This window comes from Dendrobates tinctorius, unplaced genomic scaffold (genome assembly GCF_039654945.1).
Source record: "Dendrobates tinctorius isolate UK_male_01 unplaced genomic scaffold, ASM3965494v1 ptg000069l, whole genome shotgun sequence".
NCBI classification, from domain to species: Eukaryota; Metazoa; Chordata; class Amphibia; order Anura; family Dendrobatidae; genus Dendrobates; species Dendrobates tinctorius.
In genome coordinates this window covers 11,239,391-11,816,106 of record NW_027361737.1, presented here as the reverse complement: position 1 = coordinate 11,816,106, position 576,716 = coordinate 11,239,391, and the positions used below count along the sequence as shown (strand labels likewise).

Sequence of the window (576,716 nt, the reverse complement as noted above, 5' to 3'; positions counted from 1 at the left end):
TCTTGCTCCCCTCTCAAATATCATTTGTTTTTTCTATGAATATCACCCAAGCTGGATATCTGCTTTACCTTCATACTACTTAGAGCACTGCATGATCCGGGCGGTGGGACTGGAGAGGAGGTGAGCTTATCTTTGTTGCTTCTTTTTTGATATTTAGTGCGATCTTCCTCCCCTCTCAAATATCATTTCTTTTTCTTATGAATATCACCCTTGCTGGACTTCTGCTGCACCTTCATACTAATTGCAGCAGTGCATGATCCGTGCGGTGGGACTGGATAGGAGGTGAGCTAATCTTTGTTGCTTCTTTTTTGATATTTAGTGCGATCTTGCTCCCCTCTCAAATATGATTTTTTTTTATGGATATCACCTTTGCTGGACTTCTGCTTCACCGTCATACTACTTGCAGCATTGCATGATCCACGCGGTGGGACTGGAGAGGAGGTGAGCTGATATTTGTTGCTTTTTTTTAATATTTATTGCGATCTTGCTCCCCTTTGAAATATCATTTGATTTTTTTATGGATATCACCCTCGCTGGAATTCTGCTTCACCTTCATACTACTTGCCAGCGCTACATTATCCATGCGATGGGACTGGAGAGGTGAGATGATCTTTGTTGCTTCTTTTTTATATTTAGTGCGATCTTGCTCCCCTCTCATATATTATTTGTTTTTTATGGATATCACCCTGTCTGAACTTCTGATTCACCTTCATACTACTTGCAGCACTGCATGATCCGCTTGGTGAGACAGGAGAGGAGGTGAGCTGATCTTTGTTGCTTTTTTTTTATATTTAGTGCGATCTTCCTCCCCTCTCAAATATCATTTGTTTTTTATGGATATCACCCTCGCTGGACTTCTGATTCACCTTCATACTACTTGCAGCACTGAATGATCCGCGCGGTCGGACTGAAGAGGATGTGAGCTGATCTTTGTTGCTTCTTTTTTGATATTTAATGCAATCTTGCTCCCCTCTCAAATATCATTTGTTATTTTATGGATATCACCCTCGCTGGACTTAAACTTCACCTTCATACTACTTGCAGCACTGCATGATCCGCGCTGTGGGACTGGAGAGGAGGTGAGCTGATCTTTGTTGCTTCTTTTTTGATGTTTAGTGCGATCTTTCTCCCGTCTCAAATATCATTCGTTTTTTTATGGATATCACCCTGTTTGGACTTCTGCTTCACCTTCATACTACTTGCAGCACTGCATGATTCGCACGGAGGGACTGGAGAGGAGGTGAGCTGGTCTTTGTTGCTTATTTTTTGATATTTAGTGCGATCTTTCTCCCCTCTCAAATATCATTTGTTATTTTATGGATATCACCCTCGCTGGACTTAAACTTCACCTTCATGCTTCTTGCAGCACTGCATGATCCGTGCTGTGGGACTGGAGAGGAGGTGAGCTGATCTTAGTTGCTTCTTTTTGATATTTAGTGTGATCTTGCTCCCCTCTCAAATATGATTTGTTTTTTTATGGATATCACCCTCGCTGGACTTCTGCTTTACCTTCATACTACTTGCAGCACTGCATCATCCGTGCGGTGGGACTGGAGAGGTGAGCTGATCTTTGTTGCCATCTATCATTTGTTTTTTCTATGAATATCACCAAAGCTGGACTTTGGCTTTACCTTCATACGACTTAAAGCACTGCATGATCGACGCTTTGGGACTGGAGAGGAGGTGAGCTGATCTTTGTTGCTTCTTTTTCGATATTTAGTGTAATCTTCCTCCCCTCTCAAATATCATTTCTTTTTTTATGGATATCACCCTCGCTGGACTTCTGCTTCACGTTCATACTAATTGCAGCACTGCATGATCCATGTGGTGTGACTGGAGAGGAGTTGAGCTGATCTTTGTTGCTTCTTTTTTAATATTTAGTGCGATCTTGCTCCCCTCTCAAATATTTTTTTTATGGATATCACCCTTGCTGGACTTCTGCTTCACCATCATACTACTTGCATCACTGCATGATCCACGCGGTGGGACTGGGGAGGAGGTGAGCTGATCTTTGATGCTTCTTTTTTGATATTTAGTGCAATCTTGCTTCCCTCTCAAATATGATTTGTTCTTTTTATGGATCTCACCCTTGCTGGACTTCTGCTTCACCTTCATACTACTTGCAGCACTGCATGATCCGCACTGTGGGACTGGAGAGGAGGTGAGCTGATCTTTGTTGCTTCTTTTTTGATATTTAGTGCGATCTTGGTCCCCTCTCAAATATCTTTAGTTTTTTTATGGATATCACCCTCGCTGGACTTCTGCTTCACCTTCATACTACTTGCAGCACTGCATGATCCGCGCATGGGGACTGGAGAGGAGGTGAGCTGATCTTTGTTGCTTCTTTTTTGATATTTAGTGCGATCTTGCTCCCCTCTGAAATATCATTTGATTTTTTTATGGATATCACCCTCGCTGGAATTCTGCTTCACCTTCATACTACTTGCCAGCGCTACATTATCCATGCGATGGGACTGGAGAGGAGGTGAGCTGATCTTTGTTACTTCTTTTTTTATATTTAGTGCGATCTTGCTCCCCTCTCAAATACGATTTCTTTTTTAATGGATATCACCCTTGCTGGACTTCTGCTTCACCATCATACTACTTGCATCACTGCATGATCCGCGCGGTGGGACTGGAGAGGAGGTAAGCTGATCTTTGTTGCTTTTTTTATATTTAGTGCGATCTTGCTTCCCTCTCAAATATGATTTTTTGTTATGGATATCACCTTTGCTGGACTTCTGCTTCACCGTCATACTACTTGCAGCATTGCATGATCCACGCGGTGGGACTGGAGAGGAGGTGAGCTGATATTTGTTGCTTATTTTTTTATATTTAGTGCGATCTTGCTCCCCTCTCAAATATCATTTGTTTTTTCTATGAATATCACCCAAGCTGGACTTCTGCTTCACCTTCATACTACTTGCAGCACTGCATGATCCACGCGGTGGGACTGAAGAGGAGGTGAGCTGATCTTTGTTGCTTCTTTTTTGATATCTAGTGAGATTTTGCTCCCCTCTCAAATATCATTTGTTTTTTTATGGATATGACCCTCGCTGGAATTCTGCTTCACCTTCATACTACTTGCAGCACTGCATTATCCATGCGATGGGACTGGAGAGAAGGTGAGCTGATCTTTGTTGCTTCTTTTTTGATATTTAGTGCGATCTTGCTCCCCTCTCAAATATGAATTGTTTTTAATGGATATCACCCTCGCTGGACTTCTGCTTCACCTTCATTCTACTTGAAGCACTGTATGATCCACACATTGGGACTGGAGAGGAGGTGAGGTGATCTTTCTTGCTTCTTTTTGATATTTAGTACGATCTTGCTCCCCTCTCAAATATCATTTGTTTTTTCTATGAATATCACCCTCTCTGGACTTCTGCTTTTACCTTCATACTACTTACAGCACAGCATGATCCACGAGGTGGGACTGAAGAGGAGGTGAGCTGAACTTTGTGACTTCTTTTTTGATATTTAGTGCGATCTTGTTCCCCTCTCAAATACCATTTGCTTTTTTTATGGTTATCACCCTCGCTGGACTTTTGCTTCATCTTCATACTTCTTGCAGCACTGCATGATCCGCGAGGTGGGACTGGAGAGGAGGTGAGCTGATCTTTGTTGCTTCTTTTTTGATATTTAGTGCGATCTTCCTCCCCTCTCAAATATCATTTCTTTTTCTTTTTGATATCACCCTCGCTGGACTTCTGCTTCACCTTCATGATAATTGCAGCAGTGCATCATCCGTGCGGTGGGACTGGAGAGGAGGTGAAATGATCTTTGTTGCTTCTTGTTTGATATTTAGTGTGATCTTGCTTCCCTCTCAAATATGGTTTGTTTTTTAATGGATATCACCCTCGCTGGACTTCGGCTTCACCTTCATGCTACTTGCAGCAGTACATGATCCACACGAAGGGACTGGAGAGGAAGTGATCATCTGATCTTTGTTGCTTCTTTTTTGATATTTTGTGCGATCTTTGTCCCCTATCAAATATCATTTGTTTGTTTTATGGATATCACCCTCGCTGGACTTCTGCTTCATCTTCATACTACTTCCAGCACTGCATGATCCGCGCGTTGGGACTGGAGAGGAGGTGAGCTGAGCTTTGTTGCTTCTTTTTTGATATTTAGTGCGATCTTGCTCCCCTCTCAAATATCTTTTGTTTTTTATGGATATCACCCTCTCTACACTTCTGCTTCATCTTCATACTACTTGCAGCGCTGCATGATCCATACGGTGGGACTGGAGAGGTATGCTGTTCTTTGTTGTTTCTTTTTGATATTTATTGCGATCTTGCTCCCCTCTCAAATATCATTTGTTTTTTCTATGAATATCACTCAAGCTGGACTTCTGCTTTACCTTCATACTAAGAGCACTGCATGATCCGGGCGATGGGACTGGAGAGGAGGTGAACTGATCTTTGTTGCTTCTTTTTTTATATTTAGTGCGATCTTGCTCCCCTCTGAAATATTTGTTTTTTATGGATATCACCCTCGCTGGACTTCTGCTTCACCTTCATACTACTTACAGCACTGCATGGTCCACGCGGTGGGACTGGAGAGGAGGTGAGCTTATCGTTGTGGCTTCTTTTTTGATATTTAGTGCGATCTTGCTCCCCTCTCAAATATTTGTTTTTTATGGATATCACCCTGTCTGGACTTCAGATTCACCATCATACTACTTGCAGCACTGCATTATCCGCTTGGTGAAACTGGAGAGGAGGTGAGCTGTTCTTTGTTGCTTCTTTTCTGATATTTAGTGTGATATTCCTCCCTTCTCAAATATCATTTGTTTTTTTATGGATATCACCCTCTCTGGACTTCTGATTCACCTTCATACTACTTGCAGCACTTCATTATCCGCTTGGTGAGACTGGAGAGGAGGTGAGCTGATCTTAGTTGCTTCTCTTTTGATATTTAGTGCAATCTTGCTCCCCTCTCAAATATCATTTGTTATTTTATGGATATCACCCTCGCTGGACTTAAACTTCACCTTCATACTCCTTTCAGCACTGCATGATCTGCGCTGTGGGACTGGAGAGGAGGTGAGCTTATCTTTGTTGCTTCTTTTTTGATATTTAGTGCGATCTTTCTCCCGTCTCAAATATCATTTGTTTTTTTGTGGATATCACCCTCGCTGGACTTCTGCTTCACCTTCATACTTCTTGCAGCACTGCATGATTCGCACGGAGGGACTGGAGAGGAGGTGAGCTGATCTTTGTTGCTTATTTTTTGATAGTTAGTGCGATCTTTCTCCCCTACCAAATATCATTTGTTTTTTTATGGATATCACCCTCGCTGGACTTAAACTTCACCTTCATACTACTTGCAGCACTGCATGATCTGCGCTGTGGGACTGGAGAGGAGGTGAGCTTATCTTTGTTGCTTCTTTTTTGATATTTAGTGTGATCTTGCTCCCCTCTCAAATATCATTTGTTTTTTTATGGATATCACCCTTGCTGGAATTCTGCTTCACCTTCATACTACTTGCAGCACTGCATTATCCATGCGATGGGACTGGAGAGGAGGTGAGCTGATCTTTGTTGCTTGTTGTTTGATATTTAGTGCGATCTTTCTCCCCTACCAAATATCATTTGTTTTTTTATGGATATCACCCTCCCTGGACTTCTGCTTCATCTTCATACTAATTGCAATACTGCATGATCCACGTGGTGGGACTGGAGAGGAGGTGAGCTGATCTTTGTTGCTTCTTTTTTTATATTTAGTGCGATCTTTCTCCTGTCTCAAGTATCAGTTGTTTTTTTATGGATATCACCCTCGCTGGACTTCTGCTTCACGTTCATAGTACTTGCAGCACTGCATGATTCACACGGAGGGACTGGAGAGGAGGTGAGCTGATCTTTGTTGCTTATTTTTTGATATTTAGTGCGATTTTTCTCCCCTACCAAATATCATTTGTTTTTTTATGGATATCACCCTCGCTGGACTTCTGCTTCACCTTCATACTACTTGCAGCACTGCATGATCCACGCGTTGGGACTGGAGAGGAGGTGAGCTGATCTTTGTTGCTTCTTTTTTGATATTTCGTGCGATCTTGCTCCCCTTTCAAATATCATTTGTTTTTTATGGATATCACCCTCTCTGCACTTCTGCTTCATCTTCATACTACTTGCAGCGCTGCATGATCCGCACAGTGGGACTGGAGAGGTGAGCTGATCTTTGTTGCTTCTTTTTGATATTTAGTGTGATCTTGCTCCCCTCTCAAATATCATTTGTTTTTTCTATGAATATCACCCAAGCTGGATATCTGCTTTACCTTCATACTACTTAGAGCACTGCATGATCCGGGCGGTGGGACTGGAGAGGAGGTGAGCTTATCTTTGTTGCTTCTTTTTTGATATTTAGTGCGATCTTCCTCCTTTCTCAAATATCATTTCTTTTTCTTATGAATATCACCCTTGCTGGACTTCTGCTACACCTTCATACTAATTGCAGCAGTGCATGATCCGTGCGGTGGGACTGGATAGGAGGTGAGCTAATCTTTGTTGCTTCTTTTTTGATATTTAGTGCGATCTTGCTCCCCTCTCAAATATGATTTCTTTTTTTATGGATATCACCCTCGCTGGACTTCTGCTTCACCATCATACTACTTGCATTACTGCATGATCCGCGCGGTGTGACTGGAGAGGAGGTAAGCTGATCTTTGTTGCTTTTTTTATATTTAGTGCGATCTTGCTTCCCTCTCAAATATGATTTTTTTTTATGGATATCACCTTTGCTGGACTTCTGCTTCACCGTCATACTACTTGCAGCATTGCATGATCCACGCGGTGGTACTGGAGAGGAGGTGAGCTGATATTTGTTGCTTATTTTTTTATATTTAGTGAGATCTTGCTCCCCTTTGAAATATCATTTGATTTTTTTATGGATATCACCCTCGCTGGAATTCTGCTTCACCTTCATACTACTTGCCAGCGCTACATTATCCATGCGATGGGACTGGAGAGGTGAGATGATCTTTGTTGCTTCTTTTTTTATATTTAGTGCGATCTTGCTCCCCTCTCATATATTATTTGTTTTTTATGGATATCACCCTGTCTGAACTTCTGATTCACCTTCATACTACTTGCAGCACTGCATGATCCGCTTGGTGAGACAGGAGAGGAGGTGAGCTGATCTTTGTTGCTTCTTTTTTGATATTTAGTGCGATCTTTCTCCCGTCTCAAATATCATTTGTTTTTTTATGGATATCACCCTCGCTGGACTTCTGCTTCACCTTCATACTACTTGCAGCACTGCATGATTCGCATGGAGGGACTGGAGAGGAGGTGAGCTGAACTTTGTTGCTTCTTTTTTGATTTTTAGTGCGATCTTTCTCCCCTACCAAATATCATTTGTTTTTTTATGGATATTACCCTCGCTGGACTTAAACTTCACCTTCATACTACTTGCAGCACTGCATGATCTGTGCTGTGGGACTGGAGAGGAGGTGAGCTGATCTTTGTTGCTTCTTTTTTGATATTTAGTGTGATCTTGCTCTCCTCTCAAATATCATTTGTTTTTTTATGGATATCACCCTTGCTGGAATTCTGCTTCACCTTCATACTACTTGCAGCACTGCATGATCCGCTTGGTGAGGCTGGAGAGGAGGTGAGCTGATCTTTGTTGCTTCTTTTTGGATATTTAGTGCGATCTATCTCTCCTCTCAAATATCATTTGTTTTTTCTATGAATATCACCCAAGCTGGACTTCTGCTTCACCTTCATACTACTTGCAGCACTGCATGATCCACGCGGTGGGACTGAAGAGGAGGTGAGCTGATCTTTGTTGCTTCTTTTTTGATATTTAATGAGATTTTGCTCCCCTCTCAAATATCATTTCTTTTTTTATGGATATGACCCTCGCTGGAATTCTGCTTCACCTTCATACTACTTGCAGCACTGCATTATCCATGCGATGGGACTGGAGAGAAGGTGAGCTGATCTTTGTTGCTTCTTTTTTGATATTTAGTGCGATCTTGCTCCCCTCTCAAATATGAATTGTTTTTTATGGATATCATCCTCGCTGGACTTCTGCTTCACCTTCATTCTACTTGCAGCACTGCATGATCCACACATTGGGACTGGAGAGGAGGTGAGGTGATCTTTCTTGCTTCTTTTTGATATTTAGTATGATCTTGCTCCCCTCTCAAATATCATTTGTTTTTTCTATGAATATCACCCTCTCTGGACTTCTGCTTTTACCTTCATACTACTTACAGCACAGCATGATCCACGAGGTGGGACTGAAGAGGAGGTGAGCTGAACTTTGTGACTTCTTTTTTGATATTTAGTGCGATCTTGTTCCCCTCTCAAATACCATTTGCTTTTTTTATGGTTATCACCCTCGCTGGACTTCTGCTTCATCTTCATACTTCTTGCAGCACTGCATGATCCGCGTGGTGGGACTGGAGAGGAGGTGAGCTGATCTTTGTTGCTTCTTTTTTGATATTTAGTGCGATCTTCCTCCCCTCTCAAATATCATTTCTTTTTCTTTTTGATATCACCCTCGCTGGACTTCTGCTTCACCTTCATGATAATTGCAGCAGTGCATCATCCGTGCGGTGGGACTGGAGAGGAGGTGAAATGATCTTTGTTGCTTCTTGTTTGATATTTAGTGTGATCTTGCTTCCCTCTCAAATATGATTTGTTTTTTAATGGATATCACCCTCGCTGGACTTCGGCTTCACCTTCATGCTACTTGCAGCAGTACATGATCCACACGAAGGGACTGGAGAGGAAGTGATCATCTGATCTTTGTTGCTTCTGTTTTGATATTTTGTGCGATCTTTGTCCCCTTATCAAATATCATTTGTTTGTTTTATGGATATCACCCTCGCTGGACTTCTGCTTCATCTTCATACTACTTGCAGCACTGCATGATCCGCGCGGTGGGACTGGAGAAGAGGTGAGCTGATCTTTGTTGCTTCTTTTTTGATACTTAGTGCAATCTTGCTCCACTCCCAAATATCATTTGTTATTTTATAGATATCACCCTCACTGGACTTAAACTTCACCTTTATGCTACTTGCAGCACTGCATGATCCGTGGTGTGGGACTGGATAGGAGGTGAGCTGATCTTTGTTGCTTCTTTTTTGATATTTAGTGTGATCTTGCTCCCCTCTCAAATATCATTTGTTTTTTCATGGATATCACCCTCGCTGGAATTCTGCTTCACCTTCATACTACTTGCAGCAATGCATTATCTTTGCGATGGGACTGGAGAGGTGAGGTGATCTTTCTTGCTTCTTTTTGATGTTTAGTGCGATCTTGCTCCCCTCTCAAATATCATTTGTTTTTTCTATGAATATCACCCTCGCTGGACTTCTGCTTTTAACTTCATACTACTTACAGCACAGCATGATCCACGCGGTGGGACTGGAGAGGAGGTGAGCTGAACTTTGTGACTTCTTTTTTGATATTTAGTGCGATCTTGTTCCCCTCTCAAATACCATTTTTTTTTATGGATATCACCCTGTCTGGACTTCTGCTTCACCTTCATACTACTTGCAGTACTGCATGATTCGCACGGAGGGACTGGAGAGGAGGTGAGCTAATCTTTGTTGCTTCTGTTTTGATATTTAGTGCGATCTTTCTCCCCTCTCAAATATCATTTGTTATTTTATGGATATCACCCTCGCTGGACTTAAACTTCACCTTCATGCTACTTGCAGCACTGCATGATCCGTGCTGTGGGACTGGAGAGGAGGTGAGCTGATCTTAGTTGTTTATTTTTGATATTTAGTGTGATCTTGCTCTCCTCTCAAATATCATTTGTTTTTTTATGGATATCACCCTCGCTGGAATTCTGCTTCACCTTCATACTACTTGCAGCACTGCATGATCCACGTGGTGGGACTGGAGAGGTGAGCTGATCTTTGTTGCCATTTATCATTTGTTTTTTCTATGAATATCACCCAAGCTGGACTTCTGTATTACCTTCATACTACTAAAAGCACTGCATGATCCACGCTTTGGGACTGGAGAGGAGGTGAGCTGATCTTTGTTGCTTCTTTTTCGATATTTAGTGTAATCTTCCTCCCCTCTCAAATATCATTTCTTTTTTTATGGATATCACCCTCGCTGGACTTCTGCTTCACCTTCATACTAATTGCAGCACTGCATGATCCATTCGGTGGGACTGGAGAGGAGGTGAGCTGATCTTTGTTGCTTCTTTTTTAATATTTAGTGCGATCTTGCTCCCCTCTCAAATATTTTTTTTATGGATATCACCCTTGCTGGACTTCTGCTTCACCATCATACTACTTGCATCACTGCATGATCCACGCGGTGGGACTGGGGAGGAGGTGAGCTGATCTTTGTTGCTTCTTTTTTGATATTTAGTGCAATCTTACTTCCCTCTCAAATATGATTTGTTTTTTTTATGGATCTCACCCTCGCTGGACTTCTGCTTCACCTTCATACTATTTGCAGCACTGCTTGATCCGCACTGTGGGACTGGAGAGGAGGTGTGCTGATCTGTGTTGCTTCTTTTTTTTATATTTTGTGCGATCTTTCTCCCCTCTCAAATGTGACTTGTTTTTTTATGAATATCACCCTCGCTGGACTTCTGCTTCATCTTCATTCTAATTGTAGCACTGCATGAACCGTGTGGTGGGACTGGAGAGGAGGTGAGCTGATCTTTGCAGCTTCTTTTTTTATATTTAGTGCGATCTTTCTCCCCTACCAAATGTCATTTGTTTTTTTGTGGATATCACCCTCGCTGGACTTAAACTTCACCTTCATACAACTTGCAGCACTGCATGATCCGCGCTGTGGGACTGGAGAGGAGGTGAGCTGATCTTTGTTGCTTTTTTTTTGACATTTAGTGTGATCTTGGTCCCCTCTCAAATATTTTTAGGTTTTTTTATGGATATCACCCTCGCTGGACTTCTGCTTCACCTTCAAACTACTTGCAGCACTGCATGATCCGCGCGTTGGGACTGGAGAGGAGGTGAGCTGATCTTTGTTGCTTCTTTTTGATATTTAGTGCGATCTTGCTCCCCTCTCAAATATCTTTTGTTTTTTATGGATATCACTCTCTCTGCACTTCTGCTTCATCTTCATACTACTTGCAGCGCTGCATGATCCATACGGTGGGACTGGATAGGTGAGCTGATCTTTGTTGCTTCTTTTTGATATTTATTGTGATCTTGCTCCCCTCCCAAATATCATTTGTTTTTTCTATGAATATCACCCAAGCTGGACTTCTGCTTTACCTTCATACTAAGAGCACTGCATGATCCGGGCGATGGGACTGGAGAGGAGGTGAGCTTATCTTTGTTGCTTCTTTTTTGATATTTAGTGCGATCATCCTCCCCTCTCAAATATCATTTCTTTTTCTTATGGATATCACCCTCGCTGGACTTCTGCTACACCTTCATACTAATTGCAGCAGTGCATGATCCGTGTGGTGGGACTGGAGAGGAGGTGAGCTGATCTTTGTTGCTTCTTTTTTGATATTTAGTGCGATCTTTCTCCCGTCTCAAATATCATTTGTTTTTTTATGGATATCACCCTCACTGGACTTCTGCTTCACCTTCATACTACTTGCAGCACTGCATGATTCGCATGGAGGGACTGGAGAGGAGGTGAGCTGATCTTTGTTGCTTCTTTTTTGATATTTAGTGCGATCTTTCTCCCCTACCAAATATCATTTGTTTTTTTATGGATATTACCCTCGCTGGACTTAAACTTCACCTTCATACTACTTGCAGCACTGCATGATCTGTGCTGTGGGACTGGAGAGGAGGTGAGCTGATCTTTGTTGCTTCTTTTTTGATATTTAGTGTGATCTTGCTCTCCTCTCAAATATCATTTGTATTTTTATGGATATCACCCTTGCTGGAATTCTGCTTCACCTTCATACTACTTGCAGCACTGCATGATCCGCTTGGTGAGGCTGGAGAGGAGGTGAGCTGATCTTTGTTGCTTCTTTTTGGATATTTAGTGCGATCTATCTCTCCTCTCAAATATCATATGTTTTTTCTATGAATATCACCTAAGCTGGACTTCTGCTTCACCTTCATACTACTTGCAGCACTGCATGATCCACGCGGTGGGACTGAAGAGAAGGTGAGCTGATCTTTGTTGCTTCTTTTTGGATATTTAGTGCGATCTATCTCTCCTCTCAAATATCATTTGTTTTTTTATGGATATGACCCTCGCTGGAATTCTGCTTCACCTTCATACTACTTGCAGCACTGCATTATCCATGCGATGGGACTGGAGAGAAGGTGAGCTGATCTTTGTTGCTTCTTTTTTGATATTTAGTGCGATCTTGCTCCCCTCTCAAATATGAATTGTTTTTTATGGATATCACCCTCGCTGGACTTCTGCTTCACCTTCATTCTACTTGCAGCACTGCTTGATCCACACATTGGGACTGGAGAGGAGGTGAGGTGATCTTTCTTGCTTCTTTTTGATATTTAGTACGATCTTGCTCCCCTCTCAAATATCATTTGTTTTTTCTATGAATATCACCCTCTCTGGACTTCTGCTTTTACCTTCATACTACTTACAGCACAGCATGATCCACGAGGTGGGACTGAAGAGAAGGTGAGCTGAACTTTGTGACTTCTTTTTTGATATTTAGTGCGATCTTGTTCCCCTCTCAAATACCATTTGCTTTTTTTATGGTTATCACCCTCGCTGGACTTCTGCTTCATCTTCATAATTCTTGCAGCACTGCATGATCTGCGTGGTGGGACTGGAGAGGAGGTGAGCTGATCTTTGTTGCTTCTTTTTTGATATTTAGTGCGATCTTCCTCCCCTCTCAAATATCATTTCTTTTTCTTTTTGATATCACCCTCGCTGGACTTCTGCTTCACCTTCATGATAATTGCAGCAGTGCATCATCCGTGCGGTGGGACTGGAGAGGAGGTGAAATGATCTTTGTTGCTTCTTGTTTGATATTTAGTGTGATCTTGCTTCCCTCTCAAATATGATTTGTTTTTTAATGGATATCACCCTCGCTGGACTTCGGCTTCACCTTCATGCTACTTGCAGCAGTACATGATCCACACGAAGGGACTGGAGAGGAAGTGATCATCTGATCTTTGTTGCTTCTTTTTTGATATTTTGTGCGATATTTGTCCCCTATCAAATATCATTTGTTTGTTTTATGGATATCACCCTCGCTGGACTTCTGCTTCATCTTCATACTACTTGCAGCACTGCATGATCCGCGCGGTGGGACTGGAGAAGAGGTGAGCTGATCTTTGTTGCTTCTTTTTTGATACTTAGTGCAATCTTGCTCCACTCCCAAATATCATTTGTTATTTTATAGATATCACCCTCACTGGACTTAAACTTCACCTTCATGCTACTTGCAGCACTGCATGATCCGTGGTGTGGGACTGGATAGGAGGTGAGCTGATCTTTGTTGCTTCTTTTTTGATATTTAGTGTGATCTTGCTCCCCTCTCAAATATCATTTGTTTTTTCATGGATATCACCCTCGCTGGAATTCTGCTTCACCTTCATACTACTTGCAGCAAAGCATTATCCATGCGATGGGACTGGAGAGGAGGTGAGCTGATCTTTGTTGCTTCTTTTTTGATATTTAGTGTGATCATGCTCCCCTCTCAAATATGATTTGTTTTTTTATGGATATCACCCTCGCTGGACTTCTGCTTTTCCTTCATACTACTTGCAGCACTGCATGATCTGTGCAGTGGGACTGGAGAGGTGAGCTGATCTTTGTTGCCATCTATCATTTGTTTTTTCCATGAATATCACCCAATCTGGACTTCTGCTTTACCTTCATACTACTTACAGCACTGCATGATCCGCGCTTTGGGACTGGAGAGGAGGTGAGCTGATCTTTGTTGCTTCTTTTTTGATATTTAGTGTAATCTTCCTCCCCTCTCAAATATCATTTGTTTTTTTATGGATATCACCCTCGCTGGACTTCTGCTTCACCTTCATACTAATTGCAGCACTGCATGATCCGTGCGGTGGGACTGGAGAGGAGGTGAGCTGATCTTTGTTACTTCTTTTTTGATATTTAGTGCGATCTTTCTCCCCTACCAAATATCATTTGTTTTTTTATGGATATCACCCTCGCTGGACTTAAACTTCACCTTCATACTACTTGCCGCGCTGCATGATCCGTACGGTGGGACTGGAGAGGTGAGCTGATCTTTGTTGCTTCTTTTTGATGTTTAGTGCGATCTTGCTCCCCTCTCAAATATCATTTGTTTTTTCATGGATATCACCGTCGCTGGAATTCTGCTTCACCTTCATACTACTTGCAGCAATGCATTATCTTTGCGATGGGACTGGAGAGGTGAGGTGATCTTTCTTGCTTCTTTTTGATGTTTAGTGCGATCTTGCTCCCCTCTCAAATATCATTTGTTTTTTCTATGAATATCACCCAAGCTGGACTTCTGCTTTACCTTCATACTAAGAGCACTGCATTATCCGTACGGTGGGACTGGAGAGGTGAGCTTATCTTTGTTGCTTCTTTTTTGATATTTAGTGCGATCTTCCTCCCCTCTCAAATATCATTTCTTTTTTTTATGGATATCACCCTCGCTGGACTTCTGCTACACCTTCATACTAATTGCAGCAGTGCATGATCCGTGTGGTGGGACTGGAGAGGAGGTGAGCTGATCTTTGTTGCTTGTTTTTTGATATTTAGTGCGATCTTGCTCCCCTCTCAAATATGATTTGTATTTTATGGATATCACCCTCGCTGGACTTCTGCTTCACCTTCATTCTACTTGCAGCACTGCATGATCAACGCATTGGGACTGGAGAGGAGGTGAGCTGATCTTTGTTGCTTCTTTTTTGATATTTAGTGTAATCTTGCTCTCCTCTCAAATATCATTTGTTTTTTATGGATATCACCCTCGCTGCACTTCTGCTTCATCTTCATACTACTTGCAGCGCTGCATGATCTGTGTGGTGGGACTGGAGAGGTGAGGTGATCTTTCTTGCTTCTTTTTGATATTTAGTGCGATCTTGCTCCCCTCTCAAATATCATTTGTTTTTTCTATGAATATCACCCTCGCTGGACTTCTGCTTTTAACTTCATACTACTTACAGCACAGCATGATCCACGCGGTGGGACTGGAGAGGAGATGAGCTGAACGTTGTGACTTCTTTTTTTGATGTTTAGTGTGATCTTGTTCCCCTCTCAAATACCATTTGCTTTTTTTATGGATATCACCCTAGCTGGACTTATGCTTCACCTTCATACTACTTGCAGCACTGCATGATCCGCGCGGTTGGACTGGAGAGTAGGTGAGCTGATCTTTGTTGCTTCTTTTTTGATATTTACTGCGATCTTCCTCCCCTCTCAAATATCTTTTCTTTTTCTTCTTGATATCACCCTCGCTGGACTTCTGCTTCATCTTCATACTACTTGCAGCACTGCATGATGCGCGGTGGGACTGGAGAAGAGGTGAGCTGTTCTTTGTTGCTTCTTTTTTGATATTTAGTGCAATCTTGCTCCCCTCTCAAATATCATTTGTTATTTTATAGATATCATCCTCACTGGACTTAAACTTCACCTTCATGCTACTTGCAGCACTGCATGATCCGTGCTGTGGGACTGGAGTGGAGGTGAGCTGATTTTTGTTGCTTCTTTTTTGATGTTTAGTGTGATCTTGCTCCCCTCTCAAATATCATTTGTTTTTTTATGGATATCACCCTCGCTGGAATTCTGCTTCACCTTCATACTAATTGCAGCAGTGCATGATCCGTGCGGTGGGACTGGAGAGAAGGTGAGCTGTTCTTTGTTGCTTCCTTTTTGATATTTAGTGCGATCTTGCTCCCCTCTCAAATATGATTTATTTTTTTATGGATATCACCCTTGCTGGCCTTCTGCTTCACCATCATACTACTTGCATCACTGCATGATCCGCGCGGTGGGACTGGAGAGGAGGTAAGCTGATCTTTGTTGCTTTTTTTTTTTTACATTTAGTGCGATCTTGCTTCCTTCTCAAATATGATTTTTTTTTTATGGATATCACCTTTGCTGGACTTCTGCTTCACCGTCATACTACTTGCAGCACTGCATGATCTGCGCGGTGGGACTGGAGAGGAGGTGAGCTGATATTTGTTGCTTCTTTTTTTATATTTAGTGCGATCTTGCTCCCCTCTGAAATATCATTTGTTTTTTTATGGATATCACCCTCGCTGGAATTCTGCTTCACCTTCATACTACTTGCGGCACTACACTATCCATGCGATGGGACTGGAGAGGAGGTGAGCTGATCTTTGTTGCTTCTTTTTTTATATTTAGTGTGATCTTGCTCCCCTGTCATGTATGATTTGTTTTTTATGTATATCACCCTCGCTGGACTTCTGCTTCACCTTCATACTACTTACAGCACTGCATGATCCACACGGTGGGACTGGAGAGGAGGTGAGCTTATCTTTGTGGCTTCTTTTTTGATATTTAGTGCGATCTTGCTCGCCTCTCAAATATTTGTTTTTTATGGATATCTCCCTCGCTGGACTTCTGATTCACCTTCATACTACTTGCTGCACTGCATGATCCGCTTGGTGAGACTGGAGAGGAGGTGAGCTGATCTTTGTTGCTTCTTTTTTGATATTTAGTGCGATCTTTCTCCCCTACCAAATATCATTTATTTTTTTATAGATATCACCCTCGCTGGAATTCTGCTTCACCTTCATACTAATTGCAGCAGTGCATGATCCGTGCGGTGGGACTGGAGAAGAGGTGACCAGTTCTTTGTTGCTTCTTTTTTTATATTTAGTGCGATCTTGCTCCCCTCTGAAATATCATTTGTTTTTTATGGATATCACCCTCGCTGGAATTCTGCTTCACCTTCATACTACCTGCAGCACTACATTATCCATGCGATGGGACTGGAGAGGAGGTGAGCTGATCTTTGTTGCTTCTTTTTTTATATTTAGTGTGATCTTGCTCCCCTGTCATATATGATTTGTTTTTTATGGATATCACCCTCGCTGGACCTCTGCTTCACCTTCATACTACTTACAGCACTGCATGATCCACACGGTGGGACTGAAGAGGAGGTGACCTTATCTTTGTGGCTTCTTTTTGATATTTAGTGCGATCTTGCTCGCCTCTCAAATATTTGTTTTTTATGGATATCTCCCTCGCTGGACTTCTGATTCACCTTCATACTACTTGCTGCACTGCATGATCTGCTTGGTGAGACTGGAGAGGAGGTGATCTGATCTTTGTTGCTTCTTTTTTGATATTTAGTGCGATCTTCCTCCCCTTTCAAATATCATTTGTTTTTTTTATGGATATCACCCTCGCTGGACTTCTGATTCATCTTCATACTACTTGCAGCACTGAATGATCCGCGCGGTGGGACTGAAGAGAATGTGAGCTGAGCTTTGTTGCTTCTTTTTTGATATTTAGTGCAATCTTGCTCCCCTCTCAAATATCATTTGTTTTTTTATGGATATCACCCTCGCTGGACTTAAACTTCACCTTCATACTACTTGCAGCACTGCATGATTCGCATGGAGGGACTGGAGAGGAGGTGAACTGATCTTTGTTGCTTCTTTTTTGATATTTAGTGCGATCTTTCTCCCCTACCAAATATCATTTATTTTTTTATGGATATCACCCTCGCTGGACTTAAACTTCACATTCATACTACTTGCAGCACTGCATGATCTGCGCTGTGGGACTGGAGAGGAGATGAGCTGATCTTTGTTGCTTCTTTTTTGATATTTAGTGTGATCTTGCTCCCTTCTCAAATATCATTTCTTTTTCTTATTGATATCACCCTCGCTGTACTTCTGCTTCACCTTCATGATAATTGCAGCAGTGCATGATCCGTGCGGTGGGACTGGAGAGGAGGTGAAATGGTCTTTGTTGCTTCTTGTTTGATATTTAGTGTGATCTTGCTTCCCTCTCAAATATGATTTGTTTTTTATGGATATCACCCTCGCTGGACTACGGCTTCACCTTCATACTACTTGCAGCAGTGCATGATCCGCACGAAGGGACTGGAGAGGAAGTGAGCATCTGATCTTTGTTGCTTCTTTTTTGATATTTTGTGCGATCTTTGTCCCCTATCAAATATCATTTGTTTGTTTTATGGATATCACCCTCGCTGGACTTCTGCTTCATCTTCATACTACTTGCAGCACTGCATGATCCGCGCGGTGTGACTGGAGAAGAGGAGAGCTTATCTTTGTTGCTTCTTTTTTGATACTTAGTGCAATCTTGCTCCCCTCTCAAATATCATTTGTTATTTTATAGATATCACCCTCACTGGACTTAAACTTCACCTTCATGCTACTTGCAGCACTGCATGATCCGTGCTGTGGGACTGGAAAGGAGGTGAGCTGATCTTTGTTGCTTCTTTTTTGATATTTAGTGTGATCTTGCTCCCCTCTCAAATATGATTTGTTTTTTTATGGATATCACCCTCGCTGGACTTCTGCTTTACCTTCATACTTTCAGCACTGCATGATCCATACAGTGGGACTGGAGAGGTGAGCTGATCTTTGTTGCCATCTATCATTTGTTTTTTCTATGAATATCACCCAAACTGGACTTCTGCTTTACCTCCATACTACTTAAAGCACTGCATGATCCACGCTTTGGGACTAGAGAGGAGGTCAGCTGATCTTTGTTGCTTCTTTTTTGATATTTAGTGTAATCTTCCTCCCCTCTCAAATATCATTTCTTTTTTTATGGATATCACCCTCGCTGGACTTCTGCTTCACCTTCATACTACTAGCAGTACTGCATGATTCGCACGGAGGGACTGTAGAGGAGGTGAGCTAATCTTTGTTGCTTCTGTTTTGATATTTAGTGCGATCTTTCTCCCCTCTCAAATATCATTTGTTATTTTATGGATATCACCCTCGCTGGACTTAAACTTCACCTTCATGCTACTTGCAGCACTGCATGATCCGTGCTGTGGGACTGGAGAGGAGGTGAGCTGATCTTAGTTGTTTATTTTTGATATTTAGTGTGATCTTGCTCTCCTCTCAAATATCATTTGTTTTTTTATGGATATCACCCTCGCTGGAATTCTGCTTCACCTTCATACTACTTGCAGCACTGCATGATCCACGTGGTGGGACTGGAGAGGTGAGCTGATCTTTGTTGCCATTTATCATTTGTTTTTTCTATGAATATCACCCAAGCTGGACTTCTGTATTACCTTCATACTACTTAAAGCACTGCATGATCCACGCTTTGGGACTGGAGAGAAGGTGAGCTGATCTTTGTTGCTTCTTTTTCGATATTTAGTGTAATCTTCCTCCCCTCTCAAATATCATTTGTTTTTTTATGGATAGCACCCTCGCTGGACTTCTGCTTCACCTTCATACTAATTGCAGCACTGCATGATCCATTCGGTGGGACTGGAGAGGAGGTGAGCTGATCTTTGTTGCTTCTTTTTTAATATTTAGTGCGATCTTGCTCCCCTCTCAAATATCTTTTTTATGGATATCACCCTTGCTGGACTTCTGCTTCACCATCATACTACTTGCATCACTGAATGATCCACGCGGTGGGACTGGGGAGGAGGTGAGCTGATCTTTGTTGCTTCTTTTTTGATATTTAGTGCAATCTTACTTCCCTCTCAAATATGATTTGTTTTTTTATGGATCTCACCCTCGCTGGACTTCTGCTTCACCTTCATACTATTTGCAGCACTGCATGATCCGCACTGTGGGACTGGAGAGGAGGTGTGCTGATCTGTGTTGCTTCTTTTTTTTATATTTTGTGCGATCTTTCTCCCCTCTCAAATGTGACTTGTTTTTTTATGAATATCACCCTCGCTGGACTTCTGCTTCATCTTCATTCTAATTGTAGCACTGCATGAACCGTGTGGTGGGACTGGAGAGGAGGTGAGCTGATCTTTGCTGCTTCTTTTTTGATATTTAGTGCGATCTTTCTCCCCTACCAAATGTCATTTGTTTTTTTATGGATATCACCCTCGCTGGACTTAAACTTCACCTTCATACAACTTGCAGCACTGCATGATCCGCGCTGTGGGACTGGAGAGGAGGTGAGCTGATCTTTGTTGCTTTTTTTTTGACATTTAGTGTGATCTTGGTCCCCTCTCAAATATTTTTAGGTTTTTTTATGGATATCACCCTCGCTGGACTTCTGCTTCACCTTCAAACTACTTGCAGCACTGCATGATCCGCGCGTTGGGACTGGAGAGGAGGTGAGCTGATCTTTGTTGCTTCTTTTTGATATTTAGTGCGATCTTGCTCCCCTCTCAAATATCTTTTGTTTTTTATGGATATCACTCTCTCTGCACTTCTGCTTCATCTTCATACTACTTGCAGCGCTGCATGAGTCATACGGTGGGACTGGAGAGGTGAGCTGATCTTTGTTGCTTCTTTTTGATATTTATTGCGATCTTGCTCCCCTCCCAAATATCATTTGTTTTTTCTATGAATATCACCCAAGCTGGACTTCTGCTTTACCTTCATACTAAGAGCACTGCATGATCCGGGCGATGGGACTGGAGAGGAGGTGAGCTTATCTTTGTTGCTTCTTTTTTGATATTTAGTGCGATCATCCTCCCCTCTCAAATATCATTTCTTTTTCTTATGGATATCACCCTCGCTGGACTTCTGCTACACCTTCATACTAATTGCAGCAGTGCATGATCCGTGTGGTGGGACTGGAGAGGAGGTGAGCTGATCTTTGTTGCTTCTTTTTTGATATTTAGTGCGATCTTTCTCCCGTCTCAAATATCATTTGTTTTTTTTATGGATATCACCCTCGCTGGACTTCTGCTTCACCTTCATACTACTTGCAGCACTGCATGATTCGCAAGGAGGGACTGGAGAGGAGGTGAGCTGATCTTTGTTGCTTCTTTTTTGATATTTAGTGCGATCTTTCTCCCCTACCAAATATCATTTGTTTTTTTATGGATATTACCCTCGCTGGACTTAAACTTCACCTTCATACTACTTGCAGCACTGCATGATCTGTGCTGTGGGACTGGAGAGGAGGTGAGCTGATCTTTGTTGCTTCTTTTTTGATATTTAGTGTGATCTTGCTCTCCTCTCAAATATCATTTGTTTTTTTATGGATATCACCCTTGCTTGAATTCTGCTTCACCTTCATACTACTTGCAGCACTGCATGATCCGCTTGGTGAGGCTGGAGAGGAGGTGAGCTGATCTTTGTTGCTTCTTTTTGGATATTTAGTGCGATCTATCTCTCCTCTCAAATATCATTTGTTTTTTCTATGAATATCACCCAAGCTGGACTTCTGCTTCACCTTCATACTACTTGCAGCACTGCATGATCCACGCGGTGGGACTGAAGAGAAGGTGAGCTGATCTTTGTTGCTTCTTTTTGGATATTTAGTGCGATCTATCTCTCCTCTCAAATATCATTTGTTTTTTTATGGATATGACCCTCGCTGGAATTCTGCTTCACCTTCATACTACTTACAGCACAGCATGATCCACGAGGTGGGACTGAAGAGGAGGTGAGCTGATCTTTGTTGCTTCTTTTTTGATATTTAGTGCGATCTTGTTCCCCTCTCAAATACCATTTGCTTTTTTTATGGTTATCACCCTCGCTGGACTTCTGCTTCATCTTCATAATTCTTGCAGCACTGCATGATCTGCGTGGTGGGACTGGAGAGGAGGTGAGCTGATCTTTGTTGCTTCTTTTTTGATATTTAGTGCGATCTTCCTCCCCTCTCAAATATCATTTCTTTTTCTTTTTGATATCACCCTCGCTGGACTTCTGCTTCACCTTCATGATAATTGCAGCAGTGCATCATCCGTGCGGTGGGACTGGAGAGGAGGTGAAATGATCTTTGTTGCTTCTTGTTTGATATTTAGTGTGATCTTGCTTCCCTCTCAAATATGATTTGTTTTTTAATGGATATCACCCTCGCTGGACTTCGGCTTCACCTTCATGCTACTTGCAGCAGTACATGATCCACACGAAGGGACTGGAGAGGAAGTGATCATCTGATCTTTGTTGCTTCTTTTTTGATATTTTGTGCGATCTTTGTCCCCTATCAAATATCATTTGTTTGTTTTATGGATATCACCCTCGCTGGACTTCTGCTTCATCTTCATACTACTTGCAGCACTGCATGATCCACGCGGTGGGACTGGAGAAGAGGTGAGCTGATCTTTGTTGCTTCTTTTTTGATACTTAGTGCAATCTTGCTCCACTCCCAAATATCATTTGTTATTTTATAGATATCACCCTCACTGGACTTAAACTTCACCTTCATGCTACTTGCAGCACTGCATGATCCGTGGTGTGGGACTGGATAGGAGGTGAGCTGATCTTTGTTGCTTCTTTTTTGATATTTAGTGTGATCTTGCTCCCCTCTCAAATATCATTTGTTTTTTCATGGATATCACCCTCGCTGGAATTCTGCTTCACCTTCATACTACTTGCAGCAAAGCATTATCCATGCGATGGGACTGGAGAGGAGGTGAGCTGATCTTTGTTGCTTCTGTTTTGATATTTAGTGTGATCATGCTCCCCTCTCAAATATGATTTTTTTTTATGGATATCACCCTCGCTGGACTTCTGCTTTTCCTTCATACTACTTGCAGCACTGCATGATCTGTGCAGTGGGACTGGAGAGGTGAGCTGATCTTTGTTGCTATCTATCATTTGTTTTTTCCATGAATATCACCCAATCTGGACTTCTGCTTTACCTTCATACTACTTACAGCACTGCATGATCCGCGCTTTGGGACTGGAGAGGAGGTGAGCTGATCTTTGTTGCTTCTTTTTTGATATTTAGTGTAATCTTCCTCACCTCTCAAATATCATTTGTTTTTTTATGGATATCACCCTCGCTGGACTTCTGCTTCACCTTCATACTAATTGCAGCACTGCATGATCCGTGCGGTGGGACTGGAGAGGAGGTGAGCTGATCTTTGTTACTTCTTTTTTGATATTTAGTGCGATCTTTCTCCCCTACCAAATATCATTTGTTTTTTTATGGATATCACCCTCGCTGGACTTAAACTTCACCTTCATACTACTTGCAGCGCTGCATGATCCGTACGGTGGGACTGGAGAGGTGAGCTGATCTTTGTTGCTTCTTTTTGATATTTATTGCGATCTTGCTCCCCTCTCAAATATCATTTGTTTTTTCTATGAATATCACCCAAGCTGGACTTCTGCTTTACCTTCATACTAAGAGCACTGCATTATCCGTACGGTGGGACTGGAGAGGTGAGCTTATCTTTGTTGCTTCTTTTTTGATATTTAGTGCGATCTTCCTCCCCTCTCAAATATCATTTCTTTTTTTTATGGATATCACCCTCGCTGGACTTCTGCTACACCTTCATACTAATTGCAGCAGTGCATGATCCGTGTGGTGGGACTGGAGAGGAGGTGAGCTGATCTTTGTTGCTTGTTTTTTGATATTTAGTGCGATCTTGCTCCCCTCTCAAATATGATTTGTATTTTATGGATATCACCCTCGCTGGACTTCTGCTTCACCTTCATTCTACTTGCAGCACTGCATGATCAACGCATTGGGACTGGAGAGGAGGTGAGCTGATCTTTGTTGCTTCTTTTTTGATATTTAGTGTAATCTTGCTCTCCTCTCAAATATCATTTGTTTTTTATGGATATCACCCTCGCTGCACTTCTGCTTCATCTTCATACTACTTGCAGCGCTGCATGATCTGTGTGGTGGGACTGGAGAGGTGAGGTGATCTTTCTTGCTTCTTTTTGATATTTAGTGCGATCTTGCTCCCCTCTCAAATATCATTTGTTTTTTCTATGAATATCACCCTCGCTGGACTTCTGCTTTTAACTTCATACTACTTACAGCACAGCATGATCCACGCGGTGGGACTGGAGAGGAGATGAGCTGAACGTTGTGACTTCTTTTTTTGATGTTTAGTGTGATCTTGTTCCCCTCTCAAATACCATTTGCTTTTTTTATGGATATCACCCTAGCTGGACTTATGCTTCACCTTCATACTACTTGGAGCACTGCATGATCCGCGCGGTTGGACTGGAGAGTAGGTGAGCTGATCTTTGTTGCTTCTTTTTTGATATTTAGTGCGATCTTCCTCCCCTCTCAAATATCTTTTCTTTTTCTTCTTGATATCACCCTCGCTGGACTTCTGCTTCAGCTTCATACTAATTGCAGTAGTGCATGATCCATGCGGTGGGATTGGAGAGGAGGTGAAATGATCTTTGTTGCTTCTTGTTTGATATTTAGTGTGATCTTGCTTCCCTCTCAAATATTATTTGTTTTTTTATGGATATCACCCTCACTGGACTTCGGCTTCACCTTAATACTACTTGCAGCAGTGCATTATCCGCGCTGTGGGACTGAACAGGAGGTGAGCTGATCTTTGTTGCTTCTTTTTTGATATTTAGTGTGATCTTTCTCTCCTCTCAAATATCATTTGTTTTTTATGGATATCACCCTCGCTGGATTTCTGCTTCACCTTCATACTACTTGCAGCACTGCATGATCCACACGGAGGGACTGGAGAGGAAGTGAGCATCTGATATTTGTTGCTTCTTTTTTGATATTTTGTGTGATCTTTCTCTCCTCTCAAATATCATTTGTTTGTTTTATGGATATCACCCTCGCTGGACTTCTGCTTCATCTTCATACTACTTGCAGCACTGCATGATGCGCGGTGGGACTGGAGAAGAGGTGAGCTGTTCTTTGTTGCTTCTTTTTTGATATTTAGTGCAATCTTGCTCCCCTCTCAAATATCATTTGTTATTTTATAGATATCACCCTCACTGGACTTAAACTTCACCTTCATGCTACTTGCAGCACTGCATGATCCGTGCTGTGGGACTGGAGTGGAGGTGAGCTGATTTTTGTTGCTTCTTTTTTGATATTTAGTGTGATCTTGCTCCCCTCTCAAATATCATTTGTTTTTTTATGGATATCACCCTCGCTGGAATTCTGCTTCACCTTCATTCTAATTGCAGCAGTGCATGATCCGTGCGGTGGGACTGGAGAGGAGGTGAGCTGTTCTTTGTTGCTTCCTTTTTGATATTTAGTGCGATCTTGCTCCCCTCTCAAATATGATTTATTTTTTTATGGATATCACCCTTGCTGGCCTTCTGCTTCACCATCATACTACTTGCATCACTGCATGATCCGCGCGGTGGGACTGGAGAGGAGGTAAGCTGATCTTTGTTGCTTTTTTTTACATTTAGTGCGATCTTGCTTCCTTCTCAAATATGATTTTTTTTTTATGGATATCACCTTTGCTGGACTTCTGCTTCACCGTCATACTACTTGCAGCACTGCATGATCCGCTCGGTGGGACTGGAGAGGAGGTGAGCTGATATTTGTTGCTTCTTTTTTTATATTTAGTGCGATCTTGCTCCCCTCTGTAATATCATTTGTTTTTTTATGGATATCACCCTCGCTGGAATTCTGCTTCACCTTCATACTACTTGCGGCACTACACTATCCATGCGATGGGACTGGAGAGGAGGTGAGCTGATCTTTGTTGCTTCTTTTTTTATATTTAGTGTGATCTTGCTCCCCTGTCATGTATGATTTGTTTTTTATGGATATCACCCTCGCTGGACTTCTGCTTCACCTTCATACTACTTACAGCACTGCATGATCCACACGGTGGGACTGGAGAGGAGGTGAGCTTATCTTTGTGGCTTCTTTTTTGATATTTAGTGCGATCTTCCTCGCCTCTCAAATATTTGTTTTTTATGGATATCTCCCTCGCTGGACTTCTGACTCACCTTCATACTACTTGCTGCACTGCATGATCCGCTTGGTGAGACTGGAGAGGAGGTGAGCTGATCTTTGTTGCTTCTTTTTTGATATTTAGTGCGATCTTTCTCCCCTACCAAATATCATTTATTTTTTTATGGATATCACCCTTGCTGGAATTCTGCTTCACCTTCATACTAATTGCAGCAGTGCATAATCCGTGCGGTGGGACTGGAGAAGAGGTGACCAGTTCTTTGTTGCTTCTTTTTTGATATTTAGTGCGATCTTTCTCCCCTACCAAATATCATTTATTTTTTTATGGATATCACCCTTGCTGGAATTCTGCTTCACCTTCATACTAATTGCAGCAGTGCATAATCCGTGCGGTGGGACTGGAGAAGAGGTGACCAGTTCTTTGTTGCTTCTTTTTTTATATTTAGTGCGATCTTGCTCCCCTCTGAAATATCATTTCTTTTTTTATGGATATCACCCTCGCTGGAATTCTGCTTCACCTTCATACTAATTGCAGCAGTGCATGATCCGTGCGGTGGGACTGGAGAAGAGGTGACCAGTTCTTTGTTGCTTCTTTTTTTATATTTAGTGCGATCTTCCTCCTTTTTCAAATATCATTTGTTTTTTTATGGATATCACCCTCGCTGGACTTCTGATTCACCTTCATACTACTTGCAGCACTGAATGATCCGCGCGGTGGGACTGAAGAGGATGTGAGCTGAGCTTTGTTGCTTCTTTTTTGATATTTAGTGCAATCTTGCTCCCCTCTCAAATATCATTTGTTTTTTTATGGATATCACCCTCGCTGGACTTAAACTTCACCTTCATACTACTTGCAGCACTGCATGATTCGCATGGAGGGACTGGAGAGGAGGTGAACTGATCTTTGTTGCTTCTTTTTTGATATTTAGTGCGATCTTTCTCCCCTACCAAATATCATTTATTTTTTTATGGATATCACCCTCGCTGGACTTAAACTTCACATTCATACTACTTGCAGCACTGCATGATCTGCGTGGTGGGACTGGAGAGGAGATGAGCTGATCTTTGTTGCTTCTTTTTTGATATTTAGTGTGATCTTGCTCCCTTCTCAAATATCATTTCTTTTTCTTATTGATATCACCCTCGCTGGACTTCTGCTTCACCTTCATGATAATTGCAGCAGTGCATGATCCGTGCGGTGGGACTGGAGAGGAGGTGAAATGGTCTTTGTTGCTTCTTGTTTGATATTTAGTGTGATCTTGCTTCCCTCTCAAATATGATTTGTTTTTTTATGGATATCACCCTCGCTGGACTACGGTTTCACCTTCATACTACTTGCAGCAGTGCATGATCCGCACGAAGGGACTGGAGAGGAAGTGAGCATCTGATCTTTGTTGCTTCTTTTTTGATATTTTGTGCGATCTTTGTCCCCTATCAAATATCATTTGTTTGTTTTATGGATATCACCCTCGCTCGACTTCTGCTTCATCTTCATACTACTTGCAGCACTGCATGATCCGCGCGGTGTGACTGGAGAAGAGGAGAGCTTATCTTTGTTGCTTCTTTTTTGATACTTAGTGCAATCTTGCTCCCCTCTCAAATATCATTTGTTATTTTATAGATATCACCCTCACTGGACTTAAACTTCACCTTCATGCTACTTGCAGCACTGCATGATCCGTGCTGTGGGACTGGAGAGGAGGTGAGCTGATCTTTGTTGCTTCTTTTTTGACATTTAGTGCGATCTTTCTCCCCTACCAAATATCTTTTTTTTTTATGGATATCACCCTCGCTGGACTTAAACTTCACCTTCACACTACTTGCAGCACTGCATGATCCACGCTTTGGGACTGGAGAGGAGGTGAGCTGATCTTTGTTGCTTCTTTTTTGATATTTAGTGTAATCTTCCTCCCCTCTCAAATATCATTTCTTTTTTTTATGGATATTACCCTCGCTGGACTTCTGCTTCACCTTCATACTAATTGCAGCACTGCATGATCCGTGCGGTGGGACTGGAGAGGAGGTGAGCTGATCTTTGTTGCTTCTTTTTTGATATTTAGTGCGATCTTTCTCCCCTACCAAATATCATTTTTTTTTTATGGATATCACCCTCGCTGGACTTAAACTTCACCTTCATACTACTTGCAGCACTGCATGATCCGCGCTGTGGGACTGGAGAGGAGGTGAGCTGATCTTTGTTGCTTCTTTTTTGATATTTAGTGTGATCTTGGTCCCCTCTCAAATATCATTATTTTTTTTTATGGATATCACCCTCGCTGGACTTCTGCTTCACCTTCATACTACTTGCAGCACTGCATGATCAACGTGTTGGGACTGGAGAGGAGGTGAGCTGATCTTTGTTGCTTCTTTTTTTATATTTAGTGCGATCTTGCTCCCCTCTCAAATATCATTTGTTTTTTATGGATATGACCCTCTCTGCACTTCTGCTTCACCTTCATACTACTTGCAGCGCTGCATGATCCGTACGGTGGGACTGGAGAGGTGAGCTGATCTTTGTTGCTTCTTTTTGATATTTTTTGCGATCTTGCTCCCCTCTCAAATATCATTTGTTTTTTCTATGAATATCACCCAAGCTGGACTTCTGCTTTACCTTCATACTAACAGCACTGCATGATCCGGGCAATGGGACTGGAGAGGAGGTGGGCTTATATTTGTTGCTTCTTTTTTGATATTTAGTGCGATCTTCCTCCCGTCTCAAATATCATTTCTTTTTCTTATGGATATCACCCTCGCTGGACTTCTGCTACACCTTCATACTAATTGCAGCAGTGCATGATCCGTGTGGTGGGACTGGAGAGGAGGTGAGCTGATATTTGTTGCTTCTTTTTTGATATTTACTGCGATCTTGCTCCCCTCTCAAATACGATTTCTTTTTTATGGATATCACCCTTGCTGGACTTCTGCTTCACCATCATACTACTTGCATCACTGCATGATCCGCGCGGTGGGACTGGAGAGGAGGTAAGCTGATCTTTGTTGCTTTTTTTATATTTAGTGAGATCTTGCTTCCCTCTCTATTATGATTTTTTTTTATGGATATCACCTTTGCTGGACTTCTGCTTCACCGTCATACTACTTGCAGCACTGCATGATCCGCGCGGTGGGACTGGAGAGGAGGTGAGCTGATATCTGTTGCTTCTTTTTTTATATTTAGTGTGATCTTGCTCCCCTCTGAAATATCATTTGTTTTTTATGGATATCACCCTCGCTGGAATTCTGCTTCACCTTCATACTACTTGCAGCGCTACATTATCCATGCGATGGGATTGGAGAGGAGGTGAGCTGATCTTTGTTGCTTCTTTTTTTATATTTAGTGTGATCTTGCTCCCCTCTGAAATATTTGTTTTTTACTCTTCGCCACGACAGCACCCGCTGGATGTATCGGATCCGCCCATTTGGAACAGGAAACCCTGCAGTAAAGATAAAAGGGGCGGTCCGCCTTTCCTCCTCAGTTTTGGTTTCCTGTTCCAAATGGAGCAGGATACTGCAGGATCTTACCTGGGCCATGCATCCGCCTGTGCGGTCTCCTCGGGAACGGCAGGGGCTGCGGTCCAGAAGCAGCGTCGGGGGAGACTCCGTTTGACGGTTCCCCCCTCGTCTGACGGCATAATGGTGATGACCGGGTCCGGGTATGGCCGCCCGGTCTTACCAGGGAACGGACCGGTCTGGCATCCGAAGGCACAGCCCTCCCCCCCCCTTTTTTTTCGGTGGTGACACAGGGTGGGAGGTGAGGCCATGAGTGCGCGAACCGTGTGAGTAGCGGTGGCGCAGGAGCCGGCCGGCGCCTGACGCTCCTATACCCCGGAAGTAATGGTTGAACTTCCGGGGTAGGATGGCGATGACGCGGCGCATGCGCCCTGACAGGGCGACTTCCGGGGGCACGACAGGAGAAGATAAAACAGCGCTGCAACGAGGGAACCATGTCGTCCCCCACGGAGTCGCAGGCCCCAGCAGGGGACTCAGCTGGGGGCAATTCCTCCAGGGACCGCAGCGCCAGGACAGAGACTGCCCACAGGAGCGAGGCAGCAGAAGCCCGATCCAGACCGTCTCAGCCATCCGACCCGGTATTAAGCTTCACTGGGTGAGTGTGCAAAGTATAAACTCTACCTATTAAGCTAAAAACTCTCCCCCTCCCCCCCCCCTCTCTCCTTTCCTTTGACCTTCCACTTCAGTCAAAGAGAAAAGTAAAAACTAAACATAAAGAATGCGCATTATGTTCAGAGCCTCTCCCTGACTCCTACCCCAAAAAACTCTGCAAACAATGCATGAAAGAGACCAGGCAGGGGTCGACGATATCTTCTAAAGATATCCGAGCCATAATTAGGGAGGAGATACAAGCCATCAACCGCGCCAGCACTCCCTCAGAGTCCAGTCATAAGAGACAGGCCGTTGTTAGTTCAGAGTCAGAGGAGGAACAGGAGTTAAACTCAGGCTCTGCATCCACATCCTCATCGTCATCCTCGGAGATGGAAGGACGTGCATGTTTTCCACTGGACAGCGTGGATAATCTAGTAAAAGCGGTTAGAAATACCATGGGGTGTGAAGAGGAAAGGGGCGCCCAAACCACGCAGGACATTATGTTTGCGGGATTGGCAGAAAAAAAGAGGAGATCATTTCCGGTGATACCGGCAATTAAGGACCTCATCAAAAGAGAGTGGGAAAAGCACGACCAGAGAGGTTTTCTCCCATCAGCCTCAAAACGGAAGTATCTGTTCACTGATGAGGACCTATTGAAATGGACTAAAATACCAAAGGTGGATGCCGTCATAGCCTCCACTTCCAAACAGACCTCGATTCCGGTCGAGGACGCAGGATTGTTAGCAGACCCATTAGACCGAAAAGCAGAATCTTCACTCAAAAGGTCCTGGGAGTCCACCACCGGGGTATTTAAACCCGCAATAGCCAGCACATGTACGGCTAGATCAATGCTGGTATGGCTAGATCAGTTAGATCAGCAGATCGAACAAAGAATATCAAGGGAGAAACTGCGTGCAGCCATCCCGTTGATAAGAGGTGCAGCTGCCTTTATGGCAGATGCTTCAGCGGACACCCTAAGACTGGCAGCAAGGTCGGCAGCCCTGGTGAATAACGCCAGACGCGCGCTGTGGATAAAAAGCTGGAAAGGGGATGCACAATCAAAATCCAAAATTAGTGCAACCCCATGCGAGGGTGAGTTCCTCTTTGGAAAAGCCTTAGACGAAATTCTCGCCAAGGCAAAAGAGAGGAAAAAGGCCTTCAGTGATTCTCCCATTCCGTTTTATAGGAAAACCTTTAAGAGACGGCCATTCGGGAGAAGAAGACAGTCGGACAGAACGAATAGATGGGCCACGAAAGATGAAAAGCAGAAGGGTACCATCTTCAGAGGGCCAACATATAGGAGAGATAAAAATTAAAAGTTTAGACCCACCAGTTGGGGGTAGATTAAAATTTTTTGTTACCAAATGGGAACAAATTACGTTAAGCCCATGGATTTTGAACATAATCAGGGAAGGAATAAAGATTGAATTCCTTCAGATCCCTCATGAATTCTTTGTTATAACTCGCCTTAATTCCTCAGTTCAGCAAAAGGCTCTCGAAGACGAGATTCGAGTGCTACTAGCTAAAAAAGTTTTAGTTGACGTCCCTGAAGGACAAGAGGGTAGAGGCTTTTATTCTCCCCTGTTTTTGGTTTCTAAACCAGACGGTACATTTAGAACCATTATTAATTTAAAGAAGCTTAATTCGTTTATAAAAAATTTGTAACTTCAAAATGGAATCAATTAGATCCACTATAAGGCTTCTGTTCCCAAATTGCGTAATGGCAGGGATTGATTTAAAAGATGCTTATTATCATCTCCCTATTCACAATAGATTCCAGAAATACCTAAGAGTCGCAGTGGAAGTCGAAGGCAGGATTCGTCATTTCCAATACGCGGCCATGCCCTTCGGGCTTTCCACGGCACCAAGAATATTTACCAAGGTGATGGCAGAAGTGATGGCCTACCTTCGCCAAAAGAATACACTGATTGTGCCATATTTAGACAACTTCCTAATAATTGGGAATTCAGTCAAACAATGTACCAAACGCGTGACTGACGCAATCTCGTCTTTTCATAGCCTTGGCTGGATCATCAATATCCAAAAGTCCAGACTCGATCCACAATCTCTCCAGACATTTCTAGGATTTCAACTAGATTCCTTGACCCAGAGATGCCTACTACCTCAGGTAAAAATCACCCTCACGAAACCAAAAATACGAGCAGCTATAGATAGACCACGGGTATCCTTGAGAGGAGCAATGTCACTATTAGGATCACTAAATTCTTGCACCCCGGCAGTCCGGTGGGCCCAGTACCATGTCCGTACATTACAACACCAGATCCTCCAGGAGGATAAGCGACATAGTGGGCATTTACAGAGCAAAATAACCCTGTCACAAGAAGTCTTGACTTCTCTAGAGTGGTGGTTAGATGATGACCATTTATGTTCAGGAGTTCCGTGGGTTATAGTCCCATCTTGTATCGTAAACACCGATGCCAGTCCCCAGGGCTGGGGAGCCCACATGGAGAATGAGTTTCATCAGGGAAAGTGGAATAGAGAGGAATGCGAATACTCATCCAATTTAAAAGAACTGACTGCAGTGTTCTATGCTCTATACAACTTCCTTCCGCAGCTCCAACAGAAGCATGTCAGGATACTATCGGACAATACCACCACCGTGGCCTATATAAACAAACAAGGAGGAACTCGATCAGAGACTCTGATGTCCTCAGCGGCAAGAATTTTAAACTTAGCAGAAAACTATTTTTTGTCCCTCTCGGCCCTTCATATCAGAGGCGAGAGCAATCAAAAGGCGGACTTCCTAAGCCGACACACTCTGCGGCAAGGAGAGTGGTGCCTCAATCAGAAGGTCTTCAGGGACATAGTAGCCTTATGGGGACAAACCGAGGTGGACCTTTTCACCACAAAGGAGAACAGGCAGATAAAAATATTTACCTCCCTATCTCCATCAGACCACCCAGACATACTAGACGCCCTTCTAACTCCATGGAATTTCAACCTGGCGTATGCATTCCCTCCATTGATCCTCCTACCTCAAGTAATTCGGAAGATCAGAGACGACAAAGCAAGGATAATCTTAATAGCACCGTTCTGGCCAAAAAGACCGTGGTTTTCGTGGCTGCAGATTATGTCGATAACAGATCCTTGGGTCCTTCCTTCGACTCCCATCCTACTCTCCCAAGGCCCCTTTTTCCACCCTCAAGTGGTCAGCTTGCACTTGACGGCGTGGAATTTGAGAGGCAGTTATTGAGGACAAGAGGTTTTTCTGAGTCTTTAATTACTACACTACTACAAAGTAGAAAACAGTCCACAACCCAAATTTACACTAGAATATGGAAAAAATTTCTTCAATTCCATACAGTACCTCATACAGCAGAAGTTCCGATAATCCCAATCTTAGGCTAGTTTCACACTTGCTTTTTTTTGCAGCGCGTTTTTCCCGCAAAAAAACGCATTGAAAAAACGCATACATAAGCATACAACTGCTGCGTTTTTTTCAAGCATTTTTATGAGCATGCATGAAAAAAACGCAGCGTTTTTATGCGTTTGTATGCGTTTTTAGCGCGTTTTTACCGCGTTTGCGTTTTTTTCCAACATTTTTAGGTGGCCCCTCACACTACCCAAACCATGACTTTACTAACCCTAACCCTGACCCTAACCCTAACCCTAACCCTGACCCTAACCCTAACCCTAACCCTGACCCTAACCCTTAACCAAATCATACTTAACCCTAACCCAAACCCTAAACCCTAACTAACCCTAACCCTAACCCTGACCCTAACCCTAACCCTAACCCTAACCCTAACCCTGACCCTAACCCTAACCTTAACCCTGACCCTAACCCTTAACAAAACCATACTTAACCCTAACCCTGACCCTAACCCTAACCCTAACCCTGACCCTGACCCTAACCCTTAACCAAACCATACTTAACCCTAATCCTGACCCTAACCCTGACCCTAACCCTAACCCTAACCCTGACCCTAACCCTTAACAAAACCATACTAACCCTAATCCTGACCCTAACCCTGACCCTAATCCTTAACAAAACCATACTTAACCCTAATCCTGACCCTAACCCTGACCCTAACCCTAACCCTAACCCTAACCCTGACCCTAACCCTTAACAAAACCATACTTAACCCTAATCCTGACCCTAACCATGACCCTAATCCTTAACAAAACCATACTTAACCCTAACCCTGACCCAAACCCCAACCCTAACCCTGACCCTGACCATAACCCTAACCCTAAACCCCCTTAACTAACCCTAACTCTAACCCAAACCCCTAAATTCCATGGTTTAAAAAAAAAAACGCATATGCAAAAAAACGCATACATGAGCATGCCAGTGCGCACATATGCGCATCCATAGGCTATAATGGCCATTTTTAGCGCAAAACGTGCGCATATGTGCGCATGCGCTTTTTTGCAGGGCCAAAAAATGCAACATGCTGCGTCTGGAAAATCCCAACGCACACCCCAAAAAAATGCAGCGCATGAAAATCGCATACATGCGCTTACCAGCGCGCAGGTATGCGCACCCATGTTAAATATAGGGGAAAAAACGCATGCGCAGGTGTGCGTTTTTTTCCAGCGCTAAAAAACGCAAATGTGAAACCAGCCTTAGAATTTCTGCAGAAAGGGAAAGACTTAGGCCTAGCAGTAAATACGCTAAGAGTACAAATATCGGCATTAGGAGCGCTATATGGCCATAATATAGCAGGCAACAAGTGGATAACTCAATTCATTACAGCATGTGAACGAATAGCTCCAATCCACATACCCTCCGTCCCTACATTGGATCTAAATCTGGTCCTAGACGCCCTAACGGTAGACCCCTTTGAGCCGATCAACACAATACCCTTCAAACACTTAGCACTTAAAACGGCCCTCTTGGTAGCACTGACCTCAGCTAGAAGAGTGGGTGATATCCAGGCCTTGTCAATAGATCCACCCTTTTTTCAAGAATACCAAGACAGATTGGTATTAAAACCAGACCCTGCCTACCTGCCAAAAGTAGCAACAAAATACCATAGATCTCAGGAGATACTCCTCCCAACCTTCTATATAAATCCCTCTACTCCGGAAGAGCAGAAGTTCCATACTCTGGACGTCAAAAGAACTGTCCTAAAATATATTGACAGGTCCAACAGTTGGAGGCAGAGTAGGGCCCTATTTGTTTCATTTCAGGGCTGTAAGAAGGGGTATGGAGTCACCATTTCCCGATGGATCAGAGAAGCCATTCGTTTAGCCTACTCCGCAAAAAACGAAGATCCTCCAGGGAACATCAGGGCGCATTCCACCAGGGCAATGGCAACTTCTTGGGCAGAAAAGGGAGATGTTCCGATTGAAACTATATGTAAGGCGGCAGTTTGGTCATCCCCTTCTACCTTTTATAACCACTATAGACTAGATCTTTCATCAGCCTCTAACTTAAGCTTTGGCCGGACTGTCCTTGACACAGTGGTCCCACCCAGGTGATGGTCTCTGGAATCTCTCCAGTGGGTGCTGTCGTGGCGAAGAGTAAAAAGCCGGATTACTTACCGGTAATGCTCTTTTAATGAGTCCACGACAGCACCCGCTCACTTCCCCCCCAAAAGATATCAATAGTTAAAGTATATTAACCAAATAATGGATAAGAAAGATGTTAAAATAAGAGAACATTGCCTAATCCCTGGCGGTCCTTCTGGTACTCTGAAACGTAAAACTGAGGAGGAAAGGCGGACCGCCCCTTTTATCTTTCCTGTAGGGTTTCCTGTTCCAAATGGGCGGATCCGATACCTCCAGCGGGTGCTGTCGTGGACTCATTAAAAGAGCATTACCGGTAAGTAATCCGGCTTTTTATGGATATCACCCTCGCTGGACTTCTGCTTCACCTTCATACTACCTACAGCACTGCATGATCCACGCGGTGGGACTGGAGAGGAGGTGAGCTTATCGTTTTGGCTTCTTTTTTGATATTTAGTGTGATCTTGCTCCCCTCTCAAATATTTGTTTTTTATGGATATCACCCTCTCTGGACCTCTGATTCACCTTCATACTATTTGCAGCACTGCATTATCCACTTGGTGAGACTGGAGAGGAGGTGAGCTGATCTTTGTTGCTTCTTTTTTTATATTTAGTGCGATCTTCCTCCCCTCTCAAATATCATTTGTTTTTTTAAGGATATCACCCTCGCTGGACTTCTGATTCACCTTCATACTACTTGCAGCACTGAATGATCCGCGCGGTGGGACTGAAGAGGATGTGAGCTGATCTTTGTTGCTTCTTTTTTGATATTTAGTGCAATCTTGCTCCCCTCTCAAATATCATTTGTTATTTTATGGATATCACCCTCGCTGGACTTAAACTTCACCTTCATACTCCTTGCAGCACTGCATGATCCGCGCTGTGGGACTGTAGAGGAGGTGAGCTGATCTTTGTTGCTTCTTTTTTGATATTTAGTGCGATCTTTCTCCCGTCTCAAATATCATTTGTTTTTTTATTGATATCACCCTCGCTGGACTTCTGCTTCATCTTCATACTACTTGCAGCACTGCATGATCAGCGCGGTGGGACTGGAGAAGAGGAGAGCTTATCTTTGTTGCTTCTTTTTTGATTTTTAGTGCAATCTTGCTCCCCTCTCAAATATCATTTGTTATTTTATAGATATCACCCTCACTGGACTTAAACTTCACCTTCATGCTACTTGCAGCACTGCATGATCCATGCTGAGGGACTGGAGAGGAGGTGAGCTGATCTTTGTTGCTTCTTTTTTGATATTTAGTGTGATCTTGCTCCCCTCTCAAATATGATTTTTTTTTATGGATATCACCCTCGCTGTACTTCTGCTTTACCTTCATACTACTTGCAGCACTGCATGATCCATGCAGTGGGACTGGAGAGGTGAGCTGATCTTTGTTGCCATCTATCATTTGTTTTTTCTATGACTATCACCCAAGCTGGACTTCTGCTTTACCTTCATACTACTTAAAGCACTGCATGATCCACGCTTTGGGACTAGAGAGGAGGTGAGCTGATCTTTGTTGCTTCTTTTTTGATATTTAGTGTAATCTTCCTCCCCTCTCAAATATCATTTCTTTTTTTATGGATATCACCCTCGCTTGACTTCTGCTACACCTTCATACTAATTGCAGCAGTGCATGAACCGTGTGGTGGGACTGGAGAGGAGGTGAGCTGATATTTGTTGCTTCTTTTTTGATATTTAGTGCGATCTTGCTCCCCTCTCAAATACGATTTCTTTTTTTATGGATATCACCCTTGCTGGACTTCTGCTTCACCATCATACTACTTGCATCACTGCATGATCCGCGCGGTGGGACAGGAGAGGAGGTGAGCTGATCTTTGTTGCTTTTTTTATATTTAGTGCGATCTTGCTTCCCTCTCTATTATGATTTTTTTTTATGGATATCACCTTTGCTGGACTTCTGCTTCACCGTCATACTACTTGCAGCAATGCATGATCCGCGCGGTGGGACTGGAGAGGAGGTGAGCTGATCTTTGTTGCTCCTTTTTTTATATTTAGTGTGATCTTGCTCCCCTCTGAAATATTTGTTTTTTATGGATATCACCCTCGCTGGACTTCTGTTTCACCTTCATACTACCTACAGCACTGCATGATCCACCCGGTGGGACTGGAGAGGAGGTGAGCTTATCGTTTTGGCTTCTTTTTTGATATTTAGTGCGATCTTGCTCCCCTCTCAAATATTTGTTTTTATGGATATCACCCTGTCTGGACCTCTGATTCACCTTCATACTATTTGCAGCACTGCATTATCCGCTTGGTGAGACTGGAGAGGAGGTGAGCTGATCTTTGTTGCTTCTTTTTTGATATTTAGTGCAATCTTCCTCCCCTCTCAAATATCATTTGTTTTTTTAAGGATATCACCCTCGCTGGACTTCTGATTCACCTTCATACTACTTGCAGCACTGAATGATCCGCGCGGTGGGACTGAAGAGGATGTGAGATGATCTTTGTTGCTTTTTTTTGATATTTAGTGCAATCTTGCTCCCCTCTGAAATATCATTTGTTTTTTATGGATATCACCCTCGCTGGAATTCTGCTTCACCTTCATACTACTTGCAGCGCTACATTATCCATGCGATGGGATTGGAGAGGAGGTGAGCTGATCTTTGTTGCTTCTTTTTTTATATTTAGTGTGATCTTGCTCCCCTCTGAAATATTTGTTTTTTATGGATATCACCCTCTCTGGACTTCTGCTTCACCTTCATACTACCTACAGCACTGCATGATCCACGCGGTGGGACTGGAGAGGAGGTGAGCTTATCGTTTTGGCTTCTTTTTTGATATTTAGTGCGATCTTGCTCCCCTCTCAAATATTTGTTTTTTATGGATATCACCCTGTCTGGACCTCTGATTCACCTTCATACTATTTGCAGCACTGCATTATCCGCTTGGTGAGACTGGAGAGGAGGTGAGCTGATCTTTGTTGCTTCTTTTTTGATATTTAGTGCAATCTTCCTCCCATCTCAAATATCATTTGTTTTTTTAAGGATATCACCCTCGCTGGACTTCTGATTCACCTTCATACTACTTGCAGCACTGAATGATCCGCGCGGTGGGACTGAAGAGGATGTGAGCTGATCTTTGTTGCTTCTTTTTTGATATTTAGTGCAATCTTGCTCCCCTCTCAAATATCATTTGTTATTTTATGGATATCACCCTCGCTGGACTTAAACTTCACCTTCATACTCCTTGCAGCACTGCATGATCCACGCTGTGGGACTATAGAGGAGGTGAGCTGATCTTTGTTGCTTCTTTTTTGATATTTAGTGCGATCTTTCTCCCGTCTCAAATATCATTTGTTTTTTTATTGATATTACCCTCGCTGGACTTAAACTTCACCTTCATACTACTTGCAGCACTGCATGATCTGCGCTGTGGGACTGGAGAGGAGATGAGCTGATCTTTGTTGCTTCTTTTTTGATATTTAGTGTGATCTTGCTCCCCTCTCAAATATCATTTCTTTTTCTTATTGATATCACCCTCGCTGGACTTCTGCTTCACCTTCATGATAATTGCAACAGTGCATGATCCGTGCGGTGGGACTGGAGAGGAGGTGAATTGGTCTTTGTTGCTTCTTGTTTGATATTTAGTGTGATCTTGCTTCCCTCTCAAATATGATTTGTTTTTTATGGATATCACCCTCGCTGGACTACGGCTTCACCTTCATACTACTTGCAGCAGTGCATGATCCGCACAAAGGGACTGGAGAGGAAGTGAGCATCTGATCTTTGTTGTTTCTTTTTTGATATTTTGTGCGATCTTTGTCCCCTATCAAATATCATTTGTTTGTTTTATGGATATCACCCTCGCTGGACTTCTGCTTCATCTTCATACTACTTGCAGCACTGCATGATCAGCGCGGTGGGACTGGAGAAGAGGAGAGCTTATCTTTGTTGCTTCTTTTTTGATATTTAGTGCAATCTTGCTCTCCTCTCAAATATCATTTGTTATTTTATAGATATCACCCTCACTGGACTTAAACTTCACTTTCATGCTACTTGCAGCACTGCATCATCCGTGCTGTGGGACTGGAGAGGAGGTGAGCTGATCTTTGTTGCTTCTTTTTTGATATTTAGTGTCATCTTGCTCCCCTCTCAAATATGATTTTTTTTTATGGATATCACCCTCGCTGTACTTCTGCTTTACCTTCATACTACTTGCAGCACTCCATGATCCATGCAGTGGGACTGGAGAGGTGAGCTGATCTTTGTTGCCATCTATCATTTGTTTTTTCTATGAATATCACCCAAGCTGGACTTCTGCTTTACCTTCATACTACTTAAAGCACTGCATGATCCACGCTTTGGGACTAGAGAGGAGGTGAGCTGATCTTTGTTGCTTCTTTTTTGATATTTAGTGTAATCTTCCTCCCCTCTCAAATATCATTTCTTTTTTTATGGATATCACCCTCGCTGGACTTCTGCTTCACCTTCATACTACTTGCAGCACTGCATGATTCGCACGGAGGGACTGGAGAGGAGGTGAGCTGATCTTTGTTGCTTCTTTTTTGATATTTAGTGTGATCTTGCTCCCCTCTCAAATATCATTTGTTTTTTTATGGATATCACCCTTGCTGGAATTCTGCTTCACCTTCATACTACTTGCAGCACTGCATTATCCATGCGATGGGACTGGAGAGGAGGTGAGCTGATCTTTGTTGCTTCTTTTTTGATATTTAGTGTGTTCAGCCGCTCGACCCTTATTCACATTCACGCCACTTGGCAAGTGAAAAGGTTTTAAATACTAGAGTAGGGACTGTCCCACAAGGGTTGCCGTGACGTGGCGGGATGGCTTGTACATTATTTTGATCAAAATTATGTTTACTAAATACCCTTATTATTATTATTACCTTTATGTATTATTTGCAGTATATTTTTTACTTTTTAGTTCTGGATATTTGTGTTTTTTGTTTTTTGTTTTCTCTGGTTAATGGTCATGTGTTAATATGCACTTACATTGTGCATACACATTAACTTACTTTTCTCAGTTCAGATTTGTTTTTTATTCATTTCATTGTGCATTCAGTGCATATATGGGTGTGACCGCCCTCCTTCTGAGCTGGGAAAGCCATCCAGTCTGGCCTAAGCTGTTACTAGTGGTTCAGCCGCTCGACCCTTATTCACATTCACGCCACTTGGCAAGTGAAAAGGTTTTAAATACTAGAGTAGGGACTGTCCCACAAGGGTTGCCGTGACGTGGCGGGATGGCTTGTACATTATTTTGATCAAAATTATGTTTACTAAATACCCTTATTATTATTATTACCTTTATGCATTATTTGCAGTATATTTTTTACTTTTTAGTTCTGGATATTTGTGTTTTTTGTTTTTTTACCTTCATACTAATTGCAGCAGTGCATGATCTGTGTGGTGGGACTGGAGAGGAGGTGAGCTGATCTTTGTTGCTTCTTTTTTGATATTTAGTGTAATCTTCCTCCCCGCTCAAATATCATTTCTTTTTCTTATTGATATCACCCTCGCTGGACTTCTGCTACACCTTCATACTAATTGCAGCAATGCATTATCCATGCGATGGGACTGGAGAGGAGGTGAGCTGATCTTTGTTGCTTCTTTTTTGATATTTAGTGTGATCTGGCTCCCCTCTCAAATATCATTTGTTTTTTATGGATATAACCCTCGCTGGACTTCAGCTTTACCTTCATACGATTTGCAGCACTGCATGATCCACGCTTTGGGACTGGAGAGGAGGTGAGCTGATCTTTGTTGCTTCTTTTTTGATATTTTGTGTAATCTTCCTCCCCTCTCAAATATCATTTGTTTTTTATGGATATCACCCTCGCTGGACTTCAGCTTTACCTTCATACTAATTGCAGCACTGCATGATCCACGCTTTGGGATTGGAGAGGAGGTGAGCTGATCTTTGTCGCTTCATTTTTGATATTTAGTGCGATCTTGCTCCCCTCTCAAATATCATTTTTTTTTTTTTATGGATATCACCCTCGCTGGACTTCTGCTTCATCTTCATACTACTTGCAGCACTGCATGATCCGCGCGTTGGGACTGGAGAGGAGGTGAGCTGATCTTTTTTTGCTTCTTTTTTGATATTTAGTGTAATCTTGCTCTCTTCTCAAATATCATTTGTTTTTTATGGATATCACCCTCACTGCAGTTCTGCTTAATCTTCATACTACTTGCAGCGCTGCATGATCTGTGCGGTGGGACTGGAGAGGTGAGCTGATCTTTGTTGCTTCTTTTTTGATGTTTAGTGCAATCTACCTCCCCTCTCAAATATCATTTGTTTTTATATGGTTATCACCCTCGCTGGACTTCTGCTTCTCCTTCATTCTACTTGCAGCACTGCATGATCCACGCGGTGGGACTGGAGAGTAGGTAAGCTGATCTTTGTTGCTTCTTTTTTGATATTTAGTGCGATCTTGCTCCCCTCTCAAATATCATTTCTTTTTCTTATGGATATCACCCTCGCTGGACTTCAGCTTCACCTTCATACTAATTGCAGCACTGCATGATCCACGCGATGGGACTGGAGAGGATGTGAGCTTATCTTTATTGTTTCTTTTTTGATATTTAGTGTAATCTTCCTCCCCGCTCAAATATCATTTCTTTTTCTTATTGATATCACCCTCGCTGGACTTCTGCTACACCTTCATACTAATTGCAGCAATGCATTATCCATGCGATGGGACTGGAGAGGAGGTGAGCTGATCTTTGTTGCTTCTTTTTTGATATTTAGTGTAATCTTCCTCCCCTCTCAAATATCATTTGTTTTTTTTATGGATATCACCCTCGCTGGACTTCAGCTTTACCTTCATACTAATTGCAGCACTGCATGATCCACGCTTTGGGATTGGAGAGGAGGTGAGCTGATCTTTGTGGCTTCATTTTTGATATTTAGTGCGATCTTGCTCCCCTCTCAAATATCATTTTTTTTTTATGGATATCACCCTCGCTGGACTTCTGCTTCATCTTCATACTACTTGCAGCACTGCATGATCCGCGCGTTGGGACTGGAGAGGAGGTAAGCTGATCTTTGCTGCTTCTTTTTTGATATTTAGTGCGATCTTGCTCCCCTCTCAAATATCATTTCTTTTTCTTATGGATATCACCCTCGCTGGACTTCAGCTTCACCTTCATACTAATTGCAGCACTGCATGATCCACGCGATGGGACTGGAGAGGATGTGAGCTTATCTTTATTGTTTCTTTTTTGATATTTAGTGTGATCTTCCTCTCCTCTCAAATATCATTTCTTTTTCTTATGGATATCACCCTCGCTGGACTTCAGCTTCACCTTCATACTAATTGCAGCAGTGCATGATCCGTGCGGTGGGACTGGAGAGGAGGTGAGAAGATCTTTGTTGCTTCTTTTTTGATATTTAGTGCGATCTTGCTCCCCTCTCAAATATCAATTTTTTTATGGATATCACCCTCGCTGGACTTCAGCTTCACCTTCATACTACTTGCAGCACTGCATGATCCGGACGGAGGGACTGGAGAGGTGAGCTGATCTTTGTTTTTTTATGGATTCATTTTTTTTTATGGGTATCACCCTCGCTGGAATTCTGCTTCACCTTCATACTACTTGCAGCACTGCATTATCCATGTGATGGGACTGGAGAGGTAAGCTGATCTTTGTTGCCATCTATCATTTCTTTTTTCTATGAATATCACCCAAGCTGGACTTCTGCTTTACCTTCATGCTACTTACAGCACTGCATGATCCACGCTTTGGGACTGGAGAGGAGGTGAGCTGATCTTTGTTGCTTCTTTTTTGATATTTAGTGTAATCTTCCACCCCTCTCAAATATCATTGTTTCCATTGTTTAACCTTTTCTAGGAGTAGGTTAACCGCTTTTAAAGGTGGAGCATGAGGAACTGGTTTTGGCTTACATTGCCGAAACAGACTCCATTAAATATGCTCGCCTCTTCTGAAGTTTCAAAAAATGCAGGCACTGAGTGGTCAAGTGCTGGCTCCTGGTCAGGAAGAACCCCTTTCCTTGTGTCCTGCACCACCACCCAAACTGAATGAGGCAGCAGGCCACACTTCACATTAGTCCATGTAGCTCTTTCTATCATACCATGCCTGGGTTATCAAGTCAAATCGTGAATTCCCCAGTCCAAGTTGAATCTGACATGGAGTGTGGGTGGCCAGTCAGGGCAGTGGGGTTAATCGGTACCGGGCCGGTGTCTCACAGGGATGTGTCATGTTGGTGGTGACCTGTTCCGTGGCCCTGGGCATCCATGCAAAGGGGTGAATAGGTGAATGATACGTGACGCCAGCGCTGCAGTGTCGCTTTTCTGGGACAGATGTTGTGGTGCAGCTAAGATGTAGAAGCCCTGCACAGGTAGGGCCGTAGTCGCAGGGCAGATGAAAGAGTTGGTAGATGGTGTGCAGTGCAGGATGTAGCAGAGCTGTGTGCCAGGCGCAGGAGAAAGATGACAGACACAGTCGTGCAGTTCCTTTACCTGTACTTGGTAACTGCCGTCCAGGACCCAGAGTACAGATGGAGAAGGAGTTGGTCAGCCTGGAAGCCAATTTGGAATTCTCTCTCTGCAGATAGGTAGTGTGGCCTCCGTTCTAGCGCTTATCTGAAGTGCTCACAGTGCTGAGTTCAATGAAGTTCCCCCTGTTGACTCTCTTTTGGAACTTTCTCGTATGGCAGGCAGCCATAGCCTTTTCTTTCTGGCTCCCACACGTCGCTGCTGGGGCCTCCGAGCCTTAGTTGGGTACAGAGCATTTACAACTGCAACTTCCTCCGGTTTCGGCTGCAGGAACGTCAGTGTCCCTACAAACTCGGAGACCGGAATTCGGACCATGCGCTCCAGCTAGGAGTGAGCCTTAACTCTGCTCATCCTCCAGCTCCCCTTCTCACGTCCACACACTGCCCTAACTTACCTCCTCCCGACCACAGAGAGCAGCACCTCAGCAGTCAGGTTCAGAGGTCTCCCTGCTGGCCTGGAGTAGGAAATGTGTTGTGTGCTGCTTTAACTGCTAGAGAGATCCTTCGTTGCTCCCAAGCATGACATCACACTCCCTAGGAGGAAGGTTATGCAACTGTGGCGACCGTACTCCTGGGGGCGCCACAAGTGCACTGATGCCCAGCCACTGCTAGATGATTCTGCTGGTACATTGACCCAGACCACTACATTCCCATCGCACTCTACACAGCCAGAATCTGACCCTGATGAAACTCAGGTTACCCTTCCCATATACTGTACTACCTTACATTGTGACAAAGAGGAAGGTGCAGATGAAAGTGCAGGTTCCGCCCACCTGCCATCAGACACACCGCCGTACTATGAGGGGCCCTGTGCCAGGGCCGTCGCCAACGAGTGGGCCCCCCCTGCTTGCTCAGGATCACAGCACTTGCAAAGTTGAAATACTTACCTCTTCTCCTGCTCCACCGCCCTGACATCTTCCGCATTTCCTGACAGTGATATTCTGATCAGAGAGCGCAGTGACATCACGTCTGTATGCCCAGACTAGTACAGGGATTCCCTAGCGAGGAGACTTATTTGAGGAGACTTATTTAATTGTTTTCAATGTTGGGACAGCAATTTTTGGGGAGCACTATTCTCTGGAGAATGATATATGGGGCCCACCATACACTGGAGCATTCCAAAGGTGGACATCAGACACTGGAGCAGCATTTACAGTGCCCATTATACACTAGAACATTGGAAATGGGGCCCATTATATATGGAGCAATATTTCGGCCCATAAGACAGTGCAGCTTCATCCATAGGGACCATCATATACTGTAGCATTATGTGGAGCTCATCATATACTGTTTCAAACATTATATGGGACCAATGATTCTGTATGGAGAAATATATGGGCTTCATTACTCTGTATAGCGCACTATGCGGTGGACATAATACTGTATGGAGTAATATACTGTCCGTTTTTGGAGCTATTGGAGAATTTAAAATGGATATCAGTCATGAGATGTAAAAAGTGAAGTATTTTTCATTGTACTATACCGCTATTTCTCTGCCGTATCGGAGCATCATGAGTTGTGCTATGTGTTAAAGGGGCGCTCTTTGGCCCAGGGCACATGAAAACCTGGAGCCAGCCCTGCCCCCCCCCACAAATTTAGCCAAATAACCCCTGTTTTTCAGTGCGTAACTAGTATTATGAAGTAAATTAAGGTTGACAAGCTTCAGTAATCAGAATTGATGTTTTTGGCATTCAAAAGGGCACTGTAGGTGTGTTTCCTGTCCTCCTCTCACTGCCAACTTTGCTTCCCCATTGACTTGCATTGGGTTTCATGTTTCAGTCGGCCTTCGACTTTTCACAAACATCGGCCGATTTCATTCAACCCGACTTTTGCGAAAGTCGGGTTTCATGAAACCCGACTCGACCCGAAAAAAGGCAAAGTCGCTCATCTCTAAAAAAAAGTACTTTAAGGCTGAGCTCACACGTGGCTTTATTTCGTGTTTCTGTGGCGATTTTAACCATGCGATTTTGCCGTGAAATTGCAAAAAATAAGCATCCCATGCATTCCTATGGGATTCCGCAATGCTGTGCTAATGCTGCGGTTTTTACCACGGCGGAATTGCTTCGCGATAAAAAACGCAGCATGCTCATTAATTTTGCGGAATCGCGGCGATCCCGCACCCATAGGAATGTATTGTTCTGCTTACTATCTGCATGTGGCTGTGCACACCATGCGAAAAGTAAGCAGAACATTTGCGGATGGTACCCACGGTCTGGAGGAGAGGAGACTGTCTTCCGGGCTTTGGGTACCATATCCCTGTAAAAAATAAAATTTAAAATAAAAAATATTGTTATTCTCACCTTCCGACATCCCGCGCTGCCTTCCCGCCTCTCTCCATGCTCCGGTCCCAGTAAGCCTTTGCGAGCGATGACGTCCGTTCTCGTGGGATCGCAAAGTCTCGCGGACCGCGGTCATTCGCACAACGTCATCGTGAATGACCGCGAGACGTCACGATCCCGCGAGAACAGACGTCATCGCGGTAATTGTCGCAAAGGATTACTGGGACCGGGAGCGTGGAGAGAGGCGGGAAGGCTGCGCGGGACGTCGGAAGGTGAGAATAACAATATTTTTTATTTTATTACTGTATTATTATTTACATTCTATCTTTTACTATTGAGGCCGCATAGGCGGCCTCAATAGTAAAAAGTTGGTCACACTCGTCGAACACTATGTTTGACGAGTGTGACCAACCTGTCAATCAGTTCTCCAAGCGAAGCTACAGATCGCTTGGAAAATGCTAGCAATTCTGCAAGCTAATTACGCTTGCAAAATGCTAATTTTTCTGCGGGAATTTAAAATGCGATTTTTTTCCACGGAATGGAAATTCCGGAATTCTCGCGGTAATTTCCGCGAGAGTTCCGCTACGTGTGAACCCAGCCTAAAACAGCAATACACAGGATGCTCAAAGCTGGAGAGCATAACAATAAGTAAACAATATGACACATGTATACCCCTGATACAAAGTACCGAGAAACATACATACATATATAGTAGTGCAATGGTAAGCATGTATGGTAATCAGAAGGTCAAATATAAAAATATAAAAAAAGTAAATATCAGTTAATATTAAAAATAAACATGACCCCAATACTATAGGCAAATGCCAGTTGGCATAAGAAAGTACTTATAACGGATAGATCAAAGTCAGGACAAAAAAGTATCATGGAGTTTGACAATGTGACTCCCATAGATACCAAAGTACATGTCCAAGAAGGATGGTAGATTTTGCTAAATTAAATTATCACCGCAAAATCGGTAATAATCCCGAAAATAAGTGTCACGATCTGGTGAGTCTGGACTCTCTTATATGAACCCTTTTCCTTTCTGGCCTCGGGGGTTAATATGGAGTTTTGCCCCGGTGGCCGCTGGTGTTACTATAACTGTAGTTGGTCGGCTGCTGGGTTTTTGCCCCTGGTGGCTGCTGGTGTTATTACATGTTTAATTAGTCAGCAGGTGGTGACCTCCCCCTCCTTCCTATAAAAGGTAATCAGCTGCTGCTGCTCCCTGTTGGTAATATTGGTCATTTGCTAACCAACCTTGGTGAAGACTGGACCTACCTGGTGGTGAGGCGGTTCAGCTTATCTGGAGCAGTGGAGTTGCTGCTGAATGCTGTTCGGGTGCCTTTCTCTGCTGCTTGGAGCATTGGCTGCAGATAAAGCTAAGTTTAGATTTTTAGTTGCTTTAACCCCGTGGTGTCTGTTTTATTTTTCCTTGTGTCTTATTTGGTGCAGTTCACTTTATTCCCTGTCTCACCTCCTGGGGAGGGGGTTGGGGTTTAGCTCAGAGCTAAACAGGAGATAGGAACAGGTTGGGGACTTGGGCCTCACTACCATCAAGTGTACCCCCAAGTTAAGGAAAGTCAGGACACCTCCTTAGCCTGAGGGGCAGTTCAGGGGCCCAGGTTCCACGTCTCCTGATTTCCTCCTATTGCCCTGTGACATTATTACCAACCTACCCATTATTCCAGGTGAGCCATGGCCCTAATGCAGACATGTCTCCAATTGCTGCAGACTCTCACTGAGGAGCGTGAGGTGCTGCGTGCTGTGATGTAGCAGCAGCTGCAGCAGTTGGTGGGGTACGGGGCCTCAGCTCAGATGCAGGCTCAACCAGAACCCAAGTTATCTCTCCTGGACAGGTTTTCTGGAGGGAGAGATTTTTTGTTTTTTCAGGAGGCCTGCAAGTTACACTTCAGGCTCCGCCCTCATTCATTAGGGAGTGAGGAACAGCGGGTGGGATTCATTATAGCCCTCCTTGAGGGTGATCCCCAATCCTGTTCCTTCTCCCTGCCAGCCGATTCACCATCTCTACGGTCGGTGGTCGAGTTTTTTGCAGCTTTGGCGAATATGCCCCCTGTAGTCCTTGCTAGGGAGGAGGACACAGTGGTGCAGGCAGGTGGGAGGAGGTGGTTCCCCAGCGGTGTTGCCTGCAGTTCGTCGTGGTGTGGGAGCATGTTTTGGCTGTGGGCAGACTGGTCATGTTTTCAGGGTCTGCCCAGCGCGCGCCAAATCTTCTGTACCATCTAAGAAGCCGCGTCCCCCTGGTCGTGTGGAGGGAGGCGACCAGGGAGTGTATATTTCCTCCATTTTGCCCTCTCAGTGTACTATGTCAGCAGAAGTGGTGGTTGACGGGGTACCTGAGGGCATACTGGTGTTTGTGGACAGTGGAGCGGGAGTCAATCTGGTGGACGCTCACTTTGTCCAGACTCATGGCCTGAAGTGTAGGACGCTGGCCAAACCTCTAAGCATCCAGGCCATTGACTCTGTCCCACTGAGCCAGGGGAGGTTGACCCAAGTCGTGGAAAATATACATCTGCGCATAGGGACTCAGCATGAAAAGGCCCTGTCATGCTACGTCTTGGGGGGTATACCATCACCTATTGTTTTAGGTTTCCCTTGGTTGGAAAAACACAACCCGGTAATAGATTGGCGGTCTAGGGAAGTAGTCCGCTCGGGTCAGTCGTGTGAGTGCTGTTGCCCGGGGGCTACTGTCTCTGCCGTCATTCTACAACCATCCCCTTCTTCTCCAGTGGGGGCAGTAGAGGTGCAGCCAGGGAGTAGGGGAAAGTCTCAACCCTCACCATTTGCCAACCCTGGGAGGCGGAGTCCTCGGAGGAGGAGGAGGGTGGTGGTTCCCTCTCTGAATTGTGGGGGTGTGAGTGTGATGACACAGGGGACACCTCTGTTGTCTGTGCTGTGAAGAGTTCACCATCTTGTGGCAGACGTGTGCATGGCAATAAACGTTCAGGTCTGGACCTATGTGTGAATGAGTACGTATGGGTGTCCACCAAAAACATCCGGTGGAAGTGTGTTGCAGGGGTCTGGAGTTCTCGGGTGATCGGGCCGTATCGGGTGTCAGCCATTCTCGGCCCGGGGACTTACCAGCTGGATTTACCCCCAGTAATGCCCATACACAACTCATTCCCCAGGTCAGCGCTCTGGAGATTTGCAGTGCCTCCGGAGCATACGTTGTCACTCCCATCTGCCCATGTTTGCCATAAACCTGAGAGTCAGGTAGTTGCTGAAGTGAACTCTGATGGATCTAGGCGTTCTCACTGTAGGTGGTTTTCCAGTGAGGTGTGGTGTTGAGGGTCCAGAGGCCCCTCATTGAAAGAGGGGTACTGTCACGATCCATTTTCAGATCTGTGGCAGAGTCTGGACTCTCTTATATGAACCTTTTTCCTTTCTGGCCTCGGGGGTAAATGTGGAGTTTTACCCCTGGTGGCTGCTGGTGTTACTATAACTGTAGTTGGTTGGATGCTGGGTTTTTGCCCACGGTGGCCGCTGGTGTTACTACATGTTTAATTAGTCAGCAGGTGGTGACCTCCTCCCTCCTTCCTATAAAAGGTGATCAGCTGCTGCTGCTCCCTGTTGGTAATACTAGTCATTTGCTAAACAACCTTGGTGAAGACTGAACCAAGCTGGTGGTGAGGGAGGTTCAGCTTATCTGGAGCAGTGGAGTTGCTGCTGGATGCTGTTCGGGTGCCTTTCTCTGCTGCTTGGAGCATTGGCAGCAGATAAAGCTAAGTTTGGGTTTTTAGTTGCTTTAGCCCTGTGGTGTCTGTTTTATTTTCCTTGTGTCTTATTTGGTGCAGTTGACTTTAGCCCTGAGCTAAACCCCCAACCCCCTCACCAGGAGGTGAGACAGGGAATAAACAGGAGGTAGGGACAGGTCGGGGACTTGGGCCTCACTACCATCAAGTGTACCTTCAAGTTAAGGAAAGTCAGGGCACCTCCTTAGCGTGAGGGGCAGTTCAGGGGCCCAGGTTCCACGTCTCCTGTTTTCCTCCTACTTCCTCATGACAATAAGGAAGAATTGGAAGCATTTAAAGAGGCAGGGTGGACGAACATAGAACTTAATCACTTGTTAAAAAGGGAGAAAAATGTATATCAAATGGAAAGAAGGAGGCATATCTAAAGAAGAAGGAAATGCTGTTTGCAGGGAATGTAGGGCAAGAGTTAGGGCCCCGTCACACACAGCGATTTTGTGACACATCAGCGATCTCGCCAGCGAGATCGCTGTATGTGACGGGGATCAGCGACCGGCCCCCCTGCCGGTTATCGCTGATTGTGCTCGAGCGGCCTGGGCCGTTTTTCGATCGCTGGTCTCCCGCTGCGCTGGTTTCTAATGCAAACGTCGGGTATCCAGGAGCCGCGGCTCCTGGATACCCGCTGTTTACCTTGGAATCCTGCATACACGCTGGTTTCCAAGGTAAACAGCGGGTATCCAGGAGCCGTGGCTCCTGGATACCCAATGTTTACATTAGAATCCAGCGTCCAGCATTGCTTGTCCTGATCGCTGGGGCTGTCTATCGATGTCCCAGCGATCCCATCCATGTCGGATCGTTGGTGGGATCGCTGGGACATCGTTATGTGTGACGGGGGCTTTAGAAGAGCTTGCAAGGGAGGCTTGCAAGGGAGACCAAAAGCAGCAAACAAGAATTTTGAGGTATGTAAAAGTCAAACAGAAAAGTCAAAGATGCTATAGGATTTTTACAGGATGACAAGGGTGAAGTGGTCAAAAATGATGTTGAAATTCCTATTCCTATTTTGCATCTGTGTTCCCTAAGAAAGCAAATGTAACATCAACTGATCTTCACGGTGCCATCGAAGGAATACAAGAATCCACACTATCTATAAACCAAGAGATAGTGAGGGAACAATCTAATAATTTCAATGAATTTAAATCTCCTGGTCCAGATGAATTACATCCTAGGATACTGAAAAAGTTAACAGAGGTACTTGCAGAACCGCTAGCCTGAATCTTTGAAAAATTATGAAAAGCAGAAGAAGTTGCAGAAAATTGGAGAAGGGAAAATGTTGTCCCTATCTTCAAAAAAGGAAAGACGACAGAGCAAGGAAATTACAGTCCAGAGAGCCTTACTTCTATGCCAGGAAATATATTTGAACAAATTATTAAACAGCATGTATGCAAATACTTGGATTAGAATACAGTAATTAACCAGAGCCAGCATGGGTTTGTAGCAAACAAGTCACGCCAGACTAATCTAATTTCCTTCTATGATGGAATCACTGACTGGGTGCATCAGGAAAATGCTGTAGATATAGAATATCTCAACCTTAGCCAAGCATTTGATAAAGCATGTCATACTATCCTTATTGAACAAAATGACCAAGTATGGGATTGGCAAGGCTACGGTTAGGTGGATTCATAACTGGCTCAATGATCATACTCAAAGAGTTCTAATAAATTATTGCACAACCAATTGGAAGAGTGTTTCAAGGGGGGTACCAAAAGGCTCTGTCTTGGCTGGCCCCAGTGTTCAACATTTTTATAAATTATGTAGATAAGAGAACTGAAGGTAAACTAATCAAATTTGCAGACACTGCAAAGCTAAGAGGGATAGTTAACACTAGAGAAGACAGAAAGAATTCAGAAGGGTCTAGATAAGCTTGAACAATGGGCAGTGACTGATATGGTATTTAACAGGGAGAAATGTAAGATTCTACATCTAGGCAAGAAAAAAATGAAAATTACATCTTTAAAATGGAAGAAATAGAACTAATCAACAGCATGTGTGAAACAGACTTGGGTATACTAATAGATCACAGACTGGACGTGAGTCCAACGTGTGATGCAGCAGCAAAAAAGGCAAACAGTTCTAAGATCTATTAAGAGAAGCATAAAGACTAGATCACGCGAAGTAATTATCCCCTATATGCCTCCTGTTAGGAGTCAGATTTCTGCCTTTCCTTTGCTGAAATCTAGGTCCTCACATTCTGCAGTCTCCTGCGCTTTTCCTGCTGCAGAGGAGATTGACCTGCGGCAACTCTCTCCAGAGGCTAAGTCCTTTGTTCCCTCATCTGAGCATGCTCATGGGACAAACTCCCATTGGAGTTCGGGAGTCAGGTGCTCAGGTCCTGTGTTGAATCCCATGGGCTCTTCATGGAGCGTTGGAGATTTCCGGAAGGTCCCGTTTGTTATAAAAAGCATGCATGGCTGTTCCACCATGCGCTAGTATATTCATACTTGCTGCTGTATGTTTGTTGATGGATGCTTGGACTGGTGAATGACTCATTTGAAACCCCCATTCCTCTGATACTACGTCTGTGTGAGTGTTTGAGTTCTGCCAGTAGCAACGCTAGCGCCAGCGCGCATTTGCTCCGTCTATCTCAGCAGCTTAGCGTCTGCATTGCGCCAGCGTGAGAGCAGCATTTTGCCAGTGGCTCAATTATCGCCGCACTGCCGTTGCAGTCCAGCCGGGCGTTCGCAGTTGCGACGCCACACACACTAGTCTTTTACGGTAGGTCTAGACAGAGTAGTCCTGCTGTCTAAGGCTACTCCTGTGACCATAAATACCGCGTGTGCATCGCTGAGAGTCTGTGACCTTAAACAGACTCAGCGTTTCTGTGTTTGGTTTTTGCTTGCAGCCTCTGTGATTGTAACAGAGCTTGCTTAGTGTAATTTGGTGCAGTTTAACCCTTTGCACACTGCTCTGCCTTCACTTAGCTGCGTTTTTTCCAGCTTCCGCACGGTAGACCCCGAGTGGCGAAGGCACTTTAATTATATTTTTATTTAGTGCCTTCCGCCACTCCTAACACCTCCTTGGTCAGGCCTCACATGGAATACTGTGTCTAGTTTTGGGCACCACATTTTAAAAAAGACATTGAAAAACTGGAGCAAGTTCAGAGAAGAGCTACCAGGTTGGCAAATGGACTGCAAAGTATGTCCTACGAAGAACGGATAAAACAGGATCTGAGAAAGTTTAACTTGCAAAAAAAGAAGGCTAAGAGGAAAATTAATAGCTATCTACAAATATCTGAAGGTATGTCACAGTGTAGAGGGATCAGCATTCTCATTTGCACATGGGAACTCGAGAAATAATGGAATGTGAGAGGTTAAGCGAATTTGCATAATGGGCTGGCTTTTAAGTGGCCACCCATAGAGCGGGTGGGAGGATGCCCACCTTATCTCCACCCCAAGGTGTGGTCTGGGGCTTAATTAGCTGTCCTCCAAAGGCAGCAGTTTTCAGAGTCTGGAGAAAAACACTCCAGAGAAGCTGTTATGCCGGAACCATCCTGAACAGTGTGTGTTCTGCTAGCGGGGAGCGGGAAGAACCCTACTCTCAGATGGACTGTGCTTGGTGTTACCATTTTGTTTTGTTCTCCTGTTTTGCCCGGAGGGATGGATTTGTTTTACTACTCTTTGGTTTATACTGCCTATAATAAACCAAAGGAAGTTCTTAAAGAGACAGTGTTCCCGCGTCTGCCTCCGTGTACAGCCGAGTGAGCCGATCTACCATAATGGTAACCAATTCTTCTGTTTTCCTATTTTGGACTTAAGTTGGATGACTCAAATAAAGCCTGGAAGATTTTTACATGGATTTCTGGAACTGTAAAAACTTTATTAAAATCTCTGTGACAATATAATACGGAGGCCAGGGGGCCAGTGTCAATGTTTTCTTTAGTTTGCAACTAAATCCAGCAATTCCGTGTGTTGGCGCCATTTTGATCGAGAGACAATGGAACCCCTACTGCCACAATCTTTCCATCACTATATAATCCCCAATTTCCCATAATACATGAAATCTAAACACTCCCCTACACAGAGTATATAGAGAGACCCCAGTCCTCTAGGTTGCAGTTGGGGTTAGAGTCATCCTCTCCATCCAGGAGTGAGTTTAAGACTTCCTGTGGATGCTACTACATCTACCTGAGCCTTTAACTTCAGGCTGGTTTGCAGTGTTTGACAAGGGACAGTAATTATCTAAAAAATGCACATTTCAAAGAGATGTCATCATTTTTTCCTCTACTTGATTTGTTAAGAAATAAACTGTATTTTAATTTCAGTTATTTGAGGTAGTTTGGTAAGCATTCTCTGATCAAGATTACATCATTTTTGCCTTGGATTAAAAGAGGCAGAGGAACATAAAGTATGCAAAATATCACAGATGATGATTAGTCCTTGTTGAGTAAGGGCAGAGACCCTGATTCAAATAATGTATCACTTACTGGGCTGCTTGCTGCAGCTTCGATAAAATCCCTATTTTATCTGCTGCAGATCTAGCAGTTCTCTAATACTGAGATCTTTTTAACCCCACCCACACCACTGATTTTCCTGTTTTCTGTGTACATAAGCAGAATGCAGCCAATCAATGGTAGGGGCGGGGTTATACAGAGCTCTTGATTATAGAGGACTTCACGACAGCAGATTCACTAGTCCTGTAGTGATAATCTCCTGGTGATAAAACAGTAATTTTATAAGAACTACAGCAAGCAGACCAGTGACACAACACTGGAATCAGGGTCTCTGTCTACATACACTCTCGAATTAGGTGGAAAAAAACATCATTTGCTGCCAGAGGACAATTAGGAAATCAGTGATAGTGGTCAGTTGTCCTTTAGCACCAGCGCAGAATAGATTTATTATACAGTGCTTATTTATATCTGTGGAGTGCCAGTTACTGCAGGGCAGAATGAGCATCACAGACAAAGGACACACCTATATCCCCTGGTATTTTTCAAGAGACTGTAGCAAAATATTTAGTTTTGGTTTTTTTTAGCTGCAGAACTCTCATGATTCAGACCCCAAATTCTCTCCCATTGGCAGCAGAATTGCAGTGGGTATGGAAAGTATTCAGACCCCTTTAAATTTTTCACTCTTTATTTCATAGCAGCCATTTGGTAAATTCCAAAAAGTTCATTTTTTTCTCATTACTGTACACTCTGCACTCCATCTTGATGGAAAAAAAAACAGAAATGTAGAAATTTTTGAAAATTTATTAAAAAAAGAAAAACTGAAATATCACGTGGTCATAAGTAGTGTTGAGCATTCCGATACCGACTTCCGATATTTTTTCAATATCGGAAGTCGGCATCGGAATCGGAAGTTCAAAGTTGATTGACAGCCGAAATGACGTCATCATGATGCGCGGTGTGCGCGCATCATGATGCGCCGTCATTTCGGGCCTTCCGGGGGTCTCTGCCGGCCTGCCGGGGGGCTGTGCCGGCCTGCCGGGGGGCTGTGTGGACTGCCCGGGGTCTGTACCGGCCTGCCGGGGGGCTGTGCCGGCCTGCCGGTGGTCTGTGCACCCTGTGGGGGTCTGTACCGGCCTGCCGGGGGGCTGTGCCGGCCTGCCGGGGGGCTGTGCTGATGTCCGGGGGTCTGTGCAAGCATCGTCCGATGGGACTACAAGTCCCATCTGGCGATGCCTGCTACCATGACAGTGATTGACACATTAGCCAATGATGGGACAGTAGTAGTCCCATCATCCGGCTAATGTGTTAAATGTTAAAAAAAAAAAAAAAAATACTACATACATACTACATGCATGCTACATACATACTACATGCTACATACATACCACATATATACTACATGCATGCTACATACATACTACATGCTACATACATACTACATATATACTACATGCATGCTACATACATACTACATGCTACATACATACTACATATATACTACATGCATGCTACATACATACTGCATGCTACATACATACTACATGCTACATACATACCACATATATACTACATACATACTACATGCATGCTACATGCTACATACATACCACATACATACTACATACATACTACATGCATGCTACATACATAACACATATATACTACATGCATGCTACATACATACTACATGCTACATACATACTACATACATACTACATACATACTACATGCATGCTACATACATACTACATATATACTACATGCATGCTACATACATACCACATACATACTACATACATACTACATGCATGCTACATACATACTACATGCTACATACATACTACATATATACTACATGCATGCTACGTACATACTACATGCTACATACATACCACATACATACTACATACATACTACATACATGCTACATACATACTACATGCTACATACATACCACATACACTCACTGGCCACTTTATTAGGTACACCATGCTAGTAACGGGTTGGACCCCCTTTTGCCTTCAGAACTGCCTCAATTCTTCGTGGCAGAGATTCAACAAGGTGCTGGAAGCATTCCTCAGAGATTTTGGACCATATTGACATGATGGCATCACACAGTTGGCGCAGATTTGTCGGCTGCACATCCCTGATGCGAATCTCCCGTTCCACCACATCCCAAAGATGCTCTATTGGATTGAGATCTGGTGACTGAGGAGGCCATTTGAGTACAGTGAACTCATTGTCATGTTCAAGAAACCAATCTGAGATGATTCGAGCTTTATGACATGGCGCATTATCCTGCTGAAAGTAGCCATCAGATGCCTGTTCTTAGCTGAGAGGAGTGGTACCCAGTGTGGTCTTCTGCTGCTGTAGCCCATCTGCCTCAAAGTTCGACGCACTGTGCGTTCAGAGATGCTCTTCTGCCTACCTTGGTTGTAACGGGTGGCAATTTGAGTCACTGTTGCCTTTCTATCAGCTCGAACCAGTATGCCCATTCTCCTCTGACCTCTGGCATCAACAAGGCATTTCCGGCCACAGAACTGCCGCTCACTGGATTTTTTTTCTTTTTCGGACCATTCTCTTTAAACTCTAGAGATGGTTGTGCGTGAAAATCCCAGTAGATCAGCAGTTTCTGAAATACTCAGACCAGCCCTTCTGGCACCAACAATCATGCCACGTTCAAAGGCACTCAAATCACCTTTCTTCCCCATACTGATGCTCGGTTTGAACTGCAGGAGATTGTCTTGACCATGTCTACATGCCTAAATGCACTGAGTTGCCGCCATGTGATTGGCTGATTAGAAATTAAGTCTTAACACACAGTTGGACAGGTGTACCTAATAAAGTGGCCAGTGAGTGTATATACTACATACATACTACATGCATGCTACATACATACTACATGCTACATACATACCACATATATACTACATACATACTACATGCATGCTACATACATACTACATACATACTACATGCTACATACATACCACATTTATACTACATACATACTACATGCATGCTACATACATACTACATGCTACATACATACCACATATATACTACATACATACTACATGCATGCTACATACAATACATACATAGACATACAGTACATATAACATAGAGTAACATACTTACCAATACTTGTCACATTGTTCCCCGAAGCCATTGTCTTTTACGGAATAAATATTAACATAACAAACCACAAAAATACTCACCCACGATCCGAAGCAGTCCACGAGTGTGTCCCACGACGATCTTGGGTAGAGAACGGCAGCATCAGCTGATGCTGCCGTTCTCTACGGGCTGCAGGAATCCAATGACGGAAGGTAGGTATCCTTCCGCACTGTATTCCTCCGCCACTTAAAAAAAAAAAGTCCCTAGTCTCACTTTATGCCATTGCTGCGTGGGAAATTCACACACAGCAATGGCATAAAGTGAGACTAGGGACTTTTTTTTTTAAGTGGCGGAGGAATACAGTGCGGAAGGATACCTGCAGCCCGTAGAGAACGGCAGCATCAGCTGATGCTGCAGTTCTCTACCCAAGATCGTCGTGGGACACACTCGTGGACTGCTTCGGATCGTGGGTGAGTATTTTTGTGGTTTGTTATGTTAATATTTATTCCGTAAAAGACAATGGCTTCGGGGAACAATGTGACAAGTATTGGTAAGTATGTTACTCTATGTTATATGTACTGTATGTCTATGTATGTATTGTATGAATGTATTGTATGTAGCATGTATGTAGTATGTATGTAGTATATACACTCACTGGCCACTTTATTAGGTACACCTGTCCAACTGTGTGTTAAGACTTAATTTCTAATCAGCCAATCACATGGCGGCAACTCAGTGCATTTAGGCATGTAGACATGGTCAAGACAATCTCCTGCAGTTCAAACCGAGCATCAGTATGGGGAAGAAAGGTGATTTGAGTGCCTTTGAACGTGGCATGATTGTTGGTGCCAGAAGGGCTGGTCTGAGTATTTCAGAAACTGCTGATCTACTGGGATTTTCACGCACAACCATCTCTAGGGTTTACAGAGAATGGTCCGAAAAAGAAAAAAAATCCAGTGAGCGGCAGTTCTGTGGCCGGAAATGCCTTGTTGATGCCAGAGGTCAGAGGAGAATGGGCATACTGGTTCGAGCTGATAGAAAGGCAACAGTGACTCAAATTGCCACCCGTTACAACCAAGGTAGGCAGAAGAGCATCTCTGAACGCACAGTGCGTCGAACTTTGAGGCAGATGGGCTACAGCAGCAGAAGACCACACTGGATACCACTCCTCTCAGCTAAGAACAGGCATCTGATGGCTACTTTCAGCAGGATAATGCGCCATGTCATAAAGCTCGAATCATCTCAGATTGGTTTCTTGAACATGACAATGAGTTCACTGTACTCAAATGGCCTCCTCAGTCACCAGATCTCAATCCAATAGAGCATCTTTGGGATGTGGTGGAACGGGAGATTCGCATCAGGGATGTGCAGCTGACAAATCTGCGCCAACTGTGTGATGCCATCATGTCAATATGGTCCAAAATCTCTGAGGAATGCTTCCAGCACCTTGTTGAATCTCTGCCACGAAGAATTGAGGCAGTTCTGAAGGCAAAAGGGGGTCCAACCCGTTACTAGCATGGTGTACCTAATAAAGTGGCCAGTGAGTGTATGTGGTATGTATGTAGTATGTATGTAGCATGCATGTAGCATGCAGTATGTATGTAGCATGCATGTAGTATATATGTAGTATGTATGTAATATGTAGTATGTATGTAGCATGTAGTATGTATGTAGCATGTATGTAGCATGTATGTAGTATGTATGTAGTATGTATGTGGTATGTATGTAGCATGCATGTAGTATATATGTAGTATGTATGTAGCATGTATGTAGTATGTATGTAGTATGTATGTAGTATGTATGTGGTATGTAGCATGCAGTATGTATGTAGCATGCATGTAGTATATATGTAGTATGTATGTAGCATGTACCATGCATGTAGCATGCATGTAGTATGTATGTAGTATGTATGTAGTATGTATGTAGCATGTAGCATGCATGTAGTATGTATGTAATATATATGTGGTATGTATGTAGCATGTGGTATGTATGTAGCATGTAGTATGTATGTAGCATGCAGTATGTATGTAGCATGCATGTAGTATATATGTAGCATGCATGTAGTATATATGTAGTATGTATGTAGCATGTAGTATATATGTAGTATGCATGTAGTACATATGTAGTATGTATGTTGCATGTAGTATATATGTAGTATGAATGTAGTATGTATGTAGTATGTAGTATGAATGTAGCATGTATGTAGTATGCATGTTGCATGTAGTATATATGTAGTATGTATGTTACATGTAGTATGCATGTTGTATGTATGTAGCATGTAATTTTTATTTTTTTTTACATTCAACACATTAGCCGGATGATGGGACTACTACTGTCCCATCATTGGCTAATGTGTCAATCACTGTCATGGTAGCAGGCATCGCCCGATGGGACTTGTAGTCCCATCGGACGATGCCTGCACAGCCCCCCGGCAGGCCGGCACAGCCCCCCGGAGCCTGCACAGACCACCGGCAGGCCGGCACAGCCCCCCGGAGCCTGCACAGCCCCCCGGCAGGCCGGCACAGCCCCCCGGCAGGCCGGCACAGCCCACCGGAGCCTGCACAGACCACGGGCAGGCCGGCACAGCCCCCCGGCAGGCCGGCACAGACCACCGGAGCCTGCACAGACCGCCTGGCAGGCCGGCACAGCCCCCCGAAAGGCCCGTACAGACCCCAGAGAGGCTGTACAAGGCAAAAACAGGGTTTTTCTTATTCCGATACCGGAAGTCCCATAGACTTGAATGGGACTTCCGGTATCGGAATCGGCGATACCGATACTTTTTTTTAAGATCGGCCGATCCATTCCGATCCGATATTTTGAAGTATCGGACGGTATCGCTCAACTCTAGTCATAAGTATTCAGACCCTTTGCTCAGACACTCATATTTAACCCCTTAACGACTGCCGATAACGCCTTTTCACGGCGGCAGTTAAGGGTACTTAAACCACAGCTCTACTTTTTAACGGCACTGAGGTTTAAGGTTATAGCACCCCGCAGGGTCTGAATTTCTCCATTGTCTCAGCTACTGGGGATAGCCGAGACCCCAGAGAACATGATTTAGGTTGGTTTTTACCGACCTGGTGTTGCGATCACCGTTATTAATGGTATAAAGGTGACCACAAAAAAATCCGATTTGACATTTAATTTCTCTCTCCTCTGATGTGATTGCACATCAGAGGAGAGAGAAATAGGATCCCCCGATCCCCCGATCACCCCCAGTTACCTCCAGAGTCCCTCCATGCCTCCGTGATATCCCCTGGCGTCTTCTTCTGGGAGAAAATGGCGGTGCGCCCGCTAAGATCTATTGGCTGGCACCCGGCAACGATAGGAAATTTTTCATATTGGTTCATAGACCCTATCACAGTGATCAAATTAAAAAAAAAATAGTAAATAAAACCCCCTTTTATCACCCCCTTAGGGAAAAATAATAAAATAAAAAATATATATTTATTTCCATTTTTCCATTAGGGTTAGAGCTGGGCTAAAGTGGGCTGGGGTAAAGTTAGGGTTGGGCTAAAGTGAGTTGGGATAAAGTTAGGGTTAGGGTTGGGCTAAAATGAGTTGCCACATGCTTTATGCATCTATTAGCCCTCTGTGTCTGTACTGTTACACACTTAACATTTTGGCTGGTCCGTACAATCAGGGCAATTGTTACCACCCACCTTTCGTGTCTACCTTTTTTTCCTCATAGATTGTAAGCTTGCGTTCAGGGCCCTCATTCCACTTGGTATCTGTTATGATCTATGTGTATATGCTGTAATGTCTATCGTCTGTCCAAGTCCCCTCTGAAATGTAAAGTGCTGCGGAAGATGTTGGCACTATAGAAATAAAATTTATTATTATTATTATAGAGTTAAAGTTAGGACTAGGGTTATGGTTGGGATTATGGTTAGGTTTGCGATTAGGGTTATGGGTGTGTTGGTGTTAGGTTTGTGATTAGGGTTGGGATTAGGGTTAGGGGTAACTTGGGATTAGGTTTGTGGTTAAGGTTATGGTTAGGGTTTGGATTAGGGTTAGGGATATGTTTGGGTTGGGGTTAGAATTGGGGGTTTCCACTGCTTAGGCACATCAGGGGCTTTCCAAATGCGACATTGCATCCAATCTCAATTACAGCCAATTCTGATTTGAAAAAGTCAAACGGTGCTCCTTCCCTTCCAAGCTTTGCGGTGCACCCAAATAGTGGTTTACCCCCACATATGGGGTATCGGCGTACTCAGGACAAATTGGACAACACCTTTTGGGGTCCAATTTCTCCTGTTACCCTTGTGAAAATAAAAAATTGAAGATAAAAAATCATTTTTGTGGAATTTTTTTTTTTATTTTCACGGCTCTGCGTTCTAAACTTTAATGAATCACTTTGGGGGGTTAAAAGCTCTCATACATAAGTTCCTTGGGTGGTCTAGTTTCCAAAATGGGGTGACTTGTGGGTGGTTTCCACTGTTTATGCACATCAAGGGCTCTACAAGCGCGATATGGCGTCTGATCTCAATTCCAGCCAATTCTGCATTGAAAAAGTCAACTGGCGCTCCTTCCTTTCCAAGCTCTGCTGTGCGCCCAAACAATGGTTTACCCCTACATATGGGGTATCAGCGTATTCAGGACAAATTGCACAACAACTTCGGGTGTCTAATTTCTCCTGTTACCCTTGGGAAAGTAAAAATTTTGGGGTGAAGAGATCTTTTTTGTGTAAAAAATATGATTAATTTTCGTGGCTCTACGTTATAAACTTTTGTGAAGCACTTGGGGGTTCAAAGTGCTCACCACATATCTAGATAAGTTCCTTGGGGGTCTAGTTTCCAAAATGGTGTCACTTGTTGGGGGTTTCTACTGTTTAGGCACATCAGGGACTCTCCAAATGCGACCATGGCGTCCGATCTCAATTCCAGCCAATTCTGCGTTGAAAAAGTCAAATGGTGCACCTTCCCTTTCAAGCTCTGCCATGCGCCGAAACAGTGGTTTACCCCTACATATGGGGTATCGGCATATTCAGGAGAAATTGCACAACAAATTTTGTGGTTCATTTTCTCTTTTTACACTTGTGAAAATAAAAAAATTGGTTTTGAAGTAAAATGTTTGGTAAAAAAGTTAAATGTTCATTTTTTCCTTCCATTTTGCTTCAGTTCCTGTGAAGAACGCAAAGGGTTAATTAACTTCTTGAATGTGGTTTTGAGCACCTCCAGGGGTGCAGTTTTTATAATGGTGTCACTTTTGGGTATTTTGTGTCATATTGACCCCCCAAACTCACTTCAAATGTGTGGTCCCTAAAAAAATGGTTTTGTAAATTTTGTTGTAAAAATGAGAAATCGCTGGTCAAATTTTAACCCTTATAACTTCCTAACAAAAAAATTATGTTTTCAAAATTGTGCTGATGTAATGTACACATGTGGGAAATGTTATTTATTAACTATTTTTTTGTGACACCACTCTGATTTAAGGGCATAAAAATTCAAAGTTTGAAAATTGCAAAATTTTAAAACTTTTCATCATATTTATGTTTTTTTACATAAGTTTTTCAAGTCATATCGAAGAAATTTCCTTAAGGTGCAAATTGGCTCTATCACCAAGGGGTTAAGTTATGTGCTGTCCATTTCCTTGTGATCCTCCTTGAGATGGGTCTAGTCCTTCATTGGAGTCCAGATGTTTTTAATTAAACTGATAGGACTCGATTTGGAAAGGCACACTCCTGTCTATATAAAGGTACTGTCACACTTAGCGATGCACCAGCGATCCCGACGAGCGATATGACGCGGTCAGGATCGCTGGTGCATCGCTAAATGGTCGCTGGTGAGCTGCCACACAGGCAGATCTCACCAGCGACATAGCAGGGGTCGGGGGTCACTACTTACCTGTCAGATGAGGCGATCCTGACGTCCTCCCGCCCGCGTCCACGCGTCGCTCGTCGGCGCCACAGGAAGCCCAGCAGGAGGCTGACAACGAGAAACGGCCCAGGCCGTTCTTGCGAGATCAGTGATAACCAGCGGGGGAGCCGGTCGGAGATAAGTACCACACACAGCGATATTGCTAGCAATATCGCTATAACGTCACAAAACCAGTGACGTTACAGCGATATTGCTAGCGATATCGCTTAGTGTGACAGGGCCTTAAGACCTCACAGCTCACAGTGCATGTAAGACCAAATGAGAATTATGAGATCAAAGAAACTGGCCAAGGAGCTCAGAGACAGAATTGTGGCAAGGCACACATCTGGCCAAGGTTACAAAAGAATTTCTGCAGTATTCAAGGTTCCTAAGAGCACAGTGGTCTCCATAATAATTAAATGGAAGAACTTTGGGACCACCAGAAGCCTTCCTAGACCTGGCCGTCCAGCCAAACTAAGCAATCGTGGGAGAAGAGCCTTGGTGAGAGAGGTAAAGAAGAACCCCAAGGTCACTGATGCAGTAGGGAGATGGGAGAAAGTTCCACAAAGTCAACTATCATTGCAGCCCTCCACCAGTTGGGCCTTTATGGCAGAGTGACCCGACGGAAGCCTCTCCTCAGTGGAAGACATATGAATGACTCCCAGACTATGAGAAATAAAATTCTCTGGTCTGATGAGATGAAGATAGAACTTTTTGGTGATAATTCTAAGCACTGCTCATCACCTGCCCAATACAATCCCAACAGTGAAACATGGTGGTGGCAGCATCATGCTATGGGGTGTTTTTTAGCTGCAGGGACTGGTTGCAATTGAAGGAAGCATGAATGCAGCCAAGTGCAGAGATATCCTGCATGAAAACCTCTTCCAGAGTGCTCTGGACCTCAGACTTGGCCGAAGGTTCACCTTCGATCAAGACAATGACCCTAAGCACACAGTTAAAATAACAAAGGATTGGCTTCAGAACAACTCTGTGACCATTCTTGACTGGCCCAACCAGAGCCCTGACCTAAACCCAATTGAGCATCTCTGGAGAGACCTGAAAATGGCTGTCCACCAATGTTCACCATCCAACCTGACGGAACTGGAGAAGATCTGCAACGAAGAATGGCAGAGTATCCCTAAATCCAGGTGTGAAAAACTTGTTCCATCATTCTCAAGAAGACTCATTTGCATCTTTTTTATGCTTTCAGAGATGAAGTTGCGATTTCCTTTCCCTATTTTTGCACAATAAAGTTTGGCCTTTAATAAAAGATTCTGGTGCTGGATCACTGTTCTTTGCTTCTGCCGACCTCTCACCCATTACAAGTCTCTGAGTGTGGAGCTTCTTATGTATGAGTTGACTTTTTATGCCTTTTTGATTATATACATGTCATTCACTTTGCTGGAACTGTAATACGCTGTAATATGTTTTTTTGCATGAAAATATGTAGCAGAAATTAGCCTAAATGAGGGTGTGTCACACACCGATGTGAGGTGCGGATAGGGAGGCGGTTATCATAGAAGTGATCATCTGCTGCAGTCTGTCCTGGGGAGGGTGAGGAGAGGACAGTTTGTTTTAAAAAAAATCGGGGGACAAGGTTTTTTTTTAAACCGAATAATTCCTTTAACGCTTCCAACCTCCGCTGCTTCACAACAGCTCACACTGTCAGATCAGTTAGGGTGAATTTAGGGCGCTTTTACATGGCGATATTTTACATCAGTACTTGTTATCAGACGTCAGTAGAGTGTCCAGGTTGGATGATGACAGTTAAAAGCACATGTAACCTTTTTTTTATCCTTAAGCTGTGTGCTTAAGTTTGGTTTTGCCCCCGGTGGCCATTAGGATTATTACACAGTGGTGTCTTTTGTTCTAGTTTGCCCCCTGTGGTGGTTAGCGTTATTACATGGGAATCACTAACAGGTGTGATTCCTCTGGCTTAACTATAAAGGTGTGTCATGTGCTCTCACTTGTGTTGGAGATAGTGTTCATTTCCAACCATCCTTGGTGGAGAAATGAGCTAGAGAGAGTTCCTTGCAGTACAGTCAGAGTCCTGGTGTGGAAGGAGTCAGAGGGTATTTCCTTGCAGCTCTGACAGAGCTTGGTGGCAGCTATTCAGAAGGAAAGCTGCATTCTGGTGGTGGACTCTATTGCTGGGAGCGAGAGCAACAGAGCAAAGCCAAGTGGTGTTTCCCTGTTTGTGCCTTTCCTTTATGTGTGTTTCAGTGCAGTGGTGGGATTAGTCTCTGCACCGGCCATTTCACTAGAAAGGGGTAGGTGCAGGGCAAGCTAGGGTTTAAAGGTATCCTGATCATCGCCCGGTGCGGAACCGGCCTAGGGATAGGTAGGAGTGTAGAGACACTGACTCAGGGGAGTGCAGAAGGTCTCCACTTCCCCATTCCCTATCGCAGGGCCCACCATTGTAATTGTTTCCCTGGTGTTTCCCTTTATTATTTAAAATCGCCCTGCTGGAGGCGGTGTATCTAGTTTCACGTGTATTTCTGAAATTCGCCTGCTGGAGGCGGTGTATCCAGCTGCACATCTTATTATTTAAATTTGCCCTACTGGAGGCGGTGTATCCAGGGTCACGTGTGTCATATAAATTCACCCTGCTGGAGGCGGTGTGTCCAGTCACACGTTGACCATTACATAGAGGATCCAAAACACTGAAGAGGTGACAGTGATTCCATTATTTTCCCTGTGATTGCTCCCCTCTGGTTTTTATGTGACAAATACTGATGTAAATTACTGCCTCAAATACTGTGTGAACAAAGGTGAGGAAGCTGCTAGTAATGCTGTATATACTTTAAGACCTTACTCCGTGGTTGAGTGCACACTCACAGGTGCTGCGGCTGGCAGATGTCCAGACTCTGTGATGTGTGATGGATGCCGACTCCAAAACATGAATGAATCAGACAGAAGCACAAAATAAATACACAAAGCATTGTAATTAGGTGTCAAACGTTCTCAACTTTATTTAACCCCTTAGGGTGGTTTGCACGTTCATGACCGGGCCAATTTTTACAATTCTGACCACTGTCCCTTTATGAGGTAATAACTCTGGAACGCTTGCATGGATCCTGGTGATTCTGACATTGTTTTCTCGTGACATATTGTACTTCATGATAGTGGTAAAATTTCATTCATATAACTTGCGTTTATTTGTGAAAAAAATGGAAATTTGACGAAAATTTTAAAAATTTCGCAATTTTCAACTTTGAATTTTTATGCCCTTAAATCACAGAGACACACCACACAAAAAACTTAATAAATAACATTTCCCATGTGTTTGCTTTACATCAGCACAATTTTGGAACCCAAATTTTTTTTTCTTTGGAAGTTATAAGGGTTAAAAGTTGACCAGCGATTTCTCATTTTTGCAACACCATTTTATTTTTACGAACCACATCACATTTGAAGCCACTTTGAGGGGTTTATATGATAGAAAATACCCAAAAGAGACACCATTCTGAAAACTGCACCCCTTAAGGTGCTCAAAACCACATTCAAGAAGTTTATTAACCCTTCAGGTGCTTCACAGGAATTTTTTGAATATTTAAAAAAAAATGAACATTTAACTTTTTTTCACAAAAAAATAGTTCAGGTTCAATTTTTTTTATTTTACCAAGGGTAACAGGAGAAGTTGAACTGCAAAAGTTATTGTGCAGTTTGTCCTGAGTATGCTGATACCTGATATGTGGGGGGGAACCACTGTTTCGGCGCATGTCAGAGCTCAGAAGGGAAGGAGCGCCGTTTGACTTTTTCAATGCAAAATTGGCTAGAATTCAGATCGGACGCCATGTCACATTTGGCGAGCCCCTGATGTACCTAAACAGTGGAAACCCCCAACAAGTGACCCCATTTTGGAAACTAGACCCCCAAGGAACTTATCTAGATATGTGGTGAGAACTTTGAACCAACAAGGGCTTCACAGAAGCTTATAACATACAGCCGTACAATTAAAAAATCATATTTTTTCCACAAAAATGATCTTTTCACCCCCAATTTTTATTTTCCCAAGGGTAACAGGACCCTAAAAGTTATTGTGCAATTTGTTCTGAGTACGCTGATACCTCATATGTGAGTGTAAACGACTATTTGGGTGCATGGCAGAGCTCAGAAGGGAAGCAGCGCCATTTGACTTTTTTGGCTGGAATTGAGATAGGACACCATGTCGCGATTGGAAAACCCCTGATGTACCAAAACAGTGGAAACCCCCCACAAATGACAACATTTTGGAAACTAGACCCCCCAAGGAACTTATCTAGATGTGTGGTGAGAACTTTGAACCCCCAAGGGCTTCACAGAAGTTTATAACGTACAGCCGTATAATTAGAAAATCATATTTTTTCCACAAAAATGATCTTTTCACCCTCAATTCTTATTTTTCAAAGGGTAACAGGACCCTAAAAGTTATGGTGCAATTTGTCCTGAGAACGCTGATACCCCACATGTGGGGGTAAACCACCATTTGGGCGCATGGCAGAGCTCGGAAGGGAAGCAGCGCCATTTGACGTTTTTGGCTGGAATTGAGATCGGACACCATGTCGCGTTTGGAAAGCCCCTGATGTACCAAAACAGTGAAAACCCCCACAAATTACACCATTTTGGAAACTAGACCCCCCCAAGGAACTTATCTAGATGTGTGGTGAGCACTTTAAACCCCCCCAGTGCTTCACAGAAGTTTATAACGCCCGGGCGTGAAAATAAAAAAAATCGTATTTTTTCCACAAACATGATCTTTTAGTCACCAAACTACTGTATGGGCACACGTCGTGGCTCGGAATGGAAGTAGTGCCGTTTTGGAATGCAGACTTTGATGGAATGCTCTGCGGGTGTCATGCTGCCTTTGGAGAGCCCTGAATGTACCTAAACAGTGAAAAACGCCCATAAGTGACACCATTTTGGAAACTAGACCCCCTAAGGAACTTATCTAGATGTGTGGTGAGCACTTTGAACCCCCAAGGGCTTCACAGAAGTTTATAATGCCCGGGCATGAAAATAAAAAAATCGCATTTTTCCCACAAACATGATTATTTAGTCCCCAATTTTTTTATTTTTCCAAAGGTAACAGGAGAAATTGGACACCAAAAGTTGTTGTCCAATTTGCCCTGAGTATGCTGATATCCTATATGTGGGAGAAAACTACTGTATGGGCACACGTCAGGGCTCGAAAGGAAAGTAGTGACGGTTTAGAATGCAGACTTTGATGGAATGGTCTGCGGGTATCCCTGATGTACCTAAACTATTGAAACTCCCCACAAGTGACCCCATTTTGGAAACTACACCCCCCATGGAACTTATCTAGATGTGCGGTGAGCACTTTGAACCCCCAAGTGCTTCACAGAAGTTTATAACGCCCGGGCATAAAAATAAAAAAAAACATTTTTTTCCACAAAAATGATATTTTTGCCCCCAATTTTTTATTTTCCTAAGGGTAACAGGAGAAATTGGACCCCAAAAGTTGTTTTGCAATTTGTCCTGAGTACGCTGATACCCTATATTTGGGGGTAAAACACTGTTTGTGCGCATGGCAGAGCTTGGAAGGGAAGGAGCACCATTTGACTTTTTCAACGCAGAATTGGTTGGAATTGAGATCAGACGCCAAGTTGCATTTGGAGAGCACCTGATGTGCCTAAACAGTGGAAACCCCACAATTCTAACTCCAACCTTAACCCCAACACACCCCTAACCCTAATCTCAGCCCTAGCCCTAACCCTAACCCTAGCCCTAACCCTAACCCTAATGGGAAAATGGAAATAAATACATTTTTTTTATTTTATTATTTTTCCCTAACTAAGGGGGTGATAACGGGGGTTTGATTTACTATTTATGGCGGTTTTTATGTTTGGCAGCTGTCACACGCTAAAAGACACTTTTTATTGTAAAAATAGTTTTTGCATCACCACATATTGAGAGCTGTAATTTTTCCATATTTTGACTCACTGAGTCAAATGTCATGTTTTGCGTGCGGTAAAATTGATAAAGCCCTTTTATTCTTTGGGTCAGTACGGTTACAGCAATACCTCATTTAATTCGTTTTTTTATGTTTTGGCGCTTTTATGGAATGAAAACAATTTTATATAAAAAAATTATTATTTTTGCATCGCTTTATTCTGCGAGCTATAACTTTTTTATTTTTTCACTGATGATGCTGTGTGGTGGCTCATTTTTTGCAGTACAAGATGACATTTTCAGTGGTACCATGCATATTTATATGCATCTTTTTGATTGCGCGTTATTGCACTTTTTGTTCGGCAGTATGATAATAAATCATTATTTTTTGCTTCGTTTTTTATTTTTTAAGGGGTTCGCTAAAGGGGTTAACTAATCAGACAGTTTTATAGGGCAGGTCGATACGGACACGGCGATGCCAAATATGTGTACTTTCATTGTTTTTTTTTATTTCCAAAAAATGAATTTATTAGGGAATATTTTTTTTTTTTTTAATTTATTTAGCGATTTTTTTTTTTTTAAATTATTTTTACACTTTTTTTTTAACTTTATTACATTGTCCTAGGTGGGACATCACTGTCCTGTGACAGATCAGTGATCTGTCACAGGCACTGCACAGGCTTTCCTCCTTGCCTGCGCTTTGCAGGCATGAGGAAGCCACCTCCCTGCAGGCCCCCGAAGGTCTCCGTCGCCATCTTGGATTCGGTGACCTGCAGGGATGGAGCCCCCCGCAGCAGCGCTGCACATTGCGCTGCTGTGGGCGGCTCAGGGAAGCACGGAGGGAGCCCCCTCCCTGCCGATGCTTCCCTTTAACCCCCGGTACACTGCGATCGTGTTTGATTTCGGTGTGCAAGGGGTTAACGTGTCGGGGGCAGTCCGTGACCGCCCCTGACACATTGTGCAGGGTGTCAGCTGTGATAATCAGCTGACACCCGGCCGCGATCAGCGGCGCTCACCACGTGGGCGCCGCTGATCGCTGTGACGTACTATCCCGTCCCTGGGAATTAAGTCCCAGGGCACATGGATGGGATAGTATGTCACATGACAGAAAGGGGTTAAATTCACATGACACCAAAAATGGCACAACCACCGACTCACGAAGAGTCACCCCCCCCAGCACTCAGGAGAGGAAAAAACCCCTGTGGAGGAAACCTCTAGGGAACCATGGCTGGAGGATCACCCTTCACTTGGGCTTAAAGAGTTAGGCTGGGTTCACATTACGTTATAGCAGTCCGTTAGACTGCGTTACACCGCGGTATAATGCGGTGTACCGCAGTCCGATAATGCTGCTATTCAGCCCCATTGTCGGGCGCATCGCGATGCATGCCATAAAGTGGCACGCGTTCGTGATATGCCGTCATTCAGTGACGGAGCCTCGGACGCGCGCTGCAGCGTCTGAGGCTCCGTCACCGCTAGCGCACATGAATAATCTGTGCTAGAGGTATAGCATAACGCATATCGCGTTAAGCTATAGCGTTAACGCAGCCCGTCAACACTATGCGTTGAACAGGCTGTGTTAACGCAATGTGAACCTAGCCTTAGTGCCGATATAACATGGAACTGCAGAATTTTACAATTTGTTCATTTTACCAGATTTACATAGAACTATATAACAAATATAGACTATAAATGTAATAAACCAGATTTTGAGAGATCCTGCTACGATATCTGGCACCACGTTGGCTGCTAGTGTAACAAGGGGTGACCAGTGGAGGGTAGTCAGAGCCGGGCTCTTACAGGCACAGTACAGGAATAGAGTCCACTGAGCCAACTATCAGCGAGCACTCCCCTGGTCCCTTGCACATAGACAGTTGGGACCAACACAATCTTCCTCACGGCATATCTTGTTCTTGCTGCAGCCGCAGCAGTCCTAGTAAAACAGAGGCAGAAGAAGCAACCGTTGTCCCACGGGGAAAACAACTTGTTTAATGTAACATGATATAAAGAATAAAGCGACAAAAATACATCACTGGAGTTCTGATCTCTCCTTAATGCTGGCTACATCCATACTCACAACGGCTGCAGAATGATTCGGCCCTGCTTCTCGGTTGCAGTAGTTGTCACATCACTGCAGGAATATGATTTGCGCTAAATTGTGGTCATGTTCTGACAAGATGATGAGAATCTATTCAGCACGATACTGCAACTATGGAAATCACATACTTGCCATTATATGACTAAGCGGTGAAAAACTGTTTTAACGGCTGCAGTCTGCCTGTGTACATGCACCTTTATTCTTTTCAAGACAATTGTTGAAGTCAATATCTAGTAGAGATAACAGCCGACAGTCTGCATATCTGCACCAAAAGCGTGTTTCTTGGCAGGAAAAACGCTTGGCAGGAAAATCGCCTTGATATTGATGCTTTTTTAATGAGATTTTTTACCGTTCTTTAGAATGGGTTAAAAACACTGCAAAAATGCTGAAAGAATAGATGCTGCAGACATGAAACCTGCAAGGAAAAAATAAACTGCTTTTCCATGACATTTCAGAAATTTCATTCACTTTTCTGGTACTATAAAACAGAGTTGGCAGGGGCAGACACCGACAGCTTGGGGCCCCTGTGCAAGATATGTGTCTGGGCCCCCCTCTCTGCCGGGACACTGCGTATGATGACAGCAATCTGGCAATGGGACCCCTAGATCCTCGGACTCCAAGTAACAAGACAGATTGCCCTCATTATTACTGCCCTGTGTCGCCACCCTAAGTGGCTTTGTCACCCTAAGTGGCTTCCCCTGACGAAGCCTCTTAGGGTAGCGACACGCGTCGGGTCCTAGCTCTGCCTGGTTTTACTCCACATAGGTTCCCTTTGTAGATATTACTAATTTATGCCTTTTTTCCTGGGTGGCTATCTTAGCCCATTATTTATTTTTTTCTACTCTCATGTGCTCTGTGTCTGCTTTACCACATTGTTTTTTCATAGTGCCTAGTTCTTGATACTTTGCCATTTAAGCCTATTTCTAAAACTTTGTGCACTATATATGGGGTGGTAGCCATCCTTGGTAATATGTTTACATTCTGATTGCACTCCATGTGTGCTCTGCTGTGCAGTGATTTCTAACCATTACTATGGGTAATATCATATAGGGCCCTTAATCAATTTTCTATGTGCTTATATTTATTCAGAAATCAAACTGTTTTTTGTATGGGCACTGAATGTACCTTATACACTCAGTATTTAATGGTATGCTGTTTACATGATCTAAGGGTTTATATTTAAGATTCTATATTGTGGAGTAATTGCTTCAGGCAGTTGGCTTTATTATAAACCTTGTATTGTCTGCATATGTGTCACATGTGTGACTATTTTAATGTGTTTTTATATGGTTTGTGCTTGTCTATCTGTGTTCAATAAAAATGAATTGATTTTATGCTAGTCCATGCCTCGAGGTGATCCCCTTTTGTGGCCTATCCGTTTCTCTTCTTTATACTACTACATTGTTTGTATAGGCCGTGGTTGGATCCCTTCAGATCAAATCTGTGGTGCCCCCTCTTTTGATTTTGTTTGCAAACTTGACACTGTAGTTGGCACATGACAGCAAGTTTGCAAAGCGCATCCTCATGGTTACGTGATAACTGCTGGAACCAGCAGAGCCTGATCATGTATATATTACATTACATTATACTGTATGTCTGGTATCTGCTCTATTCATTGTCTATAGAACTGTTGTTCGAAATAGCCGAGTGCAGTGCTCAGCTGCTGTATAGATATTGAATAGAGCTGTGGCGCCCAGTGGTCAAATCCCCAGTAATCAGCAAGTTATCCATGATCTGATGTATTACACATACATCGTACATACATATACCGAACATACATTCACACACACACATATACCGTACATACACACAGATACACATACATATATCTTACATGCATACACACATATACCGTACAAACATACACATACCATACTTACATACACAAATATACCGTACATACACACACACAGATAAACATACATATACCATACATACATACACACAGATATATATTACAAACACACAAACATACCATAGATACATACACAGATACACATTCATATACCGTACATACACACACACATATATCATACATACACACATACATATACCATACATACATATATACACATATATACCGTAAAAACACATATACCATACATACACACACACTTACAGTATATACACATATAGTATACACATACTGTACACACATACACAATACATACATATATACTGTACATAAGCACACTTACACACATACAGTATATACATGCACATAAACATACACCATATATACATACACACACATATACTGTACATACACAGATATACATATACCATACATACATACACAGATACTGTACATACATAAATACACACATATACCGTACATACATGTACACACATACCATACATACACAAACATATACCATACACACAGATACACACATATACCGTACATACACACACATATATTGTACGTAAATACATACACACACATATACCGTACTCACAGATAGATCCACACATACATTCACACACATAGATACACATATATACATACACTGTACATACATACACACATATGCATATATAAAAACACACATACTAATCTATGACATCAGGTGTTCTGTTCAGATGAGCTGTGGAGGAGGTCGGACTCATAGCTCAGAGATCAGCTGGAGAGGACTGCAGGGCCCACTATGGGGGATGGGGACACAGCAGAGTGGAGTTCAGCTTCCAGCTGATGAAGTGCTCTCCTGTGCAGTGAGCTCTCCTCCCCCAACCTCCTCTCTGTGAGATATCCCATGCAGTGAGCCTCCTCCCCTGACCTCTTTTCTGTGGTGCTGCAGCCTGCTGGGAATACAACAGTGGAGGGAGCAGAAGACCCACTGTAAGTCCTGCTATTCCTCCACTGTTGTCCCCTGTGTGCTATGCGGTCCGAGCCCCCTCACTACAGGTGAGTACTCACCATTGGACGCGCCATGCAGGAGGACAGAGGCGGCAGTCAGTGAGCGCTCTCATCAGTCTGGTGAGGAAAGCGTTCATTGGCCAGCGTCTTTCCCTGCATGACACACCTCCTTTTTGAACTCCTGCACTCTGCATGCCACGCTCTCCCTGGCTCTGGGTATTCGCATGATTACAGGAAGGAGTGAGAGGGGCCTCAATGCTGCATGACACCGGGCCATTCTCACTCCCACTCCTAATCTTGACTCAGTGGCGCCATAGCGGCTGCATACTCTGCCACTATGAGCAGTACATCCCCCTCCATCTCTGGGCCCCGATGCAGTTGAACCGGTTGCATCGGCGGTATGTCCACCCCTGGTTTTTGGCATCATGGAGCTGTTTATTGCAAATATGTTCTTCCCAGTTGAAAGAAATTAACATTTTCCTGGAGGGAAATTTATATTCTACATTATGTCAATCCAGTTTTATCTGTCGATGATAAAGGGCAGTATACAGCAATTTTTATTTTAAAAATGTGACATATACCCAAATTAGCCATAACTCACAAGTGCATAAAAATATTTCACATTCACCATGCACCAGGTAAATCTGTGTGATCTCAAATGCCAGGAATGATTATCAGTTCCAGTCCAGATCTGGTAATATGTGATTTGGTTATGGCATGGTGGTATTTGTTCCTTGTATGAGGTATTATTCGGTCACTATGTGGTAGTAATATGTGATCTGGCCATGGTGTGGAGATATTTGTTCCTTGTATGTAGTATTATTTGGTCACTATGTGCTGGTAATATGTTATCTGGTCAGGGTGTGGTGGTATTTGTTCCTTGTATGTAGTATTATTTGGTCACTGTGTGCTGGCAATATGTGATCTGGTCATGGTGTGGTGATATTTGTTTCTTGTATGTGGAATTATTCGGTCACTATGTGGTCATAATATGAGTTTTGGTTATAGTGTAACGGTATTTGGTCCTTCAATGTAGCATTATTTCGGTTACTATGTGGTGGCAATATGTGGTCTGGCTGAAGTGTGACTGCATTTGTCCCTTGCATGTGGTATTATTGGTCATTTCAAAAAGTGTATGTGACACATTCCCTTAAAGGAAAATAAATAAAAATATACCTAAAAGAAGTATTGGATATTTTAAGAAATTTTATAAATTATAGAGTTTATGGCCCAGCCAAAAGAGTCTACCTTGTTTTGGTGGTTGGCTTAAAAAATCTTTTGGCCAAAACAAAAGCCGATGGCTATGTGTGTGATATGGTGTTCGATGGGAACTGTTAATGTGTGAGTGGTGAGGATGTGGTGCAGAAGTGGAGTGTTTACAAGAGTGGGCGGTGGGACTGTGGAAGGTTGGAGGTGGAGCTGGGATGGAACCTGGGCAGAGTCTCAATGGGACACAAAAATGTTTCCTGTATTGGACCCTGATATTCCTTGTGGCAGCCCTGTCTCCCTGTGCTCATGTTACGTTGTTACGTCACATGAGCCTTGCAACCAATTAGTGCCAACATACTGTCCTTTCCTTAAGACATATTAACCCCTTCACTACCAAGGGTGGTTTGCACGTTAACTCCCGGGCCAATTTTTACAATTCTGACCACTGTCCCTTTATGAGGTAATAACTCTGAAACGCTTCCATGGATCTCTGTGATTCTGACATTGTTTTCTCATGACATATTGTACTTCATGATAGTGTTAAAATTTCATTCAAATAACTTGTGTTTATTTGTGAAAAAAAACAGAAATTTGGCGAAAATTTTGATAATTTCGCAATTTTTGCAACTTTGAATTTTTATGCTCTTAAATCACAGAGAAACGGCACACAAAAAACTTAATAAGTAACATTTCCTACATATTTACTTTACATCAGCACAATTTTGGAACCAAAATTTTTCTTGTTAGGAAGTTATAAGGGTTAAAAGTTGACCAGCGATTTCTCATTTTTACAACACCATTTTATTTTTACGGACCACATCACATTTGAAGCCACTTTGAGGTGTCTATATGATAGAAAATACCCAAAAGTGACATCATTCTAAAAACTGCACCCCTTAAGGTGCTCAAAACCACATTCAAGAAGTTTATTAACCCTTCAGGTGCTTCACAGGAATTCTATGAATATTTTTAAAAAAATGAACATTTAACTTTTTTTCACAAAAAAATACTTCAGGTTAAATTTTTTTTATTTTACCAAGGATAACAGGAGAAGTTGGACTGCAAAAGTTATTGTGCAGTTTGTCCTGAGTATGCTGATACCTGATATGTGGGGGGGAACCACTGTTTCGGCGCATGGCAGAGCTCAGAAGGGAAGGAGCGCCGTTTGACTTTTTCAATGCAAAATTGGCTAGAATTCAGATTGGACACCATGTCACGTTTGGAGAGCCCCTGATGTACCTAAACAGTGGAAAACCCCAACAAGTGACCCCATTTTGGAAACTAGACCCCCCAAGGAACTTATCTAGATGTGTGGTGAGAACTTTGAACCAACAAGGGCTTCACAGAAGTTTATACCGTACAGCGGTACAATTAAAAAATCATATTTTTTCCACAAAAATGATCTTTTCACCCTCAATTCTTATTTTTCCAAGGGTAACAGGACCCTAAAAGTTATTGTGCAATTTGTCCTGAGTACGCTGATACCCCACATGTGGGGGTAAACCACTATTTGGGTGCATGGCAAAGCTCGGAAGGGAAGCAGCGCCATTTGACGTTTTTGGCTGGAATTGAGATAGGACACCATGTCGCGTTTGGAAAGCCCTTGATGTACCAAAACAGTGGAAACCCCCCACAAATGACACCATTTTGGAAACTAGACCCCCCAAGGAACTTATCTAGATGTTTGGTGAGCACTTTGAACCCCCCCACTGCTTCACAGAAATTTATAATGCCCGGGCGTGAAAATAAAAAAATCGTATTTTTTCCAAAAACATGATCATTTAGTCCCCAATTTTTTTATTTTCCCAAGGGTACCAGGAGAAATTGGACCCCAAAAGTTGTTGTACAATTTGTCCTGAGTATGCTGATACCTCATATGTGGGAGAAAACTACTGTATGGGTACACGTCGGGGCTCGGAAGGGAAGTAGTGACGTTTTCGAATGCAGACTTTCATGGAATCGTCTGCGGGCGTCATGTTGTCTTTGGAGAGCCCCTGATGTACCTAAACAGTTGGAACCCCCCACAAGTGACCCCATTTTGGAAACTAGACCCCTCACAGAACTTATCTAGATGTGTGGTGAGCACTTTGAACCCCCAAGTGCTTCACAGAAGTTTATAACGCCCGGGCGTGAAAATAAAAAAATCAAATTTTTTTCCACAAAAATTATATTTTTGCTCCCAATTTTTTATTTTCCTAAGGGCAACAGGAGAAAATGGACCCCAAAAGTTGTTTTGCAATTTGTCCTGAGTAGGCTGATACCCCATATGTGGGGGTAAAACACTGTTTGGGCGCATGGCAGAGGTTGGAAGGGAAGGAGCACCATTTGACTTTTTCAACGCAGAATTGGCTGGAATTGAGATCAGATGCCATGTTGCGTTTGGAGAGCACCTGATGTGCCCAAACAGTGGAAAACCCCCAATTCTAACTCCAACCCTAACCCTAATCTCAGTCCTAACCCTAGCCCTAACCCTAGCCCTAACCCTAATGGGAAAATGGAAATAAATACATTTTTTTTATTTTATTATTTTTCCCTAACTAAGGGGCTGATAACAGGGGGTTTGATTTACTATTTATGGCGGTTTTTATATTTGGCAGCTGTCACACGCTAAAAGACGCTTTTTATTGTAAAAATAGTTTTTGCATCACCACATATTGAGAGCTATAATTTTTCCATATTTTGACCCACTGAGTCATGTGAGGTCTTATTTTTTGCGGGACAATTTGACGTTTTTTTCGGGCACGTGACGTCTTTTGATCGCTTTTTATTCCGATTTTTGGGACGCAGAATGAACAAAAACCAGTGTTTCATGAATTTCTTTTGGGAGGTGCGTTTACACCGTTCTGCGTTCGGTAAAATTGATAAAGCGGCTTTATTCTTCAGGTCAGTACGGTTACAGCGATACTTCATTTAGGTTGTTTTTTATGTTTTGGCGATTTTATGCAATGAAAACAATTTTATATAAAAAATAATTATTTTTGCATCGCTTTATTCTGCGAGCTATAACTTTTAAATTTTTTTGCTGATGATGCTGTGTGGCGGCTCATTTTTTGCAGGACAAGATGACGTTTTCAGCAGTACCATGGATTTTTATATGCGTCTTTTTGATCTCGCGTTGTTGCACTTTTTGTTCGGCTGTATGATAATAAATCACTATTTTTTGCTTCGTTTTTTATTTTTATTTTTTAAGGGGTTTGCTAAAGGGGTTAACATAGTAACATACATTGTAACATAGTTTTGAAGGCTGAAGGAAGACCTTATGTCCATCTAATTCAGCCTATTTTTAGTGCAGCTGTTCTGCATTGTTGATCCTGGGGAAAGCAAAAAACCCCGCAGAGTAGAAGCCAATTTTCTCCATAGGGAAAAAAATTCCTTCCCCTAAGCTGGGTCAACCATCTACCTATAATATTATGTTATTCGTAACCTTCTATACTGTTACTCACAAGAAAAGCATCCATTCCTTTCTTAAATTCATTCAGTGAGTTGGCCATCACCACTTCCTCAGGAAGAGAATTCCAGAGCCTCACTGCTCTTACCGTGAAGAACCCTCTTCTATGCTGGTGCAGAAATTGTCTTTCCTCCAAGCGAAGAGAATGCCCCCTTGTTCTTGTCACAGTCCTTGGTACAAACAGTTCATTGGAGAGATCTCTGTATTGCCCTCTGATATACTTGTACATATATATTAGGTCTCCCCTAAGTCTTCTCTTTTCTAAAGTAAATAGACCTAATTTTGAGAACCTTTCTGGGTATTGTAGCGAACCAACTCCATTTATCATTTTAGTAGCCCGCCTTTGAACCCTTTCAAGTTCAGTATTGTCTTTCTTGAGCACCGGCGTCCAAAATTGCACACAATACTCCAAGTGTGGTCTGACGAGTGATTTGTACAGAGGGAGAATTATGTTTTCATCTTGTGTCCCCAGACCTCTTCTAATGCATGCCATGACCCTATTTGCTTTAATCGCAGTGTGCAAGAGGTTAACGTGTTGGGGGCGGTCCGTGACCGCCCCTGACAAATTGTGCCGGGTGTCAGCTGTGATAATCAGCTGACACCCGGCCACGATTAGCGGCGCTCACCACGTGAGCGCCGCTGATCGCACTAGACGTACTATTCCGTCCTTGGGACTTAGGTCCCAGGTCACATGGACGGAATAGTACGTCCATTGTAGGAAAGGGGTTAAACATCAACAAGAAGCCAGGGCTGCGGCTGCATTACATCTTCGACTTCCTCTTGATGTTCGTTTTGCCCAAAGGTGTGGACAGTAACACCAGTGCTGATTGTGCACAGGGTTCGTGTGACATCCTCACCGTGAGCACTGGGAACACGAATGCCGAAAACCCCTTTAATTGCCAATTTATTTATCATTTCTGCAGGGAAGCACAGTATGTTAAACTATACAGTAATACAGACAATATCTTTTCATAGACGCAATATAGCTCTGTAATATAAGTAAACATAAATTTAAAAGATTGAGATATTCACCTTTGGCCCAAAATATACAGTGGGGCAAAAAAGTATTTAGTCAGTCAGCCATAGTGCAAGTTCCACCACTTAAAAAGATGAGAGGCGTCTGTAATTTACATCATAGGTAGACCTCAACTATGGGAGACAAACTGAGAAAAAAAAATCCAGAAAATCACATTGTCTGTTTTTTTTTCCTTTTATTTGCATATTATGGTGGAAAATAAGTATTTGGTCAGAAACAAGCAATCAAGATTTCTGGCTCTCACAGACCTGTAACTTCTTCTTTAAGAGTCTCCTCTTTCCTCCACTCATTACCTGTAGTAATGGCACCTGTTTAAACTTGTTATCAGTATAAAAAGACACCTGTGCACACCCTCAAACAGTCTGACTCCAAACTCCACTATGGTGAAGACCAAAGAGGTGTCAAAGGACACCAGAAACAAAATTGTAGCCCTGCACCAGGCTGGGAAGACTGAATCTGCAATAGCCAACCAGCTTGGAGTGAAGAAATCAACTGTGGGAGCAATAATTAGAAAATGGAAGACATACAAGACCACTGATAATCTCCCTCGATCTGGTGCTCCACGCAAAATCCCACCCCGTGGGGTCAGAATGATCACAAGAACGGTGAGCAAAAATCCCAGAACCACGCGGGGGGACCTAGTGAATGAACTGCAGAGAGCTGGGACCAATGTAACAAGGCCTACCATAAGTAACACACTACGCCACCATGGACTCAGATCCTGCAGTGCCAGACATGTCCCACTGCTTAAGCCTGTACATGTCCGGGCCCGTCTGAAGTTTGCTAGAGAGCATTTGGATGATCCAGAGGAGTTTTGGGAGAATGTCCTATGGTCTGATGAAACCAAACTGGAACTGTTTGGTAGAAACACAACTTGTCGTGTTTGGAGGAAAAAGAATACTGAGTTGCATCCCTCAAACACCATACCTATTGTAAAGCATGGTGGTGGAAACATCATGCTTTGGGGCTGTTTCTCTGCAAAGGGGCCAGGACGACTGATCCGGGTACATGAAAGAATGAATGGGGCCATGTATCGTGAGATTTTGAGTGCAAACCTCCTTCCATCAGCAAGGGCATTGATGATGAAACGTGGCTGGGTCTTTCAACATGACAATGATCCAAAGCACACCGCCAGGGCAATGAAGGAGTGGCTTCGTAAGAAGCATTTCAAGGTCCTGGAGTGGCCTAGCCAGTCTCCAGATCTCAACCCTATAGAAAACCTTTGGAGGGAGTTGAAAGTCCGTGTTGCCAAGGGAAAAGCCAAAAACATCACTGCTCTAGAGGAGATCTGCATGGAGGAATGGGCCAACATACCAACAACAGTGTGTGGCAACCTTGTGAAGACTTACAGAAAACGTTTGACCTCTGTCATTGCCAACAAAGGATATATCACAAAGTATTGAGATGAAATTTTGTTTCTGACCAAATACTTATTTTCCACCATAATATGCAAATAAAAGGAAAAAAAAACAGACAATGTGATTTTCTGGATTTTTTTTTTCTCAGTTTGTCTCCCATAGTTGAGGTCTACCTATGATGTAAATTACAGACGCCTCTCATCTTTTTAAGTGGTGGAACTTGCACTATTGCTGACTGACTAAATACTTTTTTGCCCCACTGTACCTATAACTATGCAATAAACCTTTCTTATGAATACATGACATATAAATGCCCAATACCAGATGTCTGCACCAGTACATGCAGACAGGGAGCAGCTGGCTGGGCATTGCAGCTTTATTCTGGCCACTCCTAAACAAGAGTCCTCTAGAATATTGTAAAGCTTTTCAGAAAGAGAGGAAATATAAAACTCCAAATTTATAGCTCTGCAGAGAACAGTTTTACACTGTGCAGCAATCTTTAGCACTGTTATTAATACTTCTCTTGTGTTTTCTAAAAAATGATCTACACAGAACATACTTTTGCAGATAAAGCAGGTTTTACAGAACTAAAGGTCATTGAGCCATAGGTTTTACCCATATTATTGTATTGCAGTAAATGCCCTGTAGACTGTGAGCCCTCGCGGGCAGGGTCCCCTCTCCTTATGTACTTGTGTGTCCCTTGCCTTACACATGTTTATTATACTTGTCTATATTTCCCCTTTTCACATGTAAAGCGCCATGGAATAAATGGCGCTATATAAATGCATAATAATAATAATAATAATAATAATAAAATGCCTGTTTCACTACTGGGCTTATGTGACCAAATGAGAGCTCGTCACCTATCTAGGATCTATTAAAATACAGTACATGCATTACCCTGCAAAAGATTTGAGCAGGTGTGGAACAAATGATGCAAAGTGAGAATACTTTAAAAAACAGAACTGATAATAATTTATTTTTATGACGTAACAAAATACAAAGTGAAAAAACAAAAGAGAAATCTAGGCAGGGAGGTTGTTCCAAACATCTTGGAGAACTAACCACACCACATGTCTATGGATGTAAGCAAACGCAAATCCTTTTCTCTCTTCATGTAATACCAGACAGAATCAATGATTTTGAGAACCAGGACTCCTGGTTTTTCATCTCACAAGTCCAAGGTTGGGCAGATTCACTGGGAAACTGGAACATCCTCTGGAGGACCCCGGGATCTCTGTGGGCCCCTGAGCAGCGGCAATTGTATTTCAATGTATAACAGATAACAGTGCTGGTTGCAGCTGAATGTGTATCTTCAGAAATGTATTGCGATGAGGACATTATTTATTAAAGGGGCCAGAGTGTGGGACATTATTAAATACTAGATGGTGGCCCGATTCTAACGCATCGGGTATTCTAGAATATGCCAGACGGGCGCGTCCAATCAGCGACGCGGGATTTGGGGATCGCTGGTGCGTCGCTACGTGGTCGCTGGTGAGATGTCAAACAGTCAGATCTCACCAGCAACGATATGGAATGATACAACAGTCGTTGGGACCCTGTCTCTCAGACCTTTAGTATTGAGGTAGTTCGTCGTTGTCCCTGTCAAACACACCGATGCATGTTGGCCAGCGGGAGACCAACGTTTAAAAGATGGTCCAGGACGATCCACCACGATTGGCGATCTCACAGCGGGGGCCTGGTCACTGCTGCATGTCACACTGAGCGAGATAGCTTGCGCCGGTCGGGATACTTCCGCAGCTGGAAGATGACCGGCTAGCGCCGGTCATCTCCCAGCTGCGTCGCCGCTGACCTCCGTGCGGCAGGAGATGACCCGCGGCAACCGTCGGGAGATCAGCGGCTAGCGCCGCAGATCTCCTGACGGTAGCAGTGGCGTGCGTCGTTCGAATTCTGCGCCAATTCGCAGCCGGACTGCGCCTGTCGCTGATTGGTCGCGGCCAACCGGATGCGACCCATCAGCAATGCAGGATTTCCGTTACAGACAGACAGAATTAGACGATTATACAATAGAAAAGAGCTAGGATGGGTGGGCATTATTAAATAATCGGCTCAGGATGGGGGACATTATTACACAAAGGGACCCGGGGTGGGTAATGTTTTTCCAGAAAGGGGCCAGGTTGGGGTACCTTATTTCAGAAAGGGGCTCAGAATAGGGGACATTATTACAGTAAGGGGCCCAGGACAGAGCACTTTATTACAGGATTGATCACATAGTTACTGTATGTGGGTCAGAATGAGGAACATAAATCTTTAGTTTATGGTGGCAAGTTGGGGAAATAATTATTATAGGAGACCAATTATTATAATATGTCTATATAATTATAGACATGGTGTGGCGCCCCTGAGGCTTCAGTCACAACAGAGGTACTGCACCTTCTCCTAAGGTGTGGTACCCCACCATCCAGGTAGGGTGGCACTCCCTTTCACATTCCAACACCTGCAGCCCACACACAGGATAGTTCAGCAGGGACCCATCCATGCTTTATGCTGGAAAGGTCATGGGTTGCCTTTTGTGGTCCCTGGCTTCGTAACATGAGAGGTGCTGGGGAGGCGGGTGGAGTTAGATATAAAAGAGAGGTAAGGTGTAGGATTTCAGGTCAGAGGAGTAGGAAGTCACTCAGACAGGAGTGAGGATCCCTGGAAGAGGGATGGAGGAAGGAGTGCTGCAGCTGCCTCAGTGACCTGAGCCAGCTGGCACGGGAAAGGAACAGAAGGAAAGAGACGTAGACTGGAGACTACAGATTCCATAAGAGAGAGAGAACAGATCGGAACGAAGGAGAATAGAAGGATGGTGGGCAGCAGGTTGAGAAAGAGAGAGAACCCTTCCAGTCCAGAGCGCAAAGGCTGGGGCCCGGTCCCCGAGGTTGATTGGATCTTTATGTCCGGCAACAGACACCGGAGGAGTAGTGAGCCACTAACGCCTTACTCCCATCATAGACTTGGGACACAACAGCAACTGAATAGAGAGCCGGGACACAGAGAGGCGTCCCCGAATTAGGCTACAGCTGTCTGTCATACAAGTAGAGACTAGGAACACCTAGAGAGAGGCATTCCAGGGTAAGTAAGTACTGGAGTGCTTCGCACCTAAAGGCACATTGGAGGAGTCGTTCAGTAAGGTACACATTGGCGGAGTGTGGAGGGGAGAATCCTATCCTGCCTGGAGGTTGGCTGGGGCCCTGACCTGAAGAACACAGTGCGGAGGCAGGCATTGGTGTGAACTGCAAACAGTGAGTAAAGCTTTGGAACCGCATACTCTGGTGTCCTCCAGTTATTCCAGCACCGCTACATCTGGGTAACAACATCTACACTGTGTGCAGAATTATTAGGCAAATGAGTATTTTGATCACATCATCCTTTTTATACATGTTCTCCTACTCCAAGCTGTATATGCTTGAAAGCCAACTGCCAATTATGTAAATCAGGTGATTTACATCTCTGTAAAGAGGAGGGGTGTGGTCTAATGACATCAACACCCTATATAAGGTGTGCTTAATTATTAGGCAACTTCCTTTCCTTTGGCAGAATGTGTCCAAAGAGAGATTTAACGGACACTGAAAAGTCAAAAATTGTGAGACGTCTTGCAGAGAGATGCAGCAGTCTTGAACTTGCCAAACTTTTGAAGCGTGATCACTGAACAATCAAGCGTTTCATGGCAAATATCCAACAGGGTTGCAAGAAGTGTGTTGATAAAAAAGGCACAAAATAACTGCCCATGAATTGAGGAAAATCAAGCGTGAAGCTGCCAAGATGCCATTTGCTATCAGTTTTGCCATATTTCAGAGCTACAACGTTACTGGAGTATCAGAAAGCACAAGGTGTGCCACACTCAGGGACATGGCCAAGGTAAGGAAGGCTGGAAAACGACCACCTTTGAACAAGAAACATAAGATAAAACATGAAGACTGGGCCAAGAAATATCTTAAGACTGATTTTTCTAAGGTTTTATGGACTGATGAAATGACAGTGACTCTTGATGGGCAAAATGGATGGGCCCAAGGCTGGATCAGTAAAGGGCAGAGAGCTCCACTCCTACTCTGACGCCAGCAAGGTGGAGGTGGGGTACTGGTATGGGCTGGTATCATCAAAGATGAACTTGTGGGACCTTTTCGGGTTGAGGATGGAGTGAAGCTCAACTCCCAGACCTACTGCCAGTTTCTGGAAGACACCTTCTTCAATCAGTGGTACAGGAAGAAGTCAGTATCGTTCAAGAAAAACCTGATTTTCATGCAGGACAATGCTCCATCACATGCATCCAAAAACTACACAGCGTGTCTGGCCAGTAAAGGTCTAAAAGAAGAAAAAATAATGACATTGGCCCCTTGTTCACCTGATCTGAACCCCATAGAGAACCTGTGGTCCCTCATAAAATGGGAGATCTACAGGGAGGGAAAACAGTACACCTCTCAGAACAGTGTCTGGGAGGCTGTGGTGGCTGCTGCACACAATGTTGATCGTAAACAGATCAAGCAACTGACAGAATCTATGGATGGAAGGCTTTGAGTGTCATCATAAAGAAAGGTGGCTATGTTGGTCATTGACTTTTTATTTTTTGTTTTTGAATGTCAGAAATGTTTATTTCTAAATTTTGTGTTGTTATATTGGTTTACCTGATGAAAATAAACAAGTGAGATGGGTATATATTTGTTTTTTATTAAGTTGCCTAATAATTCTGCATGATAATAGTTACCTGCACAAACAGATATCCTCCTAAGATAGCCAAATCTAAAAAAAAAACCACTCCAACTTCCAAAAATATTAAGCTTTGATATCTATGAGTCTTTTGGGTTGATTGAGAACATAGTTGTTGTTCAATAACAAAAAGAATCCTCTCAAATACAACTTGCCTAATAATTCTGCACGCAGTGTATACCATTCTCCGCCTCTCCTCATCCATTGCACCTACACTGCCCTGGGACTACAGCTCCACCTGTGGGGAGCTACACCATCTTTGCTGCACCACACCATCAGTCCCAGTGGATCTGCATGCAGTGTTGGCTCAACATCTCACTTGCCAAACACCACGGGTGGTATCACAAACTATCCAAATAAACTATTACATCATTAACATCACCGCCATTGATATTGGGCGCCCAGGGCCACAGACCGGGTCACCGCTGCTGTGACACACATTCCCCCTGGCGCTGGCCCGGTGCCGAGTACCCCGCTGCCCTGGGTGTGAGGGGCGACCCAATTTTGGCATCACGAACAGGATGACGAGACCCGATGCCATCGGGTTCTGTGTGCCTTGGCTTTACAACTTTTGAAAATGTGCAGAAGACCAAATTTAATAGACTGTAAAATGGACATTAGAAATGGCCGCTGGCGTGGAGAAGAAGGGCGTGAAGAGATGGGAGGTCCTTAGAAAAGACCGCGAAGAGTACTGGGCCTTCCCTGCCTGAATTACTATGTGACAGATGCATGGCCCACGCCCCGAGGGGTTCGTATACTGGCTTTGTATGGAGGCGCTGGAGGAGGACGCCGCCCCCGGAAGGAGGGGCAGAGGAAGCCAGTGGCGAGCAGAAGGGCGGAGCAAGAAGAAAAACGCCAGAACGCCATTTTGGAGAGTGAGGGAAGGAGGCCTGCGGAGCGCGGGGAAACGGATCTCCCTGGCGCCATGGCTGAAGGCTCCGACCTGATTTCAGGGATGAATCACCAACAGCTGGAAGACGAGATTATTCAACTGACGCGCCCCCTGCGACTGAGGCGAGAAGCGCTATGGACATTAAACCTGCAGCGCGCCCGGGAGGGGCCTACACCTGTGGTACCCGCGACACCGGTACCCACCGCTGCTGCACCGGATATTTTCCTGGCAGACCTTGCGGAGCTTGGAGCTGCTGCCATGCCGTCGGCAGCATATACTGTCCCCTCTTTGCCGCTGATACCAGAGGAGTTATATACAGCCCAGGGAGCTGAAGTGGAGGAAGAGAAGCTCCTGCTCAGACCTGATGTGGCTGCGCAGGCCCTGCCAGCGACCCCCGCGGAACCGTAGCTGCCATGGGCTCCACCGCTGTCCCCGGTATTTCACCGGGCAGCGCCCGCTACCCCCACACCTGCACCGGAGCAGAGACCGTGCCGCTGGGAACTCCCAGGTATATACCCTGGCTTTCCTAATGGGTTGATGGGGAGGAGGAGGAGGACCATGCTGCTAGGGGTACGGTTAGAGCCGGCATGCCCGATCCGACATCTACAGGCCAGAGGGGGGTCTGGATCATTTTGGGATGTTGATCTCGAGATTCCTTCACTGCCAAGTCCCCAGGCAGTGGCTTGTCAGAGCCGGCAAGCTGCAGAGGCCCAAGGAGTTAGACCTCGTAACAGAACAGGGGAACCACCTATTGAGGAAGAACAGTTGACGGGCACTGAGATACATCATGGGTTCCATTTGCCACAGTTTCAAGGCCCTGTTGCGAGAAACCAGAATCAGGATGAGAACAGTTCCAGTTCAGCTTCCAGAATCCCAGGAAGGGATCACCAGTTGAAGAAAAATACTTTTCCAAATCTTGTTACCCAGGAGGGTTTGTTGCACCAGTTGTGCCTTTGTCTTTTTGTTCATCATGTTGCCCAGTTTTTGATTGGCAACGTTGTTTTTGAAATGGAACTGTAGAGATCATAGACGCTGATTGGTCCAAAACTTTATCTGTAAATAGTTTGCTCCCCTTTGGGTGCTCTCTCTTGGTTTTACATGAAGAACCTGTTGTGAAGCTCATGTTTTACACAGAGACACTTTGCGAAGATGATGTATTTGAATGGACACTTTTCGAAGAATGATGTCTACCTCAAGGGACACTGCAAGAAATCCCGGCTGGGAGCAGTGTTCAGCACTTTGCAAGAATCTTTGAATGTTTTATGATGACGTATTTGATAATGTTGTGTCTTATGAAAAGTAAATGTCTTTTATAGCATGTTTGATACAGAAAAGTAGAAAAGTTTTGAGATAGAATGTGAGAATTGAATAAAGAATAAAGAATTGAAAGTGACAGGCCAAGTACAGATGGTCAGTGTCTTGCGTCCAGTAGAGAAAGAAGGAAAAAGAGAATAATTGATAGAAAATGTAATAAAGAAAATGTGTTGAGCATAGCACTTTGAATTAAGAATTGCACTTAAGTAAACTTTTGATACTAGTATAGGAAGTTAGCCTGTTTGTAACGTTTAAGAAATGTGCCTCCTACATTAGGAAGATTAGATAAGTATTGTTAAACAGCATTTAAAATTTTTGTGTGCTCCTGTATTGTACCTTTTGTTGTCTTGCAGCCCGCGGACTTGCTGTGTTTAACGGGGGGTATGTGGCGCCCCTGAGGCTTCAGTCGCCACAGAGGTACTGCACCTTCTCCTAAGGTGTGGTACCCCACCATCCAGGTAGGGTGGAATTCCCTTTCACATTCCAACACCTGCACCCCACACACAGGATAGTTCAGCAGGGACCCATCCATGCTTTATGCTGGAAAGGTCATGGGTTGCCTTTTGTGGTCCCTGGCTTCGTAACACAAGAGGTGCTGGGGAGGTGGGTGGAGTTAGATATAAAAGAGAGGGAAGATGTAGGATTTCAGGTCAGTCTGACAGAAGGTCAGAGGAGTAGGAAGTCACTCAGACAGGAGTGAGGATCCCTGGAAGAGGGATGGAGGAAGGAGTGCTGCAGCTGCCTCAGTGACCTGAGCCAGCTGGCACGGGAAAGGAACAGAACAAAAGAGACGTAGACTGGAGACTACAGATTCCATAAGAGAGATAGAACAGATCAGAACGAAGGAGAATAGAAGGATGGTGGGAAGCAGGTTGAGAAAGAGAGAGAACCCTTCCAGTCCAGAGCGCAAAGGCCGGGGCCCGGTCCCTGAGGTTGATTGGATCTTTATGTCCGGCAACAGACACCGGAGGAGTAGTGAGCCACTAACTCCTTACTCCCATCATAGACTTGGGACACAACAGCAACTGAATAGAGAGCCGGGACGCAGAGAGGAGTCCCCGAAGCAGGCTACAGCTGTCTGTCATACAAGTAGAGACTAGGAACACCTAGAGAGAGGCATTCCAGGGTAAGTACTGGAGTGCTTCGCACCTAAAGGCGCATTGGAGGAGTCGTTCAGTAAGGTACATATTGGCGGAGTGTGGAGGGGAGAATCCTATCCTGCAACAGTGAGTAAAGCTTTGGAACCGCATACTCTGGTGTCCTCCAGTTATTCCAGAACTGCTACATCTGGGTATCAACATCTATACCATTCTGCGCCTCTCCTCATCCATTGCACCTACACTGCCCTGGGACTACAGCTCCACCTGTGGGGAGTTACACCATCTTTGCTGCACCACACCATCAGTCCCAGTGGATCTGCATGCAGCGTTGGCTCAACATATCACTTGCCAAACACCACGGGTGGCGTCACGAACTATCCAAATAAACTATTACATCATTAACATCACCGCCATTGATATTGGGCGCCCAGGGCCACGGACCGGGTCACCGCTGCTGTGACACACATTCCCCCTGGCGCCGGCCCGGTGCCGAGTACCCCGCTGCCCTGGGTGTGAGGGGCGAACCAATTTTGGCATCACGAACAGGATGACGAGACCCGATGCCATCGGGTTCTGTGTGCCTTGGCTTTACAACTTTTGAAAATGTGCAGAAGACCAAGTTTAATAGACTGTAAAATGGACATTAGAAATGGCCGCTGGCACGGAGAAGAAGGGCGTGAAGAGATGGGAGGTCCTTAGAAAAGACCGCGAAGAGTACTGGGCCTTCCCTGCCTGAATAACTATGTGAAAGATGCATGGCCCACGCCCCGAGGGGTTCGTATACTGGCTTGGTATGGAGGTGCTGGAGGAGGACGCCGCCCCCGGAAGGAGGGGCAGAGGAAGCCAGGGGCGAGCACAGGGGCGGAGCAAGAAGAAAAACGCCAGAACGCCATTTTGGAGAGTGAGGGAAGGAGGCCTGCGGAGCGCGGGGAAACGGATCTCCCTGGCGCCATGGCTGAAGGCTCCGACCTGATCTCAGGGATGAATCACCAACAGCTGGAAGACGAGATTATTCAACTGACGCGCCGCCTGCGACTGAGGCGAGAAGCGCTATGGACATTAAACCTGCAGCGCGCCCGGGAGGGGCCTACACTTGTGGTACCCACGACACCGGTACCCACCGCTGCTCCACCGGATATTTTCCTGGCAGACCTTGCGGAGCTTGGAGCTGCTGCCATGCCATCGGCAGCATATACTATCCCCTCTTTGCCACTGATACCAGAGGAGTAATATACAGTCCAGGGAGCTGAAGTGGAGGAAGAGAAGCTCCTGCTCGGACCTGATGTGGCTGCGCAGGCCCTGCCAGCGACCCCCGCAGAACCGGAGCTGCCATGGGCTCCACCGCTGTCCCCAGTATCTCACCGGGCAGTGCCCGCTACCCCCACACCTGCACCGGAGCAGAGACCGCGCCGCCGGGAACTCCCAGGTATATACCCCGGCTTTCCTAATGGGTTGATGGGGAGGAGGAGGAGGACCATGCTGCTTGGGATACGGTTAGAGCCGGCATGCCCGATCCGACATCTACAGGCCAGAGGGGGGTCTTTATCATTTTGGGATGGTGATCTCGAGATTCCTTCACTGCCAAGTCCCCAGGCAGTGGCTTGTCAGAGCCGGCAAGCTGCAGAGGCCCAAGGAGTTAGACCTCGTAACAGAACAGGGGAACCACCTATTGAGGAAGAACAGTTGACGGGCATTGAGATACATCATGGGTTCCATTTGCCACAGTTTCAAGGCCCTGTTGCGAGAAACCAGAATCAGGAAGAGAACAGTTCCAGTTCAGCTTCCAGAACCCCAGGAAGGGATCACCAGTTGAAGAAAAATACTTTTCCAAATCTTGTTACCCAGGAGGGTTTGTTGCACCAGTTGTGCCTTTGTCTTTTTGTTCATCATGTTGCCCAGTTTTTGATTGGCAGCGTTGTTTTTGAAATGGAACTGTAGAGATCATAGACGCTGATTGGTCCAAAACTTTATCTGTAAATAGTTTGCACCCCTTTGGGTGCTCTCTCTTGGTTTTACATGAAGAACCTGTTGTGAAGCTCATGTTTTACACAGAGACACTTTGTGAAGATGATGTATTTGAATGGACACTTTTCGAAGAATGATGTCTACCTCAAGGGACACTGCAAGAAATCCCGGCTGGGAGCAGTGTTCAGCACTTTGTAAGAATCTTTGAATGTTTTATGATGACGTATTTGATAATGTTGTGTCTTATGAAAAGTAAATGTCTTTTATAGCATGTTTGATACAGAAAATTAGAAAAGTTTTGAGATAGAATGTGAGAATTGAATAAAGAATTGAAAGTGACAGGTGACAGGCCAAGTACAGATGGTCAGTGTCTTGCGTCCAGTAGAGAAAGAAGGAAAAAGAGAATAATTGATAGAAAATGTAATAAAGAAAATGTGTTGAGCATAGCACTTTGAATTAAGAATTGCACTTAAGTAAACTTTTGATACTAGAATAGGAAGTTAGCCTGTTTGTAACGTTTAAGAAATGTGCCTCCTACATTAGGAAGATTAGATAAGTATTGTTAAACAGCATTTAAAGTTTTTGTGTGCTCCTGTATTGTACCTTTTGTTGTCTTGCAGCCCGCGGACGTGCTGTGTTTAACGGGTGAGTATGTGGCGTGTTAGGTGTCGGATTCCTGGCACTGCACAGCGGGAATCCAGAGCCAGACATCCTGTGGTCTCCCATTCCTCTCCAACCGCTCGGACTCCTGCTCAGCAATCTCGGCTGGCCAGGCATCTCCCTCTGACTCGTTCTGTGAGCCTGGATGTTGCTGCCACCTCTGGTGCAGCAATGGTGACGCAACCTGCTTTGCAGGGAACTGCTCCCGAGGCTAAGTCCTCATGCCGTGCTACTAGGCATGCCCACAACTTGTCCTCTCAGTGGAGAGCATGGGTCACATGTGCAGGTCCTATGTCGGATCTGATTGGTCCTTCCTATAGAACTGGAAGGTCCCGGAAGCGCATGGCTATAAAAAGCCCGCATGGCGGCTCGGCCATGCGCTAGTGTAGCATATTATGCTGTGTGTGTATGGTGATGGATGCATGGACTGGTGACTGACTCATTTGAAACCCCTTCCCTCGGTTATTACGAATGGTGACAGATTGTTGGGAAGTCAGCTCCAGGTTGTGGCCAGCTACACGCCACTATGCCTCCTGCACGACACACTAGCGTCCGACGGTGCTCGGTCGTTCCGGCGCCGTCGCTCAGCAGCGATAGTTTTTGCCGCGCTGCGGTTGCAGCGTTCTTGGCGTCTGCGGTTGCAGCGTCATTCGCTGGGTATCCTGTGAAGTAAACAGGGCCAGCGTCCTCATACAACTCTGTTGTTTTAGCGACTCTGTGTGTGAACAGAGCCGTACTTAGCGTTCAGGTGACGTTAACCCGAGCGCAGTACCTCACCTTTCGGTGCATCCGCCATTACTCAGCAGCGGTCTTGTCACCTACCGCACGGTGGACCCCGGGCGGCGAACGCACCTCCTATTATTTATATCTGGTGCATTCCGCCGACCCTAACATGGCGCCCCTGAGGCTTCAGTCGCCACAGAGGTACTGCACCTTCTCCTAAGGTGTGGTACCCCACCATCCAGGTAGGGTGGAACTCCCTTTCAAATTCCAACACCTGCACCCCACACACAGGCTAGTTCAGCAGGGACCCATCCATGCTTTATGCTGGAAAGGTCATGGGTTGCCTTTTGTGGTCCGTGGCTTCGTAACACGAGAGGTGCTGGGGAGGCCGGTGGAGTTAGATATAAAAGAGAGGGAAGGTGTAGGATTTCAGGTCAGTCTGACAGAAGGTCAGAGGAGTAGGAAGTCACTCAGACAGGAGTGAGGATCCCTGGAAGAGGGATGGAGGAACGAGTGCTGCAGCTGCCTCAGTGACCTGAGCCAGCTGGCATGGGAAAGGAACAGAACAAAAGAGACGTAGACTGGAGACTACAGATTCCATAAGAGAGATAGAACAGATCGGAACGAAGGAGAATAGAAAGATGGTGGGAAGCAGGTTGAGAAAGAGAGAGAACCCTTCCAGTCCAGAGCGCAAAGGCCGGGGCCCGGTCCCTGAGGTTGATTGGATCTTTATGTCCGGCAGCAGACACCGGAGGAGTAATGAGCCACTAACGCCTTACTCCCATCATAGACTTGGGACACAACAGCAACTGAATAGAGAGCCGGGACGCAGAGAGGCGTCCCCGAAGCAGGCTACAGCTGTCTGTCATACAAGTAGAGACTAGGAACACCGAGAGAGGCATTCCAGGGTAAGTAAGTACTGGAGTGCTTCGCACCTAAAGGCGCATTGGAGGAGTCGTTCAGTAAGGTACACATTGGCGGAGTGTGGAGGGGAGAATCCTATCCTGCCTGGAGGTTGGCTGGAACCCTGACCTGAAGAACACAGTGCAGAGGCAGGCATTGGTGTGAACTGCAAACAGTGAGTAAAGCTTTGGAACCGCATACTCTGGTGTCCTCCAGTTATTCCAGCACCGCTACATCTGGGTAACAACATCTATACCATTCTGCGCCTCTCCTCATCCATTGCACCTACACTGCCCTGGGACTACAGCTCCACCTGTGGGGAGCTACACCATCTTTGCTGCACCACACCATCAGTCCCAGTGGATCTGCATGCAGCGTTGGCTCAACATCTCACTTGCCAATCACCACGGGTGGCGTCACGAACTATCCAAATAAACTATTACATCATTAACATCACCGCCACTGATATTGGGCGCCCAGGGCCACGGACCGGGTCACCGCTGCTGTGACACACATTCCGCCTGGCGCCGGCCCGGTGCCGAGTACCCCGCTGCCCTGGGTGTGAAGGGCGACCCAATGGTATTGCAAGTATGGCTGCTATTTCTCTTTTTTCTGGGATGTCCTTTAGGGGTGAGGCTCCTCAGGGAGCGCAATTTCAAAGTTAGATATAGAATCATTCATTGCTTGTGGACTATTAACACCAAGGATAAATAGTGATATTCATTCCTGACATCCTATATTTTATATGTAAAAAACAAGGATAGTCATGGAAACTCTACTATAACTTAAGTATAATGGTGGCTGTTTGGCTTCAATTAAGGTGTCTAGCATTTGGCGGATACCCTAGTGGAAACTAAATAGACCCTACAAGAGATGAAGGGATACATATGATGGTTTTTGCACACGTCATGCTACAAATACAGTTTGCAAAAAAACTGATGGTTGTTCTGGTGCCATTTTCTTTAACGGATAGTGGTTTTGGTGTCAAATTCTTGTGCTGATGTTGGTTCTGGTGCTTGTGAGAATCATGGGGGAATAGTGGACGAGGGCAGGTATATCTCACCCAGATACCTTTCCTATGTGGCCTAGTCAGGTCAGTATCTCACCTGGTGACTAATGAGTAATGGAAGGCGGATATAAAAGGATGCCATATGGTGTGTTAGTTGCTCAGCCTGGGGAACACAGAGAGCATGTCTGTGTGAGCAACACTTGTGAGTGAAAGCTGTGCTTACGGTAACACTGGTTTGGCTGGCTGGGAGAAGCCCTCCAGTTGGTAGTTAGTACGGACCCTGTTTAGTTAGTGCTGGACAGGCATGGATTTGTTTTATGTTTTTTCCTATATGTTTTGCTTTCACCTGAAATAATCCTGACCCAGCGTCAGTTATGTCCGAAGCCCGGCTGTGCACCTGAGTTTCATGCTAAACCCACGTGGCCTTTGTCCCCAACAAAGGTGATCCTAGAGTGTTTTATCATAAATTGGTGGAGAATGCGGGCACCAAGTTGAAAGCATGAACATGGAGGACGTGGTGAAAGCGCTGGTACAGTCCACCGCCATCCAGCAAGAAGCTAATCGGGCGATGATGGCCCAGCTGAAGGAGTTGGTGAACATGACAGCTACAGATCGTTCACTTCTCCAGCAGGTGGCGCAGCGCCTGGCAACCTTACCTGAGGTTAACCCAGAAGCCGATTCGAGAGTGATTCACGTGAGTCAGTACTGGCAGAAGATGATGACAGAAGATGACGTCGAGGCATACCTGACCACGTTTGAACGGATGGCGGTGCGAGAAAAATGGCCGAAGGCCCACTGAGTCGGCCTGATTGCCCCGTTTCTTTCCGGTGAGGCCCAAAAAGCCTATTATGACTTAGAACCTGAAGCCGCACAGGACTTTGACAAACTGAAAGCTGAGATCTTGGCTGTGAGTGACGACCGCTGTCCGTGCACAAAGAGTGCATCGATGGACTTATCAGCCGGATAAACCACCGCGGTCACACATGTTTGACCTGATCCACCTGACAAAGAAGTGGCTACAACCCGAGGTGCTGACGGCACCAGAGATCATCCAGAGAGTCGTCCTGGACAAGCACCTGAGAGCTCTACCGTCGGCCCTGAGGAAGTGGGTAAGCCATGGAAAGTCTACGACGGCAGATCAACTGGTGGATATGGTTGAGTGTTACTCCGTGGCGAAAGGACTCAGAGATGATGCTACCCCACCTCCGTCTTCATCTCCACGTGGAACCGGTAAGACTGTTCCCGGGAGTAGGGGAGAAGGAAAAATCCCTAAGACAGTGGGGGAGTAAAACCGTACTGCTCGCACGGTGACGTCAAGAGTAACGAACTTTGGTCTAGGCAAGGGGCCCGTTAGCTGTTTTCGCTGCCAAGAGATGGGCCACATCACTGCGAACTGTCCGGTCACTACTGAACCCATGCAGTGTGACATCACAGACTCTAAAAAATGCATGTCTATGGTTGCCCAGATAGTGAGTGTGAATTCCGGTCAAAGTAAGGTGGAAAAACACCTGTGTGATGTATCGGTGGATGGGAAGAAGGTGGTGGCATTGGTAGACTCGGGAAGTGTGGTGACTCTGGTGAAGGCCAGTCTGGTGTCAGCCCCGACTGGACCATTAGACAGATTTTCTGTAACGTGTGCATGGAGACACCTGTTCGTACCTCACCGCGGTCGTATGCTTTTCTACTTCCTATGGGACGGTGCAACATAAAGTAGGACTCATCCCCGCGTTGTTGCATGATGTGATCTTGGGCCGGGATTTCCCCCATTTCTGGAAATTGTGGGAGAATCAATTGATACCCCTGGGTAACAGTGTACGTGATTCCTCTCCCAGGACACGGGTGGGTCCCGAACCCCTGGAGGAGATTCCCCAGGAAGACTCTAGTGACGAGTCTACTGGAAATGACCTTCAGTTCCCGTTTTCGGTCATGGCGGGGAATACTGAGGAGACCAGGGAGGAGGAGGGGGCAGGCAGCCATCCACCTCCCCGTTTGCCGGATTTGGAAGTCGAGAAAGATTACTTCCAAAGCGAGCAAATAAAGGATCATACCCTTTCTCAGGCTAGGACAAATGTAAAAGTGATAATTGGGGTACCCGTAGAATCTGGCACTAGGCTGGCATATCCTTACATGGTCCTGGAGAATGATTTATTATATCAGATAGAGAAAAAGGGGGAAGACATGGTGCAATGATTAGTCGTGCCAAAACCCTACTGGCGGAAAGTGCTGGACCTGGCCCACGGACATGTGATGGGAGGTCACTTGGGAGTCCAGAAAACCACCGAAAGGATATTACACTGTTTTGTTTGGCCAGGCATGCATCATGATGTTCATGTATATTGTGAGTCTTGTCCTGACTGCCAAGCCTCTGCGCCTAAACCCCGGTTCTGTAGCCCTTTGGTACCCCTGCCTACTATTGAAGTCCCGTTTGAGAGGATTGGGATGGATTTAGTGGGGCCCCTTCCACGGTCTCCACGTGGACACCAACATATCCTGGTCATTGTGGATTATGCCACTCGTTACCAGGAGGCCATCCCTTTGCGTAACACGGCCACCAAAACGATTGCCAAGGAACTGGTGCATGTGTTTATTCGGGTCGGTATTCCAAAACAGATACTTACTGACCAGGGGACTCCCTTTATGTCAAGGGTAATGAGGGAGCTCTGCAGGTTGCTACAAATCGAACCGTTACGCATGACCGTGTATCACCCTCAAACAGACGGGCTGGTCGAATGGTTCAATAATACTTTGAAGCAGATGCTGAGAAAGGCGATAGACAAGGATGGGAAAAACTGGGACTATGTACTTCCGTATTTGCTTTTTGCCATCAGGGAAGTGCCCCAGTTCTCGCCTTTCGAGTGATTTTACACCCGACGTCCCCGCGGACTGTTAGACATCGCAAAAGAAACCTGGGAAGGTCAGGTCACTCCGCTTAAAACGGTGATAGATCATGTAACACAAATGCAGGACCATATTGCAGCCATTATGCCCATCATCAAAGAGCACATGATGCAGGCTCAGGGAGCCCAGAAAAGAATCTATGACAGGGGCACCAAGATCTGTACGTTTTCACCCGGAGATAGGGTGTTGATACTAGTCCCCACGGCTGACAGTAAGTTCCTGGCAAAGTGGCAGGGCCCCTTTGAGATTAAGGAAAGAGATGGTGAGGTAAACTACAAAGTGTATCAGGCAGGCAAAAGGAAACCTGAACAGTTTTATCATGTGAATCTGATAAAACCCTGGAAAGATCGGTCTGTCTTATCAGCGCATCTGGCCCGGCTCATATACCATACCGGCGGTATGGCTTGCAGAGACTCTCTCGGAGCGGCAAAAGACCGAGGTCAGGCAGTTTCTACTTCACAACCAAAAGTTTCTCTCGGAAAAACCCGGGCAGACTACGCTAATGTAGCTTGACATCATAACGGAACCTGGGGTCACTGTCCATGTGAAACCTTACAGAATCCAGGAAGCGCGCCGTGAAGCCGTCTCCCGAGAAGTCAAGGCAATGTTAGAGTTAGGGGTCATTGAGGAGTCGCACAGTGCTTGGTCCAGCCCGATTGTGTTAATTCCTAAACCGGACGGCACCATCCGGTTCTGCAATGATTTCAGGAATAAAAGTAAAGAACAAAAAACCGCGTATACTGAACATGCCAAAATTTTATTATCATATAAATCCATTACACACAAATCTTTAAAAAGTATCCAATGGTGCATGATAGTGAGTCCACAACAAAATAAGCGGCATCATATTAGAGCAAGGAAATCTATTATACTAACAGGAATCTCATTAATTACGGGGATAATATGTAAAAAATTATTTATTCCAAAAGATTGATTGTTTATACCCCCCAATGGCAACAGACTTAATCACACATAGTCCCTAACTAAAGGAGTTACTTACAAGGTGAGCCATTGACTAAAAAATACAAGTAATTTTCATATAGATCTACATACCAAAGCTCCAAAGATTGTGCTGCTTCCACTACGCACGTTACGGCAGCGTGCCTTCATCAGGGGGAAGGCATCATGTCCTCAAACAGCTCATTAAAAACCCCCTTCAACCAATCACAATCACCCATAATTAAACAACGTCCAATCGCTCCAAACATATGAGCGATATTACATACAGGAAGTGCTTTCCAAAGGATCATGGTAGTTGTAGTCTCATTGCATGGCTAAATGCCGGCACATGGTAGTTGTAGTTTCATTACGCAGCTGAATATCGGCGCATGCGCACTCCATGCTTCCGGATCAGTGTCATCAGGGAGTGCGTCATAGTGAGGGCCGGACCTGCAACCTGTCATCACCGCCCATATACATGGGCAGGGACATCGGGGCCGCACGCCCACCCCCACCATTGATAGACACCATCACCGGGGACACGTCCGGAGTACAGGACGCATGCTCACCAGCCGCTAAAAAGTATATAGACAAAAGAGGCATAAAACATCTAATCCTTACTTAAACCATCTGAATATATCCAAAACAACTTTTACCTAACCGATGTGCAACAAACATACCACATTATGAATAGTGAAGAATTAATGATAATCACACCAGAAAGTGAAAAACGATGAAAAGACATGCTTACAAAGTGAAGTGATTTGGTATGAAAATAAGTGATTTTAATTCATATTAATACAGTGCAATATAAAATGTTCTATGAACATATTATTGCATCATAATGAATGATGCAACAAAGTGATATATAATATAATATGTTATACCTCAATACAGTGATAGTGCACAAAAAATAAATAGTCAAAAATCCTACAACTAAAAAATGAAAAAATTAAAGTGCCCATAGTGCCTACAGTGCAACATAGTGTAACAACAGATACAATAACATGGATACTCTAAAATTATCCATAGCATAAAATTACAATATACAAAGTGCATAAAGTGCATTGAATAATCTAGTATATAACAGTATAACATTATACAATATTCAAAATTACTCAAAATACGGCATGCTATAAAATGCAACAAATGTTAAAAATCCACAAAGCCTCTTATATTCAACATAATGACAACAATGATATGAAGAATAAATATATTCATATATAACACATACTAGAACACTATATATTCACAAAGTGTAACCATTTTTTATATAAACATAATTTCAAATCTTGAAGTTGATGACTGTAACTTCCTCCAAAAGTGTTTCTGCATCCACATACAACTCTATCCATTCCATATTCAATAAGTCAGATTTTTCAATAATAGGATAACAAGGGGGTAGAAGTGAGCTGCAAAAAAATAGCACAATTAATACCAAAATAAAATAAAAACAATACATAAACAACGCAGACACATAGAAATACATAATAACCACTTTTATATATAAAAACAAAAATTAAAAACAAATATAAAAACAGCAATGTGCAGGGCCGGAGTTCAAATAAAAGGAACGAAACTTAATGACTCATTTAATCCCTGTGTTTGTAATGTGCGCAATACCCAGATCCATCTATATTCCCTCTGAGCCAGCAATCGACTCAGGTTTAACAAAACCAGGGTATTTAGTTGATACTTTTTTTTGGAAAAAAATGTACGCTAAGCCACTTCACCATGTCACGGTATACCCTTCTTGGAGCAGTCCTATCTAATATATTTAAAACCTGATCAACTAAATACCCTGGTTTTGTTAACATCTTTTACTAGCACTTGCTGCTTACTGTTACATATATTTTACAACAGAGTATTTATGCACGTTTGTCATACTGTGTGTTTTTTCTGTGTTTTAGTTCTTGGGTGGTGTGAACAGGGTCTTACTGACCTGTTCATTTTTTGTGCATGTGTCATGTGTTCTGAATATATTGATTTTTTGCTTATGCAAGCTTTGGGAGATCCCCGCCTCTCTCTTTTGGGACATGCACATAAAAAGCCATTTTGCCCAGCGAGCCCATACCGGTCAGTACCTTTATGAACCCTGCTAATGAAGGTATTGTTCACATGATCAGGTTTTAAATATATTAGATAGGACTGCTCCGAGAAGGGTATACTGTGACGTGGTGGAGTGGCTTAGCGTACATTTTTTTGCAAAAAAAGTATCGGCTAAATACCCTGGTTTTAACATCTTTTACTAGCACTTGCTGCTTACTGTTACATATATTTTACAACAGAGTATTTATGCACGTTTGTCATACTGTGTGTTTTTTCTGTGCCTTAGTTCTTGGGTGGTGTTAACAGGGTCTTACTGACCTGTTCATTTTTTGTGCATGTGTCATGTGTTCTGAGCCTCCAGTATAATGTATCCCACAGCCAGCAAGCCTCAGTATTGTAGTGCCCACAGCCAACCCCTCTTTTGAACGTCGGCATTCAGCGGTAATACAATATAAGAAAAACCAAAAAAACCTCTTAATCCATGCTCCCCATTCCAGCGCAGCTTCATCTCTTTCTCTGGTACCTCAGTGGGAGCAGGAAGGCACAATAATATCACTGCATATTACCATCCATGTGCCGTCTCCATCAGGGCACAGGCTGGAAGTAGCCTGCGTTTTGCTAGAGATCACGGTGGTGCAGGAGACTGATTACAGCTCCTCTGCTCCTGTTATGGCGGTGCACAGAACAATTGTACTTGCGTCTGACAGATGTGAATACAATTGAGGAATTGGGGGGGAATGATGAATGCGGCGCAAGCAGAGAGAGGGGTGAGCACAGTGTCGGTGACTGATACTGTTCCCCTGTGTGCCCGTACCCCAGCCATCACCGTGTTGAATGTTCCTTGCTGCCAGAGGAAGGTGCCGGGTGGATGCAGACATTCTGCAATGTCAGGTGTTTTTTTTTTCTTTCTAAGTGCGCCCCCACAGGTAGATAGGAGGTAACGCCCCAATCGGATGCTTACCCTGCCTACTCCTTGTCCCGGCCCTACATGTACAATTACAGTATATACTATATACAAAGCTCTTGTGTGTAATGTCACCAATAATTAGTGTATTACCTGTTCACTTGCACTATATATACTACATACTGAACTCCTGTGTATAATGTCACTGATGAGCCCTGTATTACCTGTACAATGTATACTATTTACAGAGCACATGAGTATAATCTCACTGTTGGTCCCTGTATTACCTGTACACTGACACTATATACAGAGCTACTGTGTATAATGTCAATGGTGATCCCTGTATTACCTTTAGACGAAGACTATACACTCTACTATATACAGAGCTCCTGTGTATAATGTCACTGGTAATCCCTGTTTTATTTGTACACTGTATACTATGTACAGAGCTCCTGTGTATAATTTCACTGTTGATCCCTATATTACCTGTACACTGGCTCTGAATACAGAGCTTCTGTGTATAATGTCAACAGTGATCACCATATTTCCTGTACACTGACACTATGCACTGTACACTGTTTTGTGTATAATGTCACTGGTGATCCCTGTATTACCCATACACTGACAGTCTATACAGAGCTCCTGTGTATAATGTCACTGGTGATCACTGTATTGCCTGCACACTGACACTATATACAGATCTCCTGGGTATAATCTCACTTGTGATCCCTGTATTACCTGTACACTGACATTACATACAGAGCTCCTGTGTATAATGTCACTAGTGATCCCTGTATTATCTGTACACTGACACTATATACAGAGCTCCTGCGTTTAATGTCACTATTGATCACTGTATTATTTGTACACTGACACTATATACAGCACCCTTGTGTGTAATGTCACTGGTGATCACTGTACTATCTGTACACTGACACTATATAGAGAGCTTTTGTGTATAATGTCACTTGTGATCACTGTATTATCTGTACACTGACACTATATACAGAGCTCCTGTGTATAATGTCACTGGTGATCAATGTATTACCTGTACACTATATACAGAGCTCCTGTGTATAATGTCACTGGTGATCAATGTATTACCTGTACACTATATACAGAGCTCCTGTGTAAAATGTCACTGGTGATCAATGTATTACCTGTACACTATATACAGAGCTCCTGTGTATATTGTCACTGATGATCACTGTATTACCTGTACCCTGACACTATATACAGAGCTCTTGTGTATAATGGCACTGTTGATCCCTGTATTACCTCTACACTACATAGCATATGCAGAGCTACTGTGTATAATATCACTGGTGATCATTGTATTACCTGTCAACTTACACTGTACACCATATGCAGAGCTCCTGTGTATATTATCACCAGTGGTAATATTAGTCTTATTAGCATTGTGATTTTTACCAATGATCAGTATTGTATTGTATTGTATTGTATTGTATTATTCGATTACTATGTGTTGGTAATATGTGGTCTGGTCACAGTGTGATGGGAATGTCTCCCTTATTCAGTCACTGTGGATGGTAATGTGTGGTCTGGTCATGGTGTGGTGACATTTGTCCCTTGTATGTGTATTATGTGTATGGGTATTATTGCTATATTGGTCTTGTTATAGTGGATTGTGTTGTGTGCGAAGGTCACTCATTCTCTCTGATATCAATAAGGAGAAGATTATTTATTCCTATTAGAGATTAATTACTTGGACGTTTAGCCATCCCTGTCCTGTGATATTCTTTTACACTAGCAAAGATGCACTTACATGGTTTCTCCAGTGAAAACAAGTATATAAAAACTAGCATTCCATCGGAATGGAACTGCGGGACCCGGGGAGGGCGATTATCGCTGTGATTATTATTTTAAAGGTATGCAACCATACTATCTAGTAAAATTTTAAACTGGAGAGCCTCGTTAGATCAATATACAGTATTTATTATATTTATACATGACTGTTAATGCATTCCCATCAATGTACAGAATTGCTAGTGTATAATGAGTGGCTGCAGCACTGGTATGGATCGTTGCCTTTACTTATTCAATAACGCAAGCCTTAAGTAAAGCAGCTTCATATCTTAAACACATAAATGAAGGACATTGCCATTTCAGGCAGCAAATTAGAAAATAAAAAAAAGTGATTAAAAAAGTGAAGTCTGAATAAGCGGTGCATAAGGCAAAAGCGCCACCTAGTAGTACAATTGTACAGTGCAGTATCAAACCTTGTCCTGAGAACTATTTCTAGTCACAATTAACCTGCAGTATGAAATGGGTACAATTGTATTCTGAAATTGGTCCTGTGATAAATGGACAATATATCATGGACAATGCATTATGATCCATTTCCTTCCAATAGAATTATCTTTTTTTCATCAATTTCAAGAAATTTATTTGCCATTGTTGAAGGAAAACATTCAACTCAGATGTTCGTACAGTTATTTCCACACCACTCAATGCACTGTGACCGAATATCTGCTCAACAGATACAACAAAAGGAAATATAATTCCAGTTGCATTCAGAAAACACATTACATACAAGCATTAACCCCTTTTCCACATAGGATGTAAGGGAATGTGCACAAGTTAAGTATTTGCTATTGCTACCTTTTCATCCTGTTTTTTCTGCTCAGATTTGTCACAAAACTGAAGCATTTCCTAGTACCAGTTAAGTGAATGAGATTCCTGAAGTCTCATGCATACGTTGTTTAGTTTTTCCTTACAGATTTGCAGCATGTCAATATTTCCAGCGTTTTTGCAGCGTTTTTCACTCATTCTAATACATGGTAAAAAAAACACAAGTAAAAACCACATAAAAAATGCTGCATTTTTCCTAGGAAAGGGCATGTTTTTCTGTAGTGATGAGCGAGCGTGCTCCCACTGCTCAGTGCTCGATCAAGCATCGGGGCGCTCGTTACTTAATTGAGCATCGCTTTTGCTTAAGCCACACACTTGAGTCCCCACCCCGCTTGTTTTGCACCTCTTATGCAGCTATTAAACATGCAGGGATTGCTAGCCATACTGTGCATAGTAATGCCATAGCCATGCTGACTACTGGCATTACCGTGATTGACCACCCGTATCGCATCATCAGGTCTTATATAAGAACTGGTGACGCAATGCTTGGCACACTCTCCTCTTGAAGCAGTTCAGGGAGAGTTGTTATAGGATGGAGAGCTTATTTTAGAGAAGGCATATAGGCAGTGTTTAATATTGCTATTGCACTAGTTGTGTAGTACTGCTGCACCATAAAAAGAAAAGTCCTATTCAGAGCTACATACTGTTATGACCTGCACTCAGTGTAGGGATAGCTGGTGGAGTAGGGACAATTTTGGATTAGAGGCATATACGTAGGTTTTTTGCCTTACAGTCCATCTATAGGTATACTGTTGCTGCAACCTAAAAACAAACATCCTTTTCAAACTTATGTAACACCCCTTTAGGGCTACCACGGTACACTGGGTGTTATGGGGGAGGGTCTCACCTCTCCAGGGCGCTGTGCCTCCACCCGAGTCTTGTTTGGAGCTCTCTCTCTGGGACTGCAGAAGGACAGTTTTCTTCTGCCAGGGGCTGATTCGCGAAACCCCTGCCACAGCTCAGTACACACACTCAGGGAAAGGTACTGTCACACTTAGCAATGCACCAGCGATCCTGACCAGCAATATGACGCGGTAAGGATCGCTGGTGCATCTCTAAGTGGTCGCTAGTGAGCTGCCACATAGGCAGATCTCACCAGCGACATAGCAGGGGTCGGGGGTCGCTACATACCTCTCAGATGAGGCGATCCTGACGTCCTCCCGCCCGCATCCACGCGTCGCTCGTCGGCGCCACAGGAAGCCCAGCAGGAAGCTGATGGCGAGAAACGGTCCAGGACGTTCTTGCGCGATCAGCGATAATCAGCGGGGGAGCCAGTCGGAGGTACGTATCAGACATAGCGATATCGCTAGCAATATCGCTGCTACGTCACAAAACCAGTGACGTTACAGTGATATTGCTAGCGATATCGCTTAGTGTGAAAGGCCCTGAACAGGAGTAAAACCGTTTAACAGATTTATTGCTATGCAGCAGAATTGAGGTGGGTTTAAAGGAATAGCATACAATACAAATAACGGTGCTCTATAAAAGTCATATACACAGTCCAAACGTTGGGGCCCAGTTGCCGTGGATGTTGACGTGCAAATTAGAACCGTGGGTGCACTTAGAGGAATATTACTGTCAATAGTCTGGGTTGTAATGTACTCACTGTAAATAGCGCTGGTAGAACCACAAGTCTCAGAAGGGCACTCACTGTGTGTCTCAAATGGTCGGAGGATTCTTTGGACACCAGCTGGGGGCGGCAGGATTTAGGCCTTTATGCGGTGGGAGTGCCGGCAGAACTCTCCGGGTCTTTGATGTTAATGGCCTCAAAGGTTGACAGGACCGAGCTCTCGCCAGCAGTGAGGGTATCTCAGCGGGGGGCAGCCACACTCTGCAGCGTAGAGGAATGCAGATCCACACTGCTCTGTTGCTCACAGCAAGCTGCCACGCTCCTTCCTCTCTGAGCCTTTACTTTCACTTTCTCGTCAGCTCCCTACCCCAAGTCCCTCCTCCTCCAATCCACTCTCTCTCCTTCTATCTTTCCAGGCTGTGTCATCTGACTGAAACAAGGGTCCCCGGGAATTGTAGTCCACTGCCACTCAGGGAACAAACGATTAATGTCTGTAGGTCCCTGTTTAACAGCCACTGCAAAACTCTTCTTAGTGTCTGTAAGCTCCAGTATGCCGGTAGCTGCTCTGACAGTTCCCTGTGCAGGTGTTACATTCTCCCCCTGGTGAGTCATTGAAAGTGTCCCATCACAATATGAGGACTCACCACCTGAAACATAAAGGGGGATTAAGGCATCCTGACTAACACCAAATTTACATGCACAAAAACCACAACCTGGCCACATGGGAGATACTGGGAAATAAGGCCAAACAGAATTTGAATTACTTGGACACATGGGAGATACCGGGAAATAAGGCCAAACAGAATTTGAATTAGGGTGTATCAGCCTGGGGACCTCAGTGGTATGTCCCATTCTATCATAGGTCAGCATCATGGGTGGCCTAATGTCCCGTTTGGGACGAGTGTGTACTGAGGGGGCCCCCTCCTCAGCCCCCGACTCTTGTCTCTCCAAAACGGGCTCCTCCGGATGGATCTCTTCATTCAATAAATGTCCTACTTCTGAACTCTTCCCCAATTGTGGGCAGAGCGCATTAGCCTCCTGGCAAATGTCCCTTTTTTGTGTTTCCACTTCAGGAGTCTGGTTTACAGGGCCCGAGCCTATGGGGCATGGGTCCTCGGTCCATCTGTAGCTCCATTGACCGTCGGTTTCCCATTCATCCCCAGACTTGCTGTCACTTCCTCCTGAGGCAACCCCAAGCTGGGGTGGTTGTTTACACCTATGACTTCTCCTATTGCACGGAAGGGTTGTATGACCTCCTTGGGTTGGTAATGGTGGTAAAGGGATGTTTTTTCCCACAGGCAACAGATGGTGTCGATGATAGGTTTTGACAGCTCCGCCCCCTTTCTCAGGCTTTACTCTGTAGGCCGGGACACCGGGCTGCTTCTCCATCACCACATAAGGGTCAGGACACCACTGATCAGCAAGCTTGTGCTTCCCAGGAAGGCCCAGAAATTGGATAAGGACTCTGTCTCTAGGCAGTAAAACTTGTTCTCGAACTCTACAATCATAGCGAGTCTTATTGCGCCTCCCTGACCAACCAGAGGCCTGCTCTGCCAATCTGTAAGCTTTTTTCAAATCTTCTTGTAGCTGGGACACATATTTTAAGTAGGTCGTCCCATTAGAACTGTCAAAGGATGTCCCAAAACTAATATCCACTGATAGCCGTGCTTGTCTTCCAAACATGAGGAAATAAGGCGAGTATCCAGTTGACTCATTTGTGGTGCAATTGTAGGCATGAACCAACTGACTCACATGCCTGCTCCAGTGTCCCTTCTTCCTGGGATCCAAAGTGCCTAACATGTTCAGAAGGGTACGGTTGAACCTCTCAGGTTGAGTGTCCCCTTGGGGGTGATATGGGGTTGTTCTGGACTTCTTGATCCCACAGATGGCGCATAGCTCCTTGATTAGCCTACTTTCAAAATCTCTTCCTTGATCAGTATGGATGCGGGCTGGCAGCCCGTAATGTACGAAGAACTTCTCCCATAGTGTTTTTGCCACAGTAATTGCCCTTTGATCTTTAGTGGGGTAGGCTTGGGCATATCGGGTGAAATGGTCAGTGACCACTAACACATTACTGACATTGCTTTCATCAGGCTCGATGGAGAGGAAATCAATGCACACTAGCTCAAGTGGGCCATCACTAGTAATGTTCACAAGGGGGGCGGTTCTCAAAGGCAAGGTTTTTCTCAACACACACCGGGAGCATGATTTGCAGTATTCTTCAATATCCGCTTCCATCCGAGGCCAGTAAAATCGGTCGGCCACAAGACCCGTGGTCTTCTCGATGCCAAGATGTCCATGATCATCATGCAGGGACTTCATGACCATCCTCCAAAATCGGGTGGGTAACACCAGCTGTCTATGGACTCCTCCCTTTGGGCGCTTTGCCTCCTGGTATAATAGTCCATTTCTTACTACTAGCGACTCTAGCTGCCGAGTCAGCAGGACAGACTCCTCTGTTCTTAATGCATTCTTTTCGGGCCTCCAGCCCCTCAACCCACCATCGGACTACCCCCACTGACCGATCCTCCTGCTGCGCCTTTCTAACTTGATTACGAGTCAGTTGAGGAAGAGAGTCTGGGGTTACATTTGTCACTCGGCAGTACAACCACGGGAGCGCTTCACTGGATGCTCCCAAGAATTTAGCGCAGCACTGCATAGGGAGGGCATTAGTTTGATGTCTATGACACAGAGTCTTCACCTCAGAGGCGGGGACCTCTATCCATCCTCCCTCTTCTTCCTCAATTGAAGGTTCCCTAGGCAGGTGAGAGAGGGTATCTGCATCAATGTTACTGGTCCCTGGTCGATATTTTAAGCTGAAATTGTACAAAGAGAGGGCGGCAAGCCACCGGTACCCTGTGGCATCCAGTTTTGCTGTGGTTCTCATGTAGGTTAATGGATTGTTTTCTGTATGAACCACGAAGTGTACACCATAGAGGTAGTCATGCAGTGTGTCCACTACAGCTCATTTCAGAGCCAGAAACTCCAGTTTGTGAGCTGGGTAGTTGCGTTCACTGGGAGTCAATCCTCGACTAATATAGTAAACGGGACGCAGACAGCCATCATGGTCATGGTAGAGAACCCCTCCTAGTCCATCGAGAGAAGCATCTACATGTAACACATATGGTTTACTGGGGTCTGCATAGGCCAACACTGGAGTTTGGATCAAACATGACTTCAGTTTCTCGAATGCCTCATCGCATACAGGTGTCCATCTTTCCCCAAAAAGTTCATTAACTCGGAAGTTGACCCTCTTTCTTGACTTTGATGAGTGGGCTGTCCTCCCGGAAGGGGGATACCCTTGGGTAAGGGCAGTCAACGGCTTCGCAATCCAAGTGTACTGGGGTACAAATCTTTGATAATATCCACAAAATCCTAAAAAGGACCTAAGCTCCTTCAGTTTGGTGGGCTTAGGCCAGTTTACAACAGCCTCCACTTTGGCGGGATCGGTGGAAATTCCTTCTCTACTGACTATGTGCCCCACATATTTCACAGTCGTCTGGCAAATTCGGCACTTGTCAAGGGACAAATTCAGCCCAGCCTCCTTCAACCGATCCAGCACCTTGAACAACTGCTGGTTGTGTTCTTGAGTCTTCCCAAAAACAATAAGATCATCTAGATAAACCAGGACCTCACGTAAGTGCATGTCTCCCACTACTTTGTCCATACATCTCTGAAAAGTGGCCGGAGCACTTGTCAGTCCTTGAGGCAGTCTCTGAAACTCGAAGAACCCAATGGGGCAGATAAAAGCGGTCTTCTCTTGATCTTCTTTTGATATGGGTATCTGATAGTAGCCACTCCGGAGATCTAACACAGAAACCATTGGCTCCCTTGCAGACAATCCAAAGATTCATCGATTCGGGGCACAGTGTACTGGTCAGGGACCGTACGTTTGTTCAAGGTACGATAGTTCACACACATCCGAATAGCTCCATTTTTTTTCTGAGCTATCACGATGGGGGAAGCATAGGGGCTACTAGACTCTATGATGACTCCTATGTCTAACATACCGCGTAGATGCCGCCTGACATCTTCGATATCCGCCGGGGTCAATCTTCGGGATCTCTCTCGGACAGGCTTTTGATCCTTCAACTGAATGCGATGCTCTACTCCTTGGGCGAGGCCCATGTCCCATTCGTCCAAAGAGAAAACCGCCCCCCGCATCATCATGCCGTCGATGACCAGCCTCCTTTCTTCTCCTTTCAGCTCACTTCCTTCAAAACAAGGGTCATAACTTTTAGGCTGTAGCTTCCTCTTCTCCTCCTCCGTTCTCACATAGGCTTCCAAACAGACTGGGTGGATGGATAGGGTCTGTGAGTAATTTTCTCCCCCAACTTCCTGACACCATTGAGCTAACGTATGGAAGATGTTAGCATTTTTGCATTTGTCCCACTATGACAAGTGTTGGTCTCTCATCTACCTCTGCCTCTGGGCAGATTAACGCTATGATGGGTATCTCTTTATCCACTCCAACAACAGTCTTTGGGAATCGTAGTGTCACGGACACGCACCCTCTGTAGGGGTAGCTGTGCTCACTCAGTCCCCACACCATGAGTCCTGACACCAGTTTCAGAGGCACGTTGGATAAATATCTCTTATACCATCCTTCGAAGATGATGGACACTTGAGACCCACTATCCAGCAATACTGTACAAGGTTGACCATTGATATATGCGGGGACATGTGGGGCTGGTCCCACTAAACCTTCAGGCAGTGTTTTCGATGAGGCACTATTGGATGGGGCAGTAGAGTAGGTCTTAGCTGCTGATGGGGGCGCAGTATGGGGTTCTACTGGCCCCCTTTCCTGTTTCCCGACGGCCTCTGAGTGTGATGGGAAAGATGTGAAGAGTTCTTTGAGCTCCACCTCTTCAGACACTGACGAGCCATATGGCCTGGACTCCCACAGACAAAGCACCCTTCTGGTTTCTTACTCTCTACTCTATGGAGGTCATCATTCTTGCTTCCTGAAGCCAGGGTTTGCTTCTCGGCTACCTCCGCAGCACTTTATAGCCGCTGTATTGTATTGGCCTGGGCACTTAACAATTGTGTAATCTGCTCCCCCTGTTTCTCAATGACTTTCAACAGTTCCATCTCTCGGCAGTTGGCTGCTGGCTTCAGGGCAACAGTAGTCACCCGAGGGGATGTCTTCTCTCTTGTGGCCAAAATAACCTCCTCCTTGCGAACTTCCTTAAGCAGCTCATGAAAAGAACCAGGAATGTGGTTGTAGAGGTCTACCAGATCTGGCAACTTTTCTGGCCACAGATTCCTCTCCTCCAAAGGCAAGGTCTTTAGTAGGTCAATCACTACCTGGTTCATCTTCTCACACATGCCATTGGTCTGTGGGTGATACGGTGTTGTCCGGATCTTCTTACAACCATACAAGTTACAGAATTCCTGGAACACTTCTGCCTCAAAGGTGGGACCTTGATCTGTAAGCACTTGTTCTGGATATCCATGTGGTCTACAGAAGTGCTGTTGGAATGCTCTGGCTGCTGTCCTGGCTGTTTGATCTTTGACAGGTACAACTACCAGGAATCTTGAGTAGTGGTCCACAATGGTAAGAGCATAGATGTAGCCTGACCGGCTTGGAACCAGCTTCACATGGTCCAGGGCTACCAACTCAAGTGGCTGTTTGGTGATGAATGGCTGTAGAGGAGCTCTCTGGCTGTTTCGAGCCTTTCTGCGCAGGTTACATTGTCCACACTCCCGGCACCACCTCTCAATGGCTTTCCTCATACCAGCCCAGTAGAGCCTCTCCCGGAGCAATGCTTCCAACTTCTTCCATCCGAAGTGTCCAGCTCCATTGTGGTATGCTTCCAGGACCATTGATGCCTCTCTCTTTGGGACTATCACCTGCCAAACCAGCTCATGAGTGCGGCCATTGATACTCCTCCGACATAGCTTTCCTTCATAAATGAACAGCCGACCTCTTTCCTTCCACAACTGCTGGGTTTCTTCAGGAGCATTCGACTCTGGGCGTGAGTCAGCTTGTGACAGTAGTTCCTTCACCAGGCGGACTGCGGGGTTATTATCCTGAGTTTCTGCCCAGTCATGATGGGGCAATGGATTTAGGGTGACCTCTTTCAAGCCAGACCGTCTGTTTCTCACTCCTTGAGCACGTTGGGCCACAAGTGGCCGGTGGAAGGGAGGTAACTCTATTTCTTCAAGAGCCTCAGGGTCTTCTCCTGCATCTGGCAGATTAGGCATCCTGGACAGCGCATCAGCATTGGCATTCTTGTGCCCTGCCCGGTACTTGATGGTAAACTCATAGTTAGACAGCCGAGCCATCCATCGCTGTTCCAGTGCACCCAGTTTTGCAGTGTCCAAGTGAGTCAACGGGTTGTTGTCCATGAAGATGGTAAACTTGGCTGATGCTAGGTAATGCTTGAATCTCTCAGTCACAGCCCAGACTATGGCGAGGAACTCCAGCTTGAAGGAACTGTAGTTGTCTGGGTTCCTTTCATTGGGGCGCAGCTTCCTGCTGGCATAGGAGATGACTCTTTCTTTACCATTCTGTACCTGTGACAGTACTGCTCCAAATCCCACGTTGCTGGCATCAGTATACAGCACAAAGGGTTTGTCATAATCTGGGTAGGCCAGAACTTCATCACCTGTGAGAGCCATCTTCATTCGAGTGAAGGACCTCTCCAACTCCTCAGTCCATTCAAATGTGGAATTCTTCTGTTTGGCCTTCTTGGACTGCCCCACCAGAAGATTTTGCATAGGGGTGGCTATTTCAGTGAAGCTTTTGATGAACTTTCGGTAGTAGCCTACCAACCCGAGGAATTGGCGTATTTCATGGAGGTTGCTGGGCTTCGGCCAGTCCCGGATGACCGTGACTTTGTCAGGATCTGGTGCCACACCTTCTGCACTCACCACATGACCGAGGTACTGGACCTTGGGCTTCAGGAGGTGGCATTTGGAGGGCTTCACCTTCAGGCCAAAGTTGGACAAAGCTTCAAACACCTCAGCCAGGTGTTCCAGATGGTCTTCATAAGTCTTGGAGAAAATAATGACATTATCAAGGTACAACAGGACTGTCTCAAAGTTCATGTGTCCCAGGCAGCACTCCATCAGCTGTTGAACTGTTCCTGGGGCGGTGCAGAGCCCAAATGGCATATAGTTGAACTCACAGAGACCCATTGGGGTGGTAAATACTGTTTTCTCCTTGTCTGCCTCTGCCACGGGAACCTGCCAATACCTACTAGTGAGATCCAAGGTAGAAAAGTAGTTAGCAGTTTTAAGTGCAGCTAATGACTCTTTAGTTCTGGGTAATGGGTAGGCATCTTTATATGTAAGGCTGTTAATTTTCCTGTAATCAACACACATTCTCATGGTACCATCCTTTTTCTTTACAAAAACTATTGGAGCTGCTCAGGGGCTACAACTGTCTCTGATAACCCCTGCTTCCTTCATCTCTCTCAACATACCCTTAGCACATTGGTATTGTATTGGGGGTATAGGCCGGTACCTTTCCATTATGGGTAGATGATCTCCAGTGGGGATATGATGTTGAACCCCTTTTGCCTTCCCGAAATCTAGTGGGTGTTTACGGAATACCCGCTCATATTCTTGTGTCACTCTGTAAACCCCAGTTTTCTGGTATGAAGGTGTAGAGTCAGTCCCCACCTGCAGTTGCTGGCACCACTCCTCTAGCTGCTTTCCAGAGCCATTGTCCTCCACCTGGGTGGATGAGACCAAGGGCTCTGCTGCCTGCAATGAGTTGTTATTAACAGTGAGCAGCTTAGCAACTGTGGCGTACCGAGGTATTGTGGCCTCCTCGTCCCCACAATTCAAGAGACGTACAGGTACTCTCCCTTTTTCGTACATCAACCACCCTTCTGGCTGTCAGGACAGTGGGCCTGCTATCAGAGTATACTGGCTCTACCAATGACTGGTAATCCTTCCCTCTGAGACCTATAGCTGCCCGACACCAAATCAACATTTCACATCTGGGGGGTATTGAAATGGCGAAACTCACTCTGACACTGCCAATTTCTCCGCCAGAGAGTTCTACCTGTTGTCTTTAAATCTGGGCTCTGATCTTCTTCTGCAGAACTCGTTGTTCATTGAAACAAGCAGTCTCAGTCACAAGACAATAACCTCGGAAAGACAATTTTCAATTACATTTGTACCAAGAGTCATCATTGGATTATCCACAACTATCAGACCTTGAGATTTTAGCTCTACCCGACCCACTTTAATAGTAATTTCCTTACATCCAATCTGTGGCAAAGACTGGCCATTACTGGCAACTACTGTCAGTTCATCAGTGGGGCCACGGGTAAGTTCAGAATCAGCCCAATACAGCTTGTAGAGGATATAGGACATAGTGGTCACCTGGGAGCCAGTGTCCATCAAAGCGTTCATGGGGATGCCGTCAATCACCACTGGAAGGATCGGTCTCCCTCCAACATACTTGGCTCGCCAGTTCCTTGGGCCTGGTGGTCCCAGGGGTTGCTCGCTTAAAGGACAGAATCTGGCAAGATGACCAGCCTTGTAGCAGCGACGACAGATGGGACGTCCGTCCTGGTCATAGCGGTCGTTGTTCCTCCCTCGGAGTGGCGGGGTTCTCCTCTTCCGGAGCCACGGGACATCCTCTGGACTGAAAGCAAGCTGGATCTTCTCCTTAGAGGACACCTGCAGGGACTGCACGGTTTTAGTAAGTGCAGCCATACCTTTGGTCAACTCCTGGACCTGAAGACGCAGCTCTTCAGTTGAATCTTTATCCAGAGTCTGTGCATCAGCCTCCACAGAGATGGAAGGGAAAGATGATGCTTCCCGATGGTAGGTGATCGCTGGGTGCCTAGGGGGTGCTGGACGGCTGTCAGTTGATTCCTGCAGTACCTGAATAGCCCTGCCCTTAAAATCAGCAAAGTCCAGATCAGGGTTTTGCAGGGTTATGATGCGCAACTGTCTTCTGTGGGTACTGGATAGGAGTCCTTCAATGAACTGCTCCTTTAACAGTTTATCTTCCTCCTTCACACTGTCAGGATCAACTTGCTTAACTGCTCACAGCGCCTCCTGCAGGTTAAGAGCATAGTCCCTTATACTGTACTGCGCTCTCTGCTTGCATCCAAAGAATCGCATCTTGATTTCAGCAGCAGTGCGGGTGTCAAAGGTGCTTCTCAGCTTGGCTAGAATCTTTTTAACAGTCTCTTTGTCAATGTCCTGCCAGGCTTTCACCTCTCTTTGTGCTGCGCCTGTTAGCTGTCCAATAAGGATATTCACTTTCTGGCTTTCAGACAGGGGGTATACTTCAAACAAACTGCACAGTCTCTCTTTAAATTCACTCAGGGTATGGGACTCACCCGAGTACTGCGGTAGCTATGCCGCTCCCGGTATGTAGGGCATAGACAGCAGCATTATGGGAACCACTGCGGTGGGTGCTACCGGAGCCGCAGCCACGTTGGGCATCGCCGCTTGCGGCGCTGGGGGATTGGCGGGGGCGTCCGCTGCTGCATTGGCGCTTGCCTGAGACATTCTCTTCCCCCCCTAGTTAACGTTAGCCAGGGCCGGGGGGTTGAGTGAGCTTACCGGCGGCCGCTTCGCAGGCCCGATGCTCCGGGCTGTAGGCCTCAGCTCCTCACACTTCTCGCGCGCTTTTTCTTCTTCCCACGCAGGACTTCACTGTTTCGCAGCCTTCGGCAGGCTCCTCCCACGAAGACCTGCCTCTTTTCTTCCTGCGCGCGCCAACCAGCCGGGCAATGGCGGCAATTTTTCACACAATCTATAACATGCAACAGCCTATGGCACACAGGACCCGGGGGGTACCGGGCTCCGTAATCCTGTTCGTGACGCCAAGTTGGGTCGCCCTCCCAGGGCTGAGGGGTACTCGGCACCGGGCCGGTGTCAGCGGGATGTGTCACAGCAGCAGTGACCCGGTCCATGGCCCTGGGCGCCCAAGTAATAAAGGAAATTGAATGGTGGAATATAGTTAATGGAATAGTTCATGACGCCACCTGTGGTGTTCGGCAAGTGGGATGTTAAGCCGACGCTGCATGCAGATCCTCTGGTACTGGTGGTGTGTTGCAGCAAAGATGTAAAAGCTCCCCACAGGTGAAGCTGTAGTCCCAGGGCAGTGTAGGTGTAGTTGGCACGGGGATGTAGCAGTGCCGGAAAAGTAGGAAGCAGACAAAGACACAGCAGGGTGCAATTTCAGTACCTTTACTTGATAAATGCAGTCCAGGGTCCTGATTACAGATGGTACTGGAGCAGGCTAGCCTGGAAGCAGCTCAGGGATTCTCTCTCAGCAGATGGGCTGTGCAGTCTCCTTCCTAGCGCTTATTTGAGTGAAGTACTCCTAGTACTGAGTTACACTGAAGTTCCTCCTGACAGATGTTCCCAAGAACCTTACTTGCATGGCAGACAGCTGTAGCCCGTCTCAGGGACTCCTCTCTCCTGAGTACCGGCTCACTATCCAAGCTGCTGTTGTGCCCTCAAGTCTTAGATGGGAGTAGGGCATTTACAGCCTCCTACTCCTCTGGTGTCTGTTGCAGAACCATTAGTATCTATACAACCATGGAGACCAGGCTCCAGTTCATGCGCTCTCACTGGAGATGAGCCTTTCCTCTCTGCTCAATCTCCGCGCTTCTTCCCCACGTCTGCACACGTGGCCCTCCTCACACTAACTGACCACTCCTCTCTCTTGGCCCTCAGAGAGCACTCCTCTCCTCAATTCCGGTTCAGAAGGCCATACTCCTGGGGGCGCCACATTATTATTGTATAGAGTTTGTTAATTGTGTTATTGCACTAGGGGGGTGTTTTTTTTACCTCAGTTTAATAAAGTTTCATATTTTTAAAGGAATTATATGATTGCACTTTTGATATTTCTTCCCTGGTCCTGTGGATATTTTTTTGATTATATATGTACTTCCCCAGGGGTAAATGTTTGTCAGCCCTTTCACTTAGTGCATAGGCTTTATCAGTCTAGGAATCCCATTTCTTAAAAATAGAAAAACATGTGCTTTTTGTTTTCTTTTTACGTGTCTTCCAGTGTGTATTGCACTCCTTGCACTTAGTGCATATATGATGGAAATATATACATTTCATATAGATCTCACTTGCATATATCCTTATATACTGATATACACATGTGTGTGTGTGTATATATATATATATATATATATATATATATATATATATATACACACAGCTATCTTGAACCTTATAACCTACTAACCCCATGAGTCAGTCTGGAGAACCAGCATTGTCTTGCATTGTCTTGTGATATATCTGCCAGACATGGGAAAGGAGGAAGTTGGACCAGATGCACTAGCCGATATTGGAGTTTTGCTGACATTGCAAGACAATGCATAAGAGTAAATAATATGATGCTAAATCACCCTCATGTCGGACACTGCCATATATGTTCATTTACTCAAATAGCCAATAGCATTAAAACACAAGCTTTATGTTAATTGACTAACCACTCCTTTCTGTACGTAATGATAAAACCATAAAGCAAGCTAACGGGGGCACCACCGAAATATAAAAGGGGATCCAACCCTGGCCTACAACCTATATATGACAGTCACAAGCAGAAAAGAATAGGCCATAAATCGGGGATCACCCTGAATAGGAATTTAGCAAAAATATTACAATTTTTATTTATTTAAATTAAGCACAGCAAACAACAACAACACTTTAAAAACATAACAAAATGGTCACACATGTGACACATTCAAAAGATATACATATCTCATAATAGAGAACCAAACCTGATAACCACTACCACTTTTGGTGGAGAAAGTGTCTTATACCCAAGGTCCATGTAAACTAATACCCAATTAGAAGGTTTTGAAAGCACACTAATACACTGTAGCCATCACAAATGAATCATGGATATCAGTGATGCAGATAAATTTTAAATTTTAAATGGATGTTATCACAAGCTCAAATAATGCCTTGAGACAGTGCATACAATTAGTTATATAGCTCTGGCATACTCTTATTCACAATGTGGTACATAAAAAGCAAACGTTTCTGGAATGTACTGAATAAATACCTCAGCCTGAAGTCAGGCTCCAAGAGCAGACGAGATCATCCAGACCAAAAATGGGCTGTAAAGAGTGCAAACAACCAAAGGACATCTACATGTCCACCTTCAAATAATATACATAGATGCACAGAACCCAATACATCACATATGAAGTGAAGTGGAGTGGGGCAGGCTGGACTAATGACCCGATGCGTGCCACTTTTTTGGCACATTGGGGCTCTCCAAACACAATTATTATTCCATCAAATTTTGCGTTCAAAAAGCTTCTTCCAATCCCTACCGTGCACCCAAACAGTAGTTTTCCCACACATATGGGATATTGGCGTGCTCAGAAGATATTGCACAACAAATTTTGGGGTCCATTTTCTCCTGTCACCCTTGTGAAAATAAAAAAAAAAATGGGTCTAAATACATTTTTTTGTGAAAAAAATTAAATGTAATTTTTTTCCTTCAACGTTCCATTAATTCCTGTGAAGCACCTGAAGGGTAAATAAACTGCAGTTTTTAGAATGATGTCACTTTTGGTTATTTGCTGTCATATAGGCCCCTCAAAGTCATTTCAAATGTGAGGTGGTCCCTAAAAAAATGTTTTCGTAAATTTTTTGGGAAAAATGAGAAATCGCAGGTTAAATTTTAACCCTTATAACTTCCTAACAAAAAAAAAATCATGTCTCAAAAATTGTGCTGATGTAAAATAGACATTTGGGAAATTTTATTTATTTACTATTTTGTGTGAAATAATCTGTGATTAAGGCTAGTTTCACACTTGCTTTTTTTTGCAGCGCGTTTTTCCCGCAAAAAAACGCATTGAAAAAACGCATACATAAGCATACAACTGCTGCGTTTTTTTCAAGCATTTTTATGAGCATGCATGAAAAAAACGCAGCGTTTTTATGCGTTTGTATGCGTTTTTTGCGCGTTTTTACCGCGTTTGCGTTTTTTTCCAACATTTTTAGGTGGCCCCTCACACTACCCAAACCATGACTTTACTAACCCTAACCCTGACCCTAACCCTGACCCTAACCCTAACCCTAACCCTGACCCTAACCCTTAACCAAATCATACTTAACCCTAACCCAAACCCTAAACCCTAACTAACCCTAACCCTAACCCTGACCCTAACCCTAACCCTTAACCAAATCATACTTAACCCTAACCCAAACCCTAAACCCTAACTAACCCTAACCCTAACCCTAACCCTGACCAAAAACCCAACCCTAACCCTGACCCTGACCCTAACCCTAACCCTAAACCCCCTTAACTAACCCTAACTCTAACCCAAACCCCTAAATTCCATGGTTAAAAAAAAAAACGCATATGCAAAAAAACGCTTACATGAGCATGCCAGTGCGCACATATGCGCATCCATAGGCTATAATGGCCATTTTTAGCGCAAAACGTGCGCATATGTGCGCATGCGCTTTTTTGCAGGGCCAAAAAATGCAACATGATGCGTCTGGAAAATCCAATCGCACACCCCAAAAAAACGCAGCGCATGAAAATCGCATACATGCGCTTACAAGCGCGCAGGTATGCGCACCCATGTTAAATATAGGGGAAAAAACGCATGCGCAGGTTAGCGTTTTTTTCCAGCGCTAAAAAACGCAAATGTGAAACCAGCCTTAAGGGCATAAAAGTTTTTTAAAACTTTGAAAATGGCTACATTTTTGTGAAATTTCCACTTTTTTCCCAAATAAACAGAAGTCATATCGAAGAAATTTTACCACTAACCTGAAGTACAATATGTAACAAAAAAAAACTATCTCAGAATCAGCGGGATCTGTTGACTCATTCCAGAGTTGTTACCTGAAATTGTAAAATTTTAACTGGTCATGAAGGTAAAAACAGGTTCGAGAGTGAAGGGGTTAAGCTACTTGCCAGGATTCACCAAATTAATTTTGATTCATATGCCTTTTAATACATTTTGATTGTTTTAATCCAGTGGGCTTCTGTTGAAAAGTGGCATATGAAATTTCCTATTATGTGCTTTGTTCAGCATTTATGATGTGTGGGTTTAACCCCAGAACCATTTTTCTTCTATAGCGACTGAGTCGTTCTTTCTGTTATTGTCTGTGGAATGAGGCATCTAAGAATTTGACAGTCAGTTGTTCTGATGGGGAGTTTGTATCTGTTTTTTCTGTCTTTTTCTGAGCTCATCTCAGCTGATTTATGACCACATCAATGTGATCTGTGTCACAAATCAGTTGAGATAAGATCAGAGAAAGATAGAGAAGAGTTAAAAACACCTTGTCAGAATGAGCTTGACAGTAGGATTCTCAGTTAAAGTGGTTATCTGGAATTTGTTTATTTTTCCATACGGGTCTAAGAACTTATAGGCAGGCAGTTAGGAACTACCTACCTGTTCTGCCCGGTGCCGATCTCAGCTCAGAGCACTCACGCACTGTTATTTCTGGAGATTCTGCTCCTTCACTTAACCTCACATCAACAGAGCAGCTCTTCCTCTTCCAGTCTGATTTGTCGATGGGTCGTTAATGCTGACATTATGCTGATTGACAGCTGGCAACTAGGCAGTGAGGAGCTGGCTTTCAATCAGGATGACATTGGAAGTGACTAGTGATGGGTGAGTAGCATCATTGCTCGGGTCTCCCCGAGCATGCTCGGGTGCTCTCCGAGTATTTTGGGTGCTCGGAGATTTAGATTTCGTCATCTCAGCTGCATGATTTGTGACTATTCCCTAACAAACAGGCATTCCACACATGTATTCAAGCTGTCCAGCAGTCACAAATCATGCAACTGAGGCAACGAAAATCAAACCTCCGAGCACGCCAAAATACTCGGCGACCACCCGAGCCTGCTCGGGGAGTCCCGAGCCTGCTCAGGAAGTCCCGAGCAACGAGTATACTCGCTCATCACTAGACGTGACGCATCGTTCACAGAGCAGAGTGGAAGAGATGAAGCTGCTTAGCTGGCGAGACATCACCGTAAGCCACAAAATCACCGACAAGGGCGGTCGATGACCACTCTGAGCCAGCAGAGATCGTCGCAGGGTAGAACAGGCAGGTTTTAGCAACTACCTGCCTGTAACTTCATAGTCCCATAGTGAAAAAGAAGCACTGTCCCAGATAAACACTTTAACTCATTCCACAGTCAGCAACACAGATCCTATAAAAGTGCTGCCAAAGGATTAGCGAAACCAGTTACAGAAATGATTTTTGTCCAAAATACATGAAAAAAAAGATACCCCTACAGATGTCCAAATCCAATACGTGTTGTTTGATGTGGCATCATTTGGAAATCGGATGAATAAATTGGATCTGATCTTCAGGAGGGTACATGGAGAAGTTCTACTTTAAGTTCTGAAAGTGTCGTACGCTGTTTCTCTGACAGTCAGAAGTATCCTGAATTTTAAGTACCAATTTAGTAGTAATGAAGGAGATGAGGTGGAATTAAATTCATTAACAGTGTCTGCACATAATGATCATGGCCACATCTACATTTACTAATATTGCATTGACTGTGGTCTCTGCTAATCTCTCTGAAAATTTGTATTTATTATATACCTCCTTTCCTAATCAGGTTGTAAATGTTCGAAGCAGACTAGCCATTTTCCAGTGTGTTAATTTTAAGGACTGTAAATAAATTAATGAAAATGCTGCTCATTTCCCTTGCTAATAACACATACTTGAATTACAGACAAGTGCACGCAATTTAGGCACTTAATTATATTCTGCAGCCGAAAATAATAAAATTCCAATTCACTCACACAGAGGCCCTTTGGTGATAAAACAGTCTAGGTTGATATGATAGTTTTGAATTTTGCATAATTATTCTGTATAGTAAGCAAAAAGTAAAACACCTAATCTATGTGACACTTTGATTATTATTGTGCATTTGTATAGCGCCATTTATTCCATGGCGCTTTATATGTGAAAAGGGGAAATATAGACAATTATAATAAACATGTGTAAGACAAGGGACACACAAGTAGATAAGGAGAGGGGAGCCTGCCCGCGAGGGCTCACAGTCTACAGGGATGGATGAGGATACAGTAGGAGAGGGTAGAGCAGGTCTTGCTGTGGTTTAGTAGACCATGGATCATTGCAGGCTGTAGGCTTGTCGGAACAGGTGGGTCTTCAGGTTCTTCTTGAAGGTTTCCGTTGATGGTGAGAGTCTGATGTGTTGCGGCAGGGAGTTCCAGAGTATGGGGAAGCACGGGAGAAGTCTTGTATGCAGTTGTGGGAAGAAGAGATAAGGGGGGAGTAGAGAAGGAGATCTTGAGATGATCGAAGGTTGCGTGCAGGTAGGTACCTAGAGACCATGTCACAGATGTATGGAGGAGACAGGTTGTGGATGGCTTTGTATGTCATGGTTAGGGTTTTGAATTGTAGCCTCTGGGCAATAGGAAGCCAGTGAAGGGCCTGGCATAGGGGGGAGGCTGGGGAATAGAGGGGAGACAGGTGGATTAGTCGGGCAGCAGAGTGTAGGATGGACTGGAGTGGTGCCAGTGTGCTAGAGGGGAGGCCAGAGAGTAGGAGGTTGCAGTAGTCGAGGCGGGAGATGATAAGAGCATGCACTAATGTTTTTGTGGTTTCGTGGTTGAGGAATGAGCAGATCCAGGAAATATTTTTGAGTTTGAGGTGGCAGGAGGAGGCGAGGGCTTGGATATGTGGTTTGAAAGAGAGCGCAGAGTCGAGGATCACCCCAAGGCACCGAGCGTGTGGGACTGGGGAAAGAGAGCAGCCGTTGACATTGATGGATAGGTCTGGTGAGGGGTAGAGTGAGATGGGGGAAAGATGATGAATTCTGTTTTGTCCATGTTCAGTTTGAGAAAGCGAGCAGAGAAGAAGGCTGAGATAGCAGACAGACATTGTGGGATTTCAGTCAGTAAGGAGGAGAGGTCGGGTCCAGATAGGTAGATCTGCGTGTCATCGGCATAGAGGTGATACTGCAAACCGTGGGATTCTATGAGCTGTCCCAAGCTGTCCCAAGCTTTGTTAGAATCAATGATTTTTATGTCATATAATATTTAGAAATTCTTATCAGGTTCAGGAGAACTTTTAGCAAAGTTTCCGTATCTGCCTCAGGTTCCTTACATCCTTTCCCCTATAGAATGATATAAGCTCCAACTGCCATCTCCTATCTCAGTAATGTTTAAAGAGTAACTGTAGTTTACTTTCTATTTTATCCATTGAACACAGACTTTCCTATTACTGTTGGTGCTCTTAGGCTATGTGCCCACGTAGCATTTTTTAAACGCTCAGAAAACGGGTTCTCCTTCCCAGAAAACGTGCGTTTTTGCTGCGATTTTTGTGCAAAAAACGTGCGTTTTTGATGTGTTTTTTTCCGCGCGTCTTTTGGAGTATAGGAAATAGCCAAAACCGTGGACCTAAGCGGAAATTAATAAACATGCTGAGTTTTTTACCGCTAAGTGTTTCCTTAGCGGTAAAAAACGCATTCATTGGCACAAAAAGGCCAAAATGCATTTAAATGCGTTTTTGATGCGGTTTGACCCTGAAAAACGCATCAAAAACGCTTAAAAAACGCTACGTGGGCACACAGCCTTAAAGTTCTGTGAAGAAATGTGTCTGTATAATAATAATCTGTATCTTTCAGGAGAACTTGCAGTGAAATATCTGTTTCTGCCTCTAGCTCCTCCACCCACTCTCTCCTTTCCATAGAATTTTGAAAGCACCAACTGTCCTATCCTATCTCGGTAATGCTAAAATCTGCCTTCAATGAATACAGATTTTACCTATGATTTGAGAAATAAATATCAGTACAGGAGGTAGAAGCAGATTTGTCTGATAAGATATATCACAGAGTTGCTTATTTTCATGAGTACTATTGAGTCATGAAATAAAAATTAAAACGATGGTTACTTTTTAAATCTGTTAACAGGATTTCACAGGATTTATATGAGCATATAGCTCTTTCAAAGACAATTTCAGCAATACCTGTACATGGCCGGTCCTTTCCTGTGTTATTGAGAAATCAGCGTTTGAGTTCATATACAAATGAGCCTGAAGCACTATTGTAGATCTGAAGCCTCTGTCACTCCAGCTCTATTCCTCATATAACCTTGACTCCTTCTGGTTGATTTGCTGCTCCTTTTCGTTTCTCCTTTACGGTTAGGAAATCTGGATGATATCTGGTTTCTCAGGGAATCTTTGATGGAACTGAGTGATCTTCTACAGGGTACAGATGTTAGCAACGGGTTCTCAAGAGTCCTCCTCATGTGGATATGCCTGCCATCTTATAAGACACTGAAGTTGGTTTCGGTGGATTCTGGAATCAATGATTTCCCTCCACCAAGAATTGCTCCTGCCCATCTACCAGTTCGGTTCATGGAGGGGGAGGCGCAACGTGTCCCTGAAAGCTATTAGGAGAGACAGGCTTCAAAAGAGAGACATGGAATACTGGGTGTGCCTCCATAGTCCTCCGCAGCTTAAGATGGCAGGCCACAGAACTCACAATACCGCTGATCTTGAAAGGACCGATGAACTTCTGTCCCAGTTTCTGTGAAGGAAAGTTCAGTCTTAGATTCTTAGTGGATAACTACACTAAGTCTCCTACCTTGAACATGGGTGCCGGCTTCAAGAATCTATCAGCCAATCTCTTGTAACGTTCCTGAGCTGAAGTTAATGATTCTTTAAGGACTTCTAGATTCTCCCTCAAAGCAGTCAACCTCTCCTCCACTGCCGGAACTGGAACATCCAGCGGAGATCTAGGAAAGATGCTTGGATAATAACCTAGATTAGCGAAGAAAGGCGTTACCATAGTGGAGGCATTCTGAGAATTATTGTGGGAGAATTGGGCTAAAGGAAGTTATTCCAACCAATCATCCAGAAGATGGGAGATGTAGCATCGTAGATATTTCTCCAAAGTCTGATTGGTTTGATTGGTCTGACCATTCGTCTGAGGGCGATATTCAGAAGAAAGACGAACATTAATATTAAGCGCAGAACAAAACCCCTTCCAGAATCCTGAGGTGAATTGTACTCCACGGTCAGAGATAACTTCATCTGGGACCTCATGCAGTCAAAAAATATTCTGTATCACCAAGTGTAGTAATGGCCCGGATTGGGGGGTGGTCCTCTGCTTACCGCGACCAGACGGCACATACACGAGACGGAGGCAGATTTCAGTTACAACAGGTCCGAGTTTATTGGCCATGCTCCTGACGACCGTAGCCATACACCGCAGCACCTTCACAGCTCTCCATATCCAGGCCCGGGTGCCTGCACCTTTCTTCTGTCATAGAGACGTTCCTCGCGGCTCTTTCACTGGGGCTGCCCTAGGCCTATCTACTGCCAGCGCTTCACCAGTCCGAGGTCGTCGTCAATTTGGTACCCCCGGGGCCTCGTCTGTTCTGCGGTTCTTTGTGTCATGGCCACCCCCTGACTGTCTCTTCCTATCAGTCCCCTGGTCGAGCTCTCCACTGTTGTCAGTTCTCCGTACTGGTTCTTCTCCTCCTGAGCTCCTTCTGGGACTAGAACCCTCTGGAACCCACTCCTGTCCTATTTATCTCCATTCCCAGGAAATCCCCTCCTGGGTTCCTATGTCCCAGCCCCCCATGACTAAGCAGTTTCTAAAGCCCTAAGCTGCTGTCAAGTCCTGAACTACACTCCCCCTGCCATCTTGTGGTCAATCTTAGGTATTGCACTCCGATTCCATTTTCCCCAGCTGTTTCCCTTCTGTCATTGTCAACATACGTCTACAGTGCACAAACCATCCCTTCTCCCTACAGACAAGTCCGTCCGTCAGGTCACCTTCCCTACACAAGTTCACAGTCTCCTTAGCCGAGGGAAGGCCTGCACAAGGAACAAAATGAGCAGCCTTAAGGCCCCGTCACACACAGCGAGATTGCTAGCGAGATCCCTGATTTTGTGACGCCACAGCGATCTCTCTGTGTGTGGCATGCATCAGCGACCGCCCCCCCCCCGCTGGGTATTGCTGATCATGCAGGATCGTGCTTGGCCATTTTTTGATCATTGGTCTCCCGCTGGCCAGCACGCATCGCTGCGTGTGGCAGCGGGAGAGCAATGATCAGCGATGCTGGGAGCTGGTATCCAACGTAAATAGCGGGTATCTAAGAGCCACGCGGCTCTTAGTTACCCGCTGTTTACCTTGGAAACCAGCGTGCACACTGGTCCTGATCACTGGTGGGTCTGTCTATGTGACAGCTCACCAGCGATCAGCTAACTATGTCCTAGCGATCCCATCCACGTCAGATCATTGGTGGGATTGCTGGGACATTGATGTGTGTAACGGGGCCTTAAGTCAGGTGATCAACTACCACTAGGGTCATATTCATGCCACCAGAAGTAGCAAGATCCACAATGAAGTCCATAAAGATTGAGCCCCACGGACCAGATAGAACCTGTAGTGGTTGAAGTAGACCCATAGGAGAAGCACAAGGAGTCTTATAACGAGCACATACCTCGCAAGAGAGAACATAGTCCTTAGTATCCTTCAGGCAAGTTGGCCACCAGAAAAATCGGCTCAGGAATTCTTGTGTCTTCTGTACCCCCCTATGACCAACCAACTTGAAGTCATGTACCAATTTGAGAATCTGCAGACGTACAACCTCAGGAATGTAGATACGTCGGTCACGGAACCACAAGCCTCCCTTAAGGACAAGATTGAGATTCACAGGCGGGTTAGCAAGAAATACATCACCATCATAGGCCTCCTTGATCTCTGTCCACAGGTCCGGATCATGGATTACGCCGATGAAGTTGGCATCCGATAAAATGGTCTTGGGCGGGGACACAGGTACAAAATCCACAGAATGGATTCGGGACAAAGCATCAGTCTTCCCATTACGTGAACCTGGATTGTACAAAATAACACAATTAAATTGGTTTAAAAATAAATTCCACCGAGCCTGACGTGGAGACAGACATTTAACAGATCTGAGGAATTCTAAATTGCGATGATCAGCCAGCACTATGATTTGTTGTGAAGCTCCTTGCAGATGATTCCATAAAGGCAGCAATAATCGCTAGAAGTTCCTTATCTCGCATGCGTAGTTCATCTCTGCAGGGGTAAGTCTACGGGAAAAGAAAGCACAAAGATGTAACAGAGCCTTCTCTCCAGTTCTTTAAGAGAAAATGGCTCCCAATGCCCAATCCGAAGCGTCCACCTCCACAATGAAAGGAAGTGCTGGGTCCTGATGGTCCGGATTTGCCACTGCGGATCTGCAGCAGAACTGCAGGTGATGTACAGTAACATTATAGCCTATGTTAAAAAAAAAAACTGCTGTGCACATGCTGCGTTTGCGTTTTTTTTCCGTGCGGTTTTTGTGCGGAAAAAAAAAAGCAGCATGTGACTTCTTTTGTGCGGTTTTGCTGCAGTTTTCCACCTGCTCCATTCTACAAATCCACAGGTGGAAAACCGCAGTGGAAAACTGCACAAAAACCGCAGTAAAACCGCAAAAAAAGGAAGAAATCCGCAGGAAAAATGCAGGTCATTTGACCTGCGGATTTAGTAAAATCCGTGCGGAAAAATCCGCGGGAGGATCCGCACTGTGTGCACATAGCCTTAGGCACCGGCCAGTCAAGGATTGCTTGAATCTTACCGGATTCCATGTTGATCCCCTGAGGAGAGATGACATAACCTAAGAAATATATTTCAGAACAATGAAACTCTCACTTCTCTGGCTTAATATAAAGATGGTTCTCCTGCAAACGCTTCAAAACAAATTTTGCCGTGTTCTTGATGTGGGTCGCCCTCCCAGGGCTGTGGGGTACTCGGTACCGGGCCGGTCTCTCAAAGGGGAATGTCACAACAGCGGTGACCCGGTCCGTGGCCCTGGGCGCCCATGTAAAAGGGGTTAAGTGATGGAATAAAGTTTATGAGTGAATGATTCGTGACGCCACCTGTGGTGTTTGGCAATGAAGATGTTAAGCCAACGCTGCAGACAGATCCTCTGGGACAGATGGTGTGGCCCTCCACAGGTAAGGCAGTAATCCCAGGGCAGTGAGGATAGGTGTTGAGGAAGAGGGTGCAGTGCCTGGCACAGGGATGAAGCAGTGCTGACAGGGTTGCACGAAGAAGGCAAGGACACAACAGGGTGCAGTTTCTTTACCTTTACTTTGCTTGGCAAATGCAGTCCAGAGTCCAGATTACAGATGGCACAGGAGCTGGCTAGCCTGGAAGCAACTTAGGAATCTCTCTATGCAGATGGGTTGTGTAGTCTCCTTCCTAGCGCTTATTTTTAGGTACTTGCAGTACTGTGTTACACTGAAGTTCCACTTGCTATTTCTCTTTAGAACTCCCTCGTATGGCAGACAGCTGTAGCCTTCCTCTTCTGGCTCACACGTCGCTGTTGTGCCTCCGAGTCTTATGTGGGAATAGAGCATTTACAGCTTCCTATTCCTCCGGTTTCTGTTGCAGGACCATCAGTGTCCGTACAGCCTTGGAGACCAGGCTCCAGATCATGCGCTATAGCTGGGAATGAGCCTGAACTCTCTCCTCAATCTCCCAGGTCTTCTCCTCCACGTCCACACACGTTGCCCTCCTCACACGAACTCCTAAATCTTCCTTCCTGGCCCCCAGAGAGTAGCCCCTCCCCCAGGTTTGGTTCAGAGCTCCCTCTGCATGTGTGTGTTGTGGTTAACTGCCAGAGAGATCTTTCATTGCTTCCAAGCATGACATCACACTCCCTAGGAGGAAGGCAATGCCACTGTGGCGACCATACTCCTGGGGGCGCCACAGATGTTCCTGTAGAGAGTCAGAAAAAATTAAAATGTCGTCTAGATATATTACAAGAAACTGGTCCAGTAAATCTCTAAAAATATCATTGCCAAGATGTTGAAAGGTTTCAGGGGCATTGCACAGCCCAAGAGGCATCACCAAGTATTCAAAATGTCCATACCGACATCTGAGTGCCGTCTTTCATTCATCACCGGGACGGATACGTATCAGATTATACGCCCCACGAGGGTCCAACATAGAGAATACCTTGGCATGATGGATCCTTTCCAATAGTTCTGGAATCAAAGGCAAGGGATATCAATTCTGAATGGTCACCTTATTGAGTTCCCGATAGTCGATACAGGGTCTTAAGGGGGCTTTACGCTTATGCTAAAGAGTCACCGATTTTGTGACACAGCAGCGATATCGCTACATGTGATACTTACCTCCGACCGGCTCCCCTGCTGGCTATCGCTGATCGCGCGAGAACGTCCTGGGCCGTTTCTCGGCGGCGGCTTCCTGCTGGCACCGACGAGTGACGCGTGGACGCGGGGGAGGATGTCATCATCGCCGCGTCTGACAGGTAAGTAACGACCTGCTGCTGCGTCACTGCTGAGATCTGCCTGTTTGGCAGCTCACTAGCGACCATTTAGGGATTTAGGGATGCACCAGCGTCCTGACCAGGTCATATCATGGTCGGGATCGCTGGTGCATCGCTAAATGTAATTGGGGCCCTTAGAGTCCCATCCTTCTTCTTTACAAAAAAGATAGGCACCCCTGCTGGTGAGGAAGAAGGATGTATAAAGCCTTTAGCCAAATTTTCATCAACATACTCCTTCATAGCATGGAGCTCAGGAGATACATTACTAAAAGGAATAGCTGCCCCTGGAAGGAATTCAATAGGACAATGATAAGGCATATGTGGGTGAAGCTGGTCTGCCTTCTTTTTATCACAGAAGTCAGAGAATTCCTTATACACAGAAGGTAACGTAAATATCGGTTCCGGAGGTTCTGAATCAGGGGACTTCGGAACAGTTTCCGCTAATGCTGAATCACTCCTTTTTGGAAACATAATCTCTTTGGTCTCCCAGTTGATCGTTGGATTCTGTGAATGCGGGCAAGGAATGCCTAGAATCACAGGAAAATGAGGAGATGAGATTAATAAAAAGAAAGCTGCTCCTGATGATCTGGCTCCAGCAAAATGGCCAGAGGTACTGTTTCCTGATCAACAGGCCCAGAGATTAAAGGTGACCCATCCACCATCTCCATGGCAATTGGAGAGGGTCTATGCGGAATCTCTATACTGTATTCCTTGGCAAATGCAATATCCATAAAATTACCCCCTGCGCCAGAGTCGATCATGGCTGCCCTAGAGATCCACTGTCCAGAACATAAGGGTATATGCACACGCTGCGGATTCTGCTGCGGATCCGCAGCGGTTTTGGCTCTGTGGGTCCGCAGCAGATTCTGCTGCATTGTACAGTACCTTTATTTCCTATGAAAAAAAAAAAAAACAGTGCACATGCTGCGGATTTTTCTGCGCGGCTTTGCTGCGGTTTACAATCCGCAGCATGTCAATTGTTTGTGTGGTTTCCGTAGCGGTTTCACACCTTATCATTATGAGGTGTGAAACTGCAGGGCAAAACCGGAGGCTAATCCGCAGATAAACCGCAGGACTTTCGTCCTGCAGATTTACCTGCGGATTTTCCAACAAAATCCGCACAACCAAAAGACTACGTGTGCACTTACCCTAAGATCTTAATAAAGAGTGAACAATGAGAGCTCTTTTCCTTCTGCTCTGTGGAAGAAGTAGTCATTGAGAGGGAATGGAATACAGCATTCAAATGTAAGGGGGTGAAGCATAAGTAGGACAATTAAGGGTTTGCCTCCTCTGCTCTGTGCCCGGAACCATTGAGCAGGGCAGCAGGTTCCCCGGGGGACAGAAAAGGAGCTGGGTACAGGAAGAGAGCAGAGGGCGGGAAAAGTGCGCGCGCTTTCCTCAGAGCAGCCTTGGCAGCAGTCAAGAGAAGATGCTGACGCAGACTGGGAGAGAGACAGAGCTCCCGTTCACAGGGCAAAGACCGGGGTACCATGCACAGAGACTGAAGACCATGAGTACTTGAGGCCGGGTACTGCAGCAAAGGTGCGTCCTGATCCCTGTGGAAAGACTGAGACCCGTGCAGAGGCGGAGGTCTGTATAGAGATGGAGGCCATTCCGTAGACCGTAGCCCGTGACTACATGAAGCTGGAGTCTGCAGTGACAGATGAGGTGTCTCCTGACACCCATGTGAAGGCTGTGTCCAGTGCAGAGACAGCAGCTAGTGAAGAGATAGCAGCTAGTGCAGAGATAGCAGCTAGTGCAGAGACAGCAGCCTGTGCAGAGACAGCAGCCCGTGCAGAGACAGCAGCACATGTAGACAGTGATTCGTGCAGGGACCGTGACCCCCGCTCGGAGCTCCGGTACCCGCGGTCCTGGTGCAGAGCCCCTGATTCCTGCTGAGAGATCTAACAAGGGACAGAGTGTTGTTTCCCCTGGGAGAGGCTGCTGTGCTTAAACAAAAGACTTAGAGCAGAGGGGACCCCGTTTGTCCAGTGCCCCCTCTGCCCCCTGCAGTAACCCTTGAGACCCCAGCAGAGGATTGGAAAGACCACAGAGTAGAGTCTTCAGATGACAAGCGCTGCTCGTGATTTGGTGCCAATGTGGGAGAAGCTCGACCCTTCAATCAAGAGCCTCCTTCAGACTGATAAGTGCCTTCATAGGAAAACTCCTTATATTATTGTTCACTACTGTTTAGGCCTTTTTGACTGGTTTCAGTACTTGTTCTCACTATACCAATACTGCACGGTTATTTTGTCAGTATCAATCCCTGTAAATAAACCCCCCCGTTAACTGTTGGTCCGTCTGTTCCGTGGTGACATACGCAGCACCTGCTCATTATTAAACAACGATAGGCTAAATTCAGAGACGTCTGACTCATCATCACCGTTATCATATTCCCCTACCACAGCTAACACCTTGTTATGCCGCTTGAGATAGTTGATCAGGAAGTGGTCAGATTGGCCGCGATAGTAGCATAGACTTTCCCGGAGGCGGCGCTCTCGAAGTTCATTACTCTTGTGCCTCTGCACGGAGTCAATTTGCATAGGCACTACCTCTGTCTCTCGACTGGTTTTTCTTGCAGATTCCTTGGGAGAAAGGGAAAAGTTAGACACACAATTTAATACCGCCAATATTTCCTGTCTTCGCTCAGTAAGACAAATGTCTAGGCGTACACAATGCTGAATAAACATTTCTAGCTCTTGTGGTGACTCAGAATGGGCTAGCTCATCCTTTATAACGCTAGACAGACCTCTCCTGAAAATACGTAGTTGTGCATAACAATCCCAATTCGTATCCACAGCTAGCCTTCTAAAATCAGTGGCATATTCAATAATTCAAAGTTTACCCTGGTGTAAAGAAATTAAGGCGGTCTCAGCAGAGGCGCGGCGGTTAGGGTCATCGAACATTAATGCCGTAGCAGCCAAACAATCTTCCAATACATTTAGATGTGGATCACGAGACTCAATCATCGAATTCGCCCAGGCGAGTGCTCGTAATGTCAATAACATAATGATAAATAACACCTTTGAATGATCGGTGTGAAATCAGTCGGCGTGCAACATCAAAATACTACATACATTGATTTACAAAACCATGAAATTTGTCGTGATTGCCATTGAATCGGAATGGTGGCAGCTTGGGAGGACCGGCTGCCTGCGGTTGCCCAGGTGGTAAGGCCACTTGTGTGGCCATTTGAGCACTTAAATCCTGAAAAGGCCTATCCATACTGGGACTCCATGCTTTTAAATTTATTTTTCTGAGCGTCCATTTGAGTACCCAGATCCTGCAGTCTGTCCAAACACCTGCTGATTATGTTCCAAGCCTCCAACCTTAAGGGGGTTTTACACTAAGCGATATCGCTAGCAATATCGCTAAAACGTCACTGGTTTTGTGACGTTATAGCGATATTGCTAGCGATATCGCTATGTGTGATACTTACCAGCGACCGGCTCCCCCGCTGTCCATCGCTGATCGCGCGACAATGTCCGGCTCCATTTCTCGTCGGGCGCTTCCTGCTGAGACTTCCTGCTGTGACGACGAGCGACGCTGGATGCGGGCGGGAGGACGTCAGGATCGCTGTGTGTGAAAGGTAAGTATCGTGCGCTGCGTCGCTGCTGCATCGCTGTGAGATCTTTCTGTATGAAAGCTCACTAGCGATCATTTAGCGATGCACCAGCGATCCTGACCGGGTCGTATCGCTGGTCGGATCGCTGGTGCATCGCTAAATGTAAAAGGGCCTTTACTCTGCAGATTACCCACCTCTTTTTACAGAGATCTCATCATAGCAAACAACTCTTCAATCTTAGGTTCAGTAGCCATTGTCTCAGCAGATTCCTTATGTGGCTTGTTTAAGCTATATCAATTATAGTGGTACAATCAGGAACCTCTTGACTTGAGACAAATGAGGCAACAGAAGCAGAGTATGGTGTCAAGTCAGTATTATACAAACAAACGTAGGTGCAGCTCGTGAGCAACAGTTCAAGTAAACACAGCAATCAGGATGATATTAGAAGAAGTTCATATGCAGCACTGCTGCAAGCAAAGTTTCATGGGCGAGGCACACACTGGGGAATGCTGATCAGAAGACACAGTTCACAACAGGGCTAGCAGTCTCAGAATAAGAGTCCTGGAAACAGTGCAGAGCTGAGAGTCCGGAACAGTCAAATATACTGCCACTAAATACCAATGAGATTAGCTGAAGCAGGCAGAGCTTACGTGTCCTAAGCAGGCAGGCTGAAGCAGATGCAGAGAAACACAGACACAGTTTGTAGCGCCAGCAGCACTGCGAGCTGGGAAGATTTGCTGGCAAGGCTGAGCTGGATTCTCTGGAGAGGATCAGTCTCTTGCATCACAAAGCCAGGAATTCAAGTAGAATACACAAGTATGGACTGGGAGGGTAACCAGGGTTATAATGACAGGGAAGGCGGATCACATGAGCAGAAGCTAGGCAGCAGACGCCATCTTGGAAAAGGGCAATAAAGCACCACAGATGAAACAGGGAATCCAAAGTTCTGACATTGATGGTGATTTCAGGTTTAGATAGGTTAGCAGGTAGAAGGGACTGGGGACTGTACCTTAAGGAATCCCAACATGAAGGAGAAGAGAAGAGGAAGAAAAGCCAGAAAAAGATACACTGAGAGGTAAGAGAAGATGAAAACCAAAAGAGAGTGGCATCTGAAGGGTTCTTCTCTGCTGCAGCTTCACTGCACTAGAACTTGCTAACTCTGCTTTGTTTAGTCTTGCACTTTACTCCACCCAGAACTTGCACTTACTGAGTCTTAGGCTCTAACTAAGGCTGGAGTCAAACAATGTATAAAAAAATCGGTCCGTTTTACACGTTCGAGAATCGCAGACATGTTCCCTGAACAATGATCCATATATCATCCGATTGGAATGCGAGGATGCAATTTTCTCACATCTAAGCATCCGTGTGACATCTGTGTGACATCCGTATAGCATTCGTATGGCGAGATTTTCTCACCGGTTTGCAAAATGGACATATAATGGATCCATTACCTCAAATATTCGTGTAAACATATATACAGCATATATATATATATATATATATATATATATATATATATATATAGATAGATAGATAGATATACTACTCAAAGAAATAAAGGGAACACAAACAGCCTGTTGAAAATGGAATAGTGTTCCCTTTACTTTTGAGCAGTATATATATGTCAGTGAGAAACATATATATGTATATATATATATGTCTTTATATTTCATACAGAGCTAGATAGCATAATAGCCGATAATTCAATTGTCAGCTTTGGTAAAATCATTACAGAACCTGACAGGATATGACACATGGTTTACATACAGTAAACCATTGCATATCCATTAGATTTATATATGTCCCTCAATAATAATATTAGTAGTGTGTGTGTGATACATTTTGGAGCTGTAGGTGTTAAGTTAAAGGAATAATTCATGGAAAAAACTGGTGTGGGATCCCGCGCAATTTTCTCCGCCAGAGAAGGAAAGCCAGTGACTGAGGGCAGATATTAATAGAGAGGAACCATGGTTATTGCCCCCCCTGGCTAAAAACCTGCCCCCAGCCACCCCAGAAAAGACGCATCTGTAAGATGTAAGCTTAGATTAGCACTTAGCCTCTCTCTTCCAATTGCCCTGTAGCAGGTGGCATATGGGGTAATAAGGGGTTAATGTCACCTTGCTATTGTAAGGTGACATTAAACCTGGTTAATAAAGGAGAGGTGTCAATGTGGCGCCCCTGAAGCTCAGTCGCCACAGAGGTACTGCACCTTCTCCTAAGGTGTGGTGCCCCACCATCCAGGTAAGTTGGAGGCTCCTGACCTTGCTCCAACACTCGCACCCCACACAATAAAGTAGTTCAGCATAACCACATTGCGGCTCTTTGCTTAGAGAGAGGCAGAGCACCTTTGGTGGTTCCCTGCTTGGAACACTAGACGTGCTGGGAGGTGGGTACAGTTCAGAATATATATATGAGCGAGATGGTTTAGGATGACAGGTCAGTCTGACAGGAAGTCAGAGAGGGAGGAAGCCACTCGGGAGGAGTGGGGATCGCTGGAAGAAGGGATGGAGGAAGGAGTGCTGCAGCTGCCTCAGTGACCTGAGCCAGCTGGCACGGGAAAGGAAAAGAAAGAAGGAGAAGGACGTTGACCTGAAGCCTGAGCTTCCATAGAAGGGAAAGGACAAGTACGGAACGTAGGAGTAAAAGGGAACACAGAGGACGTGGGTTAGAGGAACAACCCTGCCTAGAAGTTCTAAGCGCAAGGCCGGGGCCCGGTCCCCGAGGTTGTATGAACACTAATGGTTCTGCAGCAGACACCGGTGGAGTAGTGGGCTGTAAATGCACTATTCCCATCTAAGACTTGAGGGCACAACAGCAATACGGATAGAGAGCCGGGACTTAGGAGTAGAGAGTCCCGAAAGCAGGCTACAGCTGTCTGCTGTGCAAGTAGAGTTCTTGGGAACATCTGTCAGGAGGAACTCCGGAGTACCACGGTACAGGAGATCTTCACACTAAAAGGCGCTATAGAGGAGACTTTCAGGAAAGGCACATAAGTTGGCGGAGTGTGGAAGGAAGCTTTGCGTCTTGCCTGGAGGTTGACTGAGTCCCTGACCCGGAGGATACGGCACAGAAGCGGGCACTACAGACTGTGAGTAAAGCTTTGGATCTACATGCCCTGGTGTCCTCCATTCCTTCCTGTGTCCGTCCACCTGACACTACTACATCCCCTGCGCCAGGCATTCCCATCACCTAAGTGTCTCCACATCTACACTGCCCTGGGACAACAGCCCTGCCTGTGGAGGGCTATACCATCATTGCTGCACCACACCATCTGTCCTGGAGGATCTGCATGCAGCGCCGGCTTAACACCTCCCTTGCCGAACACCACAGGTGGCGTCACAAACTATAATAATAAATAATAATCTTTATTTTTATATAGCGCTAACATATTCCGCAGCGCTTTACAGTTTGCACTCATTTTCATCACTGTCCCCGATGGGGCTCAGAATCTATATTCCCTATCAGTATGTCTTTGGAGTGTGGGAGGAAACCGGAGTGCCCGGAGGAAACCCACGCAAACACGGGGAGAACATACAAACTCCTTGCAGATGTTGTCCTTGGTAGGATTCGAACCCAGGACCCCAGCGCTGCAAGGCTGCAGTGCTAACCACTGAGCCACCGTGCTGCCCAACTATTACATTTAACATCCACATCTTCCTATTACTTGGGCGCCCAGGGCCATGGTCCGGGTCACCGCCACAGTGACACATCCTACTGATACCGGCCCAGTACCGAGTACCCAACGGCCCTGGGAGGGCGACCCATCAATAAGACACCTATCCATTATTAATCCAATAGCATGAAAGGGTTTAAAAAAAACACACATTAAGAATAAAGTCTTTTAATGAAATAATTAAACACACATTTTTGCCATCTTTATTAAACTCCCAATCCAATCGAAGCCCTTGATATACTTTAAAAAATCAAAAATAAAAAAGCAACAATATCCCATACCTATCCACCGTTCAGTCAATTCCCACGCTGCAATCCATCTCAAGGAATTAAATAGTCTAGAACCGGGAGCGGTGCTAATGCGACCGCCCCGGCTGTAAACGATGGAGGAATGAAGGAAAAGCTGCCTGTGCAGCCTCCCCGCCTGTCCGAACATGAACACAATAGTGTGAGAAAGTTTCTGAACATTTTCCCATGCTGTCAAGTTCACCGCGGGTCATGTGGGGAGACTGCGCAGCCTCAGTGACTACCGCTGACATCACTTGCATTGGCGAGTCTCGGCCGTATAACGGTGCAAATCGCAGCATGCTGCGATTTCTCTTGCACGTATAATACGGGCGAGAAAAAAAATGGATGATGGGAGCTGCACCATAGATTAACATTGGTCTGAGTGCTATGCGATTTTTCCCCTAGATATTTCCCAAGAGCAATTGGACTATGGGAATATGTATAACTCTGTTAACAACTGGTTCAGTATTAAGAAACAGAGGGTTACTATTAATGAAACATACTCTGATTAGATTACCATTTGAATGTGGTACTGCATGAGTCAGTATTGGGCCCTCTTCTGAACATATTTATTAATGATATTGTAGAGGGCATATAGAGTAAAATTTCAATTTTTGCATCTTATAATCCCTCTGCAATGAAAAAAGAGCTGGGTGTAATTATCTCACTCAGTATTGCTTGCAGAGCAATTACAAGATGGCATTAGAACAACACACTGAAATGTGACTCATCTCCATACAGTCAGTGTCAGGAAGGTGCAGTACAGCAGAGCTGACAGTGCTATGAGAGGAGGGAGCTGATAGAAGGCTTTGTAAACATTACAACATGTGTAACATACACAGCTAAACTCAGCTTCACTTTCTAATCACGGGTGAGGTTAGCCCTGGAGATCAGAGCTGTACCATTACATCTCACAGGCTGAGAAACCTAAGCTACTGTCAAGGGGTTTTCTTTTTCAGCACAATTATTAGATGATTATTATTAAGATATTTAGAAAACCATGTGTTTTTCCTTTACATATCTCAAAACTTGCTACTTTGTTTTGGTATATCACATAAAATCCCTTTAAAATATATTTGTTTGTGGGTATAACATGAAAATATGTGGAAAAGGTTATGGGGTATGAATACTTTTTCAAGGCACTGTATATATGTGTATTTTTCAAGGCACCGCATAAATATTTATGTAAAATCTATAGCGTATCATTCTTAATAATTGATTGCATTTGGAAACATATTAATAATAATAATCTTTATTTTTATATAGCGCTAACACATTCCGCAGCGCTTTACAGTTTGCACTCATTATCATCGCTGTCCCCAATGGGGCTCACAATCTAAATAAATGGGTTGATCAACTATTAATGCCCTGCATGGCTAGGGTGTTGTACCTGGGAGAATAAATGAAGAAGTGGCTTTGACTAATTATTGATTCCTCAACATTTTTCTCTTCATCAGTATTTTCTACTGAACTTTCAATTTTGTCCCATGTGACATACATGTTGAGTTTGCAAAAAAAAAAAAAAAATTCTGATGCTGCATAGAGGAAACAATTAAAATCCATAAAACTGACAGTGTTCTGATTCCTGAGGTAGGACCTGTCCAGTAGCGGATTAATCAAACAGGTCTTTGTTATGGAATGTGTTTTCAACTAAATGTTAATTCAGTCATAGCAGTTATAGAGCTCTCCATAATTATGTGCCCACCAACATCTCATCTCTGTCATTCTTCCAATGCCCTCTGATTTACCGCACCTATTACACTGATGTGTGAGCGGTCTAAGGCATGATAACATCTAGCATCCTTAGTTTAGCTTTTCTTTATTTAGTTCTTAGTTTACTTAAATATCTCTGTAGTTTAGTCGCCACTAAATGAAATGGCGTTTTATTTAGAACAGTTGGGAGCCACAAATCAGTGTCTGGGTCACTTTCTAGCACCTTTTTTTGCACTTTATGACCCCAATTCATCAAAGTGTTTAAGCCAATAATCTGGCGTAAAATACCGTGTATACTCGTGCATAAGCTGAGTTTTTCAGCACTTTTTTTGTGCTGAAAATGCCCCCCTCGGCTTATACACGAGTCATTGTCCCAGAAGATGGTGGGGGAGGGGGAGTGACAGAGCAGCAGGTCACAGGAGGCAGGACCCGGCGGATGCGGCTAAAGCCTGTGCCCGCTGCTAAAGAGAAGTGAATATTCACTGCACTGGCAATGAATATTAATTTCCCTTATTGTAAGAGAATGGTCAGCCATAATATACTGAGTGGCCATGATGAACCAGGCAGCCATCTTGTGAAAGTTAGGATACAGACTCAACTTTTACAAAAGAACTAATAAAATGTACTTTGAAATGGAGGATGTAAAATGAGATCATGTCTTTTAGCAGACCTGGCAGGCGTGCATAAAGGAAAATTGGATCAATAGGGGAATAGGGTTAACAAATATATGGTCAATGTGTGTATATATGATAGTGTTGGAAGAGAACAAACTCATTAAAATGTCAAATGCATGAATTTATGGATCAAGTCTGGAGGCAGTGATAAGATTAAGGACAGTAGCTATAGACAACCATGAATTTTATGGGTTTTAATGTTGTTTGGTGAAATGTTAATTAATGTCTTCGTATTATGTCATCATATTCTTTGTTCTACACCACATGTTTCTCTAGAATTAGCATGTAAATGCCCTATGCGGCAAAATGCAGCTTTCTTTGTTGGCATTATGTATAAGAAGCCCCTGCTACTGTTGCTCGGGGCATTCCACCGCCATTAAGCCACTGTGCCACACCATGGCCAGGGCTAGAGCCTTTTCATCGCCAGACTTCTCAGCGAATCTCTGCCCATCTGAATTCCTGTTTTGTGCCTGCATGCTTCATCTCAACTGACTCTGTACCTGTTCTGCCATGTATCTCCTAGTAAACTTCAACCTCAGCTTGATAAGAGGATCGTCTGCATATTTTTCCCAGCTCTTCCAGCTCTCAGTAAGGACTTTTTCTTACACTTATAGCGTGCACAGTCACAGCCACAGCCGCCAACTTCCAGCAACTGCCTGGCTATCACGGGTGCCCGCTCATTAAGGTAATGAATATTCACCTCTCTCCATTCGCAAAGTTGTGGAGAGAGGTGAATATTCATTCCCTTAATGAGTGGGGACACGTGATTGCTCTGTACAAAGAGCTGCTGGCACCGGAACGAGATGCAGCGAGGGCACACAAGGAAGGTACAGTAAGTGGGATGCTTGGCGATTTATCTTAATGCTTTTCTCATGAGGGCCATGCATGCATAGGCATGAGGAACCACGCATACAAGGAAGGGGATAAGTAGTCACGCATGCAAGGATAGAGATAAGGATCCATATAAGGATGATAATAAGGAGCCATGCAGACAACGATGGGAATAAGGAGCCATGCATACAAAGATAGGAATAAGGAGCCATGCAAACAAGGATGGGAATAAGGAGCTAGGTAGAGAGGAATGGGAATAAGGAGCCATGCAGACAAGAATGGGAATAAGGAGCCATGCAGAAAGGCTGGGGATGAGGGGACAATGCCTATCCAGCTTATATTCAGGTCAATGAGTTTTCCCAGTTTTTTGTGGCAAAATTATGTGCCTTGGCTTATACTCGGGTAGGCTTACACACAAGTATATACGGTGTGTATATATGGTTAGTGGTTGGGTGAAGGCATTTATTGTCAAACTACTGTGTTTTCTCTTTTTAAATCATAATGACAACCCAAAACATCCAAATGACCCTGATCAAAAGTTCACGTACCCCATTTTCCTAATACCATGTATTGTCCTCTCTAACATCAATCAATGACAGCTTGAAGTCTTTTGTGGTAGTTGTGAATAAGGTTCTTTATTTTCTCAGATGATAAAGCTGCCTATTCTTCTTGGCAAAAAGCCTCCAGTTTCTGTAATTCCAGGGCTGTCTAGCATGAACAGCGCGCTTGAGATCTTCCCAGAGTGGCTCAATGATATTGAGTTCAGGAGACTGAGATGACCACTCCAGAACCTTCACTTTGTTCTGTAGCCAATGACAAGTCAACTTGGCCTTGTGATTTGGATCATTGTCATGTTGGAACATCCAAGTATGTCTCATGTGTAGCTTTGGGGCTGATGATTACAAATTTGCCTCCAGTATTTGCTGATAATGTGCTGCATCCATCTTTCCTTCAACTTTGACCAAGTTTCCTGTGCCTTTGTGCTCACACATCCCTAAAACATCAGCGATCCACCTCCATGCTTTACAGTAGGAATGGTGTTCCTTTCATCATAGACCTTGTTGACTTCTCTCCAAATGTAACGTTTATAGTTGTGACCAAAAAGTTCAATTTTGGTCTCATCACTCCAAATTACCTTGTTCCAGAAGTTTTGATACTTGTCTCTGTGCATTGTAGGCGAGGTACTTTGTGGCATTTGTGCAGTAATAGCTTTCTTCTTGTAACTCGACCATGCAGCCCATTTTCCTTCAAGTGCCTCCTTATTGTGCATCTCGAAACAGCCACACCACTAGTTTTCAGAGAGTCCAGTATTTCAGGTGATGCTATTTGTGGGATTTTCTTTGCATCCCAGCTCTGGCAAAAATTAAGAGACCACTAGAAGGTTTTACAGAAATAAGCTTCTCTACATGTCTGACAGCCATACCATTCCAGTGTCAGTTGAATTCCAACCAGAGGACACCTCATTCTACTTAATGTGCTTCTGATAAGCTGATCACCTCAACCAAATGTTATTTAATGAAGGAAAGTATAAAAACCCCTGCTGTGGTGTTCACAATACTCTTGCAATAGGACAAGCTGGATGGCAAAACAAGTGCTAGTAATATCCCAAAAGTAATAGGAATGAAAAAATAACTTTTAACCATGCCAAAGGAGTTGAAAAGAAAAGTCTTGAGTGAGGAGAAGAAGGGCTCAATTCTGGCTTTACTAACAGAGGGATAAAGTGAGCGTCATGTTGTCTCCATCCTTAAAATTTCTAAGACGGCAGTCCATTACAACAAGGTCAAGCAGCAGACATTGGGACAACAAAGCTACAGACCGGCAGAGGGTGAAAACAACTCCACTGACAGGGATGACCGTCATCCTATTCAAATGTCACTCAGCAACCGCACGATGACATCAAGTGGTCTACAAAAAGAATGGCAAATGGCAGCTGGGGTGAAGTGCACTACAAGAACAGTTTGTAACAGGCTCCTAGAGGCAGGGCTCAAGTCATGTAAAGCTAGAAAAAAGACTTTCATAAATGAGAGGCAAAGGAGAGCCAGGCTTGTTTGCCAAAGACCATAAGAATTGGACCATAGAAGACTGGAGTAAGGTAATCTTCTCTGATTAGTCTAATTTTCAGCTTTGCCCAACACCTAATGGTTAGACGGAGACCTGGAGAGGTGTACAAGCCACAGTGTATTGCACCCACTGTGGAATTTGGTGGAGGATTGGTGATGCTTCAGCAAAGCTGGAATTGGCAGGTTAATCTTTGCAAAGGACGTATGAATCAAGTCACATACAAGGTTATCTTGGAAAAACAGTTGATTCCTTCTGCTCAGGCAATGTTCCCCAACTCTGAGGACTGGTTTTCTAGCAGGACAATGTGCCATGCCACACAGCTAGGTCAATCAATGTGTGGATGAAGGACCACCACATCAAATCCCTGTCATGTCCAGCCCAATCTCCAAACCTGAACCCCTTTGAAAACCTCTGGAATGTAATCAAGAGGAAGATGGATAGTCACAAGCCATCAAACAAAGAAGAACTGCTTACATTTTTGCACCAGGAGTGGCATAAGATCACCCAAAAGCAGTGGGAAAGACTGGTGGAAAGGATGCGAAGATGCATGAAAGCTGTGATTAAAAATATTGATTTCTGAACTCTTCCTGAGTTAAAACATTAGTATTGTTGTTTCTAAATGATTATGAACTTGTTTTCTTAGCATTATGTGAGGTCTGCAAGCACTGCATTTTTTTTGTTATTTTGTCCATTTCTTATTTTCTGAAAATAAATCCAAAATTTAGTGCTTGGAAATTCGGAGACATGTTGTCAGTAGTTTATAGAATAAAAGAGCAACTTACATTTTACTCAAAAATACACTGGGTGCAGAATTATTAGGCAAATGAGTATTTTGATCACATCATCCTTTTTATACATGGTGTCCTACTCCAAGCTGTATAGGCTTGAAAGCCAACTGCCAATTATGTAAATCAGGTGATTTGCATCTCTAATGAGGAGGGGTGTGGTCCAATGACATCAACACCATATATAAGGTGTGCTTAATTATTAGGCAACTTCCTTTCCTTTGGCAAAATGGGTCCGAAGAAAGATTTGTCGGACTCTGAAAAGTCAAAAATTGTGAGATGTCTTGCAGAGGGATGCAGCAGTCTTGAAATTGCCAAACTTTTGAAGCGTGATCACCAAGCAATCAATCGTTTCATGGCAAATATCCAACAGGGTCGCAAGAAGCGTGTTGATAAAAAATGGCACAAAATAACTGCCCAACTTTGAAGACTTAGGCAAGAAAGTGAAAGAACTGGGAGCGCAGGTGGTCTTCTCTTCCATCCTCCCAGTGGATGGCCATGGAACAAGGAGGTGGAATAAGATTCTGCAGGTGAACAACTGGCTACGTCGATGGTGCCGTCAGCAACGATTTGGATTTCTGGATCACGGAGTGAACTACTTATACGATGGACTACTTGCTAGAGATGGGGTGCACCTTACGAAGACTGGAAAGCAGGTATTTGGAAGTCGCCTTGCTACACTTGTAAGGAGAGCTTTAAACTAGAACATGGGAAGGGAAGCAAAAGACCAGAAAAAGCCATACACCTGACAAATGCTATTGAGAACTCTGCTATTAGAAGTGGAAAGGAAGAACAAAGACGAAAGAATCTAATTAATAAAAATATTGGAGAAAGAGAAACCAATCACAAACTAAAATGTTTCTATACTAATGCACAAAGCATGGGCAACAAACAAGGAGAATTGGAACTACTAACACAGGAAAAGAAATATGATGTCATTGGAATCACTGAAACTTGGTGGGACAATACACATGATTGGAATACAAGACTAGAAGGATACAACTTATTTGCAAGAAACAGACTTGATAAACGAGGAGGGGGTGTCACATTGTATGTTAGAAATGCGTATATCTGCACAGAGATTGAAGCTTCAGAGACTGGGAGTTCTGTGGAAACTGTTTGGGTAAGAATACAAGGACAGAACAATGGAAAGGACACCATTGTAGGCATTTACTACAGGCCGCCTGTGCAAGCTGAAGATATGGATGAACTCTTTATGCATCAAATGGCCAAGTTCTCCAAAAAATATGACATAGTTGTCATGGGAGATTTCAACTATCCAGACATTTGTTGGGAATCTCTCTCAGGCAAAACTAACAGGTCAAGGAAATTCTTATCCTCTCTTGCTGACAACTTTATCTTCCAAAAGGTAAAGGAGAAAACAAGGGGAACTGCTACCTTGGATCTAATCCTTATAAACAGGGAGGAAATGGTTGAGGAGGTAAAAGTGGCTGGGACCCTAGGAGGTAGCGACCATGCTATTTTAGAATTTTGGATAACTAGAGGCGGAAGACCTGTGAAGACTCAGACGTCAAGGTTAGATTTCAGAAAGGCAGATTTTAAGGGATTCAGAAAGAGAATTGGAGGGATCCAATGGCTGGATATCCTTAAAGACAAAAATGTCCAGGAAGGATGGGAAATCTTGAAAAATGAAATTCTCAAAGCACAGTTGTTAACAATTCCGAAAAGAGGGAAGAATAGGAAGCATTTAAGGAAACCAGGATGGATGAACACAGAACTTAAGCACATGCTAAAAAGGAAGAAAAAAATGTTTATAAAATGGAAAGAGGGAGGCATATCTAAAGAAGAATATAATGCTGTCTGCAGAACCTGCAGGGCACAAATCAGATTATCTAAAGCTGAAAATGAATTGAGGCTTGCAAGAGATGTCAAAAGCAATAATAAAGGATTTTGGGGATATGTCAAAAGTAAAAGAAAAGTCAAAGATGCTATAGGATTTTTACAGGATGAAAATGATGAAATGGTAAGACAGGATGTTGAGAAGGCTGAACTTTTAAATTCCTATTTTGCATCTGTTTTCTCTCAGAAAGGAAATGTAACATCAACTGTTATTCACTGTCCTATTAAGGGAATAGAAGAATCCAGGATATCTATAAACAGAAAGATAGTGAGGAAACACTTAGCTAACCTAAATGAATTCAAGTCTCCAGGTCCAGATGAATTACACCCCAGAGTACTGAAGGAGATAGCAGAAGAAATTTTTGAACCCCTCTCCATAATCTTTGAAAATTCTTGGAGAACAGGAGATGTGCCAGAAGACTGGAGAAGAGCAAATGTTGTTCCTATCTTCAAAAAAGGGGAAGAAGGTGGACCCAGGCAACTATAGGCCGGTGAGTCTGACTTCTATACCAGGAAAGATCTTTGAACAAATTATTAAACAACATGTATGTCAATACCTGGATAAGAATGAAGTGATTAAACAGAGTCAGCATGGGTTTGTAACTAATAAGTCATGTCAGACTAATTTAATTTCCTTCTATGACGGTATTACTGATTGGGTGGATCAAGGAAATGCTGTAGATATAGTATATCTTGACTTCAGCAAAGCATTTGACAAAGTCTCTCATACAATCCTTATTGAAAAAATGACTAAGTATGGAATGGACAAGGCAACTGTTAGGTGGATTCATAACTGGATTAGTGATCGGACCCAAAGAGTGGTCGTAAATGGCTGCACATCCAGTTGGAAGAATGTCTCGAGTGGGGTACCACAGGGCTCTGTCCTGGGCCCTGTATTGTTCAACATCTTTATCAACGATTTAGATGAAGGAATTGAGGGTAAACTGATTAAATTTGCTGATGACACAAAGCTAGGAGGGATAGCTAATACTAGAGAAGAGAGAGAGAGGATTCAAAAAGATTTAAATAAACTGGAGAAGTGGGCAGCAACTAACAGAATGGTTTTTAACAGGGAGAAATGCAAAGTACTACATCTGGGCAATAAAAATGAAAAAAGCATATATAGAATGGGAGGAATAGGGCTAAGTGACAGCACATGTGAAAAAGACTTGGGTATACTAATAGATCACAGACTGAATATGAGTCAACAGTGTGATGCAGCAGCAAAAAAGGCAAATGCAATTCTAGGATGTATTAACAGAAGCATACAGTCTAGATCACGTGAAGTAATTATTTCCCTCTACTCCTCTTTGGTCAGACCTCATCTGGAATATTGTGTCCAATTTTGGGCACCACATTTTAAAAAAGACATCAACAAACTGGAGCAAGTTCAGAAAAGAGCGACCAGAATGGTGAGCGGTCTGCAAACCCTGTCTTATGAGGAAAGGTTGCAGGATTTGGGAATGTTTAGTTTGCAAAAGAGAAGACTGAGAGGAGACTTAATAGCTGTCTACAAATATCTAAAGGGCTGTCACATTGTAGAAGGATCAACTTTATTCTCATTTGCACAAGGAAAGACTAGAAGCAATGGGATGAAGCTGAATGGGAGGAGACACAGATTTGATATTAGAAAAAACTTTTTGACAGAGTGATCAATGAGTGGAACAGGCTGCCACGAGAAGTGGTGAGTTCTCCTTCCATGGAAGTCTTCAAACAGAGGCTGGACAGACATCTAACTGGGATGATTTAGCGAATCCTGCTTTGAGCAGGGGGTTGGACCAGATGGCCCAGGAGGTCCCTTCCAACTCTACGATTCTATGATTCTATGAATTGAGGAAAATCAAGCGTGATGCTGCCAAGATGTCATTTGCCACCAGTTTTGCCATATTTCAGAGCTGCAACGTTACTGGAGTATCAAAAAGCTCAAGGTGTGCCATACTCAGGGACATGGCCAAGCTAAGGAAGGCTGAAAAACGACCACCTTTCAACAAGAAACATAAGATAAAACATGAAGACTGGGCCAAGAAATATCTTAAGACTGATTTTTCTAAGGTTTTATGGACTGATGAAATGAGAGCAACTCTTGATTGGCCAGATGGATGGGCTCAAGGCAGGATCAGTAAAGGGCAGAGAGCTCCACTCCGACTCAGATGCCAGCACGGTGGAGGTGGGGTACTGGTATGGGCTGGTATCATCAAAGATGAACTTGTGGGACCTTTTCGGGTTAAGGATGGAGTGAAGCTCAACTCCCAGGCCTACTGCCAGTTTCTGGAAGACACCTTCTTCAAGCAGTGGTACAGGAAGAAGTCGGTATCATTCAAGAAAAACATGATTTTCATGCAGGACAATGCTCCATCACATGCATTCAAATACTCCACAGCGCGGCTGGCCAGTAAAGGTTTAAAAGAAGAAAAAATAATGACATAGCCCCCTTGTTCACCTGATCTGAACCCCATAGAGAACCTGTGGTCCCTCATAAAATGTGAGATCTACAGGGAGGGAAAACAGTACACCTCTCCGAACAGTGTCTGGGAGGCTGTGGTGGCTGCGGCACGCAATGTTGATCGTAAACAGATGAAGCAACTGACAGAATCTATGGATGGAAGGCTTTTGAGTGTCATTGTAAAGAAAGGTGGCTATATTGGTCACTGACTTTTTTGTTTTGTTTTTGAATGTCAGAAATGTTTATTTCTAAATTTTTTGTTGCTCTATTGGTTTACCTGGTGAAAATAAACAAGTGAGATGGGTATATATTTGGTTTTTATTAAGTTGCATAATAATTCTGCACTGTAATAGTTACCTGCACAAACAGATATCCTCCTAAGAAAGCCAAATCTAAAAAAAACCCACTCCAACTTCCAAAAATATTAAGCTTTGATAGCTATGAGTCTTTTGGGTTGATTGAGAACATAGTTGTTATTCAATAATAAAAAGAATCCTCTCAAATACAGCTTGCCTAATAATTCTGCACACGGTGTATACCTATAAAGAGAAAAATCCAGACAAAATGAAAATTTTGCAGTGGTCTCTTAATTTTTGCCAGAGCTGTATATATTATATTGTGTATATATATATATATATATATATATATATATATATATATATATATATATATATATATATCACAGTTGTGGCCAAAAGTATTGACACCCCTGCAATTCTGTCAGATAATACTCCGTTTCTGCCTGAAAATTATTGCAAACACAAATTCTTTGGTATTATTAGCTTCATTTAATTTGTCTTAAATGAAAAAAAACACAAAAAGAATTGTCCTAAAGCCAAATTGGATATAATTCCACACCAAACATAAAAAAGAGGGTGGACAAAAGTATTGGCACTGTTCGAAAAATCATGTGATGCTTCTCTAATTTGTGTAATTAACAGCACCTGTAACTTACCTGTGGCACCTAACAGGTGTTGGCAATAACTAAATCACACTTGCAGCCAGTTGACATGGATTAAAGTTGACTCAACCTCTGTCCTGTGTCCTTGTGTGTACCACATTGAGCATGGAGAAAAGAAAGAAGACCAAAGAACTGTCTGAGGACTTGAGAAACCAAATTGTGAGGAAGCATGAGCAATCTCAAGGCTACAAGTCCATCTCCAAAAACCAGAATGCTCCTGTGTCTACCGTGCGCAGCTTCATCAAGAAGTTTAAAGCCCATGGCACTGTGGCTAACCTCCCTAGATGTGGACGGAAAAGAAAAATTGACAAGAGATTTCAACGCAAGATTGTGCGGATGTTGGATAAAGAACCTCGACTAACATCCAAACAAGTTCAAGCTGCCCTGCAGTCCGAGGGTAAAACAGTGTCAACCCGTACTATCCGTTGGCATCTGAATGAAAAGGGACTGTATGGTAGGAGACCCAGGAAGACCCCACTTCTTACCCCGAGACATAAAAAAAGCCAGGCTGGAGTTTGCCAAAACTTACCTGAAAAAGCCTAAAACGTTTTGGAAGAATGTTCTCTGGTCAGATGAGACAAAAGTAGAGCTTTTTGGGCAAAGGCATCAACATAGAGTTTAAAGGAGAAAAAAAAGAGGCATTCAAAGAAAAGAACACGGTCCCTACAGTCAAATATGGCGGAGGTTCCCTGATGTTTTGGGGTTGCTTTGCTGCCTCTTGCACTGGACTGCTTGACCGTGGGCATGGCATTATGAAGTCAGAAGACTACCAACAAATTTTGCAGCATAATGTAGGGCCCAGTGTGAGAAAGCTGGGTCTCCCTCAGAGGTCATGGGTCTTCCAGCAGGACAATGACCCAAAACACACTTCAAAAAGCACTAGAAAATGGTTTGAGAGAAAGCACTGGAGACTTCTAAGGTGGCCAGCAATGAGTCCAGACCTGAATCCCATAGAACACCTGCAGAGAGATCTAAAAATGGCAGTTTGGAGAAGGCACCCTTCTAATATCAGGGACCTGGAGCAGTTTGCCAAAGAAGAATGGTCTAAAATTCCAGCAGAGCATTGTAAGAAACTCATTGATGGTTACCGGAAGCGGTTGGTCGCAGTTATTTTGGCTAAAGGTTATGCAACCAAGCATTAGGCAGAGGGTGCCAATACATTTGTCTGGCCCATGTTTGGTGTTTTGTGTGAAATGATCAATGTTTTGCTTTTTGCTTCATTCTCTTTTGTGTTTTTTCATTTAAGACAAATTAAATGAAGATAATAATACCAAAGAATTTGTGTTTGCAATCATTTTCAGGAAGAAACTGAGTATTATCTGACAGAATTGCAGGGGTGTCAATACTTTTGGCCACAACTGTATATATATATATATATATACCGGGTGAGTCATAAAGGACGGACGTTTTTAAACTAATCATAAAATCGTTAAATATTTATTAAATATAAATGTATTCACAGATTTGGTTACGTATACTAATAGCATTTGACAAATTCAAGTGTGGAAAACAACATCTGCCATGTGGTGGCCATTATCAGTGATGCATTTCCAAAGGCGTTCTTGGAAGTTGGCATCAACACGTTCCAACACAACTCTGTCGATTTGGGCAACTTCCACTCGAATAGCTTCCTTCAGTTCTTGTAATGATCGAGGCTTAAGCTTGTATACACGTGATTTGAGGTGACCCCATAAGTAATAATCGCACATGGACAGGTCTGGGGACCTAGGAGGCCAATTAATATCGCCAAACCTGGAAATGATGCGACCAGGGAAGAGAGGGCGAAGAACGTTCATTGTTGCTCCGGCTGTGTGGGCCGTTGCCCCATCTTGTTGAAACCACACACTAGAGATGGGGATATGTTGCCGTCGTAACTCAGGAACAAAGAAGTTATTTATCATGGCGATATAACGTTGTGAGTTCACGGTAACAGTATACAAATACATCCGTCCTTTATATTTAACGATTTTATGATTAGTTTAAAAACGTCCATCCTTTATGACTCACCCGGTATATATATATATATATAACGCTCTAAGCGTCACTTTGTCCGGAGCCTTTATAGACCCCAGAATAGACCCCACCATGCATACCAGAATAGGGGGGTGAGGGGACCATGCATACCAGGAAACATAGGGTGAGGTGACCATTCATACCAGGATAGGGGGTGAGGGGACCACGCATGCCAGGAAAGGGGGGTGAGGGGACCACGCATATCAGGATAGGGGGGTGAGGGGACCACACATACCAGGAAGGGGTGGTGAGGGGACCATGCATATCAGGATAGGGGGGTGAGGGGCACCATGCATATCATTATAGGGGAGTGAGGGGACCATGTATACCACGAAAGGAGGGTGAGGAGACCATGCATACCACGAAAGGGGGGGTGAGGGGACCATGCATACCACGAAAGGGGGGTGAGGGGACCATGCATACCACGAAAGGGGGGTGAGGGGACCATGCATACCACGAAAGGGGGGTGAGGGGACCATGCATACCACAAAAAGGGGGGTGAGGGGACCATGCATACCAGGATTGGGGGGTGAGGGGACCATGCATACCAGGATTGGAGGGTGAGGGGACCATGCATACCAGGAAAGGGGTGTGAGGGGGACCATGTATACCAGGATTGGGGGGTGAGAGCACTATGCATACCAGGATTGGGGGGTGAGGAGTAGCATGCATACCAGGATTGGGGAGTGAGGGGACCATGCATACCAGGATTGGGGGGTGAAAAGACCATGCATACCAGGATTGGGGGGGTGAGAGGACCATGCATACAAGGATAGGGGGGTGAGAGGACCATGCATACCAGGATAGGGGGGTGAGGGGACCATGCATACCAGGATTGGGGGGTGAGAGGACCATGCATACCAGGAAAGGGGTGTGAGGGGGACCATGTATGCCAGGATTGGGGGGTGAGGGGTAGCATGTATACCAGGATAGGGGGGTGAGAGCACCATGCATACCAGGATAAGGGGGAGAGGGGACCATGCAAACCAGGATTGGGGGGTGAGAGGACCATTCATACGATGATTGGGGGGTGAAGGCTAGCATGCATACCAGGATTTTGGAGTGAGGGGACCATGCATACCAGGATTGGGAGGTGAGAAGACCATGCATACCAGGATTGGGGGGTGAGAGGACGATGCATACCAGGATAGGGGGGTGAGAGGACCATGCATACCAGGATTGGGGGATGAAAGGACCATGCATACCAGGAAAAGGGGGGTGAGATGACCATGCATACCAGGAATAGGGGTGAGGGGACCATGCATACCAGGATTGGGGGGTGAGAGGACCATGCATACCAGGATAGGGGGTGAGGGGACCATGTATACCAGGATTGGGGGGTGAGTGGACCATGCATACCAGGAAAGGGGTATGAGGGGGACCATATATACCAGAATTGGGGGGTGAGGGGTAGCATGTATACCAGGATAGGGGGGTGGGCGCACCATGCATACCAGGATAAGGGGGAGAGGGGACCATGCAAACCAGGATTGGGGGTGAGAGGACCATTCATACCAGGATTGGGGGGTGAGGGGCAGCATGCATACCAGGATTGGGGGGTGAGGGGCAGCATGCATACCAGGATAGGGGGGGTGAGAGGACCATGCATACCAGGAAAAGGGGGGTGAGAGGACCATGCATACCAGGAAAAGGGGGGTGAGAGGACCATGCATACCCGGAATGGGGGTGAGGGGACCATGCATACCAGGATAGGGGGGTGAGAGGAGCATGCATCCAGGATTGGGGGGTGAGAGGACCATGCATACCAGGAAAAGGGGGGTGAGAGGACCATGCATACCCGGAATGGGGGGGTGAGGGGACCATGCATACCAGGATAGGGGGGTGAGAGGAGCATGCATCCAGGAAAGGGGGGTGAGAAGACCATGCATACCAGGATAGGGGGGGTGAGAGGACCATGCATACCAGGATGGGGGGATGAGAGGACCATGCATACCAGGATACGGGAGTGAGAGAACCATGCATACCAGGATAGGGGGTGAGGTGACCATGCATACCAGGACTGGAGGGTGAGGGGGGCAAGCATACCAGGATTGTGGGAGGAGGGGTACCATGCATACCCAGATAGGAGGGGCAGCACATACCAGGATGGGAGACCATATACCAATAAAAATGCTCGCCTCCCGGGCGTAGAACGGGTTCATAGTTAGTATATATATAATACAGTATATGAATGTATAAGCATATAAAGAATTATATATAGTGGGTGACATAATTATTTAACACGTCACAAATATTCTAAGTAAATATATTTCTAAAAGTGCTATTAACATGAAATTCTCACTAGATGTCAGTAATAACCCATCCAATCCACACAGGTAAAGAAATCAAACCATAGATGTCCTTAAATTAATGTGTAATAACTAGAAATTACAAAGGAAAAATTATGTTTTATTATTTTGCTTTATTAAGTCCTGGGGCCCCAGTCACTCACAGCCGCAGCTACTTACATTGTATGGCCGCAGCAGAGGAGGTCGACCGCATCTGACATCAGGCGCTGCCGGCCTGCACTCTATTCCTAAACTGCTGGTGCGCCCCGGCTCTTGTGGTACATTAGTTAAGGGCCCAAATGTGATGAGGTGCACATGCCCCCTCACCAACTCGCCTGTCCACTCATCCATCCAACCTCCCATTCACGCACCCACTACTCTTCTTGTACCTCCCTCCCTATTCATGCAGTGTGATGTTGGAGGCCGTCTGTCTGCTGCCTGCCATTTTTAACAGGTTAGAGCCCACGTAGTCATACTGACGGCTTAAGAAATCTTTTGACCAAAACAAAAGCTGCTGGCTATGTGTGTGATCTTGTGTTTGATGGGAACTGACAATGTGTGATTGGTGAGGACATGATACAGAAGTGGACGTTTTCCAAGAGAGGGCGGTGGGACTGTGGAACATTTGAGGGTGGAGGCTGAGCTGGGGTGGAGCCTGGGTGGAGTCTCAAGGGGAGCCATAAATTTTGCCAGTGTGGGGCCCCGAAATTCCTGGTGGCCGCCCTGCCTGTTCTGCTCCATAATGCATGACCAATACTGAATTTTCACAACTCCACATTAGCAAACATATTCTTCTATAGGAGCAATGCTGGCTTATTGTACAACTATTGCCATGTTGCACCTTTTTTACCACTGCAGTGATCCCTTTTTTCAATTTTGGTAGATATGTGTATGGGTTGCCCTCCCAGGGCTGTGGGGTACTCGGTACCGGGCCGGTGTCAGGGGAATGTGTCACAGCAGCGGTGACCCGGTCCGTGGCCCTGGGCGCCCAAGTAAATGGTGAAATGTAGTTAATGGAATTGAATAGTTTGTGACGCCACCTGTGGTGTTCGGCAAGGGAGATGTTAAGCCGACGCTGCAGACAGATCCTCTGGGACAGATGGTGGGATGCAGCAATGGTGGTATAGCCCTCCACAGGCAGGGCTGTTGTCCCAGGGCAGTGTAGATGTGGGGACACCTTGATGGTGTAGTGTCTGGCGCAGGGAATGTAGCAGTGCTGGCAGACGCAAGAAGGAATGGAGGACACCAGGGCTTGCAGTTTCAACGCTTTACTCACAGTTCTTGGTAACCACTGGTGCCGGCTTCCATGCCGTGTCCTCCGGGGCAGAGACTCAATCAACCTCCCGGGCAAGTTAGGCTTCTCCTCTCCAACACTCCGCCAACATGTACCTTTCCTGAACGACTCCTCTATTGCGCCTTTTAGTGTGAAGAGCTCCAGTACCGTGGTTACTCTGAAGTTCCTCCTGTCAGATGTTCCTAACAACTCTACTTGTATGACAGAAAGCTGTAACCTGATCAGGGACCTCCTGGATCCCGGATCTCTATCCGTGTTGCTGTTGTGTCCCAAGTCTTAGATGGGAGCAGTGCATTTACAGCCAACTACTCCACCGGTGTCTGCTGCAGAACCATAAGTGTCCATACAACCTCGGGGACTGGGCCCCGGCCTTGCGCTGAGAACCTATAGGCAGGGTTCCTCTTCCAACCCACAACTCCTCTCTGTTCTCCTACTCCTTCGTTCCACGCTGTTCCTTCTTTCTCTTATGGAAGCTTAGGTTGCAGTTCTACGTCTTTCTCCTTCTTTTCCTTTCCTAGGGAGCTCGTTCCACTAAGGCCATTCCTCAGCCTCGCCTGACTGACTGTCTTCCTCCGCCTTGAGCTCCCCTCAGGCTGACCTCCTGTCAGCCTGCTCTCTGACTCAGACTCCCCGTCTGACTGACCTCCCGTCAGACTGACCTGTAATTCTAAACCTTCCCACTCTTTTATATATAACTCCACCCACCTCCCAGCACATCTCGTGTTACGAAGCAAGGACCCACGAAAGGTGCTCTGCTATCCTCTAAGCATGGAGCCGCAATCTGGTCCATTGCTGAACTATCCTGTGTGTGGGTGCAGGTGTTGGAGTGTGGAAAGGAGTTCCCAACTTACCTAGTTGGTGGGGCACTACACCTTAGGAGAAGGTGCAGTACCTCTGTGGCGACTGAGCCTCAGGGGCGCCACATGTACACACTTCTTTAAAAACCAACATCCACACATACCAATAATTCTGGATTTCCTGAGAGTCCTGAGAAAAATGAAGGCAACATTTTATCAATTCAAGTGGTCCTGGGGTATTTCCAAGGAAGGTTGGCGGCATTCCTTGGAGGGATGAGGTTTGGGATAGAACTTAAATGTCCCCAGAAATTCTTTCAATCCCTTTTTGTAGCCCCTACTAGAAAATATAGACATTTTTATTGAGGGTGTGGTGGCAAATGTCATCCATTCCTGACCCCTCATTAAAATATGATAAAGTATTAGAACCACCATCATCATTAATAGCTGACCTCACTAGTGATGGTTTCTTTTTATGTTACACGTGGTAAAAACAAGAGAAAAAATGATTTTGAAAGAAAATTTAGCTGAGATCTATTCTGCAGAAATTCACATTTACCACTAGAGGGAGCCTTTAACTTGTTAATAAGGAAAGCAGGCATTTTCCCAATCCATGTTACTCCTGAACACAGTACTTTGCTGCAAAATTGTTTTGATCTATGACACCTTTTTGTATAAATATAGCAGTGCCCCAAGAACCACTCTAATGCAAAATTGTTAGGCCTATTTCAGACATAGGGTTTTTTATTTTTGCTTAATTGAAAGTTTTCTTCGAGGGGGTGCCTTTTTTTCAGAAAATGTTAACATGTTTTTTCAGGCATTTTTAAAATCCAAAACTTTTATTATCATTAAAAAAATGCACTATTTGTATATTTTGACCTCAAATTATTAAGAGTGGCACTGTACATACACATTTTAATGAAAAGCCCCAGTAGGGTAAAATTTGTCAAATTCACTTAAAGATGCCACTTAAAGAACTTCACCAAAAATGCTGCTCCAGTCAAGGACTGGAGTAAGATTTCTGGTGTAAGTTACAACACTAAAATGGCATAACATATCATCTATTACACACTCGCTGCAACTTCCTGCCCATGAATCGCCCACTTTGGTGGAGCTGGCCTGAACATGCCAAAAATCGCAACGTTTTTGGTGCAGCTTCAACACTTTGATGAATTGGGACTTTTATGTTTCTCCCTATATTTGGCAGTCATCTGAACACAGTATTTTTTTTTAAAAAAAGCTGAGAACTTCATGACAACAATTAGTTGCTTTTCGGCAGGAAGTTATGTGGAACCACACTGTGGAAAATAACTATTTGATACTCTACTGATTTTGCAGTTTTCCCACTTAGAATGGAGAGATTTGTAAATTTTGTCATAGGTTCACTTCAATTGTGAGAGACAGAATCTGAAAATAAAATCCAGAAATTCACATTGTATGTGTCACGGTTCCACCACTCATTGTGTCTGAGATGCAGTTACTGACAGTTCAGCTGTTCAATCTGGTATAGGGGTGTGCTGAAACTGTCAGTACTTTGACAGCTTTTCCATCCAATCTGGTACAGGGGTGTGCTGAAGCTTTTAATACTTTGATTGACAGCTCGACCATCCAATCTGAGACTGTTAGGTGTCGGCTGTCTCCAGGTGTTCATTATTCCTGGTAATTGCCATGCTACTTAACTGAGCTGTGTCTCCCAGACCTCTGCCAGACATACGAGTAGATTCAGTTTGTGAGGATTGTGCTGTGCTTTCCTGTGCCTTCAGTTCTGTATGCTTGATCTGTTGCCTGACCTTGGACTTTGTTCTGACCATCCGACTATTTAACCCCTTCTGCTCTGATTCATTTTCTTCCCGGTACTCTGACCTTGGAACGTTACCTGACTATGCTTTTTTGTCTCTTCCCTCTGTTTATGACATACCCTCCTGGCTTCTGACCTTGGACTCCTTGACCACTCTGACTCACGGCTTGGCCATGAGAAGTGACTAGCATCACAGTATGATTTTTGCATAATTAATTTACATTTTATTACATGAAATAAGTATTTGATACAATAGAAAAGCAGAGCTTAATATTTGGTACAGAAACCTTTGTTTGCAATTACAGAGGTCAGATGTTTCTTTGACCAAGTTTGCACACACTGCAGCAGGGATATTGGTTCACTCCTCCAAAAAGATCTTCTTCAGATCTTTCAGATTTCAGGGCTGTCACTGGGCAACATTGAGTTTCAGCTCCCTCCAAAGATTTTCTATTAGGCTTAGGTTTGGAGACTGGCTAGCCACTCCAGGATCTTTAGATGCTTCTTACCGAGTCTCATCCGACATATATAAGAAACTAGTGCATGGTACAATTTATTCTTCACACACAGACTCAGTCCTTTATTTGTCCTTTAATAGTTTTACACGGACAGCACGCAGACTGAAAATACGGTTCTGTAAACGAGCCCTTTTAAGCATATTCACATTTGGCAGACACACACACACGTACGCACGCACACACACACACCCCTCTGGCAAAAATTAAGAGACCACCACATCAAAACCCTGTCATGGGCAGCCCATTCTCCAGACCTGAACCCCATTGAAAACCTCTGGATTATAATCAAGAGGATGATGGATAATCACAAGCCATCAAAGAAAGAAGAGCTGCTTAATTTTTTGCGCCAGAAGCAGTGTGAAAGACGCATGAAAGCTGTTTTTAAAAATCATGGTATTCCACAAAATATTGATTTCTGAACTCTTCCTGAGTTAAAACATTAGTATTGTTGTTTCTAAGTGATTATGAACTTGTTTTCTTTGCATTATTTGAGGTCTGAAAGCACTGTTGTTGTTTTTGTAATTTTGACCATTTATTGCATGGAAATTCAAAGACATGTCAGAAGTTTATAGACTAAAAGAACAATTTACATTTTACTCAAAAATATACCTATAAAGAGAAAAATCAGACAAAGTTAACATTTGGAAGTAGTCTCTTAATTTTTGCCAGAACTGTGAATATGTATATATATATATATATATTGCGATGCAGTGACCCCTGTGACAGCTAGGGGGCACTTTATGGGCTGTCTGGGACATGCATGCAGGCATTCCCTTTGTTGTGATGGGAAAATGATGAGCGGCAGGATAATAAATGGCCGATATGTATCACAGGGGTGGGTTCCCTGTGATGGAAGCTTGAACATGTGTTGATTAGTAGATCTACTGCTGAGGTTTTGTTACTGTGCATTAGGGAAGCTTCCAGGTGACTTGGTGAGATGGGTGGGACTAGTCACCTACAAACCACCCAGGGGCGTGTGTCTGAACACCCAAAGTAAAGCATGTGTGTGTATGGCTGGGTGTGTAATAGGACCTGTAGTGAGGTCATGACCATGGGATCCATACCTCATCTGTGGGTGTGGTTATGTACCATATAATGTGCCTGAGGTCTGGTCACATGGGAGAGAGAGTGCATGGACCTGATTGGTTCGTGTGGAAGGTCCTGGAAGGCGTAAGTATTGGAAGGTGTGCTGCCTTCCTGAATAGCACCTACTGTGACCCTGGACCTGGTGAGGCCGGTGTGTTGGGAGACCCTGGGAGTAGGGTCGGATCCCTGAACAGTACCCGGACAGGCCAGGTGTGTGAGCAGAGTCTGTGACGACCTGCGTTTGGGGAAGCCACTGCCCGGCTGTGGGTCTGGAACCGTGAGGCGGCCTAGTGAATAAGGCACTGTCCGGAACGGTGATCCCAGTGTGGCCGCTTCCCTGAGAGAAAGGACTAACCAAGAGTTGGCGTCTGGAGCAGGATCTCCTAAGAGGAATCCAATTAAAGAAAGACCATGCATTGGAGTAGGATCACCACACAGAGACCAATAAGTACAAAATGTAAATATATTTTATTGGTCTCTGTGTGGTGATCCTACTCCAATGCATGGTCTCTCTTTAATTGGATTCCTTTTCATGTCATGCAAGTGATCCCCCAGAGATTCTATATTTGGATTTAATATTCTTGTGATGGTGCCCGCTTGCCCCCTTTGAATTTGCAGGATCTCCTAAGAGGTAACCCGGACAGGGGGAAATAACTGTTTTGAGGCTATAGAGCCTGTTTTCTGGACATGGCACAGCCTTTGTGGCCATAGGACTGAGAGAGCGAAGCCCTATGATGAACATTGACCTGTCTGATGTAAGACTGTTGCCTTTCATGGTTTATGCTGCACAATAAACCACATGGACTGTTTAAGTGGAAAGTGTTCCTGGGTGCATCAATATCGCAGCCAAGTGAGTGTTCCTCAACGCACTCAGTGAGCGCTACCTAACTATATATATATATAATTACACATATACAGTGTGTCCGTAAAGTCAAGGTGCACTTTTGACCAGTCACAGGAAAGCAACAAAAGATGATAGAAATGTGAAATCTGCTTCAAATAAAAGGAAAACCCTCCCAGTTTCTGTAGGAAGATGTGGCAGCATGTGCACATGCGCCGATGATGATGTAACACCGTGTAAACAGAGAATCACAGACGTTATTCACTCTGTTACACCAGATGCCCTTGTGTGGCAAGAACTTCACTATCGTTTGGTTGTGTGTAGGCAACAAATGGAGCCCACATCGAACTGCACTGAATAAGTATGAAACTGGGAGTTTTTCTTTTATTTGGAGCAGATTTCATATTTCTATAGTCTTTTGTTACTTTTGTCACGAAGTGACTGGTCCTGTGTGACACGACCCAACAATCGATTTCTCACTAAGCGGTAAAGCAAAAAACACACCAAGGGAACACGGGGGACACAATTACAATGGTGGGGTCTGCGATAGGATTGGGGAAAATGGACACCTCCTGCACTCACCTGAGGATGTGCCCTGCTCTTACTAGCATCCCTATACAGGTTCTTTCAACCTGTCGCTGAGCAGGATACCTTAGCCCTTGCTTGCCCTGCACCTATCCCAAAGACACTGGTCCCACTGCTGCATTAATACAACACAAGGTAAGGACAGACAGACAGTAAAAGGAACAGGGTAACAAAAACCACATTTAGCTTTCTCTGCTGCAATGCACTGCACAGCAGAGTAAGGCACCAGATAACAGCATTCAGCTGAAGCACCACTGCACCAGCAACCTCCTGTCTTCAGCACGGTTGTTATCCAAAAGGACCTGTATAACTAACAGTCAGCTGATGCATCAGGTGAACTTTTAAAGGAAGGTGGGAGTGGTCAGCACCTGCATCAGCAAACTCACCAGCAGCAATGTAATTACATAAGTGGCCACCGGGTGGAAAAACAGACATTAACCCCCGATGGCCTGAAAGGAAAAGTTTATATGTGAGAATCCAGATCTGCCACAGATCCAAAAATGGATCGTGACAGTACCCCTCCCTCAATGAGGGGCCTCTGGACCCTCAACACCAGACCTCACCTGAAAGCAACCTACAGTGAGGACGCCTCGATCCTCCAGATTTCACATCGGCAATCACCTGACCCTCAGGTCTCTGGCAAACACGGACTGATGGAAGTGACAATAACGTATGCTCCGGAGGTGCCACAAATCTCCAGAGCTCCGACCTGGGGAATGAGTTGTGTACGGGCATTACTGGGGGAAACTCCAGCTGGTAAGTCCCCGGGCCGAAAATGGCTGACACCCGATACGGCCCGATCACCCGAGAACTCCAGGCCCCAGCAGCACACTTCCACCTGATGTTTTGGTGGACACCCATATGTACTCATTCACACACAGGTCCTTACCTCAACATTTATTGCCACGCACACGTTTGCCACAAGAGGGTGAACTCTTCACAGAATCAGCAACAGAGGCATCGCCCTGTGTCATCACACTCACACCCCCACAATTCTCAGAAGGAACCATCACCCTCCTCTGACCCCTCCTCCTAAGAGGACTCTGACACTTAGGGTTAACTTGTGGTGAGGGTTGAGACTTTCCCCTACTCCCTGGCAGCACCTCTGCTGCCCCCACTGGAGAAGAAGGGGACGGTTGTAGAATGCCACTAGAGACAGTAGCCCCTGGGCAGCAGCCCTCACACGACTGATCCCAGCTGACTACTTCCCTGGACCGCCAATCTATGTGTCTTTTCAACCAAGGGAGGCCTAAAATGATGGGTGATGGCATTCTCCCCAAGATGTAGCATGACAGGGACTCCTCATGATGAGTCCCTATACGCAGACATATATCATCCATGACTTGGGTCAACCTCCCCTGGCTAAGTGGGATTGAGACAATGGCCTGGATAATTAGGGGTTTTGCTAGCATCCTACACCTCAAGGCACGGTTCTGGACAAAGTGAGCATCCACCAGATTGACACCTGCTCCAGTGTCAACAAGCACCGGTATACTCTCAGTTACCCTGCCAACCGAAACTTCAGCAGGTAAGGTACACTAAGGAGACAAAATGGAGGAAAGATACACTCCCTGGTCGCCTCCCACCACACAACCAGGGGGACGCAGCTTTTTAGATGGTACAGATATTTTGGCGCAAGCTGGGCAGACACGGATGAAATGACCAGTCTGCCCACAGTCAAAACATGCCCCCACACCGAACTGCAGGCAACACCGTTTGAGAACTAACTCCTCCCACCTGCATCGGTTCGTCCTTCAGCACCGGTGTGTCCTCCTCCTTAGCAAGGACCACCGGGGGCACATTTGGTGTATGCCTCTCCCTGAGGCGTCAGTCTACCCAGATGGCAAGGGACATGGCGGCCTCTAACGACCTGGGGGTGGCATACTGCCCCAGAGTATCCTGCAACCTAGGGGACAGACCCTGATTAGAGTGGCTCCTAAGGGCATGGTCATTCCGCTGCGTGTCAGTGGTCCACCTCCTGAACTCTGAGCAGTACTCCTCAGCTGGCTGACCCCCTGCTTGATTTTACGGAGCCGGGATACCGCCAGAGAGACGCCATCTAGATCCCCATACACCAGTGCCAATGCCGTAAAAAACTCACCCACTGCCCGTAGAGATGGTGAATCGGCCGGCAGGGAGAAGGCCCAGGATTGGGGATCACCCTTAAGAAGGGATATGATGATTCCCACCAGTTGTTCCTCACTCCCTGCTGAATGAGGGAGGAGCCTGAAGTACAACTTGCAGGTCTCCTTAAATACCAAAAATGTATCTCTCCCTCCGGAGAACCTGTCAGGGAGAGAGATTTTGGGTTCTGGTAGAGCCTGCAACTGAGCTGAGGCCCAGATCCCTGTCAACTGCTGCAGCTGCTGCACCACCTCACCAAGCAACACCTTAAGCTCATCAGTAAGGGTCTGAAGCAGTTGGGCAAAGGCCTGTATTTGGGGCATGGCTCACCAGAAAAAATGGGAGGGTTGGTTATAACATCACGAAGTGACTGGCCCTGTGTGACACGACCCAACAATTGGTCGATCACTAAACGATAAAACAAAAAAACACACCAAGGGAACAACAGGGACACAATTACAACAGTGGGCCCTGCGATAGGGATTGGAGAAATGGATACCTCCTGCACTCTCCTGAGGTTGTGCCCTGCTCTTACTAGCGTCCCTATACAGGTTCTTTAAACCCGTCGCCGAGCAAGATACCTTAGCCCTTACTTTCCCTGCACCTATCCCTAAGTAGGGAATTGGCAAGTGAAGACACTGGTCTCACCGCTGCACTAATACAACACAAGGTAAGGATAGATAGACAGTAAAAGGAACAGGGTAACAAAAACCACACTTAGCTTTCTCTGCTGCAATGCACCGCACAGCAGAGTAAGGCAACAGATAACAGTATTCAGCTGAAGCACCACTGCAACAGCAACCTCCTGATGCATCAGGTGACCTTTAAAGAAAGGTGGGAGTGGTCACCATCTACATCAGCAAACTCACCAGCAGCAATGTAATTACACCAGCGGCCACTGGGGGCAAAAACAGACATTAACCCTCGATGGCCTGAAAGGATAAAGTTTATATGTGAGAATCCAGTTCTGCCACAGATCCAAAAATGGATCGTGATAGCTTTCAAGTGACTGGTTAAAAGTGAACCATGACTTTACGGACACAATGTGTATATGTATGTATGTATGTATGTATGTATGTATGTATGTATGTATGTATATTTTTTTTTTGATAAAAAAAATAAAAGGGAACACAAACGGCCTGTTGCAAATGGAATAGCGTTCCCTTAATTTTTTGAGCAGTGTGTGTGTGTATATGTATGTATGTATATATATATATATATATATATATATATATATATATATATATATATATATATATATATATATATATATGCGCAACATGTGCACATGCTAAAATGCTAATACATCATATACATACATTTACACATCACTCACACATATACATAGTGCACACAATCATATGAAAGTATGCACATGCATATATAACCTGCGTATTCACAAAGACATTTTTGTGACGTACTTATTGAAGCAACCATTATTTTTGCTTATCCATTTATACTTGTAACAGCCATAGCATTTTTTTACATGCTACATTTGAGTTAGGTTTTTATAAGTTTAAGGTGAACCTGTCAGCAGGATTTTGCTCAGTTAGCTACAGACAGTGTCAGTTCGACGTCGTTATACTGATTAAAGTGATACCTTGGTGGTGGAATTTGTCATGTGGTTGTTGTTTAATCTTTATTTGTAGTTTTCAGTTAATGAGATTCTGGTGCTCCAGGGCGGCCTGTGGGTGGGGCTTTATGTCGTGCTCTGGATGTCCGGAAGAAGAATCTGCGAAACGCGCTTTGAGTTGGGTTACACAGCAATTCCCGACCTGCAGCTCAGATACAGTCTACTGTTCTAGCACTTGACTTCTGTTGATTTAATTTAGAAAGTACTATTAAACAATATACTTTATACTATAGGATTGTGTGCATTCCTCATATGATGTTGGCTGTTCTTTTAACAGCAGTAACATTTGTTTACACATGCACTGATGCACTTTTTTCATGAGTACTTGTTTACATTTACGTGGATATGAATGCATCCCTGTATGGACATAGGGTATAGTTCTTGTTTCTCTAGTCCCATGCACTCACATTACTGTTGTATATCCATGGGGGGGAATTACTATAGATGTTATCAAGGGACAGGTGCTACAGCATAGAGATGGAATCAGGACTAGCGTCTTTGATCATATATTCCAAACCAGGATGTGTTGAGCAGCTGTTGCTAATTTATAACTAATCAGCTCCCACAATCCCTTTCTCTTGGCCCTGTAGTGTGGTGTATAAATTTAGATTCATTCTAAAGGGAACATGCATGTGATGGGTCACACGCATTCAGCAAAGCATTGCATTAGCTAAGCATAAAACAAAAGCAGTTACTTCATGGCAGTTAGTCAGGGCAGAAGTCAGGTAAATCAAACTTTGTCCTCTCTTTTATCCATGTGCTTTATTTCCATCCTCCTGTGCTCCCTTGCCGACCACATTCACCGCCCCATCCCCCCCATCACGACTCATACACATCAACCCCTCTATACTTTCCTCTCCCATGCACAGCTCCCATGCCCTCCTCACCTTCCTGAAAACCCTTAGCCCATCTTGCCCATACACATCGCAGAAAAAAAAAAACTTCTTACAATTCCAATAACTACTTGCTCTTTATCTTCCTACTCCTACTGATTTCAGGGGACATTCCCCCAACCCCAGTCCACCATCCCACAACCTCAACCCCTACTCTACCTCATATCAAAACCATACTAATCTTATTAATATTATTTGCAATCCCCTCTTTTAATTGTGCCCCCTGGAATCCAAGCTTCCTTTCCTGCACAATTACTTTCAGAACAACTCTCTGAATCTGTTGGCCCTTACGGAAACCTGAATCCAGGATTCTGACACTGTCTCCCCTGCTGCCATTTCCCATGGTGACTTACAACTCTCCCATTCCCTGAGACCCACAAACTGACTTGGTGTTGGAGTCGGCATACTCCTGTCCCCACAATGCATTTTCCAGGTCATCTCCCCAGTTCCATCACTCTCATTCCCCTCTTTCGAGGTCCACACCATCAGGCTCTTCTGTCCCCTCTCCCTCAGAGTAGAGGTCATATACCAGCCCCCAGGCTCACCCACCCACTTCCTTGACCATTTCTCAGCCTGGCTGCTGCACTTCATGTCCTCAGAACTCCCAACCCTTATCCTGGGAGACTTCAACATCCCCATTAACAGCCCCACTTCCACATCCGCTTCCCAGCCTCTATCACTAACACTTCTCTCGGCCTCTCACAGATCTCAATCTCTGAGACACACAAAGATGGTAACACTCTTGACCTGGTCTTTGTCCAGCTCTGTTCAACCTCCTACCTAAATAACTCACCGCTTACCCTCTCTGACCACAACATTCTTTTCTTCACACTCACAAATCCTTGCCCACACCAGCACATGCCTACCTACCACACATTCAGAAATTTACAAGCCATTAACCCGCATACACTTTCAGATTCCCTACACTCATCATTGTCCCCAACCTCCTCTTTTTCCTGTCCTGATCTGGCTGTAAATCACAAAAATGACACACCCAGAAGCACCCTTGACCCAGTAGCACCCCTCACCCTCAGAACCTCCAAACACAGAGTAAAACAGCCCCTGGCTCACAAAGCAAACTCGACTTCTCCAGCGATGCTCTAGAAGTGCTGAACGCTTATGGAGGAAACCCACACCCCAGAAGACTTCATCCATTTCAAATTTATGTTAAGAACCTATAACTCTGCCCTTCACCTTGCCAAACAGACCTACTTCACCACCCTGATCTCCTCACTAGCCAACAACCTCAAGAAACTTTTTGACACCTTTCACTCCCTCCACAGGCCAAAAGCACAAGCCCCTATCACAGACATTTGTGCTGATGACCTGGCATCCCACTTTATAGAGAAAATAGATAACATCAGTCAGGAAATCCGCTCCCAACCACTAAGTGCTGTGACTCGTGACTCCCATCCCTCCCTGCACTTCCCCTGGCTCACTCTCCACATTTGATCCCATCACAGAAGAAGAAGTCTTCAGACTCCTCTCTTCTTCTCGTCCGACTACTTGCACTACTGACCCCAATCCCTCACATCTCCTCCAGTCTCTCGCTCCAGTCGTCACAACTCACCTAACTACAATATTTAGTCTCTCCCTCTCCTCAGGCTTTTTCCCATCCTCCTTCAAACACTCTATCGTTACTCCATTATTAAAGAAACTTGCTCTCGACCCATCTTGCAAAAACAACTACAGACCAGTCTCCAATCTCCCCTTCATCTCTAAACTCTTATAGCACCTAATCTACTTCTGCTTTACCCATTACCTCTTCACTCACTCCCTCCTAGACCCTTCACAGTCCTGCTTCCGCCCCATACATTCAACTGAAACTGCACTCATCAAAGTTACCAATGACCTTCTGACAGCAAAATGTAATGGTAAACACTCTGTGCGCATTCTTCTCGACCTTTCTGCAGCTTTTGACACTGTTGACCACCATCTCCTACTCTCTAGGCTCCAGTCACTAAGCATTAAGGACACTGCTCTCTCCTGGTTCTCTTCCTATCTTTCTGACCGCTCCTTCAGTGTTTTGTTTGGTGGCTCGACTTCATCTCCTCTTCCTCTCACTGTTGGGGTACCTCAGGGCTCAGTCCTTGGCCCCCTTCTCTCACTACACGGCCCCAATTGGACAGACCATCAGCAGATTTGGCTTTCAGTATCATCTTTATGCTGATGACACACAACTATACACGTCATCCCCTGACCTTACCCCCGCTGTACTACAGAATGCCAGTAACTGTCTGGCTGCAGTCTCCAACATCATGTCTGCCCTCTATCTGAAACTCAACCTCTCCAAAACTGAATGTCTTCTGCTCCCGCCATCTACTAACCTCCCTAAATCTGAGATTTCCTTCTCCGTGGGTGGCACCATAATAGCACCCCGGCAGCAGGCGAGCTGTCTGGGTATTATGTTTGACACCAATCTCTCCTTCACATCCCATATACAATCTCTTGCCTGCTCTTGCCGCTTACACCTAAAGAACATCTCTAGAATCTGCCCTTTTCTCACCATGAAAGCAACGAAAACCCTCACTGTAGCATTGATCCACTCCCGCCTGCACTACTGCGACGCTCTATCAATTGGTCTCCCTGTTACTCGATTTTCCCCTCTCCAGTCCATACTTAATGAAGCATCCATCTGGCTAGTCGGTACTCGGGACGCGTCCGTTCTTCGCCAATCATTACATTGGCTGCTCATTCATTATAGGATCCAATTCAAAGTACTTGTTCTCACCCACAAAGCTCTCCACAGTGCGGCACTCCCCTACTTCTCCTCCCTCATTTCTGTCTATCGGCCTAACCGACCTCTTCGCTCTGCAAACGACTTTTAAGTGACCTCTGCACTAATCCGTACCTCCCACTCCCGACTCCAAGACTTCTCCCACGGTACGCCAATCCTCAGGAATTCTCTGCTCCAAGAAATTAGGACTATCCACAATTTGCATAGTTTTAGACGCTCCATCAAAACACATTTGTTCAGAGCGGCTTATCACGTTCACTAATAAAAATCATTTTATGTGAAAGTGTGCATGTGTAACCCAATCACTATCCCCATCTATCCCCTACTCCTCCAAGATGGCTGGACCATCATTGTAAATACACACCTGTACTTTGCATCTCCCCCACCTCATTGTAGATTGTAAGCTCTTACGAGCAGGGTTGTCTAATTTTGCTTTAATTATTGTATTGTTAACGTTGTTACTTATGATTTGTGTTTTGAAACTGTTAAACTGTAAAGCGCTGTGGAATATGTTGGCGCTATATAAATAAAGATTATTATTATTATCACTATTGGTCAATATCTTTATCTAGCCAAATTTTTATACTTTAGTAAATGTGCATGTGACTATAGAACCACAAAAGAACCACTTAGTATAGCATCAAAGTTATATGTAACCTTGGTAGGGCTGCCAGTTGGTTGTGCCTTAAGTTTCACATAAAGCATCTATTTTATCGTGTTGTTATTCATCTAATATATAAAGCTGAATGTGTGTGTGTGTGTGTGTGTGTGTGTGTATGTATGTCCGGGATTGGCATCTGCACTGTTGCAGCTACAGCCATAAAATTTTGCACAGTCACACGTCTGGACCCCGAGAGCATCATAGGCTATGCTGTGAGGTGAAATTTTAACCCCGCATGTTCCAATTCACCAAAAAATTTGGCCTATTATTCTTATCATTTCTATGGTGTTATCGTCCTTCTGTAAAGCTGGAAATAACACAATTTATTACTGTGCCAACACAGACCATCCTCTGACACAGACTGCAGGGGGAGCCCAGTATCACACAGGAAAGGATTAGATACATGGCTCAGCAGTCAGTATCACACAGGATAGAATTAGATATACAGCTCAGCAGTCAGTATCACACAGGAGAGGATTAGACACAGGGCTCAGCAGTCAGTATCACACAGGATAGGATTAGGTACACAGCTCAGCAGGCAGTATCACACAGGATAGGAATAGATACACAGCTCAGCAGGCAGTATCACACAGGATAGGAATAGATACACAGCTCAGCAGACAGTATCACACAGGATAGGATTAGATATACAGCTCAGCACACAGTATCACACCGAATAGTATTAGATACACGGCTCAGCAGACAGTATCACACAGAATAGGATTAGATACACGGCTCAGCAGTCAGTATCACACAGGATAGTATTTGATACACGGCCCAGCAGTCAGTATCACACAGCATAGGATTAGATACATGACTGAGCAGTCAGTAACACATGATAGGATTAGGTACACGGCTCAGCAGTCAGTATCACACAGGATAGGGTTAGATACACGGCTCAGCAGATGGTATCACACAGGATAGGATTAGATACACTGCTCAGCAGTCAGTATCACACAGGATAAGATTAGATACACAGCTCAGCAGTCAGTATCACACAGGAGAGGATTAGACACATGGCTCAGCAGTCAGTATCACACAGGATAGGATTAGATACACAGCTCAGCACACAGTATCACACAGATTAGTATTAGATACACGGCTCTTCAGACAGTATCACACAGAATAGGATTAGATACACGGCTCAGTAGTCAGTATCACACAGGATAGGGTTAGATACACGGCTCAGCAGACGGTATCACACAGGATAGAATTAGATACACTGCTCAGCAGTCAGTAACACACGTTAGGATTAGATGCACAGCTCAGCAGAAAGTATCACACAGGAGAGGATTAGGTACACAGCTCAGCAGACATTATCACACAGGATAGTGTTAGATACACAGCTCAGAAACAGGATGTGCCAAAGGAGAGAACATTTTCGCTCCAAGAATTCCACTCATTCCATCTGATTTGTTTTTTGATTTTAAATGCCTCCAGTTTCCAGTTCAACTGCTATTTGCAATGTCCATTAACAATGCTCAGGGACAGTCCTTGAAAGTAGTAGGGATCGATTTGCAATCTCCATGCTTTTCTCATGTCCAACTTTACGTGGTCTGTTTAAGAGTTGGAACTGCCAAAAATCTGTTCATCTTTGCACCGAAAGGAAAAACTAAAAATCTTGAATGAGTTGAAAATAAAATACTATCAATACTTGGGTAATCGTTTAGTTAATTAGTGTTGCAAATATATAGTGTTGAATATATGATGTGAAATGCTTTTATGTGCAATATAATCATTATAATTTGTTATAACTAACCACAGTTGGTTACTATGCCCAGGTAACGCCGGGCTCTTCAGCTAGTGTATTAATAAAATTTGATTATTGTTATATGCATTCCTTGTTTCCTTGGGTTTCTGATGCACATATTGTTATACGGAGTGTGACCTAGTGTTTAGGTTGTCTATGGACTACTATGTATGCCAACGATGTATAATATGCATATATTCATTTTATTTAGGCATTTTGTTTTTGTTGGGGAAAAAATTAATTACGGTATCTTAATTAAAATGTTGCCGGCAGCCACGCCTGCGCAGTAGCATCTATTGGACATTTTATGATTACTTGTGTTGTCTTTGTATAATATTTACATTTGGCAAAACCAAAGGAAAAAGCAATGTGTATATATACCCTAATGAAAATAAATAAGTAAAAAAGCAAGTGCATTAAATAACATAGGGTACTTGGTAAACACTGTTTTGATCAAAAAAGTATAAAGCTGTCCCACCACAGCAAGGTGTACCCATTTGAGACAGTAACTACACTAACGGTAAAACCTACCTAGTGTGAATAGTGGCAGAGTTTGGTGATCAGAAACATTTACCATATATACTTGCGCATAAGCCGAGATTTTCAGGCCATTTTTTGGGGCTGAAAGTCCCCCTCTCGGCTTATACATGAGTCATATAGCCAGGGGGTCGGCGGCGGTGGATGGGGAGCGTGGGTGTCACAACATACTGACCTCCCCGGCGTGGTCTCTGTAGCCGCCATGCTTCTCCCACGGTATCCTTTCCTTCCTACAGCGGTCACATGGTACTGCTCATCAAAGTAATGAATATGCGCATATTTATGACTTTAATGAGCGGTACTATGTGACCGCTGAAGGGAGACTGTGGGAGAACGGGGCTGCAGAGACACGCCAGGGGAAGGTAAGTATATGCTATATTCACCTGTCCCAGTTCCAACGCTACTCGCCGCTGTCTGCCCTCCGGATCCCTCTGTCAGTGATTTTCAGACAGCAGAGGGCGCGATGATATAGTGAAGTGCGTGCCCTTTGCCTGAACAGTCACTGACAGAGGGACCCGGCGGACAGACAGCAGCGAGCAGCATTGGAACCGGGACAGGTGAATATCTCAGTTGCCGGGTCCTGAGCCAGCGGCGACATCTGTCCCCCATAGCGCGCCGGTGTCTTCGCCTGCTCAGCACACCGGCACCTGGCCCTTAGCGACGAGAGGTGAGTATGTCTTTTTTTTTTTAATACCTGCAGTAGCGGCAGCAGCAATATATGGGGGCATAATCTATGGGGGAAGCATATGGGAGCATATTCAATGGAGCATCTTATGGGGGCAGCCTATGGAAGCATATTCAATGGAGCATCTTATGGGGCATATTCAATGGAGCATATTATGGGGGCAGCATATGGGGGCATATTCAATGGAGCATCTTATTGGGGCAGCATATGGGGGCATATTCAGTGGAGCATCTTATGGGGGCAGCATATGGAAGAATATTCAATGGAGCATCTTATGGGGGCAGCATATGGGGACATATTCAATGGAGCATATTATGGGGGCAGCATATGGGTGATATTCAATGGAGCATCTTATGGGGCAGCATATGGGGACATATTCAATGGAGTATCTTATGGGGCAGCATATGGGGCATAATCTATGGAACGTCTTATGGGGCCATGACATTTATGGAGCAGCATATGGGGCATATTATTCTATGGAGCATCTTATGGGGCCATTATTTACCTTTGTGCAGCATTATATGGGGCATATTTTGTATGGAGCATCTTATGTGGCCATCATGAACTGTATGGAGCATTATATGGGGCTCCTGAATCAATATGGCTATTCAAAAACATTTAACCTACTGATGTCTCAATTAATTTTACTTTTATTGGTATCTATTTTTACTTTTGAAATTTACCAGTTGCTGCTGTATTTTCCACCCTAGGCTTTTACGTGAGTCAATAAGTTTTCCCAGTTTTTTGTGGCAATATTAGGGGGGCCGGCTTATACTCGGGTAGACTTATACACGAGTATATACGGTAAGGGTGAGAATCATGCAAAAGAATAGGAAATCATGATGGAGCAAACAATGTTTCACACAACTGTATGTACTATATAAAGAGGTATTAGTATATAGTATAAGACATGTGCCACTGAATATTCCTCTAAAGAAGAATACTAGTTAGATCTTTAGACAGCGAAAATCCTCATACATGCCTGTTCAGTCTGTAGTTTACTGCTAAATCTTCTGACTGCCATCCTAGAGGTCTTGAGTTTGAATCCCAGGAAAGACTAATTTTTTTTTTTCACAACGCAAATGTTTTATTATTTACTGAGAGACTAAATGCTGCAGGGTCCCTCCCCAATGTCCTTAGTCGGACTTCAGACGCATACAGTTCAACTGAGCCCGTCTTCCCCCCATGATATACAGGCCTTACTGTGTATCTAGAGTCATTGATCCCAATGGCCCAGTCACAATGCTATTATGTATGGCCAATTCTTTATGGATCATATGATTATATATGCCCTACAACTAGCACAGCTGTATACAGTATGACGTACAGTACATTTTATATGTTTATGCTCTGTGACTAATATTTGCCCTAGGGCTGATGTTATCTACATCACAGTATGGCTGATTTTATTATACATGCACAATGGTTGATTCTACTACATTCTTTTGCTTGGGTGCCATTCTGTAAAATAAAATATATATATTTTTCCTCTATTCAGTGGGACCAGGGATCTCTTGCACCTGTTATATAAACTCACGTTGATGCCCCAGTACTTGACATCTATTGGTGAATGATCTCGCCCACATTTTTTTTATTATTTGGGATCATTTGCTCATCTTGGATTTTAAATAAAAGAAAAACCTGATGATAAGCAATAAGCATACTTCAGTATTTATCTCTTCAGTATTTGGTTCTCAGTCACTTTCTAAAATTCCTGTCTTCCCGAAGAAACTTAAACAGAATTTCAACTTTCCATCTGACAATCCAGAATCTTTGATTCTTCCCTTCTAATAGATTTACGGTATTTTCCTATGACTCACACTACTTAACGATGTCATATAGTTTTTAGGAATGGTAATCACCGGTTTTTGGACTTATTTTACACAATTACTATTAGCAGTTTCCCTGTAAGCAGACGTTACATCATCTGTATAATACTGTTCTGCTATCTGTCGCCTTCAGTTACATAAAATGAGGTTTCTTCACCCTCCCCAGACATTGGTAAGATGGAATTCTTGTATCAGCAGAAGTCACTTTCCTGCACACGTTGACAAAAGGAGACAGGAGATCCATTTTCCGATAAAGCTGTAAATGAAAATAGCTAGTGTGTAGCTGCTGTCAGGATCGCCCACATATACGGCATGGAGAGCGACAGCCGCCATGGAAATATGTCAATATTTTTTGCTTTGGATTTGTAGTGCCAAAAATATTTGGTGTAAGGAGGAGCTCTAATCTTGAAAATATCTTTAATCTTCTGAACTCCTAAGCTGATCAACCATAACCAAGTACAAATAATGGAAACACATTCTGCAGTCCACCATGTACAATGAAACATAGAGGCTGTAAGGCCTGTTTCACATTTCCGTTTGTTTCCATCAGTCAAAATCCGCCTTTTTTTAAAAGAAACGGATCCGCCATTTTTTGTGGCGGATCGGTTTTTTTCCCCATTGACTTGCATTAGCAGCGAATTTTGACGGATGGTCATCCGTTGGATCCGTTTTTTGACGGATCCTCCAAAATTTTGGCCTCCGCTGACTTGAGTGGACGGACAATGAAACGTTTTTTGTCTACACGAATCCGCTATTTTACACTGAGCATGCCCGGAAGAATTTGCTTGCCAGAAATTTAACCCCGAATCCTGTTCTGGCGGCAGAAAAAAATTCTCTCTCTCTCTCCGTTTCCAGGCTGCGGTTCCTTTAAATTTCCGACTTCAGCGGGTCAGTCAAAACAACGATCCATGGCATTGGTGACATTGGGGTCACATCAGAAACGGATCCGTCTTTTGCATTTTTTCACGGATTTCAACTGACCAAAAAAACGGAAGTGTGAAAGAGGCCTTAGATGTTTAATAGTTAAAAAAAAAAGTTTGGCATGAAATCCTATTGCAAAAATTGTTGGGTTTTTTTTGTTGCCAAAAATGCATATTTATTGTTAAGTGGAAAAGAAATCTTTGTTTTTTAAGTTCTATAAAAAAGACTAAGGAGAAAAATTACTGAAAAATGCCATACCCACAGTACTGTATGCTGTAATATTTTTAACCCATTCATGACATGGCGATTTTGCATTTTTTTTTGTTTTAGTTTTTTCTTCCCCTTATTCCAAGAGAAATAACTTTTTTATTTTTTCCATCAGCACAGCCATATGAGGGCTTGTTTTTGTGGGACGGGTTGCAATTTTGAATCACATTCATTTTATCATGTGATGACCTGGAAAAGATAGAAAAAAAATCCTAAGTGTGTTGACAATGCAAAAATATTGCAATTTCGCAATTGTTTTTTTTTATAAATACCATACTCACTATATGGCAAAACTGATTCTCTACGTCAACACGAGTATGCAGATGCCAAATGTGTAGGTGTTTTTTATTAAGTGGTAAAATAAAATTCAGAAATTTGAAAGAAAAAAATTATTTTTTTCTTTTGTCGCCATTTTCCCGAGTCCCGTAACATTTTAATTTTTCACTGTATGGCGCTGTGTAAGGGCTTATTTTTTGAGTTGACAGTTTTACTGATACCAATATTGGGTATATACAATGTTTTGATCGCCTCTTACTGCATTTTATTGCAATGTCGCAACAGCCAGGAAAAGTAATGCTGGCGTTTTGATTTATTTTTTGTTACACCATTTACTGATCAGATTAATTTATTTAATATTTTAATAGATCGGACCTTTACGGAAACAGCAATTCCCAATATATTTTTTTTTAAATTGCTTTAATTTTAATGGGGCAAAAGGTAGGTGATTTGAACTTTTGTGTTTTCTTTCTTTCTTTTTTATTTTTTTTAAACCTTTTCTTTAATCTTTTTACTGTATTTAATAGTCCCTTAAAGGGATTTGAAGCAGCGATCATCCAATCTCTTGTGCTATACATAACAGTGCATTAGTACTGCTATTTATAGCTAAAATCATGAACAAGAAGGGTCGGCCTTCACAGGAAGATCATAATAACAGGCATGGGGGTCATCAGCAACTTTCACAATACGTTCCCACAATCAGGAAGTAGCGGTGCTTTGGACGAAGTGTATGTTCATTGCGTCCAAAATGCTGCTTTCTATTGAACGCAGGTAAATCCACATGTGTTCACTTAAAGAAGTGGATTTACCACACCGCATGTCAGTGTCAGGGTGATCCGCAGGCGACTATGCATGCATAGTAGACATGGGATTTCTAGAAATCCCATCCACTATGCTGTAACATCTGGCCACTGTGGATTTGACGCTGCATAAATACAAAGCCTCAAGCCCACAACAATTCCTGATAGTGGGCACGTACCTTTAGACACACACAATAAAGTGTGTGTAAAGTCTGTTATTTTTGACCTTTTGTGGCTTACCCTCCTTGTGGAGTGTGTCAATGACTACTTTCTGGACATCTGTCAAGTCAGCAGTCTTCCCCATGATTGTGGAGCCTACGGAAACAGACTAAGAAACCTTTTTAAACGCTTAGGAAGCCTTTGCAGGTGTTTTTTGTGAATTATTCTAATTTTCTGAGATAATGACTTTTGGGTTTTCGTTGGCTGTAAGCCATAATCATCAACATTTACAGAAATAAACACTTGAAATAGATCACTCTGTTTGTAATGACTCTATATAATATATGAGTTTCACGTTTTGTATTGAAGAACTGAAATAAATTAACTTTTTGATGATATTCTAATTTTGTGAGAAGCACCTGTATATACACTGGTAGCACAGTATGGTTAAAAACACATGTTCATTAGGTTCAGCTGATGGATGGGAAATGATAAAGGGAAGGGTTTAGATTGAACCATAATGCAGTCTGTTTCTAAAGAGAACATTTTTCGCTTTGTCTTTCGAATGTCGATCAATTGGATTAACACTCAGAATAAGAATGAAGAATTGTATGTGTATACCGTACATGGTATTTGTTATATTCTTCAAAAAAAAGTATCTAAGCCATTTTTTTGTATCATCTACTGTTCCCTCCACGATCAGGTCCTGAGGTAGACTATTACACAGATCAATAGTTCTTATGATAGAGAAGCTTTGTCTCCTGTAGAGACTAAATTATTTTTTCTCTAGACGAAGGGAGGTTCCTCTGGTCTTTTGAGGGAGTTTTCTATAAAACAGCTTTTGACTATACTTTTTGTGGGGCCCATTTATGTATTTGCACAAGTTATTCATGATCCACCTTATTTGTCTCCTCTGAAGACTAAAGAAATTAAATTATTTTAGTGTCTCCCCATAATTAATCAGCTGTGTGTCGTCTTTGTATGTTTTCTAACTACAGGGCATCCTTTCTATGAACCATTGCCCAGAAGTGAACTGCATATTCCAGTGGAGGACACAATAATGCTTTGCAAAGTGGTAGTATTACGTCCTGTAATACATGACAATATCTGGCTGGCTTTAGAAGTCGCTGATAGTTATTGCATGATATTATTTAGTCTGTGATTTACAAGTGATCCCTCATTTTACTCCCCTAGAACTCAGGTCTTTAGTGTCCAGATGGATAACCTTACATTACTCCACATTGAATCTCATCTACCACAGAGATGCCTAAACACTCTGTTTTTCCAAGTCAGCCTGTAACTTATAGTCTTTACTATAGTATTCTTCCATAGGTGCACTATACTACATTGCTTGGTGTCGTCTGTAAAAATAGAAATATCACTATCAATCTCATCTTCCATAACATTAATAAAAAAGATAAATGAGGTACATCACTTATAACTGGAGACCATTCAGAGTAGCAGCCATTCACCACAACTCTATGGGTGTGGTCTTTGAGCCAGTTTTCGATTCAACTACAAGATTTATATCTAAGCCTATAGACCTTCATATACATATTAGGCGTCTATAGAGGACAGTGTAAAATGCATCTACAAAGTCCAAAAACCATATATTCAAAACTAATTCTCTGTTGAGGTCTCTCCACTCCATAAAAACTAATTTGGTTAGTTTGACAACTTATTTTCATCATAAAACTGTACTGGCTCTTACTGATAACATTATTTTCTACCATAATCCTATAAAAAAAATCACTTACAAGCCCCTCAAACATCTTTCCAACATTTCATGTTAAGCTTACAGGTTTGTAATTACCCCCAAAAGACCTAGAGCCCTTTTTGAAAATGTGCACCACATTGACTTTGTCTAAGCCACACGTCACAATGAGACAAGTTTGGTCGCCGCCCCAGTATCTTACTTTATACTTTCTCTGAAACACTCCAGTGGGGTAGATATAGTATATCTCAACGTCAGCAAAGCATTTGATAAAGTATCTCATACTATCCTTATTGAAAAAATGACCAAGTATGGGATTGGCAAGGCTACGGTTAGGTGGATTCATAACTGGCTCAGTGATCGTACTCAAAGAGTGGTAATAAATGGTTGCACCTCCAACTGGAAGAGTGTTTCAAGTAGAGTACCACAAGGCTCTGTCCTGGCCCCAGTGGTCAACATTTTTATAATTGATCTAGATAAGGGAATTGAAGGTGATCTGATCAAATTTGCCAACAATGCAAAGCTAGGAGGGATAGCTAACACTAGAGAAGACCGAGAAAGGATTCATATTGGGTACACATTGTCACATTGGGATGACTTTTATTTTTTTTTTATTAAATTAGCATGATCTTAACACCCTATGTTATTTACAAATAATATTACTATTTATTAGCGTATTGCAGGGTATTTTCTCATTGTTTTTATCCTAGGCTTTATCTGTTAATGGCCACAGTGTGAATATGCACCTACATATTACATTTTTAAATATGTATTATATTATATATTTATACCAACAGGTGCCCTGGCACATATGTGCAGTTTAGTGTCAGAACAGTGATAGTAGCAGACGCAAAACTGACCAGAACTGTCAATCGAGAAGGAGCGCCCCCCCAGCAATCAAGTAGTAAGGAGACTGCAGGGCTGTGAGCTGTTCAAGAGACACCTTGAGAATACCTCAAGGTGTCGGGCGGGAGGACGTCAGGATCGCCGCGTCTGACAGGTAAGTAACGACCGCTGCTGCGTTGCTACATCGCTGGTGAGATCGCTGGCTTTCAGTACCATCTTTATGCTGATGACACACAACTGTACACATCATCCCCTGACCTTACCTCCGCTGTACTACAGAACGCCACTGACTGTCTGCAGTCTCCAACATCATGTCTGCTCTCTATCTGAAACTCAACCTCTCCAAAACTGAACTTCTTCTGCTCCCACCATCTACTAACCTCCCTAAATCTGACATTTCCCTCTCTGTGGGTGGCACCATAATAACACCCCGACAGCAGGCACGCTGTCTGGGTGTTATGTTCGACTCCGATCTCTCCTTCACCTCCCATATACAATCTCTAGCCCGCTCATGCCGCTTACACCTAAAGAACATCTCTAGAATCCGCCCTTTTCTCACCATGGAAACAACAAAAACTCTCACTGTCGCCCTGATCCACTCCCGCCTGGACTACTGTAATGCTCTATTAATTGGCCTCCCTCTCACTCGACTCTCCCCTCTCCAGTCTATCCTTAATGCAGCAGCCAGGGTTGTCCATGTGGCTAATCGTTACTCAGACACGTCCGCTCTTCGCCAGTCGTTACACTGGCTGCCAATTCATTACAGGGTACAATTCAAAGTACTTGTTCTCACCCACAAAGCTCTCCACAGTGCGGCACCCCCTTACATCTCCTCCCTATCGGCCTAACCGACCGCTGCGCTCTGCAAATGACTTTCGACTAACCTCTGCCCTAATCCGTACCTCCCACTCCCGACTCCAAGACTTCTCCCGTGCTGCGCCAATCCTCTGGAATGCTCTACCCCAAGATATTAGGATCATCCACAATTTGCATAGTTTTAGGCGCTCACTCAAAACGCATTTGTTCAGAGCGGCCTATCACATTCAGTAATCAAAGTCATGTTATGTTTGTGTGTGTGTAGCCCATTCACTATCTCCATCTAACCCCCACCCCCTGAAGATGGCTGGACCGTCATTGTAAATACATCATTGTAAATACAAACCTATGCTTTGTATCTCCCCCACCTCATTGTAGATTGTAAGCTCCACAAGCAGGGTCGTCTTATTTCGCTTTAATTATTGTATTGTTAACGTTGTTACTTATGACTGTTGTGTTTGAAACTGTTCAACTGTAAAGCGATGCGGAATATGTTGGCGCTATATAAAGATTATTATTATTATTATTACCTCTTCAAGGTTGATAACGGGAAAAATATTGAAGTCTAGCATGGTCTAAGTATTTTATACCTAGCTTTCAGTGCTTTCTCATCTCTCCCAGACGTAGGAATCTCTCACTTTATGATATGGGTGCAAGACTGGAGATGGGTGTTAGACAGAAGTTAATGAGTATTGTGCTTCTCGAAACAGCTGCAGTGTTCTTATTAAAGTCAGGCTGAATTCATGGTATAAAGAAGCTGTGCAGAAGATTACTAAACTCAGCTATCAGGGTACTGTAACATACAGATTAGCTGCGGTAACATCTACTTTCTAGGCAAGTTTCTATGTGCTTGAATTATTCAGCAGACAGTGCTAGATACTTGTTCAGGGCTGCACGAAAAGAAGGTTCCAGACAGGAAATTGGTGGATTGAGCCATTCTTGTGCAGACATGTGTGCGGAATTCGGTATATTAACTCTTAATGGGGCTTTACACATAGCGATATCGCTAGTGCGTCACCGATTTTGTGACGCAGCAGCGATATTGCTAGCGATATCGCTATGTGTGATACCTCCGACCGGCTCCCCCGCTGATTATCGCTGATCGCGCAAGATCGTGCAGCTCCATTTCTTGTCAGGCGCTTCCTGCTGGGCTTCCTGCTGGCGCCGATGAGCGACGCGTGGACGCGGGCGGGAGGACGTCAGGATCGCCACGTCTGACAGGTAAGTAACGACCGCTGCTGCGTTGCTACATCGCTGGTGAGATCAGCCTTTTTGGCAGCTCACTAGCGACCATTTAGTGATGCACCAGCGATCCTGACCGGGTCATATCGCTGGTGCATCGCTAAATGTAAAGGGGGCTTTAGGAGTGAGGCATGCAACTGAATAGGATAGTATACAGTATTGGCAATGGGAAATTACTGGAACCAATGAAGTGCCAGTCTCACTAAGGCTAGTTTCACACTAGCGTTTATTTCCTGCAGCGCACGGCACCACTAAGACCCGCCCCATCCGGTCATCGGCGCCTACTAGCGCACATGGAAGCTTGTGATCTGCGCACCCTATCTTTAGCATAGGGTGCGCAGATTGTGCGCTGGCCGTGCGCTAGTAGGATTTTAGCGTGCGCTGCGCACTTTTGAAGGTGCGCCGTGCGCGCCAAAATGCAACATGCTGCGTTCGGCGCACACAGGCGCACCTTCAAAAGTGCGCAGCGCACACTAAAATCCTACTAGCGCACGGCCAGCGCACGATCTGCGCACCTTATGCTAAAGATAGGGTGCGCAGATCGCAAGCGTCCAATCTTTAGCATAAGGTGCGCAGATCGTGTGCTGGCCATGCGCTAGTAGGATTTTAGTGTGCGCTGCGCACTTTTGAAGGTGCGCCTGTGTGCGCCGAACGCAGCATGTTGCATTTTGGCGCGCACGGCGCACCTTCAAAAGTGCGCAGCGCACGCTAAAATCCTACTAGCGCATGGCCAGCGCACAATCTGCGCACCCTATGCTAAAGATAGGGTGCGCAGATCGCAAGCGTCCATGTGCGCTAGTAGGCGCCGATGACCGGATGGGGCGGGCAGGGAGCCGTCAGGGGGCGGGGCTTAGTGGCGCCGTGCGCTGCAGGAAATAAACGCTAGTGTGAAACTAGCCTAACAGCCAGGTTTTGCAGCAAAAGCAACCAGAATGCATACTGTATAAGGGCACCTGGTGTATAGTGACATGCAAATGTCAATATTACTGTTATTGTAATCAATTAACAAAATTGAAAAGGAAATTATCTCTTGAAGTGCAAAAGTTAAAGATGACACATTTCCTTTGTATTTTAGATAAATAAAAATATATTGTTATTTTTTACATTTTAAAAATTCCAAAAGGTAAAATAGGCTGATGCAAATGTTTGAGCACTCTGCATGGTTAGTACCTAGTAGTATCCCCTTTTGCAAGTATCACAGCTTGTAAATCCTTTTTATAGCCAGCCAAGAGTCTTTCAATTCATGTTTGAGGGATTTTCATCCATTTTGCCTTGGAAAATTCTTCTAGTTCTGTAAGATTCCTGGGTCGTATTGCATGCACTACTATTTTGAGATCTAGCCACAGATTTTCAATGATGTTCAAACAGGAGACTGTGAGGACCATTGTAAAACCTTCAGCTTGCGCTTTTTGAGATAGTCTATTTTTTATTTTGACGTGTGTTTCGGATCATTATCCAGTTCTAGAAGCCATCCTCTTTTCAACTTCAGCTTTTTTACAGATGGTGTTATGTTTGCATCAATAATTTGTTGAAATTTCCCCATGCCATTGGATGCAACACGACCCTGAAGCATGATTGATCCACACCAGTAGCATAGCTACTGGGGGGGGGGCAGAGGGGGCCGTTGCCCCGGGTCCAGTCACATGCAGGGGCCCACTGGGAGACATGGCCAGTATCTGAGGTGTCAGAGAGAGCAGCACAATGCCAGCTCCCCTGAATGGCAGACTGCACAGTGGCAGGTTGCAGAGCCTGTCTGTGCAATGTTCAGTATGGTGCTGCTGTCTCACCGGTGGTGCTCCTTCCTGGCTGGCAAGCAGCTGCAGTTTCTGCAGTGCAGGCTCTGGTTGTCTCAGCCACACTGGGTCCTAGTGCCCTCTGTGTGCATACACTGGACACTTCCTGGTCCTGCCTCAGTCACTGCCTGCAAGCTTCATCGGTAAGCTTAAGCATGTCATGGTCACTGTGGGGTGAATGTGAGAGGATGGGTGTATTGTGAGGCAGGGGGACAGCGCCCTGGGGTGAATGTGAGAGGATGGGTGTATTGTGAGGCAGGGGGACAGCGCACTGAGGGTGAATGTGAGAGGATGGGGTATTGTGGGTGTTTAGGTGTGGGAGGGGGCACTGGGGGTGAATGTGAGGATGGGGTACTGTGAGTGAGGGGGGACAGTGCACTGGGAGTGAATGTGAGAGGATGGAAAAACTTAGCTTTAGATGACTGGAACAGAGCTGAAAACCAAGAGCTGACAAGCCAGAAGGAATCACCAGCCACTGAATAGGGCGTCGGCTGTCTTAAATCCAATCTGAGAATACTGCGATCCAATCGTCATCCTCAGGTGGCAGATCTCCACCGATCAAACCAGTGCACCACCTCCCGTCACCACCAGAGGGAGTCCAGAAGGGGAACTCACAATTGGTGAACCAGAGAATGAACTCACAACAGTACCCCCCCTTGAGGAGGGGTCACCGAACCCTCATCCACGCCACCAGGCCGATCAGGATGGGCCCGGTGAAAAGCACAAACCAATCTATTGGCATGAATATCGGAGGCAGAGACCTAAGAATTATCCTCCTGACCATAACCCTTCCATTTGACCAAATACTGGAGTCTCTGTCTAACCAAACGAGAATCCAATATTTTCTCCACCTCATATTCCACATTGCCTTCGACCAACACAGGGACAGGAGGTGCTGCCATAGGAACCACTGGCTCAACAAACCTCTTCAACAGAGATTTGTGAAATACGTTATGGATCTTGAACGTAACTGGAAGAGCCAATCGTAACAAAACAGGATTAAGAATTATCCAAAATCTTATAAGGACCAATAAATCTTGGCTTAAATTTAGAAGCTGCAACCTTCATAGGAATTTTCTTAGACGACAACCAAACCATATCACCCACTTTAAACCGGGGACCAATGGTCCTATGCCGGTTGGAAAATCGCTGGGCTTTTTCCTGAGAGAGAGTGACAACTTATCCAACAATTGGTCCCATATCTGCTGCATTCTCTTAACCACTGTGTCCACACCTGGGCAGGACGAAGATTCCACTTGCCCTGAAGAGAATCGAGGATGAAACCCAAAATTACAGAAAAAGGGTGGCATCAAAGTGGCAGAACTAGCTCTATTGTTCAGTGCAAATTCGGCCAAGGGCAAAAATGAGACCCAATCATCCTGATCAGCAGATATAAAACATCTCAAATAAGACTCCAAGGTCTGGTTTATTCTCTCAGTCTGTCCATTGGTCTGGGGATGAAACGCAGAGGAGAAGGATAACTGAATTCCCAGATTGGAACAAAAGGCTTTCCAGAATCTGGAAACAAACTGGACTCCTCTGTCGCACACAATGCTCTCAGGAATCCCATGTAACCAAACCACCTGTTGTAAAAACAAGGGCACCAACTCAGCAAAAGATGGCAACTTTGGGAGTGGTACAAGATGGACCATCTTCGAAAATCTTTCACAGATCACCCAGATAACAGTCATTCTCTGAGAGACAGGAAGATCAGAAATAAAATCCATTGAGATATGGGTCCATGGCCTCTTGGGCAGCAGCAAGGGCATCAGCAACCCACTAGAACGAGGACAGGGTTTAGACCGAGAACAAGTCCCACAGTACTGTACAAAATTCCTGACATCACGAGATAAGGCAGGCCACCAAAAGGACCGACTCATCAAATCTCTGGTACCAAAAGTACCTGGATGACCAGCCAATGCGGAGCAATGAATTTCAGACATCACTCTCTTTCTCCACTGGTCAGGAACATCCAATTTTCCCATAGGGCAACGCTCAGGTTTATCCTCCTGAAATTCCTCCAGGGCGCGTCTCAAATCGGGGGCGAAATGGCAGAAAGAACTACCCCATCTCCTAGGATGGTAGTAGGCTCGGTCACACTAAGAGAATCGGCAAAGAAACTCCAAGAAAGGGCGTCTGCCTTAACATTATTAGTGCCCGGAAGAAAAGAGACCACAAAATTAAAACGCGTGAAAAACAAGGCCCATCTAGCCTGTCTAGGATTCAAGCGTTTGGCCGACTCCAGATAAATTAGATTCTTGTGATCGGTGAGGACCACAACTTGATGTCTAGCTCCCTCCAACCAATGTCTCCACTCCTCAAATGCCCACTTCATGGCCAACAATTACAGATTCCCCACGTCATAGTTGCGTTCAGATGGGGAGAACTTTCGAGAAAAGAAGGCACAGGGATTCATCTTAGAAGTCACAGGGTCTTTTTGGGACACAACAGCTCCTGCACCAATCTCAGAAGCATCTACCTCCACCTGAAATGGAAGTGAGACATCAGGTTGCCGTAAAAGTGGAGCTGAAGTAAATCTCTGCTTAAGCTCCTGAAATGCTGAGATAGCCTCAGGAGACCAATTCAGCACATCAGCGCCCTTCTTAGTCAGATCAGTCAGTGGTTTGACAATACCAGAAAAATTACCTATAAATTTACGATAGAAATGAGCAAAACCCAAAAACTTCTGGAGGGCCTTCAAAGAAGTAGGCTGAACCCAATCATAAATGGCCTGTACCTTGGCCGGGTCATTGCAATAGTCGATGGAGATAAGATAAATCCCAAAAATGAAATCCTCTGTACACCAAAGAGGCATTTCGATCCCTTAACAAACAGGGAATTCTCTCTCAAAATCCGGAACACAGTCCGGATGTGTTCCACATGAGAATCCCAATCACTAGAAAAGATCAAAATATCATCCAGATAGATGATCAAAAACTTATCCACAAAGTCACGGAAAATATCATTCATAAAGGACTGGAAGACAGAAGGGGCATTAGTGAGCCCAAAAGGCATCACCAGGTACTCAAAATGTCCCTCCGGAGTATTAAACGCCGTCTTCCATTCATCCCCGTGCTTGATGCGAATAAGATTATACGCCCCCCTGAGGTCAAGCTTAGTAAACCAGCAGGCACGCTTAACTCTGGAGAATAAATCAGACATCAGAGGTAACGGGTACTGATATTTAACCGTCATCTTGTAAAGGGAACGATAATCAATACACGGTCTTAATGAACCATCTTTCTTGGCCACAAAAAAAAAACCCAGCACCTAAAGGTGACGAGGATGGTCTAATATGACCCTTCTCCAATGACTCCTTAATATAGGATCGCATAGCATCATGTTCGGGTACTGATAAGTTGAAAAGCTGACTCTTGGGAAATTTACAACCAGACATCAACTCAATTGCACAGTCATAACTCCTATGAGGAGGCAAAGACGCAGACTTGCTCTCACTAAATACATCAGAAATATCGGCTAGATAATCAGGAATATCATGAGACTGAGGAGAGGTGGAGAAAACAGGAGCGCCCCTAAGAACACACTGACAACCCCAACTCGCCACAGACCCAGGTTTCCAATCCAAAACTGGATTATGAGTTTGCAACCAAGTAAAACCCAGAACAATAGTATCATGCAAATTATGCAGCACCAAAAATGTACAATTTTCTTGGTGGTCTGGGGCAACACACATCGTCACCTGGGTCCAAAACTGAGGTTTATTCTCCGCCAAAGGAGTAGCATCAATACCTATCTAATGTATTTAAACCTGATCATGTGAACAATACCTACATGAGCAGGATTCAGAAAGGCACTGCCCAGTATGGGCACGCTGGGCAAAATGGCTTTATGTGCATATCCCACAAGAGAGAGGCGGGGATCTCCCAAAGCTTGCATGAACAAGAAATTAATAAATTCTGTGTGTTTTTTCTGTGTCTCAGTCTTTGGGTGGTGTGAACATTTTCTTACTGACCTGTTTATTTTTGTGCATGTCCCATGTGTTTTTAATTTATTAATTTCTTGCTCATGCCAGCTTTGGGAGATCCCCACCTCTCTTGTGGGATAAAGGTGTCTCTGAACAGTAGAACTATGTAAGGCTGGTTTCACATTAGCGCATTTTATGCGCGCGCACGGCCGGGGGTAGCTCCGCCCCCGAGCCGGCTCTCTGCCCAGCGTGCCCGCCCCTTCCTTGTAGCGCCGCCTCCTAGCGGACAGCGGCGCCTGCGATCGGCGCACCCTATCTTTAGCATAGGGTGCGCCGATCGTGCGCAGGTCGTGCGCTAGTTGCGCTTTGACCTGCGCTGCGCACTTATGACGGTGCGCCGTGCGCGCCAAAATCCGAAAAGTTCGATTTTGGCGCGCACGGCGCACCGTCATAAGTGCGCAGCGCAGGTCAAAGCGCAACTAGCGCACGACCTGCGCACGATCGGCGCACCCTATGCTAAAGATAGGGTGCGCCGATCGCAGGCGCCGCTGTCCGCTAGGAGGCGGCGCTACAAGGAAGGGGCGGGCACGCCGGGCAGAGAGCCGGATCGGGGGCGGAGCTACCCCCGGCCGTGCGTGCGCATAAAATGCGCTAATGTGAAACCGGCCTAACACAACTCCAGAGTCTACTAAATCTATCTGAAGGTGTTTTGCAGTGAAGAGGGGGTTCTGATTTGCCTGTGTAGCAATCCTACAAGCAGCTCTCATTGAAATTTGCTTGGTCTTCCAGATCTTATCTTGACCTCAACTGTTCCTGTTAACTGCCATTTCTTAATTACATTTCGAACTGAGGAAAGGGCCAATTGAAAACGCTTTGCTATTTTCTTATAGCCATCTCCTGCTTTGTGGGGCAGGGTCTTCTTCTGGTTCTCTGCCCCCCACCAGCCTCCCCTGCTTCTTGTACAGGTCACTGAGGAGGCAGGTCACTAAATTCTTTTTCTAATGGGCGGTGCTAGTGCAGTTTGAGTCGGTGTCCTCTGTGAACGAAATCAATAAAATGGGGCAGTAAGCGGCACATGCGCAGATCAAGGTTTCTGCTCTGTGAAAGATTTACTGAGCCAAAATCTCGATCTGTGTATGCATCGCCTCCGGCACCATTTCATTGAAGTCTTGCACACAGGACACTGTGTAACAAGTCACCCACGTGATAATGGCGGCTGCGTGGAATTTTAAAAAGGAAGCAGGTCACTGAATAAGCAGTTACCTGCACAAGAAGTGGAGGAGGCTGGAGGGGTGGTGGAGTACCAGAAGAACAACTTGCCCCCGCATCCCACCCCAAAACCCACAGGAGCACAGAGGATGTTTTATGAAAATTTCATAACGTGAGTATTCATCAGACACTGAGCAAATAAAATAGCATACATATTAGTCCTTATGACCTAAACAACACCATGGGTCACTCTCCGTAATACTTCAAATATCTAAATGCCAAAAAAAAATGACACAAGGAATGTAAAGCAAAAATAAGAACATATTATAATCGAGTCGTGTCGCCCCGGAAGAAGAATAGGCGAAACGCACGTCGGGGTGGGTCGCAGTGGCAGATTTGAACACATTCAGGTATTATATTCATTGCACTTTTGCTGCAATTGTAATTGGCTTTGATTCACTGCGAACAGTTTTCTTTATCCCATGGTCCAGGCACTATCCCTAGAATAGGAGTGAGGTATTGTGGGCATTGTTATTACTATGGACTGTAGGTAATGACTGTTACAATAGGTCAGTGGTTATCTAGCATGGTTATCTGATGTATCAGTGAGCAGTTATTTAAATGATTGAGTGTGTTTACTACCTGCGACCTCTAGATTTTGAGGCATTATCTATGTATTTGATTGATTTTATGTAATGTGAGATTATAATAAAATTTTCTTATTTTGCTTTACATTCCTTGTGCCATTTTTTTTTTGGCATTTAGATAACTGAGCAAAAAAAAAGTCTGAAGTCACTCTATGTGACAGCAGGCTGTCTATTGCTTTCTGTTACGATTGCCTTGTATTACCTGTGAAAGTGGGTGATCACCTGACAACATGTATATGATTTATATACTTGTGGTCATGTGCAGACCAGACTTTTAAAGGGGACATGTCTAGTAAAATAACGCTATTATCTTGCAGATATGGGGCTAAATTGCAAGTTAATAGTGTTTTGACACCATGTTGTGCCAGCACTGAGCTCTTCTGCTGGGAGAAAATTAGCTTTATTCCTCCTGGCATTGTTTGTTTTCCAGTCATATTGGTGGCACCAGTACAGTTTCAGTCATGGCTTTGCGCATAGAGAGCGGTGGCTGTAGCCATGCCCTCAGCACTGGCTTAAAGCCAGTTCCTCATTAGGGTCCGCCGTAAGTCAATGCCGATGGCGCAGTTACAGCCACCGCTCACTATACACCAGTGTGCTCCAACTCCAGTCCTCAAGAGCCACCAACAGATCATGTTTTCAGGATTTCCTTAGTATTGCACTGGTGATAACTGCATCACCTGCACAGGTAATTCCCCCACCTGTGCAACACAAAGGAAATCCTGAAAACAAGACCTGTTGGTGGCTCTTGAGGACTGGAGTTGGGGAACAGTGCTATACTGTACACTGTGGTGACTGAAACCATGCTGGCACCATCCCTATGAATGGAAGCTGAACGCTGCGGGGAATAAAGTTACTTTCTTCCCGCCAGCGCGTCTCTCAGTGTCATAACTGCAGGTTAACAGCATTATTTTACATGACAGGTTCCCTTTAAGTTTCTCATAATACTATGCTACTGAGAGAAGCCCAGTGAGACTACTTGACCACAACTTTGTGAATCTCATACATGTGGTCACGTGCTTGTTCACCTTCTCCGGGAATACATTAGAATCAGTACAATGTGTGCATTGCATAATGTCACAATTAGGCAGGCAGCAGTCACATAGAAGGATTGCAGACCTTTCTTCTGAGACTGGAAAACCCCTTTAACATGTTAAGACTATTGTCCTCTGTTTTCAGGCCATTACACATAGCAAAATTCCCAGAAACTATTCACTCTAACCACAGACATGACTCTTTCAATCACTATTAAAGAGGTTTTCCCCTACTACTTTAACCCTTGTTTGTATGTCCTAACTCTTCCTAACTTGAGCTTGTCAGCTGAAGGTACGCCACTTCAAAGCATCGGCAGATTCAATCCGTACCCTGCATGACTGAGAAACTATTCAGTTACTCCTCGAGGTGAAAAATAATCAGGATTGAGAGTCCTCAGGACTCTCAATCCTGAATATTTTTCTATCTACTGGCTAACACGGTACAAAGATATACATCTTTCCTCGAGGTGAGTGAGATATTGTGATTGCCACTATCCAAGTACAACTGTGAAATCACAGTTATGTAATGAACAAATTAAATTGCACAGCTTGTCCAAGTGTGTAATCAATCCTCCGGTACCTTTCATCTCATTCTTCGCTCTTGTCCAGTTGGCAACCTACCTGAATGTCAGCCCAAATCATAGACCTGGGTAAAAGTCTCAAACATAGGCAGCAGATGGCAAGTTTCCTCCTCTTGCTTGAGACTACAATGGTGGTGGAGATTGGTCAAGGTACAATGCATATGTGCATGCTGTGTATGTAAGTGAATGTGTTCTCGCTCTGTTGACTTGGGAATTTCGCTGCTTCAGTTTTAAGAATACATATGTTCTAATGGTATTTTATCCCACAATTACCCAGTTTATCGTTCTCTTCTTTTTTATGTGAACCTCTGTACCTTAGTATGTAGTGGTACAATGTGATGACATATTCTCTGTAATACCATTCATTGTTCTTCATTTAGCAGCTGTATAGATAATGTGACAGCTGACAGGTGATGGCACCAGGTGCTGTGGACTCACTGGAAACCACAGCTTCAGGGATGCATTAAAGATACAAAGAGGTTAGTATAAAGGAGCAAAAATATACGAGTACACTGCCACAAAATTATGTTGACAGGTGCTAAACCCCCTTAATAATCTGGACACCACCTGCTTTCCCCCACTCAGCTTGTTGAGCTAGAATGAATGGCTTGTTTGAAAGCGCCACTGCACTCAATACCCAATGTTACCGTTCACAGAGGACTAAAGCTCTGGATCAGAGTCTTTTAATTAACTTGACAATTATTGTGCAGATGGGGAAATATATTAGTGACAATATTTTTAATATACCAGTAGTTTTTTTTTTTTTATAAAGACCAGCAAACGATTCCTTCAATAAATAAAAGAAAACAGGGCAGCTTTATAAATGTAAAGGCGCTCGAATTATGTTGTCTCCTGCAGAGAAAATCTAATTTCTTTCAGGGCATCATAAAAGCACAAATGCAGTTGAGCATTGAGCCTTGAGTTTCCTCCCATCCACTATCTTGTGCACCACAGACTTCTTTAGGAAAGCTGGACTGTGGGGATGTGCTTGTGCGCTGTCCGCTGTAAAAAGGAAGTCACGTGGCAGGTAGTAAGGAAATGCCTTTATTAGAAGGTTCTTTAAAACACAAACTGGTTTTCGGCCCCCGGCAACAGAGTCTTTGTCAGGTATAATTTGGTGCTATAATTTTGCCTTTAGGTGAGAGTGTATAGTACACTTTTCACCATCTATCGATCCATCTCTATCACAGCTTCTATCTACAGACTTCTTTAGGCCCATTCTTTACAGAACATCAACAGCATCAACCTCTAATCCAGGATGCTGACTTCACAAGCAAGAACCGTTCTGCTCAAGTGACCAGGGTAAGGCGAGTATAAGTGAAATGAAGCATTAATTCTTTTCAGCAGGCTCAAGGAACGTATTATTACTACTTAGCTCCCAACCATCTAAGATCCAGCAAGACAGTTTTGATTTGGAGGAGATATCCAATGAGCTCAAGGCTACGCCACAGGAGCTCAAGACTCTGTACACACTTGCATTCATTTAACCCCTTCACCCCCAAGGGTGGTTTGCACGTTCATGACCGGGCCAATTTTTACAATTCTGACCACTGTAGCTTTATGAGGTCATAACTCTGGAACGCTTCCATGGATCCCGGTGATTCTGACACGGTTTTCTCGAGACATATTGTACTTCATGATAGTGGTAAAATTTAATTCAAATAACTTGCATTTATTTGTGAGAAAAACGGAAATTTGGCAAAAATTTTGAAAATTTCGCAATTTTCCAACTTTGAATTTTTATGCCCTTAAATCACAGAGATACGACACAAAAAACTTGATAACTAACATTTCCCACATGTTTACTTTACATCAGCACAATTTTGGAACCAAAATTTTTTTTTGTTAGAAAGTTATAAGGGTTAAAAGTTGACCAGCGATTTCTCATTTTTACAACACCATTTTATTTTTACGGACCACATCACATTTGAAGCCACTTTGAGGGGTCTATATGATAGAAAATACCCAAAAGTGACACCATTCTAAAAACTGCACCCCTTAAGGTGCTCAAAACCACATTCAAGAAGTTTATTAACCCTTTAGGTGCGTCACAGGAATTTTTTTGAATATTAAAAAAAAAAAAAAAAAAAAAAAAAAAAAAAAATATGAACATCTAACTTTTTTTTTTCACAAAAAAAATACTTCAGGTTCAATTTTTTTTATTTTACCAAGGGTAACAGGAGAAATTGGACTCCAAAAGTTATTGTGCAATTTGTCTTGAGTATGCTGATACCTGATTTGTGGGGGGAACGACTGTTTCGGTGCATGGCAGAGCTCAGAAGGGAAGGAGCGCCGTTTGACTTTTTCAATGCAAAATTGGCTGGAATTCAGATCGGACGCCATGTCACATTTGGAGAGTCCCTGATGTACCTAAACAGTGGAAACCCCCTACAAGTGACCCCATTTTGGAAACTAGACCCCCCAAGGAACTTATCTAGATATGTGGTGAGAACTTTGAACCTCCAAGGGCTTCACAGAAGTTTATAACATATAGCCGTACAATTAAAAAATCATATTTTTTCCACAAAAATGATCTTTTCACCCTCAATTCTTATTTTTCCAAGGGTAACAGCACCCTAAAAGCTATTGTGCAATTTGTCCTGAGTACGCTGATAGCCCACATGTGGGAGTAAACCACTATTTGGGCGCATGACAGAGCTCGGAAGGGAAGCAGCGCCATTTGACGTTTTTGGCTGGAATTGAGATCGGACACCATGTCGAGATTGGAAAACCCCTCATGTACCTAAACAGTGGAAACCCCCCACAAATGACACCATTTTGTAAACTAGACCCCCCAAGGAACTTATCTAGATGTGTGGTGAGCACTTTGAACCCCCCAGTGCTTCACAGAAGTTTATAACGCCCGGGTGTGAAAATAAAAAATTCGTATTTTTTCCACAAACATGATCTTTTAGTCACCATTTTTTTATTTTCCCAAGGGTAACAGGAGAAATTGGACCCCAAAAGTTGTTGTCCAATTTGTCCTGAGTATGCTGACACCCCATATGTGGGAGAAAACTACTGTATGGACACACGTCAGGGCTCGGAAGGGAAGTAGTGACGTTTTGGAATGCAGACTTTGATGGAATGGTCTGCGGGTGTCATGTTGCCTTTGGAGAGCCCCTAATGTACCTAAACAGTGGAAACACCCACAAATGACCCCATTTTGGAAACGAGACACCCTAAGGAACTTATCTAGATGTGTGGTGAGCACTTTGAACCCCCAAGGGCTTCACAGAAGTTTATAATGCCCGGGCATGAAAATAAAAAAAATCGTATTTTTTCCACAAACATGATCAATTAGTCCCCAATTTTTTTACTTTTCCCAAGGGTAACAGGAGAAATTGAACCCCAAAAGTTGTTGTCCAATTTGTCCCGAGTACGCTGACGCCCCATATGTGGGAGAAAACTACTGTATGGACACACGTCGGGGCTCGGAAGGGAAGCAGTGACGTTTTGGAATGCAGACTTTGATGGAATGGTCTGCGGGTGTAATGTGCGTTTCGAGAGCCCCTGATGTACCTAAACTATTGAAACTCCCCACAAGTGACCCCATTTTGGACACTAGACCCCACGGAACTTATCTAGATGTGTGGTGAGCACTTTGAACCCCCAAGTGCTTCACATAAGTTTATAACGCTCAGACGTGAAAATAAAAAAAATCATTTTTTTCCACAAAAATGATATTTTTGCCCAAAATTTTTTATTTTCCTAAGGGTAACAGGAGAAATTGGACCCCAAAAATTGTTTTGCAATTTGTCCTGAGTAGGCCGATACCCTATATGTGGGGGTAAAACACTGTTTGGGGGTATGGCAGAGCTTGGAATGGAAGGAGCACCATTTGACTTTTTCAACTCAGAATTGGCTGGAATTGAGCTCAGATGCCATGTTGCATTTGGAGAGCCCCTGATGTGCCCAAACAGTGGAAACCCCCAATTCTAACTCCAACCCGTACCCTAACACAACCCTAACCCTAATCTCAGCCCTAACCCTAGCCCTAGCGGAAAAATGGAAATAAATACATTTTTTCATTTTCTTATTTTTCCCTAACTAAGGGGGTGATAACGGGGGGTTTGATTTACTATTTATAGCAGGTTTTTATTTTTGGCGGCTGTCGCACGCTGAAAGACGCTTTTTATTGTAAAAATAGTTTTTGCATCACCACATATTGAGAGCTATAATTTTTCCGTATTTTGACCCACCGAGTCATGTGAGGTCTTATTTTTTGCGGGACGAGTTGATGTTTTTATTGGTACCATTTTCGGGCACATGACATTTTTTGATCGCTTTTTATTCCGATTTTTGGGTCGCAGAATGAACAAAAACCAGCGTTAAATGAATTTCTTTTGGGGGAGTGCGTTTACACCGTTCCGCGTGCGGTAAAATTGATAAAGCGGTTTTATTCTTCGGGTCAGTACGGTTACAACGATACCTCATTTAGGTCTTTTTTATGTTTTGTCGGTTTTATGCAATGAAAACTATTTTATATAAAAAATTATTATTTTTGCATCGCTTTATTCTGTGAGCTATAACTTTTTTATTTTTTTGCTGATGATGCTGTGTGGCGGCTCGTTTTTTGCGGAACAAGATGACGTTTTCAGCGGTACCATGGATATTTATATGCGTCTTTTTGATCGCGCGTTATTACACTTTTTGTTTGGCGGTATGATAATAAATTATTATTTTTTGCTTCGTTTTTTATTTTTATTTTTTAAGGGGTTCTCTAAAGGGGTTAACTAATGGGACAGTTTTATAGGGCGGGTCGTTACGGACGTGGCGATATCCAATATGTGTACTTTTGTTTTGTTTTTTTTATTTCCAAAAAATGGATTTATTTGGGGGAATATTTTTTTTTTTTTCTAATTTATTTGGCGATTTTTTTTTAATTATTTTTTTATTTTTTTTTAACTTTATTAAATAGTCCCAGGTGGGACATCACTGTCCTGTGACAGATCGCTGATCTGTCACATCACCGATCACTGTGACAGATCAGCGATCTGTCACAGGCAGTGCCGAAGGCTTCCTCATGCCTGTGCTTTGCAGGCACTGAGGAAGCCAGCTTCCTGCAGGCCCCTGTCGCCATCTTGGATTCGGGGGCCTGCAGGAAAGGAGCCCCCTGCACATTGCGCTGCCGTGGGGGTCTCAGGGAAGCACGGAGGGAGCCCCCTCCCTGTCGATGCTTCCCTTTAACCCCCGGTACACCGCAATCATGTTTGATCGCGGTGTGCAAGGGGTTAACGTGTCGGGGGCGGTCCGTGACTGCCCCTGACACATTGTGCCGGGTGTCAGCTGTGATAATCAGCTGACACCCGGCCGCGATCAGCGGCGCTCACCACGTCCCATGGACGGGATAGTACGTCTGATGTCAGGAAGGGGTTAAGGAGCTTATTTTTAACTTTTCTTGAAATATGGTTTCCCCAGGGTTTAAACACTCAACTTCTTTCATTGCAGGCAGCACCTTTAGCAATGAGCCATAGGCTGCAATGCGAAGTATATGATAATTTTTTTTACTTGAATTTGATTAGTATTCTTCGTTCAATTTTGTTAAAATGTTGTCACACTTCAGAATCTCTCTAAACATTATTCCCAATTTTAAAACACTTTTTGCATCTGTCTAGTGAGGTTCTAAGTCTGACCCAAGAGGTGTACCTTGCTGGTCACCATTATTGGCACCTCTTCATTTTTTGGTAGACTGTACAATATCTCCAGAAATAAATGGAAATGTACCAAAGTTATACCTCAGTATTTTTTATTTAGTGGTCCAAAGTAATACAACAATAAAAACATTGTTTTTCAACTTACATGTTGCAATTTCAAAGAAGAAACAGAATAAACAGCAAGTGAAGCAATTAAAGCACCCCTAATTAAATACTTGGTTGCACACCCGTTGGCATTGATGACAGCCTCCAAGCATTTCTTGTAGCCATCTTTTAGCTTCTTGCACTTCACAGCTGGTATTTTCTCTCACTCTTCCTTTGCAGTTTATTCAGGCTCTTGAATGTTTTCAGGATTCTTTTCCAAGTGGCAGATTTCAGCTCACCCCAAAGATTATCAATGGTGTTGAGGTCAGAACTCATTGCTGGACATTTAAATACAATCCTTTTTTCTTTTTCAACCATTCCTGTGTACTTTTGGATGTGTGTTTTGGGTCGTTGTCTTGCTGGAGGACCCATGATCTAAGATTCAAACCAATTTTTCTTACGCTGGGTAGGACATGTCGCTCTAAAATCTCTTGATAATTCTCTGATTACATGATTCATGTGATATGGTCAAGACCTCCAGTACCAGACACAGCAAAGCAACCCCACAGCATTATGGATCCTCTACCATGCTTAACTGTTGGTAGGATGTTCTTTTCCTTATAAGCTTCATTGCGTCATCTGTCCACAGAACATTTTCCCAGAAGAATTGTGGTTTGTCAAGGTACTCTTAGGCAAAGACGATTCCTTTTTACGTCTTTTCTTCAGCAATGGTTTCTTCCTTGGCCTTCTCCCATAAAGCTCTGCTTGGTTTAGTGTGCAGCATATGATACTTGCCATGTGGCTTTTTAAAATACTGAAGTAATCAATCTTTGGCTAATTCATGTCACATGGGCAACAACAATTAATTATAGGTGATTCTCATTTGTGATTTACCACAACTAGTTAGAATCCATAATAGTTTAATGTAAAGGGTGCAAATGCCAGTGTCACAGCAAGCTTTAGATTTTTCTATTTTTCCCTCCCATAGTTTTTGGTTTAAAATTATAGTTTATCATTTGCTCATTTGTATTTAACATGAGTGCTTTATCTAAAAAAAAAAACTGTCACTTGATTAATTTTTGTCAGGAGATATTCCACATTATGTACTTATACTTCATGGGTGCCAATAACAATGAGCAGGACTGTATGACATAGCTAATTAGTGTATGTGAAGCATATGGGGTCTATAATTTCTTGACAATCGACTATCATATCAGGTTCAAGATTATAGTCCTCTTACAAAATGTGAACTTGAGACGGGTGACCATTCTCAGTTGGTGGCCGAGCTAAATTCATGCCTCAGATAGCTGGAACCAAACTATTCCTGGCAGGATGGATCCCTATTGAGAGCGTAAAGCTAATTAACTGATGAAAGAAATCCACCAGCCTGAGGATTATATAAATATATAATTTAACCTTGGGCAGCTTTTTTATCTTGATCCAATTTCCTTGCTACCGGGGCTGGTTTCTGGCCCTAAAATGGACCACATTAATGGACCGGGCTCATATCTAACAAGGCACTGGTGGCAGTCCTACTGGGCTGACCAAGTGCTGTTTCTCTGGTGCTATTGAAATGGCCTCTCAGTTGGTCAGGGTTGTAAGCAAGTTTGGTGCCACGTCTGCAACTGCGTGGGCCACATCCTCTCCCCTTCGTGCCTCCTTAGGTCCATGTGGATGTGGGGTGTCTGTGTAAAACTATGTGAAGCTGACCATATGTGTCCCCTGGGGGCGAGGAACATCATGTTGGTGCAAGTGAGGAGACCATACTGCATGATCCCTCCGAAGTAATAGTGACGTCAAGTGGGGTGGCGAGGTGTTGGTTTGTCATATGTAATTTCTATCATATCCGGTTCAAGATCATAGTCCTTCACAGTCTATCTAATAGTCCTCACTTTTATTAAACGTTTAACTCTCCCTCTTGCTCCAGCCCCTGACCTGACACATGGAATCATTCCCTAATTGTCTCCTCTATATCATGATTTCCATAAGGACTCTTCAAAGCGCTGTGAGGCAGTGGGGGGGGGATCATATGCGAGGATCAATATATATTCCCCAGGATGCGGACGGAGTCATGTTAGACCCAGTGGAGTGCCTTATATTCACAGGACGCCTGTGAGTCACAAGGCAAAAGAAAAGTAAGTGTGGATCTGGTCAAGCTATTTGACAAGGCAATGTTCAGTAAAACCTGTTAAGGGCTTTTATTTTTGAAGCAGACTACAGGATGCTAGTGGGGCAGTCAACTTCCTCCAAGCCAGGTCTTACAAGTGGCCCATGGCCACAGATTCCAGTTAAGAACCCTGCAGTAAAGCGTTTGGGTGTGTCGGTGTTTGTTTGCAAGTAGTCAAGCAGGTGGCTCTGCAGCGTCCACCCTGTGTGAGGTAACACAGAGCCAAGAGCAGCGAACGCCTGGCACTCCGCAACGTGATACGGTGGTGCAGTCGTCCTCAGCCACGGTGAGACACAGCCATTACACAGTACACAGCAGGGGCACATTTATAAGATTATCTCAGCACAGGAAAATTTTATTTCATCACATCCAATTGTAGAACGTATTATTATTCAAACATATTTTTATTTCAAGCTTTATTAATTAAAATTTATATTGCTCGTGAAAAAACCCCTTTAAGCTTTATCACCCTAGCGGGTGCAGCCCAGGTTTCCGGAATTACTACATTGCAATTTTTCAGCAATTGTTAAAATTTTTTTAAAGAAACATTTGTTGAAAAATGTAATGATATGATGTAACGCACTAAAGACAGACGTACTTGTGTCCATTTTGGTTATGGTCTCATTGAATTCAATAGGAAAAGAACACCATAAATTCTGTTTAACATCGGCGCTTTGCAGAAAGGGCTGACTTAGCGCCACTAGATATGCAAGTCTGTGCCAAAATTGCTCCTATCCCTTTTGTTTCTGCTTTTAAGGCCACGCTTCTCAATTATAGTGAAATGTTAGGACACGCAGGAGGAGAGAATTGAAAGAAGGGACATGGACAAGAGATGGGAGGTTAAAATAATCACTTGGCTCTTCTTTTCTGTTAATACCCAGAAATTACCCATCAGAGCAGTCACAAAGGGTTCCATTTTCGTCCATGTACGGTATGCCCTTTTATTTCTCCAAACTCTCCTCTCTCCAATCTATCCAAAAGAAGCATCCAATCTCATCTCTGATTCTATGATTCATCATTCTGCCCAATTGCTGCCCCAATGCCTGCATCCTTTTCCTTCGTTGATTTTCCATTCACTTTAAAATGAAACTTAAGGCCCCGTCACACACAGCGATCTCTCGATTTTGTGACACCACAGCTTTCTCGCCTGCGAGATCGCTGTGTGTGACGGGGATCAGCAACCGGTCCCCCTGCCAGGTATCGCTGATCGTGCTCGATCGGCCTGGGCCATTTTTTGATCGCTGGTCTCCCGCTGGCCAGCATACATCGCTGCGTGTGGCAGCGAGAGACCAGCGATCAGGACGTTGGTTTCCAAGGTAAACAGCGGGTATCCAGGAGCCGCGCAGCTCTTAGATACCCGATGTTTACCTTGGAGACCAGCATGTACGCCGGTTTCCAAGGTAAACAGCAGGTATCCAAGAGCTGCAGCTCCTGGATACCCAACGTTTACATTAGAAACCAGCTTGCTCGCTGGTCCTGATCGCTGGAGGGGCTGTCTATGTGACAGCTCACCAGCGATCAGCCTAACGATGGCCCAGCGATCCCATCAATGTCGGATCGTTGGTGGGATCGCTGGGACATAGTTATGTGTAACGGGGCCTGTACACTTAATCAAACTCTCAACCTCTCCACAGGGCATCACTCCCTTATCTCTCCTCCCTCATCCTACTCTATGTTTTCCCAAAGATTCCATTTCCAAGGCTTTTCTTGCGCTGCACCACTTCTTTGGAATGTGCTACCCCACACCATCAACTGCAATTTAGTGTTCCCTAAAAAATAAATCTATTTAGTCAGGTTATCACAGCCGACTCCAGTCTGCTTACTCCTCTTCTTAATTATCATTAATCATCACGACCGGATCCCTTCATTCGGTAGTGTCCCCCCATAATACTTGTACTCTAAGGTCCTTTATTTTTGTGAATACACTTATACTAGCTGTTCATGGCTTATGCAGCTTTCTGTGTACTGCTATATGTTTCTGTTTATGTTGTTTTCTATTTAATATGAGAGTAGCATGATGTAGGGTCAACGACACTGATTCCATTGATATGTCACTTACAAGGGAGCTTGTTGTAGTTTTAATAACATCAGTGTTTTATCACCAGGAGATTATCATATTGTTGTTTTGCGACATGCATTCCTCCTGTTCTGTGTAACTCGCCCCCACTACTGAGTAGTAGCTGTCTGCCAATTCACAGTGTACACAGAAATACACAGAAAGCTGACAATCAATGGTGTGGCTGGGATTATATACACAAAGCTGTAAATTAAGGATTTGGACAGGGTTATACAAATCTCAGTATTCTGAGTGCTGCTATATCTATAGCAGGGAAAACAGCTATTTTATCAAAACTGCAGCAAGCAACCTAGGGATACATCACTGGAATCAGGGTCTCTGCCCTTACATCATGCTGCTGGCAGATTACATAGCAAAAACCTGGCGACAGATTCCCTTAAAATATGGCTGGTCCATTGTGCAAAACAAGGACTTTTACTATTGTGTTACCCTTCTTTGTGTGTAAGGTTTTATTTTGTTTGTTCATGTAAACTCTAAATTGTAAAGTGTCGACACTATATAAATAATTATTATCATACTTATGTATAAATTAATATTTAACAAAAATTTTCAGCCACTAAATGTTTCCTGGATAACAACAAGTACCGGCAGTCTCTGTTAGGCAATCTGAAATATCAGCCACATTGTCCATAGATGACATTGGCCCATTATAACTAATGTTGAATAGAAGACTTTTCCCCAGAGTGTACTATGGCCGCTCGCTTCCTTAGTAAGAGGCGACGTGAACGACGTCCTTCAATGAATTATTCTCTAATATGGCATTGCGGCTGGAACATGGAATCTGAGAAAGTTTCCATTGAATATTATGTTTGTATGAGTGGTGTAGATTGCTGACCTGCTCTAAACCTCGGTGCAATGACAGATCCCCATTATCCTGGCAACAAGCACTAAACACATACAGTCTATGCTCAGGTTTCCCCCCATTGTCAAAAATTCTTATTGTCGTGCTTTGATGAAAATGTGCGAGTGGAAGCTCAAGCAGTGTTTTTTTTTCAATCACAAAGGCAACCCATGGTTACACTAATTTCAAGGGTGAAGAGTGACTTTACTTGAAATATTTTGACCTTGTTAACTCAAGGTCATGCACATATCAATGCCCCATGGCTTAAGCAGTAGTTCCTTACTTATTAAACATACATTATTCAGACCCTTTGCTCAGTATTGAGTAGAAGCATCCTTTTGAGCTCGTACAGCCATGAGTCTTCTTGAGAATGATGCAGCAAGTTTTTCACACCTGGATTTGGGAATCCTCTGTCATTCTTCCTTGCAGATCCTCTCTAGTTCTGTCAGGTTGGATGGTGAACGTTGGTGGACAGCCATTTTCAGGTCTCTCCACCAGAGATGCTCAATTGGGTTTAGATCAGGGCTCTGGCTGGGTCAGTCAAAAATGGTCACAGAGTTGTTCTGAGGCCCCTCCTTTTTAGCTGTGTGCTTAGGGTCATTGTCTTGTTGGAAGGTGAACCTTCGGCCAAGTCTGAGGTCCAGACCACTCGGGAAGAGGTTTTCATCTAGGATATCTCTGTACTTGGCCGCATTCATGTTTCCTTCAATTGTAACCAGTCATCCTGTCCCTGCAGCTGAAAAAAAACCCCATAGCATGATGCTGCCACCACCATGTTTCACTGTTGGGATTGTATTGGGCAGGTGATGAGCAGTGCCTGGTTTTCTCCACACATACCACTTAGAACTTTTTGGTAATAATTCTTTGTCTCATCTGACCAGAGAATCTTATTTCTCATAGTCTGGGAGTCCTTCATGTGTTTTTTTAGCAAACTCTATGCAGGCTTTCATATGTCTGGCACTGAGGAGAGGCTTCCGTCAGGCCACTCTGACATAAAGGCCAGATTGGTGGAGGGCTGCAGTGATAGTTGATTTTGTGGAACTTTCTCCCATCTCCCTACTGCATCTGTGGAGCTCAATCACAGTGAACTTGGGGTTCTTCTTTACCTTTCTCACCAAGGCTCTTCTCCCACGATTGCTCAGATTGGCTGCACGGCCAGGTCTAGGAAGACTTCTAGTGGTCCCAAAATTCTTCCATTTAAGGATTATAGAGGCCACTCTGCTCTTTGAAACCTTGAGTACTGCAGAAATTCTTTTGTAACCTTGGCGAGATCTGTGCCTTGCTACAATTCTGTTTCTGAGCTCCTTGGCCAGTTCCCTTGACCTCATGATTCTCATTTGGTCTGACATGTACTGTGAGCTATGAGGTTTTATATAGACAAGTGTGTGCCTTTACAAATCAAGTCCTATTAGTTTAATTAAACACAGCTGGACTCCAATGAAGGAGTAGAACCATCTCAAGGAGGATCACAAGGAAATGGACAGCAAGTGACTTAAATATGAGTGTCTGAGCAAATGTTCTGAATACTTATGTCCATGTGATATTTCAGTTTTTCTTTTTTAATTTGCAAAAATTTCTACATTTCTGTTTTTTTCAGTCAAGATGCGATACAGAGTGTACATTAATGAGAAAAAGAATAACTTTTTTGAATTTATCAAATGGCTGCCATGAAATAAAGAGTGAAAAATTTAAAGGGGTCTGAATACTTTCCGTACCCATGGTGTAAGCCCTTTGCAGCCCAAGAGCTCCTACAACTGCAAAGTTGCACTTGATTTGGAGGTAAAAATGGGGAAATTGTTCTGAGAATATTCTTTTTCCATACTGGGTTAGTTATGAGGGTGTTTGATAGACCCCTCTCCACTACTATCCCCCTAGGCTTGATGTCAGCGGACATTACATAGCTGACATCTATCCCACAATCCCATTACCCCAATTGCCACCACACTAGAGCAATCGGGAAGAGCTAAGTGCCAGAACTTGCGCATCTAATGGATTCACCATTTATGGGACAGCTGAGAGATGGTCTTATTAGGTTGGGAAGTAGCCAATATCCATGGACCTTCCCAGCCTATTAATATCAGCCACCAGCTGTCTGCTTTGCCTTAGCTGGTTATTATACATAGGGGGGACCCCACGTAATTTCTTTTAGGGTCCCTCCATTGTTAATAATCAGCAAATGCAAAGCAGACAGCTGATTGCTGATATTAACAAGGTTGGGAAGGTGAGATAGCAGTGCTGCCCTTGTGAGAACCGGCCGCTATGAACTAACCCTACTTACGCCACCTCAGTTCACAGCAGCTGGGTCTCGCAAAAAGCTGCACAAGTCCCAGCAGTGGCTGCTACTCCATAGGCTGGCTGAAGAAGTAGGATCATCATGGGACCTCCATATTATGGATTACGGCATGCCCTGTGGATTATTATTATTTTTTTTAATAAATGGGAGAAAGAGGGAAATTGTTGGGAGTTTTTGTTTTCAAATAATGAATTTTTTCGGTGTGTTTTCTTTTCTTTTTTACTTACTGGGCTAGTTATGGGGGTGTCTTATAGACCCCTCTCCATTACAAACCCCTGAGTTTGATGTCATCAGACATTACACAGCTGACATTAATGCCACAATCCCATTACCCCGATTGCCACCACACCAGAGCAATCGGAAAGAGCTGAGACTAAGTGCCACAATTAGTGCATCTAATGGATGTGCCATTTCTGGGACAGCAGAGGGCTGGTCTTATTAGGTTGGGAAGGGGCCAATATGCAGCCTATTAATATCAACCACCAGCTGTCAGCTTTGCCTTAGCTGGATATTAAAAAATGAGGTGACCCCACTTCATTTTTTGGATCCCCCTATTTTTAATAACCAGCAAAGGTTGTAGTTTATACAAGAAAATACAGTATTGTACACAAGCAGAGACAGCATAAATAACAATTTATGGATATGCTTGGTCTCCTGACATGTCTATTTCAGTAGATACATGTATTGCCCTTGAATTAACAATTTTTGAGCATCTACAAACTTGAGTGACAGCTTCATTTCACACAATTGCATGCTGTTCAATGTATGGCTTTATAATGCACTTCTTATACAACAAATTAAAATCTATAAGACAGCAAATCTCCAGCTCCAAGCCAGTAATACAGTGCAGTACAAAATACTCCACCAGAAGCAGCAAACAAATAACAGAATGCAGCATCACTGGCAGCATTCTCCCAATTCCCATATTTCTCCCATTGACACCTGCAGTCTTCTCTCCTTTCTCTCACTGGCAGCCTACCTCTCCACATTAGTGAGCAACCTTCCCCTTCCTATTAATTCTTCAATTACAGCAGCATTTTCCTGCTCAGAGGACCTACATACTCCTGGTCATGTAACCATGATGTTGATGCAGGACTTCAACCTCTTTTAGCCATTGATACTCCACTGCTAGCGGGAGTCTAGTCTATTGCCCCCAATGGTCAAATTATACTATTTATACATTGATACATAGGACCCTATAAAAATCATATTTGTGGTACAAATTGTAATTATGATGTTTTATACAAAAAAAGTTTTATTACATATTTACATGAAGGCGATTTGGCACCGTTCTGCCCCATCAATTATAATCGATTATCTTCTGCCCTTTCCCTTATGATGATTGACGGTGTTCCAAGGTTCTTTGCATTTATTGTGATCACACAATGTCAGTGTGTGGGGGTGACCTCTGATCCCCCTACACTGTCTGCAGCGGCTGCTTGCTGCACACAGGATTGCACAGCAGGGGGCAGCTAATGCTGACATAAAGGGAGAGGAGAGCGCGCTCACTCTGACATTGTGTGCTCAGCTCCTGCAGTGTCAGGACACGCTCTGCTGTCAGCATCATCCGCACCCTGCTATACAGTGCCAACGACGACTGAACGTTTTTATATTAAGTTTATGGTGTTGATTAAGAATATGACTTCGGTTTTACCACATTGGCTCCAGTTTCTAAGATATTTAATAGGTAATTAATAGTGAAGAGGGAAAAATGTTCGGATAGGGTGTTATTTGAGCATGCTCGTGTGCTAACCGAGTGTCTTGGGCATGCTCGAAAAATAAGTTCGCTTCCCCGCCCCTGCATGTCTAGATGACCCTAGAAAAAAAAAACTCAGTAAAGTGCATTTAGTGCTTACCCATGGTGTATTAGTATGCCATGGTGCCAGCCCCGATCCCGACACACGTTTCGTGTTAGCTTTATCAGATAGGGAATCTTTTAAATCACAAGCAGAGGTAATGTTAGGCGTCAGGATCCTCCTGCTGCACGGGATGGATTCCAAGCCTTGTCTGCCTCTGCGGTCCCCCATTTGAGTCTGGCCGCAGACGTCAGTCCCAGCGTCTTGCACTGCTTCGTAGTGTCCATGTGTCCTATCTGATAAAGCTAATGCGAAACTCGCATCGGGATCAGGCCTGGCTCCTCGGCATACTAATACCCCATGGGTAAGCATTAAATGCACTTTATCGAGTTGTTACATCTGATCTGCAACATAGATATTGATACTTTAAGGGAACTTTCCATAGCAGGTTTTACAGTAGATACTGTAATGTACACATTAGTTTTAGATACTAATGTGTATATTATGGCAGCATTGTTATATTGGATTAGTGCTTTTCTCAAACTGCTTTGATTATCCATTGGATTAGCACTTGCTTTAAATTGTCTTTTTGATTATGTACACTTTGCTGCCAGATTGCGCATGGATTTGGGATATTAGTCCAATCTTTACCATGGTGTTGTTCTGACTTTAATTTTGTGCCTGGGGACCCATGCTTTTTTCTAGGGTCATTTGTCCTTTTAAGTCATTGTCTATATTGAATAATTGTATTCATAACTATTTAATAAAGATAATTTTTTAACTTACACAGCTGCATAGAACTACAATTTTTTATTTTTTTTCGTTTCTTTCTTACACAGGTTTAGTTGCAATGAGTTGCAGCAAAGAGATTTGCCGCGTCATTCCACTGCAATACATGCCGCTGAATAATCAGAAGCCGGCAGCAGACATTGGATTGCCAATGACAGTGATGTTATGTGCTGCCTATAACTGCACGCCAAAGTCATCTGCCGGCTACAGAAGTGGACATCGCACGATGTGGGAATTGACGACAGTAAAAATATTTGTTTATTTCTTTTTAAAATGTACTGGAGAAGAATGGAAGGGGCCCAGGATAGTGGGCATTATACAAAGATAGGGGTCATTATACCAGGGTGGAGGACGTTATGCAAGAATTGGGGAAATTATACCAGGATGGGAGGCATTAAACCATAATGGGGACATTATACCATGATGGGGGAATTATACCAGAATGGGGACATTATACCAGGCTGTGGGTATCATACTAAAATGGGGCATTATACCAAGATGGGGACATTACACCAGAATGGGGACATTATACCAGAACGGGGACATTCTAAAAGGACGTGGAACATTATACCAGAATGGAGACAATATAACAGGATGGGTGATAATATACCAGGATGGAAAACAGCATACAAGGTTGAGGATATTACACCAGAATGGTGAGCATTATACCGTGATGGGGAAATTATACCAGGCTGGGAGCATTACACCAGGAAGGGAACATTATAGCAGAACGGGGACATTATGACAGGATGGAGGCACTGTACCAGAATCTGGGCATTATACCAGAAAGGGGACAATATACCAGAATGGGGACAATATACCAGAATGGGGGACATTATACAAGAATGAGGACATTATACCACTAAAAGAATGTGTAAATAGTTTAATTTGAGTATTGGGGTGACAGACTGCTTTTAATGTGATGTTCATTTCTAATATTCACTCCTCTTAGCCAATTATTCCAAAATCATTGAAAACCCTTTATCCCCTTTCCGACATCGGGCGTACATTTACACTGATGTCGTACTCCCTTCCTTTGATGTGGGCTCCGGCGGTGAGCCCACTTCTTTCCCAGCACATATCAGCTGTTTTGAACACCTGACATGTGCCCGGAATAGCTGCAGGTGAAATCGCAATCCACCTGTGGCTATTAACCCGTTAAATGCCGATGCCAAACGCTGACAGCGGCATTTAACAAGCGCTTCTGGCAATCGCGCCGGAAATCCTCCTACCGGTGACCCACGTCACGCGATCGTGGGTCACCGGTGGGTTGGCAGGACAATTGGAGGTGTCCTGGAGACCTCTATGGTTGTCACTGCTGGCTTGCTGTGGTCGGCGCTTATAGCAAGTGAATAATTCTACTACATAGAGGCGAACTGATCATCGCCTCTGTAGCAGAGGTGATTGGGTTATGGCAGCTTCTAGTCTCCCATGTAGACTATTGAAGCATGCCAAAAGTAAAAAAAAAAAAAAATGTTTTTAAAAATATAAAAAAATTCAAATCACCCCCCTTTCGCCCCATTCAAAGTAAAGCAATAGAAAAAAAATCAAACAAACATATTTGGTATCGCCGCATTCAGAATCGCTCAATCTATCAATAAAAAAGGGATTAACCTGATTGCTAAATGGCGCAGTGAGAAAAAAGTCAAAACGCCAGAATTACTTTTTTTGGTTGCTGTGACCTTGCATTAAAATGCAATAACGGACGATCAAAAGATTGATTCTGCACCAAAATGGTATCATTAAAAAGGTCAGCTCAGCGCACAAAAAATAAACCCTCATCCAACCAGAGATCATAAAAAATAGAGACGATATGGGTCTCGGAAAATGGCACAATTTTTTTAAAACAAAGTTTGGAATTTTTTTTCACCACTTAGATAAAAAAGAACCTAGACATGTTTGATGTCTATGAACTTGTAATGACCTGGAGAATCATAATAGCAGGTCAGTTTTAGCATTTAGTGAACCTAGTAAAAAAGGCAAACAGAAAAACAAGTGTGAGATTTAACTTTTTTTTGCAATTTCACCACACTTGGAAATTTTTTCCCGTTTTCTAGTACACAACATGGTAAAACCAATGGTGTCGTTCAAAAGTACAACTCGTCTTGCAAAAATCATGTGCTCACACGGCCATATTGACTGAAAAATAAAAAAGTTATGGCCCTGGGAAGAAGGGGAGTGAAAAACGAAAATGCAAAGCCGAAAAAAGCTCCGGGGGTTATGGGGTTAAACATGTGATTTACAGTAACAATCCAGTGTGATTCCAAACCATAAGAAAACAGAAATCTAAAATAATCTTTGCCTTTAGATTCGTAAAAACTGCCTTGTAAGATCAGGAATACATTGTGTTCTTACATTATATGAGCGAGTATACTTGTTGCTTGGGTTTTCCCGAGCATGCTCTGGCTTCCTCCGAGTATTTTGGCGTGCTCGGAGATTTAGTTTGTGTCGAAGCATCTGCATGATTTGTGGCTGCTGGACAGGCTGACATGTGGGGATTTCCTCTTTATAGGGAATATCTGAGCCCGCCAAAATACTCTGAGGTCACCAGAGCATGCTCAGGAAAAGCCGAGCAACGAGTATACTCGCTCATCACTAATTACATTCCGATATTAGTGCTCATCAATCCAGCAGGCCCTAATGGGCAACTGTGAAGACCATGAGGTTGTAATGTTCTTCTCTATGTAATATGCAGCCCTGAGCTGTTGTGTTCATTGTGAAAGATTAAGGATTTATTGTATTGGATGAGTTTGTAATGAAGGAAAAGACTGGTGGGAATGCCTCTCATTATTTTATGGCCTCTCCTTCTAGCTTTTAATCTCCATCATGTGACATTGTGTGCACATATAGATGAACACCATAAATTTACCCCTCTGACACATAGTACCAGTGTAATAACTCTCCTCCATTTCGGCAAGCCAGCACATTCTACTTGGTGGAATTAGAATTTATTTTTTATTGCTTTATTATGTGCTTGTGTTGTCGTTCAGTGGAACATCTGTCTTTCAAAAGCAAAGTAACTCCCCATTAGATGCTTCTACTAAAGATTTAATTCACATCTTTGCATCAAGACATATGAAGCACTAGGTAACACTTAAAAATACCACTATATAATTATACTTTTGAAATCTAATACAATTCTGACTACATAATCATATGGATTCCTGCATTATATATTTAATTAGTTGTAGAGGTGCAATTAGAGGTGAGAAAGTAATATGCAAAATAGCTTCACTTCAGAAGGAAAAATAATTTCTCTAGTGCCACCTTTAGGACAAATTAACACATTCAGCATTTGGTCAGTATTTTTCATCAGAATTTGACTACGCTCACATCTGCGTACACAAAAAGATGCGTTTTTTTCTCTGCAACTAATATTCTACAATCAGTTACAGGACCGTAAAAATTGGATATTGTACGGATTATCCGTGTTCTGTCCGCTTTTTTTTTCCTCGCACCCAATGACTTGCATTGGTGAGTCTCTTCCGATATATACGCAGCCGCTCGCAGCATGCTGCAATTTTTTTTCCACATTTTTCTCTCATTGCACTCGTCGATTTTATTCACAAGTGGGAGCAAAGCCATTATGTGGAAAATACAGAAGTGGTGACGTGTTTCTATTATACTTTTCCTCTGACTGTTCCATTCCTGATTTTGGCTTATAAATACTGATAAAAAATACTGGCCAAATACTGAACATGTGAACATGGTCTCAGGTGCATACTCTACAAGTCAGTATTCAACCCTTTGGGCTAATTCTCATCTGAGTTTAGAAAATCGTTCCAATGTTGGTCTCGAAAAGTCGGACAAGTACAATGCGATTTATCTCACCAAGCATCCATATAACATGCAATGCGTTTTTTAACATCAGCTTTTACATACAGGAATTCTCTATGTCATTTCAAGCTAGTTTAGTAAGTAATAAAACTATCTTAGATACAGATATAGATAGATGATAAATAGATAGAACGCTGGATAGACACATAGATGTCATTGAGATATATATCGTATTTTTCACTTTGTAAGACGCAGTTTTTTTTCCCCAAACTTGGGGGGAAAATGGGGGTGCATCTTACAAAGCAGGCATGCCTTACCAGGTGTAGGCCACAGGGGTGTCCGGGTGTCTCTGGGTGCCCGGCGGTGCTGTGGGTGTCTCCAGGTGCCCAGTCGTGTATCCAGGTGCCCAGGGCGGTGTCTCCGGTGCCCAGCCCGGGACTCTGCCGATATTTTGCGACAGGCCAGAGCCCTGGGGCACTTCCTCGGTTTTCAGCGCTGAAATCTCATCTCTCGAGATCACCATGTGCGCATGCGCAGCCCCTGGCGGCGGCCGCCATATTGTCGGAGTCCATCACACAGAGGGAACGGAGAAAGTGCCCCTGGGCTCTGGCCTGTCGCAAAATGTCGGCAGAGCCCTAGGCTGGGCACCTAGAGACACCGTTGGGCACCTGGAGACACCGCTGGGCACCGGAGGCACCCACAGCACTGCCGGGCACCCGGAGACACCGGTAGCAGCACAAGCCCCTCTGGTAGCAGCACAAGCCCCCCTGGCAGCAACATAAGACCCCCCGGCAGCGCGCTGCACATCAGAGCACCCTCTCATCCCTGCCTGCAGCATCACCCCACTCTTGCCTCCTCCAGCAGCGACCCTGGGACCCTGCTTCACCACAGCCACCACCCCCCGGTAAGCAATAAGATGCTTAAATTATAAGAAGCACCACCATTTTATTAAAAAAAATATATTTTTTTCTTATTTTTCTCCTCAAAATTTGGGGTGCGTCTTATAATCCGGAGCATCTTATAAAGCGAAAAATACGGTAATCAGTGCAGTGCAGATTACTGTACATGTATTTAGCTCATAATTAAATACTTTAAAAAAATGTAGTGGGGTCCCCAAGATTCTTAACCAGCTAAGGGAAAGTCGATGGCTGGGGTCTGTTTTTAATAGCCTGGGAAGGGGGTAATAAACATGGAGCTTCCAAGGCTATTAATATGACCTCAGAACTGTCTATTTAGGCTTTACTGGTTATTAAAATGGGGGACCTCACAAAAAAATATATAATATAATTAATAACCAGCAAAAGCTAGGCAGACAGCTACAGGCTGATATTAAAACACCAGAAAGGTGCATGGATATTTTCCTCCTCCTAGAATAAGAACATCAGCCCTCAGCAATCACAGAAATGGTGAATCCATAATATGCACCAAATCTGGCACTTAGCTTCGTTCTTCTCACTTGCCCTGGGAAATAGTAAAAAAATGAAAATATATTGTACCCATAAAAAAGAAATTTTATATAATAAATAAAAAAGTACACATATTTGGTATCTCTATGTCTGGAACCGCACGACCTAGAAAACCGTAACACTAATTAACCTCTTCAGTGAACACCTTAAAAAAAAAAAAAAAAAAAAAAAAGGGTAAAAGCCAAGGCGTTTTCTTCATTCCTCTCAACAAAAAGTAGAATAAAACGCAATAAAAAGACCAAAATAAATAAAAATGGTATCACTGAAAACATCATCTTATCCTGCAAAAAACAATCCTCAATACTGCTCCATCAGTGATAGCTCTCAAAATAAAGCGATGCAAAAATAATTCTTTTTTCCATAAGATAGTTTTGATTGTGTAAAATTGTCAAAACATAAAACAATCATATAAATGTGGCATCGCTGTAATCATACTGACCTGAAGAATAAAGTTGTCTTATCAATTTTATAACACATGGAATGACATAAAAAAAACTGTTTTTTGTTCATTATTCCTCCCAAAATCCAGAATAGAAAGCGATCAAAAACAATTATGTGACCGAAAATGGTCATAAAAACAAACTTATCCCACAAAAAATAAGCCCTCAAAGGACTATCAGCAGAAATATGGGAAAATGATAGCTCTCAAAATATGGCAATGCAAAATCTAGTTTAGTCTTTTAATGTGTGACAGCAGCCAAACATAAAAAAGGTCAAATCTGATATCGCTATAATCGCACCTACCCAAAGAAGAAAGCTGTCTAATCATTTATATAGCATTAGGAACAGCATAAAGAGTAAATAAAACCAATTCTTGACCTGCTGTTGATTTGTTCATTCTGTCTCCCAAACAACTAGGTAAGGCTCGGCTCAGATTTATCCTGAGCCCTTAGGCTATGTGCCCACGTATGCAGAAAAAAAACGCACTTCTTCCAAGGAAAAACGTCCTTTTTTGTGTCTTTTTCCGTGTTTTTGATCGATTTTTGCCCGTTTTTCCCATGATTTTCGCATGCAAAATTCAAGCACTTTCCAAGTGATTTCAAGCATTGCTTGGAATGTGATTGACAGGTTGGTCACACTAGTCAAACATAGTGTTTGACGAGTGTGACCAACTTTTTACTATTGAGGCTGCCTATGCGGCATCAATAGTAAAAGATAGAATGTTAAAAATAATTAAAAAAATAAACGTGATATTCTCACCTTCCGATGTCCCGCGCAGCCTTCCCAGGCCTCAGCGATGCTTCCGTTCCCAGTAATGCCTTGCGAAACCTTTGATGACGTAGAGGTCTCGCGATACTGTAGCGGTCTCGCGAGATCGCTACAAATCACAGGTCCTTGCCGCAAGGCATTACTGTGAACGGGAGCATCACTGAGGCCTGGGAAGGCTGCGCTGGATGCTGTAAGATGAATATAACCCGATTTTTAATTTTTTATTCTTTTCTTCACAGGGATATGGTACCCAGGGCCTGGAGGACAGTCTCCTCTCCTCCAGACCGTGGGGACAATCTGCACATAAGCTTCTCACTTTGTGCATGGTGGGCATAGCCACATGCGGGAAGTAAGCGGATCTCATGCATTCCTATGGGTGCGGAATTGCGGCGATTCTTTTCGGAATTGCGTTGATGCCGCAAAAAAAGAATGAGCATGCTGTGTTTTTTGTCCGCGATGTGATTCCACTGCGCAGCATTAGCACAGCATGTGCGAAGTGCCATAGGATTGCATGGAGTGCATTCTGTATGTGTTTTTTAAGCGTTTTTGTGGCGAAAATCTCGGCAAAAACGGTTAAAAATTGCAACGTGTGCACACAGCCTAACACAAGGCTTTCTGTGTAAATCTTTGAAATGTGTGATTCAGATGATTCCCCAATGGAAGATTCCCTATAATGAGACACTGTGGACACTGTATGGTCTATGATCCGGCGGTGTCCATCTTTTTAAGTGTGCATCAAAGCGTGGTCCACCACAGTTTTGTTCACTTATGAAAAGAAGGACACCACTGAACAGAGGCCAGACAGAGTTCGGAGTAACTCTGCTGCCTCATTTTAGTGAACTTTCTAACTCCAGGTCTTACAATGGGATGACATGACATCCTTGTGACAGTAACCCCCTTCTACGAGTGGCCATTAGACCCTCGGGACTGTTTTTATCTGGATAGGTTGCTTGAAAGGACCGAATTAGCTTACTGGCATTAACATCTGATGCCGAGACCCACATCCTCTCCTCGAGACCATACTCTTCCAGTGCATCAAGTATTGTAAAGAGAAGGCAACAAGGGCCACATGAATATAATATAGTACCAAGAAAGCGGGGGATCAAATCCCCAGCTCCAGTACCAAATGCATACACTCCAAAAAATTTGAGTTACAGGAGAAAAGACTAGAGCATGCGATGGAATGCGTATAAAAATATAAAAAAGTCTTTATTCAACAATATTACAGATTACATGTGATCATAAATATAGTTATGTGTCAGTCACAAAATGCATATGTCATACCCCCAAATGTCACCTGCTCCTCCCACAGAGATGGAATAACTCCCGGAAAGCAACCACAATAATAGATATATCCCAAACAAGGAGAGAGAGAAAAAAAAAAAAAAAAATATATGTATAAACCCCCAGTATGTGCAAAATCGCTAGGCCCAGTGGCCAAATGAGGGATTCAAGCTCTCAAAGATGGGGTACATAATCACAGCTTGCGCTTGGTAAAACTTGGTGTAAAACCCACATGAAAAGAGGAAGCTTACCAGGGTGGAGTGGGGGAGAAGGGAAGCCTGACAGGAACACCCCCGATGCGCGTTTCATGGTGCCACAGGCCGCTTTGTCAAGAGGAATAAAGTGATGGAGTAACAATAGGACCTTCAAATAGCCCCTGACACCGGTCACATGACCGCTGTCAACCAATGAGTATGGCGCTATACTTCTCCACGGGGGGGTGGCTTAGCCCCCACGTGGCTACGATCGCTCTGATTGGCTGTTGAAAGTGAAACAGCCATCAGAGCGATAGTAATATTTCATCAATGAAATTTGATGAAATATTACAATCCAGCCATGGCCGATGCTGCAGTAGCATCGGACATGGCTGGAGACACTAATCTAACCCCCCCACACTGGCTGGAGGGGGCGATTGGCCCCCGCCATGGACGGACAGCAGCAATCGGCCGCCTCCATCACGATCTACTCACCTTCCCCTTCCCTCCACTCCATCCCGCAGTCTGATCACCTCCCCTCCCCCCGATACCCACCGATTCCCGCTCTGGCTCCTGGTGTCCCGCCATCCCGGATCATGGGCACCGCCATCTTGGAAAATGGCGAGCACATGCGCAGTGTGCCCGCCGGAATCTGCAACGCTGCAGATTCATTTATTTTGATCACTGTGATAATCTCTCACAGTGATCAAAATAAAAAAAAAGTAAAAAAAAAAAAACCCTTTATCACCCCCATAGGTAGGGACAAATAATAAAATAAAGAAAACATTTTTATTTTTCCATTAGGGTTAGAATTAGGGTTAGGGTTGGAATTAGGGTTAGGGTTGGAATTAGGTTTAATATTAGGGTTAGGGGTGGGATTAGGGCTAGGCTTGTGGTTAGGGTTAGAGTTGAGATTAGGGCTAGGGGTGTATTGGGGTTAGGGTTGTGGCTAGGGTTATGATTAGGGTTGGGATTAGGGGTGTGTTGGGGTTAGGGATGGAGTTAGAATTGAGGGGTTTCCACGGTTTAGGCACATCACAGGGTCTCCAAACGCGACATCAGTCAAACAGTGCTTCCTCCATTCTGAGCCCCGACGTGTGCCCAAACAGTGGTTTACCCCCCCACATATGGGGTATCAGCGTACTCAGAAAAAGTTGCACAACAACTTTGGGGGTCTAATTTCTCCTGTTATCCTTGGAAAATAAAAAATTGGGGGCTAAAATAAATATTTTTGTGGAAATTTTTTTTTTATTTTCATGGCTCTGCGTTATAAACTTCTGTGAAGCACTTGAGGGTTCAAAGTGCTTGCTACACATCTAGATAAGTTGCTTGGGCAGTCTAGTTTCCAAAATGGTGTCATTTATGGGGGTTTCCACTGTTTAGGTACATTAGGGGCTCTCCAAAGGCAACATGACACCCGCAGACCATTCCATCAAAGTCTGCATTCCAAAATGTCACTACTTCCCTTCCAAGCCCCGACGTGTGCCCAAACAGTGGTCCCCCCACATATGGGGTACCAGCATACTCAGCACAAACTGTACAACAACTTTTGGGGTACAATTTCTCCTGTTACCCTTGTGAAAATAAAAAATTGCGGGCTAAAAAAAATCATTTTTTGAGGAAAAAAATATTTTTTTATTTTCACGGCTCTGCATTATAAGCTTCTGTGAAGTACTTGGGGGCTCAAAGTGCTCATCACACATCTAGATAAGTTCCTTGGGGGGTCTAGTTTCCAAAATGGGGTCACTTGTGAGGGGGGGTTTCTACTGTTTAGGCACATCAGGGGCTCTGCAAACGCAACATGACGCCCGCAGAACATTCCAACAAAGTCTACATTCCAAAATGGCGCTCCTTCCCTTCTGAGCTCTCCCATGCGCCCAAACAGTGGTTCCCCCCCACATATGGGGTATCAGTGTACTCAGGACTCGTGGTAGGGTGTAAGAGACTGCTGCGTGGAGTGTATCTGGCCCTGTTATAACCAGATTTCACACATCTGCGGCTGTAGCCACATGTAAGAAAAGATCTTTTAGGCCCAGGGCCTGTCTCTCAAAGCGATCGTCTGTGGATCATATCCGTCGCATCCGGAGGAATTGTCCAACCGGGATGGCCCTCACAGTGGCCGAGTCATGTGCTGGTGAAGCATGTAATAGCAAATTCATGGATGTGGGTTTCCTGAAGACGTCCGTCTGGATGCGCCAGTCCGCATCGACCTCCAGACGCACATCCAGGAAATCCACACTCGATTACCAAATACGTATGTAAGATGGATGTTACAATTGTTAGTATTAAGGGATCTCATATAGTCTCCGAGTTGGTCGACCGTCCCATCCCACAAAAATAAGATGTCATCTATATAGCGGTACCAGCACAGCACATGGGACACGTCCTGCGGGCCCCCGTCGCCAAAAATTCCTCTCTCCCAGTCGCCATAGAAGAGATTGGCGTACGAGGGCGCACAGGCCACACCCATGGCTGGGCCCCGCTTCTGCAAATAGAAATTGTCCTTAAAGACAAAATAGTTGTGGGTAAGGATAAAGTTGACCAACTAGGTCACATAGAGGGCCACCCAGGTCGGAAGCCTCCAAGAAGCAACGGACAGCACTCAGACCGATTGCATGATCAATACAAGTTAGAGACTCTCCACATCAGCAGTAACCAGGAGAGTAGATGGCTCCACAAGGATGCCATCAACCCGTGCCAGGACGCCCGTCGTATCATGGATATAGGAGGGCAGTGACTCCATCAGGGGTTTCAAGTAAAAGTCAATAAATTGACGTACTGGGTCACACATGCCCCCTATACCCGACACGATGCGATGCCCCTGGGGGTCAAGGGCATCCTTGTGGACCTTGGGTAGCAAATAGAATGTGGGGGTTCTGGGAGACCTGACCACCAAAAACTTTTTTAGTAATGACATCACTTTCTAAAGCCCTATCAAGGAACAATTAGAGTTCATGTGAAAAGGAAGCCCTGGGATCTGAAGAAAGTTTAAGGTAAGTTTCAGAGTCCTTTAGCTGATGGAACGCCTTTTGATTGGGCCACACCACTATGTTCCCCCCTTTGTCTGCCGATTTAAAAATTACGTCCCAAAATGCCTGTAGTTGGGAAATTGCTTGGCGTTGTTTGGATGTTAAGTTGTCAAAACTCCATCTGGAGGACAACTTCTTAAAGCCCTCACTTACCAATTTGGTAAAGATGTTAATGGATGGACTAAGAGACCAAGGGGGGAACCGAGTGGATTTTGGTCGAATCGAGAGATGAAACATACTTGTTTGTGGAATACCCTGGTCAGTGAGCAGGTCCTCCAAATCCTGGAGTGCCTTCCTTTCAACGTGACTTAGGACCTCAGGAGCACAACTTCCAGTGTGAAGTTTTTTGAGAAGAAGTTTCCTTGAAAATAATTGTAGATCTTTCAGGGAAAGAAATGGAAATGTTGAATGCAAAGTCACGATTTACTTAAATTATAAATAATAATGTATTCCATACACTCTTATCAGGGTTCTTGTGCACTAGTCACTTTAAATTATATGGTTGGTCACTAATATTGGATTCTTTCCGTTATTCCCGGTATGTAATTTGGCCTTCAGATTAGCAGCGCATGCGCACAGTCACAGCCTCTGGCGCTTCCTAGCGACGCTCTGATATTGACACGCATAGCTTAAGCTTGCGGTTCATTGAGCGCTGGGGGAAGTACGTCATAGGGGCGTGTTTAGCGGCATCATGCGCCGCTTCATCTGATTGGTGATGGAGGCGTTTTTTAACATTATGCGCCGTTGATTCTCATTGGTCATGTCCTAATTTCTACTCTTATTTAAACTCTGCCGCCCCTCACCCTGGACACGCCCCCGGAAGAAGCAGGCGGCGAAACGCGCGTCGGGGTGAGGGGACGCTGGATTACACTCTCTCATAAAGGTAACGATACATTATTTTCTCTGTGCACTATGGCATTTTCTTGATTAGGTTGCCTTACATGGTAACTGTTATTTACACATGGTCTCTGAGTATTTATGCCTCTAGTTTACAGAGAGACTGTTCTCACTTTTGGGGAGTGATATTGTTGGAATATTATCTATTTTGGACATTACTCATGGTCTTTTATAGAATGTAATCTGGATTATTGACATGTATTGTTATGTGATTGGCTTACACATGTTCTAGTTTGGGTTTATGTATTTTCTCCTCGTGATGATTTTGTGAGTGTTCATAGCGTCCCCTATATGGCATTATGCTTTTGTCATTTTATAATCATTTTGAATAAAAGGATTTTTTAATATTATTGGGATCTCTTTTTTGTTCCATGTTATTTTTCATGGGATTTGTGCTATATGATTGTGTGAAGTGCCCTCCTTATTAGGTTTTGGACATTGTGGTTATTGATCTTTCAGGGCTGTAAAGTAATCAAATGCGTTAGTTGGCGCAAAAGTCAGGCCTTTACTCAGAACCTCCAATTGTACCTCAGTGAAGACATGGGTGGAAAGATTTAATACCTGTAGATCCCCCCCAAGGGCCGGCCTGGGGAGCCTTGGGTCCCGGCGTTTTATTTTTTGATGACTGCCGACTTTCGATCCTCTTAGCAGGAGCCACACTGTTACCAATACCGTGACCTGAACCTCTAGGCCCCATACCATCATCGTAAGTGGATACATTTGAATGTAATGAGGTAGATCTAGAACGTGAGTGGGACGTATTTCTAGATTTAGAGCGTGACCTGCCAACAACATTTCACTATCTATAGACTTTGGACAGTTGCTTGTCCTGGACATGCCTTTTGAATTTTTTTGCTTTTGTAGATTGAATATCTTGGGCCCACTTTTGTAAATCAGCGTCAATCTGGTCATTCAATTTTTTAAGGGCATCACTGGACATCTCCTTTTGCAATGTAGCCTGCAATCCATCAATTTCTGTTTCGATGGTGGCAAAGGAGTCATGATTCATTTGCCTAAGTAGGATCATGAAACCCTTTTAGCACGTGTTGGTCAGCTCTTCCCACTTATTTTTGAAGGTCTCATCTAAAACTAGAAATGAAGGAAAGACCTGGATCCGAAGTCCCCTCGGGATCAGGTCTTCCTGTATATATTGGTTCAAGAACTCATGGTTCCACCAGATCCGTGTTCTTTTGCGCAATAGTTCCTTAAAATGGAAAATAACCTCTTGTACATCCTTATTTGATCCACCGCACTCCCCATCTACATTATCCTGAAACACATCACTGAGCTGCTTGTTTGGGATATATCTATTTATAGTGGGTGCTTTCCGGGAGGTATTGCACCTCTGTAGGAGGAGCAGGTGATGTTTGGGGGTATGATATCTGCATTTTGTGACTGACACATAACTATATTTATGATCACATGTAATCTGTAATATTGTTGAATAAAGATTTTTTTTATATTTTTATACGCATTCCACCGCATGCTCTAGTCTTTTCTCTTGTACCTCAAGTATTGTAAAGAGTGGTGAACCATAAGGAAATCCACAATTCTTGTCACCTGGAACTCCAAATTACCATCAAGAATAACTGGTGGCGGCAGCAGCAAAGATGACAGCTCCACAGGCGCTACATATTTTTTGAGCAATTACCTGTGGAAAACATTGTGGATTTTGAGAATAAGAGGAAGCTCAAGACGACAAGAAACCACAGGGTTAATTACGGCGACCACCTTGTAAGGACTAATAAACCTGGACCTAACTTCCAGGAGGGAATTTTCAGTTTCTGACAGACAGCCATACCAAATCATTCACACCCCGGTCCGGGCCTGACAACAGATTCTTAGCTGTCATGCATCTGTCCCTTATGATTTTCAAGTTGTTCCGAACGCCTTGCTATACAGATGAGAGTGAAAATCGTTCCTTCCCAGGATCCCCTGAAGACCCCTCTTTACTGAAGGTACAGAACTACGGATGGAAGTCATATGCACCAAAAAAATGGCAACTTGCCAGCTGACTCAGTGCAACGATTGTTAAAAGCAAACTCAGCTAAAGGCCCCTTTACATTTAGCGATGCACCAGCGATCCCGACAACGATATGACCCGGTCAGGATCACTGGTGCATCGCTAAATGGTCGCTAGTGAGCTGCCACACAGGCAGATCTCACAGCGATGTAGCGACACAGCAGCAGTCGTTATTTACCTTTCAGACGCGGCGATCCTGACATCCTCCCGCCCGCGTCCACGCGTCGCTCGTCGGCGCCAGCAGGAAGCGCCCGACGAGAAATGGAGCTGCACGATCTCGCATGATCAGCGACAGACAGCGGGGGAGCCGGTCGGAGGTAAGTATCACACATAGCGATATCGCTGCTGCGTCACAAAATCGGTGACGCTTTAGCAATATCGCTATGTCTAAAGGCCCCTTAATGGTAACAAAGATGATCAATCCCCCTGAGGTTTGTCCCTAACATTAGTTTGCGGATGGAACACCGAAAAAAAGAATAAATTTATCTCCAGATGAAAACAAAATGCCCTCCAGAATTTAAATACAAATTAGGTACCCCAATCTGACTCCACATCAGAGGGAACCCTGTGGAGCTTCACTATCTCTGTGACAAACACTTGGCATTAGGGAGAGCAGGTAAAGCAATGAAATGCGCAATTTTACTAAAACTATCCACCACAACTAAGATAACAGTCTTAGTCGTGGTGGATAGGTTTTTGTCACATAGGGACCACATCACATTTGAAGTGACTTTGTGGGCCCTATGTGACAAAAAATATCCAAAAGTGACACCATTTTAAAAACTGCACCCCTCAAAATGCTCAAAACCACATTCAAGAAGTTTATTAATCCTTTAGGTGCTTCACAGGAAGCAATGTGGAAGAGAAAAATGAAAATGTTAGTTTTTCCCACATAAATGTTGCTTTAGCCCAAACTTTGACCTCATCACTTGCATTCTCCGATGATCCGGAGGTCACAGTAGGTCAGTTTTTCATTCATTCTCCTCTGCTCGCCGGCAGAGCAGGGCGAACGGATGACAGCCAGCTTCAGTACGAGCCGCCGGGGGACAGCGGCTTACAGTAGCGCTACTTCCCCGATGGCTGTCCGTGTAGTCCTGATGCGGCACATGGGTGGCACATGGTTGCCACCCGTGTGCCATACGTAGAACACACATGAACACTGATATCTCCGGTACTGTTTTTTCCGGTACTGGAAATATCAGGATGTGTAAAACCATCCTTAACCTGGACACACGGGCCGCAAAACGTGCATATGGAGAACAGTGCACACTGTCCTCCGTGTACACGGACGGCCGCCGGGGAAGTAGCGCTACTGTAAGCCGCTGTTCCCCGGCGGCAGGTGCTGAACGCAGCTGTCATCCATTCTCCCTGCTCTGCCAGCGAGCAGAGGAGAAGGAATGAATGAAAACCTAACCTGCTGTTACCTCCAGACCGTGGAAGAATGCAAGTGATGAGGTCATGAATAAAGAGTAATTCCATTTCTACTATTGATATGTTTTAGCCTTAAGTTTTTAATTTTTATAAGATCTCATAGGAAAAAATGGACCTCACAGTTTGTTGTGTAATTTCTCCTGAGTGCACCAATACAATACCCTACATGGAAATGCTTTTCTGGCACTGTCCAAATCTCAGAAGGGAAGGAGCGCCATATTATAGTGCAGATTTTGCTGTTATGGTTTGTGGGTGCCATGTCCCATTTGGTGAGCTCTTGAGGTGTCAGAAAAGCAGAACCCTCCATAAGTGTCCCCATTTTACAAACTACACTTCTCAATGAATTCATCTATGGGAGCAACGATCATATTCACACCACAGGTGGGTCACAGAATATTATACTATTGGGCAGTGAAGAAAAAATAATTAGATTTCACCACAAAAATGTTGTTAGCCCCAGATTTTACATTTTCACAAGGGAAAATGAGTAAAAATGGCACTAAAATATGTCATATAATTTCTGCTGAACGTGGAAATACCCGATATATTGCTGTACAGTACTGCTTAACCAAACATTGAGACTCATTAGGAATGGAGCGCTATTTGACTCCTAGAGTGCAGATTTTGCTAGAATAGCTTGTGGACTTCATACACAGAGCTACTAAGTGCTAGAAGACCAAAATCCCCACTCAAGTGACCCCATTTTGGAAATTATACCCCTTTGGGAATTTATCTACAGATGTAATGACTATTTGACTCCATGGGCGTTTTCCAGAAACAAGCAGCAGAGGATGTTACTGAGTGAAAATTGCAAATTACCGTAGCCATTGTATTGCCCATTCGTTGTTGTGCCCAGTATACTATGCCGAGCTTGCTTTTCTGGAGACATGCACACCATAAATTAGGCGGGCTCTCATCGCTGTACAAATGCAAAACATGTGGACGCTATATGTGGTGTAGCCACACTGGGGCTCAGAAGGGAGGGGGGCATTTGCATTTGGAAGAGCAGAATTTGCTGAATTTCTTTTGAGGGGCGAGGAGCCATTTCACTTTTCCATTACTTTGTGCTACCACTAACGTGAAAGCCCCCTATATTTCCATTGATAGGTGACTGACCTAAGTGTGGACTTGCTTTTCTTGTGGATTGAGTTGAAGCTTTTATTGGAAACATTTTACATAACATTTGGGATTACGTTTATCCGGCTCTCTACCCTGATTACTTACTTTGGGGTTTCCATCTAAATCTCCGAAAGACGTGATTCCGATGAAACCCCCGAGGGAGCCATTCGCTATAATGAGGCAGCAGAGTTACTCTGGACTCCATTTGGCCTCTGTTAAGCAGTGTCCATCTTTTCAGAAGTGCACAAAACTGTGGCTCCACTGCACTTTTATGCAATCCTAAAAAGACGGACACCGCCGGATCACAGGTCCAATGGCGTCCACAGTGCCTCCATCTGCCTTATTATGGGGAATCTTCTGGTGGGGTTTCAGTCTGAATTAAGTATTTCAGGGTTTTATTCTACTTTTTGTTCGGTGGCATGATGAAAGAATAGTTTTGTGCCTTTTTTTTTTTTTTTTTTTTTAAGATGTTCACTGAAGATGTTAGTACTAGTGTTACAGTTGTAAAGATCAGATGGTTCCGGACACGGCAATACCAAATATGTGTACTTTTTTGTTTATTTTTTCTTATTACTTATGATTTTTTGAAAAAATATATTTTTACAATTTTGTTAACTTTTTTTGTATTAATTTTTGAATTTAATCCCTTTATGGGACTTTAACTTTTATGACTCTAATTGTTGGTATAATATATTGCAATGCTTTATACCTAAAAGTGTTTCACTGCAAGAAGACTCTTAGACCATGTTCTTAGCATGGTTCAACACACTTGCCGTAGCTGGCAGACCTGGGGGACGATTGGGCCCTCGTATGGACGTCATGGGGGTGCTGATCAGACTGGAGTTAGAGCATGCTTCCTTTCCTATCCTTCTAAATGTTTTGATTGATATCGATTGGGGCCATTTATGGGAGTTAAACAGCACTTAGCAATGTGGGCACCGCTCCTGGCTGTGAAAGCTGGGGCTTGGCTACCACGTAAGCCGAGCTCCCAGCATTGATTGTGCTGGCACAGCTCCTGTGCTGTACATGATCGCCATGACGTACCTATACGTCATCAGTCTGGAACCCCTATGCCACCATGACATTTAGGTATGTCAAATGTGGTGAAGGGGTTATGCTAATAATTCCCATGTAATATTACAGGTAAAATATATGAACTGGCCACAGGTCTCTTGTCCCAAACTCAGCAGACTAATTTATACCTATTTCACATTTGGACTGTTTAATGGCCCTCTGAATGAGACCGTTGATAAGGCCGGCATCATGCTCCCGTGTGTGATACAAGAAACTCGCACTATAATAGCTCGAGACACTCCCATAGTACATATGTGGGAAGAAGGGCCCCCGCCGAGTGTCCGGGCCGGAACCAAGGGGACCGTCACCTAGGTTCCAGGGGAAACTGTTCCCGGGGGACAGAGTTCAGGGACGGACAGATAGGCTGGGGGAGGAGCCAGTATTAAAGGGGCGGGGAACGCTAGTCACCGTGAGTCAGCAGACTGGGACAGAAGCAGGAGACCATGGGAGCGACTGAGAAACAGAGTGACTTATCAGAGCCAGGACAGACATTCTTCGAGGACATCAGAGGTATGGCGCCCAGACGACCGTCTGAGATCCGCTGCCCCGCTTCTGCCCGCGGCCACCTCACGGCCGCTGCCGCCTTGCCTCTGCCCGCGGCCTGCCCGCGGGCGCTCGCGGCCGTTACCGCCTCGCTCCGGCCCGCAGCTGCGGCCTGTCTCCCACCACCTGCGGCCACCCTGCTCCTACACGTGGCCGCTGCAAGTCCAGTGACGCTGGCGGCCACCACTGTCCCACTCCGGTCCGGGGCCGTTGCTCACCGTGGATTCTCTGTTGCAGCTGGTAGCTGCGCAGGTGGCCTGCCCCTCGCCACCCCACATCGCTGCCGCTTGCCCCAGTCCGGGGCTGCGGCCCATCCTTCCAAGGACTCCTCCGGGGCCTGTGGTGCTCCAGTGTTATCGGAGCGCTCAAAGACTTCAACGCTTCAGCAACTGGGCCCAGCGACTGCTACGCCGAAAGACCACTATCCCGAACGGTGAGGGACATCTGGACGGCTAAGTTGACTATATAATTAAGGACCCGGCCACGTAGTCGTGTTCTACCCCTTTTGTGTTTGCTTGTATAGAGCCCCTGCGAGGGCAATTCTTGTTACCCCTTTGGTTGGTTAGGCTACAACTGAGGACAGTTACCTCTAGGCCTATAAACGTTAATACTAAAAGCACTAAACCGTCTCGCGCCTCGTCACTGCATCCTGCGTACCTGCGAGTACCACCTTTGGCGTAGTTGGCAGTTTGCAGTCTCCGAACACAGACGGTGGTGCGCCCAACCAAAGTGGGGCCGCAGGTGCTGCAGATAATGGGGGCCCCCGCTCCAGCCTCTCTCTAGAAGCTATGCTAAGTAATTTGCCCCGGTTTTCAGGCTCCGATACGCTGTTGTGGAGCTGGACAGAGAGTATGCGGGGCCTTTTCCACATGCATCCGATGACACCCGATTTAGAGGCCGAGGTGGCCCTCATGGCGCTAGAAGGGGAAGACCGGATGTCAGTGATGTTAAGACACCCGGGGCACTGCAACACCTTTGCCAGGGTCTTGCAGATTCTGGAAGAAACCCACGGGGATCAAACAAACCTGGGAGAGTTGAGGACCCGGTTGTCTAGTCGGATGCAGGGGGAGGGAGAGACCATCACCCAGTACATGAACGCTCTCCAGGAGCTATACACAGCCATAGAGCGGAAGGATAGAATAGCGGTAGGGCCCATCGACATTACCCTGCATGACCTGTTAGTGACCGGACTCCAAGACCCATTAATCAAGCAGGCATTGCGGGAGCAGATCCGAGTGAACCCACGCATAGCCTTCTCTGAAGTGGGGAGTCAGGCCCGGGTGCGAGAGCAGGAGCAGGGGATGACAGTTCCCGTGGGGAAGGCCCGGAGCATGGAGGCTTCCGTAAGCGTGGATTGAAGAAATGAGACAAGAGTTGAAGAGTATCCGAGGTGAGCTGGTCGAAGTGAAGAGAACAGAGCCCGCGCCCGGCCGGTCTGGCAACCATCCCGGGCCTTGCAATACCCGGGGTGGTCGGGCCTCACCGCCCCGGTGTTACGAGTGTGGAGAACTGGGCCACTTCGCACGAGAGTGTCCGCGGCAAGGGAGATACCCACCCCGGCGGACATTAAACTAGAGGGCTCCGGGCATGGAGGTTGCTGCTCGGAGCCAGAAGCCACAACAAGGGGTGGTGGAAGTCCCGAAAATCTGGTCGCTAAGTGCCCAATAGTGTGGGCCGAAGTCGAGGGTCGTGCTGTATGGTGCCTAGTGGATACGGGTTCACAAGTAACGATCATGCCTGCAACTTACTTCCGGCAGCACTACCCGGAAGCGGCAAGACCCCAGTGGGGGTCCATGATACGACTAGTAGCCGCAAACCAACTGCCGATGCCTGTTGCCGGAGTGGTGTGGCTCCAGATGACGCTGTGTGGGAAATCTCTCGGCCGCCGGGGAGTGGTTCTAACCCAAGGAGAAACTAATGACCATCATCCAGTTATCTTGGGTATGAACATACTGCGGTAGTTCTACAATCTACTCCTCAACAACCCCACGCAGGAGACCCTGAGCCAGTGGGGTTCTCGCACGGCCCAAGGGCAGGTCTTCCAGCGGTTGGTGCTGAAGGCGCGAGTGCTCCAGGAGTGCCAGGAGGGTGAGGCGCTAGGGAAGGTCATTGCGCCGGCGGCTCCCCCGCTCGTGCTTCCTCCAGGGCAGACGGTGGTGGCCCTGCCGATCCGTGCCCCGATGCCACTGGAGGGCATGGAGGTGCAGGTGGAACCATACTACTCGGAGCGCCTGCACCCTGGCATACTGGTAGCCCCCTCCCTGGCCACAGTGCTGGAGGGGACCGTCCTGGTGCATTGTGTCAACCTGGAAGACCAAAATATCGCCTTGAAGCCCCGGGCTGAAATGGCCAAACTAGTGAGGCCCTTGGAAGAGATGCTGCCGGACCCCGCTGTCCAGTTGAAGGTGCAACCCGAAGATCCTTGGGCAGTAACGGTACGAACTCTACAGACTGCCATATCGTCGACCCAGGAGAAAGGTCGAGCTATCCTGGAGAGAATGCGGGCCAAACTCTCCGGCCTAGCATCAGCCCAACTTCTCCAGGTGGAGACACTTCTCGGATAATATTACGGTGTCTTCGCCAGCCATGAGGATGACTTCGGGTGTATCACGGCCGGAGCGGCCCCCATCCGGGAGCGATATCGGCAAATACCACCGCAGCTATACCAGGAAGTGAAAACCCTATTAGCTCAAATGCTTCGGAAGGGGGTCATACGAGAAAGCCAGAGCCCCTGGCGGCCCCCATTGTACTGGTTCACAAAAAAGATGGCACTCTGGTTTTGTGTGGATTACCGAAAGTTGAACGCTTGCACCATCAAGGACTCATATCCGCTGCCCCGCATAGAAGAGTCTCTGTCCGCCTTGGGGAACGCAACATACTTTTCGACTCTAGACCGGGCCAGTGGGTACTGGCAGGTGCCGATGTCGGAGGAAGACAGAGCCAAGATGGCATTTATCCTTCCCATGGGACTGTTCGAGTTTAATCGGATGCCGTTCGGGCTGGCCAACGCCCCAGGAACCTTCCTGCGGTTGATGGAGCGGTGTCTGGGAGACCTCAACTTTGAAGCCACGTTGATATACTTGGACGATATTGTCATCTATTCCGCCACGTTCGAGGACCACCTGCTGCGGTTGGGGCAGGTGCTCGGCCGGCTGCAGAAGTACGGGTTGAAGGTAAAGCCCCAGAAATGCCACCTGTTCCGCACCCAAATCGAATATCTGGGGCATACCGTCTTGACGGAAGGTGTCAGACAGTCCCTGGAAAAGGTTGCTGCCATTCAGGGGTGACCTACCCCCGAGACGGTGAAAGACGTGCGGGCCTTCCTCGGATTGGACGGCTACTACCATCGGTTTGTAAAGAATTTCGCACGCTGAGCCCGAGCCCTGCAGGACCTACTGAAGGGGACTCCAGCCGGGCCGAATGGATGGAAGGTCCAGTGGCAGCAACCACAGGAGGATGCGTTTCAAGATCTCAAAGCCGCCCTCTCGAACGCCCCGATATTGGCATATGCGGATTTCTCGCAACAGTTCATCCTGCATACCGACGGGAGCCTCCAGGGATTAGGAGCTGTGTTGTCACAGGTGCAGGACGGCCGAGAGAAAGTGATCGCCTATGGCAGTCGGTCGCTGCACGACTCCGAATGCAACCCAGACAATTACAGGTCCTTTAAGCGCGAGCTCCTCGTGGTAGTGTGGGCAATGACGGAGCGGTTTGCAGAGTACCTGGCGGACTCCGAGGTGGTAGTGCAGACTGACAACAACCCACTAGCCCATTTGGAGAATGCCAAACTGGGGGCTCTGGAGCAGCGGTGGGTGGCTCGGATGACCAAGTTCAACTACAGGATCATCTACAAAAGAGGGGCTGAAAACGTGCACGCTGACAGACTCTCCAGAATCCGACACACCACCCCAGGGAAGAACCGAGACGACGAATTAGGAGAAGAGACGCCATTCGCCCTCACCACCACCGCACTTACAGCCAATGCACAAGAAGTGCCTCATTCGGTACCCTTAGGGAGAATGCTGGAACAGCCGAGCGACCAGTGGATCCAACAGCAACAGGAAGATGGAGAGATTGGACTCCTACGTTGATGGGTGCCCACCGGCAAACTGCCCACTGGCTCACAGCGACAGACTATGACGCAGGATATGTTGCGTCAGTGGGAAAAGCTAGTCATCAAAAAGGGACTTTTACATCGGAAAGCCGTGTCACGAACAACGTCTGCTACCATATGGCAGGTGATCGTGCCCGGAGCCCACCTCAGCCAGCTGGCTCGGGAAGCCCACGAAAAGGGGGCTCACTTCGGTGCTCAAAAGACTTGACAATGGTTGCAGCAGATAGTGTACTATCCACGCTGCTGTAGAAGTTTGCAGAACCTGCCGCCCATGCGACCTCGCTAAACCTCCTGCGCAACGAGCCCCGGTGCAGACAATTGTAACATCAGCTCCCCTTGAGCTCCTCACGGTGGACTATCTGACCATAGGTCTGGCCTACCAGGGGTATGAACATTGTCTCGTTATGGTGGATCATTTCACCAAGTTCGCCGTGGTCACCCCCACCCGAGACCAAACAGCGGAGTCAGCCACCTACGCAATTTGTAAAAACTTTATCCAAGTGTATGGCTGCCCGCAACAAATACACTCGGACCAAGGAGAGTGCTTCCTAGGAAGAGTCATGGAAGAACTACATCATCTCTACGGTATCGATAAATCTCGGACTACACCATACCATCCGCAGGGAAACGGAGCCTGCGAGCGATTCAATCGGACACTGATCCAAATGCTGCGTACCCTGGAGAGTGACCGAAAGGCCCGCTGGCCTGAATATGTCCCTGAGCTGGTGTGGATGTCAGGAACACTGCACTGCACTTGCTCACTGAGCCAGTGCGCGTGTCCTGAGTACAAAGACTGTGCAAAAAGATACCTGCGGAGCGGGGTCTCAGTGGTGACAATGCATGCTCCAAGCTCACAGGACCTGAAGCATGTGACTGCTGGGGGCGTGACCTCAGTGCCACAGAGCCAGGAGCTGCAGGGAAACTCCTAGAAAGGTAACTACTGGACAATGTAACCAAGGGGCATAGACAGAGACAGAAACCAGATCAAGCCGGGTCAAAGCACGAGATAGCAATACAGTACCAAAGGGTTAGACAGAATGGATAGTCAGGACGTAGCAATAGATCAGAAAACCAGAACGGGCAATAGACGGTACAATAGGGACAAACTAATGGAGTAACGATAGCCAAGCCAGGAGGTCAGAACCGGAAAAGACAGTAGTGCCAAAGTGAGAAACGGAGTACAGAGTGAGGGAACGGACCGGGTCATACACGGGAAGCAAACAAGCAATGCAGAATACAGGCACACCAGGGGTCAGACACACCAGAACAACAGTATAGCTGACAGAGAACCCTGTAAAGAGTGAGCATAAATACCTCTCCCAGATCCAGAAAGAGGTCACGGATACTTAACCCTGTGAGTGCAGGGCAAGAACCTTGTTCAAACCATGACCGTGGGTATATAATAACCGGGTGCACCGAGTGACTGTTTACACCCCCTACTCATTGCTGTTCGGACGGGAAGGAAAAGGAATCACGGAAGTGGAGTTAAACCCGGAGGAACCCTAGCCCTGGACTGGAGTGTCCTCGTGGTCCGAAACCACCGGCACTGGCTGCAGACCCTCCACCAAATTGTCCATACAAAGCTCCAGGATATAGAACACCCGGGGGGAACGCTGCCTCCACCAATTGACTTCTAAACTGGGGATCGGGTACTCATGCTAGATCAACGCCCCCAAAACAAGTTAGAACCACGGTGGGAGGAGAACCCGTACTGAGTGTTGTGCCGAGTAAGCCCCGACAGGCCTGTGTATGAAATACAATCCGAAGGGAACAACGCACCTCTCACTCGTGTTGTGCACCGTAACATGTTACGGCCTTGTGCGTCCACCGATCCCCCTACAACCCGAACTGATCCCACAGGTCCCTGACCCCCCGCCCACGGTCTGGGACCTGGACGATGAAGAGGACCCCCCAACTGCATCTGCGGGTCAGCCAAGTAGTAACACCACAGTGGACCCAGGGATCCCACCAGAATCGACTATCCTACCACCATCCACTACCCCAGAAGACTCCATCATACCCGAGCTTCGACGCTCCGAGCGATCAACAGCTGGCAAACCCCCTGAACTTTACAAACAGGACAAGTTCGTATGGCGACAAGGACTGCCATCTCAAAAAGCTAACCGAGTCTACTAAAACCCCTCGCTCGAGGACTGGCGAGCATACAGGACGGGGGAGTGTGGGAAGAAGGGCCCCGCCGAGTGTCCAGGCCGGAACCAAGAGGACCATCACCTAGGTTCTGGGGGAAACTGTTCCCGTGAGTCGCGTTCAGGGACGGACCATTGAGATGGACAGATGGACTGGGGGAGGAGCCAGTATAAAAGGGGCGGGGAACGCTAGTCACTGGGAGTCAGCAGACTGGGACAGAAGCAGGAGGAGACCGTGGGAGCGACTGAGAACCAGAGCGACTTATCAGAGCCAGGAGAGACGTTCCTCAAGGACATCAGAGGGATGGCGCCCAGACGACCGTCCGAGAGCCGCTGCCCCGCTTCTGCCCGCGGCCACCTTACCTCAGCTCACGGCCGCCGCCTCTGCCCGCGGTCGCTTGCGGCCATCTCCACCTCACTCCGGCCCGCGGCTGCACCCTGTCTCCCACTACCCGCGGCCGCTGCAAGTCCAGTGCCGCCGCCGGCCACCACTGTCCCTCTCCGGTCCGCGGCAAGGGCGGGGCCGTTGCTCGCCGCGGATTCCCCGTCGCAGCTGGTAGCAGTGCAGGTGGCCTGCCCCTCGCTACCCCAAATCGCTGCCGCTTGCCCCAGTCCGGGGGTTGTGGCCCATCCGTCCAAGGACTCCTCCGGGGCCTGTGGTGCTCCAGTGTCATCGGAGCGCCGGAGCGCTCAAAGACTTCAACGCTTCAGCAACTGGGCCCAGCGACTAATACGCTTAAAGACCACCATCCCGAACGGCGAGGGACATCTGGACGGCTAAGTTGACTATATAATTAAGGACCCGTAGTCGGCCATACCGCGGCCCTATAGTGACCGGCTCTTGCCAGACGTAGTCGTGTTCTACCCCATTTGTGTTTGCTTGTATAGAGCCACTGTGAGGGCAATTCTTTTTACCCCTTTGGTTGGTTAGGCTACAACTGAGGACAGTTACCTCTAGGCCTATAAACGTTAATACTAAAAGCACTAAACCTCAGTTTCTGCCACAAATTTGTGCAGACATAACAAAGGCAAATAGGCAAAAATAGATGAATCAATAAAACCAATCATTAATAAATTTCATAAAATTTTTTGCAAGGAAATTTCTAAAAAAAGGGAGTACAAATGTAATGATAGATGCTCACAGAATTAAGCTTTATGCAACATAATCACAGAATGTTTCTTTTCTTTTTTAATTTTTTTACATACAAATTATCTCCAAATAATGTTTATTACTTAAGCATAAATTCATAAGCTATATTTATATAAACTTCTGTCTAAATATTTTTAGGAAAAGGCCCGATAGTTCTAAAAGCAGAAGAAACACATCTTTGATTAAATAGTGTGAAATACACACTGCTGAAGGTAAATAACAATTGGGTTTAGCTCCCTATACTATGTGTATACCATGATAATCAAAGACAAGGCTAAAGGCCCCGTCTCACTAAGCGACTCACCAGCGATCCTGACACCGATATGAAGGTGTCAGGATCGCTGGTAAGTCGCTATGTGATCGCTGGTGAGATGTCACACAGACAGCTTCACCAGCGATCTGCACAGCGATGCCGAGCGCCCGGCATCGCTGGCTATCGCTGTAGAAAATAGTATCAAAATAAAAAAGTTATTCTCACCTCCCGACGTCCCGTTCAGCCATCCTGCCTCTCTCCACGCTCCGGTCCCAGTGATCCTTTGCACGAATGACCGCGAGATGTCACGGTCTTGCGGGATAACAAAGTATCGCGGTCATTCATGCAAAGGATCACTGGGACCGGAGCGTGGAGAGAGGCAGGATGGCTGAACGCGACGTCGGAAGGTGAGAATAACTATATTTTTTTTTTTTTTTTTTTTTTTTTTTTTTTTTTTTTTTTTTTTTTACACCTGATCGCTGGTCTCCCGCTGTCACTCACAGCGATGCGTGCTGGCCAGTGGGAGACCAGCGACCAAAGAAATGTCCAGAGGTTTCTTACAGCGATCCCGGCAGGGGAGCCGCTCGCTGATCGCTGTCACACACAGCGATCTCGCTGGTGAGATCGCTGTTACGTCACAAAAGTTGTGACTCAGCAGCGATCTCGCTACTGAGATTGCTTAGTGAGGCGGGGCCTTAACTAATCCTTAATGGAGTAATCACAATGCATAAATGCTCAGATAGTTGCGACTTTTGTTCTCAATGTTTCTATGATTTATTACAAATACTTATAAACAAAAATGCATAAGCTTACTTGATTGTGTGAATATGTATCTAATTGTTGTAACAAAGGAACAACCTAACTGTGTGCGCGGCAAAGAAAATTTCTCCTTAATGTGAATATATCCAATGCCTAGTGCAGAGAACTACAGGTTAATCATGTGTCCTGCTTAATATGCCAGCTATACTGATTCAATTTGAAATAAGCTATTCCTGCATGATGTAACAATGCAATCCTGTTTGCAATTTACAACAACTTACATGCATAAAACTTCTGCGGCTCTCTCATACACGTGTCTGGTTACCCCGACAGCGCCGTTTCGCCATACTGGCTTCCTCAATAGGGGGCGTATATGTGTACTAAACACATGTCCATCTATAAATAGCACTAGTTGCAGCCACAGCCCATGTCAGTCCACCTGGCTTGTAATTGCGCATGCATAATTACCAAGGACTTACCATATGAAAAAAAGGGGTTTCCTCAGTTACTGCTCATGGGACCCAAGCATGGTTCGCTATAAGTCCCTTCATTGAGCAGACTTGGAAGCCCTGGATCGTCCTGAACTGTGCATGCGCTACCCAGGTGCTGCAACCTAACTATATAGGGCAAGGAAATTTATAAATAAACAAGTGCGGTGCAAAAAAAAATCCTGAATATATGATCTTACAAAAATAATAAAAACAAACAATAATATCAATATAACATAATAAAAAAAAATAATAATAATTATACAGTAAAAAACTGACACAATATCACCAATGTTTGAACTAAATAAATACAAAATAAATAATATTCAGTGCAAAAACTATTGACGGTGAAAAAAAAAAAAAATTATATAATTTTTTTTGGATTGCACAAAGTGTATTGCACCTTATCCCTCAATATATCAAACAAGCACCATATATATTTATATTACAAAAATAATGTGCTATAATAAATTCATAAAGAATTATACACTTACAATTGTGATTATAAAAATCTATTACAAAAAAAAACATTTTTTTCCCTTATGATCATGAAAATTCACTGTAAAATCTTCTTTCTTTTCCACATGATGAAAAACCACTTCACAGGATATATGTAAAGATGTTCCGACACCATCACTTGATAAATTCACATGTACTGTAAACTATTCCTTGCTATATAAATGAACAAAAAGACAAGTGTGATGGTACCTAGACGTTCTAAAAATCTTAAAGATCTTCTAGTACATAGCCATTACTCTAGCTCTCCCTTAGTGATAAATCCTCAGCTTAATGGTTTTTTTCCCCTGCAATTCGTGTAAAGCTTGTGCTAACCACATTAAAAGTAAAATCTTTCATAATCATGACAATTCAAGAACATATGATATACGTAAATCACTTACGTGTGCCTCTAGGGGAGTGATTTATCATGCACGGTGTCCCTGTAATAAAATCTACGTAGGACTCACAACTAGGGAATTGAGAATACGTACGAGGGAACACGTTAGAGATATCCAGAAAGCAGCTGAGATTGAAGATGTTGGTACCCTGAAAACATTACAGAGGCATTTTAAATTGTTTCATGACTGTAATGCCAGTGGTTTGAAGATTCAAGCCATTGATCAGGTTAGTTTAGGCTGCAGAGGGGGTAATTTGGGAAAAATCTTAGCACAAAAAGAAAGTAGATGGATTTACCTGCTGGGAACAATGGCACCACAGGGTCTTAATGAGACCCTGGGTTTCAATGCGTTTTTGTAATTTTGGGTCCTATTTTAATTTTAATTTTATTTTTTGGTTGGTATATATTTTTATATTTGTTTTTAACACTTGTCTTTTTGTTCATTTATATAGCAAGGAATAGTTTACAGTACATGTGAATTTATCAAGTGATGGTGTCGGAACATCTTTACATATATCCTGTGAAGTGGTTTTTCATCATGTGGAAAAGAAAGAAGATTTTACAGTGAATTTTCATGATCATAAGGGAAAAAAAAAATTTTTGTAATAGATTTTTATAATCACAATTGTAAGTGTATAATTCTTTATGAATTTATTATAGCACATTATTTTTGTAATATAAATATATATGGTGTTTGTTTGATATATTGAGGGATAAGGTGCAATACACTTTGTGCAATCCAAAAAAAATTATATAATTTTTTTTTTTTTTCACCGTTAATAGTTTTTGCACTGAATATTATTTATTTTGTATTTATTTAGTTCAAACATTGGTGATATTGTGTCAGTTTTTTACTGTATAATTATTTTTTTTTTATTATGGTTATATTGATATTATTGTTTGTTTTTATTATTTTTGTAAGATCATATATTCAGGATTTTTTTTTGCACCGCACTTGTTTATTTATAAATTTCCTTGCCCTATATAGTTAGGTTGCAGCACCTGGGTAGCGCATGCACAGTTCAGGACGATCCAGGGCTTCCAAGTCTGCTCAATGAAGGGACTTATAGCGAACCACGCTTGGGTCCCATGAGCAGTAACTGAGGAAACCCCTTTTTTTCATATGGTAAGTCCTTGGTAATTATGCATGCGCAATTACAAGCCAGGTGGACTGACATGGGCTGTGGCTGCAACTAGTGCTATTTATAGATGGACATGTGTTTAGTACACATATACGCCCCCTATTGAGGAAGCCAGTATGGCGAAACGGCGCTGTCGGGGTAACCAGACACGTGTATGAGAGAGCCGCAGAAGTTTTATACATGTAAGTTGTTGTAAATTGCAAACAGGATTGCATTGTTACATCATGCAGGAATAGCTTATTTCAAATTGAATCAGTATAGCTGGCATATTAAGCAGGACACATGATTAACCTGTAGTTCTCTGCACTAGGCATTGGATATATTCACATTAAGGAGAAATTTTCTTTGCCGCGCACACAGTTAGGTTGTTCCTTTGTTACAACAATTAGATACATATTCACACAATCAAGTAAGCTTATGCATTTTTGTTTATAAGTATTTGTAATAAATCATAGAAACATTGAGAACAAAAGTCGCTACTATCTGAGCATTTATGCATTGTGATTACTCCATTAAGGATTAGTTAGCCTTGTCTTTGATTATCATGGTATACACATAGTATAGGGAGCTAAACCCAATTGTTATTTACCTTCAGCAGTGTGTATTTCACACTATTTAATCAAAGATGTGTTTCTTCTGCTTTTAGAACTATCGGGCCTTTTCCTAAAAATATTTAGACAGAAGTTTATATAAATATAGCTTATGAATTTATGCTTAAGTAATAAATATTATTTGGAGATAATTTGTATGTAAAAAAATTAAAAAAGAAAAGAAAAAAACATTCTGTGATTATGTTGCATAAAGCTTAATTCTGTGAGCATCTATCATTACATTTGTACTTCCTTTTTTTTAGAAATTTCCTTGCAAAAAGAATTTTATGAAATTTATTAATAAATGATTGGTTTTATTGATTCATCTATTTTTGCCTTTGTTATGTCTGCACAAATTTGTGGCAGAAATTGAGAAATAATATGCTGAATTGAGGTGGCTATTAGTTTTAGACTATTTTGTTATGTATAAAAGCACTAAACCATCTCGCGCCTCGTCACTGAAAGTACCACACATAAACACACAGAAAGAAAAAGCGCACAAAAACTCATGCATGCACCGTGTCCTAAAGTGGAGACTATGGGTAAGAGCAGCTTCTAGCACAATATAGGCTAACCTGGTTCCCTTAAAGTGATATACACCTATTTTTTTTACTTATGGTATACGATACGATTATATGGGGCGGCACGGTGGCTCAGTGGTTAGCGCTGCAGCCCTGGGGTCCGGGGTCCTGGGTCCTTGTATGTTCTCCCCGTGTTTGCGTGTGCAAAAATGTAAAGCGCTGCGGAATATGTTAGCGCTATATAAAAATAAAGATTAATATTAATTCTCTAATGTGGATTTTTCACTTCCTGTCTCCACAACTTTACATTATTTACTATTATCTCCTTTTATCACTTTAACCTTTTGTATTGTGAGGCAGCGAGTGTCTTTATCTTCATTGAGTCTCATACCCATAAGGGAACAGTTATAATCTATGCACTTTCATCAATTTGTTGCTACACTTTGCTCTTCATATACACTAAAATAAAGGTGGACTCTGTGTGTTACACCTGTGTAATCAACTATCCAACTTTGTCTCAAATTTGATTATAACTACTTATTTGTTTTGTTTCTTTGAATAAATTATGATATAATTTTACTTTGGGACTTTTTGTGCTCTTTTTCTTTCTCTGTGTTAATGTTTTTCACGTGATAGTCCATCTAGGGCTGAGGAATGGGTTTCTTGTAAAGTAGCTGCGTAAGGGGATGGAAAATAGGTTTGTAAAATATGTATTGGTATTGCTACACCATTAGGTGTATTACCATTAGTTGCTTTATTGGTACTGCTACACAGTCAAGTGTATTACCATATTAAAAACTGTATATAATGTACATTTGTGTGCTGTTATAGTCATATGATAGGGTAAGTGTAGTTACTATTATTGGCCACTAGATGGGGGTATTATAGGATATGTAGCTCCCAGTTAGATTTGTAGTGTAAGATAGAGATTTAGCAATATAGTATAGGAAATAGTTAATTTTGGAGGGGCTTGCTGTGAAGTAAGGGAGGTACATTTCCTGTTTTCCAGGAGTTGGGCTAGGGAGCTGAAGGAGCTCAGTTGGGGCCAGAGAGTCTCTCTCCGTCCAGGGGGCTAGTGCCCTAGGGACAACGCAGTGGCCCCGTAACGTTTGAAGCTTAAGCCCAGCCATCCAGGGCCAGTGGGAAGAAGACTACAGCAGTGTCATTGCAAGGAGAAGCCAGTGCTCTAATTGTGGACACAGTAGCAAGGATGGGCAGGTCACTCATCATGTGGCAACTGACTTCGGGGGCTGTCGATCTTATGTCTGGGGTGAAATAGACAGGTGAATGTCTACCCATAGCAGAGCAGAACAGAGAGGATGCTGAGCACTCGTCTGGGACGGTCTGACTCGGGTACATGCTGTGTAACCGTGAGAGAAGTGCAGGTAAAGAGAAGGAACAATGCAGTGTGAAACCTGTTGTTAATGCTGTGAAGACTACGGATTTGCTGTGTAGAGAACCCAGTAAAGATGTTCTTGTTGAATTTGAAATGGACTGTGTCTCCGTTAATGCAAATCTGCCTGGAGAGGGTCCCCTGCGGCATAGGAAAGATCCTGAAGGAGGCAGACCTGAATACACAGGTATGCTGACTAGTGAACATTGCTTTCCTGTGAGGGGAGGCCAGGACACAGAAGCTCAGGTGTCCTCAGCCATAACTACGGTCTTGGCCGAACCTTACATTTGGCGTAGTCAGCAGGATGCGACTACCTCGCAATGTGGAGGAACTGCAAAGAGAGAATTTGCCGTGGCCAAAGAGAATGTGATGAAAGCGGCAAGTAAAGTTAATGTGATTGAACCTGCAGAAGAAAAAACAGTGACGGTCTGCAAGAGCCAGACAAGATGAACGTGACTGAAGTTTTCAATCCAGGAGGAACGGATGCCTTGGAAAAGGAAAGTAACTTAAATGTGACTGATGTTTTCAAACATGGAAAAGCTGAAGTGATTGAAATACTGGACTTGTCTTGTATGGTAAAAGACTGATATTGTGAGAGCTAAGATGGCGGCCATGAAGATGGTGGAGTTTGGCGGCAAAAAGGAGAACAACCAAGATGACACCCTTCGTGGGCGTGACAGCTGAGAGATGGCGGGAAAATCTGACCAGCAATGTCCCTCATTCTGCCCATGGTGGGCGCGGTTGAAAAGAAAGAGACCTCGCCCTCTTCCACCCAATGCAGAGAAATGGGTGGAGCGACTAGAAATTACCCCACCCTAGAATGGGTGGGGCCCAGAAGAAAATATTGTGTGCAGCTGCGGCGACTAGGCCGCCTTCAATGGAGATGGCGACTGAGAGGAGTCGCAGATGAAGTCCGGACTGACCGCTTCCCCGTACCTGTGGAGGAGCGACGGCGGCTGCAGGAGCTGGAACATCACTGGGAGCCGGAGCATCATGCGAAGCCAGTGTTGCGGTGCCAGGGGGAGGAACCTCGTCGTTCGGAACCAAAGTTGTTAACTCAGCGGGGACCGGAAATGACGACCGCCCAGGAAGAACCAGCACCGGAAGCTGAGTATGAGCCGGAGCTCTCTTTGCCAGCAGCAGAGTACGCAGGCGCACCCGCGGAAGGATCCTGCAGTTCCGGGATGGGCCCAGCCAGCGTTCTGGAGCAGGAAAGGGTGAGTGCACTTTAGCTCTCGACCCCGGAGGGAAGTTCCCTCCCTGGGTCCCTCGCTTCGGAAGCTGTCATACAGCCCCTCAACCCTGAAGGTGGCCCCTCTCCTGTCATTGTGGCGGGAAAAGGACATGACACCTGCGGCTGCAGGGTCATTTACTGGAGCACGGGCATGGAGCCCGATGTGGAGTGGCACGCGTCACGTGCCATTGAACTATTGTGACTACTGCTTAAAGGACGTTGTGCTCGTGGCACTATGCTGATTTTTGGGACTGTTCTGGGTCCCTGTGGGCGAGGGAGCCCTGGAGCACCAAAAAAAAGTCGGGTGCACTGTGGCCAGTATGGGCCACGGCTGAACTGTGTTTTTCCCCGTTAAACTGTTTATGTTTCTTTCTGCTGGAACGCAGGAACTTGCCCTGGGACTGTATCAGTGACTATATGTCACTGCAGCAACAGACTGTTCACGGAAACAGGCAGTGCACATGGTATTTAAGGGCAGTACCACTCTTAAAGGGAGGGGGACGATCCCCTTTGAAAAGACTTTTATTTCAAGGACAACTGCCGCTAAAGTACTGTTGACCTAATGAATATGCCTTTTGATTGTGAATATGTTTGGTCCTAGCAGAACAGGACCGTGCCTTCCACAAAGGAAGGGGAAGCTTACCCCAGGGACTGTGGACCCAATTAAAGGGATCGCCTTGTAAACGGTTGACTCCGAAGGACTGGACTGGAGTTAATGGACACCTGGAGGACTGTGAGCCACGCACTTAGTTTTAACACAGACTTTCGTGCTGCGTTGTACAGACTTGGCCCATAATAGGCAATAAAGTACATTCAGAGTTCGTATATCTCCCTGTGTGGACTATTACGTGTAAATAAATTAGTTTTATTATTGCTTGGTTGGGGATGAGCAAATGTAAGGAAAGGGGGAATATAAAGGGATGAAAAATAAGTTTGTAAAATATGTATTGGTATTGCTACACCAATTAGGTGTATTACCATTAGTTACTTTATTGGTACTGCTACACAGTAACTATCGCATGTAATCATGATAGCTGCATATGTCCCCCCTTCTGCGAAAGCTGATGCCGCCACTGAGGTCCTACAATCCACAGTGAGCATGATGCAGTCCCTTCACCCCCAAGCACTCCTTCTGGTTTCAGGAGACTTCAATCATGTGTCTCCAGCATCCATACTACCCAGTTGCACACAGTATGTTACCTGCCTCACTAGAGACAACAAAACATTGGACTTGTTCTTTGCCAATGTGAGTGGGGCATATGCCTCGTCAGCCCTACCGCCCCTTGGAAGATCGGATCACAACCTAGTGCACCTCCAACCTGTGTACAAGCCACTTGTACAGAGAGAACCTGCTGTCACTCGCACAGTGAGGATATGGACTGAGGAGAGTGATGATGCTCTGAGAGACTGCTTTAAAACAACCACTTGGGAAGTGCTGCAAGATTCCTATGGTGATGACATGGATGGTCTCACACACTGTATAACGGACTACATTAATTTCTGTGTAGACAACATGGTACCCACAAAAGTAGTGAGGTGCTTCTCTAACAACAAACCATGGATCAGCCCCGGAATAAAGGCTCTTCTCAAAGAGAAGAAGTTGGCCTTCAGATCAGGTGACAAGGGCAGGCTGAGAGAGGTGCAGAAGGATCTGAAGTATCTAATCAGGCAGGGAAAGGCTAATTATAAGAGGATTGAACTGAAATTGTCACAGAAAAGGATTCATGAAGTCTGGGAGGGTCTAAAGTCTATATCTGGGCATACAGACTGTCTCCAGGATGGTTGTAGATAAAGAGGGGCTTAATGAACTTAATCTATTCTTTAACAGATTTAATCACACACTGGCTGCTCCTGCCCCTGCATACCATTCACACCTTTCTGCTACAATAACCTCACCCCCTGCTGCAACTTGTCAACTGAGCCAGGGTCTGTTCTTCACAAGTACTCAGGTTGCAAAAGAACTGAATAAGATCAAAGTTTTGAAGGCTGCAGGTCCTGACGGCATCAGTGCAAGGCTAATCAGAACCTGCGGGCACCAGCTGAGTGAGATCATTACATATCTGTTCAATATGAGCCTGAGAATGGGTTTAGTACCACAACTGTGGAAATTATCGTGTGTGGTACCAGTTCCGAAGAAACCTTATCCGAAAGACCTTAATGACTATAGACCTGTAGCATTGACATCACACCTGATGAAGGTACTAGAGAGATTGGTTCTCACACGTCTCCGTCCTCTAGTGAGCTCGGATATGGACCCTCTCCAGTTTGCCTACAGGCCGGGTATTGGTGTGGATGATGCCATTATCCACCTTCTAGATAGGACTCTCTCTCACCTGGAGAAACCTGGGAACACTGTGAGAATAATGTTCTTTGATTTCTCTAGTGCTTTTAACACCATACAGCCAGGTCTACTGAGAGACAAGCTGGGCCTTGTTGGTGTGAACCTCCAACTCTCCACCTGGATCCTTAACTACCTCACGAACCGACCTCAGTTTGTAAAGGTTCGGGACAGTGTGTCAGACACAGTGATCTGCAATACAGGGGCACCTCAAGGTACAGTTCTTGCCCCTTTTCTCTTCACACTGTACACTGCGGATTCTAGGTGCAACTCATCTAGCTGCTACTTGCAGAAGTATTCTGATGACTCTGCAATAGTAGGCCTCATCACAGGAGGAGTTGAAAGAGAGTACAGAGATACTAACCAAGCTTTTGTGGAGTGGTGTCATAGGAACCACCTTAGGATTAATTCCGGGAAGGCCAAGGAATTGGTGGTGGACTTTCGCAAGGGCAAAAATCCACCAGTAGTGGTGAACATTCAGGGAAATGACATTGAGATAGTCGACACCTATAAGTACCTTGGTGTGATCCTCAAAAATAAGCTTGACTGGGCCCATCACTTGGATGCAGTGTACAGGAAGAGCCAAAGCAGGCTTTATCTGCTCAGAAGGCTGAGAGCCTTCGGAGTTAGGGGGGCACTCCTTGCATCCTTCTTCAACTCTGTTGTGGCATCAGTCATCTTCTTTGGTGTGGCGTGCTGGGGTAGTGGCATATCAACCAGGGACAGGAATAGGCTGGACAGACTGATTAGAAGGGCCAGCTCTGTCCTGGGATGCCCCCTTGATCCAGTTCAGGAAGTAGGCGACAGGAGGATACTGGCCAAGGTGAGCTACATGGTGCAGAATGAATCATAGAATCGTAGAGTTGGAAGGGACCTCCTGGGCCATCTGGTCCAACCCCCTGCTCAAAGCAGGATTCGCTAAATCATCCCAGTCAGATGTCTGTCCAGCCTCTGTTTGAAGACTTCCATTGAAGGAGAACTCACCACTTCTCATGGCAGCCTGTTCCACTCATTGATCACTCTAACTGTCAAAAAGTTTTATCTAATCTGTGTCTCCTCCCATTCAGTTTCATCCCATTGCTTCTAGTCTTTCCTTGTGCAAATGAGAATAAAGTTGATCCTTCTACAATGTGACAGCCCTTTAGATATTTGTAGACAGCAATTAAGTCTCCTCTCAGTCTTCTCTTTTGCAAACTAAACATTCCCAAATCCTGCAACCTTTCCTCATAAGACAGGGTTTGCAGACCGGTCACCATTCTGGTCGCTCTTTTCTGAACTTGCTCCAGTTTGTTGATGTCTTTTTTTAAAATGTGGTGCCCAAAACTGGACACAATATTCCAGATGAGGTCTGACCAAAGAGGAGTAGAGGGAAATAATGACTTCACGTGATCTAGACTGTATGCTTCTGTTAATACATCCTAGAACTGCATTTGCCTTTTTTGCTGCTGCATCACACTGTTGACTCATATTCAGTCTGTGATCTATTAGTATACCCAAGTCTTTTTCACATGTGCTGTCACTTAGCCCTATTCCTCCCATTCTATATATGCTTTTTTCATTTTTATTGCCCAGATGTAGTACTTTGCATTTCTCCCTGTTAAAAACCATTCTGTTAGTTACTGCCCACTTCTCCAGTTTATCTAAATCTTTTTGAATCCTCTCTCTCTCTTCTCTAGTATTAGCTATCCCTCCTAGCTTTGTGTCATCAGCAAATTTAATCAGTTTACCCTCAATTCCTTCATCTAAATCGTTGATAAAGATGTTGAACAATACAGGGCCCAGGACAGAGCCCTGTGGTACCCCACTTGAGACATTCTTCCAACTGGATGTGCAGCCATTTACGACCACTCTTTGGGTCCGATCACTAAGCCAGCTATGAATCCACCTAACAGTTGCCTTGTCCATTCCATACTTAGTCATTTTTTCAATAAGGATTGTATGAGAGACTTTGTCAAATGCTTTGCTGAAGTCAAGATATACTATATCTACAGCATTTCCTTGATCCACCCAATCAGTGATACCGTCATAGAAGGAAATTAAGTTAGTCTGACATGACTTATTAGTTACAAACCCATGCTGACTCTGTTTGATCACTTCATTCTTATCCAGGTATTGACTTACATGTTTAATAATTTGTTCAAAGATCTTTCCTGGTATAGAAGTCAGACTCACCGGCCTATAGTTGCCTGGGTCCACCTTCTTCCCCTTTTTGAAGATAGGAACAACATTTGCTCTTCTCCAGTCTTCTGGCACTTCTCCTGTTCTCCAAGAATTTTCAAAGATTATGGAGAGGGGTTCAAAAATTTCTTCTGCTATCTCCTTCAGTACTCTGGGGTGTAATTCATCTGGACCTGGAGACTTGAATTCATTTAGGTTAGCTAAGTGTTTCCTCACTATCTTTCTGTTTATAGATATCCTGGATTCTTCTATTCCCTTAATAGGACAGTGAATAACAGTTGGTGTTACATTTCCTTTCTGAGAGAAAACAGATGCAAAATAGGAATTTAAAAGTTCAGCCTTCTCAACATCCTGTCTTACCATTTCATCATTTTCATCCTGTAAAAATCCTATAGCATCTTTGACTTTTCTTTTACTTTTGACATATCCCCAAAATCCTTTATTATTGCTTTTGACATCTCTTGCAAGCCTCAATTCATTTTCAGCTTTAGATAATCTGATTTGTGCCCTGCAGATTCTGCAGACAGCATTATATTCTTCTTTAGATATGCCTCCCTCTTTCCATTTTATAAACCTTTTTTTCTTCCTTTTTAGCATGTGCTTAAGTTCTGTGTTCACCCATCCTGGTTTCCTTAAATGCTTCCTATTCTTCCCTCTTTTCGGAATTGTTAACAACTGTGCTTTGAGAATTTCATTTTTCAAGATTTCCCATCCTTCCTGGACATTTTTGTCTTTAAGGATATCCAGCCATTGGATCCCTCCAATTATCTTTCTGAATCCCTTAAAATCTGCCTTTCTGAAATCTAACCTTGACGTCTGAGTCTTCACAGGTCTTCCTCCTCTAGTTATCCAAAATTCTAAAATAGCATGGTCGCTACCTCCTAGGGTTCCAGCCACTTTTACCTCCTCAACCATTTCCTCCCTGTTTATAAGGATTAGATCCAAGGTAGCAGTTCCCCTTGTTTTCTCCCCTACCTTTTGGAAGATAAAGTTGTCAGCAAGAGAGGATAAGAATTTCCTTGACCTGTTAGTTTTGCCTGAGAGAGATTCCCAACAAATGTCTGGATAGTTGAAATCTCCCATGACAACTATGTCATATTTTTTGGAGAACTTGGCCATTTGATGCATAAAGAGTTCATCCATATCTTCAGCTTGCACAGGCGGCCTGTAGTAAATGCCTACAATGGTGTCCTTTCCATTGTTCTGTCCTTGTATTCTTACCCAAAGTTTCCACAGAACTCCCAGTCTCTGAAGCTTCAATCTCTGTGCAGATTGAAGTACTCTGATGACTCAGTGATAGTCGGAGGTATTGAGAGAGACCGGGGGGAGGAGGAATACAGAAGGGTGGTTTTGGACTTTGACTGGTGCCAGGCTAACCATTTAGAACTCAACGTAAAGAAAACCAGGGAGCTGGTGTTGAGTTATGGAAGGTGCATGAAGGATTGCTTACCTATCACTATTGATGGTCAGGATGTGGAGATGGTGGAGAATTTCAAATATTTGGGGGTTCACCTGGACAGCAAGCTTGATTGGAGGTGCCATATGGAGAAGGTTTGCAAGAAAGGGATGAGTAGACTTTACTTCCTAAGGAAGTTAAGGTCGTTTAATGTGTGTAGCAAAATGCTTGAAATGTTCTACCAATCCATTGTGGCGAGTGCAATCTTTGATGCAATTATATGCTGGGGTAGTAGTGTGCGCACAGCTGACGCGAATAAGCTGAATAAACTTATCAAGAAGGCTAGTGCGGCGGTGGGTCTACAACTCAGGACTTTCGAGGAGGTATTAGAGGATAGAATTACTAAGAAATGCAAGGCTATAATGAGCAACAATACACACCCGCTCTATGAACTGTTTGCGAAGCAAAAGAGCACATTCAGCAAGCGTCTACTCCAACTAATGTGTAAAAAGGAAAGATATAGAAAATCGTTTGTTCCGACAGCTGTGGGGATGTTTAACAAATGTATAAGTGTAAAGCATCCCAAGACTAAATGAAGTTCAAAGTGTATGGGGGGGAATTGGTGAGTTACAAGTACCAGTCTATCCGCATCTGCTGTCCATATAGACTTATTTTGTAAAGTGTGTATTGTTCTTGATCTTTGTTCTGCTGCTGTAATACTGTAATTTCCTCCGGGATCAATAAAGTTTATCTAATCTAATCTAATCTAAGATATACGCGTTTCTAACATACAATGCAACACCTCCTCCTCGTTTATCAAGTCTGTTTCTTGCAAATAAGTTGTATCCTTCTAGTCTAGTATTCCAGTCATGTGTACCGTCCCACCAAGTTTCAGTGATTCCAATGACATCATATTTCTTTTCCTGTGTTAGTAGTTCCAATTCTCCTTGTTTGTTGCCCATGCTTTGTGCATTAGTATAGAAACATTTTAGTTTGTGATTGGTTTCTCTTTCTCCAATATTTTTATTAATTAGATTCTTTCGTCTTTGTTCTTCCTTTCCACTTCTATTAGCAGAGTTCTCAATAGCATTTGTCAGGTGTATGGCTTTATCTGGTCTTTTGCTTCCCTTCCCATGTTGTTCTAGTTTAAAGCTCTCCTTACAAGTGTAGCAAGGCGACTTCCAAATACATGCTTTCCAGTCTTCGTAAGGTGCACCCCATCTCTAGCAAGTAGTCCATCGTATAAGTAGTTCACTCCGTGATCCAGAAATCCAAATCGTTGCTGACGGCACCATCGACGTAGCCAGTTGTTCACCTGCAGAATCTTATTCCACCTCCTTGTTCCATGGCCATCCACTGGGAGGATGGAAGAGAAGACCACCTGCGCTCCCAGTTCTTTCACTTTCTTGCCTAAGTCTTCAAAGTCTCTGCAGATGGTTTCCAGGTCGTTTCTTGCGGTGTCATTTGTCCCCACATGTAGTAGCAGGAATGGGTAGTCATCTGTAGGTCTGAAGAGTCCTGATATCCTGTCAGACACATCTTTAATGATTCCCATCCCATGCATGAGACCGTGACAAAGATGTGCAGTACTGTCAGTGACCAGCTACTTCATCCTAAATGTGAGAGGGAGCGCTATCGAAAGTCCTTCCTTCCTGCTGCAGTTAGGCTGTATAACCAGCACTGTCCAAAACGGAGAACGACCCAAACAGTGAACCGATAGATCCAAAAGTTGCGATAGTCCGGTTATATATATATATATATATATATATATTTTTTTTTTTCCCCGTATATGTACCTACCGTCAATGTAATGCCTTTATGCATCTGTACTTGTTCCTTCCTTGCTGCTGTAATGCTCTGAATTTCCCCATGGTGGGACGATTAAAGGATTATCTTATCTCTTATCGTATTACCAATTGTATATATTGTACATTGGTGTGCTGCTATAGTCATATGATAAGGTACTCACTATTATTGGCCACTAGATGGGGGCATTATAGGATATGTAGTTCCCAGTTAGATGTGTAGTGTAAGATAGAGATTTAGCAATATTGTATAATAATCTTTATATAGTGCTAACATATTCCACAGCACTTTACAGTTTGCACACATTATCATCACTGTCCCCACTGGGGCTCACAATCTAATTTCCCTATCAGTATGTCTTTAGAGTGTGGGAGGAAACTGGAGTGCCCGGAGGAAACCCACGCAAACACGGGGAGAACATACAAACTTCTTGCAGATGTTGTCCTTGGTGGAATTCGAACCCAGGACTCCAGCACTGCAAGGCTGCAGCGCTAACCACTTAGCCACCGTGCTGGCCAAAATAATTATCACAATAGGTGTCCAAATCTCTATGGGCACTTCAACAATAATAGAAACACTAATCTCCCATATGCCACAGGAATGAGGGAGGAACGAAGAGATCCCAAATATGTATAAAATTAATTTTATTCAAGTAATATTAAAAAGACAAATTTAAAAATAAAGGTATAATGCTGTCCAAGGGACACTGAGCCAAGATAATATATAGCAAAAATAGATGTACAGTCTAAATTACACTGTGCTATGATGTATTGTGCCAATTTAATATACTATGTCTCACAATTAATACCATAAGCATACAATAATATCAGAAACAGTAATTCACAGGCGCTTTACAGCATTCATGTGACATGGGCAAAAAAAGCCATAAATAGTTAAATAATTAAAGTATATATTGTCAGCTATCACAACATATGTCTCGCAATTAGTGCCATATAGGATATATCAAAAGCCCCAGTTCATAAGTGCTTGCAGCATTCATGTAATATAGGCAAAAACTAGCCGTGCAAAAAATGAATATAGTGACACATAAGAGTCATAGAGTAGTCCCCAGTATAACCGCTATAATATATATTCAACCAAATGAAATAACTAGATCATAAAGATGAGATATAGAGAAAGGCATATTACCTCCTTGCAGACACATGTGGCTCAGCGTCCCCTCACCCCGACGCGCGTTTCGCCGCCAGTTTCTTCCAGGGGCGTCAGGGGGCTAATGCCCTAGGGACAACGCAGTAGCCCCGTAGCATTTAAGCTTAAGCCCAGCCATCCAGGGCCAGTGGGAAGAAGACTACAGCAGTGAGAGCATTGTCAGTGCAATGAGATGCCAGTGCTCTTATTGTGGACACAGCAGCAAGAATGGGCAGGTCGCTCACCATGTGGCAACTGACTTCGGGAGCTGATGATCTTATGTCTGGGGCAAAACAGACAGGTTAATGTCTACCCGTAGCAGAGCTGAACAGGGAGGACGCTGAGGACTCGTCTGGGACGGTCCGACCCGGGTACATGCTGTGCAACCGTGAGAGAAGTGCAGGGAAGAGAAGGAACAATGCAGTATGAAACCTGTTGTTAATGCTGTGAAGACTATGGATTTTCTGTGTAGAGAACCGAGTAAAGATGTTCTTGTTAAAGTTGAAATGGACTGTGTCTCAGTTAATGCAAATCTGCCTGGAGAGGGACCCCTGCGGCATAGGGAAGACCCTGAAGGAGCCGGACCTGAACACACAGGTATGCTGATTAGTGAACATTGTTTTCCTGTGAGGGGAGGCCAGGACACAGAAGCCTAGGTGTCCTCGGCCATGTCTACGGTCCTGGCCGAACCTTACAGCTGTATGGAAGCTACAAGAGGCACAGTATTATGCAAAAGAAAGTTTGAAAAAATGCTGCAAAGTAAAAATGCTTAAAAAAATAGAAATATAATATTTTATTTTTATCAATTAGCTAAACACAAAGTGAAATTCAAATCAATATTTTGTGTGACTGTTCCTTGCCTTCGAAACAACAGTTCTTCTGCACACAGATTTTGAAAGAACTCGGCTTGTTAAAAATATTTTGGAGAACTAACCACAGATTTTCGGAGGATTTAGTTTTGTGCAAATCCTTCTGTCTCTTCCCAAAATCAAAGATAGACTCGATGATGATGAGCTCAAGGCCCTGTTGAAGCCATATCATCACTTCCTGGACTCATTTTTCTTTGTTATAAATGTAGTTCTTAAGAACTTTGGCTGTATTTTGGAGGTCATAGTTCTGCAGAATAAATTTGGAGCAAATCAGATGCCTCCCTGATAGTATTGCATCATGTATAAGTATCTGCCTGTATTTTTCAGTATTGAGGACACAACAGTTGGCCAAGGAAATAGGGCAGCACATGAAAGACGCATCAAACTTCCCTTCAAAATTGTAAGATGTCCAATAGTGCTATCAGCTTAGAAAGGCAGCAACCCATTGGACCCAATCACACTCATCTACTGTTTTGAGATATCTTGCTAGAATTGGTCTGGCCTGATAAAGATGCCTATACCTGATCTGATAAAGAGACCTGAGTAGTCACGAAAGCTTTCAATTTGTTGCCATCTTTTCAGTTAGCCGTTAAAAGGTATCAACCATGGAGGACTCTGAAATCTAAATATTTTTCTATTTACCGGCTAACACGGTACAAAGATATACAGTGTACTCTGTAAAAATTCTACTTAAGTCAGATCCAGCATGGTATAATTATCTGCTGTTTATTTTTCTCTTTTTTTTTTTTTTGCTTGGATCACTAGCTAAGGGCACTGATAGTGGACAGTTTATATACGTCGGTGTTTCCAAAATTCCTTTCCTCACGGCTCCCCAACAGATCATGTGTTACGATTCCACCCATCATTGTGTCTGGGATGCAACTACTGACAGCTCAGCTGTCCAATCTTGTGCAGGGGCATGCTCAAGCTGTCTGTACTTTGTTTGACAGCTCAATCGTCCAGTTTGGTACTGGGGCACGCTAAGTTGTTGATTTGATTGACAGCTTGGCTATTCAATCTGAGATTGGGAGGTGCTGGGCTGCCTTCATCTGTCCCAGGTAATTGTCCATCTACTTAGCAGGGCTGTCAGTCCCAGATCTCTGCCAGACATTGATTCAGTTATCTGTGTTTTTTCCCTCTGTGCCTTGTGCTTGGCTTGAGGATCTTTTTGTTTCCTCGCCATGGACCTTGTTCTGATCATCTGTTTTGCTTAGCCCTTTTGCAGTCTGTTATCCTCATGGGATTCTGACCTTGGTCCGTTACCTGAGTACGCCCTTGTCTCTTCCCTCTATTTATGACACATCCTCCTGGCACTTGACTTTGGACTCCTTGACTACCCTGACTCATGGCTTGTCCGTGAAAGGTGACTCAGTGTTACAGAATGTTGTCAGGATTTCGTTAATTCTATCACCTGTGAAATACTATCAAGGGATCAGAAATTGTCACAGGTTCTCTCACCTGTACAATACTATGAAAATCTTGAAAACATAATCTGTTGGGAGTCCATGAGAACTTGTGCTTGAGAAACACTGATCTACAATGTCCACAGGGTGTCTGAGATACGCCTCCCATCTTATCGTTGGTTCAGGCTGTTGCTCTCCTCTCCCTCTGTCTCTTCTGGTTTGCTGGTGCCAGGTCTATCAGAGGTTCAGCAATAAGAATGGAGAACTGATTTCTATTGCAGAACAGGCAGAGTGATCATAAAGTACAGAAACTAATCCAATGATGATAACAATGTGGTGAATAAACCTTAAAATAGCAGATTCTGGAAGCTCACTTTAAATTACTGCTGATTTAAAGAAGTTCTCCACCAAAGATGATTTTTAGAAAAATATAAAAAGGGTCAGATGGGCAATGGAATAACTATATTTATAATTAAAGTCATTCCATTGTCCATCTGAGCATTTTTATGCTTTTCTAAAGGTCATCATTGGAACCGCATTAATTCAGCAGCAGTTTAAAGTGATCTCCCAGAGTCTGCTTTTTTAGCTGTCAGAGTGACGCTGATTACTCAGTTGTAATTTAAAGCGTATGTCACATTAAGACATATCGCTATAACTAGTGATGTAGCAGCAATATTGCTAGCGATATCTCTGTGTGTGATACTTACCTACGACCGGCTCCCCCGTTGGTTATCGCTGATCGCGCGAGAACGTTCAGGACTGTTTCTCGTCTGCTTCCTGCGGCACTTCCTGCTGTGAGGACGAGCGACGCGTGGAGCCGTGCGGGAGGACGCAGGATCGCCTGGTGTGACAGGTAAGTAGCGATCCCCATCCCCAGCGATGTCGCTGGTGAGATCTGCCTGTGTGGCAGCTCACTAGCGACCACTTAGCGATGTACCAGCGATCCTGACCGCGTCATATCGCTGGTACATCGCTAAGTGTGACAGTACCTTAACTCTCAAATTATTTGATATAGCTCTGGTTGCTGGGGATAGACTGCTAAACAATCTTTCAAATAGAGTTGACAACCAATACTCTGGTCTTCAGCTCAAGGCCAATCTGATACAGCGCTGAAGTCAGAAGTGCTGTGCTCATAACGCAATATTGACATAGTCATTGATTTTCGTTAATAATAGGTGAGCACTTCTACATTTTTTTTTTTTTACAGTTGTGTAAACGACTTTTTTTCGAGGAATATGAAATGCTTTTTTTCAACAATAAAGACTGATAAATGCAGTTGATGGCCCATCCAGGAGATGTCACGACTCTGTCTCTTGATATACTGTATCAAGAAAACATATCTAGAAAACAATTTACTAAAAATAAAGCAAAGAAAATAATTGGAAGCAGTTCTCTTTTTTTATTATTTTTTTTCAGCAAACCCTTCAAAAACGTCAAGCATCACTGCCCATATCCAGACAATTCCCAAAATGACAAACCAAAAAGTTATGCATTCATACAGATGTGGAATCACTTGGTGGGTTCCAACAATAGCCACAGTCTGAGAAGAGAAATTAGAAACTATGAAATATCTCAATAACATGGCTACTGGAGATACAAGTGATTTCATCAAAACATTTTGAAAAACTAAATTAGAGTCGGTCTAAGAGTAGAATTTATATTCGGTTCAATGACAGTGATGCTCCTCACAATGTCACTGTGGGCTCATTTGTGACACATAGCTGACATCATCAAGGGGTCGTAGTCTGATTACCGAGTACCTAAAGACTGACAAATGATTCGGGTTTTTATTGTCTTTTTCAAAAAAATACACCTGGAATGCTCCCAACTATGGTTTCGTAAACCACATGATAATTGTAGACAATATGTAGACACATGCCAGATTAAATTTCATATTTAGGTGTCAAAAAATAAGTAGTTGTGTTTTTTATTAGTTCTACTGACAAAAACATTTGGGTAAAATTTTACAGGAGATGGTGCATCATTGTAAAATTCTTAATAGACCTCAATTCCGGTGATGGCCGATTCTACTACATTCTGTCTACTGATACAGGAACACCTAATGATTCCTTCCCTCAGAAACTTGCCATTCTAAGATTATTAGGGGAGCATGACCCTTGGGCATCTTATCTACTTTGTTTACATGTTTTCTCCCATCTGTAAAGCAGGGGATGGGAGCCTTTAAAATTCACGTAATCTATCGGTAAGGATGACCACCTGACTGTGACCTCACCTCTCCATAAGTCCAATACCATCAACGGGGACTAAATCTATGGTATATATGGACATCTGGATTACAGATATCCTCACTTGAACAGAGGCGAGATTTCTGGTTGCGATATAACTCTTGAGTGTTCAGGGATTATTAGCTGCATGGTGCAAGCTCTCTACGAGCGAAACATGAATGTTGCCACACTGATATGCATTTGCCAGGCAGCCCTTGCACCCTTGAAATGGCATTGATACATGTGCCTTTAAGATGTGCAAAATGTTATGATTTTTCGACATCTGCTAAACCTTTATATAGGCTATATTAAAAGGAAATGGCTGGACAGAATTTGGGAATCCTTTCGAAAAGACAGTACTGGATGGAATAGCAAACAAGATTTTTCCAGTAGTCCATTAATGCTCTGTGGCACTGCATCCAGCAACAAAAAAAAGAACACATATATATATATATATATATATATATATATATATATAATTAAATAATGTGTAAATATCCATCGTAAAGGAATTTTGCTTCCATGTAAACAATATCTGCCGTGCTGCATTGAGTCTTCTCTTGGTTCTCCTGTGTTGTTGTCCGGCTGAGGCTTAGAGGCACAGTGATGATGTCACTGATATTGTAAATAGTTCTTTAATGCCTGAGGCAAAGGTAAAGATTCGATTTGGTGCAAACGTTCTCTGCCGATAGCAAACCGAACTGATCTCCGGCACAAGTCCATCAAAGGCAACGGCTCCGCTGAAATAAAACAAAACAAATAAATTACTATTTTATTGTATTATCAGAATTCACAGTGACAAAATATTATGAAGCAAAAAAAAAAAAGGGATCGGCATAATGTTTACCCTTATAAGAATGTCACCAAATATGATAGCTTCCCTTTATTAGTGGTATCATCAATCAAATCGGGGTTTTTAGTTAAATATACAGTATATATTTAACTTTTGCCAATGCTTTTCTTCTATTTTACACACTGTGATCTTTATTAAAAAGTCAAATTAGTAACTTTGCAATTTTTGGCCCTAGGGAGTTTTTTAAACTCTAGTTTCCATGCTTTCAGGAAACAACACATGTACATTAACCATGATTAACAAATTCAGACCCTATCTTTTGTATGGAATCATCTAATGAGAGTGTACAAAGGTCATTGTGAAGGGAAGAGCAACAGAGTCAGCTGTGACATCACGTATTGTGAATTATATTTTTCAAACCCTAGCTTCCCGTCCCTGTTGTTCAGGAAACAACACGTACATTAGCCACAATGAACAAACTCAGACCCTATCTTTTGCATTGAATCATCTAATGAGAGTGTGCAAAGGTCATTGTGAAGGGAAGGGCAACAGGGTCAGCTGTGACAGCACATATTGTGAATGGTGCATGTTAAACTCTAGCCTCCTATATTTTCAGGAAACAACATATGTACATTAGCCACAATGAAGAAACTCAGACCCTATCTTTCTCATTAAAGCATCTAATGAGTATGTGCATAGGTCATTTTGAAAGGAGGCTCAATAGGGTCAGCTGTGACATCGCCTATTGTGAATATTGAATCGTGTGTTATAAGCTGTGTATATTATACACCTGATATTAAAATGAGCATTCTAGAGTCTGGCTGAAGAGTGAGAAAGCTCAAGAAATCCAAGTTTATTCAGTATCCGCCCACCTAGTGTGACTGACATCTGCAGCTTGTACTGAGCAGCATCAGGAAGGAGGAACTCTGTGGAACTGTCATTCAGGCTAGGTGGGCAAAGATTGAGTGGAAAGTACATAGCTATTCTGACACAGATTTTTAAAGTAAGTATAAAATAAGGTCTAAGAGAGCTATACATTCATTTATGAGGTTTGTGTTGCATAATCTGACAATAGCTTTGCTTTTACTGTATTAATAAAATATGAATAACCCTTTTAATGTAAATTTCCTCCTTTGGGATTCCACAGAAATATACATTGCAAGTCTCTAATACTATAGTATTATCAAAATCAATCCTCCTTGGCGCATCTCACCCCATCTCATTTCAATGGGTGCTGTCTAGGGTTTCTAATATCTCAGAGGGTCCCTGGATTGATACTCCTCTTATCAGCTTGTCATTAGTTGCCCGAGCAGTATGACCCCGGTATAACACAACTTGCTTGGAGAATGCATTCTGTGAAATATACATGACATACATATAGCGCTATCTGCTTGTCCCCTTTAATTCCGTTGCACCTCCGACCTCCGCCAGCTTCAGTTCTACATTTCATGTTTTATTAGGAGATGTGCCAGTCTAGGATGCCATGCAAAGGTCAAATCCCCAAACCTCTAATAACGTTCTAAGAATCACTGCCAAGCGAGTGTGGCAAAAGCTTCAAGGGATTTGGAATCGGCTCCTTAAGGCTTTTGTGTGTTGGGCTGCAGACAACGCAGTGCGGTGTGGAATTTCTACTTTCCACAGGAAACCATAGGTTTCCTTATAGGCTATGAAAATACTAGTCATGCAGATTCGTACAGTAACACACTGTGTGGAGCTCAAACCTTCGCCAAGGTCTACTATGAGAAGAAGCTATGTGCAAATTGATGGAGACAACAGTCTGCACTCATCTCATGCAGACAATTATGAATTATCAGGTCTGGGATGTTTTGGGCATTTGTTAACTTTATAAGTGACTTTATAATTGAGTGTGGAATGAGTAATATGATTTACAAATTGTCTTTGTTAACTGTTCTGCTGCCCCACAGGGTTAAAATATCCATTATTCATTATTGCCAGGAGACTGAAGATGAGTTCAGTTTTGACGATCGCTGTTTTCTGTGTAAACTATAAAGCTCATCAGGATACAAAGTATAAATGTGTTGAAACTTTTTTTTTTTTGCATTTTTATACCTAGCGTTGCCAACAAGTTTAAAATCATTTCATAGATTTTAGTTTTTACATAAAAGGCTGACTAAATGCAGCCGCAGTGTACAATGAAGGGCTCAATGTGTATTTTCTTAAAGGGTTTGTCCATTTTCATAACAATGAGGCCATAGGAAAGTAACACTATAACTAGCCACTGTGGTTTCCACAAACTTTGTAAAAATCAATAGCACAAGCAAATATACTTTCTAATTTATTTTGTATCAGAAAACTCTATTAATGTTCTGTTCTCCTCTCCCATGTTTGTCATTCACTCAGAAAACAGTTCTAATCCACTTTGCTCAAGACAAAATCTGCAAAGTCACTGTTGGATAATATTGCATACTGCTGAGTGAAGTCTATGGAGAGAAAGGTGGGAAGAGATGGTGCTGGTACTTGCTAATGAGTTTTATCTCAATTCAAAGATGTATTCACAGCTACATTGCTCAGTAGTGCTGTATATTATGTTCCATGCTGCTGTTGCTTCTCAGCTGCTGCTACATAGAGACAAGAACTCACACTTTAATATAGCAAAGTAAGCAATACTCCTTCTACTACACTAGACTGCTGCAGTCAATCACAGGTTGCCGTGAACTCTTGCCATCTACTGTGTTATCACTTCTGAACCCAGTGATTGCAGTGGTCACTTATAGTAGTTAGGAATAGAGTTGAGCGAATATGTTCGGAATTGGTTGGCGAATCTGAATTTGCCATATTCGTGTCATATATGGGCAGCACAGTGGCTCAGTGGCTAGCACTGCAGCCTTGCAGCGCTGGGGTCCTGTCTGTAAAGCGCTGTGGAATTAATGGCGCTATATAAATGAGTAAAATAAAAAAAAATAAAATACTGGAACCCTATTCGTGATGACTTTATGTTTGACGATCAATTCTGAACATATTCTTTCATTTCTACTCCCATTGACTCCAATGATGTTTGGCTGTGTTCGGCGAATATTACAAATACAATATTCGTCGCCGATCATAATTGGAACCAAATTTTGAAAAATGTGCTCAACTCTAATTAGGACATCAATGCTTTATATCCCTAGGAAAAAAAAATGCTGGGGCATCAGGGGCTTTTGCAGGTAATGTTTTTTTTTTGTATTTTGTTTAAAACATTCCCAATATTGACCCCATTTTTTTTTATATGAAGATGAACAATCCCTTTGAGCCCATCATTAGAGCGATACATTTCAGTGCACTACATGCACATATACTACAGAGACCCAGGTGCACGCTGTGCCTTTCTACAATGCAGTAGGGATATGACATAGTAAATAAACACAGCTTCTGCTCTTCAGCTCCAGGGATCAATGCTTAGTGATCAAAGCATAACTAGATGTAACTAAGTACAACACAAAGACGACTCTATAGTATCTTACACAAAGCTAGAAACACAAATTAGGTGTTTCAGAAGGCCAAAATGCCTCATTTACACTACTTTACTCCAACTGTAGGCTGATATCTGTGGAAAGCAGGTCTGCCATGGTTTTACTGCTGTTGCCTAGTGTAGTCATTTGGATACTTGGAAAATTGTCAATGACATCTGTGCATTGTGGAGCATGATTACCGTACTTTTATGTTAAGAACTACAAATAGCTACTTGATCTTGTCATCAAAAGACCAGTCCATTGATCTACAACAAGTGATTATCAACAATTAATCTTCTAGTTTCACATTAGCGTTTATGGCCGCAGCGTCGGGCTGCGCACGGCCGCCGCTAAGCCCTGCCCCCTGCTGCGCCTCCGCTGGTAGCTCCGCCTACGGACGCATGATGCTGCATGCGTCCTGCGTCCCCTATCTTTAGCACTGGGGACGCAGGCCGTGCGCAGTATGCGTTTGGCGGTGCATGCGTCCTTTTGATGCAGCGCCGAGCGCACCAAATTGGCGCTGGTTGGCGCAGCGTCAAAAGGACGCATGCGCCGCCAAACGCATACTGCGCACGGCCTGCGTCCCCAGTGCTAAAGATAGGGGACACAGGACGCATGCAGCGTCATGCATCCGCAGGCGGAGCTACCGGCGGAGGCGCAGCATGGGGGCAGGGCTTAGCGGCGGCCGTGCGCAACCCGACGTTGCGTCCGTAAACGCTAATGTGAAACTAGCCTAAGTTATGCTATCTCCATCCAATACAACAACCCTCACAGACTAAGCCTAACCTCCATGGAATGGCAAACTTCACAGCAGATGGCTCCTGTGCTTTGAGGTTGAATCACGATGCGCGCCTTCACAGAAAATAAAATGAATTGGAGTCAATTTACAGAATCTCCCCAGCACGGTTGTATATTTTGCCATGGCTATTGGCCACTGACTTCCAATTCTACACTTGAAATTAAAAATCTCTTCTCCATTTTATGGGCCGTTAGACTGAGGGAACAAAGGACTGTCCATATTTCTCACAGGTCTTGTATTTCTTAGGATATAATATGTGGGATGCCATACACTCATGATACTCAGCAATTCTCTGACAATCTTTATTAGCTGTGTACGTATTATGTGAAATCTCCTGATGGTTTGCAGTTCGGAGACATTGATCAGTGTAGTGTGAATGGTGGAAGGTACTTAGATATCTCAGGACCTTTTTTCCTTCCTTAGTTGCAGATTTCTTTCATTTTCTCTAAGCATTTATTAATCTGTAAACTGAGTTGTTACCATCTGTGCCTGACATGATCTTGCTATGCTCAGTTAATACTACTTTGTTTCTTCAAGCAACTAAAGGCATATAGACCCCTTAAAAATGAACAACCATAAAATTAAAGAGAATTGGAGTCAAAATATCTCATGCATCTCAAATGGGAACTAAGACACCCAGAATCGGCACTAAACTTGTCTCTATACTGAGGTTCTTGATGCACACATGACGTATTCTTGATTGAAATCTGTATAACTTCCTATTGCCCTTCTGTTAATAAAACTTCACCAATGCTCCCACCATCAGTTGTGGTTCAAGACAACTTTATTTCAGGGTTCACCTTTACACAGGACAGTTTGCCCTGTTGATAGAAGACAAGTGATGCTTGTGAAGGAGGCTGTCCAACTATTTATTTCAGTAGGTAACCCAGACCTCTTTTCTGTATATGCATCAGCCATTATAGAGAAGGGGCATGGTTAGCTACTGAAATGAGCAGTCAGCCAGCCCCCTTAAAGAGAAGCTCTCGTTTGGATCAACCATGTTGAGCTGTCTATATGAGCATCTGTGATCTGATGTCTTATTCAAGAGAAGTCAACATTGTTTCCTAATATGTAAATAAGCTGTTCATGATTATGGGTCTGACATACTGTAGATCTCCCTGAAAATCTGCCTCCAGAGCTTATTTTAAATGAAAGAGGCCGTCAACAGTGTGAGACATATTATGACTGACAATCTGCTCTACTAAATGTCTCACACTGCTACTGCCACTTTCATCTCAAATAATCTCTGGAGGCAGATTCTTGAAGAGATCTGTGACCGGCCCATAAGTAAACTGATACATTGAGATCTATAATCAGATGCCTTATATCAGAGTAATCCATATTTTTTAATATGTAAATGAGATATTAAAATCTATAGGCTGGACACGATCCCCTTGAGAATCTGTCTCCAGAGCTTATTTTAAATGAAAGGATGCTGTTGTGAGTTCATTTTTCCCTTCACCATTGAGGTCTGATGAACTCCCTCCTCTGGTGAAGGAAGGTAGTGAGGCTGATTACCAAACACATGGGCAGCTAGATGATGACTAGGTGGCTGGAATTGAGGACTGGATATAAGGCTGCCGACGCCCTTCTTCCTGGCTGGTGATTTTCCTGCTGGATTCTTGGAGACCAGTCTGATTCCTGCATCTCAAAGGTAAGTTTTCTGCTCTTCTTTGCACTCTTCAGTTTTGTTTTTGCCTTGTTTTTTGGGAGTTCTGCCATCCCCGGCCGGGGGTGAGCTGAACTCCATTTTTGTTTTTGATCTGTTGATATTTTGCTCTGTCTTCAGAATATACCTGAGTGCTGATATAGTCTTTTGAAGCCTAGCGACTTCAGGGCCTGTTTTTCCTATCAGTCGATTGGCTCATTTTGATAGGGTTTTTGCGGATGGCAGACAGCAGCTTTCCTATCCTGTCCTATGTAGTTAGCTTGGGCCCCATCATTTGCTCAACCTATCTTTCTATCTGTGTTAGTGTTTTCATCTTGCTTCACCGTCATTATATGTTGGGGGCTGCCTATTGCTTTGGGGTCTGCTCTGGGGCAGTTTAGTTTTTCCCCTTTCTGTCTTTAGGCTATATAGTTCTCCCGCTGTGATCGAGGGGTCTAGGGCACCGTAGGAACCCCCCACGGCTACTGCTAGTTGTTGTGGATAGGTTCAGGGGTCTGCAATCCGATAGCTGCCAACCTCTCTGGTTTTTCTGGACTTAGCTGGTATTTTGTTTTTTCCTCCTTCGGTGACTCATCATAACAGGATGCATTACCAGTGTGAGACATATAGATGAGAAGAGCAGACTGTCACAGTGCTAACGGCCTTTTTCATTTAAAACAAACTCTGGAGGCAGGTTGTCAGGGAGATCTATGCACGCCCATATATCTTAAAAGCAAGTTTACATATTAAAAATAATGTGGATTTCTCTGGAATAAGACATCTGATTGCAGATATCGAGGTATCATTTTATTCAGCTTCCTATGACCTACATGCCCATATAGACAGTTTAGGATGGTTGACCTTACTGACAGATTCCTTTTAAGGCTATGTGCCCACGCTAGCGTTTTTAAAAGCTCAGGAAAAGGATCCCCTTTCCCAGAAAACGCGCGTATTTTACCGCACGTTTCTTGACGCGTTTTTGACGCTCTTTTGACACGCGATTTCTGGGATCATTGGGGATGGCTAAAAACGCTGAGCAATGCGGGAATTAATGAGCATGCTGCGTTTTTAGCCGTTAAGCGATTCCTGAGCGGTTAAAAACTCATGCATTGGCACAAAAAGCCAAAAACGCATGCTAATTAATTTGATGCATCTTTTAAGCGTTTCTGCAGCGTCTGATCCAGCACAAACGCTGCAGAAACGCTTAACAAAACGCATTGTGGGCACACAGCCTTATGAAGTCTTTTAAAATGCTCAGTATTCCTGAATAGAATGACATTAACTATGTTATGTAGTATTTGAAAATGTAGCAATAACATAATGACATGATCGTAAGAAATGGTATACACGTACATTAAAGCTGGGACCGTTCACTGCTTGGCTTATGATACAACGTGGGTTTCATTCATTAATGTCAAGAAAGTATGACACAGTCATTAATGAGATCGCATAGCAGTCACATTACACAACAAAAGCCTGCGTTCTCATCGAGGTAAATGCAGAAGCATGACACACAGCTGCAGTAATGTCTCCCATTGCGGTAATGCATGATAAACGCCTGCAATTTCACGGCCTTTTTTTTTAATATTCTCATTTGGCAAAACTTTCCTTACATCATCGGTGGCAGTAATGATTTAGGGAGAGCCATGAAACAGTTTACGTAGGCGCTGATGACATGGCCTGTATTCTCAGCCTATACATTGAACATTAAAATAACATCTTGTCCCCTCGGCAGCTCACAGCGCTGTGTTCATTTATCTTCAGTGCTCCCCGTGGATGGCTCAGATCCTCAGCAGACTAAACAATCTCTGGGTCACGACAGGAGTGGAAACTGCAGTGACGGCAGCTTGTGTTCCAGCAGACTAAAGGTATGGGTCTGGGAAATAGTTCTAGGTGCTGCGGCTGTGTAAGGTAGATTATCATATTAAGTCATATATTTTGCTTCTCTGTGTGGTACATTTCCTGCCTTTAACCAGGTCACTTCTTTAAAAGACTGTAATGCAATATTGAGACCTACCAGACTACAGCTATTAATACTTTTATTCATATCTACATACGGCGCAGTACAAATACAGTCATGGCTGAATGTGTTGGCATACACGTGTTGTTACACAGATGTTTATTTCCTTTGTGTATATTGGAATAATGCAAAAATCTGAGAGAAAAAAAAGCAAATTGGACATAATTTCACACAAAATCTCCAAAATGGGCAGGACAAAATTGTTGGCACATCCTTTGGAATAAATAACTACAATTAATCGCTTCCTATAACCATCAACATGCTTATTATACCTCTCAGCTGGAAATTTGGACAACTCTTCTTTTGCAAACAGCAATTTAAAGATTTCTCTACAGGTGTTCAATGGGATTTAGATCTGGACTAGTTGAGGACCACTTCAGAACTCTCCAATGCTTTGTTTCCATCCATTTCTGGGTACTTCTTGAAGTATGTTTGCGGTCATTGTCCTGCTGGAAGACCCATGACCTAGGAAGCAAAACCAGCTTTCTGATAATGGACACTACATTGTGACCAAGAATACTTTGATGATCTTCAGAGTTCATGATCTCTTGCCCATGGTGAAGATACCCACTGATAGAGGCAGCAAAGCTACCCCAAAACATCTTTGAACCTCCACCATATTTCACTGTAGGTACTGTGTTCTTTTTTAATTCTTTTTTTTCAGTAAACACTAGAATGATGTGCTTTACCAAAAAGCTTTATCCTGGACCCATATGTCCATAAAACGCTTTCCTAGAAGGTTTTTTTTTATTCACGTACATTTTGTCAAACAGCAATCTAGCTTTTTTATGTCTTTGTGTCAACAGTGGGGTCCTCCTGGGTCTCCTGCAATAGCGTTTCATCTCATTCAAATGTCAACGGATATTTCACACTGACACTGATGCACCTTGAGCTTACAGGACAGCTTGAATTTCTTTGGAACTTGATTTCGGGCTGCTTATTCACCATCTGGTCTGCACTATCCTGTGTTGCAACCTTTCATGAATTCTTCTCTGCCACATCCAGGGAGGTTAGTTACAGTGCCATGGGTTGTAATCTTCCTGATTATGTTATGCCAAGTGAACAAAGGAATATTAAGATCTCTGGAGATTGTTGATATTGTTCAATAATTTTGGTTCTCACGTCCTCAGACTGTTCTCTTCTTCTCTTTCTGTTCTTCATTCTTATTGTGGCACACACAGACACACAATGAGAAGATTAAATCAACTTGTCCCTTTTTTATCTGGTTTCAGGTGTGCCAACACTTTTGACTATGACTGTAAGTATGGCGTGAATTAAAGAGGACCTGTCACCAGGTCAGAAGTGTCCATTTTTTGCTCTTATTTTATTTCAGCTTCTTTGAATAATCCATTTTTTAAAATAAATCTGCCACATGGTTCCAGAGATGGGCCTTTTTTTATTTAGGGCTAATTTGCATGTTTTTACCATGGGGATAGTGCACGTATGATTCTTTGGGGGCATGTCTTTAAACTGCTCTGCATTTTTACGCTGTGAGCAATGCTCCCTTGGTAAAGTCCATAAATATTAGCACTAAATATAAAGGCCCATGAATCTCTTTAATTAATCATATGGCAGATTTAAAAAAATAAATAAAAATGGAATACTCGACGGGAATAAAATAAGTGCACAAAGTGGTCACTTTCAACCTGGTGTTAGGTTGAATTTAACAAAAATTAAAAAAAAAATAGAATAAAAACTCTCTTGCATTTGGATGACGGTTTTCTTTTTACTTAAAGAGAACTTGTCACGTGAAAAAAGCTGTTATCCTGCAGATACAGGGTTACTCAGCAGGTTTATACTGTTCTGAAGGCCTGGCTGATGGTTGGAAATTAACTTTATTCCTCAAGGCAGCCCCCTGGTCAGTCACAGAGGCATGTAACAGTGCATGAGTACAGAGCCGGCTGTCAGTCAGTGCAGGGGCGTGGTTACAGACATTGTGTACTGAGTGGTGACTGAACTCGTGCCTCTATGACTGAAAGCCGGAGGGAATCTGCTGAGAAAAAAAAGATCACTTGCCCATCACAGCTGAACTTTCAGTGCGGCAGCTTCACGGCTTCAAAATACTATTAACCCCATATCTGCAAGTTGATAGCATTTTTTTCACATGGCAGGATACTCCAACATTGTAAATATAAGGCTGAATGAAATTATTTACTAAAATGCAGAAAGGTTTTTTTTTAAAGGAGTGTGACATCAGAAAATATTTTTTTTCTGATATTTGAAGAGTTTTTAAATTTTTCATATCATTATCTTTTAAAAATAGACCAGCCTAATAATATGCTGATACTTTTATTCCATAAAGATAACTTTTTACTAGTAATCTGATTATTACCATAGACAAATGTAACAATTCTACACAGATATCATAGGATCCATTATTTACAGTAGGTGATGGCCACTTTATTCCCCTCTCTGCACAGTGACTTCTGCACAAGTCATGGAGCATGCTCATAACTATTTCCCATAAGGTCAATTAATATTCCTAGACTACTATTTCATTCGCTGGTTCTGACTATATAGTCCATATGGCTGCTATAACCCATATCTCTCTGTGCTTAACAGAGGCTCTGGCTAGATAATAATAGAAAATAAGGAAATAATCTACATTCAGAGAAGAATAACACATAAGGAAAAAATGCTATTACTATCTGGTTTGCTAGAATTAATGTTTCTCTTTTGCTGTCTTCTCTAGTTCTTCAAGACAAGAAAGATGACAAGTAAAATATGTTTTCAGGAATTTAAAGCTGCGGAAACAAGATAACTGTTGGCTTATTTCTATCCCCTCTGACTGCAACATAAACTTACTAAAATAACATGGTATTTCTATGGTAGGAACAGGGATAAGTGACAGTTCTCAAGTGGTGCTTATCCCATCAGAAACAGCAGGGTGGGATAAATAGGATCCAACCTATTGGATCCCCGCTGCCTTCCATCACATTTCAGCCCATGACCTTATGTTGAAATATACGCTGCCATCAATATCTAATGATTTCTTAAAGATTATGGAAGATTTCCTTACCTTTAGGAACATTGACTCCTTTCTCTGCCCACTCAACTGACCGGAGAGATGTCCAGAAGGATACAACTAAGGGTCTGTTTACATTGCATGGCCTACAGCATTACACGACTGACAATCGGGACATAATTGCCGATCAGCGGCCGTTTAATAGTCTGTTGGAAAGTCAGACTGCACGATAATATGGCCTTAAGGGCCTGTCACACTAAGCGATATCTCTAGCAATATCGCTATAACTTGTGACGTTATAGCGATATTGCTAGCGATATCGCTGTGTGTGATACGTACCTACGACCCGCTCCCCCGCTGGTTATCGCTGATCGCGCGAGAACAGGCTGGACCGTTTCTCGTCGTCAGCTTCCTGCGGCGCTTCCTGTGGAGAGACGAGTGACGAGTGTGGAGCCGGGCGGGAGGACGTGGGATCGCCTAGTGTGACAGGTAAGTAGCGACCCCCCGTCTCCAGCGATGTCGCTATTGAGATCTGCCTGTGTGGCAGCTCACTAGAGACAACTTAGCGATGCACCAGCGATCCTGACCGGGTCGTATCGCTGGTCAGGATCACTGGTGCATCGCTAAGTGTGACAGTACCTTTAGAACCACAAGTAATAGATCATTCAGTGTGCATAGGTTGCCTTTGTTCTCGGCAGCACTGGTTCTGTTTACAAAGGACAACGTGCTGCCGAGAAAAATAATCTTTTAGGCAAGACTATTGGGAACAAGCACTCCCAGGAACGCTCATTCCACTTGTTTGGTGTAAATGCACCTGAAGAGACAGTGTACTCCCTTCATACCTTACTACATTAGATATGCTAAAGGGGTTGTCCACTCCACTGTCTTATTAATAGGCCCAGGGAAATGAAAAATGCACCTGCTGGCATCAACATGGTGCAGGGCAGCTCGTGAACACTGCAGTCAGTGACTAACAAATGTTGATCCCAGTAGACCATAAGGAGTCGCAGGACTAAAGAGGAGAGGCACTGTTCCAGGAGGCTTCAATCTCTTATTTTTTACCTTGGGGGGTTTACCCTTTAAAACTGATCCTACAACTCTAGTCACCCTTACAGCAGATAGCAAAGTAAAAAGTACTTTAAAGCATTGAAACTATTCTGAATTTTAGGTGACAGAGATCTGTAATGCGGTTTATGTCCTGTAAATCATACTCTACATTTAACACCATTCACTCACATCTGGATAAACAGCATTGGTAAATGGTAAAAAAAAGATAGCACACAAAGCAAATGCAATTAGGACGTGGAAACTGCTACAATCTAATAAATATAGCTGCAAATAAGTTATAAAGTCATAAAAAGCAGAACATATTGAAATATTTAGTAAGACCCTTCCGCCTAAGGGCTGACAGGGAAGGTCTGAACATCTGTATGCTAACTGGCTCAAGAAGTGTGGCTAACCATGATCCAAATGAATCCCAGCTCGTTAAAGTGCTACCAGCTGTAGACACAACAATGTACCACATGTGCACAACGGGGAAGATATAGAAATGCATAGAAAATTGTGCACTTGCCTTTCATAGCACTTACTATGGTTTTGGACACTTGTTGAGACCTACCCGGCAAGTGGGTACGGAGCCGCTGAAAAGGCACTGTATAACGAAGAAGGGAGTGCTGTAATCTTAGAGAGGATCAGTAGATCTGCACTAATCAAATAGAGAATGAAGCAAATGAAACACTAACATGATGCTGATTTTTCATACCGGTTTGGTCCATCTAATAATAGATGTCAAACTAGTCTTAGCTTCGTGCTTCAGTTTTAGTTATAACGAGCCCCTGACTACCTTATAAAACACAGAGGCTTTTGGATCTTCTTTGGCACCAGGACCCCAGGAAAGATGCGCTTTTCACGTCACAACTATGGTGGACGAGTGTTCCTAAGAACGCTTGTTTTACAATAATAAATATTTCGTAAAATCACCGATCACCCGAAGAACTAGTAAATGCTAGTTTGTTGGGTGAAAAGATGTTTTGGTTTGCACAAAAGATCATTATCCTCGGCAGCACATTGTCCAAGTAAACAGGACCTAAGCTGCCGAGAACCATGGCAGTCTACGGACACCGAATAATCTACAGTATTACTGATCATTCAATGTGCATCTGAAGCCTTTGTAAATGATCTATTAAACAACTACCAAGGGTCATTTTAACGCTGCTCATCATGCAGGGTAAATGTCCGTAAGACTGCGACCTCTGCACCCCTACAGCTAGGACACTGGGTGTAGGCAACGTGGTCATCAAGTTTCAGAATAAAGTGCTGGGCGATAATTATAAAATTGATACTTTAATATAGTAAATAAAGTAGGGGTTACTGGAAGCTGAAAACATTTTTCAGAGGTTCCCTCATAATATTAAAATTGACAATAGCTAGTCTGTCTCGTTGATAGACTTAACTTGAATCATATGGTGACTCAGTGGTTAGCACTGCAGTCCTGGGTTCAAATCCCACCAAGGACATCTGCAAGGAGTTTGGATGTTCTCCCCGTGTTTGCGTGGGTTCTCTGGTTTCTGCTCACACTCCAAAGACATACTGATAGGAAATCTAGATTATTGGCCCTAATGGGGACAGTGATGATAATGTATGAAAAGTGATGCAGAATATGATAGTGCTATATAATTGAACACAATAAATTAATCTTAGCTTTCAAACACCATTCTAATATTTCATGCAGAGTTCGTGTGGCTAAAGCTTTCCATCTCCAGCACAGTCACATCTTCACTATATAGAGTGAACCGAGATGGGTGAACACTTAATCTTATTATCTAACTGGTAAATGTTAAATTGTTTTCAATCACAGACATAGAAGGATCTGAGTTTTATTCCAGCCAAATAAACCCATTTCTTCCAAAATCTGCAGCTTTTTTTTTTTTTTTTTTGTTCTACTTGCAGTTCATGGGTTTTGGCTACCTTAAAATGTCATGGAAATTAATAGAAAATAACTTTTTCTTTTTTCATTTGATCTCTGATCAAAACATTTTAAAAAACATTTGATGCTTGACTGCAACCTAAGGGTGCGTTTACTCGCTGCCAATTCTGTGCATTCTGATTAGTTCTGATCACATTTAGTAATATTTGTGGAGTAGGAAGCAGCGATCACTCTCAATTATAATCACTGCCACTGTAATTGAAAATCAATCCGCATGGTAAATGTATTCCCTTCAGTCAGCATGGAGGGCATCCACTGTTAAGGAACCCCTGAATAATTTTCTATCTACATAGCTAACAACGTTACTGTTAGTAGAAGGGTTTGCCCTGACCTAGGTCTGCCCAAAATCAGCCCAGACTACCCAAAATCTGCCCACTTTTGGAAGAGGTTTAGACAGACTGCACCCATTTTTTGGCCTGGTAAGGTATTGTTTATGTATGTGTCCATCTAATAATCACCTGTCACATGTCAGATCCATAAAATACAATTGAGCCTCCTAAAATGATTTTGTGTGCTCCCACTCATCTTCTAGATTTAGGACTTTGCTTGCCATCTGCAAGGCTGAGTGCGATTCTGCACTTTCCTGTCACGGTATGATATTTCTTAATAAGCTGTATTGGCTTTGACCTTGCCTCACTCTTTTGTATAAAGTCTTCAACAGTAGCCCTTCTCGCTGTCTGTTCATATCAAAGATAAATCACAATGAATCCTATTCTTGCAGCTTCTGAGCTTTTATCAAAATTGCTGTAGGAGGATTGTTCCGGGCGAAGGCTACATTCATTATAGCGTGTGAAAATGGCCAATGTAGAGGTCAGCCTTTGAGAAATCAGCAGCATAAAAATAATTTTTTTCAACCATATATATTTCATGCAATGTGATAAAGTATTGGATGAGACTTCTCTGGGCAATCAGGTTAAACCTTCTTATCATTATCTATCCATTAGACCTGTCGAAGCCACCAATCACCTGTACAATATGACCTGACCTTGTAGCATAGATGGGCTGTAGTTATACTATAAGCCCCCATCACACATAACGATGTCCCAGCAATCCCACCAATGATCCGACATGATGGGATCGCTGGGACATTGTTATGCAGATCGCTGGTGAGCTGTCACATAGACAGCCCCAGCGATCAGGACCAGCGACGCTGGATGCTGGTTTCTAATGTAAACGTCGGGTATCCAGGAGCTGCGGCTCCTGGATACCCGCTGTTTACCTTGGAAACCGCCGTGCACGCTGGTTTCCAAGGTAAACATCGGGTATCTAGGAGCCGCGCGGCTCCTGGATACCCAACGTTTACATTAGAAACCAGCGTCCCTGATCGCTGGTCTCTCACTGCCACACGCAGCGATGCGTGCTGGGCAGCGGGAGACCAGCGATCGAAAAACGGCCCAGGCCGCTTGAGCACAATCAGCGATAACCAGTAGGGGTCGCTGATCCCCGTGACACATAGCGATCTCGATCTAGCGAGATCGCTGTGTGTGACGGGACCCTTAAGGCCCATTCACACATAGCGACGCACCAGCGATAACGATCCGACCTGGCAAAGATCGCTGGTGCATCGTTACATGATCGCTAGATAGCTTTCAAACAGTCCAATCTCATCAACGACACAAGACAGATCAGCGATCTGCATAACGACCTCGTTGGTCGTTGAGTACCTTTCACACAACTTAATTGTAACCGATTCAGACCTGTATCGCTGAGCTCTGCGTCGCTAACGACGTCGCTCGTCGTTTTTAAGCTTCAAACACAGCGATGAGTGCTGGCCAGCGGGACGCCAACGATGGAAAAATGGACCTGCTCATTCTAGCTCGATCAGCGATAGCCAGCGGGAGGTCCGGTCGCCGCTACATTTCACACTTAGCGAGATCACTAGCTATATCGCTGTTGCGTCAATATCGGTGACACTCGAGCGATATCGCTAGCAATCTTGCTATGTGTGAAACCCCCTTTACTCTTCTCTCCTTCTATGGCCTAACAGAAATTAACAATTAAGGTAAATTTTGTGGAGTTTTTCTTTCAACCATAGATATTAAAATATTCATGAATCTTCTAAAAGTGCTTTAGATACGCCTTATGAGACTAATATAAATAAGAATATCTTCTCATATGAATATGATATCAAGCAAAAGTAGAACAACTGGACAAGATATCTTCCAATGAGAAACTGAGGTTTTCACCCAACCAATATCTGCAATGCATTTGTATGTTCTACTTTTATTTGTGTAGCTTTCTTCCTACATTCCAATACCAAGTTATTGGCTTCAGAAATTGTGCCACCATATATGTGTGAAATGCGTAGCGTGAGAAATCAAGCCTTACTGGGGACAGACACCCATTATCTGGAGATGACTAACGTTGGCCATCAAAGCCTCATACACACAAAATGGATGCGTGCAATGTGATTGTGCTGCCTAATAGTTTACTAAAATAGCACGATACTGCACTTTACAGACCTCATCATGATTATCTCCATTTAGGTTCACAATCTATACTTCCTATCAGTAGGTCTTTGGAGTGTCAGAGGTACCTGGAGGAAACCCATGCAATCACAGAGAGAACATACAAAACTCCTTGCAGATGTCCTCGGTGGGATTTGAACCCAGAACCTCAGTGCTGCAAAGCAATAGGTCATTGAGCTGCCATTCTATTCTACAAACAAAGCAAATAGGGAAGAACCCATGGTAATATGGCATGTGACTGACCAAGACACAGAGAGAAGACCTCTCCTTGCCTCCGTATGAAATCAGTGGACATTGGAAATACTGTAAAGCCCCGAGAAAATTCGTCTGAGGGTTTTTGTGTTCTCTATGGGAGATCATCTTCCAGACTTCATCGGCAGCATCTTATCTCAGCGCTGAACTAAAGGATTGGGCATTGAAATTCAAAAAGGTGAATCCTTCTCTCCCCCACATCATCTTTCAGGAGAGAGTTGGGAGGTCCCCATACACTTTTGATGGATGGCCAATCAAGCTTTGAGTTTGGCCAGCTTTTTTCTAATGTGTATAGGTGCATTAAGTCCTCCGTTACCTTTTTGGTTTAGCGTTGTGGTTTTTTACATCTTGGAGATTGGAATCATACAGTGGTAGGCTAGTATGCTCAAGGCTTAAGTTGACTTGTTCAAGTTAGGATGTAATTTATACTGTAGCACTTGGAATATATGAACATTTGGATCAATTAGTTAACTACTGGTTACTTACAAAACTAATTTACCATATATTCCGCTGTTTCTTGATGGTATGAAAAATTAAATCTGACCTAATACCTGTACATTAAATAGCTTTTCTTTTTCACAAATGAATTAGGAATATTAGCATCTCAGGCTTTTGGTAATGGCGCACAGGCTTACTTGACCTTTAGATTTCACCTTTTAAATATCAAGATGAATTTGACTTTTTTGCTGCCTGAATTGTAATAACATGTCAGTCCTCGGAAAATTCATCTGTTTCCTCTTCAAGACACTTTCAGCAAAGATTTGTTGATGGGAAATTGCAAATTTAACAAACACCCATAAATTTATGGCTTAGCTCTTATTATTTTAGTTTCACATTAAGGCAGCTCTTTGCTCACCAGTTCTTGGTGTTCATCAGTTTCTGTAGTGAAAGGTTGACTTTTACATGCCTCAACTCTCTGCTAGACTAAACAATTTATGGGTCGCTGAACACAAGGGGAAATCCTATATAACAGAAAGGTTTTTTTTTTTTTAAATACAGTACCATTTGACCTTCCTTTCCTGTGGATGACCTTGACAAAATTTTATCTATGCTTTGCCATTTTTAGCTCACTATTTTCAGCAGAATAGGTTTGGTTGGCAATAGAAGTTTAACCAGAAACATGATTTACGGTACTTGAATATTCATTTACCTTCCTGGTTATTTCATACTTTTTTTTTTTACCTATAATAATATTTATTTCAATTATTTTCAGCTCATGCATTCTAGGTGTTCTTTCTTGAGTCGTTTTCTACCTAAGGATGTCATAAGAAAAGGTATGCCTACATTTTTGGGCCAGGCTACAATAAAGAGAACCTGCACCCTACAAAAATGCTGCTTACCTGCAAAGGTATTACTAATCTGCAGACAAATGGCATCTAAATCATGTCTGCCAGGTTCACTGGAAGGGTGGCTGCAGAGAGAAAATGAAGTTATATTCTCCCTTTAGCCACTAGCTTCCAGTCATAAGGGGTGGTGCAGGGAGCAGTTACAGTCACCATTCGCTACACATTCCGTGCACTGTAATCACTCCCCAGCACATTATTTGATAGCTTGGTCTGCACACACACACACTGCTCGTCAAGATGTCAGTCAAGTTACAAGAGGAATGATTACTGCTTGGTCACTGTCTGGTGAGCTGTGAATGTAACCACTCCCTACACCGTCCTGATGACTGAGAATGAGTGGCTTCGAGGAAAATCTAAGTACATTTAAATGCTAATTACCAGCAGATTACCACAATATTTTTACCAGTAGTCACTTGTTTAATAGCCTGTTTACACAGGCAGATCGCACTTTAGATGTGCACTGAACGCTCTGTAATCAATCGTTCAGTGCGGATAGCCTGTCATTGTACTTGGCAGAGCTGGTCCAGTTTATACATTAATCTGCGCTGATGAGTTGGTCTTTTGGGCTTAATAAAAGCTCATTTCAATTCGTTTTGCTAATTTGTCATGGAATCGGCAGTCTGTTTAGACTCTATGATTATCGTGAAATATACGTTCCCAGGAACACTTGCTGATTATGCAAATTGTCTCTTCGGAGAGGAAGAGGACTAGAACGCTAGTGCCACCTATTGGAAGTAGCAATCCTAGAAGTCAATGTCGACCCTTTAACGAGCCATGTCACATGACTTAGGATAAAAGCCAAGACAGAATCTGAATTTGCAGACACTATGTTCGGGGTACTGCCCCTTGTCAGTGCAAAGTGTGAGATCTGGTTTGGCTGTGTGAGAGGCATCTGACCGATATCCAAGAAGTATCATTTCTCCTTGCGGAGAATGACATGCTAAGCATGTCAAGGTGAGGAGACTTAAAGCCGCAATGCTCCTCTGGAAAATATGCTAATTAGGCAAATTGACTCTTCACAATAATCATGCAGTGTAAACGCTATTTATAAAAGAAGTCTGTCAGCACAAAATTCAGTGTTCAGACCAAGTACAGGCGCTTGGTGCACCCTTGCTGTGGCCAAACATTTAAGTGCACCTTCCCAACTACTTGTTTTCCATCTATTTTCGCCCTTCTCTGGCTTTATAATTCCAGAGCAGTCAATCAAAGATGAGTGGGGGTTGAGACAGAACGAATACAAGTAGGTGGGAAAGTGCACTTCAGTGTTTGGCCTAAAGGTACTGTCACACTTAGAGATGTACCAGCGATCCCGACCAGTGATATGAGGTGGTCAGGATCGCTGGTACATTGCTAAGTGGTCGCTAGTGAGCTGCCACTCAGGCAGATCTCACCAGAGACATCGCAGGGGTCAGGGGTCGCTACTTACCTGTCAGACGAGGCGATCCTGACGTCCTCCCGCCCGCGTCCACGCATCGCTCGTCGTCACAGCAGGAAGCCGCAGCAGGAAGCTGACGACGAGAAACGGTCCAGGACGTTCTCGCGCGATCAGCGATAACCAGCGGGGGAGCGGTCGGAGGTAAGTATCAGACATAGCGATATCGTTAGCAATATCGCTTAGTGCGACAGGCCCTTAAGGGTGGACCGAGTGCATATAATTGATAAGAACAGTCATTCTGTACTGACAAACGTCTTTAACACTGCATGATAAATATGCCAACAATAGATGAACTGGGCAGTGAGATCTACTGCTTATCTGTGGATCATCAAGTCTGAAATCAACAGGATACAAAATGATATATCAATAGGACACCATAGAATAGCCATAATTTTTTTTTTTTTTTTGCAAACTTTGTACTTAAAAAGTCAAACAAAACTACATTTTGGAAGACCCGTTTAAAAGAAGAGAAAGCAGGATTAACATTGTATGGTATTTGAAGATTCAACACAGACTTTTTAGGTCCTGTAACTTCAAAGCATGTATGTTTTCCTGGCGTTTATAGTTTACGTGCAAACATAAAGAGGAAATGAAGATGTAATTGCTTATTGATTCGAAGTTCTTGAAATCATCGAAATTTAAAGGACCTTTGCTGGGAGAAGGTCATTGGTCTTATGTGCACATTTGTCTGTGATCAAAGTGAAGACATATCATTTGGATTGAATGGCGCAATCTAAATTTTATAGAGCAAGTCACAAGGAAGCAGTGACTGAACAATAAAGAGTCAAAAGAGATAAAAAATTATAACTGAATATTACACATATAAAAAATAAATCATCCATGAGTTTAAGAAGAACTCTTCCTGACTTGAGGAGATCCCTAAAGACAACATTCTCTTGGTGGCAAGGGAATACATGCCTGACTAAGATGAACTATATACCAAGGGTTCTGCATATGAACCCACATGTTAGAAGCATTGAAGGACAATAGAAACATTAGTTTAAAGTTGATGAAAACTAACAATTACACTCAAAATAATTTGTCACCAAATAAAAACAAGAATTATTTTAGCTTAACGATCATACACGGTCATTGTTTGAAAATATTTTTTTTTGTCTGAAAGTAGGATGAAAGATCTACGTGGAAAGAAAATTCCTATAAATATTGTTTGTGTCACTGAATACATGTATAGCTCTTTGTATGACGAGACTATAAGGGGCAATATGGAGTCAAATGTGTATGGCTATGTTGGCATTACAATTGTACAATTGTTCCCTAAACGATTTTTCAACCAGCAAGAAAGTACTAAAGCGGTGATATTTCTATTATGCAGTTTTTCCATTTTCCTCTTGGAATTCAGGGTTGGGCAGACAGTTGGGGGAGTTAAGGATGCGGCTTGTCCAATTTCTAACTGTCAATCCGTTTATTCTCCCTTTGATCCTACAGATGTCTGGCAGCAACTCTCTCATAGATATATGATGCTGCATCATGGAAATCGTGACAAAGCATACTTTTTCATGGGGTTGTCCACTACTAGGACAAACTCTTCTCGATCTAAATATTTTGCCTTATTAAAATAAAAACATTTATACTTACTGTACATCCTGTGCCAGTGCAGTGCCATTCCAGGGATGTCGGCACTTGCATTTCGGGGCTCACATGAGCCCTGGGTACAATCAGTGTTGATGTCACTGTTCCCGCCTTCAGATGTATAAATAATCAAGAGAAAGTGAAAACTGCGGTATACCACTCACTTCCTCTTGATTACTTATACATCCGAAGGTGGGAACAGTGACATCAACACTGATTGTGCCCAGGGCTCATGTGATGTAACAACCTCATGTGAGCCCCGGATATGCAAGTGTCGACACAGCTGGAATGGTGCTGACATGAGAGGTGTCAATAAATGTTTTTATTTTAATAGGGACAAACATTCAGCTCCTAGTAGTGGACAGCCACTATAAGATACTTCATAATCAACCATCCTGTAATTAATGCACTTTAATGGACCTTCTATAAAATGATGAAAGAGTAACATTTTACTGAAGACTTGCTAATACAATATTCCCCAGCAAGTAAAATAATAACATCTATATACACTTCTGATGCATTCCAGGGGGGCACTGGCTCTCCTAGGGCTTGTATGACATTGTTATGTCACTCAATTTCTGCAGCCCAAAAGGAAAAGGAGATTTGACATTTCAGAGTAGACCGCGCTGCTGTATGAAGGAAGTAGTTCCAGAGTGGAATAGTAATTTCGTTTTTTACGCACTTCATGCTCTGACCAAGCTCTACTATGTACCGTAAATACTGGTGTATAAGGCCGGTTTCACATTTGCGCTTTATAGCGCTGCGACGGCCTGCGCACGGCCGCAGCTAAGCCCCGCCCCTGCTGGCTCCCTGCCCGCCCCTTCTGGTCATCGCCGCCTACTAGCGCACATGGACGCTTGCGATCTGCGCACCCTATCTTTAGCATAGGGTGCGCAGATCATGCGCTGGCAGGATTTTGGCGTGCGCTGCGCACTTTTGAAGGTGCGCCCGTGTGCGCCGAACGCAGCATGTTGCATTTCAGCGCGCACGGTGCACCTTCACGCACGGCCAGCGCACGATCTGCGCACCCTATGCTAAAGATAGGGTGCGCTGATCGCAAGCGTCCATGTGCGCTAGTAGGCGGCGATGACCGGAAGGGGTGGGCAGGGAGCCGGCAGGGGGCGGGGCTTAGCGGCGGCCATGCGCAGGCCGTCGTAGCGCTATAAAGCGCAAATGTGAAACCGGCCTTAGCCGAGTTTTTCAGCACATAAAAATCATTGTGACAGAAGACACCGGGGGAGGGGGAGTGGTGGAGCAGCAGGTCACAGGAGGCAGGAGCCGGCGGCTGTGGCTAAGGCCTGTGCCCGCTACTAAAGAGAAATGAATATTCAATGCACTGGCAATGAATATTCATTTCTCTTATAGTGCACACAGTTACAGCCACAGCCACCAGCTTTTAGCGGCTACTGCGGGCGGCCGATCACGTGTACCCGCTCATTAAGGTAATGAACATTCACCTCTTTCCACTTCCGAGATGCTGTGAGGGCAAGCAGGGAAGGTATGTAGGATGTTTTTTTTTATATGCTTTTCTCATGGGAGCCATACATACAAGGATAGGGATGAGGAGTCATGCATACAAGGAAAGGGATGATGAGTCATGCATGCAAGGATGGGAATAAGTAGCCATGCAGACAAGGATGGGAATAAGGAGCTATGCAGACAAGGATAGGGATAAGGAGCCATGCAGACAAGGATGGGAATAAGGAGACATGCAGACAAGGATGGGGATAAGGAGCCATGCAGACAAGGATGGGGATAAGGAGACATGCAGACAAGAACGGGGATAAGGAGCCATGCAGACAAGGATGGGAATATGGAGCCACGTAGACAAGGATGGGAATCAAGAGCCATGCATACCAGGATAGGGATGAGGGGACAATGCATACCCGGCTTATACTCGAGTCAATGAGTTTTCCCAGTTTTTCTTGGCAAAAATAGGTGCCTGGCTTATACTTGGGTCGGCTTATACACGAGTATAAATGGTAGTTTGCTTTTGAAAAAGGGCTTGGGGCGAGCACAAAATGCGTAAAAATAAAAACTAACTACAAAATTGCTATTCCACTCTGGAACTGCTTTCTTTATACAGCAGCGTGGTCTACTCTGAAACGTCATATCTCCTTTTTCCATTAATCGATATGCAAAAGCGGCTTTACCTTCATTTGCAGACAGGACTGCAGCACCTCCAAGATTCATGGGCAATTATTGGAGTTGTGACAATAACAACCCTTTCAGGTGAGCAACTCCATAACTCCTTGTCATCTGTACCCTTAAATATCACCCTATATGCGCTTCTCTCCCCACCCTTTTTTTTTACTTCCTCCAGATGTCAGATTTGATGAAAGGAGGGAAGCGGCGGCTGAGTGGCTGCATGGGCGGAAGGCAGCACCGTCACCGGAGGTGAGTATAGTTGTTATTATTTTACTTGGTGGTAAACATAGTGAATTGGAAGGGGTTTTCAGAGTAGTAAAAGACCACTTTAAAAAACTAAATAAAAAACATTTTTTAATTTTGTGTGAAATTATTGGGCCGTTTTGAAAAATTTGCCACAAAAATAAAGCAAAAAATGCCACCAGACAAACAAAAAAGTACCGTAACGTAAATAAAAGAAACGCAAGTAATGAATCGGGGCAGAGATGTCTACTATGAGACTGTTTTCTACAGCATCGTTGCCAGCTTACATTACTGTCTTCTTTCCATCATGAACTTGAAATGGTGATATCAATGAGTATTCACAATTCTACTGCTGCTGTTTCACAGGTTTCTGATACCGCTATGGATTTAGTATTAGTTTTCTGAAACAACGGGCCTCTCAATTGAGAAGTCTGGAATGGTTAAATTATTCATGAGATGTACCCACGGCAACCTCAACGGCTGCAGAAAGGTCAGTGGTTTTTGTATGCGCCAAAGGAAAAGGCATATATTATTAAGTGTTCCCTTTGAGTTATTTGAAAGAAGTGCAATTATGCCCCTGTTTGCATTTGTTCTCCAAATATACTTCATTAAAAGAAGATGACTGATTAAAATGTCCAGAAATGAATCAATCTACTTTACACGAAAAATTATTTTAGCTTGAAGTGAGTCGAGTTGGCTTAAAATGGCAGCAATCTACTTGGCCTTGAGTCTTCCCCTGATATTACAAAACTATAGGGAGCAATTTTCTTTAATGTTCATCAAGCTGAAAAATTTGCCGATGAATTTACACGTCCTCAAGCCAGTAGTAAAAACTCATCATCCCTGTGCAATACAATGTACATACGTATAGATGAGTATGGCAGTACGTATAGCGTTTCCAGGACAGTGAGGACAGGCAGGTAGGTTATTGCGCTACAATGCTGATGCTACAGCCGCCAGCAAATCATTGTCTTTACGGCTCACCCACACATCGGACAAGTGCTATGTGATGTTTTATCAGACTGTAAAGACAAAACAAACATAACTAAGGCCCCATACTTATGAAATAAAGCTCAAAACACAAAAATGGGTAGAAGTCGGTGACAGTTTTACTCTCTTAGTTCCCAAGGTATTGTGGGAAGAGGGATGGACCCTACAGCATAACATATACAGTGTATATATATATATATTATGGGAAGGCCAGAAGATGCTATTGGCTACAGGGATCAAAAGGGTAGGGGGGGTGGGGAATGAAACATGGAAAGCCAATCAATGAATATGGGATGGAGTTTGATGGCTATCAAGGATGCTTGCTCCACAGTCTGAGGCACAGAATTTAACCCTATCAGTGTCCACCAGATAGCACTCGATCCAATGTTACTCAATGGGGCATTGCTGATACCCGTTTTTTTCATTGACACAATCTGCCAGTGATCAATTGCCACCGAAATTGGATGCTACTAGTCTATCGGGTGTGGCACTTGTCCAATTTTTTTCCCTGCATGTCTAAGTTTGCTCAGATATTCGGATTGCACTCGACCAGGCAATGAGTGTATAGAAATCATCGAGCTACACTCAGATGACATCCGAGTGCATTCTGATTTTTGCTCAGTCATAGAATGGAGAAGATAGAGAAATTTTGTTCTCCATCTTTTCTTGACAGTGTGATCAGAGTTTGATCTGAGTGTCATTTACATAATCGATCTGATTCTCTCGAATGAGAGAATATACGGATGTGTGACGCCGGCCTTGAGGGTATGCCCACACACATCAGACTCTTTTAAGACATATTTGCAAATGAAACATCCATTGGGATTGTTTTTGCAGCATTTGCCCGGATAATACATTCATGTCAGCGTTGAACTGATGGGCATCATAGCAAATCTTTTTTATAGCTCCAATAAGTCTAAGGTAAAACTTTGCAAAATCTTTTTGCATCTTAAGTAGTCGGCATTACAAGTTACGTTACATGCTCAGAATCCTCATTGTTTTTTCTACAATTTCATGTTTTACATTTGGCTCTATGGTGTCATTAACTGACCTGCTCCTATTCCAGCTCCCATTTCTCTCTGTCAGCACTGCTACAACTGTTGTGGTGCCTGACAGGGACGATTGGCGATAAAGGTGAGTGCCGCTTAGTCAGCATGACTGAAAGTGCAACTGAGCAAGCATGATCAAATGGCCAAAAAGGTGGTCTGACTGAGGATCAATTAATGGATTCAAATGGTACTCCAGGCACTCCCGAGTCTCATTACCTAAGCCAACTAGTACAAACTTTTTAGATACTACCCAGGTGTGATTTTGGATTGCCATTTCAAGCACAAACCCGGCTATCCCCTTGACCATTCTTCTGACTACAGCATGGATGATCTCATTGGTTTCACTATTGGACTGTCTGATTCCTACAGACCTTCTTATCAATCTCCTGCGCCAATTTTTTTTTTTTTTACATCAGTTCTTGGGATCATTTTTTTTGTCCTTGCCCCTAACTCTTTAGTTCTTATCAGTCTCATTTTCATTTACTTTTTCCTTAGCTGGCTCCACTGGTAAGTGGTTACTCCCCAGATGCAACCTATGGGCCCAGATCTCTTTTTAGTGAACAAGCGGGAAAGCCTTAGACCCTGTTAAAGGGAATCTGTCACCACTTTTTGGGCTTATCATGTAAAAATATCATTCAATTTAGTGTCAGCTCTGCATTACACAATTACTTTTTATACCCCTTGACTCCCTACCAATGATACATAAATACCGTTTTTATTCCACCGGCGGAGTATGTAAATATGCTTGGTCCGGTCTGATGGGTGGGGCTTATTATCCGTCTCCACCCCCTCCTCATCTTGCTGTACGTATTCGTTTCACAGATATCGTGCAGTTACAGCGCATGCGCATTCAAATGGTCCCTCGCGAGTGCGCAGTAAGCTTCCGGGCCATAGAACGCCATTGCGTATGCCAGCGCATGCGCAATACTGTTTTCCGGCTTGGCCTACAGTGCATACTGAGCACGCGCGAGGGACCATTTGAATGCGCACGCGCGGTAACTATGCGAAAGCAGGAATTACCCAAAAGGAATTGCGTAGAGCAAGCCAGGAGGGGTGGAGAGACGGATCATAAGCCCCGCTCATCAGACCGTACCGTGCATATTTAAATACACCGCGGGAGGAATAAAAACGGTATTTATGTATCATTAGTAGGGAGTCAAGGGGTATAAAAAATACTTTTAAATGCTTAGCTAACATTAAATTGAATTATATTTTTACATGATATGCCAAAAAAGTGGTGACAGATTCCCTTTAACCAAAATGGCAAACACAGCCTTACCATGTAAGACAGCTTTGACACCTAGATTTCTTACTGTTGGATGGATGCTGTGTCCTAAAAATGATTTAACACTGCAGACGTTACATTTTAAAAATCGGGATCTTAAAAAAATCAAACTCAAGGAACACAGACAAAAACTGTGGGGTTTTTTTTTAACAATGAGAAAAAAATGCAACTTAAAATATTGAAAAAAAAAGTTTTCCATACAAAGTTCTGGAAACATTTCTTAGAACTGTTTTTAAGAAAAAAAACATGGGAAAACCAAGAAGTCATTCTTTGCATTTACCCTGTGGTTTTCCTATAGGGTTTTGTTGTATATCTTTAATGGCCACTGTCATTGTATAGATTTAACAACCATGAAATGTTCTTTTTTTTCTGTTCCTGGGAGAGACTGATATAACGGTTTATGGCTTCATTCAAACATGCGTATTGTGCCAGTATTTAATAGTCTGTATCCGTACATAGCATCCAATCCCAATTGTGTGTGTGGTTCAGTAGCACTGCAGCGGTCCGGATGAATAACATCCATCTAAATTAAGCCATACACAGAATTGTGGCTGTTGTGTAGGATCACATTATTTCTAAATTCATTCCAGCCCATTTGTTTTCTCACCCGCCATGTGGATGTAAAGTCTTCTGTATCAGTAAAAGAAGTGCCCAGCAAATCATTTACAGATCATGACCTCTCTTTGGCCAACAGAGTTATTTACAGTCCTACCAAGACCTTGCCATAAAGCCAGCTCCACAAACAAGAGAGGCTATTCACAAAGTGTGGCTTTATACTCTCCACTACAGCACAAAGGTCATAATAGAAGGTTTGTAAAAACAGGGCAAAGTGGTGGATTAGACAATGTCACTGCTTATACTCTGCGCACGATGCCCTCATCTACTGGAATGTCGCTGACCAGTGCATTACCATCCCCCAACGCAAACTACGAAACCCATCCACTGAAGACTTCACTACATCTAAGTCTGGATTATTATTTTTTCGCCTCTTCTCTACATAATTTCAGATGCAAAATAAACCCTCCATGATGGACAGAGGGATACACTTGACCATGTCAACTCCTTATTAAATACTATGCCACTACCTATGGTATATCTTTTTTTATTACTCCAATATGTCTAAGGTAAAAATTTGCAAAAACTCTTTATTCAGGGGTTATTCAGTTTGGAAAGACGAAGGCTGATAGTCAGAATTATTACAATGTATGTTGCATGCATGTGAACGAGCGGTGGATACCGCGTTTACTCCGCCACACCGATGTGGAGTCTTCCCTGGACCACTGAGATTGTACCACCTGGACCTTGTGTCCAAGACATAGTACCCATAACAGTGTTAACTCTGATGAAGGTCCTTGCTGACCGAAAAGTCAATTGTACTGTGACTGTAAATAAAATTACTTATTTTTCACCTATCACATGAGTGCGAAGTTTTTCTATATTATTACATGGTTTGGGACCCTACTTAAGCACCTTACTTTGGAGTGCCGCTATCATCTAACCAGAGTCTACAAACAGTGCACAACTACAGTAATGGTATGTGCACACGAGTATTTGCAGCAGATTTTTCTGCACTAAAAATGTCATTTCTAATATGTTTTTTTTGCATATTTCCTTACATTTTGATAGCATTTTGTGTTTTTATGCATTCATTTAAATGGGTAAAAAAACGATGCAAAACACTAAAAGAACTGACATGCTAAAGATTTGAAAAAATGACTTGATGGTTAACATATGCAAGGAAAAAAATTAGCATGTGCATGAGATTTAGTAGAATCGCATTCATTTTGCAGGTTCTATCAAAGGCAGCATTTTTTTTCTACCACCTTCCACCCCCCAGAAAAATGCACTAAAAAAAATCACTTTGAATACTCATCGTGTGCACAAGCCCTAACACAAATATACAAAACAATAAATAGACGTGTGATTCTCCAGCACGCAATCTTCTCTCTACAAATCTATTTGGTCATCACAGACGTACACACTGAGCCTGCCCAGGGATCTGCATCTCACTCCATCTACTGGGATATTTGTAATTCTATGTTGGATAAGTGTAATGGACCTTACACTATTCCTTCCTCGTCTTAATGGAATGCAGCTTACCTGAGCCATGTTCAATAAATCAGCAGCCCGTGTTCACTAAAGCATTAAAGCAGATTGCAGCCATTTTCACATAAAAGCTTCAAAGCAAGGTAAAAAGTTTCCCTTTTTTATACTGGCCTTTATATATCACACTATCTCGGTATCCGCGCCTCAATTGTGACGCTAGTCACTACTCATGGACAGGCAGTGAGACAGGGTAGTCAAACATTTCTGGGTCTGATACCAAGAAAGCACATAGTAAACTAAGGGAAAAGACAAAGGCGAAGTCAGGCCACGTTCTGAGGTCAGAATACCAGGAAGTGAATCAGAGCAAGGGGGCTAAGCAAATGGATGATCAGAATGAGGTCCAAGGACAGGCAGCAAAAGATCAAGAAACAGAACACAGAAATACAAGGCAAGCCATAAGTAGATGCAAAGTCTAACAGAGGTTGTGACTGACAGCTCAGCTAAGTAGCTTGGTAATCACCTGGACCAGGGACCAGAAAGAAGCTCAGCAACTCTCAGATTCAAATTGGATGGCTGAACTGACCACCAAAACACCGACAGCTCAGCACAACCCTGCACCAGATTGGACGACTGAGCTTTCAGTTACCACGTCCAAGACACACTGAGTGGAGGAATCCTGACATCAATATCAGCCACATGTACATGTCAAATGGAGTTGTTTTGATCAACCAACAGTTTTGCTTTTATAGTAATGTTCAATTTCTAGTATATATGACACACACTGAGATTTTTCACTATAATGCTTATACGATGAAGGATCAACTAGGTTGCTACCCAAATAAATAATTTTTGGATAGCTGCCATTTACAAGCCATAATACAACGATATTGATCAGCCATTAAAAATGTTCCAGCACGTTTCATCAGTAAATGTATCAGATACGATTTGTTTTATATAATATACACATCATCTGTGAATTCATAGTCATGTCTGGTTGTAGAATATGGGAGGTTGTTCAATCACTAAAGTGGCAGGATCCCAATAGTGTAATTGGGCCTTGAAATTTTATGTGTGCAGCAATCATGCTCATCTGCACAACCTCGAAAGTGGGACCGAGAGCAATAGCTTGCCCCTAAAGCCCTGAATGCACTTTAGATAGCTGTTTGACCAATTGTTCCCGCCAGCAGCTATCGCTCCACACTCCTCCATACATGGGAACGTTCAGGTGACCAAATGCTTCTGTGTTCTCTATGAAAGAGATGCTGCCAGATATCTCTAACGGTGACTTATCTCTTAGAAGACAAAAGGATAGGCAGTACGAAATCATGCATGCCGGATCCTGTCTTCAATGAATAAAGATTTTACCTCAGAAATGAGAATTCTGATAATGACTGATCAATTTTGGCAGAGAAAGAAGTACATTTTTTTCTGATCAGCTATATTGTTTAATTGCATGTGTACTATTGATGTATGAAATAAAAATTAAAACGTTTACTGTTTAACTTCCCCGATATCATCTGTCAGGGACCCCCAAAGTCATTAGTCGGTTGGCTGAATCTGGTTTATTATTATTATTCATTTTTATAGCGCCATTTATTCCATGGCGCTTTACATGTGAAAAAAGGGGCATACATAGACAAGTACAATAAACACGAGCAATACAAGGCACACACAAGTACAGAAGGAGAGAAGACCCTGCCCGCGAGGGCTCACAGTCTACAGGGGATGGGTGAGGATACACTAGGAGTGGGTAGAGTCGGCCAACATTAGTTTAATTTGTACAAGACCTTAACTATCATTTGCCAATTCTAAAATTGGCATCATTAGATGTGGAAGAAAGACCTTTTGGGCCCCTTCAGGCTCTAGAGCCCAAGTAAGACTGCAATGTTTGCACACCTTATTACTATGGAGCTAGAAATTGCTATAAATCACAATTTAATAATGGTATCATGACACTTTTTTAATGCCATACCATACAGATATATCTGCCCATACCATGTCACAAGTTTTGGTAAAAGAGTAACTCTATGTGACTCCAGGCTTGAGAATCCTTACATTTTGAGCTCTGCACGCCGTGAGGATTCTTCTGTCCTGATGCCGAAAGCAGACGTGTGACCCCAAGTATGAGATTTGCATACTACCGGCTACATTCCGACTAGACTGTATAAAGCCTCGATCAGTACCCTTGCATTGAGCAAGGCTGCACATGCATGCATGCAAATCACATACTTATGGTCATGAGCCCGCCTCTGCTGTTGTCGGCAGTGGAGAATCCTCACAGTGCACAATGTGAGAGGTCACAAGTCTGCAGTCACATAAAGTGACTGCAGACTTGAAGCCTTATAAATGACAACCCCTTTAAGGACTCCATTTTTTCACAATACAGGTTCCATACATTATTGCAGCATCAAGGCCCTCAACAAGCTGCAGTTTCCACCACAACCACGTGATGGCCACATAGACGTTAAAATAGCGTGGCAAATTCCTGACAAAGTATACCAAAATTGTATCTCTCTTTGAAAAGTGGTTATCTCATGCCAATTAACTTGGACTATGTTGAGCCATGACAAGAAGTAAGGAAGATCACCTCTGTACCTACATTTTTCTTGACTTTGTGCACCCTTTATGGCTACAGTCTTATCTTTCAATTGCTACTTTCCACATAAAAGACATTTCTTAGGAATTAAAAGCCCCTGATAACGCCTAGTTAAGTCCTCTCTCTTATCTTATCCTCCTTGTTTCCATCCATCTCTTTTGGTTATTATTCAGCATCTCCTATTCCCCCTTCTTAAGGGGTCAGATAGTTGGTAAATCTGGTTTTCTTTCCAGGGTCAAGTGTTTAAGTTTTGTCTGTCAGCAAGATTCTCATTGACAGTGGGATATTTTGGCGGCCTGAGCGCAGGTATTTAACCCCCTTGCACGCCGTCTTTCAGGCCAGTTTACCTCAGTATCTTGAAGAGGACCATGGTCCCGCCATGTTTTGTAAAGAATGTGTGATTGCCGCAGTGTTTATCTGTAGGTGGTCGCCCAGCTAACTCTCAGTGGACAGTGTTTTAATCAGTTTTAGTTGGTTATTTATTGGTATTAATCTTAATTTAAGGTTTTTATCAAGTATTTAAGAATATTTTTTGTTAACCCAAAATAAAAACCGCAGCAAATTTTGTGCTGTGTTTTTAGTCTTTATTTAATTGGTTTGGGGGTTAGCAGCCACGATCCCATGGAAATGTTGTGGATGCAGAGTTGTCATTTCTACTTATCCTTCGTTACCTATTAGAATATGGATGTATATTATCAGTGAGCACCATGGATGCTGCTGGCAACTTGTCCCTGAGGTGCATCTCACTGTCTGATACGGGATATCAGCACTGACGGTGTGTTGTTATTTCGATATTGTGGGTGTAGAGGTTCTAGTTGCACCAGGGCTAAGAAGCCATTGATGGTACAATAAGTCCCTCCATCTAAGCAATAGTTGCCCTGGAGCTTCAAGTCACCCCTCTGATCCTGCTACTGTACGTGTAAAGGTTATTTTATTCATGAAGCATATAAAATGTTTCAGTTTTTCATTATTTTCAATAGATGTTCATTTTTTTTAAGTTTTCAGGTTCAGTGTGAGAAATACGTTCTCAAACTGAGAACATTGTAGATTCATCTCGCTAAGAAAAAGATTTCTTTTTAATGGCATCTCATTATAATCTGCTGAGATGCAATATTTCCATAAACAAGGAGAACGTGTGATCTACCCGATCATACTGAGCACGGTGGCTCAGTGGTCAGCCTTGCAGCACTGGAGTCCTGAGTTCGAATCCCATTAAGGACAACATCTGCAAGGAGTTTGTATGTCCTCCCCGTGTTTGCGTGGGTTTCATCCCACATTTCAAAGACATACTGATAGGGATTTTAGATTGTGAGCCCCATCGAGGACTGCGATGATAATGTGTGCAAACTGTAAAGCGCTGCGCAATATGTTAGCGCTATATAAAAATGTAAAAAAAGAAACTAAGCATCGGCGTCATCAGAAAAACATCTATGGCATGATGATCAAGTCAACTGACTGCTCCAGCCAATCACAGACCACCCTGATCCTGCTCCAGGTGGGTGCCGGTAGTTGAGTATCAATTAGTTTGCTATTTTTTCTGCAGCCCCAAGCAGCTGGGAAACACTTTTTTAGCCTGGACAATCCCTTTTAAACTTCTTGTGTACAAGCTCATTTTACTTACAGGTCTAATGAGAAGACAGATGAGTCATCTACCATGTAAAATATCGGCACCAACAGTCGCTAAACTTGGCGCAAATCCACTCCAGTCCCCTTTAGTGTATTTTTGAGTATGACAGTATTTTAGTGCAATTTTGGAGATAATTGGCATCACCATGCGATTTTTGGTGCCAAAAGTCACAAAAACAGTGCAAGGCAGGAAGAAAGACAGTTTTTTGAGTTTGCGCCAAATTCATAAATTTTGATGTATTTGGAGCAACTAATACCACAAACACAAAAGGAACGTGACTTAAAAAAAAGAATCCAAACGATGAATCGTAGTCATCAAATATACTGTTTTTTACTGAGTTTCTGTAGTAACCAATGAAAGTCATTCAGTTGGCAAATTAAAATACTCAAATAAGATATTAATTCACGACTAAATAACGCAACTGAGAAGCCAATTTGGTGATATTGCAATGATTTGTGGTTAATATGACCATTCTGTACCAATGCTGGAGGAGTTATGTGGTGATGAGGTCTTCTCTGCCCAAAAATCTAAAAATATTACCACAGTGTAATCTACTGCCTCATTGTCATTTATAAATCTAGTAGATGCATTCATTCCCTTTTGGATCCCTGTTAGGACAGAATCCCATCCATCGGTCATTACAGTAGAAAGCAGAAAATATGCAACCAGAACTATAGCACAGCTACAAAAGTCACAATGTGGCCACTCTGCCAGTAGTTACTGATCTTGGGACATCTTTAATCTTCCTTCCCATCCTTGGAATTAGAAAAAGATGGCATGAAACTAACGTAGATTTAGTGGTGGCGTTACAATAGCTATAAATATTAGACAAACCAATGATTTTGACACAATTGACTGAGCATCCAATGTGTGTTCATTCAGCAGATGTTCAAGGGGGAGAACACTGAGCATGTTGGGTGCCTAACCCTTACTTCTCAAGGGAAATAAGCCACCGCTAAAGACAACATCTTATTTCCCTCAACCTACTGAGAATAAATGCATGCTCATCCGATCTAGGCACATATGTATATACTGGGGGCGGGGAGTTGGGGTGCCGCAGAAATAGACATCTATTGAAGGTGTAAGGCCATCTTTAACATAGATTGGGACTGAGCTATATTCGCTATATTGCTCATACTGTGAGTTGCCAACAACCAAGGCAAGGCAAGTATTTTGTTTTCCCTAACCCATAAACTGATAGCACTCTAGTCCAGTACCGTCCCAATCCCTTCCTCCCCAGATTCTAATCTTGGTCCTCCTCCATCATATGCATAGTGTAGCAGCCAAGATGACTTTGTTATTGACTGCTCTGCTGCGCTCTGCACGAGTCAATATTTCATTACACTAAACTCAGCCTCTGTCATCTCCGTTGCCGCTTTTACAGAACATAGCAGTTGTGATGACTGTGTCATTGGCGATTGCGCTTTGCACATACAACAACCAAGGTGACAAAGATACTGCATAAATTCAGCTAATCAGAGCTGGTACATTCATTTTGCTTTCATTAAGCTTTCATTAAACAAAATGAGCATGATTAACTCTTTACCGATAATCTCATTTTAGTAGGTATTTGATTCAAATATTCTGAGAACAATAGATGAGCTAAAAGGAACCTGGCCTCCACTTCCTCAGAGCAATAGGGCTATTCCCTGGGCGATAGATATTCTATGAGAAAATAGGGGGGGAAGCCAGCACTGCTTAAGGTTAGAACGCATAAATTGGAGTGCATATGCACATAATGTCTAGCTGTATTCAAAAATGAGATATTTAGCAAAAAAATTGATCAATTCAATTGAGCCACCCCGCCGCGCCAAGGCAATCTCATATGGGGGGTCCTACTCTATATATTTTTAATAAATGCTGTGCCATTACGGCCTCCTAAATACATTTAGAGCATGACCACATCAAGTGCAATCTGTACCTGAACATTACTGGATCGCTCCCATGAAGCCAGATGGAGCAAGTGCAGATGAAGGCCAATTGGCTCAATTGAATTGATCAATTTTTTTGCTAAATATCTCATTTTTGAATACAGCTAGACATTATGTGCATATGCACTCCAATTTATGCATTCTAACCTTAAGCAGTGCTGGCTTCCCCCTCTATTTTCTTGTTGTTGGTTTGTGGCTCACCACCACTGTTGCCGTGCAAGCTTGGTTATGTCCGCCATAATTTTTCTGTGTTCATTGTGATGGATTAGGCTGCTGTGCACACACACGGCAGCCCCACCCTGCCCCAAGCTTTATTTAATTGTGCACCTGTGTCTGGACCAACATCGCCCTTCATCTATGTTTGCTGGTCAGGCAATGTGTGGAGGCCATTCCTGATATGTCTGTGTTCAGACCTGGTTGGCCTTCATCTGCACTTGCTTCATCTGGCTTCATGGGAGCGATCAAGCAATGTTCAGGTACAGACTGCACTTGATGTGGTCATGCTCTAAATGTATTTAGGAGGCCGTAATGGCACAGCATTTATTAAAAATATATAGAGTAGGACCCCCCATATGAGATTGCCTTGGCGCGGCGGGGTGGCTCAATTGAATTGATCAATTTTTTTGCTAAATATCTCATTTTTGAATACAGCTAGACATTATGTGCATATGCACTCCAATTTATGCATTCTAACCTTAAGCAGTGCTGGCTTCCCCCTCTATTTTCTTGTTGTTGGTTTGTGGCTCACCACCACTGTTGCCGTGCACGCTTGGTTATGTCCGCCATAATTTTTCTGTGTTTATTGTGATGGATTAGGCTGCTGTGCACACACACGGCAGCCCCACCCTGCCCCAAGCTTTATTTAATTGTGCACCTGTGTCTGGACCAACATCGCCCTTCATCTATGTTTGCTGGTCAGGCAATGTGTGGAGGCAATTCCTGATATGTCTGTGTTCAGACCTGGTTGGCCTTCATCTGCACTTGCTTCATCTGGCTTCATGGGAGCGATCCAGCAATGTTCAGGTACAGACTGCACTTGATGTGGTCATGCTCTAAATGTATTTAGGAGGCCGTAATGGCACAGCATTTATTAAAAATATATAGAGTAGGACCCCCCATATGAGATTGCCTTGGCGCTGCGGGGTGGCTCAATTGAATTGATCAATTTTTTTGCTAAATATCTCATTTTTGAATACAGCTAGACATTATGTGCATATGCACTCCAATTTATGCGTTCTAACCTTAAGCAGTGCTGGCTTCCCCCTCTATTTTCTTGTTGTTGGTTTGTGGCTCACCACCACTGTTGCCGTGCACGCTTGGTTATGTCCGCCATAATTTTTCAGTGTTTATTGTGATGGATTAGGCTGCTGTGCACACACACGGCAGCCCCACCCTGCCCCAAGCTTTATTTAATTGTGCACCTGTGTCTGGACCAACATCGCCCTTCATCTATGTTTGCTGGTCAGGCAATGTGTGGAGGCCATTCCTGATATGTCTGTGTTCAGACCTGGTTGGCCTTCATCTGCACTTGCTTCATCTGGCTTCATGGGAGCGATCAAGCAATGTTCAGGTACAGACTGCACTTGATGTGGTCATGCTCTAAATGTATTTAGGAGGCCGTAATGGCACAGCATTTATTAAAAATATATAGAGTAGGACCCCCCATATGAGATTGCCTTGGCGCGGCGGGGTGGCTCAATTGAATTGATCAATTTTTTTGCTAAATATCTCATTTTTGAATACAGCTAGACATTATGTGCATATGCACTCCAATTTATGCATTCTAACCTTAAGCAGTGCTGGCTTCCCCCTCTATTTTCTTGTTGTTGGTTTGTGGCTCACCACCACTGTTGCCGTGCACGCTTGGTTATGTTCGCCATAATTTTTCTGTGTTTATTGTGATGGATTAGGCTGCTGTGCACACACACGGCAGCCCCACCCTGCCCCAAGCTTTATTTAATTGTGCACCTGTGTCTGGACCAACATCGCCCTTCATCTATGTTTGCTGGTCAGGCAATGTGTGGAGGCAATTCCTGATATGTCTGTGTTCAGACCTGGTTGGCCTTCATCTGCACTTGCTTCATCTGGCTTCATGGGAGCGATCCAGCAATGTTCAGGTACAGACTGCACTTGATGTGGTCATGCTCTAAATGTATTTAGGAGGCCGTAATGGCACAGCATTTATTAAAAATATATAGAGTAGGACCCCCCATATGAGATTGCCTTGGCGCTGCGGGGTGGCTCAATTGAATTGATCAATTTTTTTGCTAAATATCTCATTTTTGAATACAGCTAGACATTATGTGCATATGCACTCCAATTTATGCGTTCTAACCTTAAGCAGTGCTGGCTTCCCCCTCTATTTTCTTGTTGTTGGTTTGTGGCTCACCACCACTGTTGCCGTGCACGCTTGGTTATGTCCGCCATAATTTTTCTGTGTTTATTGTGATGGATTAGGCTGCTGTGCACACACACGGCAGCCCCACCCTGCCCCAAGCTTTATTTAATTGTGCACCTGTGTCTGGACCAACATCGCCCTTCATCTATGTTTGCTGGTCAGGCAATGTGTGGAGGCAATTCCTGATATGTCTGTGTTCAGACCTGGTTGGCCTTCATCTGCACTTGCTTCATCTGGCTTCATGGGAGCGATCCAGCAATGTTCAGGTACAGACTGCACTTGATGTGGTCATGCTCTAAATGTATTTAGGAGGCCGTAATGGCACAGCATTTATTAAAAATATATAGAGTAGGACCCCCCATATGAGATTGCCTTGGCGCGGCGGGGTGGCTCAATTGAATTGATCAATTTTTTTGCTAAATATCTCATTGTTGAATACAGCTAGACATTATGTGAATATGCACTCCAATTTATGCGTTCTAACCTTAAGCAGTGCTGGCTTCCCCCTCTATTTTCTTGGTGATAGATATTCTATACAATAGACTCGAATGATTAGTAGTTTTCTTTCGTATGGTTTGACCAAAAACAGACTCAACAAAACAAGACTTTGTGAATCTTTTCCCTGACACGTCATTGATGTATTTCATCCAGGTAGAACTGACATATCATTCTGCTCTCACTCCACTAATGAGGGAAATGGTTAATAGCGAGGCAGACACAAGGCCGGCCATGTTGAGAGCTCTCTTTTGCTAGTTACCATGCTTTTAATGCCAAGCCCTTTAATGCGCTGGGAGAGTCGTAAACTATACAACAGCATTGCAGGGAAACGTCAAGTTCAGGCCCATAAAACAGAAAAGAATCACCTTAGACCTTGTAAAATGAGTAAATGGCTTTTATAATGGAGCTCATCTGAATCGTAGCAGACACGCATCTGTGGTCAACCAGCTATGACATTCTGGATAAAAAAAAACGCAAACACAATTAAATGAATTACAGTTTGTAAACTATCTACAACCCTAAAGGACCAGTCATCTCATGTATAACGCCAATACTCATAAAGAAATAGCTGTGAGTTCATAACTAAATACATTACAGATATGTCCGAATATAGAAGATTTAAGACCCCACACCGGGGCAGAACAATAAGGGCTCACTCACACTGCGGTATAACACGGCCGAGTGTTATCCAATGTTTTATCGGATAGTACTCAGCCCAATATTATTCTATGGGACAGTGAAGATCTGTGTCCAATTTTGATCCAAAATTGCCAATGCACGTCTATGGGTCCGTGACAAATTATTTTCACGGACTGACAGAGGGAGGGAGCTGAAGGACTTTGATTTTTCTTTCTGCCTCTGAGAAAAACTGATGCCACTCTGATCACACTCTGATCAGAATAATTGGACCATTTTTCTTGAATGGAATGAATATGGTCGTGTGCACTTACATTGCGTGTAATTACTGTGATCATGCTTTTAGCTATGATATAAAGGAATATTGGTTATAATGATAGTCGTGTTGAACTTTATCAGTACCATCCCCCTCACGTACACATTTTCTACTTATATTATTTATATATTTTCTCTTATGCTCCAGACCACAAAATTGTAACACACAGTTCCACCAGAGAAATTTAGGATCTGTGGCTTGGCGAATAATAAAGATGATACCTGCCAATTTCAGTGTGACAAGCCAACTACCTTCTCTGTTATTTGGGACTTCCAGCTCTCCACCAATACGTTGCTTTTAGGATCAAAAGGATATTAGATTTAATGTCCAACCCTTTTGTTCCCAGGAAAGACAGGACACCACTAGAAAAGTCTAAGAACGTTTATGGGGTGCACTGTACCGGAAAGAGGAGAAGGACTGCTTATACTGCTACTTTTTCATTTTAGCTATTGAGGCGAAGTTGCAATCCAAGGGCATAAATTGAGATGTCTTGTGGACTGCAGATGCCAATTAAACTTCAATCAAAAACAGTAAAAAATTAATCAATTTTTAGGTTCTAAGCATGACAAACCCCCTAGAAATGATACTAGATGTTTTCCAACATAAGGGCACTAATATGGAGATAAGATATATCTCCACATTTAACCAGCAATGGGGTACGATGCGCAAAGTACTTGAAAAACACTGGCCTATATTGACGACGGATGTACATCTGGGCCAACGGTTGTCTCCATACCCATTAATGACGGCTAGACGGAGCAGGAATTTGAGAGACTCTTTGGTTTCTAGCCACTATGTGTCCAATTCTCATTTCTTGTTTGAAGGGAGGGGGAAGACCAATGGATTCTTTCCCTGTGATAAATGCCTGGCCTGCAGGAACCATGTTAGGGCTACCTCCTTTGCGTCATCGGACGGTCTCAAATCATTTGAGATAAGAGAATACATCACATGCTCCATTACACACGTGGTTTACCATGCGACATGTAGCTGTAACCTTATTTATATAGGCCTTACCTCACGAGAGCTACGTGTCCGTACCCGTGAGCATATTAGGGACATTGAGGCCGCCCGTGACGCTGCTGATGTGGGATCCATAAAAACCGTCCCCAGACATTTCCGATTGAAACATAAATCTAACTCCAATGAATTTAAAATTAAGGGGATAGATCGGGTTAAAATGGGAATCCGGGGTGGGGATAGCTTTCGGATTTTATCACAGAAAGAATGTTGCTGGATTGTATTACTTGAAACCATGGTCCCTGCAGGACTCAACGAGCAACTCAGTTTTTCTTTTTTATAGTTTTGTATGGTTGTTTTTGTAGGGTCGGTGGGCCGAGCTGGGGGGTGGTCCCTCGATATACTGCACAGAGATGTAACAGAGACACGATGGAGGCAAATGTCGGGTACAACAGGTCCAAGTTTATTTTCTTGCCGTCCGACTGACGGCCTCCGAAGTACACCGCACTTCACTTCACTTATCGGCCCTCCGTTTTCAGGGCTGTTTCCCGCACACCGTACTTTACATCGGGGACGTACATATACGTACCGTCCCCTCTTCACCTGTTGACGCTCCTGTCAGATCCGTCACTGTGGCCGCCTTAGGCCCGTAACCAACAGTACTTTTACTGAACAGTCGTCTCTCTCAATACGGTATGCTTTACCTCGATGCCTCGTCTATACTGCGGTACTTTCCTGTCAGGACCACCCCCCTAACGTTCTCTCTCCTTAGTCCCCCTGTTTTGGTTTTCCTCAGAGTGCACAAACTTTCGTAGTCCTCCTGTCACTTGAGCTCCCCCTGGGGACTGGAACTTTCTGGAACCCTCCTTCAAATTTATACCTTTCCCGGTTCCCTGTAACTCCGCCCCCCCATGACCAACGGTTTCCTAAGCCCTAAGCTGATGTCAAGTCCTTTGCTCACACTCCTCTCTGCCCTCTAATGGTCAACCCAAGGTACTGCACATCCACTACACTTTCCTAGCTGTTTCCCCACTGTAGTAACTGACACCTACCTAAACTGTCCCAAACAGAAATCATCACGGAAGGTGCCGTGAGGACCCAAGAAGTGAAAAACAATGATATTGATAAAGGAGATACCATATACTCTTCTTGCTGGTTTTTCCTTACGCCCCATGTTGGAGACCAATTAGTCCTGTCTTTTTAATATAATTATGTTATTTTTAATCAATAATCAATAAAAACTTATATTTTTATCAATATCATTGTTTTTCACTTCTTGGGTCCTCACGGCACCATCCGTGATGATTTCTGTTTGGGACATGTTTTTTGAAGTGACTACTGCCTTTTTGACTTAGGATCATGGGTATACCTACCTAAACTGTGCAAACCTTTCCTTCTCCATTCTGACAAGTCCGTCCGTCCATCAGGTCACCTTCCCTACATCTGGACCAATAATTATTTTTATTTTTTAACTGTGTGTGTCTCTCTTTTTTGTTATTAGCATGAAACTTGATTACGAGATGTTGCCTTCATTCCTTTGCTGCCTGAATGCATACCCTCCATGGATGCACATCATATACAGATTACCGGCACTACGTTGTTGACGCCACTATTACGGCATTTTAAACACCAATATACAGTATATGATGTATTATGATGTGCTTATTGTGATACAGCTTTTTATATATACCCTTTTGCAATATTATACTACTAGTACTGATGCATGAGTATTTGTGAACTATCTTATTGTATTTATGTATTTGAGTACTATTCTCTTGTATCTATGTATTTTTCAAGCTACTCTGTGCACAGGTGTAATGTCATTATATTGCAGTTTTTTGCTTTTTGCTATTTAAATCAAATATTTTGTTTGCATTATACTATATACATATTTGGGTATTTGTCTATATATTTTGCAACGCGCTGGGGGTCCTGTTGGTATGCGTTTTTTGAATGTTGCTGTAAGCTCTGACATGTCCTAAGAGCAGTATGGGCATCTTTGCTCTTTTCCAACATGGCGCCGACTCCCACAATCTACCAGTGTGCATGTCTTCCTGCTTGGGGCGTCTTTCAGCGTTTTGTGCCTCCCACTGTTGTGCACCTGTGGTACGCTTGAACTCTGTGATGCCTGGGGAGGTGTGGTGATGCGGCGCCTCATGTCACCAATTACATGCGCCACCAATGGCAGTATTAACGGGGGATATGAAAGGCAAGGAGGGGGCACCTATGTGAGCAAGGCTCCCTGAGGAAGCAACTGCGAAGCGTGCGTAGGGGCAAGTTCCTGCACACCATCAAGGACATGGGTAAGATTAACCCCTGATTACTCTGTCTCTATGCCGCATGTTTTTGTCCCATATACCTGGATCCATTTACTAGCCATGGTTACATGTGTACGGGGATCTACTACAGGGAAGAGTACTATATGGTGACTGGGGTTTATTCTCTGATGGCATTATACTACAGACTAAGGGATATGATCCTAATTAAGGAACTAATACTTCTTGTTTCTTAGCCCATTTATGTCCATGTCTGGACGCAGGACTGCTTTTTCATCCGGTTTTTCCCGACTCGTGTGTTAACAACTATCTGTTTCGTGTTACATGCTGTACTATTCATCTATGTGAATTTTATATTTTAATACTATTACATTAAAGACTTCTTTAATATTTTTGGATATTTTGGTATTTTGGTGGTTATTGCTCCGCTTGCTTGGTGTTATTATATTTTCCAACATACTGGATAATTTCCTGGCATGAGAGTGACTAGTGTCCTTTAACAGATACAGGGCTTCAACAACCAAAGATCTCTTGCTGACCATGAGCCCGACTTCACATTGTATGATTTTCTGGTCCTTCTTTGTCAAACTCCTCCTCCCCCCCCCCACACAAAAAAAATGCATATATTAATGTTTATGGTTTTGAAAATGTTCATCATTGATTTACAAAGAAAAAAAGTGCTTGTTTAAAAAAACAAACAAAAAAAAACACAAAACATTATACTTGGCTTTGAGATGCGATTTTTTTTTTCCCCCTGCATTTCAAAAAACAGCAATGCAGAGAAACACGGTGTGAATTAGCCTTATAAATTCAGAACTATAAAAGTACAGTAATGGGGGTGTAATTAACTAAAAGTACAGAGTTTAGCTGGTTTCACATGTAGGCATATATGATGCTGTTGCGTTTGATACCGGAGATCGTACATCATGTTCTCCTAAACCAATTATACATGAAGAAAATACATGTGCACCATCATTCCTGCTGTTTGTGGTTTTCCAATGGAGACATTGAAAAAAGTGCTGCAGAATATGATGGTGCTATATAAGTAAAATAAATATTTAAACATATGTGAAGAACAAGATAACCCCGAAAATGTTGAATACAATATAAAAAAAGACTACAGAAAAAAAGCCTCAGACTTGTCATTCTAGGAGCCTTTCTGTTTCTTAGAAGATTATCGTTATTGTAATTCACCCGATTTCCCAGGAAATACCAGTTGCAGGGGTCTTATGTATGCAGGCTTGGACTGGCCCACAGGAGAACAAGAGAATCCCCCCCCCCAGTGGGTCCCTGTGCAGGAGTGCGCCACCACCCTCTTATATGAGCAGTACCGGGCACAATATACTAGAGACACTATGTACAGACAGAGGCGGCATCTTCTTCCTTTAACAATCTACCCAGTTCATTGCTATGTAAATTTGTGATTGAAGATAATGTCACATTTACATGTAGCTGAAAAGTTGGGCCCTGGAGTTGGTTACTAGCGGGCCATTGGCACCCCATTCCGACACTATAAGTTCTATATGTATGCACCTCTGCTGCCGTGGCGTCTATGAGGCTTGATATAGAACATGAGTAGAACACACTCAATCTAACATTAAATATTGAACCAGTAGGAGGTCTCACAGCTACGGTATTATACTTCTGAGAGTCTTTTTTTTTTTTTTGCGTACTGGCAGGATTAATTTGGCACACTAATTTCCCTCAACTCTATCTGCGCTGAACGTCTTGACAGGCTGCCCTTGGGCTTGAGACCAGATTATTTTAAAAGGGATGGCGTTGAGTGATCTCTCATTTTCACATGTACCCATTACTGGCCTCAGACATTTCCTGTGAAGAATAAGCTGATGTGTCGAGACAGGAAAGGGGCAATGATGATATTTTCCCACACACAGCTGCCATTTTATAACAGTTCTGATCAAAATCTGAGCATGTTATACGCTGATAAGGGAGGAATATGAGCAGCTTCCACAGTCAGGTGGAAATGTCAGGTTGTCCGCTGTATAACCAACACTGTTATGCGAGTCCTTGGAAACCTCAATTAGCAGAGAACGCTGCCTCTCCCTTCAGCTAACTTAGCAAACTAGATCAGAATTCCGTGCAAGATAGCAAAACGGAATATACAGGTAATCCTCACAAAATTAGAATATCATCAAAAAGTTAATTTATTTCAGTTCTTCAATACAAAAAGTGAAACTCATATTATATAGTCATGACAAACAGAGTGATCTATTTCAAGTGTTTATTTCTGTTAATATTGATGATTATTGCTTACACCCAATGAAAACCCAAAAGTCATTATCTTAGTAAATTAGAACAATTAACAAAAAACACCTGCAAAGGCTTCCTAAGCATTTAAAAAGGTTCCATAGTCTGTTTCAGTAGCTCCACAATCAAGGGAAAGGCTGCTGACCTGACAGATATCTAGAAGGCAGTCAATGACACACTCCACAAGGAGGGTAAGCCACAAAAGGTCATTGCTAAAGAAGCTGGTTGTTCACAGAGTGCTGTATCCCAGCATATTAATGGAAAGTTGAGTGGAAGGAAAATGTGTGGTAGAAAAAGATGCACAAGCCATCGGGATAACAGCAGCCTTGAAAGGATTGTTAAGAAAAGGCCATTCAAAAATTTGGGGAAGATTCACAAGGAATGGACTGCTGCTTGAGTCATTGTTTCGAGAGCCACCGCACACAGACATATCCAGGACATGGGCTACGTGTCGCATTCCTTGTGTCAAGCCCCTCATGACCAATAGACAATGCCAGAAGCGTCTTACCTGGGCCAAGGAGAAAAATAAGTGGACAGTTACTCAGTGGCCCAAGGTGTTTTCAGATTAAAGTAAATGTTGCATTTCATTTGGAAATCAGGGTCCCAGAGTCTGGAGGAAGAGTGTAGAGGCAACAATCCAAGCTGCTTGAGGTCTGGTGTGAAGTCTCCACAATCAGTGATGGTTTGAGGAACCTTGTCATCTGTTGGTGTAGGTCCACTGTGTTTTATCAAGACTAAAGTTAGCGCAGCCGTCTACCAGGACATTTTAGAGGACTTCATGTTTCCCTCTGCCCAAAATCTTTTTGGAGATGGAAACTTCATTCTCCAGCAGGACTTGGCACCTGTCCACACTGCAAAAAGTACCAATACCTGGTTTAAAAACAACAGAATCACTGTGCTTGATTGGCCAGCAAACTTGACTGTCCTTAACCTCATAGAGAATCTATGGGGTATTGTCAAAAGGAAGATGAGACAAACCAGAGTCAATGAGCTGAAGGCTGCTATAAAAGCAATCTGGGCTTCCATAACACCTCAGCAGTGTCACAGGCTGATTGCCTCCATACCACGCTGCATTGATGCAGTAATTGAGGCAAAAGGAGCCCTGACCAAGTATTAAGTGCATTTACTGAACATACATTTCAGTAGGCCAAAATTTCGGATTTTGAAATCATTTTTCAAGCTATTGTTATAAAGTATTCTAATTTATTGAGATAAAGACTTTTGGGTTTTCATTGGCTGTAGGCCATAATCATTAACAGAAATAAACACTTGAAATAGATCACTGTTTGTAATGACTCTATATAATAGATGAGTTTCACTTTTTGTATTAAAGAACTAAAATAAATTAACTTTTTGACAATATTCTAATTTTGTGAGAAGCACCTGTACTGCGAATACATGACCAACCGCTCTGGATTCCTGGCAGAATTACATTTAGTTCACAGGTGGAGTTCTGCATTTGTTGTATTAAAGACGGAGACCGTCACATAAAACATTCTGGTTACATAAAGGATAGAAGCAATGAGTGCCATACCATATTGATGAATGTTTCTAATTAGGCCGGGGTCACACATGCGAGAAACTCGCACGAGTCTCGCATCTCAATACTCGGCACTGCCGCTGGCACTCGGGACCAGAGCACTCAGCTGCATAGAAATACACCGGACCCGTGTGCTGGACGCAGTGCCGGGTAATGAGATGCCAGATTCGTGCGAGTTTCTCGCGAGTCTGATCCCGGCCTAACAAGCAACACCCCAGTGGCTAGAAATCACAATACTATGGTGTACAGAGAACAGAACTTCAGTATATATATTGTAGGGATTCACTCTCTCAGGTAGGCATTAGGCAACGTTCGCAAAGGCAATACTGTTTGGTCCAAACAGGTGCCATTTTATTGCTTTCATAAAACTCCAAGGGATTCAAAACCCCAAAACAGCTTCTTCTGGGCACAAAGGTGTTACAGCAAATAAACAATTTAGAAGAGCACATATACATCAGTGCGGGCTCACCTGAACAGATTACAGTCCTATCTCCTGGAGAAAAGTCATCCACAAAAAGGCACAATCCTACCAGACTTCAGCCTAAGCTCCAGCAGTGTTAGCCCCTTAACGACCAGAGGTATTTTCGTTTTTGTATTTTGCTCCCCTTCTTCCCAGAGCCATAACTTTTTTATTTTTTGGTCAATATTGCTATGTGAGGGCTTTTTTTTTTTTATGCGGGACGAGTTTTACTTTTGAACGACACCATTGGTTTTAACATATCGTGTACTGGAAAATGGGAAAAAAATTCCAAGTGCGGTGAAATTGCAAAATTTTGAAATTGACATTTTTTAAAATTATTTATTTAAGTAATTAGAAAAAACTGTGTGGGGACCCCTCTATTCTTGATAACCAACCTTACTGAAGCTGACAGCTGAGGGTTGCAGCCCCGAGCTGTGAGTTTTGCCAGGCTAGTTATAGAAAATAGGGGGGAAAACCCACTCCGGGTTTTTCATTCATTTATTTCGTTATAGCGCAGGCGGCGGGTGAGGTATACCCCATGATGCGCTCCTGCTATCACTGTTCTTAGCGGCAGCAGGTGTAGGTTGATGGGAGTAATAGTCCCAAAAGCCCCCACCTGCTGTCATCGTTCTAACTTTAATATAGCTCTCATTATTCTCCCCTGCTCGAGCCAATCGCTGGCAGAGCAGGAGAGAATGATGTGAGCTGTCTTCAGCTCCCGCCGCCAGGGAACAGCGCTTACAGTAGTGCTTCTTCCCTGCTGGCCATCCGTGTGGTACTGATGCGGCACACGGGCGGCACATGGTTGCCACACGTGTGCCGCACGTATCACACACACGGACATGGATATCTCCGGTACTGGTTTTTCCAGTATTGGAAATAAACGGACGTGTGAAACCGGCCTTACCTGGATAGAAAAAATGCCAAGATCTCATCATAAGACTGCGTATTATCATATAATAACAGTGACACAACCATGTGCATGAGTTGTGGACATACACTTCATGGAGAAACGTATTGGGATACCACTTAATCATTGATTCAGTGTTCTCACTCAGTCCCAGTGTCACCGGTGTATAATCCAGCCCCTCGTCATGCAGTCATCTTTACCAGCATTTGTGAAAGAATGTCTTCTTCTAATGAACTGACTGATACCAGCGCCATCCTTAATATGATACCACTGTTGTAACAAATCAATTCATTAAATTTCTTCCCACCATGATCACCTGTGAATGCTGTGATTAAAAATTTGCACTAGAGAACTAGTAAGCCTCATGCCAGGTAGTCCTCCTTATTCATGTGCTTTGTCCAACCTCATGGCCAGTGATTGGCCACTTTCTGTCTATGCAGAGTGTACAAAAAAGCTGCCAATCAGTGGTGAGGGTGGAGTTATACAGAGCTCAGCATTCAGAGAATTAGTAGAACTGCAGCAGATAAAATAATTTTATTAAAATGACAGCAAGCACAACAAATACACAAATCAAGGTCTCTACCTTTACAACATGCAGATGGGATAATGAAAGCCTGGTTTATGTAGAAATATATATACTTGTGTAAGGGAGACGAGGGTGCGTCCCCTGTTCCTGGGGGGAAGCTTGAGCCGGCAGGACTTTATTTCTGTCCAAAGGGGCATAGCTAAGCGATACTAGGGGCTGCGCTGGGCATGGAAAGAAACAGAGTTGTTGGTGGGAAGGTGCAGCACCCTGCTGAGGAGAGTGAGAGCTCCTGCTTTGGGCTGTTAGCAGGAGAGGCGCATGCCCGGCTGTGAGAGAGCCGGACCACAGGGACTCTGACGAGAAGCCCGCCGTGTACAGTTTGGCTCCCAGACATCGAGGTGCCAATCGCTCTGTAACAGTCAGTGCTGTGAATGTGTCGCCTAACAGAGACTGTGACCGGGTACTGCTGCTTCCTGAATCCCCGATGCATATTTGTCGAGCCTCGCCTAATTCTGACAGGACTGTGGCCTATATACCTTGCCAGCCACTGGAGTCGCCTTACTGAGGACTCCACAGGACGTTTCAAAGACTCAACATTGCCAGCCGGGCACGTATTGTCACCTTCTTCGGGACCCCACTGGATCTACATTGTGCCAACGGCTGTTGGTGCCGTCATTTGCTCCAGGACCTATTCTGACAGGAAACGCCTGATTGATAAGTGACTACTTTCATAACAGTTTCACTCGTTATCTCTACGTTGATTTCCCCTCAACCAAACCCCTGCATTCCCTGTACTGCCCATTATTTACCTCAAGTTTACCTACCTCCGTACGTGGAGTAGCTCCCCGTTTTATTAAAACCTGTTAACCCTGGATCTGCCTTCTGTCTGTCACTGCATCCGGCAACCTGCTCACACTTGCATTCATAACATTAATGCAGCTCGAATATTTGATTGGACAATTCATTATTTGGTCATTAAAGTTCAAGGATAAAACACAAAATATTCAGCATATATAAAAACAAGCCACAACAAGTAGGAAAACTACAAGTGTGTGCACCATTATGGCATAAAATAGAAGAAGACCCTCGCTTAAGATATTCATATTTTCGAGGAGCACAAAACACCTTATATCCCATTCACCTAAGTAAACAATGAGATGTCTCCTGGCGCCAGAACCTGTCTTGTGTAACAACACTACTTACAGAATATGGACCAAAACACGGCTCCTGTTACAAAGGTTTGCAGCTGTATGCTGGATACATGCCGACCGGCCTTTCTTCTTTTGCCAGTGTTGTTTAGCTAATGTAATCACTGTTTGGGCACAGGAAGCTACAGTCGTTTTTCAGAAATACTACACGGCCTCTGTAGTTGCTCCAGCATAAGCAGACTATGAAATCCAGCACTATCTCACTGCTCTGTGTCTGTTTTATGAGAAGCTTCCTCAGCGCATCAAATAACCACCCAGATAATACCAGGAAATCTAGCAATCGTCACTAGGTGCACACCATAATCGGTATTGGCATCTGACTCTGCAGAGAAGCCCGGTGTCACACTGTATTTTCTTCTCGTCTTTTAACTATTAACAAGACTGCTGAAAAGTGACTGGTTTACATGTTAGTGGGCACTATGTTGCGGTTTGTCCGGATTCTCAGTCTTTTGAGCTGAGCTATAATGGTGTTGTAGTATCAGTCACAGAACTACGTGCAATAAAAACATATGTACATAAGGCAAATAGCAGGTGGAGGATCCTGTTCCAAATTTTTCAATAGACCCAAAGGCTTCGAACAATGTCTTTGCCCTACTCTACTGGTTCTACGTTTGTGTCAAACTAGGGCAAAATTGTAAAATTGTCCCCAAGTTTATGTGGGTCCTTGGAAGACAAAGTACTGGTGAGCCCCTCTTTGTTTTTTATTTGTTTTCCTTGTCTTCCTCTTTATTTTTGGGTTGATAGAGTTTTATCAAGGCTTGTTTATTTTGTGGTACAAACTGGTAAAAATTACAATCACATGTTGCAAGCTGCTAGCGGTGGTCCTGAAATGAGCTATGTATTAATAATACCTTGCTCAAATCATGTTAGAAATGTATGCTGGAAGTGGCTCCATTCACCTGACAGCAGCCTATAAAGGGTTCAGCAATATGCTAACGATTTTGAACAGCACGGCAGACTATGCTATTGTACACTATCATATAGGCCAGGGTCACACGACTGATTTTCTGTCATCTGATCAGAGTATGATCACGGTGTGAACCAATTTTCTCAATTTTCTGCAGTCCAATATTTTCCACAGACCCATAGACATGATTGACCCAGTGCGATCCGATAGTCAGATGCAACTCATTTTTGCGGCAAATTTTTCCTGTGATCGACACGGTCCGATGATATATATTATTATTGTTATTTATTATTATTATTATTTTCCAGTGAGGTAAATTAAAACTTCACATTATAAAGCATTACAAGGGTATAACAAAAGCACACCGAGGAATCAGGAGGGACTAACGACCAACGCGTTTCATGGGACCATGCTTAAGACCTCACAGTCGAAACGCGTTGGTTGTTAGTCCCTCCTGATTCCTCAGTGTGCTGCTGACATACCCTTTTAATGCTTTATAAATAAATGTGAAGTTTTACTTTAACCTCGCTGGAGAAATCTTTTTCTATATTGCCTTCGTATACGCCCAGGACCGGGGCTCGTGTGAGGATTCTGCTTTCCAGAAGAGACTCCATCAGTGAGCTACAGTAACTCTCCCATATCCCCTTTTCCCTGTATACATGTGTCTCAAGAATAACATGGGGACTAGCGCTGTCCATCAAAACGATGGATAGCACTCGTCCAATTTTTACAGTCATCTGCACGAGCCCATACAGTAATAAACGCATGGTACTCACTTTTTTAGATTTGGAACCAATGGGCGAGGTATGTGTTTCCATTCCAACGTGATAGACACAAATCTGGAGCTTTTTTTTAACATATACCGTACATAGGTGGAAACTGGAAAGTATGATGTGAATACGGCCTAAGTGACATGTTGGATAAATGGCTATGATCAGCGTGGTATTATGTAATTTGTGGGAGATCACCTTCATAATATAATATATAAAGTAGAATGTCATATTATAATGCACAGACTGATAAAGGCACAGTAGTTGTCATACATATCAATGAGCGTCATTGAGGGACGCACCTAGCAGAAGGTATGATGCCACTTCCAGCAGGGCATGAATGATGGGGATATAAAAGAACATGCGGCTTGTTTGCAAACTACTGCTGAGCGATGGGTCCTCTCTTGAGGCTGGCAGCTATTTTACAGAGATTACTGGAACGAAGTCTCCAGACAGGATACACGCGCCGCCGTCTTCTCTCTCCGAGCTGATTCATCCTGTCGCCTCCCTGCGCTTGCAGAAGGGAAGGATAAAGTCAAAGATTCGTGCAATCTCGGGATGCCGCGCCTTTCAGTTTTCTGTTCATAAAAAATGCATTTTCCTCTTTTAGTCTTTTGTCTCTTAGGCAGAAATGCCGCCCTCTATTTTTCCTCAGATTTGTACCAGTCACTGCTAATTCTAATTTAACTATTTGTTCAATTATCAATTTACATGAAAAATGCTGTTAATTTAATTGAGATAATTGATTTGGGTCTAAGCTTCTTAAATGTGATCAATGGAATTTTTGTTTTTTTTTCATTTTTAAATCTTAAATGTTGTTATACATGGATATCGCTTACATCCGTGTCTATGGTGTTGGTAGAAATGGGGGGATCAGGGCACAAATGTGTGTTATGATCTGGGGAACTGGGCAAATGGCTCAGGTATCATTTGTCTGGTGATAGCAATTAACTTTTTTTTTCCCGAGGGGCAGGGATACAACTAGGAAACGTTCTCAGAAAAAAAGTACAGAAGAGAACTTTGATCTTATATATGGCCTTATCTTCCGAAATCTCAGCAATGCAAAGACATATAGGAATAACCAGCTCCTATTTTGTGAAACTGTCCTATAATATCCTATTATAAGCTACATAGCCAATTAATGCTGTCAACTTCAAAAATGGCGCTCATATATTTACACAGAAATGCTAATCTCATTTAGTGTTTCGTATTCCAAAAATTCAAGTTGCTATATTGGAACATTTCCACACAGGTTTTCAGTTTTGCTCACCTCTAATAATGTTGTCTTCATGTCACTTATGCTTTTATTCCAATCTATTAGTGTGGATTTTGGAGAACTTGCACGCTAAATGTGCGCTTTTTGCTCTGTGTGGTTGTATTTTAATGGGAAGATGAAACCAAAACAATAAGGTGTTGAAATTCTACATTTGGTTATTAGCAATGATTAAGGGCCACACCGACATAAAATTTGTAACAGTGTAACTGGAGAATCTGTTTTAAGCCCGTTTCTTTTTAACACGAGTTTAATAAATATACATTTGTGCTCAAAAGTTTACATACCCCGGCAGAATTTTTGATTTCTTGACCTTTTTTCAGAGAAAATGAATGATAACACCAAAACTTTTTCTCCACTTATGGTTAGTGGTTGGGTGAAGCCATTTATTTTCAAACTACTGTGTTTTCTCTTTTAGAAACATAATGACAGCCCAAAACATCCAAATTACCCTGATAAAAAGTTTACATATCCTGGTGATTTTGGCCTGATAACATGCACAGAAGTTGACACAAATGGATTTGAATGGCTACTAAAGGTAACATTCTCACCTGTGACCTGTTTGCTTGTAATCAGTGTGTGCATAAAAGCTGAGTGAGTTTCTGGGATCCAGACAGACTCTTGCATCTTTCATCCAGCCACTGATGTTTCTGGATTGTGAGTCATAGGGAAAGCAAAAGAATTGTCAACAGATCTACGGGAAAAGGTAGTTAAACTGTGTAAAATAGGAAAGGGATACAAAAAGATAACCAATGAATTGATAATGCCAGTCAGCAGCGTTCAAACTGTGATTAACAAATGGAAAATTAGGGGCTCTGTAAAAACAAAACCACGGTCAGGTAGACCAACAAAAATTTTGCCCACAACTGCCAGGAAAATTGTTCGGGATGCAAAGAAAAACCCACAAATAACATCAGCTGAAATACTGGACTCGCTGAAAACTAGCGCTGCGGCTATTTCAAGATGCATAATAAGGAGGAACTTGAAGAAAAATGGGCTGCATGGTCGAGTCGCCAAAAGAAAGCCATTACTGCGCAAATGCCACAAAGTATCTCGCCTACAATACGCAAAACAGCACAGAGACAAGCCTCAAAACTTCTGGAACAGGGTAATTTGGAGTGATGAGACCAAAATTGAACTGGTTGGCAAACCATAAACATTTCATTTGGAGAGTTGTCAACAAGGCGTATGATGAAAGGAACACCATTCCTACTGTAAAGCACAGAGGTGGATCGCTGATGTTTTGGAGATGTGTGAGCACAGGAAACTTGGTCAAAGTTGAAGGAAAGATGAATGCAGCACGTTATCAGCAAATACTAGAGGCAAATTTGCAATCATCAGCCCGAAAGCTGCGCATGGGACATATTTGGACGTTCCAACATCACAATAATCCAAAACACAACGTCAAATCGACTTGTCATTGGCTACAGCAGAACAAAGTGAAGGTTCTGGAGTGGCCATCTCAGTCTCCTGATCTCAATATCATTGAGCCAGTCTGGGGAGATCTCAAGTGGGCAGTTCATGCTAAACAGCCCAGGAATTTACAGGAATTTGAAGCTTTTTGCTAAGAAGAGTGGGCAGCTTTACCATCTGAGAAAATAAAGAACTTCATTCACAATTACCACAAAAGACTTCAAGCTGTCATTGATTTTAGAGGGGGCAATATACGGTATTAAAAAATGGGTATGTGAACTTTTGATCAGGGTCATTTGGATGTTTTGGGTTGTCATTATGATTTAAAAAGAGAAAACACAGTAGTTTTACAATTAAAGGCTTCACTCAACCATTAACCATGAGTGGAGAAAAAGTTTTGGTTTTATCATCCAAAATCTCTTAAACAAGGCCAAGAAAGCAAAAATTCTGCCAGAGTATGTAAACTTTTGAGCACAACTGTATATGGATTTTATCACATTCACTTTTCTGCTTGAAATTTAACATGCTTCATCGTTCTTTCCATCCACCATCATCTGTTGGGAATGAGTTGGGATGGGCCCTAATACATAAGATCATTGATTAATTCTGATGAATCTGCAGATCTTGCAGGAACTCACAGTGGACTAAGCTTAAGCCCAATTTACACTGAAGGACAATTGTAGACCGGCTGCTGATCACCTGATGAATGAGCGTTTTCCATGAGATAATCTTTTCTACAGCACATAAACTCAACGTTCTCTGCGGTGCATCGTTCTATGTAAACAGAACTCGCACTGACGAGACCTATGCCAACCTATGGGCACTGAGCATTCTATTATAGATCTATTACTGATTGCTCAGTGCTCATAGTGTACAGTCTGATATTAAACAATTGTCAAACACTTAGTTTCGCTGGTTGGTCCGTGATATCTACTATATAATCGTCTAATTCTGTCTGTCTGTAACGGAAATCCCGCGTCGCTGATTGGTCACGCCCGGCCGGGCGCGACCAATCAGCGACAGGCGCAGTCCGGCCGTGAATTGGGGCGGAATTCGAACGACGCATGGCACTGGCATAAAATGCTTGGTGAATTCCCCCTCTATGTGTCCACAGATACACAGGAAAAACAAGGGCTGCTGATTTTATTCCGTAATTTCTGGATGAATGCTGAGCAACCTCTAAATTTGCAATGACTACTCCTCTCTACGATTATAATACTATCTAAAGAAATTTAGATGTGGACATCAGAGAGCACAATATTGTGAAATCCTATGGAGGGAGAGTGGGTAAGTGCTTGGTTAATGCTCACCTGGTAGCATTGTCACGGGCACAAGCCCTAACTGCTGCTGCCCCTTGGCTGGTGGGTAGATTCTCCTCCAGAAAATATTGGTTCCCGTTGGATAAAACTTATTAGATGGGCTGCACTGTTGGAGTAAACCAATTCTTAAAAAATAATGATAATAACATTTTTATATTCATAATACGTTTCGACGATGTATTGGCGTCTTCATGTAGTGAAAAAAATAAATGTCACGTTTGTTTTTTCCAATTGACAAAGCTGATGGTACGGCACTGAAATGTGTTGTGTTGTAATAAAAACCTTATTATCATTGTTGAAGAACCGGTTTACTCCAGCAGCGAAGTCAATCTAAGGTGTTTTATCCAACGGGATCCTATGATGCCATCTGGACATATATCTGTGACAATGGCAATCTATTTGTCACAAAACTAACTCAGTTAAGTCAAACAGTCGGCAAAACAAACTCCAACAATGGGGATAGAAATGGGGAGAGGAAGGTCCTACCGATAGGGAATGATGGATGGGACACCTCCTGACCTCCAACCTGTCCCTGCACCCCTTAATGCCCCAAGTGGGTCCTCCCCCCCCCCCCACTGCTGTCATGAACCTCGTCCCTTGCTGTCACCTCGCACTGCCATGGCTAGTGCATCACCACTGCAGATGGTACAACACAGAGGGTAGTGACAAACAGGAGACAGACAAGGTATAAACACAACACTTCCAGGCTGCTTCTGCAAACTCCACTCAACAGAGGATATGGAACCAGGACCTCAAACAGCTGATAAATGCTGACACCAGAGAGCTCCTCACTCATTGGCTGGCCTCCAGAGAAACTCTATCACCAACAGTCAGCTGATAAATCAGGTGACCATTTAAAGGATGGTGGGAATGGTCACCACCCACATCAGCTGACCTAGCAATTAAGCAGCTGCAGCACACTGCCAGCAAGGGAACATTAACCTCTGCTGTCCTGAAAGGAAAAAAGCTACATTTAAATTATAGTGGAATCAGAGGTACCACGTATCCAAAAATGGATTGTGACACTATTAAATTTATCTTATACTGTAATATTTCTCCTATTGTGTTACTCTTTACTGTAATAGTATAAAGATCTGAAATTCTGAATATAGACACCCAGTATACACCTATAGGCATACTGTATTTCATATATCCCTACAGTATATCTGTACTGTGTAGATCATACTGTCTTTTCTGTTTTCTGACAGGTCTACCAGATTAGGCAGAGAATCAACACCATCCCTGGTAAGACATATGTCCGATGTTCTGCAGTCACTTCACGTATAAGTCAGCTCAATGCGTAAAGAATTAATTTAAATATTAACATGAGTGAATGGAATTTGGAGGAGATTACTTCTCCTAGGGCTTTTACTAAGTCATTTTATCACCTTTGCTAGATTTTAAGTAAGCTGGGACCACAGCCAATGCTTCTTTCTCACACCAAGTGAGTCCATCCCCTGATGGAACATCTTTAAATGCGCAAACACATACAGTAATTGTCCTGTAATGTGTATTCACATCAATATTACTACAGGAGGCAGGAGGGTTGGAAAGACTGTGCCAATAGAAAGACTTGACATGAAATTGGTAATTATATTTTATAGAAAGTCACTATGTAAAATCCAGTATTCAAATTGTGCCACAAACACAATGTATCGCTGTGCTACATAATAAGTGATGTTCATGGAGGTCCCAATGGCACGGGGCCCCACCGATCGTGAGAACTAGAGTCCTGAGTTCTTCGATAAATGGATTGGAAGTCGAGCATGAACACTGCCGCTTCACTCAATGTTTATATTACTGACGGAGACATGTAGGGTTAGCTAACACTGACCGCCATCAGACGGTCACTTAGTAGCCTGGTTACATAGCTGGCGTAAAGGCTGCCATTATTCTTGCAGCAAAAAAGATCATTTTACTTAATGAATTAGCGTTTTGCTGCTCTTTCGTCATTCCTAGGAATGCTCATTCATGATAATTGTACAGTATAAGTGGACCGTTGTTCTTTTAGTCCCATAGACTTTGAATGAAGCAGCAGTACACAAACTCAACCTCTCTGCACCATTTAACCAGGGCACCACGTAGAGTAGGTGCCTAAGTGGTGGGTACTGCCTGTGTCCTGGCAGCTCAATTGGCACTCTATAGGGGGATATCTGGCACTCTATAAGGGGGATATCTGGCAAGCTCTCTTTACTGGTGTATTTTATTTACTCATATATAGCGTCATAAAATTCTGGGGAAATGTGGGAACTGGCATTATAAGGCTAGGTTCACACTGGAATTTGGAGTTCTGGTTCTCTGTTCCATTATAAGAACAGAAAAAGTGAACTCCTGCAAGCAATATGTCAATACTATGACAGGCACACACAGCGCATGGAGATCTCCACTGATTATAATTGGGTCCGTTAGGCTTTTGCTTGGTTTTTCATCATGTTAATGGAAAAAAAAACACTGCAAGTGCAGTTCTGCTTGCCAATTACTGTGGAATGTAAAAGTTTGAGCACCCTGGTCAAAATTACTGTTAATGTAAACAGTTAAGCAAGTTGAAGATGAAATGATCTCTAAAAGGCCTAAAGTTAAAGATGACACATTTCCTTTGTATTTAGGAAAAAAATATATATTGTCATTTTTTACATTTTAAAAATTATAAAAAGGAAACTGGGCAGATGTAAAAGTTTGGGCACCCTTGGAGATTTGTGTGGTCAAATAACTTTGACCAAGGTTTAAGACTTTAATTAGCCTGTTAGGGTAATGGCTTATTTACTATCATCATAGGGAAAGGCCAGATGATGCAAATTTCCCAGCTTTATACAAACTCAGGCCCACAAAGCAGGAAAAGGCTATACATAAATAGCAAAGCATTTTCAAGTTGCCCTTTCCTCAGTTTGAAACTTAATTAAGAAAAAGCAGTTAATAGGAACAATTGAGACTCAGATAAAGTCTGGAACACCAAGCAAAATTTCAATGAGAGCTGCTCATAGGATTGCTACAGGCAAATCAGAACCCATGCTTGACTTTAAAAAACCTTCAAAAAGGTTTATCAGACTCCAGAATTGTGGTACATTGTTCTACTGTTCAGAGACACCTGTACAAATATGGTCTTCATGGAACAGTTATCAGAAGAAAACCTCTTCTGTGTCCTCACTATAAAATTCAGTGTCAGCGTGCAAAAGAACATCTAAACAAGCCTGATACATTTTGGAAACACGTCCTGTGGACCAATGAGGTTAAAATAGAACTCTCTGGCCTCAATGATCAAAGGTATGTGTAGATAAAAAAGGGCACTGAATTTCAGGAAAAGAACATCTCAACAACCATTAAGCATGGGGTGGATCAATCATGCTTTGGGGTTGTGCTGCAGACAATGGAACAGGGGACATTTCATGGAAAGAGGGTAGAATGGAATCAATAAAATTTCAACAAATTATTGATGCAAACATAACACCTGTAAAAGTTGAAAAGAGGATGGCTTCTACAAATGGATAATGATCCTAAAAACACATCAAAATCCACAACAGACTACCTCAAAAGATGCAAACTGAAGGTTTTACAATGGCCCTCACAGTCCCCTGAGCTGAATATCATTGAAAATCTGTGGTTAGACCTCAAAATATCAGTGCATGCAAGACGATCCAGGAATCTCACAGAACGGGAAGAATTTTCCAAGGAATTGAAAGACTCTTGTCTAGCTACAAGAAGCATTTACCAGCTGTGATACTTGCAAAAGGGGGAGCTACTAGGTACTAACCATGTAGGGTGGCCAAACTTTTGTATCAGATCATCTTCCTTTTTGTAATTTTTAGAAACATACAAAGGAAAATGTCATCTTTAACTTTAAGCTTTTTAGATATCATTTCATCTTCAACTTGCTTAACCGTTCACAATAACAGTAATTTTGACTAGGGGTGCCTTTTACATGCCATTGTAACTACTATTTATATGTTATATACCTGGGCACTATTGCCTGAATGTAAGTGGGCAAGTAGTATCTTCATTGTGACACATGACATAAGGTGACCATGACTTGTCAATTGCAAATAATAGAACCCTGCTGGATTTTTAGTTGCAAGTCACATGCATCTTTGCCAGATTGGACTTCAAAAAATCTGAATCCAGCTTGCTTGTTATAGATGCACAATTTTGCACTTATTTTCATTACAGAATTTGAATGACCTTTGTGGTCACATAACTAAAATTGTTTACAATCCTATAAAGAGAGCACGGCACTCAGGAATAGTTTGGTTGTTGGTGCTCAAGTCGGGTATCCAACCCATCAATCAAAAATGACAAAAATCTTGGCACTCAATATGTGAAATATTCAGACACTTTTATTTTGTGCATCCAGACAGAAAGGTTTAAACGTTTTCGGTCCAGCATAGGACCTTCATCAGAAAAATCTCGTTTACTGGATGGCCAGTGGAAATGTTAAATGGCTGGCGTCTGGAAAGCGTATGTGGACTGAGCCGTCCAAAATTGGAACAGGCAGCTGTGCAGCGTAGGGCTTCAGAAAAGGGACGTCTTCCACACAGGGCAGCCAGACCACAGACCTGGGCTTCACCAGCGCAATTCAATTCTAGAGGTTGTATACCCACTGCTATCAGCGCTGTCTTCACTCCTTATTTTAGTGACCCTAGAGGTCCCTTTTCTGAAGCCCTACGCTGCACAGCTGCCTGTTCCAATTTTGGACGGCTCAGTCCGAAAACGTTTAAACCTTTCTGTCTGGATGCACAAAATAAAAGTGTCTGAATATTTCACATATTGAGTGCCAAGATTTTTGTCATTTAAAATTGTTGTTTAGTCCTAGCTTAAAATGATAGAAACGTTTGACGTCACATATGGCAACCACAAGTATTCCATTAAAGGTTTGTTCTCAAGTTCCTAAATTGCTTTGATTAGCTAGACAGTATGAAAATCAGCAAGTTTGTCATTGATCTGCTTTTTCTATTTGTCATTCTCCTGCAATGACAATTTTTATCTTTTATACTAAAGAGCATGTTTTCATGGAGCCCAGCCTCCATACACTGGCAAAGAGTGTGCAGTATCTACATTCCGGGAGAGTTAACTCTTAACATCCCAGTCTGCTCTCTCCAGTCCACTGATTTCTATACAGCAGTTAGCTGGTCACCGTACCTCTCACTCTTTCTCGTCTTCTGAAGAGAGTCAATTATAAATCACCAGCCAGAGAATGCCACAGCAAGTCTGATAATGTCCGGAGCTGTGTGTACAATTAAATGCCCTTTTATCACTATGTATAAATGCTATAACTGTGTAGACCCAGAAGAAAACAAACCACTAATATCTAAATCTGTTATAGCAGAACGTGTGCTGAGCTTTATAGTTTTACTAAGGCCTCTTTCACACATCAGGTTTTCGCCGTCAGGCGCGATCCGGCGCTTTTGACAAAAACCGGATCCGGCGAAATGCAATGCTGGATCCGGTTTCCCCCCCATTGACTTGCATTAGAGCCGGATCGAGCCGGATGGCCATGCGTTTCATCCGGTTTTCGCCAGATCCGGCAATGTGTCGCGATCCGGCGTCTGGAAAAAACGGCTACTGTAACGTTTTTTGTCTCCGGCGAAAAAGCCTTCACAGCGTGCTCCCGACTCTGACGGTGAGGATGGAGGAATCGATGTGGACCACCTCATCGATCTCGTCAGAGAAAGGGAGCCGCTCTGGAATATGGCTGACCGCCGCCACGCTGACCTGATTGTTACCCGGCGACTCTGGGAGGAAATCTGTTCGCTCCTTGTGGACCGCTGGGAGGACCTCGATGCTCGGGCCCAGATTAAAGAGCGTAAGTATATTCAGTACCGGTTGCTTGATGTAAACCAGTGTTTCCCGAACAACAGTCCTCGTGGTCCCCACGGATCATGTGTTCAGGATTTCTATTTACTATGGAAATCCTGAAAACATGACCCCTGGGGACCATGAGGACTGGAGTTTGGGAAACACTGATGTTGTATACTAACCACTCCTTTCTCGTTTCAGGGAACAGAATTGTGAAGCGGTGGCGGTCTGTGAGGGATCGTTTCAAGAAGGAGTTCAATAAAGAGATGCGGGCCCCGAGTGGATCTGGAGGACGCAGGAGCAAGTACAAGTACGCACAAGCCCTGTCGTTCCTCCGGGAAACAATGGTCACTAGAAGGTAAATATTACACACCACATGTGAAAAAAAATGTTAGATGTAAATTTTTTTTTTTCAGCCAGGGCCATACCATGTCACTATTTTAATTGTTTTTTTTTCTCTTTATTCCACAGCACGGTGAGCAGCACTCGGGAGCCTGCACGATTGGACCCTTCTGAGGCGATCCCTGAGGAGACCGGCACCAAGGGACACTTCGACCGCCCCGGTACATCTGCACCTTCCCAGCCTTCCCACACATTCGACCCATCTGTCCCATCCACCAGCACAGGAGCATCGTGGCCGCCTACATTACATGAAGCTGCTGGTGAGGAGATCGATTTCCCTTTACCCCACCCTTCTGCCCCTGCCACCTCTAGTACACCTGCGGGTACTGGGCGGCAGCGGCAGAGGGGTCAGGAAAAGACTTATGCGCCAGAGTTCTTGCATCTGAATGCATCTTTCCAGAACTGTCTAAAAGTCTTGTCAGAGAAAATCTCCGCAGGCTTTCAGCAGATCAACTCCAGCATTCTGGAGGTGAAGACACTTCTGCAAACCATGCATTCAGAAGCAAGATCTTCGCCAAACCACACCTTTTTCAGGTCTGATGTGGAGCGCATGGAAACGCTATCTCCTACCCAGCAGATGCATGTAATGCATTCATGCCACGGTGCTCTCCAGCAAGTTACCTCCCTACCTCCTCCTCCCACCACAGTAGTTCCTCCACCTGCACCCCCTCCAGCCACTTTCCATCCTCCCCCTCCTATTACATCTGCACCCCCTCCAGCCACTTTCCATCCTCCCCCTCCTATTACATACCATCCACCTCCCCAGTACCAGCAACCTCCCCAGTACCAGCAACCTGCCCCGTACCAAACTCCTTCCCCGTACCAAACTCCTTCCCCATACAACTTGCCATCAACATCATCTGCTCCTACAGTCCCTGCCCAACCCTCCACTCCACCGCCCACCACCTCTTCTGCCTCCCACATGTCCACCCATTCTGTAGCTTTTTCCACACCATCACCTCTAACTGTTCCTTCCCCACCACGATCCCAATCCTCTCTCCACACTCCCAGTGTCGAAGTGTCCCGCAGCCCCTCCAGCAGTATTTCCACCCCACACTACACAGATTTATGATGTGTTTTGTAATAAAAATGCCCAGTTGGTTTCAAACCTTTATTAAAAAAGTTTTTTTAACTTTAAAAACAGTTTACAAAAAAAAAATATTTTAAATAAAAGTTAAATTATTGTTTACACTGGTTGTCTGTCATTTCTTTCTGCGGCGAAATATGTTTAAAAAAAAGGTTAAATACAGGGTATTTAAAAGGTAAAAAGGTATTCAAAACCAGGTATATAACTGTGGGTAAATTTTAGCTTTTTGCCACAGTTGTGTTCCTGGTTGTGTTTGAAGCAAAGTATTTCACCTAAAGTTGTGTTTATTGTTGGTGATTTCCTAACAATGTACACAACTTTTGTTAAAAGGTGAAATACTTTGCATAAAACACAACCAGGTACACACCTGTGGCCTAAAGCTAAAAATAGAGACCATGACAAGATAGCCAACTTTGGTTGGCAAAGGTATATACTGTTGGTACAGAAGGTACACAAGTTTGGTTGGGCACAAATCTTTCACACTCTGTCATCCTGCCAGTGTACTCTGCCTTGAGGTGACATAAAGTATAGTGCAAAATTGTCCCTCATTACTGAAACCGTCACAGAACTTCTAGTGGTAATGTCATGGTAATCTTGCAAGGTGGTTTCTTCAGAGGTGTCCTCAATGGAAATGGGTTCCTTGCAGATAACAAAATTGTGGAGTACCACGCAAGCTTTGATCACCTCGTCCACAGTTTCTGTCTTGAGGTTGATTGCAGTCAATAGGACCCGCCATTTGGCTGTCAGAATACCAAAGGTACATTCAACCATTCTTCTTGCTCTTGTGAGGCGGTAATTAAAAATGCGTTTTGTTCTTGTCAATCCTCTGCTAGAGTACGGTTTCAAAAGGTGTTCTGACAGCTGGAAGGCTTCATCCCCTACACAGACAAATGGCATAGGTGGACCAGATGTTTGCGGCAGCGGTCTAGGGGGTGGGAACTGGAAGTTGTTTCCATACAGTTTACGCCCCATGGCAGACAGTTTGAAAACTTGAGAGTCATTGGAGCGGCCATAGGCCCCAATATCAACAGCAATAAATTTGTATTCCGCGTCAGCGATGGCCATGAGGACAATTGAAAAATATTTCTTGTAATTGAAATATTCCGATCCCGATCCGGCTGGCTTTACAATGCGGATATGTTTCCCGTCCACAGCGCCCAAGCAGTTGGGAAACTGACATATCTGTTGAAACTTTTCTGAAATTTCAATCCACCTCTCTGTTGTGGGCTCTGGTAAAAACTCTTCAGCTAAGGAGTCCCACAGTGCACGGCATGTGTACTTCACTATTCCAGATATGGTGGAAACCCCGAGTCTGTACTGGAAATGCAGTGACGAAAAGGATTCTCCAGTTGCAAGAAATCTGTGGGGAATTAAAAAACAATCAATTAGTTTTAAATCACAGCATTACATACCAAAACTCAGCTATAACACTTGGAGATACAAACTACCACCAACAAGATTGCAGTGAAAGTGTGCTCTGATGCGAGCACATCCAATAAATGTGGCTTACCTTAAAGTCACCATCAGACGCTCTGCGGGTGAAACAGAGAAGCGGCAATAGGTGTCCGCTTTTCTTATGAGGTGTGCAATGCGCTCCATCAAGTAATCAAAATTCTCCATTTTCATCCGAACATATCCAAAAAATTTATCCGGGTTTCGTCGAAGGTCCATGCAGAGTGTAGAATAGACCCCACGCGTCATTCTCTTGGCTGTGATGGGGTGGATCCACAAACGTCGTCTACGATGCCTGATGCGCTGCTGTCTCGCTCTCTCCTTCTCCAGAACAATCACCCTCAAATGATTCGCCTCCGCTGTAAAATCCGCCAAATTCTTCAAAATATTTCCAATCACAACATCCATCTTCGCCAGTAACTTGCTCTTCTCTCCAACCTGCACTTTCTCCTCTACAACCTGTCAAAGAAGGGCTGTAGGAACACGCTATACATAGTTTTCCAGTAGCCAATCCCGTTCGGAAGGCCACAAGGGGTGTTTTTAAAAACCGGATCCGGCGTAATCCGTCGAAAAACGGATAGAAAAACGGATGAACCGGATGAGACGGATCCGGTTTTGTCTGTCAAGAACAAGACGGATCCGGCAGAAAACCGGATCCGTCACATCCGGTTTTACAAAACATTTGCCGGATCTGGCGTTCCGGCACGACGCCGGATCGCGCCTGACGCCGAAAACCTGATGTGTGAAAGTAGCCTTATACTACAGTTCTATTATTCACCAGAGTTGACGCTCAATGAGGAGGGCCGCCCTACCAGAAAGCAGGAACTAAGGAAACTAAGGAGGCCACATAGCTTTGTGCTGTTCAAGAGACGACTTAATACCCTTTAAGTGTGGAAGGATTGCATCATAAAGAAGAACCGCACAAACACCAGCCTCTGAATATCATCATTGGAAGTTACTATATATACCATAATCCTCTGCCAGTCAGCTGCTATTGAAAGTTACTCAGGTTAAACATTCATAACGAATGATAGAAACAAGAAGCAGAGCGCCAGAACCCAACCTTGAAGAATAATTTATTTTTATAAAAGTCAATGTCTCCAATGTATACCATCTTCTATCATTAAAGCAATATACATAATGCATCTGCAATCTGGGACATCACAGTTACAACAAAAAGTCTACAAAAGTAGAAAGAAATATAACATTAAAAAAGGAAGCAAATGGTTAATTTAGAACAGGAACGGGAACAGAAGAAGGAATGGCCTGCGATGCCGCCTAACTGTCTAAGCGCTGATTATTTGTCCAGTTCTTGCTAAATGAGGCAGATGTTCTATTCAGAGCTAATTTTGGTAGGCACCTGGACTTCATCATTCCCGCACAGAGAGTAAAAGGTTGTTCTAATCAGCTAGTGCCACTTTACCATATCCTTCCAGGCACATTGTTAAGCTCACCAGGGTTTTACAACATTGGCTCAAGGACAATACCAAACTGGGCTTATGATTTCCAAAGAGGACGGTCAGTCTATTCATATAGATGCACAACTATCTGCCGCCAAGAAAGTTACTTAAGTCTGAGATCCGGGAAACCTGCTGAGCTAAAGATTTTTCTCCAGTGTTATTTTTGTAACTTTTGAGTGAGTATGGCTTACTCGAAAAGTGTTTGATGTCAGGGTATACTAATATTACATAATATTACATACAAATGTAATATATACAGGGTGGACCATTTATATGGATACACCTAAATAAAATGGGAATGGTTGGTGATATCAACTTCCTAATTGTGGTACATTAGTATTTGGGAGGTGGGAAACTTTTCAAGATGGGTGGTGACCATGGTGGCCATTTTGAAGTCAGCCATTTTGGATCCAACTTTATTTTTTCCAATTGGAAGAGGGTCATGTGACACATCTTATTGAGAATTTCACAAGAAAAACAATGGTGTGCTTGGTTGTAACCTACCTTTATTCTTTTAGGAGTTATTTACAAGTTTATGACCACTTATAAAATGTGTTCAAAGTTCTGCCCATTGTGTTGGATTATCAATGCAACCCTCTTCTCCCACTCTTGACACACTGATAGCACCACTGCAGAAGAAATGCTAGTCTAAGGGGGTCAGATTCCTTGTAGGAATGCTCAGACCTGACACCCATAATGTGGTGGTGCACCATCTTGCTGGAAAAACTCAGGGAACGTGCCATGTTCAGTGCATAAAAAAGGCGACACATCATCATGTAGCAATTTCAGATATCCAGTGGCATTGAGGTTTCCATTGATGAAGAATGGCCCCACTGTCTTTGTACCCAATATACCACACCATACCATCAATTATGGGTGTCCGGTCCGAGCATTCCTAAATGAACAGTTTCCTGGAAAGTGGATTGGTCATCGTGGGTCAGTTGAATGGCCACCAAGGTCTCCCAATCTGACCCCCTTAGACTTTTATCTTTGGGGTCATCTGAAAGGAATTGTCTATGCTGTGAAGATATGAAATGTGCAGCATCTGAAACAATGGATATTTGAAGCCTGTGCTAGCATTTCTTCTGCGGTGTTGCTATCAGTGTGTCAAGAGTGGGAGAAGAGGGTTGCATTGACAATCCAACACAAACAGGGAGTTGATATCACCAACCATTCCCATTTTCTTTATGGGTATCCATTAAATGGCCCACCCTGTATTTCAGATAACATGTTATGCCAAATAGGCATCTTTAGTGAATTTTTAATACAAATGTGTTTGAGAATTAAAATATTCATAATTTTACCTTGTGATTGACAATTAATACTTAATAGTTGGAGTTTACAACAGTGGCTCCTTCGTGGTTTACGTCTAAACCTCCAGAAAATGTGATTCGGTCGTATTTGCTGACAGGGCCATTGACAGAAATGATGCAGATGAAAGCACAGTGTTCTCTGTCGTGCATTATTTTTGGCTGTATACACCTATTGGAGGTCGGCAGCAAGACATATTGTCTATGTTTTACTGTCTGTCTTAACTAGGCATAGACAGCCGAAAATGATGCCTTGATGGAAAGTAGTGGCAAATGTTATGTGAACCCAACAATTGTTATTCCCCATACAGCTTTTGTAGCTAAAGATGGCTCAGTAAACAAGTGTTTCTCAAGTTCTCTGTAGTCGATCTGCGATAAAAAGGGCCAAAACGTCACATATAAATGGCCCTTTAGACTGTAATGAATGTGATGTGATTAACAGTCCTAAAAATAACCTTGTGCTAAAGAAGGAAGATGTCTATGGTGACACATTGAACTACATTGTCAAAATGCTAGGCATGATGAGGGGTGAATAAAAGGAGATGTTTGGCACCTATAGGTGGTGAAGGTGTGGTCATTCTGAGCTGTTTATTAAAGCTACTGTTGGTTTGTGTGGCATTTAAACCTGGGGCCTAATCTGCTTTTAGGAGCCTGATGTGCTGGAGCCTGGAGGAGTCCAATTTCTGTGGAGGTGGGTTAAGAGGAGAGAGGTGATTCTGATCTGCAGAAGACTGAGCCAAATAATTGCCTGCAGAGTCAAGAAGAACCTCTGAATGGGAGCGGTGACTCTGATCTTCTAAAGCCCCCGTCTCATATAGCGAGATCGCTAGCGAGATCACTGAAGCGTCACCGATTTTGTGACGCAACAGCGACCTCGCCAGTGATCTCGCTACATGTGACACGCAGCGGCGACCGGCCACCCCGCTGGATATCGCTGATCGTGCTCGAATTTCCTGGGCCATAGTTTCATCATTGGCTTCCCGCTGTCCAGCGCGCATCGCTGTGTTTGACCTCGTTCGCGACGCAGAACTCAGGGACGCAGGCGGGAATAGTCAGAAAAGCTTCTGTGTGACAAGGTACCAACGACCGCCCAGGTCGTTATACGGATCGTCGGATCGTTGCTGCGTCACTGAAGAGGTCTGCCTGTTTAGCAGCTTACTAGGGACCATGTAGTGATGCACCAGCGATCCTTACCAGATCGTATCGCTGTCGGGATCGCTGGGGCGTCGCTATGTGAAACGGGTCCCTAAGCCTTTAGCTGCTAATTAGACTTGGGGGCTAAGTAAGCTGACTTGAGTCATTTGTAGGCCTGCTGTGCAGGCTGACCCTAAATTAGCATAGGCCAAATGCATCAAAGGCCTGGGTAGGGTTATCCTGGCCAGAGTGTCTACTGTGATTGTGATGGGTGGGGTTGTGTCAGCCTGGAAGGAACCTGGGAGGAATAACAGATATTCTCAGATTAAAGGGAATCTGTCACCAGAAGTGGCAGGCCTATGTAAATGGCCTGGGTCCAGTCTGATGGGCGGTGTTTCTTCTTTTTTCTCCACCCCATCCATGGCCCCCGTCTGCGCTCTTCTCTGGTATTCTTCTCCATCGTTCGCGCGTGCGCAAAGAAATCTTGCTTTACGCACATGCAGTATGCTTTGCCTAACTGCGGGCAAAGCCGAAAATCATTACTGAGCATGCGCCGGTACACTATGTCCCGGAAGTATTTTGCTGTGTTCCGGGACATATTCCTTTTAAAGCAAGGGAGGCTGTTAGAGGACCATGTTGATGTTTTGAAGTGTGCCAACTCTGAGGGTTGCTTAGGAGGAACTGCAGCATAGTACTTGTTTACTTGGGAGTTGGCTGGACTAGTTTACTTGGGAATTGACTGGACTAGTTTACTTGGGAATTAGATGGACTAGTTTACTTGGGAATTGGCTGGACTAGTTTATTTGGGAATTGTCTGGACTAGTTTCAGTTGCACTGCGCAATACCGCTAACCGAATAACTGAGTAACCTCAGATATGCAGAGTATTTCAGCACAGGCCCTATTGGGATTTAATGGGGAAAATGGAAAAAGTGTAGTTGTTGTGAGTAAGGATCCACTTCAGAGGAGAAGCTGACAACTGTGGGATATTGGAAGCGGTGAGAGATAGTTACAACACAGTATATTTAATAGGAGAAGGCATTTTTTAAGAGGAGCTAGGAATACAAGATTGTGGCAGCATTCCTTGTTCAGGAAAACGTTGTAATTTTTCAGCTAAAGTGCCTCCTTGTGTAACTGCTAAGTGGAATTGTATGCACTCAATCTGTCTGTGAATCGTCCAAAGTAAAAATGGAGCCCAAACTAACAGCAGTTAAACCTTCGCTGTCCCCAAATATGAACTTGACTGTTCATGGTACAATGGGGGTGTACCTAGGAAATGAATTTGGCTGGGCTGGATTTTTATGGTCCAGCAGGGATGTCCATAAGCATAACCCTATGATTATACAGTAGATAATACCAGTGGACTTTTAATAGTTAATTTGTTTTCATGTCATTTATTATTTCAGCTGAAACAAAGAAGGGAATACAGAATCTGCTTCCCCCTTATATTCATCCCAGTTTTGAATTAACAAACAAAAGCAAAAGGCTTCCTACTCTGTCACAAGGTTATAAGAAGGATGTGGATTAGCAGAAAAGACCAAATCTCTAGGGGTAAGGAGCATATACAGGCTGCTTTCTGTTTTCCTCCCACAGACACACAGAAATAACATAATCAATGAATGGAGTGGCTGAATTTGCATTATTAATGTGAATATGGCACACAATATCTATAAGTCCATTAGATGACCTCTAAGAGGAACGTTATCGAGCAAAGCCTCGTATAGGTAGACAACGTCTTCATTGCCACCAGAATTTTTAGTAGTCAAAGACAGTGATGGCATTATAAATGATGAAAAATACACAGGTCAGTCCTTGCTTCAGATCGTGGCTAAAAATGGCAGTAAAGAACAGCTGTGAGTCGGCCGGGCATGTATTATTCAGCTCTGTACAGACACAGACTTCCAGTGACTTCTTTTGTGCTCTGGGTGGCCGAGCACCTCCCAGGTTACACAGCAGCATATGCCATAGGAAGTCCTCCGTAGCCATATGGTGCTCATTACACTGCAGTTTCTGCACTGCTGCCATTTAATATCCTGGCTAATCTGTCCCTCAATACTTGAATCCTACATGTAAAGGGAATGTGCTGCAAAGGACTTAAATGCTACAATGTAAGTACTAGACAAACATTCATGTTCCCAATAATGATGGGGAGTTCCTTTCTGTCTCATGTAAAGGCCAGGCAGCAGTAGTAGCATCTAACTTCTATGGGTGACCCTTGACTCTTAAGCTCCCGTTACACTAAGTGACGTACCAGCGATCCCGACAGCGATACGACCTGGTAAGGATCGCTGGTACGTCGCTAAATGGTCACTAGTAAGCTGTCAAACAGACAGATCTACTCAACGACGCAGCAACAATCCGGCGATCCGTATAACGACCTCGGCGTCAAACACAGTGATGCATGCTGGCCAGCGGGACACCAGCGATCAAAAAATGGCTCAGGACATTCGAGCACGATCAGCAACATCGCAGCGGGGGCCCGGTCGCCGCTATGTGTCACACATTGCGAGATCGCTGTTGCGTCACAAAATTGGTGACGCTTCAGTGATCTTGCTAACGATCTCGCTATGTGAGACGGGGCCTTAACCCAACGTATGAAGTCTGTAGAGGAAGATAAGGATCGGACATGTTAAATTTTAATGCTCAATTCTTTTTATTTAATTGAGGAGAATCTGCTGCCGAAGATGTTTGCCAGAATTAAGGTGTCCATTCACATATATAGATGTCGGCCAAACTATTATTCTGCCAACAGCTAGATCCTGAGGTCCCCAATATTGAGCATTCCTGTACTCTTTATGTCAGAATAATCTGGTAATGGCCATTCTCCTCGCCAAACAAAAGGATCAGCTATTGAACTTCCGAAGGATGAATCCTTCTCTACCTCAACATCAAGAGTTGGAAGGCCCCGACGCATATCAAATGCTTGGCGGATCACTCCAAATTATGACTTTAATGTAATGTATAAGGGGACCATTATTCCTCTGGTTACAGGTGAAGGTTTTTCCAGACTAAAGGCCCTCATATACATTAGACAATTTTGGACTTCCGTTCCTTTTGTGCCATAAGAGATGAGCCACCACCAGAGATGTCTGGCAACGGCTCTCTTATAGTCTATACAGGAGCTCTCAGCAGAGCGAGTTGGGTGAGATAGCTGACGGCTAAACAATCGACCATGTCATTGTTCATCCAACAGCCATCTAAAATGGATTACAACTTTTCTACCAGATCCCTGTTAATATTGTAATTTTCAATACTGCACGAATGACTTAAATGTAGAGTTATAAGCTGAGTATATTACATTACTCCCAAGAATGGACATATCAAATACAGAAAATAGCTCTATTTTGTGATATGAGGACAACAAAGGAATATTCAAAGTACGTAGCTTCCATTTGGTTTTAAGCCTCAATATAAAGTACAACCTTATCATGAAAAACAGAAACATTCCATATTTTTGGGAACTGGGGGATAAGGAAACCGACCACAAAGTTTACTGACCACAAAGTTTATCTATGAACGACAGTTTCCCCATAAAACTGTGTTCGTTTTTCTTAAGCAAGACAATGCATCAATTTGAGAACTAAAGCAGCAGTTAACAAAACATCAGTTTATGCGGTAATTACTGATAAATAAGTTATGTATAATAGCGGTTGGAAATGGTAATGACATATACAGTGGGTGAAATAAGTATTGAACAGGTCACCAATTTTCTCATTACTACATATAACTTAATTTATGGCCATCTATGGTTTGATTTATTTTCCTGTGTGGATTGGATGGGTTGTTACACCGACATCTGGAGAGAATTTCATGTCTATGGCACCTTTAGAAATAAATTTAATCAGAAAATTGGTGACGTATTCAATACTTATTTCTCCCGCTATACCGTATATGTAAGTGTTAATGGTGTATAATGATGATTGTCCAGCACACAACCTTCACGTGATTCTTTTAGCACCTGAAACAAAAAAAAGAGCAAATCAGTTGCTATCCTTGGGTTTGTTTCTGAAATGCTTGTCCTTCTGTTCCAAATTCTGTGGACCACAGGCATTGGTAGATACCAAAAGTAATGGTGTAATGAAGGGTGTGGAGGAAAATCAGGGAACCATTGGGAGCTGCTGAAAAGAGGGCTCATGAGTAGAGTTCCTGCCACTTTTTTGAGGCTATGCACTTCAGCAATATACAGGTGCTTTCATCAGGCCGAATGAAAGAGGAGGTACAGACATATATATATTGTAGGGATTCACGCTCTCAGGTAGGTATTAGGTAGTATTTACACAGGCAAATTCGGTTTGGTCCAAACCTGCAGTTTTATTGCTTTCATTAAACTGCGAGGAATTCCAACCCAAGAACAGCCTTTTCTGTGCACAAAGGTATAGCAGCAAATAAACTGTCATGGGTTTCCACAAAAGAGAGGAGCTAGAAGACCACGGTGTCTGATTGCTCCCACTCCTGCGCTGAGAAGCACTTCTTCATTTTAATGGTGTTTATTTCTTCTGGTTGAACATGGGTTAATCAGCCATGTTGGAGAGCCCTGAGCTCAGTTAGCCCCTCTCGTTCACTTTAGAATCTGGGCTCTGATGCAAATCCTTGTCAGAGCTAGCATTTGCTGCATGGCTTCAGGAGGGAGAGTTTTACATATGAGAAGGAGTGTTGGAGGAGCTATCTGTGACTGTTGCATGGTTTATAAGTGTGGAGATTCCCTTCCAATCTCTATTTTTGGTTTTTCCCCTACCTCCACTCCCTGATGCGTTCCTCTGTTTTATGTGAATGAATATTTATTATGCCTGGAGTTTTCTGTTAACCCTTGTTTGTTTAGCCTTGTATGTCGGGTTGGTGTACTGCGGTGCACAATAGCGCCCCTCTTCCCTAGGTGGGGGAAGAGAAAAGACGGAGGGCTAACTCAGGTGACAGGGCAAGGGTCGAGGCCCCGGCATCTTCACCTTCAGAAGTATCCCAGGTAATAGAGCGAGCTAGGGCGCCCCCTAGAGATAGGGACAGAGAAGGAGCCCTTGGTCCATGATCACCTGACAGTTGTGTTGTGATAAAAACATTCAATTCAGCAGGCACATACAGTATATGTCAGTGCGAGCTCACCCAAACAGATTACAGTCCTTTCTCCAGGAGTAAACTATTCACAGAAGAGGTCCTATCAGCCTCTCCTTCAGCCAGAGCTCCAGCAGTTTCCAGCGCCAAACAAAGGTGTGCATAATTAGACTCGGAGATTTTTTATTGCCAAACATTATAATACATTTTATAGTTTCAGAATTTGTGTATAAGACATAAATAAAGATGATTTTTGGATACCTGTAGAGTCATTTTTTTACTTCTACGACACAGAGTTGTAGGCATTGTCTGTGACTTGTGTAGGCAGGTGGAGCAAAACGGTGTCCGTCACCTACTGTCAGTGGAGTAATCTTATGTTATCTGCCATATTAGAAATCCTTCTTACTGTAATTCTGCCTCTGATGACAATAAGATCACTATTGACCCCAGCCTCAGTGCACACAGCACTGTTGTGTGGGCTCTTTGGCCAGTTTTGAAATATGCAAGATTACAGAATTTGTAGTGACATACAATAAAAAGGAACAACTCCCAATATGCGGATGATACATTTCCACTACTAAACCTAAGAGCATATTTTACAGTAGCAGCAAGTTTGCTGTAGTTCCCAGACCACCACTGTCCTTCACATTATGAAAACACTTCCATCATCTTATACACATTGACATGTGTGCATAATAGATAAGGAATATAAGAGGGAGCCGTTTTCCGGGTCGCTGGTGACGTGATGCCCTGTCACTTAAGCCCCATTAACAATATAAAATCTACAAATTTGTCAGCTTTTTTTTTTTTTTCAAAGCATCGGGACTGCCATCAGTGTTAAAAATAAGGCACCGCTGCATTCTGCTAAGCAATCTCCAATCAATACACATTAAGGTTGTCAGATATTACCCAGATCATGGATTTTATATCTGCATACTCTGTGTAAAGTGAGCGCTCAGCATTTTGCTAGCTGTCGTATAACAAGAACTAAATTGAAGTGGCACCAAAGGAACCAAGACTGGAGCAAAAGAGACCAACTTCAGCATCCCCGCCTTAGCTGAGCTCCATTTCTCCAGGCAATCAGGTCTCACATTCAGCTATCTATCCCTCCAGGTACCTGTGCTAGGACTTAACATCCTGATAAGTTATGCTGGTTGTTTAAAGGGAATCTGTCACCTATTTTTTCGTATATAAGCTGCAGCCACCGCCATTAGGGGCTTATCTACAGCATTCTATAATGCTGTAGATAAGCCCCCGATGTAACCTGAAAGAGAAGAAAAACGAGTTATATTATACTCACCCAGGGGAGGTCCGGGTCCGATGGGTGTCACGGTCCGGTCCAGCGCCTCCCATCTTCTAGAGATGACGTCCTTTTATTTGCTTCCCATTGCAGCTCCGGCGCAGACGCACTGCTCTGCCCTATTGAGGGCAGAGCAAAGTACAGCAGTGTGCAGGCGCCGGGAAAGGTCAGAGAGATCCAGTGCCTGCGCACTGCAATACTCTGCTCTGCCCTCAACAGGGCAGAAAAGTTCATATGTGCAGGAGCCGCGACGGGAAGCAAATAAGAGGACGTCATTGCTAGAAGATGGGAGGCGCCGGACCGGACCGGACCGCGACACCCATCGGACCCGGACCGGACCCCTGGGTGAGTATAATATAACTCGTTTTTCTTCTCTTTCAGGTTACATCGGGGGCTTATTTACAGCATTACAGAATGCTGTAGATAAGCCCCTGATGGCGGTGGTCGCATCTTATACACGAAAAAATAGGTGACAGTTTCCCTTTAATACGGTACAGCTTTTTGTAAATGTAAAAGCGGGTAGCAGCCATTCAACCCTCAAGATAAAGCAAAGAATGAGAAGGAAACATGGAAATATGTCATGGTTCTGTTACAATTTACTACATGAAATTATGGCAATGTAGTTTATGAAAGTAGAGTTTTAATTATGGCTTTAAGGCTTTAAGGGGAACTATGTATACAAGGCATAGACATAGTGGGCAATTAAATAATAATCAATAAAAAGGTATATTAGTACATATTAAACTATTTGGGGCCACCAGTCATCCAGTTTTAATTAAAGTTGGAGCACTTATTTAATAAGCATAAAACTGAAGAAGAAAAGGGTGGGTTTGGAGGACTGGGTTGGAGGCAGGTAGGTTGCTAACAGATAAGGGGTTAAAGAAAACTAAACTACCAGGATAAAGTTACTAATTAAACTAGAGATATGGCTGTAAAGGTTGTAGAACAACAAAAAACATTATATCTGTCTTGTAAGAATGCGATGGGCCTTCACTGAGAAATCGAGCTTTGAAGCTACATGCAAAGTAGTGTTGAAATGCGTTTGGGGGGTCCTGATGCAGTCAAAGGGAAGCTACATGCTCCAATGTACTCGTCCTGTCAGGTTCCCTTTAAAGACACCTTCCCAAGAGCTTTGCATATGTAGTGTAGTGTGTGTGCTAATATACTCACCTACAGCCATTTTCTCGGGTATCCAGTGCCATCCTGGTCCTCTTCTCAGTGACATCACCGCTCTTCAGGAGATGCAGGTCAATCTATGCTCTATGCATGATCCGGAAGTGGTATTTACAATGTAAGCCTATGGAACATAAGAATGCAGACTCTTAAGCTTACATTGTAAAAGAGACTTACTTCCATCTCACGCAAAAAGCATAGATTGATTCGGATAGTCTGAAGTATGAGGATGTTACTCAGAAGAGGAGCAGAAGAGCACTGGATACCGAAGAAGGCAATGATAGGTCAGAAAATTAACACACTGACAGCATACACATACGCACAGATTTAGAGAAACAAAAAAGTTCATAGGAGGGCTTCTTTAAGCAGTGATCAGAATGTGGAGACAGGAGACATCTACGGGCACTCAATGCACTACTTCTAATACATTCCCTTTAATCAATGGTCAGAAATTGTAAAGAAAAATAGGGAATGGAAATGCAGAAAAAGAAGAGCAAGTAACATCGCATGAAGGGGAAGGAAAAGGTATCCAATTCAAGTTTGAAGCACAAAGAAGTCCACTTATCCTGACTATGGGTGGGATATATTTACCAAGTCTTCAACCTTGTCACCATAGCCAGTGGGAATGTAGTTATGATGGGGTTTTGGGATCCTCTTGAAGGTATGGTAGTGCATGATTGATATTCTTCCTGTTAAATATGGTCTCAGGAAGCAGCTGCTGAAGATAAAGTGGAGATGGAGAGCAAGTAGCTTTGTACTGCCTGGACAGTGACTTGTCACGCCTGGACAGGCGTCTAGTCAGGTTCTTCAGAATGTTCCTACTAAAGTTCCTGATATTGTTAAATTGCAATATTACTTATGCAGTCAATAGATCAGACTGCTCTCTGTCACTCCAAATGAATGGCGGGTTATTTGTTAAAAATCAAAAACATTTGGATTAGAGTTTGCCCATCTAATAACCTGATCAAGCACGGAAGTCTTCAATACCTTAATGAACCATGGAAGGAGGGCACAGGGTACTTGTATGGACGCTGTCTCGCTGAGTGATTAAGGATCTCTCCACATAGTCTTTAGATTGGAAGAACATGTTTATTCAGCTCGGTTGTCACTTCCACCATCGTGCATAGTTGTACTGAATTATTTAGATACTATTTTTTACCGTTCGCTTCAAACATTTCACATGAATTACCTTCCTTTGCAAGAGAGCAGGGAAAGCATGTAAAGTAAGTGTGAATCATCTCTGTGTTAAAAATAAGTTTTGAGAGCCAAAGGTAAAAAAAAAAAGCTTTGTACACAGCTCTTCCCAATATGTCTGCTCTGTGCATGAAGGCAAATTAAATAATTGATAAGTGTGCACTAAGACATAAAAGTACAAGCATGTTTCTCTAAAGGGACTTATGTATTGTCTTTCAGATTGTGAAGAGGAAGGCTCCCAAACTGATGCTAAGGCGCCATGCTGTTCCCAGCAGCTGCTGCTCAGTTTGGCAGCGGAGCACAAAGGACCTCAAGATTGAGGAAGCCATAGGAACTGTGAATAATGCAGCTGAACAAAGGCTTAACTTGAAATTTTAGACATATGCATCTGCCTGCATATATAACAAACAGAGATTTACTGCCATTTCAAGAGTCTGAAGCAGGACTTAAATAAATTGGAGATGAAAACTATAAAGGGAACGCAATAGGCACTTTGATGATGATACCACAGGAAGTCATCCAGAGGGAAACATCTGGCTGTTCCTTTGAATTTTTCATAAGTGTTTAATGCAGACCTGCTAGGATACCGAATGTTATTTACTGCTTCATTGTTACACCCCCACCCCAAGAATGGGATTCTCCAGGCAAGTTCGGAAATGATGCACTGATAACGATGGGGTTAATTGTGGTTTATTACAACTGTCTCAACATCTTGGTGCAAAATAATGGAATATCATCTACATAAGATATCATCAATCCATTATTGAGAGTAACTTTAATTAAAGGGGCATTTCCATCTTCAAAATCCTATCCCAATATGTAGTAGGTGTAATAATAATATTAGCAAATACCTCCAATTAGAAATGAGGCATAGTTTTTCTGATCAGCTATGTCTCTTTCCTCATGTGCAGGCATTGCAGGACCTTAGGTATCCATGGTTATGAACAGTAATACAATGACAGCTTGTTGCTAACGGTCATAACCATGGATACCTAAGGTCCTGCAATGCCTGCACATGAGGAAAGGGACATGGCGGATCAGAACAACTATACTACATTTCTAACTGGAAGTATTTGCTAATATTATTATTGCTACACCTATGTTTTGGAATAGTATCTTAGAGATGGGAATACCCCTTTAAATGGAAATTTGTCAGCAGGTATTTGCTATGCAATCTGAGGAGAGCACGATGTAGGGGTTAAAACAAGAAATTCAGTGATGTGTCACTTATTAGGCTGTGTGTCTCACTGCCGGAGCCCACCTCAAAGCAGGGGATCCTTACCGATAACGTACTATTCCGTCATCGGTAAGGAAGGGGTTAAATAACAATTTTTGGGACCACCACTGTGAAACTGCCTTATCTTGTAGATTGTGAGCCTTCGCGGGCAGGGTCCTCTCTCCTCCTGTACCAGTTATGACTTGTATTGTTTAACATTATTGTACTTGTTTTTATTATGTATACCCCTCCTTACATGTAAAGCGCCATGGAATAAATGGCGCTATAACAATAAATAATAATAATAATAATCTGATAATATAATACAGCCTTTACTAAAGAGAATCTTCTACACATCAATGGGATTGAATTGAACTGAGGTCCACCAACTTCTAGGAACATATATGCAAACCTAGGATTTGAGGAATACTTAAAGGTAGCCCATCAACTGCTATATGCTGCTCGATCTACAGACAGCATGTATCAGGCACTGGCTGTATGATTTCAGCCATATACGCTTAACTCTGAAATGCTGCAGTGTTTTAGAGAAAAACATACTTTAACTGCACAAACCTAACCGCATTATAGAGTAGTTTGACAGGCAAGTCCCTGGAGGCTCTTTCCACCCCCAACCCTGGAGTGACAGTTCTCTCCCTGCGTAAGTGTATAGTGAGACACCAGGGACTCTCCTGTCTGACTAGTCTCCTATGCGGCTCAGTCTCCGGCAGCTATTAGGGTGTGTGCACACGCTGCGGATTCTGCTGCGGTTTCGCAGCGGATTTGGTCGCTGCGTATCCGCAGCAGTTTTTGCTGCGGTGTACAGTACCATAATATCCTATGGATATTAAAAACCGCAGTGCAGACGGTGCGGATTTTTCCGCGCGGTTTTCCAGCGGTTTCTAAACCGCAGAAAGAATTGACATGTCATTGACATTGTGGAGATGAAAAACCGCAGGGCAAAACCGCAGGCTAATCCGCAGGTAAAACCGCAGGTCTTTTGACCTGCAGATTTACCTGCGGATTTTACGAAATCCGCGCGGCCAAATCCGCACCCCAATCCGCAGCGTGTGCACGTAGCCTTAAAGTCTGTTTTTTCCTAAAACGCCGCATCGATTCAAAGTCAACTCGTCTGACCGAAGTCATACAGCCAGTGTCTGATACATGCTGCCCATGGATTGGGCAGCTAGTATCCGCTGTCATTGTCCATGTAGGAAAGTTTCTTTTCAAACTTTACAAAATGAAGGATTGCAAATCAACAATTAGGGCTGCTAATTGTGGCCTGTCGTTCGGTGATCGGTGGAAAGGAGTGAGTGGGAAGTGGGGCTGGAGATATATACATGCTGAGCCAAGCCCCCTGCACTAGTGGCTCATTTACATATAAAGAGGTCCTGTATGGTGCTGGATACTCCCAATCAGGCCTGAAGGACTAGATGATGTCCTTTTCCTTCCAAACACTTTTCTGTGACCCTTGTGACAACGCCTTACCTGATAACATTTCAGTGCTATGGAGATCAGAGTCCTTTTAAGGTTTTCATGCCTCAGGAGCAAAGGTGATAGGTCTGACACTAAAGCCCCCGTCTCACATAGTGAGATCGCTAGCGAGATCGCTGAAGCGTCACCAATTTTGTGACGCACCAGCGATCTCGGCTGCGATCTCGCTACATGTGACACGCAGTTGCGACCGGCCCACCTGGCTGGATATCGCTGATCATGCTTGAATGTCCTGGGCCATTTTTTCATTGTCGGCATCCCGCTGGCCAGCATGCATCGCTGTGTTTGACCCGACGAGCGACCTCGTTGGCTACGCAGAACTCAGGTACGCAGGCTGGAAACGTTCAGAAAAGCTGCTGTGTGAGAAGGTACCAACGACCGCCGAGGATCGCTGGATGGTTGCTGCGTCATTGAGTAGATCTGTCTGTTTGGCAGCTTACTAGCGACCATTTAGCGACGCACCAGCGATCCTTACCAGGTCATATCGTTGTCGGGATCGCTGGTGCGTCGCTTAGTGTAACGGGACCCTAAGTACCGTAATCCCCCTCTCCTTCCGCTTTAACTGGGCTGCCTCTATAGTACATGGATCCTATTATTTTGGGAACTATTTAGGAGATACCTTATTGATAACTGATGTCTGACTCCTGGGATCTCTAGTGACCCTGAGGACAGAGCTCAGCAGAGATCAGACTTCCATGGCATAGAGGTGCACATGACCAGCATATGTTTTAGTGACTGGCCATGGAGAAAGCCCAGCTCAGCAGTTACTATTGTGGATAAGCCTTTAATGGATTACCTCTATAACTTATGTAAATGAAGAAAACTTCCAAATTGTAGTTGTCTACATTCTCATCACAGACTCATAGCAAACTAGTAACTAGCATACTTGAAAGTATCCAAAGTCCTACACTGAGACACATTCCCAGTCCTGGGAAATAATTGTGGATATTTTATCCTAAGTGATACATTTTATTGAAGTAACTATAAACAAATGCTGATGTTAATAAGATCTCTGGCGCTTTCAACCACCCCAGATGCAAGGTGGAGCCTCAGTGATACAAGTATGCTAATAATATTCCACGACTGACAATATACACACTAATTATATTCTTGCTAAATCCTATTGAGAATTTAAAGGGGACTTGTCAGCAGATTGTAGCACCCCCAACTGATCTAATTAGTGTTAGCTCCCTGTAATACAGATTACGGTAATTCCAAACCTTTGTTTTTTTCACTCCTTTATTCCACTCCTCAGTAATCACTTTTCCAATTTTCAAGTAGACGAGCGACAATTGCAGGGGGCCTGGCCGAGCCCTCCCAGCTTTCCAGCATGTCTCCCTGCCAACTGCCGTCCTCTGGTCACTGAATGACAGGTCACTCCTGTCTGAGGGATCTGTCTCCCCTGTAGGGGGTCTTGTGTAGGTAATCAAGACCTGATTTAGGGAGCTGCATTATGGATTTCTCCATGCGTTGCCCTAGGGAATGACAGCTACTGCGTGAAATCTTCGGATGGGGGGGAGCAGGTCATTAGACAAGAGTGGCCTGTCATTCGGTGACCGGTGGGCCAGAGAGCTGTAGGTGCTGGGCCAATCCCCCTGCACTAGTGGCTCATTTGCATATAAATTGGAAAATTGATTACTTCGGAATAGAATAAATGAATAAAAAAAAACAAAGCTAGAGAATTAATCTGCATTATATCAACCTAACACAGATCAGATTAGTTGGGGGTAATAGGGTAATAAAACCTGCTGACTGGTTCCTTTGAATAAGCATCTCCCCACCCACAGGTAGAAGTATTGTACGGTATGCAGGACAGGCAATATCAGTCCTGATGTTTGCAGACACAATAGGCAGATTATGAGCTTGTGTGTGAGGACATATCAGTTAACTAATAGGCCCTCGTCAGTTATATTACCAATTCTTTGGCATCTTGTGAACTTTCTTCCCAGATGTGTTTACAAGGCATCAAACAAGGGTCAAACCATCATCTACATCACCAATGGAAACCAGGAATAATGCTGACTGGACGTCTGCAGAAATGGTCATTAAACATTGCTAGGTTTCCTGGAAACACCTGCCTTCTTATCTCAGGCTTCATGTTTTTACAAAAATAATAAACTAAAGCCTCCCAGACAATGGCATATTCACTACAACTGCTCCAAGTCTCTTTCGAGTTCTATAAACATGAATTCTTGGAAGTTTTTTGCTGATACTTGAAAGAACCAACATATTCTGCAGCAAAAAGATCGTCATTAGTCACAACAAACTGGAGCAAGTTCAGAAAAGAGCGACCAGAATGGTGACCGGTCTGCAAACCCTGTCTTATGAGGAAAGGTTGAAGGATTTGGGAATGTTTAGTTTGCAAAAGAGAAGACTGAGAGGAGACTTAATAGCTGTCTACAAATATCTAAAGGGCTGTCACATTGTAGAAGGATCAACTTTATTCTCATTTGCACAAGGAAAGACTAGAAGCAATGGGATGAAGCTGAATGGGAGGAGACACAGATTAGATATTAGAAAAAACTTTTTGACAGTTAGAGTGATCAATGAGTGGAACAGGCTGCCACGAGAAGTGGTGAGTTCTCCTTCAATGGAAGTCTTCAAACAGAGGCTGGACAGACATCTAACTGGGATGATTTAGCGAATCCTGCTTTGAGCAGGGGGTTGGACCAGATGGCCCAGGAGGTCCCTTCCAACTCTACGATTCTATGATTCTATGATTCTACATACATCTCTGCCCCCGTTGAGACTCGCAATAGGATTATTATACCCTATCACACACGCATACTAACCAATTTTGTAGGAAGCCAATTAACCTATCAGGAAGTTTTAAAATGTGAAAGAAAACTGTAGTAAACCCACAGGAAACCAACTTACTATCAAAGGAACGTAGAGTAAAAGCCATGGGCAAAGGAGATACAAATCGGGGATTCAAAGAGACATACACGGAAGAGAACATTTCCTCCAGTCCTTGTTTAGACACAAACTCATCCGATGGGAGATCTGAACTATTATGTCAGTTGACAGAGTGAGTCCACTAGTGAATGCCCATTTCCACAGGCTGAGGATCAGCCAAACGAACATTGCCCCCATTCACAAGACTTGGCTCATGCCATGTATACACATGCCCAGCAATCAGCTAATAAACTTGCAAACGCTCCCTTGTGGGCTGATCGCATCCTTTCAAAATTGTCATTAGTCGGAAGTTATCCCCTTATGTAACCATGGATGTCATGGTGACAATGAAGGAAGGTGGGACAATCAAGAGGTGGTTGAGAATTATGGCCAAAAGCAATGCGCACTGGTGGGACTTAAGCCCCCGTTACACATAGCGATATCGCTAGCAATATCGCTGTAACGCCACCGATTTTGTGACGTAGCAGCGATATTGCTAGCGATATCGCTATGTCTGATACTTACCTCCGACCGGTTCCCCCGCTGCTCATTGCTGGTCGCGCGAGAACGTCCTGGACCATTTCTCGTCGGCCGCTTCCTGTGGCAGCGACGCGTGGACGCAGGCGGGAGGACGTCAGGATCGCCGCGTCTGACAGATAAGTAGCGACCCCCGACCACTGCTTTGTCGCTGGTGAGATCTGCCTGTGTGGCAGCTCACTAGCGACCACTTACAGATGTACCAGCGATCCATATCGTTGTCGGGATCACTGGTGCATCGCTAAGTGTAACGGTACCCTTACAACAACTATCAATCCAAGGTCCTCATAGACTGCACGCTTGCGAGCAGGACCCTCGCTCCTTTTGGTATCTTACTTATGTTTATTCTGCAATGTATTTATTGTCTGTACAAGTATCCTCTAAAATTGACAAGTGCTGCGGAATATGTTGGTGCCATAAAAATAAAGATAATTATTATTATGGATTATTTTATGGATAGAATAGCAACAAACAAAGAGTAAGCTGCGTGATTTGCGGCTGCTAGACAGCCTGAATACATGTGGGGGTTGCCTGTTTGTTAGGAAATCCCCACATGTATTCAGGCTGTCCAGCAGCCGCAAATCATGCAGCTACGGGCGGCAGAAACTAAATCTCCGAGCACGCCAAAATACTCAGAGATTTCCCGAGCAACGAGTATACTCGCTCATCACTATTCGTATGTTCTGAACAGAATATGGGCATGGCTTTGTTATCAGAACTATCGTAGACTGTAGAAGTGATGCAGTATGAGAGAATTAAGACAAGAATTGAGCTGATGAAACAAACTGTTCCCGCCATGAGTTTTTTACGCTGTGTGTTTTCGAAAAAAAAAATGCAAGTAAGGCTGGTTTCACATTTGCGTTAAAACAACGCTGCGCCCTGCGTCGTTAAGCCCCGCCCCGAGCCGGCTCCCTGCCCGCCCCATCCGGGATCACCGCCTGCTTTCGCATTTGCACGCATGCGATCAGCGCACCCTATCTTTAGCATAGGGTGCGCAGATCATGCGCTGCCAGTGTGAAAGTAGCGTGCTGCGCACTTTTGACGGTGCGCCGTGCGCGCCGAAATGCAGCATGTTGCATTTCGGCGCGCACGGCGCACCATCAAAAGTGCGCAGCATGCTACTTTCACACTGGCAGCGCATGATCTGCGCACCCTATGCTAAAGATAGGGTGCGCCGATCGCATGCGTGCAAATGCGAAAGTAGGCGGTGATCCCGGATGGGGCGGGCAGGGAGCCGGCTCGGGGCGGGGCTTAACGACGCAGGGCGCAGTGTTGTTTTAACGCAAATGTGAAACCAGCCTAACCTGTTTTACTGGATGTGTGCAGTAACGGCGCAGAATATCTACAACATCAAAAACTCACCAAAAGCTCATCGTGGGAACGTAGCCTTGCATGCTGAGTTATTGCTAGGCGCCCATCCCAAGACCATCCCCTCCTGCAGTAGGAATTCTTTGTCCTGTGATGCATGTAGCTGATGACCCCAGGGTAAGTGGATCCTGTAAACCTCCTCTTTCTATTTTGGAATATTTCCTGTGACAGGAGCATATTTTAGGGGACATGTGCCTCCATTTTTGCACCACAGTTCCAAATGACTGAAATCCTAGCTGAGGCACACACTTCTTCATCCGTATTACAGGAGCGAAGCAGACAGCAGTCACAAAGAAATACTCATAGCAAAGGTGATTGTCAAACAGTTCTATAAAATGGCATTTATGATGGGAAACATTGGTATAAAAAATAAGTGCTCAAATCTTTACAAATAGAAAACCGCTTTTACTAAACTGGAATTCTGCATTGTGCCTTGAGTGCTTAGTAGTGATGAGCGAAAGTGCTCGGATGAGGTGTTATCTGCGCCCGCTTGAGTGCTAATCGAGCGTTTTGGAATGCTCGAAAAATATGCTTGAGTCCCCACGGTTCCATGTCTCACTGCTGTTCGACAGCCCCAACATATATAGAGATTGCTGCATGTGTTGCGGCTGTCTAACAGCAGACGCAGGGACTCGCACATATTTTTCGAGCACCCTAAGAAAAACTTGATTAAGACACAAGCATGCTCAGATAACACCTTATCCGAGCATGCTCGCTGATCGCTAGTGCTTAGCGGTGTTTTCTGGAGATGTAGAGACATTTCTTCTTACATTTATTCTACGTCCCAGAATAAGTAGGTTGGTTTGCTCCTTCTTATGGTGGGGTGACCCAATTTGCAAACTTGTCCCTGTAAACTTGAGTTGAGTCCTAAAGGTCTGCAGACATCTTTCACATCAAAATTCACAGCAAAACTACTTTTTCTCTAGCTTCCTTTGAATCTGAAAGAGAAAACGCACCTATAGTGTATGTCTTGTGCTTTTAAAGCTTGATGAAAAATGTTTCATGGAAATTTTTTCATGGGCACAATCATGGCAAAATGCTATTTTTTTTTTACCTTGTTTGTAATTCAGTTTTTAAAGTGTTTTTTTTTTGCCGTGTTTTTGCAGTGAGAACCTGTCATAGATCAGGGTCTGCTCTGCATTTTTATTTAACATGTGGAGTACAGCGGCAGGGTCTATTAAAATGCATCAAAAGCCTCATAGAGAAAAAGAGTAAGAAAATAAAAAACGTCCATAAAGACTAAGATAAGGTTAAGATAAAAAACACTGGTGCCTGCTTCTATCTTCGCTAAATATTGATCTGGACAATGATTCTTTTCATTAGAGCTGGATATTACCCGTCCTTTAAATTACCATAAAATGACCTATTGTTCAAATAAGGTTTTTGTGTTAAATGTTTTTTTTTCATATCACAATCTGCATATTAAAAATAAAGAATAGAAATCTTGTAGTTTTCACATTGGCCACTAGGGTTTATTTAGACTCTAATGTGTTGTTTCCATAAAAAAACACATGATCATTAGCCACGATGCACAGATTCTGGGCCCCGATCCTTTGTACTGAAGCATCTACATACATAGTCATTAAAAGGGTCACTGTGAAAGTGAGGAGGAGAAGGATCAGAAAAGACATCACCTCTTGTGATCAGTGTGTATAGAGAGTTACCTGTCATTGTAATCCTGCCTCTGCTGATAAGGAGCCTTCTGAAAACTCTTCCTCAAAGAACAAGAAGTACGAGTCTAAGAAATGCCTCAGTGGCCAGTGTTATTGTTGGAAGATTACTCATTTTATTTTTTAATAAAGATTTTGAATAACATTCTTTATTTCAAGTAGAGTACATGTAATACAAAAACCTGATTTAAAAATTGGTCATTTTCTGATGATTGCGTTTCTTTAAACTTGTAGGTATAAATCCAGGAGAAGTACGGTAAGTGTATCAATGTACATTCCCATTTAGTAAGTGTGTTCATGTACATCCCCACCTAAAGAGTTCACCTTAGGGCCTGCTGATGGGCCCACAAAATATGACCAAAATGTTCTGAGAGTCTGTTCTATTAGTTGATATGTGGCATTTAAACAAGTACTCCTCCTCATCCCATCAAAGTTGTTATCCTCTTAATATATTGCAGTCATCATATTATATAGCACTGTGTACATACAATTGCTCATTTTGCCTTTCTACCCAACTAATTCTTCTCTTTCCCATTCAGTCTATGACATTCCATGATTAAAAACTGACTAGCTGATTCCTTCTAAGGTCTATGTAGAAATAGGAAGTCTCTTTTCCCTGCATGAGTCATCCCCCTCTTCACCTCCTGACCCAGCTGCCCCCTCTTGCCCCCTGCCAAGGACTTTTGAGACTTCCTGTTACTACACAGAGGAAGGATTTAGCTAGTCAGTTTTTAATCATGTGATGTCACAGACCTAATGGAAAAGAGAAGAATTATCTGGGTAGAAAAGCAAAATGAGCAATTGTAAATACACAGTGCTATATAATATGATGAGTGCAATATGTTAAGAGGATAACAATTTTGATGGGAGGATGAGCGCTTCTTTAACAGCCACAGATCAACCACTTGTTTGCTAATTGTTGATGGTTTAATGGACTGTTTATACATGCAGACGGCACTACCAATGTGCGCTGAACTATCAGTAGTAGGTATAGAAGATGTGCTGATGAGAACGATGATTTTTAAGCCTTCCAAGGTATAATTTCACCCAACAAACGAGCATTTTGCTCGTTCAACGGGTAATTATATAATTAGCAGCATATTTACATTGAAAGATTATCAGGAAACGAACATTCCTAGGAATACTCATTCATGATAACCCTCCAGCTGTATATCTATATCCTAAATTGTAGCAATGCAGTTACAAATTCACACTCATTAGCTCACTCCATTGTTGCGTGCTATTTCAGGGGAGCAATATTGGTTGCACTCATTTTCATAACTAGAGCGTACTGAATATAACTGTTTTAGCGATACAGGTCACACACACAGCAACGCCGTAAAGGGAATCTGTCACCAGGTTTTTGCTACTCAATCTGATAGCAGGATAATGTTGGGGTAGAAACTCTGATTCCAGCAATGCATCACTTACTGGGCTGCTCAGTGTAGTTTTTATAACATCATTGTTTTATCAGAAGGAAATTATCACTAGAGGACTACTTGGCCTGCTGCCAAATAGTCCAACCCCGACCCTACCACTCATTGGCAGCTTTCTGCCAATGTACTGTGTACACACAATCTGCCAATCAGTGATGTGGGAATACACAGCTCAACATTCAGAGAACTGCTAGATCTGCAGCAGATGAAACAGTTTTTAATTAAAACTGCAGCAAGCAGCCCAGTAAAGTGAATGATACATTGCTGGAATCAGGGTCTCTGCCCCTACATCATGCTGTTCTCATAAGACAGATACGCTTTCATTTTTCTGTCCACGCTATTCATCTGCAATCATTTTGTTTCAAAAAGGCTTGGTATGTCACATCAAAATGTCACTGAAAATTACTTTTGTTTGTGGAAATGAAACAAAACTTTCCACATTTTCAGACATTTGGCATTCTGACTTCTTTTTCGAGTTTTAAAAGAGCTAATCAAAAATGTATTTCTGGGATTTACTACATCTAGTAACCTGTAAAACAGTTTTTATGTGCCTATAAGAAAAACTAAAGAAAAATCAAAATATATATTTTTTGTCTTTCCCATAAGTAAAATCTTTTTATGACCTTGAGACTGGAAGGTTGAGTGCAAAGTTGGAAAATAATTTACTACCGCGTATAAAGCTACGTTCTTCCTGTAGACCCCGTAACACAGTTCATGTAATCAGAGTTGAGCCTAAGACAGACTAAGGCTACTTTCACACTAGCGTTTTTTTTTGCGCTGCGCTCCGTGCGCAGTGCGATCGCATACAAAAAAAGCATCAAGCGTTTTGTATGCGATTACTTATTTTTTGCGCATGCCTGTTTTGACTCTAAAAACGCATGCGTTTTTAAACGCTGACGTGCACATGTCCATGCGCACGTCAGCGTTCCCATAGACTGTAATGTGTTTTTTTGCGCATTTCGTGCGCATGCGTTTTTTTCACACAGGTTGGGCGCACCAAAAATGCAACAGGTGCGTCCGGCGCGCATAGGCGCACTCTGCAAAAAAACGCATGCGCACAAAAACACATAAACGCATACAAACGCTAAACAATGCGCACCCATGTTAAACATAGGGGAGCATTGCGCATGCATACGCACGCAGCGCAAAAAAACGCTAGTGTGAAACCAGCCTAAGTCACACAAACCTTCAGATATTTGCGGCAAGCTTTCCGGAGAGGAGAATGGATGGATAATAGCCTTGGAAAGCCACTGATCCTTATGTGATTAGCAGGGCCATGAAGCATGAAATACGATTAACCTTCCTGGCGTCCAAACTCAAAGCTTTATCACCCACATATAGAATTTCAATAGCATGATCGACAATCAGGAGAACTACTGAAGACAATCAGGAGAACTACTCAATTGCTTATTTTGACACATTTGCAAATGAAATGTCTATACCTGTTGTGTATCGCTGATTTTACACCGATAATCCAATTATTGTCATTCCATCATGATACAATCAGAAATGAACATGGTATTAGAAATAAGGCAGCCAAAGTTTTCATGGAGGAGGATGGATCGCAGAAAATTCATTAATTCATTCTAAACAGTGGGTTCACACTAGCTGATAGCGGCTGATGACCGCCAATCGGCTTCATGATTGGCAGACATGTCCCAGCTCGTTTTGATAGGCCAACGCCCCTCCTATGCCTATAAAACAATCGGTAATGAATCGTTCTATGCGCATAGATTGTCGGCGTGTCAGGCGATGGGCCCGCTTTACAGTGGCCGTTTAATGGGAAACGACCATTCTTAGGCTGGTTTCACACTTGTGTTTTTTGCGCTGTTTTTAGCGCAAAAAAGCATGCGTTTTTCCCTATACTTTAACATGGGTGCGCATAGGAGCGCATACACATGCGTTTGTACGCTTTGTATGCGCATGTGTTTTTTTGGAAGTGTGCGCTCGGGCGCACAAAATGCATCCTGTTGCATTTTTTGTGCGTCCGACTTGCCCCAAAAAAACGCACGCGCACGCAATGCGGTTTTTTTTACAGCAAAACACTCATTATAGTCTATGGGTGCGCATACGTGCGCATTGTAATGCGCACAAAAACGCATGCGGTTTTTTCAAAAACGCACCAAAACCCGCAAAAAACGCACACAAACGCATGATGCGTTTTTTTCATGCGTTTGTGTGCGCAAAAAATGCGCAGCAAAAAAACGCAAGTAGCCTTAGGTACGCACGTTCACGATAATTAGCCATTGTAAATGTATCTTAAGTTGACCATACACACTAAATTAAAAGGGTTATCTAGCAGGGAAAAAAATATTTTTACATGCCTCGTTCTGAAAATATTAGTGCTGATCTCTGCAAATTAGGGGTGTCTTTCTTAAAGGGGTTGTCTGATATTAGGCTGCAGTCACTCTGTGGGCGCTGTTAGAATACTCCGATGCCAATGCTGGAAGCAAGTGGTCATGTGACCACAAGAATGTGATTTGCATACTCCCAGTCACATTCCCACTAGACTTTGTCCGGAGCCGAGCTCACTATGCTTGCATTGAACAAAGCCGCTCTCATCTAGTCGGCATGTGACCGCATGTATGCAAATCACATACTTGCAGTCATGCACCTGACCCAAAGCCCCCTAAAATCCTCATAGTGTGCAGTGCATGCGATGCGAGAATTCACAAGTCTGCAGTCACATAGGGTAAATGCAGACCTGTAGCCTAAGGCTAAGTTCACATTGCGTTAATGCAGTCCGTTCAACGCTTAGTGTTGACGGTCTGCGTTAACGCTACTGTCATATTGTGATCGTGCTTACCGATCACGCTAGCGCAGCTTCTCTATCTGCGCTAGCTGTGATGGACCCCCAAACGCTGCAGACCGTGTCCGAGGGTCCGTCACAGCATGATGGCACATCGCTAAAGCACGTCGATTTTGACATGCATTAGCGATGCGCCACGTTATGGCAGTCTATGAAAGCGTTAACGGATGCGTTACATATTGTTAATGCCGCGGTGTAACACAATCCGTTTAACGGACTGCCATAACATAATGTGAACCCGGCCTAATGCCGGACAACCCCTTTAACCCAAAGGATTCACATTAACGCCAGCCCTGATAAGGACTGTACCCACACTTAAGGGGGTCTTACACATAGCGATATCGCTAGCGATATCGCTATAACGTCACCGATTTTGTGATGTTATAGCGATATTGCTAGTGATATCGCTATGTCTGATACTTACCTCCGACCGGCTCCCCCGCTGTCCATCTCTGATCGCGCGAGAATGTCCGGCTCCATTTCTCGTCGTCAGCTTCCTGCTGGGCTTCCTGCTGTGACGACGAGCGACGCGTGGAGGTGGGCCGCAGGACGTCAGCATCGCTGTGTGTGAAAGGTGAGTATCGTGCGCTGCGTCGCTGCTGCATCACTGTGAGGTCTGCCTGTGTGGCAGCTCACTAGCGATCATTTAGCGATCCTGACCGGGTCGGATCGCTGGTCGGATCGCTGGTGCATCGCTAAATGTAAAGGGGCCTTTAGCCTTTATACTATTTGTACATTGCTTTTTTATCCATGATTCCTTGCATACACATTTGTTTCTGTAAGATGGGACTATTCCCTATCGTCTAGGGAACTGCTATCACTAATGGTCTTACAATGTTTTTCTTCCATATGGCCTTATAAAAGCACAGAGAGACAGAGGTTCTGCATGGCATAGGGGCTATACTGCCTGGTTGCCTCTAGTCTTTGGACAGCATACTCCTACTGCGGTCCACCTGGTAGAACAATGGTGTCTTCCACTATTTGGATGATGTTACCGGACTACCGTGGCCGGGAATTGGCTGCAGCAGGGCCGGCCCGAACGTATAGGCGAACTAGGCGGCCGCATAGGGCGCCGTCCCAAAGGGGGCGCCAGAGAAAAAATAGAAAAAATTATAAAAAATCTTTTCAAAAGGCAAAAGGTTTTAGGGATGGAAAGAAAAGTGTACATATTTAAGGGCAAATATGACGCAAGAGAAGTTGGTTGGGTTGGCAACAATTTCGATAGAATCTGAAGTTGCTAAACAAATTAATCTCGGTGACTTAGTGTCATCCTTTTAAAAAAAAAAGCAAGGAAACAAAAATTTTAATTACCTACGGTTGTTTTTGCTTTGTGTTATTGATTACTTTGTATATATTTGTCCTATACAACTTCTCAGAAGATTAAAGAGTTAGGAGAGAGTTAATTAATCATTGTTGTTGTGGTTTATTTTGCTCCTAAATTTATATCCCAAGTTTTCATCTACTGCCAAGATTAGTAGGGGCGCAACAAAATAGTTTCGCCTAGGGCGCCGAAGTCTCTCGGGCCGGCCCTGGGCTGCAGCGAGCAGGTGACTTGAACAGCGCATCATCGTGTGTCTCTCTGATGGCGGGATGTTCAAGTATGGCACATTTTGGCATTTTCGCAGAATCTAAGAGTGAGGTAGAATTCTATTTGGCTTGGTGTTTGCCATATTAATATTGAAGTGGTGGGCACTATGGCGGTATGGCTGCCCCCCTGTAGTTCATCAGATATTATGGTACATTCTCTTTAAGATACGAGCATTTATAGAGAAAAAATAAAACAATTACTATGCTGCCAAAACAATTTTTACTAGTCCCAGCTATGTAATATTTTTGGGGTAATGGAAGTAGCAGTAAGAGCTGTCACAGGTCACACTTGACTGGTTTAAAGTGCAAATGAACTGGCAGCTGTTGCACAACGATAATTCTTAGCCGTCATTTCAGAAAATGTAGAGGGAATGCTCCGGTGCCCTTCCTTCATTAGATCTGTAAATCTTTACCGTGCACTGACTAATATGATCACAGGTCACGCATCTCATTTGTAAAACATCTTAGCCTTTGCAGACATTGTAGGGTAATTAATATATATCATTATCTGGCCCCTGTACATTTGTAAAATGTTTAGCACAATACTTATGAAAAATGCATTTTAATAGTGTTGTTATTACCTGCTGTGATAAGAGCTATTAAGGCTATTAGCTACTGTTAAAAGGCCTTCAAACAACGACTCAAGGATCTCCATCAGGGCTGAACGCCAATGGTTGTGGTTATGGTGTCGAAATACAGTTCAGCAATTGTGTGAGTGGCTTTCGTGGCCCCCTCCCTGTCACTGGGAAGGCTGAACCAGTGGGGGATTCGCCATAAATGCACATCATCAGACAACCCCTGTTAAGTGACTTTCCACCCTTGTACCCCTACCTGGTGCCACCCACCTGTCTACCACAGCTTCTTTTCACTCTGATCGGCATTCATTGACTCTGGCTTTCATGATGGCTACCAAAATGGCATGGGAAGTGCAGTGATAAGTCTAAACCATGCCTCATTTACCTTTCCAAAAACAGGGAAGGCTTGATATAGTCTTTTCAATGCACTACTCATAGCAGCGAGAACGAAAAGACTGGTCTGAGCAGAGGAAGTGGCGAGAGGCAAATGGAGGGTACTAGGTAGGGTGATTATACATGAGCGTTGCATAGCCACTTTTCAGATCCAGATTGGAAAGTGATTTGAAGCTCATTGCCCTATGTGGATGCGGGATGGAACTTTTCCCATAATCTGGGTCAATTAATACCAGACTCGTGGAGTATTTGCCTCCTTCTGGATCAACAAATTAGGTTATAGGTTTAGCTTGATGGACTTGTGTATTCCATAGTATTGGTAATATACAGCTCACCCCTCTTCATTTAGAAGTGGTGATCAAGTGTCCAAGTGATAATTGCCGGAGCACGGACGATGCTAGTGGGGCTCCAGAGTTACTTCATAAAGTCCAAAGATAATTTGAAGTTCAGAACACAGTTTTTGAAATCCTGTAATCTTTATTGTAAATCCATTTAAAATATAGAAGGTACAGTAAAGTTTATCTGACACTTTTCTAGTTAATCTTATCATAGAATAATAGAATGGTAGAATTGGAAGGGACCTCCCAGGATCATCGTGTACAACGCTCTGCTCAATGCAGGATTCACTAAACCATCTTGGACAGATGTCTGTCCAGCCTCTGTTTGAAGACCTCCATTGAAGGAGAACTCACCATCTCTCGTGGCAGCCTGTTCCACTCATTGATCACCCTCACTGTCAAAAAGTTTTTTCTAATATCTAATCTGTATCTTCTCCCTTTCAGTTTCATTCCATTGCTTCTCTTGGAGAAAACTTTTCTGCACTTTCTATATTTCAAATGGATTTACAATAAAGGTTAGATTTTAAATCACCGAATGCTGGACTTCAAACCATCATTGGACGTGTGTCTTCTTTCAACCTTGAAACTATGAAATTAAGATCTGGCAGAAATACGGTGGGTATGAAAGTATTCAGACCCCTTTAAATTTTTCACTCTTTGTTTCATTGCAGCCATTTGGTAAATTCAAAAAAGTTCATTTTTTTTCTCATTAATGTACATTCTGCACCCATTCTTTCCGTACCCACTGTAGTTTGAAAAAAAATTATTTGTCCATTCTGACATTTAATTTCAAAGTAAGTACACCAGCCTCATTATGTCTGGGAGGTTGATTTAATTATGTGTGTATTTTGTACTGTGAAATCTAGTGACAAATCTGCTTTATATAACATCAATATAGAAAGAATGATGCCCACTGATGACATTGCAGCATTCTTAAATCTTCTTCACCCGTAGATGAACATATCATCACTTTATCATAATAAGCCTCACCTTGTTACGGTAGCAGTGAATGATAGTTTTGCTACTGGAGATGATGCTATTATTGAGCCTGGGACACATTATTATAATAAGTCATGGTAACAGCTTATTGCCCTGCTGCTCTTTACTCAGATGACACTTCTGTATCATTTTGTAGAGTGCAATTTTCCACATTATCAATGTTTTTTAAATCGACCATTTTTAGACTTCACAATTCAGAGAAAACACAGTAATATTGACATTGCAGCAAATCCACAGTCATTTCTGTCTGGAGTGAGAACAAACACAAAAGAAAAAAAATCCCATTGAAATAAATTGCTATTCCGCTTATCATAAAGGACCGTGCACTCTCACTTTCTCTCACTTTCTCACTCTCACACAGGTATTAACAGAACAGAGTAAAATGTGAGCGATACTTGACTACATGACCCTCCAGTAGCAGGTATACAGGAATACGAGTGATCAGTACCACTACGTATATATGGACATATATTGCTATATATTATATATACTGTATATACCATGAGTTTTGGAAACCTTCCCTATATCCAGATCAAAGAATGAAGATGAAAATATGCATCCATAAGATGTCACGAGGTTACCGCGACAGTGTGGAGCCAGAAGACCGCAGCATATGATTGCTCCTACTCCAGCGCTGAGAAGAAGCACTTCTCCTTCATTTTAAATGTGCTTATTCCTTCTGGCAGAACAGGAGTTAATCAGTCATGTTGGAAATCCCTGTGCTCACAGCTGAGCTCAGGTAGCCACTCCTTTCCCCTTTATAATCTGCGCTCTGTTACAAATCCTTGTCAGAGGTAGCATTTGCTGCATGGCTAACAGAGGGAAAATTGTTCATATGAGAAGGAAAGTTGGAGGAGTGAGTTATCAGTGACTGTGGCTTGGTTTGTACTCGTGGTAATTCCTTATCCTTCTCTATTTTGGTTTATTTCCCTATCTCCACTCCCCAGTGCATTCCTCTGTTATATGTGAGTGAACAATTTATATGCCTGGAGTTTTCTATTAACCCTTGTTTGTGTTGCCTTGTTTGTCGAGTTGGTGTACTAAGGTGTACAGTAGCGCCCCTCTTCCCAGGGTGGGGGAAGCGAACAGACGGAGGGCCAACTCAGGAGATAAGGCAAGGGTGGAGGCATGTGGTGCTAATAAAAATATGGATATCTTATAGCCTACATATTGTAATATATTGTTTATATGCTTTGATATAGTGTGGTCATTAGACCAAGGGTAGAAAGTATTGCAAATATGAAATATGGTTGTTTGAATCCAAACACTATATTGCAATACTAGGGTGTAATCTGGACTTTGATACTGAGACACAAAGCGTTTGCTCTGTGTCAATACCGTAAGACCAGGAATTGCACTGTGGTCTTTGAAGCTCTGTGTTTCAAAGATTCCTTATCCTGATTTGCACACAAGTGATATTTGCTTTGAGTGAATACCTTCACTTGGGGGTGGTTGATGGAAAGAAGCTTTCCAACTAATTCTGTGTGGTATTCTAATATAAGAGTTGTGTGGTATATTCTTACATATAAGCTAGGACAATAGGAATAACAACTGTATAGATAATGAATATTTATGCTGCTTGAACAAGGAAGTCTTGTGCTCAATAATAGTCAATATTGGGTCGTGCATGACATCCGTAATCGAGGAACAATTGTGATACATATCTTGACATGTCTGAGTGTGTGTCTGAGTTACATAGGTATCCAGTTTTCAGAATAGGTGATTATGGAAGTCATGCCACCATCTTAGAGCATTATGCTATGAGCATGAAGAGTTAACTTTGTAACAAGCAACATATGTTGAACTTTGAACAGTAATAGACAACTTTGACAAGTTGACCAGAGGCAAACAGAGTCTAGGTTGACATACTATTGGCAAACAAATCTCTGGTTGGTGCAAACACAGTAAGAGGCTATAGCAAACAGACCTTGAAGTCTTGTGCAGTTTCAAGATTCTGATGACTCAGCATACTGCACAGAGGGAATGTGGGAATTTTGTGTATAAAAAGGTGGACCTGTGTCAGTGAGGGAGGGACATTTTCCAGAAGCTATCGTGGGTGCATGGTTTCTGTGATGACAAGATTTTCCTTCTCACTGACACTGTGGGGTCCCTCCAGTGGAGAAGTGATGTTGCAATGCTACCTGGTAATGTATTGATGCTTATTTCTCTATGTAAACAAGACAGGGTAATATTATATCTGCCATTCCATTAATTTGGTGTTTTATAATCATTGTACAATAAAATTGTGTTATATCCAAGTAGTAGCCGTCTTTAAAGCCGTATCCGAACCTTATTGCTAAACAGTTGGCAATACATAAATTGGCACTGTGGGGTCCCTCCAGTGGAGAAGTGATGTTGCAATGCTACCTGGTAATGTATTGATGCTTATTTCTCTATGTAAACAAGACAGGGTAATATTATATCTGCCATTCCATTAATTTGGTGTTTTATAATCATTGTATAATAAAATTGTGTTATATCCAAGTAGTAGCCGTCTTTAAAGCCGTATCCGAACCTTATTGCTAAACAGTTGGCAATACATAAATTGGCGTAGTCGGCAGGATACGCAGAAGGCTCAGAAGTGTTTTTTTCTTTGTTGGAATAAGAAATAATCCTCACGTCCTAACTTATTTTATAGGATAGTAATTTGTCGGCACTAGGCCAAAATGTTTGGGTTTTTGGCGCAGGAAATGCGTTGTTGTGGATTGGCAGAACCCTGGCAGAATAAGCTCAAGGGCTCAGAGCCCCATGATATTGAAGTACTCATGGGGATCCCTGCAAAGGCAGGTGATGCAGTTAACCCCTCGATGTTGTTTAGTTACTCGAGGCTTTCCCTGCAAAGGCAGGTGATGCAGTCAACCCATGATGTTGTTGAAGTACTCATGGGGATCCCTGCTAAGGCAGGTGATGCAGTTAACCCCTCGATGTTGTTTAGTTACTCGATGCTTTCCCTGCAAAGGCAGGTGATGCAGTTAATCCCTGATGTTGTTGAAGTACTCAGGGGTGATGTAGAGTCTTTATGACGGCGTATGTGGATTTTACTCAGTGTATACCGAGATATGCATTAGCAAAACACGCATATGCAAAGAAAGTTGTCAGAAATGGAACAAAAAGAGGTTGTAAGTGAGTCTGTTGAGACTCCAGGGTGGGAGGAAACCCAAACCCCATATGATATTTTGGCAACTATGTGGTCGCACAGTGTTGGTTCAAGTGAACATTGGGACAGATATGGGCAAGATGCAGAGCCTGCTGAGGTAGCAGAATGCTTGCAGGAAGTAAAAGTAGAAAAAGGGAAAGAATTATGTGCTCTTGGTAAGTGTGGCTGGATCCTGCTATCTGCATATAGAAAACAGCATGAGGAAAAGCAAAGAATGTTAACTAAAGTGCAGGAATTGGAAATACAGCTATGTGAGGCCCAGAATGCATTGGTGGCAGCACAGGGTCAGAATAAGTTAGTAATGGACAAATGTGTTGGAACTCAGCATGATGCAGAACAGGCTGATGTATGTGTAAAACAGTATAAGCGCAGAAAGAAGAGGGGGAAGGTGAAAAGGAAGAAAGCTTTGGCCATGGCCAGAGCAGAGATGGAGAGGAACCCAGATCAGTGGGATGGTGATGCACATGAATCAACTGACTCCGAAACTGTCACCAGCCAAGAGCAGGGAGATGATCATTTTGATGGGGAGATGGAAATGGATCCTCTTCTTAACCCATTAAAAGCTCATCATATTTGCCAGATCCAGGTTGTAGAGACAGCTACAGGGAAGCAAAACGAGAATGAGGTAGAAGATTGCAGTGTGTCTAATAGATCTGAGTTGCAATCTACCTTAAGTAGGAGAAATACTAGGGGTGGCAAGGCCCCGGCAATGTTCAGATTCAGGCGATCTGATGATCCCATGTTGTTCTGTAGTAATTATTTGGTATTGTACAGAAATGTTTGCAATCATCCAGATATGTCTCAGAATGATCCTAGTTTTCTATTTTCAATGGCAAATCATTGTAATGTAGATTATGCCACAAGAGTGTCTCTAAGAAATACCAGTTTATATGAAAGATTTGTAAAACTATTAACTGAGTGGTGCCTTAAGTCAAAAGAGCAGGATGGAGTATCTGAGAATGTGTCTGCTGTTTACAGGCCTAGGTATTGCTTTAAATGTGGGAAGATTGGCCACATTAAACGTTATTGTAATCCCAGACCAGAGAGCCATTCATTGCACCAGAATATTGATGGCATGGAGAATAAGGAAGGACTTGCCATCTACGATACTGAATTTACAGACTCCTGTAAAAAAGCCGACATTGCTACAACTGCACAAAAGTCGCAAGAAATGCAGATCCCAACGGTGGATAAGAGTGAGACTGGGAAAGAGCAGAACTTGTCATATTGTAGACCCCAAAAAGACGGTGCTACTATTCCTGTGTTATCCTTTTAAGACAGTGTTCTAACCTTTCTGTTTTTTTCTTTCAGACTGGACAAACCAGTTTTTCAGAGGAATCGGATTCAATGTATTTAGCTATATATATAAGACATGGGGGTAGACCAATGAGCTCAAAGGTAAAGGTTAAAATAATTGTTTGCAAACAATTAAATAAGTAATCATCCCATTGTGATGAATCGGACTGTATTTAGCTAAAAGTTGTGGTTTAGTTTTATGTATGTTTTTAATCTTTATTTTCAATTAGGAACATAATAGGTTTGTAAAATCCATTTGAAAGTTGTATCTTGAACAGTTATGTTTGATATTTCAATGAATAGAGGTAATGTGATAGATTTGATTTATCCAGGAGAAATGTATGAATATTGAGTGAAGTGACATGTCAATAATACAGAGAGAAGCTAGAATAGCTCAGCCAGTGGATTTCTAAAATTTGGTGGAATCAATTAGGTGTCCAGAATCTGCTCAAGTCATTTCTGAAGAAGCCATCAATGATCTCAGATAATAATGCTTTTGTTTTCCCTTTAGATCAAAATCGGATCTTGTTGCATTATTGCTTTCATCTTGTGCGACTGCTTTCAAGAGCCAAGCAATCTTCAGACAAATGCCAGCTATGGAAAGTGTGGATTTCTGAAAACCAAACAGAATCTATAGATCTACTTGGCTCAGTGGATGAACAGATGAACACTAGCCATTTTTGAAGGGCAAAGACAAAGAAGATGCGAACCAAGATGTGAACTGTACTGAAGAAAATTTCTAATGGGAGAAATGATTGACAGAAGGACTCCAAGAATTATGCCAGCTGATCCATGCTGTCAGTGGACTTGTGATAAACATGAAATATGTTGAATCAGACTGGGGATGGGGAGAGGGCCATTATATGTGGCTCCAGTTCAGATAAAAAGTGTAAAAGTATGAGGGTGGGCAATAGTGATCGCTCCATCATTTACAGAAAATATCACTTTTCGTTATATTCCAACTAATGTAACTAGTGGGTCAGGTGTTAGCTCTAGGTTAACTTGAAGGAGTAATTTGTATTATGCAAGCATTGGTTTGTTGTTGGATAAATAATGTGTGGCTATAAGATATCCAAGGGTGGATTGTGGTGCTAATAAAAATATGGATATCTTATAGCCTACATATTGTAATATATTGTTTATATGCTTTGATATAGTGTGGTCATTAGACCAAGGGTAGAAAGTATTGCAAATATGAAATATGGTTGTTTGAATCCAAACACTATATTGCAATACTAGGGTGTAATCTGGACTTTGATACTGAGACACAAAGCGTTTGCTCTGTGTCAATACCGTAAGACAAGGAATTGCACTGTGGTCTTTGAAGCTCTGTGTTTCAAAGATTCCTTATCCTGATTTGCACACAAGTGATATTTGCTTTGAGTGAATACCTTCACTTGGGGGTGGTTGATGGAAAGAAGCTTTCCAACTAATTCTGTGTGGTATTCTAATATAAGAGTTGTGTGGTATATTCTTACATATAAGCTAGGACAATAGGAATAACAACTGTATAGATAATGAATATTTATGCTGCTTGAACAAGGAAGTCTTGTGCTCAATAATAGTCAATATTGGGTCGTGCATGACATCCATAATCGAGGAACAATTGTGATACATATCTTGACATGTCTGAGTGTGTGTCTGAGTTACATAGGTATCCAGTTTTCAGAATAGGTGATTATGGAAGTCATGCCACCATCTTAGAGCATTATGCTATGAGCATGAAGAGTTAACTTTGTAACAAGCAACATATGTTGAACTTTGAACAGTAATAGACAACTTTGACAAGTTGACCAGAGGCAAACAGAGTCTAGGTTGACATACTATTGGCAAACAAATCTCTGGTTGGTGCAAACACACTAAGAGGCTATAGCAAACAGACCTTGAAGTCTTGTGCAGTTTCAAGATTCTGATGACTCAGCATACTGCACAGAGGGAATGTGGGAATTTTGTGTATAAAAAGGTGGACCTGTGTCAGTGAGGGAGGGACATTTTCCAGAAGCTATCGTGGGTGCATGGTTTCTGTGATGACAAGGTTTTCCTTCTCACTGACACTGTGGGGTCCCTCCAGTGGAGAAGTGATGTTGCAATGCTACCTGGTAATGTATTGATGCTTATTTCTCTATGTAAACAAGACAGGGTAATATTATATCTGCCATTCCATTAATTTGGTGTTTTATAATCATTGTATAATAAAATTGTGTTATATCCAAGTAGTAGCCGTCTTTAAAGCCGTATCCGAACCTTATTGCTAAACAGTTGGCAATACAACGCACCGGCATCTTTAACTTCAGAAGTATCCCGAGGAGTAGAGCGAGCTAGGGTGCCTCAATAGTGTTAGGGACAGGGAAGAAGACCCTGGTCCCGGGTCACCCAACAGCTGTGTTGTGACATCAGACATTTATGTCATATCCTGTAATTTTGTCATAAATGTCCAAAATGGTAATGGGCAGATCACAGCATGTCTTCATGGGTTATATATGCTACATGTGAGTAACCCTATTTATTGTGCATAAAATTATTCTGATCATGATGCAATGAGAACATTAATAAGTGAGTATATTTATATATGTGTCCAAAAAGATGAAGGCAGCATTCCAAGGGGTCCAAAAATGAGTTGTTTATTGACCCCTAGTGATGGTGGTAATGTTTTGTTCCAAATGTGGAACTTTTTCAATTGAATATATTGAGGTTTGGTTTTGCCTGAGAGGCTTTGCACTTCTGTGGGACAGAAAGTCCCAAGTGTTCCAATGCACAGTGTTCCCTGCCATTGCTGGCCAATAGGACGGTGAGCCGAATCATTGTTCTCCACAAGGTATGACTTTGTATTGTGGACAATATATCTATAACAGGGCCGTTGATGGAACATTTCATTCATATGGACTATAGGTGCCACATTATTACGATTTTTTTGTTGTTGCTCTTGCACGATTAGCTAGTAGGACAAAGTCAGACATCTCATAGGAGCGTTAACTAAGAGCACTTGCGGAAGTTACTCATAACATCTACAGTGTTTTTTAACATTAGGACATCTATGAGTCAGATCTGAGAGGAGAAAATGAATTGTGAATCACAAAGTACTAGCTTTAATATTTGACTCCGTCTCAAGAAAAACTGACCGCACCGAGAGTACCTAGCAGAGTCAACTCCATAGCACTGCACAGGAATGTGACGCCTTGTGTAACGCCATGGTCTCTATGGTGAATATTTCATTGTTAGCACATGAATCATTTTCCAGATTTTGGAATGCGTATCCAATTTCATTTTTTTTTTTGCTTTTTTTTTAATGCAACATGATTTTGAATTTACTAAAAGTGAATGAGCTTTACTTATACAGTACATGACAATGTGAAAATAAAAAAATTGCAAAGTCTCTGTATTGCCAGAATACAGGTTGTACCACACCGTGCTTAAGGCCCCGTCACACATAGCGATCTTTTGTGACACAACAGCGATCTCACCAGCGAGATCGCTGTGTGTGACAGCGATCAGCAACCGGGCCCCCTGCCGGTATCGCTGATCGCTCTGGGAAATCTCTGGACATTTCTTTCGTCGCTGATCTCCCGCTGGCCAGCACGCATCGCTGCGTGTGACAGGCGGGAGACCAGCGATCAGCGATAAAATAATAATAACAATAATAAAAAAAAATATTACTATTCTCACCTTCCGACGTCCCGCGCAGCATTCCCGCCTCTCTTCACGCTCCGGTCCCAGTAATCCTTTGCAAGAAAGACCGCGATACTTCGCGATCCCGCGAGAACGGACGTCATCGCGGTAATTCTCGCAAAGGATTACTGGGACCGGAGCGCGGAGAGAGGCGGGAATGCTGAGCGGGACGTCGGAAGGTGAGAATAACAATATTTTTTATTTTAATTCTATTTTTGACATGAATCAGCGCTGAACACAGCGATGCCGCGTGCGCGGCGTCGCTGTGCTAATCGCTGGTGAAGCTGTCTGTTTGACAGCTCACCAGCGATCACATAGCGATTCACCAGCGATCCTGACACGTTGATATCGTTGTCGGGATCGCTGGTAAGTCGCTATGTGTGACGGGGCCTTTACCGTATATTCTTGCTGGAAATGCAGAAAAACCTGCATTGGTTATTTTGCCACTCGTAATATACTGGGTATAGAGTGCAGAAAACGTCTACATATGAATAATTCCTGTCCAAGATAATGAGATTTTGAAGTCCTATCCACAGCTTTTCGGAAAAATAAGAAGTGCCACAGATATCCAGATTTACAATCTGTCTTTTCCGTTACGGTTTTCATGTGGACTTTTTTTATGATTTTTTTTGCGTAATGAAAAAAAAAAAAACAATTGCACCATTAGAATTAATAAGATCCGTCATCAATAAGGATTTGAGGATTTGTAATCTACTTTTCTCACAATGGATTTAAAGTACAATCACGAATTGTTTTTGGTTATCCTTTTAATGCAAGATAATTGATAAGTGTGAACCCAACTTACAAGTAGCCTCTTGATGCAGTCAGTCTCTACTACTGCAATGCAGCTGTGTGTCACATAGCAGTGACGGCTGAGCGAGGAGGGGGCTGTCAGTAATCTTGGCCCCTTACATTCTAGCTGATCAAGCAGCTATGGGAGAATGTGTATATAGCATGGCTTTTAATGCATATCCTGCCCGGTCTGTCACTGTACTCCCAGTTTATACAGGATGCAGAGGTTTATCATCACAGCTAATGAGAGCGCACGGTCTGCAGAGAAACCTCAGACAAGCCACTGCTGTCAATCACCAGTGAAGGAGGCGGGGCAGGCAAAATCAGAGGGCGCAACGGTGCACCGTGCCCCCTGTACACGCCAAGGCTGCACTGAGCAGCCCAACTAACATGTTTGATTTTCTGGAGAATGGAGGCAGTGATTAGACTAGGTCGCTAAAGGCCCCTTTACATTTGGCGATGCACCAGCGATCCCGACCACGATACGACCCGGTCAGGATCGCTGGTGGTCGCTAGTGAGCTGCCACACAGGCAGATCTCACAGCGATGAAGCAGCAATACAGCGGTCGTTACTTACCATTCAGACCCGGCGATCCTGACGTCCTCCTGTCCGCGTCCACGCGTCACTCGCCGGCGCCAGCAGGAAGTCCAGCAGGAAGCGGACGACGAGAAATGGAGCTGCGCGATCTTGCGCGATCAGCGACAGACAGCGGGGGAGCCGGTCAGAGGTAAGTATCACACATAGCGTCACCAAATCAGTGATGCATTAGCGACATTGCTAGCGATATCGCTATGTGTAAAACCCCCTTTAAGGTGAGATTTCATTGTGGCTACAGTATATCTTCCATAATATATCCTTCCGTTTAGATATATGGTAGAATTCCCATTCACGACTCCTACTACTCAGTGCTCAACGGGACGACTCTCCGCCAAACCGCTGAGTAGTCCAAATAGAAGTATCCAAGGCACCGGCGTTATCCAGCAAGTTTACAATCAGGAAGTCGGGAGATTGGGGAGCAGCGCGCTTCTCCTGTACAAGATTGGAATAACCATTTAAAACACACAAAAGTGTGCCAAGATTTTGGTTTGAAAGCAAAAATTGATCTAAAGGTAGAAAACCAAGAGGTGGTATAGAGTTACAGAAAAGTGTCTAAAGTAGCTCCAATTATATCATCTAGCATTAGCCACAGTGACAAATTCTGTGAGTTTTCAGACTGCCCAGTCTAAATTTTGATCATCATCATAGTTGGCAGGATTAGTAAATCTGCGCCACTGTTTATCCACGTACTGGTTTTGATACACAAGTCACATCCCTATTTACTGTAATCTCCAACTGACAGATATATTCCCTTTTTAGTTGTCAATAGATTTGACAGTAATATATATTTTTATGGCAAAAAATGTACAGTTGTACAAGATGTAGGTGTAACGTAAACTATCAAGGCGCGAGATTGTGTGCGTCCTCAGGGATGTAACCTGTCCTACATAGAGTGTTATGTATAAAACAGGTATCATACATATTTACAGGTTACTATTCCATGACGCTAAATAACACACATTCTAAATGTGCTCATAATACTACAAATAAGGCATTTCACATCCACAGTCACCTAAATGGAGCTACAACTGGCGTAGTGACAGCCCACCAGTAGTGACACCCCATAGCGTAGTGTCTTTCTTGCATATTCTGGAATACAGCTTGATTACTCCATTAAAGCCTGAATACAGAAACAGTATCTATGCGAATCCTCCAGGGGCTGCATCAGATCACGAAGCTAAAAATAAAATTTTCATGAGGAGTCTGGGTCTAGGGGTTTATTCACTCTACTGCAAGATCAGGAGGCAAACTGTAGATTTAACATATACCATAGTGTGACTGTCATGGATTAGGCTATAGTAACAAACAGCATGCAAGCCATGCAGGAGAGAGGTTTATTCTCACTAATCATAGAAATCCTGGTATATCTCCAGCTATTTTATGTTCTTCTACCTTGTACATGAAGCGGCAGTAGTGATTAATGAGTGGAACAGGCTGCCACAAGAGGTGGTGAGTTCTCCTTCAATGGAAGTCTTGGACAGACATCTGTCTGAGCAGGCTTAGTGAATCCTGCTTTTAGCAGGGGGTTGGACATGATGATCCTGGAGGTCCCTTCAAACTCTAACATTCTATGAATCTATGAGGGTACTGGGCTTAGTGTGACCGGTGCTTCACCAAGATGTAGTGTGATGGACATTTACCTTTAGTTCTCTGACTGGTGTCTGCACAGTTATTCTACTTATTTATGGCCATATCCATTGATCGAATTCTATTTTGGTATTTATTAGCCACCTTGTGATTTATATTTATTACCATTGTTACTATTAGTACTGACACCATTGTCTTGCCTTACAGCGTGACCACACTGCAATAAACATTATTAATGGGGTATGCTTACATTTTATTTGATTATCTTGTATTTACATATAGTTTTTTGTTTTTCATGTTTCTTTTTTAATAAAGGACACATTTTATATTACGGTTGCATGTTAATTCATTTTGCATATTATTTTGCCACTGAGTAGAGTTGAGCGACTTTGGTCGGATCGGGTTTCATGAAACAAAATTTGAGTCGGATGAAACTGGTCCGACTAGGGCAAAAAAAGTCGGAGTTTCATCCGAAACCCGACCCCAATGCAAGTCAATGGGGAATAAAAATAAAAGTCGGCATTGAGCAGATGACATTCATCCACTCAATGCCGACTTTTATTTCCCATTGACTTGCATTGGGGTCGGGTTTCGGATGAAACTCCGACTTTTTTTGCCCTAGTTGGACCAGTTTCATCCGACTCAAATTTTGTTTCATGAAACCCGATCCGACCAAAGTCGCTCAACTCTACTGACAATGTCAGTGCTGCAAAACACAAATACTAAATAATTACCCATACGTCCTAAGATTTATTTTAAAAGGGGGAGTACTTTATTTAAAATAGGCTTGTCCAGATAGCGGATAACTACCTTTTTTAAATTTAGCACTCCCTTTTTAAAATAAAATAAAAATGTACCCCCCTCGCACAGCACCGCTGGGTCTACCGGGTTCACATGGCACTGTTACACCACTGAGGCCCTCAGCAAACCATCCGACACTATTGAACGGCTGTGCTCTCCCTTCCCTTGATGAATGCCAAATATACGGAAGGAGAGAGTGCAAAGCGGCCCAATAACAGCTGCCGATTGGCTGGGGGGATCATAGCAATGTCACACACGTCCCAGGAGACCTGGCACCATCATCACTCAATGGCACTAGTCCGGGAGGTGGGAGTCTGTTCTTTTTTTAAATTTTCTAAGGGGGAGTACTTAATTTAAAAAGGTATTGTTCAGCGAATGGTAAACAGCTATAGGCCGGGGTCAGACTTGCAGAAAAACTTGGACAAGTCTTGCACGTCAATACCGACACTGCCACCGGCACTCGGATCGGAGAGTTCAGCTGCATGTCTGACCCCGGCCTTAAAGAAAAGCTTCACTTATGTGGTGATTTCAATAACATAAAAGTTCTTCCACAAGCAACAAACTACCACCGTTTCTTACAGGGTTTAGGGAAGCCATTCTCTAAAACTCCAACAATTTCCGTTGCCCGAACATAGATCAAAGTCAGCTGTGTAGCAAATCGTACCAGACACCTTATTGCAAATCCTTCACATTGAATTTTCAGTCCAATCTGTGTGTTATAAAGCAAGAGGAGCTGAACAGACTGATAGATAGTTTTGTAATTCATTTATTCACTTTTTGCTCACTTAGAGCTTAGGGCCACGTTCACACGTTGACTATTAGGTCAGTTTTTCACCTCAGTATCTGTAAACCAAAACCAGGAGGAAAAGTATAAGGCTATGTGCACACGGTGCGGATTCTGCTGCGGATCCTCAGCGGATTTGCAGCAGAACTGCATGTGATGTACAGTACCGTTAAAGGCAATGTAATTCAAAATCCGCTGTGCACATGGTGCGGATTTTTCCGCGCAGATTTGCTGCGGATTGAAAACTGCAGTATGTCACTTCTTTTGTGTGGATTTCCTGCAGTTTCCACCTGCTCCATTCTAGAAATCCGCAGGTGGAAAACCGCACAAAAACTGCACTAAATCCGCATTAAAACAGCACTAAAACTGCACTAAAGCCGCAGGTCATTTTACCGGCGGATTCAGCGAAATCTGCGCGGAAAAATCTGCAGGAGAATCCGCACCGTGTGCACTCAGCCTAACAGAGACACGTCACCACTTCTGTATTCATCACCCACTCCTGGTTTTGGCTTATAAATACTGAGGTAAAAATCTCACCAAATAACCAACGTGTGCATGTGGTCTAAGAGTCCAGTCTATTTAGGGAGTGGCAGCCTTCAATTTCCAAGCGTGTATATAGAGGTATTTGTCAGTCAGCGAGGTGGACCGCCAATGGACTCCCTAAATCAGAAGTGCAGGAATTAAGATTGTAAAAATCAATAAAAGTTTTGCTTTTCCTATAAAATAATAGATCAGTCTGTTTTCCTGCGATCTGGGATAAGGTGTCCCTCCCGTCTCAGGGGCCTATCCAAATTGCAAGGTGCAAGCACTCCTTATACAAAGGTTCGGGAAGCTTATTGGTACCTCTATGATTGTCATAAGGGCTGATTATTGCAATTATTAAAAAGCATGCCTGTTCACTCCCAATATAAGCCCCTGACGTGAGACAGTGCTGAGGACAGCCTTCCAGGCATCACTAATGGAAGCTACTTTAGGGATCAACCTTACTGAAAATGCCGCATAAACAACCAAGAAATGATTCACTTGTTAGATCAATCAACCTTTGTAGTGGCGAAGGGCCATCACTCAGGTACAGGACAGATTATTTCCAGCCCTGCTCCAACATTAATAATGGATCTACTGCAACCAAGCCGGGCGTATCTTTTACAGCGACCTCAATGGAAACTCTAAGATAAGGAATCGGAGCCCTAAATGGATTTACTTCCCGTAGTAGCTACCCAAATGTAATGCAACGTCCATAAATGCATTTTATAGACGGTCCCATTATCCATAATGCCCATATTATATAATATATGCATCTGATAATTTAATTTCGGCGAGGTCTAACAGGCATACACGGTGTATTCATAGGGAGGATTCATCACAGTCTGCATTCAGTTCATTAAATATTAACCCTCCACATATTTTGTACTATTTACAATACCTCTTTTAACTAGTTATGTCTTCTATCTAGTGTATCAGATCTGCATAATATTATTTTACTGCAGCGATTCTTGATTACAATTCAAGATCCCTTTTATTACGGGAAAGCCTGGCACCTTCACTGGTAACAATTGAGGTCCCTCATAAAATCTGCTCGATGCTAATCCTTCTAGAAACACACATGGAAATACATTCTGTTCAAGAGCAAACACAGGATAACAAATTGGCATCTGCAGGGTAGCACAATCCTTAAGAATAAAGTAACTGCAAAGTAACCTGAACTTTCCACAGTACTGCAGAATTCAGGAATTTTGTTTACTGGCAAATGAATGTAAAATAAAGGCCAAAAATTAAAATAGAAGGAAGGTAAAATCTTGATGCAAACCCAAATCTGTTCTGGTCACTGCCTCCACAACATTGTGCAACCTGTAGATGTAGTATTTTGCTGACTTGCTTGAGCGACCGTGCTCGGATAGGTTATCCGACCATACTCAGGTGCTAAAAAAGTGACTTCGACGTGCTTGAAAAATATGTTCGAATCCCCGTGGCTGCTCGACAGCCGCAACGCATGCAGGGATTGCCTAACAAACAGGAAATCCCTGAACGTGGTGTGACCGTTGAACACCTGTGAGACACGCAGGCACGGGGACTCTAACATATGTTTCGAGTACGCCAAAGACACTCAGCTAGCACCCGAGCTTGCCCAGATAACATCTTATTCCACCACGTTCGTTCATCACTAATACCTACCCTACTACAGAAATGAGTCTCCCCAGCATGCCATGTAGAAATCTGCCAAAAATCTGTATGGTGTAGAGGTGTAAAAGGCTTAATTAGAATAGGCTCTTTTATAAATTCTCTATTATTCCCAATGTGCAAGTGTGGAGTGTATTGTGGATTTACTGGATATAGTACAATGCAGCAGTCAATATATTCATGGAACAGGTATTGGAACCATTGCTGGTTTTCAGTTATCTTTATATTTATTATTTCATTAAGCAATGATTTACAATCTTTGGGTTATATCTAAGGGTACCGTTACACTAAGCGACGCTCCAGTGATCCCGACAACGATATGATCTGGTAAGGATCGCTGGTGCGTTGCTAAATGGTTGCTAGTAAGCCGTCAAACAGACAGATCTACTCAACGACGCAGCAACAATCCGGCGATCCGTATAACAACCTCGGCGGTCGTTGGTACCTTGTCACACAGAAGCTATTCTGACGACTCACGTCTGCGTCCCTGAGTTCTGCGTCGCCAATGAGGTCGCTTGTCAGCGTCAAACACAGCGATGCATGCTGACCAGCGGGACGCCAACGATCAGAAAATAGCCTGGGACATTTGAGCACGATCAGCGATATCCAGCGGAGGGGCCGGTCGCCGCTATGTGTCACGCGTAGCGAGATCGCTGTTGCGTCACAAAATCGGTGACGCAACAGCGATCTCGTTAACGATCTCGTTATGTGAGACGGGGCCTTAAAGCTCTGTTTATATCTACTCAGAGCCTTTGTTGTAGATTTTGTAAAAGAAAAATGGAGAGCAAAATAGCGCTGTGGGCTGCACTGTTTTGTCTGAAGAAGGGATGGACACTATGATAAAAAAACGGCTGTATCATATTACAGTCAATTGTTTCCCTCGACTTTTGGTGTCCATCTACTGACTGCCATAAATTTTTTTTTAGTCACTCTTCATTTAGAGCAGACGAATGGAAATGAAATGCCCAGATGTGAACAGGACCCAAGAGAGTAACATAAGGAGTCAACTTTAAAGATTTTGAGTGTCTCATTGTAATATCATTAGTCAATGTATTAATATAACAAGATAATCTGTTATCACATCCCGAGACAGATCATTAGTCGATGTATTAATATAACAAGATAATCTGTTATCACATCCCGAGACAGAGGGGTAACAGCAAAGTTTGCGAATGTAACAACCAACATAAATCATCACAAAAAATATAATACTAATACAGTAACATGAGTATAGTACTTACGATCAAGTCCATTGATGTATCGCATTGTAATTTCACAGTGACCCCATACAGCGCTGACAATAGGGTAAAGTTTTTTCCCTTTAAGTCCTCTGAAGGCAACTCCTAAATATTGTCCATCAACGATGAAGCTAAGAGTCCCCTCATCCATGTCTAACACTACCAGCAAAGAGTCTGGGAGTACAAATGCTTCATCAGGTTCCAGAAAAGCTGGATATGTAACACCAGGTTGGTTTTTACAGTTGTAATAGAGTTTGTTTCGTCCTAGGTCCCAGCCCCAAGACTCAGTATTGCTTCCTACCAATGAAGTATATCCAACTGAATGTAAAGGGGCATCAGCAGTAGCTACCCCCACAACAGCATGCGTTCCTCTTTGTCTTGTAGGCCAATGAATTTGCCAAACGTGAAGGCCTCTTGTGTAGCCAACTTTCCCTCTGATGCAGTCTGTACTTTGTGCAACTGGGTGCCGATGGAACGTCAGACGGTCGTCCTCCTTCACGAAGATATTCAAAGACCGGTCCTCATTGTTCCAAGCATGTTTGTGCTGAAATTCCATAGTAGCCATGGGCATATCCAGCAGCATATCTAGCCTAGCAGGTTTACAAAAGTCAGGGCCCCGCAGTTCTCTTTTGACTGGTCTATAAGGGGGGTCCCGTACATCCACAGACTTTATACTCCCTGAGATCTTCTGACCCATTTCTTGTCTATGGGTTGATAAAAAAGGGACAGGGTAGGGGAAAAGGAAGATGTTCCTTTGTTTCCTTCTGTTACCTCATTAAAAAATGTATATTGAAGCCAGTTACTTGTGCACCACAAGCAGCCGATGAAGACCCTCAGCAGACCAGCAGTCTTCTGCAAAGCTTTTCCTGGAAGAAATGAGAACAATATATTAGTTTGGGACGAATGACATAACTGGGTTTGTACATAAAATCAAGTTTCTCAGCCTTGGACCTTGTGTTCCTAAACATTGTCTATCTGATATGCGTATAATGTGTTGCCAATTATTAATTTCTCCATTCACAGTTGTTGCATAAAACTGATTCCATGCTTTATCCGGGAAGCCTGGAAAGAACACGTCTAAAATCTGAGAACTGCAAGAGTAACGGAGATTGTTACACAGCACAGCATTTCAAACTATAGATGCTCCTCAGACTTCAGAGGCAAGATACTGTACCATGTAGTAAGCAAAGACTTAATGACAGCATTTGAAGTATGTTTGGGTTCAATTTTGTGCCAAATGTGTACTGTAAGAACAAGCTAAAAAGAAGGAAAGGTTCCTCTGAGCGAGGGCACATTCTCTGATACCTTCTAGCTGCTAAGCTTGAAATTCTACACAAATTGTAAAATCGTCAGAGGCCTCTTCTTTAGACATAACTCTGTGTATTTCTGAGGCATTGGGGGGCAGCTGACAGGTTTAGACACCCTGCACAGACTCTGACTAACTAAAAACAAAATGTGCCTGAGAATGTACAGAGCTCACAGTGTGCTACACAGACAATAACTTCCTCTGATTCATAATGGGATACAGACACACCGCTTTCCTTCCCTCCACCCCTCCGCATAAGTCTAGCCAAAGCCTCGCCTTTGGATGTAAGAACATTATTCACATTCCTTTAACTAACGGTTCTTCACAGGAGATCAGAAGACACATCTCCCTGACTCTTTGGAGATTTCACATTATATATATATATATATATATATATATATATATATATACACACACACATACTAGCTGAAGAGCCCGGCGTTGCCTGGGCATAGTAACTAACTGCGGTTAGTTATAACAAATTCTAATGATTATATTGCACATAAAAACATTTCACATCATATATTCAACACTACAGATTTGCAACACAAATTAACTAAACAATTACCCAAGTATTGATAGTATTTTATTTTCAACTCATTCAAGAGCCTTTTGATAAACAACATGTGAATCTGTGTATCTATCCCTATCCTGTGTGATACTGTCTGCTGAGCCGTGTATCTAATCCTATCCTGTGTGATACTGACTGCTGAGCTGTGTGTCTAATCCTATCCTGTGTGATACCGTCTGCTGAGCCATGTATCTAATCCTATCCTGTGTGATACTGACTGCTGAGCCGTGTATCTAACCCTATCCTGTGTGTTACTGACTGCTGAGCCGTGTATCTAATCCTATCCTGTGTGATACCGTCTGCTTAGCCATGTATCTAACCCTATCCTGTGTGTTACTGACTGCTCAGCCGTGTATCTAATCCTATCCTGTGTGATACTGACTGCTCAGCCGTGTATCTAATCCTATCCTGTGTGATACTGACTGCTGATCAGTGTATCTAATCCTATCCTGTGTGATACCGTCTGCTTAGCCGTGTATCTAACCCTATCCTGTGTGATACTGACTGCTGAGCCGTGTACCTAACCCTATCCTGTGTGATACTGACTGCTGAGCCGTGTATCTAATCCTATCCTATAATTTGTTATAACTAACCACAGTTGGTTACTATGCCCAGGCAATGCCGGGCTCTTCAGCTAGTGTATATATATATATATATATATATATATATATAGATTCTGAATGTCGGGGCATTGAGATAGTTTTAGTTTCATAAAATGTAGCTGTAATATATTCTATGTAATAAGTAAAAGACCTCTATGTCACATCAGCAAGTTCACAGGTATTTTCATAATTGGATTTATATTTTACCCAAGTAACCCACTTTAAAAATCATGTATTAGATCAGAGAATATATACTAAAAATGAATCAGAAACCCTACAGCAGTACTAACACCCGTAGCTTCTATATGTATTTGAAAAAGAGGAAAAAAAAAAAAACCAAGACCAATATCTTTATCCCCACAAGCCCCTTTACGTCAAGTGCAGGTGGAGAGGGCCCTGCAAAAACTATAGACAGTATTACAATTGGGGCATTAAATGGGTTAAACCATGAACATTTTTATTCTCTACTGCATCCAAAGGATAGGTGATTCATGTGTAACCATCGGGTGACCCAAGGATCAGTAGAACACCTCATAAGCATTAGCATGGAGCAGTGGTCATGGATGCGCACAGCTATCCCCATTCTAATGGCTCCTTTAACTGCTGCATTAAACAACTGCCAATTGGCTGCATGGAAGTCGATCAATGGTTGTTTATTGGTTGTTTAGACTGTCTGACCAGAATTCTCTGCACACAGAACGGCCATTACTCAGATTGCTCATGTCATCAGCAGAACATCACCTGTATACACAGGACCATGTGCTGCTGATAATGAGGATTCTTCAATAATTGCACTCAATGAACAGACATTATGCTCGTTCTTAGGATGATTGCCGGCTTGTTTTGATGCATTGTTCTAAGGGCAGGTGCAGACCACTGTATTATTGGTCCAACAGAACAATAGGTCGCACTCAGACCAATGTTAGTCTATGGGGTCATGAACAAGTCCAATTTTTTCGCTGCATGTCTGTGTTTGCTCTGCTATTCGGATCGCACTTGGCCATACCATGACATTTGAGTGTAGACCGATCTCCACACACTAAAACAATGGAGAAGATGGAGTGAGCTCCATATCTCTTATCCGGAGAATCGGCGCACACTATGCTGACTCTCACACCAAACTCCAATCAGAGTGTCATTTACATAATCGTCCTGATTTTCTGGGATGTGAGAATCTGCGGCCGTCTACACCTTCCCTAAGAAGTGTCTTACAACCTTGCAGAAGGTCTCATTTGATGTTGCACTTGGTTCTCAATAAGAACTCACTAAAAGACAACATAAAACGGGAATCGGCGGAACCAAACATTTTAAGCACCAGTTAACAAACATGAGCGTAAAATCATTGCCAGACTAGAGCAGACATCGCCAGATGTAACTACAATGACTTTATTGCAAAACAAAACTGTTCTGAAACTTTCTGGTGCAATTCACAATTAATTCCAATGATGTGGGTGCAATTTATGGCATCTTCACATTACAGAATATTGCAATGTGGACCGCCAGTGTCACCGACATACAGATGTATCCTTCATCACCTCTCATCTTGGCTCTACGTGTATTGAGTCGAGTTCCACAAGAGTTTTGTAAAAGAGCGTGATTCTGAGATACTCTATTGGGAGATCTTTATGCTATATGTGTCTATATGTAGACACATGTTGGTTGCGATGTAAGTTACAACCAGTTGAGGGATTTGCTAACATGTTGCGATAACTATTACTTTGAATTTGTACTGAATTTGTATTGTGAGAAATTGGAGTGCTGTGGAAAGGTAATGGTGAATACATATGTAGCCGTACCCTAAAAAAAGTGGCCAGGACATCAGGTAAGGTTCAGTTCACATGTCCAGCTGTCATCTGCTTGTAACTGATCAGGTGTTATAAAAAAACTGCATCCATTACTACAAGTGGAGAAATAACAGATGAAACTCTAGTCTTCTGGGCATGCGCACAGCTTAAAAACCTGATGCGTATACGGAGGACAAAATAGATGACCATCATTATGATCAATTTCCCATAGACCTGAATGTAAAAAAAAGTAAGGATCCAGTTGCTATCCATTTTTTTTCCTGGACGAAAAAGTTGTCTAGACTATGTTTTTTAGAAAATGCTAAAAATGGATAGCAGCTGGATATCAGTCAAATGGGAGACATTTTAAGACATTTCCATCGCCAATCATTTGCATAGATCCTGCACTGGATGATTTTCATTTCTGACATCCCAAAATGGATCCAGAAACGGAAACAACTATAAGACATGTGACTAGAGCCTGAGAAGCATAAGATCTGATGTATGATAATCACAAAAGACTAAATTACTGGTGAGCGCACCGGGTTACAGTAAATTGGGAGGGAATGAGTCAGTCTGAAAACATTGAGCTAAGTATTACACACCAGCACGAGAAACATTACTAACATTCACTACTGTACATCATAAAGTGACGGCTGCTTCAGACACATCGTGTCATCTCAACACTGCCAAGGATTGTTATTGTGTTTGCCATAAGCGAGGAAACAGAGACTGTACGGACTGTACTCCTGCCTCCGATATTCTCGATTTTCCTTCCTATTTGCGACAATTGTGTACTCTAACAGAGATCTGATTGAATTTCGCGTTGCTGCCAGATGTTATGTAACATTTGCAATAGTTTACAATTTCAGACGCCAAAGTTTGGGTTCTGTCATACAGATTTACTACCAGTGACGCAACAATCCTATCTGCAAGGCACACAGTGTACGTCAAGTCACCTAATCAAAAACAGAGGAAGGTATTTTTGTTTTTCACAGTTTTTCTCATTAATATTGACAAGCTATGTGCCGATGCCAATGATAACATGGAGCATAGGGTTGGAATTGTAAAGATGCCCTCCCATAAACTTTTTTTTCATTAAGTCTGTGTATGTGTTTTGTAAGGTCACTGTGTTAACAGACTCACCACCAGTGTTTCTCTTGTATACAGCGCCGTCCCACTCTTCTTTTGAGTGAAGTCTCCGCTCTTCAGATAATCCAGCTCACTTTATGCTCTATGTGTGAGCCAGAAGTCTCTTTTTCAATATAAGCTCATGGATCCTCATTCTAAGGTTCCATAGGCTTACATTGTAAAAGTCACTTCTGGATGAAACAGGGGGTAACGTGACCCGTAATGTATGAATAGCAGTGACGTCACTAAGAAAGGAGATGAACGGTGCAGGACATCCGGGAAGGAGGCGATAGGTGCACATAATAACAAATACACATTACAGCACATACACATGTTTAAGCGAAAAAAAGTTATGGGAGGGCTTTTGTAAAGCAGCCTTTGACCAAAACTAAATAAAGACCATATGCAGTTGTGCTCAAAAGTTTACATACCCCGGCAGAATTTTTTGCTTTCTTGGCCTTTTTTCAAAGAATATGAATAAAATAAAGAACCTCATCCACAACTACCACAAAAGACTTCAAGCTGTCATTGATGTTAGAGGGAGAAATACATTGTATTAAGAAATGGGGTATGTGAACGTTTGATCAGGGGCATTTGGATGTTTTGGGTTGTCATTATGATTTAAAAAGAGAAAACACAGTAGTTTGACAATAAATGGTTTCACCCTACCATTAACCATGAGTGGAGAAAAAGTTTTGGTGTTATCATTCATATTCTCTGAAAAAAGGTCAAGAAAGCAAAAATTCTGCCAGGTATGTAAACTTTTGAGTGCTACTTAGATGGCTGTTGTCCTAATCATCGTTTAGCCAACACAGCTCCGATCAAAATGTAATGGCTACTGCTGGCTGTTATCGGCTGCTACAGTATAGCTTCTATTGAAAAAAAACCACAGGAGCTGTGCTACAGTAGCCAGCAATGGCAGGCAGTGTCCGCTATCATTTGATTTGAGTTGCCATTCAAAGTGTTTTCAATCCAGTCAATCATGGAGCAAAAAAACAGCTGATCGGTGGGAGCATAACAGGTTTCAGAAGTCAAAAAATCGGCTATTGAGGACCTATTATGCAAATAGGTCATCAAATCCTGATTCCTGATGCCCGGACAACCACTTTAACTACTGTATTGAGTTAGACTAAATGACTATTGTTCCTTATCTTTATGGTAAAGGCATACTGAGGAGGATAGACAGGAGAACAAGGACCCATTTACAATGCCTGATCCCGACTGCTAAATACAAGCTGATCGGCCTTGGCTTCTAGCCTTCAGTTTCAACAATTTTTAGCCTTTCTAGCCTTCAGTTTCAACAGGCAACTGGAATTCTATGAGCACGGAACAATCGCAGACAGGAACGTTCTGTGCACAAAGAATATCATCTTATCAGCAGCACATCCCTGATTTACACAGGACAATGTGCTGCCGATACCTGCTGGGTACATGTTCAATCCTGTCGTTTCATTTTACCATTTCAGCAAAAAAAAGTGAAGTTCTTTGAGCACCTTCTGCTCAGAAGATGCCCGCACTCTATATGTTACGGTGTAGAGGGAAAGCTGCTGTCGGTGGAGCCGCTGCAAGAGCGAAAGCAAAAATGCTAGTGAAGCCGCCTCAGAAAAATAACCATCAGCATCTTCCTGAAGTGGTTTCACCTGGGAAAACTTGGTGATTTAAAGGCAATTGTGTACCTATACCCTTAAAAGAATTGCAGGTCTTCCTTTCCCTTTAGAAACAAATGAAATCTTCAGTTCCTGATATGAATCAGTTCATGAGCTGCTATGCAAATATTAGTCACTTATGCCTTGTACGTTAGTTCATGAGTGTTCGTTTTGAAGCATTCAAAATGTATGCAAGGTCCACTCAGGCCAGTATTCCTCTACACGTGAAATAAGGGTATGGAGGGTTTGTGGAGGTTTTCCACACTGCTAATTATTGAAGATGTCAGTTACCAAGAATTATTAAATATGTGGTTTATTCAACGCGTTTCAGAGTGTCACATACGTCGACTTCAGGAAACAACCACATATCTGGTGAAAGGAAGATAGGCAGGCAGGAATAATGAAAAGAAGGGTAGGTGAAGGAGGGAAAAAGAGAGGCGTGGGGGATTTTGTGTGGAAGGAAGGATGGGAAGGAGGAAGAAAGGAAATACGGTAGAAAGGAGGACCGGGAAGAAGGATATATGGAAGATAAGAAGAATATTGAAGAAATGTGGGGAGCTCAGTGAACTACATTTCTATATTTAATGAATGAAGAAAAGAGAAATCTAAATCAAATCAATATTTGGTGTGACCTCTCATTGCCTTCAGAACAACATCAAGGCATCAATTCTTCTAGGTACATTTGTAAACAATTTTTAAAGAAACTCGGCTGGGAGGTTATTCCAGACATCTTGGAGAACTAACAATAGATCTTCTATGATCTTCTATTACGTCTCTTCTTGTAATCCCAAGCAGACTCTATGAATTTGAGATCACAGCACTGTGGGGGAGCATACTATCACATCCAAAACTGAATGGCATTGTACTGCTGCAGAATAAATTAAGATCAAATCAGATGCCTCCCTGATGGTACTGCATGATGGATAAGAATCTGCCTGTATTTCTTAGCATTGACACCACCAAGGAAATGGCATAGTTGAGGACAGTAAACATGGTGGTCATCCAAGGAAACTTTGAAAGATGCCAGCAGTGCCATCAGCTCAAAACTGGCAGCAATCAGTGCAACTCAGCTACACCTATCTACTTTTCTGAGAAGTCTGGTCAGAATGTGTCTTCATGGAAGATTTGCAGGCAAAACCATTCCTTCCAAATGGAATGAAAGAGACAACTATGCACCAATACATAGTAACAGGAGTGCAGATCCTCTGGACTAATAAGTAAAAAATGTGAAATATTTATCTGTAACAAAAGGCAGGGCTGAAGAATGATACAATAATGAATGTCTGCAGGCAACAGAGAAGCATGGTGGAAGTTCCTTGCACGTTTAGGGCTGCATTTCAACAAAGTTGGGGATTTGGTCAGGACTATAGGTCTCCTCAGTGCTGAGATATACAGACACTTATGTAATTAAGAACTATTTTCAGTGTAAAGATGAACAAGAAGTCCTTGGAGTAATGACATGGGCCCTATAGAGCCCTAATCTCCACATCATCAAGTCTGTCTGGGATTTCATGAAGAGACAGAAAGATTTGTGCAAGTTTGTATCCACAGAAGATCTGTGGTTAGTTCTCCAAGATAGAATCACAGAATGGTAGAGTTGGAAGGGACCTCCTGGGCCATCTCATACAACCCCCTGCTCAAAGCAGGATTCGCTAAATCATCCCAGACAGATGTCTGTCCAGCCTCTGTTTGAAGACTTCTATTGAAGGAGAACTCACCACCTCTTGCGGCAGCCTGTTCCACTCATTGATCTCTAACTGTCAAAAAGTTTTTTCTAATACCAAATCTGTGTCTCCTTCCATTCAGTTTCATCCCATTGCCTCTAGTCTTTTCTTGTGCAAATGAGACTAAAGATGATCCTTCTACAATGTGACAGCCCTTGAGATATTTGTAGACAGCTATTAAGTCTCCTCTCAGTCTTCTTTTCTGCAAGCTAAACATACCCAAATCCTGCAACCTTTCCTCATAAGACAGGGCTTGCAGACCGGTCACCATTCTGGTCGCTCTTTTCTGAACTTGCTCCAGTTTGTTGATGTCTTTTGTAAAATGTGGCACCCAAAACTGGACACAGTATTCCAGATGATATCTGACCAAAGAGGAGAAGAGGGCAATAATGACTTCACGTGATCTAGACTGTATGCTTCTGTTAATACATCCTAGAATTGCATTCGCCTTTTTTGCTACTGCATCACACTGTTGACTCATATTCAGTCTGTGATCTATTAGTATACCCAAGTCTTTTTCACATGTGCTGTTGCTTAGCCCTATTCCTCCCATTCTGTATTTGCTTTTTTCATTTTTATTGCCCAGATGTAGTACTTTGCAGTTTTCCCTGTTAAAAACCATTCTGTTAGTTGCTGCCCACTGCTCCAGTTTATTTATATCTTTTTGAATCCTCTCTTTCTCTCTTCTCTAGTATTACCTATTCCTCCTAGCTTTGTGTCATCAGCAAATTTAATCAGTTTACCCTCAATTCCTTCATCTAAATCATTGATAAAGATGTTCAACAATACAGGGCCCAGGACAGAGCCCTGTGGTACCCCACTTGAGACATTCTTCCAACTGGATGTGCAGCCATTTACGACCACTCTTTGGGTCTGATCACTAAGCCAGTTATGAATCCACCTAACAGTTGCCTTGTCCATTCCACACTTAGCCATTTTTTCAAAAAGGATTGTGTGAGATATTTTGTCAAATGCTTTGCTGAAGTCAAGATATACTATATCTACAGCATTTCCCTGATCCACCCAATCAGTGATTCTGTCATAGAAGGAAATTAAGTTAGTCTGACATGACTTATTAGTTACAAACCCATGCTGACTCTATTTAATCACTTCATTCTTATCCAGGTACTTACATACATGTTGTTTAATAATTTGTTCAAAGATCTTTCCTGGTATAGAAGTCAGACTCACCAGCCTATAGTTGCCTGGGTCCACCTTCTTCCCCTTTTTGAAGATAGGAACAACATTTGCTCTTCTCCAGTCTTCTGGGACTTCTCCTGTTCTCCAAGATTTTTTAAAGATTATGGAGAGGGGTTGAGAAATTTCTTCTGCTATCTCCTTCAGTACTCTGGGGTGTAATTCATCTGGACCTGGAGATTTGAATTCATTTAGGTTAGCTAAGTGTTTCCTCACTTTCTTTCTGTTTATAGATATCCTGGATTCTTCTGTTCCCTTAATAGGACAGTGAAAAACAGTTGATGTTACATTTCCTTTCTGAGAGAAAACAGATGCAAAATAGGAATTTAAAAGTTCGACTTTCTCAACATCCTGTCTTACCATTTCATCATTTTCATCCTGTAAAAATCCTATAGCATCTTTGACTTTTCTTTTACTTTTGACATATCCCCAAAATCTTTTATTATTGCTTTTGACGTCATCTTGCAAGCCTCAATTCATTGCCAGCTTTAGTAATCTGATTTGTGCCCTGCAATTTCTGCAGACAGCATTATATTCTTCTTTAGATATGCCTCCCTCTTTCCATTTTCTAAACATTTCTTTCTTCCTTTTTAGCATGTGCTTAAGTTCTGTGTTCATCCATCCTGGCTTCCTTAATTGCTTCCTATTCTTCCGTCTTTTCGGAATTGTTAACAATTGTGCTTTAAGAAATTCATTTTTCAAGATTTCCCATCCTTCCTGGACATTTTTGTCCTTAAGGATATCCATCCATTGGATCCCTACAATTCTCTTTCTGAATCCCTTAAAATCTGCCTTTCTGAAATCTAACCTTGACGTCTGAGTCTTCACAGGTCTTCCTCCTCTAGCTATCCAAAATTCTAAAATAGCATGGTCGCTACCTCCTAGGGTCCCAGCCACTTTTACCTTCTCAACCATTTCCTCCCTGCTTATAAGGATTAGATTCAAGATAGCAGTTCCCCTTGTTTTCTCCCCTACCTTTTGGAAGATACAGTTGTCAGCAAGAGAGGATAAGAACTTCCTTGACCTGTTAGTTTTGCCTGAGAGAGATTCCCAACAAATGTCAGGATCGCTGAAATCTCCCATGACAACTATGTCATATTTTTTGGAGAACTTGACCATTTGATGCATAAAGAGTTCATCTATAACTTCAGCTTGCACAGGCGGCCTCTAGTAAATGCCTACAATGGTGTCCTTTCCATTGTTCTGTCCTTGTATTCTTACCCAAACAGTTTCCACAGAACTCCCAGTCTCTGAAGCTTCAATCTCTGTGCAGATATACGCGTTTCTAACATACAATGCAACACCTCCTCCTCGTTTATCAAGTCTGTTTTGAGCAAATAAGTTGTATCCTAGCCTTGTATTCCAATCATGTGTATTATCCCACCAAGTTTCAGTGATTCCAATGACATATTTCTTTTCCTGCGTTATTAGTTCCAATTCTCCTTGTTTGTTGCCCATGCTTTGTGCATTAGTATAGAAACATTTTAGTTTGTGATTGGTTTCTCTTTCTCCAATATTTTTATTATTTAGATTCTTTTGTCTTTGTTCTTCCTTTCCACTTCTAATAGCAGAGATCACAATACCATTTGCCAGGTGTATGGCTTTTTCTGGCCTTTTGCTTCCCTTCCCACAATGTTCTAGTTTAAAGCTCTCCTTACAAGTGTAGCAAGGCAACTTCCAAATACTTGTTTTCCAGTCTTCGTAAGGTGCACCCCATCTCTAGCAAGTAGTCCATGGTATATGTAATTCATTCCGTGATCCAGAAAGCCAAATCCTTGCTGACGGCACCATCGACGTAGCCAGTTGTTCACCTGCAAAATCTTATTCCACCTCTTTGTTCCATGGACATCCACTGGGAGGATGGAAGAGAAGACCACCTGCGCTCCCAGTTCTTTCACTTTCTTACCTAAAGGGCATGTCACACTAAGAGATATCGCTAGCAATATCGCTATAACTTGTGACGTTAAGTATCACACATAGCGATATTGCTAGCGATATCGCTATGTGTGATACTTACCTACAACCCGCTCCCCCGCTGGTTATCGCTGATCGCGCGAGAACAGGCAGGACTGTTTCTCGTTGTCAGCTTCCTGCGGCGCTTCCTGCTGTGACGACGAGCGACACGTGGATGCGGGCAGGAGGACGTCAGGATCGCCTGGTGTGACAGGTAAGTAGCGACCCCCGTCCCCAGCGATGTCGCTAGTGAGATCTGCCTGTATGGCAGCTAACTAGTGACCACTTAGCGATGCACCAGCGATCCTGACCGCGTCATATCGCTGGTCGGGATCGCTGGTGCATCGCTAAGTGTGACAGTACCTTAAGTTTTCAAAGTCACTGCAGATGGTTTTCAGGTCGTTTCTTGCTGTGTCATTTGTACCCACATGTAGTAGCAGGAATGGGTAGTCATCTGTAGGTCTGAAGAGTCCTGATATCCTGTCACACACATCTTTAATTTTGGCACCTGGAAGACAGCACATTTCTCTTGAGGCTATATCCGGTCTGCAGATAGCGGCCTCTGTTCCTCTCAACAGGGAATCCCCCATGACCACCACTCTCCGTTTCTTCTTCACAACATTTTTCTTTCTCCATCCATCTTCATCGTTCTCCTGCGTGAGAGCCTGGTACTGGTTCCTGAACACTATGGGCGCTGAATGCCTCCCGATCCTCCTGCTTCTCTGGGTCACATGTTTCCATTCCTCTGTTTCTTCAGGTGCACTTCTCTTTCTTCTCTTTCTGTAAGATGAAGAGAAAATGCTGCTCTGTCTAAGAACTCTTCACCTTCCTTAATGATCTTCAATGTAGCTAACCTCTCTTCGAGATGTTGCAACTTTTCCTCCAACAGGGACACAAGCTTGCATTTGTGGCATGTGAAGTTTGGCTTTTCCACTGGTAAGTCTGTGAACATGTAGCAAGAAATGCAGCTCACCAAATGGCTCCTGGCCACTTCCATATTGTTATTGTTAAAGAGATTTCAAAGCGATGAAAAAGAGCCAAAATCCTTGAAACACTGTGTACAATTGTACCTAGGATAATTGATGCTGTTTTAAAGGCAAAGGATGGTCACCATATATTTATTTGATAAAGATTTCTTTTTTGTTTATTCGCTTTTATTTTGTTAATTGTAAAAAATACTATCAGCACATGTCTTTTGAAAGCATTTTCACTTCGTAGCATTTTTTTTCTACACTTGCCTAAAACATTTGCATAGTACTGCATAGCTCTAATTTACAATAAAGATCATAAAGATCATAAATTAGATTTGTGTTTCTGTTAGTAAAAAAAAAAAGAAATAATGTCTTTTAAAAACAGGCCAAGATTCATGGCTCAAGAACCGTCCAAAACATTTTTATCTGCCAAAAATAGAGAACATTTTCCACAGTGAGCATACTGCACTGACAAAAAGGAGACACCATCCAATATCAGGCTCAACACTAAGAACATTATGTGGTTATCCATCAAGACAATCATTCACATTGTACTATGACACCTCAGTTGACTATCAATTAAAAATAGAAAGTGGTAATCTATGGTGATTGACATCTTGAAAATAGTGACCTAAAAGTTTAATTTGGCAGCTGGATGTTTAGGCTGATGCAAGCTATCAATGGATTATTCAGCACTTCAATATGGTTTTAGGTAAAACACAGTATATGGAGAATATTATAAAACCATTAGTCACATTCACTTCTCTGGTCACCTAATACTATTCATTTTTGTTTAATTTAAAGGGAGTCTGTCACCCTCAAAAACTCAATTTAAATTAGTCAAATAGAGCAAAAGGGTAACAACTTGAACTTTTGACTTTCACGCTCCATATCTCACCATCCACTACTGCTTCGAATGTGACACTACCATCATTTAATAGGCAATCATCTTGGATATCTCGTACACTGTATTGTTACTGTTTTCCTCTTAAAGATCTAAATTTTAATTTTTATTATTTTGTTAGTATTCCGTAAATCCATCTTTGGCTTTCAATACTGCCTGAACCATTCTGGGCATGCTCTCACGATCAAAGCAGTAGTGGATGGTGAGATATGGAGCCTGAAAGTCAAAAGTTCAAAACATTGTAACCCTTTTGCTCCTCACTGTATATCAATAGGCTAATCTTCTCAGACATGGTTATCCAGAAAGCAATCATTTATATGTAAATTAAGGTGTTTAGCGCACACTTGGAATGGCCAAGTTCTCAGTACACCATTCTGCCCCTCTCTCCTTAGGTTGATTGACAGTACTCACTTAAGGGCCCGTTACAGCGCGCATTGCTGCGTGTGGCAGCGGCAGCCAGCGATGAGCGACGCTGCACGCTGGTTACCAACGTAAACATCGGGTTTCTAAGGGCTGCGGGGCCCTTAGAAACCCGATGTTTACCCTAGATGCCAGCGTGCCTTGCAGGCAGGACGGGAGGTGGAGGCAGAGCGACGCACAGACCGGAGTAGCTCTGCTATCTGCTACTCCAGTCTGTCAGACCGGAATAGCAGATAGCAGAGCTACACCGGTCTGTCTGCGCCGCTCTGCCTCCACCTCCCGCCCTGCCTGCAGTGCACGCTGGTATCTAGGGTAAACATCAGGTTTCTAAGGGCCCGCAGCCCTTAGAAACCCGATGTTTACGTTGGTAACCAGCGTGCTTGCTGGTCCTGATCGCTGAAGTGGCTGTCTATGTGACAGCTCACCAGCAATCAGCTAACAATCTCCCAGCGATCCCATCCACGTCGGATCATTGGTGGGATCGCTGGGACATCGTTATGTGTAACGGTACCCTTACTCAGAGCAAGCGCCACTTGAGACACACTAACATTTCAGGAGCCGATTGGGCATACACCTCCCTCTCTGTCTGCTACAACTGTCATTTTGGGAGTTTTCAGCGCAGGCAGCGCTCAACCTAGGCAACTGAGCATCATCACTCAACATAGAGACAAGGGGCAAAACTACGCAGAAAAGGTTTGCCATGCTAAGGGTGCACCGGGCTCCCTAATTTACATAATAAATAAATAAAGCTCATTTTTTGGATAACCATTTCTGAAAGACTACATGCATTATTTTTATAGGGGTGAAAATCAGCGCAAATCCATTTCGGTTTTAATGCAACTACAGCAAATAGCTCAATGCGGCTGCAAAGTGTGAACTCAACTTTACAGAGAGCCTACAAGGAAGGAAAGAGAATCTACAAGCAGCTGAAAGGTGGGGAAGATACAGATTTGCACTAATAATATGATGGATCGCTTTATATATTGATGAGAGCTATTGATTTATCAAATAGTAAATGATAAGTAACATTAAGGCTAGATGCAGACGACCATAAATTCTTCATTCTGAGAGAATCGAGTTGATTATGCAAATTACACTCTAATCACACTTTGATCAGTGTGATCATACTGTGATCCAATTCTCTAGTCATCTGTAGGACTCTTCAGACCTACAGATGACTACCCATTCCTGCTACTACATGTGGGGACAAATGACACCGCAAGAAACGACCTGGAAACCATCTGCAGAGACTTTGAAGACTTAGGCAAGAAAGTGAAAGAACTGGGAGCGCAGGTGGTCTTCTCTTCCATCCTCCCAGTGGATGGCCATGGAACAAGGAGGTGGAATAAGATTCTGCAGGTGAACAACTGGCTACGTCGATGGTGCCGTCAGCAACGATTTGGATTTCTGGATCACGGAGTGAACTACTTATACGATGGACTACTTGCTAGAGATGGGGTGCACCTTACGAAGACTGGAAAGCAGGTATTTGGAAGTCGCCTTGCTACACTTGTAAGGAGAGCTTTAAACTAGAACAACATGGGAAGGGAAGCAAAAGACCAGAAAAAGCCATACACCTGACAAATGCTATTGAGAACTCTGCTATTAGAAGTGGAAAGGAAGAACAAAGACGAAAGAATCTAATTAATAAAAATATTGGAGAAAGAGAAACCAATCACAAACTAAAATGTTTCTATACTAATGCACAAAGCATGGGCAACAAACAAGGAGAATTGGAACTACTAACACAGGAAAAGAAATATGATGTCATTGGAATCACTGAAACTTGGTGGGACAATACACATGATTGGAATACAAGACTAGAAGGATACAACTTATTTGCAAGAAACAGACTTGATAAACGAGGAGGGGGTGTCGCATTGTATGTTAGAAATGCGTATATCTGCACAGAGATTGAAGCTTCAGAGACTGGGAGTTCTGTGGAAACTGTTTGGGTAAGAATACAAGGACAGAACAATGGAAAGGACACCATTGTAGGCATTTACTACAGGCCGCCTGTGCAAGCTGAAGATATGGATGAACTCTTTATGCATCAAATGGCCAAGTTCTCCAAAAAATATGACATAGTTGTCATGGGAGATTTCAACTATCCAGACATTTGTTGGGAATCTCTCTCAGGCAAAACTAACAGGTCAAGGAAATTCTTATCCTCTCTTGCTGACAACTTTATCTTCCAAAAGGTAAAGGAGAAAACAAGGGGAACTGCTACCTTGGATCTAATCCTTATAAACAGGGAGGAAATGGTTGAGGAGGTAAAAGTGGCTGGGACCCTAGGAGGTAGCGACCATGCTATTTTAGAATTTTGGATAACTAGAGGCGGAAGACCTGTGAAGACTCAGACGTCAAGGTTAGATTTCAGAAAGGCAGATTTTAAGGGATTCAGAAAGAGAATTGGAGGGATCCAATGGCTGGATATCCTTAAAGACAAAAATGTCCAGGAAGGATGGGAAATCTTGAAAAATGAAATTCTCAAAGCACAGTTGTTAACAATTCCGAAAAGAGGGAAGAATAGGAAGCATTTAAGGAAACCAGGATGGATGAACACAGAACTTAAGCACATGCTAAAAAGGAAGAAAAAAATGTTTATAAAATGGAAAGAGGGAGGCATATCTAAAGAAGAATATAATGCTGTCTGCAGAACCTGCAGGGCACAAATCAGATTAGCTAAAGCTGAAAATGAATTGAGGCTTGCAAGAGATGTCAAAAGCAATAATAAAGGATTTTGGGGATATGTCAAAAGTAAAAGAAAAGTCAAAGATGCTATAGGATTTTTACAGGATGAAAATGATGAAATGGTAAGACAGGATGTTGAGAAGGCTGAACTTTTAAATTCCTATTTTGCATCTGTTTTCTCTCAGAAAGGAAATGTAACATCAACTGTTATTCACTGTCCTATTAAGGGAATAGAAGAATCCAGGATATCTATAAACAGAAAGATAGTGAGGAAACACTTAGCTAACCTAAATGAATTCAAGTCTCCAGGTCCAGATGAATTACACCCCAGAGTACTGAAGGAGATAGCAGAAGAAATTTTTGAACCCCTCTCCATAATCTTTGAAAATTCTTGGAGAACAGGAGAAGTGCCAGAAGACTGGAGAAGAGCAAATGTTGTTCCTATCTTCAAAAAGGGGAAGAAGGTGGACCCAGGCAACTATAGGCCGGTGAGTCTGACTTCTATACCAGGAAAGATCTTTGAACAAATTATTAAACAACATGTATGTCAATACCTGGATAAGAATGAAGTGATTAAACAGAGTCAGCATGGGTTTGTAACTAATAAGTCATGTCAGACTAATTTAATTTCCTTCTATGACGGTATTACTGATTGGGTGGATCAAGGAAATGCTGTAGTTATAGTATATCTTGACTTCAGCAAAGCATTTGACAAAGTCTCTCATACAATCCTTATTGAAAAAATGACTAAGTATAGAATGGACAAGGCAACTGTTAGGTGGATTCATAACTGGCTTAGTGATCGGACCCAAAGAGTGGTCGTAAATGGCTGCACATCCAGTTGGAAGAATGTCTCAAGTGGGGTACCACAGGGCTCTGTCCTGGGCCCTGTATTGTTCAACATCTTTATCAACGATTTAGATGAAGGAATTGAGGGTAAACTGATTAAATTTGCTGATGACACAAAGCTAGGAGGGATAGCTAATACTAGAGAAGAGAGAGAGAGGATTCATAAAGATTTAAATAAACTGGAGAAGTGGGCAGCAACTAACAGAATGGTTTTTAACAGGGAGAAATGCAAGGTACTACATCTGGGCAATAAAAATGAAAAAAGCATATATAGAATGGGAGGAATAGGGCTAAGTGACAGCACATGTGAAAAAGACTTGGGTATACTAATAGATCACAGACTGAATATGAGTCAACAGTGTGATGCAGCAGCAAAAAAGGCAAATGCAATTCTAGGATGTATTAACAGAAGCATACAGTCTAGATCACGTGAAGTAATTATTTCCCTCTACTCCTCTTTGGTCAGACCTCATCTGGAATATTGTGTCCAATTTTGGGCACCACATTTTAAAAAAGACATCAACAAACTGGAGCAAGTTCAGAAAAGAGCGACCAGAATGGTGACCGGTCTGCAAACCCTGTCTTATGAGGAAAGGTTGCAGGATTTGGGAATGTTTAGTTTGCAAAAGAGAAGACTGAGAGGAGACTTAATAGCTGTCTACAAATATCTAAAGGGCTGTCACATTGTAGAAGGATTAACTTTATTCTCATTTGCACAAGGAAAGACTAGAAGCAATGGGATGAAGCTGAATGGGAGGAGACACAGATTAGATATTAGAAAAAACTTTTTGACAGTTAGAGTGATCAATGAGTGGAACAGGCTGCCACGAGAAGTGGTGAGTTCTCCTTCAATGGAAGTCTTCAAACAGAGGCTGGACAGACATCTAACTGGGATGATTTAGCGAATCCTGCTTTGAGCAGGGGGTTGGACCAGATGGCCCAGGAGGTCCCTTCCAACTCTACCATTCTATGATTCTATGATTCTATGATTCTAGGGTGAAGAAAAGACATTTATAAAAAAAAAGTCTCCATCTTCTCTAATGGGGCAGTTCATGGAAATTAGACCACATTTAGATGTCATGGATGAGAAAATTGGAGCACATAGTGCAGGGAAGAGGGAGAACAAAATGTCTCCATTCTGTGAGAGGGCCGACATCAGATGACATCCGAGTGGAGTCCTATGTTTTCCACACAATAATTGACTTACATGGCCGAGTGCGATCCGAATATTGGATCAAACTTGGACATGTTGCGTACAGCCCCATAACATGGGGATCAGTGCTATTTGTCAAAATGATGTCTAGCACTCATCCAATTATTATGGCCGCCTGCACGATCCTCTAACGTGGCAAAAAATCATTTGATATTGATATCAGTGCTAACCATGTTTTTACATTTCTTATAGTCTATACATTTACTGTAATCTAATGGTTTAAAGGTAGCTACAAAAATTCTCTATAATTACTGTGTGGTGTATTTTGAGATATGAGAACACACCATTAATTACAGGCAAGGTCATTTTTCACGGCACACTATTAAAGCTTGCACATCCATCATTGCTATTAATTCAGGAAAAGACTTCAATACAGTCTGCAGATCGGAGCAAGTCCCTGTGTGCAAAACGATGGCTCATAAAGTCTAATAGAAAGTCGGAGGAATGTGGTAGGGTTAACCGCAAAGCTACTTTTGTTACTAATTATATAATAGACGGAAGAGGTGATACACCTGTTCTACATTCCAATTCCATGCAAAACCTCTGCTTGTATTCCAATACAATGGAATTTAGGGCAAGGTATAAAAGAATATTCGTAACAGACAAAAGAGTAGGCATGTAACATTTTCTAAAGGAGATGTTCTCTCCTGAAAAATGTTTCTTCCACCCTTTGCTATTCTGAAGAAATAAAGCAAACTTACCTTATGATCCCCACCACTCCTCTTCCAGCGATGCCTGGTTCCCCCGCCGGTCTCCAATCTTCCTCTTCTAGTCAAATGGACCAGTAGGAGACTATTCTCTGGTCGAGACTAAATGAAACAAATCTCAGCATACCTTATAGCTGTCATCTTTTCTGTGGATAGATGATAACTTTTTGTAACTGGAACACCCCTCTGAAGCTCAAAGTCAAAGCAATTGTACTGGCGCACAGAGGCTGAGTCATAAAAATCCTCATATGGAAGCAAAATCTCTGACACATTCCCGATGCACAAATTTGACTGAGGGTGGCTTCTTCCAGAGAAACCACTCACATTTTATCGGAATAACCAACATACTGAAATGGAATTGTTAAAACTATACAATCCTTTTATAGGACCATATGCAAGACATCTGTAAGCACATTTTTCTACAGCTGTCATTGATATGGCTTCAATTGAATACATACGTTTTCTTCGAAAATGCAAAGTGGGTAATATAGAACACAGGTTCTGCTTTTTCCCAGAAACAACGCCATCACCTGTATGTGCACATAGTTTTTTTTTGGAGTGCGACTGCTCCAAAACAACTCCTGCAAAATCACTTACAAAATCCTTCAAAGACTCGTCTTATTCATTTCTATTGTAAAACTACTTTGCTGTTCATATGTTCAGTCCTATGAATTTTCTTTCCATTTGAGGTGTTGAAAAACACCTGGTGGAAAAAAAGTGCGTGTCAAGTCTTTGAAATGGCTCATGATGGCATCTGCTCCAAACTTGGAACTGTCCAATTAAAAAATTGCAAAAACCCACTTCAGTAAAAAAAAAAAAAGACAGTTACAAAACGCTTCAACAACTCTTCAAAACAGCTTCAGAAAAAGAAAAACTCCCTCCTTCTGCAAGGAGTTTTGAAGATTTTCACTTGAATAACTCCTTATTTTTGACTGCCTAAAATATTAATAATAATAATAATAATAATAATAAATTTTATTTCTATAGCGCCGACATATTCCGCAGCACTTTACATTTCAGAGGGGATTTCTACAGACAATAGACATTACAGCATAACAGTAATCACATAGATCATAACGGATACCAAGAGGAATGAGGGCTCAAATAAAAAAATTGTTCTGTGCACAAAATCTAACGTTGCAGCTTAGACCAATTTGCTTGAAAGACAATAAATTGCAATACCACACAAAGCATAAGTGTCACGATTTTATCACTGTGGCCTAGGGACGCTGTGAGTGATGGCTCAGCCACCCTATGGGATCTGGAGTGTGCTGAACTGTCGGGTTTGGTGAGTGACAGGTCAGTCATCCAATCTGATCCTGGGGTGTGCTGGGCTGTCAGCATTTTGACTGACAGCCCCGCTGCTCTGTCTGGTCTATCCTGCGGTAGTTTACCTAGGGGCCACCAGTCCTCAAATGATCTGCAAGGTATTAAGCTGGCTTGCTGTGAGCAGCAGATTGTCAGTTGTAACTTTCCTTTAGTTAGGTGTGGATGCTTGTCTGACTTCTGATCTTGTTAATGACCTCAGAATTGGTGAGACTATTTGTTTGGATTATCCCTTCTGCTTTTGACACTCTCTGACTTCAGGTACCTAACCCCGGAGTTGGCCTTCGGCTATCCATTTGTTGGACTCCCTGTTTTTGACATACCTTTCTGGTATTTGGCCCCGGACTGTTACCTGACCACGCATTTGTCTTACCCCTCTGTTCTACCAGACGCTCCTGGTATCTGACATCAGACCTCCTGACTACTGTCTCACGGCTTGCCTGTGAGTAGTGACTTAACGTGACACAACGGACAACATTGGCACTGTTTTTGGCACGAAACCAACCTTGTTTTGGAACCCAGGACAATCTTTTAACAATGATTTTACTAATAGATTATGTAAATTAATATTTTATAAATTAGAAATATTGTCTTTCCTCCTAATGCATCCTTCTATACAAAAACAATGCTGCTCACTTTATAACATTCTGGTAAAAGAACTATAGCCATGTTATTGACAAATGCCAAAATTAGGCAACTTTTTATAGAATAATAGTTTAATTTTTCATGGATAGGAACCTGTATATTCTTATGCAATGGAAAACATTACAAATGATACATGATACACAGAGAGGTGCATAGGCTAATCTGATCACAGACTACTAATCTGGCAGATTGTGGTCTGGATGCCTGATGCTAATTGTATGTTTCGTCCGCTGCAGCAAGTCTGCTGTGTTTTGACCAGACAGGCAAGACAAAGAAGTAAAGCCCATGGGATATTCCCTCCATTTTTGAATATCAGATTCCTATGTTTCCTGTCAATTGCACCAGACTAATTTTAGCTGCAGATGACATAAGTATATTGGAAAAAAATTGATACGCCTATAGGTCTGACCAACAGACTTTGTGCATTTCAGCTATGCAAGAACCGGAGAGTCATGGACAAGGACAAAGGTAACACTACAGTTGCTGAAGGCAAAGCAAAATTAGCTAAAACACAGTGTGAAACACAAAAAAACCAAAAATAATTAAGTGTAAAGTCCTGAAATCTTTACAGTATATCCTCCCAAATGGATACAATTTCTATTCAGTTATTATTAATATTATTTATTATTATAGCGCCATTTATTCCATGGCGCTTTACATGTGAGGAGGGGTATACATAATACATACAAGTACAGTATTCTTAAACAATACAAGTCACGACTGGTACAGGAGAGCCCATGAGGGCTCACAATCTACAAGTTAAAGGTAATCATTAAGCATGTCCCAAAATGTGAATGGAATTAAGAAACCCATTCCACTGAATAGGAGCTAAACTGAGGTTCCCATGAACGGTCACTATACCGTGTAAGGAGCTGTGCTGATCCAGCACTGTACACTGTTTACATCTGGGAGATGCTGGAACAGCTGAATGGTCAGGTTGCCAGTTGTTGGATCCTCACCTATCTGCTATTAATGCCATATCCTGTGGATAAGTCACCCATGTGTCACATCTTTAAAGGGGATGTCTGACTTAAAAAAATGCAATTCAGAAGGAAAGAATCTTTAAAAATTTTGGAAGAATCTAGGCTCATCCACTCTTGCACCATGTTTCTTACATAGGCTGACGGGATACTATACTGGTCTACATTGGGACACAAAGCAACGAATGCCTGAAACTGGCTGCTTCAGTTAGGCCTCTTTCACACATCAGGTTTTCGCCGTCAGGCGCGATCCGGCGCTTTTGACAGAAACCGGATCCGGCGAAATGCAATGCCGGATCCGGTTTCCCCCCCATTGACTTGCATTTGCGCCGGATCGCGCCGGATGGCCATGCGTTTCATCCGGTTTTCGCCGGATCCGGCAATGTGTCGCGATCCGGCGTCTGGAAAAAACGGCTACTGTAACGTTTTTTGTCTCCGGCGAAAAAGCCGGACACGCCGGATCCGGCGCGTCCGGCTTTTTCACACAATGAAAGCCTATGAGCGTCGCAATGCGCCGGATCCGGTTTTTTGGTCTGAGCATGCTCAGTAGCTCTGCCCACAGGAGATATATAAAAGCAAGACAATGGGACCCTCAGCCACACCCAACATGCCACCCAAGCCAAGAACCAGGAGCAGGAGAAGGCAGCAGACATCTGCAGCAGCAGCACCATCAGCACCACCCCAAATGGAGCAGCAAATGGAACATGCTGAGGAGGGGAGTCCAGCAGCAGATGAGAGACGGTAATTATCAAATCCCCCATTCCTCCAAACTAGGGCCATGGAATATCAAGATATTCATTGGCCCTTTGTTTCTCTTTATTCAACAGCCGCCAAAGAGATGCAGCAGCAGCAGCAGCAGAAATGGCATCACTGGCAGCAGCAACAGCAGCAGCAATACCCACAGCCATGGAGTCTGGCCATCAACAGGACAGCACATCTTCTTCTGGGAGCCCTCCCTCGCATCGTCAGCGTTTGACGGTAAGTTTTTATTTCCAAAATCCATCATCTCTGTAATATATGTCTATTCATTGCCTTTTATTTCAAAACAGGAATCACAAGATGAAGAGGAGCTCCCAGAAGAAGAAGAAGGAAGGGGTGGACAGACACCTGGAGTGGGCTCACAATTGGTAAGTTTTTTGCATCAAACGCAGAAACACAACATCACACTACACACAACACATAGAAAACAATGTTCTGCAGACCACACACAGCAAACAAATGCCTACATCCAAAGACATAACATTTTTTGTTTTCTTCTCTAGTCTTCCCAATCTGGTGCTCGGCCAAGAGGTCCTCGCAGTGCCTCCCAGGGTCGTCGGCGACAGCAACGCGGCGGTCACCAGCGTGTAAGTATAAATATTTTTGCTTTGTTTTTTTGCACTTTTTATTTCATTTCTTTTGTGGAGGCTAATTATGTTATTTTTGTCTTTTTCTTTAACAGCCTTCACAGCGTGCTCCCGACTCTGACGGTGAGGATGGAGGGATTGATGTGGACCGCCTCATCGATCTCGTCAGAGAAAGGGAGCCGCTCTGGAATATGGCTGACCACCGCCACGCTGACCTGATCGTTACCCGACGACTCTGGGAGGAAATCTTTTCGCTCCTTGTGGGCCGCTGGGAGGACCTCGATGTTCGGGCCCAGATTAAAGAGCGTAAGTATATACAGTACCGGTTGCTTGATGTAAACCAGTGTTTCCCGAACTCCAGTCCTCGTGGTCCCCACGGATCATGTGTTCAGGATTTCTATTTACTATGGAAATCCTGAAAACATGACCCCTGGGGACCATGAGGACTGGAGTTTGTGAAACACTGATGTTGTATACTAACCACTCCTTTCTCGTTTCAGGGAACAGAATTGTGAATCGGTGGCGGTCTGTGAGGGATCGTTTCAAGAAGGAGTTCAATAAAGAGATGCGGGCCCCGAGTGGATCTGGAGGACGCAGGAGCAAGTACAAGTACGCACAAGCCCTGTCGTTCCTCCGGGAAACAATGTTCACCAGAAGGTAAATATTACACACCACATGTGAAAAAAATGTTTGTAACTTTTTTTTTCAGCCAGGGCCATACCATGTCAGTATTTTAAATGTTTTTTTTCTCTTTATTCCACAGCACGGTGAGCAGCACTCGGGCGCCTGCACGATTGGACCCTTCTGAGGCGATCCCTGAGGAGACCGGCACCGAGGGACACTTCGACCGCCCCGGTACATCTGCACCTTCCCAGCCTTCCCACACATTCGAACCATCTGTCCCATCCACCAGCACAGGAGCATCGTGGCCGCCTACATTACATGAAGCTGCTGGTGAGGAGATCGCTTTCCCTTTACCCCACCCTTCTGCCCCTGCCACCTCTAGTACACCTGCGTGTACTGGGCGGCAGCGGCAGAGGGGTCAGGAAAAGAGTTATGCGCAAGAGTTCTTGCATCTGAATGCATCTTTCCAGAACTGTCTAAAAGTCTTGTCAGAGCAAATCTCCGCAGGCTTTCAGCAGATCAACTCCAGCATTCTGGAGGTGAAGACACTTCTGCAAACCATGCATTCAGAAGCAAGATCTTCGCCAAACCACACCTTTTTCAGGTCTGTTGTGGAGCGCATGGCAACACTATCTCCTACCCAGCAGATGCATGTAATGCATTCGTACCACGGTGCTCTACAGCAGGTTACCTCCCAACCTCCACCTCCCACCACTGTAGTTCCTCCACCTGCACCCCCTCCAGCCACTTTCCATCCTCCCCCTCCTATTACATCTGCACCCCCTCCAGCCACTTTCCATCCTCCCCCTCCTATTACATCTGCACTCCCTCCAGCCACTTTCCATCCTCCCCCTCCTATTACATACCAGCAACCTCACCAGTACCAGCAACCTCCCCAGTACCAGACATCTCCCCACTTCCAGCAACCTGCCCCGTACCAAACTCCTTCCCCGTACCAAACTCCTTCCCCGTTCCAAACTCCTTCCCCATACAACTTTCCATCAACATCATCTGCTCCTACAGTCCCTGCCCAACCCTCCACTCCACCGCCCACCACCTCTTCTGCCTCCCACATGTCCACCCATTCTGTAGCTTTTTCCACACCTTCACCTCTAACTGTTCCTTCCCCACCACGATCCCAGTCCTCTCTCCACACACCCAGTGTCGAAGTGTCCCGCAGCCCCTCCAGCAGTATTTCCACCCCACAGTACACAGATTTGTAATGTGTGTTTTTTGTAATAAAAATGCCCATTGGGTTTAAAACCTTTATTAAAAAAGTTTTTTGCACTTTAAAAACATTTTACAAAAAAAAAAAAATTTTAAATAAAAGTTAAATTATCGTTTCACAATGGTTGTCTGTCATTTCTTTCTGCGGCGAACTATGTTTAAAAAAAAGGTTAAATACAGGGTATTTCAAAGGTAAAAAGGTATTCAAAACCAGGTATATAACTGTGGGTAAATTTTAGCTTTTTGCCACAGTTGTGTTCCTGGTTGTGTTTGAAGCAAAGTATTTCACCTAAAAAGTTGTGTTTATTGTTGGTGATTTCCTACCAATGTACACAACTTTTGTTAAAAGGTGAAATACTTTGCATAAAACACAACCAGGTACACACCTGTGGCCTAAAGGTAAAAATAGAGACCATGACAAGATAGCCAACTTTGGTTGGCAAAGGTATATACTGTTGGTCCAGAAGGTACACAAGTTTGGTTAGGGCACAAATCTTTCACACTCTGTCATCCTGCCAGTGTACTCTGCCTTGAGGTGACATAAAGTATAGTGGAAAATTGTCCCTGAAACCATCACAGAACTTCTAGTGGTAATATTTCCAATGACAACATCCATCTTCGCCAGTAACTTGCTCTTCTCTCCAACCTGCACTTTCTTCTCTACAACCTGTCAAAGAAGGGCTGTAGGAACATGCTATATATAGTTTTCCAGTAGCCAATCCCGTTCGGAAGGCCACAAGGGTCAATTTTAAAAACCGGATCCGGCGTAATCCGTCGAAAAACGGATAGAAAAACGGATGAACCGGATGAGACGGATCCGGTTTTGTCTGTCAAGAACAAGACGGATCCGGCAGAAAACCGGATCCGGCACATCAGGTTTTACAAAACATTTGCCGGATCCGGCATGACGCCGGATCGCGCCTGACCCCGAAAACCTGATGTGTGAAAGTAGCCTTAGGAGACTATAGCAATGTAATAAAATATGACTCTGATGACTCTGAATTACAATCACCCAACCCCTGCCGCCAATCTCGACCCTCAGTGGTCTGGTCACTGGAAATCAGAGAACTAGTAGAGGTTTAAATAGATAAAACACTGGTAGTTCTGAATCTTTTCTTACAAAACTATATTACAATCTCATCAGCTGCCCATGCTCTATAACTTGGTGCGATCAGATGGGACAACATTTTCATAGTGACAGGTTCTCTGTAAAAACTAGATTACTACATATAGTATAATACCAACTGAAGGCTAGGCACGCAACCACATTAAATTTATGTATCTAATTAAGGATATTTTATATTGCCGTTATTACTGCTCTGTAAAGATAATCACATCTTTTGAGATTTGAATTTGTCAGTTTTAGCGAAGATTTTTAAAAATATTGAAATTTTTTTTGTGAAAACTCCAATTTCCCTGAAAAGACGCGAATAACACCGTGAGATCTCCTTGGACTGTATCTGTTTTCAATCTCCTTAAAATAAACACAGCCTTAGTACAGTAATCTCAAAGTGATCTTATCAAAGAAAATAATGGTATTCAATATTAAACAGGCCACTGGTTACTAAAGCCCCCTTCACACATAGCGAGATTGCTAACGATATCGCTAAAGCGTCACCGATTTTGTGACGCAACATCGATATCGCTAGCGATCTCGCTACATGTGACACTCGCCTCCGACCAGGCTCCACCGCTGGATATCGCTGATCACACGAGATCGTCCTGGTCCATTTCTCATTGTCGGCTTCCTGCTGGCGCCGATGAGCGACTCCATGGACGCGGGAGGAAGTCGTCGGCAGAGCTGCCGTTTGACAGGTAAGTAACGACCGCTGCTGCATCGCTGGTGAGATCTACCAGTTTGGCAGCTCACTAGCGACCATTTAGCAATGCGCCAGTGATCCTGACCGGGTCGTATCGTTGTCGGGAGCGCTGGTGGATCGCTAAATGTAACGGGACCTTAACACAGAGCATTTACAGACTTTTTTACGTTCTTAGTCATTTGTGGACAGGCACACCATTCCATGCAGTAAACTGAACGAAAATGACGGTGTCACTATCAGAAGTAACTTCATCCTGCTGTGAATATATTCCATAATACCCTCCACTTCCTCCTCACTAATACCTTGTGTGGAGACACAATGGTCAGTGGGTGCTCTCATCTGCTGGCATGGCTGTCTTTAGAAAGACTGTAGAGACCAGGGCTCATCCCCCTGAATGCCTGTACTTCTTTCCCAAGGGCATAATACTACTGAGAAGGTATCACAGTGTGGCAATACTTTATAGAACCACCAATGGACAATAACATATAGTACAGACCCAGCAAGTACATAAGATGGTGCAAATTACAGAGTCTCACCCTTCTGCTGGCTCGACGAGAAATAGAACATCTGCGACTTCGGCACTTCCAGGGCCAATTACCTCAACCAACACCACCCCACAGAGAGGAGGTAGCGGTAAACTTAGGAAGCTGACACATGATTGTCCTAACCCAGCTTCTTCCATGAGAGAAAACGTGCGTCGGGGTGAGGGGACACCAGAGCACATCTCTAGTGGCAGATTCACACCATACAGGTAATACACAGTGTTTCATACTAATCACCTTTGACATGTTCTATGGCTGGCTGACTGCATGATACTCTGTGGCTATTGTTAGCACCTACTTTTTGATTCAGCCAGCTCCTGTTCATGACATTAGGAGGGGTACAGCAGACCTTGTCATTCTCCTGCCTTATTACTAGTAGTTTCGCCTGTATGACTGCCACGACAATAATGGACTTTTGGGTGAATTCATTTATATACTGTGGTCTGTTATTTGCTTAGGGGAGTCACTGTACTATCATTTACCCTCTTTTGTTATCCACTGTTATCCTTTTGTACAATCCCCCTCTGTCTGTCACCTATTCAGAAATGATTTCTGAAGGAACAAGAGAGTACCTATTTCTACATAGAGCAGAGAAAAGAGAAGAATTAGCTGGGTAGAAAGGAAAAGTGAGCAACTGTAAAAGTACACAGTATAATATGATGACTGCAATATATTAAGAGGATAAAAACTTTGCTGGGAGGAGTGTTTCGTTAGCTTCCGTTGGTAAATATAAATGTCATAGTTCCGCAAAGTTAAGAAAATTACAACTTTACAAAAAGAAAATGATTCTCTGAAAATACATGGCAACATCTCAATAAATTAGAACCTACAGTATATATATTGGCCTAATGGCGGTATAGACTTGGTGTTAATAAATATTCACATACTGCACTTGCGTGTCACTATGCATAAAGCATACAAAGCCGAATTTATCCTGTGTCCTTTGAGGACACATGGAAAGAGGACATCAGATGAGCTCAGTGTAAATCACAAAAGCACTATGATCTTGGGACTGGCTGGTGTTTTATATTTGTGGAGTTGGATGGACAACGTCTCCTCACACTATGGCTTTGAGCACTCGTGACGTGGGTTGAGCTTCTGCTACTGCCAGAGTGGTGTTATTTCGGGAATGTACTGAGAACACACGTGTGGCTAAGTGTACTGTTCTACAAGAATTCCTAGAAATACTGTAAATCTCCGTGTAACGAGCAGTTTCCTGTTATGTCACACATGCTTGGAGGACAGTCAGAAAATATGATGTATGGCAGGAGTGGGCACACACTTTGTTCCTGTGTAACAGACAAATGGAAACTATTACTAACCTCTACTCCCATTTATATACATCTATGTGAAAATCAAAGGAAGCTGTGTGTCCAAAGGAGAGAGAAATGGACTTCAAAGTTCACTTTAGGACGTGTCTCTAAACAGTTACTAGTCATCATGTCTGGACTGGATCACTGGTTTCCTTTGGGTCTTCTGAAGACTTCAAAAGCATAAAGCTGTTTTACACATTGGTACCATGTGAATGGCACGTATTAGTGACACACACGGCAAACATAAGGTATTGAAATATATTTTATTGGTAGAGGATTTTCACATCATTGGCAGTCCTTGAAAGTGAAGTAGCAGTGATTTAATAAAACACAGCTCTGTACCACTGAGAAATTCTCACGTGCAGAGAACATTAGGGCAGAAGATGAAGCTCTACAATTATATGAAACAATAGGGTGGAAAACTGATATTTTACGGCTATTGCAATTATCACCTTTAAAGGTGTCTATACATATTAGATGATCATTGACAGTGTTGGACTGGAATGTCAAGAATGTCAAGGGCCACCAGTAATATCCACTCTAGGGCCCCACTTTACATGCAAATATGACTTTATCCTGATTCACAAATTTATATAGCAATAAAATGGGTTTATTGTTGAAAAAAAAATGCTGTTTTTATCTGTACATAGTGAATCAAGTGTGTGTGTTGTGCTAAGTACTGTTAATACAACAGGGTGGTGGCCCACTCCTGCATAGGAGCCCACCAGAGGATTCTCCTGCGTGCCAGTCCGAGCCTGATCATTGGTCAAAGCTGCCAATTTCAGCAGGAAGAGACAACTATTAAATGTATATGAGAGTCTATTGCCTTTCCCTAGGGTCGATGTTGGTGAAAGAAGGATGTAGCACAATGGATTTCAACACGTCACAGTATCATCAAGGGAAATAAGTTGCTGGTATATGTGTGTCAGCTTATTCCCCACTCCCTACTGAGAACACTTGCACGATCAGAGTGTGTATGGTTTTGAGGTTGTCATTCAACAATAGATTTCTAAAGGGCCTGTCACACTAAGCGATATCGCTAGCAATATCGCTATAACGTCACTGATTTTGTGACGTAGCAGCGATATTACTAGCGATATCGCTATGTCCGATACTTACCTCCGACCGGCTCCCCCGCTGGTTATCGCTGATCGCGCGAGAACGTCCTGGACCGTTTCTCGTCGTCAGCTTCCTGCTGGGCTTCCTGTGGCGCCGACGAGCAACGCGTGGACGCGGGCGGGAGGACGTCAGGATAGCCTCGTCTGACAGATAAGTAGCGACCCCCGACCCCTGCTATGTCGCTGGTGAGATCTGCCTGTGTGGCAGCTCACTAGCGACCACTTAGCGATGCACCAGCGATCCTGACTGCGTCATCTCACAGCTCTGCATTATTACAACCCTGTCTGCCAGTGAGATGGAAGTGGAAGCTGAGAGGAACCTGCAGATGTGTCAGTTATAATCACACACAGCTCTGCAGGGAGATCAAGAGAGCAGAGAGCGGCCATCACACATCACACTAGTAATGCCCCTTTCATTTATAATAACCTCTGGATGCTATTCTTACGCAGATCAGTGCCTGGCCCATAGATCATAACAGCTTAGTTACATATAAGAAAATGGATTTCTCTAGAATAAGACATTGGATCACAGATATCCAGATATCAAGGTATCGTTTTATTAAGCTTTTTTATGACCAGCTTGCCCATATAGCCCTTGCTGTATGTACCCTGCAGAGGTGCTGATGCAAAGCTGAATACCTCTAGGTAATTCTTGGGGGTCCAAGCAGCAGAATAGGAAAACCTTCTGACAAAGTAAGGGCTGTATGACTCTGGTTTGCCAGTTTATTTGCACTTCTGCTTTACAATGACATAATCTGATGTGTCTATTTGCAGGTTACCATTTTCATAATCGCTACGGTTATACTATACGACTTACCACTTATTCATACTGTAGTATCTTTGTTGGCTATATATGATGGATCGCTAGACAATGAGGATTTAGAAGACATATGTTGGAACTACTGTGTAGAAAAAAAATTGATATTCAACTTTGGTCCAAATTACCAATAGTTATTTTCCATCTATAAGAAAAATCATGTCACTACATACTATGCTCATTGCTCATCTTTGGAATCTTTATTTCTCAGTATTTTCATAAAGTTTTGCATTGGACAATTTTCTTTAGTGTCAAAGTACCAAAGCTATCTCCAAGTCCCAGGCTATGTGCACTTTGTACCCAGAGAGGGCCAAGCAGATTTGGACTCTGTATTATTTATATGTAATACTTGCCAAGCAAATCCAGCTCCATAACTAAGTTGTGAATGAGAAGCGAGCATTTAATAAGCACAGATGTTTGTGCTCTCATCCTCCTGGAAGACTCCATGACTCACTTCACCTGCCCTCAGTTTTTGTATGTAATTTCCTACAGCGGCCTTACAGACTGAAACCATTAATTTTTGTGTGTTTTCTTCAGATGACTAATTCACAGTCAGGAGAAAAAAAAAATAGGAAAATATGTGGCAGAAGTTATATTGGGACAGATTAAAGAAAATACGCAAAAATCTGTTAAAATGTAAAACTGTCTAAGTTGACAGTAGAAACCAATGGGTGAAGTTTCCATTTTTGTAGAACACTACTGGAAGTGAGGATTACTCTGTGAATGGCTGTTATGGGCGGCAAGACAGGGAATTTTTTAGACGGTTTCATAGGTTCCCCCTATGATGTATATAATAGCAGCCAATCAATTCATCCAAAACAAGTTTGTCAACATGTCCCCAAAGTAAAGATTTATGTGTCGTGGGCTTCTAATGGGCACATAGTGTGCTCCTGGCTCGGGTTGGCTTTTCTCCTTTGGAAACTTATTAAACTGGAACGTTGGCAAAGAATCCTGCCAATTTTTTCTAATATGGACAAGGAATAAGAACAAAGATTGGTCCAACCACTCCTGTAATAGAGGATGTGACGCAAGCCCCCTTCCCCTATGAACACCCCTGCTCTTCTTTTATTAAGAATGTGCTAAAATGGTAATAAAGTGAATATGGCATCTACAAAATTTGAATCAAGGAGTTTTTCTTAATTAACTACTGGAAGATCAGGGCTATTATATACAGTATTTAAAGGGAATCTGTCAACAGGATTTCACCCTCCAAACTATTTATATGCATATTTAGTTCTTTAAAAGACAAGTCTAGCAATGCCATTACATGGGCAGCTAGATGAGGAAATAGAGCTGGAGTGACAGCCTAATTTGCATATCAGTTAAAAGTTGATTTCTTAGGCCTGTTTCACATTTCAGTTATTTGACGTCCAAATCTGGCAGGTTGGAAAAAAACGGATCCGTCAGCGTTGTGACACAAACAGATGCCACCGGATCCGTTTTTGAACGGATCCGCTTTAGTAAGGTAGTGACCGCAATTTAAAGGAAAACTAGTCTGGGAGAGAGAGTGAGAGAGAATCTGTCACCGGGTTTGGCCGATATGAAATACGGCCTCCACCTTTCAGGGCTGATATGCAGCATTGTATAATGCTGTATATCTTCCCCCAACCTGACCTATAAGAAAAGAAAAATAACTTTTATTATAGTCACCTGCGGGCGGTCCGGTCTGATGGGTGTTGATGTTCTTGGTCCTGCGCCTCCCATATTCTTACAATCGCTGCCCTCCTTCTTGGTTCGTGTGGATGACGCATCCACACAGTCTCCTCGGCACCGTGCTACTGCGCAGGTGTACTTCTCTGCACTGTTGAGGGCACAGCAAAGTACTGCAGTGCGCAAGTCCCCGGGCTTTTTGACCTTTCCCGGCACCTACGCACTGCAGTACTTTGTTCTGCCCTCAACAGGACAGAGAAGTATGCCTGCGCAGGAGCACGACTGTGTGGATGATGCAAGGATGCATCATCCACACGAAGTAAGAAGGAGGACTGCATCATAAGAAGATGGGAGGTGCCAGACCAAGAACATCCACAACCATCGGACCGGAGCGCCCTGCAGGTGAGTATAATAAAAGTTATTTTTCTTCTCTTACAGGTTGGGTGGGGAGAATAAATACAGAATTATAGAATAATGTCTTTCAGGCCTGGAAGGTGGTGGTCGTATCACATATCAGCCTATCAAGAACACTCTTCAGTGGCTGCTCTGTATAAGGCAAACAGTGATATTCAGTTGTCAAAATTCTGCAAAGTAATCAGTGGTAATGGAAAAAAAATTATATTTGCTGTTGTTTAATGGGATTATTTAGATTTATAATTAAAAAAAGGGAAATCTGAAAATGTGTTAATACAATTAAGACCTCATTCAGACGTCCGTTACTTTTATATGCATTCTATCTAAGGTTTCCATGGATAGAACACATACCATTATAGTCTATGGTCATATACCCATATTCATTTTTTGTAGCTCGACTGTTAAATGTAAAAAAAAATGGAGACCTATCAGTTTTTGATCCAATTTCATTTCAAGTTCATAGATTCAAGTCAATGGGTCCATGAAAATAACAGACAGGTTGTGGACGCTTTCTGTGTGTCAGGTAATGGGGAGAAACAGCTTAGTACATGTTTTCATTCTCCCTTTTGTATTTAAGAAAAACTGATAGTGCACAGCCGAAGAATGGATGAAAATTAGATAAAAACCACTAATTAAAATCGATCCATTGTTCTTGTATGCAAAATAACCCTGATATGTGATGAAGGCCTTAGGTTAAATTAAAATTTGCATTGTATTCTCTGTTAAGAGGCTCCGTCACATTTTTACCAGAAGAAGAGTGTTTTTTCCATTATAATATCTGACAACCTAACAGAACACAAATGGACTCCGTTACAGTGGGATTCACCTTGCGCCATTTGTTTCCATCATAGGCCAGATCCGTGTCTTGTATTTGTTCCTTTTTTCTCTTTTTATACTGGAACAATATAGAAAAAACTTCAAGCACTAATGTGAACCCAGACTTACCAATTCAATTCCCCGACGATCTATAGCCTGTCCTGCAGGGAAGTGTAGAAGAAAGTAAAACTCCATTGATAGGAGTGCTTCTGCTCATTCTTAAAGGGTTTGTCTGAGTATTTGGCCCTAGATTGCTCATGCTTTAAGATAAAATAAGTCCTTACCTTCTGCAGCCTCTGTACTTTTACCTGTGGTTCTGTAAATAAGGACCACCAGGAAGGTCACTGAGGGCTTCTGCAGGAACTTCTTATTTTATCGTAAAGCATAAGCATCTTTGGTCCTGTTTTTTAAATAGGACAATCTGATGTTCTATCACAAGTCTCAGGCCCTAAAACATTCACAACTTAAGAAATGAAGGCAATGCCAGGCACCGGGAGCATTGTGAAGACTCGCGAGCGGACCCAGGGAAGATGCGGTTTGATATTTTATTACAGACTGAAGCCAGAATAGGAACATACTTGAAAGGGAACAACCCCTTTAAAGAGGACATGTCATCAAGTCATAATAGCCAGTATTATTTCTGCTGATCCTGGGTATTCATTTTTTGCTTTTTTAATCTGCCATATGGTGGCAGAGATATGGGCTTTTCTATTTTTTTAGAGTTCATTTTTATGGTATGTATCAAGTGGGTGTGACTCCCAGGATTCTCTTTCAGATGCACTGCTTAATTAATCTGTGAGCAACACCCCCTCTATAAAGACAACAACGACTCGGCTAAGACACTGATTTCAGTGATGTGTCAGTTATTAAGCTGTGTGCTATTGTTTCAATACAATGATTGTTTTATCAGCAGGAGATTATCACTGGCGAGTCCTGATCCAACCAGGCCCCCTCCTCTGGTAAGCAGCTTCCTATCAATAAGGGTACCGTTACACTAAGCGATGCACCAGCGATCCCGACAACGATATGGATCGCTGGTGCATCGCTAAGTGGTCGCTATGAGCTGCCCCACAGGCAGATCTCACCAGCGACATCGCTGGGGTCGGGGGTCGCTACTTACCTGTCAGATGCGGCGATCCTGATGTCCTCCGGCCCGCGTCCACACGTCGCTCGTCGGTGCCACAGGAAGCCCAGCAGGAAGTGGCCGACGAGGAATGGTCCAGGAGCTTCTCGCGCGATCAGCGATAATCAGCGGGGAAGCCGGTCGGAGGTAAGTATCACATGCAGCGATATCGCTAGCAATATCACTGCTACGTCACAAAATCGGTGACTTTACAGCGATATTGCTAGCGATATCGCAGCGTGTAACGGGGGCTTAAGTAATGTTCACAGAAAGCCGTTAATCAGGGGTATGGACACTATTAGCTTTCTGAGCTCTGCCACATGCTACATCTAAAAACTCTGATTGTGTCACAACAGCTGCACCCAGTAAACTAAGTGATACATCACTGGAATCAGGGTATTTTTTCTCTACATTATGCTGAAGCAAAAATATGGTGATAGATTCCTTTTAAATAAAATTGCACATATCTCTGGAACCGTATGGCGGATTAAAAAAAATGGAATACTGAAGGGGGGGGGGAAATAGGTGCAAAAACTGGACACTTCCTATTCTAACCAGATGAGGATCTCTTAAACATTCCCAAATAGATATTTTTGGCTACCATTCCCATTAGTGCTATAACATTTTTGTCTTTTTTGACATAAAAGTATTTGACATTGTAGACAAAAAAAAGACCAAAAAAAGAACAGCGACTTGTATGAGAGTACACACTCGGGTCAAGATACGGTGTGATCATCCTCTGCATATCTGATGATCAGGCACAGCAATCCGCTGCAAGTAACACTTTGTAATTTTTGAAGAACATATCACAAGGGACCAATACTAATTATTCAGTCTGGATGCTTTGCAAATAATTTAATACTAAGCTTCCACCCATAATTACACTTGGAAAGGAGAAATGTATCAATAACGGTGATGACTGACATCACTAAATGCTGATATTGGGAATATACCCCGTTCCTTAGCATAATAACTCACCGTGTTTTGAACTTGGACAAAATTTAATTTACACAAAAAGTCATAAATCCGCTGCCCTTCACCTCTACAATGAACATAAATCAGTGTTTTCATAGCCAGAAGCAAAATATTAAAAGTTGTTTTGTACATAAGTTTAGCAGTAAAGCAAAGTTCTGTCTAGACACCGTGTCACCCTATCTTGTCTACATGTGCTCCGTGTTCCCACCCGCCTGGTTAAAAAAAAGACACATTATTAATAACACAGTTCATGTTTTGGCTGCTTAGTTTCAAACTTTTGGATTTTGTATCTTTTGTTGCTTTGCTGCATGTACAAAAATAAGTATAAAATTGTGTTTTTATAGTTGATAAGAAAGGGAAGCAATGAAAGCATTGATACATTTCCCACCAATCATTCTAGCGTATCAGTAGAATTTGAAATCTGGAGTCCAGGTTATAGAGTCCTATGCGTAGAGCCTGGGGGGTTACACTACGTCTCTAGTATTGTTTTTAGTGTTGGTGCCGCCATACAGTTCGTATTAGGGTGTAGCAGAAGACAAATACCTCTGTAATGCAGCTTGCAACGTATGAAACCAGAGGTATAAGATTTCTTAGGTTTTTGAAGACTTCTACTTGTTACACACTCCTCCCAGATCCAGCTCTTGCTTCTCTCACCCTGGTCAGCTAGACTATGTTGTGCTCCACGTTGGGCTTTGCAAATGGCCCGGCATGATCCTATGTCAGCATCAGTCATGGCCTATATAAGGCTCACCAAAATACAGACCTGGGCTTGGTTATTAAAACTTTAGTGTTGATAGACTCTGGTTTGCTCTATACACCAGGACCTGAGCATCTGCTGTCTACGGTCTCCTGACATCTCCTGCCTACCTGCATATGGTTTCCTGGACATCTTCTGCCTGCTTGCAATTTGCCTCTGGTTCCCTGTACTCCGCCTGCCTGTGGTCTCCTGATATCTTCTGCCTGCCTGTGGTTTCCTGCACTTCGCCTAACTGCCTGCGGTCTCCCGGATGTCTCCCGCCAGCCTACGGCTTCTTGCAGTTTGCCTACCTACCTGCGCTCAGTACAACATAGAGCATGTAGAGATGAATAATTCAACTTTGTGAATGATCTCTTAAGACTTCTATCCATGGCAGTCATGTACAAAGGCTGTACTTCCACACATGGAGGTCCTAGAAATGCGTGGTGCAGTGTTGGCTGGTATATTACACAGTAATCATTCTGGGGATCATACCTCTATGATACGCCACAATATTCATGACAGAAGAAAATCTATCTATGCCTTTGTATGCAATTGAAAGCATATAAATATATATATTTTTGCCAAAGCATCCATATATACAAATCATTGATCTTTAAGTTTCAATGTAACAGACAACCTTGTGAAGCGATGCTCATGTGGAGAAAAGATCAGACTATAGTAGTTTCTGAAATACTTAATTTTCCAACAAAATTTAATGTAACATGTGAATATAAAATATATTCACATTTACACACATAAACACACACAGACACAGAAGACATATACACACACAAAACACATACACAAAAACACACACAAATGTATACACACAGACACAAAGACATACAAAGTAATATGCAAAAACAGAGGCATAGTTAAATACACAAAAATACACACACACACACACAATAGCTATTCATTAAATTTTGGGGCATCTTAGAGAACTGTGTGACAGATCCTTCATGCCCCATGCCTGTGTTTTTTCGCATCAGCACCTTTAACCTTATTGTTATAAATATGTGTTAGGACTGTGCATAAGTTTGGAAAGGTCAAGGAATTCAATGATAAAAATAAAGATAAATTAGTGTGAGACCCCATGACCCTCCCCACCCAAAGTGCAGCAAAAGTAAATAGCTGCCAGGAGTATAAGTTGCTAAAAACTCTTTGACTCCTACAGACTATTTTATAGCCAGAGACTCGTGACGATATAAAACAAGGGCACCATGCAGAAGCAGAATTCCATACTTAGCCACAAAGTCTGTACAATATATATATTCTAGATGCAGATTCTCGCCATGAATAGTCTTCCATTCTGGGAGTAGCATGTAACCACAGCCTCAGGCAGTGTAAACCTGAACTGAACGGAGTGCAAGCAGCAAGCTGGGCTCACTGTCCCTGAACTTCACAGGGTAAAGAGAACAAATCCAAATACAGCACAATGTATTATATCAGAAAGGTTTTGAAGATTTTCAGCTGATAGGCCTGAACTATATAAAAATAACAACAAAAACAGCATTTTTCAGCACCTTCACCTGCTCTCAGTCATTGTTTACAGGTTGCAGTGGAAATTTCATAACTACAGCAAATGTGACCACTGCAGCCAATCAACGAGCTCAATTGTCGGCAGTGGTCACTGTGAAGAATATTGGAGATATAATTTCATGTCAATCATTTCTATCTTATTTGGCATGGAATTATAAACACACTTTCATTGTGCAGCTATAACAGGACACCTGACTCAGCAGGGGGCTCAGCCTTCAGAGAAGAAATTCACCCCCTCACCCATGAGCGAGCTAGTATCAAGCTCCTACAGGAAGACCCCCTGTAGTTATCCTGTGTTTTAACTGCTTTGTAATGATTTCTGATTTAGAGAGAATACGGACTTATATGTCGTGGACAAAGTCACTGTGTAGTCCTGTCCTTAAAGAAAATCTGTCAGTAGGTTTTTGCTATGTAATCTGAAAACAACATGCTGTAGGGGTGAAAACACAGATTTCAGTGATGCCTTGCATATCAAGCTCTGTAGTTTTCTTTGCTTGCAATGATTATTTTAGCACACAAGCTTACAATTGCTGGGCCACAGCAGCGCGTGCATGCTTGTCCGACACGCCCCCTCCTGTGATAGGCACCTCACTGTCTATAGACATTGTACATACAGAGCCTGGTGTGGGCTGAGCTAGCTTCCTCAGCTCTGCTGCATTGCTAAATCTAAAAGCTCTGATTACGTCAGAAAAGCAGCACCCAGTAATCTAAGTGTAACATCGTTGGATTCAGCTTATCTTTGCTTACATCAGGCTGTTCTCAGATGAGGGAGAAAAAGCATGCTGCCAGATTCCCTTTAATCTAGTAAAATAGCAAGGCCCCTACCAATAAGGCCTCATGTCCATCGATGACACACTGATGTTAAAAACAGACATACACACCAAACACTGATGACACCAGCACCATTTTTTAACGTACTTGTTTAAACTTGGACGTGTGAATTAGGCCTAAGTGTATGTAAAGCACCATGGAATAAATGGCGTTATAAAAATAACAATAATAATAATAAAGTAATAGGTTTCTACTGCCAGGGACAAAGCAGGTTATCTATAACGGGCTAAGCCTCACTCTGTCCGAAGCCATTATAGACTGTGCAGTCTAGCTCCAGACAGAATGAGGCATCCAGCGGTGAGAGTGTGTATGGCGCCCGGAGATGGCGGTATGCGTACATACCGCGATCTAGGGTGCCATACTTACATACTTACCTGACAGGGAGGAGCGTTGCTGCGGCGCTTCTCTTCGGCCGGAGACCGGGGCAGGAGTACAGTCAGAATCGTGCATAGCGCGATCCGGTGCCATTTTACTGAAGACACATTTGCAGTGTGTCTTCAGCAATATGGAGCCGGACAGCGCTATGGGCATGCGCGTACTCCAGTGTCAGACTCCTCCCCCGGCCTCCAGCAGAACGTGACAGCGCTGGAGCACAGGAAAGAAGGGTGAGTATAAATGTTTTTTTTTGTATGTGTGTAGTTTAATAGGGGTGAGGGGGACCATACATATCAGGATAAGGGGGGGTGAGGGGACCATGCATACCAGTATTGGGGGGTGAGGGAACCATGCACACCACGAAAGGGGAGTGAGGGGACCATGCATACCACGAAAGGGGGGTGAGGGGACCATGCATACCAGTATTGGGGGGTGAGGGGACCATGCATACCACGAAAGGGGAGTGAGGGGACCATGCATACCACGAAAGGGGGGTGAGGGGACCATGCATACCACAAAAGGGGATGAGGGGACCATGCATACCACAAAAGGGGGGTGAGAGGACCATGCATAACACGAAAGGGGGGGTGAGGGGACCATGCATACCACGATAGGAGGGTGAGAGGACCATGCATACCACGAAAGAAGGGTGAGGGGACCATGCATACCACGAAAGAGGGGTGAGGGGACCATGCATACTACGAAAGGAGGGTGAGAGGACCATGCATACCACGAAAGGGGAGTGAGGGGACCATGCATACTATGAAAGGGGGGTGAGGGGACCATGCATACCAGTATTGGGGGGTGAGGGGACCATGCATACCACGAAAGGGGAGTGAGGGGACCATGCATACCACGAAAGGGGGGTGAGGGGACCATGCATACCACAAAAGGGGATGAGGGGACCATGCATACCACAAAAGGGGGGTGAGAGGACCATGCATACCAGTATTGGGGGGTGAGGGAACCATGCACACCACGAAAGGGGAGTGAGGGGACCATGCATACCACGAAAGGGGGGTGAGGGGACCATGCATACCAGTATTGGGGGGTGAGGGGACCATGCATACCACGAAAGGGGAGTGAGGGGACCATGCATACCATGAAAGGGGGGTGAGGGGACCATGCATACCACAAAAGGGGATGAGGGGACCATGCATACCACAAAAGGGGGGTGAGAGGACCATGCATAACACGAAAGGGGGGGTGAGGGGACCATGCATACCACGATAGGAGGGTGAGAGGACCATGCATACCACGAAAGAAGGGTGAGGGGACCATGCATACCACGAAAGGGGGGTGAGGGGACCATGCATACTACGAAAGGAGGGTGAGGGGACCATGCATACCACGAAAGGGGAGTGAGGGGACCATGCATACTACGAAAGGGGAGTGAGGGGACCATGCATACCAAGAAAGGAGGGTGAGGGGATCATGCATACCACAAAAGAGGTGTGAGGGGACCATGCATACCACGAAAGGGGAGTGAGGGGACCATGCATACCACAAAAGAGAAGTGAGGGGACCATGCATACCACGAAAGGGGAGTGAGGGGACCATGCATACTACGAAAGGGGCGTGATGGGACCATGCATACCAAGAAAGGAGGGTGAGGGGACCATGCATACCACGAAAGAGTGAGGGGACCATGCATACCACGAAAGGGGAGTGAGGGGACCATGCATACCACGAAAAAGAGGAGAGAGGGGACCATGTATACCATGAAAGGAGGGTGAGGGGACCATGCATACCATGAAAGGGGGGTGAGGGGACCATGCATACAACGAAAAGGGGGGTGAGGGGACCATGTATACCAGGATTGGGGGATGAGAGAACCATGCATACCAGGATTGGGGCGTGAGAGAACCATGCATACCAGGATTGGGGGGTGAGGGGTAGCATGCATACCAGGATAGGGGGGTGAGGGGACTATGCATACTAGGTTTGGGGGGTGAGAAAACCATGCATACCAGGATAGGAGGGTGAGAGGACCATGTATACCAGGATAGGGGGGTGAGAGGACCATGCATACAAGGATAGGGGGGTGAGAGGACCATGCATACCAGGATTGGGGGTGAGTGGGCCATGCATACCAGGATGCGGGGGTGAGGGGGCCATGCATACCAGAATAGGGGGGTGAGAGGACCATACATACCAGGATAGGGATAAGGGGGTACCATGCATACCAGGATTGGGGGGTGAGGGGACCATGCATACTAGGATGAGGAATAGGGTGCCATGCTTACCAGGATTGGGGGGGGTGAGGGTACCATGTATACCAGGATAGGGATGAGGGGCGCCATGCACACCAGGAGGGGGGCAGCACATACCGGGATGGGAGACCACATACCAATAAAAATGTTCACCACCCGGGCGTAGAATGGGTTCATAGCTAGTACATTTATATGACTGGAGATGAACAAGACGAGGAGGCAAAATAAAAACCTTCTTTTACTCTTTGGATTATGTTTTTCCTTTCATTTGTTTCATGTTTTTCCTTTCATAGCCCCTCTGATAATATCTGCTCTAATTACAATGGCCACATCAGCATATGCTCTGTGTGCAGAAAGCGCAAAGGTAACAGTTGTGCTTCACTCCAACAAATCTCTAGTGATCTCCCGATATGTCACCTAAGCCTGTCTACGTCACATCTTAAGCAGATATTAGCATTGTTGTTTTGTGAAAACTAACACAGATTGTACGATTTTATGATTTCTCAAATCACAATCACTGTTTCACTTTTCAGTAAATAATGGACTTTTTTTTATGCAAGCGTCACACACACTTTTTCTGTGGCCCTTCTTAGGTGCTTGTAAAATAAAACCCACCATACATTTCTTGAGGTTTTAGATGCGGTTTTTGTTATACACTCTTAACATTGTTTTTTTCCCAGACATTTTTTTTTAAATATATAGTAGATTTCTGAAAATTTAGTGAAAAAAATACATAAATACAGCATGCTGCTTTGGAAAAATAGGTCGTAAATGCTAAAAAAACAACAACCTAGAAACATATAATAACAACAAAAAAGATACAATATTTCTGTTCAGTATTATAATTCTTTACTGGCTCCTAGCTATTATCTGATCATACTGTTTTTGCTATAAAAACAAACAAACAAAAGAAAATGAACCCCCCCCCCCAAAAAAAAGAAAAAAACACAGTACAAAAATGATGCCTTTCTCCTAAAGCTCCTCTGTGCTCAATGAAGAAGCATGTCTGCTCAACCCATGTGGCCATGATGTTTTTACCCTTCACGCTGCTGCACATCCCCTGCTGACAAAAGATTAGTGCATGGTAAATTGTAGTTTTGCCCCTGCCTCCCTCACAGGGGTCCACATTGAGGGGCTTCTGATGTATGGAAATGCCAAGTACAGCAAGTAAAACAAAACTATCTTTTCAGGGGTTTTTTCAGGGAATTTTAGAAAGCTAAAATCATATTATGTTAATTTTTTTTCACTATTATTAATCCATTATAATCCTTTGTCACAAAACTTTCTAATTTTTCAGCATAAAAATGAAGCAACAGGAGATGATATCACAGGTTAAGTCTATTGGGGCACAGTGATATTATTCAGGAAACATTGACAGATCGTCTCTAACATACAATCCACCATGAGGTGTAATTGCATTTTTAGGTAACTTTTCATAAGGGTCGGACTGGACATCTGGCAATTCTGCAAAATGCCAGTTCATGGGCTGCCTTGTTTGCTATGTTGTTAAAAGAATTGGTGTTCTCAAGACACCCATACTGTTAAGAGCTGTGACGAAGCACAAAGTCACTGACTTACCCCAGCAGGCCACTGGTATCATTAGAAATATTGGTCTTGTAGTAAATTTTGCTTTCCTCCATCCAGGGTAATATTAGTAGTAATATATCCCATCTGGAGCTTGGGGATGGGGACAGCATGGGCCTGTGTGATTTCAAATGCCAGGGCTGAATTTCAGTCCCAGTCTGTACCTGCTTTTCATGATACACTGTTGCGTGTGTACATAAGAAATATCACAATTTCAGGCAATTATACAATTTGTGTTCTACATTTTAGCAGTCTTCCCCCCTTCTTCAGTTAGTCACTAAAAGCCTCATTCAGCACTCACCTCATCCATGGACTTCTATAGGCAGCAGGTGTAAACTGATCCCTCACTTAAGACATAGATGTGAGCCTTTGTTAAGTGACTCATCAGCGCAAGGAAACAAGAAGTGAGAGGAATATGGAAAAGGCATTTTTCTCTAGTAAGATATATTTGAAAATGTTTTATCTACACAAGTACTGTTGGTTTACTACAAATAAATAAAAATGTAGTTACGGTACTATTTAGATTTCTCATTACCAGCAGTGCGTTTTCACCAGCCATGAGGTATAATCACACTTTGTAATTTTGGTGCAGATTTTGGCGAGTTTTTGATGTTGCACCTATTATTTAAATTTGGTTACTTACAGTTTTTCATTGCATTTTTGAGGCTTTTTTTTAGCATGCATTTTAATTGTGTTTTTGACACTGCCTTTTTTGTCTCTTTTTGGTATGTCATGCTTTAAATAAAGCTGTTTTATTTTTTATATTTCTTGGTATTTGTCTTTGACAAAACTTTATATACTTAGGTGCAGATTACATGCGTTTCTGAGGCATGCGCATTTTTCTACCTGTGGATTTTCCACATCTGATGAAAGTCGGTGGGGAACATCTGCACATAAAACTCGGCGTACCCGCAAGAGAGATCAACTTGCTGCGGATTTGAAACCCTCACCGCAGGTCAGTTTATGCTGAGTATAAGGAAGCACAGTGGCCATGAGATTTCTATAAATCCCATCCACTTTGCTGGAACTGTAAGATGTTGCGCTTTCTGATCCGCGAAAATACGCGGCTTCAAAAACTCACTGTGTGCACACAGCCCAAATCTGTCTGAAATCCAATCACAATCCTTCTTACAATAAAGCTAGCACATTATTTCCATAGACTCTTCCTGGAACAGCCAAGAATTAGCCTCATTGCATGAGAGTGGGGTTACTCCTCACGCAGATCTTCGGCACTCTCGCTGCACATCCGCAGCAGACATGGGAGCGTCAGCCTCATATTTTGGAGACGGAAATATATTTTGGCTTTAATGTCGATGTCTGAAGGTACAGACAGGGGTGGATAGATCACTGGTGCAACTTGTGCAGCAGCACAAGGGCCCAGGAGCTCAGGGGGCCATTTTCACATCCAAAGCAGGTGGAATTGTGCAATATTAGGAGCGATTAGGCTGCAGAGTGCCCATATACTGCTCTTGCACAGGGGCCCTCTTCTGTCTGTGTCCGCCAGTACAGACATAGTGATTATGTGGTTATGTTAATGAGTGAACAAGCTTCCAGAAATGTGACACAAATATTATAATGCACTGCGGGATCAGGCAATTTTATTTCTAATTTCATGGAGATGAGAAACACATTGTAACTGGCATTGAATTAAATGTGATTAAACCAATGTGGTGCGTGGTCGACTTATAAATCCATATGTACAATTATTTCCATATTATATTAAATACATGAACAATTATCTCCATTTTATATTAAATACATGTACAATTATTTCCATTTTATATTAGGAATCTTCTTGTATGTTACTATCAGTGTAGGGCAGGGAAATGGCTATTAGGCTGGCAAAAAGAGCGGCAAAAACGCCCAGTGTGAACTCAGCCTTATAGCACCAGACACTATCCCTAGAGTACCTGTGATTAGGACATTTATAAGCTCCACAGGGTAAAGGACTGATGTAGCCAAATAAATTCCCTGTACAAATCTCTGCTATATGATAGTGATGTGTAATGCAAAACAAGCTGTCAACTTTTTAAAGATTTGTCCACTTTGGTCAATAGGTCCCCTATAAATGTGCTTACGAAAGCTGTCCGCTGCAGGGATCCTTAATAAGCAGCTGGAATTTATTAGGAAACCTGGAAGCAAGCAGAAAATTTCCCTACCTTACTACCACATCAGTGACGGTAAAATGGGTGACATAAAAGCACATACAAGAATCATCACAGTTTCACTACTGCCCTAATATGCACCTTGCCTCTTCAGAGAGGAAAAGGACTAGAACTCCATAGCGCCACCTGTTGGAAGCTTTACAGGATAAGCCTCCATACACTGGCATGCCAGAGCCGGTATGTCATTCTCCACATGTACATGTACAGTTTGGCATGATATAAGAATGGGAATTTATCACTAAATGGCTGCAAAGATGTGACAGTAACAATTTTAGAAAAGATCTTTGACAACTATTGTGGGAATATTGGTTGTCATCCACTTTTTCCTGAGACAGATACTCTATTAATTAATAAAAGGCTGAAGATATTTTTTAAAGGAATTGTCTACTACATGACAACCCCTTATGAATGACTCTAGAGTACTTAGTGTAATAAAAATAAAGTATACTTCTCTCCCAGACCGGACGGCCTTCCTTCGCTCTCAGTCATGTGTCCCTCACTGGTTTTGTGATATAAACCGAGTCCCTTGACTGCTGCAGGCAATCAGTGACCAAAGATCTGCTACACACTTCTTAGAAGAACACCCGACAGCACAACAGGAATGATCAGGATGCACGCTCAATGTCCATGGACCCAATTGGACAGAAGTATCCACATAAAAAAGAGAGCAGCATCCAATTCGGGTGAAAAAAGTGATCGAAAATTTATTCTGCCATCATCACATACAACGTTTCAACCACAGCATGGTCTTTTTCAAGTACCATGCTGTGGTCGAATCGTTGTATGTGATGATGGCAGAATAAAATTTCAATCCCTTTTTTCACCCGAATTGGATGCTGCTCTCTTTCTTTTTTCTCTGCTACACACTTCTTTTATTTTTTTTTTTAGATGGACTCGCCTTTTTTTTTTTTAATATACTGGTCCCATATTACTAATGTCAGCAATCAGTAGAGAAGGTTCTTATGCACCATTAGTGTTTTTCTATGTTTTTTCAGTATTGCCTCTTATCAAGCCAGATAACCAAATACTCTACCAAAAACGAAGCACTGAACTCAATTCTTCTGTGAAAAAAAATTAACTTTTAATCCATTGTTAAAAATCAATAGCAACAAAATGCATGCCAACGTTTCGGCCGCTACCGGCCTCTTTCAAGCTAATGTTTAGAGATGGAGCACAACACTTTCTTTTAGCGTTTTCATTTCACATATGAGAAGATTTGTTGAAACACATTTCAGATAAAAATGTTCTCTGAAGTTCATCCTTACGTTCCAGACCCCGAGCTCAATGCTAGGGCTTGCTTCCGTCAAACAGCAGGCTCTAATGGAGATGTCTGCAGAATCGCAGCACTGTAGGAAGACTAATGTCACCAACATCCCAGCAGGTGACGTGACTGTGATCGGAAGCCCTGCCAGTCTATTACACATTGTGTAACCACCATCCCAGCTGGAAGATTCCCCTTGTAAGAACAAAGCAAAGATGTTCAATGTATACAAGAAATATATGCAAAGTTTAGTTCCTATGACCTGAAAACTAGATTTACAATTACATTTTTTCCTATATCATACCAACTTTTTATAGTAATATTAAAGGAACTATAACGCCACTAGTACCTAGCAAAATACTCAGTATCACTTGAAAAAGCCCTAAAGATGCCCATACAAGTAGTCTGGTTTCAGTGAGAATAGATGGTGCCTAATTTATACATTGCTCATTCTGTACTTCTGTCCTCTCTTCTATATTTGAGGAAATGATCTCCGGTCAACACCAATAGAACAGATGGACCTCGCATATATGGGCTAGAAGAGCCGCCAACAGGTCATGATTTCAGGATTTCATTAGGCTATGTGCACACGTTGCGGATCCTGCTGCGGATCCGCAGCGTTTCTGGCCCTGCGGGTCCGCAGCAGATTTAGGTGCGTTGTACAGTACCATTGTTTTCAATGGTAAACTGAAAAACGCTGTGCACATGCTGCGGATTTTTCCGCGCGGATTTGCTGCAGGTTACAATCCGCAGCATGTCAATTCTTTGTGCGGAATCCACTGCGGTTTCACATCTCCTCCATTGTAGAGGTGTGAAACCGCAGGGCTAAACCGCAGGTCTTTTTGAAAATCTGCACCACCGAAAACTACGTGTGCACATAGCCTTAGTATTGCCAAGGTGATGGAATTATTGCCCATGCAGGTACTGCAATTATCACCTGGGTCATACTAAGGAAATCCTGAAAACATGAGCCGTTGGTGGCTCTTGAGGACTTGAGGAACACTGGACTAGATTAACACATGGCATATTAGATGCAGTTTTTTACCCAAAGCCAGAACTAGATCCCAAAATATTGAAATGTACATAACTCTTGGAAGGTGCCGATTCTCCTTGTGGAAATCCAGATGGATGTATGGAGTCTAAAGGCCCTTTTTCATTTAGCGATGCACCAGCGATACGACCAGCGATACGACCCGGTCAGGATCGCTGGTGCATCGCTAAATGATCGCTAGTGAGCTTTCACACAGAAAGATCTCACAGCGATGCAGCAGAGACGCAGCGCACGATACTTACCTTTCACACACAGCGATCCTGGCGTCCTCCTACCCACATCCAGCGTCGCTCGTCTCACACAGCAGGAAGCCCAGCAGGAAGCTGACGACGAGAAATGGAGCCGCCCAATCTCGCGCGATCAGCGATAACCAGCGGGGGAGCCAGTCGGAGGTAAGTATCAGATATAGCGATATCGCTAGCAATATCGCTATAACGTCACAAAACCAGTGACGTTTTAGCGATATTGCTAGTGATATCGCTATGTGTAAAACCCCCTTTACAAGCAATGCTCTCTGGGAAAAGTATGCCAAATTGCTCTTCTCCCAAAAAATGAAAATTGACACTCTAGTGCCACATATAGGTTGCTAGCAATGTCCTGCCCATTAAATTGAGGGATATAATCCAATCAAGAAAGAGCTATCAGTATACAGCACTATTTTCATGATTAAAGGGATTATCCCTTACATTTACAACAGTTTCCCTGTCCTTCTATCTAACTAATGCCTGAAAAAAGAACATTTTCCTAAATACATTTACTTGCTTATCTTGTTCCATTCACATGACCCTGCATGACAGCTTTGCCTTCCTACAACTTTCCATCCTTTAACCTTTGACAGAATCTGCAGCATGTGTGTCTTGCCTTCCACAGCCCTGTTCAGGAAGCCTCCCACTGACATCACTGTGATATTCTGTCTGAAGATGTCGGCTGGAAGGAGAAACCATGGGACAAAACGTCACAGGAAGCTAGGGCAAAGCTGACAGGCAGGATCACAAGCAGGGCTGCCACTAGGTATTTCGGGGCCTCATAATAGCAACATTTTCAGGGCCCCCTTGAAGCTCCACCCTAGCCCCGACTCCACCACTCAAACATTCCACAGTTCCACTGCCCTCTCTTGGAAAAACTCCACTTCTGCACCATGTCCTCCCCATCACACATTAACAGTTCCCATCACCAGTTCACAAACATAGCCAGCAGCTTTTGTTTTGGCCAAAAGATTTTTGTAATCCGCCACAACGACAAGGTAGACTCCTCTGGCTGGGCTGTACTCTACTGTGACTTATTAAACATTTGTTAAAATATCCAATTTTATGTATATTTTTATTTATTTTTCAATTTTTAAAATGACCAATAACACCACATGCAAGGCACAAATACCACCACGCCATGACCAGACCACATATTACCACCACATAGTAATCAAATAATAGCATATACAAAGAACAGATACTGCCACACCATGACTGGACCACATATCACCACCACATAGTGACCAAATACTACAATACTGATCATTAATAAAAAACACAATACTAATGCCATTATACACAGGAGATCTGTACTTAGTATGCAGTGTCCGTGTACAGGTAACACAGTGATCACCAGTGACAATGTACACAGGAGCTCTGTATATAGTGTAAGCGTACAGGTAATACAGTGATCACCGGTGACATTATAAACAGGAGCTCTGTATATAGTGTAAGTGTACAGGTAACACAGTGATCACCAGTGACATTATACACAGGAGCTCTGTATATAGTGTAAGCGTACAGGTAATACAGTGACCCACGGGCAGTTACAGAGCCGGCAGAATCGCTGGGGCCTGGTGAGCAGGGGATAGAGGGTTCGCTGCAAGCCTCTTCTGCTCATTGAGACCCATACGCCAGTAAGGGCAGCAATGCCTGATGTCAGCCCTGAACCCAAGACCTGTATCTACACACCAGGAAGGAGGCAAGATAAGTAATGGTAGAAGAGGCAATCTGGTGCAAAGTAGTGAACAACCCCTTTAAAAAGAGTAACAAAAAAAATAATGTTTCTTCTACTTAAGTGTTTGTATTGTGTAATCAATACCATGGCTTCCAACTCTGCTGAATCAAACAGATCCCTTTAAAACCTGAGATCTCACATCAAATTAAAGAGTCTTTTTTACAAAAATATGCTCAAAGTTATTCCCTCCAAAACCAAAAAGATAAACAAATCCCCCTTTTTAAACCTGAAAAATTAAAATGGTCAGATAGTCTTTTACCTAATTAATATGTACGGAAAATCTTTGCAGCACTGCATTCAAAAACTCTCCCATTTCCTCTGTTTCTACAAAAACTACTAAGGCATACACTGTTTAAAGGGAATCTTTCAGCAGGTGTTTGCTACCTCATCTGAGAGCAGCATGATGTAGGAAAAGAGACCCTGAATCTAACCATGTATCACTTAGATTACTGGGTGCAACAGTTGTGACACAAACAGTGTTCTTAGATGTAGCATGCAGCAGAGCTGAAAAGCTAAACCCGACCACACCAGAATCTCTATGCACATAATCTATTGACAGTGAGCTGCTTATTACAGAAAGAGGCGGAGTCGTACAACTGCTCACAAGCCAGCTAGTCACAGCAGTGATAATGTCCTAGTGATAATACCTTCATTATCAGTAAGCAACAGCACACAGTTGATAAGTGACGAGTCGCCCTCCCAGGGCCGTGGGGTACTCGGTACCGGGCCGATGTCGGCGGGATGTGTCACAGCAGCGGTGACCCGGTCCGTGGCCCTGGGCGCCCAATTAATTGGGGGGGAGTGTGAATGGTGGAATGTAGTTAATGGAATAGTTCGTGACGCCACCTGTGGTGTTCGGCAAGTGAGATGTTACGCCGACGCTGCTGGCAGATCCTCTGGGGCTGGTGGTGTGTTGCAGCCAAGATGGTGAAGCTCCCCACAGGTGAAGCTATAGCCCCAGGGTAGTGTAGATGTGGAGTTAGCGGAGAGGCACAAGCGGTGTGGAAGTTGGTACCCAAATGTAGCAGTGTTGGGTGTGTTGACGCAAGAATCAATGGAGGACACCAGGGCTTGTAGTTCCAAAGCTTTACTCACAGTCTGTAGTACACACAGGTGCCTGCCTCCGTACTGTGTCCTCCGGGTCAGAGGCTCAATCAACCTCCAGGTCAAATGGAATGCTTCCTTCCAACGCTCCGCCAACATGTACCTTTCTGAACGTCTCCTCTTATAGCGCCTTTAAGTGTGAAGATCTCCTAGTACTGAGTTACACTGGAGTTCCTCCTGACAGATGTTCCCAAGAACTCTACTTGTACAGCAGACAGCTGTAGCCTGCTTCGGGGACTCCTCACTCCTGAGTCCCGGCTCACTATCCAAGTTGCTGTTGTGCCCCCAAGTCTTAGATGGGAGTAGTGCATTTACAGCCCACTACTCCACCGTTGTCTGCTGCAGGACCATTAGCATCCATACAACCTCGGACCGGGCCTCGGCCTTGCGCTTAGAACTTCTAGGCAGGGTTCTCTCCTAACCCACGTCCTCTGTTCCCTTTTACTCCTTCGTTCCGTACTAATCTCTCTCTCTTATGGAAGATCAGGTTCCAGTTCAATGTCTTTCTCCTTCTTTCCTTTCCCGTGCCAGCAGACCCAGGTCACTGAGGTCTGCTGCAGCACCTCATTCCTCCATCCCTCTCTCAGGGATCTTCTTTCCTCACTCCTCTCTGAGTGGCTTCCTCTCCAAGACTGACCTGTAATCCTCAACATTTCCGCTCTTTTATGTATTCTCAACTCCACCCACCTCCCAGCACGTTTCGTGCTCCAAGCAGGGAGCCACCAAAGGTGCTCTGCTACACTCCAAGCAGGGAGCTGCAATGTGGCTTTGCTGAACTACCGTGTAGTGTGGGGTGCGAGTGTTGGAGCGTGGTCAGGAGCCTCCAACTTACCTGGATGGTGGGGCACCACACCTCAGGAGGAGGTGCAGTACCTCTGTGGCGACTGAGCCTCAGGGGCGCCACAGACACATCGCTGAATTCAATGTTTTAACCCCTACCTCATGCTGCCCTCAGATTACATAGCAAAAACCTGCTGATAGATTCCCTTTAACAAAAAGGGTGTTTTGGAATGGAACAACACTGTGCATTGAATCCTTTTTCGCCTAAAGTCCCAAATTGCCAGCTTCAAATGAGGTGATAAAGTTATGAAATCTGGTAGCGTGAAATCAAGTTTCCAAACCAATCAATCATCAATTGTCACAGATCAGGCGTATGTACGATTAATCATTTAATAACATTTATAGCGTGGAAATTATAGTCAAGATAGGAGTAATGCATTAAGTATTGTGAACAAATAGCATAAAGAGTTACATAAACCAAGCTATAAGAAAATGAAATAATTGAACCTGTATATGCACAATGCCTGGCAAGCATGACACTTGTTATACGTCTCAGTGCACCCTACAAATCTAATGAAACGCATTAAAGGGGAAAATAGACCCAACTTAAGACCACATTGATATTCTCCAGTTTCAATAAGGAAATATGTATTTTTGACTCAAATGTGCATGTGTTCTTCATGTGAAGGGCAGAGTTAAGGCCCGTTATCGAATATCGTCCTCTGTAAACAGGCCGGCAATGACCCCGATGAATGAGCTAATTGCTCGTTCATAGGATGCGATGATTTCCAGGTAGGGTTCAGAATCGTTAGCAACTTGTCACCGTCTTGTGTGTAATCCTTAGATGTGCTGCCGATAAAATGATGTTCTATGCACACAGAATGATCGTATTAACAATCGTTCTTTGCGGTTGGTCTTTCCTGTAGACAATCATTTATATAATGGGTATTATTATTAGTACGTCTAAATTGGCCAGCCACCTCTGGCAGCGGCTTATCTCTAGGGAGAACAAAAAGAGCGAGTGTCCGAACATAAAGTTTCCGATTGGTATCTCCCCTGATATCATTTGTAGTTAGAAAGTTGGAAAGGTGGGTTTGGACTACTTCACTCCAATATGTATGTGCGGCTTAGAATTTGTAGCACAGGACCCATTGACATAAACTGTAGGAAGTTTTTGCTTGCATTTCTTAGCAGACCCTTTTCAGAGTCGTACTTTCCTTTAATTTTGAAAACTGGAATAAAGCTTGGTTGATGAAACCACAAATACCTGACATGTCTATATAATATATCAGAATAATCAATTTTGTTGGATTTTATCATTAAATAGGACATCCTTTTACCATATACCCCATTAAAAACATATAGATGCCATAGAGGAGAGACAGTCATTCTCGCTCCCCCCTTTAAGAACTAAAACAGAGAACAACTATGAAGAATATCCACTGCTCTTTGAACTCATCTCAATCATGACTCTTCAGTTCAATAACTACTTTTCTACCCAGCTAGTTAGCAGGGGTAAAATTAGGCAGTTCTGCGGCAATCAGTTGATCAAGGAAGATATCTAGATAGGACAACCTCTAAGGAGCATCAAGGAATCTGAACAGGGAAGAGCCAAAGGTCTACTATACGATTGTGGACTGCAATTCTCCAATTTAAGCTCATCATGAGCAATAGTTTTGTGGTTTTACATCGAATTAAATACATTTTTGAAGCAAGATGTCAAAAATTTGAGTTAGTGGTAAAATCTAGTGAGCATGTTTCCTGAACTAGGCCCTTACAGGTTGTAAATTAGAATTCCAACCTTGTAAATCCACAAAAGGTTATTGAGAGCAAGCAATGTGTCTTGTCAATGGGGCCTAAGTGATGGCACTCCTAATAAATACTGATTCTGTCACTGTCATTAAATTGTCTTTCCTAACTGTGACATGTAAAAGGAAAACATCAAATGCATCCATTACATGTCATACCTTAATCACAAACGGGTCGGCGGGCAGTTTTGGGGAAATTATTCATGCTTATGAGTTTCCAGAACTAACAAAACATAATTCTTAGTTATGTCATGAAAAATGTGCCGGTTGCATAGTTATAATTACACAGTACGTCAGTTAATAAAATACAGCTGTTCCAATGTAATCAGTGGGAACACTCATGGTACGGCTGCACGGAGACGAATGGAACGCTTTCATTGAAATTGCAACTTTGCGTGTCTTAATGTTAAATTATAGCTGAATAACAGTTGACATTCCAGAGAGATGATCTGCAGATTACAGGGTGTGACCCGTAACTCGGGACCAATGGATCACCACCTTCAGACTAGTACGCAAGTATACAATTCAGACTATAGCAAATGACCATGGCAATGTGCACAGCGGAGTCCTACTTGGATCTCTTATGCACCATTGAGTTTGCTTAATGGGAAAAATAGCGCCATAAGTCGCCTGGCAATAGAGCATACCAAATTTTTACTCTGTCGGGTTAATGCAGAATTAGTTCATAAACCTCTTTATGCCTCTGTGAAAAATGTGAGGAATACAAGGTACAAGACATTGAAATCATATAGAAAAATATACACGAGACCTTGTTCACCTCTGTGGTTGTTCTACTACGGCTCTGTACAAATGGGTTGTGTGTGTGAGGCCTTTAAGAGTAACTGCTGGAAGAACTGTCATTAGCATTCGTCCCATGATCCTGATATTACTGGCTTCATTTGTGGCAGAACCTTCTGACAATCTAGATGCTACTATACAGATTTGGACAAAGCTAGGAGAACCTGACAATTTTTGTAGAACCCAACTATTATATTATTGACTCCTGACTCTGCCCGACAATTGATGTATTGAGTTTCAACCCCAATACTTTGGTTTTCAGGGAAGACAAACCACCAACAGTGGTGTCTGGGATTGGCTTACTCCTTTGTTCCTACTGAGAACTCATGCACATTTAGCCAAACTGAGCATGCAAGAGGGATTGGGTGTAACACGTCAAGGTTTCTGTCAAGCTTTACCATTTTTTTAGTAAAAAAAAAAGTAGAGTAGGATAATTTCACTGTAAAAAAAAAATCCTTCACGGTCTGTTTGGATCCATCAAAAAATGAATCTGTCACAGTTTAATGGGCTCCATTTAGTAAGGAAGGCAAGATCATGGGGTGAGTAGAGTGTAAAGGCATTAGGCCTTTTCCCCAATCTGATAACTAAACCATTTTCAAACCATAAAGGGCCAGTCACACTAAGAGATATCGCTAGCAATATCGCTATAACTAGTGACGTTATAGCGATATTGCTAGCGATATCGCTGTGTCTGATACTTACCTACGATCGGCTCCCCCGCTGGTTATCGCTGATCGCGCGAGAACGTTCAGGACTGTTTCTCGTCGTCAGCTTCCTGCTGGGCTTCCTGCTGTGAAGACAAGCGACAAGCGTGGAGTCGGGCGGGAGGACGCAGGATCGCTTAGTGTGACAGGTAAGTAGCGATCCCCGTCTCCAGAGATGTCGCTAGTGAGATCTGCCTGTGTGGCAGCTCACTATCGACCACTTAGCGATGTACCAGCGATCCTGACTGCGTCATATCGCTGGTCGGGATCGCTGGTACATCGCTAAGTGTGACAGTACCTTAAGAGAACTTTTTGTGAGGCAGTCGCACAAATATATTTTCCAACATATGAAGAATTTTGCCCAATTTTTCTCAATAACAATCTAAAGCTTTTAAAGAATGTTGACTGCAAAATCTTTGATTGTTTTGGATGGACTTTAAAAGTGCATTTACACTAACTACCTTTGAACACTCGTTACATGATAATCGTGCAGTCCAAACAGGCTGCCGATCACAAAATGGTCATCATCATTCCCGGCAGCTCAACGTCCGGCTGTAAACACAACCTGTGCATCCGAGAACAATGACAGCCTATCTGCACCAAACAATCTATCACAGATCATTCCATGCGTATGTGAAGTGAGGTCTTCCTTTGTTTAACCCTGCACAATATGCAGTATAAAAAGAAAAAGATAAGGAGAGACAGCGAAATTTTCCTATATATTTGTAATAGTGTTAATAAGCAATAATAACTAATAATATATCGCTGACCAATATTGGACTGTTTATAGGACAGTCGTAATAGAAACAAACAAACTTACAAAAGCACAAACGACCATAAGTCCCAAAGAAAATATTATTTATTAAGTCATTATTAAAATAATTATTAAAAACATTCCATTAAAATAGATGTATGATACATATACTGAACCATTATTCCAAAAAAGGGGTCATGCCACCCAGATATAAAGCATACAATATGTGTAAATTAATACAAAATCATAAAGATATGAAATATAAGTCACTTAACAATAAAACACTGGTACAAAAAAGGGGCCAAGGACAGTGGGCGCCGCCATATCTTAAACTTTCTTACCCAATTGCTTATTACAAGATCTGATCTGACAACGGTGGATTCCGGGTCAGTATAGGAGAGGCTAAGCACAGCGCCTGCTTTTCAAATCCCTGCTTTTGGTCAGCTTTGACCTATACACCCCTTCTCATATTTGCAGGACTAAACTCTAGTTACGGTTGCTGCTACGCCACCTTCACCTACAGGCACATTTAGCCCTGTATCTATACTTACTCATTCATACTGCAGTCGGGCTGATGAAGGTCCAACTGGGACCGAAACGTCCTCTGTTTTTGTGACTGCCTAAATAAAAAAATCTGGATTTCCTTATCATAAGTTGAGTGCCAAGTTTCTAACTTCTATCTGTCAGGTCGAGACTTTGTCTCTATGTCATTCCCAGCTTCATGACAGAGGGTATTGGCAAGTCACCCCAGCATATTCCATTTCCTACCTCCTGCCCAGTCACCACCCCCCAGCAATAATTTTTCTTCATAACCTTGAATTTCTAATTCTCTCCTAAAATAAAGTGAGTAGACAAAGCGGAATGGAATGAATTGGCCTTTTATCAAAACATACAACATAAATAAAGATTAGTTTAGCAATATCTATCCCCAAATATCCCAACCAATGGAAGGGGAATGGCCCTCGAAACCCAATAAGTCTTGCGAGCCCACTTTATTACTTCTAGCTGATTCCACACCTGCTCAGAGGCACCGTAATAAAAAAAAGAACCTGACGTCTAATGATAGCCACTACACGTGGGACCATAAAGGTCCATTTATGCATGTGTTCCACTACCCACCATGACTGAATTGAGTCCACATGACAGGGTTCAGAGCCATCGCCGGCCCTCCCCCCCAATCCTCCCATATGAACTGTATCTCCAACTTCAAGGACACCCCTTCCCACTGCCATGACAAAGTTAGAGAGCAATTCCACTATTACAAAGACACCCCATCGCAGATAAAAACACTCTAAAACTATCTACTTTTTACCCACAAATACCAAGTTAGATATAAAAGTGGAGGGTGGTGAGAGCTTCTGTGGTGGCTGCATCAATTATGGCTGCCTCATCATTAACAGTCCCTTGCTTTTATAACCACCTTATCTGATCAAAGGCTGACCCTAAACTCCACCCCACCTTCTCCACATGTCTCCACACTTATTTTAACCCTTTACACTCCTACTCAAACTCAGTCACGATGGAATCTCTTCCAGGCTTGCAGCCCTCATTCAGCCTTACTTGCTTTCTGTGCCTTGTCTTACTTTCAGATTTACCCTTCATCTTTACTTTCCGTCTTTAAAGGAACCCATCACATTACACATGCAGGTCTATCTGAGGATACTGGGATATAACTCAAGAAGAGTTGAGTAGAATGATATTTAGATTTTTAAGGAATAAAAAATCATTTTCTTATTTATTTACATCCCTAATCTTTTTTTGTTTAGGAGTTCAGCTTGAGATCATTAGTGATTGACAACTTTCTCAATGTGCACGGTCCTACAGTGAAAGCTGTCATTTACTGAATAGCACTGCCCACTGGACTCTTAAGCAGAGAAAGATTTAAATGAATAAACAAGATATACTGAATCTTTTCATGCAAAATTATATATAAATCTACTCAGGTTCTCCTGCTCTATAACATGCTGCCTACATAAAATGTAAATGTATTCATTAGAATGAAAAGGCAAAATAACATAGTTTTAAAATACATAGAAGTAATCTGCAGAGGTTTCATATTAAATAGAAATGACTTCCACTTAACATTACACAGAAGTTGAGATGGTTTTAACTAGGATACAAGGACATATTTTGAAGGTCCTAATGCGAAATCTAGAACAGTCAATAACCTTTAACAAAGCCTTCCAACGACCATCCGCCATTTTGCTGCATCCAGGCCCAAAAACAACTGCTATCTCTTCACCCATTATATGCAGTCATGTCATGGCAGACAGATTCCGGCATACCGATGTCAGACAGATTCCGGCATACCGATGTGAGATGAGGTGGTGTTGGAAAACAAGAAAACACAGTCCTTGGTGCAAGCTTCAGGAAGAGGAAAGGCCGGCACTTTGACTCACGTAAGTATCTTGTATAAACTCTTATTCTTACACCACTTTATACAACGTGGAGCCGGGGACGGTATTCCTTCTGGAATTCTTTCCTTTGCGCTGTATGAAACCATGTAACAACACTTGCAAAACACACCTGATGGTCGCAAACACTTTCTGAAAGATGGTGTTTCCACAAATGAACTCTTGATGAAGCCTATCTGTTCATTTAAAGTCATTCCAAGTGACTACCTAATGGAGATGCTTGAGAAGAGTACCGTAAGTAAAATCTAAGGAATCTAAGGTCTAACACATATTTTAGCTTGATTTACATGCGTTTCTTTCCTCCTATTTTCTGTATGTGGTCATTCTTGCTTTTCCTATCTTCAGTCTGAATCTACAATGTGCACATTACAATAAGAACAAGGAAAACCATTGTGTAAACAGGTGTGCCCATACTTTTGACAGGTAGTGTACATACTGTAAACACACACGCGCATGCACACACACACAATGGCCACCTTTAACTTCCTGACAGTGGAGACGTGTGCATTTTATGTAGTTATTTAACATACATAGTGATCAATCCTAAAGTGACCCATCAACTAAATCTTAAATTTGACCACACAATTCCCATGATGTATACTTCTTTTCCCTTTTCATCTACCGCAGAATTGACTCAGTATCATCCTCATATCTGCTAGTCCTTCCAACCAGATCGAAATGCAGGGGATGAGTAGTTAAAACACCCCCAAAGTGTCCATCTCAGACAATAGAATAGCCAAGGATCTCGTAGAGGAAAGCAATAGCAGCAGAAGAGTGGGCTTTAAGAATGGTGACTGAACATTTAGGTTCAGGGGTGGAGAGTCACTTTAAATATCATTTATTTATAGGTTCAAAGGACTAATGCATTTCCCTAAAGAGCCACTTGTGCTACTTAACATGTCACAGTATACATAAGATTATTCAAGTAGTTTTATCGAATAGCAATAAAATCACAAACACTTCAACATTGTGAAAACCAAATGGAGACATGGAAACAAAACTGTGCATAGTATAGAATAATTACGTATTACTGTAACCTGATTAGACTAAGGCTTATATACTTGTATTCCAACAAACAGCATTTTAAACAAAGTAAATCTTTACCTTTACTCGTAGGAGATGACGCTGTTCTCTACGCTTAATGAGGTTTTCCCATCTTTAAGATCCCATCCCAATATGTAATAATAATATTAGCTAATATCGCCAATTTGAAATGTAGTATCATTCTTGTGATAAGCTATAATGCTTACCCCATGTGTAGGGCATTGCAATAGCCTGGGTATACATGGTTACCACCACTCATATAGTGACAGTTAGTTGTTAGTGATCGTAACCATTTATACTTAAGCTACTGCAATGCCCTGGTCAACGGGTAAGTGACATAGCAAGTCAGAAGAATGATACTACATTTCTATTTGGAGGTATTTGCTAATATCATTATTACACCTAATACATATTGGGATAGGATGGGAATACCCCTTTAAGCCCCAGCCTAAAATTCCCCACCTAACAAATGATATTGGGGGAGATAATGACCGAGTGCTTTACATTTATTTGCCAAATTCTTTGGTTCTTTAAGCAGATGACTTTAGCAGTGGCTTATTACGCTCTATGGTGAGCATGATGGCTCATTGGTTAGCACTGCAGCCTTGCGGTGCTGGGGACTAGGGTTCAAATCCCATCAAGGACAACACCTGCAAGGAATTTATATATTTTCCCTGTGTTTGGTGGGTTTCCTCTGGGTTCTATGGTTTCCTCATACACTCCAAAGACATACTGTTAGGGAATTTAGATTGTGAACCCCATTGGGGACAGCGATAATGTCTGTAAAGCACTGTGGAATATGGTGGTGCTAAATAAGCCAAGCATAATAAATACATTTATATTTATGTGGATGAACAAGCATTGGGTGTATGGGCACATAAAGGCCTCAACCTTAGGCTTAACTCATACATCAGTATTTTTGGTGTGCATTTCATCAGTATTTGCAAGCCAAAGATGCATCAAGTGATGCTCCCTTTTCCATCATTCCCCCTCTGCATTATGGGCGCACTATGTTTTGCCCATTATACTGTATGGAGCAATATATGGGGCCCATTATACTGTATGGAGCAATAAATGGGGCCAATTATAGTGTATGGAGCAATATATGGGGCCCATTATACTGTATGGAGCAATATATGGAGCTCATTATACTGTATGGAGCAATAAATGGTGCCAATTATAGTGTATGGAGCAATATATGGCCCAATACACTGTATGAAGCAATATATGGGGCCAATTATACTGAATAAAACAATATATGGAGCCCAATATACTGTGTGGACTACTATGAGCGGCCCTTTACATTGTATGGAGCAATATTTGGGGCCCATTATACTGTATGGTGCAATATATGGGGCCTATTACACTGTATGCAGCACTATGTGGTGCCAATAATACTGTATAGAGGAGTATATAGGAGCAAAATTGCTTTGAAAGTTGTGAGATATTCTCTTCAGTGGCCCTGCCGAATATTAATTTATTCTTTATTTAGGGGGAGGGTGGATGGGCAATTAGAACTCTTGCTATAGGGCCCCATGATTTCTATGTACGCCCCCTGGCATTGAGGTATTATGTTCTCCTTGTATTTGACACGGTTTCTCTTGGGCACACAAGTTTCCTTATCAACAATAAAAACATACGGATTGGTTAATTGGCTTCCTATTAAATGACCAGGACAAGTCTCTTAATGTATACAAGAACTTCTCCAACACACTTAAAACAGTAAATAGGCAATTAGAACAGACATTGCACACAACGTATACTACAGAGCTGTAAACCCTTTGCTGTACAAAACCAGGCAGCCCACTATTTCCCACTATTTTTTTGCCAGTGCTTTAATTGATGTCCTCTTATTGAAAAATGCTGCGTATGAAAAATGCTGAGTATTCACTAAACGCTCTATTCATTAATAAGTTATTGACCATGCATATATAAAAGTTAATTTTGTGTGATCGAGTCTTAAACATATGCGCAGCAGCCAGAATACTCCTTTACTTGTGGCAGCATTGTATATACAGGCGTATAAGTAATGGGATACTAGTGATAAGTAATGGGATACTAGTGATTCTCTTGTGAGGGTCAAATTCTAATATTTTCTATTGTGCGCAAATGATTTTCTTCAGAAAGAAACAAGCCGCTACTGTAGCTCAGCGAAAGCCATTTTTACAAAAAGAAGTTCCCATCTTCCTTTGAAGGTGCCGCCATTATTGTTATCAAGGCGCCTAGCTCAGTCATGCAATGCAAAATAAAGACGATTTGCGAAGTGTCGATCTTTCTTTCCAATAACTTGGCTTTGTGTTCTCGAGACAATGGAAATAAATTAGCTCTGCAAATGAATCAAAAGTGTCTTTTGCAGAGATTGAGTTCTTTGCGCCTCAGTGGGCACACGTCAAGGTTTATTTCATGGCTTACATAAAGCAAGCAGCGCCTTCCCCAGCCCTGAAACCATTACTATTCCTCACTGCATCTGTCTCATTTGCCTAAAGTTGGCATGAGAAATTGGCATGCAATTTGTGTCACAGCAGCATCAAACGGGCTCATCCCAGAGCTCATTAACCCAACTAGCGTGCCCCAAGAGAAATGGGTTAAACTCGCACATGGCTGCAATGTCAAATCCGTTTAGATAATTCAAGAATGAAATTATTAGTTTCTGCTTTGTGTATAATTGTTAGTAAAGCTTTTCTAATAATGTTAAACATTTGATTGCGACTCTGTCCATGTTCATCTCCTATAGGATGGTTCCTGACTTCGCCAATTAATATAGGTTAGCTGGCACAATAGAAGGATGATCGGAAGCGTGCAGGAAATGAGGACTTCTTATATTTTGTCTTCTGCAAATCATAAAGCATGATGCTTACTAATGACCTGACACATTCTGCCACAGGGTGCGGTAACCAAGAAAGGGGTAAGGGCATATTCACAAGCACTAGGACATTACTGCAACTGTTCTTTATATCTGAATTGGATTTCCGCAGCATGTTCAGTTGAATTCTGCAAACCCATAAATATATCCAGTGAAGTCTGTAACTTGTCTGGAGGACCCAGTCGTTGAAATATGTTTTTGAAGGCATTCTTTGCACTGTCTAATACAGTAGATTAATATGATTGTAAATTTTAATTATATAATCATTTATTTAATCGATTTCGGCCTCATTCAGACATCTGTGTTGCATATCCGTGCCCTATCGGTGTTTTTCACAGATACAACATGTTTTTTAGTGTATAAGATATGAGTAGTGTCTCCGCTTTGGCTTCTGGGCTGCGGCGTGTCTTTATTGTTGGCAACTCGTGATATCGACAGTCCTGTTTCCTATCTGGGACTTTTGGTGCTTAATCAGGGAGCTGTGGAGCTAATTTTGGTCTAGTTTGATCACATGTTCATGAGAGGGGGCTGTCAGCTATTTAAACCCCTGAAGCTTTGCTTTCCACTGCCAGACAATAGCTCTGTTTTCCTGGTCTCTAGCTCTGTTCTGTGCTCCTGTTTTTTCCCCTTAATTTATCTTGTTCTTTGACCTCGGCTTGAAATGTGACTACCGGTTTGCTTTATGACTTTGTCCCTGCAATGATCTACTGGTTCTGCCCCGGCTATCAGGTACAGCAAAAAATCGGGCAATTTAAAATGTAACTTTTATTAAACCATTAAAAGGTAGACAAATGTGCAATTACAGAGCAAAGTGATAAAAATAAAAAGGAAGCAACAAAGTGGTTGCTGGCTATCAGTGTACAAAAAATTGCCTACAGCCCTCCCCTATGTTATAATCAATCAGGGATGGGGTAAGTTATAAGGGTTAGTGGAAAACTATGCATGTGGATACAGGCAGAGTATAACATGTTCACCACAACAGCTCACAGATGATATACAATGGCACATATACAGTCATGGCCAAAAGTATTGACACCCCTGCAATTCTGTCAGATAATATTCAGTTTCTTCCTGAAAATGATTGCAATCACAAATTCTTTGGTATTATTATCTTCATTTAATTTGTCTTAAATGAAAAAACACAAAAGAGAATGAAGCAAAAAGCAAAACATTGATCATTTCACACAAAACTCCAAAAATGGGCCGGACAAAAGTATTGGCACCCTCAGCCTAATACTTGGTTGCACAACCTTTAGCCAAAATAACTGCGACCAACTGCTTCCGGTAACCATCAAGGAGTTTCTTACAATGCTCTGCTGGAATTTTAGACCATTCTTCTTTGGCAAACTGCTCCAGGTCCCTGATATTTGAAGGGTGCCTTCTCCAAACTGCCATTTTTAGATCTCTCCACAGGTGTTCTATGGGATTCAGGTCTCGACTCATTGCTGGCCACCTTAGAAGTCTCCAGTGCTTTCTCTCAAACCATTTTCTAGTACTTTTTGAAGTGTGTTTTGGGTTATTGTCCTGCTGGAAGACCCATGACCTCTGAGGGAGACCCAGCTTTCTCACACTGGGCCCTATATTATGCTGGAAAATTTGTTGGTAGTCTTCTGACTTCATAATGCCAAGCACACAGTCAAGCAGTCCAGTGCCAGAGGCAGCAAAGCAACCCCAAAACATCAGGGAACCTCCGCCATGTTTGACTGTAGGGACCGTGTACTTTTCGTTGAATGCCTCTTTTTTCTCCTGTAAACTCTATGTTGATGCTTTTGCCCTAAAAGCTCTACTTTTGTCTCATCTGACCAGAGAACATTCTTCCAAAATGTTTTAGGCTTTTTCAGGTAAGTTTTGGCAAACTCCAGCCTGGCTTTTTTATGTCTCGGGGTAAGAAGTGGAGTCTTCCTGGGTCTCCTACCATACAGTCCCTTTTCATTCAGATGCCGACGGATAGTACGGGTTGACATTGTTGTACCCTCGGACTGCAGGGCAGCTTGAACTTGTTTGGATGTTAGTGGAGGTTCTTTATCCAACATCCGCACAATCTTGCATTGAAATCTCTTGTCAATTTTTCTTTTCTGGCCACATCTAGAGAGGTTAGCCACAGTGCCATGGGCTTTAAACTTCTTGATGACACTGCGCACGGTAGACACAGGAACATTCAGGTCTTTGGAGATGGACTTGTAGCCTTGATATTGCTCATGCTTCCTCACAATTTGGTTTCTCAAGTCCTCAGACAGTTCTTTGGTCTTCTTTCTTTTCTCCATGCTCAATGTGGTACACACAAGGACACAGGACAGAGGTTGAGTCAACTTTAATCCATGTCAACTGGCTGCAAGTGTGATTTAGTTATTGCCAACACCTGTTAGGTGCCACAGGTAAGTTACAGGTGCTGTTAATTACACAAATTAGAGAAGCATCACATGATTTTTCGAACAGTGCCAATACTTTTGTCCACCCTCTTTGTTATGTTTGGTGTGGAATTATATCCAATTTGGCTTTAGGACAATTCTTTTTGTGTTTTTTCATTTAAGACAAATTAAATGAAGATAATAATACCAAAGAATTTGTGTTTGCAATCATTTTCAGGAAGAAGCTGAGTATTATCTGACAGAATTGCAGGGGTGTCAATACTTTTGGCCATGACTGTAGATAGTGGGACATACATATGTGCGTAATGCCCGACTATCTATCCAGAAGGTGTAGAAAAAAATTAATCAATCGATGATACCCTCAGCTGTTGGGGTGAACATGTTATACTCTGTCTGTATCCACATACAGTTTTCCACCAACTTTTTGGCCACAATAATTTACCCCATCCCTGATTGACTACACCATAGGGGAGGAGTGTAGGCAGTTTTTGTACACTGATAACCAGCTACCACATTGTTGCTTCCTTTTTATTTTTAGCACTTCGCACCTTGATTGCACCTTTGTCTACTTTTTAATGGTTTAATAAAAGTTATATTTTAAATTGCCCGATTTTTTGCTATAACTGATACTCTATTTCATAATTGGGTCATATGGTTAACACTGCAGCTTTACACCCCTGGGGTCCTGGGTTCAAATCCCACCAAGGATGATACCTGCAAGGAGTTTGTATGCTCTCCCCATGTTTGCGTGAGTTTCCTTTGGTTACTCCAATTTCCCCCTACACTCCAAAGATAGGGAATTAAGATTGTGAGCCCCAATGGTAACAGTGATGATGATGAAGCGCTGTGGAATTAATGGTGCTATATAGTGAGTAAATAAATAAACTCTGTAAATATCCTAGCTTCTTATTCTGACCCAGCTACCAAACCACTGAACAGCAGCCAACTTCGTGGCTCAAGCCAATGGGCCCCTGTTAAGTCCAGATCCCTGTATAAGGTTTAAAGGGTGAAGACTAAAAAAGGATAAAAAGTGCCAAAATAAGTCTATGGATCCATAAAATATACGACATGACACCCGTGTGACGTCCATGTTTAACGTTGCAAAGTATAGGAGAAGCTTTACAATTTATTTATCCACGCGTGAAAACCACAGACCCAGCGCTGTGCCATTTTACATCAAAAACACATCTGAATGAGGCCTTACAAAAAGGCATAAATGCACATACACATTCGATCGCTGCTGACCTAACTCACGTTCAACCGATAGCTATTCCTCCCGACTTCCCCTTACACAGACATACTCAGCTCTTAGGAAGACTTAGTAGTAAAGTCTACGCAAACTTGCAATTTTACAGTGATTTTCAAATGCGAGTAAACCCAGTCGGCAGAGATAGATTGTCTAGCAAGAAAAAATGCAATTTATCTGTTTTTAACATTTAAAAATAATGGACATTTCCATTACACTTTAATTATGAAAACTGCACTATTTGCCGGATTCTGCACCCCTCTGGCAACGACACAAGTTCTACATTAGTGACTCCATGCTTAGAGAGTCCATACCTGTGTGTTGGTAGCTGATGAAGGGGGATGGCTTTCTAGTTTAGTTGATTACCTAAATGCCCATTTACACAGACTGAGACTGGCAGTTAAACAACTGCTAATCGGCAGTAATTTAGCAGAATAACCAAAATTCTGTGGCATTGAACCATCATTTACGGGGTTGTACACTACTTGGAAAAACACTTTTCAATCTGAGTGTTTGCCCCTGTTAAAATAAAAACACCTATACTCAACTCTCATGCTGGCGCCATTCCACGGGTGTCAGCACTCGCGTTCCTTGATCTCATGTATGGTTTTTATGTCATGGGAGCCCTGTGTCCCATCAGCGCTGGCGTCACTGTCCTCATTCTGAGCCCCAGGGCTAATAGGGCACAGAGCTCACATGACATAACTTCATATGAGCCCTGAGAACGCGAGTGCCAACAGCGCTGGAAAGGTGCCGACACGGGAGGTGAATATAAGTGTTTGTATTTTAATGGGAGCAAACATAGGGAATGGGTTGTCCTAGTAATGGACAACCCCTTTAATATGATCATTCTGTGCACACCGAACATCATTTCATCAGCAGCACATCACTTTTTTTACACAGGACAATGTGCTGCTTATAACGATGATTTTTAAGCTTGCGTTTTGCTCATTCGGCGGGTGTTTGCTGGCCATTTTAGATTGGCCAATAATAGGGATTCAGTGTTCCCATTACTGCCTGTTTCCCTATTATTGGTCGGTCTCAATGAGCCCTCAGTAGTGAGAAGGATGCTGGCTTAGTAATGAAGTCCCCTTTATCACATGTTGGCATACAGAGTGTGTCATAATGAATGTGGGCGCTATTGGGGCGAGAAGAGGGGCTCAGAAGTCTGGCATGCCCCAAAGGTTTTTTTTTAAAGAAATTATTCTACGCATAACAGTACAAAGTTGAGGCCATTTCATGGAAATACTATGGAATTATTTGTTTTTGGTGTATTTTTTCACTATAGGCAGTAGCGTAGCTACCGGGGGGGCAGAGGGAGCGGTGGCCCCGGGCCCCGCGCTCTCTGGGGGCCCACCTGGCACTACGCTACAGATGCATTTTGCGGCAGAGCAGGGATAATCAATCTCCCTCCTCTGCCGTCCGGCCGCTATGGGCCCCTGAGCAAGCGGGGGGGCCCGGTGGCAGCAGTGGGCCCCCCGCCCGTCATCGCAGGGTTAGCGGTGTCGGCTACATGCCGAAGGAGCAAGCGCTCCTTCTCTCATCATCCCCCTGTCAGCGTCTGATGTCACCGACGCCGACACTGACAGGGGGCGCGATGACGTCAGTACCCGGCGCCTGCAGTCGGAGATGAGCGGGATCAGCACAGGGACCAGAAGGAAGAGGTGAGCATTTAGTTTATGGGGGATTGGTGCATTATCCTACAGAGGATGGCTATGGGGGTGCATATGTATAGGGTAGCTATGGGGGTGCATATACAGAGGATGGCTATGGGGGTGCATATACAGAGGATGGCTATGGGGGTGCATATACAGAGGATGGCTATGGGGGGTGCATATACAGAGGATGGCTATGGGGGTGCATATACAGAGGATGGCTATGGGGGGTGCATATACAGAGGATCGCTATGGGGGTGCATATACAGAGGATGGCTATGGGGGTGCATATACAGAGGGTGGCTATGGGGGTGCATATAAAGAAGGTGGCTATGGGGGTGTATATACAGAGGGTGGCTATAGGGGTGCAATACAGAGGGTGGTTATGGGGTGGATATACAGAGGATGGCTATGAGGGGTGCATATACAGAGGATCGCTATGGGGGTGCATATACAGAGGATGGCTATGGGGGTGCATATACAGAGGGTGGCTATGGGGGTGCATATACAGAAGGTAGCTATGGGGGTGCATATACAGAGGGTGGCTATGAGGGTGCATATACAGAGGATGGCTATAGGGGTGCAATACAGAGGGTGGTTATGAGGTGGATATACAGAGGATGGCTATGAGGGGTGCATATACAGAGGATCGCTATGGGGGTGCATATACAGAGGATGGCTATGGGGGTGCATATACAGAGGGTGGCTATGGGGGTGCATATACAGAAGGTAGCTATTGGGGTGCATATACAGAGGGTGGCTATGGGGGTGCATATACAGAGGGTGGCTATGGGGGTGCATATACAGAGGGTGGCTATGGGGGTGCATATACAGAGGGTGACTATGGGGGTGCATATACAGAGGGTGGCTATAAGGCTGCATATACACATATACAGAGGGTGGCTATGGGGTTGCATATACTACAGAGGATGGCTATGGGGGTGCATATACAGAGGGTGGCTATGGGGGTACATTATACTACAGAGGGTCGCTATGGGGGTGCATTATACTACAGAGGGTGGCTATGGGGGTGCATTACATTATAGAGGCTGCCTATGGGGAGGGCATTACACTATAGAGGCTGCCTATAGGGGTGCATTACACTGCAGAGGCTGCCTATGTGGAATTCATTATACTATAGAGTCTGCCTATGGGGAGTGCATTATGTACGGTATAGAGTCTGCCTATAGGGAGTGCATTATACAATATAGTTAAAAAAAAAGCATTATTACGTTCTAGGGGACAAAATGTGGGCACTGTTTTCTAGGGCACTTGCACCCGGCCTTAGTATTTTCTAGAGGGTTGCTTTAAAATTTAGAGGTCACACAGGGCCACACAGCAGGTGCATTAATAGGGTCACATACGACAGCAGCGGATCAGCATTGGGGCATCAGCGGGATGAAGAGTTTGTGCAGGTTGGAGATAGTCCCGTTTTGGACAGTGCTGAAAATGTGAGAAGTGAAACATGTCTTTGTTGTATTCTCTGTAGCCGAGTCTTGGCTGGAGAAGTTGTCATGTCGGTCTGGGCCAGATGGAAAAGACGTTAAAAGTGAACGGTTCCTTCAGAAAGAACGTCAGCGGTAGGTCATTATCTGTAGCTGTGCTGTGATCTCTTATACAGTATGTTCTGTAGGACGGGTATCTACCACTGACCATATGGCGGTAATATCAATGTTGGTCTTTATATAGCAATTATTTTCAGTAACAGCGCGGTCATCTGCTGAGGTTCTCCTCCACTATTAAGGTGCGTCACCCAGTTATGATCAAGGTTACCTGGTTAGGGGCCCACTCAGAAGTTTCGCCCCCCCCGAACCAAAACCCTAGCTACGCCTCTGACTATAGGCTTCTGGAGGAGCCTTAAAAATACATTTAAAAGACACGATTGTATTTGTAAGTGCGTAATCCCAACATTTCAGCACTAAAAAAAGTATTAAAAACAAATACTGTGTCAAATCTGCACCAAAAATGCATAAAAAAATGGGAAAACGCGTTAAAAAAATGCCTGAAAAACGCAATAATCAGAGCAAGCTGCTATTTCGTATTGTGGTGGCGCTACCTGCAGAAAAAAACACAACGCTTTGCCAAAGTGGTAAAATGGCCCCGGCTTAATTAATTTCAACGTAAAACATCTGTTTTATATCTAATTCTCACAAACTAATGTAAAAGAGCAAAGCTGAACAATGAAAGCCCCGTACATCACCGACGTCCTGACCGTCCGCACAGAAACATTTGTATATTTCCTACGGTAGATTGTTCGGCTCGTTAAGTGTAAACAGAATTCTTAATCCACAGAACAATATTGCCGCTCCGCAGTCTCTGCTTGTTCGGAGGCGATTGAAAGGTATTCTCTCATTTGTTTGCACTCTGTTAATTAAAATGCCTGGTACTTGAGGTCTGACAATAAAGACTACACTCTGAGCAGCCAGGAACGGGTATTGGCCATTTCACAAACAGCAGTAAAAGGCTGATGGAAAAGACTGATAATAACAGTACAGTGAGAAAAAAATATTTATGCAAGACTCAAGATTAAATACATATACTGTACCAGATGCTTGTCAAATAAGCTAACTTGTAAAGTGCTGCGGAATATGTCGGCGCTATAGAAATAAAATCTATTATTATTATTATTGTTAACTATATAGACAGGGGGGCTGGCTTAGCTATTGAAATAAGCAGTTAGCCAGCCCCCTTTACACACAGCAGGGGTCAGGAAAGTCTCCTATGTCGACCAACAGGACTGGAAGTAGAACTGTCCAAGGCAAATCCGTAGGGGCAGCAAAAGACCAAGCAACTGTAATTCTAGAACTGCATTAGTAGTCTATATAACTTACTACTTTAAAGGGAATCTGTCAGCAGGTTTCTGCTATGTAATCTTAAGACATCATGAGATAGAGGTTGAAACACAGATTTCAGCATTGTGTCACTTATTTTCCAGTGTGCTGTTGTTTACTTACAATGAAGATTTTATCACCAGGAGACTATCATTGTCCTGACTACAGCTCATGAGACTGCTAGTCTGACCACGCCCCCCTACTGTGATAAGCAGCTCACTGTCAATGGACAATGTACATAGAGAGCCTGGTGTGGGTGGGGCTAGCTTCCTGAGCTCTGCTTCCCTTTAAGCACATTGACATATAGATCTTTAAGATCTACGGGATAATATGCTTTTCATAATACTAATCGCCATAGACTGGTTATACACTATGCATGAAAGAACAGTCAGCTGAACCGAATATTGGCACTACATATAAATAAGGTTATTTTTCTTATAGATGTGATTTTTCTTTTTAATGCCTAAACATGAGTGTTATTTCCAGATCATTGAAACTATTGGACATTTCTGACTTGCTGCTGACTGTGTTGCTCTAAATAAATATGAAGCCGTGTGTGAGTCCTCTCCCAAGCTGGCATGTGCCCTGTACACCATGACGCAATGCCTGGGCTGCCACACTATGATGAGCAGCTGACAGTACCACTCATTTATTAACACGCATCAAACCCAAGTTCATCTCATTTCCATGATCTCATCAATTATTACAGGAAACCAAAAAAAAAGAGAAACACTAAAACATGATTCATATGAGCAGTTAATTATGGTTTCGGGACACCCACTTTTCTTTTACGCTCCATCATAAGGCGGCATCTCTGCCAGTACAGCAATTAACACATATAGTGCAATTCAGCGACTGCCGGCCCAACGACAGCGCTGACAACTCGGCTCCATCTCATCATCTCTTCCAGCACTGACCCCATTCAGCATGACTGCTTATCCTGCTGGAGCTTTCTTACAAGCTTCACAGGTCTCTAATGGAGACACGCCAACAGAATTTCTTTTTTTTTAAACAAGGAAATCTTTCATCTGATTCAGTATTTCCAATTAGATTTTTAAAAAATGAATATAGATTCAGTAAAGTCATGAATGTCTAAGATAAACCAGCATGTAAAGCCGGATAACGTTTTCACAGACAGCATAACCGCATAGGCCTAATATGGAAAGTATATGGGGATCGGTGATCCTAATTTGTCTTTCGTCTGGGTTTCTAAAGTGAATAAAGTCTTAAAGGGATTGTCCAGGAGTATTATATTGATGGCCTCTCCTTAGAATAGGTCATCAATATCTGATCGGTTGAGGTGCATCCCGTTCAGCTGTACCCGGTGCTGATGATAGCCGGATTTGCTCAGTCAACTGTATAGTGGCTGCAGCCAAGGTACTGCACATCCACCTATGTGGTTGACGGAACTGTGGATCAGTTATTGATGACCTAGCCTAAGGATAAGCCATCAATATAAAAGTCCCAGACAACCCCTTTAAATATTAAAGGGATTTTCCAAGCTTATTTTTAGACAGTGCATTTAATTTGGTCCCAATATAAAGTTTGTAATCGAGTTTTAGAAAAGAGCCCCCTTTCCAATATGTCTGTGCGCCAAGTGACTTGTGAAGTTATATTTGATTCCAGGTCTACTAGCTGATGTCCTGTATGCCGCCATAGTGAAGGAGCCAATAGTCAGTCCATAGAACGCAGGACATCATTACAGATGTGCCATATGAGGGTCCATTACTGCAGGTGAGAATATTCTGTATAAATGGAGATGGGGCTCTGATTTCTGTTAATGCTTCTGTTCAGATGTAGCCATGACAGATCTAATCTAAACAGATCCAAACGGACCTCACTGACTTCCAATGGGATAAATTACTGTTGGGGTTTAATATTTTTTGAGTCAACAATAGAGCCTCAGACTAAACTTTGCTAATCTTTGATAATGTTTTGTTTTTTTTTAATTTACACTATCATTTATCACTATCTATGTAAATTTGAAATATAAAAATAATCAGAAATCTTGCAATTTTCACCCTAGCCACTAAGCTTTCAACTCAAACTTCCTGTTCTGCACAGATCACTTTTCAGCAGTCTCATTATCATCACAGATAAGATTACACCTCTACAGACAGTACAACACACAGGAATGCACAATTCACAATGCGTGGTGTTAATGCTTCCCTGCCTACCCCTCCATTCACACTAACTTTTGCCTTTTTCTTAGAACATCAATACAAACAAGGTTTGGGTCATTCTATTACTGCCATTATCCATGAGAAGAGGAAGTTCAGACCTAATGTAAATTACCCTGTAAACATCAGACTAATGTCGGACATCCCCGCCACTATCAATGGGTTTGGCCAACAGCCTAATCTGTATGGGGGCCATCATGAGAGATGTTGATTGCGCATTTCGCATTGTTGTCCTGGAGATGTAATACTGGTCGACGTGTCAGACGGCAGCTTTGTAATGGAGGACACAGGAGCGCTCGGCCAAGTGAGCCCTCCTATGTACATACAGTATGTGAGAGTCAGCCGAGATGCATGTTGGATGAACGTTCAGCCAAAGCATTATCTGGTCTACAGCCATCTGCTGTGCGTGGCCAGCTATAGGTTTAGTGGCCAGTGAAAATTGCTGGATCGCTCAAAACGAGGCCACGGAGATCCCCCATTATGCATTACTCAGCGTTCTGCTGAAGAAGTAGTGGGGGTAGGAATTGAGCCCGAGCTTTTCAGGAGGGATTGCAATTGTTACAGGTGTATACTGGGTGAATATAGGGTGCACTTATTTTCCCCAATGTATGTGGGCGCTACAATAGATAACAAACATCCTGTGCATTCTGCCTGCGACGTAGGACTAAAATGTCAGCATGTAACCAGCAATCTATCTGTACGATTCCATTGTTACAAAATACTCTATTCAGGATTCCTAAAAATCCATAGCCATCAGACTGCAGCTGCCATCCACACGTTAATTATTTACCTACATGTGCAAATACAAGACGCTTCCTAAATCCTCGCGTGACAGCCGACTGCTGAGAAAGGATGTCTCTACACAATAGGACTGACACAGTTGGAAATGCGAACAGTATTCTTGTTACGAGTGGTTGTTTTCTAAATGATTCTGTCATTGAAGAGTTTTTTAGGGCGCGACCATATTGTCAGTTTTAATTAAGAGCAATCCAAGAATTACACAGCATGAGGGGCGTCCCGAGATGGGGACACCCTGTTATCAGCTTATTACACAGTACAGCATATAAAGGGAACTGTGTGTACCGGATAACCTCTTGTGTATTCATCTTTCTCTTAAGACGTCGACCTTTTAATAACACGGTATTTAGAGGTCAATGTCCACGGCCACATCACAGCTTTGTTTTCTACCTTGACATGTAAGGGTTTCATTAGCGGCACACAGGGCCTCCATTGTACTTCTGTATGTTTACAGAGGCTTTTTCTGCTGGATTTGACTTTGGATCATAGTTGCATGCTCGTTCTGACGCGTTATGTACAGAGGATTTGTTACTATGGGAGAATTATCTCTGCACATTTTTTTTAATGGCCTTCGGTTTGATCCCATGTCATGGCAACTTGATGGACGAACACTCTATAGGAAGTTTAACCTTGTGCAAGCCTAGATAGGTCCACCAGAGTCTTCTCCGCTGTTGTACCAAGCCATCAGGTTGCTCGTCTTACTCTTCTCCTTGTTCCTTCTATTCTTTCGACCATGATGTCCTTCTCTAGTGATTGCTCTCTACGTATAATTTGTCCAAAGTAGGAAAGTCGTAGTTTGGTGATCCTTGCTTCAAGTGACAAGTCTGGCTTGATTTATCCCAAAATGGATTTATTTGTTCTTCTTCTTACCATCCATGATATTGATATCTTTCTGCCGCACCACATTTCGAAGGAGTTAATTCTTCGTCTGTTTTGTTTCTTTATGGTCCAGGTTTCACATCGGTATGTTACCACCGAAAAGACCAAACTGTGTATGAGATGTGTCTTCATCACCAATGAAATTTCCCTTGATTTGAAGCCCTTCTCCAATGACTTCATTGCTGAGTTGCCCATGACTTTTGACTTCCGGTGTTGTTGCTGAATCTTGAGTTATCATTGATCCGAGTACATTGAATTTCCTGTTCATCGCCATCTCAAATGTATGCCAGTCATACCTGACAGTAGTCAATATCTTTGTCAATGTCTTAGTCTCTGCACATACACAAATATATAAATCCTTAAAAAAATTGTCATCCTCCTAAAATGCTTGTAAAAACATTTTTTTTTTTATTAAAATTCCTCTCCATTCTCAAGCACAAAGGAATTTTTAACTTTCTTGTTTACCATTCCTTGCCATCTCTGCAGTCTATCAATGGTGGTCTGTCTACTAGGCAAGAAGCTTGTGAGTTCTTTCGAATAGGCCTTACAAGCGCTGCTCTGAAGCTGTCCAGATCACTGGATCCGGACAGCTTTAGTGCGAGTGCTCCCTCGATGCTGCAGAGACAAAGGTGATTTTGCTTGCATCATCAGAGACAGCGCAGTTTAAGCTAGCAACAGAAAAATGCTGCTAGCCTGAACTATCAATCGTGAGAAAGCCCCCCCATCTTTAAATTGTCAAGCCAACAGCTAGTAAGTAGCAGAGTAATACGCGCTTGATGCCTAGATTTTCAATGTACAGGGTGGGCCATTTATATGGATACACCTAAATAAAATGGGAATGGTTGTTGACCCAGATCGGCTCACTGAATTTGCAGAATGGGCAAAACAAAAAATTGGAACAGGACCCTCAGTTTACACAGAACATTATGTACAGTGATGAGGCAAACTTTTTTTGGTGGGCCATTTATATGGATACACCTAAAAAAAAATGGGAATGGTGACAGTTTTCTTGCGTAGGGTGCCAAAAAGATCTGAATAAAAAGAAATAAAAGAATTAAAATCAGACACCAAGCATAACTATAAAAACGGAGCAAAACTTAAGACCTCATTGAGGCCTTTGGGTCGTACACAATCCACCCTCATTATCCACTTGGCTTCTAACTGGGAGAGATTTTTCTTCCAATCACCCCCCCCGTCCGTCCATGAAAACACGATCGATGCCCTTAATTCGCCCAAAGATCAATGAGGTCTTAAGTTTTGCTCCGTTTTTATAGTTATGTTTGGTGTCTGATTTTAATTCTTTTATTTCTTTTTATTCAGATCTTTTTGGCCTAGTCCGCTTTGTTTTCTCCGGCCTCCGGGTATCAGGATAAAGTGACCTATTATGTCTCACATACAACATTATATTGAAGAAGATTGATTTATGACATATACATTGTATACCGTCTCCTCAATTATGTATTGAATTTTATATATTTGTATATGTTTTGTCTTTCCCCATTGCCTTATGGGTACTGCTACTAGCGGGTTATATTTTGTGAGATATGGCTATTATCCCCTTTATCACCTCTTGAAAAAATATATATAGATGTTGAATCTGCACTATGTACATTCTATATTGATATGCTTTTCCTTAAAAAAAATTTTTGAATATGTCATTATTTTTTCATTGTGCTACATATAGCCTATGTATATTTCTATATACATGAAATGAGCTATAGTCTACCTTGAGGGGGATGGTATTGATCTGGCAACTTGGTTTAATATATATCTCTCCATCATTATTGTTGATTAAATGATATATATGTCATGATACAGCTTTACAATGTGACGTATTAGATGTATGTATTGTCTGGGTTACTAATGTGGATCCTCCATCTTGGACGTATGCTAGATGTACTTGTATATGTTTCATCTGAATTAGTGAGCATAATATATATGAAACGACAATATACCACAATGTAGCTATCATCTCTTTCATGACCGCTCTTTGCGGGGTGCGACTCTGGATGCTCAGCCGTTTGCCTGTTGTCATGGACACGCGTCACACTGGCGCCGCGGGTCCCGCCCCTCAGCTGACGCGTCGCTGTTGGGCGGGTTCCTGTGACGTGAGACGCCGACTCCATGGCTTCCGGTCCGCGGCACGAGCGCCGGAGCCGCCGCTACACCTGCATTATGAGGGGGCCGGTTACAGACTATTTAATGGCCATCTATCCTCCACTTTCTTATAACCCCCCGAGGAAGCTGACGCGAAACGCGCGTCGGGGTTGCCTTTTCACCCCCAGGTATGCATCCAGCACTTTGCTGATATTTGTTTACATTAATCTGGTGTCTGCATGTTTAGCAGGTATTGTGCAATTTTTCCAGGCTGCTATTTTTCATGTGCCAGCATCTGGGCTATTATCATAACTTTATTTGGAATCTTTGGATACCTTTTGATTGATATACAGTTTGGTTGATTTATGAGCACTGATATAATAGGCAGCATCTTCTGTATGCGCCTACACACATATTTCCATATGGTATATTAAAACATTATGTCTACTCAGCTTCATTACCAGGCTCATGATCATTCCAATACTTTATTCAGCACAGGTTTATTTAACCATAGATATGCACATAGCACTTTATCCTCCTTTGTTTGCTTTGTAGCCTTTTTTAGCGCACATGCGCTTATGTGTCATTACTGTTGATGTGCTACATTGTATACATGTACCAATTTTCTATCATGCGACCCTTTTTTATGGATTGATGCATTACTGGTGTGGTGTTCACACCTGTCTGTCTCTTCTCTTGTTTTTATGCCATATGGGCATTAATAAAATGTATTTGCATTTACTTTTCTTGTGATGCGCCTTATTCTTCCATTTTTTTGGGATATCTATTATATTAGGAAGGGCGATATGTATAGAGACCTCCTTAGGACTCATGAGCTGCCAAACAGACAGATCTCACCAGCGACATAGCAGCGGTCGGCGGTCGCTACTTACCTGTCAGACGCGGCGATGAAGATGTCCTCCCGCCCGCGTCCACGTGTCGTTCGTCGCCACAGCAGGAAGCCCAGCAGGAAGCTGACAACGAGAAATGCCCCAGGCCATTCTCGCGCGATCAGCGATAATCAGCGGGGGAGCCGGTTGGAGGTATCACACATAGCGATATCGCTAGCAATATCGCTGCTGCGTCACAAAACCAGTGACATTATAGCGATATTGCTAACGATATCGCTTAGTGTGAAGGGGCCTTTACAGTGTGATCTGATTCTCTCATCCGAGAGAATCAGATCACACCGTGCTGACACTGATAAAATTCTGATCAGTGTGTGACATCTGAGAGAATCAGATCACACTGTGCTGACACTGATCAAACTCTGATCAGCGTGTGATATCGGAGAGAATCAGATCACACTGTACTGACACTAATCAAACTCTGATCAGCGTGTGACATCGGAGAGAATCAGAACACACTGTGCTGACACTGATCAAACTCTGATCAGCGTGTGACATCCGAGAGAATCAGATCACACTGTGCTGACACTGATCAAACTCTGATCAGCGTGTGACATCCGAGAGAATCACATCACACCGTGCTGACAGTGATAGAACTCTGATCAGCGTGTAACATCCGAGAGAATCAGATCACACAATGCTGACACTGATAAAATTCTGATCAGTGTGTGACATCTGAGAGAATCAGATCACACTGTGCTGACACTGATCAAACTCTGATCAGCGTGTGATATCGGAGAGAATCAGATCACACTGTACTGACACTAATCAATCTCTGATCAGCGTGTGACATCCGAGAGAATCAGATCACACCGTGCTGACACTGATATAACTATGATCAGAGTGTGACATCCGAGAGAATCTGGTCACACTTTGCTGACACTGATAAAACTCTGATCAGCGTGTGACATCCGAGAGAATCAGATCACACTGTGCTGACACTGATATAACTATGATCAGAGTGTGACATCCGAGAGAATCAGGTCACACTTTGCTGACACTGATAAAACTCTGATCAGCGCGTGATCATATTGTCATTTGCGTAATTGCCCGATTCTCTTGGGCGTGCACCTGCCCGTAGAACAAGCCACATGAACACAGGCAAAAGAACATGTGCTGCCTCATACACAGTTATGTAATGTTATATGACTTCTTGTTCAATGGCCGTAGGCCACGGTGATTTTTCATACATAGTGAAGTAACATCCAATGGTAGGAATTGGGCCAGCAGCAGAAATTAATGCCAGTACACTTTTAGTGTCCACCAATGTACAAAATGAATATCGCACTATAAACTATGGTTTGGGTTCATGTCTTTCAATCTGAATTATGAGGCAAGACAGAAAAGGCTGATCTCGCATTACCGGGACCAAAGGCCTATTATAACATACAGGGATGTTTTCAATCAGCACCACAGTATTACAGTCTGCATTTTTATTTTTTCCACATCTTTTCCCTAATGACATAGGACAGATGGAGCAGACCTAGATTCCCATTCTCCATGACAATCATCTCCATATGTCACGGTACATCCAGGCAATCATTTATACACTTCAATAGAAAGATGATAGGCTGCCAATTAGTGTGCTGAAGTCAAGTCTACGCCATGACGGTCAGTTCGGGGACATAGATATTAGTTCCTGAAGCCTCCGTGAGGTCATCTGTGGTGACTAGTACACGTCTACAGTATCTATTGTATTTTCTCATTTGAGCGTTGTCCATTGCTATTGGAAAACCCTGCAATCCACTGTAACCGCCCTGGCAAGCAGCAGAGGCATTAACAATGCGGTCAAGTCTAAGTGAATTGACAATTTAGAAGAGGCTCAGCTTTGTCAACAAGAGCACAGTGCTGCATTATATCGCAAGGCCAAAAGAGTGCTGCATGTCTTCTTCAAGAAGAAAATGCTATCACAGATTCCACCTCTCTATCTGATTAATGCAGCAAACTCTCTGGCTTCACTGTTCATTACTGCGACGAGCAGTACATGTATAGGCCAGTTCACACACTGCTGTTGCAATGCAGGCAATCTTGGAACCGTGAGCGAGGATCTGTCACCGGGTTTCCCAATGCAATCCGCATACAATATTACTCAGATCTTACAACTGATGAGGCTGGTGTACTTACCTTACAAATCCATGCCAGAAGGGCTTTATAATACTAAAATATGAAATGCTCATTTTTCAGTGATTTTGTTTCAATTTAGAACATGGTTGTCGTGTCCCAAAACGCTATTAACCTGCAGATATTGGGTTAATCTGCAGGTTAATAGCTGTCTAAAGCCGTGTGGCCACCACACTAAGGAAGAAATTAACTTTATTCCTCCCGGAAGGCCCTGCCTTTCAGTCATAGAGGCGCAGCTGGCACCGATAGTGCACAGTGAGCGGCAGCTGTAACCATGCGCCGCCACTGACTGACAGCCGGCTCTGTACTTATGAGTCACTATGTCTGATCAGCGACTGAACTTCAATTCCTTCTAGCAGCCGGGTCTCAGTGCTGGCACCGGGCAGATTAACAACGTTATTAACCCACCCCATATCTGCAAGTTAATAGCGCTTTTTGACAAGACAGGTTCCCTTTAAATTAAGGGCTCAACTCATCAAGACTAGCGTTTTGAATGCCATCTTGATTAAAAGTTTGCTGGAGTAAATGCACCAAATTCATAAAGATGCATGTTCCTCTTAATTTGCTACATTTTTCGACTGCCGTCCGCTACATGAAACATACCCCAGTCAGCGACAGTCATTATAAGCCGTAATTATGGTAACTCTGCCGGCGGCGCTCCGTCCTGCCCCCTTGCCACGAAGCTCTGCCCACTTTTTACAAAGTTGTCGAAACAGGCCAGGATTAGTGTAAAAATTACAAGTTGCACAATTGTTTTCTTGACATTTGAAACAGTTAATTCTGAAGAAAGTTGTTCAGGAATTGGGGCCTAAATCTCCACTTTTGTGAAATATAAGAGAAACCATCTACATTTTCATTAGAGCACAAGACTCCTCCATGAAGCAAGAAAGCGGTTCAGCAAAACCAGACAGTCACCAACTGCTCCACCAAACTCAGATATTTTCCGGGAGCTGTAGTCTGCGGCAGCGACCTCCAGGAGAGGACGTGACGTGCAAGTAGTCACTTGGATGAGATTGGATGAGACTCCTGCGCTATTTTATTGAATATGATGACTGATGTTGTAATGGGACTCTCTGGATCTAAGGAGGCACCATGGCACTGTTAGTGAAGCTCTACAGACTGTTCATGTGTCCAATAAATAACCAAGAAATAATAATAATTATAATGAAATATCCAGTCCCAATGCATGGATGCAAAGTGTAAAAGTGTATTTGTGGCACCATGTTTGTTACGGGAGATTTGTCAGGAGAGTGGGAGAGAAGAACACACAACAGTGAAGCCCGAGGGCAGCAGCCATTGTAAGACCACGCACGGGCATGGTGTAAGTGTTTTCCAAATGGACAAATTTCCAAATGGAATCTTATTTTCTGTAACGTGCTATACTTCTAATACAAAGGTGAATAAACGACACAGAAACGCAAGGACAGAAATATTAGGCCACGGGCCAGATGTGACCCACAGGTCACCACCAGCTTGATAGGCCTAATGGTTCCATAACCCAAACAGATGCCGAGAACTCAAGATTCAGTTGTGTTTCTTCAGTCGAGTGGGAAGTGTCTATGTACCTGCCGATGGCTGCCATCACCCAATGTATGTGATCTTCTATTAACCGCCGGAGGTCAGAGGTTCTAAATCCTATATAACTAGACTAAAGACCTCCTCTCGTGGTCTGCTACTGAGGATCTTTCATTTATATCTAAGTCTATCTAGTCTGAGTATCACAATTGAAAAAGAGCTCCCTTTAGGCACAGAATGGTTTCTAAACCATGTTCACATATTCAGTGTATCTGGTTCATTGCATTATTATATGCCTTTCTCCAGTTACATGCTCTGCAGACTTATCGTCACTGATCACGTGAATAGAATGGCAGGACAACAGTAAAAACTGACACTTGAAATTGATTGACGAAGAGTTCTAGAACCCGGTATAATAATGCTAAATTCCAACAACCTTAAGCTGGGTGACAACCCCAGAAAACTGTGTTATGGAAGCCATCAAAGTGGGGTTTTGTCATCTGCGGAAAATAACCAATAATGGGATTTCCACCAATACAACTGGGATGCTGGGTTTATAGTGTTGGAAGAAAAGTGACCGCGTATGCCTAAACATATGGGAGATCTTGCTAGATTGGAAGAGGCTTCACACCACCCGTCAGAGGACGGCACCTCCATAATTTACAACCTCTTCAATTCCTGTTGTAAAGTTCTCTGTATTTGACTCCAAACTGTTGTGAAAGACGCACACAGTTTAGGTATACGTACCCACCCATGTATATATATATATAGTCCCTTATTGTCCAAATATTATCACAATGGACGCAGAACTGGAAAGTGATGGTTTCTTTACTAATTGCTGTCATGGTCCAAACATAGACCTGTCAACATTGCGCAATGTCCATCCTAAATTTACTCCCCCGGCCTCGTCCACAAGGAAGCTTGTCTAACTACATGACCTCTTGCTGCTTCAAAACTCACAAAAAACAGACCGTGTGCCCCGCAGCCACATTACTACCCACACAAAGGTCCGGTTTACTACAAGTCACTGCGGTGCAGCAGTCATAGTGAATCATTGCACCTTCTAGCTCAGCACACAGTCGCCACAGTCTATTGCTCCAGGCCCAATTCTGCTTGGCCTGAAAGAACTGTTAATGTGCCCCCTACTGTGTGCCCGTCCCTGAACAGCGTCAGGCAGGGTTAGGGCAGGCATTGCAACAAGGGGTAAATCTCTCCATGTTCTTGGTCCTGGCTGAGAGAGAATGGCCACACAGCAGGCCATGTGCAAAACAGGCTCACACCTGATAACAGACCCAAAACACAAAGAAAACTCATGGGAGAACACCAGACCATGGCAGCGGTTTACGGGCGGGCGCTGTAGATGCCGCTTTCCTGCACCCACACTGTGCCAGGAACGCTTGGTGCATTTGTTTGGCTTCATCTCTGTTGTTACAAAGTTTATTTACTAAACCTCTGTATCACAAGACACAGAAGCCAGTGATGGGTCTCCCCCTGGAAGATGCCAGGTTCACAAACCAAGGTCTTCTGGGGAGGTGGAAACATAAATGGCCCAGGGTGCAGGAGACCTGTGGCACAGGGTGGGCAAAAGCTCGGAGTCTAGGGAAAGGCTGCAGGGTGGGGAGACAGAGGTGGCGCAGGGGCAGCGATGGGCGCAGGGGCAGCGATGGGTGCAGGGGCAGCGAAGGGCGCAGGGGCAGCGATGGGCGCAGGGTCAGTAATGGGCGCAGGGTCAGCGATGGGTGCAGGGACAGCGATGGGCGCAGGGTCAGTAATGGGCGCAGGGACAGCGATGGGCGCAGGGACAGCGATGGGCGCAGGGACAGTGATGGGCGCAGGGACAGCGATGGGCGCAGGGTCAGTAATGGGCGCAGGGACAGCGATGGGCGCAGGGTCAGTAATGGGCGCAGGGACAGCGATGGGCGCAGGGACAGCGATGGGCGCAGGGACAGCGATGGGCGCAGACACAAAGCACTCACCTTACAATGCGCTGCTCTGTCCAGTACTTGTCACTTAATGCTGACACAATATAGACCAGAAAAAGATAAAAAAGAATAAAGGATCCTTGGAAAAGGTGCGAGATCCCCAGAGCGCTCGGGGTCCAGCTGTGCAATGGTGCGGCGCCTGCCCCTCCTGGGCAGCAGCCTGGGGGTCCTGCGAAAGTTACAGCTGGCAGGATGCTCCCCTCATGGAGCCACACCTGGAGAAGGCACGGCTGGCACCCCGGCTCTCCCGGGCACAGCACAGGGCAGCCCGGCCATCAGTGACGGAGCCCGAGTGCGGCGGCTCCTTGTGATCTCCCTTTGGTGAAGCCCTATGGGGCAGTTTGGCTTTGTGTGTGACGATTACCTTTGTCACCCCCAACCCCTGCACAGGCGTGAGACAGCCCAGATGGGAAGAGCCTGCTGCTGAAGCAATGCCCCATCCCGAAAGCGGAGCCCTGCTGATCTCATCACTACAACTCCCTGCTCCAATGGCGGGGAGTGAGGAGCAGAGGGAGACGCCCCGGCCCTGCCCCGGCACCGAGCGCAGGAGGAGCCCACCCGCTGGCCGAGAGTGGGAGTGGGGTGGTCTGCGGAAGCTCAGAGCCAGGGGGACAGGAGTCCGTGCAGCGCTCCGCCACGGGGTCACAGCAGCGCAGCCTCTGGAGGAGTGAGGAGACGGGCGGGTTATACCCCAGGGGCAATGGAGATCTTATATACTGGTGCGCTGCAGAAAAGCGAAGCTCCACTATGAGCAAACACCTATCTATCTATCTATCTATCTATCTATCTATCTATCTATCTATTATCTATCATCTATCTATCTATCTATCTATTATCTATCATCTATCTATCTATCTATCTATTATCTATCTATCATCTATCTATCTATCATCTATTATCTACCTATATATCAATCAGTCGATCATCTATCTATCTTAAATCGCCGAATGGGGCAGCACTCCAAAGTCAGATGATGAAAAAACAGATTTTAATAATCCTTTTTTTTGCATCATCTGACTTTGGCATGCCAAATAGTTTTTTTATTTTTTCTGGACAGCTTCTCAAAAAATCATAGACAACTTTTTTTTGTAGACACATTAAATGACGATAATAAATCATTAAGATTCTAAGTGATCCATGTCTACAGTCCATAAATCCTATATGTAGACATCATCTGCATTCACTGTGAACTGTAAAAAGGTGGTAAATACAGTCATAAAAATCTGTACAAGTCTCTCCAGATTCAAAAAATTCAGGGACACATTCATTTTTTTCTATCTATCTATCTATCTATCTATCTATCTATCTATCTATCTATCTGTCTGTCTGTCTATCTATCTATCTGTCTGTCTGCCTGCCTGCCTGCCTGCCTATCTATAAATAGAACATAGGTTCAGCACCAGCTATAGAAAAGTATCAGGCTGGAAAGCCTCCCAGGTTACACAAGCGCTCCAGTATCCACGCGTGCTTAGTTACCCGCTGTTTACCTTGGATACCAGCTCCCAGCGCGAGCACACTGGTAACCAGGGTACACAGCGGGTAACTAAGGGACATGCGCACTTAGTTACCCGCTATTTACCCTGGTTACCAGCATCCTCGCTGGTCCTGATCGCTGGTGAAGCTGCCTGTTTGAGAGCTCACCAGCGATCATGTAGCAACGCACCAACGATCCTGACCAGGTCATATCGTTGTCGGGATCGCTGGTGCGTCGTTTAGTGTAACGGGACCCTTAGTCTGTTTCAGTAGCTCCATAATCATGGGGAAGACTGCTGACTTAACAGATGTCCAGAAGGCAGTCACTGACACACTCCACAAGGAGGGTAAGCCATAAAAGGTCATCACTAAAGAAGCTGGCTGTGCACAGAGTGCTGTATCCAAGCATATTAATGGAAAGTTGAGTGGAAGGAAAAAGTGTGGTAGAAAAAGGTGCACAAGCAACCGGGATAACCGCAGCCTTGAAAGGATTGTTAAGAAAAGGCCATTCAAAAATTTGGGGGAGATTCACAATAAGTGGACTGCTGCTGGAGTCAGCTCTGCAAAGACAGGTGCAAGCAACATTCAGAGGCCCCCCAAGAAGTGAAACCCAGAGCCCTCATTATCGGTATAATGATAGCCTTTCCTACAAAAATCACACCAAATCAATATACTTGCATCTAGGGTTTCCCGCATTACCATCATTCAATTTTCTTGCACCAAGCACTCCCACCCTGCTATCACATCCAGCTTTAAGCACCCCCGCTGTCTGGCAGTATTATTCTATGACCAACTTAGCACTTCATTTCTCTCTCTAACCCCTCGCCCAGTCATTATATGTGCGTCCAGATCTGCTCTTCTGTGTGAGGCTACTCATAAAAGTCACCATTGGGAGATCTTCTCTTCATAGCGGTTTGCTTGACCTGGTGCATTCAAAGTTTGTAGCCAGAACCTCTATCATTTAGCCAGAGCAGAGAGTTTTTATTAAAAGCCAAAGTAACTGCTCTCTCTATGTGCTACAAAAAAGCAGTGTGCTACACAAAAAAATGGAATCTAAGGGGTAAGGTTTCTCATTGTGGAGAGTGACATGCCAGGTCTGGCATGCCAATATGAGGAGACTTAAACGCCTTGCATGCTCCTCTGGGAAATTAAATATGAAATTGTCTCAGAGAGGAAGAGAACTTGAATTCTAGTGCCTCTTCCTATCTGAACAGACAGTTTGCATATTTAATTTCCCAGAGGTGATTGCAAGGCGTTTAAGTCTCCTCATACTGGCGTGCCATAAAGAGAAACTTTACCCTTTAGATCTCAATCTTAGCCTCTCTCCCAACCAAATCAGATCTCATACTTTGTACTGATGAGGGGCAAAAACCCCGAAGCACCATGTCTGCAAATTGAGATTCTGATTTGGCTTTTATACTAAGTCATATTTCAGGGCTTCTTAAAGGTAGTGACTTATAGGATTGCTACTATCAATAGGTGGCACTAAAATTTAAAGGGAACCTGTCACCCCTTCCAGGCGTTTTTAACTAAAAGAGCCACCGTGTGCTGCACTAATGCTGCATTCTGTCAAGGTGGCTCTTTTATTTGGCGTCCCTTCCACCGCAGAAAGAAGCGTTTTTAAAATTTGTCACTCATAACTGAAGTTTGTCCGGGGGGCAGGTCCTTCCCCCCCGGACACAGACGCCTCACGTTCATCAGTCATTTCCTCTTGGCGCCACCCCCGCAGCGTTCATTTATTTTCCTGGCGCCTGCGCTGTTATTTTTTTTTCTTGGGCATGCGCGGTTAGCGCTGCCCTTCCACTGACATCACATGATGTCTTCCTTATCGCGCCTGCGTGGACGCGTGGCCCGAGATCCCGCCCCGCAGTGTGAATAAATCAGAAGAGACTGCGGGGTGGGATCTCGGACAAATTTTAAAAACACTTCTTTCTGCGGTGGAAGGGATGCCAAATAAAAGAGCCACCTTGACAGAATGCAGCATTAGTGCTGCACAAGGTGGCTCTTTTAGTTAAAACCGCCTGGAGGGGGTGACAGGTTCCCTTTAAGTCCTCTTCCTCTCAGAAGAGATGACACAAAAAAATGCACACCAGTACAGTCCAAAAGCAGGCAAGCCACTCTAAACTACAACCCTCCAAATCAGAAGACAAACAAACTACAGCCAGGGACTGGTGGCCTATATCTTCTTCCAGAGCTGCCACAACTGACTTGATCAGGAGTCAAAAGTTTGTCTGTCAAAAATTAAGTCAGGTTTTCAGAAACCTGAATTCCACTCAATGCCCCCTCTACCAGACCTCTAGGAGGGACATTTCATAAGGGTACTGCACATGAGAGGATCCTAGTGGCAAAAATAGTAAAACACAAAACTAAAATACAAATATCATGATGGCCTGGACCTCCATCGTGAATTACAGAAAGTCCTTGATATTCTCCCGAGCCACAGTCCTGGGCAAATCGAGATGCATGTCCTCATATTTGAGTAAATGAAGTGCCTGAAATTGTCCTGCCACTCAGTGGAATCCCTGGCCCTGATGTTTGCTGAAAGGCAGACAGGTGTTTGTAATAACAGAGCACAATGCTTCATTTCACATGTGGCTACATTGCAGGAAAGTTAAACACTTGCTGACAGATTTTCATGTAGATTACAGCAAGGTATCTGAAGCCCCCGTCACACACAGTGATCTCACTAGCGAGATCACTCCTGAGTCACAAGTTTTGTGACGCGACAACAATCTCACCAGCGAGATCGCTGTGTGTGACACCTATCAGCGACCGGTCTCCCTGCCAGGTATCGCTGATCGTGCTCGAATGCCCTGGACTTTTTTTTGACCGTTGGTCTCCCGCTGGCCAGCACGCATCGCTGCGTGTGGCAGGCGGGAGAGCAGCGATCAGCGAGCTCCCAGCTCGTATCCAAGGTAAACAGTGGGTTTCTAAGCACCACACGGCGCTTAGAAACCCTCTGTATACCTTAGATACCAGCGCGCTGGTGCAGGGAGCTGGTAACCAAGGTAAACAGCAGGTTTCTAAGTGCCGCGCGGCACTTAGAAACCCAATGTTTACCTTGGTTACCAGCTCCCTGCACCAGCGCGCTGGTATCTAAGGTACACAGCGACGCGAGCGCTCGTCGTCGCTGGTGCTGATCGCTGGTGAAGCTGCCTGTTTGGCAGCTCACCAGCGGTCATGTAGCAACACACCAGCGATCCTGACAAGTTCATATCGTTGTCGGGATCGCTGGTGAGTCGCTATGTGTGACGGGGCCTTAAGGGTGCTAGCAATAGGTCAACCTGTAATCCATTTATTTTCAGGAACTTTTCTGACATAAATGGAATTGTAAAATATGGGCCAAACTTTTAAGCTACTCTATATCTTTGGAAAATCTTGTGTGAAATATAACAAAGTTTGTTGTTTATTCGATCTGATATCAGTAGAAAAGCAAATAATTCAATAGAAAAGCAAATGTCAATGATAGAATCACTCTAGGTTGCAGCTACATACTACAGTGATCTAAGCTCAGGGCACAGACACTTGAGACAGTTTGAATAATTAAAAAAAATATACTCAGCGCACCCCTCCTCCACTGTTCCTGTGGCATTGCTGCCCAGTCTTCCACCAGTTCCACTTCCTGCTACAGCACTGATGTAATGACACAAGAACCTATGATCAGCTGCAGCCAATCACTGGCTGAGGTGGTCACCTCTATGACCAGCAATTGCTAAGCAAAAATTTCCCGCGAGTCCATAAGGATCAAGAAATATCCCTAGGCCTAGTGATGTCACAGAAACCATTACTTTTTTTTGCTGTCATTGTGACCATTTATTACAAAAAAATAATTTTGACTATGAAACTAACTTTAACCCCTTCACAACCTTGGAAGTCATAGAAGGGAGTGACCTCCAGACCTTGGATGTACTGGGTACGTCATGGCTAAAATGCAGCACCACAACATCAGTCACAGTGATTGCATTAAGGTGCCTGCTGTTTTGTGCCCCCCGCGCAACTACGATCTTTTGATTGACTGTTCAATTCTGAACAGCCAATAACATTATTTTCCGTGGTCAGGAAACAAAATTGCCTGAAACTCTGATGTCCGTCCTATGATCGGTACTGTAACATAACCTATCATAGACTGGAGTATAGCAATGCCAGTGTCACTAGGCCCAGCTCTGATTGGTGATATCGGATGATGATGTCGATTGCACCAATCAGAGTGCACAGACGCAATCTGACCCCACAATGAACGCTGTGCACTTCCTCATTCTAGCTTTGGACGTGTGCAGAGAAATCAAAGTGCTATTCTGTTGTGGTGCTAGCAGGTATGCAGGATGCAGTGACGAGTCGCAAGTCGGTTTGGTGCTTTTTATAATAACGTTTATGGCCTAGAGGTAACTTTCCTTAGTCTCAGCCTGTCCAACCAAAAGGAGTAACAAGGGTTGCCTTCGCAGGGACTCAATACAAGTAAACACAAACAGAAGAGAACACGACTATGTCCGGCGGGAGCCGGTCACTATAAAGCCGCGGTATGGCCGACTACGGGTCCTTAACTATATAGTCAACTTAGCCGTCCTGACATCCCTCGGCGTTCTGGACGGTGGTCCTTCGGCGGGGCAGCCGCTGGGCCCAGCTACAGAAGAGTTGGCGTAGGAGTCCATGGATGAGTGGGCTGCAGCCCCTGGACTGGGGCAGGCGGCAGCGATGCAGGGTGACGGGTGACAGGCCACCTGTGAAGCCAGCAGCTGCGACAGGGACTCCACGGTGGGCAAAGGCTCGGCCCTTGCCGCGGACCGGAGCGGGACAGTGGTGGCTGCTGACAGCACGGGACTTGCCGCGGCCACTGGTGAGAGCAGGGCGGCTGCGGGTGGCGGGAAATGGGGGCAAGGCGGCAATGGCCGCAAGCGACCGTGGGCAGGCCGCAGCCGCGGGCTGGGGCAAGGCGGCCGCGGGCTGAGGTGATGTGGCAGCGGCCGCGGGCTGGAGCGGGGCAGCAGGTCTCAAACGGTCGTCTCGGCGCCGTCCCTCTGATGTCCTCAGTGAGCGTCTCCCCTGGCACTGGTAAGTCGCTCTGGCTCTCAGTCACTCTCATGGTCTCCTGCTGCTTCTGTCCCGGCTCCTCCCCTAGCCCAGCTGTCCAGCTCAACGGTCCGTCCCCGAACTCTGTCTCCTGGGAATGGTTTCCACCGGAACCTAGATGATGGCCCCCTTGGTTCCTGCCCGGACATCCAATTGGGGCTGTTCTTCCCACACTCCCCCGCCCTGTATGCTCGTCAGTCCTCGGGCGAGGGTTTTGGTAGACTCTTTCGAGACAACAGTCCTTGTCGCCATACGAACTGGTCCTGTTCATAACGTTCAGGGGGTTTGCCAGCTGTTGACCGCTCGGAGCGTCGAAGCTCAGGTGTAGTGGAGTCTTCTGGGGTGGTGGAGGGTGGTCGAATAGTCGATTCTGGTGGGAGGCCCGGGTCCACTGTAGTGCCACTACTTGGGTGACTTACAAAAGCAGTTGTGAAGTCCTCTTCATCGTCCAGGTCCCAGACCACGGGCGGGGGGTCGGGGACCTGAGGGGTCGGTTCGGGTCGCGAGGGAACAGTGGACGCACAAGGCCGTAACATGTTACGGTGCACAACACGAGTGAGAGGCGCGTCATTTTCTTCGGATTGTATTTCATACACAGGCCCGTCGGGGCTTATCCGGCGCAACACTCGGTACGGGTTCTCCTCCCATCACGGTTCTAACTTGTTTTGGGGACGTTGATCTAGTACGAGTACTCGATCCCCAGCCTGGAAGTCAATGGGTGGGGGCAGCCCTCCCCCCGGGTGTTCTAGATTCTGGAGCTTCGTGTGAACGATCCGGTGGAGGGTCTGCAGTCGGTGCCGGTGGTTTCGGACCCACGAGGATAATCCGGTGCAAGGTTGGGGTTCCTCCGGGTTTAACTCCACTTCTGTAATTCCTTTGCCTTCCCGTCCGAACAGCAATGAGTAGGGGGTGTAACCAGTCACTCGGTGCACCCGGTTATTCTATACCCACACCAGTTCAGGGACATATTCAGGCCAGCGGGCCTTTCTGTCGCTCTCCAGGGTGCGCAGCATTTGGATTAGTGTCCGATTGAATCACTCGCAGGCCCCGTTTTCCTGCGGGTGGTACGGTGTAGTCCAAGACTTATTGATACCATAGAGATGATGTAGCTCTTCCATGACTCTTCCTAGGAAGCACACTCCTTGGTCCGAATGTACTCGTTGCAGACAGCCATACACTTGGATAAAGTTTTTACAAATCGCATAGGCGGCCAACTCCGCTGTCTGGTCTCGGGTGGGGGTGACCACGGCGAACTTGGTGAAATGGTCCACCATAACGAGACAATGTTCATACCCCTGATAGGCCGGACCTATGGTCAGATAATCCACCATGAGGAGCTCCAGGGGAGCTGATGTTACAACTGTCTGCACCGGGGCTCATTGCGCGGGAGGTCTAGCGAGCTCGCACGGGCGGCAGGTTCGGCAAACTTCTTCCACAGCAGCGTGCAAGCGTGGATGGTACACTATCTGCTGCAGCCATTGCAAAGTCTTTTGAGCACCAAAGTGGGCCCCCTTCTCATGGGCTTCCCAAGCCATATGGCTGAGATGGGTCCCGGGCACGATTACCTGCCATATTGTAGCCGACATTGTTCGTGACACGGCTTTTCGATATAAAAGTCCCTTTTTGATGACTAGCTTTTCCCACTGGTGCAGCATCAGCAACATATCCTGGTCAAAGTCTGTCTCTGTGATCCAGTGGGCAACTTGCCTGTGGCCACCCATCGGCGCAGGAGTCCAATTTCTCTATCTTCCTGTTGCTGCTGAATCCATTTGTCGCGTGGCTGTTCCAGTATTCCTCCTTAGAGCTCCGGATGAGGCGCATCTTGTGCGTTGACTGTAAGCGCGGCGGTGGTGAGGGAAAATGGCATCTCCTCCCCCTCTATTTCGTTGTTTCGATTCCTCCCTGGGGTGGTGTGTCGGATTCTGGAGAGTGTATCAGCGTGCATGTTTTCAGCTCCCCGTTTGTAGATGATCTTGTAGTTGAACTTGGCCATCCGAGCTACCCACCGCTGCTCTAGGGCCCCCAGTTTGGCATTCTCCAAATGGGCTATCTGGTTGTTATCTGTCCGCACCACGACTTCAGAGCGCGCCAGGTACTCTGCGAACCGCTCTGTCATTGCCCACACCACCGCGAGGAGCTCGAGCTTAAAGGAGCTGTAATTGTCCGGGTTGCGTTCGGAGTCGTGCAGTGACCGTCTTCCATAGGCGATCACTTTCTCTTGGCCGTCCTGCACCTGTGACAACACAGCTCCTAGTCCCTGGAGGCTCCCGTCGGTATGCAGGAGGAACGGTTGCGAGAAATCCGCATATGTCAATACCGGGGCGTCCGAGAATGCAGCTTTGAGATCTTGAAAAGCATCCTCTTGCGATTGCTGCCACTGGATCTTCCGTCCATTCGCCCCAGCTGGAGCCCCCTTCAGCAGGTACTGCAGGGCTCGGGCTCGGCGTGCAAAATTCTTCACGAACCGACGATAGTAGCCAGCCAACCCCAGGAAGGCCCGCACGTCTTTCACCGTCTCGGGGGTAGGCCACCCCTGGATGGCAGCAACCTTTTCCAGGGATGGTCTGACACACCCCGCCGAGACGGTATGCCCCAGATATTCGATATGGGTGCGGAACAGGTGGCATTTCTGGGGCTTCACCTTTAACCCGTACTTCTGCAGCCGTCCGAGCACCTGCCCAACTGCCGCAGGTGGTCCTCGAGCGTGGCGGAATAGATGATAATATCGTCCAGGTATATCAACGTGGCTTCAAAGTTGAGGTCTCCTAGACACCGCTCCATCAACCGCTGGAAGGTTCCTGGGGCGTTGGCCAGCCTGAACAGCATCCGATTAAACTCGAACAGTCCCATGGGAAGGATAAATGCCGTCTTGGCTCTGTCTTCCTCTGACATCGGCACCTGCCAGTACCCACTGGCCAGGTGTAGAGTTGAAAAGTACGTCGCGTTCCCCTAGGCAGACAGAGTTTCTTCTATGTGGGGCAGCGGATACGAATCCTTGATGGTGCAGGCGTTCAACTTTCGATAGTCCATGCAAAAACGCAGAGTGCCATCTTTTTTATGAACCAGGACAATGGGGGCCGCCCAAGGGCTCTGGCTTTCTCGTATGACCCCCTTCTGAAGCATTTGGGCTAAGAGAGTTTCCACTTCCTGGTATAGCTGTGGTGGTATTTGCCAATATCGCTCCTGGATGGGGGCCGCTCCTGCCGTGGGGATCCCATGCATGATGGCCGTGGTACATCCGAAGTCATCCTCATGACTGGCAAAGACACTGTAATATTGTCCAAGAAGTGTCTCTACCTGGAGGAGTTGGGCTGACGCTAGGCCGGAAAGTTCGGCCTGCATTCTCTCCAGGATGGCTCAACCTTTCTCCTGGGTCGAGGATACGGCAGTCTCTTTGGTTCGTACCGTTACTGCCCAGGGCTCTTCGGGCTGCACCTTCAACTGGACCGCGGAGTCCGGCAGCATCTCCTCCAAAGGCCTTACTAGTTTGGCCATTTCGGCCCGGAGCTTCAGGGCGATATCTTGGTCTTCCAGGTTGACACAACGCACCAGGACGGTCCCTTCCCGCACTGTGGCCAGAGAGCGGGCTACCAGTATGCCAGGGTGTGGGCGCTCCGAGTAACATGGTTCCACCTGCACCTCCACGCCCTCAAGTGGCATCGGGGCGCGGATCGGCAGAGCCACCACCATCTGCCCTGGAGGAAGCACGAGCAGGGGGGCCGCCGGCGCAATGACCTTTGCCAGCGCCTCACCCTCTTGGCACTCCTGGAGCACTCGCGCCTCCCGCACCAACCGCTGGAAGACCTGCCCTTGGGCCGTGCGAGAACCCCACTGGCTTAGGGTCTCCTGCGTGGGATCGTTGAGGAGTAGGTTGCCAAACTCCCGCGGTATGTTCATGCCCAAGATAATTGGATGATGGTCGTTAGTCTCTCCCTGGGTCTGGATCACTCCCTGGCGGCCGAGAGATTTACCACATAGTGTCATCTGGGGCCACACCACTCCGGCGACAGGTACCAGCAGTTGGTTTGCGGCCACTAGTCTTATCATGGGCCCCCACTGGGGCCTAGCTGCTTCCGGGAAATGCCACCAGAAGTAAGCTGCTGGCATGGTCGTCACCTGCGACCCCGTATCCACTAGGCACCATGCGGCACGACCCTCGACTTCGGCCCACACTATAGGGCACTTAGCGACCAGTTCTTCGGGACTTCCACCACTCCTAGTCGTGGCTTCCGGCTCCGAGCAACGTCCCCCATGCACGGAGCCCTCTAGTTTATTGTCCGCCTGGGTGGGTATCTCCCACGCCGCGGACACTCCCGTGCGAAGTGGCCCAGTTCTCCATACTCATAACACCGGGGTGGTGAGGCTCGGCCACCCCAGGTATTGCGAGGCCCCCAGGCCCCGGGATTGTAGCCAGGCCGGCCGGGCGCGGGCTCCATCCTCTTCCTTACTTCAGCCAGCTCGCCCCAGATACTCTTCAATTCTTGTCTCATTTCCTCAATCCATTGAGGCTCTTCGACAACGCTTACGGAAGCCTCCATGCTCCGGGCCTTCCCCACGGGAGCCATCATCCCCTGCTCCTGCTCTCGTACCCGGGCCTGACTCCCCACCTCGGAGAAGGCTATACGTGGGTTCACTCGGACCTGTTCCCGCAATGCCTGCTTGATTAACGGGTCCCGAAGTCCAGTCACTAGCAGGTCACGCAGGGTAATGTCAATGGGTCCTACCCCTATTCCGTCCTTCCTCTCTATGGCTGTGTGTAGCTCCTGGAGGGCGTTCATATACTGGGTGATGGTCTCCCCCTCCCCTGCATCCAACTGAACAACCGGGTTCTCAACTCCCCGACGTTTGTTGGATCCCCGTGGGTCTCTTCCAGGATCTGCAAGACCCTGGCGAAGGTGTTGCGGCGCCCCCGGGGGTCTCAACATCACTGACTTCCGGGCTTCCCCATCTAGTGCCATAAGGGCCACCTCAGCCTCTAAATCGGGGGTCATGGGGTGCATGCGGAAAAGGACCCGCATACGTTCTGTCCAGCTCCACAACAGCGTATCAGAGCCAGAAAACCGGGGCAAGTTACTTAGCATAGCCCCCAAAGAGATGCTGGAGTGGGGGCCCCCATTGTCAGCAGCACCCGCAGCCCCACTCTGGTCGGGCGCACTGCCATCTGCGCTCGGACACTGCATCCTGCCTACTACGCCAAATGTGGTACTAGCAGGTACTCAGGATGCAGTGACGAGTCGCGAGTCGGTTTGGTGCTTTTTATAATAACGTTTATGGCCTAGAGGTAACTTTCCTCTGTCTTAGCCTGTCCAATCAAAAGGGGTAACAAGGGTTGCCCTCGCAGGGTCTCAATACAAGTAAACACAAACAGAAAAGAACACGACTATGTCCGGCGGGAGCCGGTCACTATAGGGCCGCGGTATGGCCGACTACGGGTCCTTAACTATATAGTCAACTTAGCCGTCCTGACATCCCTCGGTGTTCTGGACAGTGGTCCTTTGGCGGGGCAGCCGCTGGGTCCAGCTACTGAAGAGTTGGCGTAGTCTTCGAGCCTTTTGCTGCTCCTGTGGCGCTGGGGCACCTCCGGCCCTGGAGGAGTCCTTGGACGAGTGGGCCGCAGCCCCTGGACTGGGGCAGGCAGCGATGCGGGGTGGCGGGTGACAGGCCACCTGTGCAGCCAGCAGCTGCGACGGGGACTCCGTGGTGGTCAAAGGCTCGGCCCTTGCCGCGGACCGGAGTGGGACATTGGTGGCCGCCGACGGCACGGGACTTGCCGCTGCCACTGGTGAGAGCAGGGTGGCTGCGGGTGACGGGGAATGGGTCGCAGCCACGGGCTGGGGCGAGGCGGCAACGGCCGCGAGCAACCGCGGGTAGGCCGCAGCCGCGGGCTGGGGCGAGGCGGCAGCGGCCGCGGGCTGAGGTGAGGCGGCAGCGGCCGCGGGCTAGAGTGGGGCAGCAGGTCTCGAACGGTCGTCTCGGTGCCGTCCCTCTGATGTCCTCAGTGAGCGTCTCCCCTGGCACTGGTAAGTCGCTCTGGCTCTCAGTCGCTCCCATGGTCTCCTGCTGCTTCTGTCCCGGTCTGCTGACTCATCGTGGCTAGCGCTCCCCACTCCTTTTATATTGGCTCCTCCCCTAGCCCAGCCATCCTAGATGATGGCCCCTTGGTTCCGGCCCGGACACACGACGGGGGCCGTTCTTCCCACACTGTCACCCTGTGCTGGGCCTTGCCGTGTCACAGACTTTTTGAAGCCTATGCCATCACAGCTGATGTTGTTGCTGTTCCAGAAAGATGACATTCCTGATCTTTTCCTGATCTGTTCCTGATCCCTGATATTTCTTAATCCACAACAATCCCCTTCTCTCCCCTTTCCCTCTCTCTTCCTAAGTCCCGTCCCACCCCTTTTTGCTGCCAAGCACTGATCAGTACTTGAACTCTCATTTTTTGGCAGTTTTTTCTTGTTCGTGCATCCTGAAACCGCCGAGCACTGATCAGTGATGCAAAGCTCTGACTGGCACTTGTGCTCACTGTTTTCCATGACTTTTTTCTTTGCTGCGTATGTCCTACAGCTGCCAAGCCGCTGATCAGATGCAGATCACTGGTCAGTACCTGTGCTCACTTTTGGCCCAGGACTTATTTTTTCTACTGTGTACTTTTTTATTTCCTTTTTGCACCACATCTGTGAGTACATCCCACAACCACTGAGTGCTGGTCGGTGATGCACATCACTGATCGGCATCCAGTTTTTTGGGGGGTTTTTTTGTGTGTGAAAAAATAATTGAATAAAAATTAATTTAGATTAGTTGATAGGACTAACTTAGGGACAGTAAAAAGAAATCATAGTAATCAGCTTCTACTATAGTATTTCTTACTGAATAAAGTCAGGGTAAGTGTTAGATAGTATAGCGGAAAAAAAGAAGCCATAAAATAATTTAGATTATTTGATAGGACTAGATTAAGGACAGTAAAAATATACCATAGTAATCAGCGTCTACGGCAGTATTTTTTATTGAATATAGTCAGGATTAGTGTCAGATAGCAAGGTGGAAAAAAAGAATCACATCCGTGCATGTGTTCTACAGCTGTCCAGCGACACATCACTGATCCGCATCCAATTGTTGGTTTTGGTTTTTTTCGGCATTGACTACAGTATTTTTTTTTTTTACTGAATATAGTCAGGGTTAGTGTTAGATAGTTGCAGACTTCCGTTTAGTAAGTTTTTTCTAATTTACCAAATTTTTATGTTCTTTTTATTTTATTTTTATCTTTCTAGATTATTTTCTTTTTTCTCTTCTAAATAAAAAAATTAACACCCAACACTCACACACACCTGAATAAAATTTGATACAAGCACAAACACCCCATACGTGAAAAAATTTCTTGTTTCTTGCATGTCCCATATACAGTATTCAGCGGAGGAGGCATTTGCTTTCCTTGCCTCCGATACTGATAAGAAAGGAGAGGATGTCCCCTTCCTTTATTTTTCCTGCTTCTCTTCCTCAGGTGAACTGAACCACCATGCAGACACCCAAGGACAGAAAATAATCCAGCGCCCAATGTTACTGACCCCGTATGGACCTCACAACCCCCCGAAGATTATGAGCCACAAACTCCTGATTTTGTGGCTCAATCAGGAATCCAATTTGGCACCGGCGGTATTATAAAAATATCCTTTATCAAAGTCTTTTTTGTAAACCTCATGGTGGTCGAGACAAATTTGTATACACAGCTATTTTTGGCCTAAAACACCACTATTTCATTTTCTAACTGGACCCCTGTAAATGTAGTAAAATTAAGACTTTTGGGGCCTTGTCCTTCACATGGGTATAGTGAAGAAGCCAAGAATTTGGCAATATTGGATGTTGATGTTTTATGCAACACTTCACTGTAATGCTATGACCCATAAACGATTTGAGGCAATTTACAAATTTTTGCATTTCAACAATAATGCACAGTGTCTCCTCCCTGAGATGACCCGAACTTTGACTGACTTTTCAAAGTTTATCTGTCATTGAGAACTTCAGCAACAAGTTTGCTGAGGTGAACATTCCCCAAAGGGACATCTGTGTGGATGACTCCCTAATAAATTTTAAGGGGAGGCTCAATTTCCAAAAATACCTGCCTAGCAAGAAGGCCAGGTACAGAATTAAACTGCAAGCTGTGTGACAGTACCTTATGGTATACCTACAGGTTTAGAGTTTATGAAGAGAAGGACACCCGGATTCAACCCCCTGAAATTCCCACTGTTCTGCGAGTGAGTGGGAAAATTATGTAGGATTTGGTGTACCTACTGCTGGATCAAGGTTATCACCTTTAAGTAGATAAGTTTTATACCAGCATCCCACTTTCAAGTCCTTCTCTGGGCGAGCTACCGCAGTCTGTGGTACTGTCCGCAAAAATCAGAGCGGTCTCTCTAAGATGCTAATTGTGCAGCTGCTCAGATAGTTTGAGAGTAGATCCCAATGTAGCAACCACATGCTGGTGGTCTAGTACAAGTAAAAGAGGGATGTTCTTTTCTTGACGACCATACATGGTGATGGCAGCACCCCTAGGACTGGATGAGGTACCTCTACTCAGGTCCATAAACCTGTGTCCTGAGGTTTCAAGAAGAACATGGGCGGAGTTGATCTCTCTAATCATGTCTTCCAGCTGTACAGTGCCCTGAGAAAAGCCAAGCTGTGGTGCAAGAAGCTGGCTGTGCACATTATAAAGATGGCAATCTATAACACTTTTGTGCTATTACAAAGTGCAGGCTAGAGTTTCTAGAACGATGCCTGTATGAAGAGCGGATGAACCGCTGTGAATGGTGAGGGCACTGTTGACACAGATCCTTTGCTTCTGCGCTTCTATGTAAAATTGCAGGCGGCTTCATTCAGTTACACAAGGGAACACTCAGGCATCTTTTGAGGTTTATAAGGTCTGAAGAAGGTCCTAATTGAGACCGAAACGTTACACATTGTAATAAACCTTTCTGGATTCCTATCTTGTGAATAAAAAAGTATTTTTTTCTTGAAAGAGAGTCCCGAAATTTTTCTCTTCTGTATATTACTGGGACAGGTACCCCTTCTCCGTGCACCTCCCGGATATTTATCGAGTGACGTGTCTTTCCTGATTTGCTTCCAGAACTGAAGGGGCCGGTATAGTACCAGGGCAACATTTCCCCACTGAGGTCCCTCAAACCGCAAAGAAAGGAAGGTCGCAATAAAAGGTGCTGAGTGTGTTGCAGTAGGGGGATAAGAAAGGAACCATTTGGCTATGCGACACCTACCCAGAAAAACCTGGCCTGTGTATAAAAGAATGCTTCAAACTGTACCACATATCCATGGACTACTAACTTACATATGTGTTTTGCCAAGTATTTAAAGGGATCAGAAACGGATTTAAATAAGGCAATTAATTTTATTATAATAACTAAATGATTACAGAAAATAGGAAATAGTTTGATATTGCGTACACTTTTGCATAATATAAATAACAAAGGTAAAGTACTTACACTACACACTACACAGGAAAAGCTTCACCTGGAATAGTACACATCATCTGTCTGGGAACATCAGCTGTGAGAAGCAAACAGTGAAGACAGAGAAATTGCTGGGATATCCACACTGTAGACCCACGGGCGTCCCCTTCAGTTAACGGTTAACAATCTTCGTGTCTTGGCTGAAATTTTCCCAAGGTTATGTCTTGTTTGTAAAAACAATGCCTATGTAACCAAATGTTACACAAGCACTGACAGGTTCTGTTTGTCCGATATTGTATCCCTCGTACTGAGTGGCCAGTTCTGTAGATGTCAATCAACACCGGACAAATACGTCACCTGATAAACCATGCCAAAAGCTCTCCTGATTCTGAATGTTCAACCATACTATAAACACGACATTTCTCACTAAGCATTAATAACGAAACTATGCAGTATTTCGATGAACACTATAAACATACGCTTTCCCACTAAACACTGATAAAGAATATGTGCAGTACTGGGTGATACTATAAACCTGCATATTCTCACTAGAAGCTATGCAGTTCAGGTGTTGGGAAAATTACAGAAACTACAAGGCTAATATGAGCTGAACTGTTACTGTCTAATATCTTAAAGGTACCTTAAAGACAGGCTATCAATATGGGTTCCCGAAGGTCATTAACATCTTAGCGCTACAATACGTCAACCTGATACAAACTACACAATTCACGTAAGCCAACCTGATGCTGTCTCCACAACTCATGTAAGCTAACCTGATGCACTCTACATTACTCATGAAAACCATCCTGATACACTCTACACAAATCATGTAATCCAACCTGATGCACTCTACACTACTTACATATGGCAACCTGATGCACTCTACAGTATTCACTTAAGCCAACCTGATGCACTCTAGACTACTCATGTAAGTCAACTTGATGCACTGTACACAACTCATTTAAGCCAACCTGATGAACTCTACACTGCTCACACACGCCAACCTTTTGCACGCTATAGTACTTACATAAGCCAACCTGTTGCACTCTACACTACTCACGTAAGCCGGCCTGATGCACTCTACACAACTCATCTAAGCCAATCTGATGCACTCTACACAGCGCACTTATGCCAACCTGATGCAAGCTACCAAATCACTTATGCCAACCTGATGCACTCTACCTACTCATTTATGCCAACATGATGCACTCTACACTACTCAAGTAAGCCAATCTGATGCACTCTACACAACTCACTTATGCCCACCTGATGCATTCTACACTACTCACATATGTCAACCTGATGCAATCTACACTACTCACATAAGCCAACCTGATGCACTCTACACTACCCACGTAAGTCAACCTGATGCACTCTGCACAATTCGTGTATTCCAACCTGATGCACTCTACACTGCTCACATATGTCAACCTGATGCAATCTACACTACTCACGTAAGCCAACTCGATGCACTCTACACTATTCATGTAAGCCAACCTGATGCACTCTACAATACTCACGTACGCCAACCTTGGGCACTCTAAACTACTCATGTGAGCCAACTTTGTGCACTCTAAACTACTCACATAAGCCAACCTGATGCACGTTGCACTACTCATGTAAGCCAACTTGATGCACTCTACAAAATTCATGTAAGCCAACCTGATGCACGCTACATTATTCATGTACGAACATCAGATGCACTCTACACTACTCACAAAAAGCCAACCTGATGCACTCTATACTACTCACATATGCCAACCTAAGGCAAACTACACTATTCTTGTGAGCGAACCTGATACAGTCTACAATACTCATTTATGTAAACCTGATACACTCTACACAGCTTACATATGCTACCACAATATAAATTTCACATAACAGGAAAACACTAGATGAACTCCAATATAGGGTTACTTGTGGGAGGTTTCTACTCTTGATTCCTGCCAATTTTGCATTCAAAAAGTCAACTAGCACAGAACTAGCCCCACCGTGCTCCAAAAGAGTAGTTTACCCCTACAAATGGGGTATCGGTTTGCTCAGTAGAAATTGCATAACAAATTTTGTGGTCCATTTTCTCCTGTTTCCCTGGTGAAAGTTCAAAAACAATTGTGTCCAAAGTAAAATTTTTGTGACAAAAAGTTAAATGTTCATTTTTTCCTTCCACGTTGCTTCAGTTCCTGTGAAGCATCTGAAGGGTTCATAAAGTTCTTGAATGTACATTTAAGCACCTTGAAGAGTGCAGTTTTTAGAATGATGTCACTTTTGGGTATTTTCTGTCATTTAGTAACATAACAACATAGTAACATAGTTAGCAAGGCCGAAAAAAGACATTTGTCCATCCAGTTCAGCCTATATTTCATCAGTATAAATCCCCAGATCTACGTCCTTCTAAAGAATCTAATAACAGTAAAATACAATATTGTTACGCTCCGGGAAGACATCCTGGATTCTCTTGAACCCCTCGACTGAGTTCACCATCACCACCTCCTCAGGCAAGGAATTCCAGATTCTCACTGCCCTAACAGTAAAGAATCCTCTTCTATGTTGGTGGAAAAACCTTTTCTCCTCCAGACTCAAAGAATACCCCCTTGTGACCGTCACCTTCCTTGGTATAAACAGATCCTCGGAGAGATATTGTCCCGTTATACACTTATACACAGTTATTAGATCACCCCTCAGTTGTCTTTTTTCTAGACTAAATAATCTTAATTTTGCTAATCTCTTTGGGTATTGTAGTTCCCCTATCCCCTTTATTAATTTTGTTGCCCTCCTTTATACTCGCTCTAGTTCCATTATATCCTCCCTGAGCAATGGTGCCCAAAACTGTACACAGTACTCCATGTGCGGTCTAAAAAGGGATTTGTACAGAGGCAGTATAATGATCTCATCATGTGTATCCAAACCTCTTTTAATGCTCCCTATGATCCTGTTTGCCTTGGCAGCCACTGCCTGGCACTGGCTGCTCCAGGTAAGTTTATGAGTAACTAGGATCCCAAAGTCCTTCTCCAGGTCAGATTTACTCAGTGGTTTCCTGTTCAGTGTGTAATGGTGATGTTGATTCCTTCTTCCCATGTATATAACCTTACATTTATCATTGTTAAACCGCATCTGCCACCTTTCGGCCCAAGTTTCCAAATTATCCTGATCCATCTGTAGCAGAATACTATCTTCTCTTGTATTGACTGCTTTACATAGTTTTGTATCATCTGCAAATATCGATATTTTGCTGTGTAAACCTTCTAACAGATCATTAATAAATATGTTGCAGAGAATAGGTCCCAACACCGACCCCTGTGGTACCCCACTGGTCACAGCGACCCAGTTAGAGAATATACCATTTATAACCACTCTCTGCTTTCTATCACAAATCCAGTTACTTACCCATTTACACACATTTTCCCCCACACCCAGCATTCTCATTTTGTGTACCAACCTCTTGGGTGGTACGGTATCAAAGGCTTTGGAAAAATCAAAATATACCACGTCCAATGACTCTCCTTGGTCCAGTCTGTAGCGTACCTCTTCATAAAAACTGATTAGATTGGTTTGACAGGAGCGATTCCTCTTAAACCCATGCTGATATGGCGTTCAACAGTTATTCTCATTGAGATAATCCAGAATAACATCCCTCAGAAACCCTTCAAATATTTTACCAACAATAGAGGTTAGACAAACTGGCCTATAATTTCCAGGTTCACTTTTAGAGCCCTTTTTGAATATTGGTACCACATGTGCTATGCGCCAGTCCTGTGGAAAAGACCCCGTCTCTATAGAGTCCCTAAATCTAAGAAATAATGGCTTGTCTATTACATTACTTAGTTCTCTTAGTACTCGTGGGTGTATGCCATCTGGACCCGGAGATTTATCTATTTTAATCTTATTTAGCCGGTTTTGCACCTCTTCTTGGGTTAGATTGGTGACTCTTAATATAGAGTTTTCTTTGTCTCTTGGCATTTCACCTAGCATTTCATTTTCCACCGTGAATACCGTGGAGAAGAACGTGTTTAATATATTAGCTTTTTCCTCGTCATCTACAACCATTCTTTCTTCACAATTTTTTAAGGGGCCTACACTTTCACTTTTGATTCTTTTACTATTGATATAGTTGAACAGTTTGGGATTAGTTTTACTCTCCTAAGCAATGTGCTTCTCTGTTTCCTTTTTGGCAGCTTTAATTAGTTTTTTAGATAAAGTATTTTTCTCCCTATAGTTTTTTGGAGCTTCAATGGTGCCATCCTGCCTTAGTAGTTTAAATGCTTTCCTTTTGCTGTTAATTGCCCCTTTTACTTCTTTGTTTAGCCACATTGGGGTTTTTCTATTTCTTGTCCTTTTATTCCCACAAGATATAAACCGCTTACAGTGCCTCTTTAGGATGTCCTTAAACATTTCCCATTTATTATCTGTATTCTTATTTCTGAGGACAATGTCCCAGTGAACCAGATTAAGGGCATCTCTAAGTTGGTTAAACTTTGCCTTCCTAAAGTTCATATAGGCCTTTAAAATTCACTGTAAATGTGATATGGTCCCTAAGGCCTCTTTCACACATCAGGTTTTCGCCGTCAGGCGCGATCCGGCGCTTTTGACAGAAACCGGATCCGGCGAAATGCAATGCCGGATCCGTTTCCCCCCCCATTGACTTGCATTTGTGCCGGATCGCGCCGGATGGCCATGCTTTTCATCCGGTTTTCGCCGGATCCGGCAATGTGTCGCGATCCGGCGTCGGGAAAAAACGGTGACTGTAACGTTTTTTGTCTCCGGCGAAAAAGCCGGACACGCCGGATCCGGCGCGTCCGTCTTTTTCACACAATGAAAGCCTATGAGCGCCGCAATGCGCCGGATCCGGCGAAAGCCGGATTCGTCGGCCGGATCCGGTTTTTTGGTCTGAGCATGCTCAGTAGCTCTGCCCACAAGACATATATAAAAGCAAGACAGTGGGACCCACAGCCACACCCAACATGCCACCCAAGACAGCAACCAGGCGCAGGAGAAGGCAGGAGACCACTGCAGCACCATCCGCACCACCACCACCCCAAATGGAGCAGCAAATAGAACATGCTGAGGAGGGGAGGCCAGCAGCAGATGAGAGACGGTAATTATCAAATCCCCCATTCCTCCAAACTAGGGCTATTGAATATCAAGATATTCATTGGCCCTTTGTTTCTCTTTATTCAACAGCCGCCCAATAGATGCAGCAGCAGCAGCAGCAGCAATGGCAGCAGCTGGAACACCACCCACAGGCATGGAGTCTGGCCACCAGGAAGACAGCACATCATCTTCTGGGAGCCCTCCCTCGCATCGTCAGTGTTTGACGGTAAGTTTTTATTTCCAAAATCCATCTTCTCTGTAATATATGTCTATTCATTGCCTTTTATTTCAAAACAGGAATCACAAGATGAAGAGGAGCTCCCAGAAGAAGAAGGAAGGGGTGGACAGACACTTGGAGTGGGCTCACAATTCGTAAGTTTTTTGCATCAAACGCAGAAACACAACATCACACTACACACAACACATAGAAAACAATGTTCTGCAGACCACACACAGCAAACAAATGCCTACATCCAAAGACATAACATTTTTTGTTTTCTTCTCTAGTCTTCCCAATCTGGTGCTTGGCCAAGAGGTCCTCGCAGTGCCTCCCAGGGTCGTCGGCGACAGCAACGCGGCGGTCACCAGCGTGTAAGTATAAATATTTTTGCTTTGTTTTTTTGCACTTTTTATTTCATTTCTTTTGTGGAGGCTAATTATGTTATTTTTGTCTTTTTCTTTAACAGCCTTCACAGCGTGCTCCCGACTCTGACGGTGAGGATGGAGGGATTGATGTGGACCGCCTCATCGATCTCGTCAGAGAAAGGGAGCCGCTCTGGAATATGGCTGACCGCCGCCACGCTGACCTGATTGTTACCCGACGACTCTGGGAGGAAATCTGTTCTCTCCTTGTGGGCCGCTGGGAGGACCTCGAAGCTCGGGCCCAAATTAAAGAGCGTAAGTATATACAGTACCGGTTGCTTGATGTAAACCAGTGTTTCCCGAACTCCAGTCCTCGTGGTCCCCACGGATCATGTGTTCAGGATTTCTATTTACTATAGAAATCATGAAAACATGACCCCTGGGGACCATGAGGACTGGAGTTTGGGAAACACTGATGTTGTATACTAACCACTCCTTTCTCGTTTCAGGGAACAGAATTGTGAATCGGTGGCGGTCTGTGAGGGATCGTTTCAAGAAGGAGTTCAATAAAGAGATGCGGGCCCCGAGTGGATCTGGAGGACGCAGGAGCAAGTACAAGTATGCAGAAGCCCTGTCGTTCCTCCGGGAAACAATGGTCACCAGAAGGTAAATATTACACACCACATGTGAAAAAAAATGTTATATGTAAATTTTTTTTTCAGCCAGGGCCATACCATGTCAGTATTTTAATTGTTTTTTTTTCTCTTTATTCCACAGCACGGTGAGCAGCACTCGGGAGCCGGCACGATTGGACCCTTCTGAGGCGATCCCTGAGGAGACCGGCACCGAGGGACACTTCGACTGCCCCGGTACATCTGCACCTTCCCAGCCTTCCCACACATTCGACCCATCTGTCCCATCCACCAGCACAGGAGCATCGTGGCCGCCTACATTACATGAAGCTGCTGGTGAGGAGATCGCTTTCCCTTTACCCCACCCTTCTGCCCCTGCCACCTCTAGTACACCTGCGGGTACTGGGCGGCAGCGGCAGAGGGGTCAGGAAAAGACTTATGCGCCAGAGTTCTTGCATCTGAATGCATCTTTCCAGAACTGTCTAAAAGTCTTGTCAGAGCAAATATCCGCAGGCTATCAGCAGATCAACTCCAGCATTCTGGAGGTGAAGACACTTCTGCAAACCATGCATTCAGAAGCAAGATCTTCGCCAAACCACACCTTTTTCAGGTCTGTTGTGGAGCGCATGGAAACGCTCTCTCCTGCCCAGCAGATGCATGTAATGCATTCATGCCACGCTGCTCTCCAGCAAGTTACCTCCCAACCTCCTCCTCCTCCCACCACAGTAGTTCCTCCACCTGCACCCCCTCCAGCCACTTTCCATCCTCCCCCTCCTATTACATCTACACCCCCTCCAGCCACTTTCCATCCTCCCCCTCCTATTACATACCATCCACCTCCAGCCACTTTCCATCCTCCCCCTCCTATTACATACCATCCACCTCCCCAGCACCATCCACCTCCCCAGCACCATCCACCTCCCCAGCACCATCCACCTCCCCAGCACCATCCACCTCCCCAGCACCAGCAACCTCCCCAGCACCAGCAACCTCACCAGTACCAGCAACCTCCACAGTACCTGCAAACTCCCCAGTACCAGCAACCTCCCCAGTACCAGACATCTCCCCACTTCCAGCAACCTGCCCCGTACCAGACATCTCCCCACTTCCAGCAACCTGCCCCGTACCAGACATCTCCCCACTTCCAGCAACCTGCCCCGTACCAGACATCTCCCCACTTCCAGCAACCTGCCCCGTACCAAACTCCTTCCCCATACAACTTGCCATCAACATCATCTGCTCCTACAGTCCCTGCCCAACCCTCCACTCCACCACCCACCACCTCTTCTGCTTCCCACATGTCCACCCATTCTGTAGTTTTTTCCACACCTTCACCTCTAACTGTTCCTTCCCCACCACGATCCCAGTCCTCTCTCCACACTCCCAGTGTCGAAGTGTCCCGCAGCCCCTACAGCAGTATTTCCACCACACACTACACAGAATTATAATGTGTGTATTTAAATAAAAATGACCAGTTTTATGGTTTCAGTTTTATAGTTTCAAAGTTTTATTAAACAAGTTTATTAAAATTTTAAAAAAGTTTACTAAAAAAAACATTTTTCAATAAAAGTTAAATTATTTTACACTGGTTGTCTGTCATTTCTTTTTGCGGCGAAAAAGGTTAAATACAGGGTATTTAAAAGGTGAAATGGTATTCAAAACTAGGTATATAACTGTGGGTAAATTTTAGCTTTTTGCCACAGTTGTGTTCCTGGTTGTGTTTGAAGCAAAGTATTTCACCTAAAAAGTTGTGTTTATTGTTGGTGATTTCCTAACAATGTACACAACTTTTGTTAAAAGGTGAAATTCTTTGCATAAAACACAACCAGGTACACACCTGTGGCCTAAAGCTAAAAATAGAGACCATGACAAGATAGCCAACTTTGGTTGGCAAAGGTATATACTGTTGGTCCAGAAGGTACACAAGTTTGGTTAGGGCACAAATCTTTCACACTCTGTCATCCTGCCAGTGTACTCTGCCTTGAGGTGACATAAAGTATAGTGCAAAATTGTCCCTCATTACTGAAACCGTCACAGAACTTCTAGTGGTAATGTCATGGTAATCTTGCAAGGTGGTTTCTTCAGAGGTGTCCTCAATGGAAATGGGTTCCTTGCAGATAACAAAATTGTGGAGTACCACGCACGCTTTGATCACCTCGTCCACAGTTTCTGTCTTGAGGTTGATCGCAGTCAATAGGACCCGCCATTTGGCTGTCAGAATACCAAAGGTACATTCAACCATTCTTCTTGCTCTTGTGAGGCGGTAATTAAAAATGCGTTTTGGTCTTGTCAATCCTCTGCTAGAGTACGGTTTCAAAAGGTGTTCTGACAGCTGGAAGGCTTCATCCCCTACACAGACAAATGGCATAGGTGGACCAGATGTTTGCGGCAGCGGTCTAGGTGGTGGGAACTGGAAGGTGTTTCCATACAGTTTACGCCCCATGGCAGACAGTTTGAAAACTTGAGAGTCATTGGAGCGGCCATAGGCCCCAATATCAACCGCAATAAATTTGTATTCCGCGTCAGCGATGGCCATGAGGACAATTGAAAAATATTTCTTGTAATTGAAATATTCCGATCCCGATCCAGCTGGCTTTACAATGCGGATATGTTTCCCGTCCACAGCGCCCAAGCAGTTTGGAAACTGACATATCTGTTGAAACTTGTCAGCAATTTCAATCCACCTCTCTGTTGTGGGCTCTGGTAAAAACTCTTCAGCTAAGGAGTCCCACAGTGCACGGCATGTGTACTTCACAATTCCAGATATGGTGGAAATCCCGAGTCTGTACTGGAAATGCAGTGACGAAAGGGATTCTCCAGTTGCAAGAAATCTGTGGGGAATTAAAAAACAATAAATTAGTTTTAAATCACAGCATTACATACCAAAACTGACCTATAACACTTGGAGATACAAATTACCACCAACAAGATTGCAGTGAAAGTGTGCTCTGATGCGATCATATCCAATAAATGTGGCTTACCTTAAAGTCACCATCAGACGCTCTGCGGGTGAAACAGAGAAGCGGCAATAGGTGTCCGCTTTTCTTATGAGGTGTGCAATGCGCTCCACCAAGTAATCAAAATTCTCCATTTTCATCCTAACATATCCAAAAAATTTATCCGGGTTTCGTCGAAGGTCCATGCATAGTGTAGAATAGACCCCACGCGTCATTCTCTTGGCTGTGATGGGGTGGATCCACAAACGTCGTCTACGATGCCTGATGCACTGCTGTCTCGCTCTCTTCTTCTCCAGAACAATCACCCTCTAACGATTTGCCTCCGCTGTAAAATCCGCCAAATTCTTCAAAATATTTCCAATCACAACATCCATCTTCGCCAGTAACTTGCTCTTCTCTCCAACCTGCACTTTCTCCTCTACAACCTGTCAAAGAAGGGCTGTAGGAACACGCTATATATAGTTTTCCAGTAGCCAATCCCGTTCGGAAGGCCACAAGGGTCAATTTTAAAAACCGGATCCAGCGTAATCCGTCGAAAAAACGGATAGAAAAACAGATGAACCGGATGAGACGGATCCGGTTTTGTCTGTCCAGAAAAAGACGGATCCGGCAGAAAACCGGATCCGTCACATCCGGTTTTAAGAAACATTTGCCGGATCCGGCGTTCCGGCACGACGCCGGATCGCGCCTGACGCCGAAAACCTGATGTGTGAAAGTAGCCTAAAAATAATGGTTTTGTAAATTTTGGAAAAATGAGAAATCACTGGTCAACTTTTCACCCTTCTAAGTTCCTACCCCAAAAAAATTATGTTTCAAAAATTGTGCTGATGTAAAGTAGACATGTGGGAAATGCTATTTTTAACTACTTTGTGTGACATAAGGGCATAAAAATTAAAAGTTTGAAAGCTAAGAAATGTTCCAAATTTTTGCCAAATTTCCAATTTTTTCACAAATAAGCGTAAGACAAAGCAAACAAATTTTACCACTATCATGAAGTATAATATGTCATGAAAAAACATTCCCAGAATCAGTGGGATCTGTTGAAGCGTTCCAGAGTTGTTACTACGTAAATTGACACTGGTCAGAATTGTAAATTGTAAAAAGGTGAAAACAGACTTGGGGAGTGAAGGTGTTTAAAGAATCATAGAATCATAGAATCATAGAGTTGGAAGGGACCTCCTGGGCCATCTGGTCTAACCCCCTGCTCAAAGCAGGATTCACTAAATCATCCCAGTCAGATGTCTGTCCAGCCTCTGTTTGAAGACTTCCATTGAAGGAGAACTCACCACTTCTCGTGGCAGCCTGTTCCACTCATTGATCACTCTGTCAAAAAGTTTTTTCCAATATCTAATCTGTGTCTCCTCCCATTCAGTTTCATCCCATTGCTTCTAGTCTTTCCTTGTGCAAATGAGAATAACAATGATCCTTCTACAATGTGACAGCCCTTTAGATATTTGTAGACAGCTATTAAGTCTCCTCTCAGTCTTCTCTTTTGCAAACTAAACATTCCCAAATCCTGCAACCTTTCCTCATAAGACAGGGTTTGCAGACCGGTCACCATTCTGGTCGCTCTTTTCTGAACTTGCTCCAGTTTGTTGATGTCTTTTTTAAAATGTGGTGCCCAAAACTGGACACAATATTCCAGATGAGGTCTGACCAAAGAGGAGTAGAGGGCAATAATGACTTCACGTGATCTAGACTGTATGCTTCTGTTAATACATCCTAGAATTGCATTTGCCTTTTTTGCTGCTGCATCACACTGTTGACTCATATTCAGTATGTGATCTATTAGTATACCCAAGTCTTTTTCACATGTGCTGTTGCTTAGCCCTATTCCTCCCATTCTGTATATGCTTTTTTCATTTTTATTGCCCAGATGTAGTACTTTGCATTTTTCCCTGTTAAAAAACATTCTGTTAGTTGCTGCCCACTGCTCCAGTTTATTTATATCTTTTTGAATCCTCTCTCTCTCTTCTCTAGTATTAGCTATCCCACCTAGCTTTGTGTCATCAGCAAATTTAATCAGTTTACCCTCAATTCCTTCATCTAAATCGTTGATAAAGATGTTGAATAATACAGGGCCCAGGACAGAGCCCTGTGGTACCCCACTTGAGACATTCTTCCAACTGGATGTGCAGCCATTTACGACCACTCTTTGGGTCCGATCACTAAGCCAGTTATGAATCCACCTAACAGTTGCCTTGTCCATTCCATACTTAGTCATTTTTTCAATAAGGATTGTATGAGATACTTTGTCAAATGCTTTGCTGAAGTCAAGGTATACTATATCTACAGCATTTCCTTGATCCACCCAATCAGTGATTCCATCATAGAAGGAAATTAAGTTAGTCTGACATGACTTATTAGTTACAAACCCATGCTGACTCTGTTTAATCACTTCATTCTTATCTAGGTACTGACATACATGTTGTTTAATAATTTGTTCAAAGATCTTTCCTGGTATAGAAGTCAGGCTCACCGGCCTAAAGTTGCCTGGGTCCACCTTCTTCCCCTTTTTGAAGATAGGAACAACATTTGCTCTTCTCCAGTCTTCTGGGACTTCTCCTGTTCTCCAAGAATTTTCAAAGATTATGGAGAGGGGTTCAAAAATTTCTTCTGCTATCTCCTTCAGTACTCTGGGGTGTAATTCATCTGGACCTGGAGACTTGAATTCATTTAGGTTAGCTAAGTGTTTCCTCACTATCTTTCTGTTTATAGATATCCTGGATTCTTCTATTCCCTTAATAGGACAGTGAAGAACAGTTGAGGTTACATTTCCTTTCTGAGAGAAAACAGATGCAAAATAGGAATTTAAAAGTTCGGCCTTCTCAACATCCTGTCTTACCATTTCATCATTTTCATCCTGTAAAAATCCTATAGCATCTTTGACTTTTCTTTTACTTTTGACATATCCCCAAAATCCTTTATGATTGCTTTTGACATCTCTTGCAAGCCTCAATTCATTGTCAGCTTTACTAATCTGATTTGTGCCCTGCAGGTTCTGCAGACAGCATTATATTCTTCTTTAGATATGCCTCCCTCTTTCCATTTTATAAACATTTCTTTCTTCCTTTTTAGCATGTGCTTAAGTTCTGTGTTCATCCATCCTGGTTTCCTTAAATGCTTCCTATTCTTCCCTCTTTTTGGAATTGTTAACAATTGTGCTTTGAGAATTTCATTTTTCAAGATTTCCCATCCTTCCTGGACATTTTTGTCTTTAAGGATATCCAGCCATTGGATCCCTCCAATTCTCTTTCTGAATCCCTTAAAATCTGCCTTTCTGAAATCTAACCTTGACGTCTGAGTCTTCACAGGTCTTCCTCCTCTAGTTATCCAAAATTCTAAAATAGCATGGTCGCTACCTCCTAGGGTCCCAGCCACTTTTACCTCCTCAACCATTTCCTCCCTGTTTATAAAGATTAGATCCAAGGTAGCAGTTCCCCTTGTTTTCTCCCCTACCTTTTGGAAGATAAAGTTGTCAGCAAGAGAGGATAAGAATTTCCTTGACCTGTTAGTTTTGCCTGAGAGAGATTCCCAACAAATGTCTGGATAGTTGAAATCTCCCATGACAACTATGTCATATTTTTTGGAGAACTTGGCCATTTGATGCATAAAGAGTTCATCCATATCTTCAGCTTGCACAAGCGGCCTGTAGTAAATGCCTACAATGGTGTCCTTTCCATTGTTTTGTCCTTGTATTCTTACCCAAACAGTTTCCACAGAATTCCCAGTCTCAGAAGCTTCAATCTCTGTGCAGATATATGCATTTCTAACATACAATGCGACACCTCCTCCTCGTTTATCAAGTCTGTTTCTTGCAAATAAGTTGTATCCTTCTAGTCTAGTATTCCAGTCATGTGTACCGTCCCACCAAGTTTCAGTGATTCCAATGACATCATATTTCTTTTCCTGTGTTAGTAGTTCCAATTCTCCTTGTTTGTTGCCCATGCTTTGTGCATTAGTATAGAAACATTTTAGTTTGTGATTGTTTTCTCTTTCTCCAATATTTTTATTATTTAGATTCTTTTGTCTTTGTTCTTCCTTTCCACTTCTAATAGCAGAGTTCTCAATAGCATTTGTCAGGTGTATGGCTTTTTCTGGTCTTTTGCTTCCCTTCCCACGTTGTTCTAGTTTAAAGCTCTCCTTACAAGTGTAGCAAGGCGACTTCCAAATACATGTTTTCCAGTCTTCGTAAGGTGCACCCCATCTCTAGCAAGTAGTTCATCGTATAGGTAATTCATTCCGTGATCCAGAAATCCAAATCGTTGCTGACGGCACCATCGACGTAGCCAGTTGTTCACCTGCAGAATCTTATTCCACCTCCTTGCTCCATGGCCATCCACTGGGAGGATGGAAGAGAAGACCACTTGCGCTCCCAGTTCTTTCACTTTCTTGCCTAAGTTTTCAAAGTCTCTGCAGATGGTTTCCAGTTCGTTTCTTGCGGTGTCGTTTGTCCCCACGTGTAGTTGCAGGAATGGGTAGTCATCTGTAGGCCTGATAATCAGGTCTAGTAGATAAGTATAAATCACCAGTATTATATGTCCTGTAGGTAGGAAAATAAGGCTCCCACACAGCTTAGATTGTCAATTGAATGCATGTTTGGTTGACACACAGCTATACCTCTCAACCCTTCTATATACATGAAGCATTCATGTGTAAATCAGCATTATTTATCTGCAACAAGTGAAAAAATTAAAATTGCCCAATCATTGCTTCCCAGAATCACTTGTAGGGGAAGGAGAATCAGAGAGACCCCATGCACATTTGATGACTGGACGATCCTACTGAAATTTGTAGGAATGGACAACTTTTAACTAATGTGAATGGCGAAATATATATTATAGTCTGTCTATTAGTCCATGTACTGTGCCATACAGGAAGGAGTATTCAGTCATAAGATATGATTCAATGTAGTTGTTATTGTGAGACTTGGTGAAATGCCTTATTTCTTGGCCAGTTCTTACTTAATATCATTATTACATTTTGATGCATAAATTATTCAGGATTTCACACCCTCCCTGTAGGGCTCAAAATAAGAGATCAACAATGGAACCTGAAGATTGTAAGATCCAAATAACAAAATGGAGATTAATATTAAAGTGAACCTGACAGCTGAAACATGCTGCCTAATCCGTGGACCGCATGTATCAGGCACTGGCTGCATGATCTTAGCCAGGTAGGTTTGACTCTGAAAAACATACTGGGGACAGAGCCGTGCTTGAGACTAGTCGTACTGGTAGGTCCTAGGCGATTTCTTCCCTCCTGGATTGACAGGTCTTTGCCTTTGTGCGCGAATAGGCAGGTGTTATGAATGGGTCACCGAGGAGGAAAAAACCTAAACATGCTAAGCCCAGAAAAACCAGGGAGGTTTGTAACTATGCAGATTGCAGATCCCTGATCCTAACCACACAACTAGCAGCAGCCGTGGAGCGTACCTATGATGAACCTAGACGTCTCATCACGGCTGGAGTACTAAATAAACCTAAAGCAAGAAAAGGGGAAAACTAACTGCCCCAGAGCAGACCCCAAAGGAATAGACAGCCCACACACACGTATTGACAGTGAAACAAGATGAAAACGCAAACAAAGGCAGGAAAATAGGCCGAGCAAACGATGGGGCCCAAACTAACTAGAAAGGAGAGGAAAGGAAAGACACTGTCTGCAATCTGCCCAAAACCCTACAAAATAATGTCCAACACTTCTGATAACAAAATTAACCCTGAAGTCACTAGACTTCTCCCACTATATCAGCACTCTGAAATATTCTGAGACAGAGCAAAAAGAGGCCAATCTAATAAGGGACAAAAAGCAAATTGGCAAATACAGATAAATAAGAGTGGAAATTCAGCACAGCCCAGCCGGGGCTGGCTGACCACACAAAAAACTGAATAGAACAACAAAATCAAGTGTGAACATTAGCAGAGAAACTTAGCTTGAGCTGACTGGAACAGAGCTGAGAACAAAGACCTGACAAGCAGAAGGAATCACCAGCACCAGAGTAGGGCGTCGGCTGTCTTAAATCCAATCTGAGATTCCTGAGGTCCAATCGTCATCCTCATTAACAGGTGGCAGATCTCTACTGATTAAATCATCCTCACTACCTCCTGTTACCACCAGAGGGAGCCTGGAAGGAGAACTCAATGAACTCACAATAGACAGGGGACTTGTCAATCCAGGGCAGTGGGCAGGGAGAAGCCGCCAGAGACTCACCTGTCATACTAGTCTTCAATGTGGCTCGGTCCCCAGGGACCTTTAGGTTGTGTGCACACGTTGCGGATATAAATGCGTTTCCGCAGCTTTTTTGAATGTGTGGAATTGCATCAAATCCACAGTGTAGTGCACAGCCAGTGTTATTCAATGTGAATTTAAGAATTGCTGTGCACATGCTGTGGAAAAATCCATGCGGAATTGCAGCATTTTTTTCCACAGCATGTCAATTCTTTTTACGGATCTGCAGCGTTTCCGCACCCATTGGCTTCCATTGAGCCAGGCAAATCCGCAGCAAAACCACAGATGTAAAAAGATCTGTGGATTTGTTGTGGATTTGGGTGTCAAAAACACTGCAGAGGGAAGTGATGTCAGGAAGAAGTGTGTGGGCGGAGTGTGTGTGTCTATTGTCATGGAAGTAGGCGTCACCATCTTGGAACGGGCATGGAGTCCTATCGTCGCATGGGGATGGATGTCGGGGGTCTGATAGATCTGGTAAATTATGTGTGTGTCTGTCTATGTGTGTGTCTGTCTGTCTGTGTGTGTCTGTCTGTGTCTGTCCCCATGCAATGACAGTGTGTCAGGGATTGTACTCAGTTGTCGGATGGGATTACTGCTCCCATCAGGCTATGAATTTGGGAGTAGTCCCATCATCTGGCGACTGAGTACAATTGTTGACAAAACACATAATCACATGCAATACACATACAGTACATACAGTATAATCACATACAGTACATACAAGATATAGTACATGCAACATACAACATAGAGTGCATACCATATACACCTAATTCCCCGAAGCCATCGATCTCCTGTAAAAAATTAAAAAATAAACCAATAGTATACTCCCTGGTCCGCCATAATCCAATAATAACTAATGTCCCACACCGATCTCCCACGTTCGCCGGCGATACACTACCAGGAGCTATGCTCCTGTCAGTGTATCACTGTGCAGCTGGACTTCTCCAAAGTTTTGCAGCTCCGTGCTGTCACTTACATCTAGGCTTGATGTCAATTTACAATACAAAGGTGACATTAACCCCTTATTACCCCATATGCCACCGCTACATGACAGTGGGAAGAGAGAGGTTAAGCACCGGAATTGGTGCATCTTAGAGATGCACGATTTGTAGGGCAGCTGTGTGCTGGTGTTTGTAATCAGGGAGGGCCAATATCCATGGTCCCTTCCTAGGCTATGAATATCAGCCCACAGCTGTCTGCATAGCCTTTTCTGGCTATTAATTATAGGGGGACCCCACTTAATTTTTTTGGGGGCCTCCCTATTTTAATAGCCAGTAAAGGCTATGCAGATAGATGTGGGCTGATATTAATAGTCTGGGAAAATCCATGGGTATTACCCGCTTCCCAGGCTATAAACATCGGCCCAGAGTCGCTGGCTTTCCCTTTCTGGACTTGAAAATTGGGTGGTAGTCTGCGCCATTTTTTTTTAGGATCAGTAATGGAGAGGTGTCTTATTGCCTCCAGGCATGATGTCACCTTACAATACAAAGGTGACATTAACTCCTTATTAATCCATATGCCACTGCTACATGGCTGTGGGAAGATAGAGGTTAAGTGCCAGAATTGGCGCATCTTGGAGATGTGCCTTTTCTGGGGTGGCTGCAGGCTGGTGTTTGTCGCCAGGGGGGTCAATATCCATGATCCCTTCCAAGGCTATAAATATCATCCTGCAGCTGTCTGCATAGCCTTTCTGGCTATTAATTATAGGGGGACACCATGTCATTTTTTTGGGGGCCTCCCCTCTAGGGATTAGGGTTGGGATTATAGTTAGGGTTGGGATTATGGTTAGGGTTGGGATTAGGGTTAGGGTTGTGATTAGGTTTAGGGTTGGTATTAGGGTCAAGGTTCGGATTAGGGTTAGCGTTGGGATTAGGGTTCGGTGTTATGAATGAGTCACCGGAGGAGGAGAAAACAAAAATACAAGCTAAGTCCAGAAAACCGGAGAGGTTGGTAGCTATCGGATTGCAGACCCCTGATCCTATTCACCACAACTAATAGTAGCCGTGGGGGGTTCCTACGGTGCCCTAGACCCCTCGTCACAGCCGTAGAACTACATAAGCCTAAAGAAAGAAAGGGGACATGTATTGTCGGTGAAAAACAGATGAAAACACAAACACAGACAGAAAGACAGGCTGAGCAAATGATGGGACCCAACTAACTAGATAGGACAGGACAGAAAAGATGTTGGCTGCAATCCGCAAAAAACCCTACAAAAATGTCCCAACCGTCTGATAGGAAAAAAGGCCCTGAAGTCGCTAGACTTCAAAATCACTATATCAGCCCTCAGGTATATTCTGAAAACAGAGCAAAGAGATCAACTGATCAGAGACAAAAATGGAATTCAGCCAGTCCCAACCTGGACTGGCTGAAGGAAACCAGACAAAATCTCATGGAATAATAGCAGGGCAAAAACTTAGCTTTTAGTAGACAGGAACTAAAACTGGATGCCAGAGCTCAGAGCAGAAAGGATCACCAGCAAACCCTGCAGGGCATCGGCTGCCTTATATCCACTCAGAAATTCCAGATGTCCAATCACACTCCGCCTGTTCAGATGACAGGTTCTTCCCATCCCAATCAATTTCACTACCTCTCTTCACCAGCAGAGGGAGTTCATCAGTCATACATCAAATGTGAAGGGGAAAATGAACTCACAACAGTGCCTCCCCCTTGAGGAGGGGTCACCGAACCCTCATCCACGCCACCAGGGCGATCAGGATGGGCCCGATGAAAAGCACGAACCAATCTTTCGGCATGAATATCGGATGCAGGGACCCAAGAATTATCCTCCTGGCCATAACCCTTCCATTTAACCAAATACTGGAGTCTCCGTCTAACCAGACGAGAATCCAGTATCTTCTCAACATCATATTCCACATTACCTTCAACCAATACAGGGTCAGGAGGTGCCACCACAGGAACTACTGGCTCAACAAACCTCTTTAACAGAGACTTATGAAACACGTTATGGATCTTGAATGTAACAGGAAGAGCCAATCGAAAAGAGACCGGATTAAGAATTTCCAAAATTTTGTAAGGTCCAATAAATCTAGGTTTAAACTTTGGAGAAGCCACCTTCATAGAGATATTCTTTGATGACAATCAAACCATATCACCCACCTTAAACCGGGGACCAATGGTCCTATGCCGGTTGGAAAACTGCTGGGCCTTTTCCTGGGAGAGAGACAACTTATCCACCACTTGGTCCCAGATCTGGTGCATTCTCTCCACCACAGTGTCAACACCTGGGCAGGCAGAAGACTCCACCTGCCCTGAAGAGAATCGAAGATGAAACCCAAAGTTACAAAAAAAAGGTGACATCAAAGTGGCAGAACTAGCTCTATTACTTAAAACAAATTCGGCCAAGGGCAAAAATGAATCCCAATCATCCTGATCAGCAGAAATAATACATCTCAAATACGACTCCAAAGTCTGGTTTGTTCTCTTCGTCTGCCCATTGGTCTGAGGGTAAAACGCAGAGGAGAAGGACAACTGAATTCCCAGCTTGGAACAGAAAGTCCTCCAAAATCTAGAAACAAACTGAACTCCTCTGTCAGATACAATGTTCTCAGGAATCCCGTGCAAGCGAACCACCTGTTGCAAAAACAGGGGCACCAACTCTGAGGAAGATGGCAACTTAGGGAGTGGTACAAGATGGACCATCTTAGAGAATCTATCACAAATCACCCAAATAACAGTCATTCTCTGAGAGACAGGCATATCAGAGATAAAATCCATTGAAATATGGGTCCATGGCCTCCTGGGCACCGGCAAAGGCATCAACAACCCACTAGAGCGAGAACAAGGTTTAGACCGGGAGCAAGTCCCACAGGACTGCACAAAATTCCTGACATCACGAGACAAAGCAGGCCACCAAAAAGACCGACTCACCAAATCTCTAGTACCAAAAATACCTGGATGACCAGCCAATGCGGAGCAATGAACCTTAGACATCACTCTCTTCCTCCACTGGTCAGGAACATACAATTTTCCAATGGGACAACGCTCAGGTTTGTCCTCCTGAAACTCTTCCAGAGCACGTCTCAAATCGGGCGAGATGGCAGAAACAACTACCCCCTCACCTAAGATGGTAGCAGGCTTGGTCACAATAGGAGAATCAGCAAAGAAACTCCTAGAGAGGGCATCTGCCTTGACATTCTTAGTGCCCGGAAGAAAAGAGACCACAAAATCAAAACGTGTGAAAAACATGGCCCACCTAGCCTGTCTAGGATTCAAGCGTTTGGCCGACTCCAGGTAAATCAAATTCTTGTGGTCAGTAAGGACCACGACTTGATGTTTAGCTCCCTCCAACCAATATCTCCACTCCTCAATTGCCCATTTCATGGCTAACAGTTCCCGATTCCCCACATCATAGTTACGTTCGGATGGGGAGAACTTTCGGGAAAAGAAAGCACAGGGATTCATTTTAGATGTTACAGGATCTTTTTGGGACAAAACAGCTCCTGCACCAATCTCAGAAGCGTCCACCTCTACCTGAAACGAGAGTGAGACATCAGGTTGCCGCAAAACCGGGGCAGAAGTGAACCTTCGCTTCAGCTCCTGAAAGGAAGAAACAACCTCCAGAGACCAATTCAGCACATCAGCACCCTTCTTAGTCAAATCAGTCAATGGTTTGGCAATACCAGAAAAATTAGCTATAAATTTACGATAAAAATTAGCAAAACCCAAAAACTTCTGGAGGGCCTTCAAAGAAGTGGGCTGAACCCAATCATAAATGGCCTGTACCTTGGCCGGGTCCATTTCAATAGTTGACGGAGACAAAATAAATCCCAAAAATGAAATCCTCTGTACACCAAAAAGGCATTTCGATCCCATGACATACAGGGAATTCTCCCTCAAAATCCGGAACACAGTCCGAACATGTTCCACATGAGAGTCCCAATCCCTGGAAAAGATCAAAATATCATCCAGATAGATGATCAAAAATTTATCCACAAAATCTCGGAAAATATCATTCATGAAGCACTGGAAGACAGAAGGGGCATTAGTGAGCCCAAAAGGCATCACCAGGTACTCAAAATGTCCCTCCGGAGTATTAAATGCCATCTTCCATTCATCCCCCTGCTTAATGCGAATAAGATTATACGCCCCCTGAGGTCAAGCTTGGTAAACCAGCAAGCACCTTTAACTCTGGAGAATAGATCAGAAATCAGGGGTAACGGATACTGATATTTAACAGTAATTTTGTTGAGGGAACGATAGTCAATACAAGGCCTTAATGAACCATCTTTCTTGGCCACAAAAAAAAACCCAGCACCTAAGGGTGAAGAGGATGGTCTAATATGACCCTTCTCCAATGCCTCCTTAATATAGGATCGCACAGCCTCATGCTCGGGTACAGATAAATTGAAAAGTCGACCCTTGGGAAACTTACACCCAGGGCTCAGCTCAATTGCACAGTCATAACTCCTATGAGGAGGCAAAGACGCAGACTCATTCTCACTGAATACATCATAAAAATCAGCCAAATAGTCAGGAACATCATGCGACTGGGGAGAGGTGGAGAAAACAGGAGCGTCACTAAGGGCACACCGACAACCCCAACTCGCCACAGACACAGATTTCCAATCCAAAACTGGATTATGGATTTGCAACCAGGGAAACCCCAGAACAATGGTATCATGCAAATTATGCAACACCAAAAATCTGCAATTTTCTTGATGGTCTGGGGCGACCCGCATTACCACCTGGGTCCAAAACTGAGGTTTATTCTTCGCCAAAGGAGTAGCATCAATACCCCTCAAAGGGATAGGCGTCCGCAGAGGTGTCATAGGAAACTCACAACGTTTAGCAAAATCCAAGTCCATCAGGTTCAGAGCTGCTCCCGAATCCACAAAAGCCTTAGCGGAAAATGTGGACAGGGAGCAGATCAGAGTAATTGCCAGAAGAAACTTAGGTTGAACACCACCCACAGTAAATGTGTGTGCAAAACATTTCTCTCGTTTAGGGCAGACAGAAATCATATGAGAGGCATCTCCACAGAAAAAACACAGCTTATTACGCCTTCTGAACTCCTGAGTGTTGCGCCCTAGACAAAACTCTATCACATTGCATAGGTTCAGACATTGTTCAACAGGTGGCAACACCTCTCGTACAGTTTTGCGTTCACGCCAACGCCGATCAACCTGAATGGCTAATGACATAGAATCGTCAAGACCAGAGGGAACAGGAAATCCGACCATAGTATCTTTTACGGTTTCTGACAAACCCTTCCGAAAGAGGGCTGCCAAGGCACCATCATTCCAGGTAGTATGGACCGCCCACTTTCGGAATTTTTGACAGTACAACTCTGCAGAATCCTGACCCTGGCTCAATGCTAACAGGGCCTTTTCAGCCTGATCAATAGCATTAGGTTCATCATACAACAACCCCAAGGCCTCACATCAGTTAGAATAGGATCATCAGGTTTCAAAGAAAACGCCCAATCCTGGGGATCGCCGCGCAGCAAAGAGATGACAATTTTAACCTGCTGCGCGGAGCTCCCCGATGAGTTAGGCTTCAAGGCAAAAAATAATTTACAATTATTCTTAAAATTCAGAAATTTAGACCGATCCCCAAAAAGCACATCAGGAGTAGGGATCTTTGGTTCAGCAGTATGTGAATGAGCAAGATAGGCGGAAATTCCCCACACTTCAGCAGTAAGCTGCTCCACACGATCAGACATTTGCTTAATCTCCATTGAGGAAAAATTCCTCCTACGGCCTCAGAGAAATAGAGGAAAAAATATACACAAAAAAAAAATTCTGATACTTTTTTTTTTACAATTCTTTCCTGCTATTGAGTACCCTAGAATCTGCGGTATGGCTGGTGATTCTGTTATGAATGAGTCACCGGAGGAGGAGAAAACAAAAATACAAGCTAAGTCCAGAAAACCGGAGAGGTTGGTAGCTATCGGATTGCAGACCCCTGATCCTATTCACCACAACTAGCAGTAGCCGTGGGGGGTTCCTACGGTGCCCTAGACCCCTCGTCACAGCCGGAGAACTACATAAGCCTAAAGAAAGAAAGGGGAAATCTAAACTGCCCCAGAGCAGACCCCAAAGCAATAGACAGCCCCCAACATGTATTGTCGGTGAAAAACAGATGAAAACACAAACACAGACAGAAAGACAGGCTGAGCAAACAATGGGGCCCAACTAACTAGATAGGACAGGACAGAAAAGATGCTGGCTGCAATCCGCAAAAACCCTACAAAAATGTCCCAACCGTCTGATAGGAAAAAGGCCCTGAAGTCGCTAGACTTCAAAATCACTATATCAGCCCTCAGGTATATTCTGAAAACAGAGCAAAGAGATCAACTGATCAGAGACAAAAATGGAATTCAGCCAGTCCCAACCAGGACTGGCTGAATACAAACACTAAGGAAACCAGACAAAATCTCATGGAATAATAGTAGGGCAAAAACTTAGCTTTTAGTAGACAGGAACTAAAACTGGATGCCAGAGCTCAGAGCAGAAAGGATCACCAGCAAACCCTTCAGGGCGTTGGCTGCCTTATATCCACTCAGAAATTCCAGATGTCCAATCACACTCCGCCTGTTCAGATGACAGGTTCTTCCCATCCCAATCAATTTCACTACCTCTCTTCACCAGCAGAGGGAGTTCATCAGACATCAAAGGTGAAGGGGAAAATGAACTCACAACAGTTAGGGTTGAGATTAGGGTTAGGGTTTGGATTAGGGATAGGGTTGGGATTAGGGTTAGGGGTGTGTTGGGGTTAGGGTTGGAGTTAGAATTGGGGGGTTTCCACTGTTTAGGCACATCAGGGGCTCTCCAAATGCAACATGGCGTCCGATCTCAATTCCAGCCAATTTTGCATTGAAAAGTCAAACGGTGCTCCTTCCCTTCCGAGCTCTGCCATGCGCTCAAACAGTGTTTCACCTTCACATATGGAGTATCAGCATACTTGGGACAAATTGTACAACTTTCGGGGTCCAATTTCTACTGTTACCCTTGATAAAATAAAACCATTTGGATCTGAAGTAAATTTTTTGTGAAAAAACGTTATTTAACAATTAATACTATTTTTTAAAAAGTGGACTGAGAATGATAATAGTGTTAGTAATTAAAGATATATATAGCCTTAATAATGAAGACTTATTTTCTTTTAGTTCTACAGCACTGAAGGGAACATTTATCCTCCTGAGCCTGAAGATGACGACATGGAAGAGGCAGCAGGAACATCTTCTTCTGCCGCTGGTGCCACATCTTCTCCTGCAGCTGGTGCCACATGTTCTGCTGAAACAGATGCAACAGCAAGCACAAAAAGAGCTGCCTATCCGGTGGTAGTAACTGAGTACCCCCCCCCAAAAAAAAAAAAAATTATGACACTAATACAGCAAGGATGGCCAATGAGACTCTGGAGTTGATTACAAAATCAACAACAGAAGATCATTTCGATTTTTTTACCTTGACTGTAGCCAGCAAGGCTCGTTACTGCCACCGGATAGGCAGACAACATTCATGAGTACTGTGCTTGCGACACTTGCAGCATTTGAGGACCCTTCACCACTTGCTCCTTTGAATGACCTTTTGGTGGGGGTCATTAGTGGTATATGGGCGAAATCCCAACTACCAGCACATCAACCTGACTACCGATACCCAAGACCAGCCAGCACGTTTTCCCATTATTCAGAGTCTAGTGGATCACAAAGGCCAGTCCCCTCACCGAATTCAAGTTTTAGTTCAGATCCAGCTCCTACATATGGGTATTGCCCTGAATACCAATTTTTAAATTAAGAACCCGTATTTTGCATCTGGGGGTACAGAGACTTTACCACAGCTTTTGCACACCATCGTTTTTGTGCCCACTCCATTCACTTTGTTCAAGCTGCGTTAATTCCTGACAAATGTCGCTGACCAGCTATCAATCAGTTCAAAGTCTGCCACACCGATTTTGACATTGCCACAAGACCCGCTTCACCACAAAGAGACCAAACACCTTCTTTGAAGCAAGGCAACATTCTTGTTCTGTGGTCAAAGAATTCACTTATTTGACCAAAAGTTAAAAAAATGTTTTCATATTGAAAAAAATATGACAATGTTTGTCATAATGTTTTTATTGGTTTAAAAATAAAGTTATCTTTCAAAATTTTCTGTTTTTTTAACAACTTTAACATAAGGGGTATATACAAGGGCTCTTTTGCTGAATAACATAATACTTTTGCTAATACTCCAGCTCATTTGATTACAGTGCTGGAGTAATTATACAAATGTATTCCCTGACCTAATGAACAGCCGCCATCTAAATATATTACTGGTGACCTTCCAAACCTCCACCACCATCTTTTGATTTATACTTGTAACTGAGCAGAATCAGTCACACTGGAGTGTGGCGCGACAAACTCACGAGACTCTCATCAATTCCCGCCACGGCCGCCGGCACTCGGTATTTCTATGCTGCCGCACACTACGGCACCGAGAGGCGGCGGCTGTGGCGGGAATTGATGCAAGAGACTCGCGTGAGTTTCTCACATCACACTCACAAGTGTGTTCCTGGACTATGGGATGGAGGATATGTATGATAGTATATGGGCACTGGACTATGGGATGGAGGATTTGTGATGGGTATATGGGCATGGGACTATGGGATGGAGGATAATTATTATAATTTGTTATAACTAACAACAGTTAGTTACTATGCCTGGGCAACGCTGGGCTCTTTAGCTAGTAAAATTAATAAAACAAAAAAAATAACATTAATTTATGGTATTTGTATTTTATTTTTATTATATAAAAATATCAAATTAACATTTTTGGCAAAATCAAACATTTATCTTAGGGTACCGTTACACTTAGCGGTGATCCCGACAACGATATGGATCGCTGGTGCATCGCTAAGTGGTCGCTAGTGAGCTGCCACACAGGCAGATCTCACCAGCGACATAGCAGCGGTCGGGAGTCACTACTTACCTGTCAGATGTGGCGATCCTGACGTCCTCCCGCCCGCATCCAAGCGTCGCTCGTCGGCGCCGCAGGAAGTGGCCGACGTGAAATGATCCAAGACGTTCTCGCGTGACCAGCGATGAGCAGCGGGGGAGCCGGTCAGAGGTAAGTATCACACATAGCGATATCGCTAGCAATATCGCTGCTACGTCACAAAATCGTTGATGTTACAGCGATATTGCTAACGATATCACTATGTGTAAGGGGGGCTTTAGGCTGAGTGCACACGTGCATTTGGGTAGATTGCGTAGGGCTGAGTAAATCTTTCGTCTACTCTCCGCCTACTTCCGCATCGTCCTGCGCACTTATCTTTAACATTGGGTACACAGGGACATGCGTTGTATGTGGATGCATCCTCGTGCATCGTTGTGACATGCCCGTCAGACGAAACATGTTGCATTTCAGTGCGGTCGGCGGGCACGTGAAAACAACGCATGCGGACGCATCTGCACACAACGCATATCCCTGCAAACCCAATGTTAAAAATAGGTACGCAGGACGCATGCGTAAGTAGGCGAAGCATAGGCAGTGGTTAACGAAAGAAGTACGCAGCCCTACGCAATCTACCCATTCGCAAGTGTGCACTGAGCCTTAGTCAAAATGGAGAATGGAAGAAGAAGGCTTGGACAAGGAAATTACATCACGTTTTTTTTGTAAAGTAATATATCTTTAATTAGCTTTCAAAAATGCAGACAAATCTGCATGAAAATCTGCAGCAAAAACGCATCAGATCCGCACGGATTTTTACCTGTGTTTTCGGCCAAGAGATGTAGATTCTGTGTGGAAATTTCCACAGGCCAATCCACAACGTGTGCACATAAAAAATATTTTTTTCTCTAAAATGCCGCAGTATGGCAGAGTTAGGGTGGTTTCACATTAGCGCTTTTTAAGCGCACGCACGGCCGGGGGTAGCTCCGCCCCCGAGCCGGCTCTCTGCCTGGCGTGCCCGCCCCTTGCTTGTAGCGCCGCCTCCTAGCGCATAGCGGCGCCTGCGATCGGCGCACCCTATCTTTAGCATAGGGTGCGCAGATCGTGCGCAGGCCGTGCGCTAGTTGCGCTTTGACCTGCGCTGCGCACTTTTGACGGTGCGCCGTGCGCGCCAAAATCCAAAAAGTTTGATTTTGGCGCGCACGGCGCACCGTCAAAAGTGCGCAGTGCAGGTCAAAGCGCAACTAGCGCATGGCCTGCGCACGATCTGCGCACCCTATGCTAAAGATAGGGTGCGCCGATCGCATGCGCCTCTGTGCGCTAGGAGGCGGCGCTACAAGCAAGGGGCGGGCACGCCGGGCTGAGAGCCGGCTCGGGGGCGGAGCTACCCCCGGCCGTGTGTGCGCTTAAAAAGCGCTAATGTGAAACCACCCTTAATCATACCTGGCTGACGTCATACATGTAGTCATGGGTGTACCCACCATGGGGCGGGGGGGCAGCTGTCATGATGAGGCTAGAAGCAGGGGCGCGCACCTATCATAGTGAGGCCACCTGTTTTTCCTGCTGCCGGCCCTTTAAATCTTCGGGCACGGCGGCTTTACAGGCGCTCGTGCTCATGCAAGCATTGGTTAGTCAGTGGCCGGGTGCCCTGCACATGGGGATAAGAATGCCTAATGTTGAACGTCAGGACATTCTTTGTGGACATAGAGAGATCGCTCTGCTCTCCTCATCTCCTGCCCCTGACTGCAGCACGCTGCTGAACTTATCAGGTCAGGCATCCAGAGGAACTCCTAGTACCTGCACGCTCCTGAGGCAATCGCTGTTATTCTATTCAGTCAGTGACGTCACACTGGGTCTGGGTGAGTGAATGCTGGCTGGGCTGATGTATATACCGGGGCTGGGGGCTGGCTGTGGCTGAGTTGATGTATATACAGGGGCTGGCAATGGCTGCGTTGATGTATATACAGGGGCTGGGGGCTGGCTGTGGCTGATGCATATACAGGGGCTGGGGGCTGGGTTGATGTATATGCAGGGGCTGGGCTGATGTATATACAGGGGCTGGCTGTGGCTGATGTATGTACAGGGGCTGGCTGTGGCTGATGTACAATATATACAGGGGCTGGGGCTAGCTGTTTCTGATGCATACACAGGGGCTGGGGGCTGGCTGTAGCTGGGTTGATGTATATGCAGGTGCTGGGCTGATGTATATACAGGGGCTGGGGGCTGGCTGTGGCTGATGTATATACAGGAGCTGGCTGTGGCTGATGTATATACAGGGGCTGGGGGCTGTGTTGTGAGTTCATTTTTAAAATTGCAGCCTTTATCCAATATAGTTCTCAAAGTTGGATCCACCCGTAAAATAGGTAGATTTGATTTAATAATTTCCGTTATTTGATTAAATTGATCACTATATTTAGTAATAAAAACTTTCCAACTTTGAGAACTATATTGGATAAAGGCTGCAATTTTATTCCTAAAAAAGGAACTACAGTTGCGAATATTTTGTCCCCCAGTGATCACACTTTGCGTTTTTCATCAGAAAATAATTCAAGCTGGTTATCTGTCTCTGGTAGCTATCGTTGTGGAATAAGATCATGCGGTTTATGTAAATACATGTATAATACGTCTACATTTAAATCCACAGTTACAAAAAATGAATATGTCATAAATATGTTTGCCAACTGTAGTTCCACATATGTTATTTATTTAATAACATGTGAAATATGCTGCATTCAATATGTGGGTAACACCACACGTCCTCTTCGCAAAAGGATTTCTGAACATCTTTATGATTCATGTAATAAAACTACAAGGAGTCCCTCGGGAGCCTCTCAGCATTTTATTTCTGTACATGGAGGAGATGTCAGTACTTGTAGGGTTAATATAATAGAAACTGTCCCAAACCCCAAGAGGGGAGGTGATAGAAAAAAGGAATTGCAGCGCAAAGAAGCAATGTGGATTTTTAAGTTAAAAACACGATATCCCGCAGGCATGAATTTAAAATCTGATCTTTTATATATATATGATTAAGATGATGTGGTGATTTCCTCCATGTTCAGATACTATGCCTTTTTTTTTTTTTTTTTTTTGTGGTGAAAATCCTCCCTTCCTGCTATTGTGGACCTCCGCCCATTTTGTTTCCCTCCCAATTTACTTCAGCCAGCAAGTGTATATAGGTATATGCTTATTTGTAAGATGTTAAGCTATGAGTAAGGACCCTCTAGTCCGAAACGCGTAAGCGTCTGTCACATTGGTGAACCATATGTTTTTTATGCATCTATTCTGTTTTTAATCATTTTTTTGGAATAAAGTCTTTTGATTTTAACCATCCTTTGGTCGAAGTTGCTGGAACATCTCCCAAGTATTGTGCCTACAAGATTTTCCGGAATCCAAGTTCCCTGCACCGCCCAGGATTGATTGCATTCCTCCAGACTTCGCATTTGCTACGGTTTGGTGAGCTGACAAAAAACTTTTTCCTGAGTGCTGATATAGTCTTTTGAAGCCTAGCGACTTCAGGGCCTGTTTTTCCTATCAGTCGGTTAGCTCATTTTGATAGGGTTTTTGCGGATGGCAGACAGTAGCTTTCCTATCCTGTCCTATGTAGTTAGCTTGGGCCCCATCATTTGCTCAACCTATCTTTCTATCTATGTTAGTGTTTTCATCTTGCTTCACCGTCATTATTTGTTGGGGGCTGCCTATTGCTTTGGGGTCTGCTCTGGGGCAGTTTAGTTTTTCCCCTTTCTGTCTTTAGGCTATATAGTTCTCCAGCTGTGATTGAGGGGTCTAGGGCACCGTAGGAACCCCCCACGGCTACTGCTAGTTGTTGTGGATAGGTTCAGGGGTCTGCAATCCGATAGCTGCCAACCTCTCTGGTTTTTCTGGACTTAGCTGGTATTTTGTCTTTTCCTCCTTCGGTGACTCATCATAACAGAATCACCAGCCATACCGCAGATCCTAGGGTACTCAATAGCAGGAGAGAATTGTAAAAAGAAAAAAAAAAAATTGTCAGAATTTTTTTTTTTTGTGTGCATATTTTTTCCTCTATATCTCTGAGGCCGTAGGGGGAATTTTTCTCTCAATGGAGATGAAGCAATTGTCTGATCGTGTGGAGCAGCTCGCTGCTGAAGTGCGGGGAATTTCCGCCTATCTTGCTCATTCACATGCTGCTGAACCAAAGATTCCCACTCCTGATGTGCTTTTTGGGGATCGGTCTAAATTCTTGAATTTCAAGAATAATTGTAAATTATTTTTTGCCTTGAAGCCTAACTCGTCGGGGAACTCCGCGCAGCAGGTTAAAATTGTCATCTCTTTGCTGCGCGGCGATCCCCAGGATTGGGCGTTTTCTTTGAAACTTGATGATCCTATTCTGAATAATGTGAACGCATTTTTTCAAGCCTTGGGGTTGTTGTATGATGAACCTAATGCTATTGATCAGGCTGAAAAGACCCTGTTGGCATTAAGCCAGGGTCGGGATTCGGCAGAGTTGTACTGTCAAAAATTCCGAAAGTGGGCGGTCCTTACTACCTGGAATGATGGTGCCTTGGCAGCCCTCTTTCGGAAGGGTTTGTCAGAAACTGTAAAAGATACTATGGTGGGATTTCCTGTTCCCTCTGGTCTTGACTCTTCTATGTCATTAGCCATTCAGGTGGATCGGCGTTTACGTGAACGCAAAACTACACGAGAGATGTTGCCACCTGTTGAACAAATGTCTGAACCTATGCAATGTGATAGAGTTTTGTCTAGGGCGCAACATCAGGAGTTCAGAAGGCATAATAAGCTGTGTTTTTTTTGTGGAGATGCCTCGCATATTATTTCTGTCTGTCCTAAACGAGAGAAACGTTGTGCACACACGTTTTCTGTGGGTGGTGTTCAACCTAAGTTTCTTCTGGCAATTACTCTGATCTGCTCCCTGTCCACATTTTCCGTCAAGGCTTTTGTGGATTCAAGAGCAGCTCTGAACCTGATGGACTTGGATTTTGCCAAACGTTGTGGATTTCCTATGACACCTCTGTGGACGCCAATCCCTTTGAGGGGTATTGATGCTACTCCTTTGGCGAAGAATAAACCTCAGTTTTGGACCCAGGTGGTAATGCGGGTCGCCCCAGACCATCAAGAAAATTGCAGATTTTTGGTGTTGCATAATTTGCATGATACCATTGTTCTGGGGTTTCCCTGGTTGCAAATCCATAATCCAGTTCTGGATTGGAAATCTTTGTCTGTGGTGAGTTGGGGTTGTCGGTGTGCCCTTAGTGATGCTCCTGTTTTCTCCACCTCTCCCCAGTCGCATGATGTTCCTGACTATTTGGCTGACTTTTATGATGTATTTAGTGAGAATGAGTCTGCGTCTTTGCCTCCTCATAGGAGTTATGACTGTGCAATTGAGCTAAACCCGGGGTGTAAATTCCCCAAGGGTCGGCTTTTCAATTTATCTGTACCCGAGCACGAGGCTATGCGATCCTATATTAAGGAGGCATTGGAGAAGGGTCATATTAGACCATCCTCTTCACCCTTAGGTGCTGGGTTTTTTTTCGTGGCTAAAAAGGATGGTTCATTAAGGCCTTTTATTGACTATCGTGCCCTCAACAAAATTACTGTTAAATATCAGTATCCGTTACCCCTGATTTCTGATCTATTCTCCAGAGTTAAAGGTGCTTGCTGGTTTACCAAGCTTGACCTCAAGGGGGCGTATAATCTTATTCGCATTAAGCATGGGGATGAATGGAAGACGGCGTTTAATACTCCGGAGGGACATTTTGAGTACCTGGTGATGCCTTTTGGGCTCACTAATGCCCCTTCTGTCTTCCAGTGCTTCATGAACGATATATTTCGAGACTTTGTGGATAAATTTTTGATTATCTATCTGGATGATATTTTGATCTTCTCCAAGAATTGGGACTCTCATGTGGAACATGTTCGGACTGTGTTCCGGATTTTGAGGGAGAATTCCCTGTATGTCAAGGGATCGAAATGCCTTTTTGGGGTACAAAGGATTTCATTTTTGGGATTTATTTTGTCTCCGTCAACTATTGAAATGGACCCGGCCAAGGTACAGGCCATTTATGATTGGGTTCAGCCCACTTCTTTGAAGGCCCTCTAGAAGTTTTTGGGTTTTGCTAATTTTTATCGGAATTTTATAGCTAATTTTTCTGGTATTGCCAAGCCATTGACGGATTTGACTAGGAAGGGTGCTGATGTGCTGAATTGGTCTCCGGAGGCTGTTTCTTCCTTTCAGGAGCTGAAGCGAAGATTCACTTCTGCTCCGGTTTTGCGGCAACCTGATGTCTCACTCCCGTTTCAGGTGGAGGTGGACGCTTCTGAGATTGGTGCAGGAGCGGTGTTGTCCCAAAAAGATCCTGTGACATCTAAAATGAATCCTTGTGCTTTCTTTTCCCGAAAGTTCTCCCCATCCGAACGTAACTATGATGTGGGGAATCGGGAACTGTTGGCCATGAAATGGGCATTTGAGGAGTGGAGACATTGGTTGGAGGGAGCCAAACACCAAGTCGTGATCCTTACTGACCACAAGAATTTGATTTACCTGGAGTCGGCCAAGCGCTTGAATCCTAGACAGGCTAGGTGGGCCTTGTTTTTCACACGTTTTGATTTTGTGGTCTCTTTTCTTCCGGGCACTAAGAATGTCAAGGCTGACGCCCTCTCTAGGAGTTTCCTTGCTGATTCCCCTGTTGTGACTAAGCTTGCTACCATCTTAGGCGAGGGGGTAGTTCTTTCTGCCATCTCGCCCGATTTGAGACGTGCTCTGGAAGAGTTTCAGGAGGACAAACCTGAGCGTTGTCCCAGTGGAAAGTTGTATGTTCCTGACCAGTGGAGGAAGAGAGTGATGTCTGAAGTTCATTGCTCTGCATTGGCTGGTCATCCAGGTATTTTTGGTACTAGAGATCTGGTGAGTCGGTCCTTTTGGTGGCCCGCCTTGTCTCATGATGTCAGGAATTTTGTGCAGTCCTGTGGGACTTGCTCCCGGTCTAAACCTTGTTCTCGCTCTAGTGGCTTATTGATGCCTTTGCCGGTGCCCAGGAGGCCATGGACCCATATTTCAATGGATTTTATCTCTGATATGCCTGTCTCTCAGAGAATGACTGTTATTTGGGTGATTTGTGATAGATTCTCTAAGATGGTCCATCTTGTACCACTCCCTAAGTTGCCATCTTCCTCTGAGTTGGTGCCCTTGTTTTTGCAACAGGTGGTTCGCTTGCACGGGATTCCTGAGAACATTGTATCTGACAGAGGAGTTCAGTTTGTGTCTAGATTTTGGAGGACTTTCTGTTCCAAGCTGGGAATTCAGTTGTCCTTCTCCTCTGCGTTTCACCCTCAGACCAATGGGCAGACGGAGAGAACAAACCAGACTTTGGAGTCGTATTTGAGATGTTTTATTTCTGCCGATCAGGATGATTGGGTTTTCATTTTTGCCCTTGGCCAAATTTGCTTTAAATAATAGAGCTAGTTCTGCCACTTTGATGTCACCTTTTTTTTGTAACTTTGGCTTTCACCCTCGATTTTCTTCAGGGCAGGTGGAGCCTTCTGCCTGCCCAGGTGTTGACACTGTGGTGGAGAGAATGCACCAGATCTGGGACCAAGTAGTGGATAAGTTGTCTCTCTCCCAGGAAAAGGCCCAGCGGTTTTCCAACCGGCGTAGGACCATTGGTCCCCAGTTTAAGGTGGGTGATATGGTTTGGTTGTCATCAAAAAATATCGCTATGAAGGTGGCTTCTCCTAAGTTTAAGCCTAGATTTATTGGACCTTACAAGATTTTGGAGATTATTAATCCGGTCTCTTTTCGGTTGGCTCTTCCTGTCACATTTAAAATTCATAATGTGTTTCATAAGTCCTTGTTGAAGAGGTTTGTTGAGCCAGTAGTTCCTGTGGTGGCACCTCCTGACCCTATATTGGTTGAAGGTAACATGGAATATGAGGTAGAGAAGATACTGGATTCCCGTCTGGCTGGGGGCTGGCTGTGGCTGATGTATATACAGGAGCTGGCTGTGGCTGATGTATATACAGGGGCTGGGGGCTGTGTTGTGAGTTCATTTTTCCCTTCACCATTGAGGTCTGATGAACTCCCTCCTCTGGTGAAGGAAGGTGGTGAGGCTGATTACCAAACACCTGGGCAGCTAGATGATGACTGGGTGGCTGGAATTGAGGACTGGATATAAGGCTGCCGACGCCCTTCTTCCTGGCTGGTGATTTTCCTGTTGGATTCTTGGAGACCAGTCTGATTCCTGCATCTCAAAGCTAAGTTTTTCTGCTCTGCTTTGTAATCTTCAGTTTTGTTTTTGTTTTGCCTTGTTTTTTGGGAGTTCTGCCATCCCCGGCCGGGGGTGAGCTGAATTCCATTTTTGTCTCTGATCTGTTGATCTTTTGCTCTGTCTTCAGAATATGCCTGAGTGCTGATATAGTCTTTTGAAGCCTAGCGACTTCAGGGCCTGTTTTTCCTATCAGTCGGTTGGCTCATTTTGATAGGGTTTTTGCGGATGGCAGACAGCAGCTTTCCTATCCTGTCCTATGTAGTTAGCTTGCGCCCCATCATTTGCTCAACCTATCTTTCTATCTATGTTAGTGTTTTCATCTTGCTTCACCGTCATTATTTGTTGGGGGCTGCCTATTGCTTTGGGGTCTGCTCTGGGGCAGTTTAGTTTTTCCATTTCTGTCTTTAGGCTATATAGTTCTCCGGCTGTGATCGAGGGGTCTAGGGCACCGTAGGAACCCTCCACGGCTACTGCTAGTTGTTGTGGATAGGTTCAGGAGTCTGCAATCCGATAGCTGCCAACCTCTCTGGTTTTTCTGGACTTAGCTGGTATTTTGTTTTTTCCTCCTTCGGTGACTCATCATAACAGGGCTGGCTGGGCTAGGCTGATGTATATATAGGGGATGGCTGTGGCTGGACTGATGTATATATAGGTGGTGCTGGGCTCAGTGGGCTGGAGCTGGGCCTGGTGATGAAGTAAATACAGGTGGTGCTGGGCTCAGTGGGCTGGGATTGGACCTGGTGATGATATATACAGGTGGTGCTGGGCTCAGTGGGCTGGGGTTGGACCTGATGATGATGTATATACAGGTGGTGCTGGGCTCAGTGGGCTGGGGCTGGACCTGGTGATGATATATACAGCTGGTGCTGGGCTCAGTGGGCTGGGGCTGGTGATGATGTATATACAGGTGCTGGGCTTAGTGAGCTGGGGCTGGTGATGATGTATATACAGGTGCTGGGCTTAGTGGGCTGGGTCTGGTGATGATGTATATACAGGTGCTGGGCTTAGTGGGCTGGGGCTGGTGATGATGTATATACAGGTACTGGGCTCAGTGAGCTGGGGCTGGTGATGATGTATATACAGGTGCTGGGGTTAGTGGGCTGGTGCTGGTGATAATGTATATACAGGTATGGGGCTCATTATACTGTATGGAGCAGTTTCATTCACCTTTTTCGTTCTAAAATTTTACAATCTGAATGACCATGGCTTGCCCCCCCCAGTTTTGATCCTGGGTATACCCATGCATGTAGTGCCTGATATATGCCGGCCATGGATCGAGCAGCTGTCAGGCTCACTTTAATTAACTTCTCTGCTTCTTTTAATTGAAGAAGACTGCATCTAACCAAATCCATTTGGACTATATTGTGGCTATACTGAATAAATTCAACCTTTCCCTCTTCTGCATAAGAATCATAATATCTCCAGTAATTCTGCTCTACATGGAGAGTTTTTGCTTTGGAGATTATTTCAAAATCCTTCTCAACTTTTAATCGGACTCCAAGGGGCTTTGAGTTATCTCCACTGATATTTGTACTGGCACTGGCATCAATGGCAGTACATACAAAACCAAATTTATTAGCTATGCCTTGATGTTAAAAGCAAAGAGTTTTGGAAGATCATCATTGGCATACTGAGTTCTCGATGGTTCATTACGATAAAATTCATGTGGATAATTATAAGGAGAGAAAATCAGGCTGTCCTACCATTTTACCAACTTTCTAGACGAAAGATTTTCCTGATATCTAAACGATATCAAATTCTACAAAATTATTACCAGATATTTGAAGATTACTAGCAATGCAATAAACATAATAGTTAAAATTATATAAATTAATATTACAATGTTATCAAAGATTTAGAGGTTTTTTTTTCAAATATTTTATTTTAATTTTTTGCTTCACTCATTAAATTCACACCAAATTAATAGAACATTTTGGAGTCAATGAAACCTCTCCTAAAATATATTATGAAACGAAAAATAACGGCAGCTTTACCTTTTCAAACCTGCACACTGATCTTTTAAAGACATGTAGTAAACCAGCAGAAAAGAAGGGATCCAAGCGCTGAATAGAAACAATAGAATACATTGCACGATATTGGAAAATAAATATTTCTTATATAAATATCTGTGAAATAGCTCAAAATCTATAACAGCGCTCGCTCCTAAGTGTCACTTATAATACTGGTGTCTTCTTACATAGCACTTAGAGCATCTTAGGAGCCCCTGAGGCAACAAGGCATTCTTGTGTCCACTGCACCACCAATAACTATTGCTATGCCCCCCGCTGATATGATACGTATGTGCACTTACAAGTCATCCAAAAAGGCAGGAAAAAAACCCACTGCACTCAGAAGAATCCTGTTTGCCCCTACGTTGAGTTGTACTTTGAGCAGAAAAGACAAACATGATAAATATTCTCCCATCATATTAGAATCATAGAATCTTAGAGTTGGAAGGGACCTCCTAGGCCATCTGGTCCAACCCCCTGCTCAAAGCAGGGTTCGCTATATCATCCCAGACAGATGTTTGTCCAGCCTCTGTTTGAAGACTTCTATTGAAAGAGAACTAACTACCTCTCGTGGCAGCCTGTTCCACTCATTGATCACTCTGTCAAAATTTTTTTCTAATATCTAATCTGTCTCCTCCCATTCAGTTTCATCCCATTGCTTCTAGTCTTTCCTTGTGCAAATGAGACTAAAGATGATCCTTCTACAATGTGACAGCCCTTAAGATATTTGTATATAGCTATTAAGTCTCCTCTCAGTCTTCTCTTCTGCAAGCTAAACATTTCCAAATCCTGCAACCTTTCCTCATAAGTCAGGGTTTGCAGACCGGTCACCATTCTGGTAGCTCTTTTCTGAACTTGCTCCAGTTTGTTGATGTCTTTTTTAAAATGTGGCGCCCAAAACCGGACACAGTATTCTAGATGAGGTCTGACCAAAGAGGAGTAGAGGGCAATAATGACTTCACGTGATCTGCACTGTATGCTTCTGCTATTACATCCTAGACTTTCATTTGCCTTTTTTACTGCTGCATCACACTGTTGACTCATATTCAGTATGTTATCTATTAGTATACCCAAGTCTTTTTCCCATGTGCTGTTGCTTAGCCCTATTCCTCCCATTCTGTATGTTTTTTCATTTTTATTGCCCAGATGTAGTACTTTGCATTTTTCCCTGTTACAAACCATTCTGTTAGTTGCTGCCCATTGCTCCAGTTTATTTATATCTTTTTGAATCCTCTCTCTCTCTTCTCTAGTATTAGCTATCCCTCCTAGCTTTGTGTCATCAGCAAATGTAATCAGTTTACCCTCAATTCCTTCATCTAAATCATTGATAAAGATGTTGAACAATACAGGGCCCAAGGACAGAGCCCTGTGGTACCCCACTTGAGACATTCTTCCAACTGAATGTGCAGCCATTTACGACCACTCTTTGGGTCTGATCACTAAGCCAGTTATGAATCCACCTAACAGTTGCCTTGTCCATTCCATACTTAGCCATTTTTTCAATAAGGATTGTGTGAGATATTTTGTCAAATGCTTTGCTGAAGTCAAGATATACTATATCTACAGCATTTCCCTGATCCACCCAATCAGTGATTCTGTCATAGAAGGAAATTAAGTTAGTCTGTTATGACTTATTAGTTACAAACCAATGCTGACTCTGTTTAATCACTTCATTCTTATCCAGATACTTACATAAATGTTGTTTAATAATTTGTTCAAAGATCTTTCCTGGTATAGAAGTCAGACTCACCGGCCTATAATTGCCTGGGTCCACCTTCTTCCCCTTTTTGAAGATAGGAACAACATTTGCTCTTCTCCAGTCTTCTGGCACTTCTCCTGTTCTCCAAGAATTTTCAAAGATTATGGAGAGGGATTCAAAAATTTCTTCTGCTATCTCCTTCAGGACTCTGGGGTTTAATTCATCTGGACCTGGAGACTTGAATTCATTTAGGTTAGCTAAGTGTTTCCTCACAATCTTTCTGTCTATAGATATCCTGGATTCTTCTATTCCCTTAATAGGACAGTGAAGAACAGTTGATGCTACATTTCCTTTCTGAGAGAAAACAGATGCAAAATAGGTTTAAAAGTTCGGCCTTCTCAACATCTTTGACTTTTGACATATCCCCAAAATCCTTTATTATTGCCTTTGATGTATCTTGCAAGCCTCAATTCATTGTCAGCTTTAGTAATCTGATTAATGTCCTGCAAGTTCTGCAGACAGCATTATATTCTTCTTTAGCTGTGCCTCCCTCTTTCCATTTTATAAACATTTCTTTCTTCCTTTTTACCATGTGCTTAAGTTCTGTGTTCATCCATCCTGGTTTCCTTAAATGCTTCCTACTCTTCCCTCTTTTTGGAATTGTTAACAATTGTGCTTTGAGAATTTCATTTTTCAAGATTTCCCATCCTTCCTGGACATTTTTGTCCTTAAGGATATCCTGCCATTGGATCCCTCCAATTCTCTTTCTGAATCCCTTAAAATCTGCCTTTCTGAAATCTAACCTTGACGTCTGAGTCTTCATAGGTCTTCCTCCTCTAGTTATCCAAAATTCTAAAATAGCATGGTCGCTTCCTCCTAGGTTCCCAGCCACTTTTACCTCCTCAACCATTTCCTCCCTGTTTATAAGGATTAGACCCAAGGTAGCAGATCCCCTTGTTTTCTCCCCTACCTTTTGGAAGATAAAGTTGTCAGCAAGAGAGGATACGAATTTCCTTGACCTGTTAGTTTTGCCTGAGAGAGATTCCCAACAAATGTCTGGATAGTTGAAATCTCCCATGACAACTGTCATATTTTTTGGTGAACTTGGCCATTTGATGCATAAAGAGTTCATCCATATCTTCAGCTTGCGCAGGCAGCCTGTAGTAAATGCCTACAATGGTGTTCTTTCTATTGTTCTGTCCTTGTATTCTTACCCAAACAGTTTCCATAGAACTCCCAGTCTCTGAAGCTTCAATCTCTGTGCAGATATATGCGTTTCTAACATACAATGCGATACCTCCTCCTTGTTTATCAAGTCTGTTTCTAGCAAATAAGTTGTATCCTTCTAGCCTTATATTCCAATCATGTGTATTATCCCACCCAGTTTCAGTGATTCCAATGACGTCTTATTTATTTTCCTGCGTTAGAAGTTCCAGTTCTCTTTGTTTGTTGCCCATGCTTTGTGCATTAGTATAGAAACATTTTAGTTTGTGATTGGTTTCTCTTTCTCCAATATTTTTATTATTTAGATTCTTTTGTCTTTGTTCTTTCCTTCCACTTCTAATAGCAGAGTTCTCAATAGCATTTGTCAGGCATATGGCTTTTTCTGGCCTTTTGCTTCCCTTCCCACATTGTTCTAGTTTAAAGCTCTCCTGATGAGTGTAGCAAGGCGACTTCCAAATACATGTTTTCCAGTCTTCGTAAGGTGCACCCCATCTCTTGCAAGTAGTCCATCCTATAGGTAATTCACTTCGTGATCCAGAAATCCAAATCGTTGCTGACGGCACCATCGACGTAGCCAGTTGTTCACCTGGAGAATCTTATTCCTGTTCCATGACCATCCACTGGGAGGATGGAAGAGAAGACCACCTGCGCTCCCAGTTCTTTCACTTTCTTACCTAAGTTTTCAAAGTCACTGCAGATGGTTTCCAGGTCGTTTCTTGCTGTGTCATTTGTCCCCACATGTATTAGCAGGAATGGGTAGTCATCTGTAGGTCTCAAGAGTCCTGATATCCTGTCAGACACATCTTTAATTTTTGCACCTGGAAGACAGCACATTTCTCTTGAGGTTATATCCGGTCTGCAGATAGCGGCCTCTTTTCCTCTCAGTGGGGAATCCCCCATGACCACCACTCTCCGTTTCTTCTTCACAACATTTTTCTTTCTCCATCCAGGAAGATTCTGAAAGCGCACAAGGTTGCTGTTTGTGGGCAAAGTCTTATCCTGATGTATTTCTTCATCGTTCTCCTGCGTAAGAACCTGGTACTGGTTCCTGAGCAGTATGGGCGCTGACTGCCTCCCAATCCTCCTGCTTCTCTTGGTCACATGTTTCCATTCCTCTGTTTCTTCAGGTGCACTTCGAATTTCTTCTCTTTATGTAACATGAAGAGATAATTCTGCTCTGTCTAAGAACTCTTCACCTTCCTTAATGATCTTTAATGTAGCTAACCTCTCTTCGAGATTTTGCAACTTTTCCTCCAACAGGGACACAAGCTTGGATTTGTGGCAAGTGAAGTTTGGCTTTTCCACTGGTAAGTCTGTGAACATGTAGCAAGAAATGCAGCTCACCAAATGGCTCCTGGCCTCTTCCATATTGTTATTGTTAAACAGATTTCAAAGCGATGAAAAAATGAGCCAAAATTTACCGATTTCCTCTTTTCAGCTGCAACAGCCAATAATCCAGTGATCGTTGAGCTCGCGGAGACTCTTCACTTATCCCAGAAGGCACTGGGAATATGCAAATTCTCTCCTCAGGACTCTTCCCCTGGTTTAATAATTTAGATTTTGTAGGTGCCATTGATTTTCTTATAAAGGGAACCTCTCAGGCCCATCAAGCCTCCTGCTTCCATTATACTTAGCCAGGAATAGTCCAGGGAGCGTCTTTTCCCCAGACTAGTCCAGTCTAAGATGCTGTAATCACACTCCCCTAAGAAGGATTGGAGAACCTGACAGGTTTCCTTAAATATTTTTACTAACCCCAACATGTTATATATTTTATAAAATATGTGAATATCTCCTCTTCCTACCATCCTCTGAGGTTTCACTTTATGCTGTAAGTGTAAAGGGACCTTTTAATGTAAGCAACACATGCTGAATGTCAGTAAAAATAGAACTCGAACCTTTAGAATTCAGAATGTAGAACATGGAAAAATATTTCTCTTTTGCTATGTATACAGTACGTGTCCTAAATATCCTAGTCAAGATATGCACGTAGTTGACTACGTGACTTTCGTAAGGCAGTGGCTTTCACTTCCATGATGTAATTGTTCAGTGATCCAAGAAAACTAAACTTAAATGTCTTTATTTGCCAACTTACAAAATAAATCCAAACTTTATCATCTGGTTCACAGTTGGGACGTCTGTATCAGTCCTTTGCTGTGGCACTCGTGTGTGCATTAATGTTCAGTCTCTCACAGACAGGCATACACAGCTCTGAAGCTGACAAACCAATGCTGACACACTCATCCCTTACCTGAAAGTTTAAATGGGAATCGTGGACATGGGCCACTTTCAAGACCCAAACTGGAGGGAGTGATGCATCCCACTACCTTCCTACAGATCTCTCCAAAAATAAAAGCCCATGTTAGGTTCTCTAAATCTGACTTGCTCAAAAAGCTTGATCCAGTCCACATTCACTTTGATTTTGTGTTGTAACCACAGCTTTGGCTATAATTACAACACTCTCCAGTGGGTTAAGTATGTTTCTATGAACATTCAGGGAGGACACATAACTAACTATCCTTGTATATGATTCCCCTCAGTGTCTCACAGTGTTTCAGGTAGAACCTACATTGTGAGCCCTGATGGGGACAGGAATTAATATGTGTGATGGTAACCTCTGCTACAGAGCATGTTGCGTAGAGACTGCCATGTTCTCACTATATGAGAAGCTGGAAATACCGTATATATTCATGCATAAGCCAAGATTTTCAGCACATTTTTTTGTGCTGAAAATGCCCCCTCGGCTTATACAGGAGTCATAGTGCAGAAACCAACGGGGGGAGGGGGAGCGGAAGCAGGAGCCGGTGTCTGGGACATCATGCTCACCCTTCTGTGCAATCGCTGAACATCCTCTGCATCCTCCGTTGTCCCAGGGCTGGCAGCTTCTTCCTGCGCTGAGTGGTCATGTGGTACCGCTCATTAAGGTCATGAATATGAGTGCAACTCCACTCCCATAGGTGTGGTGTCCATATTCATGACCTTAATGAGCGGTACCACGTGACCGCTCAACACAGGAAGAAGCTGCCACACCAGGACAACAGAGGATGCAGGGATGCTAAGCAATGGCACAGCTGGGTGAGAATGGATGGGAGGAGCACGGAGCAGGATGGCGGAAGCACGGAGGAGGACTGGGGAAGCACAGGGGAGGACGGGGGAAGCATGGAGCAGGATGGTGGAGAACAGAGGAGGACAGGGAGCACAGAGGTGGACGGTAGAGCACGGAGCAGGATGGGGGAGCACGGAGGAGCACTGAGAAGGATGAGGGTGCACGGAGCAGGATGGGGGAGTACGGAGGAGCACAGAGGAGGATGGGGGGAGCACTGAGAAGGACGAGGGTGCACTGAGGAGGACAGGGGTGCACTGAGGAGGAAGGGGGAGGACAGGGAGCTGAGCCTTACATAGAAGGATGGGACGGGGGAGCCGAGACATACATACTGGGAGGGGGGAGAGCCACACAGAGCAGGACAGGGATGAGGGGACAATGTACACCCGGCTTATACTCGAGTCAATAAGCTTACCAAGTTTTCCGTGGCAAAATTAGGGGCTTCGGCTTATACTCGGTCGGCTTATTCTCGAGTTTATTCGGGTAAATATAACATGTAACCAATCCCCCCAATACATAATTTGCGATTCTTTTAAAGTCACCTTCCTTTTCTGTCTTGTGGTATTAGTTCCCATTTTTGGTGCAAAATTCAGCCAAATCGCATATTCAATTCATGAATTTGGCTCAAAGTAAAAAATTTGTTTTCTTCCTGTCTTGAAATATTTTTGAGACTTTTAGTGGCATATGTTGCACATTAGCACCAAATGTAAAAAAAAAATGTGCGCTAAAATACTGACTTTGTCAAAAATACATCAGGAGAGGACTAGAGAGGAGTTGCGCCAAATTTTGCTTCTTTTTAAAAAGTCGCAATTGATAGATCAGTCTAAAACCTCTGGAATTGCTAGACTCTACCCAACAAAGCAGAAAAACAAAAAACAAAACAGGCAACCACATATACAGCGAAATTCAATAAAGGTACAAAACAAAAAATCAATTGAGTGCAAACAAAAGAAAAGGCACAAAATACACACTAGACAAAAACAGACCCAAAGGCAATGATACATTGGGGCAAATAAATCTATTCTAAAAGTTCATGAAACTCTTCGCTATATACAAGTCCTTAAAGGGAATCTGTCAGTAGGATCAACTCTCCTAAACCATCTATATGGGCAAATAGGTCATAGGAAGCCGAATAAAATAATACCTTGGTATATGCAAACTGATGTCTCATAACAGAGATGTGGAAGGTGAGTATTTGCTACTTTTATTTTATTTTGGAGAATATATTATTTAAAGCAACATTCCAGCATTTTATTTTACTGCTGGAGCAGTCTCATTATTCTAAGTTTCCTGTCCATATTATACTCTCAATCTGCCATCTTCATCTTTTATTGGCGCCACTCCGTTCGGTCTCCAGCAGTTTGTGACCTTCTGCGACCTGCTCATTTGCTGGGCGATCAGGAAATCACTTCTCAATGTAAGTCTATGAGAGCTGAACGAGGCTGGAACGAGACTCAGTCAGAAGTTGCGGTCACAAGATGGCAGAGCGGAACCGGAGCATCTCAGCGCACAGGGTCAGGAGCTTCGATTAGTGGCACCACTCCAGCGCTGAGGCTGAGCAGTGTACAACCACTTTCAGTTTCATTAAATCTATTTGCCATGTTTCATAATCTCTATTGGGGAAAAGATAATAGGTAAATAGTGATTTCTATTATATTCTACAGCAGGCAAATCAGCAAAATATGAATTTCACAATGACATATTTTCATGTACGCTTCTCTTGAGAACATGTTACCTTCCCCACATGTCCATTTGTATTCACTGAGCTTTATGTTTTTTTTTGCTCATAAAACCTTGTATCCTTGCTTCCAAAAACAGGCAGAGATAAAAATTTGCTTAAAGGGAATCTGTCACCCTTTTTTTTTCGACTATGAGCTGCCGGCACCGACATAAGGGGCTTATCTATAGCATTCTATAATGCTGTAGATAAGCCCCCCTATGTAACCTGAAAGATAAGAAAAAATAGTTAGATTATACTCACCCCGGCGTCCGGTCCGGTCCAATGGGTGTTGCCGTCCGGTCCAGTGCCTCCCATCTTCATACGATGCCGTTCTGTTCTTTCGTTCCTGTCATGGCTCCTGCGCAGGTGCGCTGCTCTGCTCCCTTGAGGGCAGCGCAGAGTCCTGCAGTGCACAGGTGCCGGGAGTGGTCCAGCGCCTGCGCACTGCAGGATTCTGCTCTGCCCTCAACAGGGCAGAGCAGTGCGCCTGCGCCGGAGCCACGACGACAGTAAGGAAAGAAGAGGACAGCATCGTATGAAGATGGGAGGCGCCCGACCGCAACACCCATCAAACCAAGACTGGACCGCCCCCCAGTGAGTATAATCTAACTCCTTTTTCTTCTATTTCAGGTTACATCAGGGGCTTATCTACAGCATTACAGAATGCTGTAGATAAGCCCCTGATGTCGGTGCCGGCAGCTCATAGTCGAAAAAAAGGGTGACAGATTCCCTTTAAAGCGAATTTCACAATGGCACTTACTGTACATTATTTAGGAATATGTATAGAACATTTTCTTCACAGCTATTATTAGCAGAAAATGAATCCACTGGCCAGAACATTAATGACATCCAATCATGAATTACCCTTCTGCCTTAATTGTGTGAATGCCTCATGCTGAGAATAATTAGGAGGCGATTTCAAGAGGAAAATGCATTTTTTCTTAAAAAAAAGACCACTGTTAAGTCTATTGACGGCCTTATGTTGCCTCCACTCATCTCGACAGTTCAGGGGCAACTGTGAAGTCTTTGTTTTATCACAGGACAGTGGATATACCTAGAACAAAACAATCATAGGTAATTAGTACGATAATTGCTAGGCCATACTTATTTTTTGTATTTGGAGTTTTATCTAGATCTTTGTCTAATTGGCTGTGTACATTCTGTATTTTCTTTGTTTATCTGGTTTCTGCTTGTGATCAGCTTTGGTGATAATTCTCTTCAACTTCTGTTGAACTGCTCATCTGCTTCTGAAATTCCCACTAATTACGACCTAATCTCTATTACACAGTTTCAATGAAAGCTCTTTGACAATAGGCAGCAGAGCTGCAGGCTTCCATCTGGGGTCTGAATCCACAAAAGATTGCCTGGTAAAGATGCATATATAAAGGGCACCTCAGGGACCAAGGAAGCATAAATCAGATACAAAAGGTCTTACCACCGCTTTTGTTTTGTAGAACTGCCTTCATCATGCCCAAAGCACTGGGGAGGTAAACTCAGCTGGCAGACGCCAATTTACCCTGGGACAGATGGTTGACAAAGGCAAATAATAAAAAAGCAATAAAGATGGTCACTTTCGAAACAAAAGCTCCACTAACCCTATAGTATTTTTACACTACCCTACTCATAACAGCCAAATTGACACTTGTCCTCATATTAATATTACAAGACTGTCAATCACATTGTATCTGCCTACAGACATATGGTCCAGTAACTACTGACCTGCACGTTACACCAGGATGATTCCTCCATTGTCTGAAGCTAAGGAAAATAAAAGCAAAACTTTGTCTGCCCACATAAATAATGAGCTGATATGTTAACCTTTTATTGTGAGACATTGTACACAATAAGGGCTTATTCACATGTCCGATTTCTTGTACTGTAGGGTTCTAGCAGGTTCGCAGGATGCAATCACGAGACACGAGACTGAGTGTGGTTTGTGGAATTAACTATTATAAACTGTAGCTGCTGGGGCTATTATGAGCAACCAAAAAAAAGTATTAACAGCAACCAGTCCACGCAGGGACTCAACAAACCTAACAACACTTTCTTATGGGTAATGCAAATAACCCGGTTGGCCCGGGTGCTATAGGCCACGTATGACCAAACTGGGGGGTCCTTATTTCTTATAATAAACTTATCCTTCCAGGGGTCTTTCAGGATCACAGACGTGGCCGAGTAGAGTTCGCTGATGCGGCTGCCTTGATGCCTCGATATTCCGGGATGGAGCTGGGCGCAACAGGCCCTGAAGAAACGATGACGGTGGGGCGCAACAGGCCCAGAAGAAACGATGACGGTGGGGCACAACAGGCCCTGAAGAAACTGTGACGGTGGGGTGCAACAGGCCCTGAAGAAACTGTGCCGATGGGCGCAACAGGCATCTCCTTGCGGCTCTCGTCTCACCGCGGGGTTATGACGCAGTCTCAAAATATAACCATTCACCAACCTCTGCTCAGGGTCCCTGAGCAAACCGGATGGGGGCCTCTACTACTGCCTGTAGCGAGGTGGCGCCCCCTGGGGCCGGTGATGACAGGGCCGCAGCTGTGGGAGAAGGCAGGGGGGCAGTGTCCTGACCGCTGTAAAGGAATGGTCTGTCGTCGCTGCGGTCGCCTGAGGTAGCCGCTTTGTCACAACAGGGTGGGATGCAGCGGGAGTCGCTGTATGGGACCGTATGCGGGGAGCGGCCGCCGGTGCAAGTCTCTCACGTGTCACTAGTCGGTGAGTCCGCAGCTTTCCTTTCAAAGGCCCCTGTCGGTCTCTCCACAACACGCCGTCTGCTCCCTCGGTCCTCTCTGTCTCACACGGCTTCCTGTCTGTTGTCCTGCTCTCTGTCAACTGCCACTTCAGCGCGCCCCCTGCTCCTTTTAAGCTTGCCCCACCCCCTGTTTCCCTGACAACTTCAGTCAAGTTCTTTCCTTTTACTGTCTTCCCAGTATCGTTCCCTCAGGAACCCTGATGGCGATCCCCTGGGTACCTGTCCTTTCACTGTCTGGGAGTCCTCCTCCCCACACTCTTCCACCCTGTAAGCTTGCCAGTCCTCGGGCGAGGTTCTTAGTCTATTGAGATCGGTCTGTAGAGGTTTCAATGTTCGTTGCCATATGAATTGATCTTGCTCATATCGTTCAGGGGGTTTGCCGGCTGTTGACCGCTTGGAGTGTCTAAGTTCGACTGAGGTAAAGTTGTCTGGGGTGGTGGACATCGGTGAGCTGGTTGGTGCGGGCTGGCTAATTGTGTCAGATGATTCATTACTGAGTGGAGGGCCTCCGGGTCCTGGGAGACAATCTTCGTCGTCGTCCGGGTCCCAACATGTCGAAGACGGTTCAGATGTCGACGGGATAGGCTCCGGTTGCTTTGGGTCGGAGGAAGTACATGGGCGTAACATATTACGATGCACAACACGAGTGGGCAGTGTTTCATCCTCCTCCGGTCTATTTCGTACACCGGTCCGTCCAGATGGATACGGCGTAAGACCCGATAAGGACTTTCTTCCCAACGCGGCTCCAGTTTGTTCTGGGTGCGTTGATCTAGTACAAGCACCTGGTCCCTGCTTTGAAGGTGAGGAGGCGGGGTTGCATTCTTCCCTGGGTGCTCCCAGTCTCGGAGCTTGGTGTGTACAATTTAGTGAAGAGTTTGCAGCCGATGGCGATGATTTCGGACCCAAGAAGACACTCCTGTCCAGGGCTGAGGTTCTTCGGGGTCTAACTCCACCTCCGTGATCCCTTTACCTTCTCGCCCAAACAACAGGGAATAGGGGGTATAGCCAGTCACTCGATTTACCCTATTGTTATAGACCCAAACTAATTCGGAAACATATTCGGGCCAACGGGCCTTCTTGTCACTCTCCAGAGTGCGCAACATCTGAATCAATGTCCGATTAAATCGTTCGCAAGCCCCATTCCCTTGCGGGTGATACAGTGTGGTCCGGGATTTGTGAATTCCATAGAAGTGATGTAGTTCTTCCATGACTTTCCCCAAAAAACATGCTCCCTGATCAGAATGTATTCGTTGAGGACAGCCGTATACTTGTATAAAGTTTCTACAAATGGCGGAGGCAGCTGACTCTCCGGTCTGATCCCGAGTGGGGGTGACTACAGCGAACTTGGTGAAATGATCTACCATAACGAGACAGTGTTCATATCCCTGAAATGCGGGCCCAATGGTCAGATAATCCACCATCAGGAGCTCAAGGGGCGCTGAGTTCACAATAGTCTGTGTTGCGGCCCGCTGAGCGGGTGGTTTGGCTAGTTCACACAAGCGGCAGGTCCGGCAAATTTCGTCCACAACAGCCGGCAAGCGCGGGTGGTAAGCTTTCTGTTGCAGCCATTGCAACGTTTTTTTGTTCCGAAATGGGCCCCTTTTTCGTGAGCCTCCTGAGCCAGTACGTGAAGTTGGGCTCCTGGTGTAACCACCTGCCAAACCGTCATTGAGGTTGTTTGTGATGTTATATTACGATACAATAATCCCTTTCGGATAACCAACCTCTCCCATTGTCGCAGCATAAGCAACAGGTCTTGAGTCAAATTTTGCCGTTGAGAGTCAGGGGGTAATTGCCCAGCGGCGACCCATGTCCTGAGAAGGCCAACCTCTTCGTCTTCTTGTTGCTGTTGTATCCACTTATCCCGGGATTGTTCTAATATGTCCCTTGGGGTCTCAGAGGAAGATATTTTTTTATTGTCAGTTGTGAGCACGGCACCAGTGAGAGCGAACGGTATTTCCTCTCCTTCTAATTCTTCGTCTCGATCCTGTCCTGGAGTTGTATGTCGAATCCTGGACAGGGCGTCTGCATGGACATTCTCGGCCCCTCTTTTGTAGATAATCTTATAATTGTACTTCGCCATCCGGGCCACACATCGCTGTTCCAGAGCCCCCAATTTGGCGTTTTCCAAATGAGCCAGCGGGTTGTTGTCAGTTCGCACTACCACCTCGGAGCCCGCTAGGTACTCTGCGAATCTCTCCGTCATAGACCACACCACTGCGAGGAGCTCGAACTTAAAAGAACTGTAATTGTCAGGGTTATGCTCGGAGTCATGGAGTGAGCGACTTCCATATGCGATCACTCTCTCCCGGCCATCCTGAACCTGTGACAACACAGCCCCCAGCCCGTGAAGACTCCCATCAGTGTGCAGGATGAACGGCTGGGAGAAATCCGCATAAGCCAACACAGGGGCATCCGAGAGCGCAGCCTTGAGGTCTCGGAAGGCCTCTTCCTGAGGGTGTTGCCACTGGATTTTTCGCCCATTGGCCCCAGTGGGAGCCCCCTTCAGCAGGTCGTGCAGGGCTCGAGCTTGACATGCAAAATTCTTTACGAAGCGACGGTAATATCTGGCTAACCCCAGAAAAGCCCGCACATCTTTCACCATCTCGGGGGTAGGCCATTCCTGGATAGCAGCAACCTTCTCCCGGGATGGCCTCACACCCTCTGCCGAAGCGACATGACCCAGATACTCAATCTGAGAGCGAAATAGGTGGCATTTCTGAGGCTTCACCTTCAACCCGTACTTTTGCCACCGGCTGAGTACCTGTCCCAACTGCTTCAGGTGGTCCTCAAAGGTGGCGGCATAGACGATGATGTCATCCAGATATATATCAACGTAGCCTCATAATTGAGATCTCCCAGACACCGCTCCATCAATCACTGAAAGGTCCCAGGGGTGTTGGCCAGCCCAAACGGCATCCGATTAAACTCAAACAGTCCCATGGGCAGTATGAACGCCGTCTTGGCTCTATCTTCTTCTGACATGGGCACCTGCCAGTACCCACTGGCCAAGTCCAGGGTGGAAAAATATGTAGCTTTTCCCAAGGCGGACAGGGATTCTTCTATGCGGGGCAGTGGCTATGAGTCTTTAATAGTGCAAGCATTCAGTTTACGATAATCCACACAAAATCGTAGTGTACCATCTTTCTTCCGGACCAACACGATTGGGGCCACCCAGGGACTTTGACTTTCCCGTATCACCCCTTTTCGCAGCATTTGGGACAGCAAAGTTTTCACCTCTTGATAGAGTTGTGGCGGAATCTGTCGATATCATTCCTGGATAGGGGCCGCTCCTGCTGTGGGGGATTTCATGAGTGATGGCAGTGGTACACCCAAAATCGTCCTCATGACTAGCAAATGCTTCATGTTACTGTCCCAGCAATGTTTTTATCTGTGAGAGCTGGGCTGCAGTTAATCCAGAAAGCTCGGCCCGCATCTGCTCCAAAATCTTTCGGCCCTTCTCTTGTGCCGAGACTTCGTGGGCCTGTAAGGTTCGTATTGTTACTTCCCAAGGATCCTCGGGGTGTACTTGTAATTGAACCGCAGGAGCTGACAGCACTTCTTCTAAAGGCCTTACTAGTTTGGCCAGCACAGTCCGTGCTTTCAGAACAGTGTCTTGGTCTTCAAGGTTAACGCAGCGCACCAGGACAGCTCCTTTTTGCATGGTAGCCAGGGAACGGGCCACCAGTATGCAAGGAGGTAAGCGCTCCGAGTGATATGGCTCCACCTGCACCTCCACGCACTCCAAGGGTATCGGGGCTCGAATGGGCAGGGCCACCACAGTCTGTCCAGGAGGTAACACAAGCAGGGGAGTCGCTGGCATGATGACCTTACCCAGAGCCTCGCCTTCCTGGCAGTCCTGATGTACCCGTGCTCCCCGCACCAGCTGCTGGAATACCTGTCCCTGGGCTGTGCGAGAACACCCTCGGCTTCAGAATCCTCTGTGTAGGGTCATTGAGCAGTAGGTTGCCGAACTCTAGTAGAACATTCATGCCTAGGGTGACGGGGTGTTGCTTATCAGCTTCTCCTTGAATCAGTACCACCCCTCTGCGACCAAGGGATTTACCGCACAGCGTCACTTGCACCCACACCACCCTGGCAACTGGGACCGGCAGTTGGTTGGCAGCTACCAGTCTGATCACGGGCCCCCACTGAGGCCTTGCTGCTTCTGGGAAATTCTGCTGAAAATACGTTGCGGGCATAGTGGTTACTTGTGACCCCATGTCCACCAGGCACCGGACGGCCCGGCCCTCCACTTCTCCCCTAACCACCGGGCATTTTGCTGCCAAATCTTTGGGACTTCCACCACCCCTAGTTGTGGTTTTTGGCTCCGAGCGGCGTCCCCCCAGCCCGGAGCCCTTTAGTTTAATGGCGGCCGGGGTGGGTATCTCCCACGCCGCGGACACTCTCGGGCAAAGTGGCCTGGTTCTCCACACTCAAAACACCGGGCCTGTGTAGGTTGACTTCCCCGCGGGGAGCGTGATCCCCAGAAGCCGGGGTTAAAGCCAGGTCGTCCAGTCCCGGTCTCGGTTCTTCTCTTTACTTTGGCCAACTCGCCCTTAATACTTTTCAGCTCTTGCTTCATCTCTTCCACCCACTGAGGCTCCTTGACTACATTCGCGGAGGTCTCCACACCTCGGCATTTCCCCACGTGGACCGGCATCCCCTCCCCTGCTCCTGCTCTCGAGCACGTGCCTGACTTCCCACCTCTGAAAAATTTGGGGATTCATCCTGATCTGTTCCCGCAGTGCCTGTTTGACTAATGGATCTCGCAAACCAGTCACCAGTAGGTCGCGTAGGGTATTGTCAACAGGTCCTGCCCCTACCCCATCCTTTCTTTCTATAGCCGTATTAGCCGTATGCAATTCTTCGAGGACATTCATATACTCTGTGATCGTCTCCCCCTCTACTTGCATCCGACTAAACAAACGGGTTCTTAACTCTCCCACATTAGTAGGGTCCCCATGGGTCTGTTCTACTATCTGTAACACTTTTTCAAAAGTGTTGCGGTGACCCGGGGGTTTCAACATCGCTGACCTCCACGCAACCCCGTCCAGTGCCATGAGTGCCACCTCAGCCTCCAGATCAGGGGTCATTGGGAGCATCCGAAAGAGCCCCCGCATCCGCTCTTTCCAGCTCCATAACATAGTATTGTAGCGGGAAAATCTAGGCAGGTACCAGCATGGCCCCCAATGATATGCTGGTACGAGGACCCTCATCATTTGTAGAGTTTACAGCTCTACCCTGATCTGGGGCACCACTGTCTGTGCTCGGAGACTGCATCCTGCCGACTACGCCAAGTGTAGGGTTCTAGCAGGTTCGCAGGATGCAGTGACGAGACACGAGACTGAGTGTGGTTTGTGGAAATAACTTTTATAAACTGTAGCCGCTGGGGCTATATTGAGCAACCAAAAAAAAGTATTAACAGAAACCAGTCCATGCAGGGACTCAACAAACCAAACAACACTTTCTTATGGGTAATGCGAATAACCCGGTTGGCCCGAGTGCTATAGGCCACGTATGACCAAACTGGGGGGTCCTTATTTCTTATAATAAACTTATCCTTCCAGGGGTCTGTCAGGATCACAGACGTGGCCGCGTAGAGTTCGCTGATGCGGCTGCCTTGACGCCTCGATATTCCGGGATGGAGCTGGGCGCAACAGGCCCTGAAGAAAAGATGATGGTGGGGCGCAACAGGCCCGGAAGAAACGATGACGGTGGGGCGCAACAGGCCCTGAAGAAACGATGATGGTGGGGCACAACAGGCCCGGAAGAAACGATGATGGTGGGGCGCAACAGGCCCTGAAGAAACGATGACGGTGAGGCGCAACAGGCCCTGAAGAAACTGTGACGGTGGGGCGCAACAGGCCCTGAAGAAACTGTGCCGATGGGCGCAACAGGCGTCTCCTTGCGACTCTCATCTCACCGCGGGGTTATGACGCAGTCTCAAAATACAACTGTTCACCAACCTCTGCTCAGGGTCCCTGAGCAAACCGGACGGGGGCCTCTATTACCACCTGTAGCGAGGTGGCACCCCCTGGGGCCGGTGATGACAGGGCCGCAGCTGTGGGAGAAGGCAGGGGGGCAGTGTCCTGACCACTGTAAAGGAATGGTCTGTCGTCGCTGCGGTCGCCTGAGGTAGCCGCCTTGTCACAACAGGGTGGGATGCAGCGGTTGTCACTGTATGGGACCGTATGCGGGGAGCGGCCGCCGGTGCAAGTCTCTCACGTGTCACTAGTCGGTGAGTCCGCAGCTTTCCTTTCAAAGGCCCCTGTCGGTCTCTCCACAACACACCGTCTGCTCCCTTGGTCCTCTCAGTCTCTCACGGCTTCCTGTCTGTTGTCCTGCTCTCTGTCAACTGCCACTTCAGCGCGCCCCCTGCTCCTTTTAAGCTTGCCCCGCCCCCTGTTTCCCTGACCACTTCAGTCAAGTCTTTCCTTTTACTGTCTTCCCAGTATCGTTCCCTCAGGAACCCTGATGGCGATCCCCTGGGTACCTGTCCTTTCACTGTCTGGGAGTCCTCCTCCCCACAGTACGAGTGCTGTCTGTGGTTTTCATTGATTGCACTCGTACCTATGATATTCAGTGGGGATGTATACATGTCCAGTATTTTCCTAGGACCAAGTGGTCCACGGAAAATATCAGAGACATGTCCGATTTTGAACTGAGCATCAGATCAAAATCGTCAATGCAAGTTTATATGTCACTAAAAAAATAGAATTGCACTCAGTTAGCATCTGATTGCAGTCCGATTTTCATGGACTGTCAGAAGGGTGAAGGTGGAGAAATTTTTTTTTCTTTCCACGTATGAGAAAAACTGATGACACTCAGACCACGTTCTGGTCCAACTCTGATCAAAATCTGATCAATGTCTGATCAGAATAATCGGTCCAGCAACTTTGGAGCCAGCAACTTTGATTCTGTACTACAACCATAGGTCACTCCTGGTCTTGTCTAATGAGCGATGACGTTAGTAAGTTACTGACGTCATCCCCTGTGAGACATGACCGGGACTGACCTATGGAACTCTGCTCCACACAAAAGATACTGTGTGAATCAGCTGGTTAACAAATGGTCCCAGGACCCTGGAGAGGACCGGATGAGGCTGGATATGCACTGGATACAGTAGAGGATGGCAATCTGTGAGTATTGCAAAACTCTCTCTGCATACCATTACTATAGACAAAAAAGAAATAAAAAAAAATCACCAGAGTGCAACTTCAAACAGTAAAATACGGGCATCATACAGATGATATTCGTGTGCTAAAATTTTATTTTCACTGAGCCATCAACTTGCATTGGTGAGTTTGATCCACAACATGGATCAAAGTAGGCCATGTCTCCATTTTTTTGGGGGGAGCACAATCAGTCCACAAAAAAAGGACATGCAAAAAGTTATGCTCAATGAAATGGATCCATGATCAATCAGCAAAATTAACGGAGTGCACACATACTAGAAAAACTTTATGTGTGAAAGAGTCCCAATTCTAATGAAGAAAAGCCTTTTACTTTAAAGTAACAAACTTCATTGCACATTTTAGTTTTAGCGATTTCATGGCCTATCATTTATTTGTCTACTTTGACAAGTAGTTGAACTTTGAAAATTAGTTAGGGAATCTGAGCTCTCTATGAATATAGCTGTATACATAGTAATCTCCCAGGTCCAGACACGTTAGCAATCCCCATGCTCAAGTTGCAAATGTTATACTTTTCAACAAGCGTTGAAAAAATACTATCTTGTCAAAACAGCAATACCCTAAATCTAGCAAAGAAAGGCAATGTCTTAAATAGGCCGAAAAAAAGAGATTCATTCACACAAAATTATACATGGAGCTGAATCCTGCCTGCATAAATTCCAAATGGAATATATTTCTTGGTATTAAAAACTATGGATACAATTGATATGGAAAAAAACAAACATTTTTATATATGTTTGTGTTTTTAATAAAGTTGTACTAAGTTTTCATCGTAATCTTCATTTTTTCCATTCATTTTCAGACCCCCAGATGTAGCCTTATCCAACATAATAATTTTTCTCTTGTACCGAGTGTCTCTCCCTGTAATACAGGCTGGATGTGAGCTCAGTGTCTACAGGGTGCTCCTGTCTTCACTTACACGCATCACCACCTCTCTTATACATGTGTCTCTTTTCCATGTACATTTCTCCTTGTCTGTACCATGTGTTCTCTGCCCTTCGAAATACTGTATAACTCTCCTGTATCTATCTCCTGTCTCCTACTATCTCTAATACTAAGAGAAGAGAGGTGGAAAGCCATCAGAACTTAGCATGAGTCCAAGCATGCCCCATGATCCGAATTAATTCTCTGCAGACAACCGAACAGTTGTATAAAGTGCTTGCAGATCGCCTCAGCAGCCAACTCTGCCATCTGGTCTCTGATGGGAACAGCCACCATGTATTTTGTGAAATGACCTGTCATGACCAGACAGTGTCATGACACAGAATACCCAATCTATACATGGTCAATCATCAGGGTTGAATCATGAGACGTTCGAATGGTCTGGACAAGGGCCCGCTGCTCAGGGCTTTTACTCAGTCCGCAAGGCTGACACCTGACATGGCATGCCTCGGTTGCTATATCTTTCAAGTCTGGGCAATATACCAGAGCCTTGAGCCACCTGTATATTTTATCGCTTCCGAAGTGGGCGCGCCCCTCTCATGGGCTTCCTGGGCGGCCGCTGGCCTCAATGACATGGAAATCAGTATTTGCTTTTTTGATACTGCAACTCCGATTGTAAGTAGACAGTTTGGCACAAAAGCCCCTGGATAACACTCAGCTTTTCCCACTGCCCCAGCTGTTTCTGACCCTCTGGGGTCAAACGGACCTGCCCTTCAGGTTGTGGCCAAGCCATGAGCCGGACCTCTCTGTAGGTCTGGACAGCCATCCTGAACTTTTCCCCAATCAGCCAAGGTCTTCCTTAACACCACTGGCATTGAAGAAGCCACTCCACTTGAATGTGCTAAGTGCCAAAATGGAGGTAATCGGCTAAGTTAATTCGAAGTTTCAGTATCCTCCAGTTTCTTTTTGACAGTTCACCCTCACTGTCGAAAAGTTTTTTTTAATATCTAATCTGTCTCTTCTCCCTTTCAGTTTCATTCCATTACTTCTTGTGTTTCCATGTGCAAATGAGAATAAGGATGATCCCTCTACTCTGTGACATCCCTTCAGATACTTTTAGACAGCTATTAAGTCTCCTCTTAGCCTACTCTTTTGCAAGCTAAACATTCCCAGATCATTAACTGTTCCTCGTAGGACATACTTTACAGTCCGCTCACCATCCTAGTAGCTGTTCTCTGAACTATCTACAGTTTTTCAATGCCTTTTTAAACATGTGGTTCCCCGAACTGGACACAGTACTCTAGGTGAGGCCTGACCAAGGAAGAGCAGAGGGGGATAATTACTTCACATTATCTAAACTCTATGCTTCGCTTAATGCATCCTAGAACTGTGTTTGCCTTTTTTAAAGCTGCATCACACTTTTGACTCATGTGCAGTCTGTGATCTATTAATATATACAAGTCTTTTTCACACGTGCTCTTGCTTAGTTCTATTCCTTCCATTCTGTTAATGTAATATTTATTTTTCGTTTCTCGAGCCACAATGTAGAATCTTGCATTTTCCCTGCTAAATACCATTCTATTAGTCTGCATGTCTAGCTACATATCTAGAAAGTAACCTAATTTTTCTGTCGTAACTTTGTAAATTGTACTAAGGCAATGCTGGCATTTTTTTTGTAGCTTGTAGTCATTTGAAAAGTTACTTGTGAGAGTCTAGCTTTTAGGAAAACAGTTTAACTGTATGGATAGCAGTTGTACAATGTTATCCATTTCCAGTCTGCAAGGACCATGTGTGCTGTCTATAAAGGCCCCTTTACATTTAGCGATGCACCAGTGATCCCCACAACGATACGACCCGGTCAGGATCGCTGGTGCATCGCTAAATGGTCGCTAGTGAACTGTCACACAGGCAGATCTCACAGCGATGTAGCGACGCAGCAGCGGTCTTTACTTACCTTTCAGACGCGGCGATCCTGACATCCTCCCGCCCGTGTCCACGCGTCATTCGTCGGCGCTAGCAGGAAGCCCAGCAGGAAGCGCCCGACGAGAAATGGAACTGGACGATCTCGCGCGATCAGCGATAATCAGCGGGGGGAGCCGGTCGGAGGTAAGTATCACACATAGCGATATCGCTAGCAATATCGCTGCTGCGTCACAAAATCGGTGACGGTTTAGCGATATCGCTATGTTTAAAGGCCCCTTAAGTCTAGCAAGCTACAAATTGTCCAAGCAGAATTCTGAGTGATTGTTTTGGATAGAAACTCCCAGAGCACCTGCTCCTGAAGCCAAGAAAAGTCATCTTAAATGAAGCAATTGTGTGAAGTGAACTGCAAGGAGAGTGAAAAGAAAAGGCAACCAAATGAAAAAAAACTATAACTCAAAGAGGAGTTTATCTTTCATAGGTATAACAAATGAATTCACTATTGCAGCACAATGGCGTCTATGAAGAAATGAAACTAGGACATTTTTATTACCAATTTAGAATTTTCAAATTAAGATCTAATCGCGAGGTGAAATAATTTATATTTAGAAAGAATTGTACCACTAGAGTATAAATGCGGGTACTGTAGGGTACATAGATTTTGCTAGTTTTTAACATTTTAAAAAATGATTTTATTACACTGCCATAATTCATAAATATCATCTTGTCAAAATATCTATTAGTTTCTTTGACTTTGAGATATTTGTTTGTTATTTTAGCTAATTTTAGCTTGTACAGGAAGAATCTACCATTTTTTGTTAGATTTTAATCTAAAAAAGTACAAGATTTTTTTTTCTAATAATATAGTGGGGAAATAAGTATTTGTTCCCTTGCTGATTTTGTAAGTTTGCCCACTGACAATGACATAAACAGTCTATAATTTTAAGGGTAGGTTAATTTTAACCCCTTCACCCCCAAGGGTGGTTTGCACGTTCATGACCGGGCCAATTTTTACAATTCTGACCACTGTACCTTTATGAGGTCATAACTCTGGAACGCTTCCATGGATCCCGGTGATTCTGACAATGTTTTCTTGTGACATATTGTACTTCATGTTAGTGGTAAAATTTCATTCAAATAACTTGCGTTTATTTGTGAGAAAAACGGAAATTTGGCGAAAATTTTGAAAATTTCGCGATTTTCCAACTTTGAATTTTTATGCCCTTAAATCACAGAGATACGGCACACAAAAAACTTGATAACTAACATTTCCCACATGTTTACTTTACATCAGCACAATTTTGGAACCAAAATTTTTTTTGTTAGGAAGTTATAAGGGTTAAAAGTTGACCAGCGATTTCTCATTTTTACAACACCATTTTATTTTTAGGACCACATCACATTTGAAGCCACTTTGAGGGGTCTATATGATAGAAAATACCCAAAAGTGACACCATTCTAAAAACTGCACCCCTTAAGGTGCTCAAAACCACATTCAAGAAGTTTATTAACCCTTTAGGTGCGTCACAGGAATTTTTTTGAATATTTAAAAAAAAATGAACATCTAACTTTTTTTCATAAAAAAAATACTTCAGGTTCAATTTTTTTTATTTTACCAAGGGTAACAGGAGAAATTGAACTGCAAAAGTTATTGTGCAATTTGTCCTGAGTACGCAGATACCTAATATGTGGGGGGGAACGACTGTTTCGGCGCATGGCAGAGCTCAGAATGGAAGGAGCGCCGTTTGACTTTTTCAATGCAAAATTGGCTGGAATTCAGATTGGACGCCATGTCACGTTTGGAGAGTCCCTGATGTACCTAAACAGTGGAAACCCCCTACAAGTGACCCCATTTTGGAAACTAGACCCCCCAAGGAACTTATCTAGATATGTGGTGAGAACTTTGAACCCACAAGGGCTTTACAGAAGTTTATAACGTACAGCGGTACAATTAAAAAATCATATTTTTTCCACAAAAATGATCTTTTCACCCCAATTTTTATTTTCCCAAGGGTAACAGGACCCTAAAAGTTATTGTGCAATTTGTCTTGAGTACGCTGATACCCCACATGTGGGGGTAAACCACTATTTGGGCGCATGGCAGAGCTCGGAAGGGAAGCAGCGCCATTTGACGTTTTTGGCTGGAATTGAGATCGGACACGATGTCGCGTTTGGAAAACCCCTGATGTACCAAAACAGTGGAAACCCCCCACAAATGACACCATTTTGGAAACTAGACCCCCTAAGGAACTTATCTAGATGTGTGGTGAGAACTTTGAACCCCCATGGGCTTCACAGAAGTTTATAACATAAAGCCATACAATTAAAAGATCATATTTTTTCCACAAAAATGATCTTTTTACCCTCAATTCTTATTTTTCCAAGGGTAACAGGACCCTAAAAGTTATTGTGCAATTTGTCCTGAGTACGCTGATACCCCACATGTGGGGGTAAACCACTATTTGGGCGCATGGCAGAGCTCGGAAGGGAAGCAGCGCCATTTGACGTTTTTGGCTGGAATTGAGATCGGACACGATGTCGCGTTTGGAAAACCCCTGATGTACCAAAACAGTGGAACCCCCCCACAAATGACACCATTTTGGAAACTAGACCCCCTAAGGAACTTATCTAGATGTGTGGTGAGCACTTTGACCCCCCCGTGCTTCACAGAAGTTTATAACACCCGGGCGTGAAAATAAAAAATTCGTATTTTTTCCACAAACATGATCTTTTAATCACCATTTTTTTATTTTCCCAAGGGTACCAGGAGAAATTGGACCCCAAAAGTTGTTGTCCAATTTGTCCTGAGTATGCTGATACCCCATATGTGGGAGAAAACTACTGTATGGGCACACGTCGGGGCTCGGAAGGGAAGTAGTGACGTTTTGGAATGCAGACTTTGATGGAATGGTCTGCGGGTGTCATGTTGCCTTTGGAGAGCCCCTAATGTACCTAAACAGTGGAAACCCCCCACAAATGACACCATTTTGTATACTAGACCCCCCAAGGAACTTATCTAGATGTGTGGTGAGCACTTTGAACCCCCCAGTGCTTCACAGAAGTTTACAACGCCCGGGCGTGAAAATAAAAAAATTCGTATTTTTTCCACAAACATGATCTTTTAGTCACCATTTTTTTATTTTCCCAAGGGTACCAGGAGAAATTGGACCCCAAAAGTTGTTGTCCAATTTGTCCTGAGTATGCTGATACCCCATATGTGGGAGAAAACTACTGTATGGGCACACGTCGGGGCTCGGAAGGGAAGTAGTGACGTTTTGGAATGCAGACTTTGATGGAATGGTCTGCGGGTGTCATGTTGCCTTTGGAGAGCCCCTAATGTACCTAAACAGTGGAAACCCCCCACAAATGACACCATTTTGAAAACTAGACCCACTAAGTAATGTATCTAGATGTGAGGTGAGCACTTTGAACCCCCAAGGGCTTCACAGAAGTTTATAATGCCAGGGCATGAAAATAAAAAAATCGTATTTTTTCCACAAACATGATCAATTAGTCCCCAATTTTTTCATTTTTCCAAGGGTAACAGGAGAAATTGGACCCCAAAAGTTGTTGTCCAATTTGTCCTGAGTACGCTGACACCCCATATGTGGGAGAAAACTACTGTATGGGCACACGTCGGGGCTCGGAAGGGAAGTAGTGACGTTTTGGAATGCAGACTTTGATGGAATGGTCTGCGGGTGTCATGTTGCCTTTGGAGAGCCCCTAATGTACCTAAACAGTGGAAACCCCCCACAAATGACACCATTTTGTATACTAGACCCCCCAAGGAACTTATCTAGATGTGTGGTGAGCACTTTGAACCCCCCAGTGCTTCACAGAAGTTTACAACGCCCGGGCGTGAAAATAAAAAAATTCGTATTTTTTCCACAAACATGATCTTTTAGTCACCATTTTTTTATTTTCCCAAGGGTACCAGGAGAAATTGGACCCCAAAAGTTGTTGTCCAATTTGTCCTGAGTATGCTGATACCCCATATGTGGGAGAAAACTACTGTATGGGCACACGTCGGGGCTCGGAAGGGAAGTAGTGACGTTTTGGAATGCAGACTTTGATGGAATGGTCTGCGGGTGTCATGTTGCCTTTGGAGAGCCCCTAATGTACCTAAACAGTGGAAACCCCCCACAAATGACACCATTTTGAAAACTAGACCCACTAAGTAATGTATCTAGATGTGAGGTGAGCACTTTGAACCCCCAAGGGCTTCACAGAAGTTTATAATGCCAGGGCATGAAAATAAAAAAATCGTATTTTTTCCACAAACATGATCAATTAGTCCCCAATTTTTTCATTTTTCCAAGGGTAACAGGAGAAATTGGACCCCAAAAGTTGTTGTCCAATTTGTCCTGAGTACGCTGACACCCCATATGTGGGAGAAAACTACTGTATGGGCACACGTCGGGGCTCGGAAGGGAAGCAGTGACGTTTTGGAATGCAGACTTTGATGGAATGGTCTGCGGGTGTCATGTGCGTTTGGAGAGCCCCTGATGTACCTAAACTATTGAAACTCCCCACAAGTGACCCATTTTGGACACTAGACCCCCCACGGAACTTATCTAGATGTGTGGTGAGCACTTTGAACCCCCAAGTGCTTCACAGAAGTTTATAACACTCGGACATGAAAATAAAAAAATCATTTTTTTCCACAAAAATGATATTTTTGCCCCCAATTTTTTATTTTCCTAAGGGTAACAGGAGAAATTGGACCCCAAAAATTGTTTTGCAATTTGTCCTGAGTAGGCTGATACCCTACATGTGGGGGTAAAACACTGTTTGGGCGCATAGCAGAGCTTGGAAGGGAAGGAGCACCATTTGACTTTTTCAACTCAGAATTGGCTGGAATTGAGATCAGACGCCATGTTGCATTTGGAGAGCCCCTGATGTGCCCAAACAGTGGAAACCCCCAATTCTAACTCCAACCCGAACCCCAACACGCCCCTAACCTTAACCCTAGCCCTAACCCTAGCCCTAACCCTAACCCTAGCCCTAACCCTAACCCTAACCCTAGCCCTAGCCCTAACCCTAACCCTACCCTAACCCTAACCCTAACCCTACCCCAACACACCCCTAGCCCTAACCATAGTCCTAACCCTAATGGAAAAATGGAAATAAATACATTTTTTTTATTTTATTATTTTTCCCTAACTAAGGGGGTGATAACGGGGGGTTTGATTTACTATTTATGGCGGTTTTTATGTTTGGCGGCTGTCGCACGCTGAAAGACGCTTTTTATTGTAAAAATAGTTTTTGCATCACCACATATTGAGAGCTATAATTTTTCCGTATTTTGACCCACCGAGTCATGTGAGGTCTTATTTTTTGCGGGACAAGTTGACGTTTTTATTGGTACCATTTTCGGGCATGTGAAATTTTTTGATCGCTTTTTATTCCGATTTTTGCGACGCAGAATGAACAAAAACCAGCGTTTCATGAATTTCTTTTGGGGGGGTGCGTTTACACCGTTCCGCATGCGGTAAAATTGATAAAGCGGTTTTATTCTTCGGGTCAGTACGGTTACAGCGATACCTCATTTAGGTCGTTTTTTATGTTTTTGTCGGTTTTATGCAATGAAAACTATTTTATATAAAAAATAATTATTTTTGCATCGCTTTATTCAGCGAGCTATAACTTTTTTATTTTTTCGCTGAGGATGCTGTGTTGTGGCTCGTTTTTTGCGGGACAAGATGACGTTTTCAGCGGTACCATGGCTATTTATATGCGTCTTTTTGATCGCGCGTTATTACACTTTTTGTTTGGCGGTATGATAATAAATCATTATTTTTTGCTTCGTTTTTTATTTTTATTTTTTAAGGGGTTCGCTAAAGGGGTTAACTAATGGGACAGTTTTATAGGGCGGGTCGTTACGGACGCGGCGATACCTAATATATGTACTTTTATTGTTTTTTTTTATTATTTCCAAAAAATGGATTTATTGGGGGAATATTTTTTTTTTTTTTCTAATTTATTTGGCGATTTTTTTTTAATTATTTTTACACTTTTTTTTATTTTTTTTTTTACTTTATTAAATAGTCCCAGGTGGGACATCACTGTCCTGTGACAGATCGCTGATCTGTCACATCACAGATCACTGTGACAGATCAGCGATCTGACACAGGCACTGCAGAAGTCTTCCTCATGCCTGCGCTTTGCAGGCACTGAGGAAGCCAGCTTCCGCAGGCCCCCGAAGGCCCCCGTCGCCATCTTGGATTCGGGGGCCTGGAGGAAGGGAGTCCCCCGCAGCAGCGCTGCACATTGCGCTGCCGTGGGGGGCTCAGGGAAGCACGGAGGGAGCCCCCTCCCTGCCGATGCTTCCCTTTAACCCCCGGTACACCGCGATCGTGTTTGATCGCGGTGTGCAAGGGGTTAACGTGTCGGGGCGGTCCGTGACCGCCCCTGACACATTGTGCCGGGTGTCAGCTGTGATAATCAGCTGACACCCGGCCGCGATCAGCGGCGCTCACCACGTGGGCGCCGCTGATCGTGCCGACGTACTATCCCGTCCATACGGGCCCGGGTACCGTGGACGGGATAGTACGTCGGATGGCAGAAAGGGGTTAATGTTGATAGATAAAATATCAAAACTAAAATCCAGAAAATCACATTGTATAAATGATACAAATTTATTTGCATTTTGCAGGGAGAAATAAGTATTTGATCCCCTATCAACCATTAAGAGTTCTGGCTCCTACAGACCGGTTAGACGCCCCTAATTAACTCGTTATCTGCTTTAAAGACAGCTGTCTTACATAGTCACCTTTATAAAAGACTCCTGTCCACAGACTCAATTAATCAGTCAGACTCTAACCTCTACAACATGGACAAGACCAAAGAGCTTTCTAAGGATGTCAGGAACAAGATCATAGACCTGCACAAAGATGGAATTGGTTACAAAACCATATGTAAGATGCTGGGTGAAAAGGAGAGAACTGTTGGTGAAATAGTAAGAAAATTGAAGAAATACAAAATGACTGTAAATCGACATCGATCTGGTGCACCATGCAAAATCTTACCTTGTGGGGTATCCTTGATCATGAATGAGGTGAGAGATCACACTAAAACTACACAGGGGGAACTTGTTAATGATCTCTAAGCAGCTGGGACCACAGTCACCAAAAAAACCATTGGTAACACATTACGCTGTAAAGGTTTAAAATCCTGCAGTGCCCGCAAGGTCCCCCTGCTCAAGAAGGCACATGCGCAGGCCCATCTGGAGTTTCCCAGTGAACGCCTGGATGATTCTGCTAGTGACTGGGAGAAGGTGCTGTGGTCAGATAAGACAAAAATTGAGGTCTTTGGCATTAACTCAACTCGTCGTGTTTGGAGGAAGAGAAATGCTGCCTATGACCCAAAGAACTCTGTCCCCACTGTCAAGCATGGAGGTGGAAACATTATGTTTTGGGGGTGTTCCTCTACTAAGGGCACAGGACTACTTCACTGCATCAATGGGAGAATGGATGGAGCCATGTACCGTAAAATGCTGAGTGACAACCTCCTTGCCTCTGCCAGGCCATTTAAAATGGGGCATGGATGGGTCTTCCAGCAAGAAAATGACCCAAAACATACAGCCAAGGCAACAAAGGAGTGGTTCAAAAAGAAGCACATTAAGGTCCTAGCCAGTCTCCAGACCTTAATCCTACAGAAAACTTATGGAAGGAGTTGAAGCTTCAAGATGCCAAGCGACAGCCTCAAAATCTGAATGATTTAGAGATGATCTGCAAAAAGAAGTGGACCAAAATTCCTCCTGACAGGTGCGCAAACCTCATCATCAACTACAAAAATGTCTGACTGTTGTGCGTGCCAACAAGGGTTTTGCCGCCAAGTTTTAAGTCTTGTTTGCCAGAGGGATCAAATACTTATTTCTCACTGAAAAATGCAAATAAATGTATATAACTAATACAATGTGATTTTCTGAATTTTAATTTTGATATTGTATCTCTCAATGTTAAAATTAACCTACCCTTAAAATTATAGACTGTTTATGTCTTTGTCAGTGGGCAACCTAACAAAATCAAGGGATCAAATACTTATTTCCCCCAGTGTATATAGATATAAGAGACCACTGCAAAATTTTCAGTTTGTCTGATTTTTTTTCTTTATAGGTATGTTTTTGATTAAAATGTAAATTGCTCTTTTATTCTATAAACTACTAACAACATGTCTTCGAATTTCTAGCACTAAATTTTGTATTTATTTTCAGAAAATGAGAAGTGGTCAAAATAACAAAAAATGCAGTGCTTGTAGACCTCAAATAATGAAAAGAAAAGAAAACAAGTTCATAATCATTTAGAAACAACAATACTAATGTTTTAACTCAGGAAGAGTTCAGAAATCAATATTTTGTGGAATAACCATGATTTTTAGTCACAGCTGTCATGTGTCTTGGCATGCTTTCCACCAGTCTTTCACACTGCTTTTGGGTGACCTTATGCGACTCCTGGTACAAAAATTTAAGCAGTACTTTGTTTGATGGCTTGTAACTATCCATCTTTCTCTTGATTACATTTCAGAGGTTTTCAATGGGGATCAGGTCTGGAGATTGGGCTGGACATGACAGGGATTTGATGTGGTGGTCCTTCATCCACACATTGATTGACCTAGCTGTGTGGCATGGCACATTGTCCTGTTGGAAAACCAGTCCTTAGAGTTGGGGAACATTGCCTGAGCAGAAAGAATCAACAACAAGGCACTCTACGAAAATGACTTGTGGATGGTGCTCAAGTATGGTATCTAACCCGTAATCTAAGCAAAAATAAACTTGGCACTCAAATTGATGAAAGATGAGGAAATTTCATTTATTTTGAATCCAGACAAAAACAGAAGAAATAACTGAACGTTTTCGGTCCCACATTGGACCTTCATCACAGTTTCCTGCTACAATATACAAACAGAAAATAAAAATAATGAATAAAATAATGAATAAAATAAAATAAGAACAGTCATATGATGCATTTCTCATAAATGACATAAATAAAACAATATTGAGTTACATTCTGTCATAGTGGCACAAAATGTTGTCGCCGCAGCGGAAAACATATCTCACGATGAGACCTTATTTGGCCCAGATAAAATACCTAGGATTCAAAAGTGTATGGCATTATTAAGGAGAGGTGTGTATAGACAGGAGTGCACATGGTATTAATATATTTTTTATAATTATATATATACAAATATACACTGCTCAAAAAAATAAAGGGAACACTAAAATACCACATCCTAGATATGTCTGAATGAAATATTCCATTTGCAAATTTTTCTTCATTGCATAGTGGAATGTGTTCAGAACAATAAAACATAATAATTATCAATGTAAATCAAAATGAATATCCCATGGAGGTCTGGATTTGGAATGATACACAAAATCAAAGTGGAAAATCAAATTACAGGCTGATCCAACTTCAGTGGAAATTCCTTATGACAAGGAAAAGATGCTCAGTAGTGTGTGTGGCCTCCACGTGCCTGTATGACCTCCCTACAATGCTTGGGCATGCTCCTGATGAGGCAGCGGATGGTCTCCTGAGGGATCTCCTCCCAGACCTGGACTAAAGCATCCACCAACTCCGCCAACTCCTGGACAGTCTGTGGTGCAATGCGATGTTGGTGGATGGAGTGAGACATGATGTTCCAGATGTGCTCAATTGGATTCAGGTCTGGTGAACAGGCGGGCCAGTCCATAGCTTCAATGTCTTCATCTTGCAGGAACTGCTGACACACTCCAGCCACATGAGGTCTGGCATTGTCCTGCATTAGGAGGAACCCAGGTCTAACCTCACCAGCATATGGTCTCACAAGGGGTCTGAGGATCTTATCTCGGTACCTAATGGCAGTCAGGCTACCTCTGGTGAGCACATGGAGGGCTGTGAGGCCCTCCAAAGAAATACCATCCCACACCATTACTGACCCACTGCCAAACTGGTCATGCTGAAGGATGTTGCAGGCAGCAGATCACTCTCCACGGCGTCGCCAGACTTTGTCACGTCTGTCACATGTACTCAATGTGAACCTGCTTTCATCTGTGAAGAGCACAGGGCGCCAGTAGCGAATTTGCCAATCCTGGTGATCTGTGGCAAATGCCAAGCATCCTGCATGGTGTTGGGCTGTGAGCACAACCCTCATCTGTGGACGTCAGGCACTCAGACCATCCTCATGGAGTCGGTTTCTAACCGTTTGTGCAGACACATGCACATTTTTGGCCTGCTAGAGGTCATTTTGCAGTGCTCTGGCTCTGGCTCCTCCTGTTCCTCCTTGCACTAAGGCAGAGGTAGCGGTCCTGCTGCTGGGTTGTTGCCCTCCTACGGCCCCCTCCATGTCTCCTGGTGCAGTGGCCTGTCTCCTGGTAGCGTCTCCAGCCTCTGGACACTACGCTGACAGATACAGCAAACCTTGCCACAGCTCGCATTGATGTGCCATCCTAGATGAGCTGCTCTACCTGAGCCACTTGTGTGGGTTTTAGAGTCCGTCTCATGCTACCACGAGTGTGAAAGCACAACCAACATTCAAAAGTGACCAAAACATCAGCCAGAAAGCATTGGTACTGAGATGTGGTCTGTGGTCTCCACCTGCAGAATCACTCCTTTATTGAGTGTGTGTTGATAATAGCCAATAATTTCCATCTGTTGTCTATTTCATTTGCTCAACAGCATGTGAAATTGATTGTCAATCAGTGTTGCTACCTAAGTGGACAGTTTGATTTCACAGAAGTTTGATTTACTTGGAGCTATATTCTGTTGTTTAAGTGTTCCCTTTATTTTTTTGAGCAGTGTATATATACCTATACCGTATTTTTTGGATTATAACACGTACTTTTATGATCCCCAAAATTAGGGGGAAAATGGGGGGGTGTCTTATAAACCGGACACTGTTCTTACCGAGAGGTCAATGCTACGGGCCCAGAGCTGGGGGTGTTGTGGTGGTGGTGTAGTGGTCCTGCAGTGTGTGGTGGTGGTACGGCAGCAAGCGGTAGCCATGCAGTGGCGGCATATAGCAGCCACCATTCTTATTCCGAGGTCCGGCATCCGGCTTCTCACTCGGCGCAGGTGCAGATGGAGGAATGCCGAGATCTCCATACGCGCATGCCTCTACGCGATGTCTCCAGAAAAATGGCTGCAGATGCGACGCAGATGGAGATCTCGGCACAAAGAATTTAGGAGATGAGTTCTCAGCGCCAAGATCTCCATCTGCGCATGCGTCGCCCAGGCAGCCATTTTCCCAGAGTCCACCGCATAGTAAACAATGCAGGGGTCTGGGCTTTCACAAAATGTCGACGGAGCCCCCGCACCACCGAACACCCGCAGAGCAACTCTTGCCTTCTCCAGCTGTGACCCTGGGACCCTGCTCCACTGCGGCCTGTACCACTGAACACCCCTTTCTCCCAGTCTGGGGTCCGCAGCATCGCCCCACTCCTGCCTCCGCCAGCAGTGATCCTGGGACCCGGCTTCATCGTAGCCACCACTCCTGATAAGCACTAAGACATGGACAAAATTGTTGGTACGCCTCATTTAATGACAAAAAAACTCACAATAGTGACAGAAATAATTTGAGTCTGACAAAACTAATAATAAAACAAAAATATATGAAAATGAAAGTCTGACATTGCTTTTCAACCATGCTTCCACAGAATTTAAAAAAAAATTAAACTCATGAAATAGGCTTGGATAGAAATGATGGTACCCTCAACTTAATATTTTTTGCACAACCTTTTGAGGAAATCACTGCAATCAAATGATTCCTGTAACAGTCAATGAGATTTCTGCACCTCTCAACAGGTATTTTGGCCCACTCCTCAGGAGCAAACTGCTCCAGTTGTCTCGTGCTTGAAGGTTGCCTTTTCCAGACGGCATGTTTCAGCTCTTTCCAAAGATGCTCAATAGGATTTTGGTCAGGGCTCATAGAAGGCCACATCAGAATATTCCAATGTTTTCCTCTTAGCCATTCTTGGGTATTTTTAGCTGTGTTTTTGGGTCATAGTCCTGTTGGAAGACCCATGACCTGTGACTGAGACCAAGCTTTCTGACACTGGGCAGCACATTTCGCTCTAGAATCCCTTGATTCTAAACACCCTGTGCCAGATGCAGCAAAGTTGGCCCAGAACATAACAGAACCTCATCCATGTTTCACAGTAGGGACAGTGTTCTTCTCTTGATATACTTCATTTTTCCGTCTATGAACATAGAGCTGATGTACCTTGCCAAAAAGTTCAGTTTTCATCTCATCTGTCCATAGGACATTCTCCCAGAAGCTTTGTGGTTTGTCAGCATGTAGTTTGGCAAATTCCAGTCTGGCTTTTTTATGATTTTTTTCAATAATGGTGTCCTCCTTGGTCGTCTCCCATGAAATCCACTTTGCTTCATACAACAACAGATGGTGCGATCTGACACTGATGTTCCTTGAGCTTGAAGTTTACCTTTTATCTGTTTAGAAGTTTTTCTTGGCTCTTTTGTTACCATTCGTATTATCTGTCTCTTTAATTTGTCATCAATTTTCCTCCTGTGGCCATGTCCAGGGAGGTTGGCTACAGTCCCATGGAGCTTAAATTTCTGAAAAGTATCTGCAACTGTAGTCACAGCAACATCAAGCTGCTTGGAGATGGTCTTATAACTTTTACCTCTAACATGTTTGTCTATAATCTCTGTATATAAAAATAAATGTGTGTGTGTGTGTGTGTGTGTGTGTATCACCAACCAATTATGAAGCATCTTTCATTTCACCAGAGCTGTTCAAAAGAAGCTAAGCTGTGATTGGTTTCTATGACCAACAGTTTTCCTTGCAACCAATCACTAAGCATCTCTCATTTCACCAGAGCTGGTTAAAAGTAGCTGAGCTGTGATTGGTTGCTATGCACAAGTTTTCCCACTTGACAACACCTCAGCAGACACTGACATGGTGGGAGAAATCTAGCATCCCCAGGAACATAAGCTCCAGCAGTGAGTACATTACAGAAATGAATCCCCCCTCCCTTGTGGTATCATTAAGTGACACACATGAATGTAGGAAAGTGCAAATATTAAATGTCATGTGGATTAAATATTTTCTCACAGACACTTTTGTGCATTATTGATGTGTTACTGTGAGTTTTTTTAAAGTGCTACTTTCCCCACAATTCACCTGAATATACCCATATAAACACGTAATGCTTTTCCCATAACAACTCATTAAATATGATACTATACTGCATACAGATGCTGTACATCCGTGAGCAACTCAGCCAGACAAATTACAAGTTGACGGTGCATGAAAATGTGTGTGAAGGTTTCTCTACTGTATTAATGTATAAGGTTTGTGCCTGTCCATTGGTGAAAAGCATGACTGTGATATTTATGCTGGCAGATAAGTGAGAATATCAGCCTGATCAGTATAAAACCTGGGATCTTAGTGAACCATGTTTCTGTGCAATTTCACTATTCTACTTTTACTGGCTCTGACGGGATGATGTGGGATATTAGGGGTAGTAGTCCGTTGGCTCTGGCTGACGGGATGATGTGGGATATTAGGGGTAGTAGTCCGGTGGCTCTGGCTGATGGGATGATTTGGGATATTAGGGGTAGTAGTCTGGTAGCTCTGTCTGACGGGATGATGTGGGATATTAGAGTGAATGTGGCTATGTGGAGTGGGCGAGGCTATACACAGCTTTATATATATATATATATAGATATAATCATTATAATTTGTTATAACTAGCCATAGTTAGTTACTATGCCTGGGCAACGCCGGGCTCTTCACCTAGTTTTCTTTATAATCTCCTGAGACAACTCTTTCCTTCGCTTCCTCTGGTCCATGTTGAGTGTGATACACACCATGTCGCCAAACAGCACAGTGAGTAGCTGTAGCCCTTTAGAAAGGCCCATTCACTAATTTCAAGATTGTAGACACCTGAGATGCTAATTAGTGGACACACCTTGCTTTAACATGTCCCTTTTGTCACATTATTTTCAGGGGTACCATCATTTCTGTCCAGGCCTATTTCATGATTTTTATTTTTTTTTAAATTCTGTGTAAGCATGGTTGAAAAGCAATGTCTGACTTTCAGTTGTTCACTTTCATAAATCTTTTTATTTATTATTACTTTTGTCAGATTCAAGTTATTTCTGTCACCATTGTGGGTTTTTCTGTCATTAAACGAGATGTACCAACAATTTTGACCATGTGTGTATTTACATATTGTGACAGGGTCACTGGAAATGTATTTCCCATTTTAAGTAAATTCGGATTACCATAATTATTAATATATGCCAAATTCCAGAATAATGAGAGAGAGAATGTTTTAAGGCATTTTTATTACTTACTGCAAAGTCAAAAGTTTATATACATTTCATTAGTATTTGGTACCATTGCCCTGAAACTGAATAACTTGGGTCAAACGTTTGGGATTCCGCAAGCTTCTCACAATAGTTGGTTGGAATTTAGTCCCGTTCCTCCGGACAAAACTGGTGTAACTGATCCAGGTTTGTAGGTGACCTTGCTCGCACCTGTCTTTTCAGCTTTGCCCATACTTTTTCAATTGTATTGAGATCCGGGCTTTGTGATGGCCACTCCAAAACATTGATTTTGTTATCCTGAAGCCACTTTGCTACCATTTTGGCAATATGCTTTCGATCATTGTCCATTTGGAAGACCCATTTACGCCCAAGCTTTAACGTCCTGGCTGATGTATTGAGATGTTGCTTCAGTGTTGCCACATAATCTTCTTTTCTCATAATGCCATCTATTTTGTGAAGTGCACCAGTCCCTCCTGCAGCAAAACAACCCTACAACATGATGCTGGGATGGTGTTATTAGACTTCCAAGCTTCACCCGTTTTCCTCCAAACATAACGATGGTCATTATTCCTAAAAAGTTCAATTTTAGTTTCATCAGACACAGGACTTGTGTCCAAAAATTAAGGTCTTTGTTCCTGAGTGCATCTGCAAACATTAATCTGGCTTTTTTTAAGTTTCTTTTGGAGTAGTGGCTTCTTCCTGGCAGAGTGGCCTTTCAGCACATGTTGATACAGTACTCGTTTCACTGTGGATATTGACACAATCTTACCAGCTTCTCCCATCATCTTCACAAGGTCTTTTGCTTTTGTCCTTGGGTTGATATGCACATGTCGGACCAAATTACGTTCATCTCTGGGACACAGAACCCATCTCCTTCTTGAGCAGTATGATGGCTGGACATTCCCATCTTGTTTGTACTTGCGTATAATTGTTTGTACAGATGAATGAGGCACCTTCAGGTATCTTGAAATTGTACCCAACGATGAGCCAGACTTGTGCAAATCCACAATTCTCTTCCTGATATCTTAGCTGAGTTCTTCAGACTTTCCCATGATGCTACACAAAGAGGAAGTGTGTTTCAGGTGTGCATTAAAATACATCCACAGGTGTGTTTCTAATTAACTCAGATGTTGCCAAAAAACCTCAGGAGCTTCCAACCACATGACATCATCATATGGGCAGTCCAAAAAAGATGAGAACAGGGTCCAATCCAGGTGTAATGGTAGAAAAAAGCTTTATTCCGCCATGATAAAATACGACGTTTCGACCAAGAATAGGTCTTTGTCAAGTATACACAGTAATGAATAGGGCTGATTTAAATAGTATGGAGCTACAATTGGCATCAATCACCATCAACCTGCAGCCCACATTTACAAAATTCAAAAACATCACAATTAACATACAACAAATATAGAGAATATAAAAAGGATCCCAATACAACACACGCAATATAGTCCTTATTTCAATTACATTGTACTATACCATAATCCGCAAAATTGCATAATATATTATCCCAATATCCACAAATACGAAACAGGCATCACCATCTCCCTGGAAACCGTTAACAAATCACTGGAGCCGGATGTCCACTTATGCAAAGAGCCCCACACTAGCGACCCAATCAGGGGCACTTATAAAAAAGGCACCTGTTACTTCGTAGGATCAGCAGGATTACTAATCCACAGCCGTGTATCTGCGTCTTCCTAGCGTTGCTCCACAATCCACCAACCCTGTACAGGCTCTCTATTTCCTGACAAAGTGCAATAAATACGTCACCCGCCGGCGTCATCAGGCGCCGGTCACCTGACACAGTCACGTGACCTACCCATGATGCACCATCCAGGCACACATGCACATAGCCCTAAGGTGAATAACGCTCCTGGGAAAGAGAGGTATAGCATGTACTCATAGTAACCATATGACACAAATAATGCAAATAAAAAAGAAGAAATACATATACACAATATCAGTAATAGGGAAAATTGAATAGTAACCACCTTCATGGTAAAAAAATAATAAAAACTCTCCAGGATTTCACTTCATACAATAACCCCTTAATTAACAATATTAGATAACAACCTAGTTGACCATACATCTATATGTATATATACCTCTCTTCTTTCATATCATGTATGAGCTAGTAAACCAATGAAAAAATATAAGAGAAAAAAAAAGCAAAAAGGCAATCTGAGGGCAGAGGGAGAGAGAGAAAGAATGTACACATATAGACAAAGAAATATATCAAAGTTGAGGCTTTTGAAGCCGTCTCACTCCCTATGTCCCCTGATCACCATCACCCAATCCTTTTGTTTTAGGATCCCAATGATGGTGATCGGGGGACATAGGGACTTAAACTACTGATATTGGCTATTTGTTTGGGGTAATTGTGATGCTGCAAAATAATCCCTAATGGCATTGCATGATGGATAAATATCTTGCATATTTCTCAGCAACATTATGAGACACAAGGATTTGTGCAAGTCTACATTCACTTTCACTTTTCATTTTGTTAATTGATAAAAAGTAGAAATGATCACTTCTATTTTTTAAAACATTCTTACTTCACAGTATTATTTCCAAACCTGCCTAAAGCTTTTGTGCAGTATATACACTCCTCAACGTTGAAATTGCAACACCAAGAAGGAAAAGTCATGGACATATAGAAATCACAGGTTCTATAAACATGTTAATTCTGAGGAGCTGGCCTTGTTCTAAGACTACTGGACCAATGGATGTAGAGCGAAATCTGCGTGATGCAGACTTTTTGCCAGTATGGAGCACCAGTTACGTCAATCTTACATCAAGAGATTTGCTTTCTGTGCTTTATTAGAGATTTGCTTGCTCGTTAGTTCAGCCTCAGGAATCAGTTTCCATTCAGTGACAGTGAGCAGAAGAAGGCATGCTGGCTGGATCTTATGCGTATATAAGGCCAGACCCAAGATTATTAATCAAGGAACGCAATCATTCCATTGTTCTCCCAGGTACGAGTCCCATTGTGTGGATGGGGATTGTAGACCCAATGGAACCGTCACCACAGGGGGTCTCACATGCAATCTCGGGTGATGGGCTTCTGGAACATTCTTCATTTCTTGAGCTAAAAGCGAATGTTTAAGGGGAGGACGTAAACACTTCTGCCCCAGGGGGCTGATCACAGAGAGGGAGAACCAAGCCTCCCAATGGTCCCGGATCCAGTGGGACAGACACGATTTTTACAGCCTTCCCCGCTGTTCCGGGCAGGAGTTTACTTTTCTCCACGCCCCTCCATGCACCAACCCCATCCATTCCTTGCCCTCCCAGAGCGACCCACCGCAGCCCCTCACTCCTCACTGCTAATAAATCCCAGCAATGATGTTGCTAGGCTGCTCTGTGTGCACAGGACCTGTGATGAGGTCACAGGAGGGGAGGAGTCAGGAGTCACATGATCAGGGGCCTGAGTGTATGCAGGACTCTGCTGTGCTGGTTGTCATGGTGCTGGATGAGGGGATGTTTATGCGTGGGGTCAGGAGGGGTTTACAGGGTGGATGTAGCAGAGCTGTGTGTGTACGAGGTGTACGGAGTGGAGCCTTGTGTGTACGAGGTGTACAGAGCAGAACTGTGTGTGTGTATGTGGTGTGCGGAGCAGAGCCGCATGTGTACAAGGAGCGAAGCCATGTGTGTAAAAGAGGGGCCATGAAGATATAAGGGTAGGGAGGGGCAGGACATAAGGAGGAAGGGAAGTGAAAGAGATGAGACATACCAAAATGCTTGTGCATGCCCTAATCACATTTATTGTGTTTTTGTCATTTTTTATTTATAATTTTTTGTTGTTTCATAATCATGGCTTACACAGCTATTTTTATATTATCGCTGTTGTCTCAATCATGTTTTTAATTAATATTAAATAAAGCTTATTTTATATATTTCTTGTGAAAACTTTTTTCTTTTTTGGATTGGAATGTACATACAGAGCCGGGTGTGGCCATGGTTAACTTTCTCATCTCTGCTGCATAGTTAAATGTAAAAACTGTATTGTAACTGTATTGTAACTAATTGTACCCAATAAGCTAAGTGATACACAGTTGGATGCAGGATTTCTTTGCCTACATCATGCTACTCTCAGATGAGACAGCAAAAACTTGCTCATGGATTCCCTTTAATTGTACAAAATATGAAAATGACACCAACGAATGGAGGGGTCTCCTACTATGTAACTGGGATTATTAGGCTGCTCTGTTTCTGCTCTAAGCAATTGTCTACAAGGAAGTTGAAGTCCCATACAGTGACTAAGTATAACACTTAAAAAAAGCTAAAAATGTTTTTTAAAAAGTCACAAAATAAATAAAATAAAAAAATAAAAAGATAAAAAAAGTTTATCAATAAATAAGTTTTTTTACGTAAAGAAAAAACCCCACATATTTAGTATCAGTTCTTCCGAAATGACCTGATCTATAAAATTGTCACAATGATTAACCCTTTCAATGAATGCCATAAAAAACGCCTCGACTACTGCAACATCCTCCTCTATGGCCTAACTTCTAACACTCTCGCACCCCTCCAGTCTGTCCTTTACTCTTCTGCCCAACTAATTAATCTCTCTCCTCGCTACACCTTTCTGTAAAGCCCTGTGGAAATAATGGCGCTATATAAATGAATAAAATAAATAAACTATTTTTTTAAATGTTTAAATAATTTTTAGATAATAATAATAAAAATTTTAAAATAATTTAAAATGTAAAATAGTGTTCTGGTACCCGAATCAAACTTTTTTTTAACTGTTGTCCGAACCCGCTGGACCTGATTATCCAGTGGTTCGCCCATCACTACAGTATTGTTCATAGTAAATAAAAATGAAAATATTTCCACAAAATATGGTTTCATTTTGCAAAAAAAAGTCCACATAAGGTTTTTCAAAATCAAATCCCTATTAATACTCTTCTTGGATCAACCTATTGCTGGGGGAGGGGGGTGCCACGTGAGTGCTGCTGTCCATCAGTGGTCACTGACGGGCAGAAGCATTCATCTTTAGTCCTAATGGAAGAGACTAGAAACTTAGCACAGAATATGGAGTAGTGATGTGAGAAGGTATCAATTTTTTTCTCATTATTAAGGAGATATCCAGTAGTTAACGGGAATCTGTCACCCCTTTTTTGAGATATCATATAATGACATCATTCAATTGTGTGTCACATAAGGATTCTCTTAGTACTTTTGCTTCCCCCTGACCCCGCACCTTTCATGCATAAATACCTTTTTTATATCAGGTCAGATGTATGTAAGCTGCCACGGTCCGGTCCGATGGGTGGGGCTTATTCAACTGCTCCCCCCCCTCCCTGTCTTGCTCTACACAAGAAGAAATGCATAGAGCAAGACAGGGAGGGGGGGAGCAGGTGAATAAGCCCCGCCCAGCGGACCAGACAGCGGCAATTTACATACATCTGAACCGATATAAAAAAGGTATTTATGCATAAAAGGTGCGGGGTCAGGGGAAAGCAATAGTACTAAGAGAATCCTTATGTTACACACAATTGAATGCTATCATTATATGATATCTCAAAAAAAGGGTGACAGACTCCCTTTAACAACCCTTTTAAGCTTATAATTCCCAGAATCGATTGAGAATGTTGGACATATTTGTGTTCGATAGTGTCTTTATCTAGCATATTAATAGCAGGAATCAACCAGATGGACTAAATATATTTTCATAATTATCAGTCTGGCGTAGAATTACATTTATAAGGGGTTGACAGTGTTTGCAAATCATCCATAAAAGATTGTTGAAATGATTCAGTGAACAGCACGTTGCATGGCAGGTATAATGAGATGGATCAGAAGGGATTTGACAAACAAACGTGTTAAGCTTTCGTTTTTGTATGTAAATTGCTTCAAAAGGAACATATGTGTGCTAGCAAGTCTCCGGTGGTTTGTCTGCTGCCACCCTCCTTTACGTTTTGGGACTCTTACATTTCAAAGCCTATAGATTGCATGATCACAAATACCAGACTATTCCACTTATTGATTCAACATGAAAAGTTTACTAGAAATCTTTTTTTTTTGTATGAGCTGACTTGTTTCAAAGCTTTTCTCTTGCTAATGTTCTTGCACTGACCTCAAGCTCTTTGTTATGATGGAGATGATCTGTCTGCCTGACCTCCTTATCCTCAGTGCTGACAGAAGTGCTCTCGCTGCCATTGCCATCTGCCATCCAGATGGAAATGATGGCCAATATGGGGCACGTGCACCGACATTGGATAGGAGCTTCCTGGCTATAAATATCAAGATTTACAAGGTGACTGAGAATAGGTGAATTGTTTTAAATAAATTTATGGGTAATTATTCACAGACAGGTCAGATATGGGCAGATTGATGGCATTTCATGTACAGATTTAGTACAGGGTAGGCGGAGTGGGTACATTTAATCAAACACCTCACTTCTGTAGTTGAACAAAAAACTCAGGTCCTGTAAATCAAGTATTATCTTCGGCACCTCGTGGGATGTATGTACCATACAGTAAATAAATATGTACTTAGTAGATTTGCAATTAATGGGACTCTCCGGACATACCTGATTTTTGGCAGTATGCTGGGGGAAGGGTGCCGAAGGGTTGGTGCATAATAGAAGGGCCCTCAGAGCATCAAAACCTCATTTGCCCAGGGGCCTCTGCTGCATTTTAGAAATTTCCATACATTGTAGAAATTGTAGTTTGACAATCTTTAAAAGTTATTGTATTTCACAGAAGTTCAGCTTTTACTAATTGATATTTCTGCCACCTCTGCGGTCACCAGTTTCCTAGGCAAGGAGCGCAGGCTTGTGAGCAATTTGCTCCTCTGAAGTTGTATGGTATCTGACTAGCTTCAGTGCCACTGCCCTTCTCCAATGATGGAAAGGCAAAGCTACCTCTTCTAGCAGCATTGGATAGGGCACAGTTCGGGCCAAAGGTGCATCCATGCTTTAGGCAGAAATTGCTAGGAGTGTCATGGTCTCTGCCAAGCAGGATCTGGGAGGCAGAATAGTGATACTTTCCTGACCAACAAAGATGGTCTTTAAATATCAACAGTACTAAGAAGACAGAATAAGATGGGCCAGGACTCCAATGTATGGAGGTTTTTTTTTGCTTTAGGGAGGAAGATCTCCAATTACTTATGGGAGAAATGTTCCAATATGCTCAATTCTTGTTTTTGCCAATAGCACATATCAGGGACCATTAGTCTACTCAAATACACTATTTCTATTTTTTTGTCTTTCGGTAATTCCTTAATCTTTATTTGTGCCAAATTTTTCAAAGTGATGAAAGTGGTTCATGAGTTTTGCTCAACATTAAAAATGCTCTTCAAAGTTCATTGAATTTGGATAACAAAATCTACTCTCATAGTAACTAACATAAAAACAGGTGAAAGCAAATAAAATAGACTTTAATAAGGGTGCAAATTAAAAAAAGAATAAGGCATAAATGAAAACAGGCAAAAAAACACACTAAAAAACTAGACAAGGAATAGAGCAAATGAAATATTGAATGGGCCTGTAGTGTTTTGTCTTTTGTTAAAACAGAAATAAATTTGAAGCAAATATGAATTCTCCAATTTTGGCCAAACTATTATTATTATACATTTCTTTATTGCTAACTTAATTTTGCCATGCATTACTTTACTTTCAAAATAAATGCCTTTCCCATACTTGTAAGAGGCATTTCCCCCATGATATGTGATGTCTGATCTGCATTGTGTCTGATCTTTTTGATGATTGTTTGTCCAGGGGGCAGTCCTGTTCAGTGACCGGCAGCCTTTCCCGTATAGCTGTGCTACAGAATATAGCTGTACATATGGAAATCCAGTAACCTTTAGGAAAAGTTGTTAATATCTTTCATAACAGAAGTAAAGTCTGTACTATTAAGAAAAAAAGCTGCAGTAATATACTAAATGGTCATGACACATTACTTTGGTCACCAAACCATTCACTGATTCGAAAAAAAACAAACTGTAAAACTAAATCTTTTTGCTTTTTCACATATGAGGCTCTAAACTTCTGGGGTAAATAAGCATATACAAATGAAAATATAAAAAATGACTTAATATTAAATTACTATATGTTTATATTATTACAAAATGTTATTCGTCTGATTGATCAAACAATGGTGAGAATGTTGTATACGCAAATAAGGAAGAAAAACAAAGGACCTAGAGCAGTAAAAGCAACAGGATGAGTAGGGAGAAGGGGTCAGTTTATTCATTCACATTGACGTGGATTTGTGGCTTCTCAACCTGCTCTCAATTAATATTCTGCCCTTCTTTGTTCACTTTGGATCTCTGACCCAGGCGATTCATGAAATTGGAGTTCACTGAAAGGTTAGGTGGATTAGCTGAGAAGAGGTAAAATGCTGGGCAGAGAGCCAGAGGAACAAATGAAGTTCAAACCCTGAACCTTAAGGTGTGCAACAAAAGAAACTGGGAACAAGCACCCCCAAATCCATGTTATCACAAACCATAGTGTAATGGCTGCTTCCAGCTGGGCCAATAATACGAGAAGGAGCGTTCCTAGGAATGATTGTTTCCCACTTTCAGGCCATTTATACAGACTAGCAGTTCCCCATTGAACAAGCAAAATGCTCGTTCGTCGAATGTGATGATTTTTTGGCTGGCCTAAAAATCATTTTCAGCAGAACATCACCCTATGTGCACAAGGCATGTGCTACCGATATTAACGATATTCGATGTCCACAGAACGATTGTATGGAAGGTCATTAAACAAAAGCTGTTTAGTTTGCATATAGTCAAATGACGGACCTGGCCGACACAGGTAATTCCAGTTAAACCACAAATAAGGTGCAAACAGTGAAACAGTCCACTTGAAGTGTATGGTGTTATTTTCTTTCCATTCAGCAGCCTGTGAATACTATTTCCATTCCTGGTTCATTATATAAACAGATTTTTCAGTGATGAAGCAATAAGGAAATTTCCTTTAATAAGCATGCTGCTCTTCAGTGTATGAAAATGAGACACTATTCAATGTTCCAACAGCCTCCGAGAACACAGAGAATACACAGAGTTTTCATTTGCACGGTCTTTGTATATAGAGCACAATGCACATTTGTTCAGTGTCATAAACAAATAACCTATTTGTATACTTACCATTTATGATAAAATGAGTTAGGGGGCTTTGAAATGTGCATTTAAATAATAGTTCTGTGATAAAATTGATAGATATTCTCGAATGCAGAATGTTGCAGATGAGAATGACACATATAGTACCACTGTGCATGTAGCCTCCCCAGAGGGGAAGAGAACTAGTGCTCTGGTATCAGCTAATGGGGGTAGCAATCCTAGAAGTCAATATTAAGCCTTACTGCACGACTTACGCCCCCCATACACATTAGACTAATGTTGGCTGAACCTGACGATATTGATGGGTTCTGGTGACAGTCAAATCTTTATGAAGGCACCGGCCAATAACGGTCAGGGGAGACGTTGATCACACATGTCCAATTTCGGACTGCTGGTCGCATTGTTCAACTAGAAACAAACCACCAAACAATGTGTCAGTCGACAGCTTTCTCATAGAGAACCTCCTATGTTTTTCATAGAAAACACAGGGGCACTCGGCTGAGTGAGTGATTTTTGTATAGTTGCGACTGATTGTTCTGCTGACAGCAAGTTAATATGTTAATACCTCATATAGCAAGCCTTAGGATAAAAGCCTGACCAGTAAAGCCCCCGTTACACATAGCGATATCGCTGTAACGTCACTGGTTTTTGTGACGTAGCAGCGATATTGCTAGCGATATCGCTATGTCTGATACTTACCTTCGACCGCTCCCCCGCTGGTTATCACTGATCGCGCGGGAACGTCCTGGGCCGTTTCTCGTCGTCAGCTTCCTGTGGCACCGACGAGCGACATGTGGACGCGGGCGGGAGGATATCAGGATCGCCTCGTCTGACAGGTAAGTAGTGACCCCCAACCCCTGCTATGTCGCTGGTGAGATCTGCTTGTGTGGCAGCTCACTAGCGACCACTTAGCGATGCACCAGTGATCCATATCGTTGTCGGGATCGCTGGTGCATCGCTAAGTGTAACGGTACCCTAACTCTGCAGAAATATGTTTCAGGGTGTTTGCCCTTCATAAGGGCAAATCAGGAAGTCTGATTTGGCTAAGTGAGAGGCCTCTGACATGGGGTGTAAGGGGCAACATACTCCACATGGAGAAACGTTCTTCCTTAGACATTCAGTACTACTGTCTTGTTCTAGAAGAAAAAAATATAATTGTTGGCTGGTGGAACTTAAACCAATACCAAGCATATATGATGGAAAGTTTGGTGAAATTACTTTCTTATGACAAATACCAGCAGTACATATAAATTTGATTTGCCAGTTTACTGGAATGCACTACCCCAAACATCTAGCCCGTATGATTTAAGCATACTTTAAAAACTCTTCTCTTTAGACAGGCTTACCACCTCATCTCACTAGCCTGTGTCCCCTGATCCCTCCTTCTAAATGTTAATCATATTCTGCTCACTCCTATTCATCGGGCTCTACATCCTCCATGCACCCAATAGAACACAGTAACTGCACTCAGACAAATACCGGTTGGTGAATGGATCATGCAGCTTTATATGAAAACCCCTAATTATTATAATGATGGCCAGCACGTTCTACCTATTGTATCCCCCCTGTTTCCTTGTAGATTGTAAACCTGTGAACAGGACCCTCACTCCACCTGTAACTGTTTTATGGGTTACATTGTATTGTTTTTATTGCCTGTACATGTCACCGCTTAATTGTAAAGTGCTATGGAATATGTTGGCGCTATACAAATAAAAATTTATTATTATTATAAATACGTATCAATTCTAGCAAGAACAAAACTACAGAAGGTAAAAAAAGGTTACCATCAAATGGTCGGGACTAGAGTTGAGCGAAACGGGTCGAAAAAATTCAAAAGTCGCCGACTTTTGGCAAAGTCGGGTTTCATGAAACGAAACCCGACCCTAGGATGAGGTCGGCCACGAGGACGGCGACTTACGCGCCAAAGTCGCGTTTCAAAAGTTTGTTTTGCGCTCTTTTTCAGCCAATCAGGATCCACGGACACTGTGGGCAACGTGATGACATAGGCACGGGTCACCACCACCTTTCAGAAGGGCATGCAAGTGATTGGCTTGCTTTGGTGGGCGTCACAGGGGGTATAAAAGGGCGTGCACGCCGACCGCCATCTTACTTCTGCCGATCTTAGTATAGGGAGAGGATGCTGCTGATTCTGTAGGGAGAGCGTTAGGCAGGGAAGAAGACAAAAAAACTGCTTCTGCTGCTAGCGATTTGGCCTGCACAACACACCAGTCACTGTGTGTGCAGTGCAAGGGGAGGCTATATAGTGGTGTATCAGTGGTGTTGGTTGTTGGGCTGCCTTCTAAGGCTTCCTGACAGGCTGGCATTGCTGTTTACCCACTGCTCCGCAAACTGCTTTTTTAAAAGCAATCCAATCTCCCTTATCCTCTAGTCACTTTTGTCACAGCTGTGCCATCGAGCCTGTCACATAGCGCTCAGATATTCATTGGGCCTCACACAATCCAAAAGTGTCCAGTGTCCAAAAGTGTGTGCAGAGATTCAAAATCTCCCTTATCCTCTAGTCAATTTTGTCACAGCTGTGCCATCGAGCCTGTCACATAGCGCTCAGATATCAGTGGGCCTCACACAATCCAAAAGTGTCCACTGTCCACAAGTGTGTGCAGAAATTCAAAATCTCCCTTATCCTCTAGTCACTTTTGTCACAGCAGTGCCATCGAGCCTGTCACATAGCGCTCAGATATCAGTGGGCCTCACACAATCCAAAAGTGTCCAGTGTCCAAAAGTGTGTGCAGATATTCAAAATCTCCCTTATCCTCTAGTCACTTTTGTCACAGCAGTGCCATCGAGCCTGTCACATAGCGCTCAGATATCAGTGGGCCTCACACAATCCAAAAGTGTCCAGTGTCCAAAAGTGTGTGCAGATATTCAAAATCTCCCTTATCCTCTAGTCACTTTTGTCACAGCAGTGCCATCGAGCCTGTCACATAGCGCTCAGATATCAGTGGGCCTCACACAATCCAAAAGTGTCCACTGTCCACAAGTGTGTGCAGAAATTCAAAATCTCCCTTATCCTCTAGTCACTTTTGTCACAGCAGTGCCATCGAGCCTGTCACATAGCGCTCAGATATCAGTGGGCCTCACACAATCCAAAAGTGTCCAGTGTCCAAAAGTGTGTGCAGATATTCAAAATCTCCCTTATCCTCTAGTCACTTTTGTCACAGCAGTGCCATCGAGCCTGTCACATAGCGCTCAGATATCAGTGGGCCTCACACAATCCAAAAGTGTCCACTGTCCACAAGTGTGTGCAGAAATTCAAAATCTCCCTTATCCTCTAGTCACTTTTGTCACAGCAGTGCCATCGAGCCTGTCACATAGCGCTCAGATATCAGTGGGCCTCACACAATCCAAAAGTGTCCAGTGTCCAAAAGTGTGTGCAGATATTCAAAATCTCCCTTATCCTCTAGTCACTTTTGTCACAGCAGTGCCATCGAGCCTGTCACATAGCGCTCAGATATCAGTGGGCCTCACACAATCCAAAAGTGTCCACTGTCCACAAGTGTGTGCAGAAATTCAAAATCTCCCTTATCCTCTAGTCACTTTTGTCACAGCAGTGCCATCGAGCCTGTCACATAGCGCTCAGATATCAGTGGGCCTCACACAATCCAAAAGTGTCCACTGTCCACAAGTGTGTGCAGAAATTCAAAATCTCCCCTGTCCTATAGACACCTTGTACCTTGTTTTACATTACTATATAGTTTGTTGGATTTTGTCTACATTTCTACCAAAAATGAGGAAGGCTGGTGGAAGAGGCCGTGGAATTGGGCGGGGGTTGGCAGCTGGTAATGATGGTGTTGGTGGTGGATCTGATGGTAGTGGCAAGAGCAAAATAGGACCGAATGCAGGAGGTGCTGACCCTGCGTCATCGTCTGGCTACATAAGGCCTCGAACGCTTAGTTTTCTAGGAGTTAGCAAACCGCTTTTAAAGTCAGAGCATCAGGAAAAAGTTTTGTCTTACATTGCTGACTCAGCCTCCAGCTCTATCGCCTCCTCTTCTTCAGTTGTAAAAAGTAAAAGCACTGAGTCGTCATTGGAGGCTCATGTTCATGAACCACACCTTTCCTTGTGTCCTTCACCCCAACCAAGATTGAAGGATGACGCAGGCCATACTACTGATTACTCCATGGAGCTGTTTTCACATACCATGCCTGGATTATCAAGTGAAATGGTGAATTACCCAGGCCAAGATGAATCTGACATGGAGTGCACTGATGCACAGCCGCTGATGGATGATTCTGCTGGTACATTCACTCAGAGCACTACATTGTCCTCGCAGTGTACAGAGCCAGATTCTGACCCTGATGAGACTCAGGTGCCCCTTCCCGCACACTATACCATCATACACGGTGACACAGAGGAAGGTGCACATGACATAGAAGAGGAGGTGATGGATGACCCAGTTGTTGACCCAGATTGGCATCCATTGGGGGAAGAGGGTGCTGCTTCCAATAGCTCAGATGAGGAGCATCCACAGCAGACATCGACATCGCAACAGCTGTTATCTGGCAGGCCCGGAGCACTCCAAAGACAGGTTCCAAACATCAAAAGAGTTGCTGGACAGCTTGTCCAGAGGGTCAAAAGATCACAGCGTGCTAGGCCGCAAAATGTCTGCCAAAGTAGGAAGAGTGCAGTGTGGCACTTTTTTGAACAAAATCCTCATGATCAGGCCAAGGTTATCTGTAAGAAGTGCGCAAAGACCTTTAGCTGAGGGAAAAATCTGAAAAATTTGAATACCAGTTGCATGCTTAGACATTTAACCAGCATGCACTTGCAAGCGTGGACACAACACCAAACCTCAAGTGCCACATGTGCAACTGATCACAACGAAGGTAGTCAGCAACGCTACATTGTTTCCCCCACTGTAAGCCCACCGGTTAGCACAGCAGCAAATGTTGAGGTGTCGTTGCAAGACCACAGCAGTCAGGGAATCCCACTGTTATATCAACGAAAGACTGATTCTAGGCCATCAGAAAGAACACCAACTCCATCACCATCATCAACCCTCTCTCAGTCCGCCCTGTCCACCGCTACTTCCACCATATGCAGCTCTCAAGTCCAGCTCACCCTCCCAGACACTATGAGTAGGTCAAGAAAGTACTCAGTCTCTCATCCGCGTACACTGGGTTTGAACGCCCACATTGCCAAACTAATCTCGTTTGAGATGATGCCCTTTCGGTTGGTGGAAAGCACAGCTTTCCGCGAACTCATGGCCGATGCAGTACCACGCTATGACCTACCCAGTCACCACTTCTTCTCTCGCAAAGCCATCCCAGCCCTCCACCATCATGTGAAAGACCGCATTGTCCATGCACTCAAGCAGTCAGTGAGCGGAAAGGTACACCTCACAACTGATGCATGGTCCAGTCGGCATGGCCAGGGCCGTTACGTGTCCATCACTGCGCACTGGGTTCATGTGGTGGATGCAGGGTCCACAGGGGACAGCGGTGGTGGGACAGTGCTGCCTAGCCCACGGTATAGGAAACAGTTGGCTGTAGGCGTTCGACCCTCCTCCTCCTCCACCTCCTCCAGAAGCGAAAGCTCGTCCACAGAGCGCAGTCGTACGAGCACTCCATCTGCAGCTGCCACTGTTGCACACGATGTGTCCCCCTATCGAGCAGCTAGTGGAAAGCGTCAGCAGGCTGTGTTGCAGATGATGTGTTTGGGCGACAGACACACCGCCGAGGTGCTGGCCGAGTACTTGAAGCGACAAACTGAGTCATGGCTGGGCAGTGTACATCTTGAGGCAGGCAAGGTAGTTAGTGATAACGGCCGTAATTTTGTGGCAGCCATAGCCCTTTCAAAACTCAGCCACATACCTTGCTTGGCTCACACCTTGAACCTGGTGGTGCAGTGCTTCCTCAAAAATTATCCGGAGTTAACAGCCCTGCTCCAGAAGGTGCGAAGACTGTGCGCGCACATCCACCGGTCGCCTGTACACTCCGTTCGTATGCAGAAGCTGCAGCGATTGCTCCACCTTCCCAACCACCGCCTCATTATCGACATTGCAACAAGGTGGAACTCCACCCTGCACATGGTGGAGCGGCTGTGCGAGCAGAGGCAGGCCATAATGCATTTGTGGGAGGATACACAGCCAGGCACTTTGAGAGCAGACATGGAGTTGACAGGTGTGCAGTGGTCGAAGCTGAAAGACCTTTGTAAAGTCCTTCAGTGTTTTGAGGAATGCACACGGCTGGTAAGCGCAGACGACGCCATCCTAAGCATGAGCATCCCACTTATGCGTCTGCTCATGCAAACTTTGACGCACCTTAAGGAGCAGGCGTCTGCAGCCAATGTTGATGAGGAGGAAGAGGAGGAGGGAATCCTTGATGACATTCAGCCATTGTCTGCTCAGGGACCTCTCCTGGACGAGGTGGAGGAAGAAGAGGAGGATGATGGGGATGATTACTTAGGGGAGGAGGATGCATCTCGTGGGGCAAGTGAAAATGTTGGCGTGGCAAGGTCTGGTACAGGGTTTGTGCGTGACTGGAGGGATGTGGATTTGCCAGAAAGTGCTCCTCCACCCAGCACTCGCAGTGCATCATTGACACCGGGAACATTGGCCCACATGTCAGATTATGCCTTGCGGATCCTAAAAAGGGACCCCCGCATTGCCAAAATGATGAACAATGACGACTACTGGTTGGCCAGCATCCTGGATCCACGCTATAAAGGCAAATTACAAAAGATCATGCCACAGGAGAACCTTGACCTAATATTGGCAAATAAACAAGCAACTCTGGTAAATCGGTTGCTTGAGGCATTCCCAGCACACAGCAGCGGTGATGGTTCTCACACGAGCCGTACGGGCCGGGGGCAGCTTGGCAGAGGTGTTCGTGGTGCACACAGCAGAAGTGGCGTTGGAGACAGGGGTTTCATGACAATGTTGTGGACTGATTTTTCAAATACCGCTCACACAACTGGTAATACTGCATCGATGGAAAGTGACAGGAGACAGCAGTTGTCAACTATGGTAACAAACTACTTTTCCTCCCATATCGATGTTCTCCCACACAGGTCATTCCCCTTTGACTATTGGGCCGCCAAACTGGACACCTGGCCTGAATTGGCCCAATATGCCTTACAGGAGCTCGCTTGCCCAGCTGCAAGTGTGCTATCGGAAAGAGTCTTCAGTGCAGCTGGATCAATCCTGACAGAAAAAAGGACCCGTCTGTCAACCCAAAATGTGGATGATCTCACCTTCATTAAAATGAACCACGCATGGGTTTCCAAGGATTTTGTCCCACCTTCCCCTGATGACACATAGGGTGACAGAAAAATGGCTTGCTTTGGTCCACCTCTTCCTGGTACTTCACCTATTTCGCCTTTTGCATCAGCTGAATGTCCAACATCAACATATGCCACTTTCTAAAACTCCCTAACTGTGCTGCCTCCCCCCCATGGCCGGGGTCACCACCTACCGCACGACACCGTGCGAGTGCCGTTGCCCTGGACAGGTGGGTAGGCCGACTCTTGGGCGCGGGCACTGGCACAGGGTCCCTCATAGTGCAATCAAGTGTCTCTGACGGTGGTGGTGCACACCCGCCGTCAGACACACCGCTGTACTATGAGGGGCCCAGTGCCAGTACCGACGCCCACGAGTGGGCCCCCCTTGCTTGGGCAGGGCCACAGCATTTGCAATCTTTACCTCTCCCTGCTCCTCCGCTGTGTAATCTGGGCCGTCAAATCCATACTGTGCCTGACACCGTCTGAGCCTGCCTCCTGAGACATATATTTTGAATGTGTACGCTATCCATACATGTTATCCAGGGATACGGTACCCTTTCTAACCTTTGTGCAATCACGTGCAATCCATACTGGGCCTAACACCGTCTGAGCCTGCCTCATGCTGTATAGACATATATTTTGAATGTGTACGCTATCCATACATGTTATCCGGGGATACGGTACCCTTTCTAACCTTTGTGCAATCACGTGCAATCCATACTGGGCCTAACACCGTCTGAGCCTGCCTCCTGAGACATATATTTTGAATGTGTACGCTATCCATACATGTTATCCAGGGATACGGTACCCTTTCTAACCTTTGTGCAATCACGTGCAATCCATACTGGGCCTAACACCGTCTGAGCCTGCCTCATGCTGTATAGACATATATTTTGAATGTGTACGCTATCCATACATGTTATCCGGGGATACGGTACCCCTTCTAACCTTTGTGCAATCACGTGCAATCCATACTGGGCCTAACACCATCTGAGCCTGCCTCATGCTGTATAGACATATATTTTGAATGTGTACGCTATCCATACATGTTATCCGGGGATACGGTACCCTTTCTAACCTTTGTGCAATCACGTGCAATCCATACTGGGCCTAACACCGTCTGAGCCTGCCTCCTGAGACATATATTTTGAATGTGTACGCTATCCATACATGTTATCCAGGGATACGGTACCCTTTCTAACCTTTGTGCAATCACGTGCAATCCATACTGGGCCTAACACCGTCTGAGCCTGCCTCATGCTGTATAGACATATATTTTGAATGTGTACGCTATCCATACATGTTATCCAGGGATACGGTACCCTTTCTAACCTTTGTGCAATCACGTGCAATCCATACTGGGCCTAACACCTTCTGAGCCTGCCTCATGCTGTATAGACATATATTTTGAATGTGTACGCTATCCATACATGTTATCCGGGGATACGGTACCCTTTCTAACCTTTGTGCAATCACGTGCAATCCATACTGGGCCTAACACCGTCTGAGCCTGCCTCCTGAGACATATATTTTGAATGTGTACGCTATCCATACATGTTATCCAGGGATACGGTACCCTTTCTAACCTTTGTGCAATCACGTGCAATCCATACTGGGCCTAACACCGTCTGAGCCTGCCTCATGCTGTATAGACATATATTTTGAATGTGTACGCTATCCATACATGTTACCTGGGGATACGGTACCCTTTCTCACCTTTGTGTAATCACGTGTAATCCATACTGGGCGTGAGAACGGCTGGCGAGCTGTTAAGCAAGCTACAGCACCTGTCCAGACAAGTACAGGGATTCCCTAGCGAGGAGACTTATTTGATTGTTTTCAATGTTGGGACAGCAATTTTTGGGGAGCACTATACTCTGGAGAATGATAGATGGGGCCCACCATACACTGGAACATTCCAAAGGTGGACATCAGACACTGAAGCAGCATTTACAGGGCCCATTATACACTAGAGCATTAGAAATGGGGCCCATTATGTTTGGAGCATTATTTGGGCCCATAAGACAGTGGAGCTTCATCCATGGGGACCAACATATACTGTAGCATTATGTGGAGCTCATCATATACTGTTTCAAACATTATATGGGACCAATGATTCTGTATGGAGAAATAGATGGGCCTCGTCATGAGATGTAAAAAGTGAGGTATTTTTCATTGTACTATACCGCTATTTATCTGCCGTATCGGAGCATGATGAGTTGTGGTATGTGTTAAAGGGGCGCTCTTTCGCCCAGGGCACATGAAAACCTGCAGCCAGCCCTCCCCCCCCACAACTTTAGCCAAATAACCCCCATTTTTCAGTGTGTAACTTGTATTATGAAGTTAATTAAGGTTGACAAGCTTAAGTAAGAAGAATTGATGCTTTTGGCATTCAAATGGGCACTGTAGGTGTGTTTCCTGTCCTCCTCTCACTGCCGACTTTTATTCCCCATTGACTTACATTGGGTTTCGTGTTTCGGGACGACCCCGACTTTTCCCTATAATCGGACGATCTTGCTCGACCCGACTTTTGGAAAAGTCGGGTTTCACGAAACGAAACGCGACCCTAAAAAACCAAAAGTCGCTCAACTCTAGTCGGGACTTGTACTTGGCGAATCTGTGATGCATTTTTTTGATAATTTATTATAGAAATGTATATCTATAATTGGATTCTGACTCAGATTGTTGATTTTCCATTGAATCTTAAAGGGGCACTGCCACATGATTCATGCTGCCTGAAACAGGGCAGCATGAATTAGAAACATGTATGTAGAAATACTTTTCTTTGAAATGTTACAATGTTTGTAAAGCAGGAGCTGATTTCTCAATATACACAACGTGGTCAAAATTGTTGGTACCCCTCGTTTATTGACAGAAAAACCCACAATGGTCACAGAAATTACTTGAATCTGACAAAAGTAATAATAAATAAAAAATTTATGAAAATGTTTTTTTCTGTTATTAAACGAGGGGTACCAACAATTTTGACCTTGTGTGTAGTGAACAGCGCAGTTTCTCATTGCCTGCACAACTGCACTAGCAAATCCTTCTCTATGTATGTATGGGGGAGACCTGTCAGTCTAGCTGAGAGGGATGGAGAAGTCAGCAGAGACTTAGGGCCCCGTCACACATAGTGACGCACCAGCGATCCCGACAACGATATGACCTTGTCAGGATCGCTGGTGTGTCGCTACATGATCGCTGGTGAGCTGCCAAACAGGCAGATTCACCAGCGATCAGCACCAGCGACAGGAGGGTAACAAGCGACGCACGTCGCTTAGTCACCCACTGTGTACCTTAGTTACCAGCACGCTGCGTGCTGGCCAGCGGGAGACCAGCGATCAAAAAAATGTCCTGGCCATTCCAGGACCATCAGCGATACCCGGCAGGGGGGCCGGTCGCTGGTAAGTGTCACACACAGCGATCTCGCTGGTGAGATCGCTGTTGCGTCACAAAACTTGTGACTCAGCAGCGAGATCGCTGTGTGTGACGGGGGATTTACCCTTTTGACTAGTAAACAGCAACAAAAATCCCATTAAAGATGTAATGTTCGTGGGAATGTGTAGAGATCCCAATGCAAATGAAGATAAAAATACATACTTTCTTAAATATCAAATTTAAAATCACATTAAAAAAGCAAAATACCATCAAGGGACACCAAGCGGAAGGAACAACTAGAGGGGATATCTCACATAATAAAGAAAAATATATATATTAGCTGCTGGCCCGATTCTAAAGCATCGGGTACTCTAGAATATGGCCAGCGGCAGATTAAAATAAAAAATGTGATATACTTACCATCCGACGCTGCCGGCATCTTCCGTTCTCAGCACTGCTTTGCGCCAAAGACCGCTGCTGACGTCCTCTCGCGAGAGCGCAAAGTCATCAGCAGTATTTCGCGCAAAGCAGTACTGGGAACGGAAGATGCCAGCAGCGTGGAGAGGAGGGACAGATTCCAGGGGCCGTCGGAAGGTGAGTAGATCACTATTTTTTATTGTAAGTCTATTTTTTACACGTTTATGGTACCGAGGGTCCGAAGGAGTCTCTTCTCCTCCGGACCCTGGGTACCAGCTAGCGCCGGGCATCTCCGGCTGCGTCGCAGCTGACACCCGTGCGCCCAGAGATGACCCATGGTAGCGGTGGCGTGCGTCCTGCTAATTGCGGACTGCGCCTGCACACTGTGCCTGTTGCTGATTGGTTGCGGCCTGGCGGCCGCGACCAATCAGTACAGCGGGATTTTGGTTACAGACAGACATGATAAGGCGTTTATATATATAGATATATATATATAATATACTCATGCAATATATGAAGCACAGAAAGAGCTTTCATATAAATAATCATCTAAGATCAAAGTAATAAATTGATATGAGATAACCAATGATTAACACCCTCACATGATATCCCCTTAAATAATAGTATACCGGTAGGACTAGTGGCCACTCTTTTAACTATGTTTTTCAAAAATGCACATGTTTGTAATGTAAGAGCCGGTTTCTGATTTGTGTCACCTATGGTTGTGACACTTCTCCTTTAATAGAATTATTGCTCAATTTCGTAGAGCAGACTCCCATCAATAATGAACATGATGCTCATTATAAAATAATTATTCAATTTTTCCATAGCATAAGACATAATGCTCAATATTCCCATGCACATTCAGCAGAATGGTTGCTAAATCTAAGCCTAAATTCGAACTACAGCCACAACATGCGTAATAACAGCATTTAACCTCCATAAAGCAGAAGTTGGGCAATAAATTCATTTTTCAATGGCATTAGTAGCCAGATGGAAGCCTGGCATAGTAAGGATCCAGCTAAGGTAGGGTTCACATATACTGTATTAATTACACCATGCTCAGTTCATAAGCCTCAAGTGATCACACTTAGGTGTTGATGCTAAAATGCATCAACACCTAATCCACCTCTCCCCCCCCCCCGCTATTCCCCAGCTTCTCCACTCTGTCAATCCCTTCACTGGCTCCCCATTACCCAGAAACTAAAGTTGAAAATCGTAATCTTTGAATACAAAGCCATCCACAGCCTGCCTCCTCCATACATCTGTGACCTCGTCGTACTTACCTGCATGGAACCTCTGATCCTCTCAAGATCTCCTTCTCAACTCCCCTCTTATCTCCTCTTCCCACAATCGCATACAAGATTTCTCCTGTTCATTTCCCCTACTCCGGAACTCTCTATCCCAACATATCAGACTCACGCCTACCGTGGAAACCTTCAAAAGAACCTGAAGACTCACCTCTTTAGACAAGTGTACAACATAAAGTTACTCCTGATCCACCAAACCACTGCACAGCTAGCTCTACCCTCGCCTACTGTATTCTCACCCACCCCTTGGAGATTGTGAATCCTCACGGGCAGGGTCCTCTCTCCTCCTTTACCAGTCGGTGACTAGTTTTCTTCAAGATTATTTTGTTTTTTGTTGCATATATCTCCTTTCACATGTAAAGCGCCATGGAATAAATGGAGCTATAATTATAAATCATAATTACATGTCATTTTAGTTAAACTCTAGATAGAAACTACAATGTGACGTCAGATATAAGTATAGGGAGAGTTTGAGGTCTCTACTAAATGTTCCACAGGATTTATGCCACTGGAGAGGTCAGTAATAAGATGACTGGGTCAGGTAAGCTAATTAAGGAAAGCACTAATTCCCTTATGACTGATCCCGTCTAATTAAGGACTTGTAGCAGATTAAAGACACAAGGCTGAAGGAAAAGGCCATTGATGTACTTTACTTCAAGTGTCAGCACATTTTGTCACACTCAGGCATTGAGGATCTATGATCCATCATGTTTATTTCATTACAGCTGCTAAACCAGAATTAGTAATCTCCAAGCAACATCCACAAAAAGGAAATCTATAAAATATAGTTAGAAAACTAGATAATCTCATGTTACTCAAATAACAGTCTAAGTCAATAAAGGTAAGCGTGGTGGGGTTTAGTGAGATGGTGTTATCATGAATGCTTCAGGGCACTTGACTTTTTTGATGATTTTATATCTCTAAAGAAGTCAATGAAAATGCCAGTGTACATCAATATACTGCTATATTGTAATAACCAGGGAGTACTGCCAGTGGGGGAGGATGCACTTCAGTCTTAAGACCCCTTTACATTTAGCGATGCACCAGCGATCCCGACAACGATACGACCCGGTCAGGATCGCTGGTGCATCGCTAAATGGTCGCTAGTGAGCTGCCACACAGGCAGATCTCACAGCGATGTAGCGACGCAACCGCGGTCGTTACTTACCTTTCAGACGCGGCGATCCTGACGTCCTCCCGCCCGCGTCCACGCATCGCTCGTCGGCGCCAGCAGGAAGTGCCCAACAAGAAATGGAGCTGCACGATCTCGCGCGATCAACGACAGACAGCGGGGGAGCCGGTCGGAGGTAAGTATCACACATTGCGATATCGCTGCTGCGTCAGAAAATCGGTGACGCTTTAGTGATATCACTAGCGATATCGCTATGTGTAAAGGCCCATTTAGAGATAAGGGAACACCAGAAGGTTTTGCAATAACAATTCATATTTGCAGGCTTGGTGGTTACAGAGTCTGTCTTATGAGGGTTAGTCATTTGAATGTTGCCAAGCAGAACACAGAGGCCCTGATTCATTTGAATTGTTTTAAAGGGATTTTGTCATCAGAAAATGAACTATTTTTTAAATTAGCTTTTTGGGCTTTTTTATGTTGGCGTTGCATTTTTTTTTCAATATCACAATATCTATAAAAAATAAAAATTAAAAATCTTGCCATTTTCACACTGGCTACTGGGATTTTCTTGGAGTCTAATTTCCTGTTGTTTCAGGAAACAACACATGCACATAGTCATAATGGACAGGATTTGACCCAATCTTTTGTATTGAAGCATTTAATGAGCGTGTGCAAAGGAAATTAATTAATAATAATAATAATTTTATTTCTATAGCGCCAACATATTCCGCAGCACTTTACTTTTTAGAGGGGACTTGTGCAGACAATAAAAGATATTACAGCATAACAATAATCACATAAACAACACATACCAAGAGGAATGAGGGATCTGCTCGCAAGCTATGAGGAAATAGGGGCGACACAAAAGGTGGACTGTGTGTTATCAGCTATATATAGAGCTGTTACTTGTCATTAAAATCCTGTCTCTATTGATAAGAAGCCTTGCTGAGGACTTTTCCTCAAAGGACAGGACTTAAGATTTCACAAAAAGTCCCAGTGGCCAGTGTAATGACTAGTTCTATGGATTTTTTTAAATCAGGTTTGTGATATAAAAAAAAAAACATTGCAAAACATTATTTTAAAGCAAATATATAATACAAAAACCTGATTTAAATAGTAGGTCTTTTTCTGATGACATATAATCTTTAAAACAATACAAGTAATGAATCAGGGCCTTTGTATGCCTAGTTTGATGAAACGTTCCTTCAAAGTTACCTTATTGCTTGCATCTCTTTTTGCTCTGGTGGATTTAACAACAAATTCATCAAAGTGACATTTTGCATGGTTTGCACCTTTTTAGAGCTTAAAGTTGCATTATCCTTTAAAATGTTGCACATTAGTCATCAACTGCGCCAAAAAAGTCCTGCAAAAATACACCATATAGGTAGTGAAGTACATTTGGGAAAAAAAAAGATGTGTCTCTTTAAAAAGTCTCAAATTATAAATTAGGCAAAACATCTGAAAGTGGCTAACAATGCTCACAATTATAAACAATAAAGAAAAGTGGCCCAGATCTTAAAAAATAAACAAAAAAGCTAAAAAAAATCTAATGAATTAGGTGAAAAAAGTGAAAAAATAAAGTTCAAATTTAATGATGATTTGGTCTCCAAAAGTCTTTCAACTTTAAATACAGAATCTGGATACAATGACCAGGTGATCTGCTTGACTTGTTCTTTATTATTCAGCACCTTGTAGTTCAGCAGCTTGCCACAAGCCCATGTTTCCACCATTCATAATACGATCTCTGGATCTAGCGGTTTAGCTTCTGCCGTGCCCTAAGCTAGAGCAAATAGAAGTCCCTAACACAAGCTCCAGTATTAACATTTCACTTGTCGACAGAGAGGAGTCTATACGGGAGTGGTCACTTCTTAAAAATCATCAGTACAGTGAATTTGTTCTTGACAATGGTGTAGGTCTTATTGTTGGACTCCTCAAAATTGGTAATTACTGCACTCCTGTGAATGGTGCCCAAGTAGGATCCTATCCCATGTAAAACTTGTAGAAAACTTGGCACTCGGGTAAATGTTGCAAGCAGATAATTTTACTGTGTGCAGGCAATCGAAAAATAAAGAAGACGTTTCGGTCCTACAATGATCTTCATCAGTCAGACAGATTGCAGCATGCACAGGGTTACAGTTAGTTGTTGGACACCTGTCTATATGGGTTACTCCTATGACAAGTCAGACAGGTTAAGTATTATTGGAAAACCCATTGCTCCTATCATGGAATCTTAATTATGTAAATATTTTTGTAGTTACTTGGAACTATATTTTGAAAATTAAACTAAAATGTAAAAATTTATAACAAATGTATTAAAGTTAGTAGTTCTTTCCACTTTAATTAATGTTACTAGCATCTTTTTATAGAAGGCCTGCGTAAATCGCTAAATATAGTAAGACACCTTCATGAATCTCCTGCAGATTATCACAAGGTCAATGCCATCTTGAAAATGTGCTTCGTAAACAGGCACAAGACTAAAAACCTTGAAGAACTGCACTTAAGGCCTCTTTAGATTTAGCGATGCACCAGCGATCCGACCCGGTCAGGATCGCTGGTGCATCGCTAAATGATCGCTAGTGAGCTGCCACACAGGCAGACCTCACAGTGATGCAGCAGCGACGCAGCGCATGATACTCACCTTTCACACACAGCGATCCTGCCATCCTCCCACCCACCTCCACGCGTCGCTCGTCGTCACAGCAGGAGGCCCAGCAGGAAGCGCCCGACGAGAAATGGAGCTGGACATTCTCGCGCGATCAGCGATGGACAGCGGGGGAGCCGGTCGGAGGTAAGTATCACACATAGCGGTGACGTGTAAAACCCCCTTAAGGCTATTTTTTTTTATCAGGCTAGTATCTTAATGTGAAATCTTTATTATTATTATTATTATTTATTGTTATAGCGCCATTTATTCCATGGCGCTTTACATGTGAGGGGGGTATACATAAAAACAAGTACAATAATCTTAAACAATACAAGTCATAACTGGTACAGGAGGAGAGAGGACCCTGCCCGCGAGGGCTCACAATCTTCAAGGGATGGGTGATAATACAGTAGGCGAGGGTAGAGCTGGTCGTGCAGCGGTTTGGTCGATCGGTGGTTACTGCAGGTTATAGGCTTGTCGGAAGAGGTGGGTCTTCAGGCTCTTTTTGAAGGTTTCGATGGTAGGTGAGAGTCTGATATGTTGTGGTAGAGAGTTCCAGAGTAGGGGTGATGCGCGAGAGAAATCTTGTATGCGATTGTGGGAAGAGGAGATAAGAGGGGAGTAGAGAAGGAGATCTTGTGAGTATCGGAGGTTGCGTGCAGGAAAGTACCGGGAGACGAGGTCACAGATGTATGGAGGAGACAAGTTGTGGATGGCTTTGTATGTCATGGTTAGGGTTTTGTAATGGAGTCTCTGGGCAATTGGGAGCCAGTGAAGGGATTGACAGAGGGGAGAAGCTGGGGAATAGCGGGGGGACAGGTGGATTAGTCGGGCAGCAGAGTTTAGAATAGATTGGAGGGGTGCGAGAGTGTTCAGCAGCTTGCCACAAGCCCATGTTTCCACCATTCATAATACGAGCTCTGGATCTAGCGGTTTAGCTTCTGCCGTGCCCTAAGCTAGAGCAAATAGAAGTCCCTAACACAAGCTCCAGTATTAACATTTCACTTGTCGACAGAGAGGAGTCTATACGGGAGTGGTCACTTCTTAAAAATCATCAGTACAGTGAATTTGTTCTTGACAATGGTGTAGGTCTTATTGTTGGACTCCTCAAAATTGGTAACTACTGCACTCCTGTGAATGGTGCCCAAGTAGGATCCTATCCCATGTAAAACTTGTAGAAAACTTGGCACTCGGGTAAATGTTGCAAGCAGATAATTTTACTGTGTGCAGGCAATCGAAAAATAAAGAAGACGTTTCGGTCCTACAATGATCTTCATCAGTCAGACAGATTGCAGCATGCACAGGGTTACAGTTAGTTGTTGGACACCTGTCTATATGGGTTACTCCTATGACAAGTCAGACAGGTTAAGTATTATTGGAAAACCCATTGCTCCTATCATGGAATCTTAATTATGTAAATATTTTTGTAGTTACTTGGAACTATATTTTGAAAATTAAACTAAAATGTAAAAATTTATAACAAATGTATTAAAGTTAGTAGTTCTTTCCACTTTAATTAATGTTACTAGCATCTTTTTATAGAAGGCCTGCGTAAATCGCTAAATATAGTAAGATACCTTCATGAATCTCCTGCAGATTATCACAAGGTCAATGCCATCTTGAAAATGTGCTTCGTAAACAGGCACAAGACTAAAAACCTTGAAGAACTGCACTTAAGGCCTCTTTAGATTTAGCGATGCACCAGCGATCCGACCCGGTCAGGATCGCTGGTGCATCGCTAAATGATCGCTAGTGAGCTGCCACACAGGCAGACCTCACAGTGATGCAGCAGCGACGCAGCGCATGATACTCACCTTTCACACACAGCGATCCTGACGTCCTCCCACCCACCTCCACGCGTCGCTCGTCGTCACAGCAGGAGGCCCAGCAGGAAGCGCCCGACGAGAAATGGAGCTGGACATTCTCACGCGATCAGCGATGGACAGCGGGGGAGCCGGTCGGAGGTAAGTATCACACATAGCGGTGACGTGTAAAACCCCCTTAAGGCTATTTTTTTTTATCAGGCTAGTATCTTAATGTGAAATCTTTAGTAATAGTAATAATTTTCTGGTGTGTTTAGACATCCTCAAGCTGTACATAGAGACTAGTCTGTACAGTGTGCTTAGTTTTTATTAGATATATTGAGTAATTATCCTATATTACCTGGAAAAAAAAGAAATATATGTAGAGCTTAGTTTGTATATTATATATTATTGGACTTCTATTAAAGTGTACCCCGATAAATAAACTTGAAAAATCAATTCTGACATAATCCTCAAATATAAATTTTATGTGATTAACCTAGAAATAAAAAAAAGACTGACGAGTGGTGTTTATTCGCTTTCAACTCCTTCAATTACAAATTACACAATATATTAATTTCAGTATGGGCAGACCAGAAGGAGACTTGAATTACTGAATTACAAACAAGCATATTGTGTGCATATTGTTGTGAATAAGCATTTTGGCAAACTCTAGTCTCACTTTTTTATGATTTACTTTCAACACTGGTTTCCTCCTCAGTTGTCTTCCATGAATTTTACTTTGGTCAAGACTGATGAATGTTGTGATCTGACACTGATCTTCCATGACCTTGCAGTTTCCATCTGACACTGATCTTCCAAGACCTTGCAGTTCCCATCTAATCTCTTTAGAAGTTGTTCTGGGCTCTTTGATTATCATTCGTGTATTAGCCATCTCTTTAATTTATTATCCATTTTCTACATGTGCCCAAATCTAGGGAGGCTGGCTACAGTCCTTTAGAACAAAAACTTCTGAACAATATGTGTAACAATAAGAACTTCAAGCTGTTTGGAGATAGTCTTAAAGCCTTTACCTTTAAGGCTATGTGCACATGCTGCGGATTCACCTGCGGGTTTTTCCGCGCGGATCCGCAGGTAAAACCGCAGGCTAAAATATTGCTCAGTAGCACAGATGAACCATCAGAGCACGCTAGGGTTGTAAATCCAAAAGTTAGGAAAGAAAAATTAAAAGAGGTAGGAAGTAACCGACTTTAACGACCTTCTGACAAAAGATGAAGAACAAAAGCAATATGTCCTGCAAGTTGTAAGCAAATGCCGAGCATTATATTCTGACGTTTCAAAAACTACTTTAACAAAAGCTCTAGAATAGATTAGATAACTATGTAAAATTATCAACTCATGTAGGTTAGCGTGCTCTGATGGTTCATCTGTGCTACTGAGCAATTAGTCATTAACAACTTTTCATTGTCTGTAATGGTGGGATCAAAAAACCATAATCCCACCAACTCTGCATTCAAATACCACAAATGGTTCGAAAATTTGGTCAGGGCTATTTCTGCAATGTTGTTGTCACATTCTTTATAGTCTAACAGACTATGCAAAATACCTAAATCTTAAAATACCTCAATTTGGATTTTTTCAAACTTTGAGCGACGAGCGGCTCGGGTTAACGTCGTTTGATCGAGCTCAAATTTTGGCTCTCTCAATATCTGGAAAGGGGAATCGTTTTGTGGGGTCCAGACGAACAAGATTCTGACATTTTTTCCCCCCCATATGAGATCCGGTCACCCTAGTGCGCACATACCCTAATATGCTTGTGCCATGATTGCACTGTTTGCCCCATCAGAGCCATCGGACTGCTACCCCTAATATCCCACATCATCCTGTCAGCCAGAGCTACCAGACTACTACCACTAATATCCCACATCATCCCGTCAGAGCCACCGGACTACTACCTCTAATATCCCACATCATCCCATCAGCCTGGGGTCAGAACCAGAGCGCTTAGTGGAACGGTCCTAACTTCCATACCGGGGATCCCTTTAAGAGAGGCCTGGGGTCAGAACCAGAGCGCTGAGTGGATTTGCCCTGACTTCCATACCAATGATCCCTTTAATAGAAGCCAAGGGTCAGAATCAGAGCGCTGAGGAATTTGCCCTAACTTCCATACCGGAGATCCCTTTAAGAGAGGCCTGGGGTCAGTACCAAGAGCAGAGTGGATTTGCCCTCACTGTCATACCGGGGATCCCTTTAAGAGGGGCCTAGGGTCAGAACCAGAGTACAGAGTGAATTTCATAGAATCATAGAATCGTAGAGTTGGAAGGGACCTCCTGGGCCATCTGGTCCAACCCCCTGCTCAAAGCAGGATTCCCCTAATTCATCCCAGGCAAATGTCTGTCCAGCCTCTGAAGACTTCCATTGAAGGAGAACTCACCACTTCTCGTGGCAGCTTGTTCCACTCATTGATCACTCTTTGATCATTGATTTGCCCTTACTTCCATACTGGGGATCCCTTTAAAAGGGGCTTGGGTGTTGTGAGTTCATTTTCCCCTTCACCATTGAGGTCTGATGAACTCCCTCTTCTGGTGAAGGAAGGTAGTGAGGCTGATTACCAAGCACCTGGGCAGGATGATGATGACTGGGTGACGGGAATTACTGACTGGATATAAGGCAGCCGATGCCCTTCTGCCTTTCTGGTGATCTCTCTGAGGGATTCTAGGAGACCAGTCTGATTCCTGCTCCTCAAAAGCTAAGTTTTCTGCTCTACTTTTTGCATTTGTGTTTTGGTTTTGTTTTGCATTGTTTTCCTTGATTTCTGCCATTCCCTGCTGGGGTGAGCTGAATTCCTTTTTGCTCTGTCTTCAGAAAATACCTGAGTGCTGATATAGTCTTTTTGAAGCCTAGCGTCTTCAGGGCTTTTTTCCCTATCAGCTGTTGGCTCTTGTTTTTGATAGGGTTTTGGCGGATTACAGACAGCAGCTTTTCTATCCTGTCCTATCTAGTTAGCTTGGGCCCCATCATTTGCTCAGCCTATCTTTCTATCTGTGTGAGTGTTTTTTCATCTTGCTTCACCGTCATTATATGTTGGGGGCTGCCTATTGCTTTGGGGTCTGCTCTGGGGCAGTTTAGATTTCCCTTTCTGTCTTTAGGCTATGTAGTTCTCTGGCTGTGATCGAGGGGTCTAGGGCACCGTAGGAACCCCCCACGGCTACTGCTAGTTGTTGATAGGTTCAGGGGTCTGCAATCCGATAGCTGCCAACTTCTCTGGTTTTCTGGACTTAGCTAGTATTTCTTTTTTTGCCTCCTACGGTGACTCATTCATAACACTTGGGGTCAGAACCAGAGCACAGAGTGGATTTGCCCTCACTTCCATACCGTGGATCCCTTTAAGAGAAGTCTGAGGTCAGAATCAGAGCGCTGAGGGATTTGCCCTAACTTCCATATCGGAGATCCCTTTAAGAGGGAAGATGTGCCTATGGGATGGAGGATGTGTGACGGTATATGGGCATGGGAGGGGGTGATTCATTTCTGTCATGTGCTCTCTGCTCCTTTCTGGGGGCAGACAATGGCTGTTAGCTTATGATAATGTGTGCAAACTGTAAAGCGCTGTGGAATATGCTAGCGCTATATAAAAATAAAGATTATTATTATTATGTTCCCGGGGATGCTAGATTTCTCCCACCTGGTCAGTGTCTGCTGAGGTGTTGTGGAGTGATAAAACTGTTGCTCATAGCAACCAATCACAGCTCAACTTCTTTTAAACAGCTCTGGTGAAATGAAAGATGCTTAGCGATTGCGTGGGGCTATATGGAGTGGGCATGGCCGATTCACACATGCATACACACACATACATTAATTTTTATATATATAGATAATAAACTACGCCATTATGGATTAAAATCCTGCAGGGCACTCAAAGTACCCCTGCTCACACCAGCACATGTTCAGGACCATTTGAAGTTCACTTACGACTATGTGGATGATGCAGAGGAGGCATGCAAAAAGGTCATGTGGTCAGATGAGACCAAAATAGAACTTTTTGTTATCAACTCCACTCACTATGTTTGGATGAAGAAAATGGATGAGTAGAACCATAAGAACACCATCCCAACAATAGAGCATGGTGGGGGAAACATACTTTAGCAATGATTTTCTGCAAAGGGAACAGGACGACTTCACCATATTGAAGGGAGGATGCATGGGGTCATGTATCTTGAGATTTTGGCAAACTACCTCCTTTCCTCAGTAAGATGGGTTTTGGCTGGGTCTTCTATCATGACAATGATTATGTTAATGCTAACAGGTAATAAATAATATTAAAATGAACAATAATAGTGCTTTCTAAAAAAAATTGACAAGGTCATGGTTGTATACTTTTCTCCCCATCTCATAAGTCATTCAAATGTTGCTTGATTGCAAAAAAAATTTCAAAAATTTAACAGGAATAGAAGGAAATGCACATACTTGTCAGAAACAATCTGCAAGGGAGAATCTTGCATCACCCTGTTAATGAGTCTGTTCTGTTATTTCAACAGCCATCTGCTTGCAGAAATTATTACTGACTTGTTGAAACACTTTTATCAGTGACATGATCGTATTAGCTCTTGGCTCTTAATGCAGCTTCAGCTATGACAAAGTGTGACCTAGAAATGTCTCTGATAAGGAAAGTGACATACAGTACGGGATATTAAGGTTGATGTGAAAAGGGAAGCCAATTTAATTATATGTTTTAACACACTGCAGTCGGTGCAAGGACGATACATTTCTTTACATGTCACCGTATTATTAGTATCAGTGTGGGTATTACTTTGTAAGTAGGGGTGAGATGTAGTGTCAGGTATATTAAAATTCAGATTATACTGTGTATATTACATTCCTGTATTAATCTCTGCTTTCATTGCTGTATTATATGGAGACCTGGCGTAATGAGTAGTTATTCTCACAATTTCACAAGGGCTTTATTACATGAAGCCAGCAGTATAAATCATGCGAACATTTTACTAAGAATCTTGATGAGGATACAGTATTATCTTTAGTATAGAGCATACTTTGCCCAAATACATACTTGTAAAAATGCTGGAACATATGTATAAACACTTTCTAATTCTTAGATAGGGCAAACTTAGACTAGGCATTCTTAATGGGATACTTTCCACGAAAAGGGGTTAATTTCCCTATTGCTGGGGGTCTGAGTGCTGGAACCACCACCAATCCCTAGTCACAAGAACCAGAGCATTCAAGAGCCCTATGTAAATGCAATAATGAATGGAGTGGTAGTGCACATGATTGTCCAACATCTCATTATCAGGGGGCTCTTCTTGGGATCGGACCTCAAGCACTCGTAAGCTATTTGCTATCTTACCCATAGAGAGTAACTTTCAAACTTGAGAAAAAATACCCCTTTAAAATGCATCAGATCAATGTCAGCAATTCTTTCTCTCTCATAAAAGTGGTGTATTTTCAGACTGTCTAGTTTAAGTTTACACCATCTAGTAGTTGGCTTACTTACAGCTTGGGTGTAATTTTTATTAGGACAAAGCCATACCCACGCTCATTGTCAGGCAAGGTGCAGAAAGTGTATAAAATATATAACAAATATGGTGCAAATCACAAAAGACAGTTTTTTGGGGGGTTGATTTAATTTGCTAACTCATCTCCATTGCTTGCTTGTTGCTGCCACCTTGTGGCAAATTTCAATCTTATTCAACCTCCTAGCAGCTGTATACAAAGATCAGAAGCATATCAAGGGGGGCAGGTGAGACATCAGAAGTGAGTAAAATTGCATCTCTAACCGCTGAGTCAGATCGACATCATCAGCGTGATCAGGTCATGTGATCATGCTGCTGACATCATTCGCTGCCGCTGCAGAGGGCTGCATTGATAGTAAGTGCTGAAGATTCATTGTAATGTGGGGGTATTTAGTGTGTTGTGAAGATTTAGTTTGTGTGGAGAGATTTATTGTGGGGGGAGATTTAGTGTTTGGGGGAGGTTTAGTGTGCGGGTGTCATGCACATTGTGGGAAGACTAAGTGTAACACAAGGGGAAGAGGGGAGGGAAGCCTAAATGCTAGGGAAAGGGGGAGTGGAGACCCCTAGATAGATCTAATAGCACCCTGCCTCCCCTACATCCCTATATTGGTTCCACACCAATAGCTGAGCAGGAACCTAAGCCCTTTATATCCCTATAGCAAGGCCCTGAATAGGGAAGGGGGGATGATTACTGGTCATTCCCTACTGTACACTAAAGAGAAGAAGGAAGACAAACAATGGGGAAGCAATTTAGCTTGAGCAGACTCAGAGAGGTAGCGCCAAATGTCCTCCAACATCACCAGAGAGGAAGTAAGCCGACTACTAAAGCTTCAAGCCTTCAAAAGCAAAAATATGAATATTACCGGTGACTCCCTGAAAAAGCCTGAGAGTCTATAAACACCCAGGTCCAGGTTTGTGAATTAGAGCTGGAGGGAGGTTGCACTGGGTCCAAAAGTCAGAAGGATTAAGAAGGAGCCAGCAATGCCAAAAGCAGAGACCTTCTGCAGCCAGATGCAGAACGACTGTCTGTAGAATCTCACACCTGTGACAGTGGGGGAGGGATTGGGGAGATTTGGTGTGGTAGGAGGGGTGTGGAAGAGTTAGTGCAACAGGATAGAAGATTTGAGGACACAGTTTGGGAAGCAAGGAAGAGACATGTGCAGACACAATATGGGGAGCAGGTACAAATTGAAGACACAGAATGAGGAGCAAGAAGGGAGATGGGGACATGAGGAAACAGTGTGGTGGCGTGGGTGCAGCACAGTATGAGGAATGAGGAGGAAATGTATGAGGGGAGTTAGGTGCAGACACAGTATGGTGAGTGGAGGGATAATGCAGAGACATTATGATGAATGGGGGTGGGAGCAGACACGGTATAAGGAACGAGGGAGTGTATGTATGAAGAGGGATGGGTGCAGACATAGTATGGTGAGTGAGATTTGTGCGGACACAGAATTTGGATTGATACAAACGCAGTATGGGGAGGGAAGGCGGGAATGTATGCAGACACAGTATGAGGAGTGAGTGGGGGGTATGGGTGCAGACACAGTATGGTGAGTGTGTGTGTGGATGGTGACTCAGTATGAGTAGCAAAAGGAAAAATGTATGCAGACAGTATAGGGAGAGAGGGTGATGGGATATGTGCAAAGTATGGGCAGCGAAGGTGATGGCATGTGTGCAAATACAGTATTGGTAGTCGGTGATGTGTGAGTGGGTAAATATATGAGGAGACAGTATGGTTAGCAGGGGGATGTGAGAGAAGTCAGTATGAGGATGGAGGGGAAATGTATGACAAGACTATTAGAGAAATAGTGTGAGGAGATAGTATGGGGGGAGAAAAGTGTGAGTGGGCACAGAGTAAAGACTGAGAAATGTGGGAGTAACATGGGGAGACAATGTAAGGGCACAGCCAGTAAGGGACAGTATGCCAAGGAGGGGGATTGTGATGAGGGGGCACAGTATAGAGACTGGGCAGTATAGGGGGCCCACAGTGTGAAGAGGGGGTCCAGTATGGAAAGGGGAGGGCAGTATGGAGGGCATGGACAATAAGAGGGACAATGTGTGTCATATTTTGAGCAGGGAAAATAGTGAGGGGCAATTATTTATTCAGGGGCTCAACGTAGGGCATTATGTTTATTTATGAGTATTATAATAACACTTCTATTTTTAAGGGCATTGTGTAGGGATGTGTTGCAGGAGAGTGGAGAAAATCTAAGTCTGCAGAAATGAGCTGTGGATGAGAAAAATCATCATAGATTATGGACAAGATGAATAAAAGAAATAGAACGACTTCAATCAGAGACAAAACCATCTATCAGGTACCTAGATGTCATTGTTTTTTTGCGATACTGGCTAATTTTCATATTTTTATTTATGGTATGAGCATTAAAGAGGTTGTCCAAGTTTGTGATGAGTCTGCAGTCATTCTATGTGACTGTGGACTTCTGAATTCTCCCAGTGTGCACTGCAAGCTGTTAGTATCCTCTGGTGCTGGTGATTTGCATACATATGGTCACGTGCTGATTGGACATACATGGCCTCACTGTCAGGATTCAGCTCTACTTGCACTCTTTTAGTCTATTAAATGCTTCAATGGCATCTGACAACCAAACCTTTACATCCGTCCCCATACATGTGAGATCGGTAAGAGGGTTAACAATCTGTGAAAAAACCCTAATAAATTTTCTATAATAATTGGCAAATCCTAAAAAACGCTGTAGTGCTTTAAGATCGTGAGGCTTAACACAATTAATTATAGCTTGCAACTTCCCAGGATCCATCTTAAACCCCTCAATATATATGATGAACCCCAGAAATGATATTTCCTGAACAAAGGAAGTACATTTTTCTAATTTGGCAAACAAAGAATTTTTCCTGAGTCTCTGTAAAACATAACGAACATACTCATAGTGCGAATCCAGATCAGATGAAAAAATTAGAATGTGATCAAGGTATACCACAATAAACCTTCCAATGATATCAGAAAAAATGTCAGTCAAAGTTTTGAAAGACCGCAGGTTCATTGATTAAACCAAAAGGCATGACCAGGTTCTCAAATAAACCCTCAGATGTTAAAAAACGCTGTCTTCCACTCATCATCTTCCTGGATCCGTATCAGATTATATGCCCCTCTAAGGTCAAGTTTAGAAAACCATTTGGCCCCAGTAATCTGATTTATATAGGTCAGGGATGAGTGGAAGTGGGTAAGTATTTCTAACATTAATTTTGTTAAGTTCACGGAAATCGAGGCAAGGGCGGAGCCCCCCATCCTTCTTTTTCAAAAAGAAGAATCCAGCCACTACAGCAGCGGAGGACAGACGAATATGACCCTTCAGTAAACTTTCATTGGCATATTCTTTCATTGCGGTCCGTTCTGGTCCTGACAAGTTGTACAGGCAAGCTTTAGGCAATTTGGCATTAGGAACAAGATCAACAATACAATCATAAGGACGATGGGGACGTAGTATCTCTGCCTCTTTTTCCGAGAACACATCTCCAAAGTCCTTCAGGTATGCCAGCAGACCCTCCAGACTAGTGGAGCAAATTTGCACAGAATGAAAACACTTTTTATGACAGTTGGGGCCCCACTTAACAATATCATTTTGCCACCAATCAATTACAGCATTATGAACATGCAGCTAAGGAAACCCCAACTCCAACCCAGCAGGTAGATTATCCAAGACATAACAGGAGATGGACTCAGAGTGGAATGTTCCCACTAGTGTAAATTCCACTGTTACCAGCTGGACAAAGTTCTGGAATAACTGTGTTTTGTCAATAGCAACAATCTGAAGAGATCTTTCCAATCTAACTGTCCCTAATCCTAATTTAAGAACCAGCCCAGAATCAAGAAAGTTTGCTGCAGACCCACAGTCAATGAAAGCAAGTGCCGATAACCACAGGTTCTGGAAACATAGTTTCACATTCAATAGGACTTTATCTGAGGAGTAAAAGGGTACCTGGAAGTCTGGGTGACCTCCTCGAATATCACCCAGACTTAAGGTGTTTCCTGATGGCTTATTTGCTTGAGGGAGAATCGAGCAGTCCTTGAGATAATGTCCAGTGTGACCACAATAGAAGCAGAGTCCCAGATCACACGGACTTCTCCTCCCCATTCCCCGAGAGCTGGCAGTTTCAACCTCCATTGGTACAGTCTCAGGTAAGGAAACCAATTCGGGAAGAATGACCGAAACCCCTTGTCGCTCATCACTTCTCTCCCGAATTCTACGATCCATACGAATGGCCTGAATCATGGTCTCCCCCAAAGAACAGGGTGGAGAATGCAAAGCCAGAGCGTCCTTAAGAGCATCCGTAAGACCACGGCGAAACTGACACATGAGAGCAGCATTGTTCCAAAGAACCTCAGATGAGAAATGCCAGAACTTTGACCTATAATCAGCGGTGCGGCCCCTCTGCGTCAGGTTCATGATCTTAGCCTCTGCGACCTGGACCCTAACAGGTTCATTATAAATCATCCCTAAATCGTCAAAAAAGGCATCAACAGAAGAGCGTTCTGGGGCTAGTGGAGACAAAGAGAATGCCCAAGTCTGAGGACCCCCATGAAATAGGGACATAATTTTACCCACCCGCTGGGAATCATCCCCAGAAGATCGGGGCCGTAAAGCAAAAAATTATTTACAGCTCTCCTTAAATACCCTATATTCATCCTTCCACCCCGAAAATCTGTCAGGAAGTGCCACAAGTGGTTCGGGGGAGGTCAACAGTACGTCAGTCAGTCCAGTGGACATAACTACAGTCGATAGTGGAGCACTTTAGGAACGACCCAGAGTACTAAACTTACCCTGAAGCTGGGACTGTGATGATTCTAGCCTCTGGTGATCCCTGGCCAGATTCTGAACCATCTGGGTCAGATTCGTCACCTGATCACAGAGTGGACAAACTGGGTCCATTGTTCAAGAAAAAAAAAAGTATATGGCCAGACGTAATGTGACGCTAGTCACTACTCAGGGAAAGGCCATGAGGCAGAGGAGTCAGATGTTATGGGGTCAATACCGAGAGAGTACGTAGATAACCAAGAGAAAAGACAAACGCATAAGTCAGGTCACAGTCCAGGGTCAATAGCAAGAAATAGAGGATCAAAAGCCAAAAGGACAAGACAAACGGATAGTCCGAATATGGTCCAAAGGGTCAGGCAGCAGAAGATCAGAGCTCAGAGCAACAGAATCAGACTAACACTCACCGAGAAACACAAACTACATCTATCAGGTATCAGGGGCAGACAGCTCAGTTAAGTAGCTATGCGATTACCAGAACACTGAACACCTGCAGAAAGTACCGCACACCCCAGACACAGATTGGACAGCTAAGCTGTCAATCACGACACAGTCAGCTCAACAAGACAGTTTTCATAGAACAGCATAGCAATAATTCACTGAGCAGAGGAATCGTGACAGGAAGAACATCTTCCTTTAGTCAGTGTGGACAGTTTAGGAGAGAGTCAAGTTCAGAGTCAAGTGTGTGAGTGGAAATCAGTAGTGCTAGATAGTGACAGTGCTCTGCAGGTTCCAAGAAAGCGGATGCAGCAGTGACAAAAGGGTCCTGTAAGTGCAAGTCTCCAAACAGTATGAGGACACATCTTACTTTTCTTGTAGATGCGGGGGCAGTCTTGGGCCTAGGGCCCGGAAGAGGTATTGAGTGCCATATCTCTGCCTCCCCTGTGAGGAAGATGTTGGCCGGGTCTCAGAAAAAGGGAAGGATGGGGGGCTTCAAGGAAGCTGTTATGCCAGATAGAAGGTCCCTGGTATCAACAGAAGCTGTTAAGGCAGAGGCAGGTCAGGCAGAACAGAGTCAAATACTCATAGTACACTGGACAAAGGGAACATCATCTGGAGGGGTTTCTGTCTCACTCTGTGTGCCACAGCTGCATGTATCTGAATTGCACAGTAAAGCTGAACCTGTTAGACTGGACCTAAAGTCTCCGGTTATGTCTGTAGTTGTAACTTGTCCCATGGACGGGGAAGTAAAAATGACTCAAGTGAGAAAAGAAACAATCCCACAGCATATCACATTCAACTCTGGTTCCTGTTTATAAGAGGGGTTCCAGGGCAAAGAGAACTCAGTTCCAGCCCACAGCAACCAGCCCTGTACCCCACTTCACACACATCACTATTCACACTACCTGTAAAACCGCATGATGCTGTACACATAGTGTGATTGCTGTCTTCAGGTGCAGAAACACAGCAGAACAGTCTATCACTATTACAATGGTGTAAAGGGAAGTTATTATATAGGGCGTCACGGTGGCTCGGTGGTTAACACTGCAGCCTTGCAACTCTGGGGTCCTGGGTTCAAATCCCACCAAGGACAACATCTGCAAGGAGTTTTTATGTTCTCCCCGTGTTTGTGTGGGTTTCCTCCCACATTCCAAAGACATACTGATAGGGAACTTAGATTGTGAACCCCATCGGGGACAGTATCAATAATGTCTGTAAAGCGCTGTGGAATTAATGGCCCTATATAAATAAGTAAAATAAAAAAATAATAAATTATATAGGAGCCATGTAGAAGGCCCTTATTGCAATATGAGGGCCACGTAGGGAGGCAATAATATATGGGGCAAAAAGGGGATTATTACTTTATTGGGGCAACGAGGGACGTTACACCTGTATGGGAGCATAATATATGTACTGTATGAGTGCCACAGTGAAGCAATTCTATTCTATTTAGATCCAAAGGTGACATATGGTAACTAATAGGCTATGCTCACACATTGCATTTTTGCAGCTTTATTTCTGCAGCCAAAACCCGATCTCTTGGCAGTAAAACAACTGCAGACAAACAGTTTTTGCTGCTTTTTTTGCATGTTTTTGATGTGTTTTCAGTATCACAAAGTTCAGCTTTGCTTTCACCATACAAACATACAAACATGAACAACGCAAGGTGTTAGGCAACCAATCAGCAGTAAACAATTTCAGATATCATTATAGGTCCCAATTAAACAAAAAAAACACTAAAAAAGACCCACCCTACTATATACAAATCTTTATTTACCAAAAATATATAAAAAGGGGGCTCTACAGCAGAGACAAGTCAGACATATGGGTGGGTATGGATACAGACCTTAGTAAAGGTCTCATGGTTTCCCTACTTTGTGGCGGAGGTTAGCACCCTAGGAGAAATGAAGTGGCGCCCCCACTCAACATCAGCTCTCCCTCACTGACCCTGTTAAACCCTGCAAAATGGTAGCACCATGAAATGCAGCAAACACACACAAACACAACAAAGGGTCATGGACAAACAATTCTCTCAATAAAGAGGTAAAGAGGTGCGTATAAAGCAAATTTAATAGATATAGATTTAAATCTCTAAGCAGAGAAATTTTTATTGACTGGAGAGGGTCCCACGTCAATACAATAGGGTGAATCACCTATAGCAAGTTCATAACATTGCTGTTTAATAGTGGAAATACTGTTTAATAGTGGGAATACTGCCCCTAGATGGCACCGTAATATTGACATGGCATCCCCACTCAGCATCGGCTCTCCTTCAATTGCCCTACTGATGCCATATGATGTAATATAGTCATACAATATTAAAAACAAGAACATTTACAAAATCTTACCAGTACATACTTTACATACACACAGAGTTAGACCCTTAGTGTATTAATTTATACCTCAAGATATCATTATAGATAGAGGGTATAATGAGACTAATTTACTGACCACACCCACAATTACCAATAACAATTATCATGTTCCCTATTTGTCAAAAAAGCCAGTAAGGTGCCTCAAGGTTACTTATCCTCATTGTTTTGATCATTGTCCCTATGCGTTTACGCCCTCACATGGTAGACTTAGTGTTTCCTGGTAAATTCACGCCCTCCAAGACGTTAATTGGGCACAGGAAACCGGACCCCTTATTAGCCAGATTATCATATATACCCCCTTCTCGTCATCCCAAGAGCAGGAAAGCTCTTGGGATAGGCAAGCTTTGATGATCAAATGTGTTACATAGCTAGCCCCTGTGTGCATTCGCAGTTTGCATCTCAATTGTGCTCCGACAAAAGGCCCATTCCCATGCGTGTGCATGCACCGTTACCATGACAGCGCTGATGGGCTTGCGTTCCACAGCCCAAACCGGAACACCAGTTCTAATGAGAATCCTCAATTGTGTATGCGCCGCTTAGAGGGCACTTTATGTTCCGGCTTCATACCCATGTGATCTCCATTGACTGTGTTCACATGACCCGCACACACTCCTCCATCTGAGCATTTTGATAGGATGACTTGGCGCATATAACTCTGTTCACTCCCACCCCAACACGCATCCTGGTGAAGTTCTGACAAAACGTGCTTTGAGGCGGCAGGGACATCCATAATAGCACCATCTTACATGTAAGTTTACTCTTCTTTGAACTTCATGTGTCCTTTATCAGTTTACAACATGAAAGCTTACCTAGGTGCTCCCACACTACTTATAGGGTACATTGCAATATATCATTTTATTGTTTCATGTATTTGACTTTTATTTCATATATTTGTGTGGATCCCTGCAGCAATGCTTGGCAGCCTCTGGCTTTGTATGCACTTTAGTTATTCTGTGTATAATTTAAGTGTTTAAATAAAATTTAATATTTTAAGGCCTACAATATATACTCTTTAGGTTTCTACCCTTTTTCATACAATAGTAATTGAGCTTTGCCCAGTTAATATTTTCATTTGGGTGATCTGTTAACATGCAGTTTTCCAATTCAGTCAGGAAAAAAAAAACAAAGTGTGTGTCTGAGATTTCTGAAATATTTTTGAAGCTTTTGCTGGTATTGTAAAATGCAGCTTTTAATTTACATAAAAAAGCAGCAAAAATGCAATGTGTGAACATAGCTTTACTGCTATGTGGGGGACACAGGAGCATCACTACTGTATTGTATTTTATTCTCTGGGATACTGTTACTCTGGGAAAAATTGGAGATACTGTTACTGTAGAATTAGGGAAAAGGAATGGGTGATCTAGAAGCGATCAGGCACAGACTTGTGTATTACATTTTGCAGAGTCAAATTGTGGCAGGAAAAAGTTTTGGCGATCTGCGCCGGATGAAGAAGAAAAATTAATTACTTAAACTGGAGACATCACTGGTGAGTATCTGGAGTTACCTGTACTGCATATACTGATCCTTCCACAATTGTATGGGGGTAATATTAGTAACAGTACTGTGATTTTTGTTCATGATCATGATCAGTATGGTATAATTATTCTGTTACTATCTGGTGGTAATGTGGTCTGGTCGTGGTGGTTGAGTATTATTTGTCCTCTTGTATGTGGTATTATTGATATGTTGGTTTTAGTATAGTGAGTTTTGCTCAGTAACAAGATGCAGAAAAGGATTTCCAGTTTGTCAAGGAGCGCTTCCGGATGATTCATTAATTACTCCGAATATTTCAAGGAATATCCAGAAAAAGAAGGTGGGTGCAGATCTAAGTGCAGAGTTTTAATTATGTCAGATAGAAATGAAAAAATTTTCTCACCTTTTTGGTTGGTGTCTTGTTGCTCAGCGTATAACCCTGTGTTTGGGTGCTGGAGTAATCATCTGGATCTGCTGGCCTGCTGCTCAAAACAGGTGGAACGAACTACCTTGTAGGAGATTTGTCAGAGAATGCAGAAAAGAATTTCCAGTTTGTCAAGAAGCGCTTCCAGCCGATTCATTAATTACTCCGAATATTTCAAGGAATATCCTGTTTATTTGTTAGAAATTAAAAACAATTATTTATAGACACTATTAACAATAAACTGGATATTCCTTGAAATATTAGGAGTAATTAATGAATCAGCTGGAAGCGCTTCTTGACAAACTGGAAATCCTTTTCTGCGCTCAGTAACAAGATGGTTGTTATAATCAGACACTATATGTTAGTAATATACGGTCAAGGTGTGGCGGCATTGTTTCTCGTCTTGGTATGGTCTTGGTATGGTAAGTTTTGTTCAGTAATAGAATGGCGATAATATTTGTTATTTAATAACTATATGACTTATTTAGAAGCATTACTTAGAAAACTATATTATCACTTTGTTTCTGTGTCACATTTATACAGTATATAGTATTTGTATTATTATTTATTTGGGTTTTTTTTATGGCGGGCTAGCATAAACTATCAACGCTGTTGGAGCCCCACACAACTGAGCAAAATGCTAGTGTGCTTGTGTGTATGCAGAGAATGGACAAGTCCAAATTTTTTCCTGGGGCCCACAGGACTTTAGTTACGTCACTGTTACTATATGTATCATCTGAAGGGTTTATGTTTTTATTCATGATAAATTCTCAGGTGCATAGCAAACAGGCAGACAGTACAATGTGCTTATGAATGTCAGCACTGTATTCCATGATCTCTGGAAAATTTCGCTGACTTGTGCTCTAAAATTAAAAGTCTCAAGGAGCTGAGCCTCTAAATTTGGGTAATCTTTCCATTATTTTGCATTATGCACTCATTGCTTTGTCTTCGAGCTTTCAGCCTTGTCACATCATACCAAACAGGAATGAGAATCCATTATTCATTTGCATAAAAGTCTAAGAAATATTTGCAGTCCAGAATACTGAATTGCCACATATCAGACTGTTTAGTGCTATTTTACTCTTCTATTTTTTTTATTGCTCTCTTCTCTTAATGTCCATGTGTTATTGTAAAATTACCAACTGAGCTTTGAGGATTGACAAGAAGAATAATTAGTCCAGGTTTACACAAAGCGGATGAGGGAAGGATGTGTGCCTCATAGCTCCGTAGCTACCAACCGTGCTGCAGTAAATTGCTGAAAATGCACATCAAGCACAGGAGAAGTCCATTCTTTGCGTGCTTCACTTGTACTTGTCGTGATTCTGCAGAAATTAGTTAACATTTAGTCTCGTCACTACCACAGCTTGTCTACAATACCCATCTGTGGAAATTTTACCATACGTGAGAAGTGGAAAGATTTTTTCCTCAGGTGACATTCTTGCTGTATCTGTAGGGCATATGTTTTTTTTCACCTAAGAGATGTATTTGTTCTCAGGCCAATAAGAAGACCCCTGGGAGGTCACAAGCTTTATCACTAAACACAAGATCTCTGAGACACAATAGGTGAACTAAAGCCTTCTAATTTGCATTCATGTTTTATGGATCACCATTGACTTGTATGGCCAAGTTCGATCTGCAAACAGGGATCAGAATGGACCTGCTCTGAATTCACAGATCTCACACTTGGATCTGTGAGTTTAAGGCTATGTGCACACAATGCGGAATTGCAGCGGAAATTTCTGCGGGAACTCTGCAACTCCCTGCCGTGGGAAATACGCATGCGTAATTCCCGTGATAAACTAGCGTTTTGCAAGCGTAATTAGCATGCAGCATACTAGCGTTTTCCAAACGATCTGTAGCATCGCTTGGAAAACTGATTGACAGGTTGGTCACACTCGTCAAACATAGTGTTTGACTAGTGTGACCAACTTTTTACTATTGAGGCTGCGAAAACGCATAAAATAAGCAAGCTATTGTATTCAATGGCATTCCGCACATGCTGTGCTAAAGCTGCGTATTTTCCGCGGCAAAATTGCATCGAGGAAAAATACACAGCATGCCCATTCTTTTTGCGGAATCGCGGGAATTCCGCACACATAGGAATGCATTGTTCCGCTTACTTTCCGCATGTGGCTATGGCCACCATGCGCAAAGTAAGCGGAAAATGTGCGGATGGTACGCAAGGTCTGTAGGAGAGGAGACTGTCCTCCAGGCCCTGGGTACCATATCCCTGTAAAAAAAAAGAATTAAAATAAAAAATGGTGATATTCTCACCTTCCGGCGTCCCACGCAGCGTCCCCAGGCCTCAGCGATGGTCCCGCCAACTCCCGCTCCCAGCGATGCCTTGTGACAATTACCTTTGATGACGTAGCGGTCTCACAAGACCGCTACGTCATCAAAGATCATTGTCGCAAGGCATCGCTGGGACCGGAAGATGCCGGGAGCGTGGCTGACAGGCGGGAACGCTGCGTGGGACGCCGGAAGGTGAGAATAACACGATTTTTTTTATTATTATTTTTAACATTATATCTTTTTACTATTGAGGCTGCATAGGCAGCCTCAATAGTAAAAAGTTGGTCACACTAGTCAAACACTATGTTTGACAAGTGTGACTAACCTGTCAATCAGTTTTCCAAGCAATGCTACAGATCGCTTGGAAAACACTAGTATTCTGCAAGCTAATTACTCTTGTAAAACGCTAGTTTATCGCGGGAAATATGGGGGAATTACTCGTATTTCCCGCTGCAGGGAGTTGCAGAATTCCCGCAGAAATTTCCGTGGCAATTCCACAATTTGTGCACATAGCCTTACAGATGTATGAATAGATCCATTCAAATCGTGTGTCATCCATTAAAAAAAAAGTACATCACACACACATTTCCACTTTGTATGTATAAACTCTAAGGCCCCGATTACCCGTTCTCTACGGAGCCAATCTTAGTTTTACACTTTTGTTTTTTCTTTCCCTTCCTTCAAGAGCTATAAAATTTTTCATTTTTGTTTTATTTGTGGACAAGTTGTAGTTTTGAATGATGCCATTCAATCACGACATCCACCATACATGGCTCCCAATGCCATTCAATTAAAAGTTCCATTTGCACAACAGCAGGAGAAATTGGTTCACAATCAGTGTTGCTTCCTTTCTAGACTGGTTGATTTCACAAAAGTGTGATTGACTTGGAGTTACACTGTTGTTTTAGTGTTCCTTTTATTTTTTGAGCAGTGTATATAATGTCAGCTGGGGCCTATGGTGGATGCTTAACTCCGCTGATGCCGCTTTCAATAGAGACAGCGGCATTGATCTGCTTATAGATGGAGGGGGATGCCTCATCGCTCTGATTGGCACAATGTGATTGTGATAGCGTCAGGCCGATGGTCTCCATGGTGATTCCAAATGTAGGCCGAGGGGTCACCCAGGTACAGTGGCCTGTAAGGTCCTGCCTTGAGCAATGGAAAAATAAAGCTTGTCCATGTTCTTAGTAGTACAAGGGTGATAGAAAAGTGACATGGCTCAAAAAACAATCCAGTAAATTCCACACACGGAAAACCAAATGACTCCTTTTTCTGAGCCCCCCAGTATGACGAAACAACACTTAATGTCAAGTTAAAGGGGTTCTCTGTGCCTAATCATTATCTATCCACTGGATAGTTCTTCAATATGGGATTGGTGGGAGTCCAACAACAGCACACTCACCTATCAGCTGAAAACTGCACTGGCAGCAGCCAGATCTCAGCAATATAAGCAATATATGGGTGGAACACAGTTCCATTTATTACTGTGTTTTAACCACTTAGGAATAAAACTGTTCGTTTTTTCCCTGAAGCGGCTTCACCTGGGGAAACCATGGTGGCTAAAAATGAAGTTGTCTGCACATGCCATTTGGGAACACTTAGGCTAGTTTCACACTAGCGTATGGCCGAGTTGCGGAGGGCTGTGGACTTCCTGGGAGGAGGTGCAGTCATGGGAGGAGCTTCAGAGAGGAAGTCCGCAGTCCTCTGCACCTCGGCCATACGTTAGTGTGAAACTAGCCTTAGTGAGGTATATTCATGAAGTTGCCAGATGAGAAATGACAGAGACGACCTGAGCAAAGGGCTATGCTGGAAGGCACGTATATAAGCAGAACAGGACACCCTGGAGAGTAGATGCAAGCTGTAGAACCATAGGAGTTGATTGAAGTCTAACGTGAGCTCTCGTTAGGTAGCAGTTTATCATGCTTACAGCAGAAGAAAGGTTAAACAGCAGAACAAAAGAAACTGGATTGTGGCAAACTTAAAAATAAATAATTAAATAGAAATCCAGGAATTTCCTGCTGCAGGAAATCCAATTAATTCCTTGGATAATGATCAGACATGCACACGTCATGCTGTTTGCTTTGCCCAATAAAAAAGCCATTAGACCCCAGTCAGAGGCCTCTCATACAGCCAAATGAGATCTCATGCTTTGCACTGAGAAAGGGCAAAAGCCTGAAACACGTGTCTGCAAATTGAGATTCTGATTTGACCTTCATCCTAAGTCATGTGGGCAAGGCTCATTAAAGAGTTTCTATTGACTGTTAGGATTGCTACTTCCAATAGGTGGCACTAGACTTTAAGTCCTCTCAGAGGAGTCAATTTGCATTTTTAACTACCCAATTATAAGACCTTCTTGTTTTAACATCTGTTATATGAGCATTCTAGTGTCTATATTTGTGTCTATGTTCGTGGTCTGTTTAGCCTCGAAGAGCGGTTTAAAAAATGTTTTTTTTTCTGTTGAAAAACACCACACTTATTTGTTTGCTAAAGTCTTTATTGGTGTATAGTTTATGTTGGGAAATTTTTCTGATGTGGTGTAAATGGAGCCTGAAGTGTAATTTTGCCTGTATACTATTATGTAAATATTAAAAATTCCCTAGTCTATAAAAGAGCATTGGAGCAACAGATTATGCAAGACCACACAGCCATTTTTTTTTTACAAGACTGGACCTTACAGGTTAAAATCTGTGGTGGTAAACAATAAGTAAGATCAAGCAGCATGATTAAATATGAGTTATTACGACATTATAAATGCCTTCTACTTTTGGCAGCTACCCGAGGTCAAACAACTAGTGTTCCTCTATGAATGCCTTCACCGCTTTGTCTTCAAGGTGGTTTATTGAACAATAATTTAGAAAATAGACAAATAACCTTGGAAGCGTCAAGAAGCAAATATATTACCTGCATTTAAATCTGTACACCTCACCGTATAACGGATATCCACATTTACGAAGATTTTTTTTTGTGATTGGATCTAATGAATTCTGTAGGAAGGACAGTAGTGATATAAATACTCATTAAATGTAATTGATCTTTATTTTTCATACACTTGCATTTTAAGAGATTAATTATTCTGCAGTAACTACTAATTATATCAGAATATATATATATATATATATATATTTATATCTAGCGATTAAAATTAATATCTGATACTTCCGATTTTGCAAGCTTTCCCACCTACAAAGAATGGCTGGGTCTGTAATTTTTATCATAGGTACACTTCAACTGTGAGAGATGGAATATAAAAATGAAAACCTGAAAACCACATTATATGACTTTCAAATAATAAAATTGCATTTCATTTTGTGAAATAAGTATTTGATCACCTACCAACCTGCAAGCATTCTCTCACAGACCTGTTAGTTTTTATTTAAACGATTCCCAACCACCCCAAGTGGATGAACGTCAGTG

At 43.6% G+C, this 576,716-nt stretch overlaps 1 protein-coding gene and 3 long non-coding RNA genes across 9 annotated transcripts; 2 read left to right on the top strand and 2 right to left on the bottom strand.

The window, feature by feature from the left end:
- Window positions 1-97,931: 97,931 nt before the first annotated feature.
- Window positions 97,932-230,259, bottom strand: LOC141095362 (uncharacterized). Of its 2 annotated transcripts, XR_012233361.1 has the most exons (3): window positions 230,166-230,259; window positions 172,664-172,861; window positions 97,932-99,544 (listed from the first exon to the last, which is right to left on the bottom strand). It is a non-coding gene; the product is annotated as an uncharacterized lncRNA (long non-coding RNA). The 2 variants fall into 2 exon arrangements; XR_012233360.1 differs by lacking the exon at window positions 97,932-99,544 and having other exon boundaries at window positions 171,885-172,861.
- Window positions 230,260-232,486: 2,227 nt separating this feature from the next.
- LOC141095209 (uncharacterized) lies at window positions 232,487-261,546 on the top strand. The gene is made up of 3 exons (XR_012233334.1): window positions 232,487-232,591; window positions 257,967-258,070; window positions 260,915-261,546. It is a non-coding gene; the product is annotated as an uncharacterized lncRNA (long non-coding RNA).
- On the bottom strand, window positions 248,662-443,067 carry SPSB4 (splA/ryanodine receptor domain and SOCS box containing 4). Of its 5 annotated transcripts, none has more exons than XM_073581091.1 (3): window positions 442,978-443,067; window positions 359,612-360,474; window positions 248,662-250,250 (listed from the first exon to the last, which is right to left on the bottom strand). In XM_073581091.1, the coding sequence occupies exons 2-3, from the start codon at window positions 360,303-360,305 to the stop codon at window positions 250,123-250,125; spliced, it is 822 nt and encodes a 273-aa protein (XP_073437192.1). In that variant the 5' UTR covers window positions 360,306-360,474; window positions 442,978-443,067; the 3' UTR covers window positions 248,662-250,122. The 5 variants fall into 5 exon arrangements, with proteins under 5 accessions (XP_073437192.1, XP_073437189.1, XP_073437193.1 ...); XM_073581088.1 differs by lacking the exon at window positions 442,978-443,067 and adding an exon at window positions 442,608-442,966; XM_073581092.1 differs by lacking the exon at window positions 442,978-443,067 and adding an exon at window positions 405,914-405,933.
- Window positions 403,681-483,209, top strand: LOC141095210 (uncharacterized). The gene is made up of 4 exons (XR_012233335.1): window positions 403,681-403,737; window positions 404,105-404,255; window positions 431,760-431,867; window positions 482,227-483,209. It is a non-coding gene; the product is annotated as an uncharacterized lncRNA (long non-coding RNA).
- The last annotated feature ends 93,507 nt before the right edge of the window (window positions 483,210-576,716 follow it).

What these genes read in the sequence shown, in the direction of transcription:
- SPSB4 (XM_073581091.1), bottom strand. Translation starts at nt 360,305, where the DNA reads ATGGGTCAGAAGATCTCAGGGAGTATAAAGTCTGTGGATGTACGGGAC. An exon ending in ATACATCAATGGACTTGATC is followed by an intron (nt 250,251 to 359,611) that starts GTAAGTACTATA and finishes GTTTTATTTCAG; the next exon opens with CGGAGCCGTTGCCTTTGATG.